Genomic DNA, 470,113 nt, shown 5'->3' with positions numbered 1-470,113 from the left:
CATTGTTTGTTAATTTTTGGATTGGAACCATTCAACTATCATGGCTACTGGATAGCTTGGTCTTTGAATGAATCTTGGACAAACTTGAAGTGTGAGGAACTATTCGACCAAGTGGTAGGGCAGAGCCATGCCAGTACCTCCTGTATTTTCCACGGTTATGTAGCTACCTAGATATTACGATGCGGATGAACGACACGACTTAAACCTAGCCATGAAGATTCTACGTTGTGCTACAAGAAAATTTCAAAAGGATAGGGACGATTGTTACACTGGATATACTGGTAGTCGTATCTCGGAGTGACTGAGTCAGATATATATATCTCTACGAAGATGTCAAAATTTGGATTAGACTCCGAAAGACAAATTGAGAAAGCAACCGATTGGAAGAGATCTTAGTCTCAAATGAGCAGGCAGACCAGCAGTATTCACTGCAGTGAGTATCACTAGAATTCCGGTAAAGCAGTCTATGTAAATCGGGTTGAGACCTCGAAAGGCGCAGCCAACGGTGTTTCGGTGGGACGTCCAAGGACGAAGCATCCTTAGTGACAGGCCCCGTGTCTGCAATAACAGGGAGCATTAACATACGGAAAGGAAGACAAGTTCACCTTGAAATTTGTTCATGTGTGTCTACTTTTCTCTCGGTAGACTGTAGTCGTATCCCGAAGCACCTCGAACTGCCAGCCTTAATATCTAGATGGCATTCATGGAAAGAGGTCTCGTGAGTGACGGATAGCCTCACCGAGCCTCAAAGTTGTCGTCGAGGACAGTATGCCAGTCGTTCAAAGTTATCTAAAAGTCTGCCAAGGTAGACATATGCTAACAAAAGAACTAGAGAAGCTAGCTAGCCAGCACGGACAAAGTGCTTATACCCCGGTCGAAGAATAGCAAGCAGACCTAAATGAAGCTGCCGCTGTACTCTCTAGTTAAATCGCTAATAGCTGCAATCCCTATTTTCAATTGAGAGACCAGGATAGGAAAGCGACAACGAAAGGCAGCCCATCCAGTATTCAATAAGGCGCGATAGCCGAAGACAAGAGCAGATCGAGACATTGATATCAGAAGAAAAGCTGTCGCGTCTACGCGACCGACATGCAACCTTTTCATGGGGCAGTCAAGCGCGAATTTCTCATTGCCGCCAGCGAGAAGCTTAGCCAGCAACCCAGTCTCTGGTATCCTGCTCAGCTAAAGGTAAATTGTCAGCCAAAACCATCCGTCAATCAAGCTTTCGGCATCTAAAAATGCCGACAGGGAGTGGTGATGGCAGCGGCGAAGTAGCTCAAGGCAAAACTCCCCGGAGAAAGGTGCACATTCAAGGCCTGCCGCAAAGTCAAACTGGGCGATTATCCGTCCGGTTCGCTATGGTTGAAGATTTTGCTGCGTGGCTAGACCTCTCAATATTCGTTTGCTTTATCCGGGGAAAGCTCGACGGGCTGTCCCTCGTGAGCGAGATCGGGGAACTCGAGCCAGGTTTTTGGGTCCATCGCTGTCAAAGATCTCCGATGTGAAGATGGTGGTGACATCGGCTTCATCATGATCCGGTGGTTCACCCGGAATTTCCAGGCTTTGGTTATTTGTGCGCCACAACATGCTTCAGGCTAAGAAGAACCTGTGAATAGCCGTTTCGGACCTCGCAATTCTTCCAGACTTTCCAGTATGGTTTTGGAAGTGATCTTGGTTAGTATTTCTGCCAACCCTTGTTGACTTGAACCTTTGTGGTAAAAGGAATTCGATATGATCATTGACCTCGGATTGGTGGCCAGTCAGACCGCATATGGACTAAACAGACTTTCACAAGTCAACAGCTCGGGTAGATTTGCTCTTGAGCAGTCCTTTGGTTCTGACAGGCAAAAAATGGACAACGGCTTCCGCGATGGGTTCGGTTGGCATTGTGACTAGCAAGTCCTTTTGGGCCTGTGCCTGGCATTGGCATCGCCATTGCAATAACTCGGTCTCACTACAGCCTGCCTCAACCGCAGAGCCGAAGGGATGTTGGCGTCAGGATCATAAAAATGAACGACGAAGATCTAGGCAGTTGCCTCCCATACTTGAGACCGTTCGGCTTCGGCAGCAACTACATTTCCAAGGCGTCCGGGAAACTCCGCGGGAAGGGGGTCAAGAATGATGGCGGCAATACCGGATGTGGACGGATGGAGACTGACGGGAATGTGATTCTTAGAGTCGTACAACAATATGCCACTGTATGTAGACATATGAGGTGGGCACATTTCTCACACTGTTGTATTTGTGAGCATTGTAGTACTGTAATAGTAAAGAGTACTGCACAACTCAGGGCTGGAGATAGTGTAGATCCAACCACAGTCTGCGTAGCTACTGACTTGGCCTTGGACACGTCGACGACTCCACTGAATTCCCCATTCAATGTCAGGATTGAAGCTGGGATGGTCGAAAAATAGAACCAGTTTGGTCGTAGGCAGAAAAATAGAATTTTCATACTCCTCGGACTGCCAGAACCGTTATTCTCGAGATACAGTAGTGTTTCCATTGTGCTCCGTATGGACTGTGGTCGGCAGACTGGAAGGATCGTCGTCGCGCCAATGAGTTTGAATGATCGCCTGCATGCCTTCAGTTATTGGTGACTCCCAGGTGTATAATCAAATTATGTGTGTTGTTGATCAGAGTAGACCGTCAAGAATCTAGAATTTGGGCTATGGAACATCCCACAGCCTACTACTGTCTAACCAGGATAGGTATACAATTGTCCGATCAATCGACTTGCATGCCCCCGTGAAAGCCCCATAGTGGCTCTGTGCTTGATGACGCCAGACGCTACACCTGTATAAAATAATATACTGGCGCCTGAGACACGGCAACGTAACTCTTTTTATCACCCCCACCATAATGTATACGGTATCTTGTCTTGTTATTACTCCTCTAATTATAGTTATCATTGGTTGCTCTGAGTGAACACACCTTACTTTTGGCCGTACATACCGTTATTATACCTATACGGTACCAGCATCTCAAGATTTCCAACAGACTTCAATGATCAACCCAGGAGCCCCAATTTCAGTCGGGCGGGGGGAACCAAGACCGAAAAAGGGTTATAGACTTGGACCAAAACGGACTGGAACCTCCACGGGGCACCGGAAAGTCAAAGATTCTTTGAACCAAAGTCAAACTGTCGGAAGCAAACATGACAAAGAATCAATTGGTCATTTTGTCAGTTCTTTGCGGAACCCGGGCGATGACCGTGTCTGACTGCATACCATTAATTGGGGCGAGTATGGATCCTTTGTAAATGATGAATGGACCATGCTTTGGCGTTTAGATTGGCAATTCCGAAACAACCAGCTCGATCCTGCTTGCTCCACGTAGGAGCGAGCTGGCTCATGATATCGACTCTTTTTATAAGGTCCTCTTTGAACGAATTAATTGCGCTAATGAATCATTGACCATTCATTCTTGGTTAAGGCGAAACCAATCAAGTACAAACTGAAATAGAAATTATGCACCGACGATGTATTGCGATCTACATACAACAAAAAGTACAACTTCTCTAACAAGTACTTACTATTGTTATATTATTACCGGCACTACTGTACACAAGGGCTCCTGCGAGGCTGAAGCAGTCTGGAAGCAGCTTCTTGAATTGAACGTGATTCATCCATAGGCCCCATGTCTTGAGAGGAAGTCCTTTGTTGCCTTTTGCGACCCGCAACATCCAAAACAACTCTTTCTCCTTTGTCTAGAACATGCAGCCCGGATCCAACCCCAGTGACTCGAGAGGCGAACTGGGGTGTGCATTCAATCTTCCTATAGGTCAAAAAGCGGGACAATCAAAAGATAAAAGGATCGCCGATCTAGAGACTTGTGACTGACTGCCTTGCGCTATACCAAGTCATGTCAGTACTTTTCCTTTCCAGTTGTTATTCATGGACCCCTGAACTGCATCGGACCTTGATGTCCAAATCCAGACAATCATTGATCGCAGGGGGTAATAATATAATCCACAGAGGATTTATGTACATTCTCACGATCATCCTCGCCCCGAGTCATGTCATTTGACACCCTTTGCCCCCCTGCCGCGGAGGGGGCCAGGGCCTGGGCCAGCTGTGAGGCGAGGCGAGGTGTGAGTGGTGCCGTCGTGTTCTATCAGCACGATTCCAGGCCCAAGCTGGTGATAAGGGATATCATCGCCCTTGATTTCCTTTCTTTTTTCTCGGCTTCGCTTCTCACCCCCGGGTTTCTAGAAGTAATGACCAAGCGATAGCTTGGGGACCCGAGCTGAATGAAGCTCGGAACTCCCCCAACCAAGCTACAGGACAATCGCATCCCCACCGAGTCATAGCTTCGGGGTGTATCAAACCGCCATGCATCCTCGGTCAACACATTATAGCTGTGCGATGTACTCCTAACATAGTAACGAAACCATCCACGATTTCCTGCGCGGATGGACCGGAACTTCAGCGGTGGAGATATCAGCAGCAACGATGTGATATTGTCTCCACAAATTGTGGATGATTTGAATCGCAGTCTGATACTACAGTACTGTGTCCACCGTCCGCGTCTCTGTCAATGTCGGATCTACGAAGCACATCATACGTAACCGTTCTAACAATCTTGTAAAGCACACACCCTGAATCTACCAAGCTGGACTGCGGGTGGCTAGGGCGTCCAGCCAGCCGCAAGGACCAAAAAAACAAAACAAACAACCTACCGGATGCAAGGAGCCCAGCCAGGTAGAGAAGGACAAGCCAGACTCATCCGTCGACGAAGCGGCCACACCCGCATGTGTGAAATGAGACGGCCTCGTACCACTTTATGGTCGGCAGAGAACCTTGTAGGGCAGGAGATCAGGACTGTTGAACTGCTGACGCATGAGACAGGTTAACTTTCGAAGTATATCCTGTAGGAGATAGATGATAGATGATTGATGGCTTGCCGTGATAAGCGGGATCGGAGGCCCCGCCCGGACTGTGTAATGATGAAAGTACAGTACTGGCAGCATGGGTGGCTCACGGATCATTCATTATGATATTATTATTGACTAAAAAGAGGGCAATAATAGTTTGCGCGGGTAATCAGAATAATCATCAAAGCTTACGGTGGTATAAAAATGAGCAAATTTATCATCGTTAATAACGGTACATAGATAGCTTGGTTAGCGTGCACGGGGTATTCCTGTTTCCAAGTGGAAGTGCTCCAACACGATCGGCTTCAGCTTTACCCTAACCAACATCCACGCCAACGCCAACGGTCTCGTCTCGTGTACTTTGGTAAAAAAGTGTCTTTACTAAGTCATTTGTACAGTACATTTGCGGCAGGCTTCCCTCACTACGCCGCCCCAGTTCCAGACTATCAGCACCAGACTCTATGGCTTCCATGGGTATTCGACCAATCACCAACCAGCCCAGCAAAGGCTTTACAAAAGCCCAGGTACTAACTGGCGCTGGCGCTATTGTGAAACAATATCTAAATGACCATTCCCCAGTATACAGACGAGGACTAGGGAGACTCGGATGACTTCCACGATAGGTGACCCCTTCCGCGAGCAGCATGAAGGCGGCGTGGGGGTGGTTGCAGAAGGGGGCGCTTTTCGTCCTTCATGAACTCCATACAGCATTCTCGACAAACTCTCCTTGGGTTGCAATTACTGTAAGTATCTTCTTACCGATGCCAATGGCGGCCATTTCCCGGGGGTTTAGGTGTAAACCTTCATTATGACGGAGTATATGGGGAAACACAAGCAGCAGGCAGGAGGAGGATCATGACCCTAGCGGTCGCGGTCAGCCTGCATGCGCCCCAATAGTCGAGTTGTTAAAAGTTGGCGCTTTGAACCTGGGCAGCAAAGTGATCATCGATAGCATCCTGGTTGAACAAGTAAATAGGAAATTGGAAATACATTGGTGATCATCATGGCTCATTTTAGGTGGTGATACTAGCAATCATCATTTATTGTCATCATCATAATGGCTGCAATATTATTCCAAAAATTAGTATCAGTAGTACCCGGAAGCACGAAGTATGTATAACCATGATAACAAATTTATCAATGAGGATCATCGAAAATGTGGTCTGGTTTCAGGTATTCCCATCTTCAAATCTAACTGTACTCCGTACTCCGTACCTCGGGTATCCAATTTAGAATTTCCCAGCTACCGAACCTCGTAAATGAGTCGTTAGTTTATCGTCTGCAATTAACTAGCGTGCACTAACTTACAAACCTACAGTTACAGTAAAAAACAGACGCGGTAAAAAAAAGTAAGATAAGCCTGGAAGTATGCGAAAACAACCATCCATCATCCATCATGTATCCTCGCAGGTCCAGATCCATGATGCGTCCTTGTGACAGATGGTTTCATCTAATCTGCAGGTAGGACCGTGTACGGAAAAGTCATTTATTGCACGGCTACGGCATGGTTAGGTTTATTGATTACGGAGGAAGTTCGGCAAGGTCAGGAAGCGAGGATACGATGATCGAGACTTGAGTTAGCCTGTTACCTGTTAGGAGGTGTGAGTGTGTGGAAAGTGTGAATTGATGAACTGTGAAATGTGGATATTATTACACTCCGTGCACCGGAGACCAAGGCCAAGGAGTGTTGAACTTGACAGGGGGAGGATTCGGCGGTAAACGATAAAATCCATTTTGCGACCGTCTTGCCTTGTTGTGGAGCATACGGAGTAGTGATGGGTGCTCGAGGGGGTAAGCGGGGGGCGCAAAAGCGGTTGGGATCAATTTGTGGTGCGTTGGCGGTGACTGGGTAAGTTGACTAAGGGGTTACAGGGTAGAGTCGAGAGACGAAAGGGATTATATTATTTTAGGGGCAGGGAATGCAGTATGTACTTCGTGTGTTAACGAAGTAGATATACTATGTATACTCGGTAGCTGTCCAAGTACTTCATACGCTCTTGATAGCACGGGAGTACAAAGCCAGAATACCATGTACGATGTACTAGGTACAAACCTCCGAGAAACATCGTGCTTGAGGTCAAAATTCGGTGGATATTCAACGCAAGCCCTATTTACGACGTGCCGCAACCGGGATGACTCGTCGCATCGTCGGTGGCATCGGTGGCAACGTGCGAGCGGATGGGATGGATCCAGTTTGGAACGGCGGGCTTGTCGGCGTTCTCGTTTTCATTTCGACTTCATTTGCATCGGTGACCGGTCATCGTCATTCACTAGCATTTTCTCGATTGCCCCCACTAGGACGTGCAAGGGAGGGGGGTACTTCACGGGTGATGACCGGGGGTAAGTTGGTACAATAGTGAGTTAAGTTAGAGACGGAGTGAGCGGTAGGTTTAGAAATTAGTGGTCTTGACTCCTCTCGAGAGATTGTGAGAAGAAGTGTTGAGGTCAGCGAGTGTAGATCTGAAAGGCTAAAAGGAAAAAGTCCCGATAGCCTGGTCTGGCACTGGCAGGGGTCGAGTGCATCACAGTATGGACTATCGGTGGAGATGTTGGTCACGAAGGCAGAGAAATACTGTAGCAATTGAGCACAACGGAACCTGGTACATAACCGCCCCATGCAACAGATCCCCAAGCGAGGCTTGGAATTCATCTCGGACTGGGTCTGACTGGCATGAAATATGGAGTCATGGACTACCATCCTCAGAGACTAAGTTAGTGTTATGTATAGCTGTGACGAAGTGCGCTTTTTGCACCATGTTCAGTGGTTAACCCCGTCCCTATGCCCGGTCTACGAAGTCTCAGTCTAGGGATCTTGGGTCCCAGTCGGGTTGTCTTGGTCCTGACGTTGGCGCTGGTCGTGAGGGGCGTCCGAGATTATTCCATTCTCCATACCTCACATCACTAGACGAATGAGAAGCCAAGATCGTTGTGGACGAAAAAGAGATCGGCTCTGGGAACTTCGACGGAGGACGGAGGATAATAGGATTGGTAGCAAGCCAGTAGCAGTAGCCATGACACAGCTTGCGCTCAGTGGCACTCACACGTCGTGGCCGTGGTCCTCTACGTGCTGGTCTTCCTCATGCGCCAGGACTCCACATCTTCCCTCCATCTGGGGTTCTGGAAATGATACAGAAAAGGGTAAAAAAAAAGAAAATTAGAAAAATTACATATCTGGACCACCTAAAAGAGAAGGATTTAGGGAAGTCAGAACCCACTCTTTTGTCTCCTCATCGTGGCGGTGGCTCAGAGACAAGAACCCGACCGTAGAAAGAAAAAAGGGAATCAAGAAAAAAGTGGACTCGGCTTGATGAAAGTCGACTGGCAGACTCTCTGCTCGGTTTTTTTTCTCCGCGCGAGTTCAACAACGCGTGTCCACCAAGTTCCAACCAGACAAAGTCCCGTAGTAGTGAAAAACCTCCGCTTTGTCTCTTGATATGTCTCCCGTTGACCAGTGATTTCATTATCCAATCAATCTACTGTTACACTCTCCACTAAGCAACCCAGGTCTTCAAGCAAATGTACTTCGTAATCAAAAACATGATTCACACCGAGACTCACAACAAAGTCGAGGCTTTGATCGCCCTCGCAAGCAACCAGTGGCGGCAAACACATCAAGAAAGGACGGGAGAACAAAGATTCGCAAAGCCAACATCCCGTTCGAGTTTCACATTCGTAGCTGCCTTTCAATTATCAGTCCTGACTAGGTGGCGTGATAGCCGAGCTTCAACCAACTGTACATCCTGCTTTGTGCCCCCTGTCCTGCCATGGAAAGGGACCTTGTCGATGGAGTACCGGAGGCGTTAAGGAGAAAAGTAAATTATACATATAAACGAAGGAATTATATGAAAATATGAAAATAATTGGAGTAAATATGACTATGAGTATGACCACCTGCATCAAAACCCACCACCACCACCACCATCACCCTCGGCCTAACATGCACAATGGTTCGTGGTGCGTGACATGGTACCGGGATTTTTGCATCGGTCTATACTTATACAGTACTCCGTAGTAGTATCACTCATTTGTACGGAGTACGGAGTACTGATTACTCATAGGTCACTTTTATCACTTGAGGCGCGTGCCCACAAAACGCGACCGCGTCGAGTAGTGGTCAGTGTCTTGGGCGAGATCCGACCTATTACAATTCCGAATCGGGGATAGATCCGGCCCACGGAGTAATTATGGGAAGTATGTTACTATGTATACATAAGTGAATGTTAGAAGCGTATAGTTTGTGGTTTTTGCTGCTGCACAGGACAAACTATAGAACTCTTTTTGGGATGTACGCTGGAGCAGTTAAAGATGATATGGAGTACATCCCATCCCATCCCATTCCTATTAAAGATCGAGTTTGGATTTAGATGATGCAGGCCTGTTAATTTGTCGGTCGGTTGGACGATTAGAAAGTCAGCCTATCAGCCTAGTTACTGTAGACTACAGGCAGAATGGATCACAGGTGCAACGATGTTGGACAGGGTTTAGTTTTAGTTGAACCCAGCCACGTCAAACGACCCCAATTTGGGACCTAAAGCGGCCAGATGGCAACGGCCAGCTAAAAGCTCGTTTCCGGTTTTACATGCGGCGCTTGGAAGGTGCAAAAGATGAGAGAGGATATCCGCGCGCACAGGCGGAGGTTGCATGTTGATCGGACGAATCAGAGGCCCGCATGTCCGGTATTGCCATGGCCCCCTCTTAGTTGGAGATTCAGATATGTAGTTGTAAGTTGGTTAATATGAACTCCGTGCATCAATACTTTGATGTACTGCGTAATATTGAATTTTAATCACACTCCATTAGTGTTTCTTGGAGTCGTGGTACGGGGTCCTTCGTACTTCTAACTGCTTGCAGGAAAGGGAGCATGGACGATGTACGAAGTTCGGGAGCAGCTTTGCCGTCTACACTTCTCTTGTCCCGAGTGGCTGGGCCCGAACTATCAGATTATGGTCCATCGACGCCTGTCCTGAAATCTTACTACGTGATAGCCCTCTTTCCGGACCAGGCCCGGACAAGCAGAGAGGAAAAAAAGCAACGAAAAGGCAAGTCGTCCGAACGGTTAGGCAAAGTCAACTCAAGAGGCGAATAGAGGAGCCCGCCTTGGGCTAGGTTGTAAACTAGTCGTGATGTGCCCCCCTCTCCATGACCGAGACAAGGGAAAGGTGTCGATCAAAGAAGGTCGGAAGAACAGACTTCACACCGCAGTCGGAAATTACCCAAGGCTGGTCAGTGGTGGTGATGACCAAGAAAATAAAGAAAAAAAGAAAGGAAAGGGAAAAATAAGAGGCAAACCCCCAAGAGAAAAAAAGATGGGGACGAGACCAATGAGCAGGCGAGAAGCGACGGCTAACAACCTGTCGGGGAGTACGCGACTAGTCACCGGGTAACCGTGTCATGATTGCAGTCATCGGCATCATGGAAGAAGTCCATGGGCTAGTGCTGGTGGTGCGGGCTAGTGGTAGTTGAAGGCGAGATGAGCAGATGGAAAACGGACGATCGCCTCGGAAAGACTGCGCAATGGCCTAACCATGGGATCATGATTCGGCCGTCGTACACGGACAGCTGACATACTCCCACCATGAAGCATGTCCCCCTCAGTAGTGCTCACACCTTGGACCAGACTCAGAGGACCTAGGCAAGGTCGGTAAAGCCTCAAAAAGCCCCAAGACCTCGTGGGGCAAATGAACAAAGGAGCAAATGACGGGGCCAGGTTTGAATCTGTTGGATCCCCGGGGACCAGTCATAGCCCGTGATGGGCCACCTCTCTAGGAGGAAGGCCAGGACGAAGGCGGGTGGCTCGGATTATACAACGGAAGCGTGAGGTGGTGGATCCTCACATCCTGGAATTCCGGCAGAAAGAACAGGACCAACAGTGACCAGCGAGGTTCAAGAGGTCCGAGAGAGTGCAGAGGATGTCAGGGAAGGACAGGATCCGGACCAGTCACTGCTGCCTATCCTTTTGGACTGGGGATTGGCAGGGATCTGATTGGTCTGTTGGAGGGAGGGAGACGCAATGATTGGGGAGGGGGGCATGGGTAATGAGTGAGGAAGGATGTGATTGGTAGAGAGGAAGGAGGTGGGAAGTTGGGAAGTTGGGAAATTGGGAAGTCGGTACCCTAAGAAAAGCAGAAAAGCAGAAAAGCAGAAAAGTTTGGCTTACCTCAGCCATCGGCATTCCCCATTTTTTCTGACTTCTGACTTCTGACTGATTTCCCGGGAATGTGACAATACCCATACCACAATACACACCATCCAACACTATGTACGGAGTATCATCGACCTCATTCTTTCTGCCGATCAAAGACCGAGACGCCCGATTTCATCCCTTCCATGTACCGTCACCGTGGGTTTGCCCCCCTTCCTAACCCGGAAAGTGATCTTCTCTCGACACGATGTACAGTAAAATACGGAGTACAACCAGACCACAATCCCACTGGCCGATCCCATCTCCTCTGTCACCAGCCATCTTCTTTTTTGGTAATTTACTCATACTTTACAATACCATGTCCTTTTCATGCTCTGTTTTCCTGTTGAACCCCCCAGTCCTAAATCCTCACTTCCCATTCCTTTACTTTCCGCCTGGTGACGACTCCCACTAGTGATCAGCCACCAATGCTCAAACCCTCATAGGCGCTTCCCGGCAACCACCCCCCTTAGCCCTGCGTTCTTGGGTCTCGGGTCTTGGGTCTTCTAGCCCACTATTTTCTTCTTACCCTGCCTGGTGCAGTAGCGGAGGCGTACATGCTTGCGCGCACCTTCAGCCCAGGCCACTTTTACGGAGTACACCCTTTTACATACAGTAAAACAGAAAACATGGACCACTTTTCGACTCTACAAAGTACAAAGTACTATGTATACATACTACTATGTATAGCCATCATTCTAGTCACTTATTTTTGGTAGTTTTAAGACACAAAGTTGGACTGCTAACTGCTATCTCATTCATCTTGAAGTAGAATGGTTTCTAGAGTTAATGTAACTTTGTACTCTTAATCTCAAATCCATTCTTGTATCGTATTCTCCCAGCCATGATTAATCATGGCTTCGTACTTGGAAAACGCCAATGTACCAAGGGGAAAAGAGAAAGAGGCATTGGGCCGACGGTTGCAACGACGCTAAACCCGACTGATTATTGGATCTGATATGGGTCCTTCCTTTGAACCCCCAGCAGGTCTTGGATCTGTCCTCCGAACTGCTGAACTTGTTCCATCTTCGATGTGATTTTCCCTCCCCTCATTAATAATTAATAATTTTTTCGTGCCGCATTTTTCTCTTTTTCGGTTCGTTTTCGTTTTTATTTCATTTATTTCATTTGTTCGCCTCCCTTTGCGCTGACCCCATCCCTTCCACCCTTCCACCTTTCAGTGTGTCTCTGCGCTACGCCAGACTCAGTAGGCCTCCGCCCAGCTCCGCCCTAAGGCTGCGCTGCTCTTTCTGCGCCCTGCGCTTTCAACTTTTGAAGGGCCGGGATCAGTGACCTCCGTAAACATTACTCTGCGACTTACCCTTTCTAGGCCTTGCAAATCCACACTTGTGACCCTCCCCCGATGGCTCTGACATCAACCCGGTATTCTCGTCTGTTTCCTTTCACTTGGAAATTAAATTCTTGAAATTACTCCCTAGTCGTCGAGAGTATGAATGGAAGTACAGTAACACTATAAGAATTCAAGAAGTGATGAAAGGGGTGGTGAGAGAGAAGACTAAGAGACAAGATCCTCATTCTATTGGCTGATGGGAACATTTGGTTGCTGAGAAACGATCAAATCAATCTAAACATCCAGAAATCCAGAAGTTACCGTCGATGGACTAAAACGGCACCCAAACGAGCCCAGAAAAAAGGAGGATCAACCCTCTGGACCTGCGTCCGGGTCAAACTCTGTCCCATGTATGGCTACTCTGGCTTTCTCCGGATGGGTCCATCGCACCCTGGGTCCTCTCCCTTTTTAGTCCTTGAGTAGAGTGGACTTGGTCTGTGGTTATTAGTGTAAAAAATAAAAAAGAAGGATTGGAGATGATGCCTTGACTTCAGCCTTTCCATTTGGTAAATACTAAATAATATCATTTTTATTATTTCATTATTATTATCCATCTCTCTCTCTCTCTCTCTTCTGTCCCGCCTAACCGTGAACGTTCCTTTATGGGGGGTTGATTCCCACCTTTCTGAATTATTTGATTAATTATCAATTTTGGGAAATTTACTTCTGAGGTGCCACTCCTTTTGACTGGGTGGTTCTCTTCCTCTCTAGACGGGTTTAGTCTCCTCCTTAGATGGACTGGTTCTTGGCTATTTCCATATACATCATTCTCGTTGCCCCTCTGGAACTGAACTACGCCGCATTTCTTATATCATTTCGTTCCTTCCCTTATTCTTCGATCACGAGCCCCATTGAATTCAATTGTCGCCTGCTTTAGCCACCACTTTCCAACATCGCCTTTTGTTGCCTACTCTACCCAATTGGGGAAGGTCCACTACTTATCTCCAACCTGAGCCTGGAAGGAACCCCACGAACGGTGCCTACCGATTCGGTACATTCGATATCCAACCTGGATATGGCTGTCTAAACAACTTCTCTCGGCCTGCTCTGCCTACTCTACCTACGCTGCCTGAATCCACCAATTTCCTTGTTTGACAGTCAAAAGCGCCCGGCCAGATTTACTCCCACATGTGTCGTCGACCTGCTTCTCAACTTCTCTTCTCTCTATCCCCATGTCTCCTCCAACGCTCGACTCTCGATCTTCCACCACTCTGGGCCCCATCACTCCAACCGTCGACCTGACCTCCCACACATATCCTGCGATCAAGCCGGCCTTTGAGACGACAGGATCGTGCTGGACTGCTCCCTTCCGGGACGGTCTGCCCACTCCTCCCAGCGACATGACTGGTGTCGCCTACAATGCCATCCCACCTGCGGCCTACGGCGGGAAAGGCCATGCGATGCCTTCCCACCTGCACAATCACTCGCGATCCAACTACGGCTCGATTTCGTCGTCCATGGTAGCTTCCATGAAGTCCAACCACTCAGCGACTCAATCGGCCCCCGCGCCTGTGAAAGAAGCCCCGGTCACAGAGCCGGTCAGCCAGAAGAAGTCCTCGGGAACGACGGCAACCCCAGTGCTGCGAATTCCTTCGTCCATCAACAACAGCAATGGCACTTTGGCTGAGTTTGCGGCTCAGGTAAGAGCTCACTGAATCTATACTGCAGTCTCATCTGGCAGAACACTCAGCTCACTGATATCTCTTTTTTCTCGCAGATGACCTGTCTCTTCTGGTTCGAGAAGACCCCCAAACTACAAGCCATCGAAGATCGCCGCAACCCAGCGCTCTCTCTCGTCTCGGAGGCCTTCCCCACTGTCGGATTCCAAAAGTGGGTGGCTTCGATTCTTGCGACCACCCAAGTCAGCCAGAATGTGATTCTGCTGGCCTTGCTTTTCATCTACCGACTGAAGAAGTTCAACTCCGGTGTGAAGGGAAAGAAAGGCAGCGAGTTCCGGCTGATGACTGTTGCTCTGATGCTCGGCAATAAATGTGAGTTGCTGCTTTATCGCTTCACCGCCCTCCAGATAAACCCGCGATAAGAAAAGAAAATGCTGACTCAGCTCTAGACCTCGACGATAACACCTACACCAATAAGACGTGGGCCGAGGTCTCTGGCATCGCAGTACAGGAGATCCACATCATGGAGGTCGAGTTCCTCAGCAACATTCGCTACGACCTGTTCTCTTCTAAGGAGAAATGGGCCGAATGGCACACCAAGTTGGGCCTTTTCAGCGACTACTTCAACCAAGCTTCCAAGCTTCCCGCTGAAGGAGAGACCCCGTTGATGCGAGTCTCGCCGCCTCGTCTTCAGGCGCATTCGCCCTTATCCAAGCTCCCATCACCCCCGATGGATGCATACCGACCTCAGTCGCAGCCCCAACAATCTAACTGGTTCGGGACACTTTCTGGCCTGCCCTACCCGGGTACTGCACAGCTGGGCGAGGTTGCTGTGGGTGGACCCCGCAAGCGAAGCCGCGATGACGATGATGAGCTTCACCCCGTTAAGCGTGCCATGACTGCTGCTCATACAACTCCTTCCTTGACAATTCCTTCATCAAACATGACTTCCGTGGTTCCTCCTCTCCCACCAGTCTTGACCCCGACTTCTGCGCCCGTCGCTCAGACCTCAATGGCCGGACATGTTGCACGCCTCCCACCTCCCAATCTCCCTTCATCCAACACTATGCCTCAATCTCTTCCCTCCACTGCGGTCTCTCAGCTGCCGGTGCCGGCTCTCATGCCTACCGCCTACCAACGGAATTCGAACTGGGCTATGCAGATGCCCTCCAGTGCCATTCCTTCAACCATGGCATCGGGCATCTACAACACGACTGCTCTCCCGGAATTGGGTCGTCACCAGAGTCCCTACGGCGTTTCGTCTGCCACCGTCTCGCCAGCTGTGTCCGCCTACTCTGTCCACACTCCGCAAAAGCACCTTTCTCCATCTTACTTCCTCGCCAACCGCAACTCCCCTTACCGACCCGTTCGCTCGGTGAACACCTTGCTCATCCCACCTCCTTCCACCTCCATGCAGCATCAGCGCAGTGTTCCCTTCGACCACATGCACTATCAGCCACTGGGTAAATCCTCCACTGACCGCAAGACCGGACTGCTCCCATACATCCACCCAGAGTCGTGGAACCAAATCCACTTCCAGCCTCTCTTCCCTCCCACTCAGTTTTCTGGCTAGACCAAACTCCCGTCCTACACCCTTCTCCTTGCTAACGACGTGATCGCGCTATGACCTATTTTTCATGAGACAATTACACCACCTTACCCTTCGCTGTGTATCTTTTATCACCCCTATTTTTTCTCTCTTTTCATGTACAGATATTTCGTTTCATGATCGCGGATTGCATTTTTCTCGGCGTTCCCCAAGCTAGAAGGGGTTCATGGTGTTCGCCTCCCCAACGAAACCGGATTTTTCGGTTGGGGATGGCATCTGAGGCGTTATTTGTTATTTCTCATTTGCTTGTCCCTACGGACAACCGGGCCATTGCTGTAGTGCATTAGCATATTAGGGAGTTTTATTCTAGGCGACACCATCGCAACATATCAAACAAGAAGATTCATCCATACCGTACCATATTTCAATTCCTGTGCAAGATGAACAAGTTCAAAATAGGAAATAGATTAAACCAATTTGATGGTGTTTTGTTACAATTTCCCTTGGGAGTTCCCATGCTCGCAATACTCGAAAGTGAGGTGTATTCAAGTGCCTGTGGTCCATGCCAAGTCCGTGGTCCGGCCCGACATTTCTCCGCCTCATCAAAGATCTCCATCCTCGTTCCGACCAACAAACGAACTCGAGACAATTCAACCGGCCAAACCGTTACAATGCCACCAAGATTGATGGCGCTGCCCACGCAGCTGTCGCAATTTATTGCACGGCCCTTCACCCAGGCATCGCCGCTGGCCTTCCTGACCCCGACATTCCAGCAATCCCGCAACGCCTCTATTCTCTCCTCGCTTTCCGATAATCCCACAGCGTACAACAAGCGCATCCGCCGTGGTCGTGGTCCAGCTTCCGGCAAGGGTAAAACTTCCGGACGTGGTCACAAGGGTCAGAAGCAGCACGGCAAGGTCCCTGCGCGCTTCAATGGTGGTCAGACGCCTGATATCGTCGTGCACGGTGAGAGGGGATGGAACAACATGTACGTTTTTCCCCTGCCTCAATTGGGCTTTTCAATCCCTCACTATACACCGAGTCATACCCTAGAAAGAAACCCAGAAACACCAATAAAGCTAACACCGCCTTTTCCTCACCAGCTTCGCCCTCGACATGGCCCCCGTCAACCTCGAGCGCATCCAAGAGTGGATCGACCAGGGCCGCATCGACCCAACCCGCCCCATCACCATCCGCGAACTCACCCACTCCCGGTGCATCCACCAAAGCAAAGACGGCGTCAAAGTCCTCGGCGGCTCCGCCACAGCCCTAAAACAACCCATCCACCTCGTCGTCTCACGCGCCTCCACCTCCGCAATCGAAGCCGTCGAAGCCGCAGGCGGTTCCCTAACAACCCGCTTCTACACCCGCCAAGCCATCCGCCACATTCTGCGAATGGAGTCGCACCCCTTCATATCGCTGGCGTGGTCGGCCGAGAGCGGGCCCAAGGCTCTGCTCGAGGCTGACGGTGCTGCTGCCGCTGAGGATGTCTCCGAGGCGAAGGTCATGGATACGCTTGGACTGAAGTATCGGTTGCCGGATCCGACGCGTCGTCGCGATATTGAGTATTACCGTGATCCGGCGCATCGGGGTTATTTGGCGCATCTGTTGAAGCCGATGGAGGGTCCTAGTTTGTTCTTCCGGTCGCCTGAGGAGCGGAAGTCGGCTGCTGGCACGAAGAAGGAGAAGGTTCTGCCTGAGAATAGGCTTTGGTAATTGGGTTGTGGATTGGAGAGGGGGTGTGGGAGAATTAGGATTGTAATTTTGGTAGAAGACTTGGATGTTGGGATTTGTGTTTGGTCGAGCATTTTATATGTACATGTATACTATCTAGCCTTGAATATGTTTTGGGTCATAAAATTTTCACTTTCATGTCGATTGCAACATATTATGTGGGACTTCGCTATAGGAGAGCCTTCAGAAATCTAAAACTAACATGAAATTGCATGGAGGGAGAGAGGTTATTGTAGTTCTAGTATTTCTTGTTTTCTGACTGGAGAGAAATACACCCAACTTAAATAATAGAACAGAATACTCCGTACATAGGGGAGATAGAACATAATCGAATCAGAGCCAAAGTTTCCAGGACCGTTCTTATAACGTGTGCCATAGGAGAGCAGCAAATCGTGAAATAAGAAAAAAAAAGTGACCAATGACCAAAGAGTAGAATAGAGAGAAATGCCCCGAAAAAGAAAACGCCATGCTTGCCCATCGCGAGTAGAGTAGTATCGTTATCCGTCCAGTCGTGTTTGCCCAGTACCTTCCAATCAAAAAGACGCGCTAGAAATCGGGGGGATATCCAAAGTAAATCCGAAAGAAAAAAAAAAAAACAATCAAAGAAAAGCCATGAGGCGAAAAGAAACATCATGTTGCCAATCTTGCGATGGTAACGAATGGGTATCATCATGGTGATCAAGAATTCCAAAACGAAACGCCAGCGCTCGAGCAATAGAGGCGCCAGATCAAAAAGCAAATAAGAACAGAAGAGATTCACCTCTCAAGAAGGAGTTCGCAATAGAAAGGCAAGATAAAAGCAATAGCTGTGACGCTTGAACCGTTTAAAGCTTCCACACTGAGTCTGGTGAGCTTTCTTCAGTACTCTCAGCAACTTCTCGCAGCCAGGAGCTGGCCAGGATGTCGCGGATGGTCCATCGCTTGTGAAAGTTCATTTCCAAACAGTTAATGACCAAGTCAAGGGCATCCTGTCGATCCCTGAGAAGCAGCTCGTCTGTGACTCCATTCAGAATTGCTTCGCGATTCCACGTGCCACTCAGAATGTTGGACGTGATGCGAGGGGCGAAAGAGTCTTGGAATGGCCGTGACCCGACAATCATTGTGTAGACAATCACACCAAAGGCCCAGATGTCGACTGAAGGGTGGATGATACCGTTTACGGACTCGAGCAGTTCTGGGGAGGCATACTCCAGACTACCTGCAACACTGGTGCTAGAGTCGGCAGGACCCATTTGCTTGGGTGGAGGACGATCAGCGACCTCATCGTAAGGGTCGGGCGATACACCACCATCATCGGTAGTCATCCACTCTGCCATTCCAAAGTCACAGAGTACTAGAGTAGACGATGTAGTGCCGTCGGAAGACTCGATAGGGTCAAGAAGACAGTTCTCCAGCTTGATATCGCGGTGAACCACCCGCGCATCTTCATGCAGGTATCGGATTGCGCAGGCGAGTTGGTACGTATATTTCTTCGCGAGCATCATGTCAAGGCCCTGGCGATTCTGGCGGACCAGGTCGAAAAGGGTGCCGCCAATAGCGAGCTTGGTAAAACAGAAGGTGGCGAAGTCGGTCTCATAAACGGCGTCGAGGGTCAAGACGTGAGGATGGTTTAGGTACCGCCAAACTCGAACCTCATGGTCGAACTCCGCTTGTACTTCCTCGTTTTCCCTCTCGCTGCGCTCGGTAACATTCTTCTTGACGATCTTGACAGCAAGTCGCTTGGTAGCACCGTGCTCCTCCACCTTGTAGGCTTCCTTAACAATACTAAAACCACCGAAGCCAATCTGCTTTCCAAGAACGTAGTCTGTGCCCACCATTTGACCCTCGTCGTCAGGAGACGCGGCCGGCTCGTCCTTGGTAGACCACATGGATAGGAACGTACTGGCGGGTGACTTCCCACTCGAATTAGTAGACCGCCGGTTTCGGGTGGCAGAGCTGCGCAGACTACTGCTACGATCCAAAGTGGACCTGCGAGACTTGCTCCCAAAAGGAGTGATCAACCCCCCAGACCATGATGCGCTGCGATCTTCTGGGGACGCAAATGATTGCGTTGGCGAAGTGATGTAAAGCGGGGACAGCAAAGAGTCCTTGACACTGCCAGGTGGTGTTCGTACTTCTTCAGCAATGGGAGATACTGTCGAAAGCGATGTGAGAGAGGTGGGCTGATCCAACTCAGTGCCAGGCATGGAATCACTGTGTCGTTCGCGGGAGGCTCCGGTCGGGATACCCCGCTCTTCATTCGATCGCTTCGAGTCATCCCCCCACGGGGCAGAAATTGAGTTCATCGAGTCATCGTCTTGGGAGAGGGCGTTTCGGAGGCCTGAGGTCCGGGACTCGAATTTCAGCGGGGTGCGATTCCTTGCATCGCCCTTGGCCAAAGGCTCGTCGAGCGGACGCTGCAAGCCTGACTCAAGGGACACTTTGGGGTTGAAAGTGATGGAGGAGCGACGCGTTTCTAGATAATTGTCTAGGGGAGAGCCCTGGATATCATCTGGCCTATCCGGATAAGAGGAGTTATCTTGCGAACGACCCTCGGCGCGAGGGACTGAGATGGGAGGAGTGGCTGAATGCATTTCACTGAGCACACTGCGGTCTTCATTAGCATCGCGGCAGTGCGCGTTGTGGTCATGATTTATCTTGGTGCGGTCGCTCTCGATACCATCGCCACCCGCTGCCGATCGCCTCCTCCCAGGGTCATTCTCTTCCGGCCATCCTGACCGCTGCTGGTGGAACGAAGTCTCGATTCTCAAGCCTGCCAGAGCGTTTCTCTCCGAGTGCGCCATGCCCTCGATGAGAGCGCAAGTAGGTAGAGTGACGTCGTTCTGGTTTCGAGCCTGCGCAAGGCTTGCAGTCGGGTTCTATGAACCCTCTGCCGCGTGAAATATGATATTGTGTGTTTTTCTGATCTGACGATTTTGGGAGGCGTAGATGAGATGTGGGGCGATAAGCGTTATGAGAAGCGGGGATATGGCGCTAGTTATGTATCGCTGGCAGGCTAGCGGTAGGAGAAGATATGGGGAAAGGGTTTGAAGGTGGAGGAAGTTGTGGAAAATGTGAGTTCGGTGGGCTTTTGAAGAAATGGAAAGTCGAAAGAAGTACTAAAAAAGCAAGGTGAGGTCAGATCAGAAAATCACCAGTGGAGAGATTGGTTGGAGCCAAGCAAGGGCCAATTCCAGCGGAGCATTGGAGCATTTGGAGCATGGAGGAATCGGAAGATTTCGGGTGATGACGGAGGCGCGGTGCCTTGATTGGGACTAGTGGATAGTCACCTGACTTTAGGTCAGGTGACTATGCGCCCCATGGATTGAGGTGATGTCATAGAGATCATAGAGATCATGCGCATCAATTGAATCACGTGACAAGGCGCCAACCCTTTACCCTACTTACCCTTTTAGGCACTTTGGTTTCAGGGGCTCCAAGTCCCCTGATTACATGATTGTAGCCGCGCGCAAGGGGCGCTTGTTTGGACGCAACCTCCTTTTGGACCAGGTCTGGGGATGCGATTCGACCCCCCGACGGTGACCTCTTTTGCGATCATACCCTTTCATTCTTCCTTTCAATGTCGCTCTGGCAGTAGTTCCTTTCTCTCTTTGCCTCCGTGCCTTCCGTGCCCCGTGCTGCAACTGAAAGCGCAGCACCAGCCCCCACCTTTTGTCAAGGCGCAGTCGTTCTTTTTGGGGCAATCACTTCGCCTTCTAATTTCCTGGTCTCCTGGTCTCATTGAGGATTCAATTGACGAGTTCCGGAGACCTTGCCGCCAAGAGCTGAGCAAATATCTCATTCGTCTCTTGTTTATTAAACGCCGATAGTGCTGGTTCAACAATCGCCCCTTGTGTCGACACCTTTGCATCCACTGACTGGCCGTTCCCCGCCAATCCCACGCTCTTTTCGACCTTCAATATGACGAGACCTCAAATGATTCGAGCCGGTACGTTCCGAAAAGCCCCTTCCTTCCCATTCAAACATTATCCCCCTCTCCGTGGCAGGGTGCACTAGTGCTAACACGGCAATGGTTTAGATACCTTGGACCTTCAAAATCACGATACCCCCTCGGCCAAAGATCATACCAAGCAACCCGAACATCCTAATCCACTTGGGGGCGGCCGGCCTGCTCCCCACCAGGAACTTTCTATTCGCCATGCGGAGCAAGACTCCAAGTTGGAGATCTTGAATAGTCCCGCTTCAAACGGCAATCATGAATACCGAGACGGCCTCGATGTGTACGGTGAAGCGGACGAGATGGACGAGGAGATAGGACGCAACGGAGAATACGACCATGAAGAAGACGGTGACTTAGCGGACGGCGAAAGCGACGATCTTATGGACGATGATATGATGGACAAGCTATCTAGTTCTCCTTCCATCGACGATGGTGCGTTGATTGGAGACACTCCTTGACATAAGACCGGAACTAATAGACCGCAGAGGATATCGATTTTGAATTCGTCTACGCGCTTCACAATTTCATCGCGACCGTCGATGGGCAAGCAAACGCCGCCAAAGGAGATACCATGGTGCTTTTGGACGATAGCAACAGTTATTGGTGGCTTGTTCGAGTGGTCAAAGACGGAAGTATTGGATACCTACCCGCCGAGCACATCGAAACTCCCACCGAGCGTCTCGCTAGATTGAACAAACACCGCAACGTCGACCTCTCCGCAACCATGCTTGGGGATAATTCCGAGAAGTCGAAGAATCCTCTGAAGAAGGCTATGCGACGGCGAAACGCCAAAACTGTCAACTTCGCCCCACCGACGTACATCGAAGCATCAGATGTTGAGTACTCTACAGACGAGGAGGATGAGCACGGCGATTTCTTCAATGATGATGAAACGGTCGAGTCGGAGGATGGCGAAGCTCAAGAGCAGAACGAAGATATCGTCGTGGAGCCTCTCCGCACCAAGTCTCAGAAGGAGAAGCTTGCCGAAAGGACTGAGGATACACAAGCGCCTGAAAAGCAAGAACCAGAGCGAACGAGCTCTGAACCAAGACGGTCGAGTGAGGAATTCTTTGATCCAGAAGGTAAGCGTGCAGAGCTCATTCCTGGACTATACTGTGAACGTTATAATCTAATTCCGGGTTCAAACAACAGAACCTACTGTTAGTAGATCCAGAAACGGCACTGTACGCAACACAGATTCTTTCTTCAAGGACGATACCGCCGAACCGAAAAAGATTTCCCTCACGCCTAACCTGCTGCGTGACGAATCTAGCAGCACCACTTTGACGAATGACTGGAAAGATGTATGTCACCCAAGTAAATTCAGACTTAGGCCATCATTAACTGACTATTCCACAAAGCCTGGACGTGGAAGCTTCGAATCTATCGACAAATCTACTTCACATGACAAGAGTAAAGACGACAAGAAGCGCAAGGACAAGAAGCCTGGGATGCTCAGTGGTCTGTTCAAGCGGAAGGATAAGAAGAACAAATCCATCGACGACGATGTCGAGGAGCCTGAACGATCTCCAGCCGAATCTGCTTTCCGAGCTTCACCTCAACCCAAGACATCTTCGGAGTCTTTGTCGCCAGAACAGCGGACTGTCAAGCCACAGCGGCAGACCAGTAACAAGCTGCAAAAGCAACCGCCATCCATCTTGACTTCCACCTCTCGAACTGAAGGACAGGCCGACTCTATGACAGCAGACTCGACAAAGGAAAGAGAGATTCTGATCGGTAATCAGACAGGCCAGTCCATCCGGCGAGTCACATCGCGTGAAACCGACAGCCGCAACGAGAGCCGAGGGGCTGTGGCTTCTCCCATTAGCCAGCGAAGCCCCTCGAAGGAGTCATTTGCCACTCCAAATGAGTTCCAAGACCCGTTCGCTTCTCCTGTTGATCGCCCGTCCAGCGAGGCCCAGTGGAGAGAACCATACGAGTCAACTGAGCGAGCCCAACCTGCTGTGACATCCCCGCCGCAAAGATTCGCCCCGAAGATAGTGGCTAGCCACGCCGAGCCGAGATCGCAATCTCCGGATGACTACTCTCCTATTGAAGAGTCTCATATTCCAATTGCCGCGCCCGGGGTGATCAAGGAAGCCGTATTGAGGGCTCAGTCTATCTCCCCGCCGTCGTCGCCTGAGGTCGACGTCAACGACCTCAAGCGCAGCGAAGCCACTAATATCTCACTGGATACGCTTTCAGTTGACACACCGACCTGGAGTGACGCCAGTCTACGATCTTACCTCGACGAAGAAAACGACATTCGCGACCTTTTCATTATTGTCCACGACAAATCCAACATTCCCCCAGCTGGCCCTGAGCACCCCGTCACTGGCCGTCTTTTCAAGGAAGAAAGCAAACGGCTTAAAGAGATGAACAACCAGCTCGACGAGATGCTTGTCAAATGGATGTCTCAACGCAAGAGGCACTCCAGCACAACACGCAGTGTACAGAGCCCGACTGCATAGTCGATTTGACGTACCACTTAATCCGTTTCCCCAGTTCATCTCTTGATATATTCACCGGGGCTGGCGAGGCTCTTTCTCATCTTCTATAAGATCTATCGATCCCAATAGGAGTTCCAGTGTGCTGCGCACATATACCTGGCCGGTCCTCTTTCATTCTTTATCTCAACTTTCATCATCATATCCTCAATGCCTTTGCGGCATTCATGCCAAATCACTCGGTGCATCCGATCCTTTCGCCTGTCCTTTGTGTCATTCCCTCACCAATGCGCAAGTGACTCGTGATCCCAAATTGATCAACCACCAGCACGACCTTGCGGTGGATGCTTTAACCTGTCCACCTTTGTTGTTTCCTTTTTTGATTTTTTTTTGCCGGAATACCCCCGAGTCATCCGTATTTACTCGTCTGTCGTTTTCATAGTTCTGTTATCTTGGAAAGATGACGTCCCACAATCCCAATCCTTTGAAGCTTTTCAAGATATCCCACTCGTACTGTAGATGATAATCATGGTTGTTCCGAGGTGACCCCTCGATTATACTCTACTCGCACACCTTCACAACGTGATTGGTGTCAGCACATTCCAGGGCCAAGATCCTTACAGTGCAGGGGGTCGTGCGGGCAGGTCAGCCGCACCATGATGTATATAGTGTCCCCCCGTCAGCAGACTCCTTATCGACTCACTGTGTTAATACTGCTGGTCTGTCCTTCTCTCGCCTTTCATATAAGGAGAAAAACGACCGAGAATTCTCTCCAGTTTACAGAAATTCTGCCATCGACTCTCTGCTCACTGATCCATTACCATCATGGCCGATCCCTACAACCCGTACACTTCATACTCAACGCCCACGCCGGGCGGGGTCGGCTACTATCCACCAGAGGAGCAGACCCATTTTCAGGAGCATCAGCAGCAGCCTGGCTATCAACCTCAGCAACCATATGGTAATGCAGAACCACAAGCAAATCCAATCTACGGATATGCTCCGCATCCGAGCACAAGTCCAAGTCCCTATCACCTCGCCCCGGAGGCCTATCAAGGCGGCGCGCAGGAGAGAAGTTACACACCCGTAGGGCAACCACATTACCTCGGTCCGGTCACGACTGCAGTAATGCCACCTGGAAGTGAAGGCAAAGTACCAGAGAATTTGGGTTACTAGTAAGAAACCCGCGCTCGCGGTATAAACCGCATACGCATCGAGTCCAGCTCACTAACATTCACAGTGGCCATCCCGCCGACCAACCACGATACACTCCATCAGCCAGTCCTCGCCCTCCATCAGTCCATGTGTCCGATGCAGACAAACAACATCATCGCAGTGACGAGAATCGTCCGTTAGACGAAGACGTCGACGCTGGGGGTGAACGTGGAATCGGGAGCTCCCTTGCCGGCGGGGCCGCGGGATATTATTTCGGACATAAGAAGGATCACGGTCTTCTGGGTGCGATTGGCGGTGCTATCGTGGGTAATTTCCTTGAAGATAAATTGAAGGATAAGGGTGGTCGACATTCACATGGGCATCATCATGAGCATGGGAGTGGTCATCATCACCATCACCATCATCATCGGCATAGTCGGAGTCGGAGTCACTCGCGGCATCGGGGGGAGGATGATTATTGAACGAGATTGCGATTTTTAGATTGGGAGGTCTCGCGAAGGTTGGAAGGTGTATATGTGGTAGTTAATCTGATGCTCTTTGTACTTGCAGTTGTCCTTTTGGACTAGGCCACAGTATAGCAGGTTGTTTCTTAGATTTTGTGGATAATATGTCTGTGTAGAGCTGAGACGAATAATCGATGTCATTTTGAAAACACCCTGGCTGTAAATGTTGCCTTGCTCATGTGTGATCGAGTTATTCGGAGGACTCCGTCGAATAGATTCGCGGTCTTCCTGCAAACGCCACTGATGAAGGATCACCGGGTCGAGAGGGAGGCTTGTTGCACACTTTTAAAGACAATCAAATATCAACTAAGCAGACTGGAAGATTCGAAAACAATGAACTCATCGCCAAGATCGTCGGGGGTATGCCTCGAAATGCCAAGTAAAAGAGTAAGATGCCGAGACTTCTTTTGGAGTCCTGATAAGACGTCAATTTGCAGTCGGGAGGTTAAGCGAGAGCAAGTGTGGAAATTTGCAATGGTAACGCCATTCCGAGCACTATCAATTTCTTTCTTTGAAGGATTGTAGTCCTGATTTGTTGAATTTCACAGTTGTGACAGCCAGGGACTGGAGATGAATTGATGTCATGTTCTGATTCTCACGCATCTATTGCACTTTATCAATTTTGGGAGCAAATGCAATGTTATGTACTCCGTACTTCCGCCCCCCTCTTGTTGGAGGAGGGCTATGCAAGTCTGAGCCGATAAATAAAATCGTCCAATGAGAAATTTCGTGCAGAATATGAACCTCAACCATGGTGGCACATGCTTAATTAAAGACGTGACAAGGATGCCTTCCCGATATGGAAACTTCGAGTTTTATATCTTTGCCAAGACCCTTAGAGAAGGTAAGATTGGACAAATGGACTAATGATATTGAACGAGAGATATTTTTATTTGATGAGAATAATTTCGTGATAAATGATCCGACTTTGAAGTTCGTCACTCACTTGCTCGTTCAAGAGGCGTTCTCCTGTCTGTATGTACAAGGTACTCCGTATCGATGTTAAAAAAGATAGATTGGTACAATATTGATCTGATTATCTTGAAGAGTGCTTCAGCTGGAAAGCAGCGTGTTCATCAGGCGCGTGGTCCCGTTCGGACAAGTCAGAAAATATAAATAAAAAATCTGCCGTCCTCGTATTCAGCCTTTGAACCACGGGCAGCACGCCCACCTCGTATACGTGCCCGCTAAGACCCGCACTTGCTGATCTGGACCCTGAATTAAGGGTTCAGAGGATCGCAAGTTTATACTCACATGAGCCCAGTCAACAAGTATATTGTGTTCATTTTCAGATCCATAGTCAATGTCTACGCAACTACCTTAGATATCTGAAGAGAGATCGTGGAGTTTGCATGACCCAGCACGATGTTGACTTCCAGGGGCATAGTGGGCCCCCCAAACTTTATCTGAGCTTAGACAATTCTGATCCTTTCAGGTGTGATCAACATAGTAGACCCTTCATATACGGGACTTGGTCTCCATCCGAGACCCCTATTTCTCCAGGAATACGAGTCACCTCAAAAATGTCTCCGCTACGCCTATCCGATTCTGGGCTCAAGTCACGACGGAACTTTGGTTCGCTGATTATTCCTGGAGAAATCCGCAGATGGACCCTCTATGGTCGATCAGGGCTCGCTATGGTTCGATGAGATGAGGACCTTCGATCTCGTTTGGGCTGACAAGTTTGCATTAGCGTAAAGGAACGGCTGTTCCTAAGGCGCTGATTGCATCGCCTCAACTTGAGTTTAATGAGGCAATACGAGCAATGATGGAGTCTGAGAGGCTGAAAACACAAGAGGGTCCCATCGCGCCAAAACAAGGGTCCATTATTGGGGCTCAATCGGTCTTCCTATTGCATCCGATCTGGGTTAAAAAGGTGATCCTCCCCTCTGGCGGCCGGGGGGCATTTCTCAGGTGTCGCTCTTTTCCATATACCCATTCGTCGCCAACTTTCGTCCTCCATTATCCCTCGTTTTTATATTCATTTCAGTCTTTCGTGAATCATAATGCTTTCCAAGTCTTTGACCGTTCTTTTCCTGTCGTCCCTGGCTGCCTCCGCCGCAGTTGAGGTTGAGGAGAGACAGTATGGCAGCTCTGGCAGTGGAGATGACTACTATAACAGCCTGATGAGCGAGCTCAACAGCCTGTAAGTTCTAAACTCCAGCAGATAAATGCACCCATCAGGAACAAATCCGAGTCATGTTGACTGACACTTCAACTAGGGCTACCAACACCGACTATATGGACTATCTCACTGCCTACACCAACATCCCCACCGATTACAGTGCCTACTTGCCCGCCGCCACCGGCTCTGGCTCTAACTCTGGTTCTGGTTCCAACGGAGGTTCCAACGGCGGATCCAACAACGTTCCTACTGTGACCGCCGCTCCCAGTATCTCCATTCCCTCCGGCCTCGGATTCGACATGCCTCCTCCTTCCATCGAGTCTGTGCTCGCCACCGCCATCCCACCTTCCTACCTGTCCCAGCTGGCCAACCCCACGGCTGCCTCATCCATCGTTAGCGAGATCCAGCACGGCCACTACCCTTCGTGGTACCAGCAGCTGCCCGGCAGCGTCAAGGCCTGGCTCACCAGCCATTATGCTACCGCCAACCCTGCTGTCGCGACTGGTGCGTCCTCTGGCTCATCCGGCAGCTCTGGCTCATCTGGCAGCTCTGGATCTGGCGGTGCTCCCCACGGTAACGGTGCTGGTGCTTCTACCGGTGTCCTGGCGACCGGCTTCATGGGTGCTGCTGGAATCCTGGCCGTTGCGCTGATGCTGTAAAGTGTACGATAAGGAATTGGGGCGTCATGTGGTTTGATCTGGCAGGCCCGCTGTCTTTGTTATAAAGTCGGGCGGTACTAAAATCATCTTTTCCTGCGATTAGTAGTACTGTCGCCCAGTTCAAGTTAATTCATTAATTAATCACTTTATACCCTACCTATTTATGCTATCGATAACATACCGCCACACACAATTGTATTTTATTATCTTCATGTGATTTTAAACACATTGAATATGTAGACTAACAAGCGTGTAGACCACTCCTTTTCAGCCTACTAGAATGCATATCCACTTAGCTTTGTCGTTTGGGGTTAGGCACCTCAATACACCATCATGTAACCTCTGCCTGCTGGTCAACTCGACATAAAAGACCCTGACCAACCCTTTCGACTCGGGCATTCCCTTCTCCATACGAGAAAACATTCACTTGTCAAGGTAGGACGTGATGACGGAAATTTTTATTTGGCAATTTCTCACTTGGAGTGAAAGGGCCACATACGCGGACTGGATGGAGCACGACACTCAAAATAAAGTATCTACATTCTCAAATTTTCAATCGACACTACTGATCAGCCTGCTGGCCAGATCAGTATGTTCTTATCATATATTTCAATCACTTGTTGGAGCTGACGGCCATTTTCGTAGCGTTTCAAGGCTTCTGCTTTCCACTTCTCCCAGTGGAAATCACTCGACCTGCCCAGAGCTCCTGGAAGTCCAGCAAACAGACCAAGAAATCCTTCCCTATCTGCGAGGTCGTAGCCGCAACAAAATCGAAATCTGTGGACGAGACGGCCTTTCCTGACAATCCTGCCAAGATCTGGATGCCCCTTTGCTTCGAAACAATTCGCAAAAAACATTTCGTCTTCACCAAGGGAATTATCGCCCGCATAGAAATCAGCAACGGGGTGGATTTGCTATTTATGTGTTTAGTCCTAAAGGCAAATATCGCGTTGATTTTGTTTGAGTCTGTTAGGAGAAACCGAGGAGCATGTTTTATGTAAGTACACGTACACTCAGTAGTGATGATAGTACATAGGTTGGAAGTCCGCATGGAGCAAGTGTACCAGACTAAATCGGAAGGCCGATCCAGGGACTTAATAATCTTAAATTCTTTAACTTAACTAACTACGGAGTACTCCGTAGTTAAATTCCTAATGCTCATTGGTCATTGGTGGTAGGCTCAGGGCCGCTTATCTGGTGAGTCACGGGGGCTAATCTCACGATAAGCTGATAAGCGCCCCGATCGGGTCAAAGATCGTCTGTTCAGCTCTCGTGATGAGGGGATGAGGGACGGATGACTTGTCCTCGCCCTTCGCTTCTCTTGACTTGTTGCTTTTTCCCTTTCTCAGCTCTCCTCACTTCTCTTCCTCTCATCTTAGACTCTCTCTAGACACTTCCCCTAGACCACTGACCTCTCTCTTTACTCTTTCTTTTCTCTCAACTCGACCCGTCTCGTTTCCCGCGGACCCCAGATCGCCCGCTCACTTCCCCAGATCGGCCCTCCCACCCTCGCCGATAACGCAGGTCGCGGACTTTAACCGCGTCCTCGTCTGAACGATCTCAACAGATCATGGCAGTAACTCTACTTCAGTCGCTCATATCAGGGTCTCTACCAGATCACTGCGAGCCTTCTTCGCCATTTCTGACCGCTATCTCCTCCCACCTTCACATCTGCCTACCCACCCCACTCGCGCTGATCTCGTCCGTGCTCGGCACTCTCAGCATCGTCTCGTGGCTGTTCGCACAACTGCCGCAGATCTATAAGAATTATCAGCTGCAGTCAACTTCGGGGTTATCAATATTCTTTCTGATCATTTGGTGTGCTGGAGACGCGAGTAACCTCCTCGGGGCACTATTCACCCGCCAGGCGGGATGGCAGGTCGTGGTTGCGAGCTACTATGTCTTGGTCGATGTCACACTAGTGATTCAGTTCTTCTGGTACACTCATTATAAGTCGCGCCGGTATGCGGGGTACAACGAGGTGCCATACCCGCATGACCACCATTCTCGAGGCGACGTTCTGCAGGGGGTGGCTTTGTCCGGCGACGATGCGACCCACCAGGCGCCGGCACCGGTGGATATGACGCAGAAGAAGTCGGAGGTTCAGGATATGGGTGTGCAGACTGGTTCAACACTCAACTCGAACCTCGGTCGCACGCCGCCATATAACACTGAGAAATTCAGCTCCTCGCGCCGATCGGTACGAGTGGCCAGCACCTCGACAAGCCCGCCGTTTGCACTGCCCCGGACAATGCTCATCGCCTCCTTGGTCTGCGCTGTGGTAGCCAAGGCCAGCCCTGCACACCCCACACCATCGCCATTGCCTCACCCACCCATTTCTCACGCCCCTCGTGAGGCTATTATCGAGATCGTGGGTCGCATTTTCTCCTGGATGTCGACCATTCTTTATCTCGGCTCGCGGCCCCCACAACTCTATAAGAATTACCGCCGCAAGAGCACCGAGGGTCTTTCTCCATTACTATTTATGGCTGCTTTCAGTGGAAACCTCTTCTACTCTTCCTCCCTCCTAACCAATCCGAATGCCTGGGCTGATTTCCCTCCATATGGCGGCGGTGGCTGGGCCGATGGACACGGCAACGACCGGTGGGAGTGGATCGGGCGCGCAATTCCGTTTTTCCTTGGTGCATTTGGAGTACTTGGTTTAGACGGATTCATGGGTGTTCAATTCCTTATGTACGGTCCTCAGGATGTCGATGACGAGAGTGTAATTGATGGGGACGATGAAGATCCCAAGCGTGGCCGTGGCCGATGGCGCCGTGTGCGCGGCTGGATGCGCGGCTGGATCCCTTCAACTTCTCCCACACGCAGCGAATGTGAGCGTGAATTCCTTCCGCAGGAGGGACAAGCTCTCCTTGGCTCAGACCGTGGTCGGTACGGGACTGTCTGAGTCTGCATGATGCATTTTGCGTATTTTTGCCTTTTTGGAATTCTCCGTCCTCTGTTGGAGTGAGGCGGATTATGATACATTACGATTTCATGACCTTGTGATTTTTGATCTCACCCACTTGAGACTTCATTGCGTCGCGCATTGCTTTCCTGCCGTTCTTCCTGGTTTTTCTCTCTCGTCTTTCGTTATTACTGCATTGTTTTGTACTCGGCCACTTGAGCCTAGCCCATATCGTGATTATGCATTTCGGGTTCCCTCGGGTCACATATGGTCCCGGCGTTGTCTTTGTCTTTGTTGGTTTTTGGGCTTAGGGAGAGACGAATAGATACATGGGCTGTTGTACCACTAGACTTTAGTGCTGGGCCTTCGGTCAGAACCTTGATTCTGTCTGGCCCTCAGATTATACATATCCTTCAGCAATCGAGGTGTTGATTGTCTTATTGAAAGCATCCTCATGAAGTTCTCCTAAATCTGTACGTGTCGTAACTAGCAATACAGTACTTGAGAATGAAAGTGAAATACATGAATTGAGGCTGAGAAATCAACATGGTAGTAGCGGATCTGATAATGCAAATCCGTAACAAGGGAAAGGAAACTGGATGCATCGCATATCGAGAATCTCGTTTGACCACTGCTTGTCTTGGGCGATAGTAGAAGAAGCTAAGAGAGGATATGATAATGCAAATGCGAAAATCGGATCTAACGAAAAAATCGGGGATCCAACGAAAAACCCGGGTGCATCGCATATCAAGAATCTCGTTTGACTATTGCTTGTCTTGGGCGATAGCTGAAGAAGCTAAGACAGGATTTAATAATATAAATGCGAGACAACGAAAAATCGCAGTCAACAAAAAAGTCACAATTTAGCGAAAAACCCGGATATAGCGCCTATCGAGCACCTGGTTTAACCACTACTTCTCATAGGTGGTAGTAGAAGAAGCTAAGAGAGGAGCTAATAAAGCAGATGCGAGACAACGAATAATCAGATTCAACGAAAAAAACGGGATCCAAGACCAATTCGCCTTACACGCATGGTCAATACAAAAACAGCTATAAACATAGATCCTTGGCCTCACACCTCAGAGACAGTAATAGTCTCCGTCACCACTTCCACCTCAACCTCCACATCAGGCCCGACTACAACAGCCGACTCCACAGTAATGACCTCTGTTACAGTCTCACCTGGAGGTGATTTCACGGTAGTAGTAATCCCTTTGATAACACCATCATGGTACGCATCCTTAATAGCCTCAAACCAAACCTTAGCCATCTTCGCATAGCCAGCATCACTCGGATGAGTATCATCCGATTTACCATCAACAGTGTAATCCTCGGGCCAAGTAAGCGCCTTCTCCATCTCCGCCAACCGGATCGAAGTGCCTTTCTTGCTCATGGTGGTCACTACTTTGCGATATTGCTCGTTCACAGCGTCTCGGTGGGCTTTGATTTCTTTTTGGTTCGAGGGGATGAGTGTTGATAAGATGATTGTTGCTTTTTCCATGGTCTTCTCTTTCAGGATGGCTTCAATCATTTTTTGCATGCGATCGCCTGCACCGGTGATGTCGAGGTTCAATCTGCAGTCGTTTGTTCCGGCGTTGATGAGGACTACATTCGGCTTGTCTGGGAGATGTGGGAGAGCCTCGATGGCGGCGGTTTGGACCTTGGCGATGGTATATCCAGGGTAGCCCTCGACGTTCTGCAGGTTTCGGGGTATATTAGTCTTTCATAAAACATATTAGATCTATGAGAGAAGGTGCACTTACATTATCAGTCATGTTTCCATTTTTCTTGGTGCCCACCATATCCACGTCCCAGCCATCAGACACCAGTTCGTCCCGAAGAGGCTTGCGATAGCCATTACCAGATTGAGAGTGTTGACCCCAGGTGATAGAGGCGCCCAGCGGCCATACTTTCAATTTGAACGGCTTATGGTTGTCTCTTTCCAAAATATCACTATTTTCAAGTCAGCTGAGTGAACAGTCGAATCTCGGGTTGGAGATCATATCATACCTTGCAGGAGAGGCCGCTGGGTAGCCGCTAACGCTTGCAACCAACAAAGAAAGAGATATCAAAAGCGAGACCAGCGGCCGGGAAAGCCCCGCGCGTGAGTTGATCATGTTTAGTGACTTTGCTAGCTTGGACTCGAGTATACAAGAGGTCTCTGGGGATATAGTCACTCTGGGTCTGTTATATGTTTACTTCAGAGCAGCCTTCCATCGTGAAACGCAAGCCAACTCAGCGCGGAGGGAGGAGACGAAAATAGAAAATAAGGGTCCACGCTTATTTTAGGGCGAGCAATCCTGAAAGGAGGATTTAGTCCACTTGGCCTCATCCTGTAGGCTGTGCTGAATGCCCTAGTTGACCTTGGAAGCTGACCTCGAAGAAAACGGCATGTTTCAACCTACAAAATAGAGACCAGTCCATCGTCAAAGTACAATTTCTCTATCTGGTTGGTATATCTATACTGTTTCGTGATATTCTAGAATCTGAGCAGTTCTATGGTCTCTTGTATAATCAGGGTCTTGTCAATCTGACTGGTATCTGCATGTACTCGAACCTACTATAGCAAAAGGCCCCCGAGTTGGGCCAGGACCAAGCTTTCCCGTAGAGTCGAAGGCTCTTGATCTTCAGGGGCCAACAACACCTTTCGAGATTCGCCGTGTTTTTTAGATAGACATTTAGATTTCTGAGACTCAAAAATGTTCCAAGTGAAGCTTGTGTTGGTAAGTATTACGGGCCAAGATGCTAAGAATACCCCAGTGTTGGTGGGGGCCATCCATCTCACGAGGCTCACGAATTTACCCCCACACTCAATCCCCTGGGTGGCCTTGGATTCTACACACCTTTCTGGCTGATGAGATGAGGATAGTTCAACTAATGTTTCCAAATATCTATTTTAATGCGTTGGTAGCTGGCTGACCTCTGCGACGAGGAATATTTGGTGAAAGGGCGAGAAGGGATTACTCTGGCATCTTGTACTCGACGGGCTGCCCCGAATACTGCGTGGGGCGAGATTGATTCTGCCTTGATTGTGCCTTGGTAAACTGGTGTACCTTTTTCAAAGATCCTGCGTCCAGCTCAGGGGCTGAACAGATGTTGCGTGGCTGCGAACAACCCTTGAGAATTGGGGACTATCGAGAGCACGTCAAGAGCTGAATGACGGGTCGTAATTGCTGATGCGATTTCAAAAGCCTAGCCGAAGTTCAGCCGCTGCCTATAGAGAGTCACATCATATACCATCTACCGCAGTGCTTCCATCTTGACCCCAAGGAATGGACTAGGCGTGTTGATCAACAATCAAACAAAGACTAGAACACTAGCGGTTGACAAAAGCATACAATCTACAGCCCACAAGTCAGGCTGAGCTACGAAAGCGTATCATATGAAGAGCTCCGTCTAATCTAATGTCTAATCAATCATGAAGTAATTTTTCCCTTAATCACTTCATGCAATGTTCTCATCGCCATTCTTTATGGGGGCTCTAGTGATACTTGATTTTTGTTTGAGGACTTCGCGCCGTGAACGGACGCGGTTCTACCAAATCAAATAGTAATTCTGGGTCCATTTTCAGCCTCAAAGTACTTTTCGTGCTTGTGAAACAGCCAAGCAAGGATCTTCATCGTGCTAAAGATCGTAAGTGTGATGGCATGCATATACTAAATCGTCCACGGCAGTTTCTCTGGCGAGGCTCGGGTTTTCCACACTCCATATAACTAAACAATTGCGAATGCATCTCGTCGGAAAGAGCGGCTCAACACTTCAAAGTCTAATTTATTTTGATAGGTCTGATCTCGCTATAGCTTAAATAATAGCTAAATCTTCGAGGGTTGCCTCTCAAATCATCAATACGAGGCTAGGCTGAATTGATCACTGCGGTACTTTTTCTCATAGCAAAAACAAGGCTCGCTTCCCACTGGCAAACGCCCCACATATGTGATTGGAATCATTCAATATGATCATCGACATCAATGCAGCATACTTGGGGCCAATACAACACGCTAGTAATTATAAGACCCAATCGCGGCAGCTACGGTCCAAGTGGATCCGAGCCTGCCCTCAGCCTGCCCATTGATGAAACGATGGAAGACCGGCACACCAGAAATCGCAGTACAGTAACATTAAATACACAAAATATCCTCGTCTCCTCTTTGCCCGATCATACCCCTACATCTTGTTACCTAAAGCCTTTACAATGAGTCTCAGCTGGCTCCCATGGCCTACACGGCGTCTTCACACAGCCGTCCAAAGCAAAACAACATGGGGATATGTTATTTACCGCACAACCTACACTCCCGACTCAGACGTCACTTTTCCCCGCGTCGTGGATCTACTCAACTCCTATATCAAACACGGGCTATACTCGGAAAGCACATCTTCTCAGAGCAATACATCAAGGCAAACGAACCCAGCGCCGTATCATGAGATTTGGGCCCGCCACGATCCGATCATTATGGATGATGCATTGCAATTCGACGGTGTATCAGCCGATGCTATTCAGGCGCATTTTAAGTCTTGGTCCCGTACACAAGAGAAGAGTGGTTTCTCGACTGATTATCGGATGTGCATGATTTTGGATGAGAGGTCTTTGCAGGGATTGAAGGATTTCCCACCTCCGGGAGAGGACTTGGATGGTGAAAAGAGAATGCACCCGATACAGTATGTCACGGTGATTGAGACGCAGCCGGACAGTGACGACGAATACGATAGTTTTATGGGTGGTTAAGGGGGGAAATTTGGGCATGCTTCCCCGTTCTATGTAGTTATACGTCTCCTGGGATGTCCCGAATTGGGCAATCGATGAGGTTGAGGAAGCCTTGCTGGGATTTGCCAATATGAAGATAGATAATGTTTGAAAGACCTCGGTCTGATGAGTGTTGTCAAACGGATTGCTCATGATTTATGATTTTCACGATTAATGACGATGCGTTGGAGGATTTATCTAGTATTAAAAGCCCGAAGACGAAGGGCATCAGTGCCTCTAGGATCCAATTCTCTCTGGACGCGTCTATCTAGCACAAACAATGGAATGTCAAACAATCTGAAATAAATAGATTCTCTTCCACCATGAATCGAACCCTCAACCTTCTCTTCCCCTATATACCTCCCCATGTTACTCCATCGCCATCCACCATGCCGGAGTACATCACCCACTGCCAACGCGATGCCGCTTATAATGAACAGCGCCCTCTTTATATCCCCGTAACACCTTCAATTCTCATTTTTTTAAGTCCTAATAAATAATAGTACAAAAGCTGACAATGATCTTCATAGTTAAATAAATGACAAAAAACTTGTGCCGCGGGGAGATGGCAGCCACCTCCTCGCATCCCGCCCGCCCACTCTCCCTCGCCTAGGGGTGTGCCCGGCCATCCGCGGAGCTATACTCACAACGGTGGCTATGTACTTATTTTTGTTTGCCCTTGGGGGCACACCCAGAGGTCACCGCGTGGGGTGACCAACTAGGCCAATCCGAGGGGGGGAGTGATTGTTTGACCTGGTATCCGGTGATAAGTCCTACTTTTGAAAGTTTACTTATACTGTATTTTAGGTTCTTCTCATCGTACCAAGATAGTAATACATTATATTCACTATGTACCATGCTTCCAACACTATAAACGTCTATTCTGTAGAAGGGGGTAGCCTTGATGAATAAATCCAGCCGTAATGCACACAGAAAAAGATCTTGCTTGGAGGACTACCTCGAGGTCCGACTCACGCCCTGGGACTCCGTTGCATCTGACTCTCAATCTGCCCAAACTCGCTGCGCGCTCCTCGCTATGTCCATGCTCACTATAACCGCGCTCACTAAAGCCTCGATCACTACTGTCCAACTCGGAGTGCGGTGAAAAACTCCCATGTAATTCCGGCGTGTAAGTAGGTAGCTCCACGGGCTCCTGTTGAGGCGTCTTCTTGAATATGGACCCACCGCGGGTGTGACCAGCCGAGGGCAGCGTAGACACAGCCTTTTGGTTTCTCCTCCGTCGAACCCAGAAGAGGAGACTGAGGATGATCGCGATGATAGCTGCTGCTGCGACGCCGACTCCGATACCTGCTTTCGCGCCTGTGGAGAGACCGGTTGATGTGGATGCGCCTCCTGTGGAGGTAGATGTGGATGTCGCGGAGGTTCCAGAGGAGGATGTTAGTTCAACCGTGGCGGAACTTTTCACGCCTCCGTCCACGCTGTCGGTGGATTGCCATCTTAGTTCGATGGGGTATGCGTGGATGATAGGGTTTTTGTAGGTGATTGCGGTCGTAGTCGTTGGGGTTGCGCCGAGGATAGTGAACTCGAGCACGGTGGTCGTGGTGCTTATCTTCGTACAGGGCTCGGGGGTCCACCAAGGTGCTTGGAGTTGAGTTGCGAAGGCGTATCCTCTATTTGAATCAGAAAGGTTAGCTATGATGGGGGACTTCGCATATGGTAAACAGGATTCGGCAGGAGCGTCATACGAAGGACAGCATCTCGCTTGAGTCTCTGTAATACCCAAACCACTTGTGACAACATTGGTATCATTCACAGTATATCCAGTCGGGCAATATAAGCCTGGTGAGAACCAGGTGGCTGTTGTGGCCCATCCGGAGGGATAACAGTTTGTGTCGGTTGTTTGGACGATGTTGTACAGACCATCGCAGGTACTTTTCGAGCAATCCGAAGAAACCAAATTCACGCTTGTGCACGAGGCCGGGGGTGTAAACACCGTCGTCAACGGGATAGCTGCCGATGTGGCAGCAGTGGCTGTTGTCATGTTGGGTGATGTTGTGCTGTTGTTACAACATCATGGATGAAGAAATGGAAATGACGGCACTGAAAGCGGATCCGTCGGCCTTGAAGAACTCGCAGAGGGGTTGGGAATGCATCGTTTGATGGCTAAGCCGGTCGCAAAGCCCCCTAGCTCAGGCTGTGCCTACCTAGTATGTAATGATATATGGGGGCCAATACAGAGCTCTTGGCTTTTCAAAGATTACATAGTACATTATTAGCAAGCGGGTTCCCTGGAGCCTCTCTATGCGAGACATCATGCATGATTGGACAGGCTTCCTTAGCAACAGTAAAATCAAGGAACCCTAGTCTAAGCAGGGATCTCGCATACAGCTAGAAGTATTGTAAGATAATCTATGATTTGGCGTATAAATCGGGCGCACAGCAAGTGTGGATTACAATTTGCCCCCAGGTCAGTTAGCCTGGACGGTCGTTACCAAAACAACTCCAACAAAGTAATGAGTGCGCTCCGCCCCGCTGAACAGGGTTCTCCATTGGCTCTCATAAATATCTAGAAATCCCATTGTCCATCCTCATTTCACAAGCTGAATGGTGCTCTTTGCCTAGAAGAGTATATGTAACATTGTTTACCGGCAGCAAGTGGTTTTGGAGATCAACATGAAAAATCTTTTCGCCCGAATGATGCCTTTGCTTTTTCTTTCACATGGGCCATGGAGACCACAACGTGGCTAAAGCTTATCTTCGAGCCATTGGCTGAGACTATCTGGCATCAAACTCATGTCCGGGCCAAAGAATGTGTCAGTTTCATGCTGATTATGTCCGGGGAGCTTTGGTGGCACAGCAGTCCCTATTCAGTGTCTGTCATTATTCTCGACTACTATACTCAGCAATTGCCATATCTTTCTTAATCAGGCAATGCGCGACCGCTAAGGGTTCAAAACTAGGCCCACCAAGTGGAATAATACAGGGGCCATCCCATCCACCTTTGTATCCGTCAGTCAGCCCCCTAATACAGAGTGTATTGGCCCCCAACATGATCGGCATTCGGTTCGAGAGAGGCTGAGAGCAGAATTTGGAATGATCATGTCTTCATATGTATCTCTGTTTCTTATAATATGAACTCGGTATTGGTAATTTTCAAGGAAGAGACTGCTCATGGTTATAGAACAAGCCTATAGTTCACTTAACACAATCTGATAAGGCGACAGTTTGTCCGGGGGTGACGTGATAAAGCTTAACTATGGAATCAGTATTGCACCAGTCTCCTTTCGATCAGCCTCAAGACCTGTTATCACATTTATCGGTGCGATACTTCGCCTCGGTTGATTAAACCCGTAGGATATTGACATTTCAATCACTCATCTAATTATAAACAAAGTATATCAAGAAGGTAGTAGAAGGAGACATCAGCCCACCATAATGCAGCCTCGCCTCTTCTAGCGAGTAGATAGATAGAGGCTAAAGGTAATGTGTGCAAGCGCCGTCGTATGAAAAGCCAACTGTCACAATGCGGAATTTCGAGGGAAAAAACAGCAGTGTGGAAAGCTGGGAAGAAGAAAATAGCGGGAGCTGGAACCATCTGTGTCTTTGCCATTAAGAAAGATGGAATCGACATAGGATAGTGCCAGCTCCATGAAGAATGTAAAGGGGGGAAAGACAAGAAGTGGAAGCCACCCTGTACCAGAAGCAACGGGCAACAGGTAAAGCAATATTAGGCAAGATTCTAGGCGACAAAAAAGTGACAGAGAAAAAGGGCAAAGGGACATGAACTAGAAAAGGAGCATCTGTATGCGAGGTCCATAAGAACGGAATTCGGGGATAGACATCTCCAAGGGAACCAAAAGAGGATCATATGGAAAACAGGGGCATATTCATTCGTTGCTTTGTTCGAATAATTCATGACCGGATCTTGGGTTTCTTTCTTCGTTCCTTCAACTAGCACTGTCGCATTCTGTTTGAGTTCGCAGCTACCGAGAAAACAGCAATTTCTGCTTCGTCTGGTCTAGAAGTTTCAGAGCATCCGAGCAAGAAAGTACTTACTGAGCGACCAAATAGGAATGGAGCAGACAGGAAAGCAAAGGGCAGGCATTGTGAAGTAATAAGCCGCGGCACGGTGTGACCAGCACTAACCAGGACCGTGTAAAAAGCTCCAAGCGAAAGAGCCAATCCAATAAAAATGCAACTCCCGAGGCAATATCATATAACGCGGAGGGTGGATGTCAAACTAATATAATGGCGATTTGACGTCTTGAACTCCGCGACGGATGACATCCTCGAGCCGCCAGCGGGGAGGAGTGAAGTTAGCACTGCGCTTGCGGTGCCACTCTTTCTCCATCTCTGGAGGGGGAGCCATCTCCTCGGCGGGAGGCAGCGCACCACCAGCGATACCGGTCGAGAACTTCAATTGCAGAACATTGCCAATTTCATCACAGGCGGTAAGGACACGGTCGAGGTCGTCCTTGGTATGAGCGGCTGAGACGCAGAAACGAGCACGGGAAGAGACCAGGGGAGTAGCGGGGTAGCCGACAACCACGACCGAGATTTTGCGACGCAGCATCTCGTGCGAGAAAGCGGGCATCTTGGCGGGGTTGAACAGAAGGACAGGGATGATAGGTGAATCATCATGACCGTAAACGATAAAGCCGAGACGCTTCAGACCGAGACGGAGGTATCGGGAGTTGAAAGCCAATCGCTGCAGACGCTCCTCACCCTGGCCAGGAACGAGCTCACCGTTGATGATGCGAAGAGCGGAGGAGATCTGCATGAGGACCGCAGGTGCGGGAGACTCGCCATAGAAGATACCAGAGTTGGTGGCCCGGAGCTTGTCAATCATGACCTTGTCTGCGGCGATGTATCCACCGTTGGCACCGAATGACTTGGTCAAAGTACCCATCAGAACATCAACCTCGGCAGTGTCAATACCGAAGTAATCGCAGACACCACGGCCCGCAGGACCGATGGCACCAATAGAGTGAGCCTCATCAACGAACAGGTTGAACTTGTAGCGATGCTTCAGGGCGACCAGACCAGGAAGGTTGCACATAGATCCCTCCATAGAGTAGAGACCTTCCACAACCACCAAGATCTTCTTCCAGGGACGGTGAGTGCGGGGCTGACCTTGAGAGATAGCCTCACGAAGCTTCAGTTCCAAGTCCTTCATGTCATTGTGCTTGAACATCGCAATCGAGGCACCGGAGAGACGAGCGCCGAAACGGATAGAGGCATGGTTCAATTCGTCAGAGATCAGGAGATCACCCTTGCCAACAAGAGCGGGGAAGACGGTGGCATTGGTGCCGAACCCCATGGAGAAGACCATGGATGCCTCCTTGCCAACAAAACGAGCAATAAGATCCTCGACCTCGACGTGGAGATCTTGAGTACCAGCCTCTGCGCGAGTGCTAGGAGTGGCGATTCCGTACTTCCGAACCGTGTCTTCCGCAATGTCCGCACAGGGTCCCTCTGACTGAGCGAATCCGAGATAGTTGTAGGAGCTCAGGTTCAGAGTATCGGTGGTGGTTCCGGTCAGGTGGAAGTGATGGTTGTGATCATTGGTCCCCCGGTCGATCAAAGTGATGGTACGTCCAGGAACGCCGGTAACGGGGCGCTCAAAACAGTCGTTGATGCGCAGTTTCAGACGACGCACATAGAAGTTGTCAAAGTCGCTGTTCAGAGCACCGTAGCCATTGCGAGGTTTCAGGTGTCGGTAGTTTTCCTCGCGGAAGCGCTTGCCGAAGAAATCACGGACGTGACCAAAAGCAATTAGGATTAGATAACTGATGTAGGTAGTGAGCAAGTAATAATACGGAGGCTCATCCATCACCGGCTCCGGGAAGTCACCGCCAGGGTGCTGGCTGGAGTACCGATGGCTGGGGTGACCGATAACGCCGAATTGAGCATGGGCCTTGGCCTGTCGGCGGGCCTCCTCAGGAGTCGGGGGCTGAAAGAGTGTAGTCGGCATTTCGTCCATAGCAGGGTTGTCCGCAGTGGCAGTCGACAGAGAGATCGTCGGTAAGGACAGTGATGCCGAGCTGATCGGCGGAGGAGCGTTATTAGGGTTGTTGCCACTAGTCGACAGAGACGTGACCAGTGTCGATTCCTTGTTTTTGGGCGAGGATGAGAAGAGCTGGGATAGGCGATTGGACTTGACTGAAGGCGCCTTGATGGCAATACCGCCCTTTCCCAAGGAAGGCGAAAAGGACGGTGAGTTGGTAGAGGTGTCGTTGGAGGGGTTGTTGCTGAACCGGCGAGGCATCGCAGAGGGAAGCAGCGAAGCAGTTCCGACGGTGGATGCTCGACAGGTTTTTACCGTCGGAGTTGAGGAACCGGGTGGGGGGGGGTAGGTTCTCTTCGCGCAACCAGTTCGACAAATTGAGGCAGGGACTACCCACGGCAGGAGTAGTATGAGGGTTTTGTTTTCGCGAGATTCTCAATCAGGACCTCGATGTTCAGTTAGAGTGTGACAACAACCAGCGACGGAACCTGGGAGGCGCAGGATAAGACGTGTTAGTCGACAGGAGCTACCAACGATCGATGGTTGACCGAACAGTGAGGTTTGGGAGCGCAGATTGGATTGCAGGAAAAAGAGAAACAGGGGAGCAAAGCCCGTAAGATTTCCCTGGGACGTACCTCGAAGTTGACGTCGCGGTTAGCGGATCCGAAGACCTCCGGGCAGGGCTTGGGTGAAAAATTGTGGCTTTTGCACGTGGAATGGGGGGCAAAGGAGAGGAAAAGAGGGGGCACAGGGCCCAATAACGAAGAGGCGATTCTGTCAGTCTCGTTGCCCTGAAATCCACGTCGTTGGAAGGTCAAACACAACTGAAGGGGAAGAGGAAGGAAGGGAAAGAAGGAGAAGGCGTAAATAACGTCCTCGATGAGTGTCCCATCATCATGCACTTCGATGCGGACCTCCTGGTATTAGATTGGAACGTGGCTGATACCACATTACGAGGGCTGAATGCACAGTAAATGGGGCCATTTTGTGTGTGCTTACTAAGTGGATCCCGTAATATTACCATTACCATACCAACAGGCCAGACTTTTTTCGTCCTTTGGGCACTTTGGATCCACTCAAAAGGGCTCCAATAATTGCAACTTTGTAACCAGGATGGAGAAGATTGTGGGATCAGGGACTGGTAGGCTGATCAATTCTTGTCTGCTTCGGACTCCGTAGAGTCCGTACAGTATGCCACCCCGAATCCACCAGGAATCCTCTCGTGCTACATACTGTCCATCCAGCAAGCATATGTACAGACTAACTTTTTACCCCTGACATGGGCACATCATAGCCAATTGGTCCATATGGATTGTGAATTTGACTGCTCAATAATGGTTAACACAGAGTCACAGACTCACCCAACTGACAAGGCCGTGCATCATCTACATTGTGGCGTTCAATATCCCGATCGATATGGCGGTGCTACTCGCCGGCTTGCTAGCAAAAAGGGGCTAGTAGTTAGTAGCTCCTCCCAGTGCCCAGTGCGTATCCCGTAGTACAGGAGCCTGGAGGACGGGGAGTACGAGTACGGAGAAGTGTCAGTGCATTATGGTGCGCACCTTGCTCCGTACTTGTCATTGGCAATTGCAGAACAAGATGGTAGTAACATTGATGTTCGCCGAAGCCATGGCCCGGTTCGGGCTTGAAACGGACGATTTAGTGGTCAGTGGTGAACCCGACCAGACAGGGCCGTGTAATCAGGAATTATGAGGATAAATGACTATGGGCACCGAGGCCCAAAAGTATAAATCTGTAACCTCGAGAGCCGCGGTTCCTGAGTCTTGTGGGACGAATCAGTTGAGACTCGTCATTGAAAGGACAAAAACGGTCGAGGCCTGATAGCTGTGCATGAATGCCTGAGGCATTAATTCCATGCCTGAGGCGCCATCAGTTCACCCGCCTTCCGCAGTTAATCCCGCCTCCATGACATGTGCTGAAGTCAAGATCAGTATCGAGAGGGTGTTCTGGACATGTCTACATAGGTGAGATTGTAAAGAGAGGTGCGGTTCGTCACAGAGATTCTGAAAAAGCTAAGATCTCCAATCACCCTTTTATAAAGTACGACCTAAACCTGGCATTCTCCTCTACCCGCAAAGCCGCGGGGATCATCGGTAAACGGATACCCGTCTGGTGCCGCCCCATGATCCCTTGTTGGGGCAATTGCAGCTTGTGAATTTGCCCTTTTCAAGTCAATTGGAGTCCCACCCCTGCACAGTCCCTCCAAGGCTTAGAGGTACCTGATATAGAGCGTTGGGGAAAGATTTTTCTCGGCATATCAATCGGGTGGCCCTCCCACCGTGAAGCATATTGTTCCTACCCATTGGTGGAGAACCCCGACGTGGAAAGTGCCAAAAACAAAGATTGCGGTTACATCCCTTCTTGACGTTCTCTTCCTTCTCCTCTATCTTCTTCTCTCATCATCTCTTTCCAAGAGTTGTGGCCAATTTTTTTTCTGTGTGTGATATCGCTGTAGTATACTTGCGTTCACCATGCCACACATTGACGAGACCATCACGCCCGAGGTGAAGGAGCTCTGGCGGCCTTCATCACCCGAAAAGACGCAGATATATGATTTCATGACCAAGGTGAACAAGAAACACGGTCTGTCTTTAAATGATTACGATGCTCTCTGGAAGTGGAGCGTCTCAGAGCCGGCCCAGTTCTGGGAAGAAATCTGGCACTATACACACATCAAGGCCCACGAGCCATACACGAATGTGAGTCACATCGTACTAACTGCTCAATTGATAAGTCGAAATAGATACTAACGTATCCACAGGTCCTCGGGTCTAAGGAGGTGATGTTCCCTCGGCCTGGATTCTTCGAAGGGAGCACTCTCAATTTCGCCGAGAATCTCCTTTACCCGGCTAATGCGCCAAGCGAGGACTCTATCGCCATCATTGGCGCCACAGAGGCGGACCGTGAGCTCATCTCGTGGAAAGAGCTTCGTGAGCGTGTTCGTCAACTCGCCAATGCTTTGATAGAGGCCGGTCTGAAGACGGGTGACCGTGTGGCAGGCTTTGTCGGCAACCATGCGAACACTGTCGTCGCGATGTTAGCCTCGGCATCAATTGGCGCTTTTTGGACAGGCGTGTCTCCTGATACGGGTGTTCACGCAGTACTTGAGCGTCTCAAGCAGATCGAGCCTAAGATTCTGTTTGCGGATAATGCCTCGCTTTACAATGGCAAGGTGCATGGATCTTATGCCAAGGTCCGCGAGATTGTCTCTGAGTTGCCCGATCTAGAGCTCCTAGTCGTTTTCGACACTGCCAAGCCCGTAGACTTTAACCTCGAGGGTGTCCGTCCGGCAAATGGAAAGGTCATGACTTTGGAGGAGTTCCAAATCGCGGTCCGCGATCAGAACGCCCCCCTCGAGTTTACAAGCTTGAAGCCCGAGCATCCAGTCTATATTCTCTATTCATCCGGAACCACAGGCGCACCCAAGCCCATTGTCCATGGATCATTGGGCACACTGCTTCAGCACAAGAAGGAGCATCTCCTCCACTGCGATATTCGCCCCGGCGATCGGCTCTTCTACTTTACTACGACTACTTGGATGATGTGGCACTGGCTTGTCTCTGGTTTGGCCAGTGGTGCTACCATCGTTCTCTATGACGGCTCGCCATTCCGGCCATTCGACGTCGAGGGTGGGAATGGAGAGATGGCTATGCCCCGTCTCATCGATGAGCTCCAAATCACCCATTTCGGTACATCAGCCAAGTACCTATCCATGCTGGAGCAGGCGGCTCTTAACCCACGCAAGCATGCCCACCGACCTGTGACTCTGAAAACCCTAAGAGCAATTTTCAGCACTGGGTCACCCCTGGCTCCTTCGACCTTTGAGTATATCTACTCCTCCATCCATCAAGATATCATGCTAGGTTCTATCACCGGCGGTACAGACATTCTGTCCTTGTTCGCCTCTGGATGTCCAATCCTGCCCGTCTACAAGGGTGAAATCCAATGCCGATCTCTCGGTATGGCCGTGTCAGTCTTCGACTACGCAGGAAACGATATCAGTGCCTCTGGCGAACCTGGTGATCTGGTCTGCACTACGCCTTTCCCAGCACAGCCAGTCATGTTCTGGCCTCCTGGACCTACTGGCCTTGAAAAGTACCGAAAGAGCTACTTCGACGTGTTTGGTCCTACTATCTGGCACCACGGAGACTTCGTTCGCATGAACCCCCAGACCGGCGGTGTTGTCATGCTGGGCCGCAGCGACGGAGTTCTCAAGCCATCCGGCGTCCGCTTTGGCAGTGCAGAGATCTACAATGTCCTGCTCAAGCACTTTGCCGACGAGATTGAAGATTCTCTGTGCGTTGGACGTAGACGAGATGGCATCGACACCGATGAGACGGTTGTCCTCTTCGTCAAGCTCGCGCCTGGATGTCCCTCTGATATCAAGACGCTTTCTGCCCAGATTCAGGCCATTATCCGCAAAGAGCTGAGTGCTCGTCATGTTCCTGGTGTGATTGATGCTTGCCCGGAGATTCCTGTCACTTCCAACGGCAAGAAGGTCGAGAATGCGGTGAAGCAGATTCTGTGTGGACTCAACATTAAGATTGGAGCAAGTGTGGCTAATGCTTCTTGTCTGGATTGGTATCGCAACTGGGCCTCGGAGCACCCGTGATTATGTTTCCTTTTCATAGCTCGGATAGACAAACCTAGTAATAATGTGCAATAAACATCTTTTCGGAATCATCTTGTTAAGTCGGAGGCCAAAATATGTCATCGTAGTTCTAGATCATGGAAATTTGGTCAGCAACATATAATCTGCGACTGTTCCAGTCTTCTTGGATGGCTAGACCACGAAATTGGGCATGCTTGATAATTTTACAAATTACTCTCCTTAGAACAGAAATATAATCCTTAGAAATGTCAATCCTATTAAACAATTCATTCATCGACATTCTTATCTGATCAGGTTCAGTCCGAGGCCGCCGTAAACTTGATTAGATAATCATATCCGGCGCAGTTCTCCGGAATCGATTCTTCGCCGGCGCCGCATTTCCGCAACCCCCAGATCCTCAAGGAAAGCGTGCAGAACATCTGGTTTGAACTCCCCAGGACTTTGACGCGTATTCAGAACCACAGACAATATGCGCCGCTCTGCATTGCGGGCCATCGAGTCCACGAAGCCTCTCACACGAGCTCCTCGCTCCGTGTCGAGAAGCTTTGCTACTCTCAATGACTCGGCCAAGGTATGTCGTTTCTGAATAACCAAGTGTTGTCCTCTTGCCTCTAACAACCCGTTTCTGCAAATGATAGGATCCCGCCGAACTTGACCAGATCACCACACTCCCGAACGGAATTCGAGTTGCCACAGAATCATTACCCGGTCCCTTCGCGGGTGTCGGAGTTTACGTCGATGCCGGATCTCGTTATGAAGATGCGAGCCTCCGTGGTGTCAGCCACATCATGGACAGACTCGCCTTTAAGTCGACCAAGACGCGCACGGCAGATGAGATGTTGGAAGTTCTCGAGTCGCTAGGCGGCAACATCCAATGTGCTTCTTCCCGGGAGTCATTGATGTACCAGTCCGCCAGTTTCAACTCGGCGGTCCCCACAACTCTCGGTTTGCTGGCGGAGACGATTCGGGATCCTCTCATCACTGAGGAGGAGGTACTTCAGCAACTTGCGACGGCGGAGTATGAGATTGGCGAGATTTGGGCGAAGCCGGAGTTGATCTTGCCAGAGCTGGTCCACATGACTGCCTATAAAGATAACACCCTTGGCAACCCGTTGCTGTGTCCGAGTGAGAGACTGGGTGAGATCAACAAGGCGGTGGTTGAGCGATACCGGGAGGTGTTTTTCAATCCAGACCGTATGGTTGTCGCCTTTGCCGGCGTGTCCCATGCCGAGGCTGTCAAGCTCACTGAGCAGTACTTTGGGGATATGAAGGCCAGAGAAGCAAGCAAGGGCCCCGTTCTATCAGGCACAGGAATCGATACCACACTATCAGACTCCCCCGCTGTCGCCAAGGAGGGCCAGGTGCCGACTGTCCCTCAATTCACTCCCTCCTCGACCACGACCAGCCCAGCCGCTTCCCAGCAAACCCATTCCTCGCTCCTGTCGAAGCTTCCTTTCCTCAAGAATCTCACCTCCGCAAACAAGAAGTCCACCGTCGAACCCCTACACCCGTCTTTGATTGAGCCTTCGGCTTTGGATCTCCGCAGACCTGCTCACTATACCGGTGGATTCATTGCTCTTCCCCCAATCCCTCCGCCAGCCAATCCCATGTTGCCACGCCTGAGCCACATCCACCTTGCCTTTGAGGCACTCCCTATCTCCTCTCCCGATATCTATGCCCTCGCTACCCTCCAGACCCTGCTTGGTGGCGGTGGGTCCTTCTCCGCCGGCGGCCCTGGCAAGGGTATGTACTCGCGTCTCTATACAAACGTCCTCAACCAGCACGGCTGGGTTGAGAGCTGCGTGGCCTTCAACCACAGCTACACCGACAGCGGTATCTTCGGTATCTCTGCCTCGTGCAGTCCCACCCGGACGGCCGATATGCTCGAGGTGATGTGCCGCGAATTCCAGTCTTTGACCCTGGACACCGGCTACACTGCTCTGCAGACGCAGGAGGTCAACCGGGCGAAGAACCAGCTTCGGTCATCGCTGCTCATGAACCTGGAGTCCCGCATGGTTGAACTCGAGGATCTCGGCCGTCAGGTGCAGGTGCACGACCGTAAGGTCGGCGTGCGAGAGATGTGCGACCAGATCGAAGCGCTGACTGTCGAGGATCTGCGTCGTGTGGCTCGCCAGGTCTTTGGCGGCCTTGTCCAGAACAATGGCAAGGGTACCGGCAAGCCCACCGTTGTGCTCCAGGAGGGCGAGCTAGAGGGCTACAAGCTCCGTGCATTCCCGTGGGAGGAGATCCAAGAGCGTATCTCCCGTTGGAAGCTCGGTCGACGATAAATAGATGATAGTGTCCAAAGATAGACTGGGCATTCGGGGCATCTACTAAGGGTAGTGTCGCATGGCCGGATAAGTCTTGACAGAGAGTGACGCATATGCATCGGGCGGATCTGTTGTATAATAGAAAGTAGTATCAAACACAACTCTGTAAAATATTTCACAATTCTTTCCCCCTTCCAATTTGTAAACCACTTCCCAAGTATAATAAGTATAACCGAGCCTGTTAGTCCGATGATGTCGCGTTCTTCCCGGCGGGTCCAAGCTTCCTCGCCGCTTTTGCCCGGCAAAAAAGTCGGAGCGCCCGAACTCGCGCTCCGTTCTTCCATCGTTCATCTCCATCTGGGCTAAACAGCATCTACAAACTCTCCCACTCTCTTTCTTCCCCCAATTCACAACCGCCAAAATGGTCAAGCTTACCGAGGTCGAGGATGAGCACTTCACCGACAAGCCCATTCCCAGCAAGGGCGATGCTCTGCTGGTCTCCGATGACGAGGAGGATTACACCGACACCGGTAAGTGTTTGACGAATCTCGTTTCTCCAGCCCTTTTAGCCCTTCCGAATGCGCATATAATATTGCACTGGGTTTTCGGAATGAGAATCATTTTCGAGAACTATCAATTCGAGTCGACGTGTCCCAAAACAAGTCCCGACCCGGCCCAGAAACAACTCTCCGCAAAGACATTCTCTCAACACCATAACCCATGGATATTATCATGATACATCTATCGAACGCAATATCTGACCATTGTCTTTTATCAAAATAGAGTCTGAGATCTCCAACGAGGAGGAGGAGGACCTCGAGCTCGAGGAGGAGTCCCTCTACGAGCGTATCTCCGCCCTGAAAGACATCATCCCCCCCGGCGCACGCCGCACCGTCAGCAACTCCGTCTCTACCATCACATCCCTCACCAAGTCCAGCCTGTCTTTCAGCGGCAAGGCTCTCTGGATCATCAGCACCAGCGCTTTCCTGATCGGTGTTCCATGGGCGCTGGCCTATGCCGAGGAGGAGCAGTATATCCAGATGGAGCGGGAGCAGGGTATGATTAAGGGTGCCAACGAGGTATGATTCTTAAGTTCCTTGGAGTAGTAGATATGCTTTGAACGCTGGATTCTGGCGCGTGTTTGAATCTTGAATCACGATGAACGCCTGCGTTTCGTCTTGCCTCGGGACGGTGTGGAAAACTCTTATTGCAGTTTTCCTACTGAAGCAGGCACTGTTCCGCCATTCCAGTCATGAACCTTTCTAATTGGATGATTTACTGACCATGTATTTACCCACCAGATGCTCACACCCGGCGCCGAGCCCGAGAAGCAGGGGGTCCAGGCCACTCTGTAAATTAATTCCGCCCTGAGAAACGAGATGAACAGGCAACAAACCGAATGACCTGATGGCCGATCATATAATTGACAGAAGATCGGCATAACGGCAACGAGATGGGCGGATGGACTCTAGGCTGTGACCCCGGGATCCATAAACCCCCCCTCAACCTGCAACCGACGACGTCCCTCAACCACATAGGTTCGAAGGATTAGCTGCAGGGCCGTTGCTCATCAAGTCATTCGGTTTTACCGGCCGTTTCCTCTCTTCTCCTTTCCTCGCTTCTTGATATGTCTTTTTCTCCCCCAGAAACCTTTTTGGCTCCGGCAGCTTATGCATGCATGTATTTGTACAATCACATCATCTTCCTTTTTCCTCTCTCAATATGTCCTCGATATACGTTTTGTTTTTTTCAATTGTTCTTCTCTTCGTGATTTGTATGCCTAGGTGATGCAATTTGAATGGTCGATCAAACCAAGTGTAGTGCTTTGTAGAGTAATTCATTCGGAGAGCATAGCTGTTTATGCAGCCGTTGAGTTGCAATAAGCCATATCAAATCAAGCCGAATGATGGCATCATGGAATAGAAGCCTTCGATTCGTCCAAGACAATCGCTACGCATGTACGATTCACGGTGAATGGTAAGAGATAAAAATTGGGGTATCATTATGCAACGCTAAGAGTAAGGCTTCATAAGCCGAGGATAGATATAATCCTCATAAACGATGAGATCTTCTCACCCCATATTCTGCAAGAGCTCCATGGTAGACTATAAGAACGAAACATTAGCGTAATCCAGATATAATTGACCGGGATTCGACTATAAAAACTTACTGTCTTCTCACGAGCGGTCTTGAGATGTATATGGAAGTCTCGGTAGAGCCTCTCAATCTCACCATCCGCCTCCATCTTCTTGCACACGTCAATTGCATTGCGTGTTTTCCGCTTCTGGCTCAAGTTTTCGCGTCGCAAGACCTCGGCGTCTTCCATGTGGCCCATGCGTCGGAGGTAATCGACAACCCATTCGTTAAGTTGGTAGCGCCAGTGGGTGAGGAGATGAGCCATATAGGCATTTGCCTTGCAAGTTCTGTGGTTGTGTTAGCGGTGGATATATTGAGTGTGGTTCAGCATTAACTTACTTTCCCAGATAAAACCGCGTGTTCTCATCAGGCAGAATGTTTCCATCACGATCACGTTCCACGTCTGAGTCGTCGGCACTACTATCCTTGCTGTCCTCATCGCTAGAGTCGGATGCTGTGGATGACTCGTCGTCGCTGCTATCGTCGGTTATAGGTTCCAAGGTCTCTTCAGAGTACGGCTTGCCGTAGAACTTCAGATCTGAGGATGCGGGGTGGCCAGCTCGATTGCAAGCATCACATGAGTGCATCATTGACGTGGGAAACCCCGTAATCTCGAGATGCGGTCTCGCGAGAAGTACCTGGCGGAACTTGGCCGTCCAGACGGAGGAGATGAGCGAAGACCCTGCACGAGCTTTGACTTCATCGCTTAGCTTCTGGAAAGCCATTTGGTACATAGCGTCGTCACGGGGGAAGGCCGGGTCTATACGGTTGTGCACCATCCATGCCACGACATCGCGGAAGTACTCCTTTGGTTGCTTATAAGCGTGTCGTGTAAATTCAAGGGGAATCTCCTCCGTCGGGACGCCGAGTTCGTTGTCCTCCAAGACGAAGTCATCCTCATAACGGTCCAGATCCTCGTTAGCATCGATCTCGGATTCAACTTCGCTGTCGTCGTTGTTATTGATGCGCCGTGAAATGAAGAAATGGTTGGTCGGACTGGATTGCGGAGGCTCATCTTCCGACTCCTCGTCCGACTCCTCCTCGCTTTCTTCTTTCTGCCCGGCACGCCGACGACGAATGCTTTCGAGAAGTTTCTTTTTCTTGTCCCTTGCAGACTCATATGCCCGACCGCGCGTGCGAGTGTTCTTGACAACTGTAGCAAGTTAGTAAATAAAGCTGCGTATGCATAGCGAGCGTAGAGTTTGACTGTACCAGAGTCCCGAAGGTCCCTCACGTCGTCTTCCAGTTCTTGTTGATCCTTGTCGACACTAGAGTGGGGTGTCCGAGGAGTCTCCATCGGCGAGGCCCGGCGTCGCCTCTTGACGGGCGAAGACACCACGGGCTCGGAATCATCTGAGTCGCTTAGAATGACGGAAGAGCGCTCAGCCTTACGCTTCAGTCTGCGACGAGGTTGAACAATGTCTACCTCATCCTCCTCAGAAGAATCGAGTTTTATGACGTTGGCGGGGGAGCCGGAGGGAAGCTGTGGAGATTGTGAAGATTGGACGGGCTTCATGATGGCGAAGTCGATGCTGGAACGCCGCGCTCGTTTCGTTGACCCCGGCACGACGATCTCGTCCTCAGAGGACTCTTCCGGCTCCGGTGGTGCTGGTTGTGCTTTCGTAAATGTCAGCCCATAATCCATTGAAGCGTGAGAGACGGATCTGTATCTCTGTGCCTACGTTCTTCCTCTTGCTCTTTCAGCTTCCTCTTATTCTTGTCCTTCTTTTCCTTCTTCTCCATCTTGCCCTTTTTATCCTTCTTCTCTTGCTTCTCCTTCTTTTCCTGCTCGCTTTCCTTCACCGGAGAAGCCTTCGGGCGGGAGGTTGTAGTGGACGAGCTGGCTGTCACAGGCGGGGATGCGGGCTTCGTTCGACGGGGAATTTCGGGTCGTACAGTGGCCAGGTTAGGATGGCTGTAGGAAAGCCTGGCAAAGCGGTCGATTTCATCCTCGTTTGAATCACCAGAAGCGGCGGTTGGCGCAAAAGCAAGCCGCGTCTGCTTCTTCTTCGGTTTGCGGGGCATGGCGATGGCGTCCCTGGAGTCCTTGGTGTAGCAAACAGATCTAGAGACGGCGATGTGGATTTAGTTTGTTGGAGGAGACTGTTTGTATTTCATGGTCGAATGAAATATCGCAAGCTCGATGGGAAAGCTTGAGAGAAAGGAGGGTGGATTGTTTCTGCACCTGTCACAGCTGCTGGACTTTTTTCTTGTCGCGCAGAACCGCGTTGGAGAGGCGCGAGAGCACGTGACTGATAGTGGGCTGACTCTTAAGAGTGTTGATATGATATGGTCACTTTCAAATTACCTCTTATGTTTGAATCTGAAAAGATGTTGAAAAAGAGGGTAGAATGAAAAGGAGAGACCCCAATAGGAAGCTGAGAATGGCCGTGGGTGAGAACCTAAAATATTGTCCAAGTATGTTCGCGATGAGCTCGAAATGAGGAAACTATGGAGTACTGAGTGGAGATCACATAGAAGATTAAGCTCATTTTGGAATTCTAGAAGATCTCATTCATTTAGTCAAAAGGATTGTCAGATAACATCGATTTTTAGTAGATACCAGTTCACCACTCGTCTTGGTGGCCGTGAATGCCTTCATCTAAGCTGAGGCTATCTATAGAATGCAACACCAACAACGGTCATCTTTGTAGGTCTTGGCTACCTAATCAAGTCTCGAGGCTTCTTAGTATTCTGAGTCATGGCAGACAGCTCGTGACCTCAGCACAGGAAGATGACAGTCTTAGAATGTGTAGCGCTGCCAAGTCTTTAATTAGCCGGGTTGGTAAATGAGGTGCTTGTCCAAGAAGTTAGTAGAGTCATCACATGCTGGAGATGCTTGGTAGAGGCGCTTCGTCTTCGCCTTTTAAGAAGTACCAAGGAAAAGGCTTAACTTCCTGTTCAAATGAGAGTTTATAACTTACAGGATAGAAGAGAGGGGTGTTTTGGGTGGCCCACTCACCTGATCTAGGAGTCTGGGGGAAATCTGGAGAGTCCAGTGACTCCAGTTTTAGGATTCCCTCCTTCTCCACCTCCACCTTTTGCCTCTCGACCAACCCTTAATTCAAACTGAGGAGCTCGCTTCACTTCACCCGATCTGCTTTTCTCCACAACTCTCTTTAACCGGTGGATTTGGTGATGGTCTGTACTCCTCTATCCCCCGCGATTGGTGGAGTCAACTTTCTCCCAGCCCCGGGTTCGGCTGGCTGTTGATTGGTGGAAATGCAAACTACATGAGGCCCTACGGGACAAAATATCCTCGAACCCCAGATCACGGTTACCCCATGTCCGCACCATGTGTTCCAGCCATCGAAAGTCCAATAAGCTGTTCTCAGCTTGCATAATGCCCTTGACCATCTGTGGACGTCTCGAAATACCCCACCACTCAGCGACCCGCAAGCTGACAGGGCTACCGTTATCAAAATGCACGTCGTGCTTAGCGTCGCCTGGGGGCGTCCGACGCGGCCATGGGCTGATTGGTGCAGTGATTGTCTTTTGAGCTAAGGCGCTGGGGAGGAGCTCTCTTTCCCCCAGAATTCTTGCGTGTCAGAGACTTATATATCTGGGGCAGACTCCGCCCGTTCTTTCTTTCCCCCGGAAAATTAAACGTGTGGGTTGCTGATCGTTTCTCCTGGCCTGAACGACTCCCCTTCCCCCGGACAACTTACATTGAGTGGACTACTTCACTGTCCCTCAATCTACCTACCACTAGGCAGAGTCACCTGGTGTCCAGCGTCAATAACGCTGCTGTTTGAACATTTCTCTAGAGCTGAGATCATTCTACACTCGTCAAAATGGTTAGCTCTAAGCGAGCCTATAACTGGTATGTCGAACCTACTGCAATACTGATGTAAAAAAAAACAATCCTCTAAAAACATCCTACAGGTTCGTTTCTTTGGTCGCGGCGGCCTGCATGGTGTTGTACGGCTACGATGCGTCCGTGTTCAACTCCGTCCAGGGCTCCAAGAATTGGGTGGCTTGGTTCAATACTCCCAACGCCTCAGTGATCGGATCCATCAATACCGCGTATACCGTTGGTGCTATCTTTGGAGGCTTCTTCTGCGGTGGTCCCATCGCGGACTACCTCGGCCGCAAGGTCGGAATGGGAACCGGTTGTGTCATGGTTATCATTGCTACATTCATGCAGACCTTTGCCCCTCGCCACAACCTCGCTTGCTTCATCGCTGGCCGTGTTCTCATCGGTATTGGCCAGGGTATTGCCTTGAGTAAGTCAAGGGTCTCGTTGCACTGTTCGTTGATGCGAAACAATCGCTGACCCGGGCATCAAACAGCCGCCGGCCCCATCTATATCGGCGAACTGGCACCTTCCGAGATTCGTGGACAGATCATGACCTTTTGGCAGATGTTCTACTCTGTCGGATCTTTCATTTGCTTCTGGATCAACTATGGCTGCACCAAGCACAAGGCCAGCCTGGGCGAGTGGGACTGGAAGTTGGTTGTCATCTTCCAGCTCATGGTTCCCATCTTGATTCTCGCTACTCTCCCCACCATCCCCGGTAGCCCTCGTTGGTAAGCAATCGTTCTGGGCAGTCCTTATGAATTCCGCTGACAATACCAAGGTTCATCAAGAACGGACACATCGAGAAGGCCCGTGCCGCCCTCCGACGAGTTCGAGACACTGAAGAGGAGGTTGAGGATGAGATCCTGCAGATTCGCGAAGCCATTGAGTACGAGAAGGAGGCTATCTCCGGCAACTACAGCGCCCTGTGGAAGGACAAGTCTCTCCGCAAGCGCATGGTCCTGGCTTTGATCCTCAATGCTGGTCAGCAAATTACCGGCCAGGGCTCGCTCAACTCCTACTCTACCAAGATTTACTCCAAGATTTTCACCAGCAGCAGCCAGATTGCTCTTATCAATGCTCTCAACGCTACCTGTGGTATTCTCTTCACCTTGAACGCCATGTGGATTGTCGATCGCTTTGGACGAAAGGTTCTTTTGATCGCTGGTGCTATTGGCATGGGAATTTGCATGATTATCGTTGCTGCAGTCGAAACCGAGACACCAACCGGGGCGAAAGGGGCTAAATCCGAGCCTGTCGGTATTGCGATCGTGTTCTTACTATTCTTGTTTATCTTCTTCTGTGAGTACCCGACACCTCTCCGCTATCCCTCAACCGGAAACGAACTAACAATATCCTAGACAAACCATCTTGGGGTGCCACTGTGTGGATTTGGACGTCCGAGATTTTCTCTATGAACGTCCGCGCCCAAGCCGTCGGTATGGCTTCACAGACCCAGAATGTCGCCAACACCATCTTCCAGCAGTTTTTCCCCATCTTCCTTGACCACGATGGCTTCTTCGCCTTCTACTTCTTCGCGGGTATCAACTTCCTGCTGGCAGTCTTTGTCTTCTTCTTCATTCCCGAGACTAAGAAGGTTACCCTCGAGGAGATTGATACTCTGTTCGGTGGTGCCAACCACGTCGCGCAGGGTGAGGAGGTCCTTGCTCACCAGAAGGCTGCGGCTCTTCAGGCTACTCATGAAGTGACTGAGAAGCCTGGATCGGTTACTGTTGAGAATGTTGAACGCAAGTAATGGGCATGTACGACCGTATGCAGAGCGACTGAACGAGGCTTTATTTCTTGTTTGAAAACTACTTTTGGAGCTGATTTATTGTGGACTTATACATAGGGGATTGCCGGTTTTAATACATGCGCTGAGCGCGATTAGGAGACGCAGTGTTTCTTAATTTATTTTTCTTATATATGACTCTTCACTGGGTAGATTTCCGCTCAATGGGCTGCTCTCGGCGGATCCTGTCCCGCAATAGAGCCACAAGTCGGAATAGATATCCACACGCTACACTTTTCGAACCTTGTATCTTGAAACCCGCGATCCGTCACTAAGGCCCACAGCCACCAGATCGAGCTCATAACCAAACGCCCAAGGAAGCAAGATGAATCGACCGACATAGTAGATCACTCCCAGGGCCAGTATAGCCAAGGACACAACAGGGGAAAGCCAATATGGGAGACTCGTGCTGCCCTTTCCATTGACTGGCGGAACAAACGGCATGACCAGTAGGAACTGACCCTGTCAGCAAAAATCCTAAGAAAAACCCAGAAACGAGGGATGAACGCTGTACTCACAATATTTCCGGCTAGATAGAACGCCAGGATAGCCCATGGCACTTTGAATGATGACTGGAATTTATCATTCTTGTCAAGACGTAATTTGATCAGTCCAATTGTCACTAAAGTCAAGAGGAAAACCGTGGGATAAGTGCCTAGGCCGACGACGAAATTGAACGCATCGCCGGCTGGAGGAGCACAGATGAAGATGATCGTGATTGCCAAGTGAATAGCAAGGCAGGCGATGGGCGTTTTGAATGGACGATTCTGCATGAGGAGGTTAGGGAAAGGAGTTATGCCGTCTTTGGCTAGTTCTTGGAGAACTCGTGCTGTCAGATATCGCTTGTTAGAAAAGTTGGAAGAAATCGGAAAGTCTGACGTGGTATACATACAAACAGTAAATGCAACGCCGAGAAGATGTCCAATTGCAGAAATAGCCACCAGGGCTGGAAGAGCTTTGACTGCTGCGGAATGACCAAAGACGTTGTTGAAGAGAGAAGCCGCAATAGTTAGGTCTGAGCTTAAGAATTCTGCTCTCGAGACACCTGCGAACTGCTCCAATTTTAGCCCAGAGAATTATATAAAGAGGAGACCAGAGACTCACGTAGGCAATATTTGCAAGGATATAGAGCACGGTGACAGTGCCCATGGCTGTGGGCAGGGCAATACGCAGAGTCCGTTGCGGATTTTTGACCTCCGAAAGAACCTATATTGAAAGTTAGATAGGACCTGTAAAGTGAGTATCATCCTGACTCACAGCATTCATATTGTCGTAGCCCTGAAACGAAAAGATTGCATTCAGCAACGCTGTTCCGATATTGTACCCATTGTTCGACGTGCCCTCGAAAGACGTCGAGATGTCGAAGTTGTGAGGCTTGGCTCCTTTAACATGCCCTCCAAGCGCAGCAAATCCAGTGCAGACAATGAAAAACAAGGTGAAAAGTTTCACTGCACTGAGAATATCTTGTAATCCTCTTCCAATACGTGGCGTGATACTATGAACTCCCACTGCGAAGCCAACTGCAGCAATTGCTAAACCACGTAGCTTCCATGTAGTCGAGTCAGCATCAGCGGCTTTGAGAAGATATGAGGAAGCTGTGATGGCATTGCTAGCCGAGGTCTCTATATTCCAATTAGATGCCCGATCAGTGGTCGCACCATAGCCAGTGATACTGTTTGGACGAGACTTACGTAGAATAGCACAATAGAAGAGGTAGATGCAAGTGAAAAGTAACTTCGGTGAAAACGAGCGCTCCAAATATACTTTCATACCCCCAGATCGGGGAATGCTGGTGCCGAATTCTAGCATCACCATAGCTCCACATGTCGAAATCAGGCCGGCAATAACCCAAAGGACAAGCGCCATACCCGGACTCCCACTTAGTTTGAAGATAGACGCCGGGGTTGAAAAGATTCTAATTTAGGGTTAGTTCATAATCCCGAAAGTCCTCGGAAGAAAGATCATACCCAGCGCCGATAATCTTGTTCACAATAAGTGAAATGGCTCCGAAAACGCCAATCTTGCGCTCTTGCAAGATGTGTGTTTCTTGGACACGAAGGTCTGTGCTGGACACATCTTCGCTGGATGAATCCCCGGTGGAGGAGGAGTCCTGTAGGTAAGGCTCTGACTAGTCAACAATCGGAGTTTTCCCTGTAAGCTGTAGACGAACATACTATAACTTGATCCTCGTTCTTCAGCCATCGTGAATTGCTTCTGTTATAATTATATCTATTTTTGCGATACTGTAATGCTTAAATACACGGGTAATGTTCGCAGAGCTTTGACGAGTGGACGCCCGATGGCAAGTATGTAGCACGAATGATGTGATCGCCTTGGCCTCGAGCTTGTACATGCGCCTCATGCTTAGGTGGGGTGCAGATATTCGAGCATCGCCCAAATAAGCGACAAGGCTATCTGAAGTGGGGTAATATGGGATAACTCTTTCAACTTCAATTTTTCCTTTGAAGAAAACAGTGACTGATGAGGGTGTTTCATTCAAGGCTGTCCTACAACGGTTACCATGGTGATAAGGTTAAGTCAGTATATGAAAATGATTGCTCGCTGGAATGTTGAGATAAGGAAACCTGGTGCACTTTGAAAATATCAGAGTGAATCTATCATACCATGCAGCGTGATACTATTTAGTCATAGAAAACATCCACCGAAGCTAGGTTGACGGAACCTCGCCGACCTGCTCCTCTTTATATTCACTGAAACACATCTAGTATCCCCATCTTGCTTATCAATCAATCACCAGGCATTGAACATAAAATATCCAAATCTGTCGATCTATGCGACGCGGATGAGCTCGTCGTGGGTGGGGCCAATGTCGCAAAAGATAGCGAATGACCACATCTCAATTAATCAAAACTCCACCAACAGCCAACATGACGCGATCACACGCGAGTGGCAGGACTAATAACGCGACTTGCTGTACTATGTAACTCTGTATATTTAAGCGTCGTATTGTATCTTCTAAGCACCTTTTACCCCCTCTTCGAGACTCATCATTCAAAGCGATCATGTCTGCTACTGTGACCATCACTCAACCCGTTCAGCCTGATATTCAATATCACCCTGACTATGTTAAATATCAAGCGCGTTCACGCCAGCGCAAGGAGACGGAGTCATTGCAAACTAGTTTACCCGCTGGGTTCCCTCAGAAGTTAACATCACCACTGGTTTGGGAGGGAAAGGACATCGAACAGAGGAGTGACTGGATTTACCAGTTGAGCGATGAACAGTTGGATGAAATTGATGCAGGACTGAAGAGCTTCAAAGGTAAGATCCTGAATGATAGTTCAATTCAAGTATACCATTCTCATTTTCAATTCGGCAGCGTTGAATAAGCCTTTGGGATACAACAACGAGTCCACGTTCCCGCTGCCGACCCTCCGCCCAATCCTGAGGAATCTCTCGAAGCAAATCCATCACGGCCGTGGCTTCTTTGTTCTCCGGGGACTGCGTATTGATGACTACTCCCGAGAAGATAACATAATTATCTACACTGGCGTGTCTTCCCATATCGGAAACATCCGAGGTCGCCAACAGGACACCCGACTGCAGAACGGCAAATCCCCAGTGATCTCTCACATTAAAGACATTACAAGCACCGTGGAAGCAGAAAGGATTGGAGCTCCTTCCAACACGGCCGATAAGCAAGTCTTCCATACCGATGCTGGAGATATCATCTCTCTCCTCTGCCTGAGCCCTTCGGCTGAAGGGGGTGAGAGCTATCTTTCAAGCAGCTGGAACGTTTACAATATCCTCGCCAAAGAGAGACCTGACTTGATTCACACTCTTTCGCAGGACTGGCCGATTGATGGGTATGCACACTCAATAAGACTTCTAAATCTCAAGCTAATTCCTTCCAGATTCGGTAACCCCGAGAAGCCATACACTCTCCGCCCTCTCTTATATCACCAACGTGCAACGGAATCTAGTCCCGAGCGTGTGCTCATCCAATATGCCCGCCGGTACTTCACCGGGTTCCTCGCCCAGCCTCGATCCACAAATATACCCCCTATCAGTGAAGCCCAGGCCGAAGCTCTAGACGCCTTGCACTTCTTGGCAGAAAAGCATCGGGCATCGCTGGGCTTTCAGAAGGGTGATGTCCAATACGTCAACAATTTAAGCATTTTCCATGCGCGGAATGGTTTTAAAGATCAACCCGGCAAAGAGTGCGTTTCTTCCCGTCGCTGTATAACTAGGTACCGGATTGTGCTGACTATAATAGACGTCATCTACTTCGCCTGTGGCTTCGAGACCCGGTGAATGCATGGCCTACACCTGAGCCACTACAGGACCGGTGGGACGCGGTTTATAAGGATGTTGCTGAGGAGGAACAGGTATTCCCGCTAGAGCCAGCTCTGCGAAAGAACCTTGGCTCTTAGATAGCTGTCCAGTAGCATTGCTAGCCTATCATACTCGAGCTGACCATAAGATCTTATCTACCAAATAACGTGATTTTCATATCAAATTTTCTCGTAAAAGCATGTATAACTATCAGAACTATCAACAGATCCCAAGTCTTGGGAGGGATACTGTAGATCCTCCGGGGAAGCGGGGTAACTGGGGTAAATGCCGAGTGTTGAACCCCACAACATAGCGGGAATTTCCCGGTCTTGAGATAGATGGGAAGATGAATTTTAACTTCAACAAGTATGCTAGCCCCGCGGCCCAGGCTTGGATGGCGGAACAGGGTTCCGCTATACAAACATCCTCAAATCTACTTGGCTCTCGGCCTGTGCCAGCTCAATTTACAAACTTTGTCCACGACCAGCCCTGCGGCTATTAAATTATGGCAAATTCAATTCCGGTGGTTATACTTTCGCTTTCTTTCACCTACAACTGAGCAATGGATGGCATAGTTATACTTTTATCAGCCAAGCCTCAAACTTCTTGGCGCCTTGGATAGCGGAATCAAGAGTCGTCTGCATGTATACAGCGGAATGGAGTCTGTCGGTGATGTGCGGGGGAAAGGGGATCACCGCGGCCCAACTTCCCCAGTCAGCGTGTTCGCATATCTTGTCAGTGTGTGAAGATTGTACTTAAATGACATTTCCCGACATTCCAATCTTGATCCGCACAGTTAATATAAGCAACGGCTCCGGACTTCCTTACTTACTCCTTCGGACTCCATTTGGCCATTGATCCTATATCCCAATTTCGCGTCCTCGGCAAAGATCCCAGATTACCCCGATGGAGGAACTCGAAAAAGTCGCCGATCATGAAACGATCGAACACATCAAGTCGGATGATGTTGTCGAAATAGATCGCGCCGCCGAGAAACGTCTACTCTGGAAACTCGATATTCACGTCGTTCCAATCCTCATGTTCCTATTCCTCCTGGCCTTCCTCGACCGAATCAATATCGGAAATGCTCGACTGCAGGGTCTAGAGAAGGACTTGAACATGAAGAATAACGACTACAACATTGCTCTATTCATTTTCTTCATTCCATATATCCTGTTCGAGGTGCCGAGTAACCTTTTGTTGAAGAGGATCGCTCCTTCGTGGTGGATCAGTGGGATTATGTTCGGATGGGGTAAGTTCTATTTCGGACATAGAAGCTTCATGGATTGTGTTGATGCTAATCTCTCGGGCGAACAGGCATCATTACCATCTGCCAAGGACTTACCCAGAGTTTCAAGGGATTGGTTGCGTGTCGGTTCCTGCTGGGTATCTTTGAGGCTGGATTCATGCCAGGTGATTGCTTAATCAATCATTATGTCCGTCTCGATGGGTTCTGACAGTTATAGGATGCATCTATATCATCGCGATGTACTATAAGCGCTATGAACTGCAGTGGCGCTTGAATGTGTTCTTCAGTGCTAGCATTCTCGCCGGCGCAGTTAGTGGAGTACGTTACTGACCCCTTCTGACAACACAAATGCCGGGATACTAATGAAGAGTTTAACAACAGTTCCTGGCCTACGCTATCGCAAAGATGGACGGAGTTGCAGGATACAGTGGATGGCGCTGGATCTTCATCATCGAAGGTCTAGTCACAGTGGCTGCTGCCCTTGTCTCCAAGTTTCTCATCGTGGACTGGCCCGAGAAGTCTCGTTTCTTGAACGATGAAGAACGAAGACTACTGCTGGCTCGACTTCAGGAGGATCGAGGAGAAGCCCGAATGGACCGACTGGATCGTTCGGCCAGGGGACGTGTTGTTCGCGATATCAAGATCTATCTTGGGTAAGCTTATTCTTGCAATTTTTCTTCACGAGGTTTGCCCACTAACAGATCTAGTCCGTTGATGTATTTCGGCATCGTGAACACTGGATATGCCACCTCCTTTTTTACTCCGACCATCCTGAAGCAGCTCGGTTGGACTTCAGTACGCGCTCAGGTCATGAGTATTCCCATCTATCTTGTCGCAACCGTCATTGCACTGGTCACAGCCTGGGTCAGCGATCGACTACGCCATCGTTTCGCGTTCACAATTTGCGGATGTCTCATTGCAACTGTCGGTTATGTGATCCTCCTCTGTCAAAAGTCCGTCCCCGTAGGAGCTCGGTACTTCGCCCTGTATGCAATCACCGGTGGAGGGTATATGACACAACCGATCTTGATGGGCTGGCTTAGCAACAATATGGCCGGTCACTATAAGCAATCGATTGCCTCGGCGATGCAGATCGGGTTTGGAAATTGTGGTGGCTTGGTGGCCAGCAATATCTTCCTGGCGTCCGAAGCTCCGACGTATCGTACTGGGTTTGGCGTCAGTCTGGGGATGGTTTGGATCTGTGGGATTGCCTGTACGGTCTTCTTTGCTTGGCTTGTCCGGGAGAATCGATTGAGAGAGGCTGGGAAGAGAGATCATCGGTATGAGTGGTCTCAAGAGGAGTTGAGTAACCTCGGTGATGATCATCCGAGCTTCAGATTCACATATTAGCTATAGTAATATGGGAGACAGTGTGTTTATATAAATCGATTTTGGTCTATACCTAGTTCGGTTTGTTTTCGAAACCCCCTAGAGCTGTAGAACTTCAACGTGTTTACTCGACGCGGTCGAGCCCAGGAAGGATTCACTTCTCATCTCTCCCCTATCAACAACTTCTTCCCTTTAACACCTCCCCACAACCAACGTAGGGCTTCATCATCCATCCTCATCATCATTCCCCGTGTCAGATATTCTGTTATCTTGATATCTCACGCACCCCCAGCATCAGACATACAACTTGCCTCGGCCCTTAAGGGCCTCTCCTATCGTGAGATGCATACCTGATCAAGTGAATGATCCAATGGAAGACTTTTTGACAGACTGACACTGACGCGTTTCTAAAAGACCAACACTACAGTCAGCCACCCTGGCACCTCCCTGCATCCATAAACTAGGATATAACCCTGCTCCATGCGAGGCCTCAGGTGAGCAAATGAGACGCGGGGAGTAACCCTCGCAGCCGCCTTATCCGCAGGATGATCCGAGCTAATTGTCAAGTGCAGACTCATCCAAGCCTGCTCAACTAATGGGGCCAGCTGAGCTTTCATCTCAAGCTACCATGATGAGTATTACACATCGGATGAAGCTCATATATTCATCCTATCTTATTGAAGAATGGATGCATCTCAAACCCCACGACCTCGAAGACACTCCGAATGGAAACGTTGTGGAGGCACAAGCCGCAGGAAAGGAGCCCAGGATGAAGAAGCATCGGGCAAACTTGGGAGACTAAGTGGGGAAGCGCCAGCCTGTCACAATCTTGAGCCGCAAAAAACAAACCATCAAGGCAATTGAACACGAGCATCAATGCTCATTGACGAACATGCGAGCCACTCACATTGCCCCGGTCGGAAAGGATCCTGACCAACGCGTTGCCAATCCCATGTGCCTTCACACTATACTCCGTATATGGATGCACTTGGGAATCGGAAGCCGGTGGGCATGCATGCCCCAATCAAATCCAAGTGGGATGAAACACAACTCGGACAAGTATTCCGAATATCGTCTTGCTTCACGAAAATGTGAGTTCGTGGCGCCGTGATCTGCTGTACTTCACTGCGGAATTGCTCGGTGGCAAATCAATCAGCGACCACGCTCGTATACCTGCACATCTTTCTAGGCGGGGCCTTCGAGGCGTTTCTGATCCACTGCGCCTGCCGCTCACACGCTGCGGGGCCCCATTCGTGCAGCACTGCTCACTGACCGACAAACTGAACAGGCATCTTGGAGATCAAATCAACCAAGCCTTCCACAACCAGGTACCATCCTGGCCCTACAGTCTTGCCGCTGCGATCATCGTCTTGGCCACAGCAGTGATTCCTCCATTCATATATGGGGCGGCATAGACCCCTCGACTCCACCCAATCACAACTGTTTCTGGCCCGGCATCGCTCTTCCGAGATGACGTACTTGACAGCAATCAACGCAGAGGGGATTCATGACCGTCGAAAAAGGTTATTTCATCCAGCATGAGGGAAATACAACGCAACCTGGGCCACGGGTTTACCCACGTAAACTCTACCACATGCGGTACACGCCAATCCTCGAATCCACCTTGAGGAGCGCCAGCCAGGTGCGCTGCCCTATCGCATAGCGCGGTCCGGCATGTCTGGGCCGTGAGAGGGCTTTCAGAACCCACCTACGATACCTTAAAACCACTTGATTCGAATACCACAATCCAATCAGCCTGGGATCCGCGCGCGTGCAGCGGAGATATTCTCAGCACTGACCTGCCCCGGGCCCCCATCTACCCTCATCTACTCCCATCTACTTAATCAACCATCTCCCCCAGTCCACTTTTGTCCTCAAGAGGATAAAGGTGACCGCATCAATTGTTCCTCTCATACATCCAACCATCCTCATCATCATGGCCAGTCCTCGCTCCTCACACAACAAGCACTCCCGCTCCATCGCCTCCGATATCCCATGGCGAAACGACAATCCTTTCGGACCACCCCAGGTCTCCCGCTCATTTCCCAACGGCGGGATTCGACGTCTGCGCAACACCCTCTCTAAGCTCTCCCCCTCCGCCTTCGCCGAGAAGGAGCTCCTGCGCAAAAAGAATCAATATAAAATTCCCCTCACACACCGGAATGTGGATAATTTCGTTACGGAGCAAGAATGCAACGAGGCTTGCCGACCCAATCAGCGAACTCCGGATATCCAAGTCGTCGAATGGCTCCAACATGTTTCTTGATCGGGCCACTTGCAGGAAACTCCAACTCGGCTATCAGTTCGAGCAGAGTTCGACTAGGCTTTTTCTCGACTCTTCGAGATGCGTGACCCCGCACGCCCGCTTGCTGTCAGCCAAGCGCACCACCCAGACTCAATTCCTGTCCGTGCAGGACGCCCCGAGGGGCAGCCCACAGGGTCTCGTGTCAAGTGGTCAGCCAAAACATCATGGATGTAACAGTATTCTATGGGCCCCTTCTAAAAGGAGGCCACCATCGTCTGCTATACCCCCCTGGCTGGGCAAGGCCTTGGCACTGGTGTCATGGCGCAAGGCGCACTGGATCAGCTATGCATGCCAAGACGGCCTGCTGCCGTCGATAATGCGTCGCAAACAAACACCTACATATGTACCAGCATTTGATCTCTGATCTGGAGCACAATCTATTCAGTACCTAATACAATCGGAAGAGTTTAACCGTATCCATGTCAAAATCCATTCCTTACAGGCCCCAGTAGGAAAAACGTAGCTTATCAATCCTACTACACCAAACATACTCGCCGTCCGTTTCTCGACTAATTCCATAGACTAGCGAAATCACACAGGTAATGATGCATTCTAGAATGCCACCGGTAGCGATGTCATTCCTCGAGTCCAAAGACAACGATTATTGCCCCGCATTAATTGAGCCTCACCAAAGGCTTTCTAACCGGTTAACGTCTATTACTCGCGCCGCAATAGCAGGGGTCTTTGCGACATGCCTGCCAAGTACAAGGGGAGGCGGTGCTAATCGGGTATTTGAAACCCTCAAAATTTTATCAGGGAATTAGTAACCTTTAACAATACTCAGAGAACTAGTCGGACCTGGTTTACAATGTGCTGCTAGAGTTCCTAGATAGGGCTATGATCTTGATAGGGCCAATACTACGGCCGTAAGGAGTAAATGACATGAAAATAATGAAAGGTCTCTAAGCCAGGTAGTTTCAGGCAGCAAGACATTTTCTTCTAGCTTGGGTTATTTCCTGAAGGCAACACTTTGGCACTTGCTATTCCACGGCTTATTAGCCTCAGCAACAGAAGATCGAAACTAGAGTCAGAATCATAGTCCATAGTGCAACAGCATGGAGAAAAGAACGCAAGACATACAGGAAGACAACGACTTTCAGGACATTTGTCCCCCACCCTACAAAATGGTGAGAATCCATACCGAGATCTAAGTCTACTTTAGGGATTGGGCTAACATGATGAGAGTATTAGGAGAAAAGCAACCCCTTTACAGCCCAACCAAATCAGTCCACAGCCCTTTCGAGCCATAGCAGAAAGGAAGAGCCTCAATATAACCAGGCTTTATATCCTGCTAATGCTCAAATAAGGCGTGAAGATCCATTTCGCCGCTCGCACAGATATTCAGCGACTTCATAGTCAGATATCTGTCATCAAACAGCGGCAGGAACATTGATACTCGCGGAAAGATGTTCTTCGGCTTTCTGCTTTTCGCTGTTCTGACCACTCTTGCCCGTTGTGTCTTCCGTACGGATGAGCTGAAGGAGGGCTATACCAGTGGTAGTTTGATTTCCAATGAGAGTTCATTCATTGGTTTGGAGGGAGTGTAAGTGAACCTGGTTGTTACTCAAACTTTCGATTCTTTCCCGTTCTAACGCAATATAGGCTCATTGTGGTCGCGGTAGCTTCCTTGTGCATTGGCCACCCAGGGTTTATCTTCAAGACAGAGAGAGATCATGAGTACACCAGCGTCCATCACAGAGTTGAAATGAGCGTGTCATTTCGGTCTCACAACCACACCCACAATTGCATAGGGTTTACAAGGCAGAAGGAACGAGAGAACCTTAGTATACCTGCTTGAGTCCTGCATGCTTTGACTAGGATTGATCAGGAAAATATTACCCAGGCCACAGATTCTAGTATCTAATATTTTGTTTGTACTTAGGTTCATGTCTTGACTTTTGGTTTTCTCGTAAGGGTAACTATATTAAACATCCTTTTAATCCCTCAGCCTCCTCTGCAAAAGGTCTGCATGACAGCGGAGAGATGGTAATTTTTTTGATGAGATTTCTCCACGCCTCGAGATGTGTCCAGAGAAACTAGGAGTAAGAGTCAATGTTAGATTCATAATTCATTTTTCTGGCACTATAGAGTGGGGTGCTGCATAGCATAGCATTGGAGGGTGTAGACCATACTGTGAAGCTAGACATGGAAATCTCATTGAGTCCATCTAGGAGTGATATTTATCAGAATCCCACTCCCACTGCTCCAGGGTAAGAGACCAATCTTGCTTCCATCATTTGGTTGGCGGACCCTTGCGCAGTAAGGGTTCAAAATATATGATAATTTACGAAAGTGGCCGGATAGTACTCATCTGGATATCTGCGCTAAGTACTGTGCTTTGATTCTGCTAAAATTAAGGTGCATGTTGAGAGGCAAAGGGTCCATGACTCGAACAGAAGCCTCTCAATTTCCAACGTTCTTACGACTGTAAAGCCGTGAGCAACGAAATATGATTACCTCCGAGATACTTTCATGAGGAAAATTCGATCTCAGCATATAAGAGCTGACGGAAAGCTCGAAAGGACAGTCAATTCATAACCGGATATTCTCATCTTTTATCCAAGAAGCATCTTCTCTTACTCTCCATCACCGCCACTTCTATACTTGGCCTAGTTGCTGCAGACAAGCCCCAACTCCTTTGAGACCTGGAAACAAGGCATCCCCTCTTGCGCTCAGCCATGCTTCAATGATTTCTACTCCAACAGCGTGGTTACTTCTTGCGCCAGTGATGCAGCATCCAGCAGCAAACTGTCTGATCTACAATGTGTCTGTACTGCAATGAAATCAAATCTTGAAACGGGGGGATACACGGCAGTCCAATGCTCTTCTTCGAAGTGTGGGTCCGACAACCACATAACTTCGGAGATCACAGCAAGCCTACAGGGACTAGCTAGTATGTACAGTAAAGTTTAACCAATATTGTGTGAATCTCCCAGTGACTCGTGATATACGGAACTGTTGTACCAGATGGCAAAATAAGCTGTAAAGTATGGCTGTACAGGGGGCTTGCATCAAAATTTCTGTACAGAAATCTTTAGCAACCCATGGCATCTATATAATCATAATCAATTCTTCAATTTCGATTCTCTGTTATGTGAAATACACAGTACAACTGGCGTTCAAGCCATCGTATCCCATCGTTCGACCTCACGTGCGGGCTTTCTCGTCTTCGACGGGGTGGATGTACTAGATTTCGCCGGGCCTCTGAAAATTCTCTCCCATGTCCATCATGGTATGGATAACAAAGTTACCGATCCAGCCTTCGAACTCACTATTATCGGTTCTTTCGACATCATTTCCACCAGCGCCGCTGTCAAAATCGTTCCGGATGTCTATATAAAATCTGCACGATCTAAGCTGGATGAATTCGACATTCTAGTGGTTCCTGGTGGACCACCACCCATTGTGTTCTCTCTCGTTGAAAGTAACTCAGAAGTTCTGCAGATCGTGAAGGATTTTGGACAACTCCAACACGGTGAGACAGAGAACCCAAGAACCATTCTCTCCATCTGCACCAGGGCTCTCTTTCTGGGAGCTTCTGGCTTGCTGGACGGACTAAGGGCAACTACACATCATATATTCCTGGACGAGTTACAAGAATCCGTGGGAAAGAGGGGGAGACTGAGGTTATGCAGGCCAGATATGTGGATGGCGGGCTTAGAGAGAATGGGCTTGTGTGATTACGGGAGGTGGAGTTTCTTCTGAATCGGACTCAGCATGTTATTTTGTGTTTCAACTGTTTTCTCCCGAAGTGGCTTCGTTTGCGGCCAAGATGTCTAAGTTTTCGTGGATTCCACTATGAACATGCATTAAGTGATCTTTTCAGTGCCCGAGGTTAGGTACATAACATCATGTACATTGGCGGCTGCCCCGCCGCGGGGAAGACTTACCCAGTTAGGCAGAGAGATTAACTACTATCAACATCAGCCCTGTCAAACAACCCATCTCGATCTTCCTCAACGCGCATAATACTTTCAGGCGAGAAAGGGCTTGATATTGAAGATGCGATCAAAGAAAGTCGCCATCATTGGTAAACTCCCAGCATACATTTCAGCCAAATCTGAGCTTTCCCCGCTAACCTGGATTGCAATACTTAGGAGCCGGGCCATCAGGACTCGTCACAGCAAAGACTCTCCTACATAACTGTCCCAGAGGAACATTTTCACCTGTCATCTTCGATGCCCGCCATGAAATCGGAGGCCTTTGGCCCAACCAGTCAGCCGAGAGAAGCACTCGGCATGGCACGGATTCACCACCGACACTAGACCCGTACATGAGGACCAATCTCAGTCGGTTCACGGTGGCATTTTCCGATCTATCGTGGGACTCTGCTTTATTGTGTGCAGATGTTCCGATGTTTCCGCAGGCACGACAGGTTGGACAGTACTTGGCTGCTTATAGTAGTCTGTATATCCCGAGGGATGTACTGAGATTGGGACATCGGGTCGTGAAAACGGAACGTTTGCTGGGGATAGATGATACTTGGAGATGGAGGGTATCTTGGATGAGAGGGAGGTTAGTACTATGCTTATGGATTTGCTGATCATTTTTGTCGGAACTAACTTTTCTCGATCAGCGTCCAAAACAGCAGCCAAGAGGCAGCTCACCAAGCCAACGAGATTGAGTTTGAAGACTTTGACCTCCTTGTTGTCGCATCCGGATACTTTGCCCGTCCATATGCACCAAAAACTCCGGGACTGAAGGAATTCAAGGGCCAAGTCATCCATAGCTCTGTCCTGGAAAAAGGCCGCGCCTCTCTCTCCGCAGACACAGACATCACCCTTCGCGGACACACCGTCGTGATCGGCGGTAGCATGTCAGGTGTTGAAGCTGCATCTGCACTCGCACTGCGAGAATCTTCATCGCGGATTTCCACAAACCCTGCTACTGCAAGCTCGCACGGCAAGAACAAGGTGTATCACATACACTCCCGGCCCTTCTGGACTCTACCCACCTATCTCCCTTGCGAGACGTCTGATGAGACCGTATCTTTCTTGCCTCTGGATTTGGCAATGTACGACCTGAGCCGTCGGCCGCCGGGTCCGGTAGAGTACAACATAGGTCCTCTCTCGGACGAAAAGATTGAGAAAACGAACGGATATTTCAGATCACTGCTTGGTGCCGAGTATGAAAAGTACGGACATTCGCAGCAACAGTCTTCCTCGACAAAACCAGTCTCTCAGCCGGAATGGGTGGCGATAGGAAATGACTATGCGGAGTTTGTCCGATCTGGAGGGATAGAAGCTGTTATGGGTCGAGTTACCTCGATTCATCCGCAATCTGATCCCAGAACTGCCTCAATCAATATCAAGACTGCTGAAGATTCTCAGACGCTAGATAACGTGACCTCGATCGTGATGGCCACGGGATTCACGCCATTTGATTCACTATCTTTCTTACCCGAGGACGTCCGGTCTAGCCTGGAGTATAACGCAGATGACCCATTCTTACCACTCATACTGGATAAAGGCGGCACATCACGCTCAGAAATACCAGATCTAGGATTTGTCGGGTTCTACCGCGGCCCTTACTGGGGCGTCATGGAAATGCAAGCCAAGTTCCTGGGTAAGGAGTGGGCAAAAGAACATGATGCCTCCGTTGGTACCGAGCTCGAGACCAAGGACCAGAGCCAGAGGGAACTTCTTCGGAATCTGAGACAGCCCAGTACAGAGGCTCGCCGTGGTCAGTTCTTCATGGGTGACTATGTGGGATTGATGGAAACGTTTGCCAAGGATCTTGAAATAGAGCGGCTGCCGTTATCGGATGATGAGAGTCGGAGCGGACCGGTTATACCTGCTCGATATGCCCAAGAAAAGGAAGACGGCGAAGGACAACATACATTGGATAGCTTGCGAGCTATGTTGCGTCAGGATCACCCCACAGTCCAAGCAGCGGCATCTCTAGCCGTGTTTAGGGCTTTACACGGGACATGGACGTTTACCCGGACATCGGTCACAGGAGAGCGAGCAGAAACCGGGACTGTGGCGTTTATCCTGCGATATTCATCAAATCCGATATACGACCGGGAATATGTTTTGGAGACACGTCAAGAGGCAGTGTCTGCAGAGAGCCAAGCCTCGTCTGTTGGGGTGACTGTTTTTCGCCTGTCGGAAGCCAGTACCGGCGAGTCAAGTTCTCGAATTGGAGTATATCATGTCACCACGGATGGGGACAGAGAAACAGATCAACTGGCTCATAGGCTACATCTCACATCATTCTATCGCGGGAAAGAGGCTGGGGAATACGTGATCCATGCAAAAAGCATACACTCTAACGCTACTGACGGACCAACTGCACGACAAATTCAATATAGCTTCCATTTCAAAGGCGTCTCTATCACCGAGTGGGAGTGTTTTGAGTTAGAAGACAGTTACACAGAAGGCAGCAGAAACATCGAGAGTCAAGCTCAAGATCACTGGCGAACTGTTTACAAAAGATAGAAGGCCAGACTATGAACAACGAATTGAAAATGTGACATTACCAACCTGCCAATGCTCAGGCATTATTGCCCAGGCCGGTGCCTCGGCAAATTTCCCCAGAAGAAGAATTGGGACCTGAACTATACATTCGAATATAGACTACAGCTACTGTAGCATGAGGCTTCGGTTCCATTGTACCGGGATGAGGCCAAACTTCATTCGGAAGGTGGCTTGAAGGTCCGACCTTAAAAATTTTCAATCTAGACTCAATGTCAACTAACAGATAGGTGATCGAATTGTCTATGACGTTATGAGCATACATCTAATCATTATTCTAGAGCAGCCTAGGTCTAGATACTGATCAATGCTTAGATAACTGCGTACCTCGCACTTCATTCCCCTGTTCAAATTCAGACTTCTCCCCGGGTCCCTCCAAAGAATCGAACGGTCGCGTACCTAGGGCCTCGGTATAATCTTCATCGCTATTTCCGTCGGCCCCGACCGGACAACACGGTTCAGGTGGCGTCGGATTCCCGTTGATTGATCGATGAACCGAGGTTGAAAATCACGGAAATGGCGAGCGAGCCAATTGTAGAGAAGAAACCATATAAAAACAAGAGTTCGTTCCAGATAATGCTAACGTTGCATTCAGGCTCTCGGGAACTCCGCTCATTGCCATAGGGATAGATAGAAGAATTTCTCGGTCTGGACCTGTTGGATGAACTGTTTTTTCTGATATCAGCTTGATGGAGATTTTCGTCTGGGGTAGATCACCCGCAAAGGTGCGGCTCTGCCGAATTGACTTCTTCGGCCGAAAATATGCCGATAGAACCTTCGTTCTTCTAGGTTCTTGGTTGATATTCTCGTTGATCGAATGTCTATTTAAGTGACCTCAAGCCTCGAGCTTCAAATTTCAAGTTCCAAGTCCCAAGTTCTACTCAAACCTCCGGTTAAAGAAGTATACGAAGTACACGAAACGTATCTTCTTCTATACCACCACCCATCTTCTTTTGAAGGAACTATACTATACATCCAGCCCTCGATCTACGAACTACAATGGCTCCAACCAAACAAACACAACCTCCTCTCACCCTGGATTCCATCTCCGAATCCCGCGCCTTACAAACCCTCGAAATCTACTTCACCATCCTCCTAAACCGCCAAATCACCCGGCGCTTCCAACTCGAACAACAAGCCATGCACGACCTCCCCGTCTCCCAACGCTTCCGACCCGTAATCCTCCTGGAGCCAGTCCCAACCCTACAAAAACCACATTCACCCTCCACAAACACACTTGCCATTCTAAAAACAAAAATCCACCTCCTCCGTGCCCGCGTCGAAAAAGGCAAAGAACTTGCCTCCGAAATCGAACGCCGCATGCAAAACCCTTACATCACATTTCCAACACATTTCTGCCATACATGCGTTGTGGACGGGGAATCCGGTGGCGTGGAGGTATTACTGACGAAATGTGGACATCGGGTTTGTCGGACTTGTCTGGGCTTTGGGATGGACGGGAATGGGGTTTATGAGTGTAGTATTTGTTTTAGGCCCGCGCAGTTTGTTGTTCGGGAGACGGGGAGGTCGCCTTTGGGGGTTGAGATGGGAAAGGGCATGGGAGAAGGGGTTGGGGAGCAGAAGAAGAGGGGAGGGTGTCCGGGACAGATTGCGAATGTGTCGAGGAGGTTTGGTTATGGAGGTGATGGTGGTGGGAAGGGATTTGTGAGGCCATTGGTTTGTCCGAAATAGGCTGGATATGGTGTTCTTTTTGCATACTGGGATGTTATTTGGGCATTGACTTCGTTCTAGCGGCATTTGCATTATGATGTTTCGCTCGTAGAGTACTCTAGATTATGGAAATTTCAATCGAGTTTCAAAATATGACCCTTCTCATCCAACATCTTACTTCCATCCTATCTTCGAGCCCATCACTAGTTTACATAGAAGATCCGTCCATATTATACACCGATACAAAATCCAACCCTCTCCCTTCAAACAAATGAAAACAAGGGGAAAAAAAGCAACAACGGACTTGGATATCAGGATCTAAGAAACCTCTAATTACGAGACCGGAAAAACGACGGACAGCTTAACCAAAAAGGAAACATCACATTGAGACATCAGGGGTAAAGGGAAAAATGCATCATGACAGCCATGGGCCAGCTCCAAGGCCATTGCAATTGCACCGAACAAGTCAAAAAACGCCTTCTTTACCCCGCAAAGGCCGAAAAGAAAAGATAAAACAGACAGAAAAAGGACAAACTGGTAGCCCGGCCGGGGGGGGGGGAGGGAGGGAGGCTGTATATGACGGGGTGGTGGAAGAGACATTATACAGGAGAAGGGGGTGGTAAAAATGATGCAAAGCGCAACCATGCGAGATAAAGCAGTGTTTCCCAAATCATGCAACGGGGGATTGGGGGGAGTGTGGGGTATATTCATGTGGTGTATGTTCATTCGCTTTTTCACTTGTGCAAGTGCCGAGGTGGGCAAGATCGACAGACCTGTTTTTGATTCTGTTCAGACTCTGTGTCTGCTTCTGCTTCTGTTCGGTTTCTTCATCGATCCTCGGCATGAGCCCCTTCATCAATCACCATCTGCACATCCTTGACGGGATGGAGGAGCATGGGGGGCAGACACATGCGTCCCTCACCAGCCAGCTCCTGCTGCTCACCACCGTCATTATCAACGCGCAGACCAAGCCAGCGACGCCAGAGGTTAGGTGAGAAGCCTGCAGAGTAGAACCAGGTTGTACCCTTGAAGTTGTGCTCGCGGTCGCCAAAGACTGATGTGCGGGCACCACCAGAGGCGCCGTTGCGTCCAGCGTTAAAGACGGATTCCAGGTAGCGGGTCGGCCAGCGACGATCAACATAGACGGCGTGTGGAACGTACACGGCCTTAAAGCCGTGGTGCAGCGCCGTGGTGGCAGGCCACATCTCCGAGAACATGGTGTGGTGGCGGAGACTGGTCTCTCGGTGCATGGTGGTTAGAAGCTTGCGGGATAGACGAGAGGCGGTGATGATGGCCGTGCGGCGCGGAGGGAACCCGTTCTCGTGGCTGTAGCCAGTAACATCATCACGGAGAAGCCAGGTGGTGCTCTCGGGATCGTACAGCGGATTAAAAACAATCAGATCCGCGTCTTCACCCACACCCCACTGGTACTGATCCTTCTCCACGGTGGTGGGTGGGATGCCCTCGCCCTCAACCTCGAAGATATCGGGCTCGTCAGGCCGCTCAGGGCCCCAGACCGCCTTGTCGCCTTGCTGGTGTAGACCATGCGAGTTCTTCTCGCCACCTTCAGAGCCGGCCTTGTACATACTCCACATGTTATTGGGGCTGTTGGTACCAATCTCAGTCTGCACGCGGACCATCTGGCGGAAATCTTCCCACGACCCATGCACCGAGGGAACATAGAAACGCGCATTACGCTCCCACATACCCTTACGAGGCTGCTGCTTCGCCCAGTCGCCCACCTTGTCAAATAGGTGGTACCAGTGACCCGTGTAGCGGGCGTCCATCTCCCAGTTCCAGAAGAAATCGTACTCTGGATGCTGGTAGGCGAAGTATTGCATCGGCATGTAGGTGCTGCGGTAGACGCCGTGAACGGGTAATCCACGAGTGAATGTTTCCTCGAGCCCGGGGTACATCAGAGACATCTGGGCTTCCGTCCAGAGTGTGCCCATGCCACGGAATTCCTCGGGAAGGGCCTCGCTGAGCACTTTCTCATAGGTCTCGTCGTCCGCCCAGATCTGGAGATCGTTGTTCTTGACGTGAATGAGGAAGTGCACGGTGTACTCACCGCCAGACGACAGCGCAAGCTCTGAAATCACCGATCGAAGGTAAACAATGTCCTCGGGAGTATAGTTGAAGTCATGCCAGGTACGGATGACAATCGCAGTTCGAGGCAAGCGCTCCGACCCAATCTTAGCCTCTGTCTCACGGTTGTCCTCGATAGATGGAATCTCCACCTTAGGCATACCCACGGGCATAGAGACAAATCGGTTCAGACGTGGCTCGGTCAAGTTGAACCGATGGCGGTTGGCCGCAAGACAACGCTGCTGCGCACCCGCCCAATCCACCTGGCGGAAATCCACCGGGGGCACATCTTCCCAAATACGCTCAGCACCATCGCGGTGGCCTTCCAATCCAGCCCCGCTGCCGCCCTTCTTGACTCCATATCCCAGGCCGTATGGCCCCAATCGACCGAAGCGGTCGAAACACATATCATCGCGAATTCCCAACATCGTATTCGAGCCGATTGCCGGGTCCGGGAAGCCTTTGGGTATACCGGGGTATGACTGAACGGCGGGAACTCGAATAGAGTTGTCCTGATCCAAAAAGCATTCGCGCTTTTCACCATACTTCTGAATGTATTCCAACGAGTTGTAATCCGGGTATGGGTTGAACACACTACTCGTCATAGTAGGTTTCAAATCTCTCGCTTTCAAGCTATTGTTGTCCTCTTGGGCGGACACTTCCTCGGGTAGCGCCAATCCGTCCGCATTGTCGCCGGGGTATTCAGGTACATTGTCGCTGCGCTTCACCAGGCTGGTGAGTCCACCCTCGTAGCGTTTCAGGAACGGGAAACTTTCCCATAGTGGGGGTTTGTTCGGTTTAACCTTTGGTAGCTCAACGTTAACCTGCGAGACGGAGGAGGAGATTGTGAAGCGGAAGAGTGTGAGGATAAAGAGCACGAGGGAGGCGAATAGCGCGAAACACAGCCATCGCATAATCCGCTGCGGTACTCTGAAGCCCACGGGTGCTCTTGCGCGACGCATGCCCGCGCCGCCGAAGGGCGGGTAGGATGTGGAGGAGTGGTCGGGCCCAGAATCGGAGGTCTCATCGTCGCCATCGCTTAGGTGATGGTGGTGGTTGTGATTGTGGTTGTGGTAATTTTGGCGGGCATTGAGAGGGTGTTTTTCGACGTCGCTGTCTTGTACTTGTGTCCGCGCAGAATACGGCGAGGGTTTGCTGTATGCTGCGGAGGATCTCCTGGCCTGGACGGTCATGATGCCAGCAGACGAATCGTCAACATTGACGTGTGGGGAGAACGGGAACTAGTCCAATCAAAAATTGCGCGAGCACATCTGTCGGTCCAGGACTGACGCAGTCACCGAGTTGAATACGGCGCAATTGACTGTTGAGGTAATAGGGGGGAAGGTTGGAGGGTTGGAGGGTTGAAGAAAAAGGCGCGATGGCGAAACGATGTGGACGTTTGGCTGGTTTTGGCTCGGGGAAGTTGGCAGATCGTCGGCCAGGCAATTCCAAGTTTGAGGGGGGTCGAGGCGTCAGGGGAAGCACAACACAACACAGCAAACACGAACCCTGAAACACAGGAGGAGAAAACTCCAGGTTTACAATTGACCTCTGAACTGCAACAGTAATTGAACAGTAAATAATAACCTGTAGGAATGACCAAAAGAAAAGAAAAAACAGAAGACAACAAACGAGAGTCTGGACGAGTCGAAATGCCAAGAACCCGCCGGCCAGCAAAAAGAGCGAAAGAGATTACGCATGTCCGCTGCTAATTTTGGCCGCCGATGATCGCTCTCTCCTATCTGCTTTAGGGTGAGATGTAGGGTTTAAAGGTGTATAAGTATTTAAATGTGTGTTAGTCCACGAATAAAGTAGTAGTTCAAAGTGAGAATCTTTAAGTCCGTATGCTTCATCTCATACTTCCTTATCCCAGTGTATACCCGAGGCCCCTCATACTTCCATACTCTCTTTACTCGCTAACTATGGACATCTACACTACTTGCGATCTACATGAAAGAGTCGAGCAAAGAATAGACTCCATAATACTCTGATATAGTAGTAGCACCACTCCTTGGATTCCTCCAAGCATATCGCATACTCAAGTTACATGGTGATACACAAGGGGGTTTAACAAGGAGAAAACCGCAATTTTGACGTGGCGCCAGGAGAAAAAGAAAAGAAACAAATGAGGCTAATAGCATAGCGAAGAGAAATAGAGAGCCGTGGAAAGCTCAAACACACAAAGCACCGATAGAAAGAAGAAAAAAACCCCCTTCCCGAGGAGATTCCATTCACTGGTCCATCCGGGATTTGGCCTCGCGCAGAAACTCCCGCCGTAGTCATCATCAATCCATCATTTGCAGATTTGCCGTTGGTATTTCTCTCGCCCTGCTACATACACGCATCCCGTTCCCTCCAGTCGTCCCCAAGTGAAAAAAGTGGATTTGGAAAACTCGCATCATTCGCCATATTATACCCGCTTAGTCGCGGTTGGTTTTCCGGAGAGTGTCGGCGAGCCACTCCAGACCCTCGTACAGACCATCACCAGTGGTGGCGCAGGTAGATTGGATGAACTGGAAACAGGGGAGAAGAGTTAGCAACATGGATTGCAAATACGAAGCGGGGGTGGAGAAGGGAAATATCAAAGGAGCAATAATGTGGAGAGGAAATCAAACTAACCCAAGCACGGCGGGTCAGGCTCTGGAGGCCGAGCTGCTGGGTAATCTCGGCGGGGCTCATAGCGTTCTAAAACAAGGCGCAATCAGTAATCCATCTCATGCAAGTTGTGGTGTTAGCTGGAGGTGCCATTTTGGCAAGTACATACGGGCAGATCTTGCTTGTTGGCGAACACCAGGAGCAGAGCATCACGGAGCTCATCCTCGTTCAACATGCGCTGCAACTCCTCGCGGGCCTCGACAATACGGTCGCGATCGTTGCTGTCCACCACGAAGATGATACCCTGGGTGTTCTGGAAGTAGTGGCGCCACAGAGGACGGATCTTGTCCTGACCGCCGACATCCCACACGGTGAACTGGATGTTCTTATACTCGACAGTCTCGACGTTGAAGCCTGTCACGTTCTCAAAGTCAGCCTCGGTCGCCGGATGCGTGTGAATGCCGTTCCGAGTCGGAGCCTCGAATTCCTGGAACGACGATGGTCGACAGGTAAAAAGGCGGAGCGGACTAACCAATGGTGGGGATGGTGGTGACAATTTCACCGAGCTTGAGCTTGTACAGGATGGTGGTCTTTCCGGCGGCGTCGAGACCGACCATCAGGATTCGCATCTCCTTGCGACCCCATAGTCTATCAAAGAGCCTGGAGAAAGTGATACCCATATTGAAGGAGCCTCGAAGCCTGGCGTAGTAACACAAAAATAGAGTTAGTTATGAAGGAGGGGGGGGTAACAAGGGAAGATTGGAGAGAGGGGGGTGGTTGATGGATGGATGTGGTGGTGGTGGGAAAACGTGTTGTGGACTGCGGTCAGGGGTGTCGGAAGTGGGTTTTTGGAGTGGGTGCAGCGAGTAATGCGGCAGGGGGGATCGACGAGCACAGAACTTACCGGCAGCAAAGAGGGACAGATGTAGAGAAGCGTGGGTTGATCGGAGGAAGAAGAGGAGGAGAGGAAGGAAGATGATGATGATGGAGGTTAGGCTGACCAGAAAGAACAGTGGAAGGGGGTGTTTTTTTTGGTTTGGAATTGGGAATACCAAAATACGGCAGTTGGCGGTGGGCGTAGTCTCCGTCCCTAACCAACGGCGGCGGATGGGGTATGGTATGGTAATGAAGGGTCTTGGCTGGTAATTTACTGTCGACTTTGTCGTTGGTCGAGCTTCAGAGCAGGTTTGAGGGGCTCCAAACTATGGTATTTATGCTGGTGGCACGAGATAACTGCCACGTTGGTCTATATGAGTTTCTACAAAGTTTTGAAGGTGTAGGCAACAATATAATAGATGCGTGCACGGTGATGGCATATTGGCATATTCATTATACACTTAAAGCCATATTTGGCTGGTCTATACTTGGTTAGAGGTGTTTGATACCATGCGCTCGAAAGAGGACACCGTGTTTCCCGTATGTGAAATACGGAAAGAGGCGAAAGGGGACTCGCCTCTCCGTAGCCGGGCCTGTTGACGAGAGTACAGTACTGTACTCTCCGTACTCCATATACGGAGTTAGTCAGGCTCCCTCCCGGTCTTTTTGCACCTCTTTATGGGACCCTCCACCCTCGCCCACTCATTTCTTGACCTCCAGCCTCGACCCCCCTTCGACCCAGATTCACTTGCCCCATTGACTCCCTTCTGATAGGCTCATTCCCGACTTATCGGCCCAGTCTCGTGCCTTGCACCGCGCCAACACCGCTCTGCAAATCGCCGCAAGCCAATGCACCGGGCCCCCAATGGGAGAGTGGGACAGTGGGACACACATGGGACCGAGGAGTCCACCGCCGCGTCATGACACCATCGCGATCGCGTGCGTCCCCCAACTCTATACCTATCGAGTACACACGCTTCTCCATTTGGGAACTTCCGGTCCTTTGGATCAGTCCTCTCGTTTTGCTCGCCCAGTGATCCTTTGTCGTGATCGTCGGAAGAACGTCTTCACTAGCGACCGATAAATCGTCTTGCCTTCTACGGTATCGCTGGCGAACCCGAAGATGGTCAGGACGAGAACGGTCACCACAAAGATCACCGTGAATGCCACCCAGTATTCTGCCTGGGTGTATATACCCTTGACACCTTTGAGTTCTGTTGAGAAATAGGCCGTCATGAGACTGACAGGCAGGAACAGCATGGTCGCTTTGGCGAGCAGGATGGTGATCCGGGTCAATTTCTCCACAGCCTGGGAGTCCTTGAGTGCGATCAAGTTGAAGTTCTAACCAAAAAGCCATGGTCGCATTAGCATCAGAACAAACTTTGACAGGTGCCATTTGAAGAGAGCAATTCTTACCAGAAACGTCAATGACTCCTTTTCCAAAAGGCAGGTGTCAATCTCGCTCAAACAATATAGGTTGATACGGTCGACCAACCGCTCGAACCGGGCCACCGCCGCAGAGCTCAGAGCCACCCCGACGGGCTTATCATTCGTTGCAAATCGGTTACCCTCGCTGACGATGCTTCCTTGCCGGAGATCGGAGAAATCGGAGTCTGCAAAGGTGTTTCCATAAGGCATAGGCGGAGGATTGGAGGAACGAGCCTCGTCGCGTAACAACCGTTGTCGCTGGAGTAGACGTCGCATGATGAGCTCGTAGCTCTGATATAGTCGTTTGAGCACGCCCAGCCGACGTCCCAACCAGTGGAGTTCGTCAACGAGGTCAACCATGGGCCGTTCGAGCATTTGTCCTCTCTATCTTGGGGTCAGCGGTCTGAGGGCCAAACTAGGCCGAGGGTCTGGCCCAGTGCCTTGCAATACTTACCAATTCTTCCAGAGAAACCCCGTACTTGTGCTGACGCTTCGCGATCAGCCCAAAGCTCGACACCCAGTCGTCGAATAGATAGTAGAACAGCAAACTCGGCCCATCCTCCTGCTTGATGATCACCTGGTCCGGTCCAGTCTCATGGAAATTTCTCACTCGGATCGTTACCAAAGACTCGCTTTGCGACTTATTGGCGTGCTGCTTCGAGATGCCAGAAAAGATAAATCGGATATTCCGACTCGCGACGTCCAGCACCGCGGCCTGCTCGTCCTCGGTCAACGTGTGAATTTGTGGTAGAGGGTTTTCCTGGATTGAAATAAGAGTCCCTGACATCAATCAGCAAATATTCAAGCTATTGGGTCCTATGATGAAATCTCCTACCATCATCGCACAGGATCAGCCATGACCAGAGTCTCGTGCCTTCAGGTAGGTCCTTGCCATTTTCCACGGGTACACCGGGTGCTACAAATAATGTGTTGTAGCCGACACATGTATCTGCTTCCCGTCAGCGGCTATGTTTCCTCGCGTCATGATCATCTACTTACATCGAGGACCGTAGTCCACGGATGAGAAATGCCAAATTTGGTCGGTGACTTGCCCAAATGTGAGGCCCTCGAATGAGGCAGACTGGTATTTCTTCGTCATGGCAGATCCGTTCTCAATATCGTCGAGTTCAAGGTCAATCGTCTGGGCCGACACTCGCTTTACTTTCCTCACGGGATTTGGGGCTGTGATTGCTGGTGGCGGGGCATGGAAGGGCTCGGTGTACATCATGCCTTGTAGTCGTTCAGAGACTCCGTATTTGGATGTGATAGTCTAAGCATGTTGTCAGTGTTCATTATTCCATGAAGATGGTAAACTCGACACACTTGAATAGTATCCTTTTGCTGCTCCGGATTCCAAATATGACTGCAATTGCAGGAGTCAGCCTCAACCACCCAATCATTATCCTTCCTCCCCATAGCGAACATAGAAGTCAGTCATATCTTACATCCATCTAGTCCCAAAACACTTTGCCCTCTTTACACCGTTGCAAAAGTTCCCATTAGCAACCATCCCATAGATCAACCGAACTCCCATCTCTAGAGTGAACATCAACCTACCTGACCAGTCAACAAACCCCGAAAATCACCCGTATTCAAATCCGTCGCACAATACGCAACATCATTCCCAAAGTCTAGCACGAAGCTCCTCGTCAACGGGTTTTTTAACCGCTGCATATAGTCCATGAAATGAACTTTGTCATCGATATTCTTGAATTTGGACTCCAATGAGCCCTGTGCGCCCTGGAGACTGGCATAGTACTCCTCCGGAGTGCGTGGGTCGCTGCGCTCGTAGATTGTTTCGGCCATGGTGGTTCGGAGCTATCAGCCTAGCAGCTACTGGTCTAGGTTGGTGATAAGCGGAGTTAGCGTGTCCGGGCGCGGGGGGATCGTGTTTAGCTATTAAAGTAGTTAAAGGTAAACACGGCTGCTAGATCGAGCGGGGGGCGCCGCGCTGGTGTATTATTGCGGGGAAAGGGGGGAAGAAGGAAGGGAAGCTGGAATTATCGCAGCGTTTTGCAGAAGAAAAAGATCGAACTGAGACAGAAATAATAGCTGCTGCAGGACTAGGCTGATATTAATACGAAAATTCACGCCTTGCCAAAAGGGGGGCGACCGTCATCTGAGGCTGATCTTGCCGCTGGTCACGCTTAAGCGCCGGCATCAGCTGCAGCGCAGGGTCGCCCCGCGACAACCCGTTTCATACTACCTCTACTTGACCCCGGTTCCAAATATAGTTTTCATGTGGAACATGCTGCACAACCTGGGCGTGGTTTAGCTTGATTCCGGGTTGTCGGGTGCTTTTTGCTTAGCGGAAGCTTGGTCACAGGGTGGTCTTTTGGAGATTCTCCTGGGGTCGTCGTAGACATACATATCGGGGGCAGGTCAGATGAGGTTATGACAGAAACAAGCATATTGTCAGAAACTAACAGAACTGTAAAATTGAAGAGGCATTCTGGCAGTAGATAAGCACACGATCCAACCTAGGTGCTCTAGAGCCAAGATTCGAGATACTTCGATAGTTCTAGTTCGATCACGATATATCGTGTTCTCCGCGCGCTAGCGGAGTAGCCATCTGTGAATACACCCAAGAATTCTAGATCCTCCAGGTATGAATACTCGAACCTTTGTAAGACTATTGACGCATGCAGCTACATGTCTACAATTATGTCACACTTAACCTGGTGACCATCGGGCAAACCACTTCTGTACGAGTATGTACATTTGCCTGACCTCACAGCCAATCAGGTCACAGGGCATTGGCGCTTACCCGTAACGGGTCTAGCGCAGGGCATGTGACGTTGACGTCTGGCCTGATTATCAAGGCTACAAATAAGTGATGCATCCCTACCGAGTTTCCAGCCTCTACTTCCCCACGATGTTCCTTCACGCCCGAATGTGAGCTTCGGTACTCGTTTAATCTCACAATGGTTGGGTCAAAGGTGGAAAAGACCAGTCGCTCTCCAGCCTCGTGTACCGAGTGCCAGCGGCGTAAGCAAAAGGTAGGTTATTCGAGATCATCTCAGACATTTATCTGATGTTCAAATAGTGCAGCCGGCAATGGCCTTGCAATCATTGTCAAGCGCGGAAGATCCCGCATCAATGTAGATACCCTCAAAAGCAAGCGTCTGTTGGATCAAAGTCCTCGGCAGAGTCTCCAGGGTATGGAAAACGTCGGATACTGGCGGAGCGTGACTGACAACTTTTGCAGAAAATTATCTACTGATGATAATATCCAGGCTGATGTCAAAGCAGAAGAGCCTGAACTGAAAGCTACGGATCTCCCGGCTCTTGCTGCGAAGGATGAACTTCGTGGCTTGGGGTATCTAGCCGATGATCAAAATCTGCTATTTGGAAATGCGGCACCAACGGTATGTGTTCCTCCTCAAGAAATATATGGAGTAGATAACTGAGTTCCGAAGACCAGCAACACGTCAGCATCCAACCAATCTACCGAGGAAATCTCCTCAGAGATGAAAAATGTGTTGCGACTTTTGCCTCCAAAGCCCTACACAGGTTCGTAATCGCCATCGTGGCTTGGAAGTTGATGCCTCTCTAACGGCGATCCAGACATCCTAGTTGAGCGATACCTGGAGGTCACAAATTACAGTTACTACTGTTTATACCCGCCCACTTTCTCGCAAGATTACGCAGCATGGTGGTCTGATAGAGCCAAGGGCAGGCCCCTCACACCCGAATTTACTTGTCTGCTCATCCGAGTCTGCGCATGCTCAGCCCAATATCTCAGCGTCGAGATCCAGCAGAAACTCGAGTCCGACCTGGGTGAATCTGTGCAGAGTCTTTCAGAAATTTATCACCACGCTGCTAAACAATTAAGCAACACTATTCCCCCTGGAAAGGGAGGGCTGGCTCAAATCCAGCAACTTTTTCTCACGGCTGCTTGGTTCAAGGCCGAATTGTTATTTGTCGAATCCTGGCATGCTTTGAGTTCTGCAATACACGAGGCTCAGGAATTGGGTATGCATAAGTGTGCTCCACGGGCGGGCTTGTCAGAATTCGATATTGAAATGAGACGTCGAATGTGGTGTCTCTTATATGTGTGGGACTGGTGAGGGGATCTCTTGTTCTGCTGGTGTAAATGCACATGATATCTGATACTTTTTCTAGGCAAATGTCTCTGCTGCTTTCTCGTCCGCTCATTATTAATCACAGTTACTATGCATTCGAGCTTCCGAACATGCAGCTTGAATGTCAGGACCCAAAAACGTGCCCACCCTCCCCGTTTTCTCATATAGCTTCCCAATGCGAACTTGGCAAGATAATCTCACGGGTGGCAGCTACCATGGAGGGACCAGTTGATCCGATTCAAGCCAACTCCGTCAAATGTGATATAGACCAGTGGTTTGCGACTCTTCCACCAGCCTATCAGGAAACAGATCCAGATACCCAATGGGATGAGAAACACATCTACGTGGCCCTACAGCGGAACCAAATGCAAGCGATCGGATATATGACAATGCTAGTACCATTCAAAGCATTCCTCACCAAGACATTTGACAATCATAGTTCCGAGACGGACAGGGCACTACGAAGCACTGCAGTCGATATTGCCGTACACCTGATGGATGTCTCTCATCGACTATTTGATCATGTCTACCCGCTAAACGCCAAATTCCACCTCGTCACATTCCTAATCTTTGATACTGCTGCGTTCCTATCCTCAGCCATGATCCATGACAAGGACCACAGTCTTCCACAACGTGAAAAAATCATCCAAAAAATCAGCCTCGCCTGCTCTCTTATGCAGAAACTTGCCCAAGTCACCAAAACAGGTGCAATCTGTTATCCAGTTCTCGTTAGACTTGCCAAGAGCCTGTCTACATCGTCCAAGAAAACCGCTTCTTTTACTGGAATCAATGGCGGTCTCCCCAGCCTGGAAGTCAACGGTGCGGGCCCGTCACCAGAACTAGAGCTTGATGCATTCCCTTCACTAGGATTCACCTCCACAGAATCGTCATCCTCATCACAGGGTTCATTGGGTCCGAATGAAATCTTTTTGCCTGCCTCTCTTGACCTTTCGGTCCCAGGTATGGAAACACCGCCGGTCATCAGCGTGGGCGACTTTTCGAATTTAGACGTTGGCCAATTTGACCAGATTTGGGACTGGCAAAATCTTGACTTGACGTTGTTTCCTGCATGATAAGGCGCTTGCTTCTACGGGCGAAATGAGCGGAGGAATTGTACATAGCTCAGGAATAGTGGTTCAAAAGATATTTGGAAAAACTATTTTGAATAACAGACAGTTCAAGCATACTTGGGGATAGCAAGTCGTGCGAGAAGTCCCAGCCTAAAGAAAGGACCCCAGATGGTGGGTCCAAGGAGATAAAATAATCTAGAGCAGTGGGAGATATGAACATGGATACGGTGGTGGATAGAACCTGTGCATAGCTTTGGGGTGTAAATCTGTTTGTTAAGTAGGCTTAGGCCGCCCCCTCGTGAAGACGGAAAGATCCGCCCCAATGTCGTATCACACTATGCAGTTGACTCACACCCTGTCATGACTCTTTCAGCGTCTATTTGTACATGACTTTCCGGAGTTTAATCATCTGGTACTTAAGTAGCCTCCGCCTGAAGCATTAGTGCCCCAGACATCATTTTTAACATCTTCCTCCGCGGTCCCACTCTATGACAGCCCCTCACCTCGACCCAGACGAGGTTATCCTCGTGCCTAAAACATTCCTGCACCCCCAACTTGAAGAAAATGTTGTGAACAGATACAAAAAGCTCAGGCTTCATGGCCTCCGAGTCGATCCTCAGTCATTCTCCTCGACATATGAGGATGAATCCCAGTTCCCTGACAGCACATGGCTATCACGGATCTACAACCCAGTGGGCAAGACCTTTGCCGCTGTGACAAACCCAGACAACCAGCCAGAAGCCTCGACAGATAATATCCCTTTTCATGCCCTGGGCACCAATGATGCGCTCCAAAGTCTACTGCGAAAAGAATGGGTAGGCATCGTGACACTGCTAGGGCCAGGGGTATTCTCTAGGCCAAACGAGAGCGTTGCGACAGAGTTGAGCCAGCCATACGAAGTCTTCATTAGGGACAGGAAATATCAAACCCCCCTGACGACATCTGAGCTGGGTGATCTAAGCGGTGCAAACCTGGTTTACCTGGTTGTGGGTATGTTTGTTTCACCTTCAGCCCGGCGACGAGGACACGGTCAGCGTTTAATGGACGCGGTTCTTGCAGCTGCTACCGAGGAAGCCTGCATGCTTGGAGCGCGCAAAGTCAGCATTACCGTACAGGTCGAGTCTGGTAATCTCGGTGCAAAGCGACTATACGAGAGAGTGGGGTTCAAGGTGGTCGACGAAGGAGTGGTAATTGAGAACCGTCTTGGAGCAAAGTCGACTGTAGTGTGCTTGGAGATGGAAGTTGATATTGCTAGTCGTGAGCCAAGTCCTTCTTAAATGCGTGATCCAGGCCGAAGATTCAACTACAATGACAAGCAAATATGATCTTTGTGCCTCCAACTTCCTCTTTCCTTTTTCGTAGATTGTAATCCTCGGGCATTAAGGCAACAACACAAACAGCACGTGACTGCTGATTCATCATCTCGTTAGAGGGCAGGGCTAATCCCGTTTAGGACTAGTCGCACAATTTGCACCCACAAGCGGAGAAATTCGCGACATACATTTTCTTCTCTTCAAGACTTCAGCGTAGAGCCACACCATAAGTTTACCTTTTGGAAGACTGTCGCCATCATGTCGAAGATCACAGTCGGTATGTTCTACGCTTTGTCCCTCGCATTTCAATCCTGAGACTCGCCACTAATACCCTCTTAGCCGGAGTGCGCCAGAATGTCGATGAGCTGCTCAACTACTCTCTCAACGAGAAGAAGCGTAACTTCCTTGAGACCGTTGAGCTGCAGATTGGTCTGAAGAACTATGACCCCCAGCGTGACAAGCGTTTCTCTGGCACCATCAAGCTGCCTTCCGTCCCCCGCCCTGGCATGAGCATCTGGTGCGTTATTACAATCTCTCTCGTCCGCCCCGAGTCGAGTCGAGTCGAATTGTTGCTGCGACGTTTTGTGACGGATCACTGCAAGAGACCGACAAGCGAGGGATGGAGGAAAAATTCCTCATCTATGGCATTCACGACTGACATGGTGAAATTACAGCATTCTCGGTGACCAGCACGATCTCGACCGTGCCAAGCACCACGGTATCGATGCTATGTCCACCGATGACCTGAAGAAGCTCAACAAGAACAAGAAGCTCATCAAGAAGCTTGCTCGCAAGTACGATGCCTTCCTTGCTTCCGAGGCTCTCATCAAGCAGATCCCCCGTCTCCTGGGTCCCGGTCTGTCCAAGGGTATGTTTCAACTACACAAAACTCTGATCATGCACAAAACCGGTAGAGCCAACGCTAACTATTTTCCCCTCCTACAGCCGGCAAGTTCCCCACCCCCATCTCCCACGCTGAGGACATGGCCGCCAAGGTCACCGACGTCAAGTCCACCATCAAGTTCCAGCTGAAGAAGGTTCTCTGCCTCGGTGTTGCCGTTGGCAACGTCGGCATGACCCAGGATGAGCTTGTCGCCAACCTGATGCTCTCCATCAACTACCTCGTCTCCCTCCTCAAGAAGGGCTGGCAGAACGTTGGCAGCCTTGTCGTCAAGGCTACCATGTCTCCCCCCAAGCGCATCTACTAAATGTTCCGTCGCTTCATTGCGCTGGATCTGTAGTATGTGTTTGAGAAGTGAGGGTGTCATAGTTTAGTGACCAAAAATAAAATATGAATCTCACGGTCTCAAAAGTTTCCTCTTCTAGTCAACAGATATAGCCGTACACGTAAGGTTTATGGTATCAAGGCATATAGTAGTACACGCTAAATGTATTCAGGCTATATAGTAACAAAATTGTAAAGATGATTGTATAATACAAAGAGGTTCCCCATCTACTGCATGCCTTCCATCAACTCTGTCTTATCCAAAATCATACCCCGCATGCCAATAAACTCGCGGAGACTGTCCCATTCCTCACCCGTCTCCTCGCCATGCATGTATGGATCCTGGAATCCCCATGCACAAGCAACTTTATCCAGCGCAGCACGCTCCTCCTCGCGCAGCCATCGATGCCGCAAAGGAACACCAGGCAACCAGGTAACACGCTTCATCTGGTCATTGGCAGTAGTGATGGCCAGAATGCCAATGGAGGAAGTACCCGCAACATAGGCTAGTGATGCGGCAAACGCAATACCAGTCGCCGTGCTAGGGTCCATGGTGTTTTGGAACGTCGACGCCCAAGATGCCAGCGTGAAACACGCGGCCGGGGCAGCGGCCAGACCAGCCAGAGGGACGGCAGCCTTGCGGAAGACCTTTGCGCGATGGAAAGCAGGTGCACAGAAGGTGTTGTCGATCATTGCAAGTACCAGTGGGAGATTCTTTTGCTTAATAGCAACATCAATGGCCTGGTTTGCCAGCTCCGCGGAGACAGCGCTGTTGACATCCTTTGGATTGGCCTTGTGGAATTTAGGCGGGCTACTCTTCTCCTCGGGAATAGGCTTGTTGGCATAGAGATGGAAGACCTCGGGAAGGTGTTCAGCCCTGTTCAAGATGCACTGGGCCCTGACGTAACGCTCCAGCGCTGTGGGAGAGATGAAGACCTTCTCGTCTATGATAAGTTGTGTCATGACCCCCGAGAGTTGATCTGCCAGCCCGCGGAGGGCTTGCTCTACCTCATGTCGCTGTGTTGTGGATCCCCGCTTCTCTTCCATCTCCAGTAGGGAAGAGATCGCATTTCCATCACTGGTCGTCGAGTTGTCATCGCGCACATCCCAGTATGGCGAGAGTGACCGGGCTGTCTGTTCACATTGGAGAAGGACCTTCTCCACGGACTGATTCTCAGGCACTTGGTCAGATCCTAGCAGTCTGTATGCATTTGATTGGCATCTAATGGCCATTTTGACGAGGTCCTCGAGAGAACGGTGGGTCGTTTCAATGGCTCCATTATCTTCATTCGTGGCAGAAGGCTGCTCCGGGCTCGCGTCCGTTTCCACGGCTTTCTCGGCTTTCTGAGATGCCACGTGCGACTTATACCGCGTAGCAGAAAGTGTGTAGGTTGATTGCTGTGGTACATTCGGTCGCGACGACTGCAACACGAGGTTGCTGTTTGAAGCCCGTCCTTCGGGCTTCCCGGCCAGGCAAGCGAGGGGAAGGGCACGGCGCGTGGTGGAGGCTGAGAATTCACAGAATTGGCAAATTGCAGCTCTTTGAGCCTGAGAGCCCCGATGGGCCCTCAAAGGAATCCGGTTCATGGCAATTGGGGCAATCGCAAGGCGGCAAAGGTGGCTATGTTGCGATGGGAAGCAGGCGGCTATCTTTTTCTGATAGGAGGCTCCAAAGGCGGAGACTTGGCCCCGGCCCGTTAACTCGCCCTGCACTGACGTCTTTGCTTCTGCCTTACACACGCCGCTCCTTCTGGTCAAGGAGACCACCCTCGTTCATCTTGATACCCTTCCTATATTACATACCGCATCCAGATCGACTCTCGCATTCTCACTGACTACGCGCTTTCGCCAATATGCCTCCGCCCCCTCCGCCGCCGCCTCCGCCGCCTGGAGGCCTAGGTGGCCCTCCTCCCCCACCTCCCCCAGGAGGCCTGCCTGCTAGGCCATCAAAGGGCGAGGTGAAAGGCCGGGTATGTTTGGGATCATAGCTGAGATCTCCATCAGTGGGGTGCTGGAATATACAGGAGAAATAGGCTAACAGGAGAGCAGGGCGCATTGCTATCGGATATCCATAAAGGCGCCCGATTGAAGAAGACAGTCACCAATGATCGATCAGCGCCACTAATCGCAAGCTCTGGAGGAGGTTCATCTGCACCACCTATCGGCGGTGCGCCACCAGTTCCTGGGATGAAGGCTCCTTCAGGGCTTGCACCACCTGTCCCGTCAGGTTCCGCGGCCAATCGGTTACGAAGCAACAGTGAAGGAGTATCTGGGTCAGATGGAGGACTTGGCGGCGCAGCACCGCAATTAGGTGGTCTTTTTGCAGGTGGAATGCCAAAGCTTCGCAGCCGTGGCGGAGTCGACACTGGAGCCAACCGAGATTCACCTTACATGTCCGAAGGTGAAATCACGCGACCTCCAGCTGCACCAGCTCCCAAACCTCCTTCCGCTCCTCGTCCTCCTGGAAGCCGCCCGCCAGCTCCGCCCTCTTCAGAGTCGCTACCTGCTCCTGCTCTCAATCCATTGATTGCCAACCTCAAGAAGCCTCCTCCACGCCCGGCCTCAAGGCCATCATCTACAATCTCCACAGCCCCTGCCAAGGCACCAGACGTCCCTCCTCCTCGCGCTCCTCCACCACCTCCAGGATTGCGAAAGGCTTCTGGAGCCCCTCCCCCTCCTCCATCAGCTAGCCCAGCAGCTCCTCCCCCTCCTCCCCCGCCCGCGCCTACATCTTCCAGGGCTCCACCACCCCCTCCAGCTGCTCCTGGCCGACCAGGACCTCCCCCTCCCCAATCTGGGGCTCCCGCATCAATTGCTGCCCAAGCAGCGCGCACTGCACTTGGCTCTACGAGTTCTCCAGTCGCTCCTCCCCCTCCACCACCTTCTGCGGCCCCAGCAGCTCCTCCACCACCTCCCCCACCAGTCTCAGCTCCCGCTCCTCCACCAAGCGAGCCTCCCTCTCGCCCATTCCCCGGTCCTTCACGTCCGGTCTCACATGAACCTCATACGACACTAGATCCCAGTGCATACACACTTACCAACGGCGGCTCATCTCCCGCACCTGGTCTGCGCGCCCCGTCTACGAACGGTCCAGTCCGAATAGACGACACCCGGTTCAAATTCCAGGGTGATGGACTACTTCCTAAGCCTCGGCCATTTACCGGAGGAGTGCGTAGGTATCGTGCTGGGCGAGGTAGCAGTGTACCTCTGGATTTGAGTGCGTTGAGTGGCTGAGTGCATGGGACATTGCGGGCGATATCGTGCACAGATAGTGGTTGTTATACATATAAATTGTTTGATACAACAAAGACTTTCAAGGTCACTTTGTAGATAATCTTATTCATTGATCAGTATATTTGTAGATATCCCATATCAGATCAAAATCTCAAAAAAGGATAGTTTCTCGTTCTCGTTGTCGAAGGCCGAGAAGCTTAGCTATGGCACGTGACCTACAATGCCAATCAGTGCAAACAACCTCAAAGACCCCGAGATAATCACCATCAAACCCACCAACAATTGAACAGGAGCTTTCGGTTTTACGATTCTGTTACTTGTGACGTTAAAGCTTAATAGCCCAATTACTTTCCAGCTTTCAACATTCCAAGTCTGGCCTTGTGATAGCATCATCAACGTTCGAGTGCTCACGAACAGCGGATTTCGTTTCGGCTTCACCTTCACTCGCAAAGACCCCAAATTGTCACGCTCAAGCTCGCCTCGGACACCATTTGCATGCCAACATCTGCAAAGTCTTCCTTTCTGTCCTTAAAATAAGCAAAAGTCTGCCGAAGGACAGCTACGATCTCGATCTTTGCTCCGGAAAGCTGCAAAATCACGATTGCTGGCCGCAGAATAGACCGGTGCACGCCCGTCTCGAGCTTCAATTGCAGCAGCGCAATCAGCACACCTACCCGAACATCTCACTACATTAATTGAAGACCCCGTGTCGTCATACAACCCACCCACCATGTCTCTACCTCTCATGTCCCTCATTAATAGTATGTCCCAAACCTACTACCTCAACGCAACTACACCCTCAGTACTAACTCGTTTCCCTCCTTATCACAACAGAAAAAGTCCTCATCCTCACCGTGGACGGCCGCACACTTCTCGGCACACTCCTCTCCACCGACCAACTCACCAACATCGTCCTCACCAACACGGTCGAGCGCATCATCCGCACCCCAGACGACGACGAGCCCTCCGCGCAGGTCGAGCATGGCCTGTACCTTATTCGGGGTGATAATGTGGTGGTATGCGGCGAGGTAGACGAGAAGATCGATGCAGATATCGATTGGTCAAAGGTTAAAGGGCAGGTTATTCGGGATACGAAGAATGCATGAGCAAGCTTGGCTTTGATTTGCGCGCGTTCGGGCGTTGGTGGTTTGGGAACTTTTTCATATTCTTTGCATGAGAGGGACCAATGAGAGAGGCACTGCACTTTGGTTCTTTGGGGGCATGCGCCAGGGTGTCGTTATCATGTGCCTGCCCTGTCCATCATCGAAAGACAGTCGATTTTCGTTTCGCCCATACCCGGTCCTTTTCTATTTTCGTGTCCACCTACTTAGGCCTAGCATGGTCTTCCCTTTGATCGCAAACATATGACAAGCAGCGGCTTAACGACGACGTCATCAAGTGATTGGTCTGCATGTGGTACAATTGCCCCGGAGACATCAATTCCATGACTTCACATGCGATGAAGCCCTACCCTAGGCCCTTGGAGCTCGGCATTCATGCGGTTGGCTGCATACCTGCGGGGATCTACGGTACATTGGGGCTTTGGGCACGCGAAAGAGGACAACAACGGCATAGACGGGGGAGATCTTAATGGATACAATGCTGGAGAAAGGCCAAAAATACAGAGAGGTCTACGGGTGCTTGCGCGGGGAACATTCCCTGGGTCATCATAACAGGGCGGGGAAGGCCGGGCATGGAATGGGGCTCTTCTCGAGAGATATTCGGTAGATAATGACTATGAGTACTCTATCCTGACTTGAGCGCATGTATGTCGAAGGATGATGTTCGCATTGCTTGCCCAACTTTCTGCCCAAGTCGTAGTTTCTCGTTCTCCTATTAGTGGGTGTAGAGTGACAATATAGAATCTTGGAAGGTCTCACCTCAGACCATCGAGTGTATGCAGTAGTATGATAGTAATCAACTTACCGCCAAACAACAGGGAATATCCTTGCAGTATATGAGCCCTATATGTGGACGGGTTTTGTATCGAATCATGTCTGGCCTGACGAGTAAGCCTCATGATAATTGTTCCAGGCCAACAGCAACGAGATGTGGCCTAAATCAGACCTTATTCTTAGGTCTCGACCCACTGCGTTTAGGTGACACGACTCGACGGGGCACAGGGGACGTTGTATGGAGTTTGAAGTGTACAATAATAGTTACTCTGTCGATTTATTTCGTAATCTTTTGCCCAACCATAGAAAACATCGCGTAGTAAGAGTAATAATCATACTCTCCAGCCCCTTTCCATCCCGTTTGCGGCGCAGTGTCCCCACACGCGGGACGAAGGATTGATGCTAAGCCCAGTATAAACGTCAAGTCTTTCGAACCAAGGACCATACACCGTACCTTTTTCAAGAGCTTCCTCTTCGTGAACAGTCCCTTCGTTTAAAGGTTCAAAAAGAGGGGTTCAAGACCAGGATTAAGGATCTAGCCAGTCCAACTGGCGGCCCTGGAAATGTTGCCCGATCGCATGAATCGTACAGTAGCGCTATGCGGGTTCTTGGCGCCAACCGGTTGTTAGGGGGATTTGATGCGGTCAATTCGCCGGTGGAAGTAGATTAGGAGTCAGTTAGGCCGACGTGTTCACTAACTGGATTTCGGGGCAGTACTAAAGTCTGATGTATCTGGTGGGACGTCGAATTGACGCAATTGTGAATGTCAGAGCCTGTTATTAACTTTGGAGAGAGTATGTAAATAGGTCCAACCGCAAGCAGGGCAGGGTTCACTATGTAACTTGGCGAAACTCGTGGTGTAATCGTGTACGGAGTACGGAGTATAGTTATAGGGGAAAGTACGGAGTCTTTAGCCATGTTAGGGTACCAAAGTCACCGTAGTATGGAAGTACCTGGGGGAACCGTGGGTGAATAGTAATGTAATTGGGATGTATTGACCTGGTATGGAGTAATACGGAAAGTCTGGAGTCCGCGGTGTGCTAGGCAGCAAGTGTTCCTGTTTAAGCTGGACACGGAGGCGGACTCCGTAGTTTTCTACCTGTCATTCACTCCGCGGTATGGTAATTTAATGCGGTAAATCTGATACAGCAATACTCGCCCCATCCGCCCCCAATGCCCAAAGTTCTCCATTGCCCGTTTCTCCCCTCGGATTCGACTCCTGACCGTTTCATCCTGAGGCCCCCTCCCCCTTCCACCCTCACTCTCACTCTCTCTTAGCTTTCTCTTCCCCTCTTACTCTCTTACTTTCTACCCTCTTTCCTATCTCCCTCGACCAAATCCCCCTCCGCTGGTCGTTGGGCGTCACAATTCTTACATCTTCGCCTGCGCCACTCATCCTTCCGCGCTCCGCCTTCCGCCCCCTATCCGCGATTTACCTCAGCCCTTCATGTGGACTCCAGTATCACGACGAAACAGCGATCCAATACCGGGCTCGACTCAACACTTCTCCCGGGCAGAGACCCCGTCGTGAGTGAGGCCGGACTTTATCACCATACATCGTCAACAAAAAATATCCCGACCAGGCATCGTTACAGACAGTACGGGCTTACCCCCTCCCCCGCGTCGGCGATGTGGCTCTATCGGGGCGCGCAGTCCGCCGTCTTTTACTACGCGACTTGCACACCATGTGCTATGAGCGTCGACCGACGGAAACGCAAGAAGGATGCCATACGAATTCAACGTCTCAATGAGAAAGTCGCCGCCGATCTTGTCACCGATCAACCCCGGCCATTTCCCCAGCCGACTGCCTTTAGCACCAACGAAGGCTGGACCGAAGAAATATCACTAGGACCAGGACCTCCAACTCGTCGCGGTGGCAATCGCAACAATGCGAGGACAAACAGCTGGAATACGGATCAGAGTTCGCAGCTCAAGAAGGATAGGACCAGTGGCCTCATGCAACCTCTCAACGACCGATGGAAATCTATGCGATACCAGCGTGAAGATGAACCCCTCTGGGGCCAGGAAGTTCGAGGATCATCCATTGGCTTCTCGGGTCGTGGTCGTACCGATCATCAGGAGCCGCCCAAGTATTATGCAGCGCGTGTACCCCCTGTCAATGATCTACATCCGCCTATCGTGAGTGGACCCCGCAGCCGCGCGGAAACTAGATGGATGCTCCAGCCACCACCCAGTGCAAAGGTCATGGCTGGCAAAGAACGATTCGACATGACATCTCCTCGTGATAGTATGGGTGGCTTCGACTGGCCATCCCGCACGATCAGGGGAGCCGCAATTCAGGAAGAGGAGCCTGAACATATCAGCAAGGAGACTGAAGACGGCACAGTCGATACCTCTGGAATGCAGCAACAACTACCTCGCCGACCATCTCTCTCGCGCGTCCGGACAAGCTTTGAAAGTGATATTTGCGACGACTTTGATCAACATCGGGACTCTCGATCTGACTCAATGTTCTCTGTGGGGGACGATCAATCCTTCAGTACTTCATGGAAGTACCCCGACACGCCTGCGACACGGCCCGCTTCCAACTCCACCGAAGGCAGCATCAAGGCACCTCGCCCCCAGATCTCAAAGACGTTGTCCACCCTGAAACGCGGCGATGGCAACAAGCATAAGGTCCACCTTTTGCAGTTGGAGATCAACGATGACCGAGACGAATTCGGTGTCGGCCAGCTAGAACGCATTCGCCCGTGGCGCTGGAGTATGGACATATAATCTGCGACCTCCCCTTTTTATCCTCAACTCCCTTATCACCATCATCACTACACCAGCAACCTATCCTAACCTTCCACTTCCTCCTCTCCGACTATCCCCTCCTCCCTATCCGACAGTTCTGGATTCTTCTTTAGCACCAAGGCGTTTATTCTGGAGCAAAAAGCACTGCGCATTCCTGGATTATCATTTGCTTCTCTCGCCCCCTTTCGCCCCCACACCAACAGATCATCCATCCCTCCTTTGGGCTCGAGCGCACGGCTGGACCAGATGCCCCCAACAGCGACCGATGACAACAAGCAATTCTAGTCGGAATCAATGTGAAAACCATTGGCGAAAGGACACTATTTTACATCATTCCTCCCGTCCCAGCTATTAATGCTGGGTACACTTTTACCTTGACACTACCATCCTCCTATCATTCCTTTAAGCGTATTTTAAGCGCATTGATACTCTCTTCCATTCCTTTTCTCTCCTTGTTTACATTATTATTATTGGCGAATATTTTTTTCTGCCGCTCGCTACCCTCCTTTGACTTTCCCCTAGATCGACCCTGAAGCCTTCTTTCTCCTGTATCATAATCGCCTTTGCCATTCGGGTACATACATAGCGCATACATAGCATGATGATTCATTGGAATTGGATTTGAAATTATTTTAGCTCTAACTATATGTCGCAAACCTTAAAAACATTGTATGAGCTTCGGCAATCTTCGGGTTGCTAGTAGGTGGTGGCTGGCCGGAGCCATCTCGATGGAAATATATTGTCCTCCAGCAGGTATCTACCAGCGACTGGAGGTAGTATACGCTACCTATCAAGGTTATTACTGTAAAGGCTTTAAATGATAATTAGATGGATTTGATGTATTATTTTGCATTCTCCAGAATTCTTAAACGAGTACCTCACAACGTAATAAAGGATAGCCATAACGAAACACACTTTAACTCTAGGCTCGACACCTCTCTGCATACAACAAAAGCCCAAAGCTGCAAACCTAAGCATATCTTATCGGAACGAAGAAAACAGGTACTAAGCTAGCAACAATAGAAGACTTCCCACAGTATTCTAGGTGCGTGATGGAAATGCTCCCCTGTGCCACAGGATTCGCTGGTCAAGCCCATTAAGTGGCAATGTAGGAAAGACGGCCGGCGAGAAAATAAGTTTATAGATTCCAATTCGATGATGAGCTCGATGTACTCGACGTAGAAGGATATGGTATAAGGTGGTGTCTTGAACGATTGATATTTGGAATAGATCGTGGTACGTATCAACCAGACCTAGTAGGAAGAGTTAGTGACTTGTGAATGAATGATCTTGAAAAGAGTCCTCCCGTTACCTGGCTAGTGAGCTCCTTGTGGATATAGACTCTATTCTCAGTGACTTTCGCGAAGAAACGAGATGCGTAATCGTCCGCCGTCTCAGTATACGGAGCACTCACGTATCGTGAGGCATCAACAAGATTGTGGTCACGACCTACTTCCCATCCAGGAGAGAGGGATCGTAACGTCGCTCGATGCGCAAGTTCCAGTGAAACGTGCCGAGTAAGGTATCACCCGTGAGTAGGGGTACGACCGCAGACGAGTGACGATCCATCGTATGCTGTGGGCCTCGACCGCGATGCGGCTGCACTGTGCAATGCGTCGCTAGCATTGACCATATGGCCTTGGCGGGGCTGGCGTGTAATGGCGTGCCGCGGACTCGAGGATTGCATTCTGTAGACACACAAACGCGATAAAGCGAGGTTTGCTTACTGCTTGAAATTCTCCCCGAACTTGTTAATGGAGACGTGGGAGTCAGTGCAGGTAGAAACGGTTGCGATATCGAGTCCGGCCGCCCCATGTCGAGGTTCCTGTTTCTCCGTCCATCTAGTGGAGACTCCTTTCTGTCTTTATAAAATTCAAGAACGGGAACATCTATGATGGATTGATTGAATTGTGTAAGTGGCACCAAGGAAGGTAAAAGCCGCGTAATGAAGGAGAAACCAGTGATGGTCGTCTTCGGGAGTCCTGGAGTCCTGCCGCCTTTTTTTGATCTTGCCAAGCAAGTGTAGGGTATTGGTACAAGTCATATCGCTGATCCACGGCAGGACAGGACGTTAAGATCTTCTGTATGGAGGGTCTCTCTGAGAAGTGGGTGTAAGACATGAGTAAAGCAGCGGGGTGTGAAGTTGACCAGGTGTCTTTTGCTTGGTCTACTGTGGATTCCGAGTGAGTCTTTGTTGAATGTGATCTCGTAGGTATCAATCACTATGACTTCGCCGAACGAAGGCCTGTATATGATCAAGTGAGTGGCAAGTAAGGAAAAGTCGTCACTTTTCATGTCGGAGTACTGGCCACTGAGGAGGAGGTTCTTGCGACCCTCCTGTAGAGCAGAGAGGGAAGTGTCGGCGTGCTTTCGGTAGAGGCTACCATAGTGATATGCCGGGGTGTATGAGGAGAAATGATGATATATAGCCAAGGCCCGAAAGATGCCTCCAATCCTCCCTCCGAGGATATGATAACCTCTAAGACGGCGTAACACCATTTGAGAAGTTCTCCATGATTTGCTCGAGTTGCGAGACTGCTACTATCTCTCCCCACAGCGTTTGTTGGGTGTGGAGTTCGGCCGTAGAATCAAACGTTTTAATCGTGCGGACCCGTGCTGTATGATCCCCGATTTTCTCCCCAATCAGAGAAGCAATATGGTGGATGCCTTGGTGGGTCTGGTTGTTGTGTATGACCGAGTGAGTGGTAAATATAAAATACAAAAGTAGGCGTCTCTTATAGGTATAGCGAAGGGCCCGTGATACGAAAGGCGAGGTAAATATGATATACAAATTATTTTGGCAGAGACATCTCCAATCCAAGAAGGAAGAAGCTCAGGTTCATGACTTCAATGCAACTTATCATTCATGATAGATTCGGCAGTAGTCCATGTCGATGAGTTGTAAATCATCACATGCATAGGGACATTTCCTTTTTGCTAAAGGTGAGAAAAAAAAAAGAAACGCAGAAGGGATCCGGAAGGAAAAAAGTATGATGCGGACATGAGGAACACCAGTCCAGTCCCCGGAGGTATGAGGAGGGACTGGGGAAAGACAAGAAAATGAAAAGAAATTCAGAAAGAGGGAGAGAGAACATGCAAAATGGTGGAAAAAAAAGAGAAAGTTGATGGCTCTTTCCGCAAGACCAAATGGCAGACAAAGAACGAAAGTACATGAGTAGTTTGACTAACCTCTCTAGACCAATCTAGCAGAGGCGATGTATGTGTTTGCTTTGCGTGTGAGAAGAGGAGGGAAGATGACAGCCGCGTTTGTTTGGCATCATCTACACCTGGTCTGTCCGTTATTCCATTGGCTGCGGGATGCAAGAGCTCGGGGATATATAGAGAGAGGCAGTATTGTCTCTGCCCCTTCCTAGTAAACCTTCTTCTTCTCGTCCATGGACAATTGACCTGGACCCATGTTGACCAGGAGAAGGAGACCGCCGCTGACCCAAAAATTAGAAAATTGGATAGAAATAGGACAGGGGAAATGAAAACATACACAATTGACAGAATCTGGAAAAAGTCGTACTTGGCAAAGTCCTTGTGAGGGTGGTGGGGGTGCAGCTGTTTCATAGTCAGTCAATCTGAGACAGATCCCAAACCGCAAAATAAGGAAATCAAAGACATACCGTCCAGAAGTTGTTGACCAGCACGTTGAAAACGCTCAGCAGAACAACAAGAATAATGGCGCTCCACTTAGCCTTGAAGCCGACGATGACCATCACACAGGCGACGAGACCGAACAAGCTAACCAGTATGCGCCAGAAGCTCCACTGACCGGAGAAGACGAATCCAATAAAGAGGAAGATCAGCAGCACGCGACCGGCGAACTGCACATACATCTTGCGGTCCTTCTCGTCAAGCTGGGGCAGACCGGCGGGCACAAACTTCTTGCGCACCCACGAGTCCGACAGCACCATCAGCAGACCACCAACGACACTCAGGTTGCGCAGGAAGAAGTTCAAGTCGAAGATGAGGCCATATCCAAGTCCCTGGGTAATAACAACAGCTAACAAGCCGGCCACGGCGTACTCGGTGCGTTTGCGGGCGATAACGAGGAACGAACAGACAGACATGGCGATGACATTGATGATGAGGAACATGTGCGTGATTCCCCAGGGAACTATATCCACCAAGGACGAGTTAGATAAATTGTCGCGTTGCAATTGTAGTAGATCTGATTTGTTGGGGGGAGGGCGCAAGCCGCCGACAAGCCACCGGGGGAAGCTCGTGCGGGACAGGATCCAGGGTCCGAGGTTCAGATTCAGGGTTTCTTACTCTTCCGGAAATCACGTAGATAGAGCAGCTGGTCGCTCCATTGTGTAAGAATGCGTAGCGAGTCCTCGATGAAAGTGACCACGATCAGGAACCGGCCGATCGCAGGGAGGTACCTGTAGAGTAAAAGAACACGGTGTCAGTGCAGGCCTGAAGATCCCTTGTTTGGGGGGAACAACTGGTTTTCGGGGGCCGAGGGAGCTGGCGAACAGCAACGACAGGCGAAGTTTGAACCAGAATTATATCCAGGAGCTCACGTACGGCTTGACGGGGTCTGCCAATGAATCCAACCAGTCTTCAATCTTGCTTGTCTGCTCGCGGATCGCATCGAGCGGGCTAGGGTCGTTGGTAGCATCTGCGCTACTGGGCCCGCCGAACGGGTTCTGGTGGCCGAGGTTGTAGCCCGCGGTGCCACGAATTTGGGCCATGGCGAATGTATTCGGGGAGGAGAGGGAGTTGTGAGGTTTGTCGAGAGTAAATTGGAGCTTGCAAGAGGGTTGAAGAAGATTGGAGGTGGTGTAGAAAGGGAGGGATCGAGGGAGTAAATACAAAGTGGAGTCGAGTATACCAAGCGGTGCTCCTCTTCAGGCCACGATGCCGGAACTCGGCGCTAGTCCCGTTTGGGCTACTGTGACGACAGGTCCAAAACATGGGCGCATTCTATACATTCTATACATTCTAATATTTTGAACATTCTACATTCTCTAGACTTGATCCCACAGTTCTCGATCAAATGCTGCAAAAAGCATGCTTCCATTGTAATACAGGTCGAAAATAGAAAATGACAACATGTCCCAGTTTGTGCTTTTGTGCTCCCCTCGCGCAATTTCGCCGAGGAGAGCGGCGAGTTCACCACGAACAGCACAAGAGCCACTCGTGCCCACCCCTAATCACGAAGGGGTGAAGCTGGGGAGACAAAGGCTGAAATTGTGGGCCGCACCCCCGAAACGCCAAAGCCAAGTCAAATGAGTAATAGGTACAAGGTCAAAAAGTGTGATAAAGAAGAAATGTCACATGGACAAGATCAAAGCATTGAGAAGAGTTCAAGCGGCCCAGTCCGAGTCCAGCGGGTGGCCCTTCTCCCGAGAGCGGAGGATGTCAGGGAGGTAAGTAGGAGTCACCGTCACACGGGGCTCAACGGGGAGAGGGGCCACGGGAGTGGGCTGAGACTCGGAGGCACTGGCCTCGCTGAAGCTCTCGTCGGCCTTGCCACCCTTCTTCTTGCTGACCTTTTTGCTGGATACGGTAGTCCAGTCGTCGTCAACGTTGGAAGATTCCAGGATGCGGAGCTGCTCCTCCTCGGAGGGGAGGTTCTGGTCCCACTTCTTCTGGGCGGGAGCGGCGGCGGAGGGCTCAAAGGTGTCGAGGAGCTGAACGGGCGCAGCAGCAGGAGCAGCGGGAGCGGACTGAGAGGAGCCGTTGACCGCGGGCTTAGCCTGGGTCTGCCAGGCGTTGCTGGTGGGTGGCTTGGAACGAGAAACCTCCTGGCGCTCGAACTCGCGAGCGGTGTGGAGCTGCTTCTCGAGCAGCTTCTTGCGCTCCGCCTCGGCCTCCTGAACCTGCTGCTTGCGGGCCTCGTTCTTGAGGCGGTTCTGGCGCTGCTTCTTGGTCTCCACCTGCTTGAAGTTCTGGGCCTTCTGCTTCTTAGGCTCAGACTCGATGTTGCCGGTCACGCGGAGGACCGCGGCACCAGGGGCGGGGGCCTCCAGCATGTCGGAGACGTATCCAGCGGAAGGAACGGTAGCGTTGACCTCGGGAGAGGCAGCGGGGGAGAGGTCGTCATCCGCGTCAGCGCCGGTGGTGGAGGAGGCGTGGGAGCCGCTCTCGAGCTGGACGGCCTTCTTCGCCTTCTTCTTCTGGCTCTTAGAGGTAGGCGCAAGGGCAGGGGAAGTGCCGTTCTTGATGGCAGCCAGGCGGCGGGCCATCTCGTTGCGGTCAACATCCTCATCGGGCTGGTCATCCTCGGTGGTTGGGGGTGAGACCACAGTCTTGACCTCGGGCTTCTTCGCCACGGCTGGTTCGGGTGCCTTGGGCTTGCGCTTTTGCTTCTTGGGCGCTACGACAGCCTCCGTCTTCTCCACGACAGTCCGAACTGCGGTCTTGGCCTTCGGGGTCGAGCCATTGGTGTAGTACCAACCAAGACCACCTGCCACCACGAGCAGGAGGGCCCAGCTGAGATAGGGGTTCATAGTCATTGAGCTATGGTCGATGTTAGCGTCAGTGCCCGTTACTCACGTAAGCTTGGTTATGGAATTTAAATTGAGCGCAAGACATACGGTTGGAAAGAAGCCTTTGAGGCAAGGTAGTCGAGGACGTACTAGTGGCCCACGCGGGTCACAGGTTTCGGGTATGACAGAGCTCACGCGCAGGAACTATTCGGCACGCGCAAAGATTACTGCGACTTGGTGGTACGCCGCAACGGAAGAAAAGGGGGGACGGTTGTCGGAGAGGGGTTCGAAGGGATATTCAAAGGACCCGGTTGAACATTGAAGTTGTCGGGGCCTGGTGAATTGATCGATGATGTGCAATCGGTGAGAGCCAATTGCACTGCTAGCGAGGATGCAGCTCACGAGTCGCTCTCGAATCGTCTGCGAGTAGAGAGGGAAAGGGTGTCGTGGGAATTGAGGGTCCGAGGAGGCCACTCTCAATTGGGGAAATTGGGGGTGGATTGCGCTCGGACGGGGAGAGATGAGGAAGAAGGTCAACGCAAAAAGCTGTGCTCAGCGGGCCGATGGCATGGATACCGAAGCTGCGCAGAGAGCGAAGAAGGGTGAGAGAGAAAGAAAGGAAAAGAGAAGCGCCAAAGGAACGTTTGAGCGAGGAACAGGAGAAGAAGAGGAGGAGGTGGAGGAGGACGAGTAGGGCGAGCCAGAAAAGGACACGCTGCGGTACTGCCGTGTATTTACCGTCACAGTGGTGTATTGACCACTTTACGGGGAAATCACTCGCTTGAAAGGTACTCACAGATGATGACAAGAGAGAATGGATTTTTCACTATGAAAAAGGGGTATTAGTAACAAATTAAAACTTGCTCAATGTTCCAATTTTATTACATCCTTATAGAATTGACTGAATACTACCTAACACCATCAATTCTTTGGCAATTGCATCTACATTCCCATACTTTCTCCTCGGTACACCGCCGGTAATATTAAATACCCGCCCAGACTCCTTCCCCTTAGGTTGACTCGGGACTCACCCACCAACCAACAAGGGAAGAAGACCCAAGTCCCCTCCGGAGTAAATTGACTAGCGCTACCGGGAATTGATCCAGACTGGCCCTGAAAAGCTCAAAGCTTCCCGAATCCAGCCACGGGTGTGGAGAGCTGGAGAGCTGCAACTGGGGGAAACCAAGCGAACAGGCCACGTCTCCTCCGCCGCTTGTCTCATTTCCACTCCGCTGGGCAAATCCCCCGTAAATCCATCTGGATGGGTCTGATCGTAATCACAATGTACAGTACTCCGTACATAACACTATGTAGACAGTATGTACTCTGGACTTTCTGCAGGGCCAACCCCCTGGAGCACCATGATATCAGTGTTTTTAGTGGTTGTCCACTCACCGTCCATACTCCGCCCACCGGTAGCTTCTCGCGTCGATCCGGCAGGGGATCTCGTTACCCCTTGCAGCCGCCCTCACGCATCCGCCACGAGGGGCGGAAATGAATTGCCGATGGAAAGGATCAATGCAAACACCTATTCACTGCCAAAAGATAGATATATCTCCCCAAGATCTGTTAGTACTTGTGATTCGGTACACAATAGATGGAATGCTCGATATGTACCTCGTATACGATAAGAGTGGAGCTCACGTGCCCACGCGTCTTTCAATTTCATTCCTTCCATATTGCTTCGATAAGGACTCTATAGGGATCGAGCAAATTCGAATGAGTATTCTGAGTGGAAATCCGTATAATATCCCATGGAGATCATACAGAAGTCATACAGTATGATACACCATCTACCTTTGCCAGGAACAATGAACCTTATATTATGGATTGATTAATGATGACGAATTTACCAGGAACCCCTGATTCCTGGTGTGCATGATGTACTACGGAGTATACGCACAGGAAATTATATGCGCCAGCGTGGCTGGCTGGAGGCTGGCCGATTGGGCCATTCTCGAGTTGACAACTTGACAGCACTCTTGTAAGCAATGGCTGGTAACTACCTTGTGCTTTCCGTGATAATTTGATAAACTTAGTACATTATTCTATAACTATCAACTCTTTTGCAAGAAATCCGAGTCGGAGCTAATTGTACCTCCGTCTAGTTGTAGAGTACTCCGTAGTACTCTAGTAGAGCCGCTAACCATCTCCAAAGTACAGCTTAGTGGGGCTGTCATGCTGATGCCTCAGGAAGCAGCAGCCCTGGCGATAACGTGCGGGCAAGTGGTTTCCACCGGCGATAAGCATTCTTTCCCACTTCCAACATCCAACTATTTCAACATATCCCACCATGGCTCGCAAGAAGATCATCATCGATACAGACCCCGTAGGACCATCTCTTCTATATACAGGCCTATTTCCACAAGATACTGACCTCCCTAGGGCATCGATGACATTCTCGCTCTGCTGCTGGCGCTGTCCGCCCAGCCAGAAGAGGTCGATTTGCTGCTTATCTCGTTGACTTTTGGCAACATCGAGGTCAAGAGGTAAGACGTTCCAATCAATACTAAGGGTGTATATAATAACATATATCTAATCCTCGTCTATTAGCTGCCTCCGCAATGTGGTCTCCATGTTCCACATCCTTGAGCGTGAGATCCAATGGCGTCGCCAGAATGGCCGTCCTGAAGGTTTTGGCGCCATGCGTGCCTCCCGGCCCGTTGTCGCCGTTGGTGCTGAGGATCCGCTGGAGGACCAGAAGATGTTGGCTGATTACTTCCGTATGTACCTGGTTTGCTGATAACTCCATTGCCTTGGCCGATGTTCATTTCTAATAATTACCCTGCAGATGGAACGGATGGACTTGGCGGTATCCATGCTAGTGTATGGCCATATATCTCTTCCCCAATCCTACACGATTGTGTGTTCATACACCAGGGCAATAACTAACTAATGCATATAGCACCCGCACCTCACTCCCAGTCAGACTTGGAAGCACCTCTTCGACCCCGCGATTGATCACCAGGGTATCGAGGCCGTCAAGACTGGCGCCGATCCCGAAGATCATTCTTTCATTCCTTCAAAGATCCCTGCTCACAAGGAGATCTTACGGGTGTTGCGTGAGAATGAGCCGGATTCAGTGACTTTGGTTGCTGTTGGCCCTCTTACCAACTTGGCTTTGGCGTCCGCCGAGGACCCCGAGACTTTCCTTCGGGTGAAGGAGGTTGTCGTCATGGGCGGTGCAGTTAACGAGCCTGGCAATGTAAGTCGTAGGCGAAGGACCATAGATTGAGCCAAATCCCGACTAAATTCTTTGGCAGGTCACCCCAGTTGGCGAATTCAACGCCTATGCTGATGCCTTTGCCGCCGCACGGGTATTTGCACTAACATCACCCAACCCTAACTCGACCCTGCCACTTACAACGAGCTCCATGTTTGTACCATACCCCGCCAAATTGAGTCGTCAATTGACTCTCCGCCTATTCCCACTGGACATCACTCTACGGCACAACCTGTCCCGCGGCGAGTTCCGCACTGCCGTAGCCCCCCTCGTCGAGGCCGGTTCTCCCCTCGCAGAATGGGTCTCCGCCTTCATGGGTCACACTTTCCGAACCCTGGAGAGACTTCATCCCGGCCACGTGGGTGATGATGCCGAGCTGAGTCTACACGATCCGGTTTGTGTCTGGTACGCCCTGACATCCGAGGACCCGACCTGGGCGCCCACGGCCACATCCCCTGAGGATATCCGTATCGAGACGACGGGCCAGTGGACGCGTGGTATGTGCGTTGTTGATAGACGCAGCCGGCACCCTGTTGAGGGTGATGAGGAGAGCTCTAGTGACCATGGCTTGTGGTTGAGCCAGCGTGCTGGTAACCGTATTTATCGGATGGATGTGTCGCCTGTGGAGAAGACATTCGGAACTATTCTTATCCAGAAACTCTTCAGTTAGAATCTTGATGGGTTAGGGTTAGTGGTATATAGCTGGAGTAGATCTTGATGGTAATGGATAGAGATCATGTCCTCTAGACGTTATCCACCTCGCTTGAAGTTACCGTAGACGTGCAGTATTTTCTTGCCCGTCTGGCTATCTGGCGAAGAAATATCCCAGCCCGTCTGGAGCATGTTAAAAAAAGTATCTGTATATCAATACGCATTAAGAATGACATCTAGGGTGGCTGGATACGGCATGTGGTCAACGCTCCCTGTCATGTTGAACTGGAGTCCACGTTCCACCATCCAAGGAGCAGTGCCCGGCACTTGCACAAAGCTAATTTTGTTGCTTGGTCTATGAAGGCTGACTCTGATTGGGCTTTAGAGTGGAGGCATGTTTGTCAGGAATGCAAGGCCAGTGCGAGTCGCGACTCTCTATGTATACAACAAACTTCCAATTGCTGACCTTCGATTCTGACACTGTAAACGGACTCATTGCTCTGTTCCACGACTTTACCACGTATGATGACTCTCACCAACGGTAGCAATTAACACAATTGAGTCCCAAATTAATCTATCTTCTTTCATCGTGGATGATGAGGTGAAAATTCCCCCGCCTATCCCAGGAATGTGGAATGTTATATCCCGGTGATCGGCCGTGTCAGGTCTAGATAGAGCCAATAGCAGCACTGTACAATCCATTAGACATTTTTTTGACTCCGTGGAGAGAATTATACCAGCCACAAGCAAGTCAGTAGCTCCAGCATATAAAGCAACAAAGCCCTACCAAGATCATCGCTCCTCCACATCATCCCAGCATCATCTCAATACCCTGATCAACAAGAACAACAATCCTCCTAAAACCAATTCTCCACATCCAATTCCTACCACTATGCAACTCACAAGTATCCTCGGCCTCTGCCTAGTCGGCCTAGCCACTTCCGCCGCCGCCATGCCCAGAATCGCCGGTCCATACCACGGCAAACCCCTCGCAGTCCATGTCCCCGTCAACCTCACCACGACTGCCAACAAAGCATCAACAACAGGCTCTCTAGTGAAGAAGCCCTTGACTACTGGAGCCCACCATTCCCCGCAAATGCAAAACTCGCCCAATCTTCCCAACCACATTAAGCACATCAATCATTGCACGGAGTTGTGCTCGCTGGAGGCGCAGACGTGTAACATCGCTGTGCCGGATGATGATAAGTTTTGGTAAGTGATATGTGTCCCGGATAATATGGAGATGGGAGTGCAAGGATGCTGATTAGTATGATTGTAGTTCACACACTTACAAGCGCTGCATTACTAAATGCAGACCGGATGATTTTCAGTGAATGGATTAGGAGGCATGGATGGTGATGTGCATGTTATGGATGCAAAGTAAATAGGTAGATAAACTCGTTGGGATCAATGTACTATGGGAGTTCGGTTCTTTATATCTCAAGGCAGTAGGTCACTACTGTCACTTCCTAACTCATAGATCACTCACTCAACTTCTTCGAACCATTCTTGGAAGTAGAAGTTAACGTCGTATCTAAGCCCTCTCCGGCCAGCCCCCGCTTTCAAGAGTAGTTTGACGGTTGTAAAACGCTTGTTTTACGCTTGTTTTCATCAGGCTAACTCATTCGCAGTAACAGAGGGACCATCTCCGATACTAACGGCATCCAATTTTGCTCCCGCCTCGATAAGAATTTCACGACCTCATTTTTTGCGTGAGAAGCAGCTAGATGTAGCGCTGTGTAGCCTCCCAGTAGATTGTCCAAGTCGAGGACACATCTATAGATGGTCTTATATGGAGGAGTATAGGCGTAAATATTTTCTCCTGCCTCCAAAAGGAGCTGAACAACTTCCACGTGTCCGCCCTTAGCAGCGAGGTGCAATGCGGTCACGCCCTCATTCGCAGAATTAAGAAGGGCATTCGCATCTGCTCCCGCCTCCAGGAGCAGTCTGACAATTTCTTGATTCCCCCATTCCGAAGCAAAGTGTAGTGCAGTCTTTCCAATACTTTCTGAGCCACAGTCATGTACAGGTCCTCCTTCCATTCGTTTCCTTTCGATGATAGATGAAGCTGATTGCAGTGCATTGAACTTCCTGTTCCCTCGTGGGACGTAAATATCACCCGAATGCCCAAGTAGACCGTAAATGGGTGTTTGTAGAAGGTACGGCACGGAATAGGAAGCCGACAATATGGAATCAAGCAGTAGAGTGCTGTCTGCATGTATCGACTGTGCGAGCAGTGTAATATCGATCTCCTCGGGAGTTTGATCGGTCTGGATGATGGCAACGGTATGGAATATGAGCCACACAAGCGCAGTGTGTCGGCTGCTGAAGAACCAATTCAGTGGTTGGTTTCGCGTCAGACTCAGTGGCTGGTTTGGACTCCTATAGTAAGTAAGGTACTCAATATCATGGTCAGGTAGTTCACCTGGTGGATCGGGGAAGTAAGATCTGAGTGGTTGTGTCGTCCAGGGGAACTGGACCCAGCTTTGTCCGTATTCCACCCATTTCTGCCAGAGGTCCCAGGTTTTTGAGGATGTCTTCTTGAATCGTCTTGTATGTTCAAACCAGTAAAAAGAAGCATATTCAAGAAAAGGGTGCTCCCGCCGCAGTTTCAACATGGGCAAGATAGGCTCTTCGTTGAAGCTGGCTAAGCTTCCAACGACGTCGAAAATTGAATTATTGAGCCCAGAACCAGGTATAAACTTCCTGAGGGCATTCATGGAAATCTTGGATGCCGGGGAAAATCCTAACGCGCTTCGGGCTATATTAGAGGGAAGTATACGGGGCATCGATTGTTGTAGCTTTGGCAGTCGGGTTAGACCGGTCTTGAAGTCACCAAAGTTGAGACAAGTGACACATATTTCACCGACAAAATGATCGGCATCTTTGAGCTTGATATGAAAAGTGTTCAGTTCAGAATCCTGACATCGCGTGGTCAGGAATTCTCGAACGGTGTGATGCGCGAACTGAACAATGCCCTCCTCCTCATCGAAAACGATGAGATTTTCGCACCAGGACGAGATCAAATGATTATCATTAGGAAGCCGCTCTGGTATTGATTGGCGTTGATTGATTTCAATGAAAATTGCCTCTCGGAGTTCGTCGAGGGTCAAAGGTCTCTGTGCGGCTGCAACCCATCCGAAGCACCTGCGAGCAAGATCTGTATAACTTCGTGAAAGGACTCGAGGAAGAGCACGATTAAAGGTCTCTGATAGATTTACGAATGTCATCATCACAATGTTGTGTGCAAAGCTCCTCGATCTGGAATGCAACCCAAAGAAACCTTGATCACGATACTAGGAAGCTCATCCCAAAGACCAGCTCCCTCCATCTCGAAACCAATGATGTTGTGTTGATTTGCAATTTTGTCACGATGCTCTGCGGACTTCATGACAGCGGCTCCTGAGCTGACGCGGCCAATGAAAATGTCCAGCCCTTGGGCTTTCATGCGTTCCAACGCACGAAACTCGCTCGAATTCGAGGAGGCTCTTGCTACCAGGTATGATTCGTCACACTCGAGGTCGGAACAAGACGTCTGGGCAGCTTCGTCACATACTTCGTTCTCTCCATAACACAGATCACATACAGGTTGCCCCCTGTGTTTATGTGGGTATTTCGCCTCAAAGAGCTTGTCCTCAGCCAGACCAGGGTATTTGTAACTCGACTTGTATTGTTTGGCGACAGAGAGTTCCTGGAGCCCCTTGAGATGATGTGCACTATGTTCCTGTAGTTCCTTTCTCCCAGGCTCTGTCCTGAGGTAATTGATAAGACTGCGGATCTTTCTGTTAGTGACATGTACATTTCTCTCGCTCGCGATTCTGGCTCATGGAAAGGCTGTCGTCGAGGTCTCGTATTGAAACAACATCAAAGCATGGGGGGTTCGGTATTCAAAACTCAGGCGGATGCTATTGGTACACGATTGCCGAGTGTCCGAAAGGGAATAGGGCAATGTATGTGATGCATGGAGTCGTTCGGGCTTTGATTGAATCGCCTCGTGGATCTGGTGGTGTCAAGTTTGGCTATCAGCACGGCTCGGAAACCGAGATGCCCAGGCCCCCGGATATCAAGCGGGAGACTTTCCCGGCACTAAAGTACCGATTCATGTCGGAGAACGAGCATATATCTGACCGATACATGCTATTAAAGTGTTACTAAAATACGCTTGGTATTGTGTCTTGATGCTGATATGTTTCTAGGCTCTGTCACAGGCTCTGTCTGAAATGATATAGATAGGATGGGGATCGCTATGAGACAGATATTATGCCCGTGTGCAATCCCACAACGCGACCGGCGAACTTTCCTACCACTGGATCTTTCTATTAAATTCTGTCTATTGCCAGGAAACATTCAACCCAAAGCAAGGCTCAGCTTTGAGAATCATGTTCGAGGATATTTAGTATGGACTGAACGAGTGGGTGGCTTAGATTTCCATTCCAGCCTCGCACGTGAGCACTTGGTAGCATTGCGCCGCCCTCCATAATGAACGTCCAAGCGGTTTGAAGTAAGATTTTTATGCTTACTTTATCTGATAGGGGAGATGTCCATGATTGCGCTTGTTTCTGTAGGATCGACAAAGCCAATGTAGTGGCCCTGATCAATTATCAGGTTCCCCCTTTTTGCCAAAATAGTTATAGCTGCTCGTGGATGCCTAGAACTGTCATCAAGTACCCTGTACAACCACCCAGATAGGGAGTACATGCCAGGATCAATGGGAATAGAGTTTGGCACGTGGCCACTCAAAACAGATATGAAAAAGGAAACGAGAGCGAGAAGGATTGTCACCATTGTGTTGCCTGGATGCCAGGTACGGTTCCGAATAATCTTCGCAACGGTGGTATAAACTTCAAATTCCGCCATTCTAAGGGACAGACAGGCACTGCTTGTGAGAAGAAGGAGAGGGGCCGTGGCGAGGGGTTGCAAAAAGTATGTTTGTCTAGTCTCCACGCAAACGTACTCCCGACGATCCCTCCACAAAGAAGGTACAGGATGTATGGGCTACTCCATACTTCTTTGGTCGTCCGTGTGTGAGCACTGGCAATTGCCTGCGAGTCCAGGGCGCACGTGCTGGGCTACCACTCTGGATCGGAGGACAGACTGCAGAGGGGTCGAGGTGGTCGAGGTACTGGTGACTGCCGGTACTTGTAGAGGTATTCAAGGTACCTGAGCATTGGGGTAACACTCCACAAATTTATAAGTACCAATCAGTAAACCTCCTGTACCAGGCCTCATGATAAGCTCTAGGCCCCACCAGCAGCGCCAGCAAATGCCCGTCGTCCCTTGGCCCACGGGGATTCCCCGCCAATCAGCGGGCCCCGTTGCGGCTCGTGGGCGCAAAGCACGCGACACCAGCTTTCTATAGGGACGTCCGTCTTCATACCCACGAGGGTCAATTACCACTCGGCCTTATAATCATGCCTCCTCCTCGGATCATCTGTAAGGAGACGTGCATCTTTCATCCTATCTTTCAGCTCCCTTCTTCTCCTCCATCCCCCCATCTCCCTCCATGTCTCGATCCCGATTCCCGCCTACACCCGCCATGTCCGGTGAACTGATCATCAAGGATCAGCCCGTTGACGGCACCGATGCCTTTGCTCTGCCCCCGGCAGCTCTCAGTCCCGCCAAGGGGGACTCGGCCAGCCGACGTTCCTCGCGATCAGACCCAACTTATGTGCCCGCATCCCCGACATCCCCCGAACTAGCTGCTCGGGGACGCTCAACTCAACATGCCCGGTCGGGAACAGCTACCAAGCGACCTCTAGAGGACTTGGATCTTCCTCCTCCACCAACACGCACTCGCAAAATTATCCAAATGAAGCCTAAATCACCCGCAACTGCCAAGTCTCCCGCAAAGCCCAAAGACTCGGCCAAAGGAGCAGCTCAGACTGCTGCCGAGCCCGCCAATGCCACTGCCAGCGCCTCCAAGAAGAAGCAGCCGAGTGCGACCAGTGCTGCCGGCCGCAAGATTGCTCGCAAGACTGCCCATAGTCTGATTGAGCGCCGCCGGCGATCCAAGATGAATGAGGAGTTTGGAACATTGAAGGATATGATTCCCGCCTGTCGGGGCCAGGAGATGCACAAACTGGCAATCCTTCAGGTATGCTCTTCTATATCATCCTTGTTTTCACTCATTAGAATCGAATCTGACCATCTCTTCAGGCCAGTATCGACTACGTCAACTACCTGGAAAAGTGCATCCAGGACCTCAAGACCAACGGCAGTGCTCACCCCACAGCTGCACCCCCATCTCCCACCTCCCCAGAATTCATTGCCGAAACTGGCACAGACACTGTCATGCACCAAGCTCCTCGACGCCCTCCCTCTTCCACATACTACTCCTCCGCCTCCTCTGTCAACTCCCCAGAGATCTTACCCCCGAACACGCACTTCTACGACGCATCCCCGTCATTTTCTCCTCGCACGAGGATGCCCTCTGTCCACACACTCCCAGAGGCTCCCTCTATCCTGCCCAGTCCAGCCTTGGGTCCTACTTACGCCTCTATGGACAAACTTCAAGATCTCCAAGGCATTGATCATGAAGCATCCGCTGCCCTGCTGATGTTGACACGTGACCGCCGTGGTACTGCAGACTCAATAAGTGAGCACTTCCAGGGTAGCACAGCACTGTCGACGTCAGAAGACAGCCGGATGAGTGTTGACTCGCAACGAAGGAAAGGCATGAGCGTGCGGGATCTTCTGATCTCATAGATGGGATGTATTATGTGTCACGTGCTTGCTCCCTGGAGTCTCAATTTTTCCTGTTGATATTTTGCGGGCGTTTTGATGGTTTCACAAATACTCTGGGGTTTTTAGAGTCTGATTGGTGCGAGGGTTGGAGCGATTATATCCTGGAGGCTTTTTTGGATTTCTGGTAATTTTTGGAATCTCAAAAGAATGGAATGGTTTCATGTGTGATGAAATAAGATCGTGTGCACTATAGGCTGATCAATCAGTTGGTCCTGTTTCTGTAGTGCCTTTAGTGCTTTGTTCGGACTCCATATGCATTGGCAGAGCGGATAATCGGCGCCAAGCGGACTGTATAGTTCTTGCTGCCAAGGGTGCAGTTCCTCTACATTCAAATTGTCCCATGATGCTAGGGAACTGGTGCATGAACTCCATTATCAATATCCGCAACCCTGGCCAGTCTAAAATCAATAAAAGCCCACTGCCATCACTATGCGTTTCCCCGGGTTTTGCATGGCTTTTGCAGCGCTGCCATCAAGGACCCTGATCTAGCCCGACCCACAATCAGCCCACTTCTTCCATATCACCACTCACTGATTGGATATAACCCTCGGCCTTTCACCAAACCCCGATCTCCGAACGACCGACCCTTTGTCGCATCGACGATCGATCACTCCACAAACCAGCACAAATCAAGCGCAGAACGACACCCAAGAAGCCTAAAAGCGCAAATTCCGAGACCGAAAATTGCGCGGAACCCCCTTATATTATCTCCGCAATCCTCGCGTGCGGATGGATTAATTTCTGAATGACCGAGCCTGTGTACTCGTCATCATCTTCATCAGCATCAGCAACGAAGATGGAACAGGTTCGCCGGTACAATGTTGAGCGCTCATGTCTCCGCTGCCACGAGAGAAAAGTCCGTTGCGATAAGGGCGTTCCTTGTAATAAGTGTGTGCGCGTGAATGTGCCCTGTCAGTATCCGGGCCCTAGACGGGCTAAGCGCCGCCCACCCAAGACGACGGTGACGGATGTCGTGGCGCGGTTGGAGCAGCTCGAGCGCTCGATTACCACATTAGCGGGGAGTAAGATGGGGGGTGGCTCGACGCAGGGGAATCAAGCTTCTGTGGGTACGAATGCTCAAGCTCAAATTAGTCCGGTCTCGGTCTCGTTGCCGAGTGAGTCTGGACCGGGCCCGAGCAGCCGACCTGCTGGAGATGAGGAGTCACATCATGGATTCTTGTCTAAGGATGGTTGCTATATTGATGAACCGCTGTTATCCCGGGTTCTCGAGAAAGAAAAGGATTTGCAGACTGCCATGGGATCGCCGAATACGGAGAATCCGGCCTCGAGGAAACCGCCTCCACTAAAGGTTGATGGGATTATCACGAATCCTATCTTGCGGCAGGCGGATTTTAAGGCTTTGTATCCGACTCGATGGCAGGCTACGTTGCTTTGGCAGATATTCTTGAGTCGAGTCGATCCTGTCTTGAAGGTGATTCATGTCCCGACGACTACGCCGCGGATTTTCATGGCGATTAATCGGCCTGATGCGGTACGGCCTGATGTGCAGTGTCTGCTTTTTGCTATTTTCTTTGCTGCTACGACGACGCTTGTTTCGGATGATCCTACCAATGAAGAAACCAGGGAAGATTTACGTCGATATCAACAAGGATTGGAGCTTGCCATGCATAACTCATCGTTCCTGGATTCTCCGACTGTGACTTCGTTACAGGCCATGGCGATTTACCTTGTAAGATCTATAAGCCCTTCTCTTCAAAGCAACCTATTCACATCTAACAATACATTATCACCAGACATGCCTCCGCTACACCAACAGCGGCCGCTCCGGCTTCACACTCCGCGGCCTCGCCATCCGTGCCGCCCAATCCATCGGCGTCCACCGCGACGGCAAAAACTTCAAACTCCCACCCCTAGAATGCGAACTCCGCCGGCGTCTCTGGTGGATCCTCTACACAACAGACGCCCGCATGGCCGAAGATCACGGCATCACAGTCTCCGAACAAGACTTTGGCGCCGACACCGAATTTCCCACAAACATCGACGATCAAAATATCTGGGAAACACAGACAACACCCGCCCAGCCCCTCGCCCGCTGGACAGAAATGACTTTCATCCTCATCATTTCGGAAATAAATAGCATGTGGGTTCCCATATCCCGGGCTAGCTCCCACGCCGAATCGCTCATCGCGGACCTCAAAACACGTCTGCATGAGCGGTACCTCCAACACGCGGATATGGATATTCCCATCCAACGGCAAGGCGTGATGGTCGCTCAAGTGCTATTGTCGAAATTGGAAGTACACATGCGTCAGAAATTTCTTCAGCGCCGCTCGGCTGCGGATACAGATCTTAATGCTGAGGCTGCATCGTCTCTGTTAGGCATGGCATGTCATGCACTTGAGTTGGGACTGGAAATGTATTCGGACGATTTACTCCGCGGAACTCGTTGGTTGACTTCGACGTATACGCAGTTCCACCTTCTCACGTATATTCTTTGGCATCTGTGCGTGTACCCGAGCGGCCCGCATGTAACCCGAGCCTGGCGCGGTGTGAATCGTCACTTTGATCTTGCGGAGAATGATCTCTCGTGGCCGGACCCGGGACCTAAATGGCCTGTTCTGGTCGGGTTAAGGGCGAAGGCGTACAAGATTCGCCAGGCTCATGTTCCGCCGGGGGTGGAGGTTATACCTGAGTCTACTGTTAGCGTTGTTGGAACCGGTAATGGTGAGACTGGACCAGGAAATATGGCTCCTACCGGAACTGGGAATGGGACTGGGGTTGAGAATGTAGTTCCAGTGATGGATGGGGGATTTGTGCAGAGTGCGGAGGCGTTGTTTGATATGAATGGGTGGGATTTGAATTGGGTGGAGTTTCCGGATTGGAATTATTTGGCGCAGAGTCTGGCTGTTATGGGGCAGGAGGGTGGGAATTATCCTGTTGGTTGAGTATAAATTCCGTCAGAGGAAGAAGAATCATAGAGGATATCGGGATAGACGGAGGTTTTCGGTGGACTCGTTGTTTTATACCCCCCGTGATGTTATTACGATTCGAGTATTTCGGTCTTTGAATGAGACAGTGAATGACATCAAAGGAGCATTCCAATTCCAAAATTCAAGATCAGACCATCTTTAATCAATTCAACAACACCCCAGAACCCAAAATCCCCAACACTGCCACCAACTCAAGTACTCCGTACATATTAACGACTCACCCTCCTCCAAGACAAAACAGCAACAATCCCAAAAATCATCAAAAACAACGACATAGTCATCATCGTCCTTGAAACCGTCGCACAGCACTGATCCCTACTACGCTGTCTCTCGCGCCGCTCAAGTTGGCGATCACATGACTCGCAGTGAACATGGTCCCCGTTGGCATTTGTCCGGGCTTCAGTCAGTTCGAGCGAAGATCGGTTTGCAGCTTCGTGCTGGTGATGGTGCTGGTGCTGGTGTTGGTGCTGGTGCGCGTCGCGCTCGAGATCGGGTTCGGGGTCGTCTGCGGAGACGCGGGCGTACTGTTTGGAGATTTGGTTATGAGATTGGGTTGATATTGGATTTGGGGATGGATGGAGGAAATGGGTGTTATTTTTTGAGGGCAAGGGAGGGGGATGACATACGCCAGTATGCGAATTCGATCCTCGCTGTGAGTATAGTTCCTCGTAGGGTGGGGCTATTTCGCTTGGAGTTGAGGCGCCCATGGGTGAGAGGCTCTAGATATGTAAAGTGTGTATTGATTTTTGATTTTGTGATTATTGAGGGGATGAAAAAGGGATGAAAATGATAACGACCCCATGTCGTTGTCGCTGTCGCTGTCGTCGCATTCAGTGTTGAGGCTCAGGTGAGAGAGATGCTGACAGGCGCTAAACTATGCACTAAATCTAGGCATCCACTACTTTTAAGCATGCTGATTGGAGGCTAAAGTCCCCTGCGAATGATATCTGCGTTTGCACTGTTAACGATGGGTTCGTACTCTAGGAATATTAGGATATTGGAAATTCGGGCCGACACTATGGTTGGGGTTTAGATGTACACTGACTACTTCCCGGTATGGGTATGCAGAAAGGCACGGATACTGTACTGTCTCTAACTGATCCACCTCCAAAACTAACAGGCGATCTACAGTAGTTGTTGTAACATTCGGTTTGGTCGTGCTGGTAGAACAGTAGAATTGCCCCTTGTGATAATTGTAGTGCCATTGTCCGTCAAATTTACCAGAATACCTCCAAAATGTGTGTTATCAGCCTCTCTGATTGGGGTCACTCACAACCCCAACCGGGACATGTTTCCGGAACGACGAAGCAGCGAATAATTATCCATGGGCACTTACTCATCAAGACCAAGACCCTGTTTGATTTTTGAAAGAAGGATAAGTGGATCCGAGTCTATTGTGTGGAGTTTATGAAGCCTATAGCCTTGGAAATTTGTTTTAGCCTAAATAAGTAGCTCCCACATGACATCCTAACGATAGGTATTGTAGGCTCATTGTTGAAATCAGATTCGCGAACTTCGTATATATCCAAGGACAAGAGACCTCGATACAAATAGCCTTTGGTTTTTCAAGTCGCTACCTGCGCTCTGCGTACCCTTTTTGTGATACCAGGTATCTGTCAGAACCCGCAGGCCACGACCCAAGCTGTCAAGGTTACAAGGTCGTCTTATTTCACACCTGACATACAGTATATCTTATCTAGTAATTACTATATGAAGATCCGTACGAGCTAGTTGGTTTTTAAGGTCTTAAACGGTTTAAATATCCAGGTACGAATAAAGTTGATCCCAAATCCGGTCTTCGATGTCCCAGATGTCACTAAATTCAAGAATCCCACATGATTTCGATCCATAGAGACAAACAAACTGGTTATCTTCATCGATATAGCAACCACTCAGACAATCTCGTAGGATCTGCATTGTGAGTTCATAGGTGCATGTTCTGGCACCAAGTGCCCGCGCCAAACTTCCTAGCCATCGCCCTGTGCTGTATGTGTCGGGCCCGAGGATAGTGTCGACCAGCTTGTTTTGCAGATTTCTGAAGCTTGGAAAACGCTTTGCACATTTTTGCAAGCCTGGCGACTGTATGATTCCCCGCTCAAGCAGTGTCTTGACTGAGACCCGATGCTCCGGAAGGATTTCCCACTCAAACAAGTACTATACTTGAAGACGTTAGATTTATCATCGCCCCGCTGCAGCGCAAGCTCTCGTGCATGATGAGGGCCGTTGGTGTTTTCACCGCTCGGTACTCGAATAATGACGATCCAGGCTATTTCTGGGGCTTCGCGGAAGCGGTAACATTTCTCTAGAGCACGGTGCACAGCTTCAAGTGGACGACTTGTGACAGGAACCAACGCAATAGGACGTTTCCTTTCTCGAATCCGATGATTATCAAATTGGTCGAGAACCTTCGCTTCAGTTAGTGGCGGATGATCGTGGGAATAACGTCCAGATCTCAGCTGGCCAGCACTCGTATTGCAATAGTAGCGATAGAATAATTGAGATCTCGCGTTGTCCATATTGAGACGATTGGCAGAATCGACTGATCACCGGATGAATGATGGGGATGTCTTTCTTTTAGGAGTGATGTTGAGTTCTGAGAACAATGTTACGCTGACACGCTGATCATCACGATGAGGAGCCCCGCTTCCTGCATATCCGGAAAAAAGAATTCCCGGTGATGGGTGGTGTTGGAATGCAAAAGGATACTGTAGATGGATGCTCGAGGCAAGGATGGATGTATACTACAGTCGTGACAAGTCAAAATTGCTCGAAGAGATAAAAGTAGGCTTCTCCTCCTCTTCGGCGTAGTCAGTGAAAGGTGCGTAGGAAAGTATAGGCAAGGAGTGTCTGTTTAGAAAAGAAAATGCTACCTCCACATTAATGAGCATTTACCCTCACGTGCCATTTCAATGGCAATAGGTTCATGATACAGTAGGTGGAAAAGGTGGTTATGTTTACGGGCCAACATCAAGGTTATTCAGATGGCAGCGGTGTTGTACAAAATCATCTGGCACATGTGTCTACTTTCATGTGTGGAAAAAAGCAAAATTATCATTGTGATTGTTTGCGTCCCTCGGCCCTGGGCACGTCAGACGCGTCGCGCTCGCCAATTCCTGATTGATTCAGTGTTATGGCTGAAGAGGCTACCCACTCTTTCTCAGTTTACGTTTGAAACCAATGGAAAGGTGAAAAGGGGCGAATAAACATGCATTTTGAGACCTATCGAGATCCACAGAGGAAACAGGATCCATCTGTAAGGCACTATATAGAGTAGGACTGAATAGCCCAGCCCTGAGCCAAATGCCATCGAATGGTAATCAGTATTATTACATGAGTTTTGATACATCTCAAATCCGCTCTATGTCTTCAGTTAGGAACTCGACTACTGACTGTAGTGGATCAAGATGATAAGCAATCACTCACTAACGCGAAGATCGAATCCCCACTTTTCCTGGGACCGACGCGTCTTACCCGCAATCCCAGTCTCCCAGGCCTAGTGTTAGTAGACTCAACCATAAAGCCAGCACTCCCCCACGGCTGAAGGGGTCAACATCAATTATCTCTCTTTGACCTACGTTTCTGCAAGCTTTGCGAGTCCCAAATTTATCGAACATGACCTCAGAACAAGCAAAGAATATTGAGCCAGACCTGCTCGATCACACAATCGATACACTGTCTATTGTCAAGCTGCGCCAGGTCTTCAAGACGATTTGCAAGATTTCACCGGAAGCAAGAAAGCAAGCAGAAAAGCTCCTCCTTGCAAGCGAAAATAAAGAGGACGGGAAGCTTGTCCCTCACGACAACAACGAACAGGGCGAAAGCGCCAAACAGCCCGTGCCGCGCTTCACCTTTTGCGAGAACTGCGAAAAAGAATTTGACGTTACAACAAACTCGAGCACCAGCTGTCGATACCATACTAGTGAGACTCCCGCTGCTTCATCATTATTACAAATCCAGTGCCTAATTTAGGTCTTTGGCTAATTTTCGTATAGTGGAAGACGAGCCTGACGAGTGCCTCTATGAAGACAATCCCACGAATACTTACGACCCAGACTCGAGGGAAGCGCGTGAGGAGTTCCCTGAATTTTTCACATTCAAGTGTTGTGGACGGACCCGAGAGGAAGATCAGCCAGGTTGTGCTGTCGGATGGCACAAAGAGCTGGACGGGGAGAAGCCATCTAAGAGAGCTCGTGTAGGATATAGCAATTTGGCATACGCCTAAACCTCTGGTCACTGAATATGTTGTCAATTTGCCGAGGGCTAAACATTCTATCTCTATATTAATCCATTATAAACCACTTCCATCTCTCACTTCAATAATATACTCAGACCGGGCGATGAGTTTGCGAATTAAGCCCGCCATCACTCAGAACTTAGCTCTCAACACTAGTCCAGTTGAATAGAATCGTGCGGCTAAAATGAAACAGCTTCCAGCAAGAAGGAAGACTCCTGCGAAAACTTTCATGCCTGTATATGACCCACCATCCCGTGAGAGAATAGCTCCTGCAATAGGATTGGTCGTCAGACCTCCGAACGACGAGAACAAGAACAGGAGGCCGGTTCTGTACCCAATCTCCGGGAATGGCGAGATTTTTACCACCATGGCAGCGGCGAGAGAGACATAGGCACCAGATGCGAATCCAAAGAGGGTGGAGAAGACAATGATGGCTGCGTTACCCGTGGCAGGTATCCAGAGAGCGAGGATAAGTACACTAGCTATCATGCACGCGCTGACCAGAATATTGTAAGCACCCAGCTTATCAGAGCCAATACCAGCGCCTATACGACCAAAGAGACTGTAGCAGCATATATTAGCTACGTGAAATTCGTGCCGAAGGGCTTGACTTACCTTGCGGCATTCAGAATCGGAACCAAGTATTGAGCAAGGTCGTAGCTCATGCCCGCATCCATGGCTTGAATCACCAGATAGTTGACGGGAATAAAAATGCCAAATGTCAAAAACACGAAACCGGCGATAATGAGCAACATCTTGATCTCCCGGAACGGTCGGACAAGACTCGCTTTATCGATGTTCTGAGGCTTCGGCGGTACCCGCGACCGAACCGTTAGGATAGCAATTCCCAAGAGGAAAAGGATGAGAAATGCAGCAGTTCGCATAGCCCATGCATATCCAACCTCAGCAATCATGCGGCTGACCATAATTGGGAAGATCACGCCGCCTAAGCTGGATCCTGTTGAGACAATTCCGTAGGCGGCACCACGCTTCTTGTTGAACCAACTTGGGATACAGTTTATTGATGGTTGAAAGATTGCACATACTCCCATGGCGCTGCAGACTCCTTGGGAGAGGAGGATCTGGTAGTATTCTTTCGAGATCGATGCCATCATGAGGCCGAAGACGTGGAGGATTGAACCCCCGATGAGAACGTAGCGAGGACCAAAATTATCGTAGAGTCGACCGACGACAGGTCCCTACAGAGGTAGCTTAGTTTAGTAATTAGAGTATTGAATGGTTCTATTTCCGCCTATTGACCTACCATTGCAAACATGAAGAAGATCTGGAGCGACGGGATCCATGCGATAGTACTTGCAGAGTACTTTGACAGTAGAACTGTTTCATAATAGCTTTGGAACTCCCCAACGCCTGTGCATAACAACAGCGGTTAATATAGTATCTCAAAAATTTCCGGGCTTTATTTGACAGCTTGACCTACTGTTGATCCACCCGAAGGTGCAGAACATTGCACACCATGTGCCCAACACCATCAGCCAAGCTTGCAATCCTCCATCAGGAGGTGAATCTTCGGACGGCCAGCTCTTGGGAGCTTCAGAATCCTGCACCCCAGGTTCACCATCAAATTTCTCCATGACAGTACTATCGTTGGAGGCAGCAGAAGAGGGTAGATCAGCAGGCGGGCCATGGGCTGCCGCTATTTTGGACTCAGCGGCGGACATATCTCGCGATGAAAGGAATTATCCGGGTTTAAAGATTTTTTCAATGAGATTTAAAGCCGAATACTTATTTCTAACAAAAGAAAATTCTCCGTCAATGGGAGAATATGTACTTATTGGATCTAAAAGATCCGGCGGGCTCGGCCATTCGCGAACTGCCGCGCGCGGCGCACTTAATTCGTGATGGGCAACCTCAAGCCCGAACGACCGATGGTCAATAAGCATCGCTTGACTCCTTGGGGCCAAAACTAAGAAATCTTTGAAATAGGATCCCGATATTGAAATATGTCTCTTCTAAGAGATAACCCGTTGATTCAAAGAGCCTTTAATCAGATTTCCAGTCAACGTATGACAATGGTTATATATTTGATCAGGATTGAAATAAACTTGTCGGAAACATGTGGCTCCCACATGCTAGTTTCACCTAAACATGAAGTCAATTGATATCCACTGTGGCACCCTTAATTGAACTTGCTGCCTGAATTCTGGGGTTAGCCTTTTGAGCCAAAGCGAGCAGAAATGAAATGACGGCGCACATTTGTTTCATCGGGCAATTGTTTTTTTTCCCCAAAACATGGAAAGTTTCATTCCACGTATACGTCTAGCATATCACGAGTGTAGTTCGCTTGCAGTGGAATCTTAAACCTAGTAACAGAGCCTAGTTTGGACTCTGTCAGCCCGAACCCAGAATCCTTACTTATTTTGGCCAGCTAGCTACTAACCGGCCCCTTACAAATATTACTTATTTTCCCCAATTGCTCCTGCGCCAATGTTTGACAGACTGCCTTCGTTGTCTTGTTTCTCCAACGAAGAGGTCTCATTAATGGTCATGAATTACGTTCCAAAAGCTTCGTATGAAAGTTGGTATTACAATATTTTTAGAGATACAAAATGAATATCGACTGATCACACAAGCAAGTAGCATCATTGTGGATGGTTCTTGTAGTGAGACATTTCCATCCAGCCTTCCGGGCCACTAGTGCTACTAAGAACCGTATGAGGGGTCTCAGGCTCTTCCTCGTCATATCTAGAGAAAGAGCCGGCTGATGAGGCCGTACGGACAGGTTCAGCTTCAGCTGACGGCCCCTTGGTCGACGAAATGGAGATAGTGGTCGTAATGATAGGACCGGCAACCGCCGAAGTGAGATCTCCTCTTGACGAGGGATACTGATTGTAGCCCTTGTATGGAGGCGCACTGCGAGACTGTCCGTGGGAATTGATGAAACGATGGGTGAAGGGTCGGAATAGCGGCCAGACAGGTGGGATCGACATGGAAATGAGAACAACCCATTCCTCGACCTCACCCCAGCGGAATAGGATACCGACACCGTCTATTAATTTCAATCCAATATTAGCACTTGTCAAAGTTTGCGCTGGGAGAATATCAAGGCTACTCACACGACGGATCGTCACCCAGAATAAAGCTAGCGGCCCATGTTCGCACAATAGCTGCAACACCGGCGAAAATACCACAGCCCATGAGGAAACTCAAACCCCACTTCAGCTTGCGATCGATCCGGAGTGGGGCCAACATCGTGATCGGGATAATGGCCAGATAGAAATCCGAGAGTGCTGCCACGGAGCCAGCGAAGTATGTATAGTGCACACTTGTGCGGTGATCACATTGACTCTGTCGCAAGGGATCCCAAAGAGCATTGGGAGGGGTGCATTGAAACCAGGCGAGCAAGATTTGCGGAATATTTAGGACGATGTTAAGCACGGCGACAGCGATCAGACTGCGGCGAATCTTGGGGTCTTTGTAAAGCAAATAAGGTTAGATTATGACTTGGCACGCTTCAAACACACATTTGGATCTCTTAATAACTTTCAATTGCCCCCAACCTGGCATTGGAATGGAAAGAACTTACTGCCTTGAGCGTTCATCTCAATCAGAAACGCTGCCACCGCGATCTTTCCCGTTGGAATGGCCAGGTTGAAAAAGAAGACCGTGACCCATGTAAAAAAGAGATAATTACGCAGCTCGCCAGTTTCCTCAATGACTTCTAGATGATTTCCAAGTCCATGCAGAATCGAAATGACACCAAAGGTTTGCGTAATCGCAGTGAGAAGCTGTTACCTTTGATTAATACGACGGTTCTGCTCGAATATCAAGGTGCGACGGAGATAGATCTCATACCCAAGCGACAAGGGACAGAATCAGTGCCGTAGTGCCGAATTTGTTGACACGAAGTCGTACATAGACTCGTAAAATCATGAAAATGGTGGCCACTGATCCCAATCCAAGACCCAGGCGTAGATCGCTAGGGCCGCGGCCCCCATATGCTGGGTAGTTCTCATGCAGGCCCATGATGGGAAGGATGGGGATGGTGATAGAAAATCACCCACTGGGTAGGGTAGACAGGCATATTTAGGAATATACCCCTCTCTTCACAGGCACTAGTCAGGACCTGTTGGACATGAAATTCTCGGTTCCGAGCGGACATTAACCAGTCACTGCCAGTGATCTCAGAGTGGAGACTCGAACCACCAGATCCAAAGGCTTAGTGCTCCAACTAGTGCTTCAATTGTAGTGTTGATGGAATCTTCCGACCGAGTGGAGTCGGAACCGCCGAATGATCCGGCCAGATCCATTGGATTCGCTAATAATGGGGCTGGCCATGTTTTGGCCTCGAAGGCTCTTTGCCCTCCTCGGGGTTAAACCCAACCTGAAAATGAGACTTGAAAGGGAATTAGGGATTTGGTCGCGGCGACTTTCCAGTAATCCCTCGGCTGGAAGAAATTGTCACGGTGACAACCTCGGCGCTTCTCTGGAAATGGTTTGATTGGATCTCAAAGGTATAAGGTTCCCTTCAATGTATCCTGAAACCAGGCAACTAATGCCGCGAAGAAACATTATTACCGATGCCTTATCAGCCACCAAAACCTTCGAGTGGAGAAAAAGTGGTCCGTGTAGCGATGGATCGTGTGTGCAATGACAGCTCAAGATCAGGTCCCCGCACACAAGCCTCCTCGCCAACCATCACCAATATCGATTTAATTTGATTTAATTGCCACGTTTCCCTGGATAGAAGGTGTATCTTTCTGAAACTTCTTAGTCAACCCTTTCCTATTGTGTATTAGCGTGGCCACCTTCTGCCTTCGATCGGAGGAATCGCCCATTTCGTCTGGCCGGAACCACGTGGAAGATTTTTCCCATCCAAAAAGAACCTCACTCCCCGCTCAATTCATCTCCACCAGAAAACTTTGATGTTGTGCTTTTAGTATACTCGCTGATTCTATCATAATAATAGAAGACGTCAGCTGTGTCCGTCGGTATCGGCAGTACTGAACTATGGAGTGTTTGGTACATACCTTCAAGTTTGACAAGCCCTAGAAGCCCGAAGAGAAGCCCGCAAAACCCCATTTTTTACGGCCAGAAGGCCGCGGCCTCTTTATACATTACGGAGCCAATCATACGATTCTTAACCTTCTACACATTCTTCAAGCCGGATTTGGCTATAAAGAGGCTAAAAATGGAGAAAGAATCTTCAGAGAACACTTTGAACGCTAGGACAGGAAACTAAAGATAGAAACGGAGCCCGTTGCTGTCTCAGAGTCTCTAGTAAACTACAAAGGCATAGATTATATATTAGAGTGAGCAGAACTATAAACAAGAATTGAAAGGCAAAACTTCGCAACCTTACCCGGGAGTTCGTTCCCCGTTCGAATTCGAGTGTCGCTACCATACATTTTAGCAAAGTCGGCCTCGATTAACTCGGACCGAATCTTCCGTTTAAGAACTTCAATTGAACCTGGCTGAAGTCGCCGTTGGAGAGGCCCACGAGAAATTCTTGGACGTGGCTTAGGATATAAGCCTCGCTCGACCAAAAAACGTATGATGGGCTCGCAGTTTGACATGTGTGCTAATTGCGTCAAAAGAATTTGCTCTTGAAGATTCCTAATATCTGCACCCTTTGGCACCAAAAGGAGAATTCATCTGACTTCCCTGCTGGCGTCGCAGCGCACAACGTCAAATCGCTGTCGGCTCCGGCATTAGCTCCATACTGTAGTAAAAGCCGGATCACCTCATAACTGTCCTCGCGGCCGATGGCCAGTCTTAAAGAGGTCAAAGCGCGACCTGTATCCCAATTCCTCTGGGTGATTCTCGGGCATTTGGGTCGGCCCCATTCTCTAGCAGAAGCCGAACCATATGTACTAACAGGCGCGCTTTTGACCGCGTCACATAATGGAGTCCGACTTTCCACAGTATGTGAACTGAAAGTTAATTTCAGCGCCTTCGTCTGAGGAAAGGCGCATGACTCGCGTCTCGTCCCCACTCCCTACAGCGTATTGTAGCCTGATTTGGATATCGGCTTTGGCAGTTAAATATAGACGTGGGAAATTGTGCAGAAACTGGTCAAGCAAATCATCCGCGATATCATTATGTCCCTCGCGCGCTGCGTAAGTGATAGTTCGACGACTTTCTAAGTCCTCTGAAGGAAGACAGGCACTGCAGCTTGAAAGCATCTTGACGGTATCGGAGTGACCACCCCCTGCTGCCAACGCGAGCGGGCTGTGACCAAGCGACTCTTATGATTTTAACCAACGACATAGTCCAGACTTGGCCACGACAGCAATGTGGCCATGCTTGGCAGCATTCGAGATGGGATGTTTTCCCGACGAGCTTGATCCTGTGAGGTATCGGAGATGCTTGGCTCTCCGGAAAGCCCCAGAGCGAGACCAAAAGCTTGACTTCTGGCATTCATTCGCTCCAGCATCACAAGTCGCTGAAGAGCCCCCAGAGAGCTGTGATCCGACGCCCATCACAACGGATAGCCTTGTGTTTCAAGCCGCGGGCATAGAGATAATTATTGAGGGCGTAGTATAGATTAGGATGACATTGTACGACTGCATTAAGGTCTTGGAGACTCAAATCCTGATGATTAGTAAGAGAAGCTCAGAAGGTAAAGGAGAGACAATCTCCGTGGATGCATGGTGCAAGCTGCTTCTGAGGCTGTTTTGCAGTAAACACGATGCCAAAAGTGGTAGTGACTCATAAATACCGGATGTTAACTTACGAACTAAAAGCCTCAAATACGCTGCAAGTCCGTATCGCTTGCGAAGCTCACAATACGGCGGCAGTTCAGCCTATAAAAACCACCGAAACAGACCAATCAGCCATGCTTCATTCACTCTTATTTGAAATTTATTTCAGAATTTCTTTCAAACCATCTTTCTTGAAAATACAGATACCATTTCTGTGTTTATCGTTCAATTTGTGACTGCTAAGATGATTCCAAAAATTTGGCGAGGTTTCAAACTTGACGAACCCCACTGTGCAAATGTTTCCAACTGACATTTGGTTCTCATGAAGTCCTATATCGAGCTGTTAAGTTCTAGTGTCGAGCTACGCGCTATTTAAATATTTGGTTTGAATTATTGCTGTCGGTATGTCTATAGCTAGGCCCCAAGTGCCATAATAACCTTCATTATAACCTACGACGGACAGAGAAGGGGAGTTGGCTGCACAGCTGGGGGATTTCCTATTTGCCCGGAGGGCCGTACAGTGTAGACAATGAAATTTGTTCGCACATTACCCAGGTCGTATAAACTGGTTAGAGAAACGAAAATGCTGCCTAAATTGATGGAAATGAACCAGGGGGCGGCACTAGGGATCTGGCTAGTGAAAACAAAAAAGGCCCTAGTTGGCCCCCAAAGAATACAAATTTAGGTCGTTGCGCCATCAGCTACTACTCGCCTAATATTGCCGGACAACCGCGCTTATACATTAGCATGTATGACAATGGAATCTGACAAGGATCACTCGGCAGATTTGGATCAAATGCATTATAATGACGACATATGTGGAAATTAAACATTAACAAGTGAGAGGTTTATGGTCTCAAAATCAACCATTTCCGAAAACACCATTCTCATATGCAACGAAAATGCTTCGCGTGAATGCAAGTTTGAAAGGAGCTCATGGTCTCATAATATCCTCGGTATGCTTCATAGCAACACCTCAAGCCTCCGCAGGCGTTCGAGTTCCGCTCGACTGTTTATTCATGTCCTCCTCCAACAACCGTTGGCAGAATGGACTTCCCTTCCGAATCGACGGGCCATAATACAGCAATGCAAAAGGAATAGGAATGCACGCTATACTAGCGAACCCAAGTATCGAGGTGGCCCACGAGACTCCGAGTTTGGAGTAAAGCGGATCCGCAGCGAGAGGGAACAATGCTCCCGCAATACTGCGCATGATTACCGATGAGGCGAGTGCACTAGCAGAGTAGATTTTGTAGGCGTCGGTGACGTATGTGAGAAGCGAAATGAAGGTTGTCTGGTATGCGAGTCCGAAGATCAAGCCTGACAGCACAGGGACGATCCAATGGATACTCGATTTTGCCGACCAGGCCAGCCAGAACATGCTGATAGCTAGGAGAGGGCCTGCTGTGCACGAAAGTGGAAGTCGATGATATTCGGGGCCCGAAGCCCATCGTTTCCCGAGCTTCTTGGCCTTTTGAAAAAGCATGTCGTAGTAGAGAGCGAAGAGACAGGAGGATGCGGCCCCAATACCCACTATTCAAAATTAGTCCGGGGACGACTTGTCAAAATAAAAATGTTGACTTACTTGGAAGGTATGTTAGAGACGTCGTCGCGACGTCGAACCCATATGTTCCTTCGCATTTTTAGCTTCATTTCATTCAGTTTTGGTATCGTGGGGACATACCTTCGAAGATGATGGGATAAGCTTGGAAATAGAAGAATACCATGCTCCACGCTAGAGAGACATAGATAGCCGTGAATAGAATGATTGGCTCGAAGATAAGCATTGTGAGAGGGCGTGTGATTGTTTGGGCGAGAGTAAAGGCCGCGTCTGACTTGAGTTCTTGTGGAGCAAAATAGCGGTTGCAACCCGTCTCCTTGCGTAGCTTTTTAGCGTGCTTCTTCAGTAAAACAGGCGCGAATGTTTCTGTACGATATTGGTCAGCTGTGTCCACTAAATAGCAACAAATTCACTTCTTACCTGACAAGAACAGAAGAGCTGTCCATGTAAGACCACAGATAATCAAATCAATACGGAAAGTCCACCTCCAGCCATATTTGACAGAGCACCCGGAGATAATAGGTCCAATAATTGGACCAAAGCTAGAAGCCTTTTGGGGGAATTAGCTTGGACGACATCGGAGTCAGTTTAAGCATTCACATACCGACATATACAGAGCCATTGCACGGCCACGACTTTTCATGTCTGAAAACATATCGGCATACACTCCACCAGAAACAGTCTGCGGTGCGGCAGCCATGGTACCACAGATCAGGCGGAAGATCAAGAGTGCTGTCCAGTTGGGTGCAACGGCACAGCCAAGTGTCCCAAGAACAAAAACAGTAAAGGTCCAAAAGAGAACTGGTCTTCTTCCAACCGTCTCACTCAAGGGACTCCAGACCAAGGGTCCAACACAATATCCAATTAGGAAGATAGCGGTTGGCAAGACCTTTTGGCCGCCTCCCTCTAGACCAAAGTCCTGCATGATAGTGGGGACTGCATTGCTAGGCAAGGAGGACGACACGCCGCTATTAAGCACGACAACTAGCCCCACAACTGCATTGTATATTTTCTTTTTCTATAGTGGCTGTCAGTCTTGAATTATTCCGATTGGCCGAGTCTTTAATAACGATCAATCTTACAAGCGTCCAGTTGGTTGGGTCTATAGTAGAGTGTTCTGAGAACTCGACCAGCATTTCTTTGGGGGTCAAATTGACCAATGTGTAGTTTTCGTCTATTTGAGCGCTTTGAGCGGGCTTAGTTGAGCTTGAAGCAACCTTTTCATTGCAACTAGGCTTGTTTGCTAGAAGCAGTTAGAGGTATTGTTGGCAGTGAGAAAGTATGCGGGGTCTGATCGCACCTAAAGAAGAAAAGAGATCCATGGTTCGAGATATGAGTGAACAATGTATATTCATAAAACATATATTTCATAATAAATTTGTGCAATGGAAAAGGGTTTGAATGAGATGAAACGTAAAAGAAGATTGAAAGGCCATATCTATCAATTCAAACCCTTCCGGAAACGAGGAACTGAGTGTTATATAAAGAAATCCATGGTCGCTCGCTGCATCCGGTGGAGCCCAAATTTTCATCGGAAAATTTGAGTCACAATGTCTAAAATCCCACATCCATGCAAAATATTCCAAGCTATAATGTTCGAGTCCATTCAACACACCAATAAAGTGGCTGCTATAGTTCAAATTCTGAGTGAGTGGGTCGGGGCCGGTACGGCGCCGACCTGGGCCCGGTTTGTTGACGGGTGCTGCCGACGCCTGGATCTCGCCTAGATCTCCGGCCATTGCACGTTTTTGACAAGGTCCTTGACATGTTTTTGGTCATTAGCGTGCGAATTGATGTGGATTGTGACAGGCGAACATGATTTTGCGGCCCAATCTTGGGATCACCTCTAATTACCCCTCCATTTTGCGATCTGGTCCGCCGAGACTATCAATCTTGGACCAACTTCTGCAGGATAACATGATACAAAACGTACTACTACTTGAACAATCCGCTAGAAATTTGAGAATCTTGAATGCTATTATGCTGTAAGGGTATTCTATCAAGGCAAAGAAGGCATCATAGGCAAAAAGTCAAAGATATCATTCTGACCCTCCTCGAAGAGCCCGAATGAGTCTGCAATGGAATTGGAAATCGTCCAAGTAGGGGCATCCATAGTGTCAGGCAGCCTTGGGAGAGGCGGTCTGGTTGTTGCAGCTACATCGCCACCTGGCATTGGAACCATATTTGAGTCTTTGTCACTCGGGATGGTCGTGCCGCCTCTGTATCGAGTATCCTCAAGTGGTGCCAAAGGAGGGGCATTCTGCATGGGACTGTCCGGACCCCTGTATGGAGGCACGTGCCCATCGCCTTGCTCGGACATGTGAGTTGGTTCTGTACTGCCATTGCTCTGTCGATCATTGCCGAGGGGGCGCTGACTAGCAATGAGAGCGCGAGCATAATTGACGAAGATAGAAACTGTGCGGTGGATATCGGGGTATGGTGGCTGTTTCAGGAAATCGCAAATCTTTTCAGCTCTCTCGAGAAGAAGATCTTGATCTATGAGATTAGGACGCCAGCGAGCGATTCGAAGTGCAAAGGTAGCTAGTACAAGTCAACAGCCGCATTGAGACATTTACAGCAATTTAGGGCGGCAACTTACTGACAAAGGCAACTGTCAATGCAGGGTATGTTGGTGCCCATGGAAATTGACATCGATAGGCCGGTTCGCCAATCAAGAACGCTAGCTGGTCCATGATCGTTGCAACCAGGGATTGCCATAGGCTCATGACATTTTGGTCGATTCCCTCAGACTCAAAGTTGGAGGACCCCGGCTGTAATTTTTGAATGCGAGCCAAAGAGGCACAGAGGACAAATATCCTCGCATAGAGCAGCATGAGCTTCAGGCTGCTTCGCTGAAAAGCGCCAGCATGAAAGCCGTTGTCTACATCCGGTGTTACTCAAAGTTTTCCTCCAGACTTTCAGCATGGAAAATGTCAAGACTCACTGTTGTGGATTTCATCCCATGTAGTCCACCAGTTCTGTAGCTTCGTCATGATTGTTGGTAGTTCTGTTGATACTATTTCTCGGATCGAGCCTGAATTGTCAATTACAATGCGCGAATGCCCTTGTACGAGATCAGCCATTGTAGCAAAACTGGAATAGGTCATACAAACCTCGAAGCTGATGAAGCTCAATAATGCATACTGTGCGCATATCACAAGGTAATGAGAGAGGGTAGTCTAGAAATCTTCGAAGTTTCATGACATCAACCTCGCCAATGCGAGATTTTCGGCCTGTCCCAGACGCAACATCCAGTTCTAGCGTGAAACTAATGAGCCACGTCCGTACCTCCCACACCAACTGACGTTCTGCCATTGAGGCAGAGAGTGAACTGCGAGGAAGAGTCTCTTGAGATAACAACGTATCGAGCGATTTCTCCAAGCCCGAGTCCAAAGCAGTGCGCAAAATGAGCGCGGTGGAGAACCATGTTTTCTCCGAGTAGGCGGCTAGAAGGATCATCGCCTGCACAGTCTCAAGTTTGGTAGGCCGTTCAAAAAAGCTGTCTTCGGCGAGTCTCTGCGATTCGTCCTGCAATACACGCTGCATATGTGTGTCGCCACGCAAATCCATCACGGCTCGACTCGCAAGATAGATTATCACTGTGAAACAAAACAGGGAACGTGATCGAATAGAGTCGAACGTGTCACGTATTGGGTCAAATAGCGGCAAGAAATTCTTGCTTCCGCCAACAAATCTGCCCGATGTGTTAGGATGTGCGTTTTGTGGCTCTCCAAACCAGTTGAAGGTTGACGACTCTCTTACCTTTCGTACATCACTCTAGCATTTTCTTCACTGACAATACCACGAGCAATAATATCGCCTCTTCCATCACCTTTAGATGAATTGTCTAAAAAAATCTTTCACATAGGTCAGTGGAAATTCTCTTGTATCACTCGGTGGTTTGTTTAGACCCACATGGTTATTGTCGAGGAGGTTCACAGACATGGAATGAACCGCTGACGCTGGAGCAATCATGTCATTAGGACTTAGCTGCTGCGATTCCGGTCCATGCTGATCAACAGTTTGAGACCGACGCAAGTCACCAAATGCCGATGAGTTGGGCAGTGAATCAATCGAGGCATCAAAGCTAGCATCGCCTCCCGCAATTGGGGAATACTCTTGCTCCCTTGATATAGGAGTATGAAGCCCGCTTCTCTGATCAAGTGGCGAAGTCACTGCGGGGCCGCTACACCAAGACATAATTAGCTAGCTGCTTTCTGCATGAAACGATCTGGTCGTAGTTGATGGAATTTACCGCGCGGGCGTTGTAGTCTTCCTTCGACGGTCACTGCGACGTCTGGCATCTTCAATAGGGTCGAGGATACAGTCACGACCAGTCGAGCGACAGCGAAAGCAGGGTACTTGTGTACGCGCATCACAGCGCATCTTCTGCCTACGACACCACCGGCATGCTTTGAAGAAGCGGATCGGAATGTTCTCCGCCCGAAACACAATCTCCGAACCGCGCTCGCTCATGATTGCTGCGTTTGGTGCTCCTAGCGACTTATTGCTTCGGTTTCTGAGCGATGTCAGTCACCGTGGACATTCTCTATCCCCCTCTTGCTTGACCGGTTGAATGAGTCTTGCGGTGCGAAGCTGTTCGTGATTTGGTCATTTCGCTGAGACTGGACGTGCCGACCAGATGGGTAATCCTTCTCCGGTCACGTGTGAGGTATCTATTTCTCTAAGAGGGTAACTTCGACAATCCTTCGTTTGCTCATGCGAGATTACCATGCAAGTTGAATCTCACTGCTTAATTGACTTCATATTCTTCGTTAAATTATGAAATTAAGTAAGCAATCCACACTGCTCCTTCGGCCGTGCCAGCAGGACCTGAATATCCTTTTCATCGGGATGATGAAGCTCCAGATATAAGCAGATGGCTTGGCATTCTAATCTGGCCCGCTTCGCCATCCACCAAAGAGACTCGCACATCGGGCCGTACCAATAAGCGAGAATAAGAAGGGCTCGAGGGTCCTTCCCATGTAGCAAGGCCTTGAATGCGGGGCCCATGAAGCACATGAATTGCATATACCTTGTCATCGTTGGCTGTGTGCATTTCAAATGCCACAGCCGAGTCAAAAGAGATACGGCAGGGAAGTATGGACTCTGAGTGGGGTCCGCCATTCTGTTCAGCTGGCAAAGATCCACGAGCTCCTTGGGCATATCGTGTATTTCGCACAGTGCTGGTTTGGTCATAAGCGTAAGATAGTCATCCTTCATCGCATGGAAGATGCTATCCGGTCGCATTGGGTCCGTTGCTTTCCAGATGGCTTTTTTACCGTGAGACATGTTCAGCCAACCTAAATCGGACGATTCAGCAGGTTTAAGAGGCCATGCTTCCCATGGCGTCGATGCTTCGATATTGGCAATACTCAAGAGTCCAAGGATGGCGGCGGCAGCCCAAAGAGCATCACGATCTTGAGGCCGAATTGGAGCCGAAAGCTTCTGGCTGAGCAGTCCAGCTCCTTTTGACCAGTGGTATGCCTCGGCAATAGAACGCTTCGCGTTATCTTTTGACATTGATAGAAAGCGATCGTGTGTCGCTGTTAAGGTCAGGATGACATGCATCAAGAACGGATTCTGTTTAGATCAGTATCGGTACTAACATCTCAAAAAGATTCATGGATTGCGGCAGGACTCCATATCAAAAACCTACCTCGATGGCAATGCTAGTCACACGATTCTGATAAACCTCATAGTTGCGATTGCCTGCAAATGTGTAGACAGTGCGACGATAGAACCGGTCTAGGCGGCCGATACTTTCTGCATCCAGTTGAAACGAGCCTTGGCCAGATCCAATGATCGTCGCCGGACGCAGAAAGACGGGTGAAGGTCGAGGCTTGACATTGAAAATAACTTCGCCGAAGAAGCCTTCCGGATGAGCCTTGTCAGGCTTATCTAGTGATTTTGGCTGCGGATATTTTGGCTGTAGATCTTGGCCATGAGATGTATTGTAATTGCAAACAACCCCGAATTCCAGGCATTTTTGGCATTGAGGCTGGCTTTCATCGCACTTCAGAGAGCGTTAGCAAGATCATCCAGGGAGTCGCGAAGCAGTATTAATCGACAAGGCTGGCTCACTCTAACATGACGGAGCTTGCAGTTCCGACAACCTCGACGCGATTTAGTGTGTGGTCGGCGCCTCCGAGCACCGTCTTCACCGGGTCTTAACCTCTTCGAAACCATCTTTACCTCATTACTTTGGACAGTGTTCAGTGAACAAGAAAGGAGAGATAAAGAGAAGATATCACGGCGGGATTGGGGGCCCGACCCACTGCTTAACTCCGGAGGATGGCCCGAGACAAGCTCATTGGCTGCCTTCAGACTCGCGCTAACCACCTCTCGTATTTGCGGCGGTAGGGGGCCTTGGATCGGACTTGAAGCGTGCAGTTCTTGCTTGTTCTTTGCGAGATCCCTGTGAAGATCCTACATGACTACTGCCTCTGATCGTATAGTCGGTCGAACTAACGTTCCACGGATTTGAATCGGCTAGAATCATGGAGTTCACTTCTTTAATGTCCGTCGGGATTTCGCATCGATAATCCCACCCGAATAACTATATATTGACTCGATTCCAGGGTTTTTGAATAATCCTCAACCACAACAACTCAACTGATAATCACAAACAGGCCAAATCAAATCCACATTAACTTTCAAAATGCATGTCTTTGTCACTGGTGCAACTGGCTTCATTGGCCAAGCCGTGGTCCAGGAGCTTCTCGATGCCGGTCACAGTGTTGTCGGCCTTGCTCGCTCAGACGCATCGGCAGCTGCGCTGAAGTCCAAGGGCGTCGATGTGATCAAAGGCTCTCTTGAAGATCTTGAAGCTATCAAGAAGGGCGCCTCCGAGTCAGACGGTATTATCAATCTCGCCTTCAACCACGACTTCACCAAATTTGCAGAGAACGCCAAGATCGAGTACGCCGCTATCATGGCCATGGGCGACATTCTGACAGGAACCAATCGCCCCATGGTACTCGCATCCGGCACTATGATGCTGCCCAAGGGCAAGCTTGTTACAGAGGAAACAGGCCCCGACTTGGACTCTCCTGTGAATGTTCGAGCCTCAACTGAACAATCGGTGGACACGCTTGCGTCCCGAGGCGTGCGAGCCAGTGCCGTTCGTCTTTCACCCACAGTCCATGGGGACAATGATCATGGATTCATTTATCGGATCACCCAAGTGGCACGTGCCAAGGGTGAATCTATCTATCTTGGCGAGGGTCTCAACCGATGGCCTGCCGTTCACCGCTTCGATGCTGCACGCCTCTTCCGTCTTGCTCTCGAAAAGGGCGTTGCGGGCGCTAGATATCACGGTGTGGCTGAGGAGGGTCTCAGATGGAAGGACATTGCGGAGGCCATTGGCAAATCGGCCGGGATTCCGACTTCGTCCATTACATTCGAGCAAGCTGCCGCGCATTTTGATGGTGGCTTTATGGGACATGTCATTGGTGCTGACAACCCAGCATCTAGTAAGAAGACACAGGAGGAGCTCGGATGGACTCCTACTGGGCCGACTTTGCTCACTGATATCAACGATGGGGTGTACACTCAAGATTGATTGAATGAGACTAGAATGCCCTTACTGCTTCGTAAGAAGGGTACTTTCCATGACTGAGTGTTCCTTATAAGGTGCTCACAATTTCTGATTGTATTTCGTTGGCGAATAATTACATTCTCTTGATATTTACACCGAAGTCAAATTGACTTCCTTTGTAACCAAACCAAGAATTGTCCATCTCCCGAATATCATGTTTCCTGGATCTATTAGAGATCAGTAAAGGTTGCCAGGTTTTAGTTGCCACATCTCTGGGCACCCGAGCGGTTAAAGGCTTCTTGAGGATATAGTAAACTCCAGCTACATGCAGGATTCTTGTGAAATTTGCCGGATGTAGAATCACGAGTAGAACTAACTAGATAAGTACAAACAAGAATAGAATAAAACAGACTCTATTAATGCACACAATGTAGAGGGTCCAGGTGGGATACAAACAACGCTACATGTGCTCAGCTGTACGCTGCAGGTGGAACGGAGGAACTGAGCTCGCGAGGCTCTCAAAGCAAGAAGCTCAATTCCTCACAGGCCGACTTATTTCTGGTTTACGGGTACAGAATCCTGGAAGATTAATATTGCATTGTCTCGGGACACAGATATGCCAGCTCTGTTGTAGGAGACTCCATGAATTCGAAGAATACTCCCCGAATCGCTGGGAATGCTCCATCAGATTCGGATCTCGTTCTCAAACGGCGGAAGATTCGCAAAGGCACATTCAGTTGTTGGGAGTGCAAATACCGCAAGAAGCGCTGTGACTTAGTGCTGGGATCTACCTCATGCGCTTATTGTCAGCAACATGGATTGCCATGCACTAGTCAAGAGTTTCCAGATACCTCAAACAACCCTTGTCGTAACGCCGGAAAGCGTCTTGACCGAGTTGAGGCAATGATCAATCGACTGGTCCAGCAGAGAAACGGAAAGACTGGTCAGATAAAAGTGGGACCTTCATCAACGATATCAAGTCTTAAGCACTACGAAAATCCAACGTTGAATTCTATCAATCATGAAAGAATGTCTAGGGGCCCGTCATTGACGAGCTTTCTGTACTCGCTCCTCCCCAACCCCACAATTGCTGCGGTGATTTTGCGCAACAGCAAACTGTTTAAATCGCCTCTTCAGATCAACCAAAAGCCCAATTCAGCAAATATCGACCCAGAAGGGCTGAACGGCGATCCGGGCCTTCCACAATCTGCGCATCCAGTGCTCTTCGCTCGAAGGCTCATCCAACTTGCCCTTTGTCTTCGGCATTCTGACTCAAAAGCATCCGAAAACCTTCAAATACAATTGAATGAGTCTGTCACCAGTGCCGCAACTCGCTACTTTGATGTAGCTTGTGGTTATGTCTTGTCTCATGACGCATTGATAAGCTCTCTCGACGGGTTACAAACTTTGATACTCCAAGGACGTTACTACATTACAATCGGGGATCTTCGAAAAGCGTGGTCGATCCATCGGCGGGCCTCCAATATTGCCTCCGCCATGGGAATTCCACTACTGGCACTGACAATGGGTGGCCATGCAGATGCTGTGTGGTTTCAGCTGGTCTATAGTGATCGCTTTCTTTCTCTCATGCTAGGGCTCCCTTTTGCAATTACCGAGAATTACTTGGAAATGACAAGCTGCCGAGACACCATCACCCCAGCCCAACACTTGGAACGAGTTCACGTCTTGGCTGCAGGGCGAATTATTGCCAGAAACGTGCGTGTACAAAACTTTGGCATGCCGTATGAAATTGCGTGGTCGTCTTGCAATGAATTTACCGAGTCAAGAGACATCGACCAAGAGTTGAAAAGAGCCACGAGACTTCTCCCATCAAGCTGGTGGCTGACTCCGTCTTTGAACAATGCAACCATGGAAAACGAGGTACTAGAAAGGACGGGAAGGCTGCTTATTCAAATGCACCAACACTACCTTCTAGTCCTCCTACACCAACCATATGTGATCCAACAGCTTTGTTCTGTTTTCAATGCCGATGACCTTCAACTCTCGGCTGAAAGTACCTATAGCACACTCGCTGCTGCCTCAGCAAGCCGTGAGATGATCACACGTTATCTTGAATTTCGTGGGTACCATCGATCTCCATCTTCCCGTGTTATAGACGACAAGTGCTTCATGGCCTCTATAACTCTCCTATTTGCCCACTTGGGCGGCCATCGTCTAAGCAGCATGAATGTCCTGGAGCACCAAAGATGCCATGATCTAGGAATCATTGAACGGGTCATCGCGTTCATGAAGGAGATCTCCGTTTTGAATGATAATCCTCTTGCTGCAGCACGGTCGCACTCTCTCAGCAACCTTTTGGAAACCGAGGCCCATGCAGCGGATGGACTGCCTTACCACGTCTCGATTGAGGGGAAAATAAGCATGAGCATTAACAGAGATGTCGAGGGCACACTGCATGGCTTCCAAATTTCGGTTCCTTACTGTGGAAACATCTATATCTCACACCAGATACGCCAAGGTTCTCCCACTGAAGGTGTCTGGAGCTCCGATGTATTCGGCTCAGAAATCATTGATACCGACTTTATTGAGAACCAGAGGACACTCGCTATTGCAGACGGAAATCTCCTGGCGGTAGAGGGGCCACCATCCCTACAAACCTACTTGGGTTAAGACATAGAAAGTCCCATACAAACAACGATTTTGGAGAGACGGGAAATATCTATTCTAACTCACATAGCCCTCTCTATGAGTGTCCAATTGAATCAAAACAGAAAAGCCACTTGATCGCCCTCAAGGCTCCAACGCAGGAGTATCCCCGAATGCATAGCCGGTCATTTCCTGAAACCGGCCCCCGACGATTCCTTTTGCCAACCGCCGCATCTGTAGCTCGTCTTCCTCCGACAGTGTCACCTCAAGACTCTGAAGGTTCTGGTCCAGACGTTGGATGCTTGAAGATCCCGGAATGGGGAACACATCGTCACCCTGAGCGAGCAACCAAGCAAGAGACAACTGCGGGAGGGTGACACCATTCTTCTTTGCAATCTCCGCGATTTGATCGAGAACCACAATATTGTTCTCGAAATTGCCCTCCTTCAGCCACGGCAAGACGTTACCACGCAGATCGCCCGGCTTGGTCACATCGGCGCGTGAACGAATTGTACCCGTCAAAAATCCGTTCGCCATAGGGCTGTAACAGACAATTGCCACGCCAAGCTCGCGTGCCACTTCAAGTAGGCGTCTCTTCGGCGACTCAATCTCAGTACAGAGTAAGCTATACTCTACCTGCACGCATGTGACTGGATGCACCGCATGAGCGCGACGCAGGGACTCAGCACTGCACTCGCTCAGTCCGATGTACTTGATCTTTCCGGCGTTCTTGAGTTCCACCATGGTCTGCATGGTCTTCTCAATGGGTGTGATCTTATCCAGACGGTGGACATAGTACAGGTCCACAAATGGCAGTCCGAGACGACTGAGGGATCTGTCCATACACTCGCGGCAATACTCCGGTGACGAGTCCATCGTGTTTCCTGGAGGGGTTTTGATGGGCTTGATGCCGAACTTGGTCGCAAGGAAGATGTCCTTCCGCTTATCAGGGTTCGCAGCGAACCACTTTCCGAGTAAATCTTCGGAGTCACCGTATTTGTCCGCTTCGGGAATATCAGCGTTGTGACTTCGTTTGGTGACTTGCTCTTCAAGGTGAAGATGCCATTGCCCATGCGTTACTTACCTGTATCCCAAAACCGTTCTCCTCTTCTGTACGCCTCATCGAGGAACACAAATCTTTCTTCGTCAGAGAGATATGAACCATACATTCCACTAGCCCCCATGAGACCAAGTCCGAGTCGCGGAACAAGAGGCCCGTTTCGGCCAAGTGGACGAGTGGGCAGAGCTTTGAACGCGGCCATGTTTTGCTTGAGAGTGTTTGTTGTGAAGATCGGAAGTGTTCTGGTGAACCAATTGCTCTAGGCTATCTTTTGGTACCATTTTGAGTACGCATCCTTTCAGTCTTATACTTTCGTGACTTCGGACTTTGCGGTGGACGAATCTCGTTCTGAGGCACTGGATTAAAGCATAGTCCATTTGGGCCAATCATATCGTTCCGCCGCCAATCGCCGTTATCTCCGTGGGTTGACACCTGAATGTTAAGGCTGGAAATCCAGGCTCTCTCTTCCAATGGGTATTCTTTCAATAGCAGCAGATGCGAAATTAGAAGGTATATTACGGCTGTCCACAGAGTGTCTGAACTTGATTAGATCAGGTGCGTAATCTTTGTTATGCGCAAAGCACCGAAATGGTTGTCATTGACTATCAGTAACATTCTATTTAGCCAGGCCTCCAAGTTACAGTATCGACAACTTGTTAGATCTTATTCTCCCGGGGCTGCGTCTTAATACCCATCTCTATAGCCTTGATTTGCAACGCCAGGAACTTGGAATAGATTCGACACAATGCAAGGTTGCCGCCAAAGTACCAGAATCCTGGATGACCGCTTGGTCGCCACATCTAGAACCAGCGTTAGCATTCTATGTTACCACGTCGGGCGTAAAATCTCCATATAAACTTACTCCTCGGAGTTCTCCCTCGTTGTCCAAGTCCCAAACATCCAAGCACCGGTCTGCAATTCTATCACCCAGTACCTTCCGCACCGTCGTCCGCATGTTGTCATAACCAGTCGCGAGTACGACAACGTCAGCAGGCAAGTCGATGCCTTCAGCGAGCTTCACTTCACGGGCGCCAAAGCCAGTGATTCCCTGGGGACTGTGCTTCACCTTGATCTTACCATCGATAATCAGCGAGCTGCAGCCAACATCGATATAATAACCGCCACCGCGCGTGTAGTACGCCCGGGCAATACCAGCGCCGTCAGGTCCGAAATCTAATTGGAAGCCCGCACGACGCAGACCATCCAATGTTTCTTTCTCGGCATCTGCAATGCGACGAGTCATGTGCACACTTAATGCGAATTGAACCGGGAAGGGCAAGCTCTCAGAGACAATGTCAGCCTCTTCTGTGGGCGGGCCACCGTCCTCGTGAAGACCCTTGTGCATCATGAAGACACCTTTGTCGGCGGTGATCACGTATGTTCCGCTTCGTTGGAGCATGGTTACGTCCGCACCGTTCTCGTAGTAGTTCTGGGCAATATCATGACCACTGTTACCGGTGCCGACGACAACTACCTTTTTGCCTCGGACGTCGTATTCGGACGCGTCGGTGTGTTGGCTTCCGTGATACAGGGTGCCTTGGAATGAATCTTGGCCCGGGAAACTTGGAATTCGTGCCTCGCCGGAGTGTCCGGTGCACCAAATAACATGACGGGGCTGAAGTGTCCGCTGGGATCCATCACCACGAGTCACATTTACTGTCCATTGGGCGGTAGCATCATTGTAGTTGGCTGAAATGACAGTGGTCTTCATCCAGACATTGAGTTCCATGATATTGGCGTAGGCTTCAAACCAGTCACCTAGCTTGTCCTTTGGTGTGAACTGAGGCCAATTCTGCGGGAAAGGGAGATAGGCCATATGGGTGAATTCGGCAGGGTCATGGGTGACGAGTGTCTGGGGGATATACCGATCAACCTCAAATTATGAATAGTGGACTCAAAAATATTGGAACGATATTTTTTACTCACACGATACCGCTTGCGCCAATTATCACCAATTCGCTCATGCTTGTCAACAATCAAGCAAGAAAGCCCCAGGTTCTGTAGACGCGCGCCCATGTTCAAACCAGCTTGACCTGTGGGGTTTTATTAGTATCGCTTTTGAATGCGTCTCCCCTCTGCAAGTATGAACTGACCAGCACCAACGACCAACACCGTCGGTTCTGCATCCAAGAACTCCTTCTGCCTCGCCCTCCTCTCAATCCACGTCCCACCCGCAAGTCCACCGGGCATACTCTCCGTAGTCCCTTCGGGTCTTTTCTTTCCCAAAGGCTCCTCGGCTCCCTTTAGTCCCTGCAAAGATGTATACATCGCATACGCCCTCCAGCACCCATCGTCTCCCTGGGTAAGCCTCACCATTCCGGTACCTTGACCAAAAGCAGTCTCAAAAAGAACATGCTGGAAATCCAGCTCAACCCGTCGACCACATTTTCCCAGCGTGGCTGAAATTTGCCTTGTTCTTGGATTCGAAAAGCTGAAAGCCGGGCCTTGCTTTGATGGGCGCTGAGGAACTCGGAGATCTCAGCCGCACTGTGCAAGGTGCGCATATCCCAATCCAGAGCCAGCATATCTCGCCACCATGAGTCCTCGTGGAATAATGAGGCAATGTCGAGGCTTGCTGACCTTGACAATGCCATCTCTAAAGCCGTGAACCACTGTTGGACCACCGCTCCGGCATCTGGCTCTGCGCTGTTGGGTGTTTTGGGGAGCTCGATGATATGCGGGTTTCCACCCGTCAAGGTTGTTGCCATTCTGGATGAGAGTTGTGTCAATTCTGCAAGACAAAGTTGCAAAATATATCGAGTATCTCGGTTACTTCAATCGCCAAATTGGCGGGGAGCAAGACCGTCTATAAATACCCTTTCTCCCCCATGGGGCTGGTCACATTGAAGGAACATTCGGCCGACTTTGGCGCAGGAGGGGCAACGTGGGGAAGCTGCAGAGTCAGTAGACCCCAGAAGACTGCAGGATCTCACCATCAACCTACTTTCCAGCGGTTAATTCGGGTGATTTCATGCCGTGGGGAAGAAGCTCGGCTTGAACTCCGAGAAAAGCGTGGGGAAAGTCTGCCGAAAGCCATCGCCTGATCAGGAAAATCTCGCGGCTGCTCGGTTGTTGGTTCTTTCTTGGAGTTCGCGACCCTCGCCGTTTTGGCTTGCACCAATCGCGTTACGGATGTACTGCTCCATCTGACTTCCCCGATTGGTAGTTCCAGGCACTTTTACTCCTTTGAGGAACCCGAAGGTGCTTGCAGGTGCCCTACTAGGAAATTATATCATGGTCCCGGAACACTGGAGGGTACAATTCTACGCGACGCAAGGTCACATGGCAGTTCTAATTCGGCTCTTTCATTGATTTCGTATATCATGCAGTCATGTGTCCGATGAAAATTGACGCCAAGTCATCCTCTACGTCTCGAGAGATTGGTGGATGACGCTCGTCCGATATGTCTCGCTGCGCTCGATGAGTTCTTCATGAGTACCCTGCTCGACGCAGCGCCCATCCTCGATCAGGTAAATACAATCCGCCCGATGAATGGTATTGAGCCGATGTGCAATCGCGACTATGGTCGTTCGGCCGGCAAGTGTAGCGAGGGCTTCTTGGATCCGCTTTTCAGACTCAACATCCAAGGCGCTGGTCGACTCGTCGAGAAGCAGCATCCGGGGACGGCGGACTAAAGCTCGTGCGATTGACAGGCGCTGTCGCTGGCCACCAGAGAACTGCTTGCCATCGTGGCTGCATTGGGTCTGATAGCCGTCTGGCAAGGCCTCGATCACCTCGTGGATGTTGGCCATGCGGCAGGCCTCTTCGATCTCTTCTTGGGTTGGCTCGTGACCCGGGCGTGCACCTAATCCAATGTTGAAAGCGACTGTCCCTTCGAAAAGGACATTCTCTTGAGGTACGAGGGCGATGTCATCCCGGAACTGTGTGCCAATTTGCCGAGTAACATCGACGCCATCAATTACCACTGCACCAGATTCGGGTCGGTAGAATCGTTCCAGCATGGCAAAAGTGGTGGATTTTCCCGAACCACTAGGCCCTACCAGCGCACAGAACTTGCCTGGCTGAATGCTCAGGCTGAGTCCACACAGCACCGGTTGTCCTGGACGTGATGGATACTCGAAGTGGACATTCTGAAGCTCCGCTCCAATCCCACTCTTCACCGGAGGCACCGCAGAATTCACGCATGTATGCCCTGAATAGGCTGCTTCGGGATCGGGATTCACCTCGTCGATAAGATAAGTATCATAGGCTTTGCGCTTGGCCAAGGCAACTGGGTTCAGCTCTTCATCGGCTGAGTGAGTGGTGAGTAGCTCTGCAATGTTCGACGCAGCCAAGCCGGCTTTGGAGATATCGGGCGCAAGAGCGAACATCTGGCCACAGGACTGCGTACTGAACAAGAGAGCAGGGAGCACGATGAAGAATTGAGTCTGAGTATAAAGGCCATTCACAATCTGCTGGGTTCCCCACCAATACGCCAGGGCATATACCAGATTGCTTATGCTGAAAGCCAGGGCGAGAAAGAAATTGCCGAATGCAATGGACCAAAGGGTCTCCCGGTAGGGCTCTGCTAGTGCTCTTTCATAGACCGCGCACGATTGTTTCTCCAATGAGAATGCGGAGACGGCCCGGATGTTGTCAACAGCTTCCACGGTAATGGCAGTCGCCTGGGCAAAGGCTTTTTGATGGCGTTCCGCAAATTGCGCCTGTGTCCTAAGTTTCATCATTCCTGAGACTAGCAAGACAGGAATTGTCGGTAGTAGCACGATAGCTATCTTCCAGGCGACCGCAAAGGATACCACCAATCCAGCCACCAGGTTGACCGCTGTGGCTAACAGCAACCCAATGGTTGTCCCTGTGATGCTGCTAAGAGCAGTTGCATCACCGGTGATATAAGTGAGAAGCGTTCCAGGGGTTCTATTCTCCATGCCATGCCATTGAATAGTCTGCCCCATGAGGGATCTCAAAGACAGCACGCGAATTCGGTAGAGAATTTTGTCAGCCGCCCAGCCGAATGCGCAGCCACCGATCACGTTGGCTGAGAGCTCGACAAGAGCCATGACGAAGAACAATAATCCGTACAGATGACCGCCATGTCTGATGCCGTCTGCTCCAATACATGGATTCAAGCTACCGATCGTGTGGCCAAAAATGACCGCTTCAGCTGTATAGCTACCTCCAATCACAATGGACATGGCAAAGCCAAGCATGACATAACCCAGATTAGGCCGTAGTAGAGAGAATGTGAATTTCGTTGTAAACCACATGGTGCGCTTGCGCATTTTCTTTGCTTTCAGCTCCTTATTAGGGCGCCTATTCCTTTCTCCCTTTCTATTCCGCTCGGTCCCATATGGAGGAAGCGCATCGTCTGAGACATGTGTGACGTCGGTGCCAGTAACATCAAGGAAGGACTCCTTGACTTCAGTGGTAATGGTCTGATGGCCGAGCATACCCTCTTGAGCTTCGCGAATCTTATCTTCGCCAGGCGTCAAGGCTGGGCTCAGCTTTCCAAGATTCTGAAGTCGCACCATCTCAGCATATGGGCCACCTTTAGCGACAAGCTCGGTGTGGGCTCCCTCCTCGACGACCTGGCCTTTCTGTATAAGCACAATCTTGTGAGCGTCCTTAGCAGACGCCAAGCGGTGCGCAATAGAGACCATGGTCACACGTCCAGCCAGCTTGGCGAGAGCATCTTGGATCAATTGTTCGCTTGTAGAATCCAGAGCAGCTGTCGCCTCATCGAGTATCAAAACAGCAGGCTCACGCACAAGAGCCCGAGCTAATGCGATACGTTGTTTCTGACCACCACTCAACTGGTTCCCAGAGGAACCCACGCTCGTCGCAAACCCCTGAGGAAGCGCATCGATGAATGTTAAAGCGTTAGCGCTGGCCGCTGCTTGTCGCACCAATGTGACAATTTGGGCAACCTGAGGGTCGAATTCCTGGAGAGCATTCTTTTCGGATATTCCCAATCGAAGATATTCCACCAGAGCGGCCAGTGTGGAATCTAGAATATACGGTGCCAGGCTCTGATGCTGCTCGCTTGCAGATGTGACCAGTCCATAGGCAATGTTTTCTAGGATCGATCGATCCAGCAGAGATGGTTCTTGCTGGACAAATCCAATTTTTCCTCGAAGATACCTCACTTTCAAGTTCCTAAAGTCTTGCTTACCGATTTGGATTTGCCCGGCTTGAGGGTCATAAAAGCGTTCCAGAAGAGCGACTATCGTAGACTTGCCTCCTCCCGATGGTCCAACAATTGCAGTATGTTTGCGAGGCGGGATCGCAAAGTCGATCCCTTGTAAGACGGGCAAATCTGGTCGAGAAGGATAAGTGAAGTGCACATCGTGGAACACGATGTCTTCAGATTCAAACGATGCAGATTCGTCACCGCAGTCGGCTGTTCCGTCAATCTTGGATTCCCGATTGATGACCGCGAGAAGCTTCTCGGATGCGCCAGTCGCCGCTGCAAATACATGCACGAATGGTGCGACCTGGCTGAGAATGAAGGAAGCATCAATTAGGACAAAAATGACCGTATACACGGCTCCGACAGATGTTCCCGTGCCATTTTTATCCACCGAATCGGCGATCAACCGAGAACCCTCCCAGAAAGCCAAGGCGTTTGCAGCGTAGGCAATGAAATACAGTAGCCCAAGTTGCGCAGCATGGGCTCCTGCCTTCTTGAGAGCGGCCATCCGGGAGCCAGCCAGATAATCTGCATATAGCTTCTCCAGTCTGTTGTGTGAATTGAACGCATGCACCAGTGTCAGATGTGACAGACTTGACGAGGCAATCGACGTGGCCGCACCGACATGCTCATTAATCTGGCTCGCATATTTCTTTATGTAATGCCCACCGACAAAGGACATGAAAAAGTAGCAAGGCACAACAGACACCAGCATTCCCGCAATTTCAGGCACCTTGATAAACGCCACGACGTATGAAGTGACAAAGTAGGACACAGTGGAAATTACAAGGCCTACTTTTTCCGAGGTCCCGGATTGCACAATTTGAATGTCGCTCACCAACCGCGATACCACATCTCCAGCTGGCAGACTCTCGATGTAGCCTGTCTCCTGCTTTATGATACTCTCGAAATATCGTCGGCGGTACCGTCGTGCAATTCGTTCGCTAATATAGCTCCAACAGCCGCAATGGATGTAAATGAAGCAGAAGTTGGCGATAGTGATGTATATCACATAAAGCACCTTCTGACGCACGCTATCGGCGACATCGCTACTTGTTTGTGTGGATGGAGAGCAAGTTGCCGTATTTAGATCGTTGATCAAGTCACCGAAGACGATACCCAGAAGAGGGAACGGAAGGCCTGCCGCGATAGAGAAGAATACGCCGCAAATGATGAGGCAAACGTCCGTTGTGGTATAGTCGAGGGAGAAAAGGAGGTGGATGTAGGAGAAAGGCTTGCCGAGGCTTTCTTTGGAAAGGGTGCATTTCTTCAGGCATCTAGTCTATACCTGACGTCAGTGTATCAATCTCAAGTTGCATCTTGTTCAAGTTGAAGTCTAACCATCCGTGTTCTTCTGCCAGTCTCCAAAGCATCTTGCTCTTTGTTGTCCGCCATGGCTGAAGAAGATCTCTAACAGGAAGCACACACCACGGCGCACTATTCTGGCCCGATTGTTTGGAAGACCGTAATCTCGGGCTTGGCCCAGAGATCTTTAATGGTAGAGGAAAGGGAAACTAGAGCTGTAAACAAGCCAGTTTTCAAGCCCTTGTATTCCACCTGTTCTCGACGCTGAGCAGACACCTTCTCATGGTGTGCTCAACGACAGCAGTAATAATGTACTCGCAAAGACTCAGAAGCAAGAAACACTCACCAGGAGCCAGTGGAAATCGCTAAATTTCGTCCCCACGCCTCGGCGTCCCCGGCAACAAAAGACTCATTAGCCCTTAGCAGATCCAAGGCCCTGCTCGCGGACCATAGCAGCGTTGACGCCATATCGGACCCTGCCAAACCCCCGTGGAGCAGGGATCCCAAGCGCAACAACGAATAACGCGAACCAAAACGAAACCCCAAGACCCGTGAAGAAGGAAAAATGGACACCGCCACGAATCCACCATGGGGGCATACGGAGGATTTGCATAAATCTCTTATTTAGCGAGCCAGTCATTTCCATTTTCCATGGGTACTGAAAAAAGCGGAGACGGCGAAAATGAGAGCGACTCCACTGGCTGAAGATCGATTCCCGATCGCGTAGTGGCAGACCCTGCACATCGTTCCCTGCCTTTCTTTTGCAGGCCAATCCGGTAAATCAGGATAAATTTGGGAGTCGACAGAGTTTCAGAGAGGCCTAAGTGTATCCAATAGGGAAATTTTGATCGGCTCGTCAGGCTGCATGGAGAAAACGCCCCCTCTACGCCTTCATCTGATAACCCGCCGTGCGGGCTGGTGGCGGGTCCTTGTCTCCGCTAACCGATACGATTATTGCGACATTAACAAGCGCATATTCCGCTTGTATTGTACAGTATTCTGGTGTTGATGGATTCTTCACAGAGATTTGTTGGTTTGAATCATCCTGAAATGTGGACGGGGAAAAAGCTAAAATGATGAGCAAATTTTATCTGATGATCTAATCTGATCGATAACAAACCCTCCATATTCAGGTCATCTCACACAAGGTTTAAGGACTTACAAACTCTGAGTTCCCTCGTATTCTTGCCGTTTATTGTTTCTTCTTTCATTCAGTGTTTCATACAGTACCGTTACTGTATATGCATGTTTAACCTCCACACACACTAAGGAAGGGTCCACCCACCTCCCTGCGAACAAGTCCCCGTCATGCTACGTACGAGGATGTTATGCTGTCGCGCAAAATCAGCTGTAGTCAACGAAGGTTTCCGATATGCGATGCATCCGGGTTTCTTGTCATCCGGTTTTTTTTCATTGTTTCGATTTTGCATTATCAGATCCTCTCTTGAATACTACTACTATTTTCCATCGTATAAGTAAGATAAGCAGTGATACACAATGGTTCTCGACATGCGATGTATCAGGTTTTTTTCGTCATCCTGTTTTTCCGTTGCTTCGCTTATCAGATCGCCACTAGACAGTATCCCCTCATCCTTTACCGTGACCATTCACCATGTCTGGGTATGCGCGCACAGCTGGCCTGGCTGGTATGCGTTTCTCTTAAATGGTTTGCCCTCGCCGATCATCAGTCCAGAGTATCTCGCGGTATATTCCGACAATTAATGGGGAACAAATTACCCTACGAATCGCAACAGTGGGGATATGCACAATAAACTCCGTAATTTTTTTTATGTACCGAAACATCCGATCAGAATCAACGCCACCGCGTCATGATAATTACAAAATCACGTTGATCAGAAAAATAAGGCAGGAGAATCGAAAAAGAAAAAAAGAAAGTCACAAAGAAACTAATCACATGGTCGGGTGTCGTCGACCTCAGCACTCTTTACTGGGACCGACGGGCCATGAAATAGGTGAGCAGATTGAGCGAGCCCTCACCAGCGGGTGGAGTGACCCTTTGGACACGGTCGAGGCCGAACTTGAGGTTGAGCAGGGTACACAGTTCAGTTGCCTGCTTTCGCACGCCGGGTCTGGAATGGCCTAGTTCCTTGCTGACCACAGTACCGACATTGGCCAGGGTGTCGTCTGAAAGCTCAACGGGCCCTTGAGACAGCGCCTGATGAACAGTGGCAAGTCCCATGATGATAGATTGATAGGAATCCTCGTCCTTCACATTCTCGCCTAGATCGATCCCTTGGAGCACACCCTCGATGACTGTTTGTGGTGATACCAGGGAGACCAACTGCTCAGCAACCTCTTCCAGACAGGTCACAAAGTGCGAGCTGGACTCGTAGTGGCGGCGAGCTCGAATCAGGGAGGCAATCGTGGCTACGTCGTATCGGTGGAAGAGCTCGCTGGTCCGAAGGAGCATTGAGCGGATGGTGGCCAGAATCTGGGTCTTCACATCATGGTCCTTGCGGCTGGTGGGGGCCGCCTCGAGCTCGTGCAGCAGAGCCTCAAGTATGGCATAGTAATCCTCTTCGCGAGAAACGATCTCCTCGCCATGATATTGGTACAGTCCCTGTAGCTTTCTATACCCAGAGATGTCCATGGTCTGGGAGGCAATCCGGCCAAGGGCCTTGTTCAGCATCTCCCTTGCGTTGGCAGGATCCTTTGATCGAGGGCTTGGGCTTCGGTGCCGGTCTGCCCACTTCCGCCTATGGCGGAATGCGGGCTCCTCGCTCGTTGGCTGGGCTGGCGATTCAAAGGACCGACTTCTTGCCTCTGTAGGCAGCCGCGAGGTAGACTCGTTCAATGGGACCTCCTCAAGCGCACCAGGCTTGGCTACAGACCGAGGGGTTGCGGTGAGCTCTGCAGTCTTCATAACATGCGCTGTCGCATTCTCGTTATTAGCACTGCTCTCAAAGGTATCCGCCACAGCTGGCTTCGGTGTTGAGGTGGATCCCAAAGTAGGAGCATTTAGAGAAGGTGTGGTGGGATGAGGGCGATTCCTGGTAGGAGAAGGGGTTCCTCGAAGTGCTGTCCTCTTCGGTGAGGAGAAACGGGGCTCATTGGCCCCATCAAGAGTGTGTTCTTGAGGAGGAGCCAACTCCGGCACAGGGTGCTTGATAGGGGTCTCAAAGGTAGTCGTGGTACCTGGCGTGGGGTCTTTTCTAGGCTCTTGTTCATCGGGGTGACGAGGAGACTTCTCGGGTGTGAAATGCTGGACTGGAGGCATCTTGGGTGTTGTAGGCTCCGCAGCAACCGGCGTGGCAGGGTCCTCGTATATTACCATTTCTTCCGGCTGGGGCTTTGGACTGGATTCGGGCTCAACAACCAGATGAGCTGGGCGCAATGGATTTGCCCGTTCGGCTTCAACGATACGTGGAGAAGCTCGCACAGGGCTAAGTTCAGCAAGTGAGAGCGGTTGCGGCTCTTCAACGGGCTCCGGCGTGATATGGCCACGGTGAACTTGCTGACTACGAGCAAGTGTTGGTTGCGAAGCAGAAAGGGGAGGACTTTCCAGAACGATAGGCGCTGGGGAGTTTCGACCTTCAGATCCGCTTTGATGGTCAGCGTGAGGGCCATGCACGGAGAGCTGATGTGAAACGCTATCGGCAGAATCGCTGCGAGCACGGCTCGCCGCAATGAGGTCTCCATGGGACTTTGACTTCGAAAGGTCAAGCTTCTTAGGCTTGCCTCTGGTAGTGCCCGTTTGTCCAGCATCGTGAGGTCGAAGGCGAGGCGCGTTAATTGGTTTGGATGAGGGTGTCGATGCCTTAGACCGCACTGATCTCGGGGAGCTGACTGGCTTACTCGAAGATTGGGCGGCTCTCGAGTCAGGCCGACGAGCATAGGGGTCTGCTGTTGCAGGACGACTAATCTCGGGCCGGCGGGCTTTCATAGCAGGCCGCATGGGTGCGGATGATAGGGAAGAGAGAGGTGCACCCGTGGGGACAGTCCGTGTAGGGGGTCGGGGAGCAGGATCTGAATCGATAAAAGCGGACTGAGCGGACTCTGGGCGAGAAGGCGGCATAGCCCTCTTGCGGGCTGCAATGGCTTCTTTCAGTGCAGAGCGGCTCGCTCCTGGGCCGGCAGCGCTCTTTGTAGGCGTAGAAGCGACCTTGTTGGCATTAGGGTTCGAGGAATCTTTTTCCAGCAGTGTACGCGATTTGGCATCGAGAGTCGCCATGATGGCGTTGGCTCGATCGGGCCAGACACCATAGAACGTCCAGAAAGTGCTGCGCACGGCCTCTCGTACAGCGGGATTGGCATCGCCCAGGCCCTTTTTGATGGATTTTTCAATGAGATCCAAGCCACCACCATGTTCAACTGTGCTCTTGTGATGGGCCTGTCGGTTAATCAGGGTCCGAAGCCATCCTGCCGCAAAGAGGCGCAATTGTAGGTTTTTATCTTGGGAGGCCCAGTGGACGTGCTGTAGAAGGCGAATATTGTACGTTACGTTTCCGAGAACAGCATCGACGGTGGCGTTTCCATTCTGTGCGGAAATCTTTTTCAAGGCTCCGCACAGCTTGATCAAGTTCTGCATGATGATCTCGACCATGGGGTCGAGTCTGGAACCACAAGTCCGAGCAATATCTTGCATCAACAGGCAACCATTTGTGCAGAGTGTTGTTCGTAAGGAGTTGACGACTCTGAAAAATCCATCTAGGAGGGTCTTGACGCCTTGTAGGTAGCTCTGGGGGAAGTCGTGAGGCCCGTTGCCACGAGTGAGTCGGCGGAAGAGAATAACGTTCTTCTCACGTTTCAACCAATTATCCTCAGATTCTTTGCCATCGAACCAGGGAAGCATGTCTCGCACAGTATCGTCAATATCTCGGGCAGATGAAACGAGGAAGGGCTCGACTCCATCATCTTCTTGCGATATTTGCTGCATAGCCGGTGTCTCAGCCGGGGTCTTGGGTCTTAATGGGGCTTCTGGAGGAGCGGGGGTAGATCTATCGTGGTGGCCTCTTGATGATCCTGGTCGGCTTCTGGTAGGTTCTGGCTCTTGACAATTATTAGCACAGCTCCCTGTAGATGAAGAGAAAGGAAACCTGAATTCCGCACTCATACCATCGTCCACTAGCTCCCTCGCATGTCCACGTGAAGACATCACTGAGATAGGCCGCTCCGCACGAGAGATGGGCCGATTTGAGCTTACAGGTTCCGAGTCGCCAAGTCCAATGCCAGAAAGAATGGCGCTGGCAATCGACTTGCGCACGCCTCGAGTAACCATCTGCTTTTGCAGATCAGACTTGGCTCGCGCAGGAGCATTCCTGAGTCTTATAGTCAGTATCGAGAAGGTGAATTTGGAAAATATAGAGTTCGACATACCGGAACAGTTCAACCACAACCAATCTTGCTGTGTCTCGAACAGCGCTGTCTGCATCCTCCAAGCAAGCGACCAGAGAAGGGACGTATTGGCGAAACAGCAAGCCGTGGTTTTTTGTCATCTGCAGGAGCTCGTGTTAGTGGCCTACATAAAGCTTGTGCAACAAGTAAACGCACATTTGAAAGCCAGAGCATGCTCATCTCTTTAGCTCGGGGGTTTTTGGCCGTCAAAGCGGTTTCCAGCACATAATATTCAACCTCGTTACTCGCCACGGACCAGAGCTCAGTAAAGATCGATGCCGCCTGCGCTCGCACACGTTCTTTATGATCACCAAGCCTCTCCATCAGGAGAGGATAGAAGTTCCGTGCTTGGCCCACAATCCATTGTTGCTGGTCTTGAATCGACAGCCGCTTCAAAAAGTGGCCTAGCGTAGAGAATCCTGCGCCAAGGACTGATGTGTGTTGGGATGTAAGAGCGAGTCGCAGAGTGTCGAAAATGGTTGGAATAGCGCCCTCAGGAACATTTTTCTGTTTGATTTCGGACTTGATGGCCGTCAGGTGGGCGACCTTGGCATCAACGGAGAGATTTGGGTTTTTGAAGGCCGCCAGGAGCTCTGCAGCCTTTGCCTCCATCTTGAACACCAACAGGAGATTCTCGGATTATGTCAGGCAAGAATCATAGGAGCTACCACCGCTTGGGGGGAGCAGACGAAGTCGATTGGTAACTTGAGCGGTCACAACGGATAGCCCAGGGGACGGTAGGCACGGAGAATGGAGTAGAGAAGTTCGTAACTGCTTATTTTGTGTGTTAATTCGCTTCCATCAGATACTCGCCGCGCGTAGATAAGACAGGGTCGCGACAGGGGCGGCGCGCAAGACTGTGGCACGGAGTTGGCAGTGGCGCGAGGTCAAAGAGCCGGAGCGCAAGAGAGCAATCAAGACCAACACCGAATCCGAGGATAATACAACACAATATCGGAAGAAGGATGGCACTTACCAAGTCAAATGCGACAGTAGAAGGCAGGACAGGCAGGTGAGCGGGCGCGAACCGTGGATGGTGGGATGTTGACGAAGGCGACGGAAACTCGGAGTCAAGGGGCGATAAGCGCGGATAAGCGCGAGCGGCTCCACTGATGCGACAATCTTGTTCCAAAAGGAACTGAGCAAGAAAGGGGTTCTTGAGTAAAGGGGTTGAATCAGGACTCAAGAGAGCTGAGATTGTTGTTGTCTTTTTTCCTAAAGTTCAATCTGAATCTCGGTGGTGGATAACCGTGGTTGTGCCTAAACCCCGCCCAACTTTCCAAGTCGGTTTGTTTATATGGCGGTCGCAGAGGGCAACCAACTCCGATCTAGTACAGCCCACTTAACCTCAGAGAAACAACTTGATATCAACGAAGAAGATAAGGCCTGAACAAAGTCCGACCCCAGATACATACACCCTCGCAAATTGGGACTACCGTCCAACCATCTATCCCCTCGTCAATGTTGGCTACGCAGCTCAATAATAAACATAGGTCATGTGACCGGGCGAGGCATTAATGCTGGCCTACGAATGCCATAAACATGGTGTTTTCACCGATCTCAAGGTTATCATGTGTAAGTTTCTATCTAAATTTTGTATTTCTCACTAGCTTTAGACTCCACTGATCTTATCAGAATGCATTTGCTATCTAGTAAGACTAGGTAGGGATGGCTGTCACTTGTATATTTATCCTTAACTATGAACCTGCGTGCCAGTTACAAAGCGACCAGACGGTCTTCACTTTCTAGGTATGCTAAAGATATATAAAAAACGTCCAGGTGCTCAATTTGCCGGCATGAGATCAACAACCACTAAAAGACAAGGGAGAATAGTGTGTGGAGTAAGTAGATGCAATGGGCAGCTCCCCCACCTTCGGCATTACTGTCACTACTTACAGACATAAACGATTATGCCGCTAGTCTACCACGAACTGCTCTAATTGGCCCCAGCTCAGCCTCAGCATCGACCACCAGTTCTCCCACCTCACTGACCGCAAATCTGAGCAAGATTACTGAATCGAATCCCTAAGTTTTTGATCTGATCTTCTCCAAAGGCCTAAGGCTCTATATACATGCACGACTGAACTCGCAATGACGACTACTTCGGCCCCACCAGCCGCTGCATCTGCAATCCCCAAGGCCAGCCTGCCCAACGAGGAGAACCCCAAAGATCAAGACCAAAACCAGAAGAGCCCAGCAAAGGAAGTCCAAATATCAAAGCCAAAGTACCGCCTCCATGCCGAGGATCTGCGTCATCCAGAATCTGCGTCATTCTCCATCTATATCCCGGATGTGACCGCGACGCTCGATACAGCCCTTGGCCATATCGTCAGATACCTCTATACGTCCCCAGAATACGGGTCTACGGAGGAACTGAAAAGTGCCCCGAAATTGAAGCGGCCTCACTTCGTCCCTTCCATCCCTCAAACGCGCTCGGTGACGTTATTCCTGCGCGACTTTGGCGGCGTGGCCTACACGACAGGCACAGAGCTGGACGATGACCATAAAGAAATCCACCTCTCGCTGCCGTATATTACGCACTGCAAGAATTCGGCCGCAAAGGCTGACCCGGTGCATGAGCTAGCAGGTGTGCTCACACACGAACTGGTTCACTGTTATCAGCACACTTCGCCTCCGGACTCTGGAAAGGATGGAAAGGATATCCCTGGTCCGCCTGGCGGACTAGTTGAAGGCATTGCGGACTTTGTGCGGCTCAAGGCTGGTTTGTCGCCGCCACATTGGACGCGGCCTACGTCTTCCTCGCAGCGCGAGAAGAAATGGGATGCTGGATATCAGCATACGGCGTATTTTTTGGCGTGGATTGAGGATGTCTGGGCTGGGGAGGGGGCGGTTGGCATGCTGAATGATCGACTCTTAAGGGTTGGTTATGTGGGCGAGGAAGAGGATGACGAGGATTGCCATGAAGGGGGCTTTTGGAAAAGTCTCTTCGGGGCTGGGGTTGCGGAATTATGGGACGAGTATGGACAGTGGCTTGATGACGGGGAGAAGAAGACCAAAGGCAATTGGGAGGAGGAGATTATCAACCCAGTATAAAGTAGAGGGTAGTGATGACATGTACGGCCAGGAATAGTAGTCGGCCTGTAGTTCCAATAGCTATAGATAACGCAAAGGTAATGAATGGGTATGTCTAGAATGTGATTTTGTTTTTAGAATACATTTGATAGGAGCAGCTCTATACACCAATGCCGAGACACGCGACCTCGGTGCCCTATGTTGACCGAATTTCGCTGGAGAAGAGCGGGGGGCGTAGCCAGATACATGAGACGAAGAAAAGGACGATTGGGGGGAAAGAGAATGAGATAAAGAAAAACAGATCCAGTAAAACAAAAAGACACCAGATGAATCGAAGGAATCACAATTCCCATACTATACAGTATCCAGTCATGCAAAAGACAGGAAGAAATGACTCTTTTTCCCACTGGCCTGCTTCCCATGCGAAACCACAGCACCGTGAAAATTGGTAATAAAAAAGTCAGTAATAACAAAGACATGAAAGAATATGGAAAAGCGCCCGATGGGACGCCCAAGTTCAGAGCACGTATTAGACGATGACCTCACCCAGGTCAACATAGACGGGCTTCCAGGGGGCAGCACCCTCTTCCTCCATGGAGCTAGGAACGCGCACGTTGAGTGGGCTGTAGAGATACCATCCCTTCAGCGCAGCTAGAGCCGCGCGCTCCCGAGCCTCAATCAGGCTGGCGCCAGCGCCCTCGCCCAGCTTGTCCTGACCGGAGAAGATACCAACAACGAAGACAGGGTGTCTGCTCTTCCGGCCAGTCTCGCTAATGATTCTGGCGACTGGGGGCTCGAAGTTTTCACGGGCACAGAGGCGAGCCAGGTCACGGGCAGGCTGCGAGAAGTTGAACAGCTGGGAGATGTTGAGATGGCGGGAGAGGAAGTGCTGCTCGAAGAAGCGCTTGGCTGCCGGGCGGCCAGCGTGGAGATAGATGGCACCCATCACGGCGCGGACGAAGGTGGCACTGGCAAGCTCAGCGGTAACACCTTCACCCGAGTTTTCCGGTCCCTTAATCGCGTCGCCAAACTCGTCATCGTAGAAGATCTTCGAGGTCACCGTCATCCTCCATGCTTTCTGTGCAGCATACGGGCGTGGTGTGCGTTTGTTATAAAGGACGTTCAAGTCGCTACCAGGCGCGACCCTGCGGAACTGCAGCAGGCCGGGATCAACTTCTCCACCAGGCAATGAAGCGTGTTCCACACCCCATTCTCTGGCCATCGCGGCAAGTGTTTTAGGGCCGGCATAGGCGTACATGGCGGCAAAGATGACAGTCAAGGGAAGGCGGGGGTAGGTGCAAAGGAGGTGCTCGGTGGTGTAGTATGTGAGGAGGTCGTGACCAAGCGTGGCCAGCGATTCGTTGTTGAAATCAGGGTTCGAGTCCGCGGAGGCATCGACCAAAGCTCGTGCCAATGTTTGAGGAGGTAATCGGGAAGGAAGGTAAAGTCGAGCGTGAAGAGCAGCGAGTTTGGCGGAATTGAGCGCGGCATCGACCGGAGGAGAGGGATATTTGAGCATGTCCTTGCGCCTGTGAGCACTCCTAACGTGCTTCATCAACTCCACATCTTCAAAGCCAGAATCTCCAAGGCCCTCTTGAGCGCTGGACTCAGCCTGGAGAGGAGACGCGGTCGATTGACACCGCGATCCGGCAGGGAATACATGTTGATGCAGCCGGCTAGCAGTCTGAGCCCGGGGCGAAAGGACCGTACTGCTCCATCGTTGGAGCTGTACCCTCTTCATCTGGGCGACTGTATTATAGACTCGAAACAAAATAGAAAGCTGAGAAAACAACAATCCACGCTGCGTCAATGGGGCGAGACTCGGAAGGCGTGCGGCCAAATTCACGGGATGGAGAAAAGAGAAATTGTCTCGCAAGTCACGGGATCACCACTGTCGTGTGAGCTGCGGCTAGTCCCAATTAGGCAGTCGAGGCTTGGCACTCGACCTTCGATTGACGGCCCTTTCGGCTTCAACCCGCTTGCGAGAACTGTCCAGCCCGACACTCCTTTTTCTACCCAACAACTCCCTCAATCGCATCTCATTCACAATGGGTGGAGGTGGAAAGATCCCGTATGTTTTCTAATTGGCCCCAATTGGTGGCTGGAGGCTAACAGATTCTGCTACACAGTTACCCCAAGGAAGTTTGGTCCCCCGCTGGTGGTTGGTATGCTCAGCCGGGCAACTGGAAGGCCAACACAGCGATTATGGGTGCCTTCATTATTGGAGTTGCCGCTGTCGCCTTCAGCATCAGCGCTGACCGGGAGTACCGCGACAAGATGCCCGAGCCCGGCCGCTTCTTCCCCAGCCGGTAGTACGTCTGCCCGGGACACCCTCATGTGTTTTGAAACTCCTCCGTACTGACTGTTCTCTTTTCACGCGTAGCTGGAGCCGACAGATCCGCGAGCACGAGAAGCAGCAAGCTGCCCAGAACCCCTCATAAACGACATATAACCGAGCCTTGGACGGTGGCCCGAGGAGGAATTGCAGCGTGACGGAACATTTTCTTATCCTGTTTTTACTATCATTTCATCATTTTCTGTGGCTGTACGACAATAGAAGGGCGTTCCTTAATGGACCATTTGATCAATTGGTCAATAGGTGTCTCTGAGGAGACTCGTCTAATGTCCTAAATAATCGCTGCGTGTACAGGCGGACTCGTTCCGTGAATTCAGACTGATTCCACAATTCCTTTCCCCCAGTCTCTGCCACAGAGATCTGCGGCACACCAATCTGTTCAACCACGAATCCTGCAGCAATAGTAGCACAAATCAGGGCCATGGGCAGATTGCGACGGACTCCCCATCCGTCGAGAGATTCTCTCCAGTCCTGAGAAGCTGAAAGGATAGATTCAATGATATTGAATGGTTCACGCCCGGCGGTCACCAATCCCTGAGCCAATGCGCCGAGGAAAGAATTGCCTGCGCCTGTTGGGTCGACAACGGCCGTAGCACCGGAAGTCTCTGGTTGATGATAGGCGGGTAGCCACAACTTTTGGGTTCTTGAAAATGCGTAGCTTCCTTCCTTGCCCGCTCTGATGACAAGGCAACCGTCACCATTCGGGCCAATTCCAGAGGCGAGAATTCTTTGGACGAGTTGCTGGCCTTCCTTGCTCTCTTCGGACCACCCAGGCTGGTCAAACATCATACCTAATTCCTGATGATTGGGACTGACCACATCCACAACTTTGTTAGCGGCCAAGAACTTCTCTTGCTCTTCTGGTGTGCAAAGATCTGGCACTGGCTCCCAGACAAAGATGGGCCGAGTAGACGCATGCTCCGTGGAGGGGGCTTGGCCTGCCTGGCGTAGCTCGTCCCGCCGCCGTAATATATCGTCCACGATAGAGATGCAGCGAGATGAAGAGCAGACCATATGAAATGTACGTGACCACACTTGTGTCTCTGATAGCATGTAGGGCTCTAGTCTCAACTTTGGCGTTAGGTATTTGAAATCTATATCTCTTCTGTCAGTCATGATTCTCCGACAGTCAGTATGAGACTTTCAACCAACCTCGCTTCTCATCTGGATGATATCCGTTCCATGCCCTAGTTGTTAGTCTGCCATGGTCCTTTCTGATGACACAATCGGTGCCCCAGGACTGGATAACAGCCAGTGTCTCGGGTGGAAAGTCGGAGCCAACATCGACAATCCAACTAACAGATCGTGCATGGGCAGATCCTGCGACCAAGCGAGCACCAATGACAGCAAATGAAGCTGCACCTCCAAGTATATTCTTGACAGCTGGCCTGGAACCACCGAACTCAATGTCATCTGCGCGGCAATGCACTGTGAGCATCTGGGCCGCGGGGCATCAAGAGAAAAGATAAGCATACCGAGAATGAACATTCCCAAAGTGCAGAATTCAACCTCGCCCGGTTGGGCTATGGCCAAAATAGGCTCAGCCATGCTCATCAGGGAATCGAGACTCAATGGCTGTACACGAAGGAACAGTAGACAGTAGCGGAGTTACTTCTAACTAGTCAATCGGGATGGTTAAGGGTTGTGAACATTTATGTATTGGAAATACCAAAGATACCCAGCGACGTCATTGCACTCGGTACACCCCAACGTAACGTACTGTTGCGGGTCCCGGGGCTGCGGCTTCAGGAGCTCCAGCCAGACTCCAAATCAACTTTAACCCTTTTGACACTCCCACCATTGAGCGTCTTGTGGATTGCAAAGGACTGACAACTGCCGGATCGTCTGTCTTTCTGATCCCCTTTCCGGAATCAAGTGATTCGTTCCCATTCGTCAAGCTCGTTTCGTCCCCTTTCCGACTTCTTCAAGCAACGTGTTGCCTAACATGGCGAGCGGCGGCCATATGCATAATTTCACCACCCTCATCAAGCGGTATGTATGATTCTTGTTGGTAGCTGCAAGGTCCTTGTCCGTTTGGCTTTTTCTTTCAATCTTGTCCAAGTCGTGCAACGATATTAGCGCAGGCCATGCTAACGAAGGAGTGATGATATAGGCTCGAGGCGGCGACCTCACGCTTGGAGGACATGGCTATGTCCCTGGATGACCCCAACATAACTAAGGGCATGGGCAGTCCTTCTGCAGCTGCGCCTGCCACTCCCGAACCTCCCAAGCCTGCTCCTCCTCCCCCGGCACCCCCTGCTGCGCCGCAAGTTCCCCCCGCAAATCCAAGACTTCGACGCATTGATCAAGGGTGATGTCCAAAACTTTGTGAGCTTGGGCGAGAAGGTTGGCGGTCTTGTTGCAGAGCAGGTGAGAATCCGATGCCAACAGCATGGCTCGAAAAGCTCCCCATGGCTAACGCATACAACCAATAGTCGAAAGCAGTTCTGCAAGCCTTCCAGGCCGAGCGTACATTCCTCTATGTCTCGACAAAAGCCAAGAAGCCCGATGTGCCTCCTCCAGAGCTCATGACCGAATTGCACAAGGCCTCAGACAGCATCAACAACATCAAGGAGTCGAACCGTGCGTCACCGCTGTTCAACCACCTGAGCGCCGTTGCGGAGGGTATTGTTGCGCTGGGTTGGTTCTTCGAGACCAAGCCTGCGGAGTTCGTTTCTGAGATGATTGGTGGTATTGAATATTACGGCAACAAGGTGCTCAAGGAATACAAGGAGAAGTATGACTGTCCATGAAGTACATATATGGATCAGTGGCTGACATTCTTTTTGCAGGGACCGAACACACGTTGAGTACATCCAAGCATACTACCAGAACTTCAAGGCCCTTTCGGCCTATCTCAAGAAGCACTACCCTAAGGGCCTGACCTGGAACAACGAATCTGGTCTCAGTGCGCTGGATGCTTTGAAAGAGATCAAGCGCGGCTCTGCCCCAGCTGGCGGCGCTGTTCCTCCTCCCCCTCCCCCTCCTGTTCCGTCTCTCAAAATCCCTGGCGGCGTCCCACCTCCGCCTCCTCCCCCTCCTCCTGGTATTCCTCCCGCGCCTGCGCCATCTGCTCCTGCTCCCGACATGGCCGCTGTGTTTGACCAGCTCAACCAAGGCGAACAGATCACATCTGGGCTTCGCAAGGTCGATAAGTCGCAGATGACACACAAGAACCCCAGCCTGCGTGCCGGCTCCGTTGTGTCAGACGGCTCTGGCTCTCCTCGGGGCAAGTCCCCGGCACCGAGCAAGAAGCCCAAGCCAGAGAGCATGCGCTCCCGCAAGCCACCACGCAAGGATCTGGAAGGAAACAAGTGGTTGATTGAGAACTTCGAAGGCTCCGATGAGATCATTGAGGTCTCCGCGCAGCAAAATCAGTCCATCCTCATCACCCGCTGCAACAAGTGTATCGTCAAGGTCTCCGGCAAGGCCAACGCCATCGCCATTGACAACTGCACTGGTCTCTCTATCATTGTCGACTCCTTGGTCAGCAGCTTGGATGTCATCAAGTCGCCCAAATTCGCTCTGCAGATTGATGGTACTGTCCCGACTGCTCTCCTGGATCAGGTCGATGGTGCTACTATCTACCTGGGCCAACAGAGCCTTGCCACTGAGGTCTTCACTAGCAAGTGCAGCGCCGTCAACATTATGCTTCCCCCGAAGGAGGGCACCGACGATGATACCAAGGAATGCCCCATCCCTGAACAGATCAAGAGCTATGTTAAGAACGGTGTCCTGGTCAACGAGATCGTTGAGCACGCTGGCTAAGCCTGCTGTAGAGGTTGCCTGCGCGAGTGATCTGGCCGATTTCCGAAAATGGTTCGGTTTGGACTCACTTATACCTACCGGATATTATCTCTGGTAGGATTCTGTTCTCCCTTTGGATCTTTTCTAATCTTTGCTTGCTGTACCTAGCGTCTTTTGTAGATATATTGCAAGAATACAGATCTGCCATACTCATACCTACCCATCAATCTATCTCCCGAGTAATGATCTTCATTTCCATATTTTTCAAAATTTTCTGTGACTATCTGCTATAGTAAACGTCCAAACACCTGACAAAGGAGATGCAACGAAGGAAAGACAAACTGAGCCAATAGTACTTCAAGTCCTGTGAACAGCGCCACGGAAGAGCATCACCAAAAAAAATAAAACCATCGATCTAAGCCGTCTGGCATGTCCAAGAAAAATGGGAAATTATGTGCTTGATGGTCAAATGAAAGATAGAACAGGGGTATATACAGTGCGGACCCAAGCGCCAGGCCTACCCTGACACAATGAAACCGAAAAAAAAAAAATGAAATGACTGCGAAAATGGGATACCAGGTTCCACGTGAGAAGACAATAGCCGGCATCTGCGCCTGCAGATGAAGTATCTCTCACGGGGGCCTGTGGCTGCTGTATGGGTATGGTTAGTTAATGCGATCAACCTTGCTACAGACCGGCACGGCCGTCTCTCGTTGTGATCAATCACCAAAAGAAATGGACAAATGTCAATGCTAAAACAGATAGAAAATACGAAATTCGATCATTACACCGACAGTAAAGTGAGACTTTGGTGTTCGGTCACACAGTCGGCTTTCAACTTGCGAACAGCTGTAATCAGAGACGAACGATGACACATCGAGACCTATGCTGCCGACTGAGGTTGAGAATTCACTCCAGGAGTCGGCTCAGTTATTGTCAAAGGCCTCGTGTTTGTGGACATCCAGCCCACGAAGCCGCTTGGCAAGCAAACTCTCACCGTTTTCAGAGCCGTTCTGGCTAGAGGCGTAAGGGTAGCCGCCGTAGCCAGCATCGCCTCTGTTGAGCTTGTTGTATACAGTGTCAGACTGATAGGATGTCTGCGAAGGGCCCATAGCACCCACTGGCTCGGCTACATCCCAATGTAGAGGGGCGTCACTCGGCGACGACATGTAGTGTGGGAACCCACCTTGACCGGCGCTCCGTCGGCGAGATGCTTTCTCGATCGCAAGTCGAGCACCAGCAGAAGTGGACAGATGATTTTCACGGACAGGTTTATACGGGCTGTATCGAGGTTCTGGTAGTTGAATCTCGTTGCGGAGCTTCTCCTTGCCGTCGGGCACTCTGTTTGCGAAGACAACCCGAATACTGGAGTGTAGGTAGAAGCGGCCCCGAGACGGGCAACAGATGTTTAGATGGACAAGATACCGCAGGATTGGCTTATCCTGCGGATCTTCTGTGGTGTTCAACGACGCTTCCGGTCGATCAGTCCCGTAGTTTTTGCGAACGCTCAGGGGCATGTCAATTATCGGACCAGCCGAGTAACTTCTTTGCCGAATGAACGTCTTCGTGCCGGGTTCCATGTCGCTGAGGTCATACGGAACAAGGAACAGCTTTACGGCTGTCTTGTGCGGGTTCTTGATAATGATTTGCAGCTGACCCTGTTGAGGAATTCGATAGCTCCCACCGGGGGGGCATCTGGGAGATTCCGCTCTGCGGTTCTTCTTCTCCCGACGGCGCCTGGAGTCGATGTCTGGGGCTCGCTGAGCACCCGTCTCGTTCAAGTCGATTTCCTCAGGGGCCTTGGACGGGCTGAAATGCCGTTTGCGACGCCGGGTCGTGCTAGATTCATCCTTGGGCAGCGAATTCTCCAAATCGATCTGCCCGACGTAGGGACTGGGGCTATCGTCCGCGATCGAACGGCCACTACCCGACGTCGGGTAGCTGTAAAAGACGGCCGGGAAAGGGACTGTCACATGGGGAGGGCATCTAAGATGTCCTTTGCATTTGCCTTTTCCTAGAACACCAATTTGAGCCGTGAAGTCTAACGGCTTAGATGGGTTCATAGACATTCGCCCACGCAGGATAGACTCCTCGTACGATCCGACCATCGGTGCATGAGCTTTGGGAGAGATCTCCGAGGCAAGAGAAGGTCTCCGCGCTCGAAATGCAGGCGGAATCGCCGTAGAAGCAAGTTGGAGGCTGTATGCCGAGGAAAGGGATCGACGAGGGGAATGATGCGGTTGAAACATTCCATCTTGTCTTCCTTGCGAATACGGAGTACCGATATTAACCGACCGCAAGTTGGGCGGCGTGGAGTGCAAATGCCTGAAGGTCTCTGGAGGCAAGGTCCGGCGTCGATTAGCCCTTTCAAGTGGCCCTAGTGACTCGGCTGAATCAACCCGAGGCGAAAAATCGAGATCGGTGTTATTTGCTTGGTAGACCAGAGGGCTTGTCGGAGCCTTAAGAACATAGCTCGACGAGAACGATCCGAGTGACGGTGCTCTGGATCGTGTCTGTATAGGATGTTCTGCTTCACGACGCTCGTGAAAGAAATTGGGCTGTCTCTGGTTGCTCTGAAAAACGGCTGCTCCAAACCACGGAGTGTTAGGAGACGTGCCGAGGCGGGGAAATGGCGAAGACGGGCTTGGTTCCACAAAGCGTGCTTGAGGTGATTGTTCCCCAGGGTGGTGCGGGGAGCCTTCCCTAAAGTCACCGGAGTGTAACGCCGATCTAGGACGCTGTATTTCGGCTGGCGAGCCTAGTTCTTCAGTGTTTTGTTGGTTTGGTGAGACCTGCTCTACTACCTGCTCGTCGGCTTGCGAGTTAGGGGGCGGGATAGAACTATAAGGCATATAGGATTCGCCAGTGTGGGTGTTTTGCGGCTTCATACTTGGTTAGCTTAAGAACAAGAAGGTAGTTCTACCCAAGAAGACCTCCAGATAAAGAACCAGAAGTATTATCTCAGCCCAATAGCAGCCCGACATACCTGATATTGCGATCTCCAAGGCGATGACTCTTTAATTCGGTTTATGATCGCCCGCCGGTCGTTAGCCCAGAACTTGGGCGAGAAATCCTCTGTAGATGGTGAATCTATAGCCCTCCCAGTTGGCTCTGTAATACAACGTTCACGATCGTCGTCTTGGACTGCCTGATCTCGAGGGTACCCTGGGGCTGGCTGTTCCGGCTCGTTATGGTCACCCGACCAGCGGTGCTGGGCCCGTCGATCCGGATCGTGAAAGAGGGGCATGCTGGCGAGGCTGGGCAGACTATGAGGGCTGAACCGGCGAGTCGAACATTGCAGGAGGCCCCCGACGTGGCGAGTATTCTTGAGATCAGGCCGACAGTGCCGCGGTGGGGTGGATTGGGGGATGCGGTGTGGTGCAGATGAGCGGGTATACGTTCAATAGTTTCGCGGGATGGGATGATTTGGCAAGCACGAATAAGGTACTTCGGACAGAGAATATATAGTGGTACAAAGTACAAATATCGGCTTAAGATATACTGGCGAGTATTATCATGGAGAAGAAAGAGAGTGTCGGAGGAGGAGTCCGGGAAAGCGAGGAAAGATAAGAAGATGTCATCTGAGGTTCCCAGTCGTGGGTCTCCGATGATTCATCGGCGAGTAGTTTTCGGGTTTCCTTTTTTCGATGGCGGCCTTTGTTTCATCCAAACAATTTGGTCTAAGTTTTGGGTGAGAGAAAAGTATTAACCAAGCAAGAACTCGAAATATAATACAATAAATTATATCCAATCTTGTTTTTATTGTGTTTTCTTACCTACATAATCAAGTGCTGGTAACTATTAGCTCCGTCTTGCGTGGGGGAAATCCAGACCTTACCTAGTAGTCAACTTTTTCTCGGCGCTCGGCCGCGGTTGGCCGCGTTTTTTTCTTTCTCCAACTGCAACACCTGCAACAACCCATTTACCAACAAACGAAACCCCCAGCCATATACAAGGATCCCAGGCCGGTATCGAAACAACATGCCTCCTATTCGAACTCGCGATGGCGAGAAGAAGCCCTCCGAATCACGAGCAGAGCCCGCCTTCAAGAAGCGCAAGGGTTTCAGTGTCGGCCCTGCAAACCTCCCCGATGGCACATATCGGCGCAAGAGTGAGTCGCTATTCACTATACATATTGAAGGATACACCAGTCTAATCAAATAACTCTTAACAGCCCAAAAAATCAAGTCGGACCTGATCCAAAAGGCCAAAGTTAAGAAAGCCTACGCCAAGATCAAAGCCCAAGAACTCGCCACCAACACATCAAAGCCCATCTTCACCACGGCCGAAGAAGAAAATACCGAAGACAAGCCCGAACCAGCTTCACTGGAACTACACCCTGACCGTATCGCAATGATGAACGAGCCAGAGCCCGCGCCCGAACCTGCGCCGCGACCAGAACGTCGCCCCCGCGACAGAAGAGAGCGGAGACCCAAGCCTTCGGCGTTTTCCAAAGAGATTGAGGTTGCGGAGAAGCGGAAACAGGCTGCCGAGGCGCGGCAAAGAGCTATCGAGGCGAAACAGAAGGATCGCGAGGCAATGACGCGGGCTAAGCGACCGGATCAATTTGGGAAGAGGCGCCTGGGACGAGAGAGTAATGTGCTGCTGAGTCGGGTGCAGCGCATGGTTGGTCAATAAAAGGTGAACAAGGGAGATATTGATCTCGGTGGAAAGAGGGCTACGGCAAACCCAAAAAGTTGTGATACCCGATTGTTACTTATACTATATTCGATTTGTGAGCAAAGAATTCATGAACGCTTCATATTATATGAGGTTTCCCCGTTGAACTATGTACATACGGCTATGCTATGTCGAAGTGGAGGGCTTGGAGCCACCGCTTCGGGGCTTCTTAAAGCAGGCAAACTCGCCCTTCGTCCGATCCCGTAGGCGTTTAAGCACGACACGCATCTCTCCCAGTTCGGCTTGGAGTTTCGTGCGAGCCTCGTTGGTAGTTCGACGATCCAGTTCCACGTAGATTTGACTCTGAATGTTGGATGCTTCATCGGTTGAATACTGGGATAAGGTCTGCGCGATGAACTCAGTGTCCAACGTGGCTTGCATCAAGGCGGCCAGGGAGAAAGTGGGACGAGAGCGGAACGCTGCAAGCAAGGACGAGGACACTTCCACTAGGAGGTGCGTCAGAATCGTGGCCAGCAACGAGGATGGAGCATTTGGCGATGAGCGACTGGAGCTCTGTGAGACTGTGGACGGGATAGTCGTCGAGATCTCCGTATGCACCAGCACCAGAGTCAGCATGGTGCTGTAGACGTAAGGGCGAACTTGATCTGGGCGATCGGTGGAAGGCACCCAGTCTGAGGCGGCAATTCCTGTAGTGATGGTTTCGTTCAAGGTGGCAATAGTTGGCTTGGTGTATGACTGGAAGAGTCGATCTTCGATTTGCTTCAGGACATCTCGAACAGTTTTGCCCTCTTCCGTCAACTTGACTGAGAACGATGTCTCAAAATTGGCGATCAACTGCGGCACATATTCGGCCTGAAGGGCCTTGAGGTTTGAAAGTGTGAGGAGAATCCGTACATTCTGCTGAAGTTAGAAACTGAACCCTTAAAATTATCACGATACGTTGACACTCACCCTGTTGCGGGAATCGACGGAGTCTGCAGTAAGGACCGACAGAGCCGCATCGACTGCTTGGCTGGCTATGAGCGGCCTAGATAGGACCCATTCGTTCTCCTCCGAAAGCGCGAGTCGTTCTGCGTTCTCGACCAGTCCGCTTAGTGCCTTATAGACACTAGACACAAATTGCGCTCGTACCAGCTGAAGCAACTTGGCAGGCGGTTGGGTCACAACGTCGATAGAGCCCGATTTCGCCATAGCCTCGGAAATATAGAGAATCTTCTGCATGCCTCCAAGGATAGCGCTCTCAAAGGCCACAAATAAGCAAGGCATCTTGGTGAGATCGCGCTTCTCCGAGTCGCGAGTCCAGTCCTCTAACATCTTGCAAATTTCCGCGTCCTTGCTCCACGCAGAGCATGCGACGCGAGCAGAACGCTCTCGGGCAATGCTGACAAGAGACTTCAGTTGATCATTTGTTGGTCCGGCACTAGCAACAGGGCCCAGGGCCGCCATCTCACTGGCAGCCGTGCCTAGAATGATGAGGAACTTGCTGAGATAGTGGACACCGCTGAGAGAATTGGAATAGGGCGGCCAAAATGCATAGCCTTCCCAATGCTCTCCTTTCTTAGGAGCTAGAATAGGCAGGTTCTTAGGGTCCAGTTTGAATCTAGACTCGGTAGGAGTGACACCCCGCGAGGCCGGGCTTGTTGGACTCGGCGGAATGGGAGAGGAGAGAAGGGAGATGTCCTCCATCGGAGGCTCATTGAAAAGAGACAAGACATTCTCTCGAATGAGGTTGACCAGCTCCACAATGCCTCCCTCAAGTTGCGTCACATTTGCAGGTGTAAGTCGGTGGTGTTTGCGGCTCTCGCCCTCGAAGCCGACGGGAAGAAGTCTTTGGCGGCTGCCATCGATGAAAGATTGTGCTACCTCCCAGAAGTCAAGCACTTCACCTAAAAGTCCACTCTGCGATGATAAGAGCCGAGTTAAGAATGCTTGAACACAATCCCAGAGCTCAATAACTTGATCCGTGTCTAGTCGCTCGGGTATCTCCGCCGAACCATCTCGAGGAGCTAGACGCAGATAAGATGCAGTGGCCTGGGGCGCTGGTTTCTCTCCTCCCGCGAGCCTTCGCCGCAAAATCTCAATCTCCACCTTGCATCGATCACAGAATGATGTTATCTTAGTCTTAAGGAACTCGTAGCGGCTGAGAAGCCAGGTCCAAATAGGGTTGTTGTCGACACCCAATTCCAACAATGCTCCGATCAGCTCCATGTGCTCCTCCACAGGACCGGATGCTGTACTGGTGGTGGAAGTAGTGGGTGCGTCACTCAATCGTCTCCAAAGATCCCGCTTGAAGTTTTGAATCTGTTGATCAACATCCATCCACATTCGACCCATGGCCAAGATCGTGTGCGTTTCGTGATCAGACAATTGTCGTTGGGCGCTGGAGGCCTGCTCCACGATGTTCTTCGCCCGGTTTGCTAGTGTCCGAGCCTTGGTATACTCTTCAAAGACAGAATCATAATCGCGCTGTTGGATGGACTTGGACAAGTGACTTCCGATCTCGTAAACATCGCGGTTCTTCTCCATGGTCTCCACAACCGACTTGAGCATCTGCTCCCGGTCACGTCCTCCAAGCGCAGGACCCCAGACTTCCTCAGCTTTCACTGAAGCTTCCACCAGAGGGCCTCGAATGCCCTTCATACCATATTCACTCTCCTTAGTCAGTGCGTTCTTCTTGGGTCCCCTTGTTACTATCGGAGCAGGCGATATGCTCCGATGCTGACCTGAATAATTGCGGAAGTGTCCTGATCGGCGGGGTGCTAAGGCTTGCTCCGTTGTTGCTCCCTGATCTCTCATCTCCGTGTATACGCTGTCAATAGTTGCTTTGGCGCGGACGAAGCGCTCAAAGTTCGCCTCCACCAGTACCTTCAGCGACGCTGACTTCTCGTCGATGGAATTCGACAGATTGTCCAGGCCAGCTACGAGCGATTCGATCGAAGCATCATGATGGACTTGAGAGAGGAATAGAGCAGGCGAGAAGGATGTTGATGAAAGGAGGAACCGAGACCGTTTACCCCCGTCATCCTCAAGTCGTATCCCACGGCTCTTGAGAGTGCGGAGAATACTGTCACTCCCTCCTAGTGGATCCGGTTCGTCATTCTGCGTATTCTCTCTGGCATCTTTCCCTCTACGAGACCCAAAGTTATTCCGCCAGTCACTAGGAGTGCGCTCTAGCGCAAAGTAGCGCGACTTGCGGGCGCGCGACTTGGATTGTTGGGCGGGCTCCTGCTCGGACTGGTCGGCCTCGTCCAGCGCCGCTGGCCATTCATCAGGGAACTCCGAGGGCAAGTTGTAATGGCTCGCGACATCAAGGTCGGACATGATGGCTTGTTGATATGCTGGTGGAGACGGGACGAATCGAAATGGAGGGGGGTTGTTCCGGAGTCACGGTCCGGGGTGGAGGGGAGAGGCCACTGCTTGGAGCCTCCTGCAGGAGACTGCAGGCGAAGAGATCCGCAGAAGCTGGAATCGCAGATTTGCGTGTATGGTGATGGTCAATGGCAGCTGGCGGAGTAACTGGTGTATGTAGTAGTATGAAGCTCCAAAGACAGTGGGTGCCAGGTGGTGTCGCCGAAGACCAATGACCAGCAACGAAGTGGACTTTCGGGTAGCCGGGGGACCATCAAACCACCAATGCGGTCTGCCAGCCCGGTCGGATCGGGGCGGCGCCGAGAAACTCGATTCTTTCGTCCCTTTTCACTTCTCTCTTCCTTCTCCCCACCATCACCTTCCCCCCAAAAAAGCCGATTGTCGGGATCAGTTCACGATGCTCGCCGCCAGAAACTTCTCTGCTGCTCGCCAGTGCCTGCGGTCAGCCCGCATGGCCCCCAGCTTCGTCACCCCCGTGTCGCAGGTACCGTCCACCACCTGCATCCCCCTCTCGCCCACCGAAGCCGAGTCGCCCACTTGAAGAACATCAATTAAACTGACCTCCAATTCGAATTATAGCTGCGCGGTTACGCTTCTTCCCCCGACGACGCTGTCGCCAAGTTCAAGGGCCAGAAGGGCTCTGATGTACGTGTTGTTCCCAGCCACTGCGGGTTTTTTCTCTTGGTGCCGGCGCCAACCGCGCGCTGAACACCACGGACAAATTTTCCACCTCGAAAGACGGCATGCGATCGCGGTAATACTGACGAATTTTATTTGCATAATAGGGCAAGTACACTGTTACTCTGATCGAGGGTGACGGTATTGGCCCCGAGATCTCTCAGTCGGTCAAGGACATCTTCGCGGCCGCTAAGGTAAGGACTTGTCGCAACATTGATTGGACGATACAATCGGGATACTAAGATTTTATCATAGGCCCCTATCAAGTGGGAGTCCGTCGACGTTACTCCCATCCTGAAGGACGGCAAGACTGCCATCCCCGACGAGGCTATCCGCAGCGTCCAGAAGAACTATGTCGCGCTCAAGGGTCCCCTGGCTGTATGTCTTTCGTCTTCGCGCATTTGGCGAAACCAATATCTACCATTGGCGATGCTAATCGCTTTCTTCTACTATTCTAGACCCCCGTTGGTAAGGGTCACGTTTCCCTGAACCTTACTCTGCGCCGCACTTTCAACTTGTTCGCCAACGTTCGTCCTTGCCGCTCCATTGCTGGCTACAAGACCCCCTACGACGGTGTCGACACTGTCCTGATCCGTGAGAACACCGAGGGTGAATACTCCGGTATCGAGCACGTCGTTGTCGATGGTGTCGTCCAGAGCATCAAGCTCATCACCAAGGAGGCCTCCGAGCGCGTTCTGCGCTTCGCCTTCCAGTACGCCGAGTCCATCAACAAGAAGAAGGTCCGCGTTGTGCACAAGGCCACTATCATGAAGATGTCCGACGGTCTGTTCCTGAACACCGCCCGCGACATCTCCAAGGATTTCCCCGATGTCGAGTTCGACGCTGAGCTGCTGGACAACTCGTGCCTGAAGATCGTCACCGACCCCACTCCTTACAACGACAAGGTTCTTGTCATGCCCAACCTGTACGGTGACATTCTGTCCGACATGTGCGCCGGTCTGATCGGTGGTCTTGGTCTGACCCCCTCCGGTAACATTGGTGACGAGTGCTCCATCTTCGAGGCCGTCCACGGTTCCGCCCCCGACATTGCTGGCCAGGGTCTTGCCAACCCCACTGCACTGCTCCTGTCTTCCATCATGATGCTGCAGCACATGGGTCTCCACGACCACGCCAACCGCATCCAGAAGGCTATCTTCGACACCCTGGCTGAGGGCAAGGTATGTTCTTAACCTTATCTGATCTTGTATAGAATCAGTTGCTAACATTCGCTTTTCAGACCCTCACTGGTGACCTTGGTGGCAAGGCCAAGACCCACGAGTACGCCGATGCCATTATGAAGCGCCTGTAAACTAAGTCGCTACTTGGATTTTCTGTACTATGACCCCCCTTTGATCTTTTTCTCCTGTACCTCTCGAACGACCTTAGACTTCCTATAGCGATCGAAATATACCTTTTTGTGGTTACGCCTATGTTTCCCATTCCAAACACATACTATAGGTGTTCAAGCTTGGCTTATGTGAGAAGTTGGTTCATAGAAGTGGTTGTAAAAGTACAAAAGCCCCTCCATACATAACAAATCAGATAGTAACCCAAACGCCGCCCCAAAAACCCGCTGGTATCAAGATATAAAAACTGAGATCAAGGAAACACCTGGTGTTTGGCTTCAACGTCGACGACCGGTACGGCGTGTTGTAGTACTTGCCGAGGCCTTTTTGGTGTCCTTTGGCTTCGGCCGTGATGCCTTTGCTCTCGTGCTTCTTGACCCTCCCTTATCACTGCTCTCCTCTTCTTCCTCATCGTCGCTGTCCTTGCCGGCGTCACTACCCTCCTCGGCCTCTTCTTCATCACCTTCATCGTTCAGGTCGGAGTCCTCTCCAGACTCGGCGTCCTCGTCAGATGCCTTGCCCTGGCTACCAGAGCCAATCTCAACTTGGAGTCGTGTCGAACGAGTTTCGCGCGCGGCCTGGCGAGTGCCGCGGTTGTACTTGCGGCCTCGAGATGGGGCGGGAGACGAGCGGGGCTCTACAGCAAGCAAATCGGTCAGACTTTATATTGACACGTACATGGAGCTGGGGCAATGGGACTTACCGTCAGTATCTGCTACTGTGCTCCCTCGTCGAGACTCAGTGTGGCGACTAGTAACCGGGGACAAGGAGCTTTCTGTCGCCAACCGTCTCTCAAACATGAGGTCGCCATACTCGTCGTAGGGAAGCTCAAACGGCCAGTACATCTGACTTGGCTCTTCATCATCTTCGTTCGTATCCGCAAACACGGCGTCCTCCTGTTGCATCAATGGTCATCAGCAAGGTATGACCAACGCAAACGAGTGGTCGATGGTTGCCTACCCGTTCATCCAGGGCCTCCAAGTTGTATAGGCTACCCAGCTTCTTCCATATTCCGGGAATGCGCATGTGTTCTGCAGATGAAGGCGCATATCCTTGGCTCTTTAAGTAGTCTGCAATTGCGAGCATACGGAAATGCTTGTGAACGCCTGCATAGAAAGAGCTCCATTAGCTTCCCAAAGCCCCCAAGTGCGACTCAACTGCGCCAGGTCATGACTTACCGACGGGTTTCCATTTTATTATTGCCTTCAGCAACGCTGTCTCTTGCTCATCCGTCCAGGGATCGCCGATCAAGTCATATTTGGGCTCGGACTTTTCGGCGCTGTCGGTCGATCCGGGGGTGTCCGCGCTAGATTGCGCCGCTGTATCCTCGGGAGGTGTGGTGGAGTGTGCGCGCTTGGTCTTCTTTCGAGGCGGCATTGCGACCAGTCAATTTCGCACAACGGAACAGGACGAATTGACGCGTGCAAGATGTGAATACTGGAGAAAGTCGAGCTTCAAGACTGACCGTCGCGGGTTTCTGTTATCGGATGGCCCGTGCACGATAGCCTTTCCCATCGCGGGACTGTCCCTCGAATTTCCAACGCGTCTACCACAACATCACGGAGTCTCTCTTGCTGGCTATGGGTTCAGAATGGATTCGGCTGACCGTGAGCCTGATCCTTTCTCCAGCGAGAGTCTATGGAGGCTTTCCAGGTTTAGTATTGAGACTCTGCAACCATTAGAGGATCTACCGTGGAACGCGGACTTGCCGAGTACGTATCCCGCTTTGGATGGTTGTATGCACCTGGCTAATGATGTCTGTGTATAGCGATCCCCAAAGCATGCTTCCAAGCACCACTTGATATCATTGACACACCTGACCCGATATGGAAGCTCAGTCTCTTCCCAAATGACCTGGAACGCCCCGAGTCGTCGGCCAATTCAGTCATCGACCCTTCCATCGATGCCCAATCCGATGCGGCACTAGACCCCCTCCGCGATCTCGCAGACGTTAATGATATCTGGAAACTTGATTCTCTACAGGAGGATTCCTGCCATGTTGCTCCCCCGAAGACGTGGGAGAAATTCACAGATCGATTACATCGTGAACCAGTGTCGGCATACTTCACCGAATCAGGTGCGAAAGGCTTCGATGCCGCGCTAGCACACCAAGCAAATGCAAAAGGAAAGCCAATCGCGGGCCGTTTGGTTCGAGACGACGTCTTTATTTGGTCTTTGCTTCGCCTTGGACTCGGATGGAGCTCGTCCTTTTTCCGCTACAATGAGGGGATAAAGACGTTTGAGAGACAAATGAATGATGTGCGCGTTTCAGGTGTGAGCCTTGCAATGCTAGATACTGTCATTTCAAGTGTTCTGCAATGCGGTACGAACATGCAGCACGTACGGCTCTTTGCAAAAAATGCGCCAACCAAGTCCAAGGACCTGTCTTCCCTGTTCACGTTGCGCGGTACCATTGCAATCATCATCTACAACCTCGAACAACAAATTCTCATATATTCTCAAAATATCGTCTCAGTACTACAGGTCATGATACTGTTTCAAAGATGTGGGGACTTGATAAGTTCTCTCGCCGATATTGTCCATGTGGCGGAAAAGGCCAGTTCAGATGCACAGGTCATATCTGCTGTGATTGAGCGGGCAGCAATCTTTACCCATATGTTTGGGTGGATGGAGAACCTCTTACAGGAGATTGTTGTCCGAGTTACTAGCCCCTGGTTCGAATTCGTCGAACGCTGGATAGGGCTGCGGCCTGAAGAGGGTGCTCTCAGCGAACTGGTTGCAAGCGGAAGGATGTTTGTTCAGTTGGAGCATCACGATGACCCTACCAAGTTCAAGACTGGCTCCAAAAGGATCGAGTATAACTATCTTGGCGCCAACATGCCTTCTTTCATACCTCAAGACCAAGCACGGACCATCTTTGAGAGTGGACGGAGTCTTCGACTTCTGAAGAGATCACACCCACACCACCCTATTGCACGGCATGACGTGCTTCCCCGTGCGGGAAATCTTCATTTACATTGTGCAACTACGTGGAATGATATTGAACGAATCCAAAGGCGTGCAAATGAGTATGAGTCGAGTCTTCGCAATGAAATTTTGAGATACCACAGAGGACAGAACTCTATACAACCAGCGGAATCGGACACTCCTGGAAGCAATGAACCATCATGTGGTAACCTGGATGCCACGTATGAGTTATTCGATATGGACAACGAGAGAATTATCTCGTTGTCTGTCCTAGATCGAAAGGCTCTTGCCAACGAAAAGGTCAACCAATTACTCCAGACGGCCCGAGAGCCGGGTTCGGATTTTGTCGATGACGCCAGTCGATTTGGCCCTGAGTTATCATCTGCGCTTTACCTCTCGCTTGCTCCGGTCATTACTTCCCAGGCACAACTCATCGACTTCTCTTATCTACACCATTTGTTCAAAGAACACAACGTACGGCACCACCTGGACCTCCAATGGCGATTTCAATTGCTCGGGGACGGCTGGTTTGCCTCCCGTCTCACACATTCCCTGTTCGACCCGGAGATGGAGAGCGGCGAACGCAAGAAAGGCGTAGTTCGGAGTGGTGTTCATACTGGATTACGTCTAGGAAGCCGTGATGCCTGGCCTCCAGCGAGCTCTGAATTGCGACTGGTTCTCATCGGGCTTCTTGGTGATTGTTATTTTTCTGAACAGGACCCCGAAAACTTGGAAAAGACCGAGAAGAAACAAGACAACGAACTTCCAGGTGGACTGAGCTTTGCGATCCGCGAGTTGACGGACGAAGAGATTGAGCGGTGCAGAGATCCGAATGCTATCGAGGCATTGGATTTCCTCCGTCTCCAATACAAACCGCCTGAAGCTCTTGAAGCACTCATAACAGCAAAGTCATTGAAGAGGTATGATCGTCTCTTCAAGCACTTGCTACGCCTATTGCGCATGGTGTCTGTAGTCAAGGGACTCGTTCGCGACTCGACCAACCGCGGCTCCATGTCTGGGGACGTACGCAATGTCTTCCAAAGATTCCGCATTGATGCACAACATTTTGTGCTTGCAATTAGCGACTACTGCTTCCACGTCGGAATCGGATCTATCTGGGACCAGTTTCAGAAGACGCTCACTAGAATTGAGCACTGCCTTGACCGCGGTGACATCGACGGAACGATTGAAGCCGCTCACTCCGTCCCGCGCCTGCGTGACTTCCACGAAAACATTCTTGACCAGATGCTTTTTGCGTTTTTCCTCAGCAAACGGCACGCACAGGCGGCTAAGCTCTTGGACTCCATCTTCGGCACTATACTCGCCTTTAGCCCCCTGTCCAAGGTAGATGGGTTGAGTGGACTAAAATCCGAAAGCGAAGGAACTGTCCAGCACTTATACTCGACTTTCCGGAAACAAACGTCCGCCTTTGTTGGTTATCTTCGTGCCCTTGACACGGGCAAGGCATCTTCCAAGTCCATGGGAAAGTCAGAATCGTTGCTTAGCTCTCGTGCTGACACGACCAGTGTTTTCGAGCATCTGCGAGTCAGGCTAGATGTAAGGGACTACTACTGAAATCTCAGAATGGTCAGAGTGTCGTGGTGTGGTATGATCAGAGGAATTGATGGATTAGGAGTTCAGGCTCAAAATCCTCTCATAATGTTTGACGATTAATGAAAGCTCCAAATACCACCGAGATTTGCATGTTTGCTGAAGCTCGTAGTTCCGTACAAACAAAATTTTCTTCGTGTGGAAGGTCACATCCAGGATTGAAGGCCTAGTCTGCTACGCATCTTGTGGATATTTAATGTCTCTTTTTCTCTCTCGGCTGCTTGCTCTCTTCTTATTTTCCCCACCCCAGTGCCTTCGCTATATAACACTCCTGGAAGGGAGCCTTCTTTTGTTTTTTGTATCTTGGCTATCACACCTTCTGAACTTGGAAACCCCTCCCTTTCCATATATCTGTCGATACTTTGGACACCTTCTCTATACCCCGCCACCTTTGCTGCATATCTATTTGCGAGTGTTTCCCTGGAGTTCACCGAGGTCCCATATGCCTTGGTGAACTCGGCGATGCTGGTCAAGCTGGTGCCAAATGTCAATATCACGCCATCAATCAGCCACGAGTGTTTCCCATTCTTGTTCCGCGCCTGTATCATGATGCCAAAGTGAAACACCACTAGATCAAGAGGCCCGAGGAGTATCTGTCAACCTGCGATTACCGGTTTGAGACGGTGATACTTGACGAATGCCAACACGTCAAGTCGATCCGCACTCGCCAGCACCATGGTGTGTGTGGCACTCCTCCAACGGTACTCGGTGATTGGTCTTACCGGCACCCTCATGTGGAATCGGATCCTCGATCTATATGGCTACTTCAATCTTCTTGGCGGTCACCTCGAGGCAGACAAGGAAGAAGGAGCCCCCCTCACTCCCACGCCCGACCTGTCATATCAAGAATACCTCTGTAGAGAGGAAGAGTGGGACTTTCCGCGCCCTCTACAAGGCATGGTCGGAAATGCGGATCCTCCCCGAGGACTTCGCCAAGGTGCTACATACCTTGGTGAGCCCGGCTATGCTGGTGAAGCTCGTCCCAAACGGCAACATCACGCCGTTGATTAGCCACGACTGCTTTCCCTTCTTATTCCGTGCCTGTATAATGATGCGGAGCATAGGAGACCGAATCGTCGGGCTTGATGGTGAGGAGATCATTATCGGCGCAGAGATTCCGCCTATCAAGGTAATGACCGTTAAGGTCCGTTATGGGCTATTGGATCAGCTTGAACATAACGCCCGTTATTTCAGGTTGATCCAAGCACTTTCGTCAAGTGGAGAAGAAGATGACGGAGCCAACAACGACTTGGACAAGACTGCCGGCCGCCAGAATATCGGAGTCATGCGCCAACTCGCATTGTTGGGTTCAACCCACTTCTGGATAACTTCCTACAAGGGGTCGACAGCCCGGATTCTATCAGGAACCTTCTACGATTTTCACTCTTTTATTCAATTCTCTCTTCCCACTTCCCACTTTCCTCCTTCCATCCAACCTCAAGTTCAGAAGAGACAAAATCCTCTTGATTTTGGAAATGTCTTCGCCAGATGGCATGCCCTCCCCGAAGGCTACGAACCCAGCAATCCCCTCACTCCAGAAGATTCGCGAGCAACCATGAGCAACAAGTCTTCGCTGGGGGCAATTAACCGAGAGATGCCGTCTAGTCCCGCGACACGCAGAAGATCTAATCTGCTTGAGCGAACCAAGCTATCGCATGGAAACTTAGCTCAGATTGATCAATGGCTAATGCCTTATAATGTCTGATGCCTAATATCATTTGAAAATCCTTGTCTTGAAAATTCTCGTAGGTCGTCAAATTGTCCTCATTATATATACATGGATATCGTTTCTATACAAAGTAATCGACTGAATCAAACGTAACATGTCTGGGTTTGATCAGAAGAAGTGCAGATCAGATTCGGCCCAACCCTGGGCAAGAAGCACTTTCTTTGCCGACTGTTCCATGGCCTCCGGTCCACAAATGATAACCATACTGCTCTCTTCAGCAGGCGCATATTCCTTGATCAAATCCTCCGAGATACGTCCCCGCCGACCAGTCCAGGTATCAGAGCCCTGAGTGAGCGTATGGATGAGAGTGCACTTTTCACTGTCGGTTTCAACGTAGGAATCAAGCTCGGAGCGACACAAGATGTCCTCCTCAAGTCTGTTTCCGTCAAGCACCACACACTTCGTCGGATCTTGAGGGTTTTCCATAACAGCGCGCAGAACCTGGAAGATGGGTGTAATACCGGTTCCACCGCAGATCATCTTGAAAGAGCGGACGTGGCGTTCCTTGCCGCTGATGAGCACACGTCCGTTGTCCAGGTACTCGAAGCGACCAGTGGGACCCTTACAGTCGATCTCTGCTCCGATGGGGAGTTTGTCCAGGGCCATTGTCATCTTTCCACCGGGAACATCATCGGTTGGGAAGTAGATTTTGACCAGCAGCTCCATCTTTCCCTCCAAATTCGTGTCCGAGATTGGAGTGTATGATCTGATGATAGCCTCCTTGGTGACAGGGTCGTTGACTTTGATCATCAAGTGCTGGCCGATTGGCAGACCAAGAGTCTGCTTTGAGTGTTCCAGGTCGAAGACGAATAGCCTAGTGTCCCAGGATACGGTCTTCACCTCTGAGAGCTTGAGTTTTGACCAGACGCGCGATTGGAGAAACTCTGGACGTGGCTCGTCAGATACGGCTTCCGTGTTGCTGTTGAGCGCCTTCAGGGATGCCTCATCCAATGTACCGATGTGGTAATCGGGCATCATCAGCTTCGCAGTCTCGCTGTCTGCGAGGGAATTAGCAGAATTTCGGAGAGTGTGGGCTTCGATAAACTTACGAATTGCCAAGAAGTCCTCGGACACATCCAATCCAGCAGAGGATGTAATACTGATTGCGCCTCCGGGATGACCTTCGAGGAAACCGGTGCCATCATACACCTCGCCATTGACAACGAACCAGGGCTTCTCGCTGCTGCTGTTTTCCTTGAGCTCCTTCAGACTGATCTGGCGGCTCACTCCGTCCTTCTTCATGTTGATCTCCTTGACATGCTCCACCTCCACGGGTTCTTCGCCCTCGTGCCTCTCGCCCCAATTTCCGTTCGTCAAATCACCACCCGCCTTCTTGACCCGCTCCATCCAGCCTCCAGCCTTTGCAGGGTGCGTTGGGTGTTCGAACTTCAAAAGGTTGCCTTCTCTGTGGATCATGACACGGAACCATGGGTTGTTCATCATGCCGAGAACGGACCAGTACATATCGCGCGGCTGCGCGGTCATTGCCTCGTCCATAGCTCGCACAAGCAGTGCATCGCTATCTTTCAAGTCGGCGACAGGGATAGGGAGAGACCAGAATGACCAGCAGTAGCTAGTCTCTCGCTGCCACATGTCGACTTTTCCTCCAAACAATTCGCCTTCGTATTCTCGGTATTTGTCTTCGGCGTATTCAATGTCCGCGAGGCGCCATGCTGTAGATCATAGGCGCATGTTAGCAAAAGGTCATCAGCCGTTGGACCAGGTGGGTAGACTTTACATTTGCCTTTATCCAAGGAAATCTCAACTCTTGTGATGCGTCGACCACCACCTGCGTATGCATAACCCTTTGCAGTATATATTTTTCCACTCGTCGTCAGGTCCAATGTTTCTTCGTGTTCGGGATAGGCCGCGACGGAGTTGACATTCAGGTCGTAGATGGCATATCGCTCATCGGTCCACCACTTCTTATCTTGGGCAGCCATCTCGGGGGAGACAGTAGTACTAAGAGGGGTCAGTACTCTGATGTAAATCTTCTTCTTTGGCACGACTTACGGAAGTACCCGATTATCATAAATATGATACCAGTTTTCACTGGGAGCATCGGTCACAATTAACTTGGTCAACCACTTGACACTGCGACCTCCGATCTGGCCTGGTACAACTGCCCGCAGAGGACGGCCATGATCGGGTGTGAGTGCCTCACCGTTCATCTTGTAGGCCAGCATGATGAGCTTGTTCCGGTCCATGGCCCAGTTCAATTTAACCGAGGTGCCGTAATATCCGTTTGGCTATAAAGCGATGTTAGTTGCCTTGTGTTTTTCCCGTGTCATAGTGAAGTTTTCCATACCAATTTATCAGCACCCTCCATGCACACATACTTGGCACGTCGAGAAGGCTTTGCGCTGCGGAGGATATCGGCCATCAAGGGTCCTGTGAACAGGGCAGTTGACAGGCCAGCAGGGCCCCATGAGAAACCTTTTGACTTGCGAACGGTGTTTTGTTCTTTACGTCTGTTGCCAGCACAGACGAGGGTGATTGGTGCGGTTATTTGTTCGTACTTCTCGAGGATATCGCGGAAGCTCAAGGTAATGGGGTTCTCGACGAGACTAGACATGCAAGAGTTATTTATGAATTTTCTTCACTGTGTAGATGGCCGACAATGTTAATGTTACTACTCACCCTTCGATGCTTAGCGTCCAGTCGGGGATGTCTTTGTCAAGAACCTGTGGCACAGCGCCATGGTTTCGGACATAGAACAACTCGGGTGGTGTGAGAAATCCTTAATGGGAATATTAGATGGATGTACTAAAGATATCAATCATTGTAGATGATATATGAAAATAGTACCTTGGTTGTATAGTGTTGTTAGAGGAGCCTCTACATTGAAAGGGTGCACACCCGTTAAACGGATGAGTCTTGAATCGCGAGGCACATGGTGATCTGGGGTGCCTTTGTCAATGTCTAGAATCTCGGTCGGGCTGAAGGACGGCGGTGGTAGAGGAAGATCAATTTCTTGTGGCGTTGGTAGATCGTGGAATGTGATATGTGATTTCTTGAATGACAACTTGTCACTAGAGACAAGAGTTTGTGTAGTAGTCATCGCCATGGCCAAGGTACAAAAAGTGCGCAAGTGACACTGTGAAACTTTTCTTGAAGCAACTGTAATGAACAACCGAATCTAGAATGGACTATTCAACTGATAATAAGGATAATAAGGATAAGAGGAATTCACGCAATCTGATCTAATAACGGTCGATTGCCGAGAATACCGTTAATTAGTAAAAAGAAAACGTCTATAAGATGTCAGAACCCGAGATCGCCCACATTTCCCACGTTTGTTCCAGAATATCTCCGCGGTCCGGGGGGGGCTTAGGGTACTATTCTTACGACATCAGTAATGTTATGAGAGTGTGGGCCATTATTAACTCCATGGGGGATTGTTCGATCTGGTGTTTGCAACCCTTATCTGGTCATAGATCATAGCCAATTAGCATGCAGAGATTGTTATCTGACTGGGATTTAGGTTGATCTCCATTACCGTAGTCTCCCATTATTAGTGGTTCTTAGTGTTTCTCATCTCCGCGGACTAACACCCAATTACGCCCAGTCCCTGGCCACTTTCTTATCAACGATCGCCTCTTCCTTACTCCTCACCGAAGTGGACCCTAGTTCTCCCGATATCCTAACATCATTGCTTGTTTCTTCTTGTTTGGGCTCAAGGGCAATCGTAAAAGTTCGGTTTTATTAAAACTAGAATGTAGCCAGATTTTTGTAGTGTAGTACGGTTTCTTCTGTCTTCATCTCTCCGACACAGTCAAATCCCGTCACCATGCCAGTTCTAGACGGGCTTCGCCATGGCGAGCCGGTTGACGGTAGCGCCAGCCCTAGCTTCCAACCTACTACCAAGCGACAAAAGATAGTAATTGTTGGATTGGGAATGGTCGCCATCTCCTTCATGTAGGTCTTGCAAAGACATTACATTGCGGTCGCATCTCGTACTAACAAAAATCAGTGAGAAAGTCATCAAGCAAGATACAGCCGGCCGATATGATATTGTGGTCATTGGAGAAGAAGCACACATCGCCTACAACCGTGTAGGACTATCAACATACTTTGAACACCGAAAAATTGAGGACCTATACCTCAATCCGAAAGAATGGGTTAGTCTCTTTGCCCAAAGGCCATGAACCTTTAAAAGGGCTATTTCATACTAATACAATAGTATAGTACGGATCATTCAAGGAACGAGCCTTTGATCACCATCTCAACACCCGCGTTACCAACATCGATCCCACCAACAAGACAGTCCAAACATCAACAGGAGAAACAGTCTCCTATGATATTCTCGTCCTTGCAACTGGCTCCGATGCCGTCCTTCCAACACACACCCCCGGCTACGATGCCAAGGGCATTTTCGTATACCGTACGATCCAAGATCTCGAGAACCTTATTGAATTCGCATCCCAACACAAGGGCCAAACAGCTGTTACGGTCGGAGGAGGTCTTCTTGGCCTGGAAGCGGCCAAGGCCATGACGGATCTGGAAGATTTCGGCAATGTCAAATTGATTGATCGCAACAAGTGGGTCTTGGCCCGGCAACTAGACGCAGATGCCGGTTCCTTGGTAACTCGCAAGATTCAAGAATTGGGTCTTGATGTGCTCCACCAGAAGCGGGTCGCGGCTGTGAACACAGATGAGGATAACAATGTCATTGGTATGACATTTGAGGATGGTGAGCAGATTGACTGCTGCTGCATTTGCTTTGCGGTAAGTTTTTACATGAAGCTGGTCCTTCTTGGGGCGATGATTAATTGTTCTTTGTATAGATTGGTGTGAAACCGAGAGATGAATTGGGCCAATCGGCTGGTATTCAGTCGGCTGGACGAGGAGGTTTTGTCATTGACGAAAGGTATTTCAACTCTTCGTGGTTTCATTTTCGAGAAGCGTTCATTTATCTAACAATGTTAGTCTCCAAACAAACGTCCCAGACATTTACGCCGTCGGCGAATGCGCCAGCTGGGAGAACCAGACATTCGGTATCATCGCGCCCGGTATCGAAATGGCCGATGTCCTCGCCTACAACCTCACAAACCCCGACAAGGAGCCAAAGCGCTTCACACGACCAGATCTCAGCACGAAGCTGAAGCTACTTGGAGTTGATGTCGCCTCGTTTGGAGACTTCTTTGCCGACAGAGATGGACCCAAGTTCCTCCCCGGCCGACGTCCCTCTGTCATCGACGGTGCCAACACAGAAGTACCTCGTGAGAAAGAGCCTCCCGTCAAGGCATTGACATACAAGGATCCATTCGGTGGAGTGTACAAGAAGTATTTGTTCACCATGGACGGGAAATTCCTTCTTGGAGGTATGATGATCGGCGATACCAAGGACTATCTCAAGTTGAACTCGATGGTCAAGAGTCAAAAGGAACTCGATGTGCCGCCAAGTCAATTCATTCTTGGGGCGCAGGGTGATGGCGAAGAGAATGCTGATGACCTGTAAGCATAGTCCTGGATTTTGTTGTCTTGCATGTCGCTAACCCTTTTTTCCCCCAGTGATGACAGCGTGCAAATCTGCTCTTGTCACAATGTGACCAAGGGTGATGTGGTCGAGTCCGTCAAGAACGGTACTTGCAAGACCATGGGTGAAGTTAAGTCCTGCACCAAGGCTGGTACTGGTTGTGGTGGCTGTATGCCTCTGGTGCAGTCCATCTTCAACAAGACCATGCTTGAGATGGGACAGGAGGTTTCAAACCACTGTGAGTATAGTTTGTTAACATCGGGTTCTCAGCATAAGTACTGACATTTATCTAGTGTGCCAACATATCCCCTACTCCCGTGCCGATCTGTACAACATTGTCGCCATCAAGCAGCTGAAGACATTCCCCGAGGTCATGGCTGGCGCCGGCAAGAACCCCGATTCATTGGGTTGTGAACTGTGCAAGCCTGCCATCGGTTCCATTCTATCCAGTCTGTTCAACCCCCACGTTATGGACAAGGGATACAACGACCTCCAAGACACCAACGACAAGTTCCTCGCCAACATCCAAAGGAACGGAACATTCTCCGTCGTGCCTCGCGTACCAGGTGGTGAGATCACCGCTGATAAGCTAATTGCCATTGGCTCGGTCGCCAAGAAGTACGGATTGTACTGCAAGATCACTGGTGCTCAGCGTATCGACATGTTCGGAGCGAAGAAGCAGGATCTTCTGAACATCTGGACTGAGCTTGTGGACGCTGGTATGGAGAGTGGTCATGCGTATGCCAAGGCTCTTCGTGCTATCAAGAGTTGTGTGGGTACTACCTGGTGCCGATTCGGTGTTGGTGACAGTGTTGGTATGGCTATTCGGTTGGAGGAGCGGTACAAGAGTATTCGTGCTCCTCACAAGTTCAAGGCCGCTGTGTCGGGCTGTGTGAGAGAGTGTGCCGAGGCACAGAACAAGGAGTCAGTTTCTCTCCATGTTATCAACCGCTTGACAAGCCAAGTACTAACAAATTAACAGTTTCGGTCTTATCGCGACCGACAAGGGTTTCAATATCTATGTTGGAGGTAACGGTGGTGCGAAGCCTCGCCACTCTGACCTGCTTGTTACGGATGTTCCCCCCGAGATGGTGATGCCCATCATTGATCGCTACTTGATCTTCTATATTCGCACAGCAGACAAGTTGCAACGAACGGCCCGATGGATCGAGAACTTGCCCGGTGGTATCAGCTACCTGAAGGAAGTCATTATCGACGACAAGCTCGGTATTTGCGCCGATATGGAGCGACAAATGCAGGAACTGGTCGACAGCTACTTCTGCGAGTGGACCGAGACCGTCCGGGATCCAAAGCGCCGAAAGACTTTCCAGCAATTCGCCAACACGGACGAGACTGTTGAAACGGTTGAAGTGATCAAGGAACGCTCTCAAACCCGCCCCACATACTGGCCCGCGACCTCAGCACAAGAAGATTTCAAGGGCCACCAGTGGTCTGACCTCTCATGGCAACCGGTCGTGAAATCGGATCACTTCTCTGATGAGCCTCCACAAGTCTCGTCCGCGAATGTTAAGCGAGGAGACACCCAACTCGCAGTCTTCAAGATCAAGGGCAAGTTCTACGCCACCCAGCAGATGTGCCCCCACAAGCGAGCATTCATCCTTTCCGACGGTCTGATTGGTGACGATGACGCCGGCAAATACTGGGTGTCTTGCCCGCACCACAAGCGCAACTTCGAGCTCAACGGTGAGCAAGCCGGACGATGCTCTAACGATGAGAGTCTCAACATCGCAACCTTCCCTGTTGAGGAAAGAGACGATGGTTGGGTCTACGTCAAGCTGCCTCCCATCGAGGAGCTTGATTCCGTTCTTGGAACAGAGAAGTGGAAGGTCAAGAAAGGTGAAGCTCCAGACCCATTCCAGAAGCTGGACAAGCGGTACAAGGGCATGAAGGGCAAGAAGGTGGCTGAGGGTGAGGGTGTCTCCAAATCACTAGCTCAGCCCGCGAAGGGGATCGACTGGTAGATCATAGAATGTTTCATTAATGATTGGATGGTCATTTGGCGTTTGGGCTGGGTCATCAATAGGTTATTCCATAGCGAGATTCTCAATTTTGATACATTTCCCATCATTTAATCTATCGATTCATTCGTATAGATCTGTAGATCGGTAGATCTGAGAAACGACCTAGCTCAGTGAATTGGATATAGACAAGCATTGATGATTCACGAGAACAGCTAGTACGGTGTTCTGTCATTGGCTATACGTATACTAGCGTATAAGCGTATACAATGATCCACAATTCACCAAATAGGTAAAGGGCTGTTGAATCTTTCGATACACAACGGCCACTGCGGAACTGTATGACGCGCTAGTACAACACTCTCAGACTGCGTACGGCTAGTTTTGGGCGTGGGATACGAGTCACTGTCTAAAAATTCTCATTCTTTCGCTTATCGAGAAACAATTCATGATCTCAGGATTCCAAAAGGCGCACATTCACTCACAAAAAGACCTCAGTGTTGACGTTGACCAAGGAATCATTTGATCAGAAGACTGCATCCCAAGCTTCCTGCAAGCCATTGGGCTCTTTCATTCCTCGGAGAATGTTCTTCTTATTCAAAATTATGCTCCCAATCTCCGGCTTGTGTATGAGATATGGTGATAACCTCCGGAGTACTCTGGGCCGCAACAAGACGATGGGCCACCAACACAGGCAGTGAACCAGCATTTCAAGTCTATAGAGGGATTGACAAGGGCAAGAACTTCTATTTAACTATTTCCGCGGAGGTCAGATCGACCCGCTAAAGATGATTCCGACCCACGGAAAAGTGGTTCGCATCTCCATCCCTATCTACACAGTAAGATGATATCCAATGAGAGGCAATGCGTTTATCAATGCCGCGCATGGTGGGCCTGACAGACCCTTCAAGGGCTCCAGCGAACCGCCTCCACCCCCAGACATGCTTACATACTCACGGAATTCTCAACGGTGGCTGTAAAGGATTCTTCCATTAATGCATTTCCATGGTTAGACCCGCGGAGTTGTGGTAAATCATAAAATTATATAATTCAATTCTTATCCGGTTTTGGCACTCGGGCCGCTCTTTCATAGGCTATTCCGAGTCCGTCCTTATCTCTACGGTTATTTTGGCCCAGACCACCCTCCTGGCTCCTATTCGGGTCTTGGGTCAGCCCCGGTCTGTCTGGGGATTTTCCTTATCTACGAAAGATCTCCTAATGGGAAAAGGATCTTCGTCGAATCAGCGTGGGTGGATATAATCTGGTGTGTTGCTTTTTTGGCTCTGAATAATCTACCCGATTTTAGTTCGTGCGCTGCTGGTCTTTGCCCCCAGGCACCGCGATAACCGTGATTGTGGCTCTGCATGTGTCATAATGAATTAGGCCTAGTATACGCGACATCTGGCATCGATGCGAATATCGATGTCTATATAGATGTTCGGGTTGGCCGGTTAATTTGAGCTTCATTCTCCATTCAGCAATTCCAATCTCAGCTACTTTAGCCTCGATACATTAAACGCAATTCTAAAGCTGACCTTTCGATACGAAAAGAGCCCACAACTATATCCAACCATCCCCATCTTCTCAAAGCGGATCAATATCGCTTCACAAGCCCGCAATGGCTTCTCTCAAAGTTCTCTTCACCTCGCCTGAGATCAACCCTGCCAACCGAAAAGCCCTAACCATTCCCATCTTCAACCCAATCGATCGATATGGCCGAGTCTTCTTCTTCGCCTGCTTTGGTTTCATGGTCGCATTCCTGTCGTGGTATGCCTTTCCTCCACTGGTAAGTTGTATAGTTCCCGCTCAAAGATCTCAAAAGCCTCAATTGGCCGCTAACTTGATTCTTCAGTTGACTGTCACCATCAAAAAAGATCTGCATATGAGCCAGCAAGATGTAGCTAACTCTAACATTGTCGCTCTCCTCGCGACGTAAGTATTTTGATATCTTTTAACTTATCAATCTGGTCTAATTTAGTCTTAGCTTCCTTGTGCGATTCATTGCCGGACCACTCTGCGACCGATATGGGCCCCGCTTGGTCTTTGTTGGACTCCTACTCGCTGGCTCTCTTCCCACCGCAATGGCCGGTCTTGTCACTGGTCCTAAGGGTTTGATTGCCCTGCGCTTCTTCGTTGGTATCCTGGGTGGTACATTCGTCCCATGCCAGGTCTGGTGCACCGGATTCTTCGATAAGAAGATTGTCGGCACTGCCAACTCTCTCGCTGCTGGCTGGGGTAACGCTGGTGGTGGTATCACATAGTACGCTTCCCCAGACTGAGATCTGATAAGAATCTATTCACTAACAATATTTGAATTTTAGCTTCGTTATGCCCGCTATCTTCGATTCTCTCGTCCACAACCAGGGCTTGCCTGCCCACAAGGCTTGGCGTGTCGCATACGTCGTCCCCTTCATCATCATCATTGTCATCGCAATGGGTATGCTGTTCCTTTGCGAGGATACCCCGACTGGAAAGTGGTCGGAGCGTCACCTGTGGGCCAAGGAAACCTCCTCAGCCGAGTCTGTTTCTCAAGGCAAGGTTGTCGACCTCACCTCCGGCTTCTCCTCCAACGGACCCTCCACTACGCCCTCTCTGTACAACATGGGCATGGACGATATTGAGAAGAAGGGTGGTGCTCAGACTCCTCGTGTTGTTGACAAGGATGCTTCGGCTATGGGTCAGATCGACACTCTCCGACAAGACACCGTCGTTGCGCCCACTCGCAAGGAAGCCTTCCGCGTTGCATTCAGTCTCTCCACCATGGCTGTTGCAATCCCCTATGCCTGCTCCTTCGGCTCTGAACTCGCTATCAACTCCATCCTCGGAACCTACTATGACAAGAACTTCCCTACCCTGGGTCAAACCAAGACTGGACAATGGGCCGCTATGTTTGGTCTGCTGAACGTGGTGTTCCGCCCCATTGGTGGTCTTTTGGGAGATGTCCTCTACCGCTGCACCGGTACTGTCTGGTCGAAGAAGCTGCTCCTGACTTCTCTGGGACTCATCATGGGGGCCTTCGAGCTGGCCATTGGTTTCACCAACCCCCACAATGAGGGAACCATGTTTGGTCTTGTTGCCGGACTGGCTCTGTTCCTGGAGGCTTGCAACGGTGCCAACTTTGCAGTTGTCCCTCACGTTCACTCTTACGCCAACGGTATCGTCTCCGGTATCGTCGGTGGCTTCGGTAACTTGGGTGGTATTATCTTTGCCATTGTCTTCAGATACCATGGCTCCGATTACGCCAAATCCTTGTGGATCATTGGTGCCATCTCTTTGGGTGCCAACTTGGCTGTGGCTTGGATTCGGCCGGTCCCCAAGATCCCAGTCATCAGTTCTTGAGAGTGAAATGAGCATTCTGCATAGAGCTCGGGCATTGTTACGATTATATTACATTAGACCATTTTCCTTAGCGAGGAGTTTCTTGTTTCATTGGCGAATATCTTTCTCATTTCTTAATATCACTCTGTCTATCATATCAAAAATTGATTCATGATTTATACACTTTCAAATTTCCAATTCTGTGCTTGTAGTATCCCTCGGCATCCCGAATATTCTCCAGTATTGTAGTCTTGGCCTCGGGCTAGTTTACCCCGAGCGCGGACTAACGCTGCGGCGACAAACCGACAAACGAGGGGCAGACGACAAGCGCGTGCTGATACTTGGCCTCTTAACTCAATTTAACGATAATTCTTTTCTTCTTCATACTCAACTTGTCTTGGAAAATATTATCGCCTCACTTTGGTGACCCTTCTTCTTCTTCCCCGGACCACTACCCCGCAGACCCCCACTCAACCCACAATTGATTGCAAAGATTGAGATCTCAGGTCCAACCCCATTCTTCAACCTATAAACAACGCACAAAATGCCTCAAGTTCGCCGTGTTGCTCAGATCGTCCACCTCAAGCCCTCCGCCGTGGCCGCATACAAGGAATGCCATGCCAATGTCTGGCCTGAGGTCTTGCAGCAGATCAAGGACTGTAACATCGTGGACTGTATGGCCTAAGCACTATAACGGACTCAATTGGAAGATCACGCGCTCAAGAATTACTCTAATTGTCGGAATAGATTCCATTTTCTTCGACAATGACCACACTTTGTTCGCTACCTTCAAATATATCGGCACGGACTATGATGGCGACATGGAGAAGATGCGGGCCAACCCTAAGGTCCGGGAGTGGTGGGCTATGACTGACGGGATGCAGGTACGGTAATTAACATATTTCATCAAGCACTCGAAATACTAATGTGTCATCTCTTGAATAGGAGAGTCCTATTCCTGGCGCCATCGGCAGTGCCGAGGGTCCTGGTTGGTGGAAGGTATTGGATGAGGTCTTCTACACCGAGTGAAGGTTTTGATAAAGCCATGCTCAACCTGTACATTGCAGCATAAATACCAAGATATTCATGATCATCGAAGACTACTTGAAAAACTGGTCAATCCTCTTCTGTCGACTATCATGTGAAGAGCTCCCAATGCCTCCACGGGTGCGGCGTAGGCCCGCAAGATGCTCCTTATTATCAACAGCCAGGATCTTCATGGACCATCCCTGCAAAAGGATATCTCCAGCAGGACTGCTGGATGGTGGTACTTCGGTGTCTGTGGTCGAGCTCGGTGCTACCCGCAATTCTTGAGAAGTGAGTTGTCGCTGTGGCGGTGATACCGATGGTGACGGCTTCATCCGTATCGATAATTCCATATACCCTGTGTTGGACCAACTCGGAGATAAAAGAGCAGCAGGTCCACCGTCCCACGCGGTGATACCCGGCATCAAAAATATGCTCATAGGGTCGAAGAGTTCCACGAGACAATTCCACAGTACTCGAAGAATAATGCCATGAGCGACGATGGCAACTTTACGTTTGGAAGTCGAATCATCGAATAGAAGTGGCAGAAAATGGCTATCAAGGAAAGAGAAAGCCCGTTGTCGCATCGAGACTGTGGTTTCTTTTTCGATGACGACGGACGTGCTCCTGCTCGGACGACCAGGCGAGGCATTCGTATCGTTAGATGGCGCAGACGATGACTGCCAGCGCACACCCTCCCATGAACCAAAATCCCGTTCTCGTAGATCTGAAGTCAAAATGGGGGTCACAAGCCCGCCATCTTTCTTGGGAGGTTGGCGGCGACATATCCCCTCCGCTGTGATGCGTGCTCGACTTAGATCCGACGCGTACACCGAGTCAAAATGTATGGATTTTGTCACAAAAAATTTAGCGAGAGATTCTATTTGCATCATCCCATGGTTTGTCAAGGCCGAGTCGGTCGTCCCCGCCCTGGAGTGTGGGTCAGTATGTAGATGATGGTGATAGAGGTACAACGCTGAGAGGGCTCCTTACCAAGCTTGTGCGACATTGTGGACTGTTTCCCCATGTCTGATAAGATAGACTCTCATGGTTCAAACATATGCATGCACGGTATGTCGGGATCCGACATCGTTACAAGTCAAGAATCAAGTTGCATCCATCATGGCTTCCGTCTTTGTTAGCTAGTCACGTGGTCATGGTTTGCCATGTGGGCATCATGTAACGGACAACTACAAATCCCACCTAGGTTTTGTACACTAAGTCAAGAACACCGAGGAAGCGCTTGAGGGAACGATGAGATTGCATGGACATTTGGAGCAGGTAAAACTGTGAAGGAAATTGCCTTGAATAAATACACCGAACTAATTGCTCCCAGAAAAACCTTGAAAGAAACCCCTTAAGTAACAAAAGTGGTATGAGCCCATGAATCCCATCATCTACATCGCATTAAAGAAAAAGAAACGCCGACTGGCAGAAGCCAATTCCCTCATTGTATTTTTAATAGAGGAACTTTTGAGGAGACAGCCGAGCAATGCGCTTAAGCAGCAAGCTGGCGGATCTTCTCCTGGACGCGCTCCTTGCGCTGGGCGTGGGTGAGCTTGGCGACCTTGTACTTCTTGGACTCGGCCTTCCACTCCTCCTTGGTCTTCTTCTCGCCCTCATCCTCATCCTTCTTGAAGGGATCCTCACGGATGGCCTTGTGGGCCTCCTGGTAGAGCTCCTCGAGGTCACCAGCATCAATCTCCTCCTCGATGTACTTGGCGAACTGGGACTTGTAGCGCTCCTCATCCTCATCGGCGAGGGTCTCCATGTACTCAGTGACGTGGCCACCGAAGATGTAGTTGCGGAGGGTGTCGGCGTCGAGCTCCTCGGACTCGATGTCGTAGCCGGGGAAGCGGCGCTCAGAGTGGGGGATGAAGATACCACCGTCGGAGGCACCCTTCATGGCAGCGAAGACACGGTTACCGGTGGAGGTGCGGACGAGACCAACATCAAGGAAGGCCTTGAAGGGGCGGCGCTCGCCATCGTCGGTCTCGACGGCCTCGGTGAGGGTGTACTCGCCGGTGGCCTCCTCGACACCAGTGAACTGGTCAGCCAGACCCAGCTTGGCGAGGGTGCGGCGGGCAAGGAGCAGACCGGTGGCGTAGGCAGCGGACCAGTTGGTGAGACCCTGGGTGATGCCGTAGCGCTTCAGCTCGTGGGCGTAGGCAGAGGCGAAGACCTTGTCGCCGGAGATCTCAGAGTAGACGATCTGGGTGACGATGTCGCGGTTGGTGAAACGAACGACCATGCGGTACTTGGGCGCATTGTACTTGTTCTTGGCCTGGGTGATCAGGCGCTTGCGAGCGTAGTAGTCGGTCTTACCCTCGCGACGGCGGCGGTACTTAGTCTGGTAGCGACTGAAAAAAGGAAGACGGGTCAGTGAATAGATCCAACAGAGACGAGAGGGCTAGATTGATAAAATTGGCTTACCTGAAGTACGCATCGTTCTTGACAAGCTTGGTGAAAGGCTGTACAAGAAGATATCGCGAGTCAGCAATTTGCGCTTCAGAATTTCGTCCGAAGCATCTTGCAGGGACCCGGCTCCGAACGAGCGGAGGAAGGATGCGTTGGGAACAGCAGAGTGTTGATGATTTCAACCATCTGCAGTAGCAGACACACTCACCATGTTGACGGTTGTCGGAGCTGAAGCCTGGTGGTCGACGGATGGAGGAGAGAAGGAGGGGAGAAATTTTGGCGGTGACTTTGTGGGGAGTTTCGCTTAGCGGGCTGCATCCCGCAACCAAAAGTGCGGTTGGCGACGACCGGCTTTTGGGGTGGGCGACGACCAGCGAAAATTACAGTACGGTAAATATTTGGTAATTTGAGTGGCCACCTGAGTGAAATCTCTTACCAAAATACCCAGTCATTACATTAAATACAGTATTCTACAAAAGTCATATCTACAGCAATAAGAGTACTAAATTATTCTTGAGTCGCCTATATTTGCTCCGACTTATAGCTACAGTATACCACTAGTATATCAGAGGGAAATATCGAAAAAGATCTGGAAACCGTTGACGTGGGGGAATCTCTGCCAATCTATACCTCGACTCTATACTGTACTACCTTGCCTCACAGTCGTGCCTTGTCCTCTCCCTCGAGCAATGATAAACCAGTGATCTTCTCAAGCTCCTTGACAGCATCTTCAATTCTGCCCAAAGTGACCTTGACAGTGCGCATACCAGCTCTCTTAGCGCCCTTCAAGTTCTCGCCGATGTCATCAAAGAAGACAATATCCGAAGGCTGAGGCTCGGGCAGCCCGCGCTGCTTAGCCAAGGCCTTCATTTCTTGAATTGCGACTTGATAGATCTTCGGATCAGGCTTGCGAAGCCCGGTATGTGCGGATGAGATGAAGAAATCAAACTGTGATCGCACTCCGGATACATCACTGTTGTATGCATGGCCATCAGGGAACTTCACGGTGTTCGAGAGAGCACCCATCAGATACTTCCCCGATGCCTTCAATTTCTGAAGTGCTGGGAACATGTATGGGTCTGGGGTGCGGGATATCCTCATCATCTCCCAGAAGAGCCACTCTACATCCACTTTCGGCAGCGGGGGAACGGGGCCGGGGGTCTGCCCCTTCTTCGCCGCTAGTTGTTCATGGAATTGCTTCCACAGCTCGGGGTTTTGGAGATCATCTTGGAATCCAGCAAAGAAACTGGCATCCATCGGGATGTGACCGCGCTCGAGCTTATGCCAGCTACCGTTGGGCGATGTCCGGGAGATGCTGAAGTTGACCCAGCCTGGTGGGATGTTCTGTGCAATCTCATAGTCCAGGATAGCTTGGAATGGAGAAACGACCTGCAAACTAGTCAGCGATATTCTCGGCCCCTTGAATAAGGTACCTTGGCGTAATCTTACACAAACTCCCCCTATGTCGAAGAGAAGGCCTACTGGCCGCTTGGTCTCTGCCATTCTATTTCGATGTAGCGGCCGGGAATGGGATTTGGCCAATTTTATTGTAAAATGTATTTGGGAAGATGGTCTTCTTAAAACTTGAGTGCTTGTATCAGATCGATGCGGAGGGATCGAGACTGTTTAAAAGCGACCCTCGATTGCCGAGGTACTGGGGCGGCTCGAGACCGAGGGAGTGAATTTCACCGGCTTTGATGCGACCTTTGCCAACGAACATTCTATAGGCTATGGTTGTGTACGAGGTGTGAGATTAGTATTGTTTATTCATCACACCAAAACCACGAGATTCAACTACTGATCTAAAGTATATAACTAATTTCAACTCTTCTACCGTTCTACAATACTGATCGTGGGGTACCACGTGATCTGTTATCGATAAGACTGGAAGTGGACGCGTCCAGCGATAAGAGAAACACGCCGCTCATCAATAACGAACACAGATAATGCGGCTTCCTCCAACATCGTGGGAGCCATGGACTCGACTCGAACCATATCGGAACTAAAATCAGCATTCATTCGGGGCCAGGTTCGCATTCTATCCGAGAGTCTCGAACCGCCCGAGGACTGGAAGAACTATGCAGTGGAGACGGAAGAGGGCGATTTGCCTGAGAAGGTGATCGCCGATGTATTGCACAAAGGTACCAATTTTCACGTTGCTCAATAGATGGCTTTGGTTGCGCCATCCTCTCATTTACAGTGCTATCATTGTAATCCTCCCTGGATCCTCGAATGCTAACCTGTTACTAGTCAATGTCGAAGCCAAACAGCACCATCGCGTCGTCTACTCTTCACAGGCAATCCACCATGTAGCTCACCAGGTTGCCAGTCTCTATTGGTCTTCGGTCAATCAGGAGACACAAGACAGAGCTTCTTTTGCCAATGGGGTAGAGAAGACAGCGGACTTGTCTCGACATATGTAAGCTCCCCACTCGCTCTTCGGGGGGTCTTCCCTCAGTCCCCGGGATCCCTGCTAACTTTCATCAGGAATATCATGAAACTACCATTGGATATCGAATCACACGGTGCGAGTGATGAGGCAAATAACAGGTCAGCCTCCAATAAGCCCGAACTTTCCCTGATTAGAGTCCCGCCTGCCTAACCCCCGTTGTACAGATACCAACAGCTCCGAGAACGACTGGTGACGCTGGACGAGCAGCGTCAGCAACGTCAACGAAGACTCGACCAATTACGACACATGCAGCGCCTGCTCGGACCCTTCAAAGATCCCCAGAAGGATATCCAGCCGAATCTTGTCACCAAAGATGGAGAGCTGGTCCAAGAATTGGAAAAGATGCGAATGCTGGCCGCGCGGGTTGGAGGACGGATCTCTCAGCAGAAGCAACGCCTCAGCACCCAGGAGGGCCAGGAATATTTACTACCAGGGTCTGGCCCAAGGATAGGGGCCTTGTTCGATACGGAGTCATGACTTTTAACGACCTCAGAATTCTACATGGAAGACCCACGACGATTTGAAACCCGCCCTGGTCCATACTACATGGGTGAGGGAAGAATCTAGCACCGCAGCACCGTAAAAAAATTTGCAAGCCAGTCGTAGCATCTCCCGCTAGTCTACTTCTTCCAATTACTCCATCCGCTGTAGTTTCTCAAGTGCGAGCAGATCCCGATGATGCGAACCAACTGCGTGAACTATATAGATCATCATCTGGCCAGGGGACGGTAGGAGCCTGTGGTTCAACCTGGAAGAACGTTTATGGCAATTGCAGCAAGAACGGTCCATGGTCGAATGCATGATTAGGGCAGCAGGTACGATCCAGGAGATTTGGAACGGCAAGAAACTTGGTCGGTTCCTAGCGAATTTCCAAGTTCGAAGCTTCATTCTCCAATCTCTCCGTCATCCATTACACCTACATCCCGCTGGGTCTCGGAACTGTTCGGTTGGACTGGACGGCGATGCTGGACTCGTCCAGAAGAGATCCTCAGTATACTCTCCAAAATTTCATGCACCAATGAATACTTTTGATCGCATGAAACGACTGGTTGGGCTGGAAGGGAGCAGTGGACGTCCACCGAATAGTTCCTCAATGGCTTCGGCGACTTCCAGTGAGGGCAGCCGTGCGGTGAAGATGACTAACCCGATTGGGGATGGCGTCGACTCCCCCGAACAGCGCCAGCTCATCGAAGGGCTACCACTCGCATTGGATCTTACTCTGACAACCTTCGATTCCAACTTTGATCAATCAGAGTACCGCGAGCGCTTCGATCACCCCGTCCATCCCCTCAAACCTCTACCCTCTAACCAGCCTCTCCACGCGCCTGTCTTTGACGATCTCCCCGCGACTGGCCACGGCGCCGACCCTCCCTCCCCCATTGACGCGTACGCCGCCATCATCGAGGGCGCCGATTCTTCCTCCTCTTCCAAGGCACCTTTTACACGTGGGCACCGCCGTCGTTCCACCCACGTTACTCGCCGTGACCTTGAGAAGTTTCAAAAGGAGGTCCTGGGCGTTGAAAACCGCGCCTCCTGGTACGACGAGGAAAACGGCTCCTCGCGCCCCATCAATCCAAACGATCCCCAGCTCGAGGAATTGAATCGTGCCTTTGCGCTCGCCGATATGTCCATGAACAGCGGTGCTGGTGGAATGGCTGGCGGAAACAATCCAGGACCGGGCATGTATTCCAATTACACGGAGAATTCGCCCACTCCAAACATGGGCGGCATGCCGAGACAACCACCCAGCCCCGCATACCCTCACTCCGCTCCCCAAGTGAATGGTGCTGGTGCAGGTGCTGGTGGGATGGGTGCCGCGATGAATGCTAGCATGACTATGAATGCGGGTCATCAGATGGACTTACATCACCTGTATGAGATGGTGCTGGAGCTGAGTGAGGTGCTGAAGAACAACCGAGAGATCACAAAGAACATTGTCTCAAGTGCCGAAGAAGTCATGGTATGTTCTGACCTGGACAGTTGAGTGACGGAAACCGAGCTAACACTGGGAATAGAAGCATGGCAATTCAGAGGATGCAAGTGCCGTTATGCGGCATGTCAACGGCGAGATCTCCGGTAAGTTCTTGGAATTTCTTTCCATTCATTTTGAATTCAATGCAACTAACCATCAGTCAACTAGCTGCCCGCATCTCTGAGCTCGAACGTGCCCTCGCCAAGGAAAAGCGACTAACCGAGGATCTAAGACGTGAACAAGTTGAGAACACCAAACTGATCAGTGACTACGAAGCCAGCGTGGGCACCATGGTGGAGCAGATCCGCAACTACTGCCAAAACAACAACATGCATTTCCTATACCAAAAGTCCCATTACAACAACCTCCTGCAAGCAGAGCGAGACGCACATCTGGAGAGCCGTCTTGACCGGGACTATTGGCATACACAAACAATGAGATGTGCACAAATGATTCGCAACGCACACCAACTCAGGTCGACTGAAGAAGAAGTCCCTCTCCGCATCATTTCTGGTCTACAAAACGAAGTCCGCGCATACCGCAACGCTTTGGGGATGGCGCCCGAGAAGCCAGAAGAGGAATATGGCTGGGAGATTCTCAAGGACGTTTCTCCGGAATGAACGAGAATGGACACCGCAGTGCCGGATACTTGGCTTCAGTTGGATGATGGACGCTGTCATGACCTGTATTATTAATTCTTTGTTTCTATTGCATTATTCCCGCTGGCGGGTTGGACTCTGGATGCCGTGATGATCATTCTTTGCTTTCGCTTCCCTTGCTTTGATTCTAATTGCTACAATTAGGGTCAGCTTTTTTAATTGTACAATAAATAGCAAGTGTGTCCCAGGTGGATGCCTAGAAATTAAATACATTGGGAGACCTTTTCTTGCAAGTCAATAGTTGCTGATCGGGCATCGAGTACCTACATATGCCACTCAGACTCGCATAGTTCCAGGTACCCTTGATGCCGGGTTCGGCGTACGAGATCGGAAGTATTGTACCTCAATATCCAACAGTACGCAGCTACACTGCGTGATAACGCAGATGATTAACAAGTATTCTCTCGGGATAGGTATACATCTCCTTCTTGTACTCCACAAGCTATAGCTGCGCTGGACTTGGTAGATATCATCCACAAATCCTAACAGCCTAGGGCATAAAAAATCACAAGGAATCATGAAAATGACAGTGAGATAGAGACAGAGCATTAGTATCTGGCGAGTACTGCTAAACCAACCAAGGAAGTCACATATGTACAAGACCTATTCAATAACCATGAAAAGAAATTTGGTAGCAACGAATAGGAGAAAGCATAGTGGTAATACTGTGGTAAACTTGGTGATATTCGAACATGGAGGCGGTATGTGCAATAGCAATGCTTTCAAACAACAGAAACATCAGAGGACATATTAACAATCATAAATTATGCGTATCGATACGAGCGGGGGGTGTTTGAGAGGTGTGGAGTTAAGGAGGGGAGGGAGATTTGTTCTCAGAGCTTTGCTGAGTGTTTGCAAGGGGGCTTTTCTTGGAAGGCTCCCCGCTGCTGGCGCTAGGCATGGATGCGGCAAGACGCAGACCACTGTTGATCTGCGCTGCAATCTGGGACTGCTTGAATCGCTCGAAGCCCTCCACATCCTGGCGTTGAGCGGCCCAAAGCTCGTCAACAGTGGAACCGAGTTTCTCGAAGGCCTCTTCGGCTTCGGCACTGTCGAAGGGTGACTGGGACTGTTGCTCGTGCATACGCTCCAGTCTCTCCCGTAGAGCCACTAGATGCGCGGCAGCATCATCGTCAGGGTCACCTTGGCTGAGTGGTGGATTAAGGAAGTCACGGCGGAGATTCTGGCCGAGTCGGTGGAGGTGGCCTTCCTCTGATGTCATGGCACGAGCATGCAGGGAGGTTATGGAGCTGGTGCGGGAGAGATGTATGGCGTAATGGTCGGTTTCTTCGTCGTCAATTGCGTTCTCGTTGTCCATGACGCTGCCATTCAAGTTCCCGGCCACGCTTGGTCCGGTTGCATCCTCACCGGAGTGCTGTGAAGTGTTGTCGGGAGCAGCCGATGTAGGAGCCGGCTGAGGGACGATGCGAGTCTCCGGATACTCGTCTTCGAAGCGTTGGATCATCCTGTGGAGAGTAAAGTCCAAGAATTGCAGACGTCCTGTAAGAAAAATGTCAGAAGATGGTCGAAAACCGGTTGCTGCGATGTACCTACTGTAGTTCGCATCGTTACCAGCTCTGTCCTCACGAATAAGAGCTGACTGAATCCGGGCTCGAATATTCCGTGCCGATTCCAATAGGTTCTTCGACATGTCACGAGGCCGCTTGGCAACCACGCCTCGAGACTTGCGGCGTCTGGGAGTCGTGGTGCCGCTAGGAGGAGCTGACTGGTCTCCGAGCGCATCGCCACCGTCTTGGTTCAAGTTGCCAAGACAAACACCCAGTGCCTTCACGACACCTGTACCACCGATAACGTAGTCCTCGTCGGGAGCTGCATCGTCTTCTTCATCATAAGGCTCTTCGAGGCCGTTTGCATGGCCGACGATATGTTGTAAGATCTCAGGCACAGGAACATCCCGAGTAGGGGAGGAGATGATAGATTCCGACAGTTCCTCTGCGATTGCACCACCCTCGAGGTTTCGAAGAGAGTATGCTACAATCTGAGACGCCAGAGCCTTCACAACTTCATTGTTCTCTGCGGTGGGAATTTCGATATCCACCGCAATGATCGTTCTCGAAACGCGGACAGCAGCCATCATAGAAGCATAGACTGCACATGCCTCTTCTTGAGCAGCAGCATCTGTACTAGAAGCCACTGCAGCAATCTGGGGGTTCTCCAAAATATTGAGATGACAGAGGCTGGGACACTCTGGAAGAACCTCGGCCAGACCAATGACATGATCCGGCGAAAGGTCAACATCTGCCAGATGGATGCGCTTGAGCGATGGCATCTTAGGCAGGAATCGTCGGAATGCTCCAAGGGAACTCGGCTGTGAAGAAAACAACGCAGGGTTGTGAGAAACGTCCATGAAGCGCAGATTGTGAAGTCGCGTAAGGGCTTGAAGCAATGGACAGATCACAGATGGTGTCAGTGAACAATCGGCAAGACTGAGTGCGAAAAGAGGCTGCTCGGGCTCAATGGCAGCCACGATGAGATCGAGATCGTCCTTGATGAGATTTCCACCCAAGTCCAGCCCTTCACAATTGCCATCTTTGAGGTACTCGATCACATGTTCCAGGCCCTCCCGAGTGATACCATTATTCGCAAGACCCAGTCTTCGCAATCTCATTTTGGTGGCGGCAACGCAGATCTTCTTCACTTGATCCATAGAAGGCATGCACTCACTAAGCAGCAATTCTTCAAGATGCTCGCCACCAAAGCGTTCTCCCAAGGCGTCCGCGAATATGGTGCAAACATCAACAGGAGAGGCTTGGGGCTGCCCTACAGAGCCGGTAGAGCTATCAGATGATGCTCGGGGCTTGGGGAAAGGAATCCCCGACAGATCAATGGCCTTGAGGGATTTAGACAGATGAATGAACAAACTGATATGGCGCCATCCTTCACGCCCAATCTTCGGGTTATTCTTAAGCGAGAGCTTTTCCACAACACCCCATCGGACGTCCTTGACGATGGGTGAGTCTGGTTTCCGGGCCCGTCTCCGCCGGTATCGCATCTGCTCTACTGTCTTGGTAGAAAGAAGCCCAGAAAGAATGGCTCGCACGGAATCATCGGTTAATGCACAATTCTCAAGAATGAGCTTGCGCACAGGCACAACTGCGAGCCAGTCGCTGAAGGTTGCGATATCTTGCGCAGTCATCGGGAAGTTACTCAGGTCCAAAGCTGCGACAGTGCCAGGAGATTCGGCCAGCGTTGAGGAAGGCGAGGAGATCTCATCAACAATCCTCTTGAGGACTGGCGTTTCACGTAGTTGACAGCAGCGGCGATAAATACGCACGGGGTCTGTGGTAGGGTGACTCTGGGTTTTCGAGCGAGAAATCCCAGCTGCTGGGGCACGGTTTTCCTCCTCGTCATGCTCTGCATCGAGCTGTAGCGGAATCGACCCATTTGCCACGGCTTGCCTGCGCTTACGTTCCTTGCGTTCTCTTCTTTCTTCCTCTGAGCGCTTCTTCTTCTCCTGCTTCCGTGTCGGGTCCTTGGCTTCTCCATTGGGCTTTACATCTGTTGAAGTTTTCGGGGTAGTCGCTTCAGTTGCAGGTGGTGTAGGAGGTTTTGTAGACGGTGTATCAGGGGAACCGGTCTCTTGAGGGATCGGCGGGAGAGGTGCTTCCTTTTCAGTCACAGCAGGTTGAGGTTTCTTCGGCGCCGCGGTCTCCTCTTTGCTCTTCTCCTTCACATCGGCGTTTTTTGACTTTTGGCGATTGGATTCGGGTAGAGGCTGTCGCAATTGGTTTGTTGGAGGCGCATCCTCATCAGAATCCCGATGTGAAACGCCAGCAATCTCCACGTCGACACAGAATGCCACGCGGTTCAGCTTGGCTGGATTTAATTCCGTGATCTTGCAGCGGTCACGACCCTCATCGACGTTCATCACCCGTCGCGGGCAAATCACTCCATTAGGAGGCAGCTTCGGGAGGCCTCCGGAGTTGGATGAGAACTTGCGCAGCGCATTATGGATGAAGGAGGGTCCCTTAGGCGAAGTCGAGGTAGATATAGCGGAGTCATCCTTCTTCTCATCATAGCTGCTCTCCTTTGGGAAATAGGCTGCGCCAAAGGGGTTGTGAGCATCGAGGGGAGATGTGGCCTTGGGACTCGCAGGGCTGCCCTTCAGAGTAGACTGCGACGGCGGCGTCGACCCAGAGGAGAATTTGGAACTCAGACTAGATATCCATGAACCTCGCCGCCCGCCGACAGGCTTTGGGCTACTCTTCTGTACGGCCGGGGACGGAGTCGATGGTTGTTGTTGTTGAGGCGGTGGTTGTTTCGGCGGCTCTGCGGTCTTCTCGCTTGCCTGCCCTTTCTCCTCTACTTTGATAGCGTCATTCTGAGGTTCTCGCTTGGGTGGCGGTTTGTCCGAAGAAGGCGGGCCAGCTGGGCTACTATTCGAACGAGATCTTCGGTGAGAGTTGGAGGTTGCAGTCGTCGAGCTCTTATCTGTGGAGGGTTTGTCGCTGATGGTCGACGAAACTGACTTTGTTCGCGAAAGATGATCTAGAGGAGGCAAGTCAGTTGTTGCCCATGAGAGGCACCGGATGCTGCCCCCGAGTGATGTACCCGCGGGCCGCCAGTACACCGAGCGGGCCTTGCGACTTGCCTTTTTGTGAATGATGAAGCCAGCTCACATCCACAGTCTGAACGCCCTCCATTTTTGGAGCGTGTCTCGGTCACGTTTCGAGTTTGCGAAATGCCAGGGACCGGCTACACCGGCTACAAAGGTTGCGTCCAGGTTAACCAGCTGTGCGACTGTGTGGCGCGAAATCAAGGTCGAATGACAGGATAGGTCTAGATCGGATGACGCATCGTGGGCTCCCCCGCTTCGCATGTATGACTTTAGTGTAGGCCGGCGATTTCAGCCCAGTAATGCTCCGGTTGGCGGCAGTCCAGGATAGCCGATACTGGTGATCAGAAATCCGGGGTTTTGCGACCGAGCAGGAAGTTCCGCAGTAGACAGGGTGCTGTGTGGGGCAACAGACACACCGTTTAGAGACGACCGTGGGGCAGTCTCACCATCCAAAGGTGAGGGACTGAATTCATATTGTGAAGTGAGAGAAGAGAGTGATGTGAAACTCCGAGATATTGTCGGAAGAAAAGACCAAAGGCTGGAAGCGACCGGAGATGAACTTAAGCATTGGAGTGAGGTGACATAATCCCCTACTACTGTAAGTTATTACAGTATCCCCGTCCCCCCAACTGCTAAAAAGGTAAAAAAGCGGCTCCACACCGGCACGTGAGGTGGTACATGGACATTCCCATTCTCTCCTCTTCCTCATTCTTACTGTGCCCTAAATACTACTACAATACATAGTAAGTGTTTCGTCCCGATTATTGCCGTCCTTTGTTATCCGCAATTTGTCTTTATGGTAAGCTTCATGATCTTGGAAAGTTCGGGTAACCACAAGCAGTGCGTATCAATGACTCTGGGATCTCCGGTGTGGACTGTGGAGGGGCTCTACGGGGGGAATGATTGGAACTCCGGGTGGCGGGAACCAGGTCACTGGGACCTGCAAAAATTATGGGCGCCCAGTCGTGTTGCAACTCCATTTGTAGAGGAGGGTGGATTCGCGATAGACTAGGGATTTGCATATTCAGCTAGTTCGCTAGTGATTATTGTTTAGGTGGGCGAGCCGAAAAAACGGGTCCTATTGTAAGATTGTATGTCATTTTAGACTGTTACCGTCCTTCGTATCCGACGGATCATCAATATCCTGCGGGCATCTACCTGTCCCTGTGAGTGTGGGCGACCTGAGTACCACCAACCTTTGTGGTGGTTATGATTGCAAGATTAGGCGATAACTGATTCAAGGGCCAGATCTTAGACGGTCCGCAATATTTGTTTGTACCAGCCCCTCTTAGCAGATACTGTCTTAGGTAAGTATACACTCTATTACCAAGATAGTACTGTACAGTTGGTTCAATAAGAAAAACTTTATTCTATACTGTGGCGTCTTGTAAGATGTGCCGTGCCTCGTTGGCAAGTACTGAGTGCTGAAGGCGTAATAGTTAATGGCCAAAGGTGAGATGCTAAAATAAGCACAATTTATGGTGGATTATTACTGGGTATTTGACCAGGTTAGGAGAATAAACTAGAAGCGGCAAAGAAAAATGATCGAGAAACATATAGCTCTTCCTTACTCAGGGTAACACTCTTGTGGAATGAAAATGGTTGATGTCCATGTTCGATTTCAGGATCGATGAAGGAGGCCGGTATGCGACGAGCTAGGCGCTAATACTGCAATTAGCTTAGCTCACTCGCACTAAGTGTTAGTTAGCTGGAAAAGACGAGCGAGCCGTTAAAGCCCTACAAGAGTCTACAGAGTTATTATTCCTTCTCCGTCGTGCGATCGCGGAGATCTATAGCCAAATTTCCTTGGTCTCATTCAGTGACCCTCGAAAACAGGACTCGCTGCACTGGAGCTCTGTGATAAGGTTGATGTTGCAGGTTTCAGCTTCCATGACTACGATCCGGAGTATTCAGTATATATATACTCACTGAATACCAGGTACGTGCTCACCACTGGACGTGTAGATCTTCAGCGGCGCGCGCAGGAATGAATGTTACCCACTTATCATTCTCCATACAAAATAGACTCCATAGTGTAGATCTCGCCCTGGTAGAATCTGTTTTATCAGTACGCAGTATATACAGACAGTACTGTAAGTTTACTTGAAGAGTCCACAGTATGTATGTACGGGTGGACGCTAATGGTTATACTAAGAGCTCTATATGGTCCCTAACGGGTAACGTTATTACATAAATCAGCGCTGGTAGTGTAACGGTTCATCATTCGACCCTTCCAAGGTCGAGATCGGGGTTCGACTCCCCGCCAGCGCAAAAGTTAGATTTCTTTTTGATCTCTCTCAAACAGCACAAATTTTTTCCTCGTAGGCTCATACAGACACTAAGGTGAATTGTGAAGTAAACTTGCTTCTACTACCTGGATATCTTCAACAAGACCTTTGCATTTCTCGCGAGTCAGGGTGCCAAAGGGGTATCAGGGTGTTTGTTGCTCAGGGTCGCTGTATCAGATCGCTAATTTGTGACAGAAGGTATGATATTTTTGCAGTAATCATTAACAGTCGTGCCAGTACATAAAGATGCCGGCATTGATACATGTATGTAATAGACCGGGAGTGTCGACCAATCGCCACATAGGTCGCGCAAAAAGGGTCGCAGCATCATAATCATTCAGTGCGAAATGGACCTAATGGCGATAATAGCCAAATACAAACAAGAATGATACTAAATTGATAATAAAAAAGATAATGAATCCACAGAATCCGCAGATATTGCGCTGGTGGAGTGCTACATTGTACATCCATCTTGAAGCCACAATTGATCGCAAAAAGATCAATTTTTTGTTAACTTATTACGCTAGCGGGGAATCGAACCCCGATCTCAACCTTAAGTATAGTATGTATTGTACTTATGTAGAGTAAGTAGAAAGGATTTGGTTTCTCCGGTTAACATAGTCTGATCTTCATTCTGATCTTCAGTTTAATCTTCAGTCTGATTTTTAGTCTGATCTTTAGTCTTCTTCCTTCCCCCCCCCCTTTACACTGTCTGCCTGGTTTGCATTGTGGGCTCGGAGGATTGAGATGGAAGGCTTGTGTATGCGATCGGGTCAAGGGGCTCACACACATGTCAATTTTCCAATTTCAATCCAGTCCATGGCCTAACGTAGGAGGAAGGAGCAGTAGGTACAGAATAAAAGGATGACGGGCGTTGTCGTTGTTACCCTGGGCGATGTTGACATAGTGCTTTCCGTCTTCCTTGAGGTTCTCCAGAGGCTGCAATGGGTTCATTATTTAGCCAGCGTATGTCATTCTTCGAGGCAGTTACACGTGATGGGCACCACCGTCAACAAAAGTGAGGCCACTACTGTACTGATGATGCGCCAGTAGTCTTGATATCACGGTAGAGCAGTGTTCTAGGCAGTTCAAGCCATGCTCTCAATATCCAGTTTAGGAAGGTTGGGTGTATATATGATCCTTCACGAAACGGCCAGCAGGATCTTCTATCGGTCGCATTGTCTCTGGACTCTTGCATCTTCCCTCCTGTAAATTTGGTAGGCTGTAGTAACCACTAAATTGGCTCCATAGTCCGCAGTTCCTGCACCTTCCGATCACCCGTCTCTCTTGTGCCTCGACCTATCTGTTTTGTTCAGCCTGCTGTTAACGCACCCCCTCATTTGGGAGAGCGTGGGGGAAAAAGGAACCATAACCCCTCTTACGTTTAGTGTAACCTCTGTTAACTGCGTTGAAGTACATAGGGCCTCGATGGAATAGCACGATTATGATTGGGGTCAACTTGTCATCATGCGCGATTCCTGGCAGACATATATTTTACTGTCCTGTATCGCTTCTAGGTCTTTGCTTCGTAATCATCATGATTGCTTTAGCCCTGATGAGACTAATTTTCATATAGTTTCGTCTACTCTTATATGCCCTTTCTTACAAGGCCCGGTAACATGTGGATGATCTGGGGAGTTGTATTCATGCAACCCAAGGATATTATTGGTTTAGGGCTACTTTTAATATACGTCTTGCAGTAATGAGGTCTGATTACTTCAAAGCTGGCTCTGGTACCGATGTGAGAGCGATGAACTGAGACTTGCTTTCTGATCTGGTCAGGGCCCCCTACTGCAGTGGGGTTATGGAGATGGATCGTGGATACAGTATTTGCCTCGTTACAATGGGAACTGGAATCATACATTTGTGTTTCCTAATTGATGTAGCCAGTTGTCAATTTCGATATCGCACAGAGCCGAATGGCTGGCCTGCTTACTTTTGTATACTGCTGAATATGTGGGTTTGCGTAGTACGGTATTTCAAACAAGAACCTGGACAATCCCGCTCGTAGGGGCAGATGGCATATTCTTCTGCCATCCAGCACGGCCCAACAACCAATCTAGGCCACCCTATATGGTCACCTACAATTGATTCCGCATTTCTAATCAATTGAAAGCACTTAGCAGGATTGCTGGTTGTACGGGACAGTACCCTTCTGGGGCCTAGGATATCAGCAAGTGTAGACCACTGCCCCCCTCCACCTTTTGATACAATTGACAACCGAGCCCTACTCAATTCAAAGGCTCCATAAAAGAATTACTGGCTGATATTGTCAGTGAGTGCGCTGGTATGCCGTTGTTACCAGTCATGTACGTAAAATTTCTCGAAGCGCTAAACTAGAGTGGTATCTATCATCAATCACATAATCATAACCCAGCTGAAACGCCATGCTAAATGTATGCAGCATGTTTAGTTCAAGGTTGCCTTGAACCCCTGGTAGGCCTGCTCAATATCAAAAGCAAGTTCCCTCGCCTGATCATCACTGAGCTCTTCGGTTGCCCGCATCTGATTGAGGGCAATCAACCACTGAATGATTTTGCCACGGTTCTCAAACTCTCCATCTGTCACTTTGTTGACAGACTGAATGACTTCCGATAGCAGTGGATGCAGCGCATCCTTCGAGACCATGTTCAACTTCAATGCGTCGAGGAATGTAATAAAGTTCTCCGTTGCTGCCAGGATGAGACTGCCCGATGCACCACCGACCACACCTCCAGCCCCCGCGCTACTTGCTTGGGGTGCGCCGTGTGAGGCTTGTTCGACGGTTGCCGGAAGGCCGATACGGAGTCGTTCAGTTGCGCGAGGACACTCCAACTAAGCCAGATGTTAGAAGCAGGCACCAGGAATACAGAGCAACTTGGGTAGACTCACGCCCCACGTCCTCTTAAATGTTTCCAGATCAACAAATTCTCGCGATACGGATTCGTCGCCTAGACTGGACTTGTATTGCTTCAATAACCTCGTGCATGTCTCGGTGTATTCCGCCTCCGTGACCACATCCTTGATGTAGGCCTTTTCGAGTCCATCGAGGGTAATTATAATACTGTAGATTTCGGCAAGTGATTCGTAGAGATCGCGTTCGCCCGAGCTGGAGACCAATTTCACTTCCTGAGGTTGTGTTAACAAGGGAAGCCCCACGTTCATACCACTGAGCATACCTCATCGAGGTTAATCGAAGCCGATCGAGCGGGGTTTGGTGTGTAGCTGTAGGGAGTGGGGGCGTATGATAATGGGCGTTGTGAATACATCTTTGACCGAGATGTGAGAGGGAAAATAAAACAAATCCAACTCGTATACGCCGTCAATCGTTCAGTACAGTCGTCTGTTGCCTTGTCGAGAGCCGCGGAAGCGGAGCTTGTCCTTATCGGCAGCTCCCAAGGCGGTCACAAAGGCGGACCCGCTGATAATTCCCCCAGCCAAATTTTTTTCTTCAAGCGTCCGCCAATACTGAAGAAGCGCGTTTAATTGCAGCGAAATCTTTCACCATGGCCGGCGCTAAGAAGTCGACCAAGAAGTTCGAGAAGAAGCATCTCAAAGATATTCTCGAGCGACGCAAGGCTTCGGCCAAGATCAAGCAGCGCCACCACCTCAACGACAAGCGCAAGGCCCAGAATGCCAGCCGCCGGGATGCCGAAGATGAGGAGGAGTCTGATTCTGAGGAGGTTAAGAAGAAGAATGCTTTTGCAGAGATGAAAGTTGATGACTTCTTCGCTGGTGGCTTTGACATTGCTGATGCGCCCGAAGGCAAGAAGAAGGCCAGCAAGAAGGATGTTACTCCCAAGATTGGAAAGCGCAAGCGTACCGACAACCAGGAGCAGGAGGAGGCCGGCGAAGACAGTGCTGCCAGCGATAACGATGAGGAAAACTCCAGCGATGCCAATGCTTTCGATGCGCACAAGGACCAGCTCGAGGCGTTGAAGGAAAAGGACCCCGAGTTCTACAAGTACCTGAAGGAGAACGATGCAGAGCTACTCGACTTCGGCGCCATGGGCGATCTTTCAGAAGTGGATGAGCTGAGCGAGGGAGAGGCCCCCGAGGAAGAAGGACCCGCTAAGAAGAAGAAGAAGGCCAAGAAGGGTGAAGGCGAGGACGAGGAAGAGGAGGTTATCGACAACACCCTGACTATCCCCATGGTCAAGAAGTGGCAGACCTTGATGGAGGAGCAACATTCGATCCGGGCTATGCGCCAGACCGTTCTCGCCTTCCGTGCCGCCGCCTCTGTCAACGACGCTGAGGCTCCCGAGCAGAAATACACCATTTCCGACCCCAATGTCTACCACCAGGTTCTCGTCACGGCGCTGAATGTTGTTCCCAAGGTCCTTGGCCACCACCTCCCGGTCAAGGAGACTGCCTCTGGCAAGATCCGAGTGTCTCTGGACTCGAAGAAGTTCAAGACCCTTACCCCTCTGATCAAATCATACACTTCTTCCGTTCACCAGCTCCTGGTCAACCTGTCCGACGCCTCAACTCTGAAGTTGACCCTGTCGGCCATGGAGCCCATGCTTCCCTACCTGCTCCAATTTCGCAAGGTCCTGAAGACCTTGATCAAGACTGTTGTCGGTATCTGGGCTGATGTGTCTACCGCCGACGCTACTCGGATCACAGCATTCCTTTTGCTACGCCGCCTCATGGTTTTGGGTGACCCCGGTATCAAGGAGACCGTCCTCAAGGCTACGTACGAGGGTGTGGTCAAGGGCAGCCGCAACACTACCGTGCACACTCTGGCTGGTGTGAACTTGATGAAGAACTCCGCCGCTGAGATTTGGGGTATCGACCAGAATGTTGCGTACACGACAGGTTTCAGCTTCATCCGGCAATTGGCCATGCATCTTCGCAGCAGCATCACCAACACCTCCAAGGAGTCATACAAGACCATCTACAACTGGCAATACGTGCACTCTCTCGACTTCTGGTCGCGTGTTCTCTCCCAGCACTGCGATGGCCTCGTCGAAGCTCAGGCTGGCAAGCAGTCTGCCCTCCGCCCGCTCATCTACCCCGTCGTCCAGATCACCCTCGGTGCCATGCGTCTCATCCCCACCGCACAGTACTTCCCTCTCCGCTTCCAGTTGACCCGTGCTCTGCTGCGTGTCTCCCGTGCCACCGGCACCTACATTCCGCTTGCGTCCTCGCTCATCGAGGTTCTTACCTCGGCCGAGATGCGCAAGCCCCCCAAGTCCAGCACCCTCAAGCCCCTCGAGTTCCACACTGCTATCCGCGCCCCCAAATCCTACCTGCGCTCGCGCATCTACCAGGACGGTGTCGGTGAACAAGTCACCGAGCTTTTGTCCGAGTTCTTCGTCCTGTGGTGCAAGCATATCGCTTTCCCCGAGCTGTCTGTCCCCGTTGTCGTTGCCCTCAAGCGCTGGCTGAAGCAGGTCTCCGCCCGCAACGGCGGCAACAAGAACGCCAAGATCAACCAGATGATCCTGCTTCTTGTGCAGAAGGTCGAGGCGAATGCTCGCTGGATTGAGGAGCGCCGTCTGAACGTCTCTTATACCCCCCGCCAACGGACTGAGGTTGAGAACTTCCTCAAGGATGTCGAGTGGGAGTCTACACCGCTGGGTGCATTCGTCAATACGCAGCGTAAGTTGCGTGAGGAGCGTGCTGCTATCGTTGAAGAGGGCCGTCTTGAGGAAGAGAAGCGTCGTGCCGAGGATAAGAAGCGTGACGAGGATGAGTTGATGGAGGAGTTTGGTAGTGATGATGATAGTGATGAGGGTGAGGATGAGGAGGAGATGGAGAGTGAGGATGAGATTGAGGAAGAAGATGAAGAGGTGGATGAGGATGAGCTGGAGATGGAAGAGGAGTAGTTTTTCTTTTCTTCTAGCTTCCCTACCCTGTTCTGTACATTTCATTATAAAAGAATTCTCGGCGTCTATTTGGCTTTCATACGCAATGCATGAATTGAATATCTTTCTGAATATCTTTCTACCAAAATGTTCAACCCATAGAATAGAGTAGGTAGTATCATCTCACCACCTCACCACCCTCGCCTAGTAAGAGCAAAGGTCATAAATCGAGACAACACAATGGGTATCTCCCACCAATGACACGCTAAGAGCAAGTCAATCCAAAATCAAAAAGTCATGGTCACATAAAACCTAATCAAACCGAACCCAAAGGCATCCTCTCCTGGCCCCAATTCCTCGTCCTCTCCCTCCTCAACGCCGCATCTTCCTCCTCCGCCCACGCCAAACTCTCCCTCGGCAACATAATCGCCTTATCAATCGCAACCGGCAAACCACGATGTCTCCCCCTCAACGCAACCGCCGCAAGAATCAATTTACTAATTGTATGCCAAGCCCCGCAAAACGAGTAATTCTTGCCAGGATACCCAACACTAACACCCACACAGCCATACGCAGAAACAACCTCGAAAATGATGTTGAAGGTGCTGAAGGCGACGGGTTCGTCGGTGTAGTGGTCTGATTCGGCGATGGCGATGAAGAGTACTGCAAGGGCGATCCACCAGATGTCGTGGCTGAGTTGGGAGCGGACTTGTTGGTGGACGAAGTAGCCGCGTGAGGATTCGGAGAGTGTTGGTCGGCCCATGTGGTGCCGCATTAGGTCCATGAGGACGTTGCTGCGGCTGGTGTTGGAGGGGGTCTCGGGGGTTTCGTCGTGGGCGTAGATTCCCAGGGAGCGTTCTTCGTAGACGTTTGTGTTGCTGGGGATTTTTGTTAGATGGGGAAAGAGTGTGGTTGGAGGGTTTTGAGATAGATGGACTTACCGGATTGTCACCAGCACGGGGAATGCGGAGACGTACTGAGTAGATGTTAGTGTTGGTTATATAGTACATGTGATGTTGATGCTTACCATCATGAGGACTGTTCAACATGTTGTTAGTATGATACTTGGTAGTAAAGCCAAGGAAGCAGATATAGACTTACCATAGAGTACAAGGAGTCCTTGTCGCAGATCAGCAATCGTCACCACGTAGAATCCACCAGCACGCACAGCTACATACAAAATTAGTCAGGTTCAGTCTCCTGCTCATCCCTGATACTCACCCAATGCCTGGAACAGGCCATCGAGAATTCGATACTCAGTCGGCAAGGCCTCAATTTCCTTGTTTCCAATAGACAAGAGCTCAAAGGCCGCCCAGTCAATTCCATTGAGGACAATGATAGTGGCAAGAAGATACCATGTGTGTCGAGCGGGGAAAAGGTTGGTGTATACCCTTCTTGGGTGATCCAAGATAAAATCAAGTGTCACCCGCCATGACTTCCACGACGGGGTATCGGGCAGCATTATTCGCATAGTCCAAACGATGAAGCGTAGGAAGCATGGGTAAAGGGTATTACCCGCAAGAATGAGCATGCCCAGCGTGAGAAGTGGGTAGGCACTGGTAAGCTAGTCAGCATCATAATCATAGGGAATAATGGGATAGATAGAGAATCGTACTTCAACTGTAAAGCAGTCATGTTCTTATCCAAAAGAGACATGCCACTGTTCACAAATGCAGAAACTGCAAAGAAAGCGCCGGTCCAAAACGGCGAAAGTCCATTGACTTCGGAAACTTCAGGGTGGTTCGCTTCAAGCCATGCACCCATACCAACGATACCAAGAATCAAAAACATCGAAAAGTAAAGCGATACGATGATCGCCAAGAAGGAGACGGCCTTGTATTCGACACCGCCGAGTTTCTCCCGCTCGGTAGAAGTCAAGCCGTAGAATTGCGAGTTACGTGAGATAAACCCTTTGGAGGAGAAGTATTTTTGTGTGCCACGGATGATCCCCTTGAGCCCAGATACTGAAAAGTCGTCGGTATACAGAGGCAGTGGTGCAACATCGCGGGGGTGATTGTTCAGATCTGGCCGGGCGCCTACACCGGCCATGGGAAACACCCGGCGGTGATGATGGTGATTCCGGGCTTGGACATCGCCAACAGTGATTTGATCATCGTCGACCCATATGATTTGATCGCAACGAAATGTGGATGATTCGCCCAAACGCTCGTCAGCCGTACCTTTCAGCTGGACCTGGCTATCCCCTTCGTTGAGAGTAGCATCCAGTTCCGGTGTGGAGTTTTGCAGTTCCAAAGCCGAGGCACGGCGAGAGGCCTCACGCTCCTCTGAGAAGTGCTTTAGTTTGTCCTCAAATGCCTGCTTACGCACCATAAGAACGGTGCTCGAGATGAGAATGGCAGATCCCAAGATCAAGAGGATGAACAGGATGGCTTGTTGGAAGGTGTTCAATGTTGACAGGTCGACCTATTGTAGAAGGTTAGTCTCTTACTTCAAGAACAGAGAAGGATATCATACCGTATTCAAACCCGCGCCAGTCATGGCACTGACGCACAAGAAGATGGCATCCACATATGCCACACTCTTCCACGGGGTGGAGGTCAAGTAGAAGATGATGCTGGTCACCAGACATGTCGCGATGAAGTAGAGATAATGAAGGGTGAGGAAATTGCACGGCGGGAGTACAGCCATGATGGCCCGGCCCATTGTCGCTCTCACCTTTCGAGCTGCAGGCAATCGTCAATATGATTAAACCGCAGGCGAGGGAAATATGTGATAAGAGATTTATGCACCAGGGGAAAGGAGCACGATTGGACGTAAAAGTTGCAATAAAACGGAAAGCAAAGGAGACATACGGATCAGCATGGCCTGGAGTCTCATCTCATAGGATGAAATGGGAATAGCAGTATCAAACGCAATCCAATGAGAAGAGAGCGGAATAATGCAGCGCCCTCGTGGGTGTCGGTGTACGATGCAGCTTCTTTCGTGTTACACAGCAGTGGCTATCACTTCCAAAGTAGCTCGAGGAGTTCGAATAGGTCAATTAGGTCAAGTAGTTCGAAGTAGAGCTCCCTCCGCTGCCCGGTTAATCGTCGGACCACGAGATGTCAAAGGCGCGCAACCACTACGGGCCGCGGGCGTGTTGGATCAGGATGGCTAGGCGGCGAGGGATCATGGCTACAGTTGTTGCAGGAAGAAGAGAGGGGGAATTTGCCTAACGGGCAAAAACTGCACGTCTGCAAGACCAGTGTTTGAAGTACAGATCAGGCACCAGGCTGTGCGGTGTTGTGTGGGTTTTGGGCTTGGAAGGGTTTTTTTTTTCTTGGATCAACGGCTGCCCCACCTGGGTGAAGGTGTGGCGGACCGAGGGAAGTCGTGAAGAAGTGGAGCTTCAACGTTGAATATTCCTCACATGATTTGAGTATTTGCAGAAATTTGAGAGTAATCGATTCAAATTCAGGGGAGGTTATATAGAGAAAAAATAATTAAGTATAGGAAAAGACGGTGAGACGGAGAATTTTGGTGATTTCTTTTTCGGGTCTCTCGCGTTCTCGGCGGGGACCAGTGGGAGTCTTGGCGCTGCGTAGGGCTGGACATTAGTCAGGAGATATTATTAGACACTTTTAGATAATCTTGCAGGATTATACCTGAGTAAATGTATATTGGCATTCAATAATGATCATATAAGTGTAGCCTAGTTGGACCTAGGGCACTATACGTACTACATCAGGAAAGAGAGATGACGCTTGGTCGATGACAGAGAACACAGTCACCGTTTATACGACTTTTGCAAGTCTAAGGGTGCCTATGGATAAATCTCAATGAGTCAACACATGTGGAACTTAAGCGTACTGGAATCACAATTGATAGTGATGGAGATTCCCATGGAGATCTCCATGGGATCTTCCACTCGGATTTCGCTCAGCGCGCAGATTCATTGCTTCGGGCTTATTCGTTATTCCATTCCTTCTCTTTCGAGGCAATGCGAAGAATAGATCTCCTTGGATACGACCCACGGTTCCCGGATGAGAATGCGGAAGATATTCCCGTGGGCATATACCTCGATCCCGTCGTTAGGCATATGCCCACGGACTCGGGAAATAATAGTCGGCTGTTGCTCCCATTTGAAGTCGGGGGTCGTGGATATGCGCGAAGCCGCAATGGAGTCCCATTGAGTAGATGCGATGATAAGTATGATTAACTATATCGAGTATATCATTTCAGTGGCATTTTGCCCAGGGACTCGCACAGCTCAGAAATTCACAAAGTATTGAGTAATTGGGCACAACGTGTCGAAATGGGGGATTCGGAGGTGGGCGACGATGGGGTTGTGGATGGCATCGAGAAGTGCAAAGATGCTGATACCCCAGAAGGTTGGGAAAATCATCAGACTTTGTAGTAAGAACCGAGCGCCTGTGGAAGTATGAATAAAATGGTAATATGCAGTCCGTCCACGCGTTGAGGATGAGTACGCGGAGATTTTGGACGTTTTTTTGGGGATCGCGCACGCATTATTATTAGACACTTGATGCAGAATTATACCTTAGTCATGTATATTAGCATTAGATAATTATCATAATACCAGAGTACTTAAGGGTACATATGGACTCTCAACAATACGGTATAATAACAATACTTAACCAGAGTACATTCAGAGTCAGATTGATTTTTACAACAATATTTCTTTGGATAGTATAGTATAGATCAATCTAAATCACTCCTTATTCTTTCTCTCTTTCACCACCTCCTCCTCCCTCCGCCAATGCCCACTCTTCCCCCCAACCTTCTCCAACAACCTCACACCCCCAATAACCATCCCCTTATCCACAGCCTTCAACATATCATACACCGTCAACGCCGCCCCCATCGCAGCAGTCATGGCCTCCATCTCGACGCCCGTCCTCCCAAAACAACTAACCGTAGCGACAATCTCCATACACCCATGATCGTGATCATCCGTCTTGTTCTCCGCAGGCCCAACAAGTTCCACGCTCACTTCCACGCCCGTAATGCCAATGCCCGGGTGGCACAGTGGAACGAGATCAGGCGTCTTCTTGGCGGCCATGATGCCGGCGATGCGGGCCACGCTGAAGACGTCGCCTTTGTGGGTGCCTTGGCCTTGGCGGAGGAGGGCCCAGGGGCGGGCGTTGGAGAAGGTCACTGTGCAGGCGGAGGTGGCAATTCGTTTTGTTTCGGGTTTTGAGGTGATTTGTGTCATGTGTACTGTTTGGGACGGGGTGAGGTGGGGGGAGGTCCGGGTCGGATGTGGTTGGGAGAGCGTGGGATTTGCGAGTTTCCTCCGACTCGGCGGTTTGTGAGGAGGGTTGAGAGTCAGGCGTAGACCCTGTGCTGTGATAAAGACGGGTTTGCAAGGAGCCATGGGGAGAGGGAAGTATATGTGCAGGAATCTTCGACCACGGAGTGGACGGGGTTGTTCGGGATCTACTCGAGAATCCTAGTCCTGGCAGCGCGGGCTTACTATCTATACGCCTATCAGCACAGGAAGACTAGAAAACCAAACCAGAAAAAGACAACCGATGGAGATCAGAACATTAATTTAATAAATAAATGACACCCGAAAGGTAAATGCGATATCTGTGACGACAAGAGGTATGCAAGCCAATTTCCCATGGACATAGACAAAGGTCGTGAAATCATTCCAATCATGAGTGTGAACAAGATGAAAAGGACGACAAGGAAAGGACAGGCCTACCCACCGATGAGAATCATAGGCCGGTTCTTCATATTCTCCAGCTGGCCCATGCCGGCGTGCTTGGCCTTCTTGCGTTTCACAGCCATGCCAATGATATCGAGAATCTGGCGTTCTCGTTCGTTGACCAGTGCACCCTCATCACTCAGACGAGCAGCGGCCTGGACTGTCTCCATGAGCTGGAGTTGTTTCGCAGCAGCTTCATCAATGGGCTGTCCGTCATTCTCTTTGCGGATGATATCTCGCAGAGAAACCTCCGAGTTACCAAACAGACAGACTTTCAGATTCCCATCACTGGTAATCCGCAAGCGATTGCAAGTCCCACAGAAATTATGGGTCATACTCGTGATGAATCCCACCCGGCCCTCGAATCCAGGAACTTGATAAGTCTTGCTGGTATCGTTCTTATGATCTTGTACCTTTTCTAAGGTCGGGTATTTTTCCCGGATCACAGCCAACATCTCCTGATATGAGAACATCTTGCCCTTATTCCACTTGTTCCCATCGAATGGCATGTACTCGATGAACCGCACCTCGATGGGTTTCTCGCGGCCCATTTCGACAAAGGGAACAATCTCGCGGTCATTCATCCCGCGCATCACCACACAATTAATCTTCAACTTAATGCCCGCACCGGCCTTGTTCATTTCCAGAATTCGGTCGATACTCTTCATCACCGCATCGAAGCCCTTACGTCTGGTCATGATTTGGAACTGGAAGGGATCTAACGTGTCCAGGCTGAGATTGACACCGGTCAGACCGGCTTCCACCATAGAGTCAAGCTTGCGATGTAGCGAAATTCCGTTCGTGGTCAAGCATAGCTCGCGCAGACCGTGCTGCCGTAGCTTGCCAATGTCCTGCATCAAGGGCACGATATCCTTGCGCACGGTCGGCTCTCCACCCGTCAGGCGGATCTTGGTCACACCTTGTGAGACGAAGAGCGATGATAGGTAGACGATCTCCGGGGATGTAAGTAGCCGAGCGGTTGGCGACAGCTCGATCCCTTCCTCTGGCATGCAATACAGACACCGCAGGTTGCACCGCTCGGTGACGCTAATTCGGAGGTAGTCATGTTGACGATGGAAGGTATCGGTTAGGAAATCGGAGAATGGTTTTGCAGATTTGAGTGATGTAACTCGTGAGGGAGAGGTAGAGGAGGGAGCATTGTGCGGGTGAGGCGGAGGAATCTCGGATAGCGCGGGGTCAGCTCGTGTCGAGGAGGAGGAAGCTGTTGAGCTCTGCCACCGAGTCTGTGCTGCGACCGAAGCCCACGACGCGGTGATCCCTGTCCTAGGAATAGACAGAACCCGTTTGCACAGCATACCCGCCATATGTTAGTTTTTAGGGATTTGGAAGGTCATGGCGGGGGGAATGGATTGAATATAGAATATAAAGTCTGGGTCCGAGAACACGGAGGGGCCCAGAAGCGTAGTACTACTGTAAGGAGTTTGGTCAAGGGAGAGCCCAAGGTGGCAAGGCGGGGAGCTTATCGTGTCTCGCCCGCTTGGACATTCCCCGGGCGGTGAAATTCTCGGATTCTCGGGCCTCTCCGCGGAACTCGAATCAGCGTGTAGGGGTTAGTCACTCATCCATCCGCGACCAGTGATAACAATTGGTTGTGCTAATCCATACATGAGTGATGATTCATAACCATTTTACAGTTAACCAGTTCCTTATCTATCTACTATGGCTAACTTGTGCTTTCATACGACATCATATTCCATTTTCGGATACAGTGGAGGTATACACTTCAACTTTCCCTTTTTTGAAAGGTCTTTTGAAATGTCTTTCTTAATAGCTCGAGTAAAAGGCTTAGTAGGTATTGTAAGCATATCTAGCTACTCGACCTGGAGAGGACTCTGTCCTCGGCCATGATCCTTCCCTTTTCGCCTTCTCACATTTTCACACCCCACTTCACCTGTTTCAATCCAAACATTCCATCCGAATATCCCATCCCTTGCTCGAGAATTTCTTTTCGCGTTTGAAATCATGGGTTCTCAATCGTGCCCCCCTTGGATGCGAGGCAATTCCGATCCTACTCAGATCGAAATGTCCGGAGGTGAGTTATGGCTGGCGAGGACTCTGGCGAGAACTCTGACCAAGACTCTGGAGCGGACTCTAGAGAGGACCCTGATCACGAAGGCAAAGTCCCTTCTGACGTAGACATGGACAAGGAGTTAGACGTCTCCATCCCCGAGAAAGATTCGTCGGTTGAAGACCCAAGTGTGGCCTAGGCTCACATGGATGTATAGGATGATCAGGAGCTTTTCTCTGGTCCCAGTCATCAAGACCAGAGCCAGGATGCTATAGATATTCAGGATGACGAGGAAATTTTCTCTGATGACCGTCCCCGAGATGAGATCCAGAAAAATGAGATTGCCGATGCCTAGTTTGAGGAACCTGCCGAAGTGCCTCAGCCTCAATCTACTTCATCAACTCCTACCTACTTGAGTAGCTTCTGCACCCGCTTCACCAGACTCTTCTCAAACTGCTCCACTCCGTTCGACTGCTCATTCAACTTGCCCGCCTTCAACACATACACAGACCGGCGTCGTGGGGAAGACTCTGTAGATTCTTCCTCTTCAACACCCTCAAAGTCCTCATCAAGCTTGTGCTCAGTATCGCGTTTTCCCTCTATCACAGACCGAACCAGGAAACGGTCGTGCGAAACGAGAATAATGGCCCCGTTGAACGAGGACAGCGCAGTCGCCAGTGCAGTCACCGTGTGGAAATCCAAATGAGTGGTAATTTCATCCAAAACCAGGAGCTGGGGTGAATTCCAGACGATTCGTGCCAGTGCAAGCCGAACTAGTTGTCCGCCAGACAGTTTGGCTACGGGCACATCAGAGGCAATGCGACCGGCCAGGCCCATGGACGAGAGCAGACCGCGAATGGCTCCTTCATTGAGATGACCTTCCGTCTCGGCCGTCAACAGTCCCAGTGCAGTTAGACTGGGCTCACTTTGACCGCGCTCCTGCAACTCTTCAACAGAATGCTGGCCATAGTAGCCCACCTTCAATCGTGGATGGTTTGAAACCTTGCCCGTTGACGGAGGGATCTGACCATTCAGAATGCGGATCAAAGTGGTCTTGCCAGATCCATTGAGGCCCATGATGCCCACACGATCACCAATATGAACCACGATATTCACATCATCCAGAATAACCCGGCCATTCTTCTGATATTGGAAATTGATCCCTTCTAGAGATACCAATGGTCCAGGGAATCGCAGCTCTGTCACATCGGGTATCGCCATCGACGCACCCCTCTCATCCTGCGGCACCTCAATCTCTGCGCGGCTGGTGAGATGATACCCGACCAGATCACGGTTGAGCTTGAAGCGATGGCCATTGGCATTCACCTGTAGACCCATCCGATCATCCACTTTCTTCTGCCGGGATTTAGCTTGCCGAAGCTTATTATCATCATTGGTCTTCTTGCCAATCTTCAGGTTCTCGCGGATACTCGCTTCCATGTGTGCGATCTGTCGTTCTTGCGATTCCTTCATGCGTCCCCAGTACAGCTTTTGCTCTTCGAAGTCTTGCTCGTAGGCAGCGAGATTGCCACGGAAGTAGGTAAGCTTCTGATCTCGTAGAATCACGATCTCCTCGCAGACGGCATTGATGAAGTCGCGATCGTGCGAGACTAGAACGATCGTTGTTTCGGATGTCTCGCGTAGTTGCTGGAGATATTTCTCGAGCCAGACTACTCCTAGAAGGTCCAGGAAATTGGTCGGCTCGTCGAGGATCATGATATCGGGGGACTGGACCAGAACACTCGCGAGCATACATCGCATCCTCCAGCCGCCCGATAGGGTTGAGACCTTCTTCTCGAGGTTTTCTTCTTTGAAGCCGAGGCCGAGAAGGATGCGACGAGCTTCTTTCTCCATATCTGCAAGGTTCATCTAATTTCAAGTAAGCTTGGCTGCTTAATAGTCAGAGTATTGGGGGTGAGGCACTTACATCTTCGAGCTGTGACTGCAAAGTCTGTAGTGTCTCTACTGCAGCTTGTGTATCCACCTGAACGGCCTCTGCGTCGATGGACTCAGCATCTTGGGCGAGTCTAGTAAGGGCGGCGGTTAGCGTCTGCCTTTATCAAATTATGAATCTTTTTGCACCTTCTCACCGTTCACTGGCAGACTCCATATTTGCCTCGGCCGTCTTAAGGTCTTTTCTCGCCTGGAACCCTCTCGCGCCACTTTTAAGATTGGCATTCTTATGAGCAAGAAACAAATTCCTCTCCGCTCGCTGATACTGAACCTTGCGAATCGCCTTGACTGGTTCCAGCGGATCTTCCGTGTCGAAGCTTTTAGAAAGGACTGGCTTCCCATTAGCCACGAAAAATTCCAATGCGATGTGGGGTATATTCTCACATTCTGCCGTGCGTGCAACCTCATTCCTCGTTTCATCACTGCCCAGAACGGCATCCAAGACGGTTTTGTCTAGTCTCAAACTTCCATAGCCTCCAGATTCATCGTCCACGCCGGTTTGCTGGAGAATTGAAATTCGGGTAACATGAGGGATGCCGGGGATGAGTTTATCGGCCATTGCTCGTAGGAGTGCTGCAAGTGAGAGTTAGCAATTGCATCAAAAAATACTGGCGCGATTGCTCGTACTAGACTTTCCCGTTCCATTACGACCGAGCAGGCCGTAGTGAATGCCACCCTTGAGACGCAGATGAGCATCGGCGATGAGCTCCTTCCCGGGTGCTTTTGCCTTGGATTTCCCTTTGACCTTTGATTTTGGGGCCTCGTCTGGAGAATCTGCTGCAGCAGAGGTGATAGTAATACTGAGACCCTCTACATCAATCTTCGAGGGGGTGATTTCCACAGATCAGAGTTGGCATTCAGTATTCAGTCATAACACTTCACACACCTCAGTCGACGGGTTCTCATCCAATAGATGGAATCGCGTCTGCTTGCACGTTGCAAGGATAGTCGGAGCCGAAGTCATCATTAGTTCGTGTATCCGATTCGTCTGCCAGGAACGCGATTGTGGCAGAGACAAGCAGCTTCATATAAAATGATGGCGCGGATTACCTCGGCCCCCATTAGAAACCCGCCACCAGCGATCGGTCGATGGAGAATGCGAAGATCTTTTCAAAAGAGTCATCGCCAAGCCATTCGAAACGAGGGTAATCCACAATCATTCATGTTTGATGTACACTCGGTCACTCGCGGTTGCTGGCTTTCTGGGGTCGGGGTCCCAATGTGGTTTAGTTTTGGGCCTCAGGCCGCCCCGTTGCATTCCCGAGCGTGGCAGTTGGTGGGGGTGTCGCCTTCTGCAGAAGTTTAGTATAATACATACGATCAAATTGAGTATTGTGCTGTGATTGTGCTGTGATTGTGCTGTGATTGTGCTTTGTGCTTTTTTTGTGGCTGCGCTGTTTTTGATAATGTATGAGTCAGAGCCTTTTTTGATTCAAAAGACTAGGACTAAATTGTGATCCTCAGATTGTGTGCCCAGCTGATGGTTAGAGAAGTATGGAATCCCGACACAATTGCTAAATCATCAATAATGCCCGTTTCAAACATATTTAGAAAGTCTGGTCGAAAGACTTGTCTAGATAGATATTCCTCTGCCTTTGGATGAAGTTTTTTCAAAGGTAGATGTTCCTACTCGCTAAAGGAATGAGTACTTATAAATTATGCAAAATTATCCTTTTACTAGGGTACCATTACTATATACAGGGTCATATCATACAACACACTAAACCCTCGTGAACCTGACGCAGTCTCTTCTAGAAGAAGAGAAGAGCGGATAGCACAGCCGCCATAGGGAACAGTATAGACGAATGCCACATCTTATGAGCGTCTCCAGTAAAGAGACTGCCAGGAGCACCGGCTGTCACAGAGGATATCGTTTTCCCGGATACTGTGTTTATCTCTGTGGCCTGTGTAGCGGCCTGGGTGGAGCCGGAAGATGCGATCCCAGACTTCCAGGAGCTGGACGACAGAGTATGGGGCGTAGTATGGTTACCAGATGCACCTTGACCGAAAACATGCGGCTGAGCTGGTGAGAGAGTAGACACAACCACGGGCTGCACCGAAGTGGTCATAGATTGAGAGACCAGTGCAGATTCCGTGACTACGGCCAGGTATGCCGTCGTATAGGAAGCGACGGTCATAGTGGTAGTGTAAGTGCCCCTCTGTCTGGCAGGGCAATTATTGACCGAAGGTGGACAGGCAGTGACTACATCGATCTCTGTAACATAGACGGTCGAGGTGGTCATATGCGAAGGAGAGGCAGCAGTCTTTGTGCTCTGAGCAGAAGAAACACTGGCGGTCTGGATCACGCTCGTATGAGGGATAGTTGTCACAGAGACTGTAGCTTGGGGAGCTGTAGTTGGAGAACCTTCGGGACAAACTGTCGTGACATAGGTAATTATCTCAGTGGTCAAATATGTCGTCTGTTGGTGCGAGGGGCAATTGGTGACTGCGGCAGCACAGGAAGTGATTGTTTGAACCTGGGTTGTCGTGACAGTATAGGTTGAAGCACTTGGTGTGTTCCCGCTGGATCCCTCCGAGGACTGAGTTAAAGCACTCGGTGTCACAATTACGGTAGCAAGCGCGGTTGAGCTGGCTGTGGGTTGTGTTGTAGATGTGTTTGGACCAGAAGCCGACACATCGGATGAGGCTGCAGGGACAGAAGAACTTATAGAGGGTGATAGGGATGAAGAAGGCAGGCTAGAAGCAGATGATGAACTGTCCAAGAACGAGCCAGTCAATGATGGGCCCGGGGAAGACGAAGGAGTTGAAAAGAAAAAAGAAGAGGAGCCAGAAGGAATGACCGAAGGGGAAGCTGTAGAGACGGAAGATGTAACCGAAGTACGAATCAATGGAGTCGACGACGGCCGCACAGGTGAAGACACCGGGCTAGATGATAGACTGGAAGAGGATGGGATTGATGACCCTATCAGCGGAGTCGAAGAAGGCGTCCAAGATGGCGACACGGGGACAGAGGAGAGCGGCACCGGGGAAGACGAAGAAGAAACTCGGACAGAAGAAGGAGATATAGGAGTCGAGAATGGTGACACTGGTGTAGAAGACGGAGTCCCCGTGGTATATGGAGTCGGGGTCGAGGTCGAAGTCACAGTGTAAACCACCTTTCCCGTTGAAGTGACCGTGTCCGTCTCTGTGACCAACCAGGTCGATACGCAAGGACTAGCACTGGGTGCATAACGCATTGCTGCTTGGTATGGTCCGCCAGGAGTGATAGTCACATCGCCCTGGAACAGATAACACATATTGATGGCGCTATTGAAAGAGGCAGCACTACAGGCAGGCCTCACAGCACAGGCTGATGTACAAGCTCGTAGTGAAAGGCCTGTGCTGCTCAAGATGAGGATACCACCACTGAGGGAGGCTGCGCAGGTCTCCTGCCACACTGCGCCATACGTGTTGTAATATCCATTGCTACAGGCAATCTGCATGGAAGACGCGACTGTGCAGCCCGGGATTTCGGAAGATGAAGTGACCACGGCAGTAGTTGGGAAGACCGTTGTAAAGGCACTGGTGATCTCCAGGGCACTGGACAAAGGAGCCAACCCTGTTAGGGCTACCAGAAGCAGCTGTTCTCTCCACCGGCCCATGTTCTTGAATAGTTCAACGAATGTAGAACAACAATTTAGAGTGAATCAAGGGGACATAGTCTTTAGCATGAGATTACTGTGCTTGGTTCTCATATTTATCTTACTGCTCGCTAAGACATACCATGTTTCTAGTTTCCATATGGTCCCTGCAGTAGAGCAATACTTGCCGACGAACTAAGGAACTAAGTCATGTAGGTGGGGCCATTTTAGAAATAGCAATCGATAGTACGATCTAAATCCCCACATCGCGCACGACGGACTGATTTCAAATCCTGATCTTAGCTCTTGACTAGGAGAATTCACTGGCAGAGCTAGTCAAAGTGTGAGATTCAAAGTCGGTGTTGTCCGAAGTGGCAATTCTCGCACACCCCGACGTCGCGACAACGTGCCCAAGGAAGGGCCATTGCGCCATCAGGTTCTGAGCCCAATAGCTCGTTGGCCTGCCCCGGAAAAAGACCAATGTGTTAGACAGATACCTGTCAAATAACATGGCCCTATCTATCTAGATCCTCCAACCTCATATAGGGCTTAGCTTCAGCAACAATCTTACCACTCCCGAGGGTTAATCCTTTCCTCCATTTCTATCCGGTTAAGAGCCCTCGAGCCGACTAGCACAGGGGGGCTGCGATCAACATCGCCGCCCCCAGGCCTTGCTCTGTTAGGCCTTCCTCGCCTTCGCAGGCCTTCCTCGCCTTCGCAGGCCTTCCTCACATCTAGCCTTGCTCGCATCAGCAGGCCTTCTCTATCAACAAAGCCCTCTTATGAGGCACCGTCGACGCAAATCACGCCTCTCGACACTTTTGCTAGGCCCGTCCAGACAATTTCGATGTGATCTCGATAAATCGTTGAAAGACGGCTTTATCATCCACTGGGACAATGGTCCGCCATTGTGATTGAGGCACTTTCTAAGCCTCGCTCGCACGTTAGCCGGCTTACCTTTCGCTCCACCTCTAGAGCACCCTTCATATCGATCACCTCGCATCGATGAAGCCCTACGACCGTTAGCAGGCACACGCACGCCTTCCTCAGTCTTCGCTAGACCGACTGGCTCTTCGCTCGACCACTAGAGCACCTCGCTTATCCAAAGCATCTTCTAAGCCCTCTCTTAAGGCATTCTCTACTATCCCTTTAACCTTCAGGGGGGAATCTATGGTGTTTTCGCTGGTTCCGTTGTGTTTTCACCATGTTTCGAAGCTCAGGTTAGATGATCAGGGGGTGTTAGACAGATGCCAGTTACATAACACGGCCCTGTCTATTTTAGATCCTCCAACCTCTAGATAGAACTTAGCTTAATCAACAATGTTACTATCCTTGAGAGTCTTTATTTTCCTCCATTGCTATCACAGTGTTTGTCTGCGGGGTCCACTTAGGGGATCAGATCTCCTCTCTGTATTTAGACCCTCCAGACCTCAGATAGAAATTCTCTCTTTCATGCATCTCTCAGACTGCTCCCTTCTTCACTTTCTTACAGCCAGCACAGCCAAAAAAACTCCGCTGCTGGTTCATCTTCCGTGAGTCCCTCTTCCGGCAATCCCTCTCTGCCTGCGAGTACTTCGAATCTGATAGAAACGCTAGTCTAACGGAGACGCTGCTAGTCTACCTTCCGCGGGTCCTTCTTCTGTCAATCCCTCCACTCGCGAACACTTTGAAAAGCACGCAGAAGCTTTTGTTTAGGCTATAGGCCCTTCCAAGTTATCAGGCTATCAACTAAGCTCCTGACCCGATCGCCATTAACTTCGGTCTTACACCAATTGCCCAACATACGCACAAAATAGTTCCTAGGATATCAGCAAATGTAGACCACTGCCTCTCTTTACCTTTCAATACAATTGATTACCAGTTCGTACACAAATCAAAGGCTCCATATACGAAATGACTTGATAATTCAACAATCAGTAGCAGCATATCTGTTCAAACACAGGGAAATAACTTGCCTCGTGGGCCCGAGGTGTATTGTCCTGTGAAGTTGGACGAATAAGGTGATCAAAGCTTCAACCACAATCGTACAAAGCTAGGCTATTGACGTCAAAGATACTCACTGCGTTGGTCCTCACTAAGTTTGGTGTTTTCGCGTTGCCCCGGAGACTTGGCTCTCACATCAAGCCCAGCCTCTAGGCTGATCCTGGTCCACATGACATCTAGCCAGGATGGGTTTATGGGTATTCTGAAAAGCATGCACGATGATTTTGCTTGCATTCTGGTCGAAGGCATCAGCGATCACGATCGAAACCACGACCGGGTATCCACACATATCGTGAGACAGATTGACATGGGTGATAGCCAGATCTACCGAGATTCTCATTTTCTATTTGGTAGCTATCCTTATGCCATTATGCTGTCCCGTGGTGATTCACGAGCTAGGCCTCTCGGGGACCTAGTTGTTACCAACCATATGCGAACGCCACCCAAAAGCCCAAAACTCCATACTCCTAAAAGTATCAGCATTACTCTGACCACAAAGGGATTGCTTCGATATGGACCAAATAAGCTCTATGAATAGTTGTACAGATTCTGATGATGCTGCAAGAGACGCTAGGCAAAAACTGCTCCTGAGCGATGTTTTGAGTCTCTGCGGTTTTTGAAGGGGCTTAAACGCACTGGCCGAAAAGGCCAGAAGAACGAACATCATAAAGCCTGGTTTTAGCATATCCGTGATCAAAATCCATGTCTCATCTTTTAGATCTTCATTCTAACGAGGAAGGGAAAAAATAATGAAGACGAAAAACAAAGGCGAATTTGCGCTGGCGGGGAGTCGAACCCCGATCTCGACCTTGGAAGGGTCGAATGATGAACCGTTACACTACCAGCGCTGCTTGATGAGGGACTCTCCACTTTTTTGAACCACGTAAGATAATATTCAACCTGTTCCCTGTTGCAGAACGTGCTTCCACCGAGAAATCTGTACGACTTGGAAACAATTATCCTTCATTTCTTGTCGAGTGTAATTCCATCTCCCCAAAGTGCCATCTCAACCTGATACCTCTCGGATGCATGTCTTAAAAGTTGTTCACAATGGCCTGAGGCTTCTATGTACTAGATTTGGGTTGTTCCTATTGGCCTGAATCATCAGGCAACAAAGTCATAACGCGATCCGCGGAACTGGAGCCAGCCTTTCCTCTTTGGGATTTTTCTTTTTTCCCGCGTGGCGGCGGCCTTTACGGGCTGGGCTCCGCAGATAAATCCGCTTGTCGCCCGATTGTTCGGTCTGTCAGGAAGGCTTTCCTGCTGAAGTCTCCAAAGCCTACGAGCTTCGAATCTCGCCCGCCATGATCAGTACCACAACTGACGAGCCAATTCACGGTATGTCTACGATCTACATCCATCTTCCCGGTCCACCGAGATAGTGGAACTGATAAGAGACCGACAACGGCCACAGTGCTCGATCTGCCCCAGATCTACCAGAAGGCCTCTGGGACCGAGCTCCTCAAGGCGCTCGCTTTATTAGCGTTGCAGCCACGCACATTCGGGACCAGTGCGGAGGCTATCAAGGGCCCCTCGGTCCAGCCGGCGGGGGTGACGAGGTATCTCACCCAGATCATCTCCAGTCCACTGTCATGGCTGGAGACCGATGAATTGCGCGAGGCTGTATGGGATACGGCGGGAGCTCGTCTGAGTGAACGATCGGGTCGTACTGGTAAGAATTGCTTTTTTCCGCCTCAAACTTCCCCGGTGATGGTCTTGCTGACACCCCTTTGCTTCCGTATAGCCATGCCAGCCATGTCCCGCATCTTCAATATTCCCACGTCCTCCGGCGAAGACTATACCCTCACATTGCACGAACCATCTCTCACCTCGGACAACCTGGGCATGAAGACTTGGGTGTCATCCTACCTGCTCTCCCGTCGGCTGCACAAACTGCTCGAATCACCGCCCGAACTCGTCCCCGTTAGTTCGACAGATCCATCGACCGGATCGTCTCAGGGAAAGAAGCCACTTCGGGCTCTTGAACTCGGCTCGGGTACCGGACTCGTCGGATTGTCCTTTGCGGCATTGAAGGGCAAGTCAGCCACGGTTCACTTGACCGATCTCCCCGAGATCGTCCCGAACTTGGCTCATAATGCCGCTCTGAATGTCGAGCTGCTCAATAAGTCCGAGGCCAATGTGACTAGCGGAGTGCTGGATTGGTCTGTGACGCCCACGCCGCTCCCCACTGCGGAAGAGCGATTCGATGTGATCCTCGCGGCTGATCCGCTGTACTCACCAAGCCACCCAAAGTGGTTGGTTGACACAATCGCACCCTGGCTGAGCAAGGGATTAGATGCTCGTGTTATCACTGAAATGCCGTTGCGTGATGCATACCTGCCTCAAGTGCAAGAGTTCCGACAGCGCATGACTGATCTAGGCCTTGCGGTCGTTGAAGAGGGCGAAGAGATCGGGTATGATGACTGGGAGAGTCCAGACGGCGATGCACTAGCAGTGAAGTGCTGGTGGTCCGTTTGGGGATGGAGTGAGAAGGTATGACTTTAGCCCTGGATTGCCAGCCGCTACAATCAAGGTAATATGAGACCACGAATAGACGATACACGATAGATTAGCATGACCCTAGATATAGAGCAGAGGTCTTTGTTAGAATCAATAGATGATTTGCCCCTTTGAAACTGATCTTTGGATGCTGAGACATGGAATAGTATTACGAGAGTAGTGACTTGAAGAATGCAATGCAACGAAGGAAGAACGTTCACGCGACCAAAATCACGTGTGGGGCGATGACGTCGATCATGATGGTCAGCGCCAGAGGCGTTCAAATGATGCTTTGTCCATTTTCTCTCGACTACACTTCATACTTTGTCTATATTCCTCATGGGACCTCCTCAGATTCTACGAACATATACTCATCCACCAGGGTGAGATGCATAGAACATCGGAACTGGGGAATTGCAATTCGCCATACAAGTGAAGAACGTCATTGCGACTCAAACCCATCCCTCTCCACGAAAATATAATCTAGCGCGATCTAGCCTAGATACTTAACATACTTGATCAAATCGGGCCTTATTTGGGCAACCGCACATCATGGTTATCGGTCTGTTAGTCCTCACATCCATCCCGACCACGGCTGGCGTGGCATTCGGAGTCAGCGAGCAGCGTAAAGCGAACCAGCGCAAGGAGGATGCGCGGCGAATGGCCAAATTCAACATCGATGTAGAATGCGATGGTGAAACAGATGATGATCGCGACGTTAATGGACGAAGATTAGTAGTTCGAAATGACAAGGTCTGCTCACATACACCTCAACATTTCCCCGTCCTAATACTAACTCCATTTCCTCTATAAAGGTCTACCTCGACCACCCAACCCCATCAGATCGATCAACACCCGCCTTCACAGCGCTAGCCTTCTACATCGAATACCCCGAACTCGAAGAAACCAAGCATCTCGACCGAGGCCTCGGTCTACCAACTTACGTATCCGCCAATCCACCCTTACTAAACTGGATCTACGCGGACGTCAACACGCACGAGATGAAATACGGGAATCGCTCGCAGAGCGTGGCGCATATTGTCGGGCCGTGGGATTGGACGGAGGATGAAAGAGTTATTACCCTGGAGGAGAGTAGTGGGTTTGTCGCGGTTGAAGAGGAGGAGGGGGAGTGGGCGCTTTATTTTGACGGGGATGGGGATGAATGTGAGGCTATACTGGAGGAACGGGGGATGTTGGATAGGGCGTTTGTGCCGGTTAAGTTGGTTAGGAGGCCGGCGGAGGAGGAGGAGCCGTCGGGGCCGTCGGGGGCTCAGCAGGGTTCTTCTGGACAAAGTCAAGGACCGAGTCAAGGACCAAAAAAGGCAGAGTAGAGGTGAAACTCTTTGGATGAATGATTTCATGATTGAATGCGTCAACGTGTTGAAAATTACAACTGGTATACCTCCATAGTCCTATCCTATACAGAATGCATCCAAAAGCATCATCACCTAATCATCCAACCCATTCCAACTCCCATTATCACTCTCCTCCCCACCTCTTCCCACCGTCTCATTCGCCTTCCGATTCCGACTCGCCTCAATAGCCCCCTTCCTCCGATTCTCCATCCGTCTCTCAAATCCACTCTTCGTACTAATTCTCATCCCCCGCAAACCCTTCCCATTACCCTCTTTACCATCCTTACCAACCTGCTTCGAGACCTGTCGCGCCTTAACGCCATGCTTCTTCAGCTCCTTCTTATCCTTCTTGCTCAAATCAGGTAGCGAGTCCAGAAGCCACTTCTGAATGGATTTTTCGCCCTCGGTGCCGCGCAGCTTCTCGCTCACGTCGATGATGTTGGCAATGCTCTTGACGTAGGGGATATCCTCCTTCGTGTAATATGTCACGGCAATACCGCCCTCGCGACCGGCACGGCCGGTTCGGCCAACGCGGTGGACGTAGACGGCGGCGGAGTTGGGGATGTCGTAGTTGACGACGCCGTTGATGCCGCGGAAATCCACGCCTCGGGCGAGAAGGTCGGTTGTCACGAGGATCCAGATCTCGCCCTTGCGGAAATCACGCATAATTTCGGATCGCTGGGTGTCTGATAGATCCGAGTGCAGCACTGCGATACGAGAGGAACCGCCTGCTTCGGCGGGGATGTCGTACTTAAGCTCGGAGTGCAGGGCGATGGCACGGGGGATGGTTTGAGTGAAGATGAGGAATGGTGGGCGGAGGCGGACGTCTGAGGCTGTGGCAGCGGCTGGGCGGAGAAGTTGGCGCAGACCGAGGAGCTTGCCTTGCTCGGTGGCGGCGTAGACGAGTTTGTGTTCGATGTTGGGGATGGCGGAGTCCTTGAGGCCGACGACGAGACGGACGAGTGGGTGTTGTGTTGTGCTTATCTGGCCAATGTCGGCTTGTCGCTCTTTGATCGTTGATCGGGTGAGATCGTCAATGTTGGAGCCCATGGTTGCAGACCAAAGGCTCACGCGTAGATCTGGGTGGATGCATGAGCGCCAGATGTCGAGCGTCTGCTCTCGGAAGAGCGGGTCGAGTAGGACATCTGCTTCGTCGAGGACCAGACTACGGACCAGGGGCAGTTTAGCCATAGGCCTAGTCTGATGCTCTGAGAGGGCGTTCACGAGTTGAAGTGGCGTAGTGACCAAGATATCGCTCTTAGTGATAGGAACTTTGCTCGAAGGCTTCTTCGGCTTGTCGTCGTCTTCTTCAGACTCAGACTCGGATGCCTCGCTGTCCTCATCAAGGACATTTTCTTCACTCTCATCGTCGCGTTCCACAACACGCATGCCCTTTTTCATCAAAGTGATCTTCACACCCGTACCGGCCACCAATTTCCGGCCCTCGTTGACAATCTGACTTGCCAGCTCCTTGGTCGGAGCCACAACGATTGACAAGATACCATGCTCATTAGACAGCGAGGAGTGGTGGTGTCGAACAATCTTGTTGATCACAGGGATCAAGAATGAAAGCGTCTTTCCACTTCCAGTTGGCGCAACGACCAGCAAATCCGGCTCTTCACCAGACTTTGATGAAATAGAAGAATCACCCAGAAGAAGAGGCAACGTTCCCAATTGCACTTCCGTAGGCACCGTAAAGCCCTGCTCCGCAACATTCTCCGCCAACCGACTCGAGATCTTGTATCTCGTGCGCAACTCCTTGAACGAAGTCAAAGGCTGGGGATACACGCGACGTGCACGCTTCTGCTCCTTTTTGCTGAGAACGGGCGTCTCATCTTTCTTTTGCTTCTTCTTTTTCTTCTTGGATTCCGTGGTAGCCACCGGCTGGGCCTGGGGTTGAATCTCGTCCAAGTCCCGTAGATCAGTCACCTTGATCTTATGCGAATTTAGGATCGTGCGGCGCTCGACTTCATCCATTTCATCCTCTTCATCGGATTCATCATCTTGGTCAGACTTTTGATCCTCATCGTCCTTGGCGGTAGCAGAAGACTCCGCCTTAGCAGCGGAGGGGCGCTTAGAGGACTGGAAAAAGTCTAGCTCAGCTGCATCATTGTCGCCCTCTTCTTCGTCGGCGGCAGCGGCTCTCTTTCTCTTCTTCTTGTTCTTCGCCGACTCGAGCTTCTCGCCTGCGGTGGTTCGGAAGAGCTGTGGATTCGCCGCCTTGCCTGTCGAGGGCAGACGAGCAGTCGACTCTGCAGCCGACGCAGCGCTCGACTTGAATTTTGTTGACCTGGTCAACAATCTGAAAGCATCCATGTTGGATGGTGTAATATTTCGTGGCAAAGCAGGCTGAAACTGGACTTTTGAACTTTTGAGCTTTGGACTTTGATATTTTGGCAGAAAAAAAAGTGACCCGCACTGTCCGCCCGGACCAATCAGCGTTGTCCGGTGGCTTCATTTGATCACCACGCCAAAGGGCCGCAGAGCCAGAAATATATAAAGTACACTAAATGATAGAGGTCTAGACTTGATGATCAAGTTCCAATAAATACAAAGAGAAGAAGATGTTCAAGAATTTCAGTGGCGGTATTAAAATTGAGGAGGTACTATTGCACGACTTATATAGCTAGACACCTACTCCCACGACAACGAATTTTGTCACAAGACCCGGAGAACCAGGCTCAAATGAATTGCAAAGAAAAATGATTCTATCTCAGACAACAGTTTATATTCCATCGTCTATCATACAGAGCACAACACGGGGCTGAAATAATGGTAGAGGGCACATAGGAAAAACGGGGGATGATGTTTAAAGAAAAAGAAAGGACGAGCATTTTCCAAGTTTAGTGGTGAGCAGCCTCGCCCCGGTAGCCAACGATGTTCATGCGGCCGATCATCTCGCCGACAGTGAAGAATCCAATGACCTCGGCGACGGTAACACTGGCGAGAGCAATCTCCTTGGCGTTGGCGTTGCGAACGCGGGTCAGGAAGCCCTGGGGGGAGGGCATGCTGAGGTTCTTGATGGCGGCAGGGTTGCGGAAGACGTTGATCAGGGGCTGGAAGTAGGACTGGAAGGTGGCCAGGGTGCTGGATAAAAAAAAAGGATGTTAGGTCCGGGACTCGAGTCGAGAGCTGTGGGATCGTGCGGTGTGACTTACGGAGGAGACATGTTCTGGCCACGGAACACCAGCTTGCCGAGCTCGAGGCCGACACGAGAGTAGTAGATGGTCGGGGGGATCATGGCTATTGCGAATATCAAAGTCAGTCATGAACCGGGTATCAAATTGGAGGCTGGATTTGTCAACAAGGAGGTCCCGGAGAACGCCCTCAATCGTAGCGATTGAACATCCGATTCCTCCTATATTGACCATCCACAACCCATCCATCCAATTCTGGGAATTGCTTGATCCCAAGCAGTCGGGGTAGTCTCTTACAGTCGACGAACGAAACAACCTTGCCGACGGGACCGCCGACCTTCCGCAGGGCCGAAGCGGCATTGGAGAGAGCCGGGCCAGCAGCAGCAGTGGCCTTGGACAGGCCCTCCTGAGCCTTGGAAGCAGCGTTAGAAGCAGACTGGCCAGCCTTGGAGGCAGCCTCGGAGGTGGAAGAGGCGTGTCTGACAACGGTGCGGCGAGTCAGGAACTGCGACTGCCGCAGGATGGCACGGGTGGCAGCGGGCATCTTGAGAAGTGCGAGGAGGAAGAAGAAGAAAGAGTGGGTATGAAGAGAGACCAAGCACAGATCACCCGGGACAATCGCTGGTGGGAAGGGACGGGGGGTATAAGTCCAATGGCGGATTTCGTCTTGCGCAACGACGGGACCAGAATCTGCGGATTTGGAGATTCGGGAAGTTCAGGGAATGATGGTCACGTGAGGGGGTCTTCCGGCGTGCCTGGATTGTGAGTAAACAATTGCCATTGAACGGAGAGAATTGTGGATTTCAAGATCATCTGGGGATATTTGATGAAAACCTGAATTGATCGGATTATCTAGGTTGTTAGGGGAAGAAAGGATGGTCAAAGTGCTTCTACTCAATTGTCTCTCTGGGTGTACCTGCATCTGGCCTACAATGGACTAGCCGGGACCATAGATGCCTAGCCCTTTGTCAAGTGATTTAGGTAAAATAGAGTCTTGGTCAGTGAATGGAACTCAATCAGATAGAGGTGATATGCCTTAGCTTGACTACAATTTGGATTAGACATACTGAGGTACTAGGGCTGTTTATTGGCGATGTCCGTAGAAATATATATATCGGGTAACAGTGACGGATACCCTATAGGTATTACTGTCCTTGAAAGAGGCACATCAAGAAGAGGATTTATTGAGCGCTTAAAACTGCCAATTCTGCAGTCGACAACCAAAAAATTTCACAGAGTCAGATAGAATAAACTCTATTCACAATTGATGATAATTCTCGAGTCAGTTCTGGGCCAACAGAACCAAACTATGGATCTCGGCGGTGGAAGCGGTTGTTCGGGTAAATTCCCGATGGCCACATGACTTGATCCGGTCCAGTCAAGACAGGGCTAGTTCCTTCCGAGCAGACAATGTTGATGCACTAGTGAAACCATTGAAGAATGCATATTATCTAAGTAGTCTAGTCTAACTAACTTAACTAGATACAATTGTGCTTATGCATATCGGGGGTCTCCATAATGATGGATCTCGGTAGACATGTTCCTCGGATAGATTCCGGTATGGCAGATGGCATGCTACCGGGCACAAGGTTAACGATATCTTGTTCATTATGATCAAGCTACACTTGAAGTGACTCCACTGCCAATGACAATAACCTCATATTTCCTATCGCTGTTGGTCTGACACCGGCTTCCTCAGGCTGCGATACTACCGGTGGGGTTTTCACCCAGGGACGGCAAGGAGAGAATCTGGTTCGTGGAATGAAGTTGCATGTGGTCGATGGAACACAAAGCCAGGATCAAGGATGTATGAGAGCTACTGTATCTACTTAGATATCATTCTATGCGGAGCCGTTGTCAGATTGACCCCAATCGCTGTATACTCCGAGTCATCTCCGGCAAGAAGCAACAGTGCATGTAGAGAGCTCTAGGTTTGCACTGTTTGCAAAATTTGTCCTGTTTACATGCTTACGGCGGGAAAACGGGCCAGCGAGGCCGCCCGACCCATCCAAAAACTCCATCAACCAGAACGAGTTTCCACCGGAGAATTGCCACTTCGGTCATGGAAGGCTTCTGGAAGGCTATGCAGTGCTCTGGGAAGCCGCTACGTTGCACTGACATAGCATGTCCGAATGACCGTCATCAATTCATCCGGAAAAGCAATATGGCTTTTACAATTGTGCTTCATACCCCATGGTTGCTGCAGGAATTACAGAATAGTGATAAAATATCATAGACTTCAGGGCTTGAAACTGAATTTACCCGATAGCCGACTGTCGGACTCGGCCCGGGTACGGATTACATCGGTGAACCAGACACTGTGTGTGGACTTGTGCAGTTGTTAATTGTGTGGACTTGTTAACGGGTCCAGATCCCCGTCAGTCGCCGCCAGGCAGGTTAACCCCGCGCGGTTAAATCAGTTGCCCCTCCACTCCACTTTTCTATCCAGTCCCAAGACTAACGGAATCGGAGCTTTTTGGCTGGGTGTTGGTGACAAGGGGCAACTTCCTGTAGGACGAACTCCGCGTCGCTCTCCACGTCTGGTCTGATTCATGGACCGCGATGGGTAAGAGGGTAAAAAAAAGAATAAATGCCGGCTCCCCCGTCTGATCACCCGCTTGGCTGCCCGAATGATTTAAATACTTGCGCTCGCGCCTCGTAGACACAAAAAGAGAAGACTGTTGATCTCTTCCTTTGCTTCACCTCCATTCCCTTTCTACTCCCCCCCCCCCCCCGCGTTCACAGTTCTCCGTTCATAGCCCACCATGTCAACCGCTACAACCGTCTCCAAGACCAACATTGGTGTTTACACCAACCCCAAGCATGACCTGTGGATTGCCGAGGCCGAGCCTAAAGTAGAGGATGTCGCGAGTGGAAAGACCCTCAAGCCTGGTGAGGTGACCATTGAGGTGCGCAGTACTGGAATTTGCGGGTAAGAGACCCTCCCTTGTAACATGTCCAGGGCTAGCGCAGTTCTTGAAAAAAGCAATGAACCTGTTTCGCCGTCATTCTATAGATTGCAAGAACAAACGCACTAACTCACCTCCCCGTACTCTTATAGATCTGACGTACACTTCTGGCATGCGGGCTGTATCGGCCCTATGATCGTCACTGACGACCACATCCTCGGCCACGAATCTGCCGGTCAGATCATCGCGGTCGCTCCCGACGTCACCTCTCTCAAGCCCGGCGACCGTGTCGCAATCGAGCCCAACGTCATCTGTAACGCCTGCGAGCCCTGCCTGACTGGCCGGTACAACGGCTGTGAGAAGGTCGCCTTCCTGTCCACCCCTCCCGTGGACGGCCTGTTGCGCCGCTATGTCAACCACCCCGCCATCTGGTGCCACAAGATCGGCGATATGAGCTATGAGGACGGAGCCCTCCTGGAGCCACTGAGTGTGACTCTGGCAGCCGTCGAGCGCAGCGGGCTGCGCCTGGGCGACCCCACACTTATCACCGGTGCCGGTCCCATCGGTCTGATTTCATTACTGAGCGCTCGCGCCGCTGGTGCTTGCCCTATTGTCATCACCGATATTGACGAGGGCCGTCTGGCCTTTGCCAAGTCGTTGGTCCCCGAGGTGCGCACTTACAAGGTACAGATTGGCCTGTCGGCCGAGGAGTCCGCGGAGGGAATTATTAATGCCCTGAACGACGGCAAGGGTTCTGGACCGGATGCTCTGCGTCCTAAGCTGTGCTTGGAATGCACTGGTGTTGAGAGCAGTGTCAACTCGGCGATCTGGAGTATGAAGTTTGGCGGCAAGGTGTTTGTGATTGGTGTTGGCAAGAATGAGATGACGATCCCGTTCATGCGTCTGAGTACTCAGGAGATCGACTTGCAGTACCAGTACCGCTACTGCAACACCTGGCCGCGCGCCATCCGTCTGGTGCAGAACGGGGTGATCGACCTGCACAGGCTGGTCACTCACCGCTTCGCCTTGGAGGATGCCCTCAAGGCCTTTGAGACTGCCGCTAACCCCAAGACTGGCGCGATCAAGGTGCAGATTATGAGCTCGGAGGAGGATGTTAAGGCGGCCACTGCTGGTGAGAAGATCTGAAGAGGCGGTGGATGACGAAGTGAGGGAGTATGATTGCCGCTTTTCTTGACTTGAGGGAACCTGGTCAGAGCGGGGCCAGATGATGATTTTCTTCTTAATCACGACACGAATGATGTCTAGAGATGCCCACTGGGTTACTATAGAGAGACCCTGAAATGAATTTCCTTTTTTTTTGTGCAAATCTCTGGCGACCTGTAGATGTTTGAATAGAAAAATTCTAGGCATTGAGTGTAAAGGTTAGCTGTCTTTAAAGGGGAACCTTGGGGACCGGCTTATCGATGCCCGAAGACATTCCGCCGCCCGAAGTATAACCAAAGTCAAAAGTATACACCAGGACGCCTTGAAAAACAAATCCCAGTAAGATAACAGCTGGCTGTTGCTGTCAATGCTTTCAATAGGTCGAGAATTGGGATGTGATATTGAATTTGCTGCAGATCACCGAGAGACTGACCAATACATTCCCTGTTCTTAGCGGCTAGCCGTTATGAAAATCAACCTTTCTCGAAATACCACCGTACCATTTCGAAATAGAGAGAACAATGTTGGAGAGTACATTAGTACCATATCATGTCGAAAACATAGCTATGAGTATTTCAAAACGTCATGCTTGTTCTATGAGACTGGCATCCCATCATTTAACAGACTTCCCCTCTTCTCGGCAACTGCCGACCAACAGGGGTCTGTGATTAGATCTCGGCTTTGAATTTACGCCTCAATTCTCGGCTCTTAACAAGCCAACCGTGCCAAAAAGCCACTAACTTCCATCAAAACACACGGATGCAACCCAAATGGTCCCTGCAGATCAGCCAAGCCACCCTCTCCGATAATTGCCCGCGCCTCGGCCCCGTCTATAGATGAATGATGTAGCAAACAACAAAGCTCAGATCGCGTCAAAACATGGCAATAGCTGCACCTGCTGGGATGCACGCCTGACTTGGCAAGTCTTGGTATGACAAAATTTAGCAGCTTCTCGCCTCCTCACTTTACTTCTCGCGCATTCATCGGATATTGGATGTTGGACCTCTCCACTCCCCTCTCCACCTTTCTTCTTTCTTCCCCTCATCTTGTTCCTTGTGCATCTCCTCATTTCCATCTCAACCGGCACGCCTGTACCTTCGAATCATCACTGGTCTGCCTTAAAAGCCGCGCTCTTCTCCCCTTTGTTGTGCATTCAACTGCTCGTTCAGCTGAATTTCCAACATGCGGGGATCTCTGCTCCTCCTTTTGGCGCCCCTCGTGGGAGCTGCCCTTCTGGAGACTCGTGGTAGTCCCGATGACTGTCCCGGCTACAAGGTTGTGAACGTCCGCGAGAAGGATCACTCTTTCGAAGCTGACCTTACTATCGCTGGCGACCACTGCGATGTCTACGGTACTGATTTGGAGAACCTGAAGCTGTTTGTCGAATACCAGACTGGTTCGTATCACCATGTTTCAGACCAAGTATAAACAAGCTCATATGCTTATATTGAAATCATGCAGATGATCGCCTTCACGTTCTCATCTCCGACCTCGAGGAAGATGTTTATCAGGTTCCCACTTCTGTCTTGCGCCGTCCCGATGCCAACGGTGATCACCATGACAACAAGCCCAACATCCGCTTTGACTACGAGGAGGAGCCTTTCTCCTTCCGTGTCCTGCGTGGTGATCAGGTGCTTTTCGATACCACTGACACCCCCTGATCTTTGAGAACCAGTACCTCAGACTGCGGACCTGGCTGCCTGCTGACCCGTATCTGTACGGTCTGGGCGAGCACACTGATTCTCTGCGTCTGCCGAATAAGAACTACACCCGTACCCTCTGGAGTCGTGATGCCTACGGTATTCCAGAGAACACCAACTTGTATGGTAACCACCCCATCTACGTGGACCACCGTGGTGACGATGGTACCCACGGAGTGTTCTTCCTGAACTCCAACGGCATGGATATCAAGATCGATCAGGCCGACGATGGACGCCAGTATCTGGAGTACAATACCATTGGTGGTGTTTTGGATTTCTATTTCCTCGCTGGTCCGACGCCCAAGGAAGTGGCCAAGCAGTACTCAGAAGTTGTGGGACTGCCCGCGATGCAGGCCTACTGGACCTTTGGTGTATGTTCAAAAAAGCCTTGGGAGTTTAAAACCGGACTAACGCTAGACTTTTCTTCAGTACCACAACTGCCGCTATGGATATCAGGATGTCTATGATGTCGCCGAGGTTGTCTACAACTACAGCCGTGCTCACATTCCTCTGGAGACCATGTGGACTGATATCGACTACATGGATCGCCGCCGGGTGTTCACTCTCGATCCCGAGCGCTTCCCACTGGAGAAGATGCGCGAGCTCGTGGATCACCTGCACAAGCATGACCAGCACTACATTGTGATGGTGGATCCTGCCGTTAGCGATAGTGGTAAGTACATTTCCCCCACTTGTTTCAACCCCTTTGACGATGCTGACTCCGGTACATTATAGACAACGGTGCCGCCAACCGAGGCAAAGAGCAAGGCATCTTCCTCACCCGCGGCGAGGAACTCTACCAAGGTAAATATAGCCATTCATATTCTTACCATGTCTCAATCTAACCCTACAATCTAGGTGCCGTCTGGCCCGGTGTCACCGTCTACCCCGACTGGTTCAACCCCGGCACACAAGAATGGTGGGACAACGAATTTGCCCGGTTCTTCGACCCTGCCAAGGGTGTTGACATTGACGGTCTATGGATCGACATGAACGAGGCTGCCAACTTCTGCCCCTGGCCTTGCAAGGACCCCGCGGCCTATGCGGAGGAGAACGACTTGCCCCCAGCTGCTCCAGCTGTCCGCGACTCCTCGCCTCGTCCCCTGCCCGGTTTCCCGTCTGACTTCCAGCCCAAGAAGTCTCCCACTGTCAAGCGGTCTGCCTCGGGGAAGACTCGTCGTGCAAAGGGTACCAAGGCGGGTCTGCCTGATCGGAATCTTCTTTCGCCCCCGTATCAGATTGCCAATGCGGCTGGGTCGTTGAGTAACAAGACTATTGATACGGATCTTGTTCACGAGGGTGGTGATTCTTTTGTGGAGTATGATACTCACAATCTCTATGGTACAAGTAAGTTATTACAGCAGTGGAGAGAGGTGTACTTTCTATATCCTTATCCAGATACACATACTAACCCGTTCTCAGTGATGAGTTCTGCATCTCGCCAGGCTATGGTTCTGCGTCGTCCTGACGTCCGTCCTCTGGTGATCACTCGCAGCACTTTTGCTGGTGCCGGTGCTCACGTTGGTCACTGGTAAGTGCACCCATAATGGCCTTCTCAGCCTGATATATGGTTCTAACCTTTATCCCCAGGCTCGGCGACAACCTCAGCCAGTGGGACAAGTACCGTGTCTCAATCTCACAGATGCTGGCATTTGCCTCCATCTTCCAGATCCCAATGGTCGGATCAGACGTCTGTGGATTCGGTGGTAATACGACAGAGGAGTTGTGCGCTCGCTGGGCGACTCTTGGCGCCTTTAACCCCTTCTACCGTAACCACAACGAACTCGGCGCAATCCCCCAGGAATTCTACCGCTGGCCCACCGTCGCCAACGCCGCGCGCAAGGCCATCGAGACCCGGTACCGCCTGCTCGATTATCTGTACACGGCCTTCCACCGTCAAACACAAACCGGCGAGCCCTTCCTGCAGCCACTGTTCTACGTCTACCCCTCAGACGCAAACACCTTCGCCAACGAGGCCCAGTTCTTCTACGGTGACTCCATCCTAGTCTCCCCGTCCAAGACGTCGGCCAAACCTCGGTGGACGCCTACTTCCCCAACGACGTCTTCTACGACTGGAACTCCGGCGCCGTGATCCACGGCCAAGGGGCCACCGTACACCTGGATAACATCGACGTAACCGAGATCCCGATTCACATCCGCGGCGGTAGCGTGATCCCCCTGCGCTCTAAGAGCGCAATGACCACTGCCGAGCTGCGTCGTCGTGGATTCGAGATTCTGGTTGCACCGAATCAGAGCGGTTACGCCTCGGGCTCGTTGTACCTTGATGATGGCGAGTCCTTGGACACGGCTAGCAGTCTGATTGAGTTTGAGTATAACCGTGGCCATCTTACGATCCGGGGTCAGTTCGGATACCGGGCTAATGTGGTTATTGAGTCTGTGACTGTGCTGCGACAGAGTCGGCCGTGGAAAGCGAAGCGTGGTGTGGAATTCGATGCGGCGAAGCATAGTATTACCAAGAAGGTGGATATTGACTTGAGCGGGCCTGCTGAGATTGACATTTAGGGGGACTGAATGTCGATGGAGAATTTTCTGAAAATTTTGTTTAATTTTTTTCTTCGTTAGCTCGTGATCCTTTCTGCTCTTGTCTTCGGGAATCATTCTTTGGGGGGAAATGTTGGTCGGCTGTTCGTGATGATTTTTGCCGCCGTCTAAGACAACGTCTTAGGGCTCCGGTCGGCGTGATCTCCCTACGGCGAGTCCGACCCGCCACATGTCTCTGGCTCTTCTAAAAATGGAAACTCGAAGGGAAAAAAAGAAGAGAGCAAGATGGGAAGGATCAAAATGTATCACAATCACTAATTTCGATAATTGAATTTCTCCCCTTAGAAGTTACAGTAGGACCCTTATTCCCTTCAGTAGGGGGAGTCGGGAACCTAACTAACCAATAATTGCTTCCTGGCGTACCTTGAATATGATACGATACATACAGTAGGACCTTGGGTACTCCCCTCCATAATAATACTTGCAAGGAGAAGAGGATGAATAGAGTTACCGCCAGGGCTTTTCCCCAGTTCCCCAGGAACGAAAGCTAAACGGTCCGAATAAGATCACAGGGGGGAAACTGACATTAATCCCAAACTGCCAAGAGGTAGTATATGTTAGAGAAGTCTGGTATATTTACCCAACGAATCAACGAACAAGATCAATCATATGACGTGAAAAAGAAAAGCAGACATGTCCACACGCACATGGTTGTCCTACATCCGGAGCGGAGCGAAGAACAAAGAATTTTACGGGGAACCACCGCTATGCCATGATCTATCCACTGTGACTCCATGCCGAAGAGGACCGAGGACCAAGCAATTGTTCCTGCGTTGGACCCAACCCAAAAAGAATTGATCCCCATGAGTGATGGTAGAAGGGGGTGATTGGACCGTTTGTTTTTCCCCGGAAGGGGAAAAGAAGAAGTGGAAAAAGGAAATCTATTAATATACGGGATATACGGAGTATTCCGTATAGAATACTAATGTGTTTAGTTTTTTCCCGTGCAGGTGATTCAGAATATCCTTCCTTTCACCGATCCCGTGGTTCAAGTAAGGGGGGCGCAGGGCAGAAAGAGTCAGAGAGAAAGACGAGGGAGTCCGAGGGGCGGGGGGCGGAGGAGGAGGGAGGGTGCAATGGACGGTCGCATTTGGATGGGACGCTAACTAACAGTTTTAGCTAACGGAGTGTTAGATGTTTTATGTTGGAAGTGGTGGGATAAATTGTTAATATATACAGTCGCTACAGTATGGTTAAATATCTACAGGAAGTGTGGTTGGTATAAAATTGATTAGTTATGTTAAGAGAATATCATCGTCATTAGTACATGAGGTGATTGTATAAACTACATGAGGCGTACGTACTTCATCAGCAATTCAGCATCGGATGGTGGGCACAGAGAAGGGCACGGGCCGCTCGTTCACCGTCAGTATGCACTTGGTACTGATGGATGGGGCTGAAGGTAAGTAGAAGCGAGGCGAGAACGAGAGAACCAAAGAAATCAGAGAAGAAAAGTTTCGAATTCCCTGGAATCAGGATGGACAGGATGGAGAAGATGGACCCTGGCGATGTCATGATTAACTCAGAAATTGAAGATCAATCTTGACTGTACTGAAGGCTACCAAGGAGTCTAAGCAGAGAGAATCATGACATTCGTGATATTCATGGATATCACAAGAGTGTCAAGTTGAAAAGTCCGAGGTGTATTGTATTGTCAAGCTCGCCCCAGTTTTCCATCCCGGGGGTCCTTTTTTGTCTCAGATCGGGTAATAATAAATAATCAGAGCTTCGTATTGGGGTCGCTTACTAGTAGGATCTGTTAGTTTCTTTAGTATCGTTAGTATTTTTAGTGTATTTTAGGATTTTCTTTGACTTGGGGGTTTTAGGCCTGCTACAGTAGTAGTAAGATGTGGGAGGCCTGGTGACTGACAACTGCACGATGGACTGATGGTCTGACGTGCATATTATTCATATACGGGAGATGTGTATGATCTGGATATTATGGAGTGTACTGTAAGTAACTGCCATGCGTTAGCCAAGGGGCGGCAGGATGCGAAAGGATTAAAAAGCTGGGGCTGGGGCTTGGGCCATCCTTTCCATAATATCAGTCTATGTATATTGTATACGGAGTCTTTTTACTTTGACTTTGACGGAGGAGATGCTGTAACATGATCGTCCGGGATGATCGGCCGATCGGAGCGAGGAGAGAGACTCGAGAAACTCGACAGTACAGTAGTAGCAATTAATAGCGAGGGGAAGCTGAGGATGAAACAATCAAGGGCGAACGAGGGTGATGTATCTCCTCCCGTGTTCTGACTCTATTACTTTCTATCTCGAGTATAACTAATTCTGTCGTGTCTCTGGGGTGTGTCGGTGTCTCAGCCTGTCCGTGACTCCGCCAGTGAGGGTTTCCACAGCAGCTCATGCGGAGGCTCCACTACGATCCCCTCTCTATAGAAGATCCAATCAGCATTGTCCAGTGTTGTGTCCCTAGAGGGAGACTAAGGGGATGCTAACCGCCTAAAGGGATCCTAGTCTTACTAGCCGATTTCCGGGGCCAATCCACTCGCAGTCTCGCACGGCTCCTCCGTGTTGCTCCTCATTGTCAGCCTCCTCTATTTTTTCTTTTTGGGTTTGGTGCCTGGTGGCCGGTTGACTAGCGTGAGTCAAGGATAGATTTTTGTCTCGTAGTAGTGCGATACTACCGGAGACTTCGTGACTACTCTGTAGACTCCCTAGTGCAGTACCAATAATAGGTGCAAGAGGCAACGGGGCGTGGCGGGGTGGGAGAAGTACAAAAGAGAGCCCATCGCCCGTCGTAACCATGGACCTGCTATCAACTCGCTCTGACTTATCTCGCGCATCTATTGATTTTCGCTGAAAGACTCCACTTAAAGGGACCACTTTTAGGAACCACTTGGACCACTTCAGCTCCACTCGCTACTGCCTGCCGTGATCGCCTTGCTGCGTTGCTTATAACTTTCGCTCTTCCCCTCGTCCTCACGGTCGTTTCCAGCCTCATTCTTCCATCACATCTTCTCCCCTCTTAACCTCTTGACCTTGACACATATTCATACCCCTTCTCACTATGCCGTCTCTCTTCAAGTACGCCGCCGTGGCGCTGGCTGCGGCTGCTCCTTTCGCCTCGGCTCAGACATACACCGACTGCAACCCGCTGCAGAAGACTTGCCCTGCTGATGCCGGTACCACCGAGTCCAAGCTGAACTTTGACTTTACTCAGAGCTCTGGTCTGAACAAGTGGAAGACCGTTGCTGGCTCTGTCAGCACTGGCTCCAACGGTGCTGTCTTCACCGTTGCCAAGAAGGGTGATGCCCCCACCATCGAGACCGACTTCTACATCTTTTACGGTGAGATCTCGGTCACCATGCAGGCTGCTCCCGGCACTGGTATTGTCAGCTCCATTGTCTTTGAGTCTGATGACCTGGATGAGATTGACTGGGAGGCTCTCGGCGGCAACACTGCCCAGATCGAGACCAACTACTTCGGCAAGGGTGATACTACTACCTATAACCGCGACACTTGGCCTGCCGTCGCCAACCCCCAGTCTACCTTCCACACCTACACGGTGAACTGGCAGAAGGACAAGACCGTCTGGTCCATTGACGGTACCCCCGTCCGTACCCTGAACTACGCCGATGCTCAGGGCGGCGCTCGCTACCCCCAGACCCCCATGCGTGTGCGCATCGGTATCTGGGCTGGTGGTGACCCCTCCAACGGCCAGGGTACCATTGACTGGGCTGGTGGCAAGACCGATTACTCCCAGGCTCCCTTCTCCATGTACGTCAAGTCGGTGTCGATCACCAACGCCAACCCGGCCGACTCGTACACCTACAGCGACACCTCGGGCTCCTCCGACAGCATCAAGCTCAGTGGTGCCGGTTCCCTCAGCCAGACTTCCAGCTCGTCCAGCTCTTCCAGCTCTACCAGCTCTACCAGCTCTACCAGCTCTACCAGCTCGACTAGCTCGACTAGCTCCTCCACCAGCTCCCAGTCTACTGAGAGCTCCACCACTGCTCACACCACTCTGGCCACCACCACCCACACTTCCACGGCCAAGACTACCACTGCTGGCTCCACCACTGCCTCATCTACGGGTGCCACCACCTCCGGCTCTGCCTCGGGTTCTGGCTCTTCCACCACCCCCTCGGGCTCTTCCACTCAGTCTGGTTCTTCCTCGAGCACCGGCTCCGGCTCGGGTACCACCTCGGGCTCGGGCTCGGGCTCTGCTTCTGGCACTGCTCCCAAGGCTAGCGCTACTTTCAACGCTGCCGCCAACGTGGTTGCCAACTACCTCGCCCCCATCTCCCTCCTGGGCCTGGTAACTGCATTCTTCCAGCTGTAAAAAACCCATGAACCTATGTCCATTACGCTCGCCTACATTTTTTGACGTTTACTCGACCTTTTACGCACAAATCACCTAATAACGTTTACTTGAAGCATACTGGGCTGGAACCGGGTCCTTGCACATGAGGGATGCATGTTTTGTTTTTACTACCTTTCTTTTGCGATCGGTTACTATTTCCCCTTTGGCGTGTGATGTATCTTCCTCCTTTTCCCCCCTGTCCAGTTGGGATCTATAACGTGCTTTCCGCGCCTGTTTCACGGCTCTTGTTGAGCTGTTTTTGGGAATTCGGGGAGCTTTGATTTTTTGGATCTACTGGTGTTCTCTTGTCTCATCTCTCACCACGCCCGACATGTATCTATTGATCTTGCACGATCATCACTCATACTATTATCACTAGATTAATCTGTTTCCCACTGGGACTGATCATACTGTTATTTTCACCATGCGTATTCAAATTCAATGCACAGTGCAATATAGTACTGCATACCTATTAGTGATCTGGTTTAGAATACTTGTCCTGAGAATCCCGACGCAAGGCTGAACCATCCCCGCAGCAAATACATGTGCTTTTTACTTCTTTTGACATCGCGCAGACGCTAACGGTACTTCTATGCATGGTGTATCTGCATCTACTGTACATCGTATCTGCTTACGGAGTACATACATAATCATACATGCAGCCCCTCGATGCTGTACGACGCAAAAGCAAAAAAGTCCCGTGTAACGCTCGGCTGTTGCTGCCGATTTCAAATCCTTGTCTTTGTAGGCCCCGTTTACATACTGCAGTTTAGTGGTGAATGTCGTTGCCTAAGGTGGTTCGACTCTTTGTCTGTTCGACCGTGGATCCATCCCGACTCAACATCATAGTGGGGAACTCCAGCTATAACTTCGGTACATAGGCAGTTATCTACCGAGTAAGTGCTGTAGTAACTGTCATACATTTTCGGCCGAAGCCATTTTCCGTTCGTTTCTTTTTTTTTCTGATCGTGTGAGTTTGTAGGCTCCATAGCTTGGTTTTGTATTATTTAATGATTTGTGATGCCATTGGTGTGTCCACGTTCTTGTTCGGTGTTTAACCATGGGCGGTTGATGAAAGGATTCGGTTCGTCCGAAGTTTGGGTCGGATGTTGAGAACAGGGCAGAGCATGGCGAGCATGGAGTACATGTTTCTATTCATAGATATATGACGATAACGACTTGGAAGGATAGATGGACGTGCGGATTTACATTGAGTCAATGCAATTCAATTGAAGAAGAAAGAAGTTGTGTAGTTATCGTATTTCATAGCTATCGTCATAATTCATACCCTCGTATAAGTTCAGCCCCAAACACCACACTACTGAACGCCTCCAAACGAAACAAAGAACCAAAATACCCCGAAAGGCTGAAAGAAACCCCTGAAATCCCCCAAAGATTCCAAAAGTATCTTTTCTTCCTCCCTCCCAAACCTTCTCGCCCGAATTCAAATTCAAATTCAAATCAAATCGAGATCCCAGCGACTAACTGCTCTGACCCCGTATCGGTATCGGGTATCCACGCACTAACAGCATCTATCGACCAGTCGCAAAACTTTCGCGTGGAAGTGAAAGAAGAAACCCCCTCACCAAGTGGGCCCCGACCGAGCTCGCTGCTCATCCCGCAACGCCCTCGCCAGCCGAGCGACTTCATCGGCTACGACACGATGCTGTGTCCCTGCAAGCCTCAGTAATGCAAGGGTGCTCGTGGGTCGCTGCGGTGCGTCTGCACTGGACGAAGCTGCAGATGATGGGTCTGTTGATCCATCGTGCGAGTTTGCTTTCGAGGCCGAGTCCGAGCTCGAGCTCGAGCTTGACCCGAATAGCCGCGCACTGAATCCGGCATAGCTTGATAAAGAGTGCAGCAAGCCCTCACCGCGTTGACCCCCTGCATCTACATGGTGGCCCTCACCGTTCATCATCGACGCCCGACGCGATTCACGGGATACTATCCCATCAATAGCCTCGAGATGATCATCTAACGTGGCGAACCGTCCGCCCAGCGACTCAGCTTTATTCCGCAACTGCGCCCTCAATCGATCGAGATACTCCGCCCGTCGACGCAATTGTGCCGCGAGTCTGGTATCCCGCGCGATCGAGGTCGCGCCCCCGGACTCCAATGCCAGTGGGGATGCGAGGAGACTGTCTATGGCGGAACGCAGGTCTGCGCGCAGCGAGTCGAATTCCCAAGCCGCGGCGCGCAGGGCGGCGTCGCTGCCTTGGAATTCGAGGGCGAGGGCGTTGCGGGCGTCGGGTAGGCTGGTTTGTAGGTTTGTTTGGAGGGTGGAGAGAGTGGATTCGCTGTCTTTGAGAGTTTGGGCGAGTGGAGTGAGGGTAGATATGGTGCTGGTGAAGATGGCTTCGAGGGTGTTTTGTGCGGCGATGATGGTTTCTTCCGGGGAGATGGGTGCGCGGAAGGGGTTGGAGGGGAGGGCTCGTGGGTGGAGCGGGACGCAGCTGGCTGGGTATGTGGATTGTATTGTTGGGAAGGCGCAGAGATGTTGCGCCTGGTAGACGAGTTCGGGGAGGATGAGGAGGTGCATGATCAAGGCGATGAGGATCGTGTTGATGGCGGTGCGGAGAATCGTGCACTGCTCTTGGTAGAGAGAGGAGAGCTTTGCGATCACGCTTGGTTTCTTGGTTCTATGCTCTGAAGCGGACGAACCTGCGTCTGATGCTCCAGGTTTGATGCTGGACTGGCTTGTCTGCTTTCCACTCGGTATGACCTTGCGGCGCTTCCTCATCTGCGGGGCGTTTTTGTCTGCGGATCGCATATTCGGCACAACCCATGATGCCTCTGAGATGGGTACCTCGTAGATGGACGGCATGACGAGCTCCGGGCCAGACATACTCATACTCCATGATGAGGTGGATGAGGTCAGTGACTCTGATAGCTTGCTTTGGCTCTGGCTTTGGTCTGGAATCGGCTTCGGCTTCGGGCTTGTAGTTTTGTTTACCGGCTTGGCGGTATCAACTGGCTTTTCTCTCCTGGGCGCCGGCGTCGGACTTGCGAGATCGTTGCTAGCTGCAGGGCTGGAATCATTATTCTTGATCGAGATCGTGGAAGCGACAACCCATGACTCCCCTAGCGCCGAGCGATCTGGAGTGCGTGGGGGTTCTGTTGACATGGCACCGCACACATATCGCGATGGACAGCAGTGCAGTTCGGGTGGATAGATGATCGGGGGAAGATAGTGGTTAGGAAGTAGAGCAAAATTTACTTGTGAAGCTCGTAGTATAGTTTCCTGTCGAATGCGACACAGGTAGTGATCATATAACGTCCGAAGGGATGTTGGAGAGAAGCGCGCAACGGTTTCACGCGCAAAGCGGTGGGGCAATTCAAGAATCGTCCGGCGGTCCACCTTGGTATGTTGATAAACAGAGCACTCACTATGGTAAGATAGGTATATTAATGGGTTCTAGAAAACTTGATTTGACCTTTTAGTTCCTTGTCTGGTACCATGGATGAGGCTCACTGTTTATCGATTAGTTCAACTCGATATCATTCAGCTACCCAATGTCGGCGCTAAATACTTACCCGTGAACTATGTACTGTTGCAGATTAGATGACCATGAAATGAACTGGAGACTAATTTATTAGCTACTGCAGATTAGCTGTCAGTATAATAGCCAGGATACTCATATACTTGGTTTAACGTATAAACTAATCCTAGTAGGTTACTGTGAATGTAGAGAGAATAGTCCGATAATTGCGCGATGGCCGCGAATTGTCCCCGTAGAAACCAAAAAGTTCGGATCGACAGTCAACCTGCGGAGAAAAAGAAGACTGATCGGTCACTCCGCAACACAACCATGCGCGCAGTCACTCGGCTACGGCCACGTCTCATCTCACGGCCTTCGATCAATCGACCGGAACGATGGCCATCTACAAGACTGCAATGGTTGTCGACCACCGCATCGCGCCAATGTTCGTGCGCTGACGCTGCCAACGGCCGACCTACTACCCAAGCTCAAGCTCCCCCAATTCCACCAAACGACCACCGAGCTCTGGGGACAAGTCAGGAGCTCTTCACCTCGTCGAACTATAGTCCCGGCTCGCCTCTCTTCCTACCAAATGGCACCCACGTCATCAACAAGCTCATCTCCTTCCTCCGCACGCAATACCTGCAATACGGCTTCCGCGAAGTCCTCACCCCGACCATCTACAAACGCTCCCTGTGGGAAGTCTCCGGCCACTGGCAAAACTACAAGGATGATATGTACGAGGTGACCGGCCGCGGCGCTACCGGCGAGACGGAGGGCGAACTCGGCGAGGATGAATCCTACGGCTTGAAGCCTATGAACTGCCCAGGCCACTGCCTGCTTTTCAAATCGCAGAACCACTCCTATCGCGAGCTCCCGGTGCGCTATGCGGATTTTAGTCCCTTACATCGGAACGAAATCTCCGGATCGTTGACGGGTCTCACGCGCGTGCGACGATTCCATCAGGATGATGGCCATATCTTCTGCCGCCCATCGCAGATCAAATCGGAGATTGCGTCCGCGTTGGGATTCGTGGATATGGCCATGACTACGTTTGGACTTGGGCCGTACCGATTGGTGCTGTCTACGAGGCCTGAGACGGATTATATTGGGACATTGGAGATGTGGGACAATGCAGAGCGCCAATTGCGCGAAGCCCTGGACAGCACTGAGCGTGAATGGGCATTGAATGAGGGTGACGGTGCATTCTACGGGCCAAAGATTGATATTCAGCTTCAGGACCAGGCGGGCAAGTATCACCAGTTGTCTACTATTCAGCTGGATATGAACCTGCCCCAGCGGTTTGGACTGGAATATCAGGTTGCAGAGGGCGAGGAGGACTATAATCCGGCGACGCCCGGATTTGCTACTCCCGTCCTCGTGCACCGGGCTATCTTTGGCTCCCTCGAACGATTCCTGGCCTTGCTCATCGAACATCACGGTGGCCATTGGCCGTTCTGGCTGTCGCCGCGCCAGGGAATTATCTTGACAGTCAACCAGGATGATGCCGTGGTTCGCCAGGCACAAGAAGCTGCGGCTCAGTTCTCCGGGTTCAAGGTCCTCCAAAATGACGGAACTGCTGCACCACCACGTCCTCTGTCCTCGGTTGATTCCACATTCCTGATCGATGTCGACACCAGCGCGCAGACTCTCAGCAAGAAGATCCAACGAGCCAAGCAGATGAAGTATAACATGATCTTTATCTTGGGTTCACGCGATGTTGCTGAAGGTGGCATCACCCTGGACGTCACTGGGCAGATGCAAAGCAAGACCGACCCGGAAGCTCAGCAATTCCGGTCATTGATCAAGTCCCACCTTGGTGACGACTCACTGAAGAACCCCCGCGCAGTGAAGCTCAAGTTGAACGAGGTGCATCCATTGCTGGAGCAATTTGAGAGGAATTTCCTGTGATTGTGCCATTGAGCGTCCCAGTCCCCATTTGTACCATATGCACCATATCCTCCACGAACTTCCCAATTATGTATAACAAGCCAGAGTGTTCTCCTCCCTAAACGGAATCAGCCCATGCAATTGAATCCACTATGTCCCCGTCTGACGCGGTTAGCCTCGGCAAAAGGTATTCGCCTGAGGCCGCAAGTGCTCCGAGTTCGGGGAGATGGTTACTATAGCGAGTAAGGAGTATACAATTGCATGTATGTTCGCCACAGTGTACAACCCCAAAGATGCAGATATGGGAAGGTCAAAAAGCTTGAAAAAGTAAGGAAACCAGATTGATTCGCTATATTTACATTGAAACTCAACTGCCGATCGCCACTAAACTCGCAGGGCGTCGCCGAAAGGCGTAACTCACGTGACTCCGCTGTCGGCCCCGAAAAACTCGGCGTCATCGACGATCGCGCCCTTTCGATTGAGTCACAAATTCCTTTTTCTTCATTGGCCTTAGTGCTTTTGTCTTTTAAAAGAGAACATATATCTCAATTCCTGCTTGTCAACTGTGGCCTTTCTGTTCGACCAGACCGCACCTCCCGCTAGTCGCTCTCCTCTTTTTCTCTTTTATCGCCTCTTATCACCTTTCTCACCCCACTGTATACCCCGCCAACCGCCAATATGCCGATGTACGTCCGTTACGCGAAAGCTCTGTGGCTGCAAATCCCCTAGCCATGAACACAACCGAGTAACTCAATGCTAATACTCGGTGTCTAATTACAGGCTGAAAGATCCCTCAAAAAAGTATAAGCCATACAAGCCGCTGAACCTCCCCAACCGGACTTGGCCCGACAAGCAAATCACTTCCGCACCAAGATGGCTTGCTACGGATTTGCGTGATGGAAACCAGTCTCTGCCCGATCCAATGGACGGCGAGCAAAAGTACCGCTTCTTCAAGAAACTCGTCGAACTCGGCTACAAGGAAATCGAAGTCTCCTTCCCCTCTGCATCTCAAATCGACTTCGACTTTACCCGCCGTCTTGTTGAAGAGCCCGGTCTCACTCCCGACGATGTCTGGCTGCAGGTTCTCGCTCCCTGCCGTGAGGATCTCATCCGTCGCACTGTCGACTCCCTGAAGGGCGCTAAGAAGGCCATTCTGCACATCTACCTCGCTACCAGCCCCTGTTTCCGCCAGATTGTGTTCAACATGGACAAGAAGCAAAGTCTGGAAAAGGCCGTTGCCTGCGCCAAGTACGCTCGTTCTATCACCAAGGATGACCCCGCGATGGCTGGTACGCAATGGCAGTTTGAGTTCTCCCCCGAGACTTTCTCGGATACCGAGCCTGAATTCGCTGTTGAGGTTTGCGAGGCTGTCAAGGCTGCTTGGGAGCCTACTGTTGAGAACCCTATTATTTTCAATCTGCCTGCTACTGTCGAGATGTCTACCCCCAACGTTTATGCCGATCAGATTGAGTACTTCTGCACTTCTATGACTGAGCGCGAGAAGTTCGTCGTCTCCCTGCACCCCCACAATGACCGTGGATGTGCCGTTGCTGCTGCGGAGCTCGCCCAGATGGCCGGTGCCCAGCGTGTCGAGGGTACTCTGTTCGGCAACGGTGAGCGCACGGGTAACGTCGATCTCGTCACTCTTGCTCTCAACCTGTACACGCAAGGTGTTTCACCTAACATTGACTTTTCCGATATTCCCTCTGTTATCAAGCTTGTGGAGGAGTGCAATAAGATTCCTGTCAACGAGCGCTGGCCATATGGTGGTGCTCTGGTCACGAGGTTAGTCATACCTTCCATGTCTCGGGCTACATGCATACTGACATTTCTTTCCCCTCTAGTGCTTTCAGTGGAAGTCACCAAGATGCTGTCAAGAAGGGCTTCGCCATCCGCGAGAAGGCTGGTGCTACGGATGACGATGAGTGGGTGATGCCTTACCTCCCCCTCGACCCCAAGGATATCGGACGAAACTACGAGGCCGTCATCCGTGTCAACTCCCAGAGTGGCAAGGGCGGAGCTGCCTGGATCATCCTGCGCAGTCTGGAGCTGGATCTCCCCCGCGGTCTCCAAGTCGAATTCAGCAAGGTCGTGCAAAAAGAGACCGAGCGGGTCAACCGGGAACTGCGCCCATCCGAGCTCGTCACCCTGTTCGAGGAAGCCTATCACCTCAAGTCAAACCCTCGCTTTACCCTCATCGACTACAACATTACCACCGATCGTTCCCAGTCACCTGCGCCCCCTGCTCCCGGCAAGGCCCTTAACACTCAGAACCTCAAGCGTCGCTTCACTGGTATCATTGAGATCGACAATGTCCAGCACGCTATCACCGGCACGGGTAACGGTGCTATTTCCGCCCTTGCCGCCGCCCTGTCTACTCTGAGCATTGATCTTGATGTCGTGGATTACAAGGAGCACTCTATCAGCCAGAGCAACGAGGGTGGTCTGGGTCGTGAAGTGAAGGCCGCCACATACATCCAATGTACTGCCGCCGGCAGCAAGGAGCAAGTATGGGGTGTCGGTATCCACGGCGATGTGGTACAGGCTTCCCTGATTGCCCTCCTCAGCGCCGCCAGCTCCGTAAGTCTTACCTCTTACCCAAATGACCCTCCAAGACCCCACATATGAACTTGACTAACCTTCCATCCATTCTAGTTCCTCACCTCCCGCGCTGGCTCTCCCGCCCCCTTCCGCCCTATCCGCTCCAACACCCTTACAAATGAGGACCTCCACGCTCTTGAGCAGCTGACTGGTTCTCCCGAGACGGCGACTGCTAACGGTGGTCTCAGCGCCAAGGTCAACATTGATGATCTGACCCGGCAAGCTGAGCAGCTGTGAGCTGTTGAAAAGTTTGATGCTCTTGTCATTTCGAGGAGCAGGTGTAGCAAATAATGCATAGTTCATGAGTTCAATTTGAATATTTGGAATCAATGGTGTTTTTGATGCCTGTTTGAAACTTTGTGGCTCTATAGAAAGGTATCTCGCTGGTAATACCGAGGATTGCTTGACGATACATCGTTGCTAATTGGACGACACGCCCCTTATTCTGGCTTGGCGTAGTAAATGGATTAGTTAGTCCCTTTCTCTGGACTCTAGACTAAGACTTTTGAACATCTATAAGGATATTCTACAGAATTACTGTAGAATACAGTAATACAGCTACTGCGCTGACCCCGAATGGGTGTGTATCGTGTGATTAGCAATCTTGTATCGTCGTTTTAGAAAGTCCCCTTGAGCATCCTGGTTGTCGGGGTTGTTTATGTTCTTCGTCATCTCCACTTCCATGCCAAGAAGATGGACCCTTTTTAGGCTCTTACATAAGGCTGAGACCAAACAGTGCAAACATGCGTCTATCGTAATCGGACCCGTGGCCTTAGATGCGCCTCGTCCTTTCTATTGACAGGTGGCCACAGCATCCCCTCGCGCCCGGATGGCCTGAATTTAGTGCATTATCTCCTTTCATTCCATTTAACGTTCCCCGAATCCCTCAATTATCGCCCAAGGCCTTCATTGCGCTCCGATTCCATAGCTCCCACAGCTTCCCGTTCGCCGCAAGGCCAGCGTTCCACCAGCACACGTCTTGGCAATTTGGTGGTGTAATTCGGACCCTATCTTCAATTTTTATGCCTATATAGTGCTGTCTTCATGTGTGCCGAGCTCTAAATAACCGATTCGCAGCTTGTTTAGACAATACCGGCTGACTCTTGACTTGCAGTGCGCAGCTTAGAGATACAACATGGCTCTCCCGGGCCGCGGCCGGTTACTTACCTCGCCGTTCCTTTCCCTCGTGATCCTCCCATTCTTGATATTCCTCGTCAGTTTCACCAGTCCAGCTGCCGCAGCTGGATCAGCAGTCCTCGGTCTTGATGTCGGCACCGAATATTTCAAGGCCACTCTAGTGAAACCCGGTATTCCGCTCGAGATCGTGCTCAGCAAGGACTCGAAGCGCAAGGAGTCAGCCGCCATCGCATTCAAGCCGACAAGAGACAGCGATGCCTCCTTCCCCGAACGGTTCTATGGTGGCAATGCGCTGGCCCTGGCGGCTCGGTTCCCGGACGATGTGTACATCAACTTGAAGACACTTTTGGGCGTGCCTTTCAACGACGGAAATGATGAGGCGGTCAAGGGCTACTGGAGCAGGTATCCAGCTTTGAACCTTGAGACTGCTCCCGATGGCCGTGGCTCTGTTGCCCTGCGCAGCAACCGTCTTGGCGAAGCGGAAAAGAAGGACGCGTTCTTGGTCGAGGAGATCCTGGCTATGCAATTGAAGGAGGTCAAGTCTAACGCTGATGCGCTGGCTGGTAAGGGTTCTGATGTCCGCGATGTGGTCATCACATACCCTGCTTTCTACACCGCGGAGGAGAAGAGGAGCTTGGCCTTAGCCGCCGAATTGGCCGGTCTGAAGATCCAGGCCCTCGTTAGCGATGGTCTGGCCGTGGGTTTGAACTACGCTACCAGCCGCAAGTTCCCCAGTGTATCCGATGGGGAGAAGCCGGAATATCACATCGTCTTCGATATGGGTGCTGGATCGACAACCGCCAGCGTGTTGCGCTTCCAGAGCCGCAAGGTCAAGGATGTTGGCAAGTTCAACAAGACTGTTCAGGAGATTCATGTCCTGGGGAGTGGTTGGGACAAGACCCTGGGAGGAGACTCGTTGAACGATCTGATTGTCAACGATATGGTTGCCAAGTTGGCCGAAGACAAGAAGCTAAAAGACAGCGTTACCCCCGAGCAAATCAAGGCCCACGGAAAGACTATGGCCAGATTGTGGAAGGATGCCGAGAAGATTCGTCAGGTCCTTAGTGCCAACACTGAGACTTCTACTAGCTTTGAGGGACTCTACGATGAGGAGCTCAACTTCAAGTACAAGCTCACTCGTGCCAATTTTGAGAAGATGGCTGCTGAGCATGTAGCTCGCATCGGTGGTCCTCTTGAGCAGGCTCTCGCCGCCGCCGGCTTGAAGCTCGATGAGATCGATTCCGTTGTTCTCCACGGTGGAGCTATCCGTACTCCTTTCGTCCAGAAGCAGCTGGAGAAGATCTGTGGCTCGTCCAAGAAGCTGCGTACCAATGTCAATGCCGATGAGGCTGCCGTCTTTGGTGCCGCTTTCAAGGGCGCAGCTCTCAGCCCTAGCTTCCGTGTTAAGGACATTCGTGCCAGCGACGCAGCTACCTACCCCATTGTCCTGAAGTGGAACTCCGATGGCAAGGAGCGTAGCCAGAAGCTATTCACATCAGTTTCCCAGGTTGGCCCGGAGAAGCAGGTTACTGTGAAGAACCTTGATGACTTCGAGTTCAGCTTCTATCAGCAAGTTGAGGAGGAGGGTTTGCCTGTTCTGAGCGTCCAGACCGTGAACCTGACTGCCTCTGTGAACAAGCTGAAGGATACTTTCGGCTGCACCACTGCCAACATTACCGCCAAGTTTAACATTCGCCTGAGCCCTGTTAACGGTCTCCCCGAAGTTACCAGCGGCAATGTCAGCTGTGAGGTCGAGTCCGAGAAGAAGGGCAGCGTTGTTGAGGATGTCAAGGGCTTCTTTGGTCTGGGCTCCAAGAAGGGCGAACAAGAACCCCTTGCCGAGGATGAGCCCAGCGAGTCGATCACCCTCGAGCCAGAAGCCGAGTCTTCCACTACCGCATCCGTGAGCTCTTCCACCACGACCACTACTAAGGAGAACGCCAAGCCGACTACCCAGACTAAGCTTGAGATCATTCCTATCAGCTTGAAGTCGACCCCTCTGGGAACCCAGGCCCCCTCTGTCGCCGAGATGGCCCGCATCAAGGGTCGCCTGACTGCTTTCGATGCTTCTGACCGCGACCGTGTTCTCCGTGAGGAGGCTCTCAACGAGCTTGAGTCCTTCATCTACAAGAGCCGTGATCTGGTTGACAATGAGGAGTTCATTCAGGCTGTCAAGGAGGACCAACTGACCCTCCTCCAGGAGAGAATTGCCAAGGCCAGCGATTGGCTCTACGAGGACAGTGACAATGCCAAGACAGCCGACTTCCAAACGAAGCTGAAGGACCTGAAGACCATCGTCAACCCTGCCCTGAAGCGCATGAAGGAATCTTCTACTCGCCCCGCTCGTATTCAGCTACTCCAGGACATGCTCAAGAACGCGGAGTCCATGAAGCAGTTGATCGAGAGTCAGATCGCCACCGACGAGGAGACATACTCGTCTTCGCTTTCGGCTTCAAGTACCTCAACCGCCGAGGAGTCAGAGACTAGCTCCGAAGCCACCCCCGCTCCTTCCGCTTCGGATGACAACCTGGATGACCTAGACGATGACTCGTACTCGACTTCATCGTCCTCGAAGACCTCCACCAAGTCCGCGGCAGCGGCTAAGCCCACTGGACCGAAGTACACCCTCTTCAACCCCACCGACCTGGCCTCCCTCACCACAATCTATGAGTCCACTAAGCCCTGGCTGGAGACCCAGCTTGAGCTGCAGGAGAAGCTCACAGAGTCCGACGACCCAGCTCTCACAGTTGTCGAGATCGACTTCCGGCTCCGCGAGTTCGAGCGCGTCTTGAACCGCATGTACGAGCGGATGACCGCCGCCGCCGGCCGCGAGGCCAAGAAGAACAGTGGCAAGCAAAATAAGAAGAAGACCTCCGAGGAGAAGGGCAAGGGTAAAGAAAAGGCCAAGGAGGAGAAGAAGAAGGCGAAGGAGGAGACCAAGGACGAGCTGTGATGAATCCATGCTCTTTCTTGTCTACCTATGCATCGTCTCCTGTTCATGTTGCATTTTGGGTATTCTGTACGCCTTAAACAGTACAGAGCATGATTTCCTTTTTTATTTACACTTTACACTTTTCAGATCCCATGTACCATGCACCAGTGTCATATTTGCAAGAATAGAGAAAAGAATTGCAATGGAGTTTTGGGTTTGAATCTATCCCTCTTTTTGACACTAAAAATTATCCGGGAATTGCTAAAACGACTATACACGATTGCTAATTGGACGATACACCCCTTATTCTAGTTTAGCGTTGTAATAGTATGACTATCTTCTACAATAGGGTTCTATCGGTTTGAAACGCCGAGAAACTTTCCAAATTATGTTCGCACTCGCCAGTTAAACGATATCTATCTGATTCGAAGGACGATTTGAAAGACATTCAAAAAGGCATTTAGAAGGACCTTCTAAAAAAAGGATTGATTGAAGCATGTCCAGTTGGTCCGTTTCTCCGGAAGATGTTACCCCAGCTCGCGGCCCAGTACCCCCAATCATGCCAAATTACTCGCAGCGAAGCGTATCGCCACTATCATAGAATTCACCACTGTCGCATGCACTTCGGCATATCTCCTCAGTCTTACAATTCCAGCCACTCGCACCGACCTTGGCTATTATCATGTTCAGTTGCCCGAAGAAATAAACATGGAAAATGCAGGGATACGTACGAACAACTTGGGCTCCACTCGCCGGTGATACTGGGACAGACGTTGCTCCGGGAAGCTGGGGGTGTGGAATAGCTAGAGCGACAGAGATCAGCCAGAGGGCAGAAAGAGCAAAAGCAGCTTTCATTTTAGGCAATGTCGACTGTGTGTATCATCATTAGAAAAGAACCTTACGGGGAATAATAGTTATCGACTTACTGCTCGGTTGACTGAAAGAGATCCGCACGTTGATGGCAATACACAGCGGCTCGAGGAGTTTCAAACACTATCAAGGGATACCAAAGTCGAGTGCTTCCCACGATCATAATATAGTTTTCCCCTGTGCTACGTTCAGAGCACAATTTCGAAATTTTCATGCCAGGTACACGAAACAAAGCAAGGGGTTGGGCTTCCCATTTATTGATTGGTGGCTCATTGCTTTTCTTTGGTTGTTGTCCTTAGCCCCAAAACAAGCAATAGTTGGAATTGACCATTGGCACGCCACGCAAATTATCTTATTCATAGCTATAATAGGTAGAAGTCTCGATTTTACATAACTACAGTAACAGTGATTGATTTAAGCATTGATCACCTTGGTAACCAACCAGACTTTCAATTGTATTGTATTATGTAGAACTTCAGTGGGGTTGTTGCGGATCTGAATGGCTGGTCTAGGACATTTGAGCCGCACAACTCGTGGCTGTCAATTTTTTTCAGGAATATAACCCCAATGAGAGAGAGTTTCGGGATCCTGACATCTTGTGCTGCGAAAATTTTGCAGAGTAATTGTTCCTGATGCCTTAGGAGTTCAATGTTCGGCTTGATGCATGTCACCCACAATACCAACTTGCTTGATGGATGAGTCGCCCGCGTATTGACAAGAAGGCAATCCGATTGAGCTCAAACCTTAATGCAGGGGACGGAATTATAAGGTCCAGCAGCGAGATTTTTGATAATAATATCAATTTCCAGAGAATCGCGAAACCTCAGGTCAAACCACCTAGCAACGCACTGCCACCGTAAGTGCGCTCGGCTAGATCCTTGGCCCTCGTGTTCCATGATGATCATCATCTTAGCCAACGAGCAACTACGGTTACTATCAGTGAGCTGTAAGCTAGTCAATTTTTGTGGGTGCATCGATTGGGACCCTAATTATAACAAATACCAGTGTCAACCACCCAAAAATTTCCATCACTCACATTTTCATCCCGAGTTTTGGTTCGGAAAGAAAGACCACCAGGAGCATCTCCTTAGAAAGCAAAGATGCCCAGAAGTAGAGACCTATTGCGACGGTTATGGTCCAGGTAAGATAATCACCCCTCGGCTAGCTGGAACACCAGATGTAACCCTGATACCATTTTCTTAGAACAAATGGACGCAAGGATAGCGATGATCCAGATGAACAGCCACTACCCGAGGATCTATCATCCATCGAGGCATCCAACATCCTGGAGGCACGAGTGGAAAAGCGCAAACGAGAGCTAGGTTCGGAAGATCCTGCCACGCTTGTCAGCATGAATAACTTAGGATTCTCCTACTGGAAACAAGGGAGATGGAAAGAGGCCGAAAAGCTACAGCTGTATGTGATGGAAAGTCGCAAGCGTGTTTTAGGACCAGAGGATCCTCTCACTCTGTCTACGATGGCTAGTTTGGGATTTGCCTTCTGGGGTCAGGGACAGTACAATGAAGCAGAAGAGCTACAAGTCTACGTATTGGAGTGTCGCAAGCGCCTACTCGGACTAGAGCATTCGGATACCCTTGAGATTATGAATAACTTGGTCTGCACCTATCTCGACCAGGGCCGGTTCAAAGAAGCCGAAGAGCTACAGACCCAAGAGTTTGAGTTATCTTCCCGGACGCAAGGACCGGAGCATCCCGACACCCTCCTCAGCATGGGCAATCTGGCATCTACCTACACGAAACAGGGCAAATGGGCTGAGGCAGAGTGCTTGCAAACAAAAGTGATTGAGCTATATTCTAAGAGCCTCGGGCAAGAGCACCCTTCAACTTTGGATAGCATGGCCAATCTGGCATCAATCTACCAAGAGCAGGAGCGATGGGAAGAAGCTCTGAATCTGCATTTCAAGGTCATGAAAGCTCGCAAAGAGGTACTCGGACCAGCGCATCCCGACACCCTGTCAGCTATGGCTAGCATGGGATCCATCTACCGGGAGGAAAAAAGATGGGAAGAAGCAGAGAAGATAGGCGCCCAAGTCGCTGAGGCTAGCATGGAGTTGTTTGGACCAGAGGATCCAAAGACATTAGTCGCCATGTCCAATCTGGGATCCACCTACCAGAGCCAAGGGCGCTTTGATGAAGCGGCCGCGGTACAAGAACATGTTGTGCATATCAGCATTGAGCTACGAGGACCTACCAATCCTCATACACTCACCGATATGGCCAACCTAGCATACACTTATCGGGTCCAGGGACGACTTGAGGAAGCTGAATCGCTGGATAAGCTGGTCCTGGAAGCCCGTCGGCAAGTACTGGGACCAGAACATCCCGATACTCTGTCCAGTATGAACAACCTTGCTTTTACCTACAAAGCATCCGGCAAAAAGGAAGAGGCGTTGCTGCTCATTGGTGAATGTGTCGAGATCTTGAACAGAGTTTTGGGTCCTCATCATCCTCGTACTACTCATTCAACTGCCGCACTGGAAGAATGGTGCAAGGTCGGGGCCTCTGGATCTTAAAAAGACGGTTCAAGGAAAACATACATGAAATATTCGCTCATCATTTACACTGTCTCATCGATGAGACTCTATCAGAGAACGAGTTTAAGCGGGCATGATTCTTGTATCTAGATTGCCGATGATGTGCTCGGCTAGGCATTTTGATTTTGAATTTTGAATATACAGGGGCTTTTGCAGCAGAGGCTTTCTATACACACACCTGTTAGCTAGACATGGTTACACAGTCGTAGATGAATAGCAATTTGAATGTGACATAGCAAAGCCACAAATTCTGGAAAATGTAGAGAGCTGCCGCTTGTGGAGATGGAAAACATCCCTATCACATCAGAGTCGATAGCAGCATCGGCGTCGACTTGCCCGTTATGGAATGAGCATATCCCGCGTAATTTCGTCGTATTTACTATCAATAGTGAGCGGCCACGCCGAAATGTGTGCTATCGCAGGGTCTGTCCATCATACTCTTCACCGTTCCTTTAGCTCAGGTGACGAGCGAGTCTCTGTTTTTAGAGGCGGAATATAGGATCAGTCGGCAGTTGAAGAGCCCAACAAATCCCGTCCACAGTATTAAACTCCCCCGGAATTCAAGCCAGCTCCAACTCAGCCCCACGTCGCCCCGCGACCCAAAGATAAACCCCCCGCATTCCCATACCCCAGAAGCCACAATTGTAGTATGATGCAGACGCCGACCGGGTATCCCGGCCCAGGTATCCTCTCAATTCTAGCATGGAACATGTCCAACTTGATGATGCTGTTGAAAAAGGGGTATTTATGACGAAATACTCGGAAATAGCTTTCGGTGTTTAGGCCCCCTCCTACTCCAACTCGAGATTGTCTAAGATCAAGAATGCAATCTGATTGGATCCAAGGGGTGGGCATGGCTCCCACATGCTGGCTGAATCGGTTCCGGCTCCGCGATGGGGCTTGAATGTCCTGGATGATAAGCCTTGGTCTAGGTCGTCGTGGCAAGTTTCCACGCTTCAACTATTCTGGCAAGCCCCGGTAGTTAGAAGGACGAGTGACATGCCGATTTGTACTATATCTTGCATAGGATATCACTTTCTCTGGCTGCCTTGGTGTTTTCAAACTTCCTCGTCTTTCAACAAGATTCTCTCTCAAGATGCATGGACTAACGGATCACATCATTCGCATCCTCTCCCAGCACTGGATAGCAGTGTCTCTGACAGTTCTGGTGCTGTGGCTAGCCAAGAATCGATATCACAATGGCCTCAACAAGTATCCAGGTCCGCTATTAGCTTCTTTCACAGACTGGTGGCGCTTCGTGGATGTCTATGGTCGAAGGCCAGAAGTCACCCATCGTGCTCTTCATAAAAAGTACGGCGATGTTGTTCGTCTTGGCCCAAATACTTTGTCTTTCTCAGATCCTCAAGCGCTCAAATCGATATATGGCTTGAATAAAGGGTTTATCAAGGTACGTACATGTAACTGCTTCGAAATCAGCGTCAAGACCACTGTTGACAGCCTATATAGTCTGAATTCTACGTTGTCCAACAATCCATTGCTAGAGGCCACCGCTTGCAGTCATTGTTCAGTTCAACAGACAATGATTTCCATGCGAGATTCCGCCGTTGCGTAAACTCGGCGTTCGCCATGTCAGCATTGGTCCAATATGAGCCCTTTGTCGACAATACAACCAAGTTGTTCCTGGAACAAACAAGAAAATTTTATGTCAACAACCCCAAGGGTTGTGATTTCACTCAATGGTTGCAGTTTTACGCCTTTGATGTTATTGGAGAGATCACGTACAGCAAAAGACATGGCTTTGTGGAAAAGAACAAAGATATTGACGGTATTGTGTCATACCTATCGTGGCTATTCCTCTATGTTGCGCCGGTATGTCACTATCCCTCACCATTGTCATGTGGATCGCTAATGTCTCTAGATTGGTCAAATCCCTTTCCTTGACCGGCTTCTTCTCAAGAACCCAATCTACCTCAAGCTCTCTCAATGGGGCTTCATCGATGCTACCTTCCCCGTGGCACGGTTTGCCAGCAACCGCATGGCTGAGAGACTCCCAGAGCTTTCCAACGGAAAGTCTGCGTCTGATCTCGGCGTCAAGTCGCCAGACCTGCTCTCCAAGTTCTTGGCCGCTCACGAAGCCCATCCAGAATTTATGAGCCAGACTTTAGTCCAGACCATGGCTGTAAGCATGGCTTTTGCCGGTTCCGAGACCACGGCTATCAGCCTTTCAGCGGTATTTTACTTTTTGCTCAAGAATCCTGATGCGTTGAAGCGGCTGTTAATTGAAATCGATGATGCGGCTCGCGCTGGTGCCTTTGGAGACTCTGAGACAGGACTTGTCACTTGGCACGAGAGTCAGCGGCTTCCTTACCTGGATGCCTGTATAAAAGAAGCTTTCCGGTTACATCCTGCTGCAGGACTTCCCCTGGAACGTATTGTGCCGCAACAAGGGGCAGAAATTGCCGGCCATTTTGTTCCTGGTGGCACAATTGTTGGCTGCTCGGCCTGGCTGATCCATATGAACAAGAGTATATTTGGTGAGGATGCAGAGGTCTATCGTCCCGAGCGTTGGCTCCCAGACGAGGAGCTTAGCAAGACAGAAAGTGGTAAGGATGCTGAAGATCACCGCATCAAAGAGATGAATGGCACGATGTTCCAGTTTGGAATGGGCAGTCGGACCTGCATTGGGAAGAATATCAGTTTGCTTGAGATCTACAAGCTCGTGCCCAGCATGTTGAGACGATTCGAGGTGAGTTTCCCTGGTATCAGTTTACAGTGATCACAGTCCTAACGCTGCGCTCAATAGATCCAATTCCAAGATCCTTCTCAGGAATGGGAATTGATTAACGCATGGTTCGTTAAGCAAAAGAATTTTACTACAACATTCAAGCTTAGGGAGATTGTGAAACCAGAGGGCGAAGCCTCTTGAGATAGTCTTTTTGGTGGTCTGTTTTAGCGTTGTCACAGGAATGAGGTATCAGAATTATACTATCCCCTTTCACGATGTGAGGGTGCTGTTCAATTTCGAGGGACACATAAAATCTCGTAGTGTATCCTCAGAGACTCTTTAAAAAGACCGCAAAACCTCAATGGAACGGCCACATCGCCTTCCCCTCCTCTGTAGATCTCTCCCCAGCAAGCTTTTCAACGTAGAAGGCCATTAACTTCTCATTCTCCTTTCTCTTCTCGGTAAGATCCAATTGAGGGGTAATCCATCCTTCAGCATCAGTATCTAGACACTCCTCAGCAAGCGCCCGAGCTTCCTGCCAAGCCCGGCATTCGGCAAAATGACATTGATGTTTTTCAAGTTCTTCCTGAAAACGGGCAATTCCCAAGGAACCCAAGGTTCGCCCAATTTTGGGATATCTCAATCAAACACGCATGAAGTGGAACAATCCCTACCTCAGAGACTCCTGCACATCGGGTGAATAGTTCTCGGAAGACATGGGGTACATTCATGGCATCATGTGCTTTCCTATTCTCAAGAAAGGCTGAGATCTCGTAAGCCTTCGCCGATTTTACCTGATACCATTCTCGCATCGCGATAGTTTTGCTCTCTTCATCGAGTTGGTCGAAATCAGGTGGAAGACTCGGTTGGAATATTCCCTTCACGTAATAGTCATAATTGTGCGGAGGTTTCAGAAATACAGGCCATTGAGCCTAGAGAAATGCAGGAAGCACCAGACTCGACTGGAAATCGATGGTTGAAACAATTTTTGAGCGCTCTTCTGGCGAGACATAAATATTTTCCATGTGAAGATCGGTATGCCCTAATGTAGGCTGGCAGGCTCCTCTTACAATCTAATAGATCCATGAGGCCTACTGTAGTATCCAAGAGCTGGCTTTGTTGCTCAAGAGTTCCTTTGTAATAGCTCGGAAGGCTTTGTGGACTCTGTTGTGGTATCCGGAGCAATTCGTGTTGTGCAAAGGATACTCCCAACGCTGAGACTGAATCCCCTGCGCAAAGCTCAGCAAATGAAACATCGATTGCGTAGAAGGGTAACATACAAGGGCCTCGGTTGATATTCGTAGTTAAATTGCAATCGAAAGTCCGACTGCAAGAGGGTCCAATGCAAAAGACTGGGATGGATCAATATTCCTATCGAGTCTGGCCTCTTCATGTCTTTCCGAGTATAAAGTCCCCCGTATGCTGAAAATTTGATCTTGGCAAACTGGGGTTCAAGTCTCGTCAGATTTTTGATCAGCTGCTGTTTTTCAAAATTGGTCATAGAGCCCCATTCCTGAAACAGAGGGATTCCGGTGGCTTTCTCTATGATGATATACTCAGCACCAACGGCGTTCGAGTTGTCAGATGACCAAGAGATCACACGAGGCACAGGCACGCTAGTATGTCTCCGAACTGGATCGCAGAACCTCAGTCTCTGGAACATCCTTACGATAAGGGCATACCGTATTCTAAAACTCCCACCTCGCCAGCCGTCGTTAATGAGGGCGGACCAGCAACACGACACGGAATTTTGGCTATAAATTGCGTTCCATCCGCCTTTTGCATCAAAAGAGCCTTGCTGAATCCTCCTTCCATTTTGTCGATCGCTATAACCGGGCTGCAATCTCCCCCGGTGGCTGCAGTGACAGCTGTACAGAGCTTATCCAGGTCGAACCGGACATGTCGTCGGCTGAGCTGATACTCCTCATTGACAAGAAAATGACCATTGGTGTAGTTGAAAAAATCCTCGCGAGCGATTGGCACGCCTGTTTAAAAGTTAAGACTCTGTCTCGCAGAACCTCAATTTTTTACCTCGACAAGTTATTGATACAAGTGCTCTAGACTGGCCAATACATGATTTTGGGGGGTTTTTGAGACCAGAGAACATCTCACATGCCAATCAAGGAGCCAAACATTCGATTGAAGTGGGCAGAAGTTGAGTTATGGGGAGGTTGTTCTGACTAAATGCACAGTTGGAGGGGGCGCGAATTCCTGCCTCGCCAATCTGGCTTGCCCCCTTGTTGACAAGATAAGCAGGGCCATCACAGACAGGGACGTGATGATGTCTCCAATTCACACATCAGACTGTAAATATACGGAATCTGGAGGTCTATCGCAAGCTCCTTCAAAGCTCGGCTAGTTTGCTCTAGAATCTTTCCATTTCTTATCACTTCAATGCTATGTTCCAGAATACGCCAATCATTTTGATGAAATTCGCAAAGACAATCGCTCGAGACACGCTTCGCAAAACTTGAAAAAAATAGTGCAACAGCTATAACACCCAGAAAAAGAGAAATTGATGTTTTTAGCAGACTCTTCGTGGAAAGAGCGCGTTACTTCACGCTGCCCTTTGACATGATCTCGGACGGGCTGTCCATTGAACTGGGAAGTTCCGGTACCCGATACACATTGTCCAACTCTACCGGACGATTCCTTCTATCGCGCAGGTTTGTATATGGGCCACCGAATGGTGTGCCGGCAGATGGCGCCATTCCTCGTCCCTTGAGTGCCCGTCGCCGCTCAAATAGCGCCCAGATAATCGAGAACAAAGCGATCGCACCAAGTGGTGCCCCCACTCCGGCGCCGATTGCGGTTTCATGGCATGTACTGCAAGTGGCCGTTGAGTTTGATGAAGATGGGGGTACGGATGAAGGCGAGGACGAGGTTGAGACAGAGGCTGTTGCAGATGGTGAAGTTGTTGTTGCGATTGCGTCGAGTAATGTAGAATTGGCCAACAGTGCGCGACCGGGAATAGGCCAGCCTGAAGGGACTTCGAAGCCAGAGGTAGGATTATCGGGGCAGACGATCTTGTCGCCATCGATGATTGGCGTGCCGCAGCAGTATATCGCGGTTTTATTATAGAAACTCAGGTTGATGATCGAAGCGCCCATGCTCGGCGTGCTATTAGCTAAAGAGCGCCATGTCTGTTAGCTGCGCTCTCTGACTCTCTCTCTCTCTCTTTCTCGGTTCAAGACTTTGCGCGCATGCGTCGCAGCCACTGCATGTACTCACAACAATAGCTGGAACATCCCGAGTTCCAGTTGGTATTGGTGCATGCCCCGCGAGATAGCACGTACGGCTGATGAGCAACGTTCAAACAGAGTCCATTCGACAGGCAAATGTCTTGCGATCCACAGCAGGTGGCACTTGTGTCGTCAGAACAAGGAACGTTCCCTTTGGCGACATTGCCCGAGGGAAAGTAACATAATCGATTATCGGCGACCATGTCCACAAAAGTTGGGTAGAAATTTTGGGTTGTGATGACAGGTAAGTGTCAGACACTCCCATTATTAAGAGAACGCATTTGCAGACACTCGCGCTGATCGAGTCGTACAATCACTGTACCTGACCCACCTGGGGCGGGTTCGCGCTGACCCTGAGGAATTGGTTGGTATGACATGATAGTAATAAGACGTCCCTGAAGACGTGATTGGCAGTTTGCAAATAAAGCGCGGCCCCCAAACTTCTGCAGCCCCAAATCCGCTAAAACTCGTGGCAAGCCTCAGCTTCACCGTTTTGAGATCAGCCCCCACTGACGCCTGCAGAAAGGCCTCCTGTCGAGTGACTCGGTTGGCCCCGAGTCGTGTGTCTTACCGCGAATGAATAATTTTTCCGACAAGTAGATAGGGGACACCGTGACAGCCCAGGATCATGTCAATCCAGCCTCGGACTGTCGCTGCGACCGTAGTTCCGTATCGTATCCTGTCACGGTCAGGATCAACAGGGTGCGAGCTAACTTCGGAATCCACCTCGATGCACCCAGGCTGACTCGTGGGCGATCTCCCACAGCCACTTACATAGATTGGAAACAGTGATTGACACGAGCCTCGGCCAGAAGCATAAAATTGGACATGCTCAGATATTGATTCGTACGCATTGGTACGGCGGGTGATCAATTTCAAAATAATGATACAAGCAATGATAGTACATAATTGAAGCAAAAGTGGGTATAAGTACAGGTATAGGTACAAGGCAAACAAGGCAAACAAGGCAAAAGTGGGTGGTGGTCATACAAAGGTGATAAGGGCAAAGGAGGACAGGTGGGAAAGCTTGAAAAGGTTTGGCTCGGAAATGTGGCGAGTCTCAACAAGGCGGATCGGAATTCTCTGGTGGGCCATCCAGTAGCAACCACGAGGGACCCGATGCAAGCAGGACGACTTAAACCCAATTTAGGCACAGTCCATTCGCAGGTAGTCCGAATCGACTTCCTCCCGTTGACGGAGGAAAGACGCCTCTTCGAAGTCATCCAGGTCCATCTTGGGCAGGTTGCTAGTGTTTTGAGTGAGCAATCGGCGTCTTGGAGATAAAATGGTTCGTCCTCGAGGGGCCTCGTTGCCAGAATCCTTGTAGGCATAAACATCATTCCCAAAGTCGAACGATCGTTTGTGGCCATTCGTACTAGCATATGACGCGGTTGATGTGATAGATTCCTGGCTGCTGGGAGGGAGAGAGAAGGCATCGCCGTCGTCAGTATTAACTGAATATGGATCGTTGGCTGATTTGGAGAAGCCAGAAAAGGGCGGAAGTTCGGCATAACTATTGTTGCCATAATAAGGTTGAGCAAGGCGAGGTTCAGATGCAACAACTGCAATCTTGGCCTTCTCGGCATTCAATGACAACTGGGTCTTATATCCATCTGCAACAGATTTGCGGACCCGCATTCCGACCGAAAGAAGTGAAGCCTGCACCTTTGCCGGTACCACCGGGGTTGCGGAGAAGGTCGAGGCAGAATAGTGGTTGTGTGATACGGTGTGGCCATCAGCGGACTCTGATGCAGCCGAAGCCGAGGGGAAGAAACTTGTGATTGGAGCCTGGAAGCGGCGTCGCTTGGACAGTGTGCTGTTGGAGGCAGGCATGTTCGGGTTGGTGATGATGGAAGGCATATCGAAAGGAGTGGATTTTGTGATGAGGACTGCAAAGCCGAGCGAAAGAAACACAAAGGATGGGTGTAAAAGGCTATGGAGGCCCGAGGCAAAAGTTCGAGGGGCAAGTGAGGTCCTTCAAGTAGGTTGAGGGGTAGAGAAATGAATGCGGGATAGGAACGATAAGAATTGAGGTGATGCAAAATGATGCGGCTGGGAAACGCGACGCGGGGGACACGCGCCTTGACACGTTTTCCATTAAGCCTATTTGGGATAGGGCTTAGGGCTCCTCGCGTCCCCAGTCACGTGGTATTGTTTACATCTAGAGGTATATCGACCTGGTATCGTAGCAACCCATTGTCAATTGTAAAATGGAAAATATTGGAACTGAAAGTAGGTGGCTTTTTGCCTTCATATCCTCAGTATCAAGCCATTCGCATTGCATTGCATGCCACGGTCTCTTGGGGTCCTCATCCCAGACCGTAAGAAGTTGGAAGGGGGCAAAATATATATCAATGTGGTCTACGTGTGTGGGCAATCAATATGGGTACATACTCTCAAACGAGCGTATGAATGACGTTGATCAAGAACTCGGAATTTCCATTGACTTAGCTGGGTTATCTGACACCCAGTCGATACGAAGCAAGGTGTACATCCAGGACACATAGGGGGCAGAGTTGTCGAATACCCGGCGCCAAACCCTATACTCGAGAATCGGGCCTTCACCTACGTAGGTAGCTTTGGAGCAGTAGGTAAGGTTACATGCTACTGATGGAAAATAGAGTACATCGGTAGATGCGATGCAGTATATTTTGAATCACATTTTGCTTCTCATTTATAACTTGCGAACATCAAATGGAAAAACAGTTTAAACGCCAATCCCTCGACAGACCAATGAGCATGATCTACAACGCAATGCCAAGAGCAAGTGTATCAAAGTTAGAAATAACATAGATGGACTTTCAATCAGTTTCCAGCATTGCCACGCTTGCCGCCTCTCTTCTGGCGTTCGTGGTGCGCCTTCAGCACAGCGCGAGTCTCCACCAGACTGCGCTTGTTCTTGCTCTTCGCCTTGCCCAGGGTCATGAGGAAGTTCTTGCGGCGGGCCTTCTCCTTGTTGGTAGTACTCTTGCCTTGCTCCTGCTTGCGTTCTCTGCGTCGGCCTTCCTTGCTCTTGTGCTCCTCGCGGTCCGGCTTGCCTTCACGTGCGTGGGCAATGCGTTCTTCACGAGTGGCCTTCGCAGCGGACAAGGAAGCCAGGCCCTCGATCTCTGCAGCAGTCAAGGGGTCGTCCGTGTGACGGGCAGCAAGCAGAGCAGCCCGGCGGGACTTGGGCCCATTGATAGCAGAGTCGACAGAGGCCTGAGCACGAAGCTCGGCAAGCTTGGCCAAGTCGGCAGGAGTCAAGATTCGAGTGGTAGCGAGGGTGGATAGCTTGACCTCCTGGGCCGCATCGTCCTTCTCCTTGGTCTCTGGTTCATCCTGCTTGGACTTTTTGGAGGGTCGGTCCTTGCCTTCATCTTCAGAGTCGCTGAGTTCAATCTCAACATCGCTCTCAACGTTGATCCATTCACCAGAGTCGTCACTGTCTTCATCATCCTCGACGTTCCAGGCGGCCCAGTCATCCTCATCGTCCTCGTCATCCTCGGCATCAGAAGCCAGACCCTTCTCCTCACGTCTCTTGCGACGCTCCTCTTCCTTCCACTTCTCGAGCAGCTCGAGACCCTCGATTCCGCCGATCTCCTGTTGACCGAACCGTCTCTGCTCTTTCTCGCCGGAGCGGAGACCCATGGAGGCTTCCTTGCCGCGATCCCGCTTCTTAAGCATCTCCGCTCCAACATCACGGAACAGACTGAGCAGACCCTTGGAGGCCATCATCACACCCTTATCCTTGCTCTTCTTGTACATGACAAGGTCCTGGAGTAGGGTTTCGTTCATTGCTAGGGGCTGTCTTACACAGATTTCTCGGATGGCATTGAGACCAGCAGTGGCAACCTCTCCTGCCGATGCTTCTGAGACGAACTCGTTGGCAATCTTCTGAATGAGAGGTTCAAGGACATCTGGAGGCACAAGGTCGTGCGATGCCTGGGCCAACGATGCAAGGAAGGAGGTGACCGAAGGCTGGCGAGGCGTAAGGAACTTCTGGAAGTAGGAGTAGAGCGGCATAATGTGCAGCTTGTGCAGGCCAACCAGACGCGAGACCAATTGCAGGACCTGGAGTTTCTGCTCCAAGTTCAGCTTAGACTTGCTGTTTTGCAAATGCTTGGTGAAGAGATTGTCGGCGAATCCCTGCGGATCATGGAGCAAGTGAAGGGCCGAGAAGTTGAGAGGGTGAGGCTGGTTCTTCTTGCGCTCCTTCTTCTTATGCGTAGCCATGGCCTTCTCCGCAACACGGGCCTTCTTCTTCGACTTCTTATTGATCTGCAGGGTATGACGAAGGCGACCAATATCAAGGGTCTCTTCGTCGCTGCTCTCATCCTCCATTTCTTCACGCTCCTTGTCACCACCCAGGAAGAAACGCGTTCCGCCAACAATCACCTTCTCATTCTGCGAAAGCGCCGCCTCTTTCATAACCTCAACAGCTTTGGCATCCGTCCAGATCTGGCGCTTCCATAGCTCTCGGGTGATTTTGATAGCCCACAGAGCCTTGGAAGACGTACGATCGGAGGTCACCAAGTTGAACAAAACGGTCTGCATCGTTCGGTTCAGCTTGTGGTTGGTGGTTTTCGAATTAGCCTGGCGCAGCTCCGACAGGATTTTTGTGAACAAAAGAGCGCGGAGGGTCTTGCTGGGCGTGGTAATAAGAATCGGGAAAAGGGTGTGAAGCAGCGTGGCCGAATCGATGAGGTCCTTCTTCTTCAGAAGTACGATGCTTCCCACGATTTTCTCTCGCAATTCCGGCTCCAACACCAGGTGGTGTTGCATCAGCATGTCAATGAGCTGCTGCGGGAAGTCCTTCAAGATCTCAGGATAGCAATCAGCGACATGAGAAATGAAGTCAATCAACTCTCTCAGAGAGATAATGCCAGTGTCGGTGGCCGCAGAGGGCGCCGCCATGAAAATTTCTCGATGCGATTCATATTGGTAGTGCTGGGCGCGGAAATCCTCGATATAAGACCTGGGCACAGAAAAATATTGATCAGCATTGAATCTAGCTTGAGAATCTCACATCACTAGAGCACTTGAGCCACTTACTTGGGATCCCTCCGGATCTTGTGTTGCAAGTTAGGCCTACGGCGGAAAGAGAACGAGTCAGTATTCGGCTTTACAACTCGGTCGCACTCGGGCGCACAGCAATTAGACACAATAAACACTCACAGATCAGCCTCAACCTTTTCTAAGGCTCCGAGCTTTCGTTTAACCATCTTAAAATCCTCCGGGGTGGGTGTAAATAGAGGGTGGAAGGGAAAAGAGGCTGGAGGTCAGTTGCGCTCTGAAACTTTTTTTCCCGCCGTATCGATAAGCGACCCAACTTGGAGAACAAGCGCGGGCGCCTCCACTATGCCCATTCAACAGCCTGCCAATCACCAAAGTATCAGATTGATACTGCAAATCAATGAGTTTTTACTTTATCAGAGCATTTTAGATTTGATTACAATGGAAGATTCCTTGAAAATGTCATCTGAAAGAACTCGTAGACTACTTTTGAATGCTACAGAAAATCCATAATCGCATGATGTGAACAGTAAAAAAATTTTGTTTTTTCACTTAAGACTTGGCCATTACCACCCAAGGCCCTTGTGACCGCATCACAACTGCTGAAAAGAAGCTATCCGATTGTGTTCCCATTTTTGGATCCTGCTTCCTCCGTGGCTGTCCCAATCCATGTACAGCCCGGGCAGTTGTATGTCAATCATCCGAAACCCGGTGAAAAACACCCCGTTCACTCCAGTATCCATAAAACACATAGGACCAAACGGAGAATGCATCCAGTACACCCTTTACCGGTTAGACTTGGCAACACGCTCCAGCTCGTCCTTCTTCTTGATGGCGTAGGAGTTGCTGCTGCCCTTGGCGGCGTTGACGAGCTCCTCAGCTAAAAGGGAAATGTTAGTAAAACTCTCCAACAAATTCACGAACATATTCGTCGAGGAATGGGATAAAACGAACCAAGGCACTCAGAGATGGACTTCACGGAGCGGAAAGAGCTCTCGCGGGCGCCAATGGTGATGAGAGCAATGGCGGTGTTGACACGGCGGAGGGGAGAAACATCGACGGCCTGGCGACGGACGGTACCGGCGGAACCAATACGGGTGGAGTCCTCACGAGCACCGCAGTTGACGATGGCATCAACAGCGATCTGGATGGGGTTGGAGTCGGTGGTGATGTTGATCTAGATGGAAGAGTTAGATGCGGATCATTGAAGATATAATGCTCCAGGTATCTGGGCGGAAGTTGAACGGTTGTCCAATTCTTCGCAGATCTGTCCCTAGAGGCAAATCATAAACATTGAATGGGAAACGCACGATCTCGAAAGCGTGGGCGACAATGCGGACAGCCATGGCCTTCTTTCCGTTGTTGCGGCCGTTCATCATGATCGAGTTGGTCAGGCGCTCGATGATGGGGCACTGGGCCTTGCGGAAACGCTTGGCGGCATAGCGACCGGCGGAGTGGGAGGTGTAGACCGGCTGGCGGATCTGGATGTAGTCGCTGTTGGCGGGCAGAAGAGGTTAGCCATTCGAATTCCACATGGTGAATTCGACGTTTGGTTCCTCCAGAAAAATTTGTCCCGGCGCGCGCAGAATTCCCCGCATGCCCTTTCTCCCATCTCTTGCAGCGCAACTCGCTCCCTGCATATCACCCCCGGGACCAAATCCTTCCAGAAAAAAACTCGTTGTCGTCGATTCGAGGTAGACTCACGTCAGGGAGATGTCGCGGATCTCGACATCCTCGTAGCTCCACTTGCCGAACAGGAGAACGGGCTGGTTGTCGAGGTGGGCAATCTCCTTAGGCAGCTGAACGGCCTGAACATCCCCGGAGTCAGACATCTTGATTGTCGAGGGGGGGTGGTGGTAATGGGTGACCGGGTTGTCGAGGGTGGTTGAACGATCAATCGGGATGACTATCCACACAGGAATTTGGAGGTGCTCTCGCTTAGCGGTCTGTGGTGTGTGGGTGGAGTCACATGAGGAATTTTAGGGCACTCGCTCGGATGAGTAAGCACGGAGAGGTCCTTCAGTCATGTGACCTAGGCCTTCCATGTATTGTGGCCTCAGGTGTCAAACACCACTGTTCCGGCTTGGCATTCACATTACTCCGTAAAGTGCCACAATTCGCAAAGTTTCAATACTTCCCCGCCATTGGATTGGACATGTCCGACATCTTGTAATTATCTTAACGCGACATTTTTCTCCGAATGAATCGCCTATCTTCTAGCACACAATTATAGGACAAATATGCAATTTCTCCATAGGATTATACTCACCAGTAGACAATTCTAAATAAGTACAGCTGACTGGGGGCCGAGACACAACGCCCACTGGTACCTGAAAAAAGCCACAGTTTCTATCACAACCATTTGGTACACCGTATGTACTTCGTATATAGCCCCTAATACTTCTAGCGTTGCAATGGCAACATAGATTTCCTTGACTCGCTAAACTCCTCACCTCCATAATATCCATAAATATAGCATCAAATTACCCGACTATAACTATTCTGGTCAGCACTTGTCTCACTTGTACACTTCGGCTCGCCTGACCGCCTTTGGGGTGGGTGACGTTGTCTCCAGCGGTCCAACACTTGAGACCAGAACAATTCGTTGGTGGTTGGTCAACATTGCTAGGGAAATTCAACTACAAGCAGCAGGGGTCTCTGCATGTCACCCCTCTTCGGCTACCACTTGTTGCACCTCGGGAAATTCCTTGAGATGAGGCTTTCTTGACTGACCATTACTCCATCCCTCCCCCGCGTGTTCGATCCACTTCCTCGAATTGAGGTCCTTCCTGTATTCTTCTAATGGCGGAGGAGAATCCAGAGTTCCAGTCCGCTTTGCGGGAGCTGGACAGGGAGCTGGAGGTATGTTTAACCACCCAGAGTTGATGATGTCTTCTTGCGCTTACACAGGGTGTTGTTCGAACAGGAGGGTGATATCACCGAGAAAGGGTAGGCAGTCGTCCCGTAGCATGGCAATCCTGGACGAGCATTAACATGGGGACACATTGGTCGCCCACTGAGTCACATGAGGTCTGCTACACAAGAACGGCGCACTAACGTCAGAATAGGTATCAAAAGCGACGTACCCTCCTGCTCTCCCAGTTTCTCGGCCCCAACAAGCCGCTTGAGATAGGCTCTCATGCGGCCGCAGGCTATGGGGACCCGTCCGAAGGCTCCCATATCAACCCGCCAGCGATATTGAGCGTCCGACCACCGACTGCCGAGTCTTTGCAACCGACCATTGCTTCTCCGACATATGCAGGCGCATACGAAGGCATGCAAAGTAGTGGAGGATATGGGTACAACCACCGAGTCAGCGTGGACGCACAGAATCCGTCCTCGGCTCCAGCCGGATCTCACGAGCGAGACAGTACGGGCATGTTACAAGCTGTTGATCGAATGCCATCTACGGCCTCGTACGATTCGCTTTTCCTTCCCAAACCTCCTGTCCCCGGTTCGCAAGGCCAAGATGGGTCGCGCACCGCGACTCTGATGAGCCAGAGCTACGCCTTTAACCCCGAGTCACAGCCGGAATATGTTCAGTCTGAATATGATCAGCCCGAGTACATGGATGATGGTATGGAGGGCTACGATCCTGCCTTGGGTGGGGTCACGCGACAGTCAACAATGTTGGATTCTCAGCAGGGCTACTTCTCGGACTTTGCCGGACAGCAGCATGATGATTACAGGGAAAGCTATGGTGGTGGTTTCCATCGCTACTCTCAATCAGGCGAGGCCTTCTCACCTACGGCGAACATGGCGCCGCCATTCATTCCTCCCTCCGAACTGCCCCACGGCCCGGCAATCCAGCATCTCTTACCCCTCGAACCTCGAGATATTCCCTTTGCAGTGAACGATCCTCATGACAAGAACATCCCCATGTCAAATTTTGACAATCTTCCGACGGTTCTTCGACACCGCGCACGAGTCCACCCGAAACAGCCTGCATACTGGGTGCTGGACCAGAAAGGCAAGGAAATTGCATCAATCACATGGGACAAGCTAGCAAGCCGCGCAGAAAAAGTTGCACAGGTCATTCGTGATAAGAGCAACTTGTACCGCGGAGATCGTGTCGCGCTGATCTATCGCGAGGCTGAAATCATCGAGTTCGCCGTGGCCCTCATGGGCTGTTTCATCGCAGGAGTGGTCGCTGTTCCAATTAACAGCCTGGATGATTACCAAAGCCTGAATCTGGTGCTCACCTCGACGCAAGCTCATCTAGCCTTGACCACCGAGAACAATTTGAAGGGGTTCCAGCGTGACATAACGGCACAGAAGCTCAATTGGCCTCGTGGAGTTGAATGGTGGAAAACCAACGAGTTTGGCAGCTTTCATCCCAAGAAGAAGGACGATACACCCGCCCTCGTTGTGCCCGATCTAGCATTCATCGAGTTTGCGAAGGCTCCGACAGGAGACATGCGCGGTGTCGTGATGAGTCACCGAACCATTATGCACCAGATGGCCTGTCTAAGTGCCATTGTCTCAACTGTACCTATGGAGTCTAGTGCCAGACCATACGCGACCAAGGGAGAAACCATTATCAGTTACCTTGACCCAAGACAAGGAATTGGTATGATTCTGGGTGTTCTCTTGACCGTCTACGGCGGTCACACAACCGTCTGGCATGAGGATCGCGCGGTTGAAACGCCCGGTCTGTATGCTCATCTTATCACCAAGTATAGAGCGACCATCATGGCTGCGGATTACTCGGGACTGAAGATCGCCGCATACAATTACCAACAGGATCCCATGTCCACCAGACATTTCAAAAAGAACTCAGAACCCAATTTCGGCAGCGTTAAACTTTGCCTAATCGACACAATCACTGTTGATTCGGAATTCCACGAGATCCTGTCAGACCGATGGCTGCGACCTATGAGAAATCCTCGTGCCAGAGAGATTGTTTGTCCAATGCTTTGTTTACCTGAGCATGGCGGCATGGTCATTAGTGTACGCGACTGGCTGGGTGGTGAGGAGCGAATGGGATGTGTCTTGACCCATGAGATGGACCCAGCGGGACGAGACAAGAAGGAAGAAGACGAGAAGCTTGAGAAATCGGACGCCCCGACCGGCTTTGGTAGCAGTCTTTTGGGCGGTGGGGCTCGCGTTTCGGCTCCAAAGGAGACCGCAAAGAATGACCTTGGTGAGGTCCTCCTCGACAAGGAGGCTCTCAAAAGCAATGAAATCGTCGTGGTGGCAATGGGAGAGGACGCTCGCAGATATGCTAGCAGCATGCCGCATACTGTCCGAGTCGGCGCTTTTGGCTATCCTATTCCTGATGCTACACTCGCCATCGTCGACCCTGAGACCAATCTCTTGTGCACACCAAATGTTGTTGGTGAAATTTGGGTGGACTCTCCGTCGCTGTCGGGAGGCTTCTGGGCGCTGCCCAAGCACACCGAGGCCATCTTCCATGCTCGGCCTTACAAGTTTGAAGATAATAATCCTACCCCCGTGCTCGTGGAGCCTGAGTTCCTGCGCACTGGTCTGCTAGGCTGTGTGATTGAAGGCAAGGTATTCGTCTTGGGTTTGTATGAAGACAGACTGCGCCAGAAGGTGGAATGGACTGAGCATGGCCAGGAGATTGCCGAACACCGGTATTTCTTTGTTCAGCACTTGGTCGTCAGTCTCCTGAAGAAGGTGCCCAAGATCCACGATTGCACAGCATTTGATGTGTTTGTGAATGAAGAACATTTGCCGGTCATTGTCTTGGAATCATATGCTGCTTCGACGGCGCCTACAACGTCTGGTGGTCCGCCGCGTCAGCTTGACTCTGTTCTTCTTGATTCGCTTGCCGAGCGATGTATGGAGGTTCTTTATCAAGAACACCATCTCCGAGTCTATTGTGTTTTGATCACCGCCCCCAACAGTCTCCCTCGTGTGACCAAGAATGGTAGATTGGAGATTGGTAACATGCTGTGCCGCAAGGACTTTGAAGCCGGTATGTTGCAGGCTGTGCACGTCAAGTTTGGCGTGGAGCGGTCTGTGATGAACTTGCCCGTTGGTGTTGACCCCGAGGGTGGCATCTGGTCACCCCTTGCCCTGGCGTCCCGGCAAGATATCTTGGCCTACCAGGAGAAACAATATTCTGGTGTGGATTACAGAGATGTTGTTATGGATGATCGAACCTCTACTCCACTTAACCAGTTCAAGACCATTGTCGATCTCTTCCAGTGGCGGGTTTCACGCCAGGCTGAAGAGCTTGCTTATTGCTCCATCGACAGCCGTGGTAAAGAAGGCAAGGGCATTACCTGGAAGAAGTTTGATCTGAAGGTCTCCGCGGTTGCAACCTACCTCAAGAACAAGGTCAAGGTTCGACCCGGTGACCATCTGGTCTTGATGTACACCCACTCGGAGGAATACATCTATGCTGTTCATGCCTGCTTCTGCCTAGGTGTTGTTGTTATCCCGGTGGCCCCCATTGACCAGAACCGCCTCTCTGAGGACGCTCCTGCATTCCTTCATGTGATCAACGACTTCAATGTCAAGGCTATCATTGTCAACACTGAGGTTGACCATGTCATGCGGCAGAAGCTTGTTTCTCAACATATAAAGCAGTCTGCACAGGTTCTTCGCATTGGTGTACCGGCCATCTACAACACCACCAAGCCTTCGAAGCAATCACACGGTTGTCGTGAGCTTGGCTACACTATGAAGGATGCTTGGCTTCAGGGCAATCAAGCTGCCCTTGTTTGGACCTACTGGACTCCCGATCAACGACGGATTTCCGTGCAGATTGGGCATGATACCATCATGGGCATGTGCAAGGTGCAGAAAGAGACCTGTCAAATGACTAGCTTACGACCCGTGCTTGGTAGTGTGCGCAGCACTCTGGGTCTCGGATTTCTTCATACTTGTTTGATGGGTGTCTACGTCGGTGCTCCCACCTACCTCGTCTCTCCCGTCGACTTTGCTCAGAACCCAATGACGCTGTTTGTGACCCTTGCACGGTATAAGATCAAGGACACCTATGCCACCAGCCAGATGTTGGACTATGCCATGAGCACCATGGCCGGAAAGGGCTTCCAGCTTCAAGAGCTCAAGAACTTGATGATTTCTGCCGAAGGCCGTCCCAGAGTCGATATCTACCAGAAGACGCGACTGCACTTTGCATCCGCGGGCTTGGACCGTACCGCAATCAACGTTGTTTACTCGCACGTCCTCAACCCCATGATTGTCACGAGATCGTACATGTGCATTGAACCGATTGAGCTTTGCCTAGATCTCCGCAGTCTTCGCCGCGGTTTGATTTATCCCGTGGACCATGATACGGACCCAACGGCTCTTGTGGTCCAAGATTCTGGAATGGTGCCCGTCAATACCCAAATTGCCATTGTTAACCCGGAAACCTGCACATTAGCTCACGTTGGCGAGTACGGTGAGATCTGGGTCCAATCAGATGCTTGTGCCCAAGGCTTCTACAGGTCTACACAGGAGTTTGATGCTGAGAGAATGAATGGTCGCGTCGCAGATGGTGACCCCAATGTACCCTATGTCCGTACCGGTGATCTTGGCTTCTTACATACTGTTACTCGCCCCATTGGTCCTGGTGGGCAGCCTGTTGAGATGCAGGTGCTTTTCGTTCTTGGAAGCATCGGTGAGACCTTTGAGGTCAATGGCTTAAATCATTTCCCCATGGACATTGAGAACTCGGTGGAGAGGTGCCACCGCAACATTATGAAGGGAGGATGGTGAGTGTTTCTTCCGTAATGCGCTTTGATTATACACGAGCTAACCAATCTATCTACAGTGCCATCTTCCAAGCGGGTGGCTTGATCGTGGTGGTCGTCGAGGTCACTCGCAAGTCGTTCCTGGCATCTCTTGTTCCTGTGATTGTCGACACAATCCTGGGCGAACACCAGGTAGTCGCAGATATAGTCGCTTTCGTCTCCCATGGGGACTTCCCTCGCTCGCGACTTGGTGAAAAGCAGCGTGGAAAGGTTCTGGCTTCCTGGGTGACGCGTAAGCTGCGCACAGTTGCTCAATTTAGCATCCGCGATTTGGACGAAGATCATCCATTCAACCTTATGCAGCCTCGTGCTAGCCGTAGCTCCAAGCCTGGAAGCACCATGGGTCACAGCATCCGCCAGTCCAGTATCATTCCTGACGCTGACGTGCCTGCCGTGCCTCGATCCCCAGTCACTGCGGTCCCTGAGGACAGAGCTGTCACCTTGCAAGAGTCTTATCGGGACATGGCGCCTGTAACTCTGCCGGAACTTGACACTCGCACGGACAACTTTGTTTCCTCGACGCCCGTCCCTGCACCGACCTCGGCTGTACCTCACATCCAGGAGCCACAGTCCGCAACAATAGTGACGGAGGATGACGACCATTTCGATCATCACTTTGATGATCACCATTTTGACGATCACCGCTTCGACATGGTGGATGGTTCTAATGAACCTGGTCTTGGACCATCCCGCGATTTCCGCTTCAGCTTTGACATGATCAATAGCCCTGTCGAGCAGCTACCGCATAATCCGGTTCAACCTGGTGCCGAGTATCACCCAGCCAGGCAGAGCTCTCTCGCCGGTCAGCAACAACCCGGATATCATGGGGATGGCGCAGGGTATGCAGTTCCTAGCCATCAACAAAGGCCCGGAACTCAGGAAAGCGGCCTGATCGATGACTGGCCCCAGGAGGCTCTCATGTATCAGTCCGCCCTTGGCGGAGAAGACGCTCACCGAAAGCCCTCTGACGCTGGCAACCGGATTTGAAGTTTGAGTCATGAGTCATGAGTACCCGAGGCATGCCTGCCTCTGTACATGCCACTATGTGTCAGGTTCTCTAGAGTAAAAAGGAACGCGCATGGCTTCAAGAGCCGTTGACGACGCGATTGTTGTTTCGACTGTGGACTGATTTTGTTGGGCTGTTTCTCCCTCCCCCCCCCCTCTTTGTTTCCCCCCATTGTTTAGCATTTATGATCTTTTTTGTGATTCGTTGAAGAGTATTTACTTCGCATCTCCCTGAATACCTGATTTGCACCATTGCCTGCACTGTTACGTTTTGCATATGCGCTGGCTTGTTTTCTTGTACATAGCAATCACATACCCAAGCATTCACCTACTAAAAACCACATTCAGTTTCCTTCAATTCTCGGACATCACACTTTTAGGCTGAGGCTAATCGCACGCTCACTTGTGCTTTTGCACGACAGACTGCCCCATTTTTCGGATATGGTGGATTTGATAATTCGACGATATAAATCTTATTCTGTAGCGTAGTAATATTATTATGTTCTTCTACATTGGGGTTCTATCAGTTTGAATCCCCGACAAATTTTCAAAATTATCTTAGCACTCACTGGTTGAACGCTATCTGTCTATCAAGCAAGACAATCAGAAAGACCTCTTAAAAAAAGAGTGATTGAAGCATGTTTAGTTGGTCCCGTTTCTCTGGTTCTAGACTCAGACCTTTGAACAACTATAAGGATATCCTAACAAGAAGATCGTGATTCAGTTACTACGCTAACCCCTCAATGGGTGTGACTTTCAGTACACCAGTACCGAGGTGAAGACGATGGAAGGCTCCTGGCGCCTGCCGGAGCCTTTGGAATGAAAACCTCACAGGTCCTGCACGATCTGTGCCGCAAAGACCAGTACAAGGCTGCTCAGAACGTCATCATGGACTAGTACACATTCCGACATGCCCACAATTACGGACTTGGTCCCGAGGCAAAGGTCCCTGGAATCGGCCGCAAAGGAATCCCAGGAGTTGATCGCCAAACCAAGATTCCTGAAGTTACTATCGGAGGATACTCGTGCTGAATATGCCAAGACCAAGTTCGCCGCAAGTGAAAGGGCAAATGTTTACACGCTCTAGTACGCCTACCAAATCATGAAGACAGTGTCGTCGCTGTTCCCTTCCTCTGATGTCACCGAAGAGCCATTCAAGCTTGATTTCTATAACAGTCTGCATAGCGTTTGTGTTCTGATTCGGTACAACAAGGTCTTAAACGATAGCAAAGGCCAACTAAAGACGAAGAAACCGCAGGCCACCACAGCCATTCCGCCACAATATAGGGCATATAGCAAGGACGGAGATGTCCAAGGTGCCGCTAAAGCTAGCTTGTCCACCGATCGGGATACTGACTTTGATGCCTACTACTTTAGCGCTCTACGAGAGCACCAGCGGAGCACCAGCGGAACCTGATCATATTCACGCTGAAGAATCCGCAAGGCACCTTCGCGACTAAAGAAGCCGTCCGAATGCTCACCGAGAATATAGGTCGAGCTAGCATCAATACCGATGTTATTAAGCCCCCAAAGCCAATAGATACCTAACAGCGGAAGGGCCTGCTGGAACGCTGTGTTAGGGAGTACTTCATCGAGGAGAACCTAGTCTACGAGCCGACGGATATGCTCCTAACACCCGATGTCTCGGACAAGGATCTCATAGCCACCGAGGTCCTTGCTACTAGAGAAAACATTGCCAGTTCCAGGGAGGCAGATACCGAACGAATAGAGAATTCTATAGCGCAAACCAAAAAGAACATCCGTACCGAGATAAATGTACCAATCGGGGAGACTGCGTCTTAGGCGAAGCACGCTCAAGAGATAAAAAGCAAACCAGGTCTCCGCACATTCTATACCGCTCGAGGAAGCCTGCGAGTATGCCGGAATTCCCTTGATTAACAGGCAGCCAACTCTGAAGCCGGAGGATAACGATCTCAATACTACCACCATCCTACAGCCATAGCAGCCTTCGGGCATGGCCTAGCTAATACGTCAACTTAACAGCCCACTTCACTGTAGAGTGTTGTCCGATGCATGTGGATTAGGGAAGACATTGACGTCCCTCTCGTGGGTTTACTTTGCGACCCGGCGAATGATCTTGCGCAATATGCAGCGCCAAGAGGATAAAGAGGAGCTGATACCATATCATGCTTCTCTCATTCTTGTGCCTGCCCGAGTCATTATCCAATGGGTTGGACAAGTGGATCGGTTTTTCGGCAACCAGTTCCGGGTGCTGATTTTTTGGGGCGATCCCGATCATATCGGTGACGCGGAACGGAAGGAACGGACAATTGGTTCCCTTGATGATCTCCTGGACAAGCTCCATAATCTCGCTCCTGAGGACCCCAAGTCTGCCTATACTCTGGTCATATCTAGTTATGACACTTTCCGAGTCCGCATTAGGGGTCGGGGTGCCGATGCAGTTTTGCCCATGAGTTAGTTGAAGCCAGACCCGGCCCTTTTATGCCGCTGACATTGTGCACCGGCGCTGACTTACTTGGGCAAGATATTCGGTGAATTCCACGATCTCTGGAGGGGACTGCTGGGCTGATGGGTATGACTAGTGGGCAAAAAGGTGTGAGAGACTAATGTGAATGAATCGATCTTCCTGGGAGATGTAAACAGTGAGAAGGCAACTTGTCCCACTGAAGTATTAGAAGAATGTCCGGAAATTATCCTTGTTGACAAGAAACCCTTCCTAGCCACAAACCACAAGCTCGACAACTTGAGGGCCTGAGAGTTGGTGAAAGGAAGCAGAAATTTCATCACGGGGATTTCCTCTTCAGTGGCTTCAAGCACTTTGTACAGCAGTAACCATGTGAGTTGGGCCTGGGAATTGGCCAAACTGTTTCTCCCATCGAGATTGGAGTGTGATAGCGACCTCGGACAGCCAGACTTTCTGGGCTTTAAACACCGCCGCGATTCGCGGTCGCTGAACGAAGGAAAACGATGATGGCCATTGGTGTCGGATGGGGAGGAGTGTCGGATGGTTGTGCGGGTGGAGCCTGGTTATTGTTGCTCGGAGGGGCCAGGTTTTCAGAATGATGAGTTTCTGGGAGAGACATAACGTGATCTTCGTCGTGATCTTCATCGCTCTCATCGTCGTCGATATATTCCTCGTCTGTGTAGTCCTTGTCAGTGTAGTCCTCGACGATTTCATCCTCGACATCAGCTTCTGCAAATGCTCCAGATAAGCCCTACTCATCTGGAGCATCATCGTCGCTGCTGATGACGATAAGATCACTACTGATGACGATTGGCAGGGTGGCGGCTTCATAACAATCAGTCATAAAAGTCTTCAAGTAGAGGGGGTGTGGAGTGGGGTTTCTATAACTCACCTCCGGACATTTCGATCTGAGCAGGATTGAGAAACGGGACCAACTAGACATGCTTCAATCACTCTTTTTTTAGGAGGTCTTTTCAGATGTCTCTAGAATCATCATTCTTGATAGAACAGATACCGTTTAATTATTTAGTGCTAAGATGATTTTGAAAATTTGTCAGGGTTTCCAAGCTTATAGAGCCAATTATAGAAGAACGTAATACTATTACTACGCTGTAGCGTAAGAGTTGTATCGTCGAATTAGCAATTCCCATGCTCGTGGAAATGCACAGCATTTGGAATTGCTTTAGTCTAGTCAATTGAGATAGGTAAATTTGTTAAGACTAAAATACCAAAAGACAAAACATTATATCAAATCAAATCTCATATCGATTATTGAACTACTTTATGCAGCACTAAACTAAACTAAGCCGTGCATCAAATATTGTGATAAGGAACGTCCGTCAGTCGTTAATCAGACCTCATAAAAGTGCTGCGACCTGCAAGGGTGCAGGTAAACAGGAATTAGAGAGACAGCCTCCAGGCCATCGGTATCTCCATTATGCCGGAAGCTGCCAAGAATATAATTTTTTTGTAGTTGTTTTCGTCGTTTTTCGGGTTGCCCGGCTTTACAATTCACCTCCTCTTCCAAGAACCCGTATATGATCTGTGAGAATATCGAATTAAGAAAATCAAATTACTTTCTCACAATGTCAACGAAGGCATTGCTAGAGAGCTTAGATCAGGGCCAGAACGACAGCCAGAGCGGGGATGAAGCCGGTCAGGGATCGCTTGAACTGAGAAGAAGCTCCGTTGAAGGCAGGGCTGCTGGTAGCAGGAGCCACTGGCGCGGTAGTCTGGACTGCGCTGGTCACGGGAGAGGCAGCAGGCGAAGACTGAACCGGAGCAGGGTTTGTGGGAGCAGGGTTTGTGGGAGGAACAACGGGAGCAGTGGTGGGAGGAATAACGACAGTAGTTCCCGGAACCGAGGTAGGGTGAGGGCAGCCCTCACTGCAGGTAATGACTGAAGTTACAGTAATTGTGCTAGTGGAAGTCACGGGCTGAGTGATAGTGGACGAGCCAGTGACAACAGTGGTCCAGGACACTAAGAAAAATTAGCAATAGAAGACTTCAAGCGACGTGGGTTGACATACCAGGGCAAGTGGTTGTAGTATACACGGTGGTGATAGTGGTGGTGCTCTCGGGAGGAGGAGTTGTCGTCTCAGTCTCACAGGGAGTTGAAGTGGGAGGTGGGCCAGTAGGAGTAGTAGTAGTCTCACAGGGAGTCGAGGTTGGAGGAGGGCCTGTAGGAGTGGTGCTGGTTTCACATGGAGTCGACGTAGGAGTAGTGGTAGTCTCACATGGAGTAGACGTAGGTGTGGTGGTCGTAGTCTCGCAAGGAGTAGAGGTTGGAGACGAAGTAGTAGTCGTAGTCTCGCAAGGAGTAGAGGTTGGAGATGGAGTAGTAGTCGTAGTCTCGCAAGGAGTAGAGGTTGGAGACGGGGTCGTGGTCGTAGTCTCGCAAGGAGTAGAGGTTGGAGACGGGGTCGTAGTCGTAGTCTCGCAAGGAGTCGAAGTTGGAGATGGAGTAGTAGTCGTAGTCTCACAAGGAGTCGAAGTTGGAGATGGAGTAGTAGTCGTAGTCTCACAAGGAGTCGAAGTTGGAGATGGAGTAGTAGTCGTAGTCTCACAAGGAGTCGAAGTTGGAGATGGAGTAGTAGTCGTAGTCTCGCAAGGAGTAGAGGTTGGAGACGGGGTCGTAGTCGTAGTCTCGCAAGGAGTCGAAGTTGGAGATGGAGTAGTAGTCGTAGTCTCACAAGGAGTCGAAGTTGGAGATGGAGTAGTAGTCGTAGTCTCGCAAGGAGTAGAGGTTGGAGACGGGGTCGTGGTCGTAGTCTCACAAGGAGTCGAAGTTGGAGATGGAGTAGTAGTCGTAGTCTCGCAAGGAGTAGAGGTTGGCGGTGGAGGAGGAGTCTCCGTCTCGCAAGGAGTCGAAGTTGGTGGAGGAGGAGTGGGAGTATCAGTTTCGCAAGGAGTAGTCTCCGCGGTAGTATGGTGGCCTCCACCATGGCCCCCATGGCCACCATGGCCATTATCATCGCCACCTCCCCATCCACCATCATCACCACCGCCTCCCCATCCTCCCTCGTCGCCGCCTCCGCCTCCACGGGCAACGATACCGACGTTGCCAGCCATGTCTCGGGGCAGAACACTACCCGAGGCCAGGCTGGCGGCGTAGAGTATAAGAATCGAGACGCCACGCATCGTGTCTAGCAGAAGAGCGAGGGTTATGCTAGAGCTGAATAAAGGCCGGATATTTGAAGGGCAATCGGATAATTGCCTAAAACGGAAGTATATAGATAGCCGTTCCTCGATAACGAAGGACAAGAGGAACCGTAGCGAGAGAGTTCCTTTGGACAATTTGCTTCCAAGAGCCAAAGAAGAGGGGGTTGTCGTGGGCGATGAGGATGGCTTAATTTATATCTCAAGCCACAAGGTTCAGCGCAAACCGGAGTCTTCCTGCGAGGGGGCAGGGTGGCAGACAAGCCAATGGACCGATCAAGCCATCCGGAATTGTTTTTTTTTCTCGCTTTTCCCTATCTCACCATATTTCTGGGCCCAAAGCGTGCATTCATCACGCCGCTTCGTCACAATTCGTCCAGTGGGAGAGTCAATTCGTACGACGGTGGTACCGAAAAACAATAGCCAAGTCGACCCACAACTGGCACCTAGCTTGAAAAGGTAAGTGAACCTAGTAGGTGCAGCAGACATGGAGACTTTTCCGCTGTCTTCCATCGACCACGCCAGGCCACAATATGCACTAGACGTACCGTGAACAGGATCTAGCTGCAGGGCAAAAGTTAGTGGCACGCCTCAAGCCGGTTGGCTCGGTGACCTGTGCTTGATCGATGGAGGACATGGGACGTATCCAATAAGGGCGGGCGTAACCGAAGCATTGGAGACTGGTTCGGTCAATCATGAGAAATCAGAAGACCAGAATAGTCGTTTACCAAACTCAAAGAGGTCGACTCCGAGCGGAAGTGAGATCGAGTCAACCGATGATGTATATAGTCTAGCTTGGCACTGCGGCGGCGGAGGCCCGATGGGTACGATGGAGAGCTCCACTGGGACCATTGTCCACTCAGCGTCCATGGCCGTAGAGGGTTGAGGCTGCGACTGGGGACCGTGGCCATGGAATCCTTGTCGATAGGACCCGCCCGTCCTTTGTTTGGTCAAGATCATGGCTTGGTGGATCATGGCTTGGTGGCTCATCATGGCTGGGGTTGTGATGGTCCCTGGAATATTCTCTCCGTTCATTTTGGAAGGTGTCCGTATTGTACGTCATGAGATCTAATTGAGACGAGTGAGACCATTGAGAGACGTGGCGGGAGGTCCCAGACCTCTCTGCTTTCCTTTTTTTCTTTCAGATTCCTTCGGTTTTCTGTTTGCTGGATTAGCTTGGACTGCGATTCGTGGACCCGAAAATAGCTAAGTCGTGAGATGGGTTTCATTTGCTGGTCGGAGGTTCGAGTGCTTGTGTGGGGAAACCTCACGAATGAAAGGCCGGCCTGCAATGAGAAGCGTCTCCCGCCAAAGGAGGAGTCCAGAGATCCTACCGCACTTGGGCTGGAATGGATCTTAGCGAAGCACCCTATGACAGTTTGGGTGCATGATTATTGACGTATTGAGGTATTATTGGGAAAAAAATTGGAGTCCAGTATTTTGAGTTGCTGTAAGGCAGAGTCAATTCGAAGAATAACAAAAAACTTACCGAAGAATGATGATCCCCGCGCATTGGGGAGTTCTAGACCCATCACTTTCATCGATCTGCGAGGATGAAGTCGATATCGAATTTTTTGTTTTTGCTTTGTCTGGCTTTGTTGTCATATTTTTCTTGACTGTCCAGGGGTCTTGCGAGTTGCCCTGGTCCAAGGTGGGCCAAATGCATGCCACGAGTTTAGTTCCTGCAGTTCACCCGCTTTCCCCCGTCTTTCGCCACTGCGATAACAACAACAGTACATCCTCCGTACTGTAGCCAGAATCATAATTGTTGTACCCTCTGGGCCAGGTCCTTGGCAAGAGTGGTGCATAGCGGGTAGTGGAGCCTAGGAAAGCTCAGACGGGGGAGAATAATCCCGGAAGGATCAATAATGGAGGCCGGCTGTTCGTTCATCGAGCCGGTCCCTGGAGTCGTCCTGGACTTCACCTGCAGGTAACGTTACATGACAGAGAGAGTTGTCCCTGCCCGGTTTTGAGAGACATGATGGGCGATGATGTTAATCTGACGCCCAAAGGTGGGAAGGCGGGCACTGGGACGGGACCTGAGGACTGGGGGAATACTGGGGACGCCCCGGGGGTGGTGCGGTGTGGAGCAGTCTTGGGAAGGTTAACGACTCATCGGAGAGGACTTCTGACCTGGCTGCCGAACAGACTGAGCTCAACTGGCCCTGAATTGAAACTAGCGCGAGTTGGTGCAGGGTACTTCCCGAGTGGCGCATGCGATTGGGTGCGATATCAGCCATGCAACTGACAGAGCATTTCATGATGTCACAAAACAGGCAACTGGACAGACCTCAGAATCAGTATTATTGTCCAGTTGACCTAGTGTGGGTTAGTGCAAGTTAGTACTGACAAGTAATGGTCAGCCCTGATCGGGTGGTTGACGTGGTGAGGAAGTTTGGCGTGTTTTACCCCAGTCTTTCCTGTGGGTGGTTGTTCTGGTTAGTGGCGGCCGCATCCACCAGGCCAAAATGTCTCGGATGGCTGGCCGGTTTCCATGGCTCCTCCACTCACAACACAACTCGACAAGTTTTCACCACATCATTACTGTACAAATAGTTAATAGTATTACCATGATGCTATGAATCACAATCCGAGTCATCAATATATGCTTGTATTTTCCTACCCATTTTCAATTGGCCTGGTGCCACAGTCTTCGATAACTTGACAAGCTATTGCTGGGGGGGGTTGGCAGGGAGGCTGGTTCAGTGCAATATAATACCTCATAACGATCACAATAATTCCCAACCTCTCCTTCCAACCGGCTAGCTCGGATCAATTGGCCCAGTCCATAGGGTTCAACGGTAAGCTATCCCAGCCTCGTCCGTTGCCTCTGTTACTGCTGCCCAGCGTCTGGAAAAACAAAACGAATGGAGGATCTCGAGATATCACCTGACACCAAGAGCCCAATGTTCGAGAGGGGTCACCGCGTTGTCTCACTACTAGGGCCGACGCTAAAGCAAAGCAATAATAATGTAAAGCACCGAGAACACAGGATGTGGCTGCCCAGCCAAAGTGTCTTAAACTCTCCCATCGCCACGTAGAATTTGTAAGACAGATGTGGCTACAGTGGTAGTTCAAAGGTCCGAGTCTACAGACTAGAGAGACCACCTAATAGATATGCTTCCACTTTTTGTTTTTCAAAAGGTCTTTCTAAAGGTCATTTCAATCGTCTTTCGTGATAGCTAAGGTACCATTACCAAGTCTATCATTCAACTTGTGACTGATAAGATGATCTCACTGATCCTTGGTCATAGTTTCGAACTTAGGAAACCCTACTGTATTTGGGCACGGACTATGAAGTCTGTCCAGCCCACTGTATTTATGGTATTGGCCGGTTTGATCAAACGTGGGGGAAGGAGAATAATGAGGCGTGGAGTCGCAACCATGGATTTCGTATTTCTAGAAGAACTTTTACTCATGACTCCATGACTCAGCGCTGACGGTGGCAGCCTTGCTAGCTTGCGATACATAAGGGCGTCATGCGCTATTTTGGGGATGACCGGGGTAAAAAGGAGGGGGAATCCATAATTCGCCGCACGCTAGCAAAAAAGAAGCCATTGCTGCTTAGTTCATTATCGCGGTATTCAACGTTCGCTTGTAGACTACGGTAAAACTGGCTCGACTCTCGCCAATCTAATAATATGGATAGCCGAGGACGATGAAGTCAGAATCCCCATGGCCAACTTTGAAAGCCGGATTTTTCGGTCTAATCGTCGTCCTCATCTGACGATCCACTGCTCCATCCCGTCTCATAGCATTCCCGGATCTCGCCCAGCCCGTTGACCATTGCCTCTCGCTCATCCACCGATAGCATCCGTGCAGCGGTGGCCTGAATAGCCTTGATCCTGTCGGCTGTCCGAGTTGAAGCGGTCAATGCGGTAAAGATACTCAACCCATCAGCACTAGACGGCGACGCGGAAAACATGCCGTGCGGGAAACTGTCGATAATGGGTAGCCGGAGAGGGCTGTGGTAACTAAGACAAGAAGTTCGTATGTCAATGGATGGCGGTTGAAACTGTCTCAGTAATTGTCCGAGTCATACCTTTGTAGCATTGGCTCTGAGTTATACAAACGAAGCTTGCGAAGGTGACCGATGTCACCACTTTCGGGTGATTGAGTGGATGTCTCGGTTTCGTTGCCTCGCATCATCTGAACTTGATTGAAAATAGTTGCGGTCTCGGTATCTTGGTTGTCATAGGTGAAGTCAATGTCAAACTTAGTCTGAGGTTTTGACGAGCCCTCCGTATCGGACTTCGGGGCTTTCTCATATTGATTCTCTGGGTTGAAGGTCGACTGCAGCTCGTAAATATTGTGTCTCCCATCATCTCCGGCCAACGAGGCCTCAAAGTCATGGTATGGCCGCAGTCGAGACGGCAACGTGATCGTTTCCACAGCCGCACTCAATAAAGCAGACCTTTGCCATTCAGAATGGCGGTCTACGCTGATGTAGCTCGGGAGTTTCTGAGGAATATCGACAAGTGGCACATAAAGGTTTGCCTGGGGCGAGATCGAGTATAGCGACTTCGCCTTATTCGTGTCCCTCTTGAATTGGTGGTGCTATATTCCAAGTAAGTATGTTTCCTGCTCGTAGTTGGAATGGATATTCAGACTGACTCGCTGTACTCTCGTCCCATCTTCAATGGCCCAAATCCAGATACTCTTCTTGCCATAGTCATCTCGTAACCTATCGATGTACCGAGCAGCGAATCCACCCCATGCGTCATCGGACCCTGTGAAGAGTTGAATTGTTCGCATTTGGTCACATTCTTCAGCAAATGGTCTGACATCCCGATCCAGCAGGTCATGCTCCTTATCGAGGTCATTGAACAGGTCTTCACCAACGTTCCAATCCTCAAAAGGCATGACCTGGGAATTCAGCTCATATTCGTTAAGTTGGACAGCAGAACGTGGGTGATAAAAGACCCGATTGTAGTCGGACCAGTATCGCACCGTTTCTGATGTTAGACGTGGGGCGGTCGTGCCTTGATCTAAGCTTCTTTGATATTCGCTTTGCTGGATAGGTGCCTGTTTCTGTATAATCTCAAGGCCATCCCTGTCTTGATAGTCAAAATCATGCATGGTAGCTCGGCAAGCGTAGCGGGTTCAACGTACCACAAGCCCTGGCCGGCCATGGCGTCTTCTGTGAGCTCGTACAGCGCATTATGCTTGCGCAAGGTTCCAAATCCGCCTTTCAAGTCATAGATGACTGTCCGTGGAGTGTACGTCTCGGACCCATCAGCCCCGACACCAGGACGAAAGTGGACATCATGGTCCACTGGTGACTCTTCGCCTTCCTTGTATGTGAAATAAGATTCCTACTCATACATTAGAAATAAGAACGTTGAATCTTGGCGAGCGGCAAGAACAGAACAAACCTGGAGATTCCAGAAATGGGTCGCTAGGTAGTTCGCCCGCTGACCCAGTTGAAGCGTGACAATCTCATGCATCTCTGAGATTGATTCTTCTCCTGTGATCAATATGATGCTTCTCAAATTCGCTTCCTCATATTGTGCGAGTCCTTTACAGACGCACAGATGTCAATGGGCGACTCTCCCACTAGCGCTAATCCCAAATAGGCATATCTGGGCACGTGATGATTAGCTCCTCGTGATTTTGGGCTTAACCAAGATAGGAAAGGCGCAACGGTGTCCAGGGCAACAGTCACCTGATTTGTCCCAAGTGGGCAATAAACAACGCTAACCACCAACTGTGGGTGCGTCACTTGCCAATTGTCAACGTGATTTTCCCCCGTGAACCGATCTATCTCCTTTCCACAACAACGCCCTCATGATCGCTTGAAGACCCATCTCATACGCCGTTTTCCCTCGCCATTATCCGCGATGGATTCTCCAACGCGTCCCATCCTCAGTCCCACGAAGATCCTACTTCCGGTATCGCCGGAACGCATGAATCAACAAACAATCCCCGCCTCACCATCGCTGCCCACAGACCTGCTATCGCTGCACTACAAAAATACAAAGGGTGTATCCGAAGTTCAGGCCAAGGTTGCGTTCCTCAATAGCCTCTCGCGAGGAGGCAGTCCCGTTACCCACACCCAATCCGCCGCACACAATGCCGCCCTCCAGCGAGCCATTCTCGGTCGCGAAGAAGCCGAGTCTGCTCTGGCCACCGTGCAAGAAGAACTCTCCGAGGCGCAATCCCGAGAACGTCGAATCAGCGAACGTCTCGAGTCTTTGCTAGAAGAACTACATGCTGCCAAAGAGCGCCAAGCCCACGAACGGTCAATTTTTGAGAAAGAGATCCGCAAAGCACGCAAAGAGGCCTTCCGAGCGGGTTCGACCCTCGTTAAGCTACAGGAAGAACTCAAGCACTCCAAATCCGAGTCCAAGGCACTGAAAGATGAAGTCGCTGCGGAGCGCGAGTCCAAGGATAAGGCAAGACAAGAAGCATTTGAACGTGCGTATGCTCTTGCTGGCCTTACCGAAGAGCTAGAAATGCTCAAGGGCAAGCTACGATCGATGGAAGCTGCCAATAAAACTAAGAAGGAGATGCAAAGAGAAAACTTTGGGCGGGTCTCTCTTGTAGAGGGCGATCTTGCTTTCCTGGCAACCCCGCGACGACCCAAGCGCGCTGCTGTGGGATCGGTCAAGTCTCCCGTGTCCGAAATTGAGGCGGATGAGGTTGTGGAGGCCACTCCACCTAAGCGTCAGCGTCTTTCGGAATGTACGACCACTGCCGACACCGAAGAAACGGCTTCTGATATCTCGCCCTCTGATGCGAACCTCGAGGTGTTAGAGGAGATGAGAGATGAGCTCGAGCAGGAACGCCGCCGTCGTACCGAGGCGGAAGATATGGTGCACTTCTTGAATATTGAGTGCCAGTTCCAGCGCTGCTCGTGTCGAATTGCTGAGAGCCAGGGTCGTCGATACATCTACGACACCGAGTACTACGAGACCTTCCAGAAACCTCAAATTGAGGCTAAGGCTGAGGCTGAGGCTGAAGCTGCTCGTCACGCCCACTCTCGCCAGAGCCAAATGCAACAAAACCAGCTTGAACAAATGGCCCCTCACCCTCAATCAAGCCATACCCCGAGTGTCGAGCCTCCTACCCATGTTCATCACCAGCCAGCTCCTCAATCTGAACCCGTTTCCGGACCTGAGCCCGTCGTCAAGCCCGAGCCAGTGGACCTGCCCGAGAAGATGCAGATGCCGGAAGAGCCATTAGTGACTTTCTCTCCAGAGACGGGCACTTTCAGGACGTTCCCGTCACCTCTCCGCGATAACGTCCTGCCTCGGCGAACGGATTCATTCCCGATTCCCGATATGCCCAGTTTGAAGCCCTCTGTGAAAAGCTGGAGAGACTCGGCCGCGTCTTCCAACTACGCCCCCGATACGTTCTCACCCTCGGAAGAGCCGAGGACTTCACGGGCTAGCGCAGAGAACATTCTTAGCGAGGGCGCGAATGCCCGTCTATCGGTGGAGTCTCGACCCTCCAGACGTACCGAGCGAGATCCCTACAAACCAACGGTCTCCACCACGAAACGAGTTCCGCTTCGGGAAAAAGCTGGCACCCGGACTTCTGGCTCGTCTGGGCTTGTTCCAGACACTCCCATCAATCGAGAAGATGCCCTTGCCCAGATCGCGGCCCGCCGGGATCGTGCCCGGAGCAAGCAACGCTCCGTGAGTGCAAACGAAGCAACTGGTTGTTCAGGAAGCACAGCCACGGGTCGGGGCCCAAGACGCATGCCCAATCTACGTGCAGATGGCAAACCGGAAAACGACCTGGCTGAGCGTCGGGACCTGAGTGCTCCTGTCCGGATGTACCGAAGATAAATGGTCTCTACTTTTGGTCTCGTCTGATATCATGCTTCTATGAGGTTGTCGTTGGATTTCTTTTGTGTTCGACTGGTTCTCCTTTTATATTGTCTTCGTTTCAAAATACCCCGGCGCAGGTGCATCAAATTGCGTTCATCTTGCATTCTCGGCCTTGGTACTCGCACTATCCATTCACTTGCATCACTGTTGCGTGGCAATGATTTTGGTGCGTTATGGATCCTTGTTCAGCCACGGCGTTTTGTGTGATTTTTTTCCCTCTCTTTGCATTTCTCATGGCCTTTTATCCTTGTTCCTGTTTCGGATATCATGCTTCACACTCCTACTCTCACACTCCCTATCCATTTCTTTTGTCAGACTGTGTCTCATTTCTGTATATATGCATCTATCTGTGACATTCGGCCATTGATTCACTTTAATCCCCTACCTTCGATACCAGTAAACTCTTCGAGTATGATAGTGCGGCAAAGAGCCTTGCTTTAGGTTCTTGCTACGGTTGTATTCATGGACTGATCCTAAACAGAATCGATTTGAGCAGAAGGTCATTCAGTCGCTGGCCTTGCTGGTGAGACCGGCTTTGCAGATGTCTTCAAACCTCGACAGAACAGTCTTTGTAAACTCGGGATCTTGAAGTTTTTCGTCTCTTCTCCCTTTTTCGAAGAGTAGGCTTCGGATGGTTTCAGTTCACCTTTCATCTATTGAAGACTCTGGACACACCAAGTTAGTCATTACTTCATGTTCTCCCTCAGTTTGGATTCTTTTAATTAATTCACCTTCAGCCCTGATGACTCCTGAGGTTCACTTTGATCGAGCGAGCCTTTCCCGCTCTGTGAATGATTCGATCCTTGAATGCTCTTCACGCGGTTTCACTCATGTAGTAGACGGCTAGTTGATGTTAACACAACGGTGTCAAATAGTTTAATAGTGCGTGGAACGGCAACATGGCAACCTTTCCCAGAAACACCGCGGGAAAAAAAACCAGCACCCTTAGCGGCACCCACAGCCATTCCTGTTTTGGATTTTCTCTTAGACTTGTCCATAGCGGACACATCGGAATCATTTCTGGCCTGTATTCGTGTGGTGGTAGTATTGTCAGTTGACGAAAGAGAAAGTAAGGTGGTTGTCTTTTATCTTACCTCTCGCTCATTGTATGCCTCCGAAATATGGTTGACAGTTGGCTTGACAATGGCTTTTACCAGGTGCCTGCCCAGTGATCTCTTAATTGGATCAGAGGCTGTAGCCTCGGGAAAAACTTCTGTCTCGAAGTTTACAATTTGGTATTCTCGACGCTTGATCCTGTTCACGGCGTTAATTAGAAAAGAAAATCAAGGGCAGTTAGTCTCAATGGGTGACCAAATACAGTTTTAGCTCAGATCTCCTTATCGCATTAGATCTCACGAGCACTGCTGCTGCTGCAGCAGTCGAGAGTTGAACAGTAGACTGGCTTTTCTCAATCTGATATACTGCAGGTGATGTTTTGATGAGGCCACATTGCATGTCTTGCCATGGGAAGTGGCGATGGAACGAGCCCACGGGGTTTGCCAGACCACCCTCCTTCTCAATTTACTATTTAATGTGATTGCATACTTGCTGAGTTTCGGGTTGCATACAGTGGCGAATCGCCGGGGTAATCGTCTCGCTGAAAAGATCTTTTTCGTGAATAGGAAGCGGCCCTGCGCTTACTTCGGAGACAGCATTGGCCCAAAACGGTTGACTGTGACGAGATTAATAGTCAATAACAATTGTTATGTTTGAACCGAGGATCTCACTCTCGGATGACTGGGAACGTGACCATCGGCTTTCCATGTCGAAGGCCCATGGATACCATATCAGCATCACCGTGTGTGATAAGAACCTCCATTTTGGGCATCAACCACTCTACAAAGAAACATTTAACACAATTATTACTTTATTCTAATGAATCAACAGCCCACTTACTGATCGGAACATCTGCAGCACGAAGATATTGGAATCTGAGACGCCCCTCACAGATTGGAAATGGCCTGGGAGTAGGAAGGTGAACCCGTATATGCTGGAAGTTTCTCTGAGGAAGTAGACAAATCTTTCTGGGTTGTTGAAAAGATCGATATGTGCTGAGACATAAATTGGAATGACTGCAGTTTCAAGGAATTGGACAAGATCATCAGGAGGGCTGTATGAAACCCCATGATCCACGGTCACGTACCCAGAAATATCTGTCGGTGTAGTTAGGATTGGAAGTCTAATACTCTCCATTTATGCCGATTACCTATCTTATTGCTCCAATCTTCTGGCCGTGGAATCAAAGCCGAAGACATGAGATATGTGTGAGGGACATCGAGCATCCGTAATAAACCCCACGTTGTTCTCAAGCGGAATTTGTGACGGCCCTAGAGTTGTTCGTCGGAAATAATCCACAACGTAGTATATCCTAGCCAGTGTGTCAGAAATCTTCTCTGATCCCATAGTTTTACCCATATGCATCACTTACTCATGCCAGACACACTCTTCAAACAGAATATGGGAGAGATAGTTCTGAGTCTCCTTATTGACTGCGTCGTTCAATTTAACCTGCGCTAGTGGATGCGCGAAGCTTTTCGTCGGGGTCCGCGGAGTTGTAGACATTATATGCAGGGAATCGATATCGCTGCACAATGAATATGGGGGTGGGCAAGAGGCGTCGCAATGATTGCGTCAGCTAAGAAAGGTTGGTCTTTCCGTCGCCCTGGATTTGTACTTGCAATCCAGGACGCTCTGAGGGTATCTAAAAGCATCTTGCTGTTTCTCTGCTAGACATTAATTCTTCCTCCGAGCGCATGAGGTCCTTCTTTTCTGACATTCTCAAAATCACTTGGCACAATTGAATGAAAATTTCCAATAATCGTCGTCAACCCCGCCAGGTGTTTGCATTAAGTCTTCAGGAATGCAGACAGACACTAGAACTTCTTTTCTCCTAGGCAGCCGTGTTCTTATTAGATATAAGTCTCTCGGAGTTTATTCTCGGAGACGCACCGAGTGACTAATTTAGACTGTTGGGCAGGTGTGCTGGATTTTTTTTTTCTAAGCGTATAAGCCAGCGATATTTTCTAGTGGATATACTTATTAGATTTGATATTTCATATGTATAATTTTTGGCTTCGAGAGTGGAGTTAAAAGGTTAATTAATGGTTGAACCCGAATCCGAACCCGAATACGGTATCCCGACCCGAAACCCAAAATCAAACTAGAAAAAGGAACTTTAAGGTTGGAAACTTGACGTTTGTAAATCAGATAATGGGCCATCTGGGTAAGGCGGTCAAATTTAATCCTTGACCTGCAAATGAATGCTGCCTGCAGAAAGTCTGTGGTGTCCTATTATTATGTGTTGCGCAATTTAAGCATATTACGCCTCTTTTGGGTGGGTGGACCAGTTTCGCTTCTAAATCTTTTCTGATACTCATTATATTATTATCTACTAGCTCCAAAACTTATGTTCAGTGTCATATCATTGTACATTCTTGCCAGGCGGCAATTCTAAGCTGACTGATTTCTTCAGTCAACCGCTCAACCCCGTTTCTGAGGCTTGGCTAGCTAGCTAGTTGTTGATCTTTATTCTAGGCGAACCATTGTAGGATCTTCGCCAAGAAGACTCAATTCAATCTCAATTCTAACCTTTTTCCAACCTGGATGGATTCACCATCCCGGGCTTTCAGCATCACTATGTAACTGCCTAAAACTGATACACTCTATAAAATCCCGCTTGATGAACTCGCACAAGCTAGGAAGACAACCAACTCTTGCTATTCAGCTAATTAAGCTCATCATCTATTATATTCATCGTTTCTTATTATGGCTCCCTCACAGTGTGAACTGTATCCATATATACCTAGTCTTCCTTTGGCGGTTGTCGCTATCATTCTTTACTATGCCCTGGTTGATCCATGCCTTTCGTATGATTCAGACAAATGCATGGATCAGTGCTTTCTTCTGTCTAGGAGCTCTTGGTAGGTGAACCTGTCCCATGATATAAGGCCGATTTGCTAAAGATTTACAGCACAACTATCCGGCTACACGGTCCGCGTATTTTCGACTTGTAATCGAGCTGCCTTTTCAGTTCAATCAGTCCTTTTACTACTCGGTCCGACTCTCATTATTTTTTCCGTCAATTTGACTCAAATAGAGTTTGCCCGAGTGATTGAAGGAGAAAGGTTCTGCTGGATTCCAATTTCATGGCAACCAACGCTTTATTCAATCTCGAACGCTGTCTTAAGGATAGTCCAACTTGTGGGAGGCGTCATAGCCACTGCATCTTCATCTATCGAGACTATCGAGGTGGGAACCAAGATTACTATCGCTATCTGCGTGATACAACTGCTCTTTTGGTTATTTAATCTTGCGGAAAATACGTACATGACAATCAAGCTGCGTCACCAGCCAACGGAGGCCTGCAATAGCAAATTCCCGCATTGGAAACGCAGGAGTCGACTTTTTGGCCTTTCTGTGTCCATTATCGCCGCTGGTCGTAATGTGATGCGATTGACGATGGCGGGCAGTGTTGCATTTTGGTGGATAATGAGTGGCCATCATATGTATTTGATGGCTATCAAATGGTGATTATCTTGGGTGCTTGGGCCGTATGGTACCTCCAGAGAAACTTGGCAAAGTCCGTCCCAGAGTGAGTTATACGAGTTTTGCGGAGCTAGAAAGAGCAGATGGGAGATCTGTTTGAACTTGGGAGTGGATGTCATGTTTTTAGTCTAGATAGGGATGCAGTTTGCACTTCCTTGATCTCAATGTATTTATTCGTATAACTCTGATCTCCAATTGTAGGTGTAGTTGATATGTAGTGTATGACGGATTAAAGTCCTTACGCGGAGCGCGGTTGACCACTTTGAAAGGAGAAACTTATGCACTTTGAAATGTGAAAGAGTAGACCATGATCGGAATGTCATGGCAGTTGGCATAATCCATGAAGAGTATCTAAACGAACCCACCGCAAGAGCAGTCATACGTTGTTTTATTCAGCCTATGGAAGAGAGGTTATTTTGGGTAGAATGTATGCGCCTCATATCTTGCCATATAGAAGTGTTATATAGACCGGAATATTGGATACAAGGAAAATATGTACAGATGTATTCAAGCAGTAGATCCGGGCAAGCATCCGGGAAATCGTTGGAAATCTGCCTTGGTTTGTATTTTGAAGGGGATGTCCCGATAGGAAGCTGTCGAATGAATCTTTATAAAATAGAAATGCCGCAGCATCGGATACGAGCGCTATCAACGTACGCAGAGCGCCCCCACCATAGAGAGACCAGCTCCTCGACGAAAATCCGATCTGGGGCACTCCACACATCGAGACCCATCTCTGCCATGTCGGCAATTGTGACGGTGATAGGATCACCCGCGCCCTGAATTTCATGGGCTGAACTGCGGTTGGTGTGGTTTCCGTGTGATCTTTGCCGGAGGAGCGGCGTATTTCCATCGTCGCCGCTGATCGACTGCCGTGACATAGACAGTGACAAGTTTGTGTCATCATTTGTTAGGTCATCGAGGTACGGGGTGTCAGTGTATGATTCACCCGGGTCATTCGCGTCTCGGCAGTCACCATCGTGCCGAGCAATAGCTCCAGCAAGAGTGAAAAATATCTGGGAGGTGATGCGGCGGAAGTACGCTACCAGCGCGACCTCCGGGGACTCCTGGACATGGTCTTCGAGATGCATTGAGCGACGGCCTGTGTTTGTACCAGGATATGCAAGACTTTCCACACTTGCCAGAAGCCTGGCGTCTTGTTCGATTTGATGTTCCTCCTCTTCTTCAGATAGGCCGTCACGATTTTCGCCCGCTGAGGCCCACCAGATGAAAGATGTATAGGCGAGGCGGGTCCAGGAGAGCGGCTCAACCACCGGGCTGGACGAGTATGTTGAGTCTGCGTCAGATGAGCCCGAGTCTGGGGAGGTTTCACGGTCATGAGAGAACTGCCGAAGGCCTCTGCGAAGCATAGCATATCGACGGGCATCACGTTGCGTTGCTTTCAAGTTGACAGTCTGATTCGAATTGTGTTTGGTGCTTGAACGGTCCACCAAGCTAATGCTGGGGAAGGCACTTTCATTGGCGTGCTGGGAGTATGATGGAGGGAGAGTAATGAGAACATCGTAAAGATCAGGCTTCATGCTCAGAACCGTGTCTGTTGAGCAGGCAATCCAGCTTGGATCGGTCTCAGGATCCAGTGTCGCCCGCGACGGGTCGAAAGAGGCAAGATCAGGGATATCATGAATGCCCACATTGAAGAGGGGGCGGGGTCGCAGTGGCGGAATCTTGTCATCAGGTAGGACTTGTAGTAAGGAATTCGGAAGAGATGCCAACAATGATAGGTCATAGACTACAATCCTGTCAGCAATAATGATTCCCAGCTTTGAGTTTGAGAGGAAATACCATAATTGCATGGTGTGTGCACCGGTGCTTCGGCCATAATGAGAATGCGCTTGCGTAATAGCGCCGCTCTGTATAGGGGGAATATCAAAGGTCCGAACGATTCGATGAAATCAGGAAGCGATGAGGCAGGATGAAAAGGTGTCAGGGCCGGCCTGGAGTTTTCCAATACTAGCGCATCGCTGAAGGCACGGTTGCGGTGCGCGCCTGGTCTATCGCCTGGGCGGAATCGCAGGCTAAGGGGCGAGTCAATCGGCGAATCCGGCGCAGAAGACTCAGGACCTCCAATTCGGAACGAGTCCCAGTAATCAGACAAGGATTGCATGTCAGACATGTCCGTCGCATATTTCCTATCACGCAAGTTCGGCGGTCAGCGGTAAGCTTGCTCTTTGGCATTGAGGCCAGGTATCACGTACTGCGTCAACTCCTTCAATCTTGGGGCATGTCTCCAACTTTTCCCCAGTCTCCCTGAGCTGAGTGGGACCAAAACTCCAATCGCAAACATTTTGGCATTGCGTTCTGCCTCTTCGGCGGGCTGGTTGAGGAACGCGCTGATTCCAGCATACTCTTCGTGAACGAAGTAACTAGAGGAGAGATGTCCAGTTAGCAATCTTAGATATGAAGCCCACGCAATCTCCAGACAGTCTTACATCAAATCCTCATGCACATTGTGTAGCCCGGAGGGAAGCGACTTGTATTCCACCACCCCTTCCACCTCGACTATGCGGGCGTCCCGTTAGCCTTGCACGTCAAGAAGCACATAGAAGCTCGGCAAACGAGTGGATGGAATCACTTACCCCCTGGCGCAGTTCGTTTCCATGAGACCACATACCTGCGCAGTGCACGCGCATCAGCGATTCGCCCACCCCGAGCTCTGAAGCTCCAACGAGGGGGATTAGGACTTACCCGGTCCTGATGTCGAAGCGGATGACGAACAAGGCCGCAATGCCTGGGGGCGACTCCATGGATGCGCGTGAGACGTCAATACTGGAGGGTTTCCTAGGAGTATCGGAGGCCATGTTTGGAAGAAACGCGACACTCGGGCGCCATTTAAGCAGTCGGGGAATCACGGTTGTCGGTCGGTCGATTGCCCGAGGGGGTTATCGGGGGATAAGTTCGGAATACGGGGAGTCGTAATCGTATGAGGAGCTGTGGTGGCCTGAGGCATTACACGGAGTAGTAGGTGCCTGACCGCTCAGGACAACAACAAAAAGTATAGAGTAGAGAAACTAGTCAAGTACATATCCTTGTGTGAAATGCGTCTAGTGAACAATAATCTTATCTTAAATTCAATAATATGTATGAGAATACAGATCTAAGCCTCTGCAGAATTTGAGGCGAAAGAACGGGCGTGTAGTAAGCGCTACTTGTCAATTATTACAACGAAATCATCTATCATGCGTCCTTGACTATAATGTACAAAATCGGTGCCACCGACTCCCTCAAAAATCTGGTTACTATCCATAATGTGCTTCAAATGTTCAGCAATATCAAGGGCTTCCTCACGAGGGTGAAGGTGGACTTGGTTCGCATCCGATTTCGATTGGGAGAAGCTTATTCATTGGGTCATAGGCTACCTAAATATGCTGTGAGAACAATGCGCAGTCAAGACGCAACAGAGGACGGGGACCTACCTATCCTAAATCGAATCGTAAACCTCCGTTGTGGTGTCGTCTGCTGCGGCAGTATCGGCGTCCTCTGCGGAAGTGTTCTCCGAGACAGTGCCGTCTATAGTGTAGTATTAGCATCGAAGTTAACTTGTAAGCGCATCACTCAAGTGACCAGAGATATCTAACACCTAGTGGAGCGTTAGTCTGCCGTTTACGTACGAAGTTTATCCATAGTAATAACAGGAAGCGAAGCCACAGTATGCTCGATTTTTGAAACGGATCCTATCGTTGAACCCAAGGCGCCCTCTGGAATGATTGCGCCACAGACGGTACTGGCGAGGGCGAGAGCAGCAGCAATATTAATGAGATTCATAGCTTCGAAAAAAGGTGTTTTTCTAACTCCGTGGATTAGAGACGGAATTAGGCTGTTCACGGGTGGGAAGAAGGTTGTTTAAATAAATCCCCAACCATAAACGCCTAAGTTTAAAGGCCAATATTGTAACACATAGATTCATTCCTGACAAACCCTGGTTAATGATCCCGATCATCATCGGCTCATTTAACTAAACGCTGCGATTCCACATATGTAACTCGCGTTTACTGAAGCCGAGGGTGAGCGGTGATTGGTCAGGTGAAGTAAATATTGACCTGCCTTATTTATGCAGCCACATTGAACCAGAATCCTACATGGCCGAGCCGCAAATTCTACAAAGTCCGCCATTTCACTTTTGTTTATTCCTGAGAGAGGAAGTAAAGACTAAGAGATTCTTCCATAAAGGTCCGAATATCTTGATACTGGTACAAAGTAGATTGGTAATTCTAATCCGTAACAGGAGGCTCTCATGCTACTAAGGAAGGCACTCGACAAGTTTCGTGGCCAGGTAGTAAAGAGGCAGGACACTTTAGCCTTGTCGCCTACTTTGGACTCTGAATAAATTAAAAATAAGGATATTGATATGTAGTGTATTAGTCCCCCCATGATAAGGACGCTTATTTAAGCCCTTGAGATAACAGAAATATGTAGCCAATTCTATGCAGTGTAGATAAATAAAGCTAGCCCTATTTTAAGTCACAAGTCTTACAGCCCTGCCTCTTTTGATAGGTTTGAAATATGGGAAGCGCTTACATTACTAGAGGGGTGGGGTTAAAAATTATCAAGGCCAATCTGAGGATCAACAAGGGTTATCATCATATTCCAGGTCAAACAATCACTCCTCCCCTCCGATGGCCTAGTTAGTCTCCATATATTGGTGACCATTGGCGTGCTCTGGAGGAGTGGGCAAAAAAGAAGAAGAAAAAATACTGGGCCAGTGTTGACGCTTCGAGTTCCACGGACGGCCGGGCACACACCCCTAGGCAGGGGGAGTACATTTTTTTTCGAGAGTTTTTGTCAATATTCATTTTTTCTAATAGAAACTCATCTCATACTGTTTAATTATATTGTTTTAATGTTTAACGGGGTTAGTAGTGTGTAGAGGGTTGTATCAAACGGCGATGTTCATTGGTGTCCTTGGATGGCGATGCAGTAACACGGCAAAGTATATAGGGAACTTGACGGTTAATGTTTCGATTCATGGAGGGAGAGAATTTATCAATTTCGTATTTTAGGCAAGTTTTGCCTTTAAGTATTCTCAACGTTGTCTTGTTGAACAGAGAAGCCCCGACTACAGCACATGGTATTGGCGTCAATTGTCAGATAAAATATTTAAGGAACTAATTGACCCGAGTAATTGTAGGATCTCTATCATTAGAGACCATATCTGAGATAATTATGATTCTCAGATTGAATATTAGGGGCCAGTTGCTTCACAGGCTTCATAGTCATCCCTTGCCGGTGGATCCAGAATGTACCATAGATCTACTTAGCCGACGGGCACATTCTTTCTTGGAATCGGACAGAGTATGATTCTGCACCCTGCATTCTCGAGGCTATCGAGAACTTCGCGATAGCCACTGGCGCTTATCACAGCCCCGGGAAAAGGTAACATGGACAATTGTAGTCCCCTCTTTTGGCGGGAGCCCCTTCTTTGTTCTGTTCAATAACACAGTACTAAGTATCTGGCCATCGCGAGAGTAGATTTGACTACATTGCATTTTCATCTCTTCAAGATGAAATCATTTGGACAGATACGTGACCCTGAAAATCAAGCCCGTGTTTGTTCGCTCTGAGTACCGGAGTTTCTGCGCCATCGCAACTTTACACCAAGGAAAGAACCCCTTTTATTGACCAGGTACTACTTAGGCAAGCACGATCGACGCGGCTTGAACTTTACTACAGTATCTCCTCATTGCACCATATTTATCCGCCTGAACCACCTTATCTCTTAGCATCTATTAACTGCCATTATACGAGGCGAAATGCTCGATACAGCGCTAATAACGACAGCCAGCACGGTTGCAACATTTCTGAGCACGTGAGGATATTGATTATCCGAAGTGACGTAAATTGGTTCTCCAAATTCATCAAAATCGACAACTCAAGTTTATCAGAATTGGCCACCAGAATGTGTAGCCACCGGAAGTCGCCTAATTGACCACCAGAATTCATCATAATCAACCGGTTGAATTCACCACAATTGGTCTCCATTTGTCTTGTTGACTTTCCCAGAATCAACCCAACCGACCATCCGAATTTACTCGAATTAGCCACCTAGACCGGCCACTCGAACTCTGATGCCCGACTAATTCAAGTGAATTCCGAGATCCATTTCAGTGGCCGATTGTGGACACTTTGCGGAGTAGGTTGATCAATTTTTAGGTGAAGTCAGGTGTATAGTTTGATGGATTCGGATCGCCAATATATCACATTCTGACCGACTGAATTCACCTATTATGACCACCCAAATTGACGAACAGTTTGTACGAACTAACCGTCTAAATTAGCCACTTTCGATTGCACTAGAACTCACAATCTGTTATTTCTTTCGGGTTCCCTGGCCGCTGTATACGGTTTTCTGGTAAATCGGGTCGACTTGAAACACCCAGGTCGAACAGTATGAATAGCTAGATGATTGCATTTACCCTGACCCCGCTCAGCAAAGTTGATTATCAACCCCACCCAATAGATTGAATGTGGATTCGTATTTCACTCTAATGGTAAACCAATTGGTATAATGATATGCAGGCAACTTCAAATATAGTTTAATCTGTCAATGGAAGTATGATTGAGGGGGAGTGGTGAATTAAGGAGAGAAAAATGGACTTCACTGTATATAATAGCGGATTAATTGATGTCACCAAGGCTCCATGCCGCTAAGGGATGAGTTTTGACTTTAGATTAAAATATATTTCCATGCAACGTGGTCAATGGAATCATTTGGAAATTGTTTTTCCGAAACCATCCCACTATGGTGGAAAGAATACGTATTACTTCAACAACCGTGCGGCCCTCACATTAGCGCTCACTGTCGATCATTCGCTGGTGACCGCACTGTTCAACAATGTACTATTTTAGGTTAATTGATGATTTTGTTGGTACACCGATCAGGTCACTGAGTCTCGGCCCGGACTGACATTTACTCAGTGAGTCTGACTCTGAGCGCTCTGTAAAAGAGACGTCATGAAAGACAGGAAAGCCCCACCTGGCAGAGGAAAAATACTAGGTAGAGTGACCTACCTAATTCAGAAAGAAATAGTAGCCAAAGGGTCAATCTATTAGACTTCATCCCTTTAGGTAGCCACTTTGCAGCTCACATCATCTATGACATAATTACCATGGGTAAGCTAGGCGACACGGATTAAATAGAAGCGATGTCATTCTACAAAGAATTGACTGTGTGCCGGACGATAAAAATGTATGTCATGTTTGATATAGTGCAATCCTTGAATTTGTACTTCTTTGGCATTTCAAGCGGTACCTTGGGAATTGAGTCTTTAAACAACTTGAGGACAGCGTCGTTGTACGAGTCGGACCTGATGCTCCTGTCTATTATACGCTCACATTCTCGCCTCAGATCGCTGGACACAAAATCAAGGAGAATCTGAGACTAAAATTATGATATTCTATTTGCAGGTCATACTACTATAGGGGTTGGAGAATCTGACGGGCACAGTTGAATAGGAAAAGATTCTATTCGGACCTATTTAATACATGATCAACTCTGAAGGAAAGAAGCGAGAGATGGAAACTGCTCATTTTACATGGTGGACAACGTGGCTGTGTGGCCTTCAATCAACTTCTAGAGTAAAGTATCCAGTCTTGCGGGAATGAAATGTAGCATTACCCTCCAATTTTTCGCTTATTCGCTTCCAAGAATTGCTCCTGCTCTAGCCGGCTCTTCTTCAGATCCACTCCCTCGAACAAGATCACGAAACTCAACAGGCTCAATGCGAACAGGAAGTAAAATGGCATCGATGTATTTCCGGAAGGCGAGGCATCGATAATAGCGCTGGAGACAATTGGTCCAATGAATGAGGAAGTTTTTCCGACAATGCTGAACAGACTAAAAAAGAGATATTCATAGCCTCGGGGAGTCACTTCGGATATCATAATTTGCGAGTAACTGTACCAGGGGCAGATCAGGAGACCGTAGAAGGCTTGGTAAAACTAAAGAGATTGTTATTATACGCACGACCCGGTACGGAGTCTTTTCTGTGTAACGAAAGGAAGACAAGGGAGATCAGGAACTTACCCACACTTCCCATTCGTGATGGAAACCAAATTTGCTAGTCCAAATGCCTATCATACCCCAGCCGTCCAGGAGAATGATAGAGAACGCAATAGCATTGAACATGGTCTTTGTACCGAATTTATATTGTTGTTGGATGAACCAGAACGCGTAAATTCCAACAGCCTGCGATAGCAAGTTAGATCCCGGCTTATCAGTACTCCAGATGGTACTCACCTGGGCTGCGATGCCAACGATCAGGAGGTATGTTAATTGTAATGTATTGTATGCCACAATGCTATTTTGCAGAGTGGAAATCACAGTAACAGTCGTGTTCAGAGAATCACCCAGCAAGAAGTAACCTTAGAGTGAAGTCAGTTTGCAGTTCAAGCAATGAGAACCGTTTATGTTACCCACCAACAAGATATAGCAAGGCCTGCTTCAACTGGAAAACCTGACGTATAGTATACGAAAGCCGCGACAACCCAGCGAGAGCAATATTCCTCCTTCCAGGATCCTGACCAGGTCTCCTCTTTTCCAAAAAGAACCAAGGCAACGAAAAAATCAACCAAACTCCACTCGCAAAAGCAATAAGCACACTCAACCCCCAATTATTGTTCGCCGTGCTCGCATTAACATCAACCCCAAACATGATCCCCACAATAACAGCCAGAATCCCAACCTCCCCCACCGACTGGACATAAAACGCAACATTCGCCAATTGACTCCTCTTCATTGTATCTGCAAATTCATATTCCTCCCTCGAAATTCTACCAGAAGCAAGATCATCAGCATGAGTTGTCATTTCCACGGTATTCCTAGCAAGGGAAGGGAATGCAGCCGTCCAAAATGTCAATGTAGTTTGGTAGGCGATCAGTCCGACGATATAGAGACCGACACCTATATGCCACTTGTCTTCGGTATGGACACCCAACCAGGCGAGGCCGATCGCGTACGCGATTACCGAGAGGGCAATGAGGATATTTGGTCTCCAATTTCCGAAATCGGCGAAGCTGCCGATTACGAGGAAGACCATAATCTGGATTGCGAATGAGATGCCGTTGCTTAAGAGAACGACGCTGTTGATTGATCGGGTTTTGCCGAGGAAAACGAGGGTTCCGCTTTCTCCGGCAGCTTGGTAAAGGAGGTTTTGGAAGGCTGTTGGAGCAAAATCTATGTGGCGTTTAGAAATGAAGGGATTGATAAAGCTTGGTACTTTTAGCTTACTGAATAGGGACAGTCCATTGTTTCCGATGTAATAGCTATTGTAAAGATTAGTTATTGCTTCATTATAAGCTTATTGATCACGCACGCATAATATGCCCAGATTTCGCGTTTGGTCGTGCGATATTTCTCGTCAATTTGGCCTGGCGCTACGGCGATGTTCTTGTCCAGCACCTCGTCAGCCAAGATGAGTTGTTCAATTACCGTACGTGGTGCAACTTTCGGATCATCCTTAGGAACTTGGTCGGTGCCAGTCATAATGTATTGTTATTTTAGAAGGCAAAGAGAGAAAGTATCTTAGATATCGCAATCATGAAATATCTAGTTAGTATTAAGTGATCTTTTATTCGCTCTTATTAATCCAGCAGTCTCTGGTATCTTTTGGACGCATTGACGGTGTATCAATCGGCGAATCTCAGAAACTTCCTTTATCAGGGGCTATGATGAGCTGAGAGATAAGAATAATAATTCAGCTTCGAGTCTGCGGGGTATATTTCGGCAGATACGAAGATCAGTAGGCTTGCGATAAGATTATATGGTGGAGGATCCAAAATAATTAGTGGGGGATTTACATGTGCATGACTGGGTGCTTGGCTAGATGTATGATAAGCTGAGCTACGCAGTAGAAGGGTCTTTCATATACGGGACCGACCTGCCAAAAGAGGAAAGCGGGTCCTCCCGATAGCCGATACAAGATAACGCATTCTTCTTTTTGGTCGACTCCACACTGTATCAATCGGCGTGGCCGACCGCTAAGCCGTGCCTTTTCCTTGCGAGCATTAGGAAGCCCATTCCACCGTCCAGAGCCAGCGCGCATCCTGGGAGAAATTTACCTCATTCAAATCATCTAGGATCCTACTTAGGAACCTCGAGGCCACTTACTTCAGTACTATTCAATTGCCATATTCGATCCCATGCTCTTGCTCAAGAAGTGGACCTTGAGCTCTGCCAAAAACATGGACCAAGAAGAGATATTTAACCCTTCAGTGTGTACAAATGGGAATCAAGACTGTTCTAGAATAACCGGAAAGCTCACATATGACAGATTCATCTGAACTACTCACCACCTGAGAAGAAGATCACAATGCAAGACTTGCTCTTGGATCAGAGCGCATCCGCTTCTTCTATTGCAGGAACAACACCATTTCCACTACTCTCACGTGAGGGTGTAAGGGCATATAGAAGGGCCTTGTTCCAGCAAAAGGTCCTTGATCGATGTGCGAGCTCGCCGTTCCCAGGCACTTTAGTTCTCCGTGATGCAGCGAAAGAATCGAACTTCATCAAGGATTTCTGGACACATCCTCAGACAATGAGCATAGTGTCTGAAGTTATGGGTGTTCCTTTGAATGTGGTTATGCCTACAGAAATTGGACATACTAACGTTCAAGTTGAAGGTGCTACTGTTTCGGAAATGACGAGAAAGCTTAAGGTTGAACCATCGGTCGAAAAGGTGGAATTGAGTGCAGAGGAGCGGGCCTACAACCCATTGAAGGATGCTAGCGCTATTATTCCATGGCAGTCAGTCCATTCTCGTCACCTTGCTAATAGTATCAGTAAGATTGACGTTGCCAAAGCTATGATTCTTATCCTTACGTATGTGTCTTGATGTTGAGCGAGACTGATGGTATGATTGGGGGAGAAACATATCTCAAGAAGGGAAATGGGACACCCCAAAAGGTCAGTTAAAATTCAAGACACCACACCAAAAATGTATGTCTAACGGCCCCCGAGGTTGAAGGACCTCAGATTGGCCATGCGGTAATGCTTCAGGGTGGTCAAGTGCAGCACCTAGCTGCTCGAGCCAGGGGTGTGAAGGAACGCATATCCACTATTACTTCCTACCGTTCAAGTGTGCCAACAGTCTATGACTCCAGCTACATGACCAATATCCGACCCTACGCAAATTTAAACAGTCTCTACCCGGAGTGGATCCAGTACCGATTGCGAAAATTGGGAGACGAGATCAACAATTATCTCAACAAAATTGAAAACGAACCAGAGCTGGCTCTGGACAAAGTGCAACTGGAAACCCTTATAAATGAGCAAGCAGAGTACCTTCGACAAACCTCGCGGCAGATGGTTTCGCCGGAGGAGGGGCAGCGGATTTTGAAGAAATATGGAAGCACGGCATACTACGATGCGCCGAGAATATGGATAAAAGTCCAATCTCTGCCAGAATTTAATATAACTGCATCTTCTGCCGATAAGAATAGACTCTGGATGCCAGGGAGTACTTACTGGTTGGATCTTCAGAGCTCGATTGAGACACTTCGTTTGGGGAAATCTCTTAAAAGTACAATGGGGAATTTGACTTGGGACGACAAACGGCAGTACTTCATGGGTGATGAACTTATGCGTCAAGGATTAAATGAGATGTTTTTGGATTGGCTGGGGGTTTCGGGGCTGTGGGATCTTTATTGCAAGATGGCTTGAGTAATTAGAAAGGAGGTTTTCAATAATTCAATGCTTTTCTATTTTCTATTATTCTCTTCTTATTTCGCTTTCAGGTGCATGAATTTGTGATATTCTTGAAATACCGTGCTTTATATATGTAAAAATGACCTAATTGTCCAATTCAATTCCTATGGTTACTCTAAGTATTGTGGTGGGCAAACCAGCAACAGAAGGAGTGAAGAAAGATCAGAGTGGGATTAGCTTTTCTGGCACCTTTCTACTTAACAACATCCGTTTCCTCTTTGGGGATCAGCATTGAGGCCTTATTTCTCAGTCCTAGAGTCCAGTCTAATTCATATCTCATGTGTTAGACGGCAGAGACCTTACACATCTCCCAGCGAAGAGATTTCATTAACACCCATCTTTTAATTCCCCATGGCCTTCCTTTTACGTCTCCTGTTATACCACTACCACCGAGTGCTGGTGAGTGTGCGATTCCTTGGCTATTTTGACCCGTCTGATTGTCCGACTGCCATTGAGCATCTCCCAATATGTAGTTTGAAGCAACGCAAAGGGTTTCTGAAAGCTTGACATATCACGGCAATTGGAGCAAGTTATTTGGATACTAAGAAACCGCTAGACTTTTATCCCTAACAATTCTCCACTGAATTAATTTTAAATACTCATAAATCATCCGCAATAATGGCACTTCACAGCCCAGCTCTTGAGCTATGCGCAGTGGATTACCCACAATAGCTTCAACTTCAATAGGTTGCCACGATCGACATCAACCAACATACTTGAACGAAAGTTTATTTCGCGTGGCATCCAGTCAATTGTCCGCTGCTGGATGCCATCCGGTAGGGTACACCCACTGGCCTTGGCGATAGTGACAATTTCATCCATCACTGGGCGGATTATGGTCTCTACACCACCGGAATCCATAATGGCGCCAGAACCAAGGCTTGTCATAGCGCAAACACCATTGAAGGATGCATTCCACACGAGCTTCTTCCAGCGCATGCAAGTGATGTCGTTGGCGAGGAGGCAAGATGCGCCACTGGCTCTGTACAGCGAGGCGAAAGAAGCTGCCAGTTCGTCCTCTGTTTTCCTTGCAATAGTCGCGTTATATATTGGGCCTAGGTGGAGAATATCGGGCTTGTCATGTCTGATCACGCCGCTGCTCAATTCACGGGTGCCAATCATGCTTCCGCCGGATAAGGTAGTGGAATCCGGGAAGGAATCGACGAATGGTTGCTCAATACCAATGCCGTTTTGTATCAGGACAATCGTTGCAGATCGCGTAATGGCTGGAGCAACGAGAGCTGGGATTGAATAAATATTAGGGAGGTTTTTCAGTGCTATAACGATGAACTGGAAAGGTCCATGACTCATTGCATCTCGAACCGAGCGCTCAACTGTCAAGTACAGTAAGTTACGTGCTCCTATGAAGCTCCTTTACAATTAACAAGAAAACCCACTACGTGATGGACGCCAGCCCGTGAGACTGCCATGATCAATACAACCGATGGCGAAGCCCTTCTGCTCAAGTGCGGTGAAGTTTGACCTTAGCACTGCTGTGGCGGTGGCACGTTCAGATCTTCCCAATGTGACGGCCGCCAAAGTACCAACCGCTCCGCACCCCGGTAGAAGTGTATTGGCTTTAGTATCAGGCATGAGAAGTTGCGTCAGAATAAGCTCAATGTTAACGAAATCCACGTAGTTTCAGCAACCTCGATATCCTACATTATCTAAGGACATGATATAGTTCTATCAATCGTTCCCCCAGCTAGAAATAGTGCAAATGATCTAGTCGCCTAGTCCCTTTTCGGGAAGTCCGATCACTTAAGGATTCTCTATTCGTCCAAGGACCACTTTGACCCCCACAGGAGATAACAACAGAAATAGGGGTTAAGCACGTAAACGAACTCGATTAAGGTACTCACATTAACCATGGTTACATAATGCCACCTAACTTATCTCCGAGTTCATCCCGCGAATTTTGTTGATAGAAAATCCGACAGCCCGACCGTTACAAACACTTGCGAGGAAATATTTGTCTTTTTGAATCATCCGGCGGCTGTGGAGGCCTTTTTTTGGCCTCGATAGTCACGTAAATTGCTAATAGGATGGTGAAAGGAATGGACCTGAAGATAAATAGTTACTGTTCTTGGTGTTACGCTTAGGTAAGAAGGGACAGTCATCTGTCCCATCTTTGAGGATAACCTTGACCTCCCTTCTTGGGAAGTCTGTTGCCATATTCTCGGAGTAGAATTTATATTGGAGACTGCCGAAATCTCGTCTCTTGCGGGGGATCAGCACATAAAAGAGGCCGAAAATGCCTTTTGCGCTCATTCAAAGCGAGTGCATAAAAGCATTCTGAACAATATTCGGAAATTTTGTGTCCACAAAATGGAGCTTTTTGGAAAGCCGTTGCGGCAACCCGGACGGAACTGGGAAGCCAAGAGCACTGACAGTGTCCCAAACGGCACATGCCTTAACTTTCACATACCTCTTTAAGGACTTCTTTTCCTCAAGCTCAGAAAGGCGATTCCTAGGGGATGAAAAATAGTTTAAGTTTCGGGGAACCTAGGTGATTATAAGCGAATAAGTGAAAGATAGCTTACACCCATCCGCAAAATAGGGTAGGGTCTAGTAGGTTCCTAGGAGCAATATCCTTAGGTCGAACTGCCTAGCCTAAAAGAGATGGTGATTGCTTAAAAAAGGGTTCTAATAAAGGCGCTCAACGGTGATAAAAGTAGCCCTTGTAGTCACACTCTGAACAATCTTTGCTCTAGTGGACGATTATTCAGTGCAAGATTTCTAGTTTCTGAGTAGACTCATGTAATTCGCCCTAAGACTAGTACCCCTCCATGATGCCCGGGAGACTGTGGAGCCAGTAGACGAAAGATTCCCAGGAGCTTAGGTGATCAACCAGTAGGCTTTATGGCGGCGCAATGAATAGCAGCAAGTGTACCAAAATAAACTGTCAAATTGTTGATGCAAGTGCTCTTTTGATAGGGCTGTAGGGGCAATCTAATGGAGGGGGGCGGGGTTTTACTTGGATGGAGCAGCGTGTTGCGTTTTATTGAGGTAGCTAGTTACCCCTGCGCTGAGGTTGTGCTCAGTGAGCAAATCAGAGCGCTCAGCTGAGCATCAGTGAGTGGATCAGACTTGCTCAGTGAGCAGATCAGGGCGCTCAGAGGCGTGCTCAGGTCTACTCAGTGAGCAAAAGACGCGAGGGTCTGATCACTAAAACGGGAAAGGAAAGCCAAGATGTGGCATAGGAAATCAAGTAGGTAGGAATGAAGCCACTACTGTTGCAGTGTTTTGCATTTCAGTCCCAAGAGCCCCTTCTCCTTCATCACAGTAATAATCTCATCCAGTGATGTTGTAAAGTATACTATCCCTAATCAGTCTAGGCGTACCGCATCCTCAGGTAAACCTTATTACCACGTGACATTCATTACGGGATCCTTGAGACTATTTGTTCAGAGCTCTACTAATCGTATACTTCTGTCATGTAGATTTGTAGCGATAGTCTAGGCAAGTCTATCATGAGGTATATGGACTTCAGGATGATTCTTACTTTAGTAGTTGTGGACAGCCTCCAGGGGTATCCCCAATTGGCCCAAGGAACTCGGGAAGATCCACCCGATGCGATCATCGCGCAGACCACCGGGAAGGGTAAAACCCAAGCAAACAACCCCCGAATGATATCTCGTCGTTGTGCATGAAGAGTCAACCAAAACTCACTCTATAAATAGGAGCTAACTTGACCTCTCTTCACAAACCCGGATCCAGAATTGGTCGCAGCTTGAACAAGCTTTCTACGCCATGACGGGGATCTCACCTGCCCACCCCTACTACCCCCTTGGGGCCAATATCATCGATTATTCACCCAACCAATCCTCCGTGATCGAGCTACTCGTCACTGCCGGTGGAGGCTGCGCGGCCCTTCTCGGATTGACTTTTACAGCGGCCAGTTATGTGCGACCGACACTCCGTATGGCCGATCGGATCGCGATCTTGTGGTTTGTGCTCTGTATGAAGCCCCTCCCCACACGTTTGACAGTGCAATGGAATGGAAGGAATCCAGTAGATGGGAACTGACAAGATCAACATCCAGCGGGCACGCTCCACTGCTTCTTCGAGGGCTACTTTATGATCAACCATGACCATATGGCGTCAGCCCAGGACTTGTTTGGACAGCTGTGGAAGGAGTATGCTTTATCCGACTCGCGGTACATGACCTCGGACACGCTGGTGCTGTGCATGGAAACGATGACTGTGGTAAGTCAATAATAGCCTGCCAATACATAAATAACAATGGTGTACAAGTGTGCATTATTGTGCGATAGGCGAGGCCGCCATTTCACGACTTCCTCCTACTGACCGGCTTCCTCCCAGCTACTGTGGGGGCCTCTCTGCTTCGTTGTTGCATATCTGACCGCAACGCGGCATTCTCTGCGGCACCCAATCCAATTGATCGTGTGTATGAGCCATCTTTATGGGGATACACTGTACTATGCGACCAGTCTTTTCGATCACTACGTGAATGATGTGCCCTACAGCCGACCGGAGCCATACTATTTCTGGCTGTATTATTTCTTCATGAACTTTATCTGGATTGTGGTTCCATTTTGTCAGTCTACCTAGCTATATTAAATTCTCGGGTGGCGCAGACCGACTGACTTTATGCATTAGATTACCTTCTCGACAGCATCCGCACACTCTCGGCTGCCGTTCGAGTTCAGCAGGAGTCAGGCGCGAGGCGTAAAGCCCAATAGCATCTCTTCCGTCATAGTGGCATGTGCGGGTGGACACTGGTGGAGACAGGGTTAATCTCCAACAGGGTTGACACCAGGACTCGGTCCGGATTGAGATTGAAGGGAAAGAGGTGTTCCGATCAGAACCTGTTGAGAAAACGTGAAGGCTACACTAGTCATTGGTCGAATCTTTAGAGTACGATGCTTATCGATGTGACTGGAACAATGGAAATGTAGACATTAGAAGAGTCATAGGCTTAAGTGGATCTAATCAGGCATTAACAATACTGCATAGTGTACGGAGTTACGGCGTACATAGTCTAGTCCATAGTCGAAACATGGTCAGAGTGGACTGCCCAACGCAGCAATGACGCCCATGCATATGAGGCACCACCGCACTACTCGAGACGCGCAATATGAAAATAAAAGCTGCCCTTCGTCCACCTTGAAAGTTCTTCTCAAGACTTACATGTCCTTGAAGGCTCCCCTGGGGCACTGACTGGCCGCTCAAGTCAGCTTTTCCCCTGTGACGATGCCAAGAGCATCGAGGCCCTCAGCTGCTCATAAAAGCCGCCCGATCAGATCACACGCGCAAACCGATCAGGCGGATCGATCCTTGCAGGAGAAAACGCGACCAGTGACAGATTTAGCTGGTGGTTGGGTAGCTCCAAGGGCGATCGCTGGCTGGACAAAGTAGCGTGTGTCTATTGGCAAGTTGGAGGGGGATCCAGCGTCGATCGGCGCGTGGTTTCCCCGGCAGCGGCCAGTGTTTGACTCGTTTGGTGGGCTTATCGACCCCCAAACCGACCAGAATCCAAAGCTGCGGTCAGCCTCACGAGCGACTTGTTTACATCTTCCCCTCCTTGGGTCTATTCCCTCGGGATCCTTGTCGGAAAAGCAGCAAATGCTGTCACTTTGAGATCTGCGATCAAAGCCAGGCCGTTGGGTCACTGTGGTGAGTTGTTTATAGTGCTGTCCCTCCTCCCGACCGATGACGATTGTCAACAAACATGTTTCGGTTATCCGCAGCGTCAACAAAACTCGACAAAAATGATTGTACTGATCTTCTCTGTTTTCGCGTAGACATCGATGCCGACCCCTGCGACGCCAACTCGCCCCTCCAACCGTGGAGGGAGTGCCAAATCGACTCCAAGTAAACCGCTTGATATCGGACAACCGCTAGGAATTCACGACACGAATACGGTTCGTTCGCGAGTGCGCCAGTGGCAGCAACAGGGCGGAGGCGTAATTACGATCAACGATGGAACATACGACGAGGACGATGAAGAGAATCCCCCAAAACCAAAGCCCAAGGTGGCCAAGTTGAAGGTGGATCAACTGGAGAAGTCAGCCAAGGAGAAGGAGAAAGAGAAAGAAAAGGAGAAGGTTCCAGCTGTTCGAAAACGCAGCCACAGCACCCCTAGAAAGCGAGTCATCAGCGATGAACACTGGAGGAAAAACAGATCTACGACAAACACGCCTTCACGCAACCTTCCCGCCCCGAGGCGCATCAATGAGTACACGACCAACGGGGACGCTGGGTCGCCGCGAGCCAAACGAGATGTCAAGAAGGATGTCCTGGATAAGACCCGAGATCCTCCCAAGTTTAAAGCCTATCGAATCAAGGATGTCTCTGAATCGCCAACCCGAGATTTCAAGAGCTCATCTGTCCAAAAGGACGCCGAGTCCGTCGCCGACAGTGACCTGGACACCGATTTACCTCCCCAGTCTACGATAGCGCCAGAGATACCGGAAGGCCAGAGGAGAAAATCGCCACCTCCGGAGGACATAGACTGGGCGAAGAGCGAGGCTGATTTCTCGGAGCTGTCTCGGAGGCGCGCCCGTGGACCTCAAAAACCGCCCAAAGGTGGTATCTTTGCCCACATGCTGGACGAATCGAGGAAGATGTTCAAGCTACCAGAGCCCGAACCACCGAGGCCAACTCCACCCCCCGCTGGTAACCGTGGAGCGAAGATCGAAGCTTGGCTATCTGAAACGCCGGATCCATTCGTGGACAACCGGAATCCAAAAAGCGACATGCCTGGTCCGTTGGACATCAAGTCCGCCCGCGCGCGACGGTCACAGCGCATGGTAGACGAGATTGCAGCAAGCATTCCTATTTCTGAAATATCTCAGGAAAGCGAACCTCGTCCGAAGAGTAGCGGATCTCGTCCCAAGAGCTCACATAGTCGACATTCCAAGGAGCAGGACGACGCTAAAACTCCAGAAAAATCACGGAAAATCCCAGAGGCTGACATGGAAAAGGTCGAAAAGCCACTCGCTCTGAGGATCCGCCATGACAAAGAGAAGCTTGGTGACAACCCATACGAAGACAGTCTGGCGCCTTCCGAATCAGACTTCCAGCCATTCTCAGACGGCGGGTCAGAAGTTTCTGGGAATAATGCGCCTGTCCCAGTCGGTCGCAAGAAGCCCTTCCCAAGCACTGGCTACCACCGACTATCAACCATTGCGTCGGTGGAAACCCTCAGCACCCTCCCAGAAGGCTCGACTATCTCCGAAAAAGCCACGGCAAAGCGACCAACCCCTGAAACCCTGGAAGAGGCAGAAGAAGCCGCCGAAGAGAAAGATCAGTTTGACCCAGATTCTCTGCCAGTGGTCGCATCGCAACTCCAGCGGCGCCTTACCACTCACAAGGACCTCATGTCCGTGTTATCAGGCCCTGTCTCCCGGAGTGGAAGTACTCGGTCCCGAAGAAGTATCCGCTCCAACAAAAGCCGACTGGCTAACGCGACCATTCCCGATCTGTTGGCCGAGCTTTCCGCTGATGAAGCCAAGTACATGCGCGAGCTCAAGACACTCGTCGGAGGTGTTATCCCTGTCTTACTCACTTGTGTCCTATCGCGGTCCGACTCGGCAATTGCCGCAGGCTTATTCCGGCCCTCGCTGGACCCAAAGGACGACCTCAACTTTTCCAAGCCTATTGTCAATATGGGTGTCGCCATTGAGCGCTTGAAGACCTTGCATAAAAGGATCCCTCAAGATGATGCGGATGATTTGCTCACATGGGCCCAGGGTGCTCAAAGAGTGTATCGCGAATACCTCAAGGCATGGAGACTCGGCTTCAAGGATGTCATTGTAAACCTCGCTCCTTTGGAGGAGGGCGAGGATGATGGCAATGCTGAGACGAAGTCATTAGATGAAGGCATGGAGCGAGATGAACATGGCGATGTCATTGGTTCCAATGGAGAGAAGGTGGATGTTGCGTATCTGCTGAAGCGGCCTCTAGTTCGCTTGAAATATCTTGCCAAAAGTTTCAAGGGAATCAACCATCTACAGCCATCTGCCAAGGCCGAAGAGATCTCTACTGCCTATGCGTCCCTGGTGACGGATGCCCGCAAGCGAGCACGAGATGAAAGAGCAAGGCTCGAGGATGAATCTGCTGCCAGCATCGATCCCACTCGGGCCCGAGATCCGATGACATTGGGGCTTTCGAGCAATGTTGTGGTCGACCAAACCCGTCGTGTACGAGCACGCGACTTTTTCAACCTCTCTCTATACCATTCGAGTGGTCAGTTGGTTGACTGCCGAGCCGAACTCCTATACCGAGACAACACATCGAGCAATGGTCCCGGTGGTGATTTGCTGATCTGTGAAATTGATCACTCAGATCGGTGGTTGCTCTTCCCGCCCATGGATCTCCGGTGTGTCTCTGCCCGCAATGGAGACAGCAAGGGCGAGATCGTGGTTATGCTACGCAGTGCTCCAGGAGAGGAGAAGTACTGGCAAGAACTGATCTCACTCCGCATCGATGAGGTTGAAATTGGTCTCGAATGGGTGCAACTGCTCGGCCAAGATCCCGTTCCCCCAACACTTTGCAGGAGCCAGAGTTTCATCAGTCGAGCCAAGCAACACAAGGCTCGCAAGTCCAGTAACAGTGATTCTCCACCAAGGGCGCATCCGAGTGACGTGGACATTCCTATCGGTGAGAAAGCCACCACCAAGCGACGCTCTCTTACACCGAAGGAGCATTACTCTGAGCCGAGTACTGTCAGTTCTTCAGTCACTGAGAACAAGAGCTCTATCCTGTCCACAGCTACCCGGGAGACGGAATATACCACCGGTGGCTCTGAAGTGTCTAGCAAGCAGGCTGTCCGGCCCGGTCTGCCACTCTTGCCTTCTACTCTGAGCCCTGAGAAATCTCCAGGTGGACTGAAGAGGTCCAAAGCAAAGAGGCATTCTCGCCATGCAGACAGCCCGGTGTCCGAGACTGCGTCTCCCATGACCGTCTTCTCAGACCTTCCAGTCGAACCCTCAACACCTACACCAGCTCCCGGACGGTTCTACGGCGGTGCTGACAGCGCTAAGGATGTAGCCTCCCCCAAGGAGAAGTCTGCCAAGAAGGCCTCTCAAATACCGCGTCCGAAGGAATCTCCAGAGAGGGAGTCTCCTCGAGTGTCCTTGACCCCATCTCCTTATCTGCCTATAATTCCAAAGATTCGCAGTACCAGCAGCCAGACCCACCTGTCTTCACCATCCACCGTCGAGCCAGAGGAAGAAGACTACCCACCACTGGAGTCTCTACCAGAACAAGAGCCCTTGGAGACTCCTACGAAATCTAACAGGAGAAAGTCCAGACGAAAGTCCAAGCATGAGGAGGCTCCTCCCCCACCGCCGCCTCATCGCTCACCAAGCTCCTCCTCGAATAAGCTGTCCAATAGCCCTGTGCTCACCCCGTCGGGCGTTAAACTCAAGCGCCGAGGCTCGTCACCACTGAAGCACGAATACGAACCCTCGACTGCTTCTGACTATTCTGAAACCGACTCTGATGCATCCACCGTGCGACACTACGCGTACTCCTCGTCTGAATACTCGCGATCCGTAACTGACTCGGACTCTTATTCGTCGGCCTCAGAGGAGGAAGATGTGCCTGAACTCCCCAAGCCAAGAGCAATTCAGTCAACTACGTCTGATGCAAGCTCTTTGTCTCCTTCGAACTCTGCGTCGCAAGGTGGATACCGCACTGTGCCATTGCAACCAACTAAGTCGACCAAGGCCGTTGCGTTTATCTTTGCTTGGTCTGACAAAGGTAGCTGGGATAGTCTCGTCCCCGACGAGTGCAGCATTATCGTCAGTCCTGGTCTGATCGAGGCGTTCAAGATGGGATCTGATTCGAGCTCATCTCGACCTCTCATATCCATGGAACTCACGCCACTGGTCCCAATTCGTCGAGGCACCGCGATTGACATCAGCGTCCGCTCGCCTCCTACCGACCGGTCTAAGATCACATCAAGCAATAACATCATGTTCAGGTCTCGCAGTCCTGATGAATGTGACGCTCTCTACAGCCTCATCAACCAAGCTCGGATCAACAATCCGACCTACATCGCCCTTCAAAACGCACGCGGCCCTGTCTATGACAATCACATGCCCACCTTCGAGGAGCCCAACACCAAATCAGGAAACAGCTGGTTCGGCTTCCCCCGTCGCAGAAAGAGCTACCGCGCATCTGATTCACCGCGCTCCCTGGCGGAGGGCTCTGAGAGCAGTGTTGGTACAATGAGCAGCGCCTTCTCTGCGCTGAAACGCTTCGGCGGCGGTAGCAAAATGTTCAATATCTCTCGCTCTACCGTGACATCTCGCAGCGGCCGTGAAGGTAGCATATACTCCGGCTCTGGAGGCTCATCCGACCCCTCCCCATCATCGGGCATTGGCCGTATTGCCGCCGCCATCAAGGGCGCCGACGGAATCGGTCTCTCGAATGCCAAGATCCGCCTCTACCTACGGGAAACTGCTTCCAAATGGCGCGACATGGGTGCTGCCCGTTTGACAATTATGCCTGCGCCACCCAAGAACCCTCCCTCTCGCCCTGGTACCGCCGTCAGTGCTCGCAGCGAAGGCAGTCGGGACGACAGTACTTCACCACCCAGCTCAGGCGCAGCCACACCACGCCGTGACGTGGAGCCCGAGAAACGAATCATCATCCGCGGCAAAACACGCGGCGAAGTCTTGCTGGACGTGTGTCTTCCTGAGAGTTCATTCGAGCGTGTTGCTCGCACTGGTATCGCCGTCTCTGTGCATGAAGAGAATGAAGGCGGCGTCATCGCTAAGCAAGGTGGCGTGGGCACGAGTACCCAGCGCATCTACATGATTCAGTTGAAGTCCGAAGCCGAGGCTGCTTATACCTTTGGCCTTGTGGGTAAACTACGGTATTAGGTGTGCTGGTAGTGAACCCCGATCTTGTGCTGAGATGCGATATGGAATCTGGAGCAAGAGGAATTCGGAGGGAGCATTTCTGCTCTCTTTTTTCTGTGCATTCAATTTTTATTTCTCTGTGATGTTTTTTTGGACTACCCACTGATCTTTCTAGATCTTGTCTGTCGTTATGTGATTACCCCCATTTTCTTTTGTACATTTAGACGTTGGTAGCCGTGTGGATGCATTGATGATTGTCATGTCATTTTTTCTCCCTGGCTTTGTGATACACCCGAGCATCTACTATGAATAAATTTACCCCATCTTTGATAATACTAGTCATCTGGCCATGTAAATAAGCCCTCAGCCTGTAAATTGTAGCAATACGTGGAAATTCTCTCCTCTCATCTCCAGTATAGTACGGTCGTTTGTGGAACTCAGAATCTAAAGATCCAACATCGGAATATAGGTTACCCAGGGTAGCTTCATGCTGCTAAACGGTTGTAAAAGGATTTGAAGTCGAAGTATTTGGATATGACTGCATATGGCTGAAAGGAACCTCGCTTGGTATGTTGATATCCGATATATTGGATTAATAAGACCTAAGTTTCCGTCCTGGCACATTCATTTCAAGATATCTCGGCGCCGAGAAGAAATAAGGTATTCGTACATAAATCTGCTTCATGAATCAGGTGCCTCCACAGGGCTTTCCACCTGCGCACCACTCGTCTTCTTGAAGATGTAGCCAATTTGGTTACACTCATCCTTGAGTATATTAACCAGCACATCATCGTCAACAGCAGCTGCAATCTCCTCGTCATCCTCAGTACCAGTGGAAAGCAACGATGGATCAATATGGGAGTAATGTGCCAGTGACTGGTGCATCTTTTCCTTCTGTGTTTTGGCCTTGCCCTTGGAGGCTCCCCGACCACGACCAGATCTGTCGCGAATCGCGCGTTCTTGTCTGTCCATGTCGACCTCTGAAGCTTTCATCAGGGTTGGCAAATCGGGGAGACTTTCGTCGTCATCGTCGTCGGATGGGGGCTCGCTTAGCTCCGAGAGTTCAGATTCGCTGTTGTCTCCGGGTGTGGTGGTACCTGACGGGGCAGGGGAAACTCCCTTGCCACCGCATTCACAGCCAAGGAGTTCGTGCGTTTGGCAAGTGCTCTCCTCGTCGAGGCGGAACAGATCGCGCAATTCGGCGGTGGAGAATTGTGCCACGCTGTCTTTGTGTTCCATGACACTGTCGGCCAATCCGAGCTTGGTAACCTGGCGCTGCCAGATCTTCTCTTCAAGACTGCCCTTGAGGATGACACGGTAGATACGGCAGTGGTTCTTTTGTCCATCACGATGAATGCGGGCCATGGCTTGTATATCAGTGGCTGGATTCCAGTCCACATCGAAGAGGATGAGACGACTAGCGCCGATGAGATTGAGACCGGTACCACCCGCCTTCGCCGAGAGTAAGAAGGCGAAACATGCTTCCGCTGGAAGACGGTTGAAGTCGTCAACAAGTGGCTGGCGCTTTTGTGCGGGTGTGCTTCCATCCAGGCGGAGGAAGGGAAGACCAAGCGAGGTGAGCAACGTTGCGAGCAAGGTCAATGTTGACGTATAATTGGATACCAATACAATTTTCTCAGATGTCTTTGAGCGCATACTATCCAAAATCTGATCCAAGACGCGGACTTTGGCACTCGAAGAAGCAGAAAAGTGACGCATGAGATTTGGAGGCAGGGAAGATAGAAGGGCGCTGATCGTTTCATTGGGCGAATTATCATTATTCTTCGCCGACAGCAGTGACGGACTGTTGCAAAGTTTCTTCAAAATGGTGATTAGTTGAAGCGCACTTTCTGCATTACCCATGGCAGTTTGGAAAATGGGCGACTGGAGAACAGCCTTGTAGATGTTTGCTTGAGCGCGGGTTGGTTTGCAGAATAGCACATACTCCGACTTGGGCGGAAGGTACTTTGACAAAATATCGGCTGTTCGGCGGAGAATGAATTTGGAAGTGAGGTCTCGGAGCTCCTCGCTCATGGACTCGCCTTTCTCAATGGCCTTTTTGGTGGCCTCCGGTTGTCGGCTTCGGACTATAGGAGTCTCAAACTCTCGAATGAAAGCCTTGAAGTTGCCAAGGACACCAGGATTGACAATATCCACGGCTGCAAAGAATTCTCTCAAGTCGTTTTGAATGGGCGTGCCGGAGAGAATGACTCTCTTCGCGGCATTGAGTGACTGGATTGCTTGGCCACTTTTATTTTGCAAGGTTTTCAATCGATGGCCCTCGTCAGCAATGATGATATCGACGCCAGCGCCCTTAGCCAAGCCCTCTTGCACGGTTCTCAGCTTCTCGTATCCAACAATCATGATACTGTAAGCTCTTCCCCTGGTGAAGTCGGTCAAGCGTTTCCGCTTATCGTCAAATACGAAGACTCCAATTCGTTCATTACCCAACCACTTGCGGAACTCCTTTCGCCAGTTGTTGATGAGCGTCACAGGACAGACAATGAGTGCTTTCTTGATAACTGGAGGTTCGCCATGGATGGGATTTTGCTTCAGCAAAGTCCATAACAGAGCGATTGTCTGCAGTGTCTTGCCCAGGCCCATATCATCGGCCAAGATGGCTCCCTTACCATTGAAATCGCGCATGCCCATGACACACTCATAGAGAAATTGGACACCTTCTCGCTGATGTTGGCGCAAGCTCTTTGTCAACAATGGATCAATAACCACATCGACAACCCGCTTCCCTGGGGGCAGTGATTTCGGTCGAGGCATGACCAACGCTCCCTTTGCATATGGATCATGTCGTGGAACTATTTCCTCGGAATTGGTTGACGAGTTGACGGTATTGCTGAGCAGCGGCGCTTTATACGCGCCGAGAGCATTGCCTTTCTGTGTCGTAGAGCCACCGTCCAAAGCAGATGAGCTGCGTTTCAGCGAACTCGTATAGCTAGGACCAGTAGGCAGCGACAGCGTCCGTGACTCGCTCCTTTTCATAACTGGCAGGGGTGTTTTCTTCGGCAGCGAAGGCGGTGTTGGCGCGGTCTTTGCATTATTCAAAAACTGTTTTCCAGCCAGGTATTCTGCTCGCGGTATCTCCGACTCTATCTCCACCTCTTTCCCAGCAACGTAGAGCATTTTACCGGGTTCAAGTTCTGACTCGTATGCCACACGACCCATGTCTTTGCCTCCCACATCGCGCAGGTAGAGAAATCCACCTCGAGCTGCCAGTATACCATCCCCATCCCATGTTTTGTTCTTTTTCGCCGTTGGTTTTCTCCTAAGGACAGAAGCTGTCGTGTTAGATAGGTGGCCCAATGCATCTGGCGATCTAGGGGAACTTGGAGCATGCGTACCAGAGGGCGTTGAAAAATCTCTCGAAGCTTGCATCTTCCTTATTCAAAGCCCCATTTGTCGTCTTGGCTGTAGAGTCTTTGCCGATGTTCCTCACTTGTAACAACGGCTTTCTGCCTAGTGTGGGTGTGGGCCTCGACTGAGGTTCGGACGTTGCTTCGTCCTTCCCCAAGCGTGGCTTCTTAGCCGGGTGATCATTTGCATCGGTCGTTTCGGTCAGTTGCACGGGTTTCCTGATTAAAGGAGGTTTAAACGGCTTGAAAACCATGGCGACTTGTACTGTGGGATCCTTGAAAAGACGCGGTCAGCGGGAAGACGCGAGGCGCGGAGCGCGTGGTCACATGACAGTATGCAGGTGCAGGTCAATATGAAAATTGGAGAAGTAAACATGCGGATTTAGAATTTGAGGGGGAAACTCTAGATTTTGGAAATTTGGGTTTAAGCTTAAATATGGGATCCATAAGATAGAAATCTTGACGGGTCTAGTTTGGAAGGTTGAAATATTGATTATTTTCCATGCTGGAGCTATAGAAACGAGCCCAAACACTTTCAGGATCATTAAGATTGATGTACACAGAGATTTAATCTCATGATATCCAGATCAAAGAATACATCTGACAAGTCGTGCAGATTGTCAGCGAGAAGAAGGTATAGTAAATGCGTCCAAAATGGTATATGAAAACAATGACGGCCAGCTCGTCGGCCTTCTCTCTCTCGTCCCCATCACAATTCTTTTTTCTTTTTTGGGGTTTTATTTAGTGGGCAAGTTCAGCGGCATGGGCCACATCCTTGTCATTCAAAGGGATGTTCTTGGGACCCTCGTACGAGCCCTGACGAACGAACCACCAGACGGTGACGAAGATAGTCAGACCGCCGGTCATCAGACTGGCGTAGTTCATCGTGGAAGCATCGACGGGCAGATAGTAGGGGAAGCAGAAGATGACGACGAAGGCAAGAATGTAAACGCAGGACAGAGAGTTGACAATGTATCCGATCTTGTTGTTCATGAAGAAGTATCCGGGAGCGAACGAGGAGCGGCGAGTCATGATGTGGGGGAAGATGGCCATGAAGTAGGACAGAGACGACAGCTGGACGAAGCAGCCAACGAAGGCGCTAAAGGCAGTGGTCGAGCCAAGGTAGATGCAGGCCAAGATAGTGATGAACACACCACAGGTCAGGGTGGCGTTGAACGGGTTGTGGAAAGTGCTGTTGATGCGGCCGAGCCACTTGGGGAACGGAGTGGCACGGTCACGGGAGAGGGTCCACAGGGTCCGACCAGCAGTGATAAAGCAGCCAGATGCAGTGATCAAGGTGGGAATGAAGGCAATGATCAGGAGGCCCAAAGCACCACCGCGGGTGCCGGTCGCCTGGTGGTAGATCTCAGTCAGGGGGAATTTGTAGCCGGTGCCAGTGACAGCATCGAGATCCTGAATAGAGTAGAAAATGGCGATCATGTAAAGGATGCCAGTGACGAAACCGACACTCATCTGGGCAAGCACGGCCTTGGGGATGTTACGGCTAGGCTGGGGGATCTCCTCGGCCAAGTGTGAAGAGCAGTCAGGGGTACCGACACTGTAAGCACCGTTGAGCATACCCATGACAAAGACGAAGCCCTGTTGCGTGTAACCAGTAGGATTCTGCCAGTTCTGCCAAATATCCTTGTCGGACATGTATCCAGTGCCGTTGACATGGGGCATCACAGCGCAGACAATGATGGTGATGAAGACACCAGACAGGATGAAGAACATGCCAATGTTACCAATGAAGGGCAACCAGCGGTTCATGAACAACACGATAGAGCAGCAGACCCAAGCGCAGATGATGAAACTGAGAAAAACGTTCCAGGTCTGGGGAACGAAGTCAGGGTGCATCAACGCATACATAGACACAGTCTGCTGGGCCATGATCAGACACATGGAGGCAGCACCCAGAATCCACGCCAAACAATTCCACCAACCAGCAAAGAAACCGCAAGGGCGACCATACTTGCCAGCAGTAACCGAAGCCCAGTGGTAAACACCACTGGCTGAGGGCATACCTGATGCCAGCTCGGCAATTGAGGCAGCAACTAGCCAGTAGCAAACCGACACAGCAATACTGTCAAGGAAGATGAAGTTAGCTCGCTAGATCTCCGACCAAACAAGGGCGTCTATGGAAATAAAATAGGTCGTCGTACAATTCATAGATCGTGGCACCCAGACCACCATTGCTCAAAGCAACCGTGACACTGCCACCCTGGGCAATCCAGGTGTTACCGGTCGTCACGGCGATAGCACAGATACTCAACAGAGAGAAGTTCCGGTCCAGCTCCTGGACGTGGCCGGACGCGTTAATCAACTCGCCCGAGTGATCCTCTGCGGCCGTCGAGTCGGCGGCCTTGGCCTTCTCATCATATTCGGACGACATTGCGCGTGAATCCACGTGGTGGGGGGATTGTTGTTCCCACGGAATATATACACCGGATTCAGGGAGATTGGAATGGACCGAAGTACCAAAGAATGCAAGAGATGTAGATCTCTGCTGGGTTGAGTCACGAGGGATTGTGCACGAAGAGCGCGCTCCCTGATTCTGGGGAAGGGGGAATTGATGTGAGTGACCGAAGTGATTCGCAAGAAAATGGGAGCAGGGCCAGGGATATATGATTTTGATTTTAGGAACGAGAGCGCATGGCGGCCCCTCCGAGTTGCCGGTGCGGAGTGTCCTAAAGGTGCAACGAACCCATCAGGGCTGGACTGTCCAGCACACCAGCACACTCCCGACCATTAATTCTTCCTTACTGACCCCACCCTCCTTGGCCACTCTAATCGACGGAGACTGCAATCTGCATCCAATCAGATCCCCGGCAGCGCACCTCAGAGTGGCCACTTCGGCAGGTGTGGGGCACCGCAGCCCCAGAATTGCGCTGCAATTGGGCACTGGGAGAGGCAACTTGACCAAACTCCAACAGAAAATCAGCCTCGACGGAACGAGTCGTGCATCGACGCTTTACCTAGAAGGGGAGCTTCAACAGACTGAATTTTTCTGGCGCTGCTCATGATCTGCTATTCGATGCTATCCTTCCGCCAAGGTCAGATGGCTAGATTCTACGGTGAATCACGGCTCATAACATGTTAACTCATCAAAGCTGCCTGTTTGTTAACCCCGTCTATGGGTTAGAAAAGATAACCACGGCAACAGAATCCAGAGATCCTGGGGACGTGGGCGAGGGTTCTCGACCTTTTGCTGCATTGGTCTCTTCAAAATGCCTATTTGCCCTACATAACCAAATGTTGTGCATCGCCATGTGCTATGCAACCAGCCTGGATCGTGACGTATTCTTCTTTCTTCCCAGCAACAGAATCCCATGAAAGGCAATTGATTGTCTTCCCACATGGCACCACAGGGCTGGCATTCGGGAGCTTTCCAGGCTTCGAGAAAGACTCAAGGTTCAGGGGCACTAACAATATCCATTTACTGAACGGAGAATTGCTTACAAGGTGAGAGTGAGACATACTGCGCGTCGAGGCACCACTCAATAAAGTCTTCGGTCAGGCTATTGTTTCACGGCTTTTTGACCGGATGCAACGCTAACTCGGCATCGCGCGATTACGAAGGACGGCGGCACTTCTATAGCGTGGATTTTTTTTGACCTGCTGAGTCAGAACTAACTGACTACGGAGATACTACCGTAGTGAGAGCAGTATGAGCATGTACTAATCGTCCAACGAGCTTGCCATATCATGTTTCACTAGAGCGGCGCACCTCGGGTCGGAGTCTTGCAATAATATTATCGGACCCGAGCGAGTATACCTCGGAAATCAGTATAAGAGATGCGAATGCTCCGCTTGCTCCCTGCAAATCTAATAAGCCTCTCCAAGAATGCATCATACTGGAGACAATCAATCTACAACAGTCTGTGTTGGATCAGGCCCACGATCTACGTTGCCGAGAGCACAACCCCTCAAAAAGTGAGGGCGCACTCTCTGCTGACTGCAAAAAATCTCCGTTCCGTTAAGCGAGCGGGTATACTCTGGCTTGGCCTGGCTAAAGCAGTTGTAACCGATCAAATATAATAATTGTGGTCTGATTTTGTGGATTGCAACAGAGATCTAGCCTTAGATCTAAGGATTGTAGTGGAATTGGTGTGGCGTAATGCATCTGAATCCAGACAAGGGCCGAGTCCCAGCAACGGTTAACGTACTTTGGCAAATAGTATTATTACTAGGATAATTTTATTATTCCGTTTTCTTTCCCTCTTAAATAATTATTATGGCTCCAAGTTGATTGATTTGGGGGCCATAATGGTGAAAAAAACACAATGTTAAAGTTTCCCTCGGGATTGAAGCAAGTTTTGGTTAGAAACTAGTGCTGCGACCAGTCACTACTACTGCCGGTACCTGTTCATGAAGAACGAACCTGCAGAATCTTGCAGATCCGATCGGTACTATTATTCCGTATTTCCTAGAATTGAGTAATCCATTCATATTGGTCCGCCTAGAATCATTGCATACGGTCAACTCTACATTGCCACGCTGAGGTCACGCTCCATACTCCAAGTTACTCCATAGAAAAACCTACGGAACACCCCGTACGGAGTAGGGATCCCCGTTCTCCACTGACAAAATCCCTCAATTCGCAAGGGCCTCGCTGAGAGTGTCCGGTCTGTTCCATCCTTGGGCTCCATCCGGCCCACTTTTATCCCCATCGCCGGATTAGCTGGAAAGTCTATTAAACTCGTTGATGCCCGCTTCCCCAGGCACTCGATCCGCTTGAAGTAAAGTGGCCGGACGATGCCCGCTCACATCTTTTCGGCCATCGCTATCTGATCCATTAATTCGTCAATCGAATGTGGAACTCAACTCTGCAATGAGCCCAGAAAGTCAGATCGTATACCGTATACGGAATGAGAGGTTCGCAATACAACCCCTCCATAGCCACCTAACTTTCTTAGGAAGGCTCTTTAGAAGTTTGCGTGCCCCCCAAATTGCCCAGGCCTTGCGTGCTTACTTGTTGGCTGACCTTCCATAGTAACCTTCATTTAGCCACCAGATAAACCAAACCAATTATTATTAGCAGTCCATTTTCTATCAGGAGAATAATCAATATCGCCTGAGACCTGTGGATTCGAGAAACGAAAGTTTCTTGCCAAGTCCACCCGGTAAATCCTTTACGCCAATTCTGAGGCATAAGTACATAGACTACTAGTTATGGAGAACTAACTACTCCGTACTTCCAAGCAAAAAGCCGATGCTTGGCCTGCGCAAATCAAGCCAAATCAAGGACATACAACCCCAAACTGGAAGGTCTGTATGCCAATCCCCTGATACTTGCGTAGCACTGGGGTTTTAGGAGCTGAGGCCCGACGGGAGGGAGGGGAGGAGTGGAGCAAGACTACATCGACCAGCACTGTCAGGTACCAAATCTAAATCGTGTTCTGGGTGAACTCTGGAAGAGGCCAACAGATCATTATTTTCCCAGAAAATCACAATTCCATGGTTTTATCTTGCCTCCACAGCCATGGAAACTTTTCCCACATTGGCTGGCATACTCCACCCAGTCCTATGGTTGGTCGATGGCTGTCAATTAGAAGATCTATCGCTCGCCTATGATAAGCCTTTTCCCTACACGCTTCATGGTGCAGTACTGCTCATGCATCTCACGCCGCAATCATACCTATCACGCTAGCCCGGCGAACTCTCCGTTGGCTCACCCCCCTGCTGGTTTGATCGTGTTCGGCAGATGCATAATTTACCAGAAACTCTATAGTCAGATATCGGCCATTCCTCCCCTGGTTAATTCTATAATATGTCGGTTGTCCACCTTTTCCGATCTGACCTGTTCTTTTGCCTCGACCGTTTGTTCTGACCCCCTCTCGTCACGCATACAGGCTCCATTCCGACACTATGTCTGGACTGGGAGGTGATTTCGGTCGCCAGTTCGAGCGCGAGACATGGACGCTTTATAGTGTTGGTGTCTTGGGTGCTGTTCTTCGATTGTAAGTTCATGAGCCCGCCTGATCGCCATGAACTGTCGCATCGACTTGGAACTAACTGGCTGTGTTCGATAGTGTTGCCCGTATTCGACGTCTGGGCATCCGCAATCTCCAAGTCGATGATTATTTGATGATGTTCGCCGTTGTGTGGTATACAATCCTAAGTGTTGCACTCAACTCGGTAGCAACGGGTGGAGGATCAAATTTGATGACGGACGAGGATAAAGCGAACTTGACACCCAAGACGCACGCCGAGCGAGAGCGAGGTAGTAAATGGGTGTTCGTCTCCGAGCATGCCTTTATTCTATGCATCTGGAGTTTGAAGGCTTGCATGCTCGTGATATACTCCCGTATCACGTATGTCCATGACCTCATCATGCAACTACGTTTACATTGGTCTTGTACTGACTTGGATCTTCATCAGTGAGGGATTGAAGCAGCGAAAATGGATCAACTACATCGCTATCTACGTCGCCATTGGCTTTGTTGCTACCGAATTATCGCTTTTCCTAATCTGCCGCCCTATCACCAACTACTGGGCTGTGCCTACGCCGGACGGTAAGAACTCAGGGCTGGTCCTTGCTGAACCCCAACTAAATAGCTTACTTGAGTATCAGATCAATGTTCGTCCTATCAATACTATGAGATCGTCCAAGGATCTTTCTCTATCTCAGCCGACGTGTTCATGCTGCTCGTCGCCATTCCCATGCTGTTACAAGTCCGCGTTCCCATGAAGCAGAAGCTGATCCTGCTGCTCCTGTTCGGCATGGGTATCTTCGTCATCGTGGCCGCCGTCCTCAACAAGGTTTACTGCCTTGTTCCTGCCCTTATTTCCTATGTCTATATGAACTGGTACTTCCGCGAAGCCACCGTTGCAATCCTCGTCACCAACCTGCCACTCGTCTGGTCGCTACTCCGTGATGTCTTCCCTGCCCTCAAGAGTTGGACTGGAGGATCTAAAAAGGGCACCGACCGCTACAAGTCTGGTCCATGGACCAGCAAGAATTCTCGACCCTACGGACCCCACAGTCAACTACGGTCCGGCGACTTCGATATGAACGACATTCAACATAATGCGACCGTGATCCCACAGAAGAGTAACGCCGCAGTTTCCGATGTGAGCCTCGGAGGAAGCGATGAGAGGGATCTGAGCAGCGATGATGGATCTGCTCGCGCTCTGCGGATTCGACAGGATATCACCGTCACTGTGCAGCACGATTCTCGACCAGCAGACTATCAATCCAGCACTGCCCACGCAACTCGGGTACCCCGCGAGCGCGAGGAAGTTTAGCTGCGGCCCCTCCTGCTGTTTACGCCGATCACCAAAAAAAATCCAACCAACTTTACGAATTCACGGAGTCCTGGTGGGCCAGATACCCAGCCTTTCATTGTTAACACCTCACCATTACATTATTATTACAACGTTTCTTTTTTTTACGCCTTTTTTCAGCATCGATTCCTTTTGTATATATTCGCTTCTAGACCTGTTTCTTTTTTTCTCTTTGATTGGGGGCCTCTACGCCCGATTGTCAGGAGGGGAGGGGCGGACTGGGAAGGTGGGGTTCTTACCGGGATCGCCGTGAATGCGGCAAACTACATAATTCTATAGAATTGAATCACACAATCAATATGACAAATACTTTTATGATGAACAATATGTGGGACGTTCAGAAAATAGCAGATCTCGAACATCATTCGCCTCCATTTGCACTGCCAATTGTCCAATCTTTGCCGAGTATCGCGCCTTTGCCATTCCCACGGAATCCCCGATGGAGCCAATCTATCACCGTAGCCAGTTAGAAAGCCACCCACTTGCCCCGCCGATCTCCCGCCTCCTTGCGTCAACTGCGTCAACGACTGCTGATCTGCTCTGTTTCGGGGGTGGCCGACTGTTCATGTGTTGAAGTTGATGGGAACTGAACACTTTGCTCGCCTCTGAAGCATTGTTCTCATGCTATGCAGTTAAATATGTTCCTATTCTGGAGGTTGCTCTTAAAATCTTACGAAGTTACATTCCAGAAGCCACTTGGCTTTCCCAGCGCCCAGCGTGCTGGGTCTCGCTAACTTTTTCCCCGAAGCACGAGCTCAAAATCCAACACCCTTTTTCTGTTCTAAGTTGGACTAATTAACGAATCCTAGCAGCCCTAAGCCTCTGAACAGGGTACTGTAGAACATTCCACGCGGCATCTATCGCAAAATTGAGTCAACTTCCCTGCCTGTTCCCCGCGAAGTTCATGCACGTCCTACCCCAAAAGCGCAATATGTCCACGAGTCATCCAATAGTTCCGCTCCCTTATACAAATCAAGAACATATCCCGGATAAGGCGCTGTTGTTGAACGGCCCTTTCCAATTCCGGCGCATCAACTGTCTCTTCTGGTTCTCTCCAAGAGCCGATATGGCTAGCCCAGCCTGTCACAGCCAGCGAGCCAGACGAGAGCTTACGGGCTCCACTTAGTCTTGCCCACGTATCCGGGCACTGCCTGGCTGCTGTCTATCAGCATTCTAACAGCCACGGGAACCCATCTCCCCGAGCCCAGCTTTGATTCCGTTGTCCCATGGTACTCAAATAAATGGTCAGCATGGATTTTCCGTGTGTGCTTTGGGGCTGTGTCCACTGCACCCATACGGGATCTACCTGCGGATAGATGCGACCGATAAGCGCATTGGAGTCTGGAGTGATTTATGTATCAGCAATGTGATAATAATCAGTCATTATCAATTTCCACTAACTAACTAGTAATCGGAGCCGAATATCCACGACCACCCGAGGTTCCTCCAGCATAGAGTCGCTAAATAAACGTATTTCCTTCTACGTGATAGTGAGACCGAAGGATGCAACGTCCTGCTGAAAAACACGAATTGTTTCAAATTAAATGCAACTTCCAGGAAACGGCGTGCTGGGCCAGCCACATTAATCCGCTAACTTTTAACAGAGTTTCGACAGACTTTCCAGAGATTCGGCGACCCACGGCTTTTGCATCGCGGTCCGCTCACAAAAAAAGAACTAGCAAAGTTAATAGAAAAAGTAAAGAAAATTTCAATGTCATAAAGAGTTCTTTAAAAATATGTATTATGATCCATTACGAAGCAAGATGTGATGCATGAAACCTACACTGTAGAACTTTGATTGATTTTGAGATTGTACCTGAGTTTTGTTTTTTGGTACCTCGGGGCGAGCCACCCTCCGTATCGTCCGATGTCGCTTAGCCAGGGGTACCGACTACTGTAACTCCCATCAGTAATTACAGTATCATAGCATACAGACTACTCCAAGAAGTGGTCACTGTCCAATGGCTATTTCTCCAGGATGATCAACAACGGTACCAGTAAATCGACAGATTAATCATTACAGTATACAGTATCATTTACTCACGGAACATTGCCGTGGAAATTGACCGAGACCCGACGCCCAAATTCTGGGCTCGTTTAAACCATCGTCCTACAATTTAAAATAATATACTTCTTATAGAGCATACATCCGTACGAAGACTAGGCATACGGAGAAATCCGTAAGTATATATTGATCTATACCATTCTTGTGCACCGCACGCGTGTGGGGGAGCACCCTAAACGAATATAGTCGTTCCTCCCATTCCAGATCGAGCGACTTCCGTTCAGGTCCGCCACGATCGAAACTGAATTGGAGCAGTACATAGTGGGCCTCTCGCTTCAGAGTGGGATTTATTATTTGGCCAATGCCTGTGCTAACTTCTACAGTAGCGTTGGCCTCGATCACAAACTGGCTCGTGTGTCTTCTTTTGTGGTCCACACTTCGTGAAGGCCCGTGCTAGCGCTGTTGATGGGGGCTACATAACAAGTACGGAATGTTGCTCCCGAGTTCCGATCTTCTTTTTCGGCCTCTGAAGGCCAGAACTTTGAGCTTTGCCGTTTAACCTTGCTGGAGCAGAGTGTCTAGGTGCTGGAATCTATTATCCTGGCCAGACACGCTTGTGGCTTGTGGGCTTCGGATTTGGTGCGACAATTCTTATTTGTGGCGTTTGTTGTTGCACTGTATGTAACTGGTAAGCTTACTCGTAGCGATATCCAAATTGCATGATTGCGCAAATTGGCCAATGTCTTATATTTTCGCATTTTTGATCATATCAATATTGTGACCCTAATAATGGGAAGCAACTGAAACCGAAAACACGAGGGAACTACTGTCAGAATCTAGGTTTCGATGACATCCTCATTGCTAGCATTAATCTTTTCTGCGACCAAGTAAAAGGAAGACAAACACCCACGTGAGAGATGATCGCGGGAAATCGACACGCTCAGATTGGTCGTGGAACTGTCAAATGCCAAGCTAGAATTTTCATTCATTGCGAAAGGTTCCCTGCGGGGCTTATTCAATATGTACTGTGAACAAGGCACGACAGACGGGAATCTCGAATAAGATATTGCAGAAATCAATCATCACCTCGCAAGATTGATTTTTTTTACCGAAAGTTTGTCAGTTCTCTAGACCTTTGGAAAGTGCCAGGTCCACTCGGATGTGCAGGAACGCCTCTGCAAATCCCGGACCCCTCCTGCCTTCTATGTATACTAGATACAATGGACTGTGTTGTGACTTCGTGACTGGATCTGCACCCAATTCTCCTTTAATCCGGTATATCGGGGGAATTCTCAATCAAATATCCGGAAACGAGAAGAAAAGTCGAGTCGGACGCAGGCGTGCAATGGTAAGATCATGCGTTGAATGATTCTGGCCCAGACTGCATGCGCAGGAGCTTGAACTTACCTTCTACAAAGCGACTCAGCGATTGTTGATTCTTTATCATCGGGATCCCCGAGGAGCGAAAAATTTCCACGAGGTGGAAGCATGGTGCTTAGTGGCCATCGGCCCATTGCCTATTTAGGCAGGATAATATCTAGACATGTACATACAGTAGTGGTTCAACCATCAGCTGTGGGCTTCCCACACTATCTTAGCATTACTGGATTTTTGATCATGCTAGATTAAAAAAATCCTCGTGCGATATCCTTCCGTAATCCACTATTTACCTACACCTCGCCATTCTAAGCAACGGGATGTAATTTCCCTAAGTTGATCCAGGGACTTGCCATTTCATAGTCAAAATGGGAACTAGTATGTAGAGCAATCGGCAATATTTGAGGTAGGGTATTCTGGTCTCCTTACCTATATATTGTCTTGTTGCATTTTTGTCTGCTACAGGTACCACTCATCACTCATGATATACCTAGTTATTGGCGAACTGGGTTAGGGAGATGTAACGTAACGATATATTGGTGTAACTATGTTAGACAGGAATTTGCTCGAGGTACTTGAATTTTACCGCGTGTCTCATGATCTCTGAATCCTCCAGACATGAATTGCATATAAATGGTTATCTTGGGGAATTTAGAGCAAACACAAGGTTACTACCTGCTCAACCATTCCGTAGTGCTACAGCTGGATCATTAGGAGATCATTAAGCAGGATATAAATGCAGTCAAGATTTTTCAGAACTTGGGAGGAACTAGGCATCAGAAAGGAAAACGTAGAGCGTACAATAGGACAAGAGAAGACATAAATATCCATTAGATGTCCGCAGTCAGGGTTACGTCGTTTTATGAGCCCCGTATGATAGAGCTAAATGCTGCTGTATGGATCAAATGCTAATTTTGACTTCAATTGTTTTATTCGTTCAGAAAGACAGTTGAAAGACAAGTAGTGTCTCAGACTCGGGATCATACGAGCATCTCATCATCTACAAACATTATAATATTCCCTACCAAGATCAGCTACTCCACCCATTCTGTGAATGCCTTCTCAATATAAATCAGTGCCTGTGAGTCAGTTCAGGTTACTACTACAGGGATTTAGGTACCAGAATTGCTCGCTTACTTATGAAGCTGGAGCTCATATGATAACTTTAAACTGGATATATTTTGTAGGGCGCCTAATGAAGTCTTAGTGCTAGCACTGGAGAAAACACCATGATCTCACCATTAAACAGGCAGTTTCCACGTAAGTAGTACAGATAAGGTTACGGTCATGCCAAAGAAACCACCAAGGTATGCTAGGTAGGCTTCCTTTGTTCTATGACATTTCAACTTTCTCCATCAATCACCATGCACCGTCTCTACCATCCACACCGCCCTTCAGGTATTATTGGCAGAATATATATCCCTAGCCCTGAATCAGATCGTCAAAACAAAGATCACCTGATATGTAGTTGTTTGCCTAGGCATGCTCTGAATCTCTATCAAATCTCATCATCCAACGGTTCCCCTCAGTTATGATCGTCGCCTCCCTAGACTTTGCTTTGTGGTCCTTTGTCTGTCCGCTTCATATCCCAATCCACAGATATCACGATACTTACAGAAGCTCTCACGAACGATAATTACTCATCCATGACTACACCAGCCATGCCCATATCCTCCCTTCAACGTGAAGATGAGGAAATACACTTCCTACCCCCTTTGAAGAGACCACATGGACTCCTGAATCTTCCCGGAGAGGTCCGGAATATGATCTACGGCCACCTCTTCGCCTCGACCGGGCTATCTTTTGGCAGGCGATATCTCCAGAGACGAAAATGGAGATGGATCAAGCCAGCACCACGATCCCTCGCTATCCTTCGTACCTGCCGCCAGGTGTACCGTGAGACTGGGAATCTCTGGATCGGTCAAATAACTTTCAGTTTTGAGCATCCCGATAGCATGCTCGAGAAACTCTATTCTCTACCATCGTCGTTCCTATCCCAAATCCGCATCTGCGCATCCATCTCGCCTATTTGCACCTTGATACCACCCCAGAAGCACAGAAGCTGTTGAACAACCTCTATCCTTACTCTGTCCTTATGACATTAGAGAGTATGAACTCCCTTTGCCATTTCAGCTACTCCCAGACCTGCGTCTTGAAACACTTACTGTGCTGGGATGGGAACTCGAATTTATGGAGAACCTACACAATGTCACTGCATTCTTTGAAGATGACAGCCACTGGAAGAAACTTCGCTTCATTACCCCCTGGACGGGTTCCAATGACCTCTTTGAAGTTGGCAGCGATATATCTGATCGAAGTCTTAAAAGCAAGAGCGTGCTCCCTCGATTTAAATCCCAGATCAGCAAATGGGCCGAGTACTTGCAACAGCGTGGTATGAAAGTCGATATGTATCACTCTTCAGCGGTGGGCCCCCAGAGACGATTGATCTATGATCAGCTGTCTGGGATGCGAGTGAATCTTTATGGCATCACCGATCCATCGTCACAGCAAGGGCATGACATAGACAAGGTCATACTTGTCATAAAGCGCGACGATAAAGATCAGTTACTACCATACGATTAACACAGCATTCCGCACCTGGTGGAGGACAGATTGTGGGATCAACTGAGGGTCCCTCCGCGTCACATCTGGCCAGAAAAACATGCCGGGGAAGAGGAAATCGATACATATCAATATGTTGATGACATTACCTGGGCACCCAAGGATTTTGACGCCCCTATGAGGGATGAATGGGACACGAATTGAACGTGGTTACAGTCTTTCAATTTTTAATCTCAGCAATAGAACATGTTTGGGGCTTGTGAATAGGCCCAGGTTGAACAATTTAGATATGCAACGGACATCCCCGGCAAAACACCTCCAGTATGACTTGGTATTTATCAAATAAGCTTTGCTCAAGATACATGTATTTGTCTAGATCGTGTCTCCAATCCTGGCGGTGACCATATTGCTTCTACTACCTATCTGTAAGTCGAGAAGGAGTACCGCTTGGTAGATAGAACATGACTATAGTTGAACCCTAGCTAGCTCGAGTTTATAACATCAGGTACCTAAGGTAGCACCTATTTTGGAATCTTCAAGTATTTTCCCAGTAGCGACGACCCCACAGATCTCTATCTCTTGTGGTCAAGATTTTCTCAACAAGACTAGCATACGTCGAGGTTTCGACTCAGGAAAAGTCATGCGGACCAGTGACTTAGTCATATTTATGAATGGAATGTGTATGAGAACAAGAAGGAAGCTCAGAACTGATGTAGAACCTAGGGAGCTTCTCGAAAACTGAAAATCTTTATTCTCGCCATCCCTAGCAAGGGATAATTGTATAGACAGCCTTCTTTGCTTCCTCAGTTTCTCCGTTTAAACATTGTCTATGACTTGAGCTTGAGCTGACGACTCGGTCTCTAGCATTTCAAGATCCTTTCTGTCTCTTTGAGTTCAAATACAGCATGTATATGCCAACAGATGCCCACCAAAATAATAGACGCAAAGGGAAGAAATACTTGGATTGCAATTACACTGAATAGAAGTTGAATTGATCAATGTTGCTGTCAGATGAAGATCAGCATTCTCGCGCTCGTTCAGCTCAGAAACAGATATTGTCAAGCCTCAAATTCTCACAAATTACGACCGCAGTTTGACTTAGCGTGCAGCAGGTGTCAGGTGCATACCCCGAAAAAATTTGCCCTGTGAGAGTAGCCAATGAACGCCCACCACCTCTCTATTGCTCCACCGCTACTTGAAGTTACTTTGCTCCCGGGCGGCAGTCTTTGCTCTCAGCCTCAATTTGTAAGAGTGAAGGGGACAAACGTACATATTCTTGTAGTCTGATGCACGGCCCGAGATATCATCGCGCCTAACTTGACGTTCAATGTTGGGCTGTACCCACCTTCAGATCGGGTAGAAACAAGAGAGCCCTTGTGATTTATGTAGAGCCAGGGCTGAATGGCCCCCTGCAACAAATCAGCGATGCAGAAAAAGAAGGATTGATGAAATTGTATCCCATCCCTTTTTCCTGCCTGCATGAACACGGTCTTGAAATCGGGTTGGTGACCTCAGCGGGACCAGCCTAGAGCTTATAATTCTCCCTGATATACAGTCAACTAAGATATGCCTGGCTTGCTAGTGAGCCTTGAAGGGTCGGCGAGCGAATACTTTCTCTTGCTCTTCACCGATTCATCCAAGACCCTTGTTCATGGACACACCATCAACGCGATCAGATTTTTCTTCTGGCCACTCCAAGTGCATCCTCAGCTTCCGGTAGATGTTCGAATGGGCAGCAAACGACATACCGTCGAGGAGACTAAGTTGTGCAGGATGGCAGGAGAGGCCTACAAATACCGTGTCTGAATCCGGTAGGACAATTTATTGTTTCTATTAGGCATCTCTCTTTTATCCCAATTTTTATCCCAATCAAAGATCACACCCTTCTAGTGCACGGTCACTTCGAGTCTATCTCGAGAGAGGCAAAAGCAATCTCATAATGTCTCCTGAAGCAAAAGACACGTCTATAGTCTCCACTTTCTTGGGAGAGTATCCTAAGAAGAAAGAGTCCTATATGAAGGATGCAGAAGCTGTTGCAGACATATGCACCCAGGCACTTCGGGATGAGAACCTTTTTGAAAGCTGTCTGATTAAGAAGCGGGCAAAAGCCCTCGAGAGCCTCCGAAAAAAGCTTGAAGTCCGAGCGCGAGAACATGGCCGCAAATACGACACCATGGAGAGCATCGAAAATGATATAGTCGACCTGTCTGGTGTTCGTGTGGCCTGTCGGGATCTTGCAGATATAAGCCGGATCCAGCGGATTGTGCAAGGCAAATTCATCATTATCAGGAAGAAGGACCACGGGAAATTGGCTCCACAAGTTACCCCAGGTTTTCAACCCCAATTTTCCGGCTACGATGGTGTCCATTATCTTGTCCGCCTAAAAGAAGACGATACCATCAAGTACAACCTTCAAAATTGCTGCGCACGGCAAGTTGAGATCCAAGTGATGACGATCCTCCACACTATGTACGCGGATGCACAACATGGTGATTACAAAGATGGTTCGAACAAAAAACGAAAATTTGCCCGCGAGTTTGATAACTTCCGTGGTTGTTTGGCCACCGCGGAAGGAATGGCCCTGGATTGGGGCGAGAAGGAAGCGCGACACGAAGAAAAAGATGCACAGCCATTTGCAACTACCGACGGCATTGGTCACTGCTTTCGCAAATGGATAGACCAAAACGGACCGGGGTGGGCAAGAAGAGAGGAACCTGGACATTCACCCACCCTGGCGACTTTTTTGACTGCCTGCAATATGAACACTCCCAAAGCTTTGACCTCGTTGCTGGATGCCCACCTTGGGCCTTATTCAGAGGAAAAGTACGTTAGTTTACGGCGTGAATATACCCCAGTCGAGATCAATCTCGTCATCTACCTTCTCGACCAGGTTCTTTTGACGACGGAGTCTGAGACCAGGGCAGCAGAGCCGGATAATCCTCTGTTCCAGATTCGAGCCATCATGAGCGCTATCATATGGACATCCAAGCTTTTCAGACCAGAATGGGAGTGGCAAGACAAGTTGCTTATGAAGGGAGACCGAGAAACTCTCAGAAGGGGGTTGAATTGGCTTGACAGCATTGAGCAATTGTCATTTCTCAGCGGGGAGCCGCTTGAACGGGAAGAAGATATTCAAATTTTGAATGGACTTTGGGATTGGTTCGAGAAGCACAACGAGCGACCGATCAGATTAGCGTTTGCAATGGCGAAGCGCGGTGTGTTGCGAGATATCGCAACGGCGGACAAATACGGTGACCTCAGATACGTCCTTCATCCATTTCTCGACGCCCTGAGATGGTCGTGCAAGACTGTACCAATGTCGCTCGTTCCAGAGACTACTCGTTGACAGTTATTTCATTTGTTTTTTCTGTGTTGACACAAAATTGAATCAAAAGTTCTTCGTACTGTAATTATTCCACTTGGCTTCAACAAGTCGACCGAAATCCATCAGTTAGTAGTATAGAACGGCAAATAAACCGCCGTAATGATTTTTGCACGCCGATCCAAATAAAATTTTGAAGTCACGCGGAGTCCAGAGACTAGGCAGCAACTCTTTCTCTCTTTCTCTCTGGGAAAGAATGCGGAAAAATGAGTCACTTGGTCGTAATTGATTAAGGAAAAGTTGATAGATCAAAAACTCTCGCCATGAAACACGGAAGCGGTACTCCAAATACAAGGGGAGGATGAAGGTAATTATTAGATCAACCAATTAGCTCTTTTAAATACCCGTCAAGGAAAACCATACCGGAGAAAGCAAAAAGATAGACATTTTCATCACATCACATACACCTGTTCGATGAGAAGCTGCACTAGCTTTGAACTGGAGTAGTGAAGAAGAGGAAGATTGATGTAGATTGAGTTTCTGGGTAGACACTCATCATCCCACGAGCTGCTCGCTTCAGTTTCCTTGAGAGAGGACACAGAACTTATTGAAAAGTAGGCGATCTGATCGGTCCAGTAGACATATTAGTACGGTGTTTTTTAAACCCTGTTATCGCATGGGCTTCTCGCATGTGGAGTGGGGCTGTATAAGCTGGAAAAACAGTTCGATACCGTCAGACCTGGCATTCAAAGGCATTTCCTTTCGCCACCAGAATCGCTCTTATTGTGTCATTCAACCTGTGGGATTTGTGCGGCGGAGCTGGCAGCGAGTCTCATCCCCAACCCCTGAGTTGCAAGCATCCAAATAGTTCATGCGACCCTCAAGCTGGATCGAGATCCCACAAATCCAGAGAACCAGATCCTAGAGCGGCCTTTGTATCTATGGCAGATGCCATGATTGTTATGAGTCGAGCCCCTGAGGCGAGTGGTCAGGGGCGCGCGACCGAAAGCCACGACGAAGGTTCTGCCACGACCAAAGACCTTGGAATGGAATGATTGCTGACCATTCTTTGTCTGTGATAGTGTTCGACGCTCCCAGAGAATTCTTGCGTGTTCGAGGGCTCATTTCCGACAAGCTGCCACCTACAGCAGCCTCTCCAGAGGAACGAAGATATGCGAGAAGTTTATGCCGTCTCGTAGAAAGGAAAGGGTACACAGGTGATCTCCGGCTTCATCGTGTCTTCGAGCTCTGGGTTTATTGTGGTTGTCACCCAGCCGCATGGCATAGAAATCCGGATGAGGATGAAGATTTGTGGAATGAATACAAGGCGTCGGAGCTGTTCCATTATATGGGTAAGTGGGATTTCAGTCACGGGACAATGGCCGAGCCCTATTCGAGGATCACCCAGGCATCCCGGCAAGCCCCTAAACAAAATCTACTAGGATCTTGAAAGCCGATTGGATTTCCACTTGCGTGTCGCATGTGACGGATTGGGAGGCTAACTACCAATAGTCGGGCCTATAGATGCAAACCAACAGCGGATAGACACTTCCGCATTCCGATCATTGCCGTCTTGGATCCATAGATATCCTGGATCGCAGATCACTGCCATGGAGGATCGTATTTGACCTAGGTTTACGCCGGTGAAAATTGCTATGGATATCCCTAGGGTCATCTCGAAGACTTCGAAATTGATTCAGTGTATCCGTCGATTCAGCCGCGTTTCATGTGTGGGCCTTGAGAGATCATCTTATTCACGTGGAGGATTGAAAGGCAGAGCAACGAGGTAGTGGGTTAGAAGACCATGGCGAGATACCTAGATGGTCAAAGTGAAGGAATATTGATGGTGAAGAGTCAGGAGATGGAACGAGGCCTCGTACCGTCTCTTGGGCACGAAAAGAGGGGGTTGCATTGCATTGGGGCTGAGATCATGCATCGCCGGGGCCTCTCGGTTTGGAACCCAGGAAGCGCGCTGACCGCACGATTAAGGGTGCATGTACTGTACCTATGTAACTAATATTTAATAAAGTAAGGATGTACCAATTTGAATACAAGATAGTGGTGTTCGCAAATCCTTGCTCCTTAAAAGTAGCAAAACTAATTAAGCTCTCTAATATCTTCGCTACATGCAAGACCAGTGTCTGAGAAGGATATGAGCTATAAGGGGAAGACGCCACCTAAAGCCTCCTGAGTATACGTATCTAATAATGATATGCTTAATAAGTTAATATCAATGCGCTCTTTCGTATACGGGGCGCCAGTCACAATCATAATAGTACACCGTGTTTGATGAATAGAAAAAACAAACATGAGCTGAGAGAGGTATGTGCCCTACCTAACCCATGTATACCGAGGATATATTAGAGAACCTTTCATCTAGTTTGGGCTCACTGTTTATACATGCAGAGTTTAGCTGATAATGACTTGATGACTGATTTACAATGTTCATCAAGTCACTTGCTACTCTATATGGACTGGATCACAGTTCATATGGACAATGCGATATCATCGCGAGAATCGACTGAGCACTTAACTTGAATTAGTATTACTCATTTGATGTTGGATGTTAGGGCACTATTTTCATTGAACGTGCGATATGTCTCTCGGACCAGGGCTATCCAGGAGGTTGATCAATCCTTATCTCACGATTGCCATTGTTTTCGAGTTTGCATGCTCTCTATGAGGATTCAAGTTATTCATCTTGCTTGTTATTTAGGACCGGATAGTGTTAGGCTCAGACGCCGCTACAAGATCAATTAACAGTCTCCTGCCTGATAACACTGGCCGGATTTTAGAGGGTCCCCTTGGGAACTACACCCACAATGTACCAAGAACAGACTCATGAAACATTCTTCGGGGAATCTAGATCAGTAGCAATCTTTGTCTACGCAATCGTGCCCTTCTTGGCGTCAAAAACTGGGACATTTAGTTTTGTGCTGTACTGAAGAGTCGCTACATAATCCTCCAGCCAAATTTCTCATAGTTACATAGGAGTAGAAAGCGTGGAGGTGATCGATGTTGACAATGTGCTATGGCTTCATATCCTGCCATTTTGAACCCGGTGTATTCAGCCTCTTGCCAAGTAACTACGCCGCGTCATCAATACCGGTACCTGAAGTTGTAGAGAAAACGCAAAAGTGCTATAGAGAAAAATCTTAGTTTAAGTAGTAGCAATGTAAAAAGAAATCGCTTACCCAGTCCACATCTAGTGCATCTAGTTGTAGTAAATAAACCTGTTCCCGGGCTTTCTGCTCCTCATTCTATTCCCTCAAAAATCAGACAAAAGCTCCCGAAATTCATGAAATCCCTATGAATACATTATCCGCAGTAGCGGGGAATAATATACCAGCCGTTTTCCTTTAAAATTGGCCAGAACTAGCCGTGGAATTCCTTTCTTGACGGTAGGGTGGAAATCTTTTGGCTTTGAATTGACCACCCCCTTCGCAGAAAGCCCCAGACAATCCTAGCATATCGCGTATATATGGATTGAAGCATCCGCGACCACAATCAAAGCATCTGAATCCGAGAAAAGCAGACCATCTGCTATGATCCAACGTTTAGGACCGACGACACCTAGGTAGCCAAGTTTGAGATTAGAACTATACTGCCGATTGCTCCCAGTGTAAGCTGATGCGCCCGGATCCTGATCTGGGACATAGTGGTTGATGGGGCTGTCACTGAGATGCTGGAGTAAAGCCTTGTCACTCTCAAAGTCATCTCCCAGACTCACAATGCTCATTTTCGTGAATTACTGAGAAGCGGGTGTTGCCGCTAAAATGGTGGTTTTGAGTTGGGCCAGGAATGAAGTCATGTTGATTATCAAGATAAGCTATCATCGGAGATGAACGCGATGGAGGAATTGAACCAACACATGTATTCACCTCGCGATTACGATAAGCATCGGATATTGGGGTATATGAGGTGATTAGTGGAAGGAAGGTACCTAAAGACGGCAGGCAGTAAATTAGGCAGTCCAGAAGAGGTACGGTGCCGAAAAAGTCATGTTCTCTAATTTACTCTAGGGCTTTCTATAATACATGGAAATCGGACAAGGTCATCTACAAAGAGAAAGATGTAGTTCGTGTTGATAATGTTGTAAGTGTGCTATGCTATCATTAATAACAACTCCATATCAACCTCCCATGCTCATAAGCCGGGAGGGAACAAGCTCCGAAACAGGCATGCATTTACATAGTGTAGAGAAATCAACAGATTAAAAGAAAGTGCGAGTGGAACATTAGAACACCAACGCCACGCCGGTATGTATAAAGGATAAAAAGCAATTCGTTGACGTAATTCGTGATTGGAATCGACTTTTGAGAGAACGTTCAAGCATGACATGCTTACTCGTCATACAAGTCCATGTCGCCGCTGTCATCATCCATCTCGGCAAGGGCATCGTCCGAGTCGACCATTTCCGAATCTCCGTCTTCGCTGTCGTTCACTCCGTGGTTTGGAAGTACATCAATGCGGCCATCAGTCATTACCACGCGAGCCTCCTCACCATCCCGAATGCTGCCACGCAGGATGAGAACAGCGAGGCGGTTAAGGACCTCGCGTTCAATGAGGCGGCCCAGAGGACGAGCGCCATAGGCGGGGGAGTATCCGGCAGCGCCGAGATAATCCTTGACCTCGTCAGTGCAGCGGATAAGAACGTTCCGATCGTTGTGCTCGAGACGCTTCTGCACCTCAGCCAGACGTAGATCAACAATCTTGCGAATCTCCTTCTTGGTGAGACGGTTGAAAATGACCGTGCTGGAGATACGGTTGAGGAACTCGGGAAGGAAATAGTCGCGGAGTGCGCCCATCACCTGCTCACGAACGTGGGGTTCAATGCGACCGTCACGGCCGATGGAGCGGGTGAGATACTCAGCACCCAGGTTGGAGGTCATGACGACAATGCAGTTCTTCGCATCGACAATGCGGCCTTGGCCATCGGTGATGCGTCCGTCGTCCATAAGTTGCAGGAGGACGGTGAGGACTTCCTTGGCAGCCTTCTCGACTTCATCGAAGAGCAGGATAGAGAAGGGCCGGCGGCGCAGACTCTCAGTCAACTGACCGCCAGCGTCGTGGCCAACGTATCCCGGGGGAGCACCGATCATTCGGCTGAGGGAGTGTCGCTCCTGGTACTCTGACATGTCGAAGCGGATCATCGACTTGGGGTCGTCGAAGAGGAATTCAGCGAGGGCCTTGGTGAGGAGTGTCTTACCGGTACCCGAAGGACCACAGAACAGGAAGCTGGGAGGCGAGTTGGGGTTGCTCAGACCGGAGCGCTGGAGTCGGATGGCGTTGGAGACGGAGGTAACGGCCTCCTTTTGTCCAACGACGACCTTGCTCAGGTATTTCTCCATGTGAAGCAGCTTATCCTTCTCAGTGGTCTTGAGACGAGTGACAGGAATACCAGTCCATCGGGCAACAATCTCGTTGATCTGGTCAGGACCAACGGCATCTGCGAGCAAGGCTTCACCAGCTTCACCCGAGTTAGCACGGCGTTCAGCATCAGCCTTCGCACGGTCGGCTTCGAGACGTTCAATGAGTGCCTTGGTCTCCGGGATGGCGTAGTATTCGAGATCGGCTGCCGTTACCGTGTCGCCGGAGCGCTCGGCCTCGTCACGCTTAACCTTGAGAGAGTCGAGCTTGATTTTGGCATCTTGAACTTCCTTGCTGCGCTGCTTCTCGCTTTCGTACTTCTCGCGCATGGGTCGCAGCTCTTCGGCAACGTTGGCGGCCTCCTGCTTCGCAGCTTCCAAACGAGCCTTGGAAGCTTCGTCTTGCTCACGTTCCAAGGCGTGGATCTCAATTTGGAGCTGTCGGGCTTTTCTCTCGAGGGTATCCAGAGCCTCCGGCTCGGATTCACGGGTGACACGAACTGCAGCGGCGGCTTCATCAACCAGGTCGACGGCGGAATCAGGAAGACGGCGCGCTGTCAGGTAACGAGCAGCCAGTGTTGCGGCAGCCACAATAGCGCCGTCAAGGATGTTGACACCGTGGTGAACCTCGTACTTCTCCTTCAATCCACGGAGAATCGAGATAGTCTCCGGGACAGAGGGCTCCTTGACCAGGACTTGCTGGAAACGTCGCTCGAAAGCCTGGTCCTTCTCGATGTACTTGCGGTATTCGCCGAGGGTGGTGGCACCAATGCAGTGCAGCTGGCCACGGGCAAGCATGGGCTTGAGAAGATTGGCAGCGTCCATACCGCCCTCGCCGCTGGATCCAGCTCCCATGAGGAGGTGGATCTCGTCGACAAAGAGGACAATGGTGTCCTTGGAGTCTTCGATCTCCTTGAGGACGCCCTTCATGCGCTCCTCAAACTCTCCGCGGTACTTGCTGCCAGCTACAAGAGAGCCGACATCGAGAGAAAGCAGTCGGCACTGAGTCAAATTGGCAGGGACATCGGCGTTGACAATCCGGCGGGCCAGACCCTCGACGATAGTAGTCTTACCCACACCGGGTTCACCGATAAGAACCGGGTTGTTCTTTGTTCGTCGACTCAAGATGCGGATGACACGGCGAATCTCTTCCTCACGTCCGATGACGGGGTCGATCTTGCCCTCGCGAGCCAAAGACGTCATGTCAATGGTGAACTTCTTTAGGTTCTCATTTTCACTCTCCGCGTCGGCGGTCTTGGAGTCCACGCGCTTTGTACCTCTGATCTGTTGAATGGCGGAATCGATCAATTTGAGGTTGGGGATGTTCGCGTCTGCCAAAGCACGCTGAACCTGCGAGTCCTGGGACACCGCTTGAATCAAGTGGTCGATGGCCACGAAGCTGTCCTTTTGCGTCTTTGACAAGTCCGTCGCCGACCGAATAACCTTGGCGAGTTGTGGAGAGACGGAAACGGTCTCTGGTGGGGGGTCCTGGCTCGGTAGACGGACCAGCAGCTTCATGAGTGACCGGTCGAGCAGTTGAGGGTCGCCGTGAGCGCGCTCCACAACTTGGCGGAAGAGCGGGGTTGAGGCAGCATCGTGTGAGGAGTGACCAGCTGGTTGCTGCTGGTCTTGGGATTCGTCTGTGGATGGGTTGAGGAGGGAGACTGCCAGGTGAATAGGCAAAATCTGGGAGTGGGCGTATTGTTCAGCCAAGGCGCTGGAGTCCAGCAAGGCCTTGTTGGCCCGATCCGTGAACTGAGCGCCGTTCATGTTGAATGGAGGAGGGTGTGTGCTATGATATTAGGTGGTATGAGATAATAAGAAGGAAGAATATGGGATGAGGAGGAGCTGAGATGAGAGTGGGAAGAAGTGACGGTTGTGTGGGAAAATGACAATGCCAACAAAGGCCAGTGATGTCGATCGATAATATACTTGGGCTGGTGGGCTGCCCGAAGCTGCTCCAACTGTCATGACGCCATGAGCGGGTTCCACCGCCTTCCAGAAGCTGCCAGTCGCATCACCTGATGTCCAGATCGTTCCCTCCCTAACGGATCACGTGATAGTCAAGCCCGTCATTTAGGTTTGTTTAGCATCATGCGATTAGATCCTGAACTATGACGTTGATTTGATATGGTAACACTGATTCTGATACAGGTCTAGACCCCAAAATTGAGCTAGAGGACCAATGAAGACAGTGGAGAATCGGCTCGTGCATGCATTGAATGACAACTAGACTATGTCCATGGCATTTAGACTGGTTTAGCCCTGAATTTCGGGAATACAGTAGCGACCGCAACCGTCTGTCTGACATCAAGGCTGGATAAGATAGATGAAGCAAGCATACTTTGTTCTTTCTCTACAAAGTTACAACCTCGAGTCATTATGTGATTCCTATGTCAAGGGAACAGGAATTTCGAATTCATGTGCATCCATTTGATAGATTGGGAAGGTCGGTACGAACAGAGCAGAAAGATCAAATTCAAATCCCGAGATTTGTGTGCTGGAGCCACTCAAATAGCCCTTATATATAACTACAAATGCAAGACTCGATGATGAACGTAAGCAAAAGGAGCAAGTAACTTTGATAAGTGCTAATCAAGAGCTAAGATATCTATAGTCTTGATTGTAAGTTAGATAATTATTCATCTTCCACAATTTCATCGATAACAATCCCATCACCTAAGTTCTTTAATTTCTCGATGAATTCGGTGGGTAGTGGTCTGGCACAAACTACTAGGTCAGTTAAGGTATTCAATACAGGGGCATAGCGACCTTTCAAAGACTCACGGGGGGAAGCCGATGGGAGGAAGGCTCCTGGTGGCAATCCACTGATCTAAACCGGAGGCTTCCTTAATAATTCTGAATTGAAGTTAATATACCATCGAATACTATCAAATTCTTCAATTCACGCTCGGACTTGGTGATCATAATCTTCATAAGCCCCGATGTCCTTGTATTGATAGCGCACTCTCTGCCGGAAAGCCGTAAGTGTGCTATTTCCTCCAGTAGAGCTAAACTATGACGCACCTTCTTTCCGTCCATTTTAACTCTCTTGTTTCGAAGTATTGTAGAAATATGATACGATCTGGATGGTCCCCGCGGGGGTTCTCTCGCTCTTATACCCGAGTAAGCGGTCGGAAGGATTGTCGTATCAACATCCCTCTATGATTATACTGCCTGCTATTTTCAAGAACCAGTCGTTGGCTTCCAAGGCTTTGCGCTTATGGGATTCCAGGAGCTTCACGGCGTTGCGGGCAGATCGGCAATGCTATGCGACATGAGCTGCAACACAAACCACACTATAGTATGCAGGCATTCCGAATCTGGCCTCTAGCTGTCTGAGTCCATCACCATGCATGGCTTTTGCCTTGGAATATGTGTATTGTCACTTGCAACACACTATCGGTAGCTGGCTGAGAGCGATGTGACCTCCTGAAGGTAGGAGCTGGCCCAGACCTGGATGAACCTCGTTGGCACCTAGATGACCTGTATTCGCGAGCTAGCCATCTTTTGATGCATAAGTGGAAAGTATGTTGCTGTCACCAAGGAAGAACGTGTTCCATCAAGTTGACTCTCTCTCGTTGTATAGAATAGCTTGAGACTCGGTTCCCAGGTATCAGTTCAAGCTTCTGGGCTATTTTCTAAGCCGACTGGGCCTTTTTGCTTAAACTAGCAGCTTTACGCGCCTCGTCAGCATGGATGATGAGCTTGCGAAATGGGTCAGAATGTAAGTTCTATAAGCATTCAGAGTCTTGTAGCACCAATCAAACTACGAGATAACTACAGTGTGAAGGAGTTATCATCGCACGCGATCATCGGCAAGAGCTCACGCAGAAAGTTGTACAGTTGTCATTTGAATGAATATCCATCTGCCCACGATCGGTTAGTACTCTTCTGTTTAATAACACACTCCCTATATGATCAATCTTCTACCACAAAAGCCTCAACTACTTGTCATCCTCATGGCTATAATTGCCCGCAACGCGAAGATTCAAATATTCGTGCGTATGCGGAGTCATTTTTTCGAAGCTGCTTTGCCTTTGGGTAATCTCACATCCCACTAAACACCTTAAATACTGCTATTATCAAAGGTATGATCGATCACCAATTTACCTTGCCGTTGCCCCTGTCTATACCTTATAACATATACCTAATGCTTATTGTCACAGAGGACAAAGTTGATATCCCAAACCTTGACTCCTTTGTTGCCTTGGTGCCTTGGTGCCTCGCCAGACTTCATATTGGTGCCTCAGGCATTAATGACGATCTCACTCGAGCCAGACAGGAAGGTATCGCTCCCCCACGTTGCTCATCTCTCCGAGACAGGACACGATGTTATCTTCTTCGGGTCATTGACGGAATCTTCCAATAATCTTCTAGATGTGCATGTGTTCCTGCGGTGGAGCGCGCGGGCCCTGGCACTCCGCCATACCATAGCAATCCAGGGAAACCCTGGGTGGGGGTGAGATCTTGATTTGACTGACTTGGTGCCGCTGACGCCAGCCTAGGCAATGAGGCGTCCTCGATCTGCCATGTACTCACTACATACGGAATATTCTCCCTCGGGACCACAAAGTATGACAACTATTAACAATCTTTCCCAATGAATGTATCTCTTCTGCTCAGGTAGGTACCTTACCATGCGGCGTACAGCACAAATTACTGCTTTCCCCTTCCCAATCTTCACAACAGCCAAAGAAAGTATAGCGATAGGCGGTCCCGGGTCGTGACGTCAAGCGGGACCGGCCATGAAGCAAAAAGGAGATGATCAGACTTTATGACCTGGGATCAGACCTCGAGCAACTCGTCCGAGGCATGGCAGATACATGACAAGTACGCCGATACTTCTCCGGCCGAAGGACCATCCTACGAGGCTGGAGAATAGAACGAGGCAAACGGGCAAGAAAAGAACAAAAAAAAATACGAACAGCCTAGAGAGAGGCCATCCTCCATCCATCGGACCGTTTTCCATCTACAGTAGATACTGAGAGGGGTGGGGAGGCTGGTGGATCAAGCCCTTCATCTCCATTCCAGCGGCCTAGCACAAATAGAAAGCCGTTCTTTTCCCATCCGCAGCAAAGCCCAGACATCGTGGAGTTGCCCTGTGGACACCTATCAGGCAGTTCCGGGTTAGTGCAGTCCAGACACGAAGATCAATGCCTCCCACTGTTCACTACGGAGCTCTCCATTGGCCCGTTGGTAGCGGGGATAGGTGGTCTCTAGACTTTGGAAGGTGTGAATTTGTGCATGTTAGGAGGGGCCGTCCGAGCATGGGACAGTATCGACGGCGCGGATATGGCGCAAAAACGAAGCAGCGGAAGGTTCCTGTGGCGGGGCAGCGGAGAGAGGGGCGAGGCATTGCGTCTGTTCTGATTGCCTCGTGGAAAATCCCACCCCCTCTCTATTCTGGGATCTCGAGATGATTTGTGCAAGTAGGCCGGTGGTAGGCTGATAGCTAGATGTAACTACTGCATGGTGAAACTGAGCTAAGTTAGGTTTGCAGACGGTAGATGAACCAAGTGAATAAATCTCTCGAATACTGTCAAATACTGCAGGCGAGTCAGAGCTACGAAAAATTATCGTCTCTGCATGTTCAACAGCATAAGCTATACCTGCGCAGCTTTGAACATCGGATGACAACGCCGTAGATCCTAATTGAAACCCGCTTCAGACAGTCGATAATGGAAACTGTCCGAAACATGCCATGATCATTATTGTCTAGGCAGGCAACAAACCTATGAAGACTTCATGGAGACAAGATCCACGGATAGTGGAAACGGGGCCGTGGTAGTTTAACGGACCTCAACCAGCTATCCCTTGGTGGTTCGGAAGCTCGATAATTTCTTTTTTTTTAACTCGAGATGTTGAGTAGTTAGAGTAAAGGATAGCATGTACTAGCTGTGCTCAGCTGTACCATCTCGACAACACCAACTTAGTTACCAAACGATCTTTCGCCCGAGGCTCCTCGTCCAGAAAGACCAAAAAAACCCGGTTTGGCCCCGAAACCGCCCTGATTTTCACTGGGCCGAGAGCGTAAAAAATATGGAGTCAAATCAGAGATCCAATTATGTTTCTCTTCATTCGAGTTTTTCATTGGAGATCCGGAATTTCTCTTAGGGGGAGATTCACCTAATGGATAATCAGCATTGGGATTAAAATCATTAAATAGCCAATTCTCAACTTTGTCCCCTCCACCATGCCGGACTAAAAAAGCCAAAGCATATGTCATCCACACGCCTATAAAAAAGTATTTTAGCCCTGCTGTCCTGGCCTGGCCTTCTCTGGTCTTCTTTCTCACGCCATCGCGCCTTCGATTGAGATCATCTACAAGCCCTCTTATTTGCTGGACGCTGCCTGGGACTCTGTCTGCTCGCTCAGACTATCCCAAATCCCACATCCTAGTAGCAGATCAAATCACCGACAAGGCAAAAATAATCAATATTTGCCAGCAAAGAGAAAATTGGCTTAGCCGCGCGAGCCTAGCTCGGGATTTACTGAACGGACAAGATCTGGATCTGGATCGTTCTGGTTGAAGGTCGCCTGTTGACGCTGGTCCATTCGTGTCGGCCCGCTCACATTCCACACGAGGTTATTGCCATTTACCTTTTTGGCACTTCCCTCCTGTCGTGTGCTCTTAAACCTCTTCTTTCGCATCCTTGATCAACCTGCAAGCACCCGTCGAAGTCTCGGCAGGATCTAAATTCTTAATCTTCCTTCCATCTTCCTACGAACCATCAGCATCGGATCGTCCGTGCATATCTACTCCTGCAATAATGTCGACCAAGCCGATCTTCGTGGCTACGCATCCACGTGCCTGTTCGACGGCTTTTGAGCGAGTATGTTGTCATAATGGAGCTAGATGAGCCTACAGAGTGCATCCAGACTAATAAGCTTCTCTACAGGTCTTCATGACTCAGCGAGCCACCATCCAATGTGTTCACGAGCCGTTTGGCGATGCCTTCTACTACGGTCCGGAGCGTCTCTCCGACCGATTCGAAGATGACGAACAGGCTCGTGTTGACAGCGGATTTAGCAAGTCGACATATCTTACCGTGTTGCAGAGACTGGAACATGAAGCTTCAGAGGTCCGACCCTTCTTCCCGCGAAATTTTCCCTGATTTCCTTATCCTTGACGCGTTCATTCCCTTTTCTCCCTTGAAACATGCTCCCAATGTCTCCATAAGGATCGATATAAGGAGACCAACTTCCTACCATTCTCATTGCCTCTCTATCCACTCTATCCATGGGATGGCTGCCCTTTTTACCACTTACCGTGGTTTTCTTCCCCCCTTACGGATGTGTCTATACACACATCTGACGGGATGGCTCATGCCTTTTCCATCATGTGTAACTCGCGCCCGTTTTCTTGTCGAGATACTTACCGTGCATGCAGGGCAAGAGAGTCTTCATCAAGGATATCGACCACTACTTGCTTCCGCCAGCTGGAAAACCAGCCAGTATAGCCCCTTCGCTGCGTCGCATCAAGCGCGGCGTTGGCACCACCACCAACGGCGATTCCCACGCCCCGGCCAATGGGGTGAACGGTGCTACAAATAGCACCACTCACACCAACGGCCATGCCACCGCGCCGACCAACGGCGTTGCCAACGGCACCTCGAATGGTACCAATGGCACGGTGAGCAACGGGGTCACCAACGGCCATGCCACCAATGGTGTGACCAATGGAGTCCACGAGGTCAATGGCCACGGCACCAACGGCACCTCCAACGGGACCACCAACGGCGTCTCACGTCGACCATACCCGTACGACACACCCGCCGAGGCAGGCAACCCAACCGTCATGCCTCGCGAGATCCAGGAGCGATTCCATTTCGCCTTCCTCATCCGCGACCCGCACTTCAGTGTGCCCTCGTACTACCGCTGCACGATCCCGCCCTTGGACGAGGTCACCGGGTTCCATAACTATGACCCCCGAGAGGCCGGGTATGATGAGCTGCGGCGACACTTTGACTACCTCGTTCGTGAGGGACTCGTGGGACCGCGAGTAGCGACCCGGCCCGACGTCAAGGTTGAAGCATGTGCAGCCAAGGAGACTGTTCATGAAATTTGTGTCATTGATGCGGATGATATGCTTGATTCTCCGGCGGCGACGATCGAGGCGTTCTGCAAGAGCGTTGGGGTCCCGTATGATCCGTCTTTGTTGACGTGGGATACGCAGGAGGATTATGACTTTGCGTGTCACTGCTTCGAGAAGTGGCGTGGGTTCCATAATGATGCGATTGAGTCGAAGGCACTGGTTGCGAGAGCGCATGTAAGCATACCTTAATCCCGCGGGGATATAATACCATGCACGGCGTAGACATGGGAGATGGGAAGAGACAATTGGATTGATCCCGTACTAACATGCTCTCATAGAAACGTGCCCGCAAGACCGAGGAAGAGTTTGATGCCGAGTGGACGAAGAAGTATGGTCCTGAGGCTGCAGCTCTCATCCGCAAGGCCGTCGACGAGAACATGGAAGACTACTTGTATCTGAAGCAGTTTGCCGTGAAGGTCTAACTGCCCAGAGGTAGACACAGCCATGCTCCATGTTGATTCCATCCATAAACATGGATCTGTTCCAATGAGCACTGAATCATGAGCATGGGGGGAGGGCAGCAGGGAAGAAAGCGAGAAGAAGTATGGAAGGAATCAGACCCAAAGCCTGGGAGTCTCAGGGGAGCGGGGGGCCATATATTCCCTCTCAACCCCGGGCCAAACGACCGATTATGAACCACTATTCTTATTATTACCGCACCGTGCCATGTTCAACCCTACATTCCCCCTTCAATTTCACCCCCTGTTATGTTGGATGTTACAGCCCGCGATGAGAACGATTTAGTCCCGATCACGCCATCCCCGAGCTTCGCCCACCCATCATTCCTGTGAGGCGGGATGATGATCATGTATTGTTGCGTGGGGATTGGTTGGCTATTTCGCTGATGATCTTGTATACGTTGCTGTTTCTTGAGCTTGGATTTTCGATGTTCACCGACTCTTGCGTTTTGTTGCTGCCTTACTTTCGTGCTTTGCGTTTATGGTTGTGGGGAGATGAGATTGGGTCGGATCTAGGTTTACTGTAGGGCTTGGTCCCGTTTGCGCCCGATGGCTGTTATGATTTTGTATGTTGGGAGAATGAATTGATGGATACCTACATGTCTAGTCTTGAATATTGGTTTCTATTTATGATTATAGGAGTTTGTAGCGGCGTTAAGGTTGTTAGGTTGGTGGTGGAATGGCCGACCACGGTAGACGGGTATAGCTGGAAGTTCTTCGCCACAGACCTCGAAGTTACTCTCTGAATCTTGTCAATGTCTCATTTTATTGGGCGTTGGTCGTCAATACAGGCTTGAAAATATCTCGAGGCATTCTGCTTTCACTGGATAAGTAACAATACTCGTGCATAGTTGTCAATCCGTGGGATCAAGCAGGATATACAAACGAAGAACTGCAAATACCCAAAGTTCAGCACACTTGTACAATCACGCCTGGAGATATGTGAAATAAAATACTTAACTATGAAAATAGGTATCGTCCAAGACCTCGGTCCATTCTCTCAAGCTGAGATGGTACAAAGAAACCAAACCATATATAATTCATTTTCATATCCAGGCCTACAAAGGCCCACCTCATAATGAAGGCCAAACATCCAGCGCCAGACAGACAGGGCCCAAGAAGTGCCCATCTTAACAAGTACAGGCTTCAAACAAAGCATCTGCCTTGTCCCGCAAGCAATCTACGGTACATAACAGTCAAACTCCCCCAATCTGTCCATTGAACGACTGTCACAAGAAGACAAAGAACAAACGAAAAAAATATAGCCTAATCGGCGAGCCTCTCAGATGCAAAAGATCCCACAGCTAGACAACCTGCACAATAACCCGATTCCAACCCGTTTATACCGCGCTGTACCCGCCTCTCGACCCGGACCCTTGCAGTGTGTTGATCACGCTTCGGACCCAGTCTTTGAAGAGGTAGGGAATGTCGCGGAGGGTATCGCCGTGCGGGAGAAGGTCCCAGCCACGGGCGCCGTAGCGGTTGTAGTTGAGCCAGGAGCCGAAGATGAGGTAGGCGGCGACGCAGAGGAAGACACTAAGAAGAAGGTTGTGAGTATGAGCTTCGAGAACAACGATCTGCGATCGTAATGGGGAAGAACAATCAAAGTTGAGAATCTTACATGATAATCATCCAAGTGAAGAAACCCCAGGAATTCGAGTTATTCTGCTTCCCACGCTGGTAATCATCACAGGCATACCGAGTGCGCCAGTTCAGCTTCAAGACATAGGTATCATCGTCGCTGAGATCGAAGCTCTTGAACTGCAGACTGCGGTCCTTGGACTTTTTATCACTGTTTTCATCGCGGCGACGTTTCTCATCATCTGCATCCGCACTGTCTTCCTCCGTGACAAGTCCTTCCAGTCCAGACCGGTCGGGGTCACATGTAAAATCGATCACGGCTGCTGCCTCCTTCTTCTTTCCCTCGTCGTCGTCTCCTCGGAATTCGCCGCCCGCAAGCTTGACCCGGACACCCTGGGTTTCGGGGTCGATGGTGGCTAGTCGCGTGAGCTCTGGCTCCATCGAGCCCCCACCCATGTGCTCGAGGCCGACGATCGGGAAGCCGAAGCGCTTGCTGCCGTTGCCGTTGGTCGGGTGTCGATTCACGAAGCCGCAGACTAGAAAGCATAAGTAATTAGTTATCCATAATCTCCCGTTGGGCTTGACGTCGTATCGCGTGACAGGGATTGCTCGAGTCAAGACGTACTTCGCTTGGTCGATCCACACTTCCCATCATCGCCACGGTCTGAAGCCTTGGTGCCCAGGCTTTTGCAAATGTTGAGAACGTAGGTCGTATTTGTCACGGCAGATTCCGTCTCGTTGACATGGTATAGCTCATGGACGCCGCCCAGGGGACTGAAATCGTACTTGTACTTGTCGACGTTGATGTGGGCGCAATCGAAGGTCAGCGCCGCACCTAAACTGGGCAGCACAGTGGACAGCAGTAGCGTGATTCCACCGGATTGTATTCGCATGGCGAAGAATGTGGAATATGTCGTCTGGGGAAGGGTAGGAAGGGTGTGTGTCGACTGGGTCGTACTCGCCCTTAATCTGATTCCGGCGCGGGTGGGAGCTCGCAGGCCCGTGTATGAGTGAGCACGTGGATGGGAAAAAGTGCGGAGAGGAGATTGGGATCAAAGTGCAGATGATGGGATCCCACGGGAGTTGAGGTGTAAGCTCTGGTGGCGCGCACGAGGAGTGGTCTGGTGTCGAGGATGACGATGGGCTGGGGATGATGGCCCTGCGGAGGTGTTTCGTTTCTCCGACGCGGCTCGTTACTAGCGGGAGCTGTAGGCAGCACAAGAAGGGAGCTGTCATAAACCGAGGGGAGAGTGAGACCTGTAAAGTTAGAGGTCGATTGTAAGGGGGTTAGAAAGGTCTTGGAAGCTATTCCAGCCTCAGGACTTTTGTCTTTTCTGCCCGAGTCTCTTCAGTGTCTGGATGAGCTGGATGGGGGATGATGTCACCCGACCGCGAACATTCGGATTGTCGCCGGAAGGAGGCCAGTCTAGTCTGGTTTATCCTAACAACAACACTACTTTTTCCAGAAGAATAACTATAGCAGATAGAAGTTTACTAGTATATGAGCCATAATATGTATCCATCGCTAGTGCATCTCCAGCTCATGATTCGGATGATGATATCTAGCATCGTAGCATGGCATATATACAGCTAGATACACTTTTCAAACCCATCCAAAAGACTCTTGACTAGCTAGAGAGCACTCTAGATATGCTAATCCCACTCCATAATAGAATAGAAACTTGTTGATATCCTATCCTAACGTAACTACATCTACTCCTCTCCTTTTCCACCAAAAGGCACCGCCCGCCAACACGACGCACGGACCACCATCAAATCCAGCGACAGTCAACCCCAAAACCAAAAGACCAAAGACCAACTCCCCTCCTAATCTTACGCCTCCATACATCAATTCCTCCATCCAGATCACCAAAATGATCCAACCACGCATGGTAAGCCAGTGTCCCCATCCACCCCAAGACCCTGGGGATGAAACACCCCATAGCAAGACCAAACCCATCTCACCAAGCTCCCCGCACCACCCTCCCCACGTAAAAAGCAACACGCGCAGAAGAAACTAACACATTCACCGCGCAGCTCTCCCGGGCCGACGAAGCCACGGCCGGTAGTGAAGATAATGAAGTTCGTCGCGAGGACCAGGAGAAGATTAACCGGTTCAGTCGGTTGCATCAGCGGGAGACGGTGCTTGAGGAGCAGTTGAAAGCGAAGCAGGTATGTAAAACGCATTGGGTAGACTTGGAGCTACCTTGCCCTCTTGTCTATTTGAGATTTAGATTCTAATGTGTGTTACAGAAAGACAAGGAAGATCTCGAAGAAGTCTCCATGGAACTTGAACTCGCGGATGAGGACGAGCTTGTCCCGTAAGTGACTCCTTCCCCTTCCCTTTCACATCAACTTCAATTTCATCTGCACTGGATATTTCCTTTCCACCCTTTTAAATTATACTTTGCCTGTGGCACTCCCTTCTAACACACCCACCAGCTACAAAATCGGCGACTCCTTCTTCCAACTCCCCCTCGCAGACGCCCAAGCCATGCTCGAGACCTCCACGGCGCAAATCGACGCCGACGTGTCCAAGCTAGAGGATTCGCTGGGTGAGTTGCGTGAGGAGCTACAGAAGCTCAAGGTTTCGCTGTATGCGCGGTTCGGAAGGAGCATTAATCTGGAGACTTAATTTCAAACTTTCTCCCCACTTATCCATGTCTTGATTGGTTGGTAATGACTATGACTTTTTTGTATACGATAAAAGATAGAGTGAATGGGAGGTGATGGATGAGATATATCTTCCTTTTTATCTTTTTTATTTTGTAAAAGGGACGGTGCTGCGTTATTTGTAGTGAGTAGTACGAAAAGTGGAAAGCATAGATACCACTATGGGTATGGAAATGTGTTTATCTTGATCTGATCACGGCTCATAAATCTCATTCAAGGTAAACCAGATAAACCAAAGGGGGAGAAAACACAAGTGAGGTATCTAGGCAACCATCAAGAGGAAAACAAAAAAAGCACAAAGACAGGCTATCTGCCATAAAAAAAAGTAATAATCAGATGACACAGAATGGATGGCATCTCGTAAAAAGAAGAACGCTCGGGGCAAGTACATATGGTGGGTAAAATGCCCCTGGCCAGGATATTCGAAATAACTGATCAAAATAAAGTGCAAATTATCATCAAACAACGCCCATTCTCCAGTAGTGCTGTCCGGCTAAGCGTGAGCGAGGGAATAGAACAGGCTTTAAGCTCTTATTCTTGCCTCGTTTTCCTCCCCCCATTGGCATCTCATTTCTCTTATCCAACGGACGAGATATTTCGAGGTCCCCGCCATACACCAGTCCGGTCTTTCCGCTCTCATTTTTCTGTTCTTCGCACGTATATCACACTCCGGGGTATATCAGTTTAGGGAAACAGGAAAATCAAATTGCATCTACCGGAACTTCGCACGGCAGCGGCCCATGACCTCGTTTTGGCAAACCAGCTCAGCGCTGAACTCACTACCGTCCAGTGTGAGGTAAATGTCAAAGTATACCCGGTAGAAGATACCCTGGGGAGTGTCCATGCGTTCGAAGTCGGTTTCGAGGTTCTTGCGTGAGAGGTCGGAGGTGAGAGTAACGACTTCCTTGATGCCTATAGAGCGGGTAATTAGTAAGAGTAATAATTTTTAGAAGATGGGGGAATGGCAGTGACTTACGGGGATCCTTAGTGTATTCAGGGCAGACATCTTCATCGCAGGCGTACAGCACGTCCTCGTACATGAGAGTTGCGCCAGGCGCCACTTGACGGAAAAAGCTGACCTTGACTGGCTCGCCGATCTTGACACGCTCTCCCTTCTGTACAAAGATCTGGCGGGTGTACTTGCAACGGTCCCGACCGTCCAGACTGGGAACCCGGTATTGCTCTGGGTGGTATCCCTCCTTGAAGGGCTGAAGGGTGGCCATTAGGTAGTGGCGACGGGCGACACGGTGGGTAATCACTCGTTCGGTGATACCGGCAGTCACGGCACCCTTGACGATGGCAGCAACAGAGTCCATGGGACGAACAACCTTGGTCTGATATTGTGGTGGGACGTGGAGCTTGATCTGCTGGAAGAGGTATTCAGAGGCACCGAAACCACCGACAACCAAGACGTTCTGAAAATGGAGTTAGTACGGCACGAACCAAAACCAGGGAAACAGGGAAAGCCCTACCTGAAGCAATCGGTTCTGTGCTTGGATAGCAATAATCTGGTTGCGAACCAGCTCGAGAATACGGTTCACCACGGGCTCGAAACACTGCAAAATCTCCTCATTGGTGAAGGTCATGTAGCCTTCCTCAATGCCCGCATCAGGGAAGTCTGCCTCAATGCCAACATCGACCGCCCATTTTTGACCGTTGTTGCGGAAATCGGCCTTGATACGGTTCTCAAAATCCATAATACACTTGGCGTAGACCTTGCCCGCAGTACGGGATCCATCAGGAAGCTTCATCTTGCGAATCTTGGCCCGCAAGATGTTGCTGAAGTTGCGGTTAAGAGCGGTCGAACCACAAGAGTCTCCAGATCCTGCAGTACACTCGGCCACGCTGAACGGTTGTTCCTCTTCGACTTCGTATGCAATCAGATCGACGGTACCACCGCCGCAATCGACAATCAGAATGGCGTCACCAATCTTCAGGTTCAGCAAACCGGTCTTGGCGCAGAAGAGCGCAGCTGCCTCGGGCTCCGAGACCAGAGTGAGACGGTTGTCATTTTCATCGCGCAGGAAACCAGCCTGAATCGCAGCAGCACGAGTCGCTGCCTTGCCGGCATCGTTCCAAATCGCAGGCACCGTCAGATAATAGCGGATGTTGCGCTCCTCTCGTGTAAATACCTCACCCAGAGTCTTCTGCAGCTGTGCGCGCATTGCCTGTCGCAACTTGAACAGATAGTCGGCCGCGACGTCAATTTCCGACTTGCCCGGCGGGAGTGGAGGCAAGTTGATGGGGTCGATATAAGTGTTTCCCGACAACATCAATTGAAGCTTGAACCATTCCACCTTCTGCACCCCAGGCTTGGGGTACCCGGTCGGCGCGAGCGCCTCGGCGATATCAGGGCCCCAGCCTACCACTTTCTGGTATTGATCGTAGTAAAGGACGGTCGGAATCTAAAAGAACGAAGGAGAACGAGCATATGGTCAATATAGGGCCTTTTTTGCGACAAAGAAATCTCTCCGACCACTGTCTGCCTACTTTTTGCTTTGTATGCGTACCCGCGCCCGGCCATTCCGTGATGATATCCTCGCGGGCTTCATTGTTGGTTGCAAAGGCAAATGCGACACCAGAAAAGGTAGTACCGAAATCGATACCAACAATGAGCTGCGCTTTGTTACGATTTGCTGCACCCTCGATCTCGACCGCGGGGTTGCGATATTGGTTCTGGGCCATCGACTGTTGAATCGGGTGGCCGAGTTGTTGTTGTGGGGGTTGCATGCTATACCCGGGTGGTGGGTTCATAGGCTGTTGATGGCCAGCGTACTGCATGGTGGTATTGGGGTTGAGCGGGGCGGGGTGCTGAGTGAGTTGGCCGGGGACCATGGGACTGGTGGGTCGATTTGAGGGGAAGCTTGGAGGACGACTTTGTTGCGGAGGCTGATTGACCGGCAGACTTGTCGTCGATGAGCTACGCTGCGAGGGCGGCGAGGTGGGCGAAGTCCCGTTGGAGGGGGTCACAACGAGGGGGTTGGGGGAGGAGGAAGCGGAAGGCGGGGGATTCTGGGGCTTTTTGTCGCGTCGGAAAGTGAACTTGCCAAGTCGGGAGCTCATGGAGGACATGTGTGGCGAGCGCCCACAGGCTGAGAGGGGGGAAAGAAAGGAAAGAGAAAGGGCGTGTCAGACAAAAGAGAGAAAGAAGGAAGAGGGAGGGGGTTGTGTTTGTGCAGGAAGTGGAGTGGAGGTGAGGTGAGGCGAGGGAAGAACAAGGCTGAGTTGGAATACGAGAAAAGGGAAAAGTGTGTGGTGCCTGTCAGCAAAGAATCGGAAAAAAAAAAGCTAAACAACAGAGGTGGAGGAAACCACCAGAAGTGACTAGGTAATAATGACAGCAGATCAGGTGGATTTGTTAATGGATCAGTTATACTGCAGTAGTATAGGCAGTATAGCGGAGTCTAGGTCAGGAAGTGGCAGGATGGATGACGGGTAGAGAGAGATGACAATGATAATAATGGGAATGCGGCTGAGATAGGAGACGAAAGTGAGAAGGAGGAAGAGTCTGTCAAGTCCAAGAAACTGTATTGTGGAAAGAAGAGAGAGTTGAAGCTGAAATTATTATTAAACAGGGCCCCCCCCCTCGTGTCGATCTAAAATGCCTTGCGGGCACTGCCCTTTCCTTTCCATATTTAACGAGTATCGACATGAGTTGAACTACGTAACTGGCCCCCTCGGAGGAGATGATTGACATAGAGATGTCATTGAGTGTTGAACATACTAGAGGCTATTGACCGAGTACATTTCTATCACTCTGAATGGCTAATCATAGTAAAGACTCGAGTTATTTACTTCTCTTTGTCTTGGATCCACGGTACCCTGCTGATCCCGTTGGCCCAACTTGGTCCGTCTTTGTTTGCCCGTTTTGGCCCCCATCGTAAAATCGTAAAATTAACCTGGGGGCCGCCCACGTTTGGGGGCGTCAAGACGAACACTCGACTCGCCATAATTGACTGAATGGAGTATTGAGTATCTCCTATCGGTTAACATGTTGCCTAGACAATATGTCTATCTCGAGTGTTCTGGACTGTCTGCGCCTCTTCTAGCCCCAAAGATAGAAACGCTCCCGGAAGCCAAACTCCTTCGTCCCATAGTTACCTACCCCCAATTCGTAACTCCCGACCATGTCAACACTACTGCTGAGCCACTTTTCGCGCCACCCAGTGCGATGGCTGATACAAGTTCTGAAGCATGCTCTCCCCATCCTGAATGTAGCCGCACGGCCTGCGATCGCCAGGCCGCGCCTCAATCCGGAAGCCCAATCGCTCCACCAAACACAGCACTTCGTCCTCACTCAACTCCACATTGCCCGGCTCCCCAATGCCCGAGGCATCTGCATCTTTACTCTTGCCCTCACCCGTCTCCCCGCCATCTGACCGGGGATGTCCGTCTTCGAAATGCCACAGTAAAGGTCCCACATTAATCCAGAGACCCCCGGGCTTGAGACAATGGTGAATCGCCTCGATGTATCGGATCAAGTTGGGCGCCGTGTCGATGAAGAACACGGTTGCTACTGCGTCAAAGGCCTCGCGGTTACTTGGTTCCATGTACAGCACCACAAAGTCTGCCGCTGACATCGACATTGAGCCGATGGGCACCTGTGCCTGCGCTGCTTCTTGCATCGTTGTGCCTGGGTGGACATCCGGGATCATGACAAGCCGTAACTGCTGCGCTCGGGAGTGTAGGTTGGAGAAATGCAATGCAAAAGGATGCAGCGCGTGCGCCGCTGGACCGGCTGTGTGGTTCAGGATCCAGCTGCTAGCCAGCAACTGGTGGTACGAGATCTCGTTGCCCTCAGCCGCATACCCAGCCAGACAGACTTCAAAGACGAGTCGGCCCAGTCCAGCGCCGGGAACTAGCACGCGAATCTCCTCTCCCGCGTCTCGGCGCGTCTGAAACTCAGCATGGAGGTCCTGGAGAACGGGGTCGTAGCAGACTGCCCGCTCGGCACGGCCTTCGGCGCTCCAGTCACGGTAAAATTGGCGGATGGTCGAGTGCGCCTTGTTGACGTCGGATGCGGTGGCTTTCTCGTGCCAGTTCTGGTTGGGGTCGTCCTTGTTTGGATTGGCGGGGAGTCCAAAGGACTCTAGTCCCACGGCGAGAATGGCGTCCGCGATTTCGGCATTGGTGTCAATGGCATCATCGACCTTGTTGAAGGTGTCCAAGATAGAGAAGGGTGGCTCGGAGAGCATTTGCCAGTGAGCTGAGGGCAAGGCATAGAAAGCTTGCCGTCGGCGATGCGTAGTGTTTTGATGCGCCGTTCGCCGGTATTGTCTGTAGTTGTAAGTTAGTCCTGAGATATACGTAAACACCTTCAAATCCTCATTGTGGCCCAAATAACCAGAAAAAAAAAACAAGTAGAAAGACAAGATAGTCATATTCATTATGGCATACGCACCGGAAGGAATCAAACGCGGCAAAAAGAACCCGTCGCTCTTCGGGATCAGAGAACGGATCAAAGTCTCCAGTCCAAGTCTCCTCCCCCTCAGCCTCATGGCTAACGCCCTGCCCTGAACCGGCCATGGCCAAAAGTCTTCCACTGAGCGGTAAAATACGCCCTCCGAGTGCTTTCTACGCCTCAGCGATGGGCTACGAACTGCACAGGCCAATGTGTCGATCATCGACGTGAGCAGTGTGCGGCGGGCAAAGCGAAGTGGGATTGGTGGACCGCCTCCGTTTGCCGGCACGGCGGAGACCCTTCAATCTTCAACCTCTCCAAGCTTGACAACATAAAACACACACGCGAGGTTCTCACACGCCACCAGAACAGCTTCATCGTTCTATCATTCGGCCTAATTAAATTTTAATTCTTGATCTTGAAGAAAGTCACATATCATGACGACCGCGGCCCCGCCAACAAGTCCCCAGACGGAGCTGGTCTCCCCCACTCTCAAGCCGCAAGAGCTCTCCTTCCCACTACCCAAAGCTCTGCACACGACTGGCCATGTCCATTTGACTTTTTTGGGTCATTGTGTAATGGTCCATCTTGCTACGTCGACGCCGGGCGACTCGTCGGGGTCTTTTAAGCCGATGGGGAGCTTTGTGTATGCCATGCCTGACGTGAGTCCTCCACTTTGTGCATCGTTTTCATCATCTGCTCTATCAAATCATTCCTACCTTTGTATCCCTGTTCAACTATGCTTTTTCTCATTCAAAAATCGTTTGCGAGCCTTCTTCGGACTCTCTAGTTGAGGGTCGCGTTTTGGCGTATATACGTCATTCAAGAATGTGGACATGTAATGTCACTCTTTTTCTACGCATGCATGATCTACTCCGTCGGACTCATGTTGCGCGTGGAAAGGGTTTAGCTGATCTGGCTCACCTATCTGGCCCCTTTGTGTTTTCTCTCTCCGAATCTTTTCCCTTGTCTGACTCTTTTCTCATCCCATTCGTGCCTTCAATAATCCCATGTCCATGCTAACTGTCCAAGCGAACATCACCAAATGCAACCATCTCAACAACACTCTACACAACACCATCTAGTATCGAATACACGACACGGGTGGCCAAGATCCTTGCCAGACGTATGCAACAGCCCGTCTATGTTGGGTGTAGCATTGATCCCAACGGGCTCGGGCAGACGGTAGAGGAGGAAATGGAGGGCCTGACGCATATTGTGAACTTGATTGTTGAGAAATATGAAGCTCAGAAGAAGCAATAATCGCAAATCCTAGGGACAGACATCCAGGGAATGGATTGGCGTGGGGGAGTATGGTTCATGTACGTGGCGTTACTGGACAGCTTGCATTTAACCACCTCCCTCATTTCCGGAATTCAAGAACCCTCTATCCAACTAAAATCCAATTGCTCGGGCGTCTGTTTGGCATCTCGGAAGCAGCATCCACTCGTCCTCCATCAAAATTCGCCCACTGAATAAGTCTACAAGCCCTTCCAACCCAGTAATCTACAGCTGCTGCCTTGGACTTGGCGCTATCCAGAGCCCGATACTTCCATCTCTTGTTTCACAATATTTTCCAATCAAAGCTGCAATTTTGTCGGTCGGATTTCGGGGAGGTGTTGACCACAGAAACCCGACTAGGCCGGATTTCATACAGGGATCCGATCTACGGTGTATATTCCTGAATGTCATCACCACCACCATCTCACTCAAGCACCACCATTCCATCACACTATGCATGAACTCCTTCGGATGAATGGATGTTTCCTATTTCTCTTTGGCGTCCCTGCAATACTTTCCCAAGCTGCTGCGAGATTGGACCAACGACGATGGGGGCTGTGAGCTCTGGTCCACTGGGATGAATTGGCTGTTCCTGAGAATGAGCTCATGGTATGAGATTTCCTGTGTACTGTTGAGAATATAAATAGAGAGGAAAATCCAACGTCAAATCTCTCTGAGAATTACACCAGACTGGTAGATTGGGTAGATATCTACGAATCTTGCAACGCATTCGGTCATGGCTCCTCAAAATGTCGGCATCAAAGCTATTGAGCTTTACTTTCCTAGCAGAGTAAGTTGATAGTTGATCTTGAATTGACATCCACTCTATACTACTTTGGTGGTCTTTGTTCTGACATCTTGGTAGTATGTGGCTCAGTCTGATCTGGAAAATTTTCTCGGTGCCAGCACTGGCAAGTATACGATCGGACTAGGCCAGACAAACATGAGCTTCTGTGATGATCGCGAGGGTGAAACTCCTCCTACAAGTCAATCCCAACTAATACAACAGTGGCCACATGTCTGCAAATGAATATCGCTGACGCCTAGCTACTCCAGATATATACTCCCTCGCCCTGACAACAGTCTCCTCCCTCCTCCGCAAATACAACATCCCCCCATCCTCAATCGGCCACCTAGAAGTCGGCACAGAGTCCATGCTCGACAAAGCCAAGTCTTGCAAATCAGTCCTCATGCAGCTCTTCGGCTCCAACACCGACATCGAAGGAGCCGATACCTACAACGCCTGTTACGGCGGTACAAGCGCGCTTCTCAACGCAGTGAACTGGATCGAGTCTTCTGCCTGGGATGGACGGAACGCTATCGTCGTCGCCTCGGATATTGCACTGTACAAGACGGTCTCCGCAAGACCTACCGGTGGCGCCGGTTGTGTGGCTATGCTTATTGGACCCGATGCACCGCTGGTCTTGGAGCCGCTGCGTGCATCGTACATGCAGCATACATATGACTTTTACAAGCCGGATTTTAAATCCGAGTATCCGATTGTGGATGGGCATTATTCTTCGAGATGTTATTTGCAGGCGTTGGATGGGTGTTATCGGCGGTATCGAGAGAAACAGGTTGCTCGCAAGGCGAATGGGATGATGAATGGAGTCGCAAACGGGCATTCCGAGAAGGCGGGCCCATCCAGCGTTCCTCTGGATGAGTTTGACTATTTCGTCTTTCACGCGCCCAACTGCAAGCTTGTTTCCAAGTCATACGCACGTCTGCTATACAATGACTATATCGCGAATCCGCATAACAAATCTTTCAATCCCGATGTCGTGCCATCGCTCATCCTTGAACAGTCCTACGAGGACTCTCTGAGCGATAAAGCACTCGAGAAACTCTTCATAAAACTCTCGAAAGAAAGGTTCTCAAAACGCGTCCAGCAAAGCCTCACAGCCCCGACTATGTGTGGAAACATGTACACTGCTGGCGTGTACTCGGGCCTCATCAGTCTGCTCAGCAACGTTCCGAGTTCGCAACTACTCGGCCGGCGTGTCGGAGTCTATAGCTTTGGCAGTGGTCTGGCCAGTACGCTCTTCAGTCTACGTGTTGTAGATGATGTGAGCGATATCGTATCCAAGGTTGATCTTCATGCTCGTCTCGCGGCCCGCGAGCGAGTTTCGCCCAAGTTCTACGATGAGGTCCGATAGCCCCTACTGAGCACATGATACATAACCACTGACCACAATTAGATGTGCGAATTGCGTGAGAAGGCATATCAACAGAAGAGCTATACACCCGTCGGCAGCGTAGACGCACTGGCACCAGGGACGTACTATCTCGTGGAGGTCGACGAGATGTTCCGTCGAACCTACGCCGTGAAGGAGGACTCGGGTAAGTCTAGCTAGCTACAAGCGACAAGCCCAGATACAACTTGAAAGAATTTCACATCTCACATTTCAAAACTCCTCGATTCGATCATCAATTTAATCTATCGCACGGTCTTCTACCATTGGTGTGAGTTTGGGTTACAACGAAATTTCTCCGTGCCGTGGCTACACGAACGCTATGACATGGACCACCCAAACCTAAGTAGAGTCCACCGATCCGGACTCCGAGAAACGCACCGAAAAATAAAATAAAACAAAGAATACACCATACTCTATCATATATATACGAAGTCTCTCCATTCACGTCGATAATCCATTCCATCTACGATGCCACCTGCGATGGCCTACTCAGTCGGGATAATAACCCCCGATATATACGTCATCGACCAAAGCCAAGCAATCGCTTAATCTGAGACTCCCGTAATAACGTTGCGAATTTAGGAATTTTAGGTCGGCGGAGGACCCCGGTCTCAGATCGAAAGGTTTGAAAAAGGCAAGGGCCGTGACCGTCAGGTTTCCCCCTCTGTGCGGTAACGCGGTTGGGCAGGGTAGGGCAAATCGGAAAGGCTCGGCTGTTGGTCGGGGGGGTTTCATCTATTCGGATCGTTGTCCCGCTGTGGGGCGGGAAAATAGACTCCTGTGGACAGGAAAATATAGTATTCAGTATTTGCATGGTCAGATGAGAGGGAGAGGCTTGCATTATTTTGAAGGATTGGGATGTTCCGTGTGGACAGGTAAGTGGTGCTATTCTACACTATTTAGTACCTAGTCTGGTAGTGTATTTTAGTAAGCGGCGTTGCACTGCTGAATTCTGCCGATTATGTACACAATGGATTTGCTATTTGAGGGTAGTAGTCAGGTTACCTCTTTGATTTTTGCTTCTGTGGTTTAGGGCCGGTTCTCACAGAGTCAGTAATCTGTTCGCTTATGGCTCATAGGTTGACCTCAATTTTAAGCCTAGAGGCCGTACGTAAATTTGTGCCTGGCTGGGCTGCACATTATTCTTAGCACGATAGTGGGGACTTCGCGATGATACAGTCAGATACACAAAGCCCAGTCATAGAAACACATGCAGGCATAATGATCCCGGTAAGGTCATGCGAAGGACAGGACTGGAGGTAGATAACGACGCTGATGCTCGAATTCAGCTACATACAGAGCCACGAACCAACAGCTCAGCGCCAGACTGCAGGAGTAGGGCTTCACTAGTGATGAATTTGGCCTTCGGCTCGAGGGAGCTGAGCGGGATCACTAAGCTTACTACAAATGCCAAGACGTCCAGTATCATAGTGTGCAGTAGTGTTTGCATGGTTGGGTTGGGTGGGTAGTTGGTTTCTTCTGGCTTTTGATGTTTAGTGGTTCAAACCAGGCCCGACAACCTGGATACGAAGGGACTGTACGTTTATGTATGGAACACATCGAACGCTGGCGCCTCTGTGATGAAGAAAACTCATGGTTTTTGCATGGTTAGAAGGTGGGGGAAAAGAAAGATTACACGGTTTACTTCTAACCTAGCACAATGCGCCATAGTAGGTCCATGCGTATGGGTAGATCTATCTAGCAGCTGGAGTACAGATGGAAGCGAAGTAATCCCTGTCCTTGCAAACCAAGTCATACTAACGCAGGAGAACACCCCCCAACAAGCAACGGCACGAACCGAGGGCTTGACCGCCCAACCGAGTTTGCTTTCTCCAGACAGGTACGCCCGGACGGAGAACTCGAGGTAAGGTTATGCATGCAGTATGCAGCCGGGCACAGCTCTATCCATGTGACATGGAGAACCGATGAACCACTCGCTGGGAAGTTTTCATTTTCGTCTCCAGACTACATGGTTAGTTTGATCAAATACGACGGCTGGCGCGCGCATTGATGTTCCGTGCCAGGGGCGGATGGAATGGCGCAATTGACACGGCTCATGCAGTGTTGCAACTGGTGCGTACGATGGTCCACCAGCTCGGATATGTCCCTGGAGACATCGGTCATTAAACTGGTAGGGGAATTGGCCATGCGACTGGTAGTCTGGTACTAATCGCATGGCCAATTTCCCCTACCAATCTCACTGCCGATATGTCTACGAAAGAGGAAGGGAGTGGGAGAGGGGAGAGGAATAGAATAGGCGAGGCGAGGTCCGGGTGGGCTGTGGACGGTGGCCGCTCGGATGGTGGCTGATGTGGATGGATCATGGGTACTGTACTGTAGCACAATATGGGGCCGGAGAAGTCTTATCGCGTAGCCGATGGGTGCGGGGAAGCCGTGGTTTAGTTTCTATTCAGCACTATCACCACCTCGGACTAGGAAGAGTACATGGGTGATTTCAGATTTCAGATTTGGGGTTGCTTAGCCTTGGGAGCTCGTGAGCATGACGAGATCGGGTATGGACCTGCGCGCCAAGGCTTTGAGCGTCGAGATGGAAGAATGAATATGGCATGGAATGACACAGGGCCAATGCATCTTTGTCAGTGTCAGCTCCTATCATCCACGAATTTGCTCCATATCAATGATCCAGCCTCAGCTTCCTATCCTAACTATCTGATCCTCTCGGCCGAAGAAAAATCAACGAAAGAAAAAGTGAAGGGGTTGATCCTCTCGGATCAGGGGCAGCTGAAGCTGGCAAGTGTACAAAGTAGAGCTGAGGCATCAGCGATTCAGCATCGCTCGGGCTTGCTGCACAGCATGGCCATGCACGCCGGTTGCAGGAAACCGCAAGGTCCTGTGATCAGGCCGACAGGGTAACAGGGCTACTCCCAAACCCGTGGGATCTGTCTCCGTCGCAGATTGGCGCGGGATAAGTTCTCCGTTCGGGGGGGGATCAGACGTTTTGTTTGCGTTGACCAATCGTGATACATGGCAGAGATGGGGTGGATCTGCGGCAGCCCCCTTGGGCCGTAGATTTTCACGCAGAGTGAGAGAAAGTGTGTGCCAGTGGTTGGGGGCAACCAGGAGAGGTTGGCGTTAACTTCGGGAGGGCAGGAGGCACGAGGCACGGTAGCCTGTGCTTCTCTCATAAACGTGGGAAAAGGCACGCACAGTCATTGATTAGTTGACGAGTTTAATATGTACGGTACACCGCATTGTACAGACTAGATTGGGAAACAATACAGTATTTAGTCTATTGACTTTGGAAATTAAAGATTAAGAATCGATTTCGATCCATCATTTATTCAGGAACCATTCTAAAACCTTCTACTGAATCTCTCATGTCTCGGTAGATGACCCGTGAACCGAGTCATTAACCATAAAAATCTCTCTCCCCTATTGCGGAGTCCCAACGGGACCCGAACAACGTTTATTTCGGATAAAACTCGGGACCAACCATTCAGCAGCTCCTAGGGCTCGGCAGACCCGACTCGTTGGCCTGATCAGTTGATAGGCGAAATTGGGGGTCCGAATTGAATGAAGTCAGTCCAATCTGATTGGGGGACAGGGCGAGATGATGGCAGTCTAGCGTCGCTGACTCGCTGAGTTCAAACACTAGCAACGATGGGCGATAGGGGAGAGAGAGAACCAAGAAAACAAAAAAAAAAAAAAAAAAAAAAGGCAAAATAATTGCCACTTGGAGAAAGGTGTCTCCACTGTTCCGGGTCGACATCCGGGCTTGGACTGGGCTTCCATGTGGTCCGGTGAAAGCTTTCCGAGTCGATCAGGGCTTGCAACCGTGCAGGTGATGAAACGAAACGTCAGCGGTGGAACAATCCCAAGCTAGACCAAACCGAAAAGAAAATTGGGTCTTGTAGTTGTAAATTGTTGGGTCCCGGGATACAGAGAGAGACGGCACGGCGAGCGCCGAGATCTTCATCTCACATACCATAGGCTACGTATGCCTCTTTTTTCCTTTTCCTGCTTCGTTCTGTTCCGCCTGAGCGCTGGCTATGGGATCTAGGTTGGAAAGGGGAAGCGAGCAGGAGATAATCGATTAAGCGGTATAAATCATCAACGAGACAAAAAGTAAGTTTAAGGGTTAAGAAGGGATTAAGCGTGTTCGAGCCGGAAGTTTCCTGTGATGTGGTTGGCCTAGCAAGCATTTGAATCGGAAGTATAATTTGGCTTCTGCCCCCCTCGCCGGGCTCCATACTTTAGATGCCCGATACCGGGAGCTTAATGCTATCCTTAGATACCTGCTGCGTCAGGAGAACCGAGTATACCGAGTATACTGAGAGCATGTGTACTCTGTGTCAATCAATCCAGGCATGTTCGTCGAAACTTTGAATTTTGCCTTCTCAGGGGCAAAAAAGTAAGATTACATTCTGACTGGCGTGAAAAGATGGACCGGTCCCAACCACCACTGACGATCCATGAACCGTTCAGGAAACGCGGCGCACCAGCCCTTTTGGATGGGACCGTCCCGATCTGCCATGATGAGGTGAGCAATCGAGAGACATTGGATCGAAGGAGGAAGTTGTATATCATAGTTCAGCTCCCACTGATAACACTCTACGTTTAATTGATGGATTGCCTCACCATAGTGATAACAATTCAGCTGGAAATCTACTCTATTAGTGAGTACAGTTGAATAGCCAAGGGATAGACTCAAGTTCTCGTGCTGACTCCAAGTGGGACCCGCCAACGCTGCCGAGTTCAAGGGCTGACCTACCGGCGTGCTCCCTTCGCTCCGGGTCGAGGAACGCCATGACTCCCCTCCGTCAAATGTAAATGGAGACAAGGTTCGCCAATTCCCAGGCTCCCCGACGGTGGGGCCCCCGGTGGACATGGTCTCCAGCTACCATCGCTGGTCCAGCCGAAAAGGAATAGGAGAGAGAAAAAAAGGAAAGTGAAAAAAAAAGAAAAAAAGGACAAAGCGCTGGTTCGAAAACTACTTCAGGTATCCATCGACACTGCCTCTGCCGATCTCGGGATGCCTCTTGGGCGCAAGAGGTCTGATCTCGGGCAAACGAGGAGGGCGATAGGAGGAGCCTAGGAGGAGCTGACCGTTACTCTGCAAGGTGAAGTAATTTAGTTTCCTTCATGAAGAATTTTTGTTAAATTAGGAGTATGAAGAGTTGAAGACATAGGCAGTGCTTTTATGAGGCGATCTCAGGATTCTATACTTTATTACTTCAATCGTCTGTAGATATTTCATAGGAGATCAAGAACGACCTCGACACGACTCATGAGATGTTGGAGTGCTCCATACTCTCCGTATAACCAAGGGGGCTAGACCCAGTTTTAGCGGTCACCCGTGCAAAGTGTCATTTCGGCTGAAGATTCCTTAATTCAGTTTCCGGGTCCTGAGTTAACTTAGGCTCTTGGTTCGTTTACCACTAAACCAACTCTACCAAAGAAGATTAAACCAAGAATCATGGCTGAACTGTGACCAGCTAACAAGCTCAGAGATCAGACATCAGTCGACTCATCTCGATCGGGACGATGGTTTAAGTCTGTCCTCTGTCTAGTAAACTAGCCTGTCCAGGCTATCCAATGCAATACGGGAGAGACCCTGATGGAGACCTGTGAGGAACGGTGATCCCAATCCCACACCTTTTCGCTCGTCGATCTGGTTCCTTTTATTCTTTAATTTTTTAGTTTCTTTTCTCTTTTTCTCTCTCACTTCTTTTCTTCTTACTTCATTTCATCTCTTTCCCTTTTCCCCCGGTGCTACCCGAATCATCATCCCGACAGTACTATACTTTCTTCGTTGGAAGAACGCCCCATCTGTCCCCATCGCTGCGGAACTGCCAGCCGAGAGGCTCCAGTTTGGGTTTCGGGTCTATTGCCAATTTGCCAATTTGCCAATTTGGCCCATTTGCCCATTTACCAATCGCCAATCTGTCACCTCTGGTGCTAATCTCCAATCGTGCATCTGGCATTTTGATTTTGGCATTTGCTGCATTCTGATCCTCATTCTTTTCCCCGGGTCCTGCATTATTCCCCTCCTCCCTTCGATCCTATCTACCCGTCTATTTGGGTCGACATCTTCAAGTTATTATTCCTGCATCTTCATTCGATCAGGTTCCCTTCCTCCTCCCCCCAACCTCGGCATTTATCATCTCCACGATCTACCCTGACGTTCAGATCCCCTGGTACCCTTCTTCTTGACCCTGGACCCTATTCGCTCCTTTTCTCTCCCCTCGGCCTTGGCTTGCCTATTCTCATTGGGGTTCTTTCTTTCTTTTTTTCTTTTTCTTTTTTATTACCCTTTTTCTTCTCGCTTTTTGCTTAAATCTTGTTTATTCTCCGCACTCTCCTGTCGCCCCAAAGAACCAATCCGCTTTCGCCTGCGCGACTCATACGAGAGCTTCTGTGGCCCATCGTGACACTCTTCTGGATTTTTCTCTCTCTCGACAATATGGCTTCTGGCGATTTGCCTTCTTCCCGTGAATGACCCCCGAATTCACATTCCACCAGTGGGATTATTGGCGCTCGGCAGTTTCCAAGCGATCGAATGAACTGACCCGGTGGCGAGTCTGTTCTCCTTCGGCCAGTCGTATTCTCGCGCGGCGACGGCTTTGGATACACCCCCCGCCAACTTCACTTTCCAACCTACCAACACCACAGACTAACTTACTACATCCACTGGTCGATTGGTTGATCCCGTGGAATTCTTGAACCCTTTCTTAATCAAACGCGCCCGTTTGATTTCTTTCTCCGGGCTGTGAATCTGTGGTTATCAGGTTGCTGACGATCTACCTGGTTTATCTACTTTGCGCTCTGAGTTCCTCCCACCGCCGCAGTGGAGACTCGTCGACAGTTCATTTTTTCGCGATGCAGCAGACGCCCTTTCGACCCGCCAACCCGAACCGGGGTGGCTCGTATGAGCTTCCTTCGGTGCAGTCGGTGACGGGCGCATTCCCTCCCGCCCCCGGGTTACCCTCCGCTCCGCCAAGTCGACCCGACAGCGGAATGCGAATGGCCCATCTGTTGCAGCCGATGCCATCGATTCAACAGCCTCAGCAGCCACTACCACAACCATCCGCGTTGGTCCAGGGATCGCTTCCCCCGCCGCCTTCTCAGCAGATATCTGCGCCAGGCCCAACCCCAGCTCCATCAACTTCACCCTATGCGCGATTCTATGATTCAGCATCAGGATCTCCTGCAGAGAGTGGTGGCCTGCCCGATGCGCCTCCGATGGTATCGATGCCGGGAGGCCCGGGCATGTATCAAACGAGTCCGGTTGGGCTTCAGCAATCGACCCCCACCCCGCTCCAACAGAAGCGAGCTTATCGGCAACGCAGGAAAGACCCCAGTTGCGACGCCTGTCGCGAGCGCAAGGTCAAATGCGATGCGACAGAGACATCTAATTGCACAGAGTGTATCAACCGCAAAGTTCGCTGTCTGTTCACCAAGGAGACGAATCGGCGCATGTCTTCGATCAAGCAGGTCCAGGATCTCGAGAAACAACTACACACGACCAAGCAGCAGCTCCAACAACTACGATCAGGCATGCTTCGACCAGATGGGATGATGGATATTGAGGAATCGCCATCTGCACCTATAATCAAGCTGCCCGAGATCGACTACAAACCTCCAAGACGACCCAAGGCGATGATCACGCAAGACTTGTCCCAGGTACGGTCGAACTTGCGCCAGCACGGCCGTGGGATTTTGAAAGCCCCTCATCCGCATCGGCACCAAGGCTCCAAATCCGTAGTGCCGGCCGATGCGGCGCCACAACTGCCCCCGAAAGAGGTTGCCGACCACCTCCTCGCTCAGTATTACCAATGTATTCACTCGATTCTACCGGTTCTGCACTGGCCCGAGTTTATCGAGGCGTATGAGAAGTTGTATCAAACAGGGTCTTTGACAGGCGTGTCTAGTGAATGGGCGGCGGTATTGTTTGGAGTTTTCGCATGCGGCGCAGTGCATACAACCGAGCCAAACCGAGAAGAAGAGGGCAAGAAGTTTGTTCGCATCTCTTGTGGGATTATCGATGTGTGGCAGGACGAGTTCAACTTGGATCGAGTACGGGCGGCTCTACTTGCCAGTATTTTTCTCTACGAAGTCAACTCCAAATCCGCCAGTTGGGTCTGGATCGGGTCAGCAGTGCGTGTGGCGCAAGAGATTGGGTTGCATATCGAGTCTGGGCCATGGCCTGAGCTGGAAGGTGAAATGCGCAAACGCATCTGGTGGGGATTGTATACTTACGACCGGTTTGTACCTCGTGGCTGTTGGAATACAAGAACCCGTACTGACATTTTTCTCACTCCAGACTTTTAGCCCTCGAGATGGGCAAGCCAGTCTTGATCAACGATCAGGACTGCGACATTGACTTGCCATGCCCTGTGGACGACCAGTCTCTTGCCCAAGGGAAATCCGCTGAAGATCAGTCTGCACCATCTCCATTACTCGCCACAATCCACGTCGTCCGCTCCATCGGCCAGCTCACCCGTACCCTCCGCTCCCCTTCAATCAGCTATGCAACTCTCGAAACCTTTGAACGTCACTTCACTATTTGCCGTACAACCTTCCCAGCTCACCTCCAACTCAAGCAAGACACCGATCTCGACCCCCGATCCCTCGCTCCGATAATTTACCTCCAAAACGCCCGCCTTCTCCTCCATCGCCATAACATCTCCCCTTACTGCCAGTCCGGCGTTCGCACTGCGGCCATGGACTACTGTGTCTCAATAGCAGTCGATACAGCTAATATTCTCTCGCGCTGTATGCGAAGTCACACGGGCACAGGGGACTGGCGAGCCCTGTTTGCCTCGAGCGCGGGCACTCTTCTCTGCACGCATATCTGGCGCTGCGCTTTATTCCTCCTTTTCCGGCAAGAATTCGCCCCAGCATTGGCTTGTGTGCAAGCTAGTGCCTCCGTGGGTGATGACCGTGCTGTAAATGCTGCTTGTGGCCGGTACCTAGCATTCTTCCTTCGATGCCTCCTCGACCGCTCCCAACCCGGCGAGGTTGTAGATCCTGAGCAGGACGAAGCGATGATGGCCTATGTATCTGGTGACATGCAGGGAACTGCAGACGGTAGCTGGGTCTGGCAGGGTAGCGAGACCGGCGCGAATTTGGAGAATATTCCTGGGCAGCCTTGTCCGGCACCGGTACCGGCTGACTCGCAATGGGAAGGCTGGGACTGGGTCGAGAAGACCGTTGCGCATCTGCTTGGTGAGAAACAGCGCCGTGAATATGAGCACCGCGATGTCTCCATGGACTCTAGACCTGAGTCTTCAAATATGCTTGCGCCTCAGTCGGCGGGGTCGGATACGACGGAACGTCGGTCTAGCTCTGCTCATTCGCGTATGACTATTGCCAGTATTATTTGAGCAGGTCACAGCGGCTATCGTTAACTGAGTATTGAGATTCATTCAAGCTTGTCTTCCAAAGATAGGAAGGCAGGCAGGCAGTACAGCGAAGCCAGACAGGAGCTTCGCAACACCCAAACATCCCGTCGATGTCAGACATCGCTCGGTCAAAGTTCGGAGCCTACGATTGCAGATTCTCCGAGGCCACTGGCCTAGAGAGACTCCCAAAGTGAGAGTAGAGTACAGCTCAATCTAGACAAGAGCTACGTCTGCACTGAGGTTTTCAGAACCGATGGATTGGCTTCACCCATCCACACACCTACTTTCTTGTGAATATCTATTTTGTATGCCATTACATTTCTACCTAAATAAGACCGGCTTCAGAAGCCGAAGCCGAACCCTTGATTGAAACAAAAATTTCTTCAAACCTCTCTCACTGTACACTATCATCACTCCAACCTCTGAGCGCAGACCGATACATACAAATCATATCACATCACTGTCCACGACTTAAACCAAACGTCTCCCGCCCATCGACCGCCTCACCTTCCGGACAGCCTTAGCCTTCCCCAGAGACCGACCCTGCACATTATCCCTCCGCACCTTATTTGAGCTCGACGGGTTCGGTCCATTCAGCGTCGTGTTATACGTAGCATCACTAGGAAGAACCTCCATCACAACAGTGCTATTACCCTCCCGGTAGTCACTCGTGGGTGTTCCATGAGTCTTATATCCGCCATGCGACTTCACGGTATGTTTACCCGTCGCGATATCTTTCCTTGCGAGTGCTCGCTCGAACAGTTCTAGTGAGGCGAGGGGCTGGTAGAATGGCACTTCATGGCCGGACTCGTAGATCCGCACGAAGCTGTATAAATCGCTTTGTCGGACTTGGCCGTGTACGACGCCGTCGGAGGTGGTGATATTGACGAAGCCGGCGTCTTTGTAGCCTAGGGCGTTGATTTCGTCGGCGACGACCTGGCCGCCGAGCCAGTTGCAGTTGTAGTCGCTGGATACCCATAGTATGTCAGTTATATTTGCCCTTTAAACGGAGGGGAGAGACTGAGGAGGGGAAACTCACGCATCACCAAAATACATAATAACCTGCACACCCGCATCCAACAACTTCCTCACATCCTCAATAGTATTCGACTCCCGATCATCATCACCGGTATTCGAAAACGCATTGCCCACCGTATACGAATACTCCGAAAAGTTCTGATAAGCACCAATCGCAGCCTGAACCTTCGGCGTATTCAAATACTCCACATAAAACGAGTACGGGAATGGATCAGGCGTCAACTCGCGCATATCATACTCATCCCGTCCAGAGTAAATATCAAACATATTCTCCACCTTATTCGCGCAGAAACTATCCGCCGTGGCGCAGATGTCGTTGCGACCTGTTGCGTAGCATTGCTTGGTCTGGTCGAGGCAGTTTCCGGGACCATAGAGGTTGTTGTACCATTCTGCTTTTATGGATGCGTTGTACGGATCGTAGTCGTAGGTGTTTCCAGGGGAGATGGAGAAGTTATAGTAGGCTTGGTATTGGATTAGGGGGTCGAACCAGCCGTTTCCGATGAGGACGTTTTCGAGTTTTATGTCGATTGCGTCGGGGATGTTTTTGGCGTTTTGTGAGAGGAAGTACTCTGTTTCGAGTTAGCTGGGATTGGGGTTGGTGATTCTTAGGGGAGATGCTTACCGTTAAACACCGGACCGTAGTGTCCACCATAACTCTCCGTCGTAAAGGAGAAGCCATTACGCGAGTAATGCGGGAATACACCCATGAATCCTTGCAGCGTCTTCCACATATTCGGTGCCGCGCCTTGAGTTGAGTTCGGAACAAGGCTAATATCTGATTTGGAGTATGTGCCGCATGTGCCGACCTCCTCGGCATAATCAGGGCATGTTTCGCTAGGTAGTTGGATGATATTGCCATCGCTATCTTGATACCCTGGGATTGGAATCGAGTATGAAAGTCCGACGGTGGTTGGCTGGTCAATGAAAAGCTGGTTGCTTGTTAGATGAGGTGCTGGTAATGTTATAGATGTTGGATGGATTTACCATGTTGCTTGCGTTGGACCATGAGTAAGGGTTGTTGTAGGCGTTGCCGTTGGAATCGACGCCACATGGGCCAAGTTCTTGGAATAGTCCAATCATGGAAGATGACCCTGGCCCGCCATTGATCCAGACTGTGAGTGGCGCCTGGGTAGATTGTTAGTGTTTAAACTATGGGCTTCTTATAGTTCCATTCAAATGTATTCTGTACCTTCTTCGGGTCTTCGTTTCTTGCTTCAAAGAACCACCTATGTTCCGATAGTTAGTCACAATGCTCCAAAAGCGATTCCAATCTCGGTAACTCAGGAAAACTGAGCCGCAGTTTGTGTGAGGTCCAATCAGTCCTTGGAAACATGCGACCGCAATAGGTCGCGTGCCTTTGACGGAGACCTTCTACCTCAGGTACCCCACGGTTTGAGGAGACAAGTTCTTACCAGAAAATATGCTCATACTCACCAACATCCGCGTAGCCAGAATAGCTCTTGACATTGGGATCTTGCTCGCAAATTCCAGCCGGGACTTCTTTGTACCGCACATTGATCCCCGCATGTCCCTTCTTGGTGATCAAGTCGGACGGGGCGGATACGAACTGTGCCGAGGCGCAGGGAAGCAACAAAGCTGCTGCCACAGCCGAAACTTTCGAATATCGCACCATCGTAGACCGTGAAAGCTCGGACAGAATGTCAATCACAAAATAAGCGATACGAACTGCAAAGACAATTCCCCTGCTACAATATCTGAGAAGACTCAATTGAGGGGAAGTGACTCTCGTTTTATTGATAAACAAGGAAAGCTCTCCATCATCTCCACTTGTCTTTCATTCCCGATCATGTAATTAAACTAGGCCCGGTACACCGTCGGGATCCCCCTGGATAACGATAAGACCTCCCCCTTTTTGATCTCGCTTCTTTCAATTGGGAAGGTTGCATTGTGCTCTCGAGCGGGGTATAACTTAGTTATTGCTTGCCTAAACCTAAGGCGGCACATGCATGGCTATTTGTTTGTCAGCGAGGGAAAACAAAGCGATAAGTTAGTTAACTGATCATCAGCTGAAGTTAGCATGGGTCATTGTTGTTCAGTACCTTCAATTTTCCACTATAAATGAAAATGGGACACCATGGCTAACTAAAGATCCGTTACCAGAGAGTAAGTTTAAATGCTTCCGCGTCTTTGTAGCTTGTCTTGTTCAAAAGGAGAGTCAAACTCAAAGTGGGATCTTCATCCAGATAACGGCATTTCTTGTTAGTCTGAATGCTTGATTCGACTTGATTGGCGGTGCTGAGCGCTGACGTATGTACATGCACGTATCATTAGAATCCTTGTGCCGCGACGCTAGAACCATCAGGTTGGGCCTACCTTATGGAGCCTAGCTTTCGTTTGACATTGACTAACCAACCCAGGAGCCTCATGCCTTAGGCGTCGGCAGGCCTATTCGACCCTTTTGGATATCAGAGAAGAATGAGGTCTATGAAAATTCATTTATGTCTTGGGCCAGTTGAAGGACTTCTGCGCGATATAGTTTATCAAGCAACCTCTGTGGGTAAGAAGCATATTCGAGATTCCAAGATACCGGTTGCTTGTTTCTCGAAAAGCTAAGATTTCCTCAAACTGATTATCAAGCCCTTGAATCAGATTTACTGAGAGAACCCGTATCACAAGACGCATAGTGATTGATTGGTAAAGCTGTACTCAGACATCAACACATCTCTCTGAGTTTTCTAACAATCTCTCCGTTTTCCGTTCACTGATCCATCCAAATTCCCCGTCTTCTTGCTTCCTCCGTCTATTGCTCCAAATCCTCCACTGATTCAATTGTCGAATTGACTTGATCGTCTCACTCAGTCCGAGCCGAGTGCATAGACTAGCCTTGATTGTGGACTTAGATCAAAAGCTTCTCAACCTCGGCGAGGGTTCCGTTGACAATGGCACCGGCGTGGTGGCGAGCAGCCATGCCGTAAGCGAATTGGTACCTTTGGTGGGTTAGTCAAGTTCGTAGACTAGCTTCAGCGTTTTGGGTTAAAACTCACTGGTCAAGGACGGGGAGGATCTCGGTGAGACCGGGCTTAGCGCGCCAGTCGCGCATCAGGTCACAGACAATAGCGAAGAAGCCCATCAGAGTGACACCGGCCTTCTCCATACGGCGGTTAGCATCCTCAGCAAGCTTGACATCGAAAGTTCCACTGGCGTCGGTGTTGGCGAAAACCTCGTATCCCTCATCGATGAGCGACAGAGCCAGGAATGCGGTGCCTAATTGTCATGTTGTTAGAGCTGGTATTTCACACGAGGGACAGCAAATCCACTTACAAACTTCAGTCACGATACCACCGATGATCAGCTGCTTCTTTCCGAGGGCCTTGACAGCCTTGCGGAAGTCGGCGTTGTCCCAGGCGTTGACCTCACCCTGGCGACGGATGAAGGTAGCGTTGGGGTGCATCTCGGTGATCTCCTTGAGCAGGAGGCCGTTGGGGCCACCGTCGGAGGAGGAGGTCAGGATGGTAGGCAGATCAAAGATGTTGCCGATGGAAGAGTGGGCCAGCATGTTGTTGCGGAAGTCGTTGGTGCCAAAGTCACGAACGAGCTGGGCCAGACCGACCTGGTGATCGATGACCAAGAGAGCCTGGAATGTTCGTTAGTCCTGATTATAGATGGAACAATCCCAGTACTTGGTGACTTACCGCGTTCTTCTTGTCGAGACGGTTCCATGCCTGAGCGGGAACGGCGGAGACTGCCAGCAGCAGGGCAGTCTGGATGATCTTGGAGAAGTACATCTTGAAGTGTTTTTTTGAATACGGAAGGGAGAGAGAGGATCTTGAGTGGTCTTGAGATCTTGTCTTGTGTCTGGATAAAAAGTACTGGTGAAGGCGAGGAGTTGCCTCCTTTTATATTCGATGCACTCCACCTAAATCATGTGGACCTTTTCTTCAATCATTGATAGATGGATAGATGGATAGATGGATAATCTTGACAAAGGGTTTGCTAATCTCGTGTCCGCTTACCCTCGCCCCAGATTTAGTACGTCGTTGACTGCCCCATCCAGATTGTCTTGGCCCACAGTGACCGCTGCAGTATGCAAACTGTCGCATGTGTCACGTCTCGGCAATGCAAGTACATTTGAGCATCGGAACAAGGTACATAGCGTTTACGGAGTTTCTGCTTTGGGAATGTGGCTAGTTCGTGAAAATGTCCCATTGGGGAGAGAGATTAGCTAACGGTAGAGCTTAAAATGTGCTGAATGACAAAGAGCTATCATTCGTGTCTCTTAATAGCTCGCACCCTCACTAGGAGTCCAACCATGCCTTCGCTTGCTCTTCAACAAGACGTGTTTGTATGAGTATGGGATGTTCGTTTCGGTTACACAAGATCTAAGAGTTGAAATCTCTAACGCATCCTAACGCCGCGAACGAGTAGACTTTCGCCTCCAAATCCTTCAAAGAGCTTGAATAAGCCACCGGAAATGATACATCCGGAGCATTTTCAAGATGTCGGATCCACCGGGAACTCCCGCCGGAAGCCTGGCACCTGCAGAGTTTCACTATAGTTTAATTAGCGCCTTACAAACTACCGACTAATGGGCCTGTCAGCACGTCAAACTGAACCCTGAGTAAACGTTAGCTCTTGAACTGGTTAGCTGCCGATATTGTTCCAAAACCCCAGCAATCGGTGTTACTTTCCCCTCTTCTTCTGGGTTCCTACTGGTGTAATTTCTGACCCTGACCCACCTAATGCCAAGCATCTTAAATTGTGTGTCGATGGGATCTCTTGTCATCAATTCACCGCTCAACGCCGCCTGCCAACTCTACTGCAAACTTTCTAAGGACAATGTCTCACTGCCGTCGGTTGTAAAGTTATTCTGCCCGAAAGAGACCAAAGAATGGCTAGTGTTGCGAAACACAAATTGCTTACGCCTGCTTACCGAATGATTTCGTGCATGAGGCTAAGCTTGGCTTGTCACAGAATGTCTTGGCACGGCGAAAAACGCCGGTTATGCCGTTATGGAGCCCTGATTAATGATGTGGTAATGTCTTTGTGGAAGTATGTTGACATTCATAGAAATTATTACTTTGTATATAGTAGACTGAGTTCGAGAATATGCCAACATCTAGTATCGCGAGATCTGAAGACAAAATCGCTCTCAATCTTCCACCATCCGAGTCTTTTGTTTTCTTAGCGTCTCTAGTCTTCTGCTCCTTCGTCATGCTCATAGACATCACTTCCATTCCCTAGCCATGCTTTGTTCACGGGTGATGCAATTGAACTGCATGCACCCAATTTCCAGTTCCCCTTGTTGGTCAATCTGAGTGTGCAAATGATTCCAGAAGACCTTTCAAGTTTCGTCACCTCGCGCGATCGTAAACAACCAATGGGTCAGCGATAGTAGCTTGAATAAACAAATCATTTATCTGTCTGTTAAAAGAATAAGAAACACCCCTCATGGTATTGAGCATTATACTCGACTTAGAGCGTTACCTACGGATGTAGGTAGTACCTATCTGTAGATGTTTGAAGGCTCGTTGCATTATATATATATTCTAGTTATGGGGTGCCCGGCACACGGCCCGACCCAACCTAGCGGATTAAGACGCACCAACCTGTGAAAAAAAGCACACTAATTCAATAAAGATGATGGAGGATGTCCCTTATTGATTTCGAGTACGAATTATACTACCAAGTAGTCAGATCTAATCAGTACACCTAGTATTGCACCTAAAAGGTCCCTGAATATGATATCATCATGACTGGCATTGAAAGGCGGCATATTTTTCCGGAGTTGGATTTTGAGCCCTTCCAATTAATCGTAAAATACCAACAAGATATTCAAAAACCTCACTTACTTGCTCTGCACCTACATCAATTGCGGATACTAAGATGCCTCTCCATAAGGTAAGTGCCGCTCTTCGCTGAAAACAATCGAGAATGCTCGTCTGAAATGGAAGAATCCAACCAGGTTGTCTTAAGGGACGGCATTACTCAAATGGACATTGACCGGTCAGCTTCACACGATATGGATATATATTCATGGGAGTGGGCTAATACGCAGTAACAGTCTCAAGTCGCTGGTCAAATCCGCCGGGGGACAAATTACAGGCGAGGATGACAATGCAGTACAGTGAGTTGGCCCCTCTCAGATGCCGGAATTGTCACGCTGACAAGTTGCTGGGTTGTCAATGATTAGATTTCGAGTTCCTGACTCTTTTGACTTGCGTCTCATCACCAAGAACCTATTGGTAGAAACCATGTCGGACCATCCCTAGTGCAGGTGGCGCCGAGCACGAGGGGCGACGGGATGGAAGCGGGGCTGCGGGCCTAGATCGATGGACTTTCAAGGGTGACTTGTTGATAAAGTTGTTAGCAATGGAGTTGATATCGAAATGGACCACGCCAGCATCATGCGAGGCGTTTTTTGAGAGCATAGCCTAGACTAATTGATGTTTCCTTGGTGCCCACTGGAAAAATGCTCAGCACAGATCAGCCGCACATCGAGGCAGTCCGCCCGCTGCCAGCTAAGAACTCCATGGATATGATTGGGGCTGGGCCCTGTCCATCAGAAGACTAGGATTACTCTGTAGACCTAAGTGGTCCAGCCGAGAGCCTAAAATCTGCACGCTGTGCCCCGTTAGGTTTCCTCAGGTTTCTCAGGTTTGTCAAGTTTCCCTGCGGCTCTGACGCGGGGGTTCTTCTTTTCCAGCCTTCGCCCTTGTTTTCAGCTCGGTGCCTGGCCTTGCGATTTCTTACCTTCTTCATGAACCCACCTTATTCACTCGTTTGGTGCTTCTAGCACCGTGATTAAATCTGCGACAGGCTTTGTATGAACGACTACACATTTGTTTGAATTCTGATTTTATCTCGTCTGTCTTAGCGCCAACAACCCCTTGACTACCTTCGCCTGCGTGAGATGCGATGATAGGCCTCCACCATGCAAGCTCTTTCGGCTGAATCAGATCGATGGGTTGAATCTGGACCGATTTCGAGTACACACCGGGTGTCTAGGCCATGGAGACTTGTGACAGCATTATCCTCGGCCCTGCTGTTATTGGGGTTAGTACGCGCCTTCCTCCAGGATGCTCTACGGTTGATGCTTTGGAATTTGCTAACAAGCCATGCTCTTTCTACAGCTATTTAATACTAGCAGTGGTATTTGGCGATCATCCCGAGGAACTGCATATTGATAGGACCGCTTCGCTCGTCTTTGCCCTGTTCTTCATCGGGACATCCTATATCGCGTCGATCGCGATCGCTTATTTTCAACGCAAGCGCAAACTATTCCTTCTCCGATCGTTGTTTATGTCGGTCGCTTCAACTCGTTTGATGTTACGAAGCTCAGAATCACTAACATCATCGCTAGGCCATTTCTGGTAGTGAACTTGGTCTCACTATTCAACGTGCTATTCAATATTCTCAGTCGCAGCCTTTTCCCATTGAATGCGATTCGAGTAATCGGTATTGGCCTTCCAAGCGCTTTCATTATCATCTATGGTCTCGCGGCTTTCTTGATCTATCATGAATATGGGCCCAGTCAAGGCCACCGGGCCGAAGATGGCACTCCTCTCTTGAGCCAGGAAGAGATGCAGCGTCGGCAACTGCTTCGACTATTACAAGAACAAGGCTCTGGTGCACCTTCTCCAAATCCCAGTCAAATTAATACAACCTATCGGCTCGAGAGCGTCCCTGGCCTCGATCCAACCCCCAAGACTTGGGATCCCCATTTGATCCCCCCGCCATCAACGACTTGGAGCAGCTTGAGTCGAAGTACGACGTGATGAAACATGATCTTCACGATATGGATGTTGGATATATGTATTTGTGTCGAGTCATTTGCATTTTGTGTGTTTCCATAATTAGCTAGTTATTTACCGTAATCCATGTGACATAATGAAGCATAATTAAGTCAAAAAGGGTCGCGACTTGCAGACCGCGTTGTACCTCGGCTCAAACTCCTGTCTAAGCCCCGACCGCATTTTAAAAGTGCTGGAAACCGCCGCCATCCGAGCGGCAAAGGCATCACCTCCGTATTTGCGACCCTACACCCTATTTAACGTCTTCGGGCTTGCGACGCTATTCTTGAAGTGCGACAACATGGCAAAACGCGTAACGCTCCTTGATCCCCCGCCACAGGACCATTCCAAGGCCCCTATCGAGAATGTGCTTGACTTGACACCAGTAGTGGACCTCGGCCCAGTTAGAACTCCTTCCTCTTCACAGCCCATTCTACACAAGGCTAATTTCGATTCGTTACAATCATCTATAGGATGTCTTCACGAACACGCGACCGCTATGGCACCCTCCTGGAGCCCGCGGCATCTATGGCGGCGCCGCCATCGCCCAGTCCCTATCCGCAGCCATGCGAACCGTTCCCTCCGACTTTGCAGTTCACAGCATGCACTGCTACTTCGTCCTAGCCGGTGACTCCGAGATCCCGATTCTATACCACGTGGAGCGAGTCCGCGACGGCCGAAGCTTCATAACCCGTACCGTGCAGGCGCGACAACGGGGACGCCCCATTTTCACCACGACCCTCAGCTTTAGTAGGGTTGGCAGTGGTGGAGAAAAGACCATCACACACCAAGCATCTATGCCAGAAGCAACTCTGCCCGACGATGCGTTGCCCGGGACCGTGCAGGCTTTGAATAATGCAGGCGCGGGGCCATTTGAGTCAAGGAAGGCGGGCATCGTCAACCGTAGGTTGCTCTTGAGGATCCACGCGTGGTTTTTCTTTGACTGATTGAGTCTAGGCAATTCCCCCAACCCCGAGGATAAGAAAGTGCGACGCTTTGTTAGAACACGGGGCCACATCTCCGAGGATGGTGGTTTCCAGGCCCATTTGTCGGCTCTTGCCTATGTCACCGACAGCTACTTCATCGGCACAGTCTCCCGAGTTCATGATATTCCCCGATTCTCATCACCAGCAGAACTCCAAAGGCTACTCAAGGCATTGAAGAATCCTTCTGATCTCGACGATGAGGATATCACTAAGGCCTTGAAAGAGCTAAAGGAGGAGGAGGCGGCCGACTTGCGTCGTAGACTGCAAGGCGCCCTGGATAACGCTACTCAAGGGAAAAATAAGACCGAGAAGGAGGTTGGTATGATGGTCAGTTTGGACCATTCGATTTATTTCCACAACCCCCGCGCTTTCCGAGCCGACGAGTGGATGTTGATTGAGATGGAGAGCCCGTGGGCTGGAGAAGGTCGTGGACTGGCTATTCAGAAGATCTGGTCACAGGATGGGACTTTGATTGCCACTTGTACCCAAGAGGTATGTGGATTCTTTTTTCCTCTCTTCTACTTGTGCCTGATGGCTAACTGTTTCTTTTTAGGGCGTTGTCCGGTTGAAGCAAGATAAGCCACCGCTCTCGAAGATCTGAATTTCGGCCATACCTCTCTTTAATTACCTTATCTTGCTATGGGCTTTTGATATGCCCGGCATTTCCTGTTACTCGCACAGTTCTTATAGACCTCGGCTTACTTGCCTTTTCTTTACCATGACTGTATCTAGTTCCAGTCTGTGTTGATTACTCGTGACATTTTGTCTTATTTAACAAGAAATCAATCAATTATGACTCTTCAATCTGTTCATTTCCGATCTCTATATGACGTATCTCGACATATTGTCGGAAAAGGTATCACTGGGGTTCGCACTGGTTGAATCATGCTCAAGAACAAAACACTCAAAGCGGAAAACAGCTTTTGAAATCAAAAAAAAGTATTCAGACAGCCGGCCCATTTTGTTTCGCATGAATCGCATGAAGGGAAAAATAACAATAAAAAAGAAAACAATCCAGGTAGTATGCATCGCAGTGAAAAAAAAAGTAAAGTGCTCAGACGGGAGAAAAAAAGCAAGAAAAAGCAACACAGTTCGTCATCGCGTCAACAACTCAACAAATCATACCTCAATCTTCTCATCCATCTGACCAACTCGACTTTTGTAGAACTCCAGTACTTTGGCACCCCAGACATCTTTGCCCTTGTACTCGCCCACGTATTCAGGCCAGCTCCTCATTTCCTTTGCGAGATTTTCGAGCTCCTGCATTGGGAGCTGATCAAGTGTAGTGAGGTACGTCTTGACGCCGAAAAGGATAGTCCCCGTTTTTGGCATACGACGGAAAGTCTGTCTCTCTCGGCGAATAATAATCTCCTCGGGAGACGGATCGGACAGATCTTTCTCACACAATCCCTTGGGCCGATAAAGAATCTCGATAAGATTCTCGTCGGGCCGTTTGATCTCAACAAAGTAGTTTGACCGCTCCATTGGGGAATTTGGCGTCAGCCGCGCTAGAAACCTAGTCGAGATTAGAACTTGCGCAGATACGAAGATCACAATGCACTACTCGTGAGTGCATTTTTACGATCCACTCACTTGCTCACGGAATTGGCAACATGCTGATGCCACAGAGGGACGGGTTCGTGCAAACGGGAGATCGTCCATCCGATACGCTCTTGGACCGTCCATCCCGTGGGAAAAAGACTTGCGCTGGCGGCGCTGGGAAAAAAAAGTGTCAGTGAGACTGATAAGGAAAAAAAATACGGAGAAAATAATAAACGGAAAAAAAAGAAAAATAGGACCCATACAGATAGTACTCGCCATCTTTGTTCATCATGAGGATGCTGAGATCCTCCATTGTAAGTCGTACAGCCGCCTCAAGCGCGTCAATACCTTCACCGCCAGAGTCTGAGCCACCAATTTCGAATTGCTCTCCTGTCATGCGATTTTGGATGGATGCTCGGTCGCCTTGCACCAGTTTTTGAAACATGTTGGGATATCGTTCGCAGAGAAATTCGGACACTTCTTCCAGCGCCTCCTGACAGGCGTGTGCTGACTCGGGCAAGCATTGTAGAACCTTGTCTCGTTTCTCACGAAGTAGGTCGTCTCGCACGGAATGCTCCTCCATGTAGTTTTTGTCGAGCGTAAGCCAATTTTGAACATCCAGTTTGCGAATGTCCATCATGACTCGATATCGTTCTCTGCCCTTGATGGGCTGCGCTGGGTATGGTGCCATGCGTTTGACGTCGGAGGGACTATGGGCACCTCCATTTTTCAAGAAGCGGTTGTTTTTCGCAGTTGTCGAAATCCAATTGCAAATCTCTTTGTGATATCGTACGACGGCAAGTAGGACGACGATAGGAAGCGTCACCAGAGAGAAGGTTGTCATACTTTTTCCATGCGGTAGTTGTGCAAGTCTATGATGACGAGCGAGGGCTTTCTGGGTCTTTATAGAAAAATTTAAACTTGACGATTACTACTTTTGGTATCGGTCGAGAAAGATCAGGAAAAAGTAAAAACAAGGAGAAGGAAATAGTTTGAACTATGAAATTGACAGCTCGGCGAAAAGGCTACCTTAATATGCTTCTTCGACTGGATACGGGTAACGATATGACCCCGTTCGGACCCAGGCAACAAACCCGTAGCCAGAAATCAAGTTGATCACCAGATGGTCAAGTGAGCATCACTAGCTCCAGTCAAAAATTAGATACCCACAAAGCAAAGCACCACGACTGCATTCCACATTCCTGGCCTAGTGAGACTGTGCCTGCGGAACCGCTGTGAGACGCTCAGGGATTCCCCGCAATAAAAAACGCCTCAGTTCGCCTCCGGGGAGTATTATAGGCGGCAAGCCACATGATCGGTTGGCTTCAGCTCTTAGGGTCGGGTCATCACTGACAAGGGCAAAGGCCTAGGCTGTTTTGAACGTACTGTAACTCCACTTCAAGTGTCTTGGGGGTGTGTATTGGTGGAGTAAGATGGGTAAGATGGGGGTGACCAGTCCGTTTGGGGAGGGATCTTTGTCCTTCTCGTTGTTCATTCCCAGTAGTATGGAATATGGAATACTTCGTTTTGGATTTTGGCGCTTCGACAGGACGGGTCACCCTATAGCCTGGGTCTCGGCGGAGGAGACCCAGGCGCTAGGCACGATCTAGGCACATACAACATTTAGCTTCGAATAATCGTCAAGCTCGCGTCAACCGTCCGTGCGCGCAATGCCCCTCGTGAACTGCAGTCTGGTAAAATGGCAATTCGGGAAACATCTCTCGAGACCAACAATGACAAGTCAAACCGGCCGAACCAAGTCGTGCAACGGGGTGGCCGGATACCCTCGGAGAGATACTTGGAGCAGCTGATTCGCGCCGCGTGAGGCGAGCAATAAGCATCAGGCTGGAACCTGAGGGTACGTATGTGTGTTTGATCTGAGTCACGCTGTCATTTCATGGATGATGGAGGGGTCTTTTTACCCTCTTTCTCCTCGGCCTTAGCCCCAAGCATGGATCCATAGGGGACCCATAAGGAGTAGAGGTTCCCTTTGGGGGATCGCCCAAGTACAGTGGTGCTCTTCAAAAAAGGCCGACCCGACTGGCTAGGAGGCTCCGATCTAGTTCCAAGTGCACATCACGCCGTCACCAAACTAAACATAAACTAAACAGGGACGGGGCACATGGAGGGGCCTGACGTATCATAATGCCAGGTGTGGGGGGTTTCCTCCCTACTACTGTAAGATCCAGTCTCCTCTTTTCTATAGCCCCCCCAATTATTATTTCCTTTGCCCGCAAGACATCCCAAGACGTTGAAGATACCAAGGGACTGGTAAACACAGATTATTGATTACACCTAGCGCAGCCTGTCTGCTTGAAGGTGATGTGACCGGATACCGCGCCTTACCTTCCCCCGCCCAAGTCCAGCAGGCGCAAATCAAAAGTCTCCCAGTCCGACCGGCATGGAGTAGGGCAGTAGTGCAGCAGGTACAGTACACATGGGCTTGCCGCAGCCCCTATGCACCCCATACATGGCACTGGCTATTGTTGAAACCACGAGTACGGAATACCAACGAAGTGATCACCAGGTCCAGAATCATGTCTAAGCCCCAATTGCTCCCCACGATGTAACTACTCCGTTTCCTTATTCCATACTTTGTAGCTCGTACTCCGTAAATCATCCTGTATTATTTGTACCCCGTAGTGTTCTGGTTCCACGGTCCCACTGCGCTCCACACCCTATCTGGGGTTTCCGCTGCAACCGCTTTCCCCCTTTCGCGCAAAGCGCGCTTGCCGCTGTTTTGTTTTTATCCTCCATCATTGATTTGGGGCAAAAAGAATACTGCAATTCAACCCCAGTTTCCTCTCATTTTGGGGCTTATTTCCTCGTTCCATGGCTCAATGCGCCAGGGGTTAAAATTTTCTAAACCATAATCCTCAGCTTCTCATTTCTTTTTCCTATTGTGGCGGGAGTCAGTCCCAGCAAAAAGATTTTTCAATATTTGCTTTTTCCCCGCGGCTTGTACATCCCTCAATGATTAGCATTGGCCTCTGCACTCGATACACTCGATAGGATTATGAGGTCATCTCAATGCACTTCTGGTTCCATTGCATTCTCTTTCTTTTGGTTGCGCTCTAGACTAGAGAAATATTGTTGACGCATCCGGAGAAGATCTTTATTCATCGCATCTCGTCCCATCTACGCAGATTGAGGCCCACTTTGACCCTGACCCGTTGCTATGAATATCTTGCCGAGAAGTCCCTGTAATCCAGACTCTAACCCAAGGTACTTTGACAAAGTACTAGTGCGGAGAACTGTAAGTCACCCACGTTGTTGGGGTCTGTCAATCGCCGCCATCAAGCCACAGGAACAGACATGTCAATTTTGAGTAGGCTGACGTACCAGCCTCCTGACGACACTCCTGAATATCACATCTATTTAATGATTCAGTCATCAATAAGTTGAGGCTGAAAGAAATATAACAGGTTGTTTGGTATGGATATGAGTCAGCCAGACCAGTTCGAATCAAGCTAATGCATGCAGCACAATGAGAGATGCATCATACAGGGAAGGGTCTTGTATTACTCCAAATGTAGAAAACTGTATCCGTGATTTACTGTCCCATTGATCACCATAGAGGACCGTGCTTTATTCTTTGCATTAGTTTCTGCTTCGAATTACTCGCTTGAGAATATAGAAAGTATATTTATAGTATTGTGACTGCTTAGGTAGGTCGTGCCCAGGTGGTGGCACGATGGCCGTGTTGACTAAGCCATCTGTATTCCATGGAATGAAGGATGACAAGTAACTATACTCTTGCTTGGCTGATTGCAAGGAAGACACTCCAATTCTTGTTCTCATCTTTGAGGCCCTCTTCAGTGATAGTTTGTGTTCATATACAATGGACAATGATATGCCTAACAGGTACCGATACGGACCGAGCAAGTCTTTGACGAGGGCAACAGGTGAAGTCCCCCAAGTCAGATATCCCTGGGAGAGTTCGGACACTGTAATAACAATTTCAGATCTGTCTCTCTGTGCAGAAAAGGTACTCAATACTCCATCTGCCGAATCTGCTTCAAATGAGTGGCGACTTGTTGACACACGTCATGGCGAGCATCAAGCATCAGTTCCCATTCTTCAACCACCAGACTTATCCCAATAAAGTGCAGATCCAGTCAAAAAAGCAGCAATAAATCTATGTCGTACAACATGGCCTCTTGGAATATCTTTTCACCTTGCCTCCTAGTCCAGAATGTAACTTTCCTTTCGCTTTGACCCCGTCTCGACGGGAAAATGAAGCCTCGCTGGACGATGGTTCGGTTGAACCGGCATTCTTGACTTCTTGACTATCTCTTGAGTACCATTAGCTGCAAATCTCCAGAGGTAACCGCTCTATCCGATTAGCTTTTCTCAACGAATGATCATCCAAGCTTGCTATGCACTCAATCGGGACAAAAAGTTCAATGCCAACCCACGCTCAGGCAACCTCATAAACCAATCGTATTCTGGACTTCAAGCCATTTATAGCATATAATTAGTAAAAGAAACACGAATCAGGAATCTAGTAGGATGGGTGTACTTCGTTGATACTTCAATTATTTCGAACTAGCTGTGTCGGACTAAGTCCGTATCACTATCTTGAATGGGATGAGCAATCCTCCACAAAATGGTCTGTTCAATCATCCATGGAGATTATCCAAGCGACAGCTATTGCTTGACTTGGTATTCTATATTCGTACGAAATTATGAGTGTCCCAAATCCAATGTAGGAATCTGTGTATAGCCGGACCCCACACGAGAATGACTAATGAGCAGAATCTGGCACGACGGGGTTCTCCGCAGTCAGCAACCCCAGCTGAGCCGAGTCAAAAAAGATCCAAGATCGAATCAGAAATCCCTGGAGCGCCCACTGATCAAGGCCAACAACGCGATAACTTCGAGGCTTCGATCACAGAATGGCGACTACCGTCCTTGCCCCGGCGCGAGCCACAGCGGCAGTCCTTGATGCAGATGACTCAAACAGCGTCCCTCTAGTGCACTGGTCATCAAAAAATCATCGTGCCGATTCTAGGCTCCAGAGCCTCCTGCATCCTGGACAGACCCTTAGTAATGGACTTTATGAGGCTCAGGACGTCGGTCTGTCCCGGACCAGGGCGATTACACTCATCGCAACGCTCACGGGTATCACATTCGTGGGCAGTATGAGTGGTGGTCTATTGACAATTTGTCTACCGTGGATTGCGGCAGATTTGAATCTTCCAGATAATCTGTTGCTCTGGTGAGTGGAACTCTGTTTCATGGGCTCGAGTCCCCATCGACTGTGTACAGTTTTCTAACATGATGAACTTGGACGCTCCAGGCCCGCCTCGGTTTACTCGTGAGTTCTTCCTATTCTCTCTTTTGACAGCATCTAACATGTTACAGCCTTGCAAATGGATGCTGCCTGCTACTAGCCGGATCGATGGCAGATTTCATAGGTAACAGGATTATCAACCTGATTGGTTGTACCCTACTATGTGCCTTTATCCTGGCCTGCAGTGTTGCCCAGAGCGGTATTCAGATGATTCTGTTCCGCGCCTTCCAGGGTATCGCGACTTCTATGTGTCTTCCCACAGCTTTTAGTATTCTGACGGATACGATGCCTGCTGGGAAGCGGAGAAATATCGGATTCGCTTGCCTGGGCCTTGGCCAGCCGTTCGGATTCTCCGTCGGCCTGGTGTTTGGCGGTCTATTTCAAGGGTCATCACTTGGCTGGAGGTTTGGGTACTACCTTTGCACCGGCATTACGGCCATCCTCACTGTGGTCAATTATTTCAAGTTGCCTCAGGATAAGCCACGCGAACCTTTCACGTTCCAGCGTTTACGGTCCGAAATTGACTGGGTGGGAATCGTGCTGTCCAGCTCTTGCCTAGGAATTATTTCCTATGTTTTTGCGTAAGTCTGTCCTTGGACACAACCTGTCAGAGGCGTGACCTGATTACGTTTGTAGTGTCATTACCGATAATCCATCCAACATTCACCACCCAGAAAACATTGCCTTGTTATGTGCCGCTACCACAATGATACCTGCTTTCTTGGGTTGGATGAGCTGGCGAGAGAAGAACGGGAAATCAGCTCTGATTCCTAACTCTCTGTGGAAGAATACTGCATTTGCTTCGATTTGTGTGATGGTTCTCCTTTCATGGGCTGTCCTGAACGGCACTGAAACAATTCTCAGTCTTTTGTAAGCTTATTTCATCGATTTGAGAGAGTTCTACTAATCACGAGTCTCTCAATCTTAGCTTCCAAGAGGTTCAAGAACTATCCGCTCTTCAGGCTGCTCTTCGGTTCCTACCAAACGTCATCATTGGAATTGTCCTAAACCTTGGAACTGGATTACTGGTGCATCGTCTCCACGCCAACTATCTTGTGCTCGTGACAACAGTTCTGAGCGCTGGCTCTCCGTTACTTCTGGCTATCATTGATCCGAACTGGTCATGGTGGTACTGTGCTTTTTGGGCTGTCCTTCTGGGCCCTCTATCGGCAGACGGTAATCAATTCTGCAATTCAAACGAGAGGACTACCCGCTAACTTTCTAAGTGATTTTCACGGTCGCCAACTTGATCATTGCCGATTCATTCAGTCCAAAGACCCAGGGCCTCGCTGGTGCCGTCTTCAATACCATCGCGCAGTTCGGCACGTCCATTGGACTGACAGCTTTCGCGATTATCTCGGCTAGCGTGACGCAGGATTCTAGTTATACCAACAAAAGCTCGCCTGACGCTCTGATGACTGGATATCGGGCTGTCTTCTGGACATGTTTTGGGTTGATGATGGCTGCTTCTGCTATCGGTGCTTGGGGACTGCGCAAAGTGGGCAAGGTTGGGCTGAAGCGGGAGTAAATTGAAAGCAAACCTGCTACAAGTGAAATAAACTCTACGGGAGGATGCCTTTTCTTGAAGTCATTATTACTAAAATTATTAGAGCTGTGGACCTAGGCTATAGAAAGCTATCCAGCAAAAATAAACAGAAAGAAGGAACGCCTGGCTTCGGTGCATCTCTCCATTGTGAAACAGAGGCTAACAAGAATGGAACGCACCTATTATTCTTGAGGCACAGCTGACACGAGCCTTTTGTATGCAAAGTATTAAGGACGAGTGTGTGGTCATGTCATCATCGTCATAAAAAATAAAGGAAAAAAGCAGAACTTTTGAAATCACCAATTCATGAAGAACTGCAGTCATAACCTCGGATCATGTTGGTCAAGCTGCGAGTAATCTCATACTTGCCGCGCTTTAGCAGATGATTGATGCCTTATCTGCATGACTGCGAGCTGTTTCGATTCGAGAAATCTGACCCGTGTTGGTTGATGGAACGATCTCCAAATTATTGGAGTCCTTTTCCAGGCGTTCCTCTCTCTCGATCTCGAGGCGCTCCGCTTCCTTGATCCTCTTCAACTCTTGGCAGAATTTGCTGTTGCTTCTGATGCGGTCACCGTAACGAATGAACGCGAACGGAATGATAGAAACCCCAAGACTGAGGAAGGCGATCAGGCTGCATGCCCAATGAACACCTAGCTTGTCGAACATCGGCCTAGTGGCCAAAGGAAGGACTGCACCCAAGATGCTTCGTGTGCAGCTAGCTGCCGACTGAGCACTCGCAGACAGTGTCTCGTAAGCGTCGGTGAGGTAGTTAAGCATTGCCATGAAGATAAGCAGGTAGCCCATTCCAAATGGAATACCTGACAAGAAGGGCACAACCCAATGTATATTGGGAGAGGCTGTCCACCCCACCCAGAATAGTGAGATGACGTACAATGGGCCTCCAATGCAAGCAAGTGGGAGTCGTCGATATTCTTCGATATTTGCCCAGCTTGCTTCACGGGCTTTAGCCCGGGCGAGGAACCCGTCGTACCAGATGAAGACCACACAGGCAAGGAGTGCACCCACGCCAACTAGATAACCAAGTTAGCTTGAATCAAAATGAACGTCGAAGGTCTCTTGTGAAGTGAACTCACTGGGCAAGAACATCAGACCTGAAACACCAGCGCTCATGCCGTAAATGTCTGAGGGGTAATGAAATCAGTATACACCATCACAGGGTATTATACTCGAGAATATCCACGTACCTTGAAAGATGATTGGATATGCCTCAAAGTATAGGTAAAAGATTGCATATGCCAGTGCCAGGTACAAAGATGTCAAAGAGACAATCGACTCGTGGAAGATCATTCGGAAAGGCCGGGAGATGGTGATGATGAACATTCTGCGAAGGTTGCGGCTCTCAAGCTCCAATGGGGACGCGATATTTGAATTTCCAGTTTCCTTTCGCAGCTTCTTAGCTCGGCGGGTCAGGATAACGGGACCGTATGTTTCAGGCATGAAGATGACCAAGGGCAAAGTTGCACTGGAGCAGATGAGTCCAATCCAGAAGCACCATCGCCAACTAACGACGGCAACAAATCCGGAGATCCAGGGACCCATGATCGGGCCGAATGTAGTGCACTGCGAGTTATCAGTATATTACTTCCCTCAAAGACAGGGCTGTGACATACAGCCATATAGTACGCCATGAGGCGACCTCGCAGGGTAGGGTCGTCGTGGACGTCAGCAAATAAACCACCGGTAATCGCGATTGGAGAAGATGCCATCATGCCGTTGAGAAGTCGGAAAATCAATAGTGATGCATATGAATTAGCCACCGCGCAGGCTAGTGTGAAGATCATAAACCCAATAAAGGCAATGAGTAATGGCTTTTTGCGACCAAAATATTCGGAGCTGGGTCCCCACACCAAAGGGCCAAGAATGTACCCAATTAGGAATATAGAGATGGGTAGAACTAGCATTTGCTGGTTGGTAATATTGAACTCCTCGGCAATTTGTGGGATGGCATTGCTGCAGATGGACGAGCCGATGGTACTGTTCATGACCTGCATGACACCGGCGAGAAGGACTAGAAACTTTCTTGTCTATATTCGCATGTCAGCAAGTTTAATTCCAGAGGGTCCTTTTCTTGCTGCATATATGCCATAAGGCCGGATTCAAGATGCTAAAATGTACATACCTTCTTCCAGTTGACTGGGTTCTCTGGATCGTTAGGCCCGAAGGAAACGACTGTTTTCGAAGCCACCCGTCGAAAACGAGAGTAGGAGGGGTTGTCATATCGCTCTTGAATTGGCTCATGTGCCACCTCTGAGCCTTGATCTGATGAGTCTGAGTGGGAGTCGGAAAGTGAATCAGGGAGCGAATCTCGCCGTGACTCATGAGGGGTTACTATGATGGCACCCTCTTTAATGAGAAGCCAAGATTAGATATCCGACTTAAGCAAGACTATGAATTAACAAAGCTGACTCACCTGTGGCTGACATGACCTTTTGCAGGTTCTCTTCCATTGGAAAGTGGTCAGGCATCTTGATGGTGACCTGGAAATTCCCATTGAACGAAAGGAAGGTCTGACTACGCTAGATGACGATCTTAGGTGGGATGGCCCATTAATATAAAGAGACTGTACTTTAAAAGAGAAAATGCAAAAAAGCAAGCCTGGCTCCACTCTCAGGGTCCCAGTCATAATTCTCGAGCCAGATCAGTCAAATTTGATGTTGATGTGGATTCTGTCTCCACATCCCTCTGCCACATTTTTCACTCCCTACGCCCTATAAATGACAAACGAGCCTATGTGCAACACTTCTGGACAAAACAATGAGAAAAGTCTAGCCTGGTCCACTCAGATGGGGTAGTTTGAGATGTTGATCCCGTTCACGACCAAGTTTTGCTCGGTTAAGACGGCTTTCAGGCATCGCAAAGTTTGCGGGAAACATGAGCTAAAATTTCGGTGGATTTTTAAGTGGCAACCTATGAATACAACAGTTCGCCATCTCCCGACATGTAAAATGAAACCTCGCAAAGTAGCCCGATGTGTCAGAGCCACTGTCAGGCTTTTTAATGTAGCAGTCGTTTCCGAAGGTATGCGCAAAATTTGAATCGCAAAAGGAAGGCCATTGATAATCGCAACCGCATGCATCTCGGTTTTTGGGCCGACATTCTCCCTCACGGGAACTCTAAGACTTAAGAGGGGTACATATACCACACAGATCGACCCAATGACTTCCTACCGCCTTGAGCTAGTGCTCTAGCTTACCATTGACATCTCGACCATGAATGCGTGCCATATCGGGCGAGATGCCGAGCGCCTGTTCTCATGATCCACTGGCATCCGGCGCCGCAATGGCTCCAAGCCTCGGCCAGTTTTTAGTACGACACGCAACTTGGCATTCGCGGGGTATCTCAAGATATGGAAAACAGTTTCTTATTCACGCGCTACTGGGAGCATTTGGTGCACGCTACAGGGCAATTTTGCATTGATTGTGGTTTTGAGTCATAGGATCCATCGGACCAATAAGCCGAACACGACTCCACAGGCTGTCAACAACACCCATGATTATTGTCATTTCGAAAATGAATGAGAATTCTTGTGAAAATATCATCACTCGTCAGCTCCCGCTTTTCTATTCTGTTTCTTGTTGTTCGTGCATGCATTCGCATAGAAACAAATGCTGCTAATTATTATCTTCTTTTATTGGCGAGCGCGCAACCACGCGCCAAGACTTAAATTCCCGGAGAGGATCCGGTTGCGATCCGGGACCGGTTGATGAGTTCGGACTTCTGGCCGATCGGCGCAGACCGGTCGGGTTCTCGGAGTATTCTAGAACGGTCTCTAGACAGAGATACAAAGTACCGATTTCCGATGGTAGTGTCGATTTCCGGGGTATAGTAATTATTATTCATTGCGAGTGTTGTGGTTCTGTTTGCACAAAGAGAAAAGCTTCACGCTAGAAAACAAATATAGTACAGGCCAAGAGGTTCATAAAAGTACTAAGAATTACTTTTTGCCTTGCGTCAAAGTCAACAAAAATAAATTTTTGTCATCCATCTCAGCACATAAATAGAATGCGACAGAGATTTAACGGTAGACATATACTGAAGCCATTCGAATTCCAAATTTAGATCACAAATGCTGAAATTGAATTGCCAGCGGAGGCATTAGGCTTCATCATACTCGAGATATCTTGCGTGCCTAGGTCTAAATTGGCATGAAGCTCTATATGACCATGCCATCACTTTATTTACTTAGGGTGAGGTTAATGGCACTACATGAACGTTACTCGCACTACAGACTAGGCCCTTTTCGGTTAACGTCCGCCCCACCATCAAAAGGTACATTTAAGACCTACAGAAATATCGCTGTCTTTATGTGTAGTCATATTCCTCTGGTCCTTATGATAAATAGCCATAATAATTATCGAATCATAGGTAAACATATAGTGACGTGCTCGAAGAAAATACTGACCCTAAGAGCGACCGCAAAAAGGGCTTATTATTCATAGAAATATCTAGACAGAAGCCTTGGTAGACCGTAGTTGTTTTTTTAGGTGTCGGATGTACCTTTTTGGTGGTGAAAAGTTGGCAAGGCGGGTACTGACCCAAAAAGGTTTAGTATGTAGTGCGAGTAACGTTCATGTAGTGCCATTAACCTGACCCTTTACTTATGGGTATTGGATGTTAGTGATAAGGTTGAGGCTTCAGGACAGGGAGCCAAGGTGACATCTGCTATTCATAAAATATCGCTACTCAAGATCATTTAGAGCTACGGCATGGAATGATAATGTTCCCAATAGTGGAATAATATAACAAGGCAGAAATCGTGACTCAATTAATCCCTCGTAATCCACCTTTGGAAATGATACTATGCAGAGAATGGCTTTTTTTGGATTCTGTAAATGACTGACGAGCTTGTCTTCAAGGTGAGTATGTTGATAATCGTCCTTCTAAATATTTTCGCCATAGTTTGACATCAAAGGTATCCAAACTCTCCGGGATTATAGCTGATAATACTCGGCCATGGTCGCAGAATGAGTTCTAATGTTTTTGGAATTCATGACCCGATATACATCAGCCATGGATTCGTCAATTTAGCGAGATCTAGACAAATTCAAAGCTCAGGTTGAGAAAAAACCCATAGTAAAACCTGATTCCATGACGTATGATTGCAGATCCCCAACACAACGAGAATTGCCCAGGAGCCAGGGCCTTACTCACGAAGAAAAAAGATAAGCTCATTCATTATCGGCAAATGGATGTTGACACCTTCTAAAAAAGATATGGAAGTGACAGGCCGAGAAATATCTGTAAATAAGTTAAATTTAGGGTACGTGTGGGAACAAAACTTCTGATATTTGTGGACAACCTAACCGCTGGAGACCCTGGTTACGCGTCCACGTTGCGCGGCGGTCCGGAGGCACCAGGTTCAGGGCTCACGCAATTTCTTGGCAAATGCATGTTCTCCTCACTTGGACTTGGGATTAATAATACTGTGTCTTGAATATCAGAGATCCCTGAAGTGAATAACTTTGGAGCCTGGGGTTGATGATTGCCATACAGCGAGCAATCGGGATCTTGATAGGTGGGTCCGGTGTGTGAACTAGAATGACAGAAGATAAGGAGTTGTATCATAAGAACGACAGATATTCAATCAATTTCCTCTTCTTTGAACATCAGTCTCAAACCGAGTGTTTCTAATGTAATTTAAGCAATACCTTGGGAAGAACGAAAATTCTCAAGAGTGGAACTCTTAGCGTTGAGAGGGACGTACGCGGCAGACGTATATCCATGAGCGAAGCTTTTCTTCATATCACTTTCCGCTTAGGGAGAATATCTTGTCGTTGGGGCGCAAATTTTCACTTCTTATCTACTAATTCATGGCACGTTCTGCTCTTGCATGTAAGACACAACCAATTGGATTTTCAATTTCGTGCCAATCCAGTCTTTAGTACCCACGCGATTAAGCGATCTTCACACCTGATCCAGAGGATTATAATGAGGGCCGAAAACCCGTTTGCTAGCCCAGAAGACGACTACAGTCGCTTTGGGAGCGCAACAATCAATTTACCTCAGTTTGATCATCACACAAATTCCGGTCGCTCAGCACCTCAGGCAATACCAAATCCTCCACGATATTCCGAAGTCTTCGGTTCAAGGGCAGTGATGGAAAGACCATGGTATGATCCATGGGGATGGTCTGGTAGGAGAAAATTGATCATTGGAGCATGTGTTGTGGTGGTGATTGTCGCGGTCATCGTTGGGGCAGTTGAAGGAGTCAAAGCGAATGCTTACCCCAATTACTCTCAACTTAATTATACCCTGATCGACAGCTATTCGGGGTCATCTTTCTTCGATAACTTCGAATATTACACGTCCACGGATCCCACGAATGGCTTCGTGCAGTACGTCTACCTTGGGTATTCTGAATCTATCACTGGCTAACGATGAGAAAAGATATGTCGACTCGCAAACAGCCTCAATGATGAATCTGACTTACGCTTCGCATTCGACTGCCGTGATTAAAGTTGATACCGATACTCAAAACCAAACAAGTGGTCGGAAATCTGTTCGCATCACCTCGACAAATACTTATGACAGTGGACTATTCATCTTTGATGTTGTTCACACGCCATACGGGTGCGCAACATGGCCAGCACTCTGGCTTACCGATCCCTCTAATTGGCCTGAACATGGCGAGATCGATGTCATGGAATCCAACAATAAGGGAACACATGGGAATGATATGACCTTGCACACAACCAGTGGTTGCAAGATGAATGCCAAGCGCAAGGAGGCCGGCACGGCTCAATATTCGAACTGTCTCAATACCGCAAATGACAACGCCGGGTGCAGCGTGAAAGGCAAAACTGCCACATACGGCGAGGCATTCAACGACAATGGTGGTGGTGTAGGTCTTGAAAATCCACAGTCTAAGATCTCACTCATATACTGACTCGAGCCTGACTAGGTGTACGCCATGGAGCTCCGTGATGCGGGAATCCGCGTTTGGATGTTTTCAAGAGATGGTATCCCCTCAGATATCTCAAACTCAAGTAGCCCGGATCCTTCGACTTGGGGAGAGGCTTTGGCAGACTTCCCCAGCACCCACTGTGACATCAGCTCGCATTTCAAGAACCAAAGCATCATCGCAAATATCGACATCTGTGGCGACCTTGCAGGTGCCACCTCTTATTACACAACCCTCAACAACTGTCCAGATACATGCACTCAGTTTGCAGCAGAGAATGGAGCGAACTTCACAAACGCGTACTGGGAGTTCAACAGTTTCAAGGTATATCAGGCATCATAGCACTTTACTATACAAATAATCAGTTTATGGGCGAACTATCCGAGTCTACAGTATCGAGGCGTGGGATGGACAGGGGTTGGCATGGAGGAGGGTCTCCCACCTTCTGCAAAGACATGCGAGGAGACGCTTAGGCATACATTGCCAACTAAGATATTGCCTTCAAGCATGACGGTCATTTATTGCAGTCATTCATTGATGAAAGCCTATCGCTTCGCTAATTCTGACTAGAATCGATCGAGATAATCAACTATCAGATTAAAGCTTGCTGCTGTAAGTGGCGGCTGTCGGGATGCCGAACTTAGAGATGTCTTCCTTCGTAGTACCATCCACCGCAAGTTCAGCTAGTACACGACCAAATGCAGGTGCAAACTTAAAAGCATGAGCTGCACCCAAACCCACAATGATGTCAGGGTGGTTTTCAAGGGGGCTAATGACGAACTGTCGGTCTGGTGTGATCGTGTATTGACAAGTGATCGTACGAAGTGGTTGGCGTGCTTTGTCCGGAATGAAGTTTTCTAGGAAGCCCGATAGTTGATTGAGCAGGTGTGGCGAGTGGACATATGTTCGCTGCTCTGGTGTCATGAAATTGTTTGAAGTATCTCGTGCGGCCTTGATAGTCGGCTCTCCATAACATGGAAATCCATAGTAGCACGTTGCGCCATTCCAGATCCAGACGGGGAAACGATCAGACTCGAAATTTGCTGCATCGGTGGGCTTGAAATATGTCACCTGCTCCTGCATCACGGACACTGGGATGTGTGTGCCCAAGGGACTCAGTAGTTTATTGATCCACGCATCGGTCGCGAGGACGACCTTTGCAGCTTGAAACTGTCCATTGGATGTCTTGATCACAACCCCGCCAGTACCTGAAGCCTTAGGTACCACGCGGTCCACTCGGGTTTGATCCCTGAGAATAGCCCCATGGGCGCGTGCTAGTGCCTGGAAGGTGCTCACTGTCCGAGAAGCATGGGCAATGCCGGTGTCAGCTGTGTAGACCGTAGATACGTTTTCAGGGATCTGAAACTGTGGCCATCGGCTTTTCACTTCTTGAGAATCTAGAAGCTCATAGGGTACGTCGTTTGTGTCGAGGCTCTTGGTGAACTCAGTCGCCAGAGCGGGCGTGTTCGGCTCCTCAGGGAAAAACACCACGCCTCCCGTGATGGTCAACAACTTTTGGCCAGCAGATTTTTCAAGCTCGGCCCAGTCCTTGTATGCTGATTTGGCAAGTGCAACATATTCGGGGGTGAAATTCGAGGTTCGAACGATGCGTGACGTATCATGAGAAGCTCCGTGAACATGGCCAAATTCAAATTGTTCGAAAGCAATGACCTTGGCACCCTTTTTGGCGGCGTAGTATGCTGCAGCACTTCCGAGGACTCCGAGCCCAACGACTGCAACGTCAAATTGGTCCATTTTGCTGATTTTGTCGTTTAATTGAGTTTGATGAAGGGGGTATCTCGTACATCTCACCGAAGAAGCTTTGCTTGATAGCCATGGATTTAAGACCTCTCAAGGACAATCCTTCATCGCGGATGCCACCGTCCACGTGAGGGTAGTACATTGGTATGCCGGTGATAGCCATGCATGAGACATTGACACTGAAGCTCCAAAGATGGGTAGTTTACCCGGAGAGCGAAGAGCTTGTGTACCTTGTGTGGGTCCACCTTTCAAAGTGGGCCACGACGTGCATTTCGCGTTGAAGAGCAACGCCCACCTGACTCCCCCACGGCAACATGCCCGGTCACGTGGTCGGAGCTTCGCCGGTCAATCCCGTGGGTCCATCAATTAATGTATGTCCAAACACTGTACAGCTCTTATCTAGGTCCAGGGCCAAGGATTTTGTAAGAAATTTCCAAATAGCACACAACAAGCCAAGAGCTTCTCACGAAGCAAAATAAACCGGAGTCTAATTCTTCAAATACTCGACCCTCCAGTACCAGTCTAAGAGTAACGGAACAAAGTAAACAGGGATTGGGTTAGTGAGATGACAGCGCCCACGGCACTGCTGGCAAAGGAAGCGAGAAGAGGGAGACTGAGTCAAATTGGTCTATCTAGAACAGGAAGACGAAGACGACTAAGAGAAGAAGAAGAAGAAGACAGGAAAGGAGAAGACAGGAAAGGAAGAAGGCCTATAAAAGCCTAAAGCAGAAAGGGAACGAGCAGGCCTGGACCTGGCAGGAAATCCCCGGCCTGCTTCATGCAGGGCCAAAGAAGACGACAAACCCTGCAAACCCTCGAGGTTAAAGGGATCGAGTCATCATGAGAGTTGGCACTCATGAAAATCCTGCTTTCAAGCCCATGCATTCGCCAGCATCTCAGCCAGCACTTTGGGTTCTGAGAGTGAAATCTATCAAGGCTACTAGTATGAAATTAGAAAGACATTCAATTTACTGGCGGCTCTTTGGAGCTTGTGACATTCTGTAGACAAGATGTTCACTAAGAGTGGCAGATGGGCAAGAGCGACTCCAGGCCCTGTAGGATGTCGGCCCGCAGATCCTCAAACTCCTCAATACCGCAACTGATTCTCAACAACTTGTCGTCACATGAGGCATCACTCATCGCCCGCCATTCCATCAAACTTTCCACACCACCCAGACTCGTCGCATGTTGAAAAATAAACATACGGCTTGGAAGTTGTCGGGCGAAAGCTGCGTTTTTGGCCCAGATTGAGAACACGGGTCCAAAGCCTCCAGGCATCTGCTTTCGAAGCCACCCGTCTTTCAAGTCATCTTCTTGGAGTGATGCATGCTTGATCCGATCTATCACTTGACCAACAATACTATTCTGATCCTTCAGCTGGTCATGTAGCCACCGAGCCAACCTCTCTGCCGTCTGCGCCTGTTTGGTGACCCGAAGGTGCATCGTCCGAGCAGATCGGATACCGAGCCAGCCCTCCAAGCTACCCATAACATTGCCTATATATTGGCGATCCTTGTGTAGCTTCTTCAACCATCCGTCTTTCTCAACTCGGTCGGGATGAATGATCAGAAGGCCACAAAGCATATCTGAATGGCCCCCGACGTACTTGGTGCCACTATGCATGACGATGTCTGCGCCAAGGTCCAGAGGATTCTGAAGCGGAGGGGGCGCAAACGTAGCATCGACGGTCAGATAGGCACCTTTTTCGGTTGCCTTCTCACGATAATATGCCAGATTCCTGGCCTCTCCAGTCGGGTTGAGAGGCGTCTCCACGTGTACAATATCGCCTGGACCCGCTTGGTCCAGTTGAGACAGATCTAGTTTCTGAACCCCAGACAACCTCTGCATGATATCGAGAACACCATGGCACCCGTGATATCCATCCTCAATAAAGATTCTTTTTGGATTGATGAGAATAAACATGGCATGGAAGGCAGAAAGACCAGTTGAGTAGGTAATAACTTCGCCGCCCATAATGTTGCGTAGCAAGATTTCCAAGCGACTGGAATTGGGCGCTGTGTAGCGGGAGTACACATGTGAATCATGAGGGTTATTTGGCTACACCGGCTTGTCAGGACACAATTCAGTTAATCGCGTCGAGACTCTCACATCTTTATTCTCCTCCGGGACTAGGTCCTTGGGATCTCTCGCATAGCGAAAGTTGACCGCGACGTGCATTGCGGGAGCAATGGCGCGATGGGGACTGACGAAATCATCAGCGTGGACTGCTCGTGTGGCCATGCTCATATCAGGGAGAGCCTTGTTGAGGGCATTCGCCGTCAAAATGAACTTTGATCCATTTTCGGTTGAGTCGTTCGATCCCATGGTGTCGTCTGAAGCTCAAGCCCGCGAAGATACTGGGAGGGAAAAGGATAAAAGGATTTTGTCCAGAAGTATGAGCGTCTAGAAATAAAAATAGTATTTCGAATGACGTAGGGAATAAATTTAGCTCAGTTCATGATATTGAAGTCCACAATCTGAACTCAATAGAGACGTAAGTTCGACATGCAGCGCACATGAGCGGAAGTCTCCGTATCTCTGCCGGTCTGTTACCTTTGGGATCTCAAACTTCGGCCGAGTTACTGGGTGTTACAGTAATCTGTCGCGTATCGCGGTCGTGTGTAAATTGGTTAGGTAAAGAACTTGTTATCACCAGACCCACGGGCAAAGTATCGAATCAGTTGAAGGAAAGTGAAGTGTTTGATGTGGAGCGAACATAGCTTAGGGCTGTTCAGTAAATAGTCTGTGATGCTGATCAACACCGCATAACTGTAGCTTCCGCTAGCACCTTAAAGCCATATCTGGTTTAGAATTCCTGGGTTTCTCCTGCCAGGCGCCGCAAGAAGGGTAGTTAGGTGATTTCATTGAGACAAAAAGTGCCGCTCACCTGACCGGACAACGCCGACGGAAGATTGGACTCGACAAGAGCGTAGTTGGGAGCTCAAACTTTCACTGACGCTTTGCGTGGAGGCTTATCGGCCCAAATGTGGATCCATCAGTTGTATACCACGGTAAGCTCGCCGTCGGTCGGAGACCGTGTTGAAGCAGTGCAAGACATGGTTTCGGCATGGCGTTTTTGGATGGCCGCGTGATCGGATACTTTGAGGAGATTTGAACAAGAAGATAAATCGGCGACGATGAATCCGGCGGTAGAAGTGATCGATAAGATTGTACAAGCTTCTTCCTTCGAGCAGTCAGCTATCAGTGAAGACGGTTGATATCATCATGGCAGCTGCCGTTGCCTCTCTATTTGGATACAAATCCAATAACTTCGTGGAAAAGAAGCTCCCAAAGGAGCCACAAAAGGCTCTACCTGCTTCATGGTATTGCTCGCCAGACTTGTATGAGCTGGAGCGACGGGCTATTTTCTCTAGGAAATGGATTCTGGTCACCCATAAGCTCCGCTTCACCAAGCCTGGCGACTACTTGCGATTTCACGAAGCTGGTTTCTCTTTCTTCCTTTGCCTCGACCGCGAGGGCAGCTTGAACGGGTTTCACAATATTTGTCGTCACCGTGCCTTCCCGTTGGTATCAGAGGATGATGGCAACGTCAAGATTCTGTCTTGCAAGTATCATGGATGGTCGTATGGCCTGAACGGAAAACTCGCCAAGGCCCCACGATTTGATGATGTTCAAGGATTTTCAAAAGAAGACCAAAGATTGTTCCCAGTGCATGTTCATGTTGATGCACTAGGGTTCATTTGGGTGAATCTCGACTCTTCACCTAATCCTGTGCCTTGGGAAGAGGATTTCAAAGCGGTCGACACCCAAGAGCGTTTTCAGAATTTCGACTTCAGTCAATACAAGTTCGATCATACATGGCAAATGGATGGCGACTATAATTGGAAAACATTAGCCGATAACTACAACGAATGCTATCACTGCACAGTCGCACACCCGGATGTCGCCAATCTTGCCGATCTGTCATATTACTACACGGTCTCTACTCCTGGCCATATTCAACATTTCTCACGGCCTAAGCAGGATAAAGTGGAGAATGATATCAAAAATGCGAGCACTTATTACTTCCCGAATGCGTGCATGACTGTCTCGTGAGTTTTTGGTACCTCGCACGAAGATAGCGTTGCATATCAGAATACTGACGAAAATCAGTCCCCACTTCTTCTACATGATGCGATGCGTTCCAACTTCAGTAGGAACTTGCTCCATGGAATACGAAGTCTACCGACACAAGGAAGCAACTGATGCAGATTTCGAGTACATTGACGCGTTTTTCAAGCGAGTACTAGCTGAGGACAAGTATCTTTGCAACGAAGCCCAGAAAAATCTCAACGCCGGAGTTTTTGTCAATGGGCAACTTCATCCCGAGCTGGAGAGCGCACCACTGTTCTTTCAAAACACCGTTCGGAGCTTACTTCTCAACCATCGAAGGGAAGAGCAGAAGGAACAGCGGGAAATTTGGCCAGCTCGACAGACCTCAGCTGGTTCAGCTACTGCTGAGGATATTAATTTTTGTTCAGGATTGGCGTGTTCGGCGGAGAGTAATGGCAAGCTGGACTGGTAGTTCTCTCTCCTTGAACTGTGCAAATTTCTTCGGATGATTGTTTTTGAACAAATTGAGACACTAGAGACTTTGCTTTAAAGCTTAAATGCCAATGGTTGAGAGCTTCCAGACAAGAGTCAATTATAAATGCTCAGGATTCAGACTTCGACATACTTGAATATCTATGGACAAACATGTGCGACGCGAGAAGACCATCCTGGCGCCTAAATTATCTTTCATGGGCTAGACCTTTCTTGCAGCTATATTCACCGTTACTTATCATAGGCGCGATACAGAATAGGAAGGCAAACTTAATGATATCAGCCTTTCCCCTTATCGCTATTCTTTCCTGAAGTGGGTCGCAACAGTGGGCCACCTCCCCGCGACTTTACGCCTCATCGGCTTGGGTCCGATAACCCCGCGCTCCCCCTTCTTTAATGACGGCCTTACGCTATGAGATGGTCATTTCTTAGTTATATCTAGTGACGAGTCAAGGAAACACTACCAATGTCGCTGGAAAACTCTCGTATTACTAAAAGATCCCATCAGGCCTGTGAAAATTGCAGGTGGGCTCATTCTGACCGGCCCCTTGGATGAACCAAGCTGACAAAGAAATTCGGTAATAGACGAAAGAAGACACGATGTCCTGGAGAGCGACCGGCATGTTCAAACTGCACCCGTCTAAAACAGTCCTGCCAGTATAGTCGGAGCTATGACTCCTGGGAGGGCAGTGCTGGGAGCGATGGCGTCTTGGTAAGAAGGTCCTGGAACCTCTATTGAATCGGTTTGCTAACTTGAACTCAGGCAGATCGACTGCAACAGCTTGAAGAGAAGATGAATTTAGTACTGGAACAATCAACGTGAGTACCACTGGCTCTCTTTCATGTCATCAACCGGGGAAGAGTCCAGCTGACGAAGAAGTCAGATCCCACCACCGTACAACAGCCGGGCCACTGGGCTCATACATGAACGGAGATGCTGTATCAAGGACCACATCCGATAGCCGCGGATCATCAACACGAAGATTCCGGTCTCCCGATGAGATAAATCTTGAGGACCACAGTATGACCATCAATACGACAACATCTACAATGCCTCCCAGGGATATGATTTCTAAATGCATTGCCCTCTACTTCCAATATTGTCACAAGCAACCATTATGGCTTTTTAATCCAGAGGACTTTTCGAATTTAGCTGGTATTCCTGACGAGGTTATATTTGGTATTTCGAGTTTAGCTTTGCGTTACTCACGCAGCCACATTCTAAATGGCCAGGTCGACCGGCAATGTCGTCAATACACAGAGGCAGCTCAAAGTCTTATTTCCCTTCGGATTGCTCGAGGGAAAGTGAATCTATCCACAATGCAAGCACTTTGCTTGATTGCGCTTGCTGAATACATTGGTCAGTCTTTGATTATGAATAAAAAGAGATCCCTTCGCTCATATTCGCACAGCCAATGATACACACCTAGCTTGGGTCCATATTGGACTCGTCACAAATCTTGCCAAGTGTGGGAATATTGACATTGAGTTACACGAGGGACAGTCGACACCCACCTTGGAAGCTCGCCGAAGGCTGTTTTGGAGCATCAATTTCCTCAATCAACAGTTTGGTCCACGATGCTTATCGTTGAATATTCTACGAGACATTCAAAATCCTAGGTATACTGCAGTCAACATTGACACTCCTCGAGAGATGGGTGTACTTCCCCCTCAGGTTCCTCAAGAGACTGGTTCCCTCTCATCACGGGGAGGAATATGGGTTTATATGGTTCAATTGGGATCACTTTGGAGGGAAGTCCAGAACTACGTCTCACATTGTGCAAGTGGGTATTTCACCCCACCATGGTCTGTTGAGTCCGGTTATTCAATCATCGGAGCTCATTTGATGAATCTCGAGACAAACTTTCCCATGTCTCATCGGTATGACTCGGCAAGATTCCAAGAACAGTCAGTTGAGGAACTTCATGGTGATCGTTGTTACTGGAGCCCGTGGTTATACCTCCAATTCACATATCATGCTGTACACAGTGTGATCAACCATCCCTTTCTGTACTCTTGGAGGCCGCAACAATCCGCTCAACTCGCAGTACCAAACACTTTTTGGAAGACTTCGTCCGAGCTGGCGCTCATACACACAACGTGGACGGTTCGCCTTATTGATATGGTCACTGAAAAGGATTATCAGCTTTCCGATCCATCGATCGGCCATTTGGTAGCTATTGCAACCACCATCCACCTCTATTACTGCCGGGCTGCAGATCCCGCCCTGAGAGAATCTGCCCAACGCAAGGTGGAAACCTGTACGAACTTCCTGAGTGACTTGGCGGCTAAATGGCCCACTTGCGATGTGATTGTGAGTACGGTCGAGTTCCATTTGCAGTCTCTGGCTAACGATATGACAGTATCAAAAGGTTCAAGCGCTCATCCAGTCAGCCTTTGCTGTGAGCCCAAACTCTAGCAACAGCGGCTCGGCACGCAGGACTATTTCAATTGACACAGAGCTGATGTGGGACATTCTCCTGCAAAACTCTCCGCGGGTTCCCGCTAACTCCTCTGGGCGAGATATCTTTGAGCCTTCATTTTTCGAGCCGCTGGGGGATAAGCAGTCTCAGAAAGTAACGGTTGAAACGGAGATATTCCATCACTCTACAAGAACGGTCGATACCTCTGATGGTGGTCAAGCTTTACCACCGTATTCGAGTACCGTACGCGATCGGCGGCCCTCTGATGGCTCAATGCACGAAATTTGGAGAGAAGGTAGCTCAATTGCAATGAGTAATGGCCCTGTTCAGGGTCCATTACCACGAGATTCTTTGGGGTGGACGGTGCCGGGGCTCCAGAATGATGTTTCCTTCATGGATATTACCCGCGATCCGTTCTATCAGTTTCAAGACCACGATCGTCCCTACTTGGGTGTTTGGGAGTTTGGGAATTTGTAACGTTAAATAGATAATCCTGAAGTTTCTTAAAGAAGTAGTGTCTAAATGATCATTGCGGCAAATGAGAACCCCGGAAATAAACCATGCAGTGCAGAGAGAAGAGGGGGTACCCTACTTCTATGGCGCCTCACCTATAAGAGATAAATCTTCGCCGGTCTCTTTCGAGATCCATTTCCTTTCCTTTGGCGTTGATTGACCATCTTGTGACAAGCTTCAGATCGGAAACTCATCATCCTCAAATGCTGTGCCTTCCACGGGACTCGAGAGGGAACAGCACGGCAAGAACTCCGGCCATTCCTAGAAGCGCAGCACACACGTAAATCGGGATTGAGCTGGCAGTAGACGTAAAGGCACCAATCAACGCCGATACCATGCCCATAAGCCGATTGAGCGCAACAGCGATGCCATTGCCGGTACCTCGGTGCGCGGACGGTAGGATCTCGACAGTGTACGCGTAGAGTGTGGCGTAGTACATGTTGATTGTAATCGAGATTGCGCAGGCAAATCCCAGATTTTGTGCGCTTGTACGAACCGCGGTATAGCCGAAGAAGAAAGCCACTAGTAATTGTTCAGCGGAAGCCACTAGCTGCGACTACTCGATTTCTACTCACTTGTGATGAATGCGCCGATGGCCATTGTCCATCGTCTCCCAAGAATGGGAACCTCTGACATGAATGCTGCAATTATTGGACCAGGGATGGCGCAGAGATTGGTAATTGCATAGTTGCGCCATGTGAGATTAGGTGAAGTCTCCCCAGCCGAGGCGTTTCGAGACGCCAGGTACTCAGGTAGGTAAACATAGTACAAAGCGTACCCTAGCCCGATAAGTGCCCATGAAAACCACACGAGTGACGTTGAGAGAGTCATGATTCGGGTCGAGAATAGCCCTCGCACGTGCACAACCAACTCAGAAAAGGAGGCTCTATTTTCGGCATGGGCGCTGCGAATCTGGCCACAGGCTTGGAGTTGCTCTAGGGTGAGCTGGCAAGGTCGATGATGCTTCCGAGCTAGATTCTGGAGCGTTTGAATAACCTCTTCATCCATGCCTTGGCAGAGAAGAAACTTTGGGGTCTCGTGGAATCGTATCACGAGTACTCGAGCAATACTGAGGACGAAGACAATAGCTCCGCAGGTGTAGAATAGGTATCTCCATCCCATGTTGTTGGCATTGGTGCACGGAACAGTGCCATCCGTGGGGCAGCTGTAGTTTGCTGTCTAAATATCAGCAGGAGCAGGGAGCAAGATGGGACAGAAATCAAATACTCACACATGAATGGCCAGGCGACCAGACCGGCCACAGTCTGCCCAACTCCCCACCAGCCCGCTAGAAGGGTGAGGAGCCATTGCTTGTTCGAGGGGAGATATTCGAGAAAGACAGTGGTGTCAAGCACCAAATTTCCTCCAGAGCCGAAAGCCGAAATTGCGACCAAAGTAGCCCAGGCCGGGTAGTTCGGCGCAGCTCCTGCGGTGATGGCAAAAATCGCACTGGTGAACAGAGAAAAGTTGAAGGCCCATTTTCGACCTATGATGTCGGCTGTGCTACCCCAGAATAAGGCACCCACTAGCAATGCAAGATAAAAGCCCAGTTGAGCACCCCTGGTAAATTTCGGAGGGTACTGAGCCACCACCTGGTCGGCGGATATGCTCATAAGGAATAGTAATAGTGAGTCAACTCCGTAGCTGTTGATCATACATCAGAATCGTGTGGACCCGTGTCTAGTAGTCAAGTTCACGCACCCGAATCCGTTGAGAAAGAACAACTTCGTGTGGTAAGGAGTAAACCCGATTTCATCGATTGCCTGTGCCGTTAACATAGTTTTGACAATGGAATATTCTATTGAGAAAACTTACGTCATTGACAAGATGCATTTTCGTTGCCAGGGCCTGGTCAACCTGGCCGAGTGACAACATGTCATCAGTGCCAGCGACGGCAGAGCTTGAGGCAACCGCTGTCACATCCTGGCCGTCCTCTTCTGGTTGGGCCCCACCCATCTTATCGATCTTGGTCACCATTTCAGTTTGTTTCAAAATGAAATGCTTCTTTTGCTCTCCCGCAGGATGGTAGAGGAAGGAAAGAGGCCGACTGAGGGCATTCAATGTGATGTGAAGCGGAAGTGTAACGTGAACAGTGTACTGGTGTTGGATGGTTTTATAGACCTCCAGTTTGAACATTCATTAGCCAGACACCTAGATAAAGAGTGGGGCACACGACTTGGTTCTGGGGTGCAATGTTCTCTGGGGAGAGGTTGCCGTTCCTTACCTCATATCAAGGGCCTGCCACTCGCTGGCGATACCGACAAGCCAGCCCACAACATTCAAGTGGAGATTGATAAAGGATGCGGGCACGAATCAGTTGAGGTAGATCTTGAGGAACCCAATATGGAGCTATCGTAGATTCGTAGGTGCTTGTCAAGAGTGGAGTACTATCCGTTGGTGTGAGCTCCACTCCCCGCTCATGTGACCGGCAGGTGCCGACGGTCCACGGGGAACTATAACTAGCACATGAAACATTACATATCCTAGATAGTTTGTGAGTAAGATGTATGGAGTGGCACGCGACTAACTTACTAGATTGAGCTCCTTTGAGATAAGGCTTTGCAGCACAAGTGCGGAGTTCAGCAAGAACCACCGCCATCTCCCTTGGAGTCAAACCCCCTTGATTCACAGCAACACGAGACATCCCCGAATGAACTTGAACCAAAATGGGTAATTCCCAAAGATATGGCGCGCCATACAAGATTACGAAAAATCAGCTGATTCTCCAGGCATGCGTTAATAGCTCTCGCGGAAATCATGTTTGATAATCAAGGCTAGGCAACTTAGTCTCAAATCAGTCTAACCAACTCTAGGCGATTCATGTATTCGAAGGCACAGTCAGTACTCGGGTTTCTAGTCTTGTATTTGTCAACCCAATTATACTTTATGATCAAAGAGAATTGAGTATTCGAGACCGGGATGCAACAGGAAAAACGTCGGGGCTGAGCCAAATCTAGTTAGTGGAAATCCAGCATGCTTTAGCTGGTCAACTTCATCTCCGCTCCTATGCTCAACAGCTATAAGTTTGAAGTTCCACAATTGTAGAACACACATTGGGCAGTAAAATTCCTTTATCTATCGAATATCAAGGGCGTCGACAAGAAGACCCCCAAAGTCGTGAACCAACCAATCGAGGTTATCAAATTTAAAATTCAAGGCACCTCAAGAACCTTTCAGCTCTATCAAAGGCCGTAGATATTAGTATTACTCTAAGATAATACTTCATGTCAGTGATCTTGTCCAAGCGGAAGCCTGGTCGCGGAAATATGGACTCTACTCACAAGGGCCGGGAAAGCTTTCTCCTCCCATTGGCCTTATTGTTAACCCATACACTGACGCTTTTTGTAGATACCGGGAACATCCCATATCCCCGAGTGTTAATAAACACAGTTCCAATGCACCACTCGAGTACATCTGTCCATTCCTCTCCTTCGTGCCTGACTCCCACGTACATCCGCTTGTAAGTCGCTCCCATGTTGCTAATGACACACGCAAGGCCATCTGTGAAATATTCATTCCCATAACGCACGAAACCTGCATATATTAGTGCGTCGAGTCTGACGCTGTGATAACTTGCTTACCAATGCAATTTTTCTTCTCAAAGTAATCCCGTTGATCTCCGTAGGCATATAGCTTGCGGGCACGCATCAAAACAGGGAGTTTCCCCATGCAGGATGGCATTGAAGCAGCCCCAGCACCTTCCTTAGTTCCGTAAAGATCGCCATAAAAGACGCATGGCTGTCCTTGAGCTCGGAGAAGAATCAATGCGTAGGCAATCGGCTTGAAGAATGGGGCGATTACCGTCTGTGGTATTACATTAGCACCAATTTATGGACTGAATGTCCAGACATCTTATGGAACTTACCTCTAGAGACTGTCCAAGTTGCTATGAAATGTAAGCAAGAATCTAATTATATCAAGTTCCAATGGCTTACAGTGTCATGATTTCCCACAAATGTCTAATGGAAGTACCAAAACTTAGTATAGCATAGAATGAATCAATCGGAGAGACTTACCACTGCATGTGCCGGGTTCTGTTCCACCAATGTGCCTCGAAATATCTCACGAAGGTCACTCCCTTCTGTCTTTGAAGTCACCGCAAACCGCCCAAGCAGCGGTACGTCAAACAGAGACACCCCGTATTCCATCACTTTGAGATAGTTGAGCAGATGTCTCACATGTCCTCTCCAGTATTCGCCAACTATAAAATAATCAGCACCGACTGTGTTCCGCAGATGATCGACGAATTGTTTTTGAAATGCAGCAGAAAAGTGCTTAGCCGCGTTAATCCGCATGCCGCTGATTGGCAGCTCCGTCCCAATCCATTCCGCCCATTTGAAGATATCAGCTCGAACTTTCCGATGAGTGTGATCGAGGTTTGCAACATCAAAAAGTCATAGTTCCCATGCTCATCACTGACGTCTTTTGCCCAGTATTTGCGTGGCTTGGCAGTCTTGTATATGGCTTGTTGCTTTCTTGATTCATCCCAATCCACTCCATTGAAGTGTCGGTGGTGGTATTTCATTGTACTGTACTTTCCTTTGCGACCAGGAAAGTCGAATCCAACCCATCCAGAAATCTTCTGGGGCTTTGATGTAACGATGGTTCGATCTGGGTTAGTCTTAGCCTGTCTCGTATTCCCAGGAAACTAGAGTGACCTTGATACCCTTGGGGTCCACCTTCACAGTGGAGAATCTCTCCGTGGAATCCGCACCAGCCTTGTGGTTCAAGACAGCGTCCCAATATATTCCGATACCAACACCACGTGCCGTTACTATCAGGGTCTGCAGGTCCTCCTTTGGTCCCCAACGAGTTGATATAGGCCCCTTTTGATCAAACTCCCGAGATCATATAGGTCATAGACATCATACCCCGTACCAGATGGGACCATTCCCTTGCAACCAGGGGGGATCCAAATATTGTCAACCCCGGCATCCCGAAGACTCGGTAGAGCTATTCTAAGGCGCTGCCAATGCTTCTGATCAGCCGGCACGTGCCATTCAAACCCCTGCATCATCAGCGTATTCTGCGGAGCATCCCATGCCAGCGACTTTTCTGGATCATCTGAGGCTTCTAATTCGGGATTGGTTAATTTCCGTGGCGTCTCTTTGAAGACCTCGAACAGAGGAAAACCTCACCTTCAATCTCCCTCCACTTATTGGTCTCTTCTCGCATTTTCAGACAACAACTCAACAGAGATAACATTGGCTTGTCCACCACATACCTCGGCCAGAATCAAATGGAACCAATACAACGTCTTTCAAGATACGTGAAAGTGAGCGGCAAAAATGACAATCGCAACCTTCGGTCGTAGCCGATATATCGACCCCGAATCCAGCAAGATTCAAATCAGGACTGAGCGGAACTGATGGTAGTGACACGGTACTCTCTGCTGGGAACGCGGGAAGATATATTTACAGCCGGCGGATGTACCAATGGAATGCAAACATAAGACAGCATGCCACGAAAGTGAGACGAGGATTTGCAAGACCATCAATGAAACAGATCCCAATGCTTTGAAACACGGTCACTCAGAATAGCTTCATCTTGATCCGTCCATCCAGGGTCCAAATTGACTGCTTCAGCCTCTCTGTACTAGGTAGTAGGTGCACTGTCTGTACCTCTGCAGGATGTGGATTCCGAGATCCGAAGCTGGTGATTGACCAATGATAGCGAGCGATAGAGCAAAGCCTGATAGATATCCATATTGGTGGGCTATGATTGGTGGAAATCCGAGGGATGGAAAGCAAGCCAGGAGAAACAAAGTCCAGAATGGCGTTTTTTCGGGCATCCGGGCGCGGCGGTCTTGGCGCCAAAACAAGGCGGTCAACCAAATTGGGCCCCATCGATGCCGCCAGGTGTCCACTTGGTGACGTAGCAAATTGTTCCTTTACTTCCTTTTCTGATATTGTAGTTTTTCCATTTGGGCCCGAGCTGCCCGAAGCGGCAACCTCCCAGTCCCGGTTTAGCGCCTGCCCCCACTGCCCCCCGCTACGGTTTAGCGCGGGCCAAACACGGTTTAGCCGTCACGCTAATCCGCAACAGGCACGCTCATCACGTCACCGCCTCGCGACTCGGCCGCCCAGATCTATAAAGCCCAGGTGCGTCGCTCCATCGTCGCCATCCATCCTCTTCGTTTTTTTTTTCCTTTCCTCCCCCCCTTCCAACACTTCCCACATGCGTCCGGTTGGATCGACGATCACGGGCTGATTGCGAGACCCGGCCCACCTGAGGGATTTTCTGGCAACATTGCATCCGGCCTCCACTCGCACCATCCAATCGAACCCCTCTATGACGCTGTGCGTCCCCCCTTCTCCTCCGTGGACCCCGCTCATTCTGATACTCTTCCCGGCCAGGCCCTTTTGCCGACAACAGTGTCTACATTCTACGCGTTCGTATTCTATTCTACTTGGTTGAGCGAAGTTTTGGCCTATCCAATGACTCCTTCACCGAACGGTTCTCTCTTGAGCCTGTCCCAGTAGCCGGTTGCGAGGCGATCCTGGAGAACGGATGCTTTCACTTTCTAGATCAATACGCGCTCCAGAACTTGGAACAGAGTGATTCAGATGACGTGGCACTTCGCTCGCCCACACATCCGAACCACCAGCACTCCTTGGTCTGTCAACTATGGTCCCGCACAGTTTTCGTGAACCTCAAGCCACCTCGTCATCTCCAGCCTGCCTTGAATTATGCGCTGTTTTTGCTATTGGACCTGGATACGAGTCTTGTATGCCCGAAGGGAACGGACAGCGGGCTCACTCGGGAGTGTGACGCGAACTGACTGGCCATGAGCGTCGGATGAGGAATGGCCTCAAGTCGGCCAACGGGATGATGGGTCAAGGCACACAGCGGCGCTCCAGTCAAAGCGGCAGCCTTATGCGCATCTGCTTCCTTATCGGTCACCCCGCTCGGATTCCTGCATCCAGGCGGGTCTGGCGTGGGCAGTGCATACTTTGTCTTTGACAGCAAGAGCCTGGTGGCCAATTGTGAATGACCGCGGGCAATTCTGTTACGTGCCAAACCTTGGAACACAGTCTTCTGATGTTGCATTTGGGCCGGAGCTGAACGAGGAAGCCCCGTCTGTTCTGCAAGACTTCCGGGGGGTTGCGTGGCCAGGTAAGGGCTATGCGGGCACTGAGAAAATCAAATGGCATCTTTGCAGACTAGTCAAGGCGGCGGAAATGTAGGCCAAGTCAAAAGTCTGCCTCGTTGCGCATCATGTTTGCAAGAGACGCACGCTTTCTAGCAATGATTGGAAATAAGCCCCGGAAGTTCCGAGCAGCTGTGAGAAGGAGAAGGAACAAGTAACATGTACCGAGCGGCCCAGGGCCGGCTGATGCTGTCCACTGGCCTGGACCTGGACTCCTGTTTGGGTAGCGTCCAGGAGGTCTTTTTTTTGGGGGAGGGGGGGCTGATTGGATTCACTATAAAAAGAAGTCTTTTTCACCATGTGCTCAGTCTGGCAGCCTCATAATACCAATTTTCCTCTTTTTCGCTTTGTTTATCTCGCTATGTTTTCCCCCTCAGAATTTGCGACCATGCCTGTCATCCTTGATAATATACAATTCTACCATGGTCCATCGAAGTCGGCGAAACCGCGATATCTTGCCTTTAATAGCAACCAGAAAGGATCCGATGCCTTGCTATCGGGCGAGCGACCCCCATTCTCCAATGAACCAGTATCTTCGGCAACAGACGACTCGAAAATGGTCCCGACTTGCTTCCTCCCTCCGGCTGCTGCCAATGCAGAAAATATAACGCGTCGGCATGCGGTTGGGCCGCCTAACTTATTTGACTTCGAACTGGCGAGGTCCTGGGCGGCGGCAACGCCATTGTTAGGTACAATTGAAGCTATCGACAGAGATGCCTGTCCCTCGCTACAGAGGATTGACTGTCACTACCGAGATAACTCGGACGAAAAGATGCCTGGCGACTGTAAGTTTAAGGTCTGAGCTGGCCTACTTTCCAAATTATTAATCGATTTTGGAACACAGCCCCGTCCTCGTTTGGTGCAAATTCAAGCAAAAGCGCGGAGTTCAACGGTTCAGACGTCTTCCAGAGATCCCAATCAAGTTGCACGACTCCTCTACAGCATCCACAGACCCCATCTCTCGCGGTTCTTTCACCGGATGCTGCAATTTCGCACCCTGGGATTATGCAATCGCATGTGGAGGAAGATGTTCAGTGGGCACGAAATCAACCTTCATACCTCACGTACTTGGAATCCTCTAGTCCTGCCCGTGCTTGGGATATATCCGATGTGTCTACTGCATTTGGCGAACATTCTTCTAACACTCCGCTCTCTTCCGTGTTATCCTGCTCAGGTGTTGCAATCAATAATGAAAACGACACGAGCTCCTGCATTCCTTCACTGGAGCCGGACGATTGTCCCAACGACCGTTCGGATGACTATGAAGAAGCAAGCCAGGCCAGATTGATTCCAGATTGTTCCCCCAGAACCGTGGATGAGCTAAGTCCTTCTGGACCGGCCGATCCGCTGCACGTTAACATGTCCGATCCGATGGATCTCGAAGAAGCAGACGGGCGCGAGTCTGGCAATTCTCATTCGAGAACACCTAGCATTCAGTGCGCCAAGAGTCCAAGTTTGGATAAGCCCAGAAAATGCAACAAAAAGGAACGTCTAACGCCCCGGACCAGAAAAGAAGACACGACTCGTGAGTGCTACCCGTCTGTCGCAGTGGTTATTCCTCCGCCACGGCCGAGACCTGTATGGAGTCTACGCTTAAGGCCAAAACCTGTTGCATTAGATGCATATGAGAGCGGAAGTAGCGAGGACGTTGATGATTCCTCGGACGAAGACTACATGACCGATACGATCCGAACAGAAATTCCACACTTTAAGGACTCCGCGGAGGAGAAACACGGTCCTCCAAGTAAGACCGCTTCTTACTATCCCAGCGAAACGTCCTTTAGTTCATCGACTACGCATTGCGGCGATAGCCGCGACATTGTTGGGCGGGCAATTCTTACCATTGAGACCCAGGGATCGGAGCCCACTTTCTTCTTCACTCTCGTGCCCGACCATGTCCGCTCGACATCATATGTTCCCGCGCACAGTCCTCCCCGCAGCTCGGAGAAAGCAGGTAGGGTTTCAAAGCGGTCAACGAGCATAAGCCGTTCAACTTGCAGGAAAAGTAAATGCCAGCGCTATTCAACCTCCGAGAATGAGTTGTTAGTGAGGTTGAAAGAGGAAGGGCGTTTAACATGGAAGGAAATAGCGGACCATTTTCCTGGCCGCAAGTTGTCTGCTCTGCAGGTTCACTATTCTACCAAGTTAAGGCACCAAAGGGCCAAGAGAAGCCGCCCGCAAAGTCGCAGGCGCAAAAAGAAATGATTCAAATGCATATTGCCATGGAAGCTGTCACAATCAAAAGCATCCGTCGTCTTTGTATCTAATGCCGCTCCCACTAAGCTAGTAGTTATCTGGCGACACTGTCCGTGACCGACGTATATCCTTCCCGCTTTCTAATTATAGGTGGAATCACCCACGTGATATGGTCGTCAAGCTCTCGTGAAAGGTCCTAGATAGATGAACACTGTGGGTCCGTCTTCATGCGCAAGCTCACGAGTATGGGATGTGTCGTTACTAAGTAGAGGTGTACAAAATTCAGCGATAGGATTAAGAGGAAAGGGGTGAATGAGTGAAAGGGCGACCGTCCTTTTTTTCCTTCTTACCCTGGAGTTGGCACTAGGAGGGGACCCAAATGTCTTCGTAAGGAGTTAGAAGGTGAGCCGAGAAAACCAGTCACTCACCCAACTACTAACCTGCCAGGGCGAGGCTTATCTGCGGCAGATAGTCGGGTGGCTGCCGCCCGGGTGAGTTTAGGGTGAGCGCCGCTTTAAGGTCGTGCGACCAGGGTGAGATAGGGTGAGTGCGCAATAGACAGGGTGAGAAGCCGGGTGAGAGCGGGTGATTCTCACCCTCCGTCGCGCGACCACCGCACTGACCCTCCCAGCTGGGCTCAGAAACAGTGTTATTGGCTTACCTTGGCCTGGCTGAAACCGCGGTCTCTTGGCACTTGCATATACCGTTGAATCCCAACCCAGGATTGGCCAAATTAACGGCGAGGCTGACTTCAATGTCGCCTTGGGCCAAAGTAGTTTGCTTGATGTCCCGGCCACCAGCATGATCTGGACAACAATCAACATCTGTATGGCATAGCTAACTTCCGCGGGTTGACATGTCCACATCACGTGGCAACACCTGTGTTGTCCATCTTCGACCTGCTTGTGAGCACCAGCTCGTACTTAAGCCGCGTGCCTATGGTCAATCATGGTTTTACAACGGCTAGCATACGCAGAAAAGTCGTGAGATACACCAGCACCAACTCAATGACTGCTGATAGCTAATCAATACCACGTGACTCTTCCACTATGTCCACTCCTAGCATAAAGGAAACTCCTTAAACTTCTCTAGACCTCTCACGTCTCCTATGGCAGCTTGATTTACTCCCCCCAGGAATATGTTCTTATGCCTCCTCTCTCGCACCACAACTAACGAAAAAAAAGCTGTTGTGTATATTCTTTACATGGTCGTGACCTCAATCAAGGCATGAAATGCAACAAGCGGTAGGGACAGGTTGGATCAATTGAGAGCCAGAACATACGAAGCTTCATATATATTCATTGCAGCCCTCGCTCCCTATGGCTAGGTTTACCACTCATGCTGTAGGGGAACTCAATGTGGATAAGCGGAAGCCACATTCGGCGAGTGGCAATGAAGTCCAGCTAGATTGCTCTAATCATGTATTCACCAAGCTGTACAGCTCACGTCTCCAGAGTGACCACCGCTGGGCTGATTGCAAAGGTTTTCAAGCAGATGAAATGCTTTGAGGACAAGGTCATGGTGCTTTCACAACTTCTGCACCAACGGCAGCGCCGACGGCAGGGGTTTGAGCCCTTCAATTTGAGTCGTGACGATACATGACAATAGAGCCAAAGGATGATCCAAACCCGACGCCTTCACCGGGACGCGTCTTCACATAGCCGGCTGCCCATTGACAGAGCCGGTACACTTGATCAGGTTAATGGAAAGAATGGCAAGTGGAAGCACAGGTGGGTCATCCATCATGAGGCTCTTGGAACGTATCCAAATCAGGCAAGCCGTAACGCTCCCCACGATTCGATTCTAGTCGGGAAGCGCGTTTGGAGAATTCAAGTGACGAAGAAAAGAGGGAACACCTGTCTATTAGGCAGTCCCTACCCCGAGGATTGGGAATGCAGCCGCTGCTATCGACCAATGTGCGTACTACTTAAGAGGTGCATTAGGCCGTAGAGCTCACATTCATATTTCAAAACTTGTTAGTAATGGCAGCGTCATCTGTTCACGTTGATCAGCTCTTCCCTATCGATGGATCCGTCACGAAGTCGCGAGACCGCTTGATCATTAAGACTTCGCATCCCAATCCATCATTGCAGGTTACTGCCGACCACCAGCTCAAATCGGTCGAAGCACCAGTCTATGCCCCACGTGAGGGAGAAGTCCTTGTCCACATCAAAGCCACCGGTATCTGTGGATCAGATATTCATTTCTGGAAGACCGGTCGTATTGGATCGCTTATCTTCGAGGACGACTGCATTATCGGACATGAGGCATCGGGGATTGTGTTGAAGTGCGGCGAAGGAGTGACCAACCTCAAGCCTGGTGATCGCGTCGCGATGGAGCCCGGAGTGCCTTGTGAGCAATGCTTCTTGTGCAATGAGGGTCGGTATAACTTGTGTGAGGATGTTCGATTTGCGGGTGTTTACCCCCACGCCGGCTCAATTCAACGCTACAAGATACACCCCGCTAAGTGGTTGCATAAGCTGCCTGATAATGTCAGCTTTGCCGAGGGTGCTCTTCTCGAGCCTCTCTCGGTTGTCATGCATGGTATTAAGACGACGGGTCTCAGTCTCGGCCGAGGGGTTGTTGTATGCGGCGCTGGGCCTATTGGTTTGATTGCACTGGCCGCAGCTCGTGCTTCGGGAGCTCATCCTATTGCTATCACCGACTTGGAACCCTCACGATTGGCATTTGCTAGAGAGCTAGTTCCTTCTTGTATGACCTATCAGGTGGACCTCAATAAGGACGCTGCTGGTAATGCCCAAGCTCTCCGGGCGTTGTTCGGGGCCTCGGAGTATGATGCTCCCGAGACAGTCCTCGAGTGCACCGGCGTGGAAAGCAGTGTATGCACGGCTGCATATACGGCTCGTCGTGGAGGTACAGTAATGGTTATTGGGGTGGGAAAAGCGACCATGAATAACCTTCCGTTCATGCACATCTCTCTCGCCGAGGTAGGTCATTATAAAAATTTCTCAAGTCTTATGTCGATGGTTACTAATTACTTCAGATCGACCTGCGTTTCATAAACCGCTATAGGGATACCTGGCCATCAGCCATTCAGTGCTTGAGTGGTGGAATTCTGGACTTGAAGAAGCTTGTCTCGCATGTGTTCCCCCTTGTGAAGGCGGAAGACGCGTTGCATCTCTGTGCTGATACGCGGAATGGCAGCGTTAAGGTGTTGGTTGTTGATGAGCAGGATGCATCACTGTGAAAGTGTTGGACAGTAGGCAAATACTGAATACTCACATTTGAAGCTATAGCTAGTTCTGTCAATAGCCGGATTTCCGCAGTCGCCATAAAGATCCTATTGTTCGTCTCATCCAAATGGGATCACGTAATGAAACTAGGGTGATTCACTGTGAGATCGGTTATTACAAGACATGGATAGACTTTAATCGACTTCGAAGCTCACGATGGCCGGCTCCTCTTTCCAAATACGGACGTGATGGCCGGGCTCGTCCCGACAGTAGTCAATGCGAGCGAAGATAGTGGTTCAAGAGTCAACAAGAAATCTCTAGAAAAGTTGTCAGTGCTATTTAACGAGCATCAGTCCGAAGGACGAGCTTTAAACAGAAGCAATCAATCACTAACCCTCCTGGGTCTTAGCCACCAAAGCTCCCTGCACGTCGGGATTTAGCGCAAAGTAAATCCCGTAATCTTCGATAGAGACTGCGGACAATAATATTTCTTCATAGGACCATGTGATCACCCTCAGAGCAGGTCATCGGACAAACACTGTAACTTACGAAGCAAGGCTAATATAAACAAGCCGCTGATCCAGGACATGTGAGATCTTCTCAATCGAAAGCTACGACAACGAAACATGATTTTGACGAGAAAAATGAAAGTCTTAGATTGAAATATACAATGTGCGACTTCCGCTTCTATTGATTTATTTAATGACCCTTCGGCAAAAGCTGGAAGAAGTAAAGTTCTCACATAACAAAAGCTCCTTGGAAGCTACTGACTTTCTCAAACTCAAAGATAATCCGTAAGCCACTTCCCGCCCGCCAACCAACTTGCTTCCTCAAACATCTTAGCGGTACCCGCGAGCGAGGTAAAGGACCATGTCAATGCACCCAAAGATAAAGCAATTCCAATGATTGTCACGGCGAAACTGTGGTTTGGCTGACTTGCTTTAACTTCGAAGTCTGACCAGCGTGGGAAGATAGTGCGCGCCCAGTACTTATACATGGGGTCGGGGTAGATGAACGTGTTCTTCTTCGTGACGGGGTCCATCCACCAGCTCTGGCAACCGCTGTTGAATACAAGTCCCTGAAGCTTCTTATGTACCCAGGTGAGGTCGCGCTTCTGTGCCATCTGCTTGACCATGATAGAGTCAGCCTGCCCACCCAAGACCTTGCGCAGGAGGCGGCACGAGTAGTTGATCTGACATTCCGAATGGAAGATGACAGAATGCTGACCAGTAGCAGCATTGGGCCCGTATAGAATGAAGAAGTTCGGGAAACCAGTGACTACGGTGCCTTTATAGGCCTCGGCACCGCCAGACGCCTCCCATATCTGATGCAAGTCCCTTTCCCCGACGCCTTTGACCTCGATAGGATGGAGCCACTTCTGAGTGAGAAACCCGGTGGCGTAAATAATAGCATCTGCAGGGTATCGGTCTCCTGCTTCGGTAACCACGTGGTCTGGACCGATCTTGACGACGCGATCCTTGGTCAGGCACATCTGTGGCGAATGCAGCGAAGCGAGGTAGGTTGCAGTGTTGACTCGGCGTTTGCAGCCAGGCTCATAGTTGGGTTTCAAAATCTCACGATATTTCGAGGGAGCATCATTCTCGATATAGGCATGGGTGGCGTCTCGAGTTTGCTGACGCATAGCCCTACCTCTCGCGTTCATGTGGAATGAGAAAAACACGCTCTCCAGTTCCCATGCCAAGAGCAAGCGGTACGCACGAGCTGCAAATGGCACATATTTCATCATCATCTTAAAAGTTTCAGAGTACTTCGGGTTTCCCTACTCAAAATTTAGTACAATGTAAGGACGACGTGGGAAGTGATGGAAGGCCAGGGAGAATATTACTCTTTTCGTCCACCAATGGGCACTTCGAACAAACTGAGTGACACTTCCTTTTGGGCCAACCTCCCTCACCAACTCGGGAACAAACTGGGTGGCTGATGCGCCATTACCCAGGACGACAATGTCTTTTCCTTGAGGTTTCAAAGTGTCATCCCAACGCGCACTGTGGAAGGTTTTGCCCGTGAACGTCTCTGATCCCTCGATTTCAGGAATGAAAGGACGATCCAGTGTGCCAACTGCACTGACTACCACGGGAGCTTCTCTTGTGTACATCTCTCCACTGATTGTGTCCTGAAATGTACACACCCACAAAGATCGAGTGGAGTCCCAGACCAGGTTAAGACACATGGCGTTGAATCGGCAGTGAGGGATGATTTCGTACTCCTCAGCGACAGACATGAAATCTTCCGCCTCCGTCAGCCACATGCGGTCAAAATAGGATGGGAATCTCGGAAGAGAAAGCTTTTGACATCTTGAACTTACATCCATGTAACTCATCACGTCCCGGATACATGGTCGTCCAATCCGGCTTCAAAGCAAAGCTAAAAGAGTAGAAGTGGCTGGGAATATCGCAAGCGCATCCGGGATACCGATTGTGCCACCAGGTTCCCCCGATGTTATCGGATTTCTCATAGATAGTAAAATTGTCATGCCCAAGCATACGCTTCAATTGCACTGCCATACCGAGACCGGAGATGCCTCCACCGATGATGATAACTTCCTTGGACGAGTTCATAGTGCAGGAATCGATTTTCTTGCTGTCGGCGTTCCAGTACTGGGGTTCAGAGAAAGAATGGCACGTTGGACAATGATTTCTGGGGCGAGCGAAGGCAAAATGATATGTGGATGGAGAGAACTATTTATGTTTCATCTTGATGCTTTCAAATGTTTTCATCCTTCTCTGTCGTCTCCCCGGCTCTCCTCTGCCGATGGAGCAATTCAACAGTATAACTCCGGGGTGACAACTTCGCTCATTATCCTGCGGCGGCTGCGCTTGCATTTGCCTGGGTTGGGAGTGCTCCGCCGTAGGCGTCATGCCCCGCAGTTTTCGAATCTGGGGGACGTTGGCCCTCGTATTCTGGAGCCCGCCCCGGTTTGGGTTATGTAATACGGTAAATGGGGGCTGTCACCGCCCCGCGCGCTGGCATAATAGCAACCCCAACCGCTCTTCCTGCAATTGAACATCTCTCTGCATTTCGAGGAGGTTTTATTCTCCCATTACCGAGATAAGCCCGAATCGAGAACTCGGCAGACATCTGATGCGCTCCACACGAACCAGGACGCGGTCTGGATGGTAATGTGCCTCTCCAAAACCAAAATCCACAGCGGCAAACTGATGCTATTAGCAGTCTGCCTTGTCGCAGCCGCCGCAGAAAATGTATCACGAGACTTTGGGTTGTTTGCAGTTAAGCCAATGAACCAGCTAACATAGTCAGGTGACGAAAGGCGCCCCACGTGTCGAAGCTGTGAGACGCGTGGTTATATTTGCCAGTGGGGCCTAAAGGCCTCCTTCCATCCCTCTCGTAGCCTCCGGCTGTCGACTCCCGATAGGGCGACCCTACTAGCTATTGAGAGAGGGCGGCAAACCACGACCGACGAAACACGCGGCAATCATCTGAGTTCGCCCCTGGAGCCTTCCACGTCAATCGTGAGTGTCTCGCAACTCTCCTGCGCTTAATCGTGTTATCTCTCTTTGGCCACCGCAGCATTGCTGCTGCTGCCGCTAGTGATTATATGGGCACATTTTCCCATGGCTTCATCTGTCTGCGCCTAAGCAGTCTCCGAGATGAGCAGCCTATTAGCCCCCATGCTTTTGGAAGAAAGAGCTCTAACCAATAATTCCTGTCTAGATTATAGACGATACAGAGGAAGTAGTCAAGTGCTATCAGGACTGTCATGATGCATCTTCATCAACCGATTCAGAACCCGTCTTGGATGAAGAGCCAACATTAAATGCGATAGACACGACTCTGTGTCCTTCGGGCAACGTGCATTTCCCACTTGGTCTGATCTCACATGACACTATCCAGCCGGACACCACTCTCGACAGGACCCCTGATAACGAGGCCGCCAATGAAAGCTTCCTGCCATCACCTCAGACAGGGACTGTAAGTGGGATTCACGAGGTAGGCGGACTGTCATACAATGATCAGGTATCAGCGGTGCAGTTCGCAGTCAGTCCTGCCTCGTATGTGTTACCATTCTCGTTGGGGCAGGCTGTGTCCCGGAACGCGTCGCCATTACCGGAGCCCTCGAAACCCGTGACAGACGTAGAGTGTGCTCGCTTGGTGTCGTTGTATCTAAGTGAGACTGGAACTTGGTGCGAGACCACCGATTCAGAGAGGCACTTTACCTCGAAAAGCATTTACCAGATGCTGGATTCCAAGCCGTTCCTCGCATCAGCTATTGCCCTAGCGTCTCGGCAGCACGATGCTGTCCAGGACCAGCGGCGATCGGTGACTCTGGAGCTCTATCAGTACACGATTCAGCTCTTACTCCGTCAAGACCCAGATAAAGCAGGCGCCCCGGTATTGGCGACTTGCACTCTTCTTTGCGTCTATGAGATGATGGCGTCATGTGTATGGGAATGGCGGCGTCACTTAAAGGTTTGTATCTACGGCTCCTGGGACATCACTTCTGAACTAACTCAATGCCTTCCTATGAGTAGGGTTGCGCCAGTCTGTTACACAATCGGAAATGGAACGGTTCATGCAGTGGTATCGTTAAGTCTAGTTTTTGGGCCTTTGCCCGAATTGGTACGTAGCAGAGCTGAAGACTAAACGAAGTCCGAACCTTAAGGCGCTCATCTGACCTGGTTCCCCTATACATAGATGTCTGGGCTGCATATATTAGCGGCAAAACAACTCTCATCCCTACCGACTCGTGGGTTGATGATAGTTCTATCCCGTCAGTAGCTGCAAAAGGCAATGTTGATGACTATTGCAATCTCGCGATACTTACTTTTGCTCAAATTGTGAACCTGTTGGCAGACGCCAGGCTTTATGAAAAGGATGGCAGTCCTGTCTACTATTCGGCTGTTGGAAAGCTGTGGGACGCACTGCAAGAGTGGCGACGCCTCCGGCCCAAAGAAGTTTGTCCTCTGCTTAGAGAAAGCTCGAGGGGCTCGAATCCGTTTCCCACTGTGGTATTATCCTGGTCATCTGCTAGTATGTCCGCTCTCCTGCCCCTTTCTTCATTGCAAGCGCGCTAAGGATAAAACAGACTGTGGTAATACTTTCTATCATGCCGGGTGTATCTTACTTCTACAAACTGGCTGCCTCGGGGCGCGGGCTAATGCGTTAGGCGTTGAACGGGTGAGTTTCAATGTGTTCTCGAGCTTTTCTCTCGCTGTCTGATGTTCACGGTTTGAGGATGGAACTGTGATTTGCCTACGCAAATATGAAGACATTTTAAAGCTGACGCCTTAATTCCAATGGTAGGATCCTATTTGGCATGCTCGAGAACTAGGCGGAATCTCCGCTTCCAATATATCCCAGTGTGTACTTTCACTTTGCGACAGGCAGAAAAGAGCTAATTGGATTCTAACTGAGATAGTTCGAATTGGGTAAATCAACTACAACCACTCTACATCGCCGGCACTGTCTTTGCGGACCGGATGGGGATCTGTTTCCGCGACGCACCAAGACAGACCCAGTGGGCCGGTGCCCCTTGGAGAGTGCCAGTGACCCAGCACGTACCTCTAATGGAGATGGATGACATAGATGAGTATAACTCAGAGAAAATCGCGCTTCTGAGACAACTGGCTCGGATTGAGCGTGAGACCGGTTGGAAAACCTCGGACCGGGCGTTGGACTTGAGGAGACTTTGGGGATTTGGGTAATAGCGGCGCTGCTACCTTGCTGCCGTTGAATGATTATATTTGAAACCTGTTTCTCAAGTCCGTGCATGCACTTGTAGGTCGCGGCCGCTAGCTTCAAAGTCATAACATTTGAAGCTACCCACCTTCATTTTGTTTGCTGAGTGGAAGTTGGGCCACCGTGGCTCCTTTATCGCATCAGCTTCATCTCTTAGTATCTCTTTCCATGGCAAAGAGCAACGCTATACTTCCTTATCTAGCTTGAAGCTTGTCAAAGTTAGGCAGCGAAGTACGGTTCGAGTGAACTTGAAGGGGGTTCGGTGGAGATGGCTGTCCACTGGGGCATCCTCGGCCTGCCACTAGAATGGGGCGACGCTCCTAGAGAGGTGAATTTCCTCACATTAACCGCAGAGAAACCTAACAACTTGCGAAACCGCACACGAAACTACAAATCAGAAGCTTGTAGAACTACAACGAGTGCTCTAGAATGGATCTTTCACCAGCAATGTCAACTAGAGCCAGCCACAGATTCGTGCTGGGCACTTCCTTATCAGCATGAAGACGATAGTTGTAACTTTTCAAGCCCGAAGATCTCGTGGAGTTCTCAGAATATACTGGTGTTGTTCAACAACAGGCTGTAGCGGAAGCACGGGCGCTCTTATGGAATGTGAGTTCCAGAACACAGGTCAACCCGACCTCGCCTGAAAGTTCAACTTACCTGGCCCCACTTTTTCACGTGACTCAAGTCAATGCTCAGTTCACCGGGTCCCACTATTTTGCTTATTAAACGTATTAGGAGAGTTATCTGAGCAAGCTGAGATAGTATGGGCTAGTAATCCTGTTGGGCGAATAGACAACGAGATGAGGTCAAGCGGAACCAATCTTGGATGAGAAGGTTGATTGATTGAAGAAAGAACGAATGTGATGGGGCAGGTTGAAATACCCCATAGATGGCGAAGATACACGGTGTTACGAGAACCGTAATGCCGAAGATACCAAATTACTATACAAAAGGCAAAGAAAAGTGGGTCACTCAGTATAACCCCTGTCTAGGTGGTAAGTTACCGCTCCATGTCTCGACAAGAGTTCTTCTAATATTGTGGGTGCCTAAGAGACTTCACGATTCAGAACTAAGTTTATTTGTCTTTTGCCCTGTTGCTCGTCCCACATGTTGTATTTTACGCCAAATAAAATTTGGATCAACACCCTCCCGGAGTGATACGATGGATTGTGCCTTTCGCAGCTCAGATTTCATAGACAATCTTAAAGGCCGAGACCTTCCCGTCTCTGTGTTCCTGGAATCCTTCGGGCACGCTGTTCAGCCCCTTTCGGGACTGTGGCTGGTTGGGCCGGAGAGTTCTATCATCCAACCACGCAGGGAGCTTCTCAAAAAGCTCACTGGCAAGCTCATGATCATCCTTTGAAGCCTGTAGTACTATGATGAGAACCGTATCAAGTTATTAGAGAGAGGGAGACATAGCGTTCTCTCGAGATGCGTATGCTAGTAAGGAGGGTACCTACAGGCCATTTAAAATCACCGTAGCTGTGATCTTTTAAGAAGGCAGTCCATACCAGCACGTCTGTAACATTTGTTCCAGGAGCGACATTTTCTGTGTTGGCCTTGCCCGGGCGTACAGTGCACAGATGCCCGGCTCCGCTTTTGAAAACACGAGAGGCAATTGTAGATGAAGTTGGGTTCCCGATCGTGTCGAAAACATGTAATATTCCTGGCTCAGATGCCTGGATCTTTTGGATGATATCTTGATCCTTGTAGTCAAAAACATGTTTAGCGCCGAGTGAGCGAGCCAACTCAAAATGCTTCGGGCTGCAGGTTGTCACAACGTTTATGCGATACATGGAAGCGAGTTGAATAGCATACTGGCCCACGCTCGCTACAGACCGTCAGCGAATAATCCAGTCGGGGATCCAAGCGAAAGCAAACTTACAGCTACCGCCCCACACCAGAATGCTGGTGCCCTTAGCACCGACCCTCTCGATCCCCAGGCAGGTTTTAGAAAATAGGGCAAGCCAAGCAGTGGCGGCGGCTAACGGAACAGTGCTCGCCTGCTCACGCAAGATCGAACGAGGTAGACAGAATGATATCTTGTCATCGGCCACGCAGTAATGACTGTATGCACCCAATCCGGGAATTTCGCCTACGATCCACCAGGCCGTGAGCATGAAATCAGCCCCAATCTTGAGATCCGAATCAAGAGACTCGGAAACCTTGATCTTGAGTACTCACCTCCCCAGATCAAGCCAGCCACAATATCACCCTTGGCAAATCGTGTGACTTGGCTTCCTAACTCGACAACTTCTCCCACGAAGTCGCATCCTAGAACAGCCCCATCGCCAAAAGCATTGCTGTCAAAGGCTTGTACTGTGAGGACCGATTCAAAGTTAACAGGCTAAAGGCTATGGATATCTGCAAGGGAAAGACGCACCATCGGTCGGGTTCTGCGCCACATGCGATACTTTAACAAGCACCTGATTCGCTTCCGGAGAAGGAATTGCAATATTCTCCTGCGACAGACTCGGCTGGTTCCCGTTGGCTACACGCACAACGACGGCGGAATTCTTGGCCATCCTGATATTTGTCAATGGAGCCGGCTAGGTATAGAAAGAGGGAATTTGCAGGTAAGGAAAAAGGTGTAAAAAGGGAAATTCGTGAGGCACTAATTATATCGCACCGAGTTCTGTCAGTTCGTCCTCTTAGAATCTATCAGATGACGTCACGGCGGTTGCACTTGCTTCAGTTGAGCTGCGTAGCGGTATGGGGCTGCGGACACCTGCCGAGCTAATTGTGTACTAAGCGCCATGATTCGTCGGCGCAGCACAATAACGACCTGATTTGTGAGCATTAAAGAGCTATCTACTAAACAATACGACGCCGCTTGTACGTTCCTGTCGGTCGGTCTACAGTCTACACGACGCTACAAGGTGATCTTTGACCTTAGTAATGCTCAAATTGACTTAAATTCAACATAGTGCTTATGAAAGTGCTTTCAGACGAAGCCTAACAGCGGTTGGATATGCTGAAAGGAAAAGGGCATGAGATAATACGCGCGTTCGTGACAAGGGCCTAGTCTTCGAGAAAAGGGTGAATTTCGCAGCGAATACCAACACTGAGACGAGGGAAGGAAAAAGTTGTGGAATTGATGTGCCCACCTTCCTACAGTCTGGTGCCCGCTAACTACATTGCTCAAAATATCCACTCTATCTATGCACTGTTCCTTTGCATCAAAACTACGACCTCGCCCGGTCTAGGCGCATGCCTCTGAACATGAATTCAGACTTTCGGTCCGTTGCCCTCGCTGTAGTATCTACATACCGCAGGCAAAGAAACAACACTCCATGGGGTGCGAAGGCCTCCAAGGCATGCCGGCCCTGCCAGCCTAGTTCCCATGGAATGATTTCATTACGGTAGTAGACGAAAAGAACGTCCGTACATCCTTCACAAACAAGTCTGGTCGTTCCAGGGACGAAAAATGCCCGCCACGTTCATACTCTTTCCAGTACTGGATGTTTGCTGCCTGTGCAGCCCAGTCCCGGGGACACTTAAGTAAAAGCCTTGTTAGTGCCACTCGAGGGGAAAAGTTCCAAGAGAGTCGCGTCATGTAGTTGACTTACATGTAGTTGCTCCTTTGTATACATGCTGACCCCCGTAGGTACCGACAGGTACGTCTCAAATGTTTTCTCTGCTTCACGCTTGCTGCTACCGAATGCTTCCCGGTAGAAACGCAGCCCAGGTGTCGCACCTTGAATCCAGTGCATCATCACCAAAGTGATGATATCGGTGTCACTGAATTCCTCGTAGACCTCCCCCCAGTCGTGAAATTTCTCGACAAACCACGCCAATAGGCCAACCGGCGAGTCGCCCAATGCGAATCCTAGAGTCTGTGGGCGAGTCTTTTGCTGCTCCAAATAGCCGCTCTGATCTTTTTCAAAATTTTCACGCACTGCCAATGCCCGTCGCTCGAAGTCTGAGTATGTTACCGCAGCGAAGCACCACCGGAGATAGGCTAGAGGGGCCGACGTGAAGGTGGGAGGAGGCACTGGGAACATGTTCAGATGTTGGCCCCGCACAAGCTGAGGAAATTGAATGGCGATTGACCGAGTGATGAAAGATCCGAAGTCACCGCCCTGGGTCACGAATCGAGGATAGTGCAGGACATCGGCCATGAGAATCTTGTAGGCTCGCGCAACCACTTCGGGGCCAACGCCTGACTTGGTCGGAGCCGGCGAAAAGCCAAAGCCGGGGATGGAAGGGGCAACGAAATGAAAGGATGGATCACTTGCACTCTCAGGTTGGGTCAGAGGATGAACAATTCGCGCTGCCTCAACAAAGGAGCCAGGCCAACCGTGCGAGAACAGAAGGGGCATCGCGTTTGTGTTCGTGGAGCGATGGTGGACATAGTGTAGTACAAGTGAACCATAGCCGGGGACATCCACCTTCACTATGAAATGATTAAAGACCGCATTCAAGCGTTCCTAGTGCGTCCACGTCAGTACATACCCGTCTGCTAGCACGAGCATAGTGTCAACGCACCTCTTCATCTTCCCACCGATACTCATCTCTCCAGAAATCGGCCAACTCCTTGACTCGAGAGACTTTGGCACCTTGCGCCCAGTTGCTTTCTGCAAAATCAGTCTGCTCCTCTGGATATCGAGCTAGCGCCAGCTTTTGCTTGGTCAAACCGAGCAGGTCACGATCCACGTGCAGTTTATAGGGCACGGGGACGTTGAATTTCAGTTCTTGCAGGGGAATGGGAGATTTCAACCCCATCGTTGCAGCGAGAGGCTGGAGGTTTTAAAGATTGTATGATCGGGCACGCAACAGCGACGCGGAGAATCACTGGCAGTCTTAAATTTCACTGCTTCGGCTGGGGAAATTAAAAGCACTTGAAAGTCGAGAGCCGAATAAAGAGTTGACTCATCTGAGCTGCGTGGGCGTGGAATGTGAAATTAATTATATACATCGCTGGCCCTGTAGCAAATGGCTCGAGCCACCTTCCATAACTCTTGCAACTGCACGCCGGCACACCACCATACCAAAAAATTTACCCCTAGCGGTTGGGAAGTTCAAGGCAACTGGAAGCATCATAACCTTGGCGGCTAGACTTGCAGACCCCACCGAAGGTTTACGTGATAGACCTAGCCAGCCAATCAGCACTTTATAATTGGTTCCGGATCCGTCGCGGATCATGTGCTCCTCAGTTGACTGTTCAGACAGGCTATTAAAGTTTGCTTGGTTGTCTTACTAGCACGAGAGCAGACTAGTTGTCGGATGCACGCACCCACTCAATAGTTTCAAATATACTGCGTCCACTACATACTGTACATGCTAACAAATTATATGCAAAAGGTGAGCGACTTAGGGCTACAAGTAATACATACTTGAATACTGAAAAAAACGAGCTGGTGACATGGACTGGGTCATGCTTGTTTCGCGGTGTTGTCTGTATGGATTGTCAGGTCCTGAGGGATCTCCATGAGGAAGCACAAGAAGAACAACAAGAAGAGAATAGGTAAAGGGAGCAATAAGCCACCTTCAGGCATCGTTCCAAGATAGCTTTTATTCTTACTCATTCCTTGTATCTTCTTTTCTACATTTTCGGTCGCTGAATACAGTGTCTATTCAATTCCTTCGATGGAGTAACGGTATCACCTAGCTTCGCGAGAAGATACGCAATACATTGAGATTGGTCTCAACTGGTGCTTTGTTTAGCTGCATCTATTGCCAACCACCTGTGTTCTATCATGCCCCGACCTGCCTGTACAGACCAGGCTGCCTCGGACTTCCCGACTTTATTAATAATAATTCCCTGTGCCACTGGTGCCAGGCAGTCTAATTGCTCCCTTTATCCATTGATGACTGGTCATGTAAGGATTCAGCCAGTGAATTGATACTCAGCAAATCCTGACCAGAAAAGGTGTGTCTGGCAAGACGAAAAGTTGCCAACGCAAATACGCACCTAGTCCAAGGAACTGATGAGATGAACTAGGGTGTGATGGAGATGTGGCCTAGTCAAACTACCTATGAGGGAAACCAAGGCTATTCCGAGAACTTTCAGCAAGTAATGTTATGATGGTAGCAGGTTCAAGAAGAGCTACAATACAAATACTCGTGAGACAAGAATCTCCACCCCTATCCTGCGATTTCTTCCTAGCATCGCCTTCCCTTCTCCGTTACGGATCATGCTTGTAGACGACCATCCACGGCTTCCTGCATGTTAAACTTGCACGTCCTCCTTTCTAACTTCACGAATCGCTTTCTCCTCAGAGTGACTATGGGAAGAACTCATCTCGTTCCCGTTGCCATCAAGGTCAACAACATGCCCATGTTGTTTCAGTTCAGCGGCAACCTGTTGAGCGTTCTTCACGGGGTTCCCACTACGGGAGAAAACGTAGTCGATATCTTCCAGCCGCAAATTACTCGTTTCTGGGAAGAAGAAGTAAAATGCCGGCACAAAGAGCGCATTTGTCACCATGAAGATAAGGTATGCCTTCCAATGTAGCCGGCGGATAATCACCGGTGTGATCATGACGACAGTGAAATTCCACAGCCAGTTTGAACTGATGCCGACTGCAGTACCACGAGTGCGGGCGTCCAGGGGCAAAATTTCCGGCACATAAACCCATGGCACACAGTTCACGCTCATTCCAAAGATAAGCATGTACAAGAAGAAAAATGCCACGGCGCCAGATGAGTAGGTGTGTCCGTTAGGCATATCGCCTCGTGACAACAGAGCGGAGATCATCAGCATGCACAAACTCAGGCCTGCACAACCAGCCATCATTGTCTTTCTCCGGCCCATACGGTCAAGATAGAAAGAGGGAATGATCGATCCGAACATGAACATCATGTTAATACAGCCACCAAGAATTTGGGCAAGCTTTGGCGAGAGGCCAACATTCTGGACGAGGACAGCTATGAAAGTCACAAGTTAGCTATATGTCGCATTTGCAAGGAAAAGATCGATCATGAACGAAATTTTCACTCACATGGCGCGTAGTAGACAACAAGGTTGATACCTCCTGCTTGGTTCATGAACTGCACCAGCCAAGCAAGAATCACACGCTGTCGGGTTTTCACCCTGTCGTTGCGGAAAATGCTCAGAAGACCGCGTGACGTATTTTCACGCGACTCTAGTTCAATGGCACCCAATATAGCATCACGCTCGGCAATAATGTATTCGTCCGTGGGCTCGCGGTCGTATACCCTGCAAAGGACGTCCAACGCCTCGGCAGATTTGCCATGTTTATAGAGCCAGCGAGGCGACTCGGGGAGCCCTAGCACAAGGGCAACGACAACAATTGCAAAGATCATCTGAACTGCAATTGGTAGACGCCATGCAATTGAGCCTCCGACAAAGGACATGCCAAAATCAAACCAATAGGCAACCACTATGCCGACACCAACGAAAAGAACCTCCGCCGAGACTAGACGGCCACGTTTATGTTGATCACAAAGCTCTGCCTGGTACCTATACGCAATTGCTGGTTAGTCATTTGGAACAAATGAAGACAGAATAACTGGGACAGAACGGAGAAGAAGAGAAGGGAAGGGGGAGGGTCCGAGAATCCAAATGGCACAAAAAACTAACATAGGCACCGTTGATGTCTTAATGCCGGTACCGCAGCCGGTAACTAAACGACCGACAATGAGATGTGGCACCGTGAAGGCTGTCGTCTGCAATATGGCCCCAACCAACACAAAGGCCATGGCGAGCCATATGGTTCGACGGCGTCCAAGCCTTTCACCGATCATATAGTTCACTGGAATCATCAGTAAGTAGCCAACGAAGCAGACAGTCGTGGACTGATGACGACAAGGTAGGGGCGCGCACGAATACAGCCAGCGAAACAACCTAGGTTATAGCAGCTGACGATGATGCCCGTCTCGGAATCAGATGGATGATTAAACTGCTTCAACCAGTCTTCATTCTCGAGAATGCCGCCAAAAACACCTTGATCATAGCCGAAGAGAACAAAGGCAATCAAGCAGCATACTGTCAGGCCTGCTTGAAGTGTCTTTCCTCTTCCAAGAAAAGAGCGCATGGTTGTCAGGATAACTTTGCGTGTATGAATCAAAGACAAGGGGCGACAGTCGAAATCGACTTTCGCTTTTTCTGAAGTAGTAGGAAGTCGAAAGAAAAGGACATCTGAGCTTCTTATAGATGCACTCGTGCAAAGATATATACTATAGCTACCGCAAATGGCCTGGAGAATCTGGGGTTACGGGGTGCGGGGATGCTCCCCCCAGTTTCGTTAAGTCTGGGAGACCGCAATAATTTGCGAGATAACTCTAAAGAATGGATTCGGGGAGTAACTACACGCCACCCAATGGAAAGTGGACCAATCGCTTGCGTTTTCCTTTTTTCGGGCATTTGAGACACTGGTGGATCGACCCGCTCGCTTGTGGATTCTGATCCGCTCACAGCCTGAGTAGATCTAACCGCAAGCGCCGGCGCTGCGCCATTATCTTGGAACCACAAGCAATTATGTCAAGGCTACCTCTGAGTGCCGATTGTCAAACTCAAGCTTTCTAGTCCAGGCGCAAGTAGAGAAACATCAAGGCCAGCTGTTACCGAGCATAGTTTGAACGAACCATGCTCGCCGGAACTGCAATGCAAGCCATCTCTACCCACAGCTGTCTGTGAATGCATCGCATCTGCGCTGAGTAAATGAAAATGGCTTCGGTCGCAATTCTCAAGTCCACGGAATCCCTTCCTATGATGTTAATTAAAACTTTGCTCAGCTGATTAACTATATCTTCGAGGCATACCACGCATACGTGCAGAAATTGTACGTCTTGAATGAACTGCCGAGCACGACGATGGTTAAACTTCGTCATCAAACAATGTCATGCCCTGAGGCACCTGCTACATCAGAAGCATACCACATCTGGAGACTAGCTCGCGCTACCACCTTCCATCCGGGACTACGCACTTTGCCAATGAATTATCAAACAACTTTCGGGCAGATCATTCAGGTTCATTCGGGGCACGGTGTGCCGCGCCTCGGAAGTCCACCGGCGGTCTAACGGAAGATACAAAAGCCATTTGAAAGAAAAAGACAAAACAGTAGTAAGGGTGTTAGCGTGGTGACTGCTATCAACACCCGTCCATTGTGATCTAGTAATTACGTGTGGCGAGAAAACCCTTTAATGCGGAATACCTTATGAGGACACCGTAGCTTGACGCTTCTTCAACATCTTGGTGAAGTAACTCGATCCCGTTCATATCTTGCCCTTCGCTCGCTTTAATTCGCAAATTACCTTCCGTAGCCAATGCACCTAACTATCTTCTAACGATTAGTAGCTGAACTGTGACCCGCAGATGGAGATTTACAAGTCGACATGGTACATTGGGTACAGATGTTCGACCCCGAAAAAATACTGGCATAAAAGCTCAACCACGCTCGCTCTAGGATTTCACCTCTTTCACTACGAGAACGGCCTTTGAAAGCTCAAAGACACACAAAAAGTCATAGCTAAAGTGACGAGACACCTTTTCTTACCGTGTCCGAAACGATCTCCATGTAATTGCCAGTGCTTTTTGTCTTTGGATGTCAATTCAAATTTAAATCACGCTTATAGTTACCAACAAATGCCTGGAAATTTCCGACGTTCAAGTCTACCATGGAACCTTGTGCTCAAGGTTTCTATCCAACGCTCAAAGCATTTTCACCTTTACTTGTCGGCTGCGTCTGTAATACAGAATTTTGATGCTGTCGGCTGAGAATTTCACGCGAACATAAAAGCCCCTTCGAAATGACTGCTGTGACTTTTCGAGTGGTTATACTGATTCCCTTGTTGTTTCTCCCGGCTTGACATCCACAGACACCATGTCTCCCAGTGATGTGGGGAATCGACTTGGCTCCGAGCTGTCACTCCAGGATACTTATATTGTTACGTCTTTCATTGGGCTCGCCCTCTATAACGTACTGGAATTGACATATATGCTCTTCATGAAATTCCGACGCCGACGCAGCCTCTATTTCTGGAGCTTACTCGCTACGACATGGGGTATTGCCTTTTACTCTATCGGGTTCGTCCTCAAGGACTTCAATCTGGCCAATTTTATACCATATTTTTATGCTACCCTTATGTTCGTGGGTTGGTGCATGATGGTCACCGGTCACTCGATGGTTTTGTATTCTCGCCTTCATCTGGTGGTGCATAACCATATCACGCTCCGTTCGGTACTATGCATGATAATCATCAACTCGATCATACTCCATATACCAACCGGAGTCGTCTGCTATGGAGCCAACTCTCCACTCTACTCTCGTTTTACCCTACCATTTGCTGTGTACGAAAGAGTCCATCTTGTGGGTTTTCTTATTCAAGAATCGATCATCTCAGGTCTCTACATGTATGAGACAAGCAAACTGGTTCGCTTCGAACGGACCTTGAGCCAAATGCATAAAAACGCTTGTCGGAGATTGCTTCTGCAGCTGATATCCATGAGCGTGATTGTGGTGGTGTTGGATATCGGCGTCTTGGCGCTTGAGTTTACAGGCAGATATACGTGGCAGACGTCGATTAAAGGGTTTGCATACAGCGTCAAGTTGAAACTAGAATTTCACACGCTCAATCAGTTGGTTGAGCTTGTCCAGTGCTCAAGCAGTTCAGATTTGGATTTGATTAATGAGATCCATGCTCAAAATCCTCTGAGAACTCAACATGAAGATCGGGGCGCACTTAGAAGTCTTTATCCTGATCTACAATGCAGGATTTCTCATGCTAGCAAGGTTCAACACGAATTTGGTCTCTCTATAGATATTTCTCGCGAATGAGACACGTCAATTGGGAGCAACCGCCTTTGCTCAAGTTCAAGTAGCGTATTCACTACTTCAAGCAAGACCTAGGCTAGTTATCTTGGGCCTTCCACGCCACCGTACCCTTGCCTAATCCGTCCACCTTCACTGCAACCAGCCTGTACTCTTGCTAACATCCCATCCTGTGAGCTTCGTGATTTGCGCGAGGCCATGCCGAATTTCGCATCTCTGCTCCTCCTGGCGTATCTCTTTCGCCGCGACAAGGAAGGAGGCCAACAAGCAAGGATCCCAGCACTCAGGGCGATCATTATGCAACGAAATGTTGCATATTCTTCGGATATGCCATGACCGTGATAGTTGAAATGAAAATAACTGCGAAGGTTGGACTCTCGACACGTTGAGGAGCAGCAACATCGCTGTATGGTACAACTGGTTACCAAAAACGGCGGCACCGCTGGTGAAAATAATTGATGGGAAGTTTGACTCTGTCCACTCGGTAATTTCCAGATCGATAAGCGGATGAAATGTGCCGGGTCGATTGTTGTACCAAAGTTCAAGTTCCTCTATTAATTGCATCCACACATCGACGGAGCTCGCCGTAGAAGTCTTGGGTGACTTTAATGAGGCCCTATCGCTGTTGCAGATCTCTACTACTCGAGCCAGAATCATCAAGACCTGGTGCGAATAGCTTAAAAGAAGCGAATTCGACTCTCCCAGCAAGTTTGATAGCGGGGCGGTCGTTGGGCTACTAGAAAGGGCTAAGGACAAGGTAAAGTTTTTTGGCGTGCCAGTCATGATGGAAACGCTCAATTCTATATCTCCGTCAATTAGGCCATCAGGTTTCCGTATCGTAGCAGAAATGATTAACTGCGGAGTATCAAGTCCCACATACCTAATCGTAAAAAAAGTTGACATATCACGGTCATCAGTTCGCTCTTTGCGGAATTGTGGGTGAGTGTACTTAGGAATTCGATGTTCGCAGGCCTCTCGAGTGACCACGCTCTCTGCAGATCTGAGATAAAATGTAGCGCCCTTTCAAAGACTGCTATCAGTGCGGGCGTCTCTCGATCCGGACAGGTATCAGGGCTCTGTACACGATCAAGACATGTCATAAGCTGCCTTTGGGTGCTATACCCCCTCAGTTGCCCTATATTACTCAAGGATACCTCGGACAACTTTAACAGCAAACAGAATGCTGACTCTGTTTGTTTCGCCAAATAGAGTCCACGAGTTCCGAAAAGCTGGCTCGTATCACTGATATCAAGCTGGTACAAACATCAGTATTCCACCATTAGCGCCTTCTTTCACGAGAACGGGAGCGTACCCAGGGAGCAAGATGGTATCGATAATGCTGTAGTAGCTTTAGGGTCCGATCAGGAGTAATCATAGCATCACTGTGACACTGGGAAACTGTGTGTAGATAGACCAGCTAGTTTTGGGCGATCTGATTGGCGGAGACCGAAGGGTATGAGGGCAAGCACCGTACCTCCAGTGCTTCTTCCTTCTCTCTCTTCTCTCCAGTCTCAGTATTCGGTGCGGAATGCACTCTTTCCCCAAAGAATAGGCTCTTATCACAATCACCGTGCATTGTTCGGGTGTCATCGGTGACCTGACCAAAATTCTGATACTCTGATTCATCTCTCTCATCGCGTCTTCTCCAGGCTCGACTGCAGCATGTGGGATTACAGGCTGATGAACGCCTGTTGGGTCTCTCCAAATATCCCCGGACCGCTGCAGTTTCACTAGGTCATTCATGCTACTAGTAATTGGCAATGGGGGTGGTCTTGTCGATTTGTCAATAACACCAACAGTTCGACTCGCTATCTGGTGGTATATGGGGGGTTGAATGAGCAGTGATGTAGGCATGTTGCCAAGAAGCTCACTGGGTGGATTAGAAATCCATATTTTGGTTTGTTCGATAGTTTGATATTGACTATGTATGTGTGATTGATGGCTCTCAGGCTCGTGATTTGTCTGGAGATATTTTGCTGAGTCATCCCGAGAGGTCATTGTGAGGTGAAGGAAGGAAGAAGATCCCTTCTGGTCGCAGGAACTTGCCAAGATCTTCTAAACGCAGCGAGCAATAGAATCAGATCGGCAAGTTACTACAGGTTGATATGGCTTTTCGACCGCGCCTCTTTTAAGTATCGAAGTTTTATCGTGATTAGCGTTATTATATTCTGCCTACGTATGCATAAGATAGCATTGTTTTGTCTCAAGTGTTCTAAGGATTAACTAACGTATCCGTCTTTAAGGATTTTATCGAGTACCCTCTCTAGCACTATAGGAAGTGGCCTAAGCCGAAGTCCGTCCTAGATATAGACAACGTATCCTTTTGTCACTTAGGCAGAATTAAACAGATTTTCTCGGAAGCTAGCGTAAAGATGGTGTGGTGTATCTGCCTCTATATTCCCCTAATTTAAATCATATTAAGAGGTTATTTACTAAGCTCAAGGCCTTTATACGGCGTAATTATTAAACCTATGAAGAAAATCTAGAGTAAGGATTCGGTAGGTTCCTCGATTGGTGTGTTAATATTGTTGGTGCGAGGGAGAAAAGCGCGGAGGGACATTTTCGGCACGCAGCACGCTAGCCTAGGCTGCCTAGCTATAGTGATATAGCGCTACTACGGTAGCAGAATTAGGACTAATCTCTCCGGCTAAATAGAACGGATGCGTTTACGGGCATTATTGTAAGCCACGTTGTATATAATTTGAACTCTGATAATATTCTGAGATACGAAATGCATGAATTCCACGGCTAATCTTATCGTACCAATTTCTAATGCACTGATAAGGTATCTACCCACCCGCTAAGTCGTAAGTCTGCGAGGTGTCCTAAATATGTTGATCTATATTCTCTAAGATCTAATTCCCCCATATCTCGAATGACCCTCTTAATATATTCGCTAGCACCGCTAAGTTTCATGGTAAGTGCAATAGCACGGTGCACATCGAGAAGCTGAGGAGCGGGGGTAGGCGGATCTACTGTGCGATGAGGACTTAGGGTTAGCGATCGTGTGACGGGAAACAAGGGGTCACGTATGGAAAGACTGCGTTCTGTCGAGTCAATCCTGTACTGGTGTCGTGTGCTAGTGCGTTCGAAGTAGATCTACAATTCGCCGAATAGCCGGTGGTAGTCTAGCGTAATAGTCAAGGCGTTTATAGGACTGTCGATTTTGAGTCATTTAATAAGATGGATTATTCCGGGATCGAATATGTGCAAGATCCGAAGCGCATTTTTCTTTGAATCACTCTAGGCACAACATTAGCACTGAAACAACTGTGCGCGAATGCAGGGGTGAAACTGGTCTATTTACCACAATCTTGGCCGAACCTAAATCTAGTTGAGGAGATTTTGCTAAGTTCCAGGGTTCTATTAAGCGTAGCTGGGACTATTGCATGCAAATTATATGGTATATATCTGTAGCACTTTACCTCTCTATCTGGCAAAACCTGAAAAGTAAAGGCGACATGCACCACTACTCGGTTTTGCTTCTATTATTATAGTTCGTAGACAATCTTTTTCTCCACAAAAACCTTAGCGGTCTTAATGGCTTTTGCCACAGAGTCACCGAGAGTAAACATATATTCCCCTGGCCTGACGAGCCACTTCCGATATTGCTCGTCGAAGTATGCTAGGTGTCTTGTCGGCACAGACACAGTCACGGTCCGAGATTGTCCGGGCTCTAAGCTGACCTTCGCAAACGCTACAAGGGCTTTGATTGGATGGTACGGATCCGTTCCTGTAAAGCCAGCGTATATCTGAACCAGTGTACCACCGGCGAGTTTGCTGGTATTTTTGACGCTGACGCAAATTGAGTAGCAGTCATCATGCCTTGGAGTAATTTTCAAGTCCCCGAACTCAAAGGTTGAGTACGAGAGACCATATCCAAAAGGGAAGTTGACCTTCGTCTTTGGGATACGGTCATAGTGGCGATATCCGACGAAGATGCCTTCTTCATAATAAACTGTGGGATCATTTTCGACATAAGTGCCAGGGAAGTTGCCGTATGCAGGAGCATCCTCAATAGACTTAGGAAAAGTGACCGGGAGGCGGCCCTCCGGATTAACGGCGCCCGTCAGAATGTCCACAATTGATGCCCCAGCCTCTTGACCACCGAACCAAGCCTGTACGATCGCTGCTACATTTTCGACCCAAGGCATAGCAACTGGGACACCTGTGGAGTTGACGACGATGGTGTTACAGTTCACAGAAGCCACTGCCGACACTAAAGCGTCTTGCGAACCGTCCTTTGGCAAATTGAAAGAGACTTGGTCTTGGCCTTCTGTCTCCCATTGCTCCGTGTGACCAGTAAACACAACGGCAAAGTCAGCAACTTGAGCTAAACCAATAGCCTCAGAGAGCAGATCTGCATCGAATTGTGCGGCAACTGACATTCCGAATCGGAACCCAGGTCGACCTGTCAGCATTTGGAGTCCAGGAACCGCCGGACAGGGCAGAGTTCGAATCCGTAAACGATACTTCGTACCTGCAAGCAGAGGATACGAAGCCACACCTTCTGCTTGAAGACCAAATATAAATCCCATTGAGTCTGCAGTGTGGCTCGTCTGCTCATAGATCAGGTCATCATTGACAAATGTCTGCGTAGGCCCGATGCCAGAGGTGCCAAAATAATGAGAGCCAGACTCTTTGGGAACCAAATCAGCCACGTACTCTATAATGTGGCCATATCCGCTCGGGTCAAACGGCGCAAGCTTTGATATTGGCAGACCGTGGGTGGTGGACACGAGCACATGAGTCTTTGAATCATATACCAGTTGTGTCCAGCCTGTTGTGCCGTCCAAGCCAGTAAGAATACCAATGTCAGTCGTGTCGGTTACCGGAGGTAAGAAGCGCTCGGTGTGCGCGCCTTTCGAATATGACAGCTCTGCAATGTCACCAATAGCCTCTTGCATGGCCGCCCAAGGGGAGATTTTGTAGTGGGCCTTGACGGCAGCACTTCCTCCACCATGAGCCAATGTTTTCTTTGCAAATCCAAGAAGGGCGACTCTTTTGCCTGCGACCTTGTCTCTCGAAAGTGGCAGGACTCCGTTATTCTTGAGTAATACAGAGCCACGAGCACCCACGTCGCGTATGAGCTGGCGATGCTCAACCCTATCAATTGCCTGCTCTGGATGTTCTGTAGGGTCTGTGAAGGCCCCAACTCGCCCCAGAAATCTGAGATGATCACGGACAGAATCATCAACTGTACCGACGGTGACACGGCCCTCTTCAATGTCTTTCAGCACGGCTGAAACGGTTCTATGTCTCCCTGGCCCCGGCATTTCAAGATTCATTCCGGCGTTCAAAGAGCCGGCTGATGAGTTGGTGCCGCCCCAGTCGCTCATCACTAAACCATCCCATCCCCATTCGCCCCGCAATACCTTCTGAAGAAGGAACTCGTTTGAGTCGCAATGCTCACCGTTCAGCATGTTGTACGCCGTCATTACAGCCCACGGCCTGGCCTCCTTGATGGCTATTTCGAATGGGCGAAGGTATATCTCACGAAGGGCTCTTTCGTCAATTACGGCGTTCACACGCATGCGTTCCGTCTCCTGTTCATTAGCAACAAAGTGCTTGATAGTCGCCGCGATTCCCTTGGATTGAATACCCCTAACTAACTCGGTCGCCAGTTGGCCAGTTAGAAGGGGCTTATTAATCGGTTAGTAACTGGAACCGCCTTCAAATCTTATTGCCGCGATCCACAACTTACATCCTCACTGAAAGCTTCAAAATTTCTCCCGCCTAGTGGATGCCGGTGGTTGCATAGGGTCGGTGCAAGCAAGCAGCGAATCCCTTTAGTATGCGCCTCTTCCCCCAACGCCTCGCCGACCTGGTGTGCAAGATTTGCATCGAAAGTAGCCGCGAGGCAGCAAGCTGCTGGGAAACAGGCGGCGGAATTGGTCCCGACAAAGCTTGCCCCGCGGGCTCCATTTGGTCCGTCCGACACCTAGCGAAGCATAAGATTTAGCTCAAAGATATAAGAAGATTGCTGTGGTGCTCTCACTTTGACATAGGGGACTTTGCCGGGAATCGAGCGAGTTTCGAAGAGGCTTTGGCCCGACAAGAGGGAAACCTGAGCGAATATTTCAGCGAAAATGCACATGTAGGTCCCAAGCGAGAATTGAGTGTCTTGGAATACCACTCACTTTCTCTTCCAGTGTCAAGGTGTTTAGCACAACCTCGATGTCAATTGTAGACGTCATAGTTTTGTTTTTAAGCCGCATCCGTTGTTCGTCGTTTTCTGCCGTCTATCTTGGCTCAGATAAAAACCCCAGACTAACTTTATTCAACGTCTCGAGCTATGACTTTAGAAGCTGTTCAATTCAAAGATATTAAATATGAGAGATGCTTGGGGTAATTCATCAAGAGCCGATACATATGCCGAGCGCAAAGCCTTTCGCAGGAGGATTGCGCTTAAATGATCGAGTTTGGTTTGTTCATGCTGTCGCTGCGTTTGTCTGACTTGGATGAGTCACCAACAAGGTTAACTTAACTTCATCTCGGCGGCATAGGATATCTATTTACCGAGTCGGCAGCCCGGGGAGGCCGCATATGGCTATCAAAGGCCCCGGCCCCCACTTCCCGAAACCAGATTTTGGAAATAGTTCGAAGGGGTAATTGGAAGCGCCGCGCATCCTTTCCACCCTCTTACCCCGTACTTCTCCCCTGCCATGTGCCACTATAGCAAATGAGTTGTGGCTTTTTCTTTTCCGGGGCCCCGATCTTCATATAACAACCGTTTTGAGCCCACTAAATCAACTACCATACGATACAGCCCTCATTCGGTTTCGATATCAGAACCTGTTTGTATATTCATATCCTACAGTACACACTCTATTCAAATCAAAGTCTCCAAGCTCTCCATTGTTCACTCCGGTTGTCACGAAACATGGGCTCTCCCACCCCTAGCTTCACGGGTGCAAAGCCTAATGTCGCCCAGCTTGAAACTATCCAGGACTTGGAAGTTACAGTCACGGAGCGCTCGCAACCATTTTGGAAGCTCATTCTCGAACACCGACGCGCCTTCATGTATGCCCTCTTTGCTAATAGTGGCGCACTCTTATTCGGTTATGATGTCCTGATGCAAGGAGCGATTACAGCCCTGCCTGCTTTTACGTGAGTTTTTTGGATATCAAGGGCGGGTGTACACTATACGCCTGTTGGAATTTTCATCAGGTTACTGACATACATCGTAATTTAGTATGTACTATGGATCTTACTTTGGCGAGGCACTCATTCTGCCAGCAATGTGGCAGGGGCTCTGGTCGGCAATGAATTCCTTGGGCATCATGATAGGCGCCTCCTCAAACGGGTTTCTTCAGGACAAATTTGGACGGCGGCCGATGTTCTTTGTAGGTGGTGTTATTGCTGCCATTGGTACGTTCATGCCGAAAACAACCCCGTATTAACCCGTGGCAAAGCTGAGACACACCTCGATATGAGGAAAACAGGTGGAGCCCTTGAATTCGCTTCCCCTGAGCTTGGCAGTCTTGAAGCTAGGCGTGGGGCTCTCCTGGCTGCAAAGATTATTCTGGGCATTGGAATGGGTATCCTTATGTCAACTTGCCAGACCTACGTTTCGGAAATCTCCTCTCCTCGACTCCGAACAATTCTCTTGGGCATTTTCCCTCTCTTTGTCGTAAGTCACAATTTGATTCTTGAAGACGTAACGCCGAGGCCTCAGCTGATTTCAGCCCTTTCTAGATCGTTGGACAGATCATGTCTGTCTCAGTCATCTTTGGTCAGGTCATGAATTTCACGGAAATGGCTATCAAGATACCCTTTGGATCGCAATGGGCATTTTCTGGCCTTGCGATTATCACTGCCTTTATCGTGCCCGAGAGCCCGTCCTGGCTGATTCACAAGAACAATCTGGCCGCAGCGGAGAATTCGCTAAAACGACTCCACGGCTCGAGATCAGATGTGGCCGGGTTCATCCAAGACATTCAGCGCACTATAGAGCAGGAACGCTCCACGTCCATTGAATTCGGTACGGTTCAGTATTCCGACTGTTTCAAGGGCAGCGACCTACGTCGCACCAGGATCGTGGCTCTCATCAATTCACTGCAACAATTCATGGGTGTCTCACTGATTGCGAACTCTACCTACTTTTTCATAATGGCCGGAATGAGTTCAACTAAAGCCCTTGCCATCAATCAGATTTCTCTCGGGCTAAGTATTCTTGTCACGCTATTAGGATGGATCGTCCTTGCGAAGGTCGGTCGGCGAACCGCCATTATGTCTGGCTTCGTCGCTGCCGCCATCCTTTTTCTAACAATGGGCATCGCCGGATGCTTCCACAAGACCACCATAGCTACAAAGTAAGATCGTGCTCCATTTCTTTGCCCTCCCCCAATCGTCCGTGATGATTGTTATCAGACTCACTATTCGCGTCCAGCGCTGATCATAAGCCTCTCAATAGTTACATTGGCGTGTCGCTTATCCTCACAGGCTTCGTAGGTGGCCTGAGTGTCTCCACTGCGTACCCCATCGTTGCCGCCGAAGTTCCCTCTGTTCGTCTCAGGGCCAAGACGCTTGGTATTGGATTCTTTATCAACGCCTTCGTGTCCTGGATATTTAACTTTTGTGTTCCATACATCTACAATGTGGACGAAGGTAACCTAGGCGGGAAGACTGGCTTTGTGTTCTGTGGGACCTGTATTGTGGGCTTGGTGTTATCCTGGTTTGAGATACCAGAGACTAAGGACGTCACATATGTCCGCCTCAACTACCTTTTCAGGATTGGGGCGAAGACGAGGGAATTTGGTAAGACTAATGAGTCTGGAAATAACGCCACGGCCGAGCCAGCGAAATGAAGCGAACATACGTGGGGCTGATAGGAGGACGTATGTGTTGGGACCCTGGCAGCGTGACATTCGATCCGTTTAGAGTCAACATACCTGGCAATAAAGTCCGTGCTATGAGGTGGTAGTTGATTTCGCCTGTGCCATACGAAGTTATGTGATGTTTTTGTACATATGGCCGAAGCAAAATCTATCATAAAAACAAAATTTCCTGTTTACTTCAATCACTAAAAAGCGATTTAGAGTGTTACGGATTTTTTAAGAATTTTGCCACAGGCGTCTCAAATTAAAAATGAGCGCTAGGCAAGGCAATGCGCCTTGTTTTTGAATTATTCAACATCAAAGTAAATGATCTGGCTGCAGGTTGTCTTAGCTAATAAAACCGGCATTCCGTCTATACGACAATATCAAGTGCCCATCGTAGTCTCGTATCTAGAACGGGTAGTCATGTAGGTGTTTGCAGTCAACTTCACTTAAACGGTCATTTCCACTTATACTGTTCATTGATATTAAATTCCCGCGCGCACGAAAAACTATTGACCTTGAAGTATAACTGCCACAGATATTGTGAGCTCGCATGATATTCCTCTGAATGATCTAGTTTATCTTTCCTTGTTCTCAATAGCTTCTGTTACTGTCTCATACGCTTTTCCTAAGGCCCCCAACCCCTTTATATTTGTAATCTGCATAACGATGCGCTTATACGTTCTCATGCTTGGAATTCCACTGTCTTTAACCTCAAGAATCAAGTGGAAGATCTGGCCCTTCTCAAGTGGTTCTCCAGTGAGAATATTCACGGCACATAACTCCGCTGGTGGTATCTGAACTCGAACCATGGCTCCACTTGGCTCAATTCCATCGGCAAGCTCAACCTCGACATCTGGAACAAAGTGCCAATGAACGTCGCTTTGTGTCCTGGTTGGCTCTTTGTACTGAAACCACTGGAATGATAACTCGTCTCCATCGGGGTCATAACTTTCCCTAGCGTCCAAGGTAATGTGGGAGCCAGCTTCGATTTCGATGTACAGATGCTCCGGCCCAGCCGTGCTGTCATTGACGATAATAACTGGGGCGTGGTTTGCCTTCAATCGGTCGGCACTTAATGTCCACTGCATGCGGGCGGCAAAGTCATCCTGATACGCGTCCCTCCAGCGCCAGACCGTTGCCTGGCTTGAGAAAGCCTTCATGCCATTCACCCCAACCACCTCATCCTTTACATCGGCATAATGCTTGCTCGAGCCTCCTAAATCGACCAGCCCGTAACGGCCTCCCCAACTACCCCAGTGTGGGTGTTCGGGGGATCCGAGGCCGTTCTGGATGAGGTATAGGAAGGTAGGCGTGTCACCCTCCATGATGAAAGAGTAGTCAGGGTAGACACTACCATAAGGGCCGATTTGAATGTGCTTCTTGAGCCACTCCTTAGTGATTTTGGTCTTATCAGGTGCGCCATCATCCAGGGGGGCAAGTAGGTCTCCTGAAATTCCAGTCCAGGCTGCCATTGGGTATTCCTTCCAGGCATGTAGCGAGCAGATGTAAAAAATGTTTGGGAAGGTGATCCTGATCCAATGACTGGTATCATCCTGGTCACTAATCGCATATATGCGAAGTTTGGAGCAGAACTTTGTGGCTTCGTCTTTCGATCGCCCTTTTTGAACGTACTGAAGTGCCTGGGCGAGTACGTTGGTCCCGCCCCAGCAAAGGACCCACAGGGCATCATCTGAGGCGTCGACGCGGTCAACGAGCAGCTGGGAGCCTTCGCTGAGATGGAAGTTTGGCTGCAGGGCCTGCTTCCCGTACACTGCGGGGCCTGGCTTCACAATAGAGTGTAGATAGCTGGCGGTAGGAAATTGGTTCTCCGGATGGACATGGTTGTTGAGATTGCCCACCACTTCGGCGTAAGCGTCGATAATCTTGTGCATGTCCTCGGGATGAACATTGGTCTTCATCCAGCATGACGTGCAGGCTACAAGACCCTGTATGTCAAATTCATTGCCATAGAGCAGAAATCTAACGAGTGACTCGGCATCATCGGGCTCGTTAGAAATGTCAGACACGATAAAGACTCGTGGTTTGCTCGTGCAGTGTCTTAAGGAAGACCGGTTCGCCATGGCGAAGGAGCAATGTCTGAACCGACTTCTTGGAAGTGAAGAAAAATCTGGAATAAAACCTGAGCTTGCTGGTTTCCGAACTCAGTGATATATGACAGAGGATAAGTCTCGTTATGTTACTAACAGCCTCTCGGTTAGGGCTGGTGACTAGGCTCAAAACTGAAGTGGTTGGGCTGAATCCGAATACGGAAATTTGAAGCGCGGTCTAGGCCCTGCCTATGTGGACAACCCGAAACTCTTACTAGGTGATTCCATCTTTCACTGGAAGAACCCTGTGGAACTGATGTGTCTTATCCGTTTTCAGATTGTGACGCGGATATGTTTTTTTTCCATACTGCCTCAAACTTCCCCCTTGGGAATGACTGCGCCTAGGATTTCTTCTCTAGTTATTAAGTGGCGGGGATGCAAATTGTTGGCAGAATCTTAGCGCGATACTTTGGGGGTCACAGACTTTTGCGGCGCCGCCATATCAGTATATACTCGGACGGATGTTAGTGCAAGGAAGGTGAACATCAACTACGTCCTCGAGATTAAGTGAAGGACTGGGGATCCTATAGTGGCTTGCCTGCAGAATACTCATGAACCTGCATATCATAATACTCAGCCTGTTAGCCACTGTCCTCTCTTCTTGACACCCTCTAACACACTTAGTCGAAGCTGACACGGCTGTTCCAAGAAAGATATCAGGACTTCTGCATACTGCCGCTCGCTGGAACGTTCCATCTCTGGCGAATTTTCCAAGATCATACCAAGATCATACTGCATCACCCTTGTGCCGACGACGACATCACGCAGAAAGACGTTGCACTTGCTAGGCACACCACCGCCAATTCCGACCGTCACATTGACGCGAACTCCCGGAAATGTTCATTTCATATTGGTTATAACAATTGCCGCGGTGTTTGGTCCATAGTGCTCTTTTGTTGGTAAACATGTAATGAAAACCTGGTGTTGCTTGATACTTCCCAGCACGTAGATGTTCGTATCATCCGCATGGATTGGCAATGGCCGATGAATATCATCTAGTATGGCTTGAGCTGCTGCCATTTCTATGTGCAACGTGCAGAACCAGGCAACGGTGTATTCATCGTGCCTCAAGGTGGGTGATCTGTCGCGGTGAAAAGTCTTGTGTCGCTTAGGCGCACGGAGTTCTGCCGTGATAGTCCCATGGTTGACTCCCACTTGGATGCCAGCAATGGCGCCATAATTATATTCTGAACCCATGTTCAGAATAGCATGTTTTATTTGCGACTGATGCGTAAGGTCTCTCTCTTCCTAACGCTCAGCCAAGAAAATGGCACGGCCGCAATTCAACATGTGACCTCGGGTGCTTATGTGAGAGTGGGGGGCACACGGCATAATGTAATTCCCGCCCGAGCTGCGCACCTCATCTAGAATCGCGTCTTCCTACCCACCTACATTCTTTAATCATTTACCATGCCACGAATTCGCGCTCAATCTGGGTCTAAGTTAAGTCGATTACACGGGTGTGTCCGGGATGTGAGGATAGTTGAAGCGCGCCTCGCAGCAGATCCAAGAGACACGATCAATTTCACGTTAACAGCGAGCGACCCCTTAATCCTGCCTTAGGCAGCACACCGGAACTCGAGGAAACATGGCCCACTCCCGACGTTGCGCGATCATCGCACTGACCCTCTCAACTGAACTCAAGTAACATCATTGGTTCATGTCGATCTGGCTGAAACCGTAGTCTCTTGGCACTTTCATATACACCCAAATTCCAAACCAGGATTGGCCAAATTGACTGCGAGGCTGACTTCAAGGTCGCCTTGGGCCCAAGTGGCTGACAATCGCGCTTGAGCATACACTTTCCCTGCCTGTAGGTTGGCAGCCCCCGAGATTGGATCATAATAGGGGCCAATTCAGCTCAAGCGCCACAGGAGCACAGATGAATAATCATCTGACGCTGCTAGGAATCGATGTTTCTGGCCACTTTGTAAGGAGGTTGGGTAATGCAGTTGCTAGGTTGGGAGGGGTATGGACGAACGACGGCATGGTGAGTGGGGGGCTATTTTTGGATATGGATCAGGGGTTATTTTTGGACAGGTAGTAGTACAGTACATGACTATACAATTCTATACTTTCAGCCTTGTTACTGTGTACAGTGGCGTTGCATTAGTATTTGCACTGTAGTACTTCTTGCCCACACCGCTATTCTCCTACCGCCTACCCTATTCAACTACCCTTACCCCCTTTGATTATTGATTAAACGCGCTGACGGGCTATATCCCCCTTTACATATATCGCTAGCAATATGGCGCGTGGCCCTGAACTAGACGTCTATACGCGTGAGCGTATCTGCGAGCTCAAATTCACGAATAAATGGGGTGGCCGACGCATCAAAAAATATCGCTTTCCTGATATTCCACTATCAACAATCCACTATACCCTTCGAATGGAATCGAAGCGGCGAAATAGCGCTAGTTTATATCGTTCTGGCCAACCACGCAAGCTTACCGAAGAGGACCGAGATCGTGTGTATGATGCTATTCAGTCGAATCCCTCTATTACGCGCGAGGATCTACTAAGTGTGGTTGATTATAAGGTCCACGCGACGTCGATCTGGCGACTAACGCATCAAATGGGTCTTCGGAAATGGCGAAAGATGAAACGGCCTTACCTTACCCCTATCCACGCTGCGAAGCGTCTTCAATGGGCCCTTACCTATCGCCACTTTACACCGGAGGATTGGAAAAGGGTTTTCTGGTCGGATGAGACTACGATTGAGCGTGGATGCGGCGCACGAAAGGAATGGAGCTTCGTTCCTCCTTGGAAGCAGCTTCAAGAGCGGCAAGATGGCGTCCAGGTGACACTTTCAAAGGGGAAACAGATTAAGCAGATGTTTTGGGCCTGTTTCGCTGGCTCACCACGCAAGACTGGCCTTATTCCGCTATCCGGCGATCCAAATGCAGATAAAAAGGGTATCACTAAGGAGGTTATCCACGATCTTTACCAAAGAATACTCCCTACCTTATTGGATAACGAGGATGCGATATTCCAACACGATAACGCGCCTACACACACTGCCAGAATCATCCAGGCCTTACTTATCCAGCTTAATATTACTGTGATGGAATGGCCCCCCTATTCGCCTGATCTCAATCCAATTGAGAACCTCTGGGCGCTTCTTAAAGCCGATATACTAAGGATTCGACCTGATCTACGTGAGATGCCGAATAACGAAGCTACACTAGTAGAATTAGTGGAAACAGCGCAGTATGCATGGGAAAATTCTGACTATTCGTCATTTTGTCAACCTAGCGGAGACGATGCCACACCGTGTAGAGGAGGTTATCAAGTACGAAGGCTGGCACACTAGTTATTAAGGGGTTTTGTATGCAAATCAATGTTATGGAGTTTTTTCCGGCAGAAAAATAGTGGGTCCCTTGGCATACCAAGGTACTGCAGTGCAAATACTAATGCAATATGACTGTAAACCGGAACAATTTTTTCAATACGAACCTTTCTTTATAACGTTTGGCGTATCATGTGATTAGGGTGTGAAAGAACATGTCTGTGTTTCTGGATATAGAAGGCAATAGCGGTCGGCACTATATCCTGTCCACTCTTGGACTAAGGGCCAAACCAGAGCAACTCCACTTATCTTTTGGGTTGCTGGGCGGAGTACGGAGTATGGAGTAACATTAGAGAAGGGGATTTGATTGGCCTCTCGACCCCATGTCACTACCATCTCAGCAATGCAATTACCGTTGAACCCGCCGCCTCTACAGCACATGACGTAAACACCCTATTAATTGCTAGTAAGTAATTTCAATAACCATCGAGTGGTCGGCGAGACGTTGCCTTATGAATACACGATATGTAGAAATATCCATCTCATTGTCTCTTTCTCGGTAAAACAATTGAAAACCCCGCATGGCAGGCAAATACATAGAGCGATTCTTCGTCCAGCTAGGCATATTGCGCAATTTAACGGAATAGTACTGCTGATTTCCCTCGTTGTTGTATAATCCATCCCTGTGTATTAACGCTCAGTCCGAAAATTTGAATAACTAATTGGAAAGGTTAAGTTGGTAAGTTGTACAATAGCATATATACCAACGGGCGCTTGCTGGGAGGGAGAAAGCACTCGGAGCGGACCACACGTCGACCCTTGATAGTCAACAACCTCGGGAATCTATATAGGGACCAAGATAAGCTACACCAAGCGGGAAATATGTACAAGCGGACACTCGCCGGGTACGAGAAAGCACTCGGAGCTGACCACACGTCGACCCTCAATGCTGTCAACAACCTCGGGCTTCTATATATCGAACAACGCAAGCTGGATGAGGCAGAACAAATGCACCAGCGGGCGCTAACCGGTAGAGAAAAAGCACTTGGTACGGCCCACAGGTCGACTCTTGATACTGTCCACAACCTCGGGAATGTGTATTTCGCCCGCGGAGAGCTGGATGCAGTAGAGGCGCTATATCAGGGGGCGCTAGCTTGGTGCGAGAAATCGCTCGGGATGGATCATGCGTCAACTCTTGAAACCGTCAACAATTTAGGGAATCTCTACCACGAAAAAGGAAAGCTGGACGAGGCAGAGCAATTGCACCAGCGTGCGCCGGCCGATAAGGAGAAAACGATCGGTATGAACCACACGTCGACTCTCGACACTGTCAACAATCTCGCGATTACCTTTCACGACCAGGGAAAGCTAGCCGAGGCAGAGCAGAAGTATAAGCGCGCGCTAGCTGGGAAGGAACAGACAATTGGAATTGATCACTCGCTGACAGTTAACACCATCAACAATCTTGGAGTATTGTATTGTGACCAGGGCAAGTTGGATGAGGCGATGCAGATGCACAAGCGAGCACTAGCTAGGAGAGAGATACTTCTGGGGCTGGATCACAGACTGACCCTCGAAAGTGTAAATAATCTCGGGATTATACATGTCAAACAAGGCGAACTTGACGAATGAGAGCAAATGTTCCGGCGGGCGCTGGCTGGTAAGGAAAAGCTCTTTGGGGCAGACCATGTGTCGACGCTTGACACCGTCCACAACCTGGAATTCCTACGTCAGCACAAAAACAAACTCAATCGGAAGGAAAAAATCATCTTTTCCTTTTGCTATCCTCAATAGCTTATCTCAATCAAACACCTTCAAATGGTCATTTTTAAAAGAAACATGGCCCCATCTTCGGCCTACTTGGAAGACAGGCTTACTGGCACAAATTATATAGAAACATATATTTGAGTATTTTCTTCTCGGTTGAGGCTAAACAATTGAAACCAAACATGAATTGGACAAGCAACCGTGTACACAAACAACTACAAGATATCGGAGACGTCGTAGGCAAACACGCAGAAAAAAATCAACGCCGTAACTCAATCCTACGTAAATCCATTACATCTGTTCAGCAAGGCACAATGCGCAACTCAACAGACAGTATTGCTGACTCCCCTGGTTGTTGTGGTAGTCCATAAACGTGTATTAACCCAACATTTGAACGAGGTAATCGACTGCATCTTGATCCGTTGGCAAGCTTTGAACCTGCCAGACCGACCATGATAGCTCCTCGGGAGCTGCAGAGCGCAGGGTAGCAGCCAGTTGACGAAGAGCAGTGTGAAATTTCAACAGCCCGGCTGTGTACTCCTTGCGCCTACGATCACTGTTCTCATCATATAGACACTGTTGTGCACTGGCTGCACATCTTGTACACGGCGTTGTTCCAGAACACTATTCCAGCTTATGATGTTAGCCCGTCGTCAAACTCAGCAGTCTTTTTCTGGGATTAGACCTTCGTCTTCTTTCGCTGACACTCTGTGCAAGCAAGAGAAATGTTGCGCCGCATCCCTTTACTCGAGCCTCCTTCTGAAAACTGCATTGTGCGCTTATGTTCCGCCGGGAGGAGCGTACGTAAGGTCTTGATTTTCGCCATTGTGGATGGAGCTCTGTATCAAATAAAGACTAAGTGAAGGTTGCGACTGGGCTAGGTCTAAGAAGAATTGTTGATCAAGGAGTGCCTCAAGGGATCAGAGGTAAAGCAAAGCAGAACTTTTCGGTTTCCTCCTAATGCTCGAGGATTTCTTGTTTGCTATCAAGCAAACAAAGAACGAATCATGAAGACCCACTGTGGCTCCATCCCGCGGTGGGATTGGCTAGCTCGGTCCGGAAGCTCGACAGATTTGCTGGCATCCCGTCTACAATTACCTGCCAGTCCCTAGTCTACTATGGAATCGAGGGCAACCAAGGAGCCTTCCTCTCAGGGGCACATTCGAATTCTTGAGATGGTAAGACGAACACAGCGTCAATAGGGCTAAAGGAAATCTTGCTTCAAATATCAAGACCTAGGTAGCTTAAGTAGCGTTTAAGTGGGTTATGGAAAACCCTCATTCTGGATTTTAGGTATTTCCGATGCCCGTAGCCGTTGCGGTATTGCTGGACTGGCTCTAACCTCTTTTCACAAGGCCAGAAACCTTTCATGTATAAGGCTTGGCCACAATTAAAATCAATCAACGCATATATTGGATCTGGAGCATAACAACATGATCCTTGAATCAGGTAAGGCGGTTAGAGGACGCTAGATATGTAAAAGTGCTTTGCATATTTTTTGCGTTCAAAATAGAAGCTTAAACGACTGCATAGGGTTGAAGATTGTACAGGATTGCCGCGCTCATGTGGTCTAAGGTTTGACAGCAAAATTAGCAGTGGTCGCGCGACAGAGGGTGAGAATCACCCGCTCTCACCCGGCTTCTCACCCTGTCTATTGCGCGCTCACCCTACTCACCCCTAGTCGCGCGACCATAAAGCGGCGATCATCCGTTTCCCCACCAAGCTAAATTACCTTATTTGCTAAGATTGGCAAATGCTGCGTGGCTTATGTACGGCAGATAGTCGGGTGGCTGCCGCCCGGGTGAGAAGTGGGTGAGCGCCGCTTTACGGTCGCGCGACCGGGGTGAGATAGGGTGAGTGCGCAATAGACAGGGTGAGAAGCTGGGTGAGAGCGGGTGAGAATCACCCTCGTCGCGCGACCACCGCACTGACCTTCTCGGCTTGGCTCAGAAACAGTGTTATTGGATTACCTTGACCTGGATGAAACGGCAGTCTCTTGGCACTTGCGTATACCCGTCGAATCCCAACCCAGGATTGGCTAAATGAACGGCGAGGCTGACTCGAACAGCGCCTTGGGCCAAACTCCTCTGCAAGTGCCCAGGCCACCAACAATCTGGACATCGACATCCAGTACGGCGTGACTATTCCGCGATTGACAAATTTAGATCACGTGACAAGACTAGGGCTGGGCACCTTCGACCTCCATGTGCCAGAGCACTATGAAGACCGTACTCGGTCGTGTGCCCATGATCAATTATGATTATTCAACGGCCACCATACACAAAAAATTCGTGAGATACACCAGTATCAACTCAAATAATTGCTAGGCACGCATTCCTGAGAAAACCAGACGAAGCATTCATTGGGCGACAGTCACAGAAGACTAGTCACAAACACTGGCTAGCCGTACCTTCAGAACCAAACACTAACCCTCTCATGGGGGCTGAGAAAAAGTATTATTGGCTTCCCTTAACCTGGCTGAAACTGCGGTCTCTTGGCACCAGCATATTCCGACCCAGGATTCGCTGAATCAACGGCGAGGCTGACTTGAATGCCGCCTTGGGCCAAAGTAGTTTGCTTGGAGACCATGAACATCACACAGATATCAATTTGTTTTCTTGTCTTAGGAATCCCAGCTATTAACTGACTTAAGTATCAATGTCCTGTAAAGGCAAAAAGTATAATCCGCGTGGTGACAAATCCACACCATGCCGAAACAACTTCTTTGAGCATCTTCGACTAGCCTATGCTGCAGCATCAGTCCGTACTTGATCGTGTGAGCAAAGTTGGTCATACCAGCACACCGCCACAAGAGTAGGAAAGGTGTGAGATATGGACAGCGTTCATTAGCATTTGGGACAAGGCAGCAGCCCCGCTTGACTCTCTTTCTCCCTGTGGCCGGAAGTACTATGTTCCAAATACAGATGAATAACCGTGCCCACTCAATGCCCGCTGGCAGCTTATCAATAACAGGTGACTCTGCAACTCGCACTCCTCGACTGGCATAACCACCTTCAAAAACCTCGGCTTCTCATTGGCCGATTCTTCCAGTCTGATCACGTGGTTCTACAATACACTTCCCCTCACTTGGTGTCCAGCAACTTCCATGATTTAGGCATCAATCACATCGTCTGCGACTTTAGGTATGGAATCAGCGTCACTCACAGGGACTAATTCGGGGCTTCAGGTGGGAATAAATTATGGAAGCATAAACTCCCCTCCAGGTATACTATTCCTCTAGCATACATGCCTCAGCGGCAAACCGCTGTTACATAACTAAAATGGCGACATTGGTTGTAGATGTTGGGCCTCACTTTTTCTTTACCTCCCCGTATCGAGATCAAAAGGAAATCAACCCTTCACGTGTGAAAGACACATGTAGATGGTTTCTGGACCATCCGATCTTCCAAGAATGGAAGAGCAGCAGCCAAGACGATCTCTTATGGCTCTCAGCAGACCCTGGCTGCGGCAAGTCTGTGCTCACAAAGGCTTTGATTGATGATAGACTGGTTGGTGATGGGTCGGCCGCCATTTGCTACTTTTTCTTCAAAGATAACGAAGTGCAAAACAACTCCGCAACGGCAATCTGCGCCCTTCTACATCAGTTGTTTTGCACCCAGCAAGATCTCTTCCAAAAGTATGCAGAAGAACTGATACGACAGCATAAAGAGAAACTCAAATTAGACTTCAGCACTCTGTGGCAGCTGTGGCTATCTGTTGCGTTCGCATCTACTCGGGATGTGATCTGTATCCTTGATGCGCTTGACGAATGCCGCCAGCCGGACCGTGATAGACTCATCAAAGAGCTCGAGCGTTTTTACACCAGATCTCGAGAAAGAAGATATATCCGATCGAGATGGAGAGTGAAATTTCTCGTTACAAGCCGTCCATACGGGGACATCGAATGGGGATTCGGCGACTTAACGAATCGCTATCCAACAATTCGGTTGGCGGCGGACGCTGAATGGAAGAAGATTAGTGAGGAGATACACGTGGTCATGGAGGCTAAGGTCGATGAGATTGTTGAAAAACGACAACTCAGCAACGACATTCGAACAGCGTTAAAACATAGATTTTCTGAAATCCCGAATACTACTTATCTTTGGCTGTATCTCACATTGGATGTGCTGAAGAAATGTCTTGGCCTCACGAAAAGGAAGTTGCTGCGACGGATCGATGAACTTCCTAGAGATGTGGAGCAGGCTTATGAAGAGATCTTACAACGATGCGATGAAGAGAATAAAGGAGATGGACGGAGATTGTTAGAGATCATTGTGGCAGCACCACGGACTTTGACTTTGTCGGAGATCGATGTTGCGCTAGAGATTCAACCAGGTTCAAGGTGTTACGATGACTTGGACCTTGAAGGTCTAGTTGAGAGGAGAAAGTGGATACGCGAGGCGTGCGGGTTGTTTGTCAGCATAATCGACTCCCGTGTCTACCTTATCCACCAGACAGCGAGGGAGTTCCTTCTTCGAAAGGGAGGCGAAAGTGGGTCACCAGGAAGATGGAGACATTCAATTTCCATACAGGAAGCCCATCTAGCTCTTTCGAATATTTGCATAACATATCTCCGCTTCCAGGATTTCCAGAGGGGTTATGGCGAGCACCCCAAAAATGCAACATCGGAAGAGAAGGGGGAGGACTTCCTCAACTACGCTGCAAATCACTGGATATACCATACACAACAGCTCACAATAATGGACAAAGATTTGGTTTGTAAGGCGGCTGAACTATGCGAAGTGTGGCATGGCCGATTCTCATCCTGGATTCAACACCATCGATCTAAAGAGGATTGGGAGTCTCTAATGTGGCGAACGACATCCGCTCTGTTTTGGGCTTCTACATGGGGCCTGCCCCAGGTATTACCTTTTTTCTGGAACTTGGAAGCCCCAAGCTCGAGATTACCAATGCTGTTGTTGTGGCCGCCGCAGGAAATGAGGAGAACGGGGAGGATGTTTTGGAAGTTTTATTTGATCAACGAGGAAACGAGATCCAAATCACTAACGAGGTAGTCCTCGCGGCCGCCAAAAATTGGGGAAGAGGAGGGGCTGTGATGAAACTCCTATTTGATCGGCGAGGAACCGATATTCAAATTACCGATAACGTGGTTTTGGCTGCCGCGGCAAATGGAGAAAGTGGAGACGCTGTGATGAAGCTCCTACTCGACCAACGAGGAGCCGATATGCGAATCACAGAAGAGGTGGTCCTTGCTGCTGCGGGAAATTGGAATAGTGGAGAGGCCGTGATGAAGGTCCTGCTTGACCGACAAGGACCCGATATTCAAATCACGAATGAGGTAGTCCTCGCGGCTGCCAAAAATGGAAGGAGTGGAGATGCTGTGATGAAGCTCCTACTTGATCAGCGAGGAACCGATATTCAAATTACCGATAACGTGGTTTTGGCTGCCGCGGCAAACGGGAACAGTGGAGAGGCTCTGATGAAGCTCCTACTCGACCAACGAGGAGCCGATATGCGAATCACGGAAGAGGTGGTCCTTACTGCTGCGAGAAACTGGGATAGTGGAGAGGCCGTAATGAAGCTCCTACTTGACAGACGAGGGGCCGATATCAAGATAAGTGAGGAAGTGGTTCTTGCTGCAGCGGGAAAGTGGAATAGTGGAGAGGCTGTGATGAAACTCCTACTTGACCGACGAGGACCCGAGATCCAAATAACCGAGGAAGTGGTCCTTGCTGCTGCGGAGAATTGGAATAGTGGAGAGGCTGTGATGGAGGTCCTACTTGACCGACGCGGACCCGAGATCCAAATAAGTGAGGAAGTGGTCCTTGCTGCTGCGGAGAATTGGAAGAGTGGAGAGGCTGTGATGAAAGTCCTACTTGACCGACGAGGAACCGAGATCCAAATCACTAACGAGGTAGTCCTCGCGGCTGCCAAAAATGAGGGAAGTGGCGGGGCTTTAATGAAGCTCCTACTTGAGCGGCGTGGAACCGATATCCAGATAACGGACGTTGTGGTCCTAGCCGCCGTCGAAAATTGGCAGAGCGAGGACGATATGATTAAGCACCTACTTAACCAACGAGGAGCAGATATCCAAATACTCGACGAGGTGGTCTATGCCGCCGCGAAAAACCGGGAAAACGGAGACGCGGTGATGAAGCTCCTACTCGACCGACGAGGAGCCGATATCCAAATTACTGACGATGTCGTCCTCGCCGCTGTAGAAAATTGGAGTAGTGAGGATGCTGTGATGAAGCTCTTACTCGACCAACAAGGACTGGATATCTATATCTTAAACGAGGTGGTCCTCGCGGCCGCCAAAAATCAGAGCAGTGGAGAGGCTTTGATGAGGATCCTACTCGACCGAAGAGGAACCGATATCCGAATCAGCGAGGAGATTGTGGTCGCCGCCGCGGGGAATAAGGAAAGTGGAGGCGCTATAATGAAGGTGCTACTCGACCGACAGGGAACCGATATTTATATCAGCGAGGAGGCTGTGCTCGCCGCCGCTGGGAACGAAAAATGTGGAGAGGTTGTGATGAAGCTCCTCCTCGACCGACGAGGAACCGATATCCAAATCGCCGACGAGGTTGTGGTCGCCGCCGCGGGGAATGAGGAAAATGGAAAGGCTATAATGAAGCTCCTACTTGACCGACGGGGAGCGGATATCCAGATCACCGATAAGGTGGTCCTTGCCGCGGCTAAGAACTGGGGAAGTGGAGAGGAGGTGGTGAAGCTCCTCCTCGACCGACGAGGGACCGATATCCAAATCACCGACGAGGTTGTGGTCGCAGCCGCGGGGAATGAGGAAAGTGGAGAGGTTGTGATGAAGGTCCTACTTGACCTACGAGGAGCGGATATCCAGATCACCCATAAGGTGGTCCTTGCCGCGGCCGAGAACTGGGGGAGTGGAGAGGAGGTGATGAAGCTCCTTCTCGACCGACGAGGAACCGATATCCAAATCACCGAGGAGATTGTGGTCGCCGCCGCGGGGAATAAGGAAAGTGGAGGCGCTATAATGAAGGTGCTACTCGACCGACAGGGAACCGATATTTATATCAGCGAGGAGGCTGTGCTCGCCGCCGCGGGGAACGAAAAATGTGGAGAGGTTGTGATGAAGCTCCTCCTCGACCGACGAGGGACCGATATCCAAATCACCGACGAGGTTGTGGTCGCTGCCGCGGGGAATGAGGAAAGGGGAGAGGTTGTGATGAAGGTCCTACTTGACCTACGAGGATCGGATATCCAGATCACCTATAAGGTGGTCCTTGCCGCGGCCGAGAACTGGGGAAGTGGAGAGGAGGTGATGAAGCTGCTCCTCGACCGACAAGGAATCGATATCCAAATCACCGAGGAGATTGTGGTCGCCGCCGCGGGGAATGAGGAAAGTGGAGGCGCTATGATGAAGGTGCTACTCGACCGACAGGGAACTGATATGAAAATCACGGATCGGGTGCTTCTCGCAGCTATGGCAAATAGTATATGTGGAGAGTCGGTGCTGAAGGTTATGCTCAACCTATAAGGGACCGCTATGGAAGTCACTAGTAGGGTAGTTGTCGCCGCTGCGGCGAATGAGGAATGTGGAGAGGCTGCGATGAAGGTCCTACTCGACGGACAAGGAACTGATATTCAAATCACCGACGAGGTTGTGATCGCCGCCGCGGGGAATAAGGAAAGTGCGGAGGCTGTGATGAAGCTCCTCCTCGACCGACGAGGGACTGATATTCAAATCACCGACGAGGTTGTGGTTGCCGCCGCAGCGAATGAGCAAAGTGCGGAGGCTGTGATGAAGCTCCTTCTCGACCGACGAGGAACCGATATTCAAATCACCGACGAGATTATGGTCGCCGCCGCGGGGAATAAGGAAAGTGCGGAGGCTGTGATAAAGCTCCTCCTCGACCGACGAGGAACCGATATTCAAATCACCGACGAGGTTGTGGTTGCCGCCGCGGGGAATGAGGAAAGTGCAGAGGCTGTGATGCGGCTTCTACTCGACTGACGAGGAATCGATATTTATATCAGCGAGGAGGTTGTGGTCGCCGCCGCGGGGAATGAGGAAAGTGGAGAGGTTGTGATGAAGGTCCTACTTGACCTACGAGGAACCGATATCCAAATCACCGATGAGGTGGCAGTATCGAGGGCTGCTATGGATCAAGGCGAAACCAGGATCCGGAAAGTCAACACATATGAAATATGCTCTTCAAGTAGTTCCGGCCGTTCTTGATGCGGACACTCATGCGTTTTACTTCTTTTTCCATGGTCGTGGCGATGAACTTCAGAGAGCTCCACTTGGGCCCTACCGATCCCTCCTGCATCAGTTACTCAAGCGTGTGCCGGGTGCACTCACAGATCTGATCGATTATTTTGAAGAAGAGCGAAAGACCTCATTGAAAAGGGCTCTAACCCTATCGCTCAGGATACACTCGGTGTGACAGCGCTCGGATTCGCTGCACAGAACCGGTATGAGGCGATGGTGAAGCTGTTGTTCAATTTGGCCGATTCTCAATTATGATACGGAACATCGTCTTCTCGGGCACCTCATGAATCCCCGTGATCCACTCTCCTATCTCGGCCGGGGGAAGCCATTCTTCTGGTTCATCTGACACTTTCTGGCTCTCGCGAACATTCTTTACCTGGATCGAGATGAGACTTGATAGTGTGCCCGGCCGCACACCGGCATTGGCTAACTCTCTTGTCATTCTGAACCTCGCAAGGTGTTCCAGGCGACGTATGAGTGACTTCATGCTGTCTGCGTCCGTAGCTGGCAGTGGTCTCAGTAATGTACGAATTTCAATTGATTGAGGGCTGGCGTGTCCGCTATATTTCATCTCTTGTCATAGCCTCCTTGCTCCTTACCTGTGTTGTCGCAATATCTACTGCGATTCTGCAGAGCCTCGAGGCAGTGTTGTCGGCAGGCTCATACGCACTTGCAATCGCCGCCGTGATTCTTGCAGCCTTGACCTTCTTTAGTGCTATCATTTGAATGGCGATCTCCGAAGGGGACTGATGCAAAACTCGTGTAATCTGTAATCGATAATCCAGCAGGTCATAACTTCCGGAGGAAAACGGTAGTCATTGCATAGGTCCATAAAGACACCATATATAGAAGCATATATATATGAGTATTTTCTTCTCGGTTGAGGTTAAACAATTGAAATCAAACACGATTGGGACAAGCAACCGGGTTCACATACAACTACAAACTATCGGAGACGTGGTAGGCAAATACGCAGAGAAAATTCAAAGCCGTAACTCAATCCTATGTAAAATCATTCCATCTGTTCAGCAAGGCACAATGCGCATGTCAACAGACAGTATTGCTGACTCCCATGGTTGTTATGGTAGTCCATGCACGTGTATTAACCCAACATCTGAATAAGGTAATCGACTGCATCTTGATCCGTTGGCAAGCTTTGAACCTGCCAGACCAACCACGATAGCTCCTCGGGAGCTGCAGAGCGCAGGGTAGCAGCCAGTTGACGAAGAGCAGTGTGAAATTTCAACAGCCCGGCTGTGTACTCCTTGCGCCTACGGTCACTGGTCTCATCATATAGACACTGTTGTGCACTGGTTGCACATCTTGTACACGGCGTTGTTCCAGAACACTATTCCAGCTTATGATGTTAGTCCGTCGTCAAACTCAGCAGTTATTTTTCTGGGATTAGACCAGACCTTAGTCTTCTTTCGCTGACACTCTGTGCAAGCAAGCGAAATGTTGCGTCGCATCTCTTTACCCGAGCCTGCTTCTGAAAACTGCATTATGCGCTTATCTTCCGCAGGGAGGAGCGTACGTAAGGTCTTGGATTTCCCCATTGTGGATTGAGCTCGGTATCAAATAAAGACTAAGTGAAGGTTGCAACTGGGCTAGGTCTGAGAAGAGATGTTGCAAGATCAAGGAGTGTCTCAAGGAATCAGGGGTAAAGCAAAGCAGAACTTCTCGTTTTCCTCCTCATGCTCGACGATTTCTTTGTTTGCTATCAAGCAAACAAAGAACGAACCATGAAGACCCACTGTGGCTCCATCCTACGGTGGGATTGGCTAGTGCGACCCGGAGCTCGACAGATTCGCTGGCATCCCATCTCAATTACCTGCCAGTCCCCAGTCTACTATGGAATCGAGGGGAACCAAGGAGCCTTCCTCTCAGGTGTACATTTGAATTCTTAAAATTGTAAGACGAAGAAAGCGTCAATAGGGCCAAAGAAAATATTGAGATCTAGGTGGTTCAAGTAGCGTGCAAGTGGGTTATGGAAAACCCTCATACCTGATTTTGGGTAACTCCGATGCCCGCAGCCGTTGTGGTATTGTTGGACTGGCTCCAAGTTCTGTTCACAAGGAAGCCAGAGACCTTTCATGTATAATGCTTAGTCACAATTAAAAACAATCAACCCACATATTGGATCTAGAGCACAACAACATGATCCTTGAATCAGGCAAGGCGGTTAGAGGACGCTAGACATATGAAAGTGCTTTGCATATTTTCTTGTCAAAAATAGAAGCTTAAACGACTGCACAGGGTTGAAGATTGTATAGTATTGCCGCGCCCATGTGGTCCAAGGTCTAACAGCAAAATTAGCAGTGGTCGCGCGACAGAGGGTGAGAATCACCCGCTTTCACCCGCGCGCGACTATAAAGCGGCGATCATCCGTTTCCTCACCAAGCTAACCTACCTTATTTGCTAAGATTGGCAAATGGTGCGTGGCTTATGTGCGGCAGATAGTCGGGTGGGTGCCGCCTGGGTGAGTTTAGGGTGAGCGCCGCTTTAAGGTCGCGCGACTAGGGGTGGGATAGGGTGAGTGCGTAATAGATAGGGCGAGAAGCCGGGTGAGAGCGGGTGATTCTCACCCTCCGTCGCGCAATTACCGCACTGACCCCTCTCTCCCTGGGCTTAGATGCAACATTATTGGTTCACATCGATATGGCTGAAACCCATCGTCTCTTGGCACTGCATAAACAGTCACATTCCAGCCTGGATTGGCCAATCGACGGCGAGGCTGACTTCAATATCGCCTTGGGCAAAGGTAGTCCATGATTATGCAACGGCAAGCATATTGTTACGCAGAAAAGTCATGAGATACACCAGCTTCCACTTGATGATAGCTAATCAATACCACGTGACACTTCAACTCCGTCTTTCCCTAGGGAGGCCCGGTGGAAGTGGGGAGGTCTCTTTTCCCTGTACTGCCCCCTTGCACTGCCCAGCACCCATTTGCATCCACTTGAGCGCTTAGTTCTCGAGGGAACGAAATAGCAACCCTTGGGGTGATCATCTGTCCCAGGGCGCTTACGGCTGGTAGAATTGAGCGGCTGTAACCCCCCGAAAACCAATGAAACAGTGATCCCGGGAAAAATTTATCAACAATTTACATTGAGTTAGAGGCTCTAGGTACAAGCATAGATGCCTTATTTTGATAGTATCTTTGTCTATAAAGTCCAGGATATCCACCTTGAGCCTATATAAGCTGTTCTTCAACAATCATTTTCCCTTTCACATCTCTTTTATTAAACCGCGCCTATAAACATCAAACTAGCTCTTGACCATTTTACTCGTGATGTTTAAGCAAACGACACAACGACTTTATCAGTTCCTCGGAAAAACTAAGTTGGAGGACCTTCCACCTTCATGGCAAGGGCCCATGGATCGCGTTCTGAAGAGCGAAGAGCAGAAAGTAGGTAATCTGATCGAACAAGTTAATTGATTATGTATCTGATGAACGAAACAGAATCCGAATTTTAAATTTGCAGAGATCAGGTATCAAGTTGGACCCAGTATATATTCTCACTGCCCGCTCGTAAAAAGCTAACTCGGTTGTAGGGGATCTTCACCCCACCGGTCTTATGACGATCCGAGTGATCCAGATGACGTGCTTTCGGTCCGTCTGAAAAACGAGGATAAAAAAACCATTGATCGAATCCATGTCCATCAAGATGAATCAGTGCGTCGGTAGGCCGAGATCGATATGCATTTGTTGCAGAGGAAGCTAGACCCAATATGTACTCGGCGAATTGAACGTATAGGACCGGAAGAAATTATAGCTGGTAAGATTCGTTCGTGGATTCGAAGAAGACAACGATTATGGGCGATGTTCACGGCATGTTTTTACTTTGGTGGGAGGGCGCAAGGGGATCTACTGTGGCTCCGTATAGGGCATTGGTGTTGACTGCAAGGTTAGATCCTGCTGACTTTATTTAATGAGCCTTTTCCGCCTTTACATCCCATACCAGATATAGTGTACCGGATAGGATACACTGGCCATGTAAATATACTTATTCACATATGTAGGGACTTTTATAACGAGTGAAGAGCATAATTAACACTGGGCGGCTAGTGCGCCCTTAGTCTTTCTTCTTTTCCTTCTCAACACGTATATGAACCAATACGCATAATCGATACTACAAGCATTCAATCATTCGAAGACCAGACTGAATTAATTTGACTTCAGCCAAGGATCCGCCAGTAACTCTTTCGCAGATGCTCGATTTTCCGGTTGCCATTGGAGCATCTTCCGCATAAAGCAGAGAAACAAAGTTTGTTGTGTACCTTGCAAATTACCCTCCAGCTTCTCCAGAGATATAGAAGGAATCTCGGCGGTACCTATCCAATGACCTGCTTTTGAACCATTAGTTGCGCCTGCAGAATGCCAATAGAAGAACGAGGACATATACTCTTACCGTCACGATCGAAGAACTTCATCGCATACTCGCTATTTTGAAGCATTTCTTTTGGTGGCGCGCCCATGATTGCTATCATCCCTGCGAGGTGATGGCTGTCTGAAATGTTCCTGTTTGAATCGCGGGCGTAGAAGAGATGCTTCTGCTCAAAGAGATCCCAGGCCTAACGAATGGTTAGTAATTGGCAAACCGAGACTTATGTTGCGATGTATGCATACAAGGACCCCTATGTTCCAAATATCAATTTTTTCATTCCATGGCATCCGTAATAGGACCTCCGGAGCCCGGTAAACCAAAGGCTGAACGTCCTCCCACTGCTTGCCTAAGCTTGAGCAAAGGCGAGCTTCCCCAAAGTCCGATAAAATAGGACGACCATGCACCTTTGGGATTTCTAAATCTCGGGAGGAATAGATCACCCGATCTTCAACAATTTTGCAAGGGCTCGGGCTGGTCTTTTCTGCTTCCTCAAAATCGACTAGAATCGACTCATCTTCCACACTGAGCATGATATTATTTTCTTGTATATCTGTAATTAAGTCAATAGGAAATTTCAGATATTTGCGCGATATCACGAGATTAGGAGTGTTATACCAGTATGAACAATCTTGGCTTCCGTGTGAAGAAAGTCGATAGCAAGAAGTATATGGATCAAAACTGGCTTGAGTAAGTCTTCCGGGAGAACCTTTTCTAAGGTACGATGACGTAGTTCGCATAGACTCATAGCCAAAGGAGGATGCACGAGGCACTGATAGGAGTAGGTTTTTCCGGTAGAACTAATTTGAAAGTCGTCGATTGCGCGTCGCACGAGCATAGAGCCTGTATGGCTAGACTTGACGTTTCTGAGATGGCTGTACACCTCTTTTTCTCTCTCCTTCCATGGCTAGAGTCGTGCTCGTACATTTTCAATGTAACATAGACATGCTGCCTACTCCGTGTCAGCCCTGAATCTTAAGTCGCTGGCATTACATCTTACTGTAGATCTCTACAGAGCCACACTGTCGAATGACCTCCATAGCCAAGTTTTCCTACCACCTGATACCTTGAGCGAAATACCTCACCGATTCTCACGGGGTAGAAATGCTCTGGCGAGTATCCTCGTAAATTTTCCTCCTCCAGTTTGTT

The 470,113-nt window shown here is 49.8% G+C and overlaps 169 protein-coding genes across 169 annotated transcripts; 87 read left to right on the top strand and 82 right to left on the bottom strand.

Moving 5' to 3' along the window:
* Nucleotides 1–7,005: 7,005 nt before the first annotated feature.
* N7473_010511 (uncharacterized protein) lies at nt 7,006–7,254 on the top strand (the record flags this gene model as incomplete). The annotated part of the gene is made up of 2 exons (XM_057156450.1): nt 7,006–7,213; nt 7,244–7,254. 2 exons carry the CDS (start codon nt 7,006–7,008, stop codon nt 7,252–7,254), a joined length of 219 nt encoding a protein of 72 aa, XP_057005105.1.
* A 6,323-nt stretch (nt 7,255–13,577) lies between these two features.
* On the top strand, nt 13,578–15,597 carry N7473_010510 (uncharacterized protein; the record flags this gene model as incomplete). Its single annotated transcript, XM_057156449.1, has 3 exons — nt 13,578–14,045; nt 14,123–14,396; nt 14,474–15,597. The coding sequence occupies 3 exons, from the start codon at nt 13,578–13,580 to the stop codon at nt 15,595–15,597; spliced, it is 1,866 nt and encodes a 621-aa protein (XP_057005104.1).
* A 622-nt stretch (nt 15,598–16,219) lies between these two features.
* On the top strand, nt 16,220–17,425 carry N7473_010509 (mitochondrial 54S ribosomal protein uL15m). The gene is made up of 2 exons (XM_057156448.1): nt 16,220–16,561; nt 16,677–17,425. Exons 1-2 carry the CDS (start codon nt 16,245–16,247, stop codon nt 17,287–17,289), a joined length of 930 nt encoding a protein of 309 aa, XP_057005103.1. The 5' UTR covers nt 16,220–16,244; the 3' UTR covers nt 17,290–17,425.
* A 706-nt stretch (nt 17,426–18,131) lies between these two features.
* On the bottom strand, nt 18,132–20,090 carry N7473_010508 (serine/threonine-protein kinase; the record flags this gene model as incomplete). The annotated part of the gene is made up of 1 exon (XM_057156447.1): nt 18,132–20,090. One exon carries the CDS (start codon nt 20,088–20,090, stop codon nt 18,132–18,134), a length of 1,959 nt encoding a protein of 652 aa, XP_057005102.1.
* A 1,117-nt stretch (nt 20,091–21,207) lies between these two features.
* Nucleotides 21,208–23,718, top strand: N7473_010507 (SH3 domain-containing protein; the record flags this gene model as incomplete). Its single annotated transcript, XM_057156446.1, has 5 exons — nt 21,208–21,235; nt 21,326–21,679; nt 21,733–22,329; nt 22,400–22,551; nt 22,609–23,718. The coding sequence occupies 5 exons, from the start codon at nt 21,208–21,210 to the stop codon at nt 23,716–23,718; spliced, it is 2,241 nt and encodes a 746-aa protein (XP_057005101.1).
* Nucleotides 23,719–24,519: 801 nt separating this feature from the next.
* N7473_010506 (uncharacterized protein) lies at nt 24,520–25,331 on the top strand (the record flags this gene model as incomplete). The annotated part of the gene is made up of 2 exons (XM_057156445.1): nt 24,520–24,869; nt 24,935–25,331. The coding sequence occupies 2 exons, from the start codon at nt 24,520–24,522 to the stop codon at nt 25,329–25,331; spliced, it is 747 nt and encodes a 248-aa protein (XP_057005100.1).
* Nucleotides 25,332–27,379: 2,048 nt separating this feature from the next.
* Nucleotides 27,380–28,157, top strand: N7473_010505 (uncharacterized protein; the record flags this gene model as incomplete). The annotated part of the gene is made up of 2 exons (XM_057156444.1): nt 27,380–27,519; nt 27,596–28,157. 2 exons carry the CDS (start codon nt 27,380–27,382, stop codon nt 28,155–28,157), a joined length of 702 nt encoding a protein of 233 aa, XP_057005099.1.
* A 1,570-nt stretch (nt 28,158–29,727) lies between these two features.
* N7473_010504 (PQ-loop repeat-containing protein) lies at nt 29,728–31,065 on the top strand (the record flags this gene model as incomplete). Its single annotated transcript, XM_057156443.1, has 1 exon — nt 29,728–31,065. One exon carries the CDS (start codon nt 29,728–29,730, stop codon nt 31,063–31,065), a length of 1,338 nt encoding a protein of 445 aa, XP_057005098.1.
* Nucleotides 31,066–32,137: 1,072 nt separating this feature from the next.
* Nucleotides 32,138–33,182, bottom strand: N7473_010503 (SGNH/GDSL hydrolase family protein; the record flags this gene model as incomplete). The annotated part of the gene is made up of 3 exons (XM_057156442.1): nt 32,138–32,761; nt 32,829–33,018; nt 33,076–33,182. 3 exons carry the CDS (start codon nt 33,180–33,182, stop codon nt 32,138–32,140), a joined length of 921 nt encoding a protein of 306 aa, XP_057005097.1.
* A 2,075-nt stretch (nt 33,183–35,257) lies between these two features.
* On the top strand, nt 35,258–35,788 carry N7473_010502 (uncharacterized protein; the record flags this gene model as incomplete). Its single annotated transcript, XM_057156441.1, has 1 exon — nt 35,258–35,788. The coding sequence occupies one exon, from the start codon at nt 35,258–35,260 to the stop codon at nt 35,786–35,788; it is 531 nt and encodes a 176-aa protein (XP_057005096.1).
* Nucleotides 35,789–36,674: 886 nt separating this feature from the next.
* Nucleotides 36,675–37,901, bottom strand: N7473_010501 (uncharacterized protein; the record flags this gene model as incomplete). The annotated part of the gene is made up of 2 exons (XM_057156440.1): nt 37,513–37,901; nt 36,675–37,437 (listed from the first exon to the last, which is right to left on the bottom strand). The coding sequence occupies exons 1-2, from the start codon at nt 37,806–37,808 to the stop codon at nt 36,675–36,677; spliced, it is 1,059 nt and encodes a 352-aa protein (XP_057005095.1). The 5' UTR covers nt 37,809–37,901.
* Nucleotides 37,902–40,007: 2,106 nt separating this feature from the next.
* On the bottom strand, nt 40,008–42,035 carry lcb2 (putative serine palmitoyltransferase 2; the record flags this gene model as incomplete). The annotated part of the gene is made up of 1 exon (XM_057156439.1): nt 40,008–42,035. One exon carries the CDS (start codon nt 42,033–42,035, stop codon nt 40,008–40,010), a length of 2,028 nt encoding a protein of 675 aa, XP_057005094.1.
* A 2,231-nt stretch (nt 42,036–44,266) lies between these two features.
* Nucleotides 44,267–46,407, top strand: N7473_010499 (acetoacetate--CoA ligase family protein; the record flags this gene model as incomplete). Its single annotated transcript, XM_057156438.1, has 2 exons — nt 44,267–44,494; nt 44,557–46,407. The coding sequence occupies 2 exons, from the start codon at nt 44,267–44,269 to the stop codon at nt 46,405–46,407; spliced, it is 2,079 nt and encodes a 692-aa protein (XP_057005093.1).
* Nucleotides 46,408–46,876: 469 nt separating this feature from the next.
* Nucleotides 46,877–48,695, top strand: N7473_010498 (mitochondrial-processing protease subunit alpha; the record flags this gene model as incomplete). The annotated part of the gene is made up of 2 exons (XM_057156437.1): nt 46,877–46,978; nt 47,046–48,695. The coding sequence occupies 2 exons, from the start codon at nt 46,877–46,879 to the stop codon at nt 48,693–48,695; spliced, it is 1,752 nt and encodes a 583-aa protein (XP_057005092.1).
* A 322-nt stretch (nt 48,696–49,017) lies between these two features.
* N7473_010497 (mitochondrial import receptor subunit TOM22) lies at nt 49,018–50,482 on the top strand (the record flags this gene model as incomplete). Its single annotated transcript, XM_057156436.1, has 3 exons — nt 49,018–49,207; nt 49,461–49,756; nt 49,979–50,482. Coding segments are annotated over 3 exons (540 nt in total), but the record flags the coding sequence as incomplete, so codon positions are not given.
* A 267-nt stretch (nt 50,483–50,749) lies between these two features.
* N7473_010496 (uncharacterized protein) lies at nt 50,750–52,838 on the bottom strand (the record flags this gene model as incomplete). Its single annotated transcript, XM_057156435.1, has 5 exons — nt 50,750–50,782; nt 50,848–51,100; nt 51,153–51,966; nt 52,026–52,430; nt 52,496–52,838. 5 exons carry the CDS (start codon nt 52,836–52,838, stop codon nt 50,750–50,752), a joined length of 1,848 nt encoding a protein of 615 aa, XP_057005090.1.
* A 1,769-nt stretch (nt 52,839–54,607) lies between these two features.
* On the top strand, nt 54,608–56,368 carry N7473_010495 (putative MFS sugar transporter; the record flags this gene model as incomplete). Its single annotated transcript, XM_057156434.1, has 5 exons — nt 54,608–54,636; nt 54,699–55,039; nt 55,106–55,343; nt 55,394–55,914; nt 55,974–56,368. 5 exons carry the CDS (start codon nt 54,608–54,610, stop codon nt 56,366–56,368), a joined length of 1,524 nt encoding a protein of 507 aa, XP_057005089.1.
* Nucleotides 56,369–56,632: 264 nt separating this feature from the next.
* Nucleotides 56,633–58,606, bottom strand: N7473_010494 (uncharacterized protein; the record flags this gene model as incomplete). Its single annotated transcript, XM_057156433.1, has 8 exons — nt 56,633–56,860; nt 56,923–57,233; nt 57,297–57,456; nt 57,509–57,610; nt 57,662–58,026; nt 58,096–58,319; nt 58,372–58,528; nt 58,579–58,606. The coding sequence occupies 8 exons, from the start codon at nt 58,604–58,606 to the stop codon at nt 56,633–56,635; spliced, it is 1,575 nt and encodes a 524-aa protein (XP_057005088.1).
* An 821-nt stretch (nt 58,607–59,427) lies between these two features.
* Nucleotides 59,428–60,798, top strand: N7473_010493 (TauD/TfdA family dioxygenase; the record flags this gene model as incomplete). Its single annotated transcript, XM_057156432.1, has 4 exons — nt 59,428–59,686; nt 59,745–60,231; nt 60,280–60,585; nt 60,642–60,798. The coding sequence occupies 4 exons, from the start codon at nt 59,428–59,430 to the stop codon at nt 60,796–60,798; spliced, it is 1,209 nt and encodes a 402-aa protein (XP_057005087.1).
* An 808-nt stretch (nt 60,799–61,606) lies between these two features.
* Nucleotides 61,607–63,299, top strand: N7473_010492 (uncharacterized protein; the record flags this gene model as incomplete). The annotated part of the gene is made up of 5 exons (XM_057156431.1): nt 61,607–61,952; nt 62,018–62,113; nt 62,167–62,267; nt 62,331–62,602; nt 62,657–63,299. The coding sequence occupies 5 exons, from the start codon at nt 61,607–61,609 to the stop codon at nt 63,297–63,299; spliced, it is 1,458 nt and encodes a 485-aa protein (XP_057005086.1).
* A 1,915-nt stretch (nt 63,300–65,214) lies between these two features.
* On the top strand, nt 65,215–65,544 carry N7473_010491 (uncharacterized protein; the record flags this gene model as incomplete). Its single annotated transcript, XM_057156430.1, has 1 exon — nt 65,215–65,544. The coding sequence occupies one exon, from the start codon at nt 65,215–65,217 to the stop codon at nt 65,542–65,544; it is 330 nt and encodes a 109-aa protein (XP_057005085.1).
* A 4,543-nt stretch (nt 65,545–70,087) lies between these two features.
* Nucleotides 70,088–72,023, top strand: N7473_010490 (uncharacterized protein; the record flags this gene model as incomplete). Its single annotated transcript, XM_057156429.1, has 2 exons — nt 70,088–70,098; nt 70,160–72,023. 2 exons carry the CDS (start codon nt 70,088–70,090, stop codon nt 72,021–72,023), a joined length of 1,875 nt encoding a protein of 624 aa, XP_057005084.1.
* A 1,035-nt stretch (nt 72,024–73,058) lies between these two features.
* On the top strand, nt 73,059–73,751 carry N7473_010489 (uncharacterized protein; the record flags this gene model as incomplete). The annotated part of the gene is made up of 1 exon (XM_057156428.1): nt 73,059–73,751. One exon carries the CDS (start codon nt 73,059–73,061, stop codon nt 73,749–73,751), a length of 693 nt encoding a protein of 230 aa, XP_057005083.1.
* Nucleotides 73,752–74,557: 806 nt separating this feature from the next.
* N7473_010488 (DUF3405 domain-containing protein) lies at nt 74,558–77,008 on the bottom strand (the record flags this gene model as incomplete). Its single annotated transcript, XM_057156427.1, has 1 exon — nt 74,558–77,008. One exon carries the CDS (start codon nt 77,006–77,008, stop codon nt 74,558–74,560), a length of 2,451 nt encoding a protein of 816 aa, XP_057005082.1.
* A 1,227-nt stretch (nt 77,009–78,235) lies between these two features.
* arfA (putative ADP-ribosylation factor) lies at nt 78,236–79,090 on the bottom strand (the record flags this gene model as incomplete). The annotated part of the gene is made up of 4 exons (XM_057156426.1): nt 78,236–78,328; nt 78,435–78,500; nt 78,580–78,824; nt 78,943–79,090. The coding sequence occupies 4 exons, from the start codon at nt 79,088–79,090 to the stop codon at nt 78,236–78,238; spliced, it is 552 nt and encodes a 183-aa protein (XP_057005081.1).
* A 1,204-nt stretch (nt 79,091–80,294) lies between these two features.
* Nucleotides 80,295–82,520, bottom strand: N7473_010486 (uncharacterized protein; the record flags this gene model as incomplete). Its single annotated transcript, XM_057156425.1, has 8 exons — nt 80,295–80,627; nt 80,703–81,098; nt 81,169–81,494; nt 81,550–81,663; nt 81,714–81,984; nt 82,038–82,077; nt 82,160–82,188; nt 82,272–82,520. 8 exons carry the CDS (start codon nt 82,518–82,520, stop codon nt 80,295–80,297), a joined length of 1,758 nt encoding a protein of 585 aa, XP_057005080.1.
* A 1,118-nt stretch (nt 82,521–83,638) lies between these two features.
* On the top strand, nt 83,639–85,872 carry N7473_010485 (uncharacterized protein; the record flags this gene model as incomplete). The annotated part of the gene is made up of 6 exons (XM_057156424.1): nt 83,639–83,713; nt 83,761–83,873; nt 83,923–84,082; nt 84,134–84,227; nt 84,282–84,780; nt 84,840–85,872. 6 exons carry the CDS (start codon nt 83,639–83,641, stop codon nt 85,870–85,872), a joined length of 1,974 nt encoding a protein of 657 aa, XP_057005079.1.
* Nucleotides 85,873–86,357: 485 nt separating this feature from the next.
* On the top strand, nt 86,358–87,146 carry N7473_010484 (GNAT family N-acetyltransferase; the record flags this gene model as incomplete). The annotated part of the gene is made up of 1 exon (XM_057156423.1): nt 86,358–87,146. The coding sequence occupies one exon, from the start codon at nt 86,358–86,360 to the stop codon at nt 87,144–87,146; it is 789 nt and encodes a 262-aa protein (XP_057005078.1).
* A 294-nt stretch (nt 87,147–87,440) lies between these two features.
* Nucleotides 87,441–88,390, top strand: N7473_010483 (60S ribosomal protein uL1; the record flags this gene model as incomplete). The annotated part of the gene is made up of 4 exons (XM_057156422.1): nt 87,441–87,459; nt 87,522–87,699; nt 87,857–88,050; nt 88,128–88,390. 4 exons carry the CDS (start codon nt 87,441–87,443, stop codon nt 88,388–88,390), a joined length of 654 nt encoding a protein of 217 aa, XP_057005077.1.
* A 245-nt stretch (nt 88,391–88,635) lies between these two features.
* N7473_010482 (uncharacterized protein) lies at nt 88,636–89,994 on the bottom strand (the record flags this gene model as incomplete). Its single annotated transcript, XM_057156421.1, has 1 exon — nt 88,636–89,994. One exon carries the CDS (start codon nt 89,992–89,994, stop codon nt 88,636–88,638), a length of 1,359 nt encoding a protein of 452 aa, XP_057005076.1.
* A 266-nt stretch (nt 89,995–90,260) lies between these two features.
* On the top strand, nt 90,261–91,641 carry N7473_010481 (putative proline-rich, actin-associated protein Vrp1; the record flags this gene model as incomplete). Its single annotated transcript, XM_057156420.1, has 2 exons — nt 90,261–90,377; nt 90,457–91,641. The coding sequence occupies 2 exons, from the start codon at nt 90,261–90,263 to the stop codon at nt 91,639–91,641; spliced, it is 1,302 nt and encodes a 433-aa protein (XP_057005075.1).
* A 730-nt stretch (nt 91,642–92,371) lies between these two features.
* Nucleotides 92,372–92,747, top strand: N7473_010480 (U6 snRNA-associated Sm-like protein LSm8; the record flags this gene model as incomplete). Its single annotated transcript, XM_057156419.1, has 2 exons — nt 92,372–92,402; nt 92,476–92,747. 2 exons carry the CDS (start codon nt 92,372–92,374, stop codon nt 92,745–92,747), a joined length of 303 nt encoding a protein of 100 aa, XP_057005074.1.
* Nucleotides 92,748–95,165: 2,418 nt separating this feature from the next.
* N7473_010479 (uncharacterized protein) lies at nt 95,166–96,272 on the top strand (the record flags this gene model as incomplete). Its single annotated transcript, XM_057156418.1, has 1 exon — nt 95,166–96,272. One exon carries the CDS (start codon nt 95,166–95,168, stop codon nt 96,270–96,272), a length of 1,107 nt encoding a protein of 368 aa, XP_057005073.1.
* Nucleotides 96,273–99,663: 3,391 nt separating this feature from the next.
* Nucleotides 99,664–100,996, bottom strand: N7473_010478 (protein ERV29; the record flags this gene model as incomplete). Its single annotated transcript, XM_057156417.1, has 5 exons — nt 99,664–99,736; nt 99,793–99,857; nt 99,923–100,416; nt 100,572–100,684; nt 100,830–100,996. 5 exons carry the CDS (start codon nt 100,994–100,996, stop codon nt 99,664–99,666), a joined length of 912 nt encoding a protein of 303 aa, XP_057005072.1.
* A 615-nt stretch (nt 100,997–101,611) lies between these two features.
* Nucleotides 101,612–103,055, bottom strand: N7473_010477 (uncharacterized protein; the record flags this gene model as incomplete). Its single annotated transcript, XM_057156416.1, has 3 exons — nt 101,612–102,767; nt 102,845–102,885; nt 103,044–103,055. 3 exons carry the CDS (start codon nt 103,053–103,055, stop codon nt 101,612–101,614), a joined length of 1,209 nt encoding a protein of 402 aa, XP_057005071.1.
* A 1,974-nt stretch (nt 103,056–105,029) lies between these two features.
* N7473_010476 (putative nucleoside hydrolase) lies at nt 105,030–106,629 on the top strand (the record flags this gene model as incomplete). Its single annotated transcript, XM_057156415.1, has 6 exons — nt 105,030–105,065; nt 105,122–105,225; nt 105,290–105,459; nt 105,528–105,562; nt 105,642–105,941; nt 106,000–106,629. The coding sequence occupies 6 exons, from the start codon at nt 105,030–105,032 to the stop codon at nt 106,627–106,629; spliced, it is 1,275 nt and encodes a 424-aa protein (XP_057005070.1).
* An 873-nt stretch (nt 106,630–107,502) lies between these two features.
* On the top strand, nt 107,503–107,826 carry N7473_010475 (uncharacterized protein; the record flags this gene model as incomplete). Its single annotated transcript, XM_057156414.1, has 1 exon — nt 107,503–107,826. One exon carries the CDS (start codon nt 107,503–107,505, stop codon nt 107,824–107,826), a length of 324 nt encoding a protein of 107 aa, XP_057005069.1.
* Nucleotides 107,827–108,226: 400 nt separating this feature from the next.
* On the bottom strand, nt 108,227–109,840 carry N7473_010474 (ankyrin repeat domain-containing protein; the record flags this gene model as incomplete). The annotated part of the gene is made up of 1 exon (XM_057156413.1): nt 108,227–109,840. The coding sequence occupies one exon, from the start codon at nt 109,838–109,840 to the stop codon at nt 108,227–108,229; it is 1,614 nt and encodes a 537-aa protein (XP_057005068.1).
* A 195-nt stretch (nt 109,841–110,035) lies between these two features.
* N7473_010473 (uncharacterized protein) lies at nt 110,036–110,340 on the top strand (the record flags this gene model as incomplete). Its single annotated transcript, XM_057156412.1, has 2 exons — nt 110,036–110,109; nt 110,199–110,340. The coding sequence occupies 2 exons, from the start codon at nt 110,036–110,038 to the stop codon at nt 110,338–110,340; spliced, it is 216 nt and encodes a 71-aa protein (XP_057005067.1).
* A 1,661-nt stretch (nt 110,341–112,001) lies between these two features.
* N7473_010472 (uncharacterized protein) lies at nt 112,002–113,479 on the top strand. The gene is made up of 2 exons (XM_057156411.1): nt 112,002–112,704; nt 112,767–113,479. The coding sequence occupies exons 1-2, from the start codon at nt 112,114–112,116 to the stop codon at nt 113,313–113,315; spliced, it is 1,140 nt and encodes a 379-aa protein (XP_057005066.1). The 5' UTR covers nt 112,002–112,113; the 3' UTR covers nt 113,316–113,479.
* A 1,803-nt stretch (nt 113,480–115,282) lies between these two features.
* Nucleotides 115,283–116,260, top strand: N7473_010471 (transcriptional regulator family TF; the record flags this gene model as incomplete). Its single annotated transcript, XM_057156410.1, has 1 exon — nt 115,283–116,260. One exon carries the CDS (start codon nt 115,283–115,285, stop codon nt 116,258–116,260), a length of 978 nt encoding a protein of 325 aa, XP_057005065.1.
* Nucleotides 116,261–116,435: 175 nt separating this feature from the next.
* N7473_010470 (uncharacterized protein) lies at nt 116,436–117,105 on the bottom strand. Its single transcript, XM_057156409.1, has 2 exons — nt 116,932–117,105; nt 116,436–116,829 (listed from the first exon to the last, which is right to left on the bottom strand). Exons 1-2 carry the CDS (start codon nt 117,010–117,012, stop codon nt 116,515–116,517), a joined length of 396 nt encoding a protein of 131 aa, XP_057005064.1. The 5' UTR covers nt 117,013–117,105; the 3' UTR covers nt 116,436–116,514.
* Nucleotides 117,106–118,060: 955 nt separating this feature from the next.
* Nucleotides 118,061–118,821, bottom strand: N7473_010469 (uncharacterized protein; the record flags this gene model as incomplete). Its single annotated transcript, XM_057156408.1, is given in 2 exon segments — nt 118,061–118,459; nt 118,474–118,821. 2 exon segments carry the CDS (start codon nt 118,819–118,821, stop codon nt 118,061–118,063), a joined length of 747 nt encoding a protein of 248 aa, XP_057005063.1.
* A 1,096-nt stretch (nt 118,822–119,917) lies between these two features.
* Nucleotides 119,918–120,527, top strand: N7473_010468 (uncharacterized protein; the record flags this gene model as incomplete). The annotated part of the gene is made up of 2 exons (XM_057156407.1): nt 119,918–120,224; nt 120,298–120,527. 2 exons carry the CDS (start codon nt 119,918–119,920, stop codon nt 120,525–120,527), a joined length of 537 nt encoding a protein of 178 aa, XP_057005062.1.
* Nucleotides 120,528–120,671: 144 nt separating this feature from the next.
* N7473_010467 (MCT family MFS transporter) lies at nt 120,672–122,221 on the bottom strand (the record flags this gene model as incomplete). Its single annotated transcript, XM_057156406.1, has 4 exons — nt 120,672–121,101; nt 121,155–121,738; nt 121,804–121,910; nt 121,981–122,221. 4 exons carry the CDS (start codon nt 122,219–122,221, stop codon nt 120,672–120,674), a joined length of 1,362 nt encoding a protein of 453 aa, XP_057005061.1.
* Nucleotides 122,222–123,142: 921 nt separating this feature from the next.
* Nucleotides 123,143–124,526, bottom strand: N7473_010466 (uncharacterized protein; the record flags this gene model as incomplete). Its single annotated transcript, XM_057156405.1, has 4 exons — nt 123,143–123,549; nt 123,617–123,973; nt 124,087–124,288; nt 124,356–124,526. The coding sequence occupies 4 exons, from the start codon at nt 124,524–124,526 to the stop codon at nt 123,143–123,145; spliced, it is 1,137 nt and encodes a 378-aa protein (XP_057005060.1).
* A 3,654-nt stretch (nt 124,527–128,180) lies between these two features.
* On the bottom strand, nt 128,181–130,504 carry N7473_010465 (putative MFS multidrug transporter; the record flags this gene model as incomplete). Its single annotated transcript, XM_057156404.1, has 7 exons — nt 128,181–128,737; nt 128,790–128,837; nt 128,889–129,131; nt 129,186–129,315; nt 129,370–129,783; nt 129,848–130,008; nt 130,381–130,504. 7 exons carry the CDS (start codon nt 130,502–130,504, stop codon nt 128,181–128,183), a joined length of 1,677 nt encoding a protein of 558 aa, XP_057005059.1.
* A 260-nt stretch (nt 130,505–130,764) lies between these two features.
* Nucleotides 130,765–133,241, bottom strand: N7473_010464 (Zn(II)2Cys6 transcription factor; the record flags this gene model as incomplete). The annotated part of the gene is made up of 7 exons (XM_057156403.1): nt 130,765–131,306; nt 131,365–131,646; nt 131,710–131,829; nt 131,879–132,459; nt 132,528–132,622; nt 132,681–132,951; nt 133,021–133,241. 7 exons carry the CDS (start codon nt 133,239–133,241, stop codon nt 130,765–130,767), a joined length of 2,112 nt encoding a protein of 703 aa, XP_057005058.1.
* A 312-nt stretch (nt 133,242–133,553) lies between these two features.
* N7473_010463 (Zn(II)2Cys6 transcription factor domain-containing protein) lies at nt 133,554–134,954 on the bottom strand (the record flags this gene model as incomplete). Its single annotated transcript, XM_057156402.1, has 3 exons — nt 133,554–134,348; nt 134,425–134,781; nt 134,850–134,954. The coding sequence occupies 3 exons, from the start codon at nt 134,952–134,954 to the stop codon at nt 133,554–133,556; spliced, it is 1,257 nt and encodes a 418-aa protein (XP_057005057.1).
* Nucleotides 134,955–135,426: 472 nt separating this feature from the next.
* Nucleotides 135,427–136,329, top strand: N7473_010462 (SDR family oxidoreductase; the record flags this gene model as incomplete). Its single annotated transcript, XM_057156401.1, has 1 exon — nt 135,427–136,329. One exon carries the CDS (start codon nt 135,427–135,429, stop codon nt 136,327–136,329), a length of 903 nt encoding a protein of 300 aa, XP_057005056.1.
* A 1,005-nt stretch (nt 136,330–137,334) lies between these two features.
* On the top strand, nt 137,335–138,936 carry N7473_010461 (fungal specific transcription factor domain-containing protein; the record flags this gene model as incomplete). Its single annotated transcript, XM_057156400.1, has 1 exon — nt 137,335–138,936. One exon carries the CDS (start codon nt 137,335–137,337, stop codon nt 138,934–138,936), a length of 1,602 nt encoding a protein of 533 aa, XP_057005055.1.
* A 120-nt stretch (nt 138,937–139,056) lies between these two features.
* N7473_010460 (Aldo/keto reductase) lies at nt 139,057–140,174 on the bottom strand (the record flags this gene model as incomplete). The annotated part of the gene is made up of 2 exons (XM_057156399.1): nt 139,057–139,916; nt 139,997–140,174. The coding sequence occupies 2 exons, from the start codon at nt 140,172–140,174 to the stop codon at nt 139,057–139,059; spliced, it is 1,038 nt and encodes a 345-aa protein (XP_057005054.1).
* A 454-nt stretch (nt 140,175–140,628) lies between these two features.
* Nucleotides 140,629–142,680, bottom strand: N7473_010459 (putative flavin-binding monooxygenase; the record flags this gene model as incomplete). The annotated part of the gene is made up of 5 exons (XM_057156398.1): nt 140,629–140,772; nt 140,835–141,824; nt 141,899–142,005; nt 142,066–142,222; nt 142,297–142,680. 5 exons carry the CDS (start codon nt 142,678–142,680, stop codon nt 140,629–140,631), a joined length of 1,782 nt encoding a protein of 593 aa, XP_057005053.1.
* A 657-nt stretch (nt 142,681–143,337) lies between these two features.
* N7473_010458 (ABC transporter ATP-binding protein) lies at nt 143,338–147,515 on the bottom strand (the record flags this gene model as incomplete). Its single annotated transcript, XM_057156397.1, has 2 exons — nt 143,338–147,402; nt 147,462–147,515. 2 exons carry the CDS (start codon nt 147,513–147,515, stop codon nt 143,338–143,340), a joined length of 4,119 nt encoding a protein of 1,372 aa, XP_057005052.1.
* Nucleotides 147,516–149,370: 1,855 nt separating this feature from the next.
* N7473_010457 (uncharacterized protein) lies at nt 149,371–153,392 on the bottom strand (the record flags this gene model as incomplete). The annotated part of the gene is made up of 4 exons (XM_057156396.1): nt 149,371–152,435; nt 152,502–152,704; nt 152,763–152,881; nt 152,937–153,392. 4 exons carry the CDS (start codon nt 153,390–153,392, stop codon nt 149,371–149,373), a joined length of 3,843 nt encoding a protein of 1,280 aa, XP_057005051.1.
* Nucleotides 153,393–154,871: 1,479 nt separating this feature from the next.
* N7473_010456 (basic secretory family protein) lies at nt 154,872–155,834 on the top strand (the record flags this gene model as incomplete). The annotated part of the gene is made up of 1 exon (XM_057156395.1): nt 154,872–155,834. The coding sequence occupies one exon, from the start codon at nt 154,872–154,874 to the stop codon at nt 155,832–155,834; it is 963 nt and encodes a 320-aa protein (XP_057005050.1).
* Nucleotides 155,835–156,342: 508 nt separating this feature from the next.
* On the bottom strand, nt 156,343–157,554 carry N7473_010455 (mitochondrial 54S ribosomal protein mL44; the record flags this gene model as incomplete). Its single annotated transcript, XM_057156394.1, has 1 exon — nt 156,343–157,554. The coding sequence occupies one exon, from the start codon at nt 157,552–157,554 to the stop codon at nt 156,343–156,345; it is 1,212 nt and encodes a 403-aa protein (XP_057005049.1).
* Nucleotides 157,555–157,861: 307 nt separating this feature from the next.
* Nucleotides 157,862–158,254, top strand: N7473_010454 (uncharacterized protein; the record flags this gene model as incomplete). Its single annotated transcript, XM_057156393.1, has 3 exons — nt 157,862–157,884; nt 157,943–158,125; nt 158,197–158,254. 3 exons carry the CDS (start codon nt 157,862–157,864, stop codon nt 158,252–158,254), a joined length of 264 nt encoding a protein of 87 aa, XP_057005048.1.
* Nucleotides 158,255–158,397: 143 nt separating this feature from the next.
* On the bottom strand, nt 158,398–159,723 carry N7473_010453 (ribokinase family protein; the record flags this gene model as incomplete). The annotated part of the gene is made up of 3 exons (XM_057156392.1): nt 158,398–159,263; nt 159,322–159,582; nt 159,645–159,723. The coding sequence occupies 3 exons, from the start codon at nt 159,721–159,723 to the stop codon at nt 158,398–158,400; spliced, it is 1,206 nt and encodes a 401-aa protein (XP_057005047.1).
* A 391-nt stretch (nt 159,724–160,114) lies between these two features.
* On the top strand, nt 160,115–161,937 carry capA (adenylate cyclase-binding protein; the record flags this gene model as incomplete). Its single annotated transcript, XM_057156391.1, has 4 exons — nt 160,115–160,161; nt 160,350–160,539; nt 160,605–160,906; nt 160,962–161,937. The coding sequence occupies 4 exons, from the start codon at nt 160,115–160,117 to the stop codon at nt 161,935–161,937; spliced, it is 1,515 nt and encodes a 504-aa protein (XP_057005046.1).
* Nucleotides 161,938–162,842: 905 nt separating this feature from the next.
* Nucleotides 162,843–165,163, bottom strand: N7473_010451 (uncharacterized protein; the record flags this gene model as incomplete). Its single annotated transcript, XM_057156390.1, has 2 exons — nt 162,843–164,798; nt 164,903–165,163. The coding sequence occupies 2 exons, from the start codon at nt 165,161–165,163 to the stop codon at nt 162,843–162,845; spliced, it is 2,217 nt and encodes a 738-aa protein (XP_057005045.1).
* Nucleotides 165,164–165,897: 734 nt separating this feature from the next.
* N7473_010450 (uncharacterized protein) lies at nt 165,898–166,554 on the top strand (the record flags this gene model as incomplete). The annotated part of the gene is made up of 2 exons (XM_057156389.1): nt 165,898–166,027; nt 166,091–166,554. The coding sequence occupies 2 exons, from the start codon at nt 165,898–165,900 to the stop codon at nt 166,552–166,554; spliced, it is 594 nt and encodes a 197-aa protein (XP_057005044.1).
* Nucleotides 166,555–166,722: 168 nt separating this feature from the next.
* N7473_010449 (exocyst subunit SEC5) lies at nt 166,723–169,878 on the bottom strand (the record flags this gene model as incomplete). Its single annotated transcript, XM_057156388.1, has 2 exons — nt 166,723–167,454; nt 167,509–169,878. The coding sequence occupies 2 exons, from the start codon at nt 169,876–169,878 to the stop codon at nt 166,723–166,725; spliced, it is 3,102 nt and encodes a 1,033-aa protein (XP_057005043.1).
* A 445-nt stretch (nt 169,879–170,323) lies between these two features.
* N7473_010448 (isocitrate dehydrogenase (NAD(+)) IDH2) lies at nt 170,324–171,913 on the top strand (the record flags this gene model as incomplete). The annotated part of the gene is made up of 6 exons (XM_057156387.1): nt 170,324–170,410; nt 170,506–170,571; nt 170,712–170,798; nt 170,860–170,982; nt 171,063–171,782; nt 171,842–171,913. 6 exons carry the CDS (start codon nt 170,324–170,326, stop codon nt 171,911–171,913), a joined length of 1,155 nt encoding a protein of 384 aa, XP_057005042.1.
* Nucleotides 171,914–172,088: 175 nt separating this feature from the next.
* N7473_010447 (EAF7 family protein) lies at nt 172,089–173,372 on the bottom strand. The gene is made up of 4 exons (XM_057156386.1): nt 173,129–173,372; nt 172,911–173,056; nt 172,654–172,846; nt 172,089–172,587 (listed from the first exon to the last, which is right to left on the bottom strand). The coding sequence occupies exons 1-4, from the start codon at nt 173,325–173,327 to the stop codon at nt 172,229–172,231; spliced, it is 897 nt and encodes a 298-aa protein (XP_057005041.1). The 5' UTR covers nt 173,328–173,372; the 3' UTR covers nt 172,089–172,228.
* Nucleotides 173,373–173,541: 169 nt separating this feature from the next.
* Nucleotides 173,542–176,453, top strand: N7473_010446 (tubulin gamma complex associated family protein; the record flags this gene model as incomplete). Its single annotated transcript, XM_057156385.1, has 2 exons — nt 173,542–173,662; nt 173,719–176,453. 2 exons carry the CDS (start codon nt 173,542–173,544, stop codon nt 176,451–176,453), a joined length of 2,856 nt encoding a protein of 951 aa, XP_057005040.1.
* Nucleotides 176,454–177,164: 711 nt separating this feature from the next.
* On the top strand, nt 177,165–178,194 carry N7473_010445 (Helicase C-terminal; the record flags this gene model as incomplete). The annotated part of the gene is made up of 2 exons (XM_057156384.1): nt 177,165–177,441; nt 177,554–178,194. 2 exons carry the CDS (start codon nt 177,165–177,167, stop codon nt 178,192–178,194), a joined length of 918 nt encoding a protein of 305 aa, XP_057005039.1.
* Nucleotides 178,195–178,326: 132 nt separating this feature from the next.
* Nucleotides 178,327–181,285, bottom strand: niaD (nitrate reductase NiaD; the record flags this gene model as incomplete). The annotated part of the gene is made up of 7 exons (XM_057156383.1): nt 178,327–179,216; nt 179,268–179,891; nt 179,957–180,180; nt 180,232–180,467; nt 180,527–180,785; nt 180,859–180,958; nt 181,027–181,285. The coding sequence occupies 7 exons, from the start codon at nt 181,283–181,285 to the stop codon at nt 178,327–178,329; spliced, it is 2,592 nt and encodes an 863-aa protein (XP_057005038.1).
* A 575-nt stretch (nt 181,286–181,860) lies between these two features.
* On the top strand, nt 181,861–185,790 carry niiA (nitrite reductase niiA). The gene is made up of 8 exons (XM_057156382.1): nt 181,861–182,136; nt 182,192–182,339; nt 182,407–182,946; nt 183,006–183,088; nt 183,148–183,675; nt 183,733–183,935; nt 183,991–184,621; nt 184,680–185,790. The coding sequence occupies exons 1-8, from the start codon at nt 182,009–182,011 to the stop codon at nt 185,677–185,679; spliced, it is 3,261 nt and encodes a 1,086-aa protein (XP_057005037.1). The 5' UTR covers nt 181,861–182,008; the 3' UTR covers nt 185,680–185,790.
* Nucleotides 185,791–187,294: 1,504 nt separating this feature from the next.
* N7473_010442 (MFS transporter) lies at nt 187,295–189,015 on the top strand (the record flags this gene model as incomplete). Its single annotated transcript, XM_057156381.1, has 4 exons — nt 187,295–187,462; nt 187,529–187,608; nt 187,661–187,936; nt 187,998–189,015. 4 exons carry the CDS (start codon nt 187,295–187,297, stop codon nt 189,013–189,015), a joined length of 1,542 nt encoding a protein of 513 aa, XP_057005036.1.
* Nucleotides 189,016–189,538: 523 nt separating this feature from the next.
* N7473_010441 (L-rhamnose mutarotase) lies at nt 189,539–190,023 on the top strand (the record flags this gene model as incomplete). The annotated part of the gene is made up of 3 exons (XM_057156380.1): nt 189,539–189,668; nt 189,742–189,878; nt 189,940–190,023. The coding sequence occupies 3 exons, from the start codon at nt 189,539–189,541 to the stop codon at nt 190,021–190,023; spliced, it is 351 nt and encodes a 116-aa protein (XP_057005035.1).
* Nucleotides 190,024–190,094: 71 nt separating this feature from the next.
* Nucleotides 190,095–191,069, bottom strand: N7473_010440 (histidine phosphatase family protein; the record flags this gene model as incomplete). Its single annotated transcript, XM_057156379.1, has 2 exons — nt 190,095–190,950; nt 191,014–191,069. 2 exons carry the CDS (start codon nt 191,067–191,069, stop codon nt 190,095–190,097), a joined length of 912 nt encoding a protein of 303 aa, XP_057005034.1.
* A 449-nt stretch (nt 191,070–191,518) lies between these two features.
* N7473_010439 (60S ribosomal protein uL18) lies at nt 191,519–192,649 on the bottom strand (the record flags this gene model as incomplete). Its single annotated transcript, XM_057156378.1, has 3 exons — nt 191,519–192,380; nt 192,454–192,491; nt 192,647–192,649. 3 exons carry the CDS (start codon nt 192,647–192,649, stop codon nt 191,519–191,521), a joined length of 903 nt encoding a protein of 300 aa, XP_057005033.1.
* Nucleotides 192,650–193,095: 446 nt separating this feature from the next.
* Nucleotides 193,096–193,941, bottom strand: N7473_010438 (HAD family hydrolase; the record flags this gene model as incomplete). Its single annotated transcript, XM_057156377.1, has 2 exons — nt 193,096–193,827; nt 193,888–193,941. 2 exons carry the CDS (start codon nt 193,939–193,941, stop codon nt 193,096–193,098), a joined length of 786 nt encoding a protein of 261 aa, XP_057005032.1.
* A 472-nt stretch (nt 193,942–194,413) lies between these two features.
* N7473_010437 (kinetochore subunit FTA4 family protein) lies at nt 194,414–195,367 on the top strand (the record flags this gene model as incomplete). Its single annotated transcript, XM_057156376.1, has 4 exons — nt 194,414–194,579; nt 194,689–194,857; nt 194,926–194,988; nt 195,055–195,367. The coding sequence occupies 4 exons, from the start codon at nt 194,414–194,416 to the stop codon at nt 195,365–195,367; spliced, it is 711 nt and encodes a 236-aa protein (XP_057005031.1).
* Nucleotides 195,368–195,983: 616 nt separating this feature from the next.
* N7473_010436 (uncharacterized protein) lies at nt 195,984–197,482 on the top strand (the record flags this gene model as incomplete). Its single annotated transcript, XM_057156375.1, has 3 exons — nt 195,984–196,850; nt 196,906–196,966; nt 197,031–197,482. 3 exons carry the CDS (start codon nt 195,984–195,986, stop codon nt 197,480–197,482), a joined length of 1,380 nt encoding a protein of 459 aa, XP_057005030.1.
* Nucleotides 197,483–198,329: 847 nt separating this feature from the next.
* N7473_010435 (putative cell wall biogenesis protein Mhp1) lies at nt 198,330–202,185 on the bottom strand (the record flags this gene model as incomplete). Its single annotated transcript, XM_057156374.1, has 3 exons — nt 198,330–199,021; nt 199,076–202,030; nt 202,134–202,185. 3 exons carry the CDS (start codon nt 202,183–202,185, stop codon nt 198,330–198,332), a joined length of 3,699 nt encoding a protein of 1,232 aa, XP_057005029.1.
* A 4,612-nt stretch (nt 202,186–206,797) lies between these two features.
* N7473_010434 (ESCRT-I subunit protein VPS28) lies at nt 206,798–207,636 on the bottom strand (the record flags this gene model as incomplete). The annotated part of the gene is made up of 3 exons (XM_057156373.1): nt 206,798–207,202; nt 207,260–207,496; nt 207,547–207,636. 3 exons carry the CDS (start codon nt 207,634–207,636, stop codon nt 206,798–206,800), a joined length of 732 nt encoding a protein of 243 aa, XP_057005028.1.
* A 237-nt stretch (nt 207,637–207,873) lies between these two features.
* Nucleotides 207,874–210,198, top strand: N7473_010433 (mRNA-binding ribosome synthesis protein NOC2; the record flags this gene model as incomplete). Its single annotated transcript, XM_057156372.1, has 1 exon — nt 207,874–210,198. The coding sequence occupies one exon, from the start codon at nt 207,874–207,876 to the stop codon at nt 210,196–210,198; it is 2,325 nt and encodes a 774-aa protein (XP_057005027.1).
* Nucleotides 210,199–210,281: 83 nt separating this feature from the next.
* Nucleotides 210,282–213,607, bottom strand: N7473_010432 (uncharacterized protein). The gene is made up of 8 exons (XM_057156371.1): nt 212,991–213,607; nt 212,653–212,861; nt 211,793–212,601; nt 211,399–211,733; nt 211,279–211,347; nt 211,205–211,215; nt 211,119–211,153; nt 210,282–211,055 (listed from the first exon to the last, which is right to left on the bottom strand). Exons 1-8 carry the CDS (start codon nt 213,013–213,015, stop codon nt 210,494–210,496), a joined length of 2,055 nt encoding a protein of 684 aa, XP_057005026.1. The 5' UTR covers nt 213,016–213,607; the 3' UTR covers nt 210,282–210,493.
* Nucleotides 213,608–214,849: 1,242 nt separating this feature from the next.
* Nucleotides 214,850–215,515, bottom strand: N7473_010431 (uncharacterized protein; the record flags this gene model as incomplete). Its single annotated transcript, XM_057156370.1, has 1 exon — nt 214,850–215,515. One exon carries the CDS (start codon nt 215,513–215,515, stop codon nt 214,850–214,852), a length of 666 nt encoding a protein of 221 aa, XP_057005025.1.
* A 329-nt stretch (nt 215,516–215,844) lies between these two features.
* N7473_010430 (uncharacterized protein) lies at nt 215,845–217,176 on the bottom strand (the record flags this gene model as incomplete). The annotated part of the gene is made up of 1 exon (XM_057156369.1): nt 215,845–217,176. One exon carries the CDS (start codon nt 217,174–217,176, stop codon nt 215,845–215,847), a length of 1,332 nt encoding a protein of 443 aa, XP_057005024.1.
* Nucleotides 217,177–217,911: 735 nt separating this feature from the next.
* On the top strand, nt 217,912–218,235 carry N7473_010429 (uncharacterized protein; the record flags this gene model as incomplete). Its single annotated transcript, XM_057156368.1, has 2 exons — nt 217,912–218,055; nt 218,098–218,235. 2 exons carry the CDS (start codon nt 217,912–217,914, stop codon nt 218,233–218,235), a joined length of 282 nt encoding a protein of 93 aa, XP_057005023.1.
* Nucleotides 218,236–218,288: 53 nt separating this feature from the next.
* On the bottom strand, nt 218,289–220,797 carry N7473_010428 (ABC-F family ATP-binding cassette domain-containing protein; the record flags this gene model as incomplete). Its single annotated transcript, XM_057156367.1, has 6 exons — nt 218,289–219,749; nt 219,808–219,907; nt 219,971–220,163; nt 220,218–220,406; nt 220,461–220,653; nt 220,720–220,797. The coding sequence occupies 6 exons, from the start codon at nt 220,795–220,797 to the stop codon at nt 218,289–218,291; spliced, it is 2,214 nt and encodes a 737-aa protein (XP_057005022.1).
* Nucleotides 220,798–221,584: 787 nt separating this feature from the next.
* On the bottom strand, nt 221,585–223,435 carry N7473_010427 (PAN domain-containing protein; the record flags this gene model as incomplete). The annotated part of the gene is made up of 1 exon (XM_057156366.1): nt 221,585–223,435. One exon carries the CDS (start codon nt 223,433–223,435, stop codon nt 221,585–221,587), a length of 1,851 nt encoding a protein of 616 aa, XP_057005021.1.
* Nucleotides 223,436–226,701: 3,266 nt separating this feature from the next.
* Nucleotides 226,702–227,896, top strand: N7473_010426 (S-adenosylmethionine-dependent methyltransferase; the record flags this gene model as incomplete). Its single annotated transcript, XM_057156365.1, has 3 exons — nt 226,702–226,735; nt 226,812–227,069; nt 227,142–227,896. The coding sequence occupies 3 exons, from the start codon at nt 226,702–226,704 to the stop codon at nt 227,894–227,896; spliced, it is 1,047 nt and encodes a 348-aa protein (XP_057005020.1).
* A 552-nt stretch (nt 227,897–228,448) lies between these two features.
* Nucleotides 228,449–229,227, top strand: N7473_010425 (uncharacterized protein; the record flags this gene model as incomplete). Its single annotated transcript, XM_057156364.1, has 2 exons — nt 228,449–228,649; nt 228,712–229,227. 2 exons carry the CDS (start codon nt 228,449–228,451, stop codon nt 229,225–229,227), a joined length of 717 nt encoding a protein of 238 aa, XP_057005019.1.
* A 117-nt stretch (nt 229,228–229,344) lies between these two features.
* Nucleotides 229,345–231,567, bottom strand: rok1 (RNA-dependent ATPase ROK1; the record flags this gene model as incomplete). Its single annotated transcript, XM_057156363.1, has 1 exon — nt 229,345–231,567. The coding sequence occupies one exon, from the start codon at nt 231,565–231,567 to the stop codon at nt 229,345–229,347; it is 2,223 nt and encodes a 740-aa protein (XP_057005018.1).
* A 527-nt stretch (nt 231,568–232,094) lies between these two features.
* N7473_010423 (F1F0 ATP synthase subunit g) lies at nt 232,095–232,932 on the bottom strand (the record flags this gene model as incomplete). The annotated part of the gene is made up of 3 exons (XM_057156362.1): nt 232,095–232,338; nt 232,410–232,494; nt 232,686–232,932. The coding sequence occupies 3 exons, from the start codon at nt 232,930–232,932 to the stop codon at nt 232,095–232,097; spliced, it is 576 nt and encodes a 191-aa protein (XP_057005017.1).
* A 2,221-nt stretch (nt 232,933–235,153) lies between these two features.
* N7473_010422 (NAD(P)-dependent alcohol dehydrogenase) lies at nt 235,154–236,443 on the top strand (the record flags this gene model as incomplete). The annotated part of the gene is made up of 2 exons (XM_057156361.1): nt 235,154–235,320; nt 235,450–236,443. The coding sequence occupies 2 exons, from the start codon at nt 235,154–235,156 to the stop codon at nt 236,441–236,443; spliced, it is 1,161 nt and encodes a 386-aa protein (XP_057005016.1).
* Nucleotides 236,444–237,643: 1,200 nt separating this feature from the next.
* agdC (putative alpha-glucosidase) lies at nt 237,644–240,684 on the top strand (the record flags this gene model as incomplete). The annotated part of the gene is made up of 9 exons (XM_057156360.1): nt 237,644–237,857; nt 237,923–238,074; nt 238,137–238,532; nt 238,591–238,834; nt 238,897–238,965; nt 239,020–239,508; nt 239,584–239,692; nt 239,752–240,093; nt 240,168–240,684. 9 exons carry the CDS (start codon nt 237,644–237,646, stop codon nt 240,682–240,684), a joined length of 2,532 nt encoding a protein of 843 aa, XP_057005015.1.
* A 3,067-nt stretch (nt 240,685–243,751) lies between these two features.
* N7473_010420 (glycoside hydrolase family 16 protein) lies at nt 243,752–245,026 on the top strand (the record flags this gene model as incomplete). Its single annotated transcript, XM_057156359.1, has 1 exon — nt 243,752–245,026. The coding sequence occupies one exon, from the start codon at nt 243,752–243,754 to the stop codon at nt 245,024–245,026; it is 1,275 nt and encodes a 424-aa protein (XP_057005014.1).
* Nucleotides 245,027–246,629: 1,603 nt separating this feature from the next.
* On the bottom strand, nt 246,630–248,171 carry N7473_010419 (uncharacterized protein; the record flags this gene model as incomplete). The annotated part of the gene is made up of 1 exon (XM_057156358.1): nt 246,630–248,171. The coding sequence occupies one exon, from the start codon at nt 248,169–248,171 to the stop codon at nt 246,630–246,632; it is 1,542 nt and encodes a 513-aa protein (XP_057005013.1).
* A 685-nt stretch (nt 248,172–248,856) lies between these two features.
* Nucleotides 248,857–250,437, top strand: N7473_010418 (threonine--tRNA ligase MST1; the record flags this gene model as incomplete). Its single annotated transcript, XM_057156357.1, has 1 exon — nt 248,857–250,437. The coding sequence occupies one exon, from the start codon at nt 248,857–248,859 to the stop codon at nt 250,435–250,437; it is 1,581 nt and encodes a 526-aa protein (XP_057005012.1).
* A 465-nt stretch (nt 250,438–250,902) lies between these two features.
* On the top strand, nt 250,903–253,452 carry N7473_010417 (2-isopropylmalate synthase). The gene is made up of 4 exons (XM_057156356.1): nt 250,903–251,102; nt 251,197–252,201; nt 252,261–252,996; nt 253,072–253,452. Exons 1-4 carry the CDS (start codon nt 251,095–251,097, stop codon nt 253,252–253,254), a joined length of 1,932 nt encoding a protein of 643 aa, XP_057005011.1. The 5' UTR covers nt 250,903–251,094; the 3' UTR covers nt 253,255–253,452.
* Nucleotides 253,453–254,152: 700 nt separating this feature from the next.
* On the top strand, nt 254,153–257,107 carry N7473_010416 (Hsp70 family protein; the record flags this gene model as incomplete). Its single annotated transcript, XM_057156355.1, has 1 exon — nt 254,153–257,107. The coding sequence occupies one exon, from the start codon at nt 254,153–254,155 to the stop codon at nt 257,105–257,107; it is 2,955 nt and encodes a 984-aa protein (XP_057005010.1).
* A 1,949-nt stretch (nt 257,108–259,056) lies between these two features.
* Nucleotides 259,057–260,489, top strand: N7473_010415 (uncharacterized protein; the record flags this gene model as incomplete). Its single annotated transcript, XM_057156354.1, has 2 exons — nt 259,057–259,097; nt 259,160–260,489. 2 exons carry the CDS (start codon nt 259,057–259,059, stop codon nt 260,487–260,489), a joined length of 1,371 nt encoding a protein of 456 aa, XP_057005009.1.
* Nucleotides 260,490–261,606: 1,117 nt separating this feature from the next.
* Nucleotides 261,607–263,397, top strand: N7473_010414 (cytochrome P450; the record flags this gene model as incomplete). Its single annotated transcript, XM_057156353.1, has 4 exons — nt 261,607–261,918; nt 261,978–262,340; nt 262,390–263,217; nt 263,275–263,397. The coding sequence occupies 4 exons, from the start codon at nt 261,607–261,609 to the stop codon at nt 263,395–263,397; spliced, it is 1,626 nt and encodes a 541-aa protein (XP_057005008.1).
* Nucleotides 263,398–263,554: 157 nt separating this feature from the next.
* On the bottom strand, nt 263,555–264,859 carry N7473_010413 (uncharacterized protein; the record flags this gene model as incomplete). The annotated part of the gene is given in 5 exon segments (XM_057156352.1): nt 263,555–263,834; nt 263,848–264,128; nt 264,150–264,238; nt 264,267–264,523; nt 264,642–264,859. 5 exon segments carry the CDS (start codon nt 264,857–264,859, stop codon nt 263,555–263,557), a joined length of 1,125 nt encoding a protein of 374 aa, XP_057005007.1.
* Nucleotides 264,860–264,861: 2 nt separating this feature from the next.
* On the bottom strand, nt 264,862–265,303 carry N7473_010412 (uncharacterized protein; the record flags this gene model as incomplete). The annotated part of the gene is made up of 2 exons (XM_057156351.1): nt 264,862–265,181; nt 265,228–265,303. The coding sequence occupies 2 exons, from the start codon at nt 265,301–265,303 to the stop codon at nt 264,862–264,864; spliced, it is 396 nt and encodes a 131-aa protein (XP_057005006.1).
* A 445-nt stretch (nt 265,304–265,748) lies between these two features.
* Nucleotides 265,749–266,306, bottom strand: N7473_010411 (uncharacterized protein; the record flags this gene model as incomplete). The annotated part of the gene is made up of 1 exon (XM_057156350.1): nt 265,749–266,306. The coding sequence occupies one exon, from the start codon at nt 266,304–266,306 to the stop codon at nt 265,749–265,751; it is 558 nt and encodes a 185-aa protein (XP_057005005.1).
* A 1,278-nt stretch (nt 266,307–267,584) lies between these two features.
* N7473_010410 (uncharacterized protein) lies at nt 267,585–268,298 on the bottom strand (the record flags this gene model as incomplete). Its single annotated transcript, XM_057156349.1, has 1 exon — nt 267,585–268,298. The coding sequence occupies one exon, from the start codon at nt 268,296–268,298 to the stop codon at nt 267,585–267,587; it is 714 nt and encodes a 237-aa protein (XP_057005004.1).
* A 945-nt stretch (nt 268,299–269,243) lies between these two features.
* N7473_010409 (SDA1 family protein) lies at nt 269,244–271,642 on the bottom strand (the record flags this gene model as incomplete). Its single annotated transcript, XM_057156348.1, has 3 exons — nt 269,244–271,395; nt 271,473–271,508; nt 271,596–271,642. The coding sequence occupies 3 exons, from the start codon at nt 271,640–271,642 to the stop codon at nt 269,244–269,246; spliced, it is 2,235 nt and encodes a 744-aa protein (XP_057005003.1).
* Nucleotides 271,643–272,218: 576 nt separating this feature from the next.
* Nucleotides 272,219–273,265, bottom strand: N7473_010408 (40S ribosomal protein uS7; the record flags this gene model as incomplete). The annotated part of the gene is made up of 4 exons (XM_057156347.1): nt 272,219–272,313; nt 272,388–272,610; nt 272,744–272,927; nt 273,138–273,265. The coding sequence occupies 4 exons, from the start codon at nt 273,263–273,265 to the stop codon at nt 272,219–272,221; spliced, it is 630 nt and encodes a 209-aa protein (XP_057005002.1).
* Nucleotides 273,266–274,235: 970 nt separating this feature from the next.
* On the top strand, nt 274,236–280,150 carry N7473_010407 (putative AMP binding domain protein; the record flags this gene model as incomplete). Its single annotated transcript, XM_057156346.1, has 4 exons — nt 274,236–274,295; nt 274,360–274,382; nt 274,502–279,124; nt 279,184–280,150. The coding sequence occupies 4 exons, from the start codon at nt 274,236–274,238 to the stop codon at nt 280,148–280,150; spliced, it is 5,673 nt and encodes a 1,890-aa protein (XP_057005001.1).
* Nucleotides 280,151–281,270: 1,120 nt separating this feature from the next.
* On the top strand, nt 281,271–281,585 carry N7473_010406 (uncharacterized protein; the record flags this gene model as incomplete). Its single annotated transcript, XM_057156345.1, has 1 exon — nt 281,271–281,585. The coding sequence occupies one exon, from the start codon at nt 281,271–281,273 to the stop codon at nt 281,583–281,585; it is 315 nt and encodes a 104-aa protein (XP_057005000.1).
* Nucleotides 281,586–282,275: 690 nt separating this feature from the next.
* N7473_010405 (SNF2-related protein) lies at nt 282,276–282,608 on the top strand (the record flags this gene model as incomplete). The annotated part of the gene is made up of 1 exon (XM_057156344.1): nt 282,276–282,608. The coding sequence occupies one exon, from the start codon at nt 282,276–282,278 to the stop codon at nt 282,606–282,608; it is 333 nt and encodes a 110-aa protein (XP_057004999.1).
* Nucleotides 282,609–283,074: 466 nt separating this feature from the next.
* Nucleotides 283,075–283,458, bottom strand: N7473_010404 (uncharacterized protein; the record flags this gene model as incomplete). Its single annotated transcript, XM_057156343.1, has 2 exons — nt 283,075–283,343; nt 283,416–283,458. 2 exons carry the CDS (start codon nt 283,456–283,458, stop codon nt 283,075–283,077), a joined length of 312 nt encoding a protein of 103 aa, XP_057004998.1.
* Nucleotides 283,459–283,857: 399 nt separating this feature from the next.
* N7473_010403 (uncharacterized protein) lies at nt 283,858–285,755 on the bottom strand (the record flags this gene model as incomplete). Its single annotated transcript, XM_057156342.1, has 2 exons — nt 283,858–284,595; nt 284,645–285,755. 2 exons carry the CDS (start codon nt 285,753–285,755, stop codon nt 284,228–284,230), a joined length of 1,479 nt encoding a protein of 492 aa, XP_057004997.1. The 3' UTR covers nt 283,858–284,227.
* Nucleotides 285,756–286,466: 711 nt separating this feature from the next.
* On the bottom strand, nt 286,467–286,808 carry N7473_010402 (uncharacterized protein; the record flags this gene model as incomplete). The annotated part of the gene is made up of 1 exon (XM_057156341.1): nt 286,467–286,808. The coding sequence occupies one exon, from the start codon at nt 286,806–286,808 to the stop codon at nt 286,467–286,469; it is 342 nt and encodes a 113-aa protein (XP_057004996.1).
* A 2,525-nt stretch (nt 286,809–289,333) lies between these two features.
* Nucleotides 289,334–291,287, bottom strand: N7473_010401 (misato family protein). Its single transcript, XM_057156340.1, has 5 exons — nt 291,149–291,287; nt 290,886–291,088; nt 290,388–290,826; nt 289,816–290,330; nt 289,334–289,747 (listed from the first exon to the last, which is right to left on the bottom strand). The coding sequence occupies exons 1-5, from the start codon at nt 291,218–291,220 to the stop codon at nt 289,480–289,482; spliced, it is 1,497 nt and encodes a 498-aa protein (XP_057004995.1). The 5' UTR covers nt 291,221–291,287; the 3' UTR covers nt 289,334–289,479.
* Nucleotides 291,288–291,613: 326 nt separating this feature from the next.
* Nucleotides 291,614–293,566, top strand: N7473_010400 (uncharacterized protein; the record flags this gene model as incomplete). The annotated part of the gene is made up of 1 exon (XM_057156339.1): nt 291,614–293,566. One exon carries the CDS (start codon nt 291,614–291,616, stop codon nt 293,564–293,566), a length of 1,953 nt encoding a protein of 650 aa, XP_057004994.1.
* A 1,566-nt stretch (nt 293,567–295,132) lies between these two features.
* N7473_010399 (uncharacterized protein) lies at nt 295,133–295,427 on the bottom strand (the record flags this gene model as incomplete). The annotated part of the gene is made up of 2 exons (XM_057156338.1): nt 295,133–295,280; nt 295,336–295,427. 2 exons carry the CDS (start codon nt 295,425–295,427, stop codon nt 295,133–295,135), a joined length of 240 nt encoding a protein of 79 aa, XP_057004993.1.
* A 2,022-nt stretch (nt 295,428–297,449) lies between these two features.
* On the top strand, nt 297,450–298,138 carry N7473_010398 (RTA1 like protein-domain-containing protein; the record flags this gene model as incomplete). The annotated part of the gene is made up of 2 exons (XM_057156337.1): nt 297,450–297,528; nt 297,579–298,138. 2 exons carry the CDS (start codon nt 297,450–297,452, stop codon nt 298,136–298,138), a joined length of 639 nt encoding a protein of 212 aa, XP_057004992.1.
* Nucleotides 298,139–298,761: 623 nt separating this feature from the next.
* On the bottom strand, nt 298,762–300,972 carry N7473_010397 (uncharacterized protein; the record flags this gene model as incomplete). Its single annotated transcript, XM_057156336.1, has 6 exons — nt 298,762–299,903; nt 299,957–300,303; nt 300,370–300,537; nt 300,604–300,673; nt 300,751–300,785; nt 300,860–300,972. 6 exons carry the CDS (start codon nt 300,970–300,972, stop codon nt 298,762–298,764), a joined length of 1,875 nt encoding a protein of 624 aa, XP_057004991.1.
* A 620-nt stretch (nt 300,973–301,592) lies between these two features.
* N7473_010396 (uncharacterized protein) lies at nt 301,593–301,936 on the bottom strand (the record flags this gene model as incomplete). Its single annotated transcript, XM_057156335.1, has 2 exons — nt 301,593–301,681; nt 301,783–301,936. 2 exons carry the CDS (start codon nt 301,934–301,936, stop codon nt 301,593–301,595), a joined length of 243 nt encoding a protein of 80 aa, XP_057004990.1.
* Nucleotides 301,937–305,782: 3,846 nt separating this feature from the next.
* Nucleotides 305,783–307,652, bottom strand: N7473_010395 (autophagy protein; the record flags this gene model as incomplete). The annotated part of the gene is made up of 5 exons (XM_057156334.1): nt 305,783–306,109; nt 306,195–306,532; nt 306,588–307,343; nt 307,398–307,432; nt 307,483–307,652. The coding sequence occupies 5 exons, from the start codon at nt 307,650–307,652 to the stop codon at nt 305,783–305,785; spliced, it is 1,626 nt and encodes a 541-aa protein (XP_057004989.1).
* Nucleotides 307,653–308,308: 656 nt separating this feature from the next.
* On the top strand, nt 308,309–309,827 carry N7473_010394 (uncharacterized protein; the record flags this gene model as incomplete). Its single annotated transcript, XM_057156333.1, has 4 exons — nt 308,309–308,380; nt 308,440–308,912; nt 308,969–309,071; nt 309,126–309,827. The coding sequence occupies 4 exons, from the start codon at nt 308,309–308,311 to the stop codon at nt 309,825–309,827; spliced, it is 1,350 nt and encodes a 449-aa protein (XP_057004988.1).
* Nucleotides 309,828–310,517: 690 nt separating this feature from the next.
* On the bottom strand, nt 310,518–311,465 carry N7473_010393 (ketopantoate reductase family protein; the record flags this gene model as incomplete). Its single annotated transcript, XM_057156332.1, has 2 exons — nt 310,518–311,206; nt 311,270–311,465. The coding sequence occupies 2 exons, from the start codon at nt 311,463–311,465 to the stop codon at nt 310,518–310,520; spliced, it is 885 nt and encodes a 294-aa protein (XP_057004987.1).
* Nucleotides 311,466–313,625: 2,160 nt separating this feature from the next.
* N7473_010392 (EXPERA domain-containing protein) lies at nt 313,626–314,578 on the top strand (the record flags this gene model as incomplete). Its single annotated transcript, XM_057156331.1, has 4 exons — nt 313,626–313,833; nt 313,918–314,081; nt 314,199–314,433; nt 314,496–314,578. 4 exons carry the CDS (start codon nt 313,626–313,628, stop codon nt 314,576–314,578), a joined length of 690 nt encoding a protein of 229 aa, XP_057004986.1.
* Nucleotides 314,579–315,646: 1,068 nt separating this feature from the next.
* Nucleotides 315,647–320,731, top strand: N7473_010391 (uncharacterized protein; the record flags this gene model as incomplete). Its single annotated transcript, XM_057156330.1, has 1 exon — nt 315,647–320,731. One exon carries the CDS (start codon nt 315,647–315,649, stop codon nt 320,729–320,731), a length of 5,085 nt encoding a protein of 1,694 aa, XP_057004985.1.
* Nucleotides 320,732–321,391: 660 nt separating this feature from the next.
* Nucleotides 321,392–324,332, bottom strand: N7473_010390 (DEAD/DEAH box helicase; the record flags this gene model as incomplete). The annotated part of the gene is made up of 2 exons (XM_057156329.1): nt 321,392–323,990; nt 324,067–324,332. The coding sequence occupies 2 exons, from the start codon at nt 324,330–324,332 to the stop codon at nt 321,392–321,394; spliced, it is 2,865 nt and encodes a 954-aa protein (XP_057004984.1).
* Nucleotides 324,333–324,819: 487 nt separating this feature from the next.
* On the bottom strand, nt 324,820–326,470 carry N7473_010389 (uncharacterized protein; the record flags this gene model as incomplete). Its single annotated transcript, XM_057156328.1, has 2 exons — nt 324,820–326,161; nt 326,241–326,470. The coding sequence occupies 2 exons, from the start codon at nt 326,468–326,470 to the stop codon at nt 324,820–324,822; spliced, it is 1,572 nt and encodes a 523-aa protein (XP_057004983.1).
* Nucleotides 326,471–329,946: 3,476 nt separating this feature from the next.
* Nucleotides 329,947–331,326, top strand: N7473_010388 (uncharacterized protein; the record flags this gene model as incomplete). Its single annotated transcript, XM_057156327.1, has 4 exons — nt 329,947–330,038; nt 330,111–330,392; nt 330,460–330,593; nt 330,653–331,326. 4 exons carry the CDS (start codon nt 329,947–329,949, stop codon nt 331,324–331,326), a joined length of 1,182 nt encoding a protein of 393 aa, XP_057004982.1.
* Nucleotides 331,327–336,393: 5,067 nt separating this feature from the next.
* N7473_010387 (uncharacterized protein) lies at nt 336,394–337,330 on the top strand (the record flags this gene model as incomplete). Its single annotated transcript, XM_057156326.1, has 2 exons — nt 336,394–336,731; nt 336,853–337,330. 2 exons carry the CDS (start codon nt 336,394–336,396, stop codon nt 337,328–337,330), a joined length of 816 nt encoding a protein of 271 aa, XP_057004981.1.
* A 2,737-nt stretch (nt 337,331–340,067) lies between these two features.
* On the top strand, nt 340,068–340,655 carry N7473_010386 (RelA/SpoT; the record flags this gene model as incomplete). The annotated part of the gene is made up of 1 exon (XM_057156325.1): nt 340,068–340,655. The coding sequence occupies one exon, from the start codon at nt 340,068–340,070 to the stop codon at nt 340,653–340,655; it is 588 nt and encodes a 195-aa protein (XP_057004980.1).
* A 929-nt stretch (nt 340,656–341,584) lies between these two features.
* Nucleotides 341,585–342,259, top strand: N7473_010385 (uncharacterized protein; the record flags this gene model as incomplete). Its single annotated transcript, XM_057156324.1, has 3 exons — nt 341,585–341,651; nt 341,714–341,983; nt 342,144–342,259. The coding sequence occupies 3 exons, from the start codon at nt 341,585–341,587 to the stop codon at nt 342,257–342,259; spliced, it is 453 nt and encodes a 150-aa protein (XP_057004979.1).
* A 1,835-nt stretch (nt 342,260–344,094) lies between these two features.
* On the bottom strand, nt 344,095–344,370 carry N7473_010384 (uncharacterized protein; the record flags this gene model as incomplete). The annotated part of the gene is made up of 1 exon (XM_057156323.1): nt 344,095–344,370. The coding sequence occupies one exon, from the start codon at nt 344,368–344,370 to the stop codon at nt 344,095–344,097; it is 276 nt and encodes a 91-aa protein (XP_057004978.1).
* Nucleotides 344,371–344,974: 604 nt separating this feature from the next.
* On the bottom strand, nt 344,975–347,770 carry N7473_010383 (ATP-dependent Clp protease ATP-binding subunit; the record flags this gene model as incomplete). Its single annotated transcript, XM_057156322.1, has 1 exon — nt 344,975–347,770. The coding sequence occupies one exon, from the start codon at nt 347,768–347,770 to the stop codon at nt 344,975–344,977; it is 2,796 nt and encodes a 931-aa protein (XP_057004977.1).
* A 5,003-nt stretch (nt 347,771–352,773) lies between these two features.
* On the top strand, nt 352,774–353,118 carry N7473_010382 (uncharacterized protein; the record flags this gene model as incomplete). The annotated part of the gene is made up of 2 exons (XM_057156321.1): nt 352,774–352,836; nt 352,903–353,118. The coding sequence occupies 2 exons, from the start codon at nt 352,774–352,776 to the stop codon at nt 353,116–353,118; spliced, it is 279 nt and encodes a 92-aa protein (XP_057004976.1).
* Nucleotides 353,119–353,387: 269 nt separating this feature from the next.
* On the top strand, nt 353,388–354,909 carry N7473_010381 (uncharacterized protein; the record flags this gene model as incomplete). The annotated part of the gene is made up of 2 exons (XM_057156320.1): nt 353,388–354,272; nt 354,377–354,909. The coding sequence occupies 2 exons, from the start codon at nt 353,388–353,390 to the stop codon at nt 354,518–354,520; spliced, it is 1,029 nt and encodes a 342-aa protein (XP_057004975.1). The 3' UTR covers nt 354,521–354,909.
* Nucleotides 354,910–355,896: 987 nt separating this feature from the next.
* Nucleotides 355,897–357,030, bottom strand: N7473_010380 (autophagy-related protein 27; the record flags this gene model as incomplete). The annotated part of the gene is made up of 3 exons (XM_057156319.1): nt 355,897–356,092; nt 356,178–356,673; nt 356,763–357,030. 3 exons carry the CDS (start codon nt 357,028–357,030, stop codon nt 355,897–355,899), a joined length of 960 nt encoding a protein of 319 aa, XP_057004974.1.
* Nucleotides 357,031–358,011: 981 nt separating this feature from the next.
* On the top strand, nt 358,012–358,772 carry N7473_010379 (tubulin-binding prefolding complex subunit GIM3; the record flags this gene model as incomplete). The annotated part of the gene is made up of 4 exons (XM_057156318.1): nt 358,012–358,029; nt 358,175–358,309; nt 358,391–358,458; nt 358,580–358,772. 4 exons carry the CDS (start codon nt 358,012–358,014, stop codon nt 358,770–358,772), a joined length of 414 nt encoding a protein of 137 aa, XP_057004973.1.
* A 750-nt stretch (nt 358,773–359,522) lies between these two features.
* On the bottom strand, nt 359,523–361,882 carry N7473_010378 (Hsp70 family protein; the record flags this gene model as incomplete). The annotated part of the gene is made up of 4 exons (XM_057156317.1): nt 359,523–359,722; nt 359,787–360,225; nt 360,283–361,215; nt 361,301–361,882. The coding sequence occupies 4 exons, from the start codon at nt 361,880–361,882 to the stop codon at nt 359,523–359,525; spliced, it is 2,154 nt and encodes a 717-aa protein (XP_057004972.1).
* Nucleotides 361,883–362,538: 656 nt separating this feature from the next.
* Nucleotides 362,539–364,467, bottom strand: N7473_010377 (uncharacterized protein). The gene is made up of 2 exons (XM_057156316.1): nt 364,212–364,467; nt 362,539–364,087 (listed from the first exon to the last, which is right to left on the bottom strand). The coding sequence occupies exons 1-2, from the start codon at nt 364,334–364,336 to the stop codon at nt 362,947–362,949; spliced, it is 1,266 nt and encodes a 421-aa protein (XP_057004971.1). The 5' UTR covers nt 364,337–364,467; the 3' UTR covers nt 362,539–362,946.
* A 64-nt stretch (nt 364,468–364,531) lies between these two features.
* Nucleotides 364,532–365,768, top strand: N7473_010376 (proteasome assembly chaperone 4 family protein). The gene is made up of 2 exons (XM_057156315.1): nt 364,532–364,873; nt 365,244–365,768. Exons 1-2 carry the CDS (start codon nt 364,649–364,651, stop codon nt 365,472–365,474), a joined length of 456 nt encoding a protein of 151 aa, XP_057004970.1. The 5' UTR covers nt 364,532–364,648; the 3' UTR covers nt 365,475–365,768.
* A 460-nt stretch (nt 365,769–366,228) lies between these two features.
* Nucleotides 366,229–367,846, top strand: erg13A (putative hydroxymethylglutaryl-CoA synthase; the record flags this gene model as incomplete). Its single annotated transcript, XM_057156314.1, has 4 exons — nt 366,229–366,282; nt 366,358–366,460; nt 366,549–367,639; nt 367,691–367,846. The coding sequence occupies 4 exons, from the start codon at nt 366,229–366,231 to the stop codon at nt 367,844–367,846; spliced, it is 1,404 nt and encodes a 467-aa protein (XP_057004969.1).
* A 6,681-nt stretch (nt 367,847–374,527) lies between these two features.
* Nucleotides 374,528–377,034, top strand: N7473_010374 (transcription factor domain-containing protein; the record flags this gene model as incomplete). Its single annotated transcript, XM_057156313.1, has 2 exons — nt 374,528–375,912; nt 375,972–377,034. The coding sequence occupies 2 exons, from the start codon at nt 374,528–374,530 to the stop codon at nt 377,032–377,034; spliced, it is 2,448 nt and encodes an 815-aa protein (XP_057004968.1).
* A 489-nt stretch (nt 377,035–377,523) lies between these two features.
* On the bottom strand, nt 377,524–379,723 carry N7473_010373 (uncharacterized protein; the record flags this gene model as incomplete). Its single annotated transcript, XM_057156312.1, has 6 exons — nt 377,524–378,019; nt 378,092–378,659; nt 378,713–379,019; nt 379,075–379,215; nt 379,280–379,316; nt 379,503–379,723. 6 exons carry the CDS (start codon nt 379,721–379,723, stop codon nt 377,524–377,526), a joined length of 1,770 nt encoding a protein of 589 aa, XP_057004967.1.
* Nucleotides 379,724–380,947: 1,224 nt separating this feature from the next.
* On the bottom strand, nt 380,948–381,836 carry N7473_010372 (putative isochorismatase family hydrolase; the record flags this gene model as incomplete). Its single annotated transcript, XM_057156311.1, has 4 exons — nt 380,948–381,038; nt 381,096–381,315; nt 381,373–381,685; nt 381,744–381,836. 4 exons carry the CDS (start codon nt 381,834–381,836, stop codon nt 380,948–380,950), a joined length of 717 nt encoding a protein of 238 aa, XP_057004966.1.
* Nucleotides 381,837–384,982: 3,146 nt separating this feature from the next.
* N7473_010371 (uncharacterized protein) lies at nt 384,983–387,428 on the top strand (the record flags this gene model as incomplete). The annotated part of the gene is made up of 7 exons (XM_057156310.1): nt 384,983–385,104; nt 385,182–385,352; nt 385,412–385,815; nt 386,033–386,244; nt 386,315–386,744; nt 386,799–387,319; nt 387,381–387,428. The coding sequence occupies 7 exons, from the start codon at nt 384,983–384,985 to the stop codon at nt 387,426–387,428; spliced, it is 1,908 nt and encodes a 635-aa protein (XP_057004965.1).
* A 518-nt stretch (nt 387,429–387,946) lies between these two features.
* N7473_010370 (heme-dependent oxidative N-demethylase family protein) lies at nt 387,947–389,213 on the bottom strand (the record flags this gene model as incomplete). The annotated part of the gene is made up of 3 exons (XM_057156309.1): nt 387,947–388,343; nt 388,421–388,543; nt 388,633–389,213. 3 exons carry the CDS (start codon nt 389,211–389,213, stop codon nt 387,947–387,949), a joined length of 1,101 nt encoding a protein of 366 aa, XP_057004964.1.
* A 4,054-nt stretch (nt 389,214–393,267) lies between these two features.
* On the top strand, nt 393,268–395,193 carry N7473_010369 (uncharacterized protein; the record flags this gene model as incomplete). Its single annotated transcript, XM_057156308.1, has 6 exons — nt 393,268–393,590; nt 393,672–393,689; nt 393,737–394,246; nt 394,302–394,535; nt 394,594–394,841; nt 394,892–395,193. 6 exons carry the CDS (start codon nt 393,268–393,270, stop codon nt 395,191–395,193), a joined length of 1,635 nt encoding a protein of 544 aa, XP_057004963.1.
* A 393-nt stretch (nt 395,194–395,586) lies between these two features.
* N7473_010368 (MFS transporter) lies at nt 395,587–397,700 on the bottom strand (the record flags this gene model as incomplete). The annotated part of the gene is made up of 6 exons (XM_057156307.1): nt 395,587–396,245; nt 396,309–396,356; nt 396,420–396,795; nt 396,846–397,259; nt 397,355–397,563; nt 397,646–397,700. The coding sequence occupies 6 exons, from the start codon at nt 397,698–397,700 to the stop codon at nt 395,587–395,589; spliced, it is 1,761 nt and encodes a 586-aa protein (XP_057004962.1).
* Nucleotides 397,701–401,163: 3,463 nt separating this feature from the next.
* N7473_010367 (glycoside hydrolase family 16 protein) lies at nt 401,164–402,478 on the top strand (the record flags this gene model as incomplete). Its single annotated transcript, XM_057156306.1, has 3 exons — nt 401,164–401,570; nt 401,623–402,076; nt 402,137–402,478. The coding sequence occupies 3 exons, from the start codon at nt 401,164–401,166 to the stop codon at nt 402,476–402,478; spliced, it is 1,203 nt and encodes a 400-aa protein (XP_057004961.1).
* A 255-nt stretch (nt 402,479–402,733) lies between these two features.
* On the bottom strand, nt 402,734–403,891 carry N7473_010366 (putative sarcosine oxidase; the record flags this gene model as incomplete). Its single annotated transcript, XM_057156305.1, has 1 exon — nt 402,734–403,891. One exon carries the CDS (start codon nt 403,889–403,891, stop codon nt 402,734–402,736), a length of 1,158 nt encoding a protein of 385 aa, XP_057004960.1.
* Nucleotides 403,892–404,914: 1,023 nt separating this feature from the next.
* On the bottom strand, nt 404,915–406,222 carry N7473_010365 (cystathionine beta-lyase; the record flags this gene model as incomplete). Its single annotated transcript, XM_057156304.1, has 2 exons — nt 404,915–405,955; nt 406,007–406,222. The coding sequence occupies 2 exons, from the start codon at nt 406,220–406,222 to the stop codon at nt 404,915–404,917; spliced, it is 1,257 nt and encodes a 418-aa protein (XP_057004959.1).
* Nucleotides 406,223–407,122: 900 nt separating this feature from the next.
* N7473_010364 (iron-sulfur cluster-binding protein, rieske family domain protein) lies at nt 407,123–408,422 on the top strand (the record flags this gene model as incomplete). Its single annotated transcript, XM_057156303.1, has 2 exons — nt 407,123–407,949; nt 408,011–408,422. 2 exons carry the CDS (start codon nt 407,123–407,125, stop codon nt 408,420–408,422), a joined length of 1,239 nt encoding a protein of 412 aa, XP_057004958.1.
* A 2,142-nt stretch (nt 408,423–410,564) lies between these two features.
* N7473_010363 (uncharacterized protein) lies at nt 410,565–411,342 on the top strand (the record flags this gene model as incomplete). Its single annotated transcript, XM_057156302.1, has 2 exons — nt 410,565–410,756; nt 410,806–411,342. 2 exons carry the CDS (start codon nt 410,565–410,567, stop codon nt 411,340–411,342), a joined length of 729 nt encoding a protein of 242 aa, XP_057004957.1.
* Nucleotides 411,343–411,577: 235 nt separating this feature from the next.
* Nucleotides 411,578–413,355, bottom strand: N7473_010362 (MFS transporter; the record flags this gene model as incomplete). Its single annotated transcript, XM_057156301.1, has 5 exons — nt 411,578–411,900; nt 411,954–412,553; nt 412,610–413,022; nt 413,080–413,141; nt 413,194–413,355. The coding sequence occupies 5 exons, from the start codon at nt 413,353–413,355 to the stop codon at nt 411,578–411,580; spliced, it is 1,560 nt and encodes a 519-aa protein (XP_057004956.1).
* Nucleotides 413,356–414,655: 1,300 nt separating this feature from the next.
* N7473_010361 (alpha-amylase) lies at nt 414,656–416,553 on the bottom strand (the record flags this gene model as incomplete). The annotated part of the gene is made up of 9 exons (XM_057156300.1): nt 414,656–414,912; nt 414,960–415,182; nt 415,244–415,264; nt 415,314–415,337; nt 415,395–415,732; nt 415,795–415,989; nt 416,045–416,152; nt 416,257–416,451; nt 416,517–416,553. The coding sequence occupies 9 exons, from the start codon at nt 416,551–416,553 to the stop codon at nt 414,656–414,658; spliced, it is 1,398 nt and encodes a 465-aa protein (XP_057004955.1).
* A 5,590-nt stretch (nt 416,554–422,143) lies between these two features.
* N7473_010360 (uncharacterized protein) lies at nt 422,144–422,326 on the top strand (the record flags this gene model as incomplete). The annotated part of the gene is made up of 1 exon (XM_057156299.1): nt 422,144–422,326. One exon carries the CDS (start codon nt 422,144–422,146, stop codon nt 422,324–422,326), a length of 183 nt encoding a protein of 60 aa, XP_057004954.1.
* A 380-nt stretch (nt 422,327–422,706) lies between these two features.
* Nucleotides 422,707–423,967, top strand: N7473_010359 (NAD(P)-dependent alcohol dehydrogenase; the record flags this gene model as incomplete). Its single annotated transcript, XM_057156298.1, has 2 exons — nt 422,707–423,672; nt 423,729–423,967. The coding sequence occupies 2 exons, from the start codon at nt 422,707–422,709 to the stop codon at nt 423,930–423,932; spliced, it is 1,170 nt and encodes a 389-aa protein (XP_057004953.1). The 3' UTR covers nt 423,933–423,967.
* Nucleotides 423,968–424,699: 732 nt separating this feature from the next.
* Nucleotides 424,700–426,497, bottom strand: N7473_010358 (flavin-containing monooxygenase; the record flags this gene model as incomplete). Its single annotated transcript, XM_057156297.1, is given in 3 exon segments — nt 424,700–425,698; nt 425,717–426,165; nt 426,245–426,497. 3 exon segments carry the CDS (start codon nt 426,495–426,497, stop codon nt 424,700–424,702), a joined length of 1,701 nt encoding a protein of 566 aa, XP_057004952.1.
* A 523-nt stretch (nt 426,498–427,020) lies between these two features.
* Nucleotides 427,021–429,602, top strand: N7473_010357 (Zn(II)2Cys6 transcription factor; the record flags this gene model as incomplete). Its single annotated transcript, XM_057156296.1, has 9 exons — nt 427,021–427,055; nt 427,111–427,139; nt 427,198–427,409; nt 427,612–428,367; nt 428,430–428,517; nt 428,593–428,928; nt 428,984–429,075; nt 429,202–429,257; nt 429,317–429,602. The coding sequence occupies 9 exons, from the start codon at nt 427,021–427,023 to the stop codon at nt 429,600–429,602; spliced, it is 1,890 nt and encodes a 629-aa protein (XP_057004951.1).
* Nucleotides 429,603–430,822: 1,220 nt separating this feature from the next.
* Nucleotides 430,823–432,164, bottom strand: N7473_010356 (zinc-binding alcohol dehydrogenase family protein; the record flags this gene model as incomplete). The annotated part of the gene is made up of 5 exons (XM_057156295.1): nt 430,823–431,005; nt 431,100–431,470; nt 431,525–431,734; nt 431,824–431,958; nt 432,023–432,164. 5 exons carry the CDS (start codon nt 432,162–432,164, stop codon nt 430,823–430,825), a joined length of 1,041 nt encoding a protein of 346 aa, XP_057004950.1.
* An 809-nt stretch (nt 432,165–432,973) lies between these two features.
* N7473_010355 (epoxide hydrolase family protein) lies at nt 432,974–434,364 on the bottom strand (the record flags this gene model as incomplete). Its single annotated transcript, XM_057156294.1, has 3 exons — nt 432,974–433,135; nt 433,209–434,069; nt 434,128–434,364. The coding sequence occupies 3 exons, from the start codon at nt 434,362–434,364 to the stop codon at nt 432,974–432,976; spliced, it is 1,260 nt and encodes a 419-aa protein (XP_057004949.1).
* Nucleotides 434,365–435,811: 1,447 nt separating this feature from the next.
* N7473_010354 (uncharacterized protein) lies at nt 435,812–437,639 on the bottom strand (the record flags this gene model as incomplete). The annotated part of the gene is made up of 4 exons (XM_057156293.1): nt 435,812–436,509; nt 436,584–437,065; nt 437,186–437,357; nt 437,429–437,639. 4 exons carry the CDS (start codon nt 437,637–437,639, stop codon nt 435,812–435,814), a joined length of 1,563 nt encoding a protein of 520 aa, XP_057004948.1.
* A 6,227-nt stretch (nt 437,640–443,866) lies between these two features.
* Nucleotides 443,867–446,572, bottom strand: N7473_010353 (beta-glucosidase; the record flags this gene model as incomplete). Its single annotated transcript, XM_057156292.1, has 4 exons — nt 443,867–446,017; nt 446,080–446,316; nt 446,374–446,442; nt 446,516–446,572. 4 exons carry the CDS (start codon nt 446,570–446,572, stop codon nt 443,867–443,869), a joined length of 2,514 nt encoding a protein of 837 aa, XP_057004947.1.
* A 686-nt stretch (nt 446,573–447,258) lies between these two features.
* Nucleotides 447,259–449,185, top strand: N7473_010352 (general substrate transporter; the record flags this gene model as incomplete). Its single annotated transcript, XM_057156291.1, has 5 exons — nt 447,259–447,485; nt 447,571–447,746; nt 447,821–448,008; nt 448,074–448,690; nt 448,768–449,185. 5 exons carry the CDS (start codon nt 447,259–447,261, stop codon nt 449,183–449,185), a joined length of 1,626 nt encoding a protein of 541 aa, XP_057004946.1.
* Nucleotides 449,186–449,775: 590 nt separating this feature from the next.
* Nucleotides 449,776–451,281, bottom strand: N7473_010351 (uncharacterized protein; the record flags this gene model as incomplete). The annotated part of the gene is made up of 1 exon (XM_057156290.1): nt 449,776–451,281. The coding sequence occupies one exon, from the start codon at nt 451,279–451,281 to the stop codon at nt 449,776–449,778; it is 1,506 nt and encodes a 501-aa protein (XP_057004945.1).
* A 2,275-nt stretch (nt 451,282–453,556) lies between these two features.
* N7473_010350 (uncharacterized protein) lies at nt 453,557–454,628 on the top strand (the record flags this gene model as incomplete). The annotated part of the gene is made up of 2 exons (XM_057156289.1): nt 453,557–454,466; nt 454,564–454,628. 2 exons carry the CDS (start codon nt 453,557–453,559, stop codon nt 454,626–454,628), a joined length of 975 nt encoding a protein of 324 aa, XP_057004944.1.
* An 851-nt stretch (nt 454,629–455,479) lies between these two features.
* N7473_010349 (uncharacterized protein) lies at nt 455,480–456,229 on the top strand (the record flags this gene model as incomplete). Its single annotated transcript, XM_057156288.1, has 1 exon — nt 455,480–456,229. One exon carries the CDS (start codon nt 455,480–455,482, stop codon nt 456,227–456,229), a length of 750 nt encoding a protein of 249 aa, XP_057004943.1.
* A 413-nt stretch (nt 456,230–456,642) lies between these two features.
* N7473_010348 (Zn(II)2Cys6 transcription factor domain-containing protein) lies at nt 456,643–457,394 on the bottom strand. The gene is made up of 2 exons (XM_057156287.1): nt 457,050–457,394; nt 456,643–456,988 (listed from the first exon to the last, which is right to left on the bottom strand). Exons 1-2 carry the CDS (start codon nt 457,188–457,190, stop codon nt 456,743–456,745), a joined length of 387 nt encoding a protein of 128 aa, XP_057004942.1. The 5' UTR covers nt 457,191–457,394; the 3' UTR covers nt 456,643–456,742.
* Nucleotides 457,395–462,092: 4,698 nt separating this feature from the next.
* N7473_010347 (uncharacterized protein) lies at nt 462,093–463,844 on the top strand (the record flags this gene model as incomplete). Its single annotated transcript, XM_057156286.1, has 1 exon — nt 462,093–463,844. One exon carries the CDS (start codon nt 462,093–462,095, stop codon nt 463,842–463,844), a length of 1,752 nt encoding a protein of 583 aa, XP_057004941.1.
* A 9-nt stretch (nt 463,845–463,853) lies between these two features.
* On the top strand, nt 463,854–464,321 carry N7473_010346 (uncharacterized protein; the record flags this gene model as incomplete). The annotated part of the gene is made up of 1 exon (XM_057156285.1): nt 463,854–464,321. The coding sequence occupies one exon, from the start codon at nt 463,854–463,856 to the stop codon at nt 464,319–464,321; it is 468 nt and encodes a 155-aa protein (XP_057004940.1).
* A 1,260-nt stretch (nt 464,322–465,581) lies between these two features.
* On the bottom strand, nt 465,582–466,344 carry N7473_010345 (Zn(II)2Cys6 transcription factor domain-containing protein). The gene is made up of 2 exons (XM_057156284.1): nt 465,995–466,344; nt 465,582–465,927 (listed from the first exon to the last, which is right to left on the bottom strand). The coding sequence occupies exons 1-2, from the start codon at nt 466,133–466,135 to the stop codon at nt 465,682–465,684; spliced, it is 387 nt and encodes a 128-aa protein (XP_057004939.1). The 5' UTR covers nt 466,136–466,344; the 3' UTR covers nt 465,582–465,681.
* Nucleotides 466,345–467,871: 1,527 nt separating this feature from the next.
* On the top strand, nt 467,872–468,267 carry N7473_010344 (uncharacterized protein; the record flags this gene model as incomplete). The annotated part of the gene is made up of 3 exons (XM_057156283.1): nt 467,872–467,988; nt 468,043–468,071; nt 468,135–468,267. The coding sequence occupies 3 exons, from the start codon at nt 467,872–467,874 to the stop codon at nt 468,265–468,267; spliced, it is 279 nt and encodes a 92-aa protein (XP_057004938.1).
* A 480-nt stretch (nt 468,268–468,747) lies between these two features.
* N7473_010343 (uncharacterized protein) lies at nt 468,748–469,802 on the bottom strand (the record flags this gene model as incomplete). The annotated part of the gene is made up of 4 exons (XM_057156282.1): nt 468,748–468,926; nt 468,992–469,154; nt 469,210–469,517; nt 469,583–469,802. 4 exons carry the CDS (start codon nt 469,800–469,802, stop codon nt 468,748–468,750), a joined length of 870 nt encoding a protein of 289 aa, XP_057004937.1.
* Nucleotides 469,803–470,113: the final 311 nt, after the last annotated feature.

This window comes from Penicillium subrubescens, assembly GCF_028828155.1.
Source record: "Penicillium subrubescens strain IBT 31985 chromosome Unknown utg000007l_segment0_segment0, whole genome shotgun sequence".
Classification (NCBI taxonomy): Eukaryota; Fungi; Ascomycota; class Eurotiomycetes; order Eurotiales; family Aspergillaceae; genus Penicillium; species Penicillium subrubescens.
Note: the sequence above shows the minus strand (reverse complement) of the source record. Positions and strands in the feature narration are given on the sequence as shown.

Coding starts and splice junctions, on each gene's coding strand:
- niiA (XM_057156382.1), top strand. CDS start 182,009: ATGCCAGTTCTAGACGGGCTTCGCCATGGCGAGCCGGTTGACGGTAGC. Junction 183,936..183,990: donor ACAGGAGGTTTCAAACCACT/GTGAGTATAGTT, acceptor ACATTTATCTAG/TGTGCCAACATATCCCCTAC. Junction 184,622..184,679: donor GCCGAGGCACAGAACAAGGA/GTCAGTTTCTCT, acceptor ACAAATTAACAG/TTTCGGTCTTATCGCGACCG.
- N7473_010417 (XM_057156356.1), top strand. Junction 252,202..252,260: donor GGTGGTGCTCTGGTCACGAG/GTTAGTCATACC, acceptor TTTCCCCTCTAG/TGCTTTCAGTGGAAGTCACC. Junction 252,997..253,071: donor TCCTCAGCGCCGCCAGCTCC/GTAAGTCTTACC, acceptor CATCCATTCTAG/TTCCTCACCTCCCGCGCTGG.
- N7473_010377 (XM_057156316.1), bottom strand. CDS start 364,336: ATGGCCGGTTCAGGGCAGGGCGTTAGCCATGAGGCTGAGGGGGAGGAG. Junction 364,088..364,211: donor GCCGCGTTTGATTCCTTCCG/GTGCGTATGCCA, acceptor TTACAACTACAG/ACAATACCGGCGAACGGCGC.
- N7473_010472 (XM_057156411.1), top strand. CDS start 112,114: ATGTCTCGATCCCGATTCCCGCCTACACCCGCCATGTCCGGTGAACTG. Junction 112,705..112,766: donor ACAAACTGGCAATCCTTCAG/GTATGCTCTTCT, acceptor CCATCTCTTCAG/GCCAGTATCGACTACGTCAA.
- N7473_010509 (XM_057156448.1), top strand. CDS start 16,245: ATGCCACCAAGATTGATGGCGCTGCCCACGCAGCTGTCGCAATTTATT. Junction 16,562..16,676: donor GAGAGGGGATGGAACAACAT/GTACGTTTTTCC, acceptor TTTCCTCACCAG/CTTCGCCCTCGACATGGCCC.
- N7473_010401 (XM_057156340.1), bottom strand. CDS start 291,220: ATGCATGAGATTGTCACGCTTCAACTGGGTCAGCGGGCGAACTACCTA. Junction 290,331..290,387: donor ATGGGACGAGAGTACAGCGA/GTCAGTCTGAAT, acceptor CTTGGAATATAG/CACCACCAATTCAAGAGGGA. Junction 289,748..289,815: donor TCAGAGCCAATGCTACAAAG/GTATGACTCGGA, acceptor TTCTTGTCTTAG/TTACCACAGCCCTCTCCGGC.
- N7473_010345 (XM_057156284.1), bottom strand. CDS start 466,135: ATGGGGAAATCCAAGACCTTACGTACGCTCCTCCCTGCGGAAGATAAG. Junction 465,928..465,994: donor GTCAGCGAAAGAAGACTAAG/GTCTGGTCTAAT, acceptor AAGCTGGAATAG/TGTTCTGGAACAACGCCGTG.
- N7473_010470 (XM_057156409.1), bottom strand. CDS start 117,012: ATGGGCGCCTCAACTCCAAGCGAAATAGCCCCACCCTACGAGGAACTA. Junction 116,830..116,931: donor GATCGAATTCGCATACTGGC/GTATGTCATCCC, acceptor ATCTCCAAACAG/TACGCCCGCGTCTCCGCAGA.
- N7473_010447 (XM_057156386.1), bottom strand. CDS start 173,327: ATGCCGCCTCGAAAGAAGACCAAGCGCGCACACTCCACCACACCTCCC. Junction 173,057..173,128: donor AATAAAATGGAAACCCGTCG/GTAAGTCATGAC, acceptor CTTTCTATGCAG/GCGTTCACAAGCATTTCCGT. Junction 172,847..172,910: donor TGGAGGCCCTGGATGAACGG/GTAGGCAACCAT, acceptor TTGATGCAACAG/GAGGACGCCGTGTTTGCGGA.
- N7473_010432 (XM_057156371.1), bottom strand. CDS start 213,015: ATGAGACTCCAGGCCATGCTGATCC. Junction 212,602..212,652: donor CTGGCGCGGGTTTGAATACG/GTATGATATCCT, acceptor CTTCTACAATAG/GTCGACCTGTCAACATTGAA. Junction 211,348..211,398: donor TGGCCTGTTCCAGGCATTGG/GTGAGTATCAGG, acceptor TTTTGTATGTAG/CTGTGCGTGCTGGTGGATTC.
- N7473_010348 (XM_057156287.1), bottom strand. CDS start 457,190: ATGGCGAAAATCAAGACCTTACGTACGCTCCTCCCGGCGGAACATAAG. Junction 456,989..457,049: donor GTCAGCGAAAGAAGACGAAG/GTCTAATCCCAG, acceptor AAGCTGGAATAG/TGTTCTGGAACAACGCCGTG.
- N7473_010376 (XM_057156315.1), top strand. CDS start 364,649: ATGACGACCGCGGCCCCGCCAACAAGTCCCCAGACGGAGCTGGTCTCC. Junction 364,874..365,243: donor TTGTGTATGCCATGCCTGAC/GTGAGTCCTCCA, acceptor TAACTGTCCAAG/CGAACATCACCAAATGCAAC.